This window comes from Dermacentor albipictus, chromosome 8, assembly GCF_038994185.2.
Source record: "Dermacentor albipictus isolate Rhodes 1998 colony chromosome 8, USDA_Dalb.pri_finalv2, whole genome shotgun sequence".
NCBI classification, from domain to species: domain Eukaryota; kingdom Metazoa; phylum Arthropoda; class Arachnida; order Ixodida; family Ixodidae; genus Dermacentor; species Dermacentor albipictus.
Window position 1 is genome coordinate 4,119,886 of NC_091828.1, and position 576,716 is coordinate 4,696,601.

The 576,716-nt window shown below is 47.1% G+C and overlaps 4 protein-coding genes and 2 long non-coding RNA genes across 8 annotated transcripts in view; 4 read left to right on the top strand and 2 right to left on the bottom strand.

The window, feature by feature from the left end:
- The first annotated feature begins 1,351 nt into the window (after positions 1–1,351).
- LOC135921156 (beta-hexosaminidase subunit alpha-like) lies at positions 1,352–275,605 on the top strand. The gene is made up of 14 exons (XM_065455467.1): positions 1,352–1,520; positions 94,939–95,089; positions 107,945–108,269; positions 109,177–109,292; positions 141,149–141,259; positions 141,901–142,002; positions 147,566–147,674; positions 158,029–158,233; positions 164,506–164,592; positions 189,310–189,382; positions 194,864–195,035; positions 212,260–212,350; positions 217,838–217,942; positions 275,331–275,605. Exons 2-14 carry the CDS (start codon positions 94,964–94,966, stop codon positions 275,392–275,394), a joined length of 1,686 nt encoding a protein of 561 aa, XP_065311539.1. The 5' UTR covers positions 1,352–1,520; positions 94,939–94,963; the 3' UTR covers positions 275,395–275,605.
- LOC135921157 (uncharacterized) lies at positions 10,603–17,613 on the bottom strand. Its single transcript, XR_010570477.2, has 3 exons — positions 17,560–17,613; positions 14,215–14,419; positions 10,603–10,953 (listed from the first exon to the last, which is right to left on the bottom strand). It is a non-coding gene; the product is annotated as an uncharacterized lncRNA (long non-coding RNA).
- On the top strand, positions 213,082–213,939 carry LOC135921174 (uncharacterized; the record flags this gene model as incomplete). Its single annotated transcript, XM_065455482.2, has 1 exon — positions 213,082–213,939. A coding segment is annotated over one exon (858 nt), but the record flags the coding sequence as incomplete, so codon positions are not given.
- LOC139048656 (uncharacterized) lies at positions 262,730–265,889 on the top strand. The gene is made up of 2 exons (XM_070523138.1): positions 262,730–264,351; positions 265,882–265,889. Exons 1-2 carry the CDS (start codon positions 262,974–262,976, stop codon positions 265,887–265,889), a joined length of 1,386 nt encoding a protein of 461 aa, XP_070379239.1. The 5' UTR covers positions 262,730–262,973.
- Positions 275,606–384,054: 108,449 nt separating the features above from the next.
- LOC135910447 (beta-hexosaminidase subunit alpha-like) overlaps positions 384,055–576,716 on the top strand; it is a 274,956-nt gene continuing 82,294 nt past the window's right edge. Inside the window, exons 1-10 of one of the 3 annotated variants that reach the window (XM_065442483.1) lie at positions 384,062–384,183; positions 440,664–440,814; positions 452,648–452,972; positions 455,915–456,030; positions 456,638–456,748; positions 459,760–459,861; positions 486,669–486,777; positions 487,818–488,022; positions 554,276–554,362; positions 562,772–562,844. In XM_065442483.1, the coding sequence (XP_065298555.1) occupies positions 440,689–440,814; positions 452,648–452,972; positions 455,915–456,030; positions 456,638–456,748; positions 459,760–459,861; positions 486,669–486,777; positions 487,818–488,022; positions 554,276–554,362; positions 562,772–562,844 (1,254 nt within the window). In that variant the 5' untranslated portion in view covers positions 384,062–384,183; positions 440,664–440,688. Of the gene's footprint in view, positions 384,184–440,663; positions 440,815–443,836; positions 443,930–452,647; positions 452,973–455,914; positions 456,031–456,637; positions 456,749–459,759; positions 459,862–486,668; positions 486,778–487,817; positions 488,023–554,275; positions 554,363–562,771; positions 562,845–576,716 lie in introns of those variants that run through there. The other 2 variants (XM_065442484.1, XM_065442485.1) reach the window with 2 other exon arrangements.
- Positions 500,619–504,805, bottom strand: LOC135910449 (uncharacterized). The gene is made up of 2 exons (XR_010567073.2): positions 504,464–504,805; positions 500,619–502,265 (listed from the first exon to the last, which is right to left on the bottom strand). It is a non-coding gene; the product is annotated as an uncharacterized lncRNA (long non-coding RNA).

Below are 576,716 nucleotides of genomic sequence, written 5' to 3' on the forward strand. Positions count from 1 at the left end.
GCCACCCCGCCTGCTTCGCCAATTGTGTGCAGCGCTCACCTTGCGTCTGTGTCGACTTTAGAAAAAAGTGAGACTGGATATTTTTATTATATTTATATTTAAAACAATGGTGCTGGAAACAAAACGGCAGTTTTCAGCTTGAATAGAACATAACGAAACACATTTTATTGAAATGGAAAAAGCCATCGGAGACACCAATTGCCCGAATTTTAACTCCGTGTGACTCCCTTTAGACAGCAGGATGTCGGCTTCCTTTTCTTTTTTTCGCCTGCTCTCACAGAAGGGGCGCTCTAAATCCGTAGTTGTAGCACAAGAATTATACGGCACACTAATGCTGGTACTATATAGCTAACGTTCGATACATTCCATCATTGTCCACCTCTGATGCCTGTAATGTTGAGATACGGGCTCTTAAATGGTTCGAGGTTTCAATTTATTGGTAAAATACTTACTATCCTCTAATACAACGTCAGTCACGTCATGCCAAAAAAAAATAATTTGATTATTATACAGCCTAACACTGCCTCTGATTTTTGTTTTTCGCTTGTGTTGGTAGCTGTGTGTATCAAGCAACAAGCAAGAAGCTCCGTATTAGTGCACAATTAACTGGCTCCGTGCGCAACAGGGGTCATTACAGATTGCAGGAAGAAGCCTTCGCCCTGCAGTGGACAAAAGAAAAAGAAATAGGCGGTTGCTGCTGCTGCTGCTAATGATGATGATGAACCAACTGCTGCTGAGCAATGGTATGGTACAAACTCGAAATGCTGCGGAAGAAAAAGCATGCACGCGTAGGCGAAATGGTTCGCCGGTCGGTTGGTTTTGTTTTTCTGATAAGCTGTAGAACTTCCTGTATTCATACGTTTTGTTCTTTTGTCTTTCCTGTGGCCATTCGTTGTGCATCCCATTGCTGCAGCCTCTGCGCTGCTATCAGGTGCTAACCAGTGCTGTAAAAGTGGTGGGGTTAGCTGTGACTGTAACGTATGCGTTCATCCAAACGTAGCGATAATCAAATCCTGTAATACACCAGGCCTAATACGCGAGATGTTCCACGTTCTCGGTAGGTATCCATATACATATAAAGCACATGTTGTCCCATAAATGGTACTGATAGCGAGAGTCTCTAAGAAACACTTGCGCGGGAGTGAGACCATTAACACTAGCAGAGAAACAGATTTCGTGTAAAGTAGGGTCACCGTGTGTCTACCCGTTCCAGTTCATTTGTACCGGACTGTACTGCACCGAACACTGTGCACGTGCTCTGCCCCCTCCTCTCGTCTTCGACGCGGACGAGATGAGCGAGCAGCAAAGGAGCCGCCGCTCTCCTCGAGGCCGCCCAGTCGGTGGACAGCGTATCACGACTCCGTTCCGCCCCCGCTAGCCTTCCGCCAGTTGCGGGCTCCCGGCAGCGATAAGATTGCAGACTCGCAAGGCCGGCTCCACGGTTTAGCACATTTCTCCTTTTGCTTCCCACTTGGCAGTGGCCTCACCTGCGGACAGCGACACTCATCCAAACCGAGCACGTGAGTACATTGATTGACAAGGTTTTCTTCTTTTATTTCTGAAAAATGGCGGCTAAAATATGACAGTTTTATGAAGTCTGTTGTGCATTATGCACATTAAGGTACTGCCGCATTTTCATATGCGTCGTGAAAGATTGTATTTTAATATTTCAGCGCGTTCTTTTGTTATTAGGAGCAGGAAAAGATTGAAACTATCCCACGGCTGGATAATAAATATTCCACACATCACGCAAATGTTTTCGTTACAATTCTGTTCCAGATTCTTGTGTTTATTCTCCCATGTTCTTAAGATTATGTCATAAGAAAAAAGTGTTCATCCCTAGTTTATTTCCTTCCTTAGTACTAGATGATGCTCAGGTTTCTGCCTCATTGTTGGTCCGGCCGAAAACTATCACAATGCAGGGGTTATACTTCCTATGAAACAATGACTACCACTTGCGCATCACAGGTGCATAAACGTGTTCATTTTTCGTCTTCGTAAGTAGCGTAGATGCTTCTGCACGTCTACGATTCCGTCTAAAGTCACTTTTAGCAATGCTTTTTATGGATTCTAAAGTGACTGATTTTCCACATGTTTTTGGTGATTCTTTCCTGCTCCTGCTCACCCAAACCGTCTATTTTATTTGTGCACAGAGATGTAATGAAATTTTTGCACTATACGATTATGACTGTAGCACGAGCGTTATCGAGTTGTCTAAGACAATGGAAGGGGCGGAACGCATGACAACAACCCCTTCCCCATTTCAAGGTACAGAGTAGATACGAATAATAATTTCAGCCCTCATCTCGTCATTACACACACCTTCGATAGTACAAACTCTCGCACCAAACATGTCCTTTTGTCCAGGCACAGTTTTATCTTACCGACGTATCGACATATACACGGCGTGATCGTGCAAGAAGAAATGTGTTGCTCATCAAACGCACTCAGACTGCCCAGTGAAAAGAAAATGAAGAACTGTATATCAGCTCAACAGCTTCGGCGACAACAGGATACATACATGGCTTTGGGGGGCAAGGGTTTTGATGACAAAGAGGTTTCTGGTTGTTTAGTATATTTTCGTTGTAATAACAATTATGTGGACACTTCAGGAGCATTTTTACCGTCATCCTCACTGTCGACGTCCAAGTGTGATACATAGCCGCCGGACGCCCTATGGTGTATTTGCAAGCGAAAACCTGCGAGTGTAAAGCGACGATGGCTGCTCGCTTAAGAGGAAGCATTCGGTCGGGCCCAACTCCGACGTGGCCTATTCAAATACATGCAAAACGCAAAAACATTTTTCTGAAATAGCCGCGGGACCAATTTCAATGAAATTTGTTGCATTTGAGAGAGAAAGGTAAATTCTAGTGACTGTTGGAAGCGTAATGTCGATTTAGGGCTTGAATTTTGTTAAAAAGATTTTCAAATATTCGACGGTTTTAAAAAAATATAGAACCACGAAGTTCACAAATTCACAGCTCTGCATGAAAAACATATATCGTGGTTCTGTAAACGGCATCCATTAGATCATTCAAAGCGTACAAATTCGATGTGTAATTTTACATCCCACGTGAATTGGTTACGTAGGTTGGAAGAGTTTTCCAAAAAGCTGTATTTTCTATTACTAATATTTTTATATTCATGTGTAACACGTCAATTTTGTACGCTTTAGATGTACAACTAGATGCAATTCACAGAATTGTATTATCATTTTTCGTTGTTAGGTTATAGAGTTTAAATTTGATACTTTCATTTCTGCTAATTTATAATAATAAATTCACAACCTAAATCAAAAATCCAAAGCAAACAGTGAATACACGGTAAGTTTTTCTTTTATATGCAATAAACCTCGTCAAATTTGGTGCAGTGGTTGCCGAGAAATACGAATTCTCCTCTTACATGTATTTAGTATAGGAGCACCCGAGTTAAAGCTTCCTCTTAAGCGCGCGCAAAGGTGGAAAACGCAGAAACGTGCGTGCCGCCTTCCATCGCAAGCGAGGAACCGTGGCTCAGGGAAGGGGCGGGGGGGGGGAGGTAGGTGAGGCGGCGCTCTTCGCGTGACCGCCAGGGTCCTATCTCCAAGGCGATATACAATAGAGACAGAGTGCGCCGAGAGCGCACAGCTTCGTGTGAGCTGAGCAGGGGCGTAGCCGGGAGGGGGGGGGAGCTTATGTGGCATCAGCCTCCCCCCCCCCTCCCAAAAAATTTTTGTGCTGTCATGCACCGCCGACAATAACTACCCCCGGCGCCGGAAATCATTCTGGTTTTTGTCTAGAACGTCTTTTTCACGCTCGCAAAAAGATTTCGGCGCGAACATTGCGAACTCCGGTTGGATTTTGTGGCGACGCCCATGAGCCTGGAGTCATACAATTCGAGGAGCCCATACGAGCACTAAGTTTTAAGGGCGTTTTCATGGCGAGCGGGCTCGTTGCGGCAGCTTGTGGGTGTCTTGGTGTCTTCCTGTCTCGTCCCTTGTCTATATTTGCGCTGTTACTAGCAGGATGGAAAACCAACAAGCCCAAGCTGCTATTCTAGCTTGTGGGGGCCGTGGTATCTACGGAGCGCCTGGATTTCTATTCCGAAACTTTATGGGTGTAAAGTTCTTTTCAGCATTTGATGCGAATGGTGCATTGACATTGAGAAAGTGGTGCTTTGTAAGTTTGTGGGTTTGATGTTATAAAGAATTGACACCAAAGGTGCATTGACTTTTCTAAAGTCGCACAATGGACCAGACAACGAGACAAGCCAAATCAACACAATATTACATAAGCTGACATATCATGCAGCGAGGTCCGATGTGACTAAGCGTTGTGGTGGTTCATTTGTGGCGGCATGTCACAGAAAACAATATAAACATTTTCTTTCACCTGCGCCAAAGCAGCCATGCCATGACACTAAAGCCAGCAAAGGTAACTACCTTCTTATTTATTTATACTTTGACTTTCATTCGCGAGGACCCATTGAGCTTCTTCGATTGTCTTGTTCTCGCTACGCGTGGGCTTTCAGAGCCAGCCCGAGCGCATGCGTCAAGAATTCCGTGTCGCTGAAAATCCAGTGTCAGCATGGGACGTTGTTTCGGCAAAAAGATTTTCGAACGACGCATACCCAGGCCCTCCATGTGGCGCAAGGAATTTACTGAGCTAATTGAATTTCTCAACAATGTGGAAAGTTGCCCTTACAAAAAAAATTGTTGAAAGGTTATTGAAATATCATTGGTCAACGTCAACAAATGACCTTGAAAGATCATTGGCGAATTGTTGAAACATCATTGAGGAAATTGCTGACAAGTGTTGATAATTGGCCTGCGACATTTTGTCGAAACATCATTGTGGCCTCTCAATTTGAAAGATCGTTGGCATATCGTTGAAACTATGGTGTATTTCACTCTTGAAAGCCCATTGGAGCAGTGTTGAAGATGTGTTGTTTGTCAATGTTGAAAGCCCATTGAGGTATTGTTGAAATGTGTAGTTTGTCAATGTTGAAAGCCCATTGAAGCATTGTTGAAGCTCAAAATTGAAAGCCCATTGAGGTATTGTTGAAATGTGTTGTTTGTCAATGTTGACAGCCCATTGAAGCATTCTTGCAAATGTGTTGAGCCTCAAAATTGAAAGCCCATTGAGGTATTGTTGAAATGTGTTGTTTGTCAATGTTGACAGCCCATTGAAGCATTGTTGCAGATGTGTTGAGACTCAAAATTGAAAGCCCATGGAGGTATTGTTGAAATGTGTAGTTCGTCAATATTGAAAGCCCATGGAAGCATTGTTGCAGATCTGTTGAACATCAACACAAATTATGTTGAAAGCCCTTTATGCCCCACTGGGTATTTAGCAGTTTAAACCTGCACTTACCTTAAAATACTGCTGAGCTATGTTGCATATAATTACCTTTGATGTCACGGTGGCATGTCTGCTGTGAGAGGATAAGGATAACATTTAAATACAGGCATTTTGTACCGCAGACCTCTGTCACCCTGGGCTCAAAAGCATGCTCCTAGATTGCCTGTAATAAACCATATTGTAAAACTGCTAGCAGTACTGTTATGCCACTTTTTTCAATTGTCAGAGTGAATGGTCCTCCGAAAAATCAAGAGTGCTGAACTGATGCAGACAAAAACCATTTTTCTAGGTGAACTGTTTATTTGTAACCAAACATCTGTGTAAATGTACAACCATTTGTAGTTTGCGATCAGAAACTTCTTAAAAACTATCGCACAGTACAAACTTCCTGCAGCTTGACACCATAACAAAATTGAATACTGAAGATGTAGTCAGTGTGGCTCTCAAGTAAAACACATTTCCCAAAAGAAATAAATTTTAAAAAATAAATGCCTAAATAAATAAATGTACAAGCAGACTGACATGACTGTAAATAAGAACACTCAAAAAGGTACTTGCTTTCTCTATTAGGTAGCCAGTGGTACTATAACCATGGCACAATTTGCTTGTGCCCACAGCACTCAACTGATACCTGATATGCAGGGTGGTTATCTTTAAGTTTCATGGAACTTATTGAAGACTGACTGTTGCAGCTAACATAATTCTAGATACAGAGTGCCAAACATTACTTGCATGAGAAACAAGACACCATAGTCAGCTGATTAACAAAAACTCAGTTCCTAATAAAGTTTTTACGAATTGTAGCCGGTAATTTTACAAGGTGTATGCACTTAGAATGAATTTCCAGAATGACACTAGTAACGAGACACATGCCATCAAAGTGGCTGTAGAAATGCACTGCTATGCATCGAAGCACAAAAGTAACCGGAATGCCCATGTATTTCTCTCACATTTATGGAAAAATATCGAAACTGGTGTCATCCTGGAAATTAATTTCAAGTGAATGTCTTGCAAACTCACTGGCTACAATTTGCAAACTGAAATATGTGCTGTGATGTTATAAGTGAATTAATAAATTTATGACAATCAGTTTAATGTTTCCATTTCTTGTGCTAGTAATGTCCACCTCTGAATAATCCAGCTCAAGAACAAGAATTGTGCTACCTGGCAGACAACTTAAATATCTGTAAAACTGAAAAAGGATCACTGTACAATCCTTATTTGTTGGTTGAATGGTGTGTGCCAATTTCAGTAAACCTTACATACTTTTGAAACATGGCAATCACAATAAGTGATGCCTATGGGAGCAGTTTATTATGCCGCATTGCTGTTGCATGATCCAGTTGTGTTTTCTGCCATAACGTTGCTGCGCAGGTAATTCCATATCAAGCGAGTTATTCATATTAACTGCTTCAGATTTTCATATGAAACAAAGACAGCTATTAGTGATGTGCTGGAATACAGCAAAGTTACTCCTTGTGCGAGTTCCATTTCAATTTTATTCGCTGCCACAAAAAATAACGAAAGAATTCAGAAGATATGGTTTTATGCAAACATGAAAGCCACATCATTGCCATTACTGGAGATGTTTTGTTGCATATTAAATTTAAGCCGACTTATACCTATTAATTTTACTCATGTATTTTAGATAGCAAAAAACCATTTTTACAAAGTTATGTAAAATGCCGTTCTTACTGAACTCTGGAAATGGCACAGATGCACTTGCAGGTATGCGATTCCATGCTGAATCGACAAGCATTTTTTTCACACCGCACATAAATCTGAAACATTGCCATATGTTTACTAGAGTTCAAAGCTTGTTACCCATTTTTATTTATTTCTGCCAGATATTTTGTAGCATTTTAGGTGACAGTTTAGTTTTCCTGTTCAGCTGAGCTAGAGGCATCAAATGTCCTCTAGCTTTTTCTTTTTTTTTTTCAAATGCTTCACTTTTTTTTCAAATGCACATTGTATTGATCGAGGCCTTCAAATGGTGTGCGTGGAAATACGGTGAAGTGATGCAACTGCCAAAATAGCGAATTTTTCAAATATTTGCATACTTCAATTGCTTTTGGCACCGGCAAAAATGAGTCAAATTGCAATCCGTTAGTTTTTTTTTCGTAAGAAAAAATTCACAGGACAGAAATTAAATACAGAATGGTAGCCCAAGTGACATAGTATAGCAGAAAAATATATGAAGCTCTGAAGGTTCAGCTGATCGCCTGTAAAAAAAAAGTCTAATCTTCTGCAAGAAGCTTCATGTTCAAGGAAAAAACAGCCTTCGTAGTTGGCGAAAAAATGTGATACATTATTGGATAGCTCTACATGTCTGCTATGCATGTGTGAAGTTAAAAAAAGGCATTTTTAAAAGCGAGAAATTCATTTTTGAAATTTTGTCAGCACCGACTTTTCTCTGATGTGCGCACAGCTTGCTGGCCGGGAATGCAGACGACAAAGCTGGCTTCGTATGCACAGATGACAGATAAGCGGTGTTAGGGTCTGCATTTTATTGCTAAGGGACACATTCTCTAATGCAACGAGGCTTGTGTTTGGTGTGGGCCAGGTAAACCATACAGCCATTGCACATAAAATATCAATACGAGGTCTGTTAGAAGAGTATCCGACCTTTGGCTGAAGAAAAAAAACTGGCATAACTGAAGTGTTGGAAACCTAATCACCCTCAAAGTAGTCTCCTTGGGAATCCAGCCACTTCTCCCAGCGGTGCTGCCGTTGTTAGAAGCATTCCGAGAAGGCTTCTTTCCAAATGGACTTTAGCTCAGCTGTCGTTGCAGCCATAATGTCTTCTCTTGTCTGAAATCATGCTTGTTTCAATGGCCCCTTGATTTTGGGAAACGGCCAGAAGTTGCAGGCCGCCATATCAGGAGAGCAAGGAGCCTGTCGAACTACAGGAGTCTGGTTTTTCGCCAAAAAAGTCTGAATCAAATGCGAGAAAAACATTGTCTTGAAGGATGTGGCAATTTCCTGTTGACAACTTCGGTATCTTGCTCCATACAGCATCACATAGGCCATGGAGGACATCCCTGTAGTAGTCTTTAGTGATTGTTTGACCCTGTGGTGTGTATCCGTGGTGTACCACACTGCGGGAGTCAAAGAAAGCAGTCAGCAACACTTTGACGTTGCTGCACACTTAGCAGTCTTTGGTTGGCGACGTGGAATGCTTCCACTGTAACGACTGGGATTTGGTTTCCAGGTCGTAAACATACACCCAAGACTTGTCACAAGTGATTATGGTGTTCATGAAGTTGGGGTCACTGTTTGTGGAATCCAGCATGTCTGCGAGACTTCAACACGAAGTTGCTTTCGCTCCACCATGAGCAGCTTGTGAACGAATTTTGGCGCAACTCTCTTCATGGCCAAATCTTCGGTGATAATGGAATGTGGATAAAATGTGCTGATGCCCACCTCTTCCGCAATTTCTTGGATAGTTACACGACGGTCCCGCATTACCACGGGGTTCACTTCGGCAATGACCTGGTCATTTCGGCATGTTGATGGCCGACTGGAGCATGGCTCGCTCTCCACCGATGTGTGGCCGTCTTTAAACTGGTTGTACCACTCCATAATCTGTGTGCTGCTCATAGCACAGTCACCGAAAGCACTCTGAATCTTCCAGATGGTTTCCACTTGGCTGTCGCCCAGTTTCTGTCAAACTTTGATGCAGTAGCACTGCTCCAGTCGCTCTGCCATTTTCCTTGCGATAAAAAACCGACGAGAGCACCGTACTACCTCATTCAAACGCTGCGTCCCAGCAATTCACGCTATTGGCAGGTGGGAAAAAATTCATGCATGCGCACAAAGGTTCAAGGGCGGCTGATGAAAACGCGCTTGTTTCATATTCATCAGGTGTTCGCAAAAAAAGGTCGAATACTTTTCTAACAGACCTTGTACGTAATAAATATGTGACGGAATCCTGCAGTGCTAAAAGATATGTTTCATGCAGTTTAGAAAAATATCAGCTATTATGTAGACAGTAAATCTATAAAGAGCACTGATATTGTTCATACAAAGCATCCTAAAGGGCATGTCGCATTGCAATGCAACATAGAGGGAGCAGGACACTTTGTGCCCTGCCCCCTGAAGCCCAATGATGATGCAAGTAGAAAACACCTTCATAATTAAGACTGAAAACCTACATGAGTATGAACAAATTCTTGTGGTGTTGTTTGCTACCACTGTTTCAGAGCTGGAACATGCTCATCTATAAAAGTCATATGTGCCATGTTCAGTCTGATGTGGTCAGACACCATTGGCGACCACTTTTTGCGTTCATGTTAAAAAAAATTACCGACGATTACGTTACTTCCTAATGCGAAATTTGAGCGCAGCAAATAAGCTGTTTCACCTTTTTGATAGGATAAAAAAGGCAAGTCAGTTTGTTGAGTAGTTCTTGTGGCTAATATATTAACAACCTTTCCTTGCTAGATGACATGGCTTCATATATTTATGCTATATTTATGCTGTATGTGTGATCCACAAAGGAACATTATAAAAAATACCTTATCGCACTTAAAGAATAATCACTTTTTGTTTTATGTCACATGCATAGCAGACATGTACAGCTGTGTAATGATGGGTGACATACTTTTGTGCCAACCACCAAAGCTAATTTTTTACCTTCAACACGAAGCTTGCAAAAAATTTCAACGTTACAGTTTTTTTAGCTGATCAACTGAACCTCCAAGGCTTGAAATATTTTACTGCTATCCCAAGTCAACCAGTCTGATTTTACATTCATTTTGTGCCTTCTGTATTTCCCTACGTTAGAAGAAAATTCAAACTTTGCAAATTTTGGCAGTCACACCGCTTCAGTCTCTTGACATGAACACCACCTGAATATCTGGATCATACAATTTCCCTTTCAGAAGAAACGTGTATCAGTGGCTTCTAGCTTAGCTGGGCAAGAACAATAAATTTTTGCCAAAATTGAAAAAATTTTTTGTGAAGGAAAATAAATGGGGAGCAAGAGTTCGGAGCTTCAACTATATCTGTGATGGCCAAAAAAACGCTGGTTGGTTGCCCTGGAATTACTTAAGAGTATGTATGAACGCAAATTTTCTCAAAAATTTTCTCGTTGTACCTACTCAAAATCAAGCAAACTTGAAATGGTTTGCCATAATTGAACAGTTCTTGAGAAAATTGTTGGGTGGTTTGGCATGAAATGACTTAAGCTACTTAAAAAATATATTAATAAGGAAACACTATCCTTACTGGAACCATATCAAAAACTAACATAAAAATGTAGTGAACTATAACAAAGCACAGCACTTGTATTCTGGATTGAGCAATCCAATGTGGGCTTCTCAGGAGACTAGCATAATTAACATAAATAAAATTAACATAAAAATGTCAAGGCATAGGAAGGCACAACATTTGTATGCTCATTTGAGAAATCCAAATTGGGCCCTTCAGGAGACTAACATAAAACATAAAAATGTCGAGAGTTACAAAAGCACAACACTTGTGTTTTGGTTTCTTCCTTCAGAGGTGAAGGGGCAGGGGCAGTTGCTTCAGGGGCAGGGTCCCATGCGAGAAGCGAGGCCAGAGTTCTTTACATAGGGCATGTTGGTACCAGGAAATTTGCGACACGTGAAGCCTGCAAAAACAAGCCAGAACAAGTTTTAAAAAGCAACTTCCACATGCAAAAGAATGGCATGCAATATGCCCTTGTTACAATGAAATTGATTTATGTATTTGTGTTGCTTTATTCCAATTTTCCATGGGTACAGCTTTACAGCATGACCATTTAAATTTATTTAGTGTGGCACAGGACTCCACTAAGTGTCAAATGCAGGAAAGGGCAAAGAGGAACAAAACACTGTAGCAATATAACTTTATGAATATCTTCAATGTCAAAGATGTGAACTTTGCTTGCTGATAATCAAAATGGTGAAAAAAATTCATGTCGTTCATAAATAAACCTGAACTGACAACTAAAATTATTTCTTGTAAGTTTCATAATTAAAATGTGCAGCACTTCACTGTGCTTTTCCATGCTCCAAATACAATAGTGTCATGTCACTATAATTGAGTGTAGCTTCATTTGATGTTAGGTTTCCTGAGTTCACATGCAATCGGAACGTACTTCTCGCCTTACAATGACTTAGGACTTTCCACATTAAAGAAGACACTGCTTACAGCGAAGTATGTTTTCTTCCTCAACGACTGAATTACTGTTATAATGAGGATTCCGTGTAGTTGTGCGCCAAACTGCTTAGCATGACACATGCAGAATGTGACAGATACGAAGAAATGCTGTCTTTTAAGAGCCATATGCCATAGGACTGACTTCTTTAACCCTTTTAGGGTTCACTGCCATACATCTATCACTGTGATGGAACGTTCTCAAAAAATTTGCCTTTTCAGAGCAAAGTGTTGCCTAGCCTCCCACTGGAGGTGCTGCAACCTTCTGAGACTTCTAGAAAATATTCTTATAGTGCTGTCGCTCCTTGGGTTTCTCCCAAACTGATTTTTCACTTAGCTCCTTGGTGTCTGTCATTGCACTAATTTGGGAGTGCTGCCACAAGTTTCCGTAAGTTTCATTACAGAAAAAATTATGCTGCTTTATCCTGCATAAAAAATAAAACATGTAAAACTGCAAATACTGAAATGGTATTGCCACTTTATTGCTATTTTAAAAAATTATTTACCAGTTTATTTTCTCGGAAAGCCGCCCTGAAGAACTTAAATCTGCAATAACAATATTAAGGATGCGCGAAAAGTGATTTTTGAGACTGAACCGAATAATGCCAGAAGCAAATCAAATATTGGATAGCTTCTGAATAATGAACAGCTGATATCACAATTAATGTAAGATGAGGTTCACATACTAGTATTCTTAAAGTTAGCAAGTTTCTGTCATTGTTATGTTATGAAGAGCTGTTTATTAAAGGCACAAATGGAGCAGCAAAAAGTTTCTTCACATGCACAGGACTCTTCAGTAAGCATGAATGATTGCTGTACAGCCTCTAAAGTACAGCTACTTTAGTAACGTAGCCTGGTCTGCTATTCTTACAAGTTCTTACGTTTTACGTCTATACTATGTTATTGGAGGTGAAAATTTACCGTACGTTGGCACAAATCTCATATTTTATTGGTGTTTCTAAATATTAGAATAATACTCACATTTACAAATAGCGACCATTCAAAGACTAAATTGAATAGGACACTATTCAAGTCGAAAGTTTTGAGTATGTGCACACTACAAAAGATATATAACTCCTAAATTAGAGGCATATTTCTCCCCAAAATGTGATCCTCAACGGGCTAAACAAGAGCGACAGAAAAGCCCATTCATCTTTTTGATAAATTTAAGCCCATAATCTACTTGGCAATGGTTCATAACCATGTTAACAGGTAGGTGAAGTAAGGAAGCAGGAAACAATTCTAACAATTTCAGAATGGGAGTAGTGGACATGTCCGATGGTCTGTAAGAAGCTTTATACATTAGGCCCCAAGAGCCTATTCTCCATTTATTGAAGTATATGAGGAAAAGCCACATAAATATTTTTTTCTTACCTTAGAATACAAAGTGATACAGTGCATGTTAATAAATACGAGTCATAGGTTAGGTGCTTAGAATAAGTAAGCATCCACTAAACATAGTACTGTTCACTGTGAAGCTGGCAACTCTGTCCCTGTTGTTTCTTTGATTGAAACTACCAAAAGAAAATTGCCACAACACTCAGGTTCCCTCCGCTGAAAGGTTGCTGTCTCGGATCACATGGACCTGCTTCAAGATAGGAGCAACTTTGATTTGATGTGGTCTGTTAAAATTGGTGAAACTACTGTTTCACATCTCAGAACATGGAGAGCTGTTTTGTTTTGATTTCTGCAATTTGGTGAACGTGCTCCTGCTCGAGCTGAGCAGTAACCACACTTGAACATAGCTTCTCCGCAATTCGTGTATTAACACTTTCAGGCTACTTAACCATGTCCTCCATTCCAACAGATTTGGAGCGTGCTTCACAGACAACTATTCCTTGCAATGACAGCCAAGTAGCACTGCTAATGCACAAATGCAGCTCATTTTATTTGGAGGAGATGCTAAAAAAATGGCTGTGGCTTAGGTAAGGTTAAGCCCAGGATGCGAAGCATACTAGCCTTTATTTTAGTTGTTGAACCACTGTTTAGCCTGGTGAACTGCTGTTGCTTGGCTATATTTGGTTCGGCTAGACGAAGAAACAACTCATGCATTACTTCTTCGCCTTCAAGAGTGGAACGCGACAGCGTTCCCGTCGACCCGCCAAGGGGTGTAAGACAATGGGCTACAGGGCAGCGACTACGCGCCCCGCATTGGACGTGGTGAGCGTCGAGCAAAGCAGCGTTCGGCGCGGCAACGAAATGTGCGCCTGAGCAAGAGACGCACGCCTTAGAAACAGCGCGTTTCTAAGGCAACACCGCATTCACTAGAGGCGCTTTTGTACCGCTTTGAAGCGTTGTACTCGTGGCTCAGTGGTAGCGTCTCCGTCCCACACTCCGGAGACCCTGGTTCGATTCCCACCCAGCCCGTCTTGCAAGAGTTGAGCCAAAGCCACTTCTCCTCTGTCGTGACGTCACGGTGTCACGTGATTTCATGGTCACCGCCGCGCCTGAGGAGCTGGGTTGAGCCCTCGTAATATGCTTCGCATAAAACTTTCGGCAGTGAAGGCAGCTTTTAAATTTGGAAGCATTTGAGTATGGCGGCATTAGGCACTCAAGATCATATGAACAGTCATTCCAAATGGTAGGCTATTGTAGCACACAACTGCACACACAGGCTACATGAAAGTCGTTTGTTATGCCAATGGCAAGTTCATAAATTTAGAAAAGAAATATGAATGCAAAAATGCAACCGGAAAGGGTATATGGTACTTGCCTATAACAGCACTGACCCTGATGGGGTCAAGAGCCCCTGTTGCCCCTTGGTGTTATTTCCAAAGCCCAAATGGCCCATGAGCTCCTCCTCTGTGAACACATGGTGAAGCAAGGCCCTTGCAAACTTTCCTGGTCCACCATGGCAGGCCATGGTAAGCTGGGCCAGGATAACCTTCTCAATGTGCACTCTTACAGCGTATGTGAACCTGCATGTTTAAGTAAATGTTAGCAAAACAGTTTTAAGCCTTTCAAGTACATTCACACAACAGCCCTACTGCAAATCAATTACAAAAGTACCTGTTGCAAATCTAAAATGCTAAACTTGACTTCTTACAAGCTTCTGATGCTGTCTGGATGCCCCATGTTTCAGAAAAACAATCCAGCACAAACAAGAAAAATAAACCGAAGTATCCAAACATCTAGTACTTGAAAAAGGGGAGCACCAGCGAAACACAAATGACACGCACACAAGGAAACGGCATTAGACATGGACGGACATTGGGACGGACCAGCTTTCGTCCCAGTCTAACGCCTTTTCCATGTGTGCGCGTCTTTTGTTTTGCTGGTACCCCCCTTTTTCAAGTTCATCATGCACCAATTGGCCCAAGAGCTTGCGCTAATGCACATCTAGTACTATTTATTGTGATTACCATTCTTGGGATACTTCATATTTTGAGGTGTTTGTCTCGATTGTCCCATCCATTTGTGTGACTATGTAGCCATGGTCTAATGGGGAGATTGGGCTGCTATGTTGAGGGAAGAGTTCAATACCAACCGTTGGAACAGCTTGGGTGACTGGGTATGCGACCCTGGGCATATGCCACTTTTCAATGAATCTCTTTCACGCTATCTTGAGCAGATGCTGCTGCTTGTGTTGGCAAGCAGCATTAGGAGCTCGAAGTGGGACACGATTGTCGATCATTACTAAGATTACCACTACACATCACGTTCGCTTGCTGTGCTCCAGAAGTAATGCGAGATTCCACTCCACTGTATGAAATGTACATAAGCCGGAAGGACAGTAAATTAAATTAATTAAATTAAACCTCAATTAAATTAATCTACTCGCAAAGCACAGGCTGCACAAGATCACGGAGTGAACTCAGAAGTTTGTGGACAGTCAGTTGATGTCCATGTCAAGGACCTCTAGGGAGACTCGGTCATTTCCTCGATGTGCATCATCGTGCCGTCACACATTGTATTACAATTCTGTCTCGTTGTACCACTAATAGTCATCACGTATCACAGAATTCAAAATATAAATAGACACTTATATCTACTGTGTATTTAATGTTTACGGAAAATACTTTGAGCATGAGTTTTTGCAGAGATCATGAATTCTACCGCTTAAAGGAGCACTAAAGTAAAATTAATTAAACTTTGGCGTTTTAAGTGCCAAAATGACAATCTGATGTTTAAGCTTGTTTCACATGCAAGCGATTCAGCGAATGGAGCGAACAGCGATGCGGCGCTGCAAGGCTTGTCGCAAAGTTTCGTTTCATACGCATTGCCGCCGCGCATTTTCCGCTGCTGCGAATAGCAATGTTGCTGGCATAAAACACAGGACTTTCAGCCAGTTTCGGTAGTTTGCGACTACCAACATAAACATAGCTTTGTCCCTGCCTCTCAAATTTTTATTTTATAAATACATATCCTGCGCTTAGCAATTTAACAATTCGTTGAAAAGCTCTCTTGGCATGTTGCCTGTACCACGTGTACCAAGAAAATAAACATCGTCCTATGCGCAGGCTTTCCAGCACTAATCCTCCGCTGGTCACGTGTCGAGGTGGGCCGTTCGGAAGCAGTGCTGCCGCTCTGCCGCTGCGATGAAATTCCAACTTGCCCGAACCTTGCCGCTCCCACCGCCGCTTGAAACTGATTTCTGCGGCGCGGCGGCAGGATTTGCAAGCATTTTCGCTTGCATGTGAAACAGGCTTTAAGCACGCCATAGTGGGGAACTCTGGATTAATTTTTACCAAACCAGGCTGCAAGGTACATGGGCAGTTTTGTATTTAACCTCCATCAAAATGCGGTTGTTTGATCATGTGACCTCGTGCTTAGCGGCGCTGTGCCAACACCCCTAAGCAACTATGGCAAGAAAGCACTAAAGAGAAAAATTATTTTAGATGTATCTGTAAATGACCTTCCTAGAATTCAAGAGATTCACTCGTACCATGACAAGAGGGTGAGTAAATTGTAAAAGCAGCAAGAGGAAAGATTGGTGGCAGTGCTGCCTTGAAATTACCACACCCGCTTGCTGTGACGTCATGGATTTTGATGTCTGTTCAGGTGCAGCAATTTTTTTTTACAAATAAAGATGTTCTTCATTGTATTCCAAAAACTTAAAATAAGAACCGTCAGGAACTTTTACTGAAACAATACAACCCAAGTTTGTAAAAATACTTGAAATCCACGATGTGACAATGAGATGCCAGCACGAAGATTTTGGGGCGATACTCAGAAAATTGAACGTTGAGCTTTATTTTCTCTAATAATCAAGCAATTACCAAGAAATTTACAGAAGTAGATATTTAAAACGATGCTTTATTTTAAATTCATTTAAGGTGTCATTAGTGTCCCCTTAATACAAAACAAGGAATGCACGTAGCTGCGTAATAGGTTAACATGCATCACTGGTTCTCATTAAGGTAGGATTATCAGTATAGCAATGGGCATGCACTGGCTACTCCAGAGGGGAGCCCTGCCACTTCCCCTCAACCTCCCAATTTCCAATTTTTTTTTATGAGCAGTGATGCAATTTCTGTATCCTAACGAGGCATAATGCCAAGGAGATTCATGCCATGCTGGCTACAGTATGTGGTGACCGGCACTTCACACCGTCCAGCTCGGCATCAATCTTTCTGGAATTTGGCCCTTCAAATGCAGAAAGCTTTGATCACTGCTCGTTCCTCAGCCAACATTCTCAAAGGGTGCTGCTGCTCTGGTTTGCTACCTCTAGCAGTGCACTGCTGCATGACATAGGTCATACCTTCGTTCTGGTAAAACTAGAAAGATGTGCACTCACGTAGACCACTAATGTCCGCACTGATTCTGAACACCCCTCCCATATCAGGCATATACCCTGAAGAAGGCACATTCTATATTTAATATGTTCACAAGTGACACTGAAATTCACTCCCAGTCCCGGTGCAGTTGCAGACTTTCAGCTGAGTGCTTAAAGGCACCATGTCTCCTAATGAAGGCACTCTGCACCAATTGATCACTGGAGCAAATGCCTTGCAGTTGCATCAGCAATGTTGTTTTTTCTGCTTCCTGCAATACATTTTCACGGCATCACTGTATTTGATTATGGTGACGTTACAGAATGGATGGCCAAAGAATTCACCTTTAGCATTCCAGCTTGGGTATCTCTCAGCTCATTTTTAATCTGAAAAAAGATGTCACTATTAAAATGTGAAGCCACAATGCAGCAAAATCAACAATCAAAAGAGCTACATGGACCATTAGGCTGACATAAATAGACGGATACAAATGACTAGTCATTGAATACACTAAAGTGTGGCCGCTCTTGCCAATGGCAGTGTGAGCTTGTCAAATAATTTATTTCACATTCCTCTATTATTTTAAAAATTATTTCCATGCATCTACTGAACTGTTATGGCCACATATTAAAGGATGCTCATTCATATAAAACCACAGTGTTGCATTCTTTTACTCCCCGTCTACCTGATGCTACTGAAGTTTTGCTTACTCTCAAAGAAAGAATTTCACAGAACTGCTCTTTCGACAATGCATTATTCCAAGCTTGTGGCAAAGCGTTGTCATTTAGTTCACAACTATGCGCTCCCCTTTCAATATGTTCACTATTTAGTGCTCGGATCCAAAGCAAAAATAGCTTTTCGACATAACTAGCTACTTCTGTGGTCACAAGAAACAATGCTAATTATTGATGTTTATGTTGCCGATAACGTATACATGCCGGCTCGAAACCCAGTGGGACGACAAAGCAGATATGCCAGGCATCTCGTTCCTCTACTGATTTTAAAATTTTGTTAAATCAATCACTTACTGAAGTGCGAAAAGCTGCAATTTCACGAAATTACGTTATTTTGAATGTTATAGGACCTGGAGTGCCATGAAATCTGCCTTTCCGTGAATGCTAAGAGCGCCTACGCGAAGCCGTTTGGGGCGAAGCACTCGATGGCGTCGAACGAAGATGAAAAAAGAAAGCTGAATGCGCGCGAACTGGTGGAAAACAAAACACACGCGGTTAGCAAGGCGTATAACTCGATGATTTCGCAGCACTCTGTGGCATCCCCCTCTATTGTATCTCACGTATCGCATAGAATCACATGTACACCCTTCAAATTCTTTATTATTATTGCGCGACAGCCTCCTCTGTGTTTTCCGATCGCGCGAACATCGGCCGCACGGCGTGTCAGATAGCAGCGTAGTCACTCGTTCCTGAAGGGAATTCAGCGCAACAGAATACACTTTCGCCGATCCCACCGCCCCACGCCGCTACAAGCTCGCTCCCACGTCTTGTACTAGCGTGGCGCAAACGAAATATCTTCCGATTACAGTACAGATCGGATGGTTTCACGTCGCATTGTTTTGCGCTCATTAATAAGGCTAACTCAATCGGTGCTCGAATACCGTATCAGAAATCATGGCGTACAACATGCCCTGTTTTAGCTGGCACCACATAGCTGCCTTACGTCACCACAAGCGGAGTGTACAGTTAAACCAGGACAAGGCTCCATGTTATATACCATGAATCTAGTGCTGTACAACCAATTCTGGCAACGGAAGGATAGTGCTAGGAATGAAAACTAGAAAAGAGGCGCACGGAAAACACGCACAGGCGCTGAAATTCCCCTTGTCCGTCCGCGCCGCAGGCGCGGACGAACAAGGGGAATTCGAAACACTAACTCACCTTTGATGTCGCTGAGTCGGAGGCGATCATGGCGATCTTCGAGGCAACAAGCCCATAAAAAGCGAGCAACACGCAGGAACATTCCAAAGATGTCACAGCGAAGCACACAAAGAACGCAGAAAACGCAGGAAGTTTTCACACAACCGGCATGCATGATCACGCCGGAATGCTACAAGCCTCAACAGCGCAAACGCGCAATCATACATGTACACTCATACAAATACACGCTTACATTATCATAAATTGTACCATTTGATAACAAATTCTGTGATTTCATGTTATTACAGAAAAATTGTAGCGCTTTTGAAGTGTATAAAAGTTTTTTGCTTCACTTCTTTGATGAACTACTTTCTTTGGCGCAGTAACGCAGTGCGCCGGCCGGAGCTAATGGCATGCGCGGGAAAAGGCGCCAAATTCAAACGTCGCAAACGCCGTGCTAATGTTTGCGCGCACAGTTTTCGTCGTTTGTATTTAAAAAAAAAAAGTAATGCGTGCCGCAACCATGCGAACTGAACTATTGACCACAAAAGTACAGAAACGTCGCTGTTTGTGCTTCTTATTTCGACGTCATGGCAAACTGCAGGCGGTCTGTCGTCCCATTCTTTAAACATTTGTGTGTGTGCTTCTGCGCTGTGCGAGTTGTCACCGAGAACGTATAGCAGCGCAGGTTGTGCTTGGTGGCCGAGCAGATTCCCAACACATTCGCCAGCACCCCGTCTAGGTCACAGAAAAGAATTTGGCCTCCATGTGAAATATGAGCACCATGTTGTACATATCCGCCAAGCTTTTCGTTTCGTTCTGTAGCGCGCTAACGGGTAACATCTAAGCTAAATTACTCTGTAAAAACGATGTTCACTCCTTTCTCCGCCGCACCCGCCGTGGTGGCATAGCGGCTGAGGTGTTGCGCTACTAACCCGAGTGCTTGGAATCTAATGCCGGCGGCGGCGGCTGCATTTCGATGGGGCTGAAATGCAAAAACGCCCGCGTACTGTGCGTTTAACCTGCACCAAATTTGGTGCAGGTTAAAGGACCCCAGATGGTCAAAATAAATATGGAGTTTCTTACTACGGTGCGGCTCATAATCAAAGCGTGGTTTTGGCCCGTCAAACCCCAGAGTTGAATTTTGTTAACGTTCCCCGCCATCTTGACCATATTTAACATGGAGGCATGCAATGCCGTTTCCTAACACTCAGCCAGGGCACTGGCCCCTTATAATGGACGCCGATAGAAATGCAGGATGCGTCCAATCATCGGTTGTTTATCACTGCTTGTAGCGACGTTTGTCTTCTCAAACTATATATATATATACATATATATATATATATATATATATATATATATATATATATATATATATATTTATATATATATATATATATATATATATATATAAATATATATATATATATATATATATATATATATATATATATATATATATATACATATATGCAGGGTGTTTCTGCTAACTTTAGGCCGAGTGTAAACTCTATGACGACGCGACTAAATGCATGTTGCTCCCTTTGGTATGTAGCGTGTCGCGCTATTTCTATATATTGCTTAATTGGCTAATTAGTCAAGGATAATTAACCAACTTCTGAAGCAAGGAAGTTGCGAAGAAACTCCAATTAGAAAGTTGCAGAGCAGTTGGCAACACGTCCGAATAAACAGTTTCTGTCTTTTTATCTGTTAAGTATTAGTGTTTTCCAGCTTACTGCGGATGCTCGCAAAATACAAAAAGCACCACGTGACATGCCCGCCTGCGAGTCGTGATTGCACGGCTCCTAAGCCTTCTGCGCACAAACGAAAACATACCATTTAACCGGTGTGAACACCCGTCTGCTTATAGCCATCATGAACCGCAGCGAGGGAAGCACGTCGCTGGCGTCAATACCAGAGCCAACGCCTTCGTCACTGCCCTGTCGCCTTTTAAGCGGCAACACACCCTGCTCGATGGTATGCTCGTTTGGGAGCGCTGCAAGCACGGCGCGCAAGCGGGTATGTCAGGTGATATTTCTTGTATTCCGTGCGCATCCGCAGTAGGCTGAAAAACACTAACACTTAATAGATAGAAAGTTAGAAATTGCCTAATCGGACGTTTTGCAAAGTGCTCTAGAACTTTTTAATTGGAATTTTTCGCCTAACCTTGTTCACTCCGAATGGCTAATTTTCTTCACTAAATAACTGCTTAGGAAAAATACAAGAATAGCGTGACACGTGCAAGAGTGAGCATCATGCATTTGGTCGCATCGTCTTATGGTGCATCGGCATATTTTTTATCTCTGAGTAAAGTTGGCTGAAACACATGTATACACGTCTATGGTTCAAGTAACGTGAAACAACACCCTGTATATATGCAATGGTGATCAAGTGATCAGTAAAGCAACATATATGTGAAAAAGACGCACACATACATATGTGCGTGTGTTTTTCACATGTACTTCGAAACTCAATATTGCTCGTGACTCAGTGTTATTCAACAATAAGTTAACAGCATTTAGTCAACGACTTTATTGTTGGAAACTAGTCAACAATGGTTCAATACTCAATACTTTTTCAACAATATGTCAAGAGAATTTAGTCAACGACTTTATTGTTGAAAACTACTCAACATTGGCTCAATAATACTCAATACTATTCAACAATATATCAACAGAATTTAGTCAACGACTTTATTGTTGGAAACTACTCAACAATGGCTCAATAATACTCAATACTATTCAACAACATATCAAGAGAATTTAGTCAACTACTTTAGTGTTGAAAACTACTCAACAATGGCTCAATAATACTCAATACTATTCAACACTATACCAACAAAATTTAGTCAAGGACCTTTTTGTTGTGAACTGCCCAACAATTTACTGTTGAATTATTGCTCTATGGTTTCAATAATTGTTGAGGTATTGTTGAAAGGCTGTTGAGTCAACAGTTCGTCAACAATATGCCAACAACATTTCAACAGTCATTTTCATAAGGGTGGGCGAGTGGGTGAATAACCATCATACATTGGTGGTGAAGCAGCGCACTCACAAGGACAAGGCGAAGACACACAAGTGTCGTGCAGCGAGTGTTGTGTATTTCCACGTGTCTTTGCCTTGTCCATGTCAGTGCGCTGCTGCACAAACAAGGTATGATTAATTTCTCATGCTAAAATATATGTAAAAATTGTAAACTATTACTTACGCACAATCTACAGACATGGTAGCTCTGGGATTGTAATTTGACTGTACGAGCAAACCTAATGCCGTTGCACGAAAACTCAAAGAAACCCCTTTTTCAGCATTTCTACAATTTATAGACCAGCCGCAGCATCCGCCATTCTCGCACGCCGGCGCGCGGGTCTCTTGGGGGCCACGGAGCGGCCCGCCCGGTTCCTTGCAATAGATCCAGCTGGCGCTCGCTTCCGCCGTATCGCGGCCCGCGCAAGAAAGAAAAATTGGGGGTTTTACGTGCCAAAACCACTTTCTGATTATGAGGCACGCCGTAGCGGAGGACTCCGGGAATTTCGACCACCTGGGGTTCTTTAATGTGCACCTAAATCTAAGTACAAGGGTGTTTTCGCATTTCGCCCCCATCGAAATGCGGCCGCCGTGGCCGGGATTCGAGCCCGCGACCTCGTACTCAGCAGCTCAACACCATAGCCACTGAGCAACCACGGCGGGTGCCCGCGCAAGAGGCCACGGTTCAAACACAAAGCCCGCCTTCGTTCACAGCAGTCGGGGCCAGCGTTTCCCGACAAACATTACGATTACATGCTCTTCAGTTGCCAGGAAGTGTGAGAAGCTGCCAGGGATCTTTGAATGCTGTCACGCTCCACTCTTCAACTCGAAGTTAACCCCCGTCGAAATTTTTTCTTGTGTTGCCCAGACCACTGCGCGGCGCACTTCAGTGCGCGTTCGTTTTTCTCTGGCCGAGTGGATTTTCGCTTGGCATAGTTTTGGACGCTCTCTGGCTAGCAGACAAGAAAAACAAAAAAATAATGGCTTGCCGGCATCACTGCGGTGGCGCGATGGATTTCAACCTGTTCGCCTGCGCGCAACCTCTCCGGAAAGTCTTGTCTCGCCGGTGTAGGATACCGAGCAGTACGCGTATGACTCTCCGTAGACCAAGCGCCTCACTATTTCTTCGATAATCCTTCGGTAGCCATCTTAGGTGCCCAAAGTAGGTATTCGATTAGGGCCACCATGCTTTCCTTTGCGTTTTTTTTTATTTCAGGGCCCCCGCCCGGCACATAAAAGAATACGTTCTAGCGCAGCTAATTGTCGCATGGTGAAAGTTAGATTTTGTTAGTTGTTTTGCTTAAAGTATTGAGCTATGGGACGCTTCAGTTGCCGGATAGTCTAATTATATTATTACGATAGCCATTATATGTACACTCCAAGCGCATTCCTGCCATCGCCCTCATGTAGCGTATAAAGTCCAAGGGCGATAACATCGTGACTGCGAGCTGCATGCTTTATGTGCGAGTGAAAGCGAGAGCAGGGTGGGGGGGGTGGCACGGGTGAGCCGACGGTGGTGCCTCAGTCTTGCGTGCGCAAGGGATATATTCGGAGAGGAAGCGCGCGCTTTCCGTCGCGCTCAACACTTCAGGGTGGTTGGAGGGAGCAGGGCGGGTCTCAGGATTCTGTGGTGTGTGAATCTGTAATTGCGCAACTTGTTTATTTGCCTTGTTTTCAGCGATACCATCATCGTCATCATCAGCCTGGTTACGCCCATTGCAGGGCAAAGGCCTCTCCCATATTTCTCCAACGACCCCGGTCATGTATTAATTGTGGCCATGCCGTCCCTGCAGATTTCTTAATCTCATCCGCCCACCTAACTTTCTGCCGTCCCCTGCTACGCTTCCCTTCCCTTGGAATCCAGTGCGTAACCCTTAATGACCATCGGTTATCTTCCCTCCTCATTACATGTCCTGCCCATGCCCATTTCTTTTTCTTGATTTCAACTAAGATGTCATTAACTCGCGTTTGTTCCCTCCCCAATCTGCTCTTTTCTTATCCCTTAACGTTACACCTATCATTCTTCTTTCCATAGCTCGTTGCGTCGTCCTCAATTTGAGTAGAACCCTTTTCGTAAGCCTCCAGGTTTCTGCCCCGTAGGTGAGTACTGGTAAGACATAGCTATTATACACTTTTCTTTTTGAGGGATAATGGCAACCTGCTGTTCTTGATCTGAGAATGCCTGCCAAACGCACCCCAGCCCATTCTTATTCTTCTGATTATTTCTGCCTCATGATCCGGATCCGCAGTCACTACCTGCCCTAAGTAGATGTATTCCCTTACGACTTCCAGTGCCTCGCTGCCTATTGTAAACTGCTGTTCTCTTCCGAGACTGTTAAACATTACTTTAGTTTTCTGCAGATTAATTTTTAGACCCACTCTTCTGCTTTGCCTCTCCAGGTCAGTGAGCATGCATTGCAGTTGGTCCCCTGAGTTACTAAGCAAGGCAATATCGTCAGCGAATCGCAAGTTACCAAGGTATTCTCCATTAACTTTTATCCCCATTTCTTCCCAATCCAGGTCTCTGAATATCTCCTGTAAACACGCTGTGAATAGCATTGGAGAGATCGTATCTCCCTGCCTGACGCCTTTCTTTATTGGGATTTTGTTGCTTTCTTTATGGAGGACTACGGTGGCTGTGGAGCCGCTATAGATATTTTTCAGTATTTTTACATATGGCTCGTCTACACCCTGATTCCGTAATGCCTCCATGACTGCTGAGGATTTGACAGAATCAAACGCTTTCTCGTAACCAATGAAGGCTATATATAAAGGTTGGTTATATTCCGCACATTTCTCTATCACCTGATTGATAGTGTGAATATGACCTATTGTTGAGTAGCCTTTACGGAATCCTGCCTGGTGCTTTGCTTGACAGAAGTCTGAGGTGTTCCTGATTCTATTTGCGATTACCTTAGTAAATAGTTTGTAGGCAACGGACAGTAAGCTGATCGGTCTATAATTTTTCAAGTCTTTGGCATCCCCTTTCTTATGGATTAGGATTATGTTAGCGTTTTTCCAAGATTACGGTACACTCGACGTTATGAGGCATTGCGTATACAGGGTGGCCAGTTTCTCTAGAACAATCTGCCCACCATCCTTCAGTAAATCTGCTGTTACCTGATCCTCCCCATACATATTGCGATACATATTGTGACTTTTTCATAAATACGTCGATTTATTACAGACTCATGCGTGTATTGAAATATATTGTTGCGAGCTTTTGTGTATGCATGCACTGAACTTTGTTTGCAGGACACTTTTTTACCTTCTGTCAAGCTGTATCTCCGCATTTGTATATTCCGTCGTTTCTTAGCATTCCAAATGCACGAGGGCCAGTCAAATGAAAGCAAGCCAACCTACCCCGCGCCATAATGGTTCGTTTCGTTATCTGTGAGGCATGTGCGTGGCACACAGGCATCTCTCATTTACATAAGTAACACGCAGGTGTGAGCATAAAGGCTCTTTATAAAATGCTCTAATACACCCATAAAGAAGACGAAGTGATTCTCGTAGACACCACTATTCCTTCGCGCTGCAGTATTTTCTGCTTTTTCCCGTGTTTTACTGGGAGACGCCGCTCTCATTGCCACGGCAATGGAAGTGGAGTCGGCAGAATGCCGACGCGACGTGACTGCTTCATCAGGTACCGGCCCGAGGAAAAGAAATTGCCCACCGAGTCAAGCTGGCAGCGAGGACACTGTGTTGTACTCCTGCTGAAGCGATGACACCTCAGATGACGAAGGCTTCGAAAGAGTGGTACACCGGAAGGCCAAGAGAAGAAACATCAGTGGACGGTCTTCGTCAAGTAAGTCTACCGTCATTCCACAGCGCAGGCAGGCAAGAGGCTACGCGTAGTCGCCAGCCTTTCCCGAAATATGCAGAATTTGAAGCAGAACTGCAGCGACTACGAGCAATTCGCCGGCGGGCTGAAAGAAGATACAGGAGAACTAAATCCATCCATGATCTCCGAGAGGCAAGGCGGATGCAAAAGAAGATTCAACGTCGCATCGATGCACTACAATCTCAAAGATGGAAACGTTTCTGTGAGTCGTTGGATCCACGTCAGCGGTTATCTCAGATATAGAGAACCATGCGTGGGCTTCGCGCATCACCACAACAGCGTGTCCCTTTCAAAGCCCGCGCCTTGCACCAAGGTCGCAGCGAAATTGACATTGCTGAAGAATTTTGCTCAAGACTTTTCAGCTTGCAGTTCCAACGCGCAATTACACCATGTGCTACACCTCTGCCATGGGATTCCCGCATGGATGTAATTTTTTCGCTGGAGGAGCTTGAAGCGGCACTGGCGACTTGCAGGCGCTCTTCGTCACCTGGCCGGGACGGGGTTACCTATGCGGCGCTCGCCAATCTTGGGCAGAAAACACGACTCATGCTACTAAATCATTACAACGAGTCTTGGCGCAACGGTTTGGTTCCACGTGACTGGAAATGCAGCCGCTTGGTTCCACTTCTCAAACCTGGTAAACCACCGTTAAACTTGTCATCGTACCGCCCCATCACTCTGACCAGCTGCATAGGGAAAATAATGGAACGAATGATTTTGACGCGCCTGGAATGGTACCTGGAAAATTACAACGTGTACCCAGATGCTATCTCTGGCTTCCGGCGAGGGCGCTCATTCATAGATGATGTCATCGATTTGGTTACGTTTGTTCAGCATCAAAAACTCCGGAAACGACTCACTGCTGCATTATTCCTAGACATAAAAGGCGCCTATGATAATATAGCACATTATGCCGTTATAAATGCTCTTATTGAAGCCGGAATCGGTGGCCGCACTTTTCAGTGGCTGTGCAGTTATTCGACCGACAGGCATTTCTTCGTGATGCCCGAGGATGGCGCCACGACTCAACACGAAACGTGCCGTGGAGTACCGCAAGGCGGAGTGTTGAGCCCGACGCTATTGAACCTAGTGCTCGTTGGCCTAGTCCGATGCTTGTCCAACACAGTTCAAGTATCAATATATGCCGACGATATCTGCATTTGGGCGTCTGCCGTAACACGACTGCAGGTACGAGCACGGCTACAAAAGGCAGCTACGATAACATCTCTGTACTTGCGAAAACAGAACTTAGAGCTGTCTTCAGAGAAATTCTGCCTTGTTACGTTCACTCGGAAGGAAATGCAGCGTTACAGTGTAAAGGTCAATGGGCAAGCAGTAGCAAATGCACGGAAACACCGCTTTTTAGGGGTAATTATTGACCGAGACCTATCATGGAGCCCGCATGTTTCATACCTGAAGAAGAGATTATTGACAATAATACATCTCCTTAAATTTCTCGGCGGAAAGTCATGGGGCACTTCGGTGCGGTCAATGCTGCAGCTGTATAACGCCTTGTTCCTCGGTTTCGCAAGATACAGCCTCCCTGTGATTGGGAACACCTGCAAAACAAACCTGCGTGTACTCCAGGGACTACAAGCTCAAGCCCTAAGGACGTGTCTCAGTCTTCCGAGGTGTGCGTCTACAGCGGCAACGATTGTCATAGCTCGAGATCACCCAATAACAACGTACTTGGTAACCGACGCTCTCAGAGCGCATATTCGCCACGTTGCCCGACTACCTTCTCACCACCTTGCCGCTCTACCCGCAGAAAGGCCACACACAACTTTCAGTCGTTTAATTGATGCCAATCGTACCTCATTGCCATCGAGCTACATGCCTGCAGCAAGACCATCCTTACCTTTATGGTGCCTGCACAGACCTGACATACGCCTCACCATCCCAGGTATCTTAAAGAAAGCCAACATGCCATCGTTTGCCCTTAAGCAGGCCACGTTAGAACTTTTACATGAGGTGCACAGTGGCCGCGTACGCGTTTCCATCGATGGTTCAGTCACATCTGCAAGCGCAGCTGCCGCTGTGGTGATACCAAGAAGATCCGTCAAGATACAGCTAAAGACGTCACATGTATCATCAGCGACAGCTGCTGAACTGGTAGCCCTGCGTGTGGCTCTTCATTTTATTAAGGAGGAACCATCCCACGCATGGTCAATCTTCTGTGATTCCAAGGCAGCCCTACAGAGTGTACTCTCAGCACTGCGCCATGGATCACGTGAACAGCTCGCCGCAGAGATGAGAGAAGTCCACCATCGACTAGTTGACGAAGGACACGATATAATATATCAGTGGTTGCCTAGTCACTGTGGCATACATGGCAATGATCGAGCAGACGCAGCTGCCCGATCTGCCCATGACGGCGTCAACTGCGTTGCCATTCCTCTTTCGAGAGCCGACGCCGCGAAAAAACTTGCCGCACTTGCGCGTGACCTGACATTAGCCCAGTGGAATTCATCCGATTTCACAAGTGCACGCCTCCATACTCAGGACCCTAATTTACAGCTCCATATTCCGCCTGAGCTTCCACGACGTGACTGCACCCTTCTTATCCGTCTATGGCTTGGAGTAGCATTTTCAAATGCCTACTCTTTCCTTATCGGAATGGCCAACAGCCCACTGTGTGACTTCTGCGGGTGCAACGAAACGATCGAGCATCTTCTTTGTCAGTGCTCTCGTTTTAACCCACAAAGAACTGTCCTCACAGCCACCTTAGACAAACTGGACAAGCGCCCAATGACAGAAAACAAGATCCTTGGAACCTGGCCTACGCGAACATCAGCGTGATCCGCTATGAAGGCGCTGATGCGATACTTGAAAGACACGGGACTTTCTGACAAATTGTGACAGTACACTGTGTGGCGCAGGACTGTACGGTGACACTGCGTAAGACTAGGAATGCCTTTGCGGGTTGCGTGACAGTGCTCACAGAAATAGTTCGTGTGTACGTGCGTGTGTGTGTTTAGGCTTTTTTTTCCCTTTTTTTATCCTTCTTTCTTTCTCACCTATTGCATCCCCTATCCCCTCCCCCAGTACAGGGTAGCCAACCGGAGATAATCTCTGGTTAACCTCCCTGTCTTTCCTTTGCCTTCTCTCTCTCTCTAATACATTGGATTGAACATGGTTGCGTGACATAAATGACATTCCAAAAGTGGATCAGCATGATGCCGTGAAGTTTTTGACAGCTAAAGGTATTTCCTAAAAAGAAATTAGTCGCTGTATGAATGCCGTCACGTTGAACATAGCATTTCATTGGCCAATGTGAAGCGTTGGAGCAAACGTTTCAAAGGATGTGAAAGTTGCAAAGGCGAGACAAGAGAGGGCCAAAGCCGTCATGCAATCACCCCTAACAAAATAGCAAAGGTTGATTAGCTGATGAGACAAGAACGGAGGATAAGCATCGATGAACTTGCAGACCGTGTAAACATCAGTCATGGTTCGGTTCACGCCACAATTCACGAACATCTCGGTCATCGGCTCTGGTGTGAGCAATGAATGCCCAAGATTTGAAACCACCGCCAGAAGACGGAGACGTTGGGCGCTGGCTTGGCTCATCTGATTCGGTATCACTCTGAGGGTGACGACTTCTTGTCTGCAATTGTGACCCGGGTCGAACCATGGCGAAAATACTATGAGCCTTAAACAGGACGGCAAAGCTTTCAGTGGAAACACTCGAATTCACCACGCCCAAAGTAAGAAAAGGCCGTCATTTCCGCCGGAAAGGTGTTGTTGACTTTCTTTTTCGATCGTCAGGGGCCATTACTGAGAGAATTTGCTAAATCTTGAGAGACTATCAATTGTTTTGGATATGATAAAACGTCGGAACGGCTGCGTGTCGCAATAAAGAACAAACGACGTAGAAATTTGACCAATGGGGTCGTCTTGCCCCACGACAATTCCCGTCCCCACATAACTGATGTGGCTAACACAAAACTGGCAAAGTTTAAGTAGGATTTACTGCAACATCAGCCATACCGCCCAGACCTGTTTCCATGCGACTTCCCTATTTTGGGGCAATTCAAAAAAAAAAAAAACTGCTCAATGGAACCAGATTCGTGTCGGACGATGACCTGAACAAGTCAGTTATGCACTTTTTGGAGCAGGAACTCAAGAAGTTTTATAAGACGAAACTCACGCGACACGCTAGTCCGTGCGACAAATGTCTAAATGCTCAAGGATAATACTTTTACACAAAGTGCACCGTTTGTCATATATTCCGACTTCCTCACTTTCATTTGACTCGCCGTCGTTAATATTGCAGAACTCCTGCTCTTTATATGTGCTCTCTGCTGCGACTATTATTTCAGTGCAATTACTCGCAATACACGACTTCAAACAGCTGCTCCTGCGCAATATATGGGAACAAAGGACAGCGTCATTGAGATTTTGCCCTGGACGTTGCATATCTACAAAAAATGTAAACAAGATTCTTGAATGACAAAGTGTCATGAAAATATTTGTCTTCATTTTGTTCATATCAGGGTCTTTATATTCTTCATATCAGCAGCATGCACTGCTTTGCTGGTTTTGAACTGATATAATTCTAAAGTTCGTGTGATATTTTCTTTACTTATTAAATAGACAAAAAACATGGAAGCATTGATATCAAGTATTTTGGGCACAATGTTTAGGGCATAGGGGTATATTATTTTACGAAAACATACATATTTTACTTCTCTTCTCGCAATGCACATGTGAGAGTTTGAAAACCTATGTATCTGAAGGATCAACCTTATGCGAGGATTGCGCAGCGTCACCGCGAAATCGTTCACAAAGTGGTGAATTTGATCAAAGGAGAAATTTATATTCTAAACGACCACGTGTAACTAACTGCTTTACCACTCTAAATCTCCCAACATGCCCCTAGAAATCCTCGCAATGTTCTGTAAGTATGGCACCCTGTTGCGGTGGCTTACTGGCTATGGTATGCGTTCTAGTACTGAGCCCGAGGTCGCAGGTTAGATTCCCAGCCATGGCGCCCGCTTTTTCTATGCTGCGGAATCGAAGAACGCTACTGTGCCGTTCTTTGAGTGTAACTCTAAGAAGGGGTTTCCTTTAGTGCCGGGGAATTCCTTTGGAAAGCTATTTCTTGTCAACGAATAAATCACTCAGTGTACACTGCATATTTATAACACACAGTTCATCCTAGCCGTCGGCCGCCCGAATCATAGACGGTAGCCAGCTGGGCGTGTCGGTACATATGTATTGTTATTACTTAAAGCGCACACTGAAAGAATCGAAACACAGCGCTCTTGTTTCGTCTCTTCTTATTCTGTATTTTGAGTGCGTGCTTTAAAAAAAAAGTGAACAGTAGACGGCACAGTTATATCTGACGCAGACGAGGAATATCCCAAACACCTTGAAGTCCATCAGTAGGAGTGCATTTAGGCACAAGAATGAAAAGCTTTATCTCGATCATCGGCCTGCCATAATTTGACATCAAATGTTAGCATCCAGTCTGCACAAGATAAACACTTCTCACAGGTGAGGTTCTAAGATAGAGACCATACGCGCTCCTTCGTGTTCTATCACAGGTACAAGGAATGTGCGCATTCTGCCTCGGTTCTAGCTTCATCGCATCAAAGGCCGTTGTCGTGTGACAAGCGTTTTGGATTCATCTTTTTAGTTCAACTTCATGTGCCTTTCACAAGCCAAACCTACGAATAATGGATTTGGAGCTACGCTCGTACAGTGGCAGTAGCGCGAAAAATAATTCACTTGGAGTATGGCTGCTACCTTATATCAGCTCAGGGTTCATTTGTGCAAGAATGTGATCGTTAAGCATGGAATGGTAATTTATCGGGCCTTCCTTACAGAAAGACATCGTTTATTTCAGCTATTTTCTCTCACGGCCGAGGTAATACAGAGACGAGTGGATGGTAGCTGTGTATTTTACCATTGTCGTAATAAATATTTCACGAAGGCATTTTTGAATTCACTGACACAGACGACGCGAACGATGCAAGTGGAATGGTGGATGCAGTAGTCCCCCGCCCCCCCTTGGTTGTTGGAACTAAAGAATTCAAGTACAGGCTAGGGCGACGTCAATCCTGAACTGCTGATCGGTTCCGAAAGAAATGTATAGTAAGGGTAACAGAAGAGCGTCACTTAAAATAAGGTTTTGACGATAGATTTTACAAAAAAAGAGAGATGCACAACGTCTTACGACGGGTTGACAGGTTAAGCAAATCAAGATTGTACTTCATTAAAGTGAGACATGCTGTGTGCGAGTAGTTGGATAAAATAAAACATACTGGGGGCTTTCGAATCACCTTTATGGTGAGAATGAAGGTACTGACACGAAGATCCCAGATTAAAGATGCAGGTTCAACTTTGGAACAAAGTAATATTTCATCAAGCTAAATATTTAAGTTGGAGGGCGCTACACTAAAATTAAGGATAATTGGAGATCGCAGGGAAAGGCCTTCGACCTGCAGAGGACATTTAATAGGATGATGATGATGACACTAAAATTACGTATATATAGCGCCATTCATCTCTGAATGGCGAGCATGTTTTTGAACTTAAACTATTAGTGTCACAAAAAAAATGGACCTAAATGCGAATGCAATCTTAGCAAGTCACATGTTGATGCAGCAAAGCGCACCTATCTGTGAGCTACGTTACACACGCATTTTAAGACACAGATGATGCTGCCATCTTGGTCTGCGGGACTCTTCTAAACTAAACATTTCGAAGCGGTTGATCCACGCAGCGGTAGTGAAATCGTAGAGCCTGTATGTCGGTCGAACCGCCCAACTCCCGACACTGAGCATGACGCCCTGCCCACGACTGCGGTGACCTTTCGCAGGGCTTTTAGCTGCTCACGAGTAGTGCCTCCAGGCAGCAACAGCGCAATGCACCGGCTAAGTCGCTAAATCCTTTCTTTGGTCGCGAGTATGCAGCTGTTGGCGTTTCCCACGGCGATACTTGAAGAAAACCTTGTTAACGCGTGCATTTGTAATGAGGTATTAGTATTATGGCGTTGCGCTGGTTTGATCCAGAGTTCATAGTACAGTGTGTCCCAACTAAATTTAGCAAAAGTTTAAAAATATGCCGATGCACTTCTAAGACGACCTGACCAAATGAATGTTGCTGGCTTTTGTATGGAGTAAGTCCCATTGGTCTTTGTATTCTGATTATTTCAACAATTAGTCAAGAATAATTAGCCAACTTCTGAAGCGACGAAGCTAGGAAAGATTTCCAATTAGAAAGTTGGAGAGTGGTTTGCAAAACTTCTGAATAAACCGTTTCTAAATTTCTATCTTTTGAGTGTTAGTTGTTTTTCACTTACTGCAGATGCCCGCGGAATACCAAAAAAGAGAAGAGCGTGACGCGGCCGCTAGCGCACCTTGATTGCATCGGTCGCAAACGTTCCGCGTACAAACGAACATAACCATCTAGTAGGGTGTGCTGCCGCTTAAGAGGCGACAGGGCAGCGATGCGGGCATTGGTTGTGCCATTTACGCCAGCAACCGTTATCGCTTGCGCTGCGACAACGGTTGCCCTGTCACCTTTTAAGCGGCTGCACACCGTTCTGAATTCTATGTTTGTTTGTATGCGGAACGTTCGGGAGTATTGCAATCAGGACCCAGGTAGCACAAAACAGATATGTAACGTTTTCGTAGCGTTTATCCAAGACGATAAAAACAGGGTAAAGAAGACGCGGATGAGAGAATTTCGTTGGGAAAACGTCGTATATGCCTGGTATTGTCCGGCTTAATTACTCTCTTGAGACGATCTAGAACAGGTCTGTAAGATGTATTCGAAAAGCTGGTCTAGAAATAGGATTGTGAAAGACACAAATGATTCCTTTGTCAACACTATGGGTAACCAATTTCTAAACGTTTTTGGGACTTTATCAAAAAACTGGTCTAGAAGTGGTCTTGAAAGTATTACGATAATCTGACGCGAATTTTCACTGGTGCCAGGGGCGCGATCGGACATCCTTGTTCAAAACGCGCCATCAGTTTCGCCTCACGCGACTGGCCTATGTCGCGCCGACGTCGTCAGCCACCCACGTCGGCACTAAAATCCCTCAATAACTCAAAAGTACAGACGGGCTTTGATCCAGCCGACGACACCAGCGAAAGGGTGATCGGTGACATGTGACCTTGCTCCACCCCTTTGTCGCCATGAAAGTTCCTGCGTGCCGGGTGAAGTGCGCGCGTTTTGCCTGTTGTGCTATGCACATTGCTGCGATAATTTCGTTCCGCGAGGGCCGAATGGCCTTGTTACTTTGCGGTTGGGTGCCGAAACCGGACGAACGATGGCAAGAAGTTATTTTGCATCCCACGCGGCAACCAGAACCTAACCAGAAGAAAAGAATGCTTGCACAGAATTGGACGGAAGGACTTTGAACTGCCAGTAACTGCACGGTTATGCGACGCAAGAAACACAGAACGATACAAATGTGCGATAGAAAGTATACACGTGCATGCATCGAGCTGTGATAGTATTTCATTCACGCGCATGAATGTTGATGGCCGAAGTTTGTGGATTACCCGCCGTGGTTGCTCAGTGGCTATGGTGTTGGGCTGCTGAGCACGAGGTCGCGGGATCGAATCCCGGCCACGGCGGCCGCATTTCGATGGGGCCGAAATGCGAAAACACCCGTGTGCTTAGATTTAGGTGCACGTTAAAGAACCCCAGGTGGTCAAAATTTCCGGAGCCCTCCACTGCGGCGTGCCTCATAATCAGAGAGTGGTTTTGGCACGTAAAACCCCAAATATTATTAAGTTTGTGGATATTATTTATTTTAGTTCGTTATGAGCCCGCTGAATAGCTCAGTATGACCTAGGATGCAAAGGACGGAAATGCCTTGTTGCTGTGCGGGTGAGTGCCGAGATCAGACGGAGGACGGCACGAAGTTATTTTGCATTCCGCGCGGCAAACAAAACCTAACCAGAAGATAAATGTGGCCGCATAGAATCGGACGGAAAGACAGAACCGTTGGTTTCTTCGCACGACTATGCGAAGAAAGTAACGTAGAGCAATACGAATGTGCGAGAGAAAGTACACACGTGTGCGTGCAGAGCTGCGATAGTATTTCATCCACGCGCATGAATGTTGACGGCCGAAGTTTGTGGATATTATTGATTTTAGTGCATTATGAGCCCATTGGCCTAGCAAGTGCAGTATGACCTAGCATGCAAGTAAATAGTGGGGAAGAAACGCATTAACTCGCTGACAAATATCCGCATTCGGTTACGTGCGATAAAAAATAAATTTCAGCAGCGAAGTCTACTTTCACACTTTGCTGTGTTTGCGCGCGTTGTTAACTGCACTTTACAATATCTCCAAAAAGTCATTTCCAACTGTGCATATATCCTAATTGTTTTTTGTGCATTGCATATGTGAATAAATATATTCCTAAGTGCCTGCATTACTCTGCTTTTAAAAACAAATACTGCATAGCCACTGCTACTGGCCATCAAATAATCATGTGTAATAGTATATTACAATTTATCAAAGTACATTACATACAGCTGCGAGCTCGTTCCTACCAAGTTTCCCTTACACACGAAGAAGTTTCAGTAATCGGCGATGCCATTTTACTGATGAAAAACACACAACTGCAAATTAGCATAAGAAAAAGGCCAGAAGCGATACACGGATCGCCAGCAAAACACAGTGCAGTAATAGCTGGGCCAATCCGCGTGCGTTTCGTATAAGGGCGCCCTAATTCTTACGGGGCTTTAGCGATGCACGGATGTGAAAAGGCATAAACACAACAATGCGTGTCATGATTCAAGTTTACGTCGCGACGTCACACGGTTCACGAGAGCAGTCAACCGCATTCACACACGCGCACACACTACGCTCGATGTTGGTATGCCGTGACATTAGATCGCGCTGGCAGCCCGAACACGATCGCTGACATGATCCATACCGCCGCTTTAGAATGTCACGACAGTTGCACTGGCTCGTAGCACTGAACCACAAAACAAAACAGTCGTCGTGTAATCGCTGCACGACAAACACACTCAGCGGCAAGAAGACTGTTGGCGCACTCGTTTCCACACACATACAGGATGTTGTTTACTTGCCGTGAGGATCGCACGCTTCAGCAACGTTATGTCGAAACTTTTCGGTCTAAGCCACTGTCACCCTACTTTTTTTACGCAAATTCTTCTTCCAAAGCAAACGCTCTGTGTACGCAGAACACTTACGAGCAAAAGAATTCACAGAGAAAACAGGATTAAATGCAAGCAATCACCAAGGCTCGCGCGCTGATTGAGCGCAAACTAACGAAAGGTAAATATGCGGAATCGCGAGGCGATCATGCACTCCTTCTGCTCTCTTGAGCGTTTTTATTTCAGCGCTCGTTTGAAATTAAAGGACTAGATTTAGCAGTTCGGGCCCTTTTTTTCGTTTTGCACCACAGTCAGGCACCAGTAGCGTTTCATTTCCGTGCGTGTGCAGATATTTTTTCACCTCACGAATGCCGCGGCGCCGCGGTTTAGCTTGGGCGCCGTCTGCTACAGGAACTTCCTAGGTGGCGCGTGCGGCAGATGTCGCTACCTTGTTATAGAGGGACCTTAGTCGGCACGGCCTAGGCCAATCGCGTGAGGTGAAACTGAACGGGCGTTTCTAACAACGATGTCCAATCGCGCCCCAGATGAGTAGAAGCGTCGGTGTTGACTGTGAGAGCCACGGCGCAGTGCCAAGCAATTTTGCCCGCATGGACGGCGCATCCTCTACCAAGTCGCATGAAAATGAGCCTGTTTGAAATAATGAATCCTTAATACCGCCTTTAGTAAGCTACGATGCTTACAACCAAAATGGGAATGATATCCTGCAAGGAAGAAATGGCCACGTCTTGGCAGGCGGCCAGACCAAGGCCTTCATGCCAAGAGTGCATGAAATTAGAACATTGTGACCAAGCAAAAGCACTTTATTAAAATATAACGCTTATGCAAGGTTCGAGCGAAATGTGTGATAAATGCAAATAGAAGTAAAAGTACATCAACAATGACAAAAGTCGCAGAAAGGAATCGTAATGAACTCGAAAGTGAACATTCACTAGCACAGAAACAAAGTTCCAGGTACACATACAAAAATGAACAGAAAAACATGGAGTGTACTAAAGCTTCTCTTTTATCATAGTAAAGAGCATTTGCTATTAGATGGACTAGAGTTATCCAGAAGTGACATCGGAGCGAATGGAAGAAGTAGTCTGAAAAATGCAGGAGTTTGAATCGGATGGTAACTGCCTCCAAGCAATGTTACCAATCAGTTAGAAGCTTGAAAGGAGCCCAAAAAGAAATACCACCCCATACCATCATAAAACGATCCTGTGACAGAAATCAAGCAATGGGAACAATGCAAAATTGGAAGTATTGCCTTTAGGATATATCAACGAAGGTAATGGCGAGAAAAAGAACCATACAACAAAAAAAGCAATAAAGTGAAATTGGTACAGAATACTTAAACGGAGGATTCAGTGTAACAAGTGAGCCCTACTGTAGTACAGTGAGCAATGAGACTTAGTAATGCTGCATCTTGCCACTCCAGAACGTGAGAAATGAATATGCAAGCCTCATATTAGAAACTTACATAAACATGGAAATAAAATGGAATGCACTGGAAGCTGAATTTGTGTAACAAAGGAAGCAATGGTCATAATAAATAGTAATTGGTTTATCTAAAAAGCCCTGCATGAGAGGCAAATTTGTAGCACTCTGGCAAAAACAAAGTTGCAACGAATAATTTGCGAACCAGCAAATACAATAATTAGCACACTGACATGTCGCACTCTGCGCACATCTCCGGTCTCCTAAAGTAAAAAACGCACTCTCAATGAGAAAAAGGTTAAACACATGTAGCCCAGAGCGAATTCTTTGCCAATTCGTTCACACTTTCACATCCAAAAGAATCCAGGCACAGTTCCACTGATGTTTACCCGTTCACGCTCATTTTCACGTCCAAAAATATCTGGCACACAGTCCAGGCAGAGCTTCATCGATGAAAACCTTTAGAGCACACTACTCAATATTCCGCAATCCTGCTGGAAATGGAACAGCCGCACATGATGGTAGTGGTTTCAATGTAGACACACTTGCGGCCTATCTATCTGCACTAGATGTCTGCACTGGTGCTCTATTTTGTCGAAGTAGACACATTCATGCACTACGATGGTAGTTGAAATTTTTTGAACGCACAAGCATTGGATTCGCCAGAAAGACTTACCCACATAGCACCGCTGGCACATATGTACACTTGCTCCTCACTCATTAGCATTGAAATTAAAGTGTTCCCGATGTGGGAGCCATGTGTAATACTGGTGCCACACGACCACTCTTCATCGCGATCAAGCCCGACCGGATCTAATTTATTGATGCAATTGGCTCACTCGCGCAGCTTGCCAAAGGAGCCAATCACGACCGAGAAATACGATTTGTAACGGACTTGATTGCGGTAAAAAGGGCCCCGGGTGAAACCGTTATCAAATATTGCACAGACGTACGCTAGGAAAATGTGCTGCACAAGGACAAAGAACTGTGGCATGCCCTGTTGTGCGAAGCGCGCATCATCATCATCATCAGCCTGGTTACTCCCATTGCAGGGCAAAGGCCTCTCCCATACTTCTCCAACTACCCCGGTCATGTACTAATTGTGGCCATGGTGTCCCTGCACACTTCTTAATCTCATCTGCCCACCTAACTTTCTGCCGCCCTCTGCTACGCTTCGCTTCCCTTGGAATCCATTCCGTAACTCTTAATGACCATCGGTTGTCTTCCCTCGTCATTACGTGTCCTGCCGATGCCCATTTCTTTTTCTTGATTTCAGCTAAGATATCATTAACTTGCGTTTGTTCCCTCACCCAGTCTGCTCTTTTCTTATCCCTTAACGTTACACCTATCGTTCTTCTTTCCATAGCTCGTTTCGTCGTCCTCAATTTAAGTAGAACCCTTTTCGTAAGCCTCCAGGTTTCTGCCCCGTATGTGAGTATTGGTAAGACGCAGCTGTTTTAAACATTTCTTTTGAGGGAAAAGTTGCACCCGCACGAACTCGGCCGCCTGCCGAGTGCCGAGTTCGTGCGGCTGCCATGTGTGCGCATGGAGTTTGCAAAGCGCGCAAACAGAACACAAATCGAAAAAACTGCGCGAGCGCTTCGCAAACTCCATGCGCACGCATGGCACCCGCACGAACTCGGCAGGCGGTCGACTAAGTACAGCGCGAAGGGCGCACAGCGTACAGTCCATCACATGTCCCAAATTGCATACAATAGAACTACCTGGAGCATACAAGGTATTTTGTACCAAGGGCATACCCGACTCACGTACGAAGTATCCACAAGCATGTTACGCAGCGTATATGCTGTATCCATACGCCAAGTAGAAAATTGATAAGAAGCACAAAGCTGCAAGAGGCTCAATATATTACTACCATTTGAGGCGCCAAATAAAATCGAATTTGGCCGTTCGATATATTGGGCACAAGTTCCCCGTAAGACCATGAAATACCCATCCCTTGGGTAAAGGGGGCGAAAACACAATCGAGAACCTTAAGCGCAAACGGTAACAGCACGGCATGGTGCACGCAAAACTCTGTCAGTGCGCTGTAGCGCGAGGGAAGAAAATAGGGCGGGCACTTGATCTCACCTCTTCGGATACCGTACTAGTACTGAATCATTATAAAAGCCCGTTTGTACCAGTTCTCTTGTCTGCAACACTCTTGCTAAACGGGAGACTGAAATACCACGATGACGGCTCTGTTGCATAGATCGGCAACGTGCGCAGAGACAGCAATTTTGCAGCCTTTCTTCGCATTCTGTAAAATGCGCCTTTCTTGTTAGGATCACGCATAGCGGCCGATCCCGACGCTAGAGACACAGAAGCACGATTTCATCCCTCTAAACTTCGTCCTTATACTGCCCTTAACGCCTTAATTACAGCGTCATTGAACAGGCGCCTCACATGACAATGAACTTGAAGAGCTGATTAGTGCCCTCCACTCGACGCCCTCCAATTGAAGACACTACTGATTTCCAAATGAAAACCACACAAACAGATCGCACAACCCAAACTAATCACAGAACGTCGTTTTCTTGACAGCAACACCCTGCAACACTTACATGACAAAGGGCAGCGGCAGCGCATTCACAACAGCTGCAAACAGACCACGGCGTCATGCGAGTGCGATAACGCAACTATGCCCGGCTCGCCCAGCTGCCCGGCTTCACGAATAACGTGGCCGCCTTGGTCACATGCCAATTGAAAACACTACTGATTTTCAAATTAAAACCACACAAACAGATCGCACAACCCTAAATAATCACAGCATATCATTTTTTTGCCAGCAAAACACTGCAACACTTACATGACAAATGGCAGGGGCAGCACATTCAGAACAGCCGCAAGCACACCACAGCGCAATGCGAGTGCGGTGACGCAACTATGCCTGGCAAGTGTTACCAGGTCGGACAACGTGGAGTAGCCCAAAGCTAGAGAAACTGTAGCCGAAATGTAGCCAAAGAAAAGAGCAAAACAAACTTGTAGCCAAATATCGACATTGTTGTTTTCAGTTTTATCTGTATATACATTTTCGCATTCGACTACGGTAATTGCTTTTTGTACAACCCGTCGTGAAAAAGTGTCTGTGATGCCGTGACGGTCGACCCTTGACATCTACAACAGCTAAACATCGTGTAGGGGCAGCACAATATGGCGAAGACAGAAGGCAGAAACACACAGGACAAGGCTGATCTCACAACTAACTTCATTTGAATGCATACACAAACTTATGTACACAACCGATAGCCACGTGCTGTCCCATCAATGGCGTCATTAACAGTGCACAGGCAAAAAACGCAAAACCCTGTAATCTAATGTTACACTATGAGGCGGCTACAAAATTCAAATTCACTGTCATGCAAATTTAACAATGGCGTGCTTACACAACGCGACCCTTTTTTCCTTATATAGTAGACCTCCATAATCTCCCTCGAGGTCTCCCTCGATGTCGAATGGAAGCACGAACAAAAAACTTGGAGGACGCTTTGAGGACAACTGGTCAGAAAGTGTTGTGGGACGTTGATGGAAATGAACTGATCATGATTTGTGGCGATAGAAACAGGCACGCTGTTCGGGATTGAAGTAGGGACTATAATTTAAAATTGGCAAAGAATATCTCAAAGGCCAGTAAGTGGCGAGGCCTGCCAATGAAATCTGGGTACTTCGAATGTAGTCTATGCGATTACTGTAAGTAAGTCGGCTGTTCTTTAGTACAACATAATTATTGCTTAAAATTGCAGTGGCTATAATATTAGACACTTGCGCTTTATTCTATGCTTCGGAAATCAAAAGCGCACGCATGGCTACGGCAACACGCTAAACTGCGTATCATGCTTAAAATCGTCGTTTTGTTTTCAATCCGATTGGTTTTGCTTTGACTGTTTAAATACCAAAGCAGTTGGGCAGGAAACAATGGAAACACGTAGCTATTGCCGCAAAAGTACTTAAGACTTCGGAAAATATGAATCGCAGGAACGTCGAATTGTTAGACAAACTACTTTGTCACACTTACGGCCGCACTTGCCGTCTGCCTCCCACTAATGCCGGTGTATAATCACTATCGCGCTCACCTACCACCACTGCCAAGAAGCTGCCAGTGAAAGACTACATCCTCACTGCAGATAAAAAAATTCTGATAAAAAATGTTCCACGGCGTTTTCCGTGTTACCACTTCATGATTACACATTCTGACTAGCAAACTTTCTATTGCATAAAAAATGGGAACATGAAAATTGGCTCTCCGCTCTTTAATATTCACATTTAAAAGTAGAATGTGATAGCATTCAAAGATCCCTGACTGCTGCTCACCCTTCCCGGCAACTGCAGTGTAGGCAACCATAATGTTTACCTGCAAACGCTGGAGGCGAGCAATATGCATGAAGGCGAGCTTTCTGGTTCTTTTATTTTTTCATTCCACTCGCATGGCAGGCGCCGCCGATGCTGCGGAGGCGAGTGCCATCTGTATGATGTCGCATGGAGCCGAGCGGGGCGCGCCGCTCCTACTTGGCAGTAACCGCTTTTCCTCGATTTTATGCGAAGCATATTACGAGAGCTCAACCCAGCTCCTCAGGCGCGGCGGTGTCGCCTTCAATACCACGTGACACCGTGACGTTACGACAGAGGAGAAGTGGCTTTGGCTCAACTCTTGCAAGATGGGCTGGGTGGGTGGGAATCGAACCAGGGTCTCCGGAGTGTGAGACGGAGACGCTACCACTGAGCCACGAGTACGATGCTTCAAAGCGGTACAAAAGCGCCTCTAGTGAATGCGGTGTTGCCTTAGAAACGAGCTGTTTCTCAGGCGTGCGTCTCTTGCTCAGGCGCACATTTCGTTGCCGCGCCGAACGCTGCGTTGCTCGACGCTCACCGCGTCCAATGCGGGGCGCGTAGTCGCTGCGCCGTAGCCCATTGTCGTACACCCCTTGGCGGGTCGACGGGAACGCTGTCGCGTTCCACTCTTGAAGGCGAAGCAGAGTAACGCATGAGTTGTTTCTTCGTATAGCGGAACCAAATATAGCCAAGCAACAGCAGTTCACCAGGCTAGACAGTGGTTCAACAACTAAAATAAAGGCTAGTATGCTTCGCATCCTGGGCTTAACCTTAGCTAAGCCACAGCCAATTTTTTTTTACTGTGTCCCATGTCCTGATTCGCGCTGCACCACTCAGTCTCGTGGAAAACCAACTAGCACAATCCATCGCCCCCCTACTAAGACGTCGAACAGCAGCTAGAAAAGGGATTTGTGTTCGAGGTTCCGCGTAACAAACATATGTTTTCTCGCATAATCAAATTACAATTCGACGCTACCATGTCTATAGAGTGAGTGTAAGTCTTATTTTACGAATTTTCTGCCGCGTTTTACTTTGAGAAGATCAGTTACTTCAGTAATGCATATGCGCCAGCCGAAGGGCCAACGTGGTTCGGGATAATTTTGTGACACGGCAACGGCGTCGACGCAGGATTTTCTGCGACACGGGGCCCTTAACGCCTGTCGCATTAAAGTTCATTTCACACGCAAAGGAAAATGGCAGTAAAAAGCTTACCAGACACCTTCGCCTTGGACACACTGGAGCGTGTCATTTACCCAGGCTTCCCTTCTTTCACGTCGGCGCCACGATGGCACAACCATATTGCTGTGTTATATATAGCCATATATAGCCATGTTAGTACAGTGCACTGTGAAACACCCTCCACTCCCAGGCTCATCCTGATGCCCGGGGATTGGGTGTCGGGATAAGACGAAGATGAGACAACATTGCTGGAGTAAATGTTACCACGGTGAAGCGCGGTGTAAATTTAAGTTGGTCAAGGATAAAATCATCGACTCAACGAATGATGCACTGAGGGGGAGGGGGGGGGGGCATTTCGCGCACACACGCACAGCCACGCTGCTGGCTCAGCCAGCTAAAACATAGCCTTCAAGTTTTGTTTCTACTCTATGTGAGTCACCTCTGGAGCGTGGATTAAGGTGCCACTCATAGGCTAAACAAAGCCAAGTCGCAGATTTTCAGTAGCCCAAATATAGCCACGTAGCCAACTCACCCAAGTCGCCGCCAAAATTTTTTTCTGTAGCCCAATTTGGCTATATATAGCCAAACCTGGCAACACTGTGCCTGGCTCGCCCGGCTGCCCGGGATCACGAATCACGTGGCCGCCTTGGTCACATGATGTGACGATGGTATCGCCACCTTGCGAAAGGTTGGAACACGTTGATGGGTTGTTGAATATTGTAGAAGCCGCTAGAGACGCTGACGCGCCGTGGTGTGGCGCCTTGGTGTGCGCGTCTTGCATGTCGTGCGCATTGCGCCTGTGTAGTTCTCGACCCGTGAATCATGGTGCGCAGAGCCAGACGCCACGCGCTCTTGCGTTGTTCTTTCATCACTCCTCCTGCAGCAAGAGTGGCGAGCTGGAGGTTGCCACTGGGCGTTCCGCAAGGCCTTTCAGTTTCCTCTCTCATTTCGGACGCTTTCAGTGCCGCGTCATTGTGGTTACAGCATGTTAAAAAACAATCGCCGCTTCTATATAGGTGCGATCACACCACGTTCTGCGCCCAAGTGTGGCGAGCCTATAACGACGAGTTTCAGAAATATTAAAGCGAATAGCTTTCTGTCTCCTCTCCGCTGGCTGTTTTCGTAGTTGCGCAGTCGTCAGTGGTTGTACTTTTGATCTGCAAGGAAAGCGCTCGCATGTTCGTTCGTTCGCTCTCACGCTAACTACATTTTGCTTTCTGTCGCGTTCTTTTGTTCGCTCGCTCGTTTGGACTAATCGCTTGCATTAACAATGATCGGAGATGCTTTCTGCAAACTTTTTTTTATGTAAATTGTGCTCACTCGCAATATAGAATCCGTTGCCACACTTCCTACGAAGCACCATTACAACAAACGACTGTACCGATGTGTCCCTCTGTTGGCACCAAAAGTGATGTTTGCTTATTAACTCGATACGTTTATTTATGCTGCATGTGACTTGCATGATTTAGCGCTCTGGAGCCAAGCTCCAAGCTGTTCATGAGTCTCAGGGGAAGCGCGTTGTGTGATCAATAATGCACGCTTACTGTATGCATTTTTATTATTTAGGCGACTCGGCACAAAGGGTTAGCTTTGCACGCACGAAAACTGTACTCCACTCATGCCTCAGCAGTAAAAAAAGATTACGTCGTTCAACGGTAAGGTATTCACCTCACTACATTGTGATTAGGAGGAAACACGGCAAAGCTGCTTTGTCCAGCGGGAATTTCGAAGCATTTACATGCGACGCTGCTCATTTTCCAGGCGCTCATTGTCACATTTAGTGATGACACCTTTTATATGCCAAACACGCTGGTAGGAACCGGGTAGTGATACAAATCTTTCTTGTTGAAGGCTCGGCCTACTACCATTGCCGTAACGGCGGCTTCGATGTTTCTGTACTCGCGCTCCACTTTCTCCTGGCGCAAAACACTTCTCGTTGGGATACCAACTTCATTTGCAATCCTTCGTCTGTTCTGACGTGAGGTTAACACCACAAAAGAATTTCTTTTTCTTGCCGCACTCATTCTGGTGTTGGTCGAATAGAGGAGCAATTGACACGACGAGTGCTGTTTGACAAGCGAGGAATTCGCCCGCCAAAAACGTTGCTCTCAAAAACGTAATCGGTACGCTTCATAACTAAACAAATAGTGCGAGTCATGTGAAGTGGTTTTCAAAGCGTATTCACCCCTCATTTTTAAGCTGTCTTGTTTGGAACGTCTTTAATGCGTCGATTTTGGTCAAAAATTCGTTTCAGACGTTGAATCCCTTGATACGACGATTTCAAGAGTTTGTGTGCTACCTGGGGGCGCGCAAGCGGGCATGTCACGTGTTTTTTTTTTCGTATTTGGCGGGCATCTGTAGTAAGCGGAAAACAGCTAATATTTAATAGATAGAAAGCTAGAAACTGTTTAATCGGGCGCTTTGTGAACGGGTCTACTACTTTCTAACTGCAATATGTTGCCTAGCTGTGTTGATTAAGAAGTGGGTTAATTATTTCTGACTAATTACGCAGTTAACAAGATTACGAAAAATAGTGTGGCTTACTGCTTGCAATAGCTAGCAACATGCATTTGGTCAGGTCTGAACCTCTTGGCGGAGACTGCAAACAGGAACATACCCAAATCTAAACACACTAAGCAAGATGTTTCCCACCTAGTATCGAGACATTTGCCCCTGGTGCGGCACCGAGCCCACATTATATCACATTACATGGGGATGCGTTCAGAATCCACAATTCCTTCAAATAAAAGATCCGAGTGCGGAACAGTGGGAGAGGGTGCTCTCCAGCAGCGACCAGAAAGTCCAGCATGGACTAGTAAGCCTCAGTAGTCATGGAGGCATTACGGAATCAGCGTGTAGACGAGCCGTATGTAAATATACTGAAAGATATTTATAGTGGCTCCACAGCCACCGTAGTCCTCCATAAAGAAAGCAACAAAATCCCAATAAAGAAAGGCGTCAGGCAGGGAGATACGATATCTCCAGTGCTATTCACAGCGTGTTTACAGGAGGTATTCAGAGACCTGGATTGGGAAGAATTTGGGATAAAAGTTAATGGAGAATACCTTAGTAACTTGCGATTCGCTGATGATATTGCCTTGTATGTAACTCAGGCGACCAATTGCAATGCATGCTCACTGACCTGGAGAGGCAAAGCAGAAGAGTGGGTCTAAAAATTAATCTGCAGAAAACTAAAGTAATGATTAACAGTCTCGGTAGAGAAGAGCAATTTACAATAGGCAGCGAGGCCCTGGAAGTCGTAAGGGAATACATCTATTTAGGGCCGGTAGTGACGGCGGATCCGGATCATGAGACGGAAATAATCAGAAGAATAAGAATGGGCTGGGGTGCGTTTGGCCGGCATTCTCAGATCATGAACAGCAGGTTGCCATTATCCCTCAAAAGAAAAGTATATAATAGCTGTGTCTTACCAGTACTCAACTACGGGGCAGAAACCTGGAGGCTTACGAAAAGGGTTCTACTGAAATTGAGGACGACGCAACGAGCTATGGAAAGAAGAATGATAGGTGTAACGTTAAGGGATAAGAAAAGAGCAGATTGGGGAGGGAACAAACGCGAGTTAATGACATCTTAGTTGAAATCAAGAAAAAGAAATGGGCATGGGCAGGACATGTAATGAGGAGGGAAGATAACCGATGGTCATTAAGGGTTACGGACTGGATTCCAAGGGAAGGGAAGCGTAGCAGAGGGCGGCAGATAGTTAGGTGGGCGGATGAGATTAAGAAGTTTGCAGGCACGGCATGACCACAATTAGTACATGACCGATGTTGTTGGAGAAGTATGGGAGAGGCCTTTGCCCTGCAGTGGGCGTAACCAGGCTGATGATGATGATGACGATGGACTAGTAAGACATGCTCATCGAGTAGCCACCCTCAGTGGTGTCCTGGAACAGGGGTGTCGACCCTGCGCAGATGGGGGAGAAGTCTGTGAAGACGGCCGGCCCCATCTGCCACTGCTAATTTCTAACCAGTTAGAGCAAATAAAGTTTTTCCTCCTCCTTAGAGTGCATCGGCATATTTTAAATGCTGCATGAAGATAGGTGGTACATATTGTATACCGGAAAGAAGAAATAAAGCACCTACAATATAGTATTCTCCTATGTGGCATGGTTTCTATACCTAAAAGTGAAAAATTGAGTCTTCACTAGCCAGTAATAGCTTAGTGGCTATGGTGTCGGTGTGTTGAGCTCGAGCTCGCAGGTTCGATCTCGGCTACTGCTGAAAGAAGTGCAAGAAACGCTCGTGTACTTCGATTTAGTGCATGCTAAAGATCGCCTGCTAGTCAAAATTATTTCGCTGTTCACCATTACAGCGTGTCTCATAATCAGATCGCTGTAATGGCACGTAATACAGAGGACCTAATTTCTATATTTTAATAAAATATTAGGCGCTGATCTAAATAAAAACCCTGCTTGTAGTAGCCGCCTAACATCGTTACAATTAGAAAACGCTTTGCGCAGGTTTTCCAAAGCTAATTTGATGCGTTGTTACGCGGAGCTAGCTGTTACGTGCTTATTAAGAGTTTACATTTTGTATTTGCAGTAATTCAGCCTTGTTTTAATAATTGCATCTGGAAATTGGTAAAGTAGGTATAGTAGTATCTCTGTTAATTTTAATATGTCATTCTGCGTTGAGTTTCATGCCCTAGCACTTTCCTCCTGGTGAGATTTGTGTTGAATAAATTAAATGCTAAGAGCTAGATGCACAGTAATATAACTTACATGAGCCACTGCGCAAGATGTACCACGTATTTCGGCTAAAAAAAAATTGCGTTTTACAGAGATTTTGGTTGAGCACATGAGAAAACCTTTATTTTTGGTTTATTTCTCATAAGGTGCAAAATATACCGAGCTAACTGTATTTTCTGTTACACACTGGTGATATCTCTTGCATGCCCTCCTAGTATCGAAATTCTTATTGTAAAAATTTCATTTTCATATACAACAGCATAGGCAAGGAGCATACGAACCTCATAACAACTCACCATATTTTAGTGGTGAAGGCATACAAAATCGCTCTGCGCGTTTCTTTCTCTGAAACCTGTCTGCCAGTGTCACTGAAATTTATAGCAACCTAAATCAACTTAACCTTTCAACATTTAGTCAAGAGCAACCCCTTTTTCTATTTCATAAATCACCTCACTTTGATTATAACCTGAGCGTCCCCGTCTTTCTCCAGACATCACGAGTATCTCCATTTAAAAAAAACTGGTGGCGCAAAAGTAAGGGTGCGAAGTAGCGGCGCAATATTGAGTTGATACTTCTAAATCGACAACTTTGGGACGTCACTGTTGGTTGTATTATTGCAGCTAGCACATTTGTGTCGCGTTAGTACTGGTAGCTCTACCTCATTCGGGAGCTTCCTGCACTGCTACTTCTTGTGGGGTCCAGTGTAACAGCGAAACAGATGACCGAGCCACATGTGTGTAGCCATCTACGAAGATGTGCATATCTCACTTAAGCTTACTGAAGAAAGACAAAAAGATGTTGCGCCTATCGCTGTACGGTTCTTGTTCAATATTTCGCCAAAAGACGCAGTTTCGGAGCATACATTGTTCAATTTAAAACTTGGCACAGCTTCATACCTGGTAAAAAAAGAATAATAAAATGAGACATGAATAGTTGCCTCCGTTTATCGTAACGCCAGCTGCCGCCGAGACAGCGCTAGCACAACCTTCTGTCGCCGCCAGCTAGCAGCTGCAGGAAGCAGTCGTTCACGGAAGGTTGCCGCGTGTGCGGAATGAGCGCGCGGGCAACCAAGATCCGCGACACACGAACGAGCGCTGCGCGAGTAGTCGCGCGCCCCCCTTTTCCAAGGCTTTCGTGGGCTTCTGTCAGGCTGGCACAAAGCTTTTATGTAGCACGTATTGATCAATAGAAAGCTAGACAGAGTACGCGTCAGCATGATGTGCAATTTATTCATTGGCACTTTTGCTTACAATACAATACTGATCGAGTTCATTACCTAATAAGAACAAATTACGTAATTAGCCAACTACAAAAAACTAAGTGCCGTTCCACTCTGCGAAGAAGGCTAACCAGCGAAGCTCTATTGCGATGGCTATTGTGATAAGTAAGTTGGCTTATATAATTATTGCTATATTGAGTGAATAAAATCACATACATGCAACTTCGCAGTTGTTCCAATATTTTATTTTATCTCATTCATCGCCATAGTCACCACAGCTTTGTGGTCACTGTGGTACACCGACCACAAGTCTGGAGCGTCGGCGGCAGTGACCATGTGTGTGGCGACGGCTGTCGAACTCGTCTGACGAGGAATCGGGCCGCGGATGCCGAGCGTTGTGGCCGTCAGTAGCCCGAGTGCACACACTGCCGCGACTGCACCGCCGCACATTCACGCTGATGTTGATCACTCACGCCGCCGATGGTGGTCAAGTGCACGTCGAACTGCACTTGATCACACGCGTTGCCGACACACTCCCGCTCGAACCTCACGGTCACGCCGGGAAACGTTCCGATGGATTGTACCCATGTCGACGCCTTGCATTTTCCAACTCATACTCATCGGGGTATCATTACAAGATATTGAACTAATTTTTGAATGTTGCCAGAGCACTTAAAGCCTGCTTCATCTCCGCCGGAGGTCGGCCTGATGGTGCACTGTCTGCTAGATCGGCCCATGACGATCTGCACGGCTCGATAGACGCACGCAATTTTTTCCACAGCCCAGCCATATACAGCTTTGCTGTAAAAGTATTCTGCGGGGTTCCAAGTGATGGCGAATAGGTTTACATTTCTTTCTAGTATGCATGGCACTTGCGTATTTATAAATTAATAATATTTGGGGTTTTACGTGCCAAAACCACTTTCTGATTATGAGGCACGCCGTAGTGGAGGACTCCGGAAATTTTGACCACCTGGGGTTCTTTAACGTGCACCTAAATCTAAGTACACGGGTGTTTTCGCATTTCGCCCCCATCGAAATGCGGCCGCCGTGGCCGGGATTCGATCCCGCGACCTCGTGCTCAGCAGCCCAACACCATAGCCACTGAGCAACCACGGCGGGTCTATTTATAAATTCTGGCTCACGCTACGTAGGACACATTGTATATACAGTGCTGTTTCTGTTGAGCATGGTTTTATAGCGCACCTCCTAGGTGCCAGTTCCTGCGTTGAGCGTCGGCGTCCTTCAGTGTAACCGAGCGAATGACCACAACGGAGGATGAAAGACCGAATGCAGAGTGCAGCGAGAGATGAAAGCTGGCGAAAGGGAAGAGACCGCGAGGGGGAAAACAGAGGAGGAAGGTGCAGCGGAAGCATCGGGAGGCTAGGCGAAAGGGTGAGTGTGTGAAGTGATTTTTGAAGAGGAATGGCAAAGATAAGTGCAGTGCCGTAACTGTCGCTCACAGGAGGACACCTCAACAGCACTGCACAGGGAAAGGGGTGTGGGGAGGAAAAGATCGAGATAGTGACCGGAAGTAAAATGGAGAGAGAGACGAGAGAGACCGGAATAGCAAAAAAAGAAAAGACGACAATGTAGCTAAGCGTTTGCGGGGCCTACAGCTGCGCTCTGAGGTGTGTTGCTTCACAGAATTCCATGAATGCCGAACATGCACGCTTGGTGGTAGAACTGGGAGCATTGGGGAAGAGTAGGCACTGCAGGGTGGTGGATGGCAAGCCACATCGGCGGTAGGAAGCGTACAGAGCCTCCCTCTCGGTCCCGAAGGCCGGGCAGTGACATAGAAGATGCTCCAGTGTCTCCACGCCGTCGCAGCTACCACACACGGGGCTGCCGGTACCCGTGAGCCGATGCGCAGGCGGTGAAGGAACGCGCAGTCAGCCCGAGAGAGGCCCGCACGCGGGAGCAGGCGCGGGGGCGTTCCCGCCGCGACGCGCCGATCGGGTTGCTGCGCCGTGAGGTTGCGCAGTGAGGTTGCTCAGAACCGCTGTCTTGGCCGCGTCGAAGCTCGTCACCAAGTGGGTGAGGGGAAAGCGCTCACCATGCGCCGCCTTGGCGAGGGTAGTCAGCCTCCTCGTTGCCGGGCAATCCGATGTGTGCGGGTATCCATTAAAGCGCCAGGTCGCAGCCTTGATATGGTGGCTAGAGGGGGAGGTGTCGGCATCGGAGCGCCGGAGAGGCAGCATTCTTTCAGGACGATGCGGCGGTGCTGCGGTCGGCTCCGAGATGCCTCCCGTACGCTGGCTAAGGTCCGCTGCGGTTATTTGTTTCCGCTTTAAAGTGCTTTCTCGCTCCGCGGCTTCTTGGGGCGCAATACGCGCATCGGAAAATCATTTTAAAGGCTAGGCGACTTTATCACTGCAGCTGGTCTAACGTACTATGTACTAAATTTTGGTCATTTTATCGCCGCGCTTTAGCTTCGCGATCAGTGCAACACTTGTGAAACTCATAATTGCACCAAACAGAAAGCTTCCGTAGTAGGCGGTTGTTCGCAGTTTGCCAATGCCGCTTTAACATTTTAGGGGCCATTTGGGGTGCCGTATGCAGTTATGTCTGGCGTGACTTTATTAGTGCCTTGAGCTACAGGCACTGGTCCTAATCGTCTACTGTTTGGTGCGCGCCTCATTGAAGAGCGCGCCTCAGTTGAAACGGGCCGCTCGAGTGAACCATGATTATTTCAAGTATATTTAATTTTGCAATGAAAGGTAGAACTGTAGACACCAATGGTCAAAACTCAGCACAATATAAGAGCATTAAGGGAAATTTGGTTTCCAATATTAGAAACCTGCAAAGAACTAAGTTCGCGTATTTAGTACCGCTCAAATATTGCCAAAAATGCCTTAAAAAGAATATTTATTGTTAATAAAATAATACACACGACTCTATATACATGGTTGTTAGCTCTCAAACAAACAATATGACACGAAATGGAGCGCAAATCCAATATGTAATGGAGGTATATACCCAGAAACGGTGAACAAGGTGCAGTGCAAACAATAATTCGTCGGGTGGGAAATTCTGTTCAGATATGCAGATATTTCTGGGCACACAATGTGATGTGAACAATTCCTGTTTTACATATACAAAAGCTTTATGTTGGTCTTGTTGATATAAACTTTGCAGTTATGCAGTTATGTTGTGCGCCTCAACTTGAGGTACTTAATTTTTTCTCGCTTCCCTTGCCTCCATGCGTTCTCTCCTGCGACAAGGACGTGCAACCTCGTGATGACAAAAAGCCGTATCACTTGGTTGGTGATTTCTACGCTATGCTGCGCACCGCCAACCATATCCAGCTCATTTATTGACAGGCAGGAAATAAGGCCCATGATGCTGTCAACCTTGAACTTGCTAAAGCTGAAACAATGCGTGAAGGCATCTTCCATCGCAGCAACCAAGTCTGTTAGTGCCTGAGATGGTTAAAGCAGCCACCTTTATCCATGTGGTTGCTAACGCACGACTCTTCCGGAAGCAAGCGCGAGTCTTTTGCTTGAAGCAACAGCCAGAGAACACTATTCGCACTTTGTTCTCATTAGCATTTTCCTGGTAACGTACCCGCTAACGTAGTAGGGTATGCGAGAATCGCTATTTGATCCCACCATTTCACGATGATCTGGCATCGCATCACAATGCTTTACCATCTCGTGAACTTCATTTAGGTGGCCCACATCCAGGAGATCATCCAGCTTACTCTGCATAACGACCAAATTTTTCCAGTGGCGTGGGTCAAGGTTACTCAGAACTTCTTATGACAAACAAACAAAAGCGGGGAAGGCGAAGCTAACTTCACCACAGACTTCACGACGCACGCTTGGAGCCGGAGAGATTGCTCAAACACATCACGCTAGGCATCTCGGAGACGACGAGCGCGCCACCTGTCGCTGTCATGAAAAAATGCGGCACCGCCATACGCGGCGCAGCCCAGCCGATGCTGACACCTCCCCCTCTAGCCACCATAGCCTTGATTCACGATGTGTCGCAGCTTGCAGCCAACTCGAACAACAAGGGGCACTCCGCCGTAGTCCCTGGCCAGCATGCAAAGCGCCGCACGAGAGTCAGTGAGAATGGCCGCTGACACAATGTTCGTATGTTCCAAAAGGAGGTCGGCAGCGAGATCTATGGCGGCGAGTTCGGTCACTGTCGATGATGCGGCAAAGCGCAGTCGGCACTGGCGCGTTCACGAGATGTCCGGTGCCGTGCAAGCCGGTGCACCAGACCCGTCCGGCGTCACCGAGCCATCGGTGCAGACGAGAAGTCCTGCCAGTCGCTCGTGCAGTAGGGAGGCGGTCTCCTGTCTCATGGCGCACACCGCAGTTCGGCGCTTTGATGCGACGCCAGGCCCCGCGATGTTCACGTCGAGCAGACTGGAGTATTACGGCAGGGAGACGAACTGTTGCGACGACCCGATGAGCTTTGAGAACTCGGTGGCGCACTTGCCCATTCCTGAGTTCGGCAGGGAGTGGAGTCTGCAGACGAGCCGCTGGCCCTGTGGTGAGCGCTGCAGGCGCTCAATGTGGTGGAGCGCCTGCTTTCGTGCACGAAGCGATGGCGGCCAGTTGCGCACTTCCGCGAGTGTCGCCCCTACTTGGGAGGAGCGAGGGAGGCCGTATAGTTCTCGCACCGCAGTACGGTGCGCCATGTCAATGGCATTCCAATACGCCGCTAGAGCGTTGGTGGTGGGGAGGGCGTAGAGTGCCCTCGATGTGGCCACAGCGTTGTAAACGCGCAGTGCGAGTTGCGGCGTGCATCCTTGTCCACGCGCGAGAAGAGAGCGCGCGGCGCTGGCGACTTTCCTTGATTGCTTGCAGATGTGGGAGACGGCCGCATTGAAGTTGACGCGGCAGTCGATCTGCAGGCCGAGGTAACGGACGCTCTTGAGCCACGGGATAGGGCAATGGCGCAGAGTCTGTGGTGGCGCTTCGGAACGTGCTCGCGTTACTCGCGGTTGTACCAGTAGTGCCTCTGTTTTGGTCCCTGACAGCTGGAGGCCGATGTTTCCAATGTACTGGTCAACCGCGTCAATTGCAGTCTGGACAGATGCACGCATCTGATAGCCGACTTGACTAGGGCCAGTCGCAAAGAGGGCGATGTCGTCAGCGTAGACTGCCACCCGTACTTCGTGTGACATCGCTTTTGGGGTGTAGTCCGGAAGTCGCGCGAGGGCAAGATTAAACAAAAAGGGGCTCAAAACACTGCCCTGCGGAACACCAGAAAGCACACTGCCCGGCCGGCTGAACGCACCTCCAACCCGCACCCGAAGCGTGCGATCAGACAAGAAGGCTCGCACGTAGTCGAGTAGCCGGTTGGTGATGCCGAGCTCGTGCAGCGCCCTGACGATCGTCGAATGCGGCAGCCCATCGAAGGCGCCCTGTACATCAAGCAGGACGAGGTAGCCGGCCTCGCGACGGCTCGCCGCCTGCTCGAGAGCAGCGACAACCTCGGCGAGGGCGTCAGCCGTTGCGCGCAGCTGGCGGAAGCCGCTCTGCTCGGGAACGTATGCGTCAAGTGCCACCGCAATCCACTCCAGACGACGAAGTGCCATGGCTTCGAGTGTCTTACCGGCGACAGACGTGAGTGAAACCGGGCGGTAGGAGCTCACGCTGCTTCGCGGTTTGCCACTCTTGAGGAGAGGTACCACGGTTGCTTCTTTCCACTCGGGAGGGACGACGCCGGTGCGCCAGACGTGGGTGTACACCTACAACAGTGATGGGAGCTGCTCGTCGTCGATGTTTCGCAACGTCTGGTAGGTGATTCCATCCACGCCGGGCGCAGAACGTCACCTACGAGCGTCGAGCACGATGTGAAGCTCGCTCAAGGTGAAGTCCTCCGTGCACAGCGCCTTCCCTGCTGCAGAATTCCGTTCGTCGGGAAGTAGCGAAGCGGCGCGAGGAGAGCGGGTTTGTTGAGCTCAGGAAGCTCGGGAATCTCGAAAACTGGGCCATCCGGCGGAAGCAGCGGCGGCGGCGGCGCAAAGGCGGCGGCGAACGCGTCCGCGAGCTGCTCTGCGCTCAAGCCCTGTGCGACCGCGATGGAAAGCGCAGGACAGCGAGGGACCTTTGGTCGAAGGAGAGCGCCGAGAATGCGCCAGGGGCGCGATCTGTTGCGCGTATCGTCGAGCGACACACACAAACTGCTCCAGCTCTGATTGCGCCGCTGCCTGGCATGACGGCGGCACGCCGCATCAAGGCGATTGTAGAGAGTCCAATCCTGTCTCCTGTCACTCTTGATGGCTCGATGTTCAGTGCGGCGCCGGACAGCTCGAAGGTTAAGCAGCTTGATGTCGGGCACCGGCGTTCCCGCAGGCACAGAACAGCATTTCGTGGCGGCGTCGACACAACGTGTCACGTGAGTCAGAAAATCCGTGTTCGCAGTAGGGGGCGTGGCACAGAGTTTCGGAAACTGTGTCCAGTCGGTAACACGGTAGGAGCGCCGCGGTCAATGGGCTGTAGCGTGCGGCTCGAGGGAGATCGGGTAATGATCGGAGCCCTGAGTGTCGGGGCTGCGTCGCCACTCGTAGTGGCAACCCTCGCTCAGAAGCGACAAGTCGATGGCGCTCTTCCGCGCACCCCGGCGCACGAATGTAAGACTGCCGGTGTTGAGAAGTAGGAGGCCCGCAGCGAGGATGGAGTTCAGCAAGTCCCTACCTCGCGACTCGGTGTGCGGGCACTCCCATGTTGTGTAGTGACTGTTGAAGTCATCCAACACCACACAGTCACCTCCGATGCGAGCGGCAAGCGCAACCACGAACGAACTGTCCCACCGACGCAGGGGCCGAACATAAGCACTGGCGACACAGGTGTCGGCACCCCCAACACGCACAGTCACGGCCACGCACTGGAAGCCACTGGTCACGATGTCGGTGACATTTACGTCGGCTTGCGCGAGACATCCCTATTGCAAAAACCAGCGCCACTGGGACCCAGTGCGCCGGATTATGGGCCCAGTACAGCGCGCTGGACGCTGGGGCGCTGGGAAGGCGCGGCGTACTGGGAGGCACTGGCTACTCGTGCGAAAAACAGCTCTAGCGCGTTAAATATGCGGTGCCTGGACACTGTATATATTTTTTTTTAATACAGAAAGCAAGGAAGAGCGCGTTAGTGCAATAAAAAAAAAAGAAGAAAAAACGTAAAAAATAAAATTGCTCCGACAAGGATTCGAACGACCGACCTACATATCCCAAGCCCACCACGTTACTACTACGCCACTCCAACATACGGAAATTCGGGGATAATTTGCGATGTCAAAGACGAGAAGCAGTTTGTTTCGCAGAGCTACGTCTCGTACAGACATGGTTGATGCGCTATCGCCCAGCAACTAAAACTCACGCCTGTACCAGAAAGAAAAAGTTGCTGTCCGTATTCAGCAGTGTGCTTGGAAGTGCCACACCATCGATTTTCACTTGCGATTGACGTCTGTTGCCTACAAAGTATTTACTAAGGTAATGGGAAATAGAATCAGGAACACCTTAGACGTCCGTCAACCGAAGGACCAGACAGGATTCCGTAAAGGCTACTCAACAATAGATCATATTCATACTATCAATCAGGTGACAGAGAAATGTGCGGAATATAAACAACCCTTATATATAGCTTTCATTGATTACGAGAAAGCGTTTAATTCGATCGAAACCTCGGCAATCATGGAGGCATTACGGAATCAGGGTGTAGACGAACCGTATGTAAATATGCTGTGAGATATATATAGCGGATCCACAGCCACCGTAGTCCTCCATGAAGAAAGAAACAAAATCCCAATAAAGAAGGGCATCAGGCAGGGAGATACGATCTCTCCAATGCTATTCACAGCGTGTTTACAGGAGGTATTCAGAGACCTGGATTGGGAAGAATTGGGGATAAAAGTTAATGGAGAATACCTTAGTAACTTGCGATTCGCTGATGATATTGCCTTGCTTAGTAACTCAAGGGACCAATTTCAATGCATGCTCACTGACCTGGAGAGGCAAAGCGGAAGAGTGGGTCTAAAAATTTATCTGCAGGAAACTAAAGTGATGTTTAACAGTCTCGGAAGAGAACAGAAATGTACAATAGGTAGGAAGGCACTGGAAGTCGTAAAGGAATACGTCTACTTAGGGCAGGTAGTGACGGCAGATCTGGATCATGAGGCGGGAATAATCAGAAGAATAAGAATGGGCTGGAGTGCGTTTGGCAGGCATTCTCAGATCAAGAACAGCAGGTTGCCATTATCCCTCAAGAGAAAAGTATATAATAGCTGTGTCTTACCAGTACTCACCAAAGGGGCAGAAACCTGGAGGCTTACGAAAAGGGTTCTACTCAAATTGAGGACGACGCAACGAGCTATGGAAAGAAGAATGATAGGTGTAACGTTAAGGGATAAGAAAAGAGCAGAATTGGTGAGGGAACAAACGCGAGTTAATGACATCTTAGTTGAAATCAAGAAAAAGAAATGGGCATGGGCAGTACATGTAATGAGGAGGGAAGATAACCGATGGTCATTGAGGGTTACGGACTGGATCCCAAGGGAAGGGAAGCGTAGCAGGGGGCGGCCGAAAGTTAGGAGGGCGGATGAGATTAAGAAGTTTGCAGGAACGATATGGCCACAATTAGTATATGACCGGGGTTGTTGGAGAAGTATGGGAGAGGCCTTTGCCCTGCAGTGGGCGTAACCAGGCTGATGATGATGATATTTAAATCTACTGGAGAAGAACGAATGTCATTGCATTTACAGTATTATCTCTTGCTCAAAACGAAATCAATGCAAAAAAAAGGAAACGCAGTTCTCTTGCACTCTGTGAAGAAGTATGACTGGTGAAGCTAAGTATGTGGGACCCTTAATGGCGAACTGCACATCCACCGTGGGTCGGCTCGGCATTAAACTATGTTCGGGATAGGCCCACGTATAGGGAGTGCTTATTATACAAAGAAGGGGTAAAGCGTGCAAACACGGACACAAACTAAGCAAGACACGCACCAATAAGCTATATGTAAAGTATGCGCAGCCCCGCAGAGAAAGATGGAGCAGGTGAAAGCAAAAATAGAACAGATGGAGTTCATCCAGATCGAGTGAAGCACATAAAAACAACAATTTTAACAACAGTCGTATGGGTGTGATGTATAAACTCTGCTTTAGCTGTGATAATTTCTACGTAGGGCAAACGGGGCAGTGTATCCATCAGAGGCTAATGGAGCATAAACGTATGTTAACCATTGGATCGCCTTCCAATCTTTCCTTACATTACCACTACTGCCAAGATTGTAGCTGCACGCCTCAATTACATGAATGTGCGATATTGTACAGGCATAGGAATGAAGATAGGCGTCTTATAGTCGAGGCATGGCATATCAATAACGGTGGAAGTTCGTGCGTGAGTGAGCCTTCGATTACCTTATATATGGAAGAGGTCAAATGCACTAACAGTTACCTCTCACGCAGGCCGGCACGTGTACCCGATTGATACGTGGTGCTACCATTACAGAGCATGCGCAGATGTGTTTTGTGTCTTCTTGTTTTCACCTCAGTGCTTCCTCCAGTTGATAGTGGGCTTCGTGTAGTCGACTTCTCTTGCGTCCGTGTCTGCACACCTTACCTTTTATTTGCATTATGAAAACTTACCAACTAGCTCAGCTTTCTGTGGAGGAGTGCTTAACGCCTGCTTCACCTCCGCCGAGGATCCGCCCAGTATCGCACTTTCTTTGGTATCGCCCCACGTATGGGTAGTTCTTGGCGAATCTGTCAACTCCGTCGCGGCTCGGTTTGGTATTGTGCTATCTTATAGATTTTGTTCTCCCCGCGAACACGATAATTGAGAAAGTAGCCCTGAAGAGGAAGCTTTAGCTCGGTTGCTCCTATCTACATACATGAAAAGGACAATTCTTTTTTCTCGGCAACCAATGCAGCAAATTTGACGAGATTTGATGCACTTAAAAGAAAAGCTTAAAATCTAGTGACTATTCGCTTTGAATTTTTAATTGAGCTCATCGTTTGTTCATTAAAACTTAGCAAGGATCGCAATATTTTCAGAAAACGAATCCATAAAGTTTACAACTCCGTCCTTCGGCAGTGAGAAATGATATCACAATTATGTGCATTGCATCTAACAGTACATCCAAAGCGGGCAAAATTGAGATACTACACATGAATCTCAAGAAAGGTATTATATGAAAATACAGCTTTCGCAGAACTCCTGTACACAACGTAACAAAATCGACATATCGAATTTGTACGCTTTGAGTGATCTAATGGATGCCGTTTACAGAACCGCGATATCTCTTCTTGATATGCAGCTAATAATTTGTAAACTTCGTGCTTCTATATTTCTCACACTTTCAAATTTTCGGAAAATTCCTTTAACATCATTCAGGCCCTAAATAGAAATTCCTTTTCCAGCAGTCACTAGAAATTACCTTTCTCTCTCGAATACAACACATTTCATTAAAATCAGTGCAGGGGTTACCTCAGAAAAGCGTTTCTGCGTTTTACATATATTTGAATAGGCTGAGTCGGTTTTCGACCCGAGTTAAAGCTTCATTTTAGTGGCTTCGCTGTAAAAAAATAAAATAAAAATAAAGCCTCTGCGGTCAATATTGCCACCTCATATTTTTTCACGATGGCACAACCACCATCGTGAGGGCTCCGTGAGCAGCTGCCAAACTGTTCACTTTCGCTATCTTCCTTCCCTGGGCGGCAGCGCATTGTCTTCATAACAGCGAATCGCTAAATCTGCACCATCATTGCGTCATGCATCGCTTCTGCGACCAAGCAAGCCTTCGGCCGCGCACATTAGCTGCTATATTGGCACTAAGACTTTAAACTGGTTGCCTTTGAAAAAAACAGTGCGAATATAAATTGAAAGTGGACTGGCCACAAGGAACATATATGCTCACGGGGCCATACTATTGGTGAAGGCATCACGAAAGGCTAGGTGCGGTCAGGTTGACTTCACAGGTTTGCAAGTATTGATTGACGGGCTACATCGTTCATCATCACATAAAGAACAGCGCTTCATGTTAGCGCCATGTGTGTGTGTGGTTCCTTCTTTGTGTCCAGTCTTGAAGCGCTGTTCTTTATATGACTTTAGAGACTGTTTTTCTGTGTCTGTTACGCTTTCCAAGAGCATCTACATTGGAAAATTTTTGTTGGCATGGCTCTTAGAAAAGCACGTTCAATCAAAATTCCTTCGCTAGGCTGGATAATCTCGAGGACGGCCTCCGAACTGCTCATTTTCTCTAGCCACTTAAGATCAGTTATTGAAAATTTATTTAACGTAGCTTTGTTAATTACGTGCACAACTACTCAACTTCTCCCCTTCCAGAGGTTACCAATCTGAACAGTCGAATGACAAAATGACATCACCAACACTTCCATTGGTTTAATATTCTTGTTTGGTGCAGTTAAAGGTAGCCGGCATATTGGTGGTGCTGTAGGCTGCTTATAAAGCAAGTGTGAAAGTTTGGACAGGTTATCTTGGGGCAAATCCACTTGATCAGCTTACGCACATCTGCTTAACCGTGTACTTTTGCCTTTACAAGAGATTCTCCTACATTATATAAGAAGCACCTCAGCGCAACGGTACATAACACAAGGTGTGCTAAAACATTGTGCGCGCTCCCGATTAGATTTCTGAGCGTCGGTGGCATCAGGCTCCTTTTCCTGGCATCATCAGGAATATAAACAGCTGCCTTGGGGAAAACACTGAATACATTTGCAGTACTTTATATCATATGGGTCAGTGCGTACATGTACGTTAGAACAGAAAGTAATGCAGTATTAGGATGAGGGTGTCGCTGCATGTACTTTGGTGGTGTAATGTTAAGGGACCTAAAGAAACAATACTGCGATGTTGTTACAATGAATGCTGACATGAAATATGAGCTCCGACACATTACCCGTGGTGGAACTGGTCCCTGTACTACAGGGCTACATTGAACCACGAAATGCTGGTTTTGATAAATACCAGTAATTGTAAAGTGTTTAGCTCTTGAATTATTAGTATGTCGGCGCGTACTGTGCATTGCTGGGTGCCCTTTTTAGCACGAGCACTATGTTTCAACTAATATTAAAAGTAACTGTACGTTACACTTTCTGGGAAATGGGGGAAGTGGGAGCTTTAGCATCTAACCACTGTTCCAAAGCTATCAGTTAGCTCAAGACGCGCCTCCATGTGTTTCCAATATCCAGTATGTTGTCACGGATTCAATAGCGAAAGATCGTTGTCTTATCAGATCGCGCGCGTGAAGCGAATACTGACGTACATTCTCCATCATATCGTAGGACCCGAGATAGCGCTTTAATGTACAGGCATTCGAATCTGATGAACCGACGCCTTGATCCGTAGATCCGGTTGAGAGAAATCACTACTTTGCGCGCAGCCATCGGTGTGCTTTGAGTGTTTTGCAGCGCGATATCACCTTATAAAGAATCATTTTCGTGATTAACTCTTTTGTAAGTGTTTTCTTGCTAACATCACTACGATGTGACAGTATAGACGTGCTATATCTTCATTGACCGAATACTGGGAAATCAACGAGAACTTTTGTTGCACGTACGTTTACACATTTCCCACAGCAATTTATTTTTTTAGCTTACTTTTTAATTCAGGAGGCTGTAAGCGTACAACAAGAAGGTAGCTGGCGCGGACTGGTGAGAAGTTCTTCTTCACGAGCAGGTTATGTTGTAGCGTGAACGAAGACAACGCGCGCTTAAATACCCAAGGGACAACGTCGGTGTTCCCTTCCAAATACTCGACGAGGCCTTTTAGCTCCGGGTTGGCTCGTTGCTGTTTAGCGAAGTCTTCCGCGTTTATTATCCCAAGGAAGGCGTCATCGTCCTCGTCGTCTTGCGGCGGGGGATCGATGGGGGCGCGTGAAAGGCAGTCGGCGTCATAGTGTTTTCGAACGGACTTGGAGATTACGGTCCTTTAAGTTAGCTCGCCAACACAACGCGTCATGGTCGCTGACGACATTGAATGGCCTGCCATATAGATAAAGGCGGAATTTTGCTGTAGCCCAAATGATGGCGAGGCATTCCTTTTCAGTCGTAGAATAATTGCCTTCCGCTTTTGACAGCGACCGGCTAGCATAAGATTCTCACCCGTTCAAGCCCTTCTTTCCTCGGGACTAGGACGGCACCGAGGCCTAGACTACTGGCGTCAGTGTGGATTTCGGTATCGCCGTCTTCGTCGAAGTGTGCAAGTACCAGCGGTGACTGCATGCGGCGTTTGAGTTCTTTAAATGCATATGTCTGCGGTGTTTCGCACTTGAACTCGACATCACATTTGGCTAGATGGGTTAGCGGTGCTGTGATGGGTGAGAAGTCTTGGACAAAGCGCCTATAGTAGGCACACATGCAAAGGAATCTACGCACTTCCTTCTTGTCGATGAGCTGCGGGAACTTCGCGATGGCAGCTGTCTTCTGCGGGTCAGGGCGGACTCCTGATTTGCTGATGACGAGGCCTAGAAACAGAATCTCATCTTAAGCAAAGCAACACTTTTCCGGCTTCAGAGTGAGCCCTGATGACTTGATGTCCTCTAATACTGTCGCAAGCCGCCTGAGGTGATCATCGAAGTTTCCGGCGCAGACAACGACGTCATCCAAGTAAACAAGACACGTCTGCCTCTTCAATCCTGCTAACACCGCGTCCATGACGCGCTGAAACGTTGCAGGCGCCGAGCATATTCCGAATGGCCTGGCCTTGAACTCGTAGAGGCCGTCTGGCGTGATGAAGGCGGTCTTTTCGCGATCTCTGACGTCGACTTCTATTTGCCACTAGCCAGACTTGAGGTCCATCGACGAGAAGTATTTAGCGTTGCAGAGCCGATCCAATGTGTCGTCTATCCGTGGAAGGGGGTATAGGTCCGTCTTCGTGATCTTGTTCAGTCGACGATTATCGACGCAGAAACGTAGAGTTCCGTCCATTTACTTCACGAGGACTGCAGAAGATGCCCACGGACTTTTCGACGGCTGGATGATGTCGTCGCGCAGCATTTTGTCGACTTTTTGTCTTATAGCTTCGCGTTCTCGCATCTAAACTCGGTAGGGGCTCTGGTGGTGTGGTCGAGCGCACTCTGCGGTTACTATGCGATGCTTTGCGACTGGTGTTTGTCGAATCCTCGATGACGTCGAAAAGCAGACTTTGTATCGTCGAAGCAGACTTCTGAGCTGTTGCTGCTTAATCACAAGGAGACTTTGATTTATGTCGAAGTCTGGCTCGGGAACTACGGTCGTCGGGGTAGATGCGGCAGAATCTGAGAGGACAAACACTTTGCTGGTCTCCAGAATTTCGTGGATGTATACGATCGTTGTGCCCTTGTTGATGTGCTTGAACTCCTGGCTTATGTTTGTAAGCAACACTTTCGTGTTTCCTCCGCGCAGTCGAGCGATCCCTCTTGCGACGCAAATTTCACGGTCGAGCAGTAGACGTTGGTCGCCTTCGATGACGCCTTCTACGTCAGTGGGTGTTTCGGTGCCGACCGAAATAACAATGCTCGAGCGAGGCGGAATGCTCACTTGATCTTCGAGCAGACTCATGGCGGGGTGACTACGAGGGCTGTCCGGCGGTATCGCTCTACCTTCCTACAGCGTTATTGACTTCGACTTCAGGTCGATGATTGCGCCGTGTTGGTTCAGGAAGTCCTTGCCGACAATGACGTCTCGTAAACACTGTTGCAGGATAACGAAGGTGGCAGGGTAAGTCCGGTCGTGAATGGTAATTCTTGCCGTGCAGATTCCAGTCGGCGTGATGAGGTGTCCTCCAGCGGTCCAAATTTGAGAGCCGTCACATGCAGTTTAAACTTTCTTCAACTGGACGGCGATGTGTCCACTCATGACGGAGCAATCCGCCCCTGTGTCCACTAAGGCGATAACTGAGTGACCGTCGAGAAGCACGTCGACGTCGGTGGTTGTTTGTCTGGCGTTGCAGTTAGGTCTTGGCGTCGGATCACGGCTGCGTCATGTTGAACTGAAGCTGGAATGTCGCGTCGTCAAGTCGTGTTTCGTCGGTTTAGTCTTGGCTTCCTGGCTTCGTCGGGGCGGCGGCATGTCGTTATTATGTCGTTGAGATGGTCTCTTCGGCGTCTTCGTCGGAGGCGGAGAATCTTCGTCAGTTCGACGAACAGCAACCGCACATCCATCGGTTGCTGCTTTTAGTTTTCCGGATATGGGCTTGGTGACCAGTCCCGGGCTGGGCCAGCTTATGGTCGGCGCCGCAGTGACAGGTAGCGGCCGGGTGATGGCGAACGGGACGGTTGTCGACAGCTTCACTAAGTGGCGGCGAGGTAGTCGGCGATATCGCGAGGTCGTTCGCCAAGCTGTGGTCTCGGCGCGTTAACGGCGAACCCTTGGAGTTCCATCTCCCGGTATGGACATCAACGGTAGATGGGCCCGGCTTCTCCGATAGCAAAGCGGACGGTAGTCTGGGGCGCGCCAAACGTCAGTCTTCCTTGGAATGCTGCGTGAGGTTTCGGGTTGGCGTGCTGGCAGCGGGGGTGGTGGCGGACGACGGAACTGTGTCGTGACTGGGCCCTGCCGTGTTCGCGGAGGGGAAAAATAAGGGCGGGCTACAGCAGCGTATGCCATCGCGTGCGGCTGAGGCTGCGGTTATTCAGAGACTACTCCGAGTTGTTGTTCGAGCTGCTCATGGACGACGTCGGCAATCGAAGCCGCTTGAGTCTGTGATGTTGGCAAGACCTTGCGCAGTTCTTCGCGCACAGCGGCCCTGATGGTCTCTTGGAGATCACTGGAGCCCAGTGCTTGGATGGCGCAGTGAGGTGTGAGTACTTGGCGGTTATATTGCCTAGTGCGCATTTCTAAAGTTTTCTCAATCGTCGTAGCCTCTGTCAGGAACTCAGCTACGGTCTTCGGTGGATTTCGGATTGGTCCGGCGAAAAGTTCTTATTTTACGCCTGGCATCAAGAAACACAGTTTTTTCTGTTCGGACATTTCCGGGTCGGCGTGCTGGAAAAGACGGGTCATCTCTTCTGTGAAGATAGCGATGGTCTCATTGGGTAGTTGGCCTCGCGTTTCCAGCAGAACTTCGGCCCTTTCCTTTCGGACAACGCTCATGAACGTCCTCAGGAAGTTACTGTGGAACAAGTCTCATGTTGCAAGGGTGGACTCCCGGTTTTCGAACCAAGTCCTCGCGGCATCTTCCAAGGAGAAGTACACATGTCCTAGCTTATCCTCAGAGGTCCAGTTGATTAAGGTCGAAATCCTTTCGAAGGATTCGAGCCAGGTTTCCGGATCCTCCGACGCAGCTCCACGGAAGGTAGGGGACTCTCTGGGTTGTTGAAGTACGATGGGTGACACTGGGGCTGCCATTGTGGTAGTCTTGGCCACAAACGTTTTGGTCTTCTCAGGTCCGTGCTGCGGGGACAGCTCTTTAGATGGCGGCTTCCTCGATGATCCGAGACTACGTTAGTGCTCTTTTTGCGGTCCGGGCTTGGATCACGGCTTGTCGTGGGCGTCCGGTGCATGGACGAAAAGCACCTCCACCAGATGTCACGTGGTAGTGACGTTAAAGAACACAGCAGCCATACTGTGAAAGACAAAACTAGCATTTATTGGGCGAACCTGTACCCAGGAAGACAGGCTACACTTAAAGCACAACGATAGCGGCGAACATAGTCGGCGATCGTCGAAAATCTTATCAGCGGGTCAAGCGCGTCGGCTTTTATACATCAGTCGTTGGATGTTCCAGATGAATCGCTGGGACCCGCGTGCCTTCAACGAAGTTCTACATTATTTGTGTCGCGCACACATGAAATCAGAAAACACAAGGCTGGGTCACAGACAGAGGATGGAAGCATCGATAACATTCCACAAACTTCCGATACATGCCGGCGCGTCCTGCGCTGTGCAATATCATTTGTTAGTCGGTGAAACGTGTTGCTCGATAATGACAAACAAGTACACGCGTCAGTATGAAGCAATGACAATGCTCAGCCCTCTCACTGGTTACAATGGCGTGCAACAACGGCTCAAGGAAACACTACTCGCTGTGTGTTGTGTACTACGCAGACAAAGAGCAGTAGTGCACGCAAGGTAACAATTGCCATCAACTCAATGCTCTCGTATTGCACTATACGTTGAAGAAATCACGCATGCGCAGTAAGCATTACGGCTAATTAACGTCTATCAAAATAAACAAGACAGAAAGCTTCACTTAGATCGACTCGCAGTCCGTGGGATCCACATAATTTTTTAGACAATGAATTTATGTGCTTATGAATGGTGCTCAATAGTGCAATATTCGCATTCGCAGTGAGAAAATGCGGCTGTAGCATGCACGGCAGAATTGATTTAGACGGCTTCCATTCCATGGCCATTATATCATTGCCACTTCCGTGGGATTGTAGTCGTCAAAATGGGATACAAGAGACAGGGAAATCCGGAGGTTGACGAATGGCAAGAAGGCAGAAGCTTGCAAAATACCTCAGGGAAATAAAATGACTTTTTGAGCAGCGTATTCAGGGGGGCATGCTATGGTTTCAACATCTAATAAACATCCTCCAAGGTATGAACAGAGGCCGACAAAAAGGCAGGCATTTTGGGAAAGGTGAAACCGCTGGAAATCTCAGGACAGCATTAGCCTAACTAGACATTTTACCTAAAAATGAGAAAGTGTAACGTTGGGAGGGCTGCCAAATTTTGGCGCGAATAAAGGGGGTGTTCAAGCACTTCAGCTGAAACACGATGTTGCGAAATAAGGCGACAATGTCAGCAAAGTGTTCAAGAGATGTCAAATGCGTAGGTCCTGTGGTTGACGCCAGCGCCCGGCAGCTGTCAGGTGACTGCAAGTATAAGCGTGATGCCGGGTTGCCATTCGTTACATACTGATTCGGGTCGGAAATACTGGACGCGGGCTCCATCACATTAAATACACTACACTCTAGGGTGTCATTCTTCGACGAACGGTACAGATTATCGCGCAATGAGGATGGGACAATTCGTTTCACGTGCCGACTGCCACCTTGCTTGAACTGCCAACAGTCCTTCGCCTACGTAGTTGCTTAGATTTCATTGGGTTCTGCTGCTAATTGCGAGGTCGTGGCATCGAATCCCAGCCACGGCAGCCGTATTTCGATGGATGTGAAATCCGAAAACACCCGTGTACTAAGGTTTAGGCGCATGTTAAAGAACTCCAAGTGGTCCAAATTATTCCCGAATCCCCCACTACAGCGTGCCTCATAATCAGATCGTGGTTTTGGCACCTAAATCCCCTAATGTATTGTGTAAAATTCTTTTAGGATGCCCTTGCCAGTTGCAACACTCATGAACAGAAGTAAATGTCAGGAGTTGGGTGCGAGGTGTTTATGTCAGTAGCCTTTATGGCACTCGATAAATGCTAGTCTAGATTGCGGCTATATTATATAGGCGGAACGGCAACATGGTAGACAATATGAAAAACAGACAAATCCCACTTATACTACTGCACAATAATTTTAAATCGTGGTCTTCCTTCACACACGTTAATAAATGTGACAGCAAACTACTTTGGGAACTAACTGCAAGTACGGTATATGTCATACCCCAGGGTGTACTTGTCCCGCTGGCCACTAAATGTGACGGAATATTGCAAGCAGCTTTTGCCATAGCATGCTAACGGACGACGACACAGAGGCAGTTTCCTCAATTCTTGTGTCGTGACTTTTGCTCTAGGTGCAAAACGAACTTATCCATCTATATGTCTTATTACTTAAGCACATTTCGATTTTCAGCTGCTGTGGTAGCCCATGAGTCCGAGTAGCAAAGTAGCAAAGTCGCTGGGGAAATAATTAGGGGCACCTTAACAAAATTGATATGTCAACCAAAAGCCACCCATGGTGGCGTCTCTCGTAGACACTGTGCGATGTTCGCACGTTAAGAATGTGGGCTGACTGAAGAAAGGCTGCCACTGAGAGTTCTGATGGTTACCCTAGTTTGTTTACCCCGTAGCATGAAAAAAAGAAAGGCACTGTATCAAAAGCCCACAATCAATCATCGCTCATCACGACTAAATGCTCTTAGGATGATATTGGATTGGATTAGACTGGAGCGAACATTATTTATGCCTGCAGTTGGGCGCTCGCGCTCCCCGACGAGGGCCTACATCATCCACGAAATCACCGTTTCTCGGCGCGGGTCTCCGATCGCCGTTGCCGGCTCACTGGGTCCGTGCCTTTCGAGCGACTCGAGGACCTGCTGGACGGCCCAGAGCTGATCGTATCGATCGTAGCTCTTCGCGGCTGCCTCGAGCCGCGGTGTGAGCGTTCTTGATTTTGCTTGTTCTCAATATTTAACGCAGTCCCACAAAAGGTTAATAAGTCTCCCGCTTTCACCTTGTTCTCGTTTTGCTCATCGTTCTGAATTTATATCTCCAGTCTTCCCCCTTGCTTTCTTAGGACGATAAGTCATTTCCAGGTGGCAAGTGGTTACGCTCTATCAAGAAGACTGATAACGCCGGTGGGACAAGGATTGTGGCGAAGTTGAATGCGCAGGGATAGCTCCTATTTTATTTTTATTTTTTTGACCTGATCACGCGTCACTGCGGGAAGTTTGAAAAGTTCAAGGTCAGTACGCCACGTGGTGGCACTCACGTGTATCCTCTTGTGTCCAGAAAAGCTGGATACGATCGAGGATGAAGCAGCTACATGGCAATGTACTTACTTTACTCAGTTTCGTCTTAAAATTTGTGCATAGGCAATGAAATACAGTTTTGTTTATTTATATTATTTATTCTATAATATTTATTTAAGTTATTTACTTCTATTTAGACGGAAATCCAGGTTTTCACATCTAATCGTGGTATATCAATTAAAAAAATTATTTTCACATTCGTAACACACCAGCGTACAATAAAAACCAGTTTTGAAAAGCATGTCCCATAGCTTTATTCGTATCTCAGAAGGATAAGTCCTGGCGGAATGGCATGGTAGTGCAGTCCAAATAAAAATGCCTATATGAGTGCATTTGTTGGGTTTTCTGATTCGATGTTATTTTTAGAAAGTTAGGCGCGGACGGCAGAATAGACACATATAGCGGCGATTCTGTGGTACATATCTTGTGCACTTGGAAGGTATTTCGGAAGTTAATAATGGATGCTTTATTAAGGGAAATTTGCTTTGCCGCTTCATCCTCCACTTGGTGTGTGTGGGATGCTCTATTGCCGGTTATATCCGACGTTCTATGTGTAGACGTGATTCCAAAGAGAAAAAGATGACAATCAAGTGCTAGTGCTTGTGCGCAATGTTGCCATCCACCCTCCTTCCTCAGATATACATCAACCTGGACAACTTTGTTGTGTGGTGCTGCTGGATATACACCCAAACAGACAATTTTGTCACTGCGTTTAGTGCCCGAACAGACAACTTCGTGAACGGAGTATTTGCTACTGGGCATGTGCCAGTGTGTATGCCAGCAATGTGGGCTAATCCTTCAGGTCACTCAGTAAATGCCCAAATGCACAAGCAGAATAAGAGGGTAGAACCGAAATCGCCTTTCAAAACAGAAAAAAATAATCCCGCAGAACCTCTCTAACGATGAATGTCGACAATAATGTGAATAGCACTGAAGCAATTCAGCAGCGCACCATATTGCCAACGCCTAAACGTGAATGCGCCCGTGCTCCTTTCTCGCGCACCTCCTTTCTCCTTTCTATGCACACGCTGCGCCATCTGGACGCGCTACCATAAAACAATCTCGTAGCATGGGTTCAATTTCCTCAAGCATGAGATAATTTTAGCGGACCAGTTTGCTCTTTATAAAGTGGCGCATGGAGATGTAATCCAAGGTAACGTCAAAGTGGTTCGTTAAAAAGCGGTGCACAACTACTTGCACATATCCAGTGATTTAATTAGATATGAACGGGGTTCATTGAAGAGCAGCACAGACGGAGTGGTACATACACAGTGCTCTAAGTCGGCGTCGACTGCCCTTTAATTCCGCACACTCAAAACTCGTTAAACGAGGTATTATAAAGCTATGTCTCATTAACAGCCTCAATAAATCGTGCCCGCACCAGATGCAACATAGTCTTGCTGCTCAGGTTCATCGTCTTTCTTGGGCTGGTTACCCAATGGCCTTAATTTCAGCCATAGCGGAAGAGCTTCTGAGGCGCACGAAACGTGATGATTCCGCTCAATCAGGGAACCAGCGGCCTGAAAGACGCAAGTGTGCAGTGCTGCCATATGTGCATGATGTATCCCATAGGCTGAAGAAAATAGGGCAGCGTGCAGGGACCACAGTCGTTTTCTCAGCCCCGGAAAAATTGGCAAAGCTCTGTAAGCGTGTAAACGCGCCAAAATCGCATCAGAGTTGTTGTTCTGTCGGGCACAGAAAACGGTTTGTGACGTGCACAACTAATGTAGTCTACCAAATTCCCCTGTCTTGCGGCAGTAAATATGTAGGACAGACGGGCAGGTGCTTAAACGACCGTCTAAGAGAGCATTGTAACAACGTCCGCAACACTGTACAAGGCCACTTGGGCATTCATTGCCGGGACTGCGGCTGCGTGCCATTCTTTGAAGATACGCAAGTTTTAGCGAGACACTGCTCACAGCTCACCAGGGAAATTGTGGAAGCTGATTTCATCAGAAAACTTGGCAGTATGTGCGTTAGTGCGCCCTCAATTGCGCTGACCCCTGGTGAAATCGCGTTTCTAAACAGATAGTAATCGTATTGCTTAATTTTTTTGGTGACCATGTTCTTGTTCAATGACTTGCTGTTAGGACACCCCCTGTGACTGTCGTATATTTTCTGCGCATGCCTCTTCTTGTATATATACACACGATGTGGCGACGCAATAAAATATTGTTGGAAGTCAGCGCTGTGTATGTCGTCTATCACTGTCCTTGTCCTTTGCGCTGTACATTATTTTTGATCATGAATTACCAACTAGTCCAAGCAACCACCCTAGTGGCACATAGGTACACAGGACATTGGTCTGGTCTGGACACAAGTTGGTCTGGTGGTTGATTTCGAATTCTGTTTACTCAGCAGTAGGTTGTTTAGCATTACAAGATGGATTACTCAGTGATCTATGAGGGTGGGAAAAAGGTCAGAGGCGTACATTGATAGGCAGTAAGCACGCGGAAGGTATGTGAAGTAGAATGCGAATCGCATTCAAAGTCGATGGCAGAGAAGTCTCCTCGTTCTCCTTCCCTAGTGATGTGGCGTAACCCACTCTGGGGAATCATGAATATGGCGGTATGGTATGGTACGAAAAACTTTAGTGGGTCCTGAAGGTCAACCCTAGGTTGACGCGGGCGGCTCGCAGGCTGGGACTGTCAGGCCGAGCCCTTCAGCCACATCGCGGGCCTTCTGTACTGCCCGTAATTGGTCAGAGAGTGATTCACTGTGAAGCATTTGCCGCCACGATTCTTGTTCTATGTCACAGTCTGTGAAGACTGCGAAGGCAGTCTGTGAATTTGGCAGTGAAAAAACTGTTATCAATTTTATTAACCTAATGTGTCTTCTGTTACACATAGGGATGATCAATTATCTAAGTATTCAATAAAGAGAAGTTGGCAACAGAAGGAGCCGAGTATGCAGAAAGAAATGAAAAAAAAGGCCAACGCGTGCACTTGAGTGCTGAGTTTCATAAAACTCTAGATGTGAGGATGCTATCGTAAACATCAGCGAATCTACGCGTATCAACGATTTAACACAGATGCGTGGAATTCGTCCATTTTTTACATAAACTTTAACTGTCCATCAGTTGCAAGAGGAAGTACTAGTCTGTTTGCAGCTTAAGAAATAAGATCCCGTCAACTGTATCTATAGCTCTGAGAAATCTTCCTAGGACTGGCGCGTCTACTGAACGTGTATGTTCCGGCATCTAGTAATGTAGCAGGTATCTAAAAATGTTGACAGTTCGTCGAAACAGCTAACAAATGTATCTCGTTGATGATGATGATAATGAAGCATCAATGAAGCACAAAACCGCTATGGAGGATAGGCCACAAATGGCGTGGTAAAAAGGTTGAAAAATAAATAGCGAAGAAATAAATAATACAACAAAAACGAAAATGAATGAATAGCCAAAGATGAAAAATAAACTGTTAATAATTGACATAAAGTAGGATAGTACGATAGCCAGGCTTGCCTAAATAGGAGTAGTAACAAGAACTTATTATTGAAACAAATGAAGTGGAGATATACTTGAACATGAGTAAGTTAAATTTTCAACAATAGTATTCGTAATATCTTAACGGAGAATTCGTGTTTTTACTTTTCGCATTTTCTTAATTGAACGAGAAGTAAATCAATCATGGAAGCTACGAAATATGAATAAGGCAGTCTTTTTGTGCCACATAGCCAATTATAAATGGCTAGGTCAACGTTTGTATGGGCGTAGCCTAATACAGTTACGCCAAGGGAGAGTGTCCCAGTACTTCTTAAAGACAGTGCTAGATTTCGAAGCGAAATTTCCACACATCAATTTAGATGAGTTGAAAACCACCGACATGATAAGAAGAAAAATCCTCGATGGATTCCTGCTCAAAGGGGATACCACCAGACCACATCTGTGCACGTAAAAATTAAGTAGAGCGACAAGTTGGGCTAGTTCGTGGAAGTTCATCTTGTAATGCGATAATGGTTATTGCGCTATAAACACACGGACAAGAAAAGTAGAAATGAACAGGACGAACGCAGTGACAACTTAATTTTATTGGGTGAAAAATGACACACACACACACACACACACACACACACACACACACACACACACATATATATATATATATATATATATATATATATATATATATATATATATATATATATATATATATATATATATATAAACTTGCTTGTGGATTCGCCAGTACGATTCCGGTGCGCTGGTCCGCCTGCGCAGCAATTTCCTACTGAAGGAAAACCTGAAAACAAAAACACCGCTCCGCAAGTAAAAAAATGCTCTACTGTGACGCTTCTCAAACACTTGTGATGCATCACAAGAGCTGTCTACTCGCGTGTTGTTCTGAACAAGAAGATACATTCGTTTACTTACGTGTGAAGGTGTATGCCAGAATACTTCGGGGATTTGGTGGCACAAACGGCGGCACGAATGTGCCATAGCGTCCGATGTTGACGCGCGATCGCATGCCAAACTTGAACTGCATGAAACTACCACGAATCCAAAAAAAACAAAGATTCGAAACCGAAATTTGTGTCATCCTTTATTGCATGGATGAGTACGTCGTGGTTTAGATAACTCACGCACTTAGCAAGCGATTTCTATAACTTAATATTAGCTCATCACATTCATAAAGCCATAAGGTATGCGATTTTAAAAGAGAAAGCTTAAGGTGACCTGTACTTGCTTTCAGCTCTTTCAATAGTAACTGCGCTGGCCACATTGACCAGTAGCAACATGGCGGCGCCGTAGAGGTTCTCACTTTTTCGGGCCAGCTTTTCCTCTAGATGGAAAAACTCCGCAGACGGCTTTTGCGGATGGCGCGCGACTTGGCGAACATTCTGTACATGCTCCGAAGATAACCGCCGACGGCGCGCGCGTTGAAGTATACAGGGGATGGCATCTTGGCTGGCGCAACGCAATCGACGTAGCATGACTGACCACGAACGACGCTCACCCGCGCGCCCAGAACGTCGGACTATAAACGTGCCTTTAGTAAATACTTTGTAGGCAACTGACAGTAAGCTGATCGGTCTATAATTTTTCGAGTCCTTGGCGTCCCCTTTCTTATGGATTATGATTATGTTAACGTTCTTCCAAGATTCCGGTATGCTCGAGGTAACGAGGCATTGCGTATACAGGGTGGCCAGTTTCTCTAGAACAATCTGCCCACCATCCTTCAACAAATCTGCTGTTACCTGCTCCTCCCCAGCTGCCTTCCCCCTTTGCATAGAACAGAATTAGTGGTAATAAAATGTAAAAGTGGACCCCCGAGGTGGCGAAATGGCTTTGGTGTTGCATTGTTAAGCCCGATGACTCTGGATCGAATCCCGGCCATGGCTGCTACACTTCGATGGGGGCTAAATGAAAAGAACTGCTGTTTCCCGTAGATTGTGTGAAGGTTACAGAGCCCTAGATCGTCAAAATATTCCGTAGTCCCCCAGTACGGCGTGCCTCATACTCATATTGTAATTTTCGCACGTAATACCACAGATTTTAATTTAAAATTATAGGTAAGGCAACTTAAAGGTTTAGTTTTACCAGAGTCCTTCCATGTTTTTCTGGTTACGAAACTCCGCCGTCACGCTATGGGAGAGGTTCATATGCTGCCCAAAGGTGCCGCGACGCGGCGCCACTGTGCCACAGAGGGCATCGTTAGCGTACCAAAACGCGTGCGCAGCGCGAGGCGAGCTGAGTGAACGGGTGCGTTCTGTGCATGTGCTCTTTAGTTGAAGTGGCGGTGTGGGACAACGATGCCGAACACGTGTTGCAAGTAACAGCTGAAGAATTAGAATGGTGGTATCTCTAAGAAGCCATTTAAAAAAATTGCTGTATTTGTGATGTGGCTACTTGTTTTCGTTCGAGAGTTGTTTAGCCTAAAGCCCCTTTTAGATTAGCCATGTTTTATGAAATGCTTATGCTTTACACTTTCTTGTTTATAGAAATAATCGATGATGCATTCTGTATTTATTGCCATTCGTTTGCTGGTTTTTGTTTCCTGCCCCCCAATATATATCTATCACGTTTGATGTTATTTCTTTATGCTTAATGTATCAGTGTCATGCTTTTAACAAACTTCGTGCATTGTGAATGGTGGACCATTCGTGACCGGACGCCTCTGTGCTGTCTGTATTTCGCTCCGCTTATTTTACTTGATGAATAAATGATCGTGCTTGTATGTTGTTTTTGCACCAACACGTTTTATTTCTTTTCTTAATAGTATTATAAAGTTTTCTTTTCATTTTTCGACCATGGTAAGAATATGAGGACCGGTGATTGCAGCATTTTAACACATTGTAAATAGTTGCGCATTAGGAATCAAAGTACCTAGTCTCGTCGTTTGTGCGTCGAAACCATGAGCAGCGTTAATAAGTGATAGGCTTACTGACGCTTCTAAACCACTGCTTGCTAAGGCAATTGCCTAATTAAAATACAGCTAGTTTCAACTGTGCAGATCCTAACACTTCACGTTCGCATTAATCCGTTGGTAAAAGCAGCACCGAAGACATTTAGTAGCGAAGTTTGTCTTGCATTAATCCTACCTAAATCTCATTCAGAAATGGCATCGCTTTGCAGAGAAATCTTAAGCGCACGGAGCAGCTCAACTTCTTTTTCTTTGTCATTAAGTATTCTACAGTAGTAGCCCTTTGCAATAACAATTTCATTCTTTGGATCTCCTTATAAGATACTGCTCACAGTCAGAGTCCTTCTCTGCCACAGTTTAACAGAAAGTGAACAGCTGTGCTCGGCGAATAATCTGGTGCTATGCGCAGCGGAGAGTTGGCGCTTACTTACGGGTAAGCGGGGGTGCAACAGCCCATATGTCTGCATCTGGTGATAAGTGGGACCATTGGCGCTTCGTTGCCAATGCGCGGTGTTTCATTTCAGGCAAATATTAAAAAGCGGAGCCCACCGAAGTGTTGAGGCGAACGGCGATGATGAAGAAATCTGGACCGAGACCGCCCGGCCGTGTACAGCGTACGCATTTCGACGGGGTGGGCGAAATGCAAAACACCCGTTTATTTAAATTTAGGTGCATTTTAAAGGATCCCAGGAGGTCAGAATTAATCCTGAGTGCCCCACTACGACGTGCTTCATAATCGTGTAATGGTTTTGGCTCTTAAAATGCCGGATTTCTTTTTTTTTTGGTCTGAGACCGCCGCAAGCTCCATGTTATGAGCGGCTTCTTTTTCTTCCCAAGCGCTCATGTCATGGCAGAAGACGCGCTCAGGCAGTAATTTAAGCATATTCAATGTTAAAAATAGTTGCTTGAAACTAAAGCGACGGCTGAAGAAGTTTAGAAAGCTAGAATACCCAGGCTGCCCCACACACAACCACAGCGGTAGCGGCGTTCGCATGCCCTCTGAGGCACGGTTGCGCCTCTAGCGGCGGGCGGTGGCTCTATATGAAACTGAGGCGGCAGTTTCGTGACCAGAAAAAAATTGAAGGACTCTGGTTTTACTCATGATTTGACGGGACACACGCGTGTAGATATGGTGTGCGAGAACGCAAACAGAGCTCTATGGAGCCTCAGGGGCAGCCTGTGCAGTGCGGACCCTCAAATTAAACGTGTAGCATATAAGACCCCTATGAACCATGTTATAGAGCACGTCAGATAGTTTGGGACCTTCAAAAGTTAGCAAATTTCCATAACCGATTAATGTTCAGCTACGAGCTGCTAGGGTTATCTTAACAAAGATCGCAGCTGTCATTCCACTAATAAACTATGACTGCTCGGAAACCTTCCCGCTTTAAAATCAACGACAATATTTTACTCAGATAAATTCGTGTTCCTCATTATTCTTAATTAAATTAATATCTATGCGCAGTTTGCTGAGGTAAACTGCGATTGGCGAAAGCCTACCTTTCAATGCCACTCTAGCTTTTGTCTGAACTGTTCAGCGAACGCACGCCGCCATGGCCGCCAGCATGGGATGCCGTCACAGCCATGTGGCTGCAAGGTTTATCGCCAATGTTCGCTCACCCCCACGCTCATGCCCGCGCTCTCCCATGTGCCCGCTCGCACAGCGCCACTGGCCTCCTCTCCTTGCTCCCCTTGCCGGTGATCACCGCTTTCCTGTGTCCACCACGGATTGCGCCCGGCCAATCATGAGCCACTTAAGGCTTACGCCTTAATATTACCGGTTGAGAATTCTTCAAGCTTTATCTAAATGGGCTCTTCAGGCTGCGGCATAACGTGCAAAAAGGCTCAAGTTCTTCCTTTATTCAATACCAGTAACAAACACATCATATGTAATTATAGACCAATTTCTTTGACATCTCATTCGTGAAAAATGCTGGGACACATAATTTCCAAACACATTATGGAATGCCTTGAGTCACATAAATTACTACATAATGTCAAGCATGGCTTCAGACGTGGATTCAGAACATTAACACAGCCAGATGAAATTACACATGGCATTTGTGTTAACCTCGATGCACGCAACCAAATTGGTGCAATACTAATTGACTTTTCACAAGCATTCCATAACGTGATTCATAGAAAATTGATGTATAAACTTGACGCGACCCTCAATAATCTCCGCCTTGTCGGCGGGATTTCTAGTTTTCTTCCTTATCGATCTTAATTTGTGACCTCTAACCGAGCTAATTCCAGGGTAGCATACGTACCGTCGGAGGTGAGTGAGTGAGTGAAGTATCTTTATTTCGGTCCAGAGAAAACGCAGGGGAGACCCCGCGCCACCCGGCTAGTCCCACGTAGGGACCGCCAAGCCGAGCTTGTCGGCCCGATCACGGGCACACTGGACGGCCAGGGATTGGTCATTGAGTTCGGGGCTGCTCAAGAGCGCAGCCCACCTAGCCTCGCTGAAGGAGGAGCCAATGGCTTCACACGCCCACAACACATGGTCCAATGTTGCCCTTTGTCCACAGGCAGGGCAGTCCGCACTGGGATATCTTTCGGGGTATATGGCATGAAAAACCACGAGGTTGGGGTTCGCACGGGCTTGTAAATGTCAAAGGGTAACCGCCCGCGCCCTACATAAGGCGGGGTGCGGGAGGGGGAAGACCCGTCTTGACAGATAGTAGTGCGTGGTGATCTCATTAAACGTAAGCAAGGGTTCCCCGCGGGGCTGAGGAACTGCTGAGGCGGCGCGGTCAGTGAGTCCTCGCGCGGCCTCGTGGGCGCCCTCGTTAGGGGAGAACCCTCAATCGACCCCAAGTGAGCGAGAAACCAAAAGAGAGAATGCGGAGAGATACTTTTGGCGCTTTGGAGAACGCGGCGGGCCTGGGGGGAGACCATACCGGTTTGGTAGGCCTTAATGGCTGCCTTGTAATCGCTATATATTGCCTCTCTGCGACCATCGAGCACAGCCAGCGCAATTGCAACCTGTTCGGCTACCAGGGGCCTCGAAGTGCGTACCGTAGCGCAGCAAGTAAGCCTTGAATTGGAGTGTATACGCTGGAGACGGCGAATGCCTCTTGTTGGACATATGCCGCGGCATCCACGAAGCTTGCCTCAATGAGGTTATTGCGGACATGCTGGAGTAGAGCTCTACCCCTGGCCCGACGTCTACCGACGTTGTTTGCGGGGTGCATATTGCGGGGCAGGGGCGCGATGTGCAGTTGAGACCTGATGTCGCTGGGAATCCGCACGGCGTCAGGCCACTGGTCGACAGGATTGAGGCCCATCTCGTCGAGTATCTTGTGGCCCATCGCGGTGCCGGTAAGCCTGAGCAGCTGTGAGTGTTCTTGTGCCTCGATAATCTCTTCGAGCGTGTTGTGGACTCCGAGCTTCAACAGGTTTTTGGTGGTGCTTGCAGGCAAGCTGAGGGCAAGCTTAAAAACCTTTCTGATGAGTGAATTGAGCTATTTCCTCTCAGCCACATGCCAATTATGCATGGCCGCCGAGTATGAAAGGTGGCAGAGAACAAAAGCATGCATAATGCGGATGAGATTGTCTTCCTTGATTCCACGGTGCCTGTTGGCGATCCTCCGAATGAGGCCGAGAGCACTCACCGTCTTGGCGGTGACCTTTCTGAGTGCGGTTCCATTGGAACCGTTAGACTCGATATACATCCCCAATATTCGGAGCGAGTCCACTCTAGGCACCGTAGACCCGTCACCAGTGAAAAGCCGTATTTCGCTTTTGGACGCCGGTTTCCAATCATGATGGCCGCCACCTCTGGGTCTTTTCTTGCAGAGAAGTAGCTCAGATTTTGATGGAGAACGTCTGAACCCAGTGGGGCGGAGGAAGCGCTCGGTCGCATCGATGGCGCTCTGCATTGCGGCTTCAACTTGGCCGTCGCTCTCGCCGACGCACCAGATTGTGACGTCATCTGTGTAGATAGTATGGCTGATTCCTTAAATCTTGGCGAGCTCCTTAGAAAGCCCGATCATTGCGATGTTAAATAATGTTGGCGAGATGACTGAGCCCTGAGCCGTGCCGCGTGAACCAAGGGTGATCTCTTGTGTCATTGCACCTGTGTTAGCTTATATTTATAACTTATGCATAATATCAGGTACTTTTCCTGAAAAATGAAAATTCCAAAAGTAATTGTGTTACATAAGAAAGGTGACAAGCTTGATTTAAAAAATTACCGTCCGAAATCTATTCTCCCGCAGTTTTCTGAAGGTCTTGAAAAAATCATTCTTAACCAATTAACATCTTTCAGCAATAAACATAAACTAATAACAGACGCTCAATACGGTTTTCAACAAGGTAAATCAACGGAGTTAGCACTTGCAGCACAGAAAGAATATATACTGCAGAACCTCGAAAATAAGTTACTTGTAATTGGTCTATTCATTGATTTCACAAAAGCGTTCGACTGCGTAAACCATGACCTCCTAATACTTAAGCTTGAAAGATGTGGCATCAGGGGCCTTCCTCTTCAGTTACTGACGTCCTACCTTAGAAATCGACAGCAATATGTGGCTATAAACACTAGCATATAATCTGCACGAAAAATACAACAGGTGTCCCTCAGGGAAGTATCCTTATCCCATTTTTGTTTAACATCTACATAAACGACATAGTTCTTATTCACCGAGATGCAAAATTCATAAACTACGCAGATGATACGAGCCTTTTTTTATCAAACAACTCTTTTACAGGCCTAATTGGTGCAGCGAACAACCTATTAACCCATCTCTCAAAATGGAGCCAGGACAACTTTTTAAAAGTAAACTCGAATAAAACACAAGCAGTCATCTTTAAAACAAGAGGTACATGTACTCCATTGACCCACAACATGTTTTACAACTCTGAGAAAATCGAGGTTGCTGACACGGTAAAAGTATTTGGCGTATATTTTACCGACACATTGCAATAGGACGGTCACGTGGATTTTGTACTCCAGAAACTGAGCCGTGTAAGAGATATACTACTTCGAAATCGCTACCTTTTGCCAACGTCAGCTAAATTGATCATTTATAATGCACTGTTTGCCTCGCATCTAAATTATTGCCATCTTGTATGGGGCACGACATCAGCTTCCAATCACTTTAAAATACTATTGATGCAAAAAAAGTTAATACGCGCCATCACAAATGTGCCATACAACTCGCACACTGAGAGCCTTTTTACCAAGTACAACATAACAAAAAGTCATCATCTCTAAAAAGAAACCCTCCTACGCACCTACTACTTTCGGGTGAAAAACAGAAGCAACTTAGTTACAAATATAGCAAACTTAAAAGAGAATACACCCACATATGAGACGCGAAGCCATGAAAAATGGCTCATACCCTTTTCGAGGACAAATTACGGCCATCAAATGGTCGCAAATACCTTGCCACGGCTACTAACTTCTTACCCAGAAACCGGCATTGACATCCATGCCTTGACACCATCGGAGCTCATCTGTCTGGTGAAAACTACCATTTAAATCGCCATGGTTCTGTAAAACCATATGAATTCATTGAAAGAAATGTAATTTATTTGATGTCCCCCTTTGTTCTTTATTTTTTTCCTTTCTCAAAGTGTTCTTTGCCACCGGTCTGCCAATATGTAAAGCGGGCCAGGGACGACTCAAGCTGCCAATAAGCAGCTTTTACCTTGGCCCCCTCCATTTGCTTGTAAATGGGCACAAGTAAAATGAAATGAAAAGAAAGGTATCCTTCGATCTTGATCTTGGCAGTTCTCTAGCTAAGGAGGGATCGGATGAAGTCGTAGGCCCTCTTCCCGAGCCCGAGGCCAGGAATAGACTGGAGAATGAACTCGTGTGAAAAATTGTCGAATACCTTCTGCAGATCCAGTCCAAGGATGGCTCTGATATCTCCCGTCCTCCGGTCGATGATCTGATGCTTTATCAGCTTCATGGCGTCCTGTGTCCAGACGCCGGCTCTGAAGCCAATCGTATTTTGGGTGTACAGGTCATTGGCCTCGATGTGCTCCTTGAGCCGGTTGAGCAGGGCATGCTCAGCAACCTTACCAACACAGGACGTCAGGGCAATTGGGCTTAGATTCTCTATTCCTGGTGCTTTACCGGGTTTGGGGATGAGTACCGTGCTGGCCGCCTGCACTGTGTGGGGACCTGTCTACTGCGCCAGACTTCATTAATCCTTTCAGTGAGGAAGTCGATCGACTCATCATCGAGATTCCTCAGCATCCTGTTTGTGACGCCATCTGGACCAGGGGCAGATTTGACGTTGAGTGAGAAGAGGACATCTCGGATCTCGGCTGCGGTAAAGTCCTGGTCCAACTCCGGCATCGCACGCCCCGCGTAGTCCGGGAACTGGGAAGGGGCAGAGCTATCCGCGACCGGGAGGTACTTGTCTATGAGTCCGTAACGAGGTGAATAGCTCGTGCGAGGGATCGCCTCTGGCTGGATCTGGTGCTGCCCTCATCGAGAAGGTGTTTGAGCAGGTCCCAGCTCTTGCCTGATCTGAGCTGACCCCTGACGGATTCGTATGGCTTATCCCATCGTTGCTTACACAGGTTCTTGCAGTGCTGTTCGATCTCTCTGTTAACTTCCGAAACCTTCTTGCGGAGCCTCCTGTTATGCTTCTGCCCCTTCCATCTCGTGAGGAGGGCTTGCTTGGCTTCCAGCAGGTGCACCAATCTGCTATCCATCTTGTCCACGTCGAGCTCAGTGACGACCTCCTTGGTTGCCGCCGCGGCGTCATCCCTTATCCCTTTGCACCAACCTTCAAAATCTGTCCCCGCCATCGGTGTGCGCTCGGCTCTGACCTTGCGGAAAAGGTCCCAGTCGATCAGCTTGAATTTCCTCGTCTTATAGCGGGCTATTGGGAGGGAGACTTCGATGACGTAGTGGTCACTTCCGAGGTCTAGAGTCGTGTTGACCCACTTGACATCCCCTACGTTCTTGACAAAAGAGAGGTCTGGGGTAGTGTCCCGGCATGCGGAGTTGCCTCTCCTAGTGGGGAAGTCCTTATCGGTGACAAGGGTCAAGTTCAGTTCCATCCCAGTCTGCCACAGTTCGCGTCCCTTGGGCGTGTCATGGGTGTACCCCTACACCCTATCTGGAGCATTGAAATCCCCGACGACGACAAGGGGGTGCCCACCGGCCAGGCTGACGGCCCTCTTGAGGTGAGAGTTCGCCCTCGCCCTGTGGTAGCTGGGGCTGCAGTGTACGTTGAGGATATAAAGGCTGTTTTTTCTGAGGCCCTTTCTTGGTGGGTTCATGAGGATTTTTTTTATTTAGTCATACTGTTGGCCCGGAGGCCGTTACAGGGGTGGGGTACAGCACAGAAAATGAAAAACATAATGTACATTATACACAATGCACGCAAATTATACATAAAATACTGCTTTTGAGCATACATTCATAAAAACCAGGAAACTAGTAAGAGCACAAATACAAAAGCAATATGCAGGGACAATAAACACAATCTGTGTTGGTGTAACATAATGCACATAATTTTGTTTAGGGCATGATTTGCCTCAGATTGTTTTCAAATTGTGTAACGGTATCACATTGAACAATGGCTTTTGGCAGTCTGTTCCATTCATTTATTGTTCTGGGGAAGAAAGAATTGGCGTATGCATTAATGTGGAGTTGAGATATCCGGAAATTATGTTCATGTGTACCTCTTGAGGTTCTGCCTTGTTTTGGTGCTAAATAGGGAGTAGTATTTATGTTGAAATGCCCTTTCCAAAGCAAAAAAAGAAACTTAAGTCTGGCTACATGGCGTCGTTCTGCTAGGGAGGGTAAGTTAAGTAATTGCAGCATTTCTGTAACAGAATCAGTTTGCGAGTAACGAGACAGAATAAATCGAGCGGCTCTTCGTTGGACTCTTTCAATCATGGTTATCAATCCTGTTTCATAAGGGTCCCAAACCATACTGGCGTATTCCAGTGTGGGTCTTACCAGATATAGGTAGGCAGTTAACTTAGAGTCTTTCGAAGCAAGCTTGAGCTTCCTACGCAAAAACCAGAGTTTCATTTCTGCTGTCGAACAAATGTTTTTAACGTGCTCCTTCCAACTCAGGTTCTTGGAAATAGTTACGCCCAAATATTTAAGGCTATCAACTGCGGCAAGTGTAAACGAACCCAGGGTGTAGTTAAAGTCAACAACATGTTTTGTCTTGTTTGTGACGCGAAATACAAAAGTTTTATTTCTGTTAATTTTCATTTTTGAAATTTCACACCAGTGTTCAACCACCTGCAGAGCTTCGTTAAGAATTTTCGAATCGTCCTGGTTGTTTATCTGTTTATACAGGAGGCAATCATCTGCGAAGAGTCGCACCCTTATGTCTTTGTTAATAGATGCGCAATATCGTTCACATAAACAAGAAATAAGACTGGACCCAACACAGACCCCTGTGGAACACCCGATGTGACGTCTAATAATTCAGATTTGGAGCCATTAATTTCTACGCACTGAGTTCTGCCTGTTAGGTAGGCACGAATCCATTGTGTTACATTGCAGTTTATGCCAAGATGAACCAACTTATCAATGAGTTCTGAATGAGGGACTCTGTCGAAGGCTTTGGACATGTCAAGACAAATACAGTCAATCTGTCCCTTGTTATTCAAAGCCTTCGCGAAATCATCAATTGTTTCAACCAGTTGCGTCACTGTCGAAAGATTTCGCCTAAAACCATGCTGATTGGAATATAGAAGTTTCGTGTCTTCCAGGTAGGTGTATATTGATATTGATATTATATGCTCGAGAAGTTTACAGCATACACAAGATAAGGAAATGGGGCGGTAATTTTCAATTTTTTGCCGGTCTCCTGATTTGAAAACTGGGACAACCTTGGCCACTAACCAGTCATTTGGGACGCGTTTTTGTTCAAGTGACGCTTTAAAAATGATCGTAAGATAGTGTCCAATCCATTCCGCATATCTACGTAAAAAAGCATTTGGTATTTCGTCGGGACCATTAGATTTTTTTTATGTTAATGTTTAGCAGGAGGGAAACGACGCCTTCGTACGTTACGTTTACGTCCGGCATTTCCGAAGAACGATGGCCAGGCATCTGATATTGCGACGCATCACCACCAGACCGCGGGGAAAAAAACAGACTGAAAAAACGTGTTATAATGTGACGCTATCGCTCCGTGATCGTGCAGAACCGAACCGTTCATGATAATACTATGTGGGTTATTTTCGGGCTGTGATAAGTGACGCCAAGAACGGTGTGGGGAGGAGACCATAAAGTTGGACAAGGTTTCGGTGTAATACTTTTCTTTGGCTGTGTGAAGCTTAGTTCGTAATTGCCGTGATAACAGAGCTATTTTTTCGTGGTTCCTTTTTCTCTTCAGTCTTTGGCGGGCGATCTGCCTCTTTAAATGAATTATTTCTCTGGTTACCCATGGATTTTGTTTCTTTTGTCTTATTTTTCGCAACGGTACAAACGTTGAGATACAATACGAGACAATATCTTTAAACCGCAGCCACAAGTCATTGACGTCACTTTCCGCTCTGAAACTGTCCAACGTAAATGATAAGTAGTCGATAATGCTCGTGTCATCGGCTCTGTCATACTGTCGAACAAGTGTGGGCTTTGCTTTATTTCGGGCAGAAGTAAGATCAGTTTTAAGTTCTACAGAAATAAGTTTGTGATCAGATAGTCCACTTTGAATTTGTACTTTGTAATTATCCAAACACCCATCAAGAAAAACTAAGTCAAGCGTAGACTGTGCTGATCCTGCTATACGTGTGTTTTCACGAACAACCTGCGTCAAATCATGATTGAAGGCGACATCAAGAAGAACTTCACAGGAAGCCCGCTCTTTTGTATCAATTGTCAAATTATTCCAGTCAATACCCCCGAGGTTAAAATCACCCGCGAGAATCAGCTTACATTTCGAGGGTTGAAGTCCCTCCAAGTGGCGTTGTAAATCTTCTAAATATGATACGTGCGCGCTTGGTGGCCTGTACAATGCTCCAATAATAAATGACGAATTTTCAAAAGTTTATTTGACACGAAACACTCTCGTGATTCGGAATGCCTTGCATCTGTAGGCACTGAACATTTTCTTTCTCTATGATGGCTACACCTCCTCCTCGCGATTCTCGATCATTGCGAAATATTTTGTAGCCGGGGGGTATAATTTCATGATCTTTTATTTCGGGACGAAGCCATGTTTCACTAATAGTGACAATATGTGGATCATAGCTAGCCAGTAAGTATTCTAGGTCAGTAATTTTATTCGTAAGGCTCCTAGCATTGAAGTTAATTAATCGAAAATCAGAATACTTTAGGCTCACATGGCTTCATTCCGAGCCTTCGGCCGGTGGAGGGTTATTTTGGCGTATTCGTACTCGGCGGTTCTTAGAGTAATCCCAGGCAAACACGTCGCTGTTTAATGTTAACTTGTCATAATTAAGACGGACTCGTTTGCCATCATCACGTTCCTGTTTTGCCGAATTCCAGAGCAGCTTGCGTTTTGCCAGTGTTTCCTTGGAAAAGTCATCGCCAATCGAAATGCCGCTTCCTTTAAGTTTCTTGCAGTTTTGGTACAGTTTTGATTTTTCTCTGCAGTCATAAAGTCTCAAGATCACTGGTCGAGGGTGCTTACTATTTTTCTTGCCAAGTCTGTGAATTCTTTCTAGCGTGTTCAACGTCACACCAAGTTTTTCTTCAAAAACTTCACTTAGAACTTTTGTGTTAAGGTCATCAGCGGATTCGTTTTCGCTTTCTTTGATTCCAAAGACCACGAGGTTGTTTCGCCGGCTCCTATCCTCTAAATTTATCAACCTCTCCTGTTGCTTCACGATGGTCTCGTTTAGTTCTTTAACAGTTTTTGTTAACTTGACTATGCTATTTGCTTGATCCCTAACGATTTGAATGCTCTTTTCTACACACTCGAGCCGCTTTCCGAGGCTATCTAGATCCTTTTGAATTGCTTTTTGCCCATCGCAAAGCTCCTTCAACAAAACCTTAGTGTCAGGCCCTGGATTTAGCTCCACATCACCGGACAACAAGAGGCACATAGATGCAAATTCGGAAAAAAGCACACTCGGGCACGGCAGCACTACAACAAAACGGTTGTCGTTTCTGTAACCAAATTTGGTATAGTAACTGACCTGCTCGAGGAACAAAAATCGCTGATTAGACGGCATGGCGGTTGCGGTGCTGCCGTGCCCACTGAAGCCGACTCCCAAAGGTGCCAGCTTTATAGGCTTGTCCCAGACATTAGGCGTCGTTCCATGGCTTCCGGGTTTGAGGCTATCCAACGTTCCAACGCTGATACCGGCCGCGTCAGCAGCCGATCCGACGATGCACATGTCCGGGGCTTGCGCTTGAATCGATGCGCAAAGCAGCAGTACCTGCTCGAGGAACAAAAATCGCTGATTAGACGGCATGGCGGTTGCGGTGCTGCCGTGCCCACTGAAGCCGACTCCCAAAGGTGCCAGCTTTATAGGCTTGTCCTAGACAGTAGGCGTCGTTCCATGGCTTCCGGGTTTGAGGCTATCCAACGTTCCAACGCTGATACCGGCCGCGTCAGCAGCCGATCAGACGATGCACATGTCCGGGGCTTGCGCTTGAATCGATGCGCAAAGCAGCAGTACCTGCTCGAGGAACAAAAATCGCTGATTAGACGGCATGGGGGTTGCGGTGCTGCCGTGCCCACTGAAGCCGACTCCCAAAGGTGCCAGCTTTATAGGCTTGTCCCAGACAGTAGGCGTCGTTCCATGGCTTCCGGGTTTGAGGCTATCCAACGTTCCAACGCTGATACCGGCCGCGTCAGCAGCCGATCCGACGATGCACATGTCCGGGGCTTGCGCTTGAATCGATGCGCAAAGCAGCAGTACCTGCTCGAGGAACAAAAATCGCTGATTAGACGGCATGGCGGTTGCGGTGCTGCCGTGCCCACTGTCATTTCAGTCATGACGTCCTCGATGCCATCACCAACTGCGACGAGGTCGCGAGAGAGGCAATTGTACCTTTTGTTGACAAGGGTAGCAACTCCCCTGCCTCCTGAATGTGAGAATACAACCAGATAACCTGCGAGTTTGATAGGAGTACTAGTTGCAACTTCCTGAATGGCGATGATTTGGGGCTTAACCGTGAGAGTTCCTAAATATTGCTGCAGAAGCGGCTTCTTGTTGGGAAACCCTCCCCAGTTCCATTGCCAAATACTAAAGTTCTCGTCCGCACTATCCATGGCTAGGCTGAGAGGAGGCTTGAACGGCCCTCAGAATCGCGCCCTCCGTCGGTGGTGCTAGTACATGACGTCGTGCTGCGACCTGTGATGGAGCGGGGCTGGGTTCTCTCCTGGCATCGACCTCCTCTCATTTGCTTATCCGTTCACTCAGTGCACCTAAGCCCATTTTTTGGGTGCGATATAGCTTCCTGGTCCTTTGCTAAGCTAGCCTCCGTGCTGGCGAAGGCATTATTGTGTTCTGAGAGCAATTTTATAGTCTCCTCTTCTCTGTTCTCTACCGCTCGACGCTTGGGCGCGCGCACCGCGTGGGATGTCTCGGATGTATCCATGACGACCGGGGCCAAAGGGTGTTGCGGCGAGGAGGGTGAAAGTGCGAGCTTCCTAATCTCCGCCATCTCCGCAGCTAGCCTGCGCATTTCTTGTTTAACGTGTGCGTTTTCTTTCCTCAACTGCTCGTTAACTCGTCGCAACTCCTCGAGCTCGTGTGCGTGGTGCGAATAGCGAGGCGGGTCGTCACCTCTTGGACCCTCACGTCCCCCACGAACCTTGTTGGCTCAGGAGAGCGTGAACTTGCTTCTAAGGGCGGTGGGCGTGCGGGAGCGGGACCTGCTCCGCATAGACGTGTCGAGCCCCGGCCTGGAGCTGGAGCGAGGCCGAGAACTGGAGCGTCCCCGGGGACAGGCCCATCCTCTGGACCCACGGCGGGAGACGGAACGTGCCCTGGAGGCGGAGTGGCCCCCGGATACGGAATGGACTCTCGAGCGGCCCCTGCAGCGGGAGCGTCCTCTGCGCTGAGCACCCGGAATGGACGAAGCCTGGACGAGTTCCGCAGTGTCCAAGCGCTGATGAGAGGACGGTGACGCGGCACCGGCCATCTTGGCGCGCGCACTGCGACGACGACGCACGACATATGGGATTTTTAATGTTTGAGCATAGTTCTTATTAGCCGTGAGATGCTGGCCACCACAGAGTTTACACTTGGGGGTACACTGATGCGGCTCATCGGGACTAGGGGCACCACAGCCACGGCAAATAGCGTCACCTGGATTGGGACACAAGTCGGCGCGATGACCGAGGCGGCCGCGCGTATAGCACACGTCGATTTGCTTAAGGTAGAGTGAGCACTGCATGAGGAACGGTCCATACCTGACAAAGTTCGGTACACGATGCCCGTCGAACGCAACGATGACCGTGCCGGTTTGAGCTATTCTCTTCGCTGCTAAGGCGAGTGGATTATTGGTGTTGACAATTTTGGCATCGATGATGTCAGGGTCGTCTTGAAGAGGGATGTTGTGGATCACTCCCTTGCACGTGGAGTGCGGGGCCGTCTCGTAGGCACTGAGCTCATACACCTTGCCCGAGATTAGCATCTGCTTCATTCAGACGTAGCGGGTCGCATTCTCGAGCTTGGGAGTACTGGCAACCATAATATTTTGCTGTAGATTTGGGCATAGAGTATCTTGGCATAGATCTTCCCGACTGATGCCAGCGGTGGCTAGTATTGCGTCAGCCACCGTAACAACGCCAATCTTGGAGATATTGAGTCCACCTCGCGGCCTGATAACAATCTTGATGTCATATCGAGAAAGTGAGGGCATTCGTCCCTCTCGTATCACTCTGGATTTTAGCGCAGCACCGCCTGATTTGCCACGGCGCGTTCCCGGCTGGGGCGATAGCGCATTAGTGTCAGCCGTGCGCGATTTGACGCTAACTCTCCTGGCCCCCGCAGAATGCCAGCCTTGATCTTGGGTAGCCTCTTCCGGAGAGATATCCTCCCCCGCCACTTGATACTCCATCTTGGGTATGAAGCGTACCCCGCCTTCAAAGGGTCAGTACGCGGCTGGCAGATGGTTCACGAAGCGAAAACCTCGGTCTCAAAGCTCGGGCACGGGCAGGAGGCGCGTGGCCTCGGGGAGCAAAGCTTGGCAATCATCCGTAGGCTTAGCTTGGCGGCCGCTGCCTTGCTGCTGTCAAAGCATGTAAATATGTGAAAAAGAAACTCACAGCGCTGCGGATGGTCCCTGAATGCTGCTTTTCGAGGTGCGTCGAATAATGCAGACATTCTGGCGCTTCCGGGTTGCAGTCCGCAGGAAGTGCGCGTTGAATCGGGAGCTCATGTGGAACAAGTCCGCTGAGTTGGCCCGCTTGCGGAGGAACCCTACCGTCGGAGGTACCACAAGGTTCAGTGTTGGGTCTGTTGCTTTTCTTGATCTTTATAAATAATTTGCCTCATCATATATCCTCAAGTTTACGTTTGTGTGCTGATGACTGGGTATCATATAATAAAGTTTCCTGCCTTTCTGACCATTTCGAGCTTCAAAAATCGCTTTCTCATTTTCGCTCCTCGTTCGCTACCTGGAAAATGACAAATAGCATCCGCAAAATCATTGTTATGACTTTCACTAATAAAACCATGCCTTCCGTTTTTTTCTTACAAAATTGATAATTGCCCTGTTCAGAGCTTTAGTGAATACAAATACCTTGGTCTTGTTTTCACACCCTCTATGCTTTGGTTCAAACACATAGATTTCATAACCTCGAAGGCACTGAAAAAATTAGGCTATCTGCGCCGCACATTCACCACGGCCCCAAGGGGTACTTTACTACGGATGTATAAATCGCTAACCCGACCTTTACTACACTATGCTTCTGCTGTCTGGAATCTGCACAAGCAATGCGACAATAATCATATCGAGGCCATCCAGAAGAAAGCGGTTCGCTTCATATGCCGCAGGTTCGACAGAGATTTTTCACCTTCCGCGGCGCTTCCATCCCTAGGTTTGCCACTACCCTTCCTCCACGGAATCCTAAAGTTTGTGCATTACATTATTAACTTCTCTTTCCGGATTTCATCAGATAATTATCTAACTTCCGCCAAACCATCCAGTACTGGAAGGTAGGATCACATAAACATCGCGCCTTATTTTGCACGTACAGACACTTTTAAATACAGTTTCTTTCCCTGTGTTACTGAATAATGCAGTTATTTACCTGGTAATACTCGTTCTCTGCCTTTAAATTTATTTTTAGCGACCATTCAAGAGGTAGGTATTTGCATTGAGTCTGTATTGTTCGTATTGGCTTTGTCATTTGTCAGTTCTGCATTTCATACCCACTCCTGCAGTAGTCCAATAGGGCTGCAGTATGTACAAATAAATAAATAAAATACATGTACATGGTCCTGAATATTTGGCTGCGTGTGTTAAAAGAAGGCTTTGCGCTCACCGCTGCAATAAATTAAATTATAGGGTTTTACGTGCCGAAACCATTTTCTAATTATTAGGCACGCCGTAGTGCGGGACTCCGGAAATTTTGACCACCTGGGTTTCTTTAACGGGCTCCTAAATCTAAGTACACAGGTGTTTTCTCAATTCGCCCACATCGAAATGTAGCTGCCATAGCAGGGATTCGGTCCCTCGACCTCGTGCTCAGCAGCGCGACACCATAGCCACTAAGCAAGCATGGCGGGTACCACTCCGCTATTCTCGCTCAAATTTTGCAGAATGGTTGCGTTTTCACGTCGAATTCGTTTAGTCTAACACTTGGCAGAGTAACTTGCCTGGTTTTAAAGCAAAAAGTGAAAATTTTCCTGCATTTTGGGGGATTCCAGCTGCTGCCGGCGACGGCGCAAGCATAAACTTTTGTCGCCACCTGTTCTTATCTGCAGAAAGTAGCGTTTCATGGTGGGAAGTCGCCTGTACCAGGAGCGGACAACAATGGCAAGCCTCCGTGAAATGCTGCTTTCTGCAGATGACGACAGGTGGCGACACAAGCCTGTGCCAGGGCGCAAGTGGAGGAAAACAACTAGGAAGCTTACCAGCAAGTATGCGGCCTGTAGGGTTGGCAACACAGCAACAACCAACGTGAAGCGAAAAGTCAGAGGGGCTGAAATAATCTCATTGGTGGCGGCAATGGAAAAGAAACCTGCTCTGTGTAACTACTTAAGAGAAAAAAAAAAGAAATCAGGAAAGAAACAATTTATGATAACTCAAAGAGAACCTCATTACTTCCCGAAGCGATATCTGGATGCCTTAGAACACGCACCTATATAGCGAGATATAAAAAGGAAGAAGAAGCATGTGCTTGCTGCGGTAAAACTGAGGAAACGATGGAGCATGTTTCATTAGAATGCGAAGTCGTCTGCCGAGCGGTTGATATAGGCACCACTGGCTTCCTTAAAGCACTTGGTTTCAGCGAGAGCACTGGAAAAGTAATCATGTCCGCAATAGAGGTTAGTCAGAGGCGATTGGAGTATTGGTGTGAGAAAAGTAGTGAAACGACAAAAAAACAGAGACGTACAAATGTAAAGTTCGCAACAGGGGATCCTAAAATTTGGTTGTGTGATGTCATAGTGTTTTTCTTTTCTTTTTTTAACCTAGGTAGGACCTTAGGCAGTATAACAGCTATGGATTTGTGGCGCAACCGACCACCCCGTTCTAAAGGGAAAGCTGATATCATCCATCCATCCATCCATCCATCCATCCATCCATCCATCCATCCATCCATCCATCCATCCATCCATCCATCCATCCATCCATCCATCCATCCATCCATCCATCCATCCATCCATCCATCCATGCATCCATCCATCCATCCATCCATCCATTCATCCCTCCATCCATCCATCCATCCATCCAGGGCCGGCTTTTCAGATGCCGTTTTTCCCACAGACGAAAAGTGTTTCTTATTTTTGTCTTAAAAAACAGGCGACTAATCGTGCGAAGTGTTATACTAAACGAAGACCACGCCGAAATGCGATTGTTTTGCAAAATTTGAGCAAGACCTGTACTGTGGTGAGCGCAAAAGCTTCTTTTTTTCTAACATGAGGAGCTAAATATTCAGGACATTGTATATCGCCACGTCACTGTCCCCAAATGACACTTTTTATAGTTTCTTCCTAGAGCACTCACAGAATGGCACATGCTTCGCAATTCTTTGTCTGGGTCCTCTTCCAATAATAGTTTTCTGAACTAAATGATATAGATGAACTGTTTTATTTAATCAGGTAAGGCACTATTCTGAGGAAAATATCTTTCACGGGAATCAGTGCTGTCAGGGTCTGTTTCTTGTTGCAATCATTATCGTCCAATATTCGACATGTGAAATGCAATCAGTGCAGGTCTTGAATAAAGACCTGCACTGATTTACAGTGTAACAGGGTATACCCAAAATTATTTCCAAATGTTGTAACGTGTATTTTCTCTACTTTCACTGCAATGAAGAAATACGCCGTACAAAAGCGCATAAGTGAAGGACCCTAACTGTATTGCGTGACAAGTGCAGCCTACCTTACCTACCATCCTGAGATATGGGCAGTCTTCGAGCTGGGAATGTCGCTGGAGCCAAGTGTTCGACATAGGGGACAGCTGTATTTTAGTGTCTTAGGTGTCTGTCTGACAAGAGTCAATCTGCTTGTTGATAGTATGTATGTATGTATGTATGTATGTATGTATGTATGTATGTATGTATGTATGTATGTATGTATGTATGTATGTATGTATGTATGTATGTATGTATGTATGTATGTATGACAAGTCAAACCGTCGTCTGTCTGTATGTCTACCAACATTCAGTCAGTCACTCTGTCCATCTTTGTTATTTGGCATGCGGACATATCCATTTTATTATGTAAAAAGGTGAGGCGTGCAGACAGGACACAAGAGGAGTGGACAACATGAACGCTGTTTCGTGTTGTCCATTTCTCTTCTCTTGTGTCCTGTCTGCACGCCTCACCTTTTGGCATAATGAATCCTTACCCACTAGCTCAGCTTTCTGTCATTCTATCTATTTTAGTTATTAGGATGTGGTTAAAATAATAATTGACGCTTTTATGGTTCCGTAAACGAAGTGTGGTTTGCACGGCAGGAATATCGTGTGGCAAGTTGCTGTACTTTCCTTTAACATAGATGTCAGACAATGCTGCTGTAACTTTTCAACCATGGCTAGCTATCTCCGTCAGTATATATAACCTTAAATCAGCCTTCTTTCGTTAACTACTTCATTCTATGTCTGTCGTCGAGCTAGTGCGCAACGCCTTGAAATAGAAACATTATCTGTTATTCTTTTATCATATCATACTGCCACATGCATTTGACTGTACCGCTACCTCAATGGCAACGCTTCGACGGCAACTAGACTATTGCCATAGCCCACTGCTCTACTTTGTTGTGAACTATCGATGTATCCCGACTACTGCATCTCAATTTCAAGAAATGTCAGGCACAAGCAGGAGCCGTACTGAGTAACTATTCGGTCTCCGAAGAATTCAGTTTGGCGGTAGCGTCACATTTGGGCGGTATGCTGACGTAATGAAAACGAGAGGAAGGACAGAGGCCAATTGGCACTCAGATTTTCTTCTGGATGTTAATGTCACAAATAAAGCCAAAATATAGCAAATTAGGAACGCTTCTTCGGTACAACAATTACTACAAATAATTTGTTGATGTTATTGACGAGGTGTATGTCTTTCATTATGAAGCGTGTGTTTTCCATACTGGCGGTGTGATTTATCGTATCTTGTTTACTTCGCTGGACCCATTTATACCGCTATGTGGGGCATCATACGTTAACAATTTCTGCAGAAACTCCACTCCAGTCGATTAGGTATGGGTAAGCATACCCCCATTTTAGATGAACCACTCCGAAATTTTAGTTCACCCACCCACAAATTTCAAGTTGGTCAACTCTCATATTTCATTTGGCCCACCCATACTACAAGTTTCCAGGTGCCATTTTGCTCTGAACGTCGACGTCCCCCGTGCTCACGGTGTACGCACAGGCTCTTCACACGGCACACGTTGCCTTCGGGAGACACCGAAGCACCTCGCGCCATTTCACTTCGCAGCTCACAAACAAATTCGGTGTGCGCATGATTGACATGTGCGTCACGTCCACATAATATGTGTGCGCGTCCCGAGCCGATGGTGTTACCCAAGCGGCGACCAATTGCTGCTCGCAAAAAATACGGCTCGTCCCAGAATACGGCTCCAGTTTTCCGATAATTGAAAATGCCAGCGTGTGGTGAGTACATCAACGTAGGCGGTATCAGTGCCTCCGGTCTTCCCTCGGTGGCTGCCGGTGGCCCTGCTTTTGAATTAGTGAAACTCGATGTCATTGGTTGCCCATATCCTAAAATGGGTACGGGCTTCCTTAGTGTTTCAACAGATGCGCAACAGAGCTTGAGTCAGAACTCGTGCCGAAGTCATTTGGCACGGGGAAGCTCTAAAACGTATGTTAAGGACACCTCACGACGGCAAATATGGCCGTGATATCTCCAAGATACAAGACACGTCCGAATATTAAAGGATTATGAGATCGCCCCTTTCTGTCTGTTGAAGTGTTTGTTTCAGCTAGTTGGTAACTCTAATCACAGCGCAAGTAATAGACTACCACTACTAAAGCTCGATTTTGACTCTTAAGAAAACGTGAGTTATATATATATATACATGTATCTAGACAGCCCATGGAGATCGCCCACACAGCGGCGCTGGATCTTTGCCACAGAAGCTGCCAATGCTCTAAGAGAAATCTAGGCTTTAAGAAACCTAAAATATTTACATAGCCTCGTTTTCAATATGCAATTATTCTGCAGGTCATCAATTTTCTTCAACTGCTTCAACAACTTAGGAAACACCATAGCTTAAAGTCTTTAACACGATTCGGAGTGTTAGCACTCGCATTCAGGATACGCTCATATGCAAGGCGAATGCTGTTGTGCATTGAATTACCTCATTGAACACGAAAAATTTTAAGACTTTATGAAATCTACCACTGGAACGTTTTAGCCAACTCCACATTATTTTAACAGCGGATATCCCTTTAACCATTAAGGTAGCAATTTTATTGATAATTTCTCATCCTTTTTCTGCAGCTCACTGCCTTCCCAAACCCTCACCATGAAGTGCGCCAGCTCGAGCGTCGACAAGACGCTCTTTTTTTCGCTGGTGGCTGTTCTTTGTGCGGCGCAGCTGTCGCTTGCGCAGCACGAGAGGAAGGTTGGGCGCCTGAGTCGACCGGGAGTGGTGAGTTTCCGAGATAACACGGGCAGTAGTCGCAGCAGTCTCGTTGTTTGGATAAGCCAAGCTTATATGTGCAGGTTCTGCACAAGGGACTGGAACAAATGAGATCACCCACTAATTGGCGACAAGGGGGAAATTGTCCTAGAATTCAGGCCACCATTTGCGTGAGTTTAATGGCGCATGCGGGTCAAACGCAGGGACGGTTGGAGCGGGGGTCCCCAGAGGAGCGTACTACCCTTGGCTGAAGAACTGACAAATAGAAGTGAGCGCAATAAGTTAACAATCAATTGCCTCGGTAGTTGAGCTAGGTAGCCGTTGTTCTTCTCGCTACAGCGTACTACAGTACTTTCACTGCTGGCACGACCACTGTGATCACGCATGCTGTAAGTCCACTAGCATTCCTGCTGAGCTTCTGCTTCACTGGTCCGAGTGGTACAGGCAGCAAATGTCGAGCACGCGTTGTCTCATATTTCACTGGGTGCTGAATGTCCTGCATTGTGCCCCCTCTGGCTTATTTTGCCCGTCACCAACGCCTGCTACAGGTTCGGCATCGCCCCCTATTACGCAAGCATTGTGAAACGCCTGGTAGCTGCCTGAGCGATGCTGCTTCCGTCGAACAGCATGGCTGATTGCGTGCTGCGTCGGGGCCATGTGTTGCAGCCTCGTATAGTCGGCCCATCTTCCCAGCAGTTCAAGTACAAAACTAGCCATTGGCATTTACACTTTTTTAAGGTTTTATATCATGTTTTAAATGTCCAAGAGTACGGGAATCATTATGTAAGATGGTGTCTGTCCATGGCACTGACGATATCGTTTTAACACTAGGGACTTGTATAACGTAAAATAACTGATAAGAGGAGAATAATTTGACAACTGGAAAAAAGCGCGCGTCCTCTGGTTGGAAATCAAAATATACCCCCGCTATTCCTATCGACCATATTGGACGGCTTCTTGGCTAACTGAATTGGAGTCAGTCCAGAGATCAAGTCTTTTTTTCCTCTGTTTATGTAAACAATTTGCGTATTACATAATAAAATATGGGTGTTTGCGACGAAATTATTTTCCGCTAAGTATTGATGACTTCATCTCAAAGAAATTCGCTAAGAAGTTCAGGCTTCGTCCTAGAACGGTAACGCAATGACACACGTCTATCATGCACGGTCGAGCGATTCTTTAATACACACTGCGCGAGTGGCGAATAGCCGTTCGGTCAACGCTGTCTAACCATGCGAAGCAACGACACGTGCAAGAGTAGTCTATGCGCACCAACTTCACTCGAAGCCATTTTCTCCGATGAACCGGGCAGCTTGCACCGAGTTAATCGTGCGAAGGGCTTAGTCATGCTGGTGTAAAGAGCCTCGCAGGTGAAACTTGCACTTCCAGTATACTTGGTGGGCACGCGCTAGTCTTGCTGATCTTGTGACTTCGCGCTCTCAGAATGGACTGACTGGCTGGCCACTCGACGCTTTCGCGGTACTGCTAAAGAATCGGTCAACTGTACCTGTGCGGCAGAATGAGCTGTCTCAAGCATTTATGCTTGGAAATAGTCTTTCTTGCTCTTGTGCAGAATATAATAAAATGATGAATGAGTGTGATTGGTTAAGCTGAGATTGTGGGTGAATGATGGAGCTGTGCAATTGGCCACGCTATGAGGCGTCAACTATTTTTTGTGCCGTAGCGCGAAAACGTTCACATTCCTTTGGAGGATCGTTATGTCGTTCAAGCTTTTAATTGGGGAATATGTGACGCAATTCTGCACGAATGGACACTATAGTTTATGTTGTCTCGCAGGTCCTAAGACGAAAGCCTCAGACGGATCATGGTAAAAAAATGAAATGTCGGGCGTTGTGGCACCAAAATTCATATGGAGTCGAACCCACGACCTTTGGTGGGAGTCAAACCTTAGACCTTGGTGACAGTTGATCTGGCCATACCTCCAAGTTGGATTCTAATTGCCATCGCGAAAGTCAAGAGCCGAACCGATGATTTTTTTGTGGGAGTAGAACCCTCCACCTTTAGTGAGAGTGAAACCTACTTGGCGATGTGTGATGAGGAGGTGCGATTTAAGCCATTTCAATGGCATGCTTAGAACATCATAATAAAAGGTGCTAGGACTGTCGGTGAGAAGATCTACATAGAATTTGTTAAAGTGTTAAAGTTGGGGGTGCATAATACAACAGATAATTAGGGCCCACTTATTAAATCTATATGCCAGGTTGACAGGAACGAAAACCAGACGCAAGGTGCTGGAACACTTGAATATCAGGTCTCCTTACTATACGGCAACAAGACAGGACATTCCGAAGAAGTGAGGAGCGAGCAACACACTGCCCCTTTCTGAAAACGTGCACCCAGAATATCATCAAGCAAGCAGGAGGACAAAAGCCAAGAAGGCGGACCGCATCTCTACTGAATTAGAGGAAGCCTTCATCGTGGATGCTGCGGGTCTGCCAGGAGGAGTCTCCACATTATCGGTAGAACATCAAGGGCAGACAGTCAATGGAATTTCTGTTTGGCATGAGGAAATGGCAGAATTAGAAGAAGTGGCGATCACCATGCCAACTTCTCAATCTAATTCCGAATACATCATTACGGACTCGCAAACTGCATATAAATATTACATGCGGGGCTGAGTTGCGTATCGCTAGCATGCAGAATCTTGAAACAATCTGGGGTCTTCACATCGTGCAAGAAGCTTATTTGTGTGCAGTTCATTAGTGTGTAGAGGGAAATGAGCGTGCACACACTGCAACCCGAGCTTTTCTCCTCCGAGGTCCCTCCTCTTCCCTCCGCAAAGACCCGCACTTTCCATTGCCATTAGTAACTTAGGCAGATGTGTCACAGCACTTGCGCTTATTGCGGTGAAAATACTTGGGCCGGACAAGACATTAAAGCAGGAGAATGTCATTTACGGAGATAAAAACCATGTGATCAAGCTGCATGCTATGAGCCACAGCCCTTTTCAGACGGATGTAAATTCTGCGGGCAGAAAGCAGATTTTTATAGTGTGATAGGGGCTTGTCAAGCCTTAGTGGCTACACGACAGCCAACGTGGGAAGGATGCGAGGCGGTGCTGTCCAGCTATACCGTCGAGGACCAGCAAGCCCTCGTGGAAAGAACCAGGGCGGCGGCCTCACCCAATGAAATTCCGAAATAAGAATCCGACCACCCTTCTCTTAACTGCCCTCCTTTACTGCCAATAAAACGTTGTTATGGTGATAATGATGATGATAATCATCATCTAAGTTGCATTCTAACAGCCATCGTGACCGTCGACCGATGAACCCACGACCCCTGATGGGAGTCGAACGCTCGACTTTTGGTGGCAGTCAAACTCACTTGGAGATATGGACCAACTGGCAATATCTCCGAGTTGGATTCTAATTGCCATCGTGAACGTCGAGAGTCAGAATGCGTGACCTTTGGTGAGATTAAAGCCTTTGACATTAGGTGAAAGTAGAACCACTTGGAGATATGGGCGAACTGGCCATATCTCCAAGTTGGATTCTAATTGCCATCGGGAACATCTAAAGTCAGAACGCGTGAACTTTCGTGGGATTCGAGCCCTCGACATTTATTGAGAGAAGAACCCACTTGAAGGTAGAGGCGAACCAGCCATATCACATAGTTGTATTTTAATTGCAAGCGCGAACGTCGACAGTCCAACTCACGGCCTTTGGTGGGAGTCGAAACCTGGACCTTTGGTGACAGTGGAAATCACCACCTTTGGTGTTTTATATTAAATTATGAAAGGAGAGGTTGATTCCCACCTCTCGCGCCGGCTAGTCCTCTGCTCTTACACGACGTTTACAGTCGGAATTTCGCGAACAATCACAAAACAGGACACATGAACTAATATCCACGTACGAAGTCTTAGTACTGCAATATTGCTACGGAACAATATGTGCGATCACAAAAAGGCGAGCAGTGTGAAGACGACGACGACGATTAGAAGCTAGCGCGGGCTGTTGCCTCTTGGCCAAGCGCAGCGTATTGTAAATATACTTGTACATAGCTTTTCATCTGCGTCCTCCTACGTAACATATCTGGTGGAGGTGGCCGTTCCCTCTACCTCGTCACGGAGCTTCGCAGTAGACGGTCCGTCGAGCCTTCCTTCATGGCTCCCGGCGACGACAACCCGACTCCGCCGGCTCCGACACCTGCTGCCACTTCGACGACCTACATCACTCCCCCGCTCCCCGTGATCCTGGCGTATTCTCGGGCAAAGATGGGGAAGACATCGATGACTGCATCAGCCTATATGAACACGTCAGTCGCAATAACCGGTGGGACTCTACTATTATGCTCGCCAACGTAGTCTTTTACCTCGGTGGCACACCTCGAGTTTGGTTTCGGACGCACGAAGATGAGCTCACCAGTTGGGATTCGCTTAAGCAAAAGCTCCGAGACTTGTTCAGCAACCCATACGGTCACCAACTTGCCCCGCAGAAGGCGTTATCCAGCCGTGTGCAGATGTCAACAGAGCCCTACGTCACGTACATTCAGAACGTCTTGGCTCAGTGCCTCAAAGTTGACGCACATATGACTGAGTCCGACAAGGTTGCCCACATCCTCAAAGTCATTGCCGATGACGCCTTCAACTTGCTCGTTTGCAACAACGTAGTGATGGTGGATGTTGTTATAAAAGAGTGCCGTCACCTGGAACTCGCTAAAATCGACGTATTGACCAGCAGTTTGCCCGTCTGCCCAACACCCCAGCGATATCTTCCTGTGCCGACACTCCTCGTCCCAACAACAGTGCCGATGTTACCGGGATCGTCCGGCGTGAGATCGAGGCCGCCTATCCGGCTGCCTTCGACTCCAGTCCCACCAACACATCTGCAGTCACGGTCTCACTGATCCAGGCAGTTGTCCGCAAACATGGGTCTTCACACCATCTTCTCGGCCCATCGTCCTGATACCCGCCCGGCTTCTTCGATTCCGCCCCGTCCCACATCTTCTTACCCACCACATTTCCGCAACCCGTCTGAATGCCACACTGCTCACGACAAGCCCATTTGTTTCCACTGCCATCTAATCGGGCACAATTCTCCGCACTGTCGCAGTCGCTGGAGTTCCCCCAACCCGGTCTACTTATACTGCCTACTCTCGCCCCCCAGGTGGCCCTTCTCGTCCCCATGCCGCACGCTCCGATAACACCGCCGCTGATTCTCCTGCGCCGAACCGCTCCTATTCTCGTTCGCCTTCGCCCCAACGACGACAATCTCGCTCTCACCAGCCCCGTCACTCCTATTCGCCGACTGCCTTCGGACGCCGCTCGCAGCCGGAAAACTAGACGATGCAGCGCCTCCAGGCGACGCTGCATTGCTCCCTACGCCGCCAAATCCTCTACTGACGTTGCCCACTCATCTTAACCTTCTTGACCTGCAAGTCGACGGTGTTTCTGTGTCTGCACTCATAGACACTGGGGCGCATTTGTCCGTAATGAACGCTGACTTTCGAAACCGGCTCAAGAAAATTATCACGCCCGCCACGATGCCTGTTGTCCGTGTCGCCAATGGCGGAACAGCCCCCGTAATTGGTATGTGTACCACCCTCGTCTCTTTCGCCGATCGCTCAACAATCGTGCCATTCATTGTCATCGCCCACTGTCCCCACGACATCATCCTCGGCTTAGACTTCCTCTCCGCACATTCTGCTCTCATCGATTGTTCCGCCAGCACTCTCCGCCATGACCTGCCTGTTGTGGATCCTGCTGAACGACACCCCAGTCGCCTCAGTTCCGTTGAATTCGTTCGCTTGCCACCTTCGGCACTGACCTACGTTGACCTAGTGTCATCCCCACCAGTCCCCGGCGGTTACTACATCGCGGCTCCTATGCAAGACGTCCTCCTTACACGCGAGATCACAGTACCTCATACAGTTTTATCTATTACGGTGAATTGCGTCTGCCTGCCAGTGGTCAACTTCGGCTTGACGACACAAGCGCTGCCACACGGGATGTCTCTGGCGCAGCTTTGCTCATTCGAGGATCACTCAGTAGCATTCATTGCAGTAGACGACACTTCATCCGATACTCCTCTATCGTCGCAGTCGGCAAATGGTACCATCGCTGACTTAGAGAAAATGATTGCGCCCGACTTGCCGTCCGAGCACGCTCGTGAACTCTACCGCGTTCTGTTTTCCTACCACGGTATTTTTGACTTTTACGATCGTCCTTTGGCCCAAACTACAGCTGTCAATAATACCGGCGATGCACCTCCTATTCATCACCGCCCGTATCGAGTGTCACCAGCTGAGCGTCAAGTTATTCACGCAGAAGTTCGCAAAATGCTTGCCAAGAACATTATTGAACCATCATGTAGTCCATGGGCGTCACCTGTTGTACTGGTCAAAAAGAAGGATGGCTCGTGGCGCTTTTGCGTGGACTATCGGCACCTTAACAGGGTTGCCAAAAAGGACGTGTATCCCCTACCTCGGATTGATGACGCCCTTGACTGCCTCCACGGTGCTCGCTATTTCTCCTCTATTGACCTTCGCTCCGGCTACTGGCTGATTGCCGTGGACGATCTTGACCGCGAGAAGACTGCTATTGTAACACCCGACGGTCTTTATAAATTCAAAGTGATGCCGTTCGGTCTATGTAATGCCCCTGCCACGTTTGAACGCATGATGGACTCCCTTCTTCACGGTTTCAAATGGTCCACGTGCCTGTGCTACTTGGACGACGTTATCGTATGCTCCCCAACGTTCGCAAAGCACGTCGAGCGTCTCTCAGCAGTCCTGGACGTTTTTCGTCGAGGCGGTCTGCAACTCAGCGCATTGAAGTGTCAATTCGGCCGTCGCCAGATTACCTTCCTTGGACGTCTCGTTGACGCGAACGGAGTGCAAACGGACCCAGACAAGATTCGTGCTGTTGCGCTCTTCCCTGTTCCGAAGTGTGTGAAGGATGTGCGCAGCTTCATCGGCCTTTGTTCGTACTTCCGCCGTTTCGTGAGAAATTTCGCCGCCATAGCACGACCACTAACTGAGCTTTTGAAGAAATACGCCCCTTTCCAGTGGGGCGATAACGAGGCCTCTGCATTCTCGCTTCTAATCGACATTCTCACAACGCCTCCCATTCTGGCCCATTTCGATCCTTCTGCGCCTACCGAAGTCCGTACTGATGCCAGCGGTCACGGAATTGGCGCAGTACTGGCACAACGCCAGCGTGGCCACGACAGTGTTATCGCTTACCCCAGCAGGCTCTTCTCACCCGCGGAGCGCAACTATTTCATCACTGAGCGTGAGTGTCTGGCCCTAGTTTGGGCGGTTGCGGAATTCCGCCCATACTTATATGGCCGACCCTTTTCCGTTGTCCCAAACCATCACGCGCTTTGCTGGTTATGCTCACTGAAAGATCCTACAGGAAGAGTTGCTCGCTGGGCCTTACGCCTCCATGAATATTCGTATACTGTCACCTATAAATCTGGCCGACTACACAAGGACGCTGACTGCCTGTCTCGCTACCCGGCCGACGAGCCTGACGACGCCGACAGTGGTAGCGCGAACGGCATTTTCTCTGTGTCTGCCTTCGCTAACATCGCCGATGAGCAGTACCGAGACCTGTCGCTGCGAGCACTCATCCAGCGTCTGCGCTCTACACCTACCGACGCATCCGTTCGCCGATATGTCCTCCAGGGCGGCATTCTGTATCGAAGGAACTTCCTCCCTGACGGCTCTGATCTTCTTGTCGTGCCAAAACAGTTACGACAGACTGTGCTCTTTGAGATGCATGACGCACCCACTGCAGGACATCTTGGGGTAACCCGCACGTACGACCGCGTCCGCCGCCGCTTCTATTGGCCTGGTATCGCTCCGTTCGACGCTATGTTGCTGCCTGTGATCCCTGCCAGCGTCGGAAGACACCTCAGGTGCTACCTGCCGGTCATCTCCAGCCGATCACTGTCCCTGTGGAACCGTTCTTTCGTGTTGGATTAGACCTGCTCGGTCCCTTTCCCACGTCATCCTCTGGGAACAAATGGGTAGCCGTCGCGACTGATTACGCCACCCGATACGCTATCACTCGGGCTCTCCCTACCAGCTGCGCCACTGACGTCGCGGACTTTCTCTTGCGTGACATTATCTTGCTTCATGGCGCCCCGCGACAGCTGCTTACTGACCGTGGTCGAACCTTCCTCTCGAAAGTTATCGCTGACATTGTGCGTTCCTGCTCCATTTAACACTGACTACTTCATACCATCCTCAAACCAATGGCCTGACAGAGCGGTTAAACCATACTCTTACCGGTATGCTGGCCAAGTACGTTTCCAAGGACCACCACGACTGGGACATTGCCCTTCCTTACGTAACATTTGCGTACAATTCTTCCCGGCACGACACCGCCGGATTTTCTCTCTTTTATCTCCTGTACGGTCGCGAACCTACCTTGCCCCTAGACACGGCACTTCCTCATGCTGCGGTCTCAACAAGGGAGTATGCGCGCGACGCCATCGCCCTCGCCGACCATGCACGCCAGCTTGCCCGTGCTCGAATGACGGCCTCACAAACCACTCAGCAGCGTCAGTACAACGCCCGCCATCGTGACGTACAGTTTTCGCCTGGTGCGCTCGTGCTCCTGTGGTCGCCCTCCCGTCACGTCGGACTTTCAGAGAAGCTCCTTTCGCGATACACAGGGCCCTACCGCGTGCTGCGCCAGGTCCCGCCTGTGACTTACGAAATTGCTCCTGTGGGTTCAACCTCGTCCTCTTCTCTGGCATCTAGTGATGTCGTGCATATCAGTAGGCTCAAGGCCTACTACACTGCTTGCGAGTCCGATCTTTAGTCACTCCGGTACGGCGCTTTTGCAGCCGGGGGTAGTGCTACGGAACAATATGTGCGATCACGAGAAGGCGAGCAGTGTGAAGACGTCGACGATGATATAAATATTCGTACGTAACAATATAAATAAATATTCGCTCCAACAGAAGGAATGACAAAGGATAAATACCCGCGAAACCGAAGTGTTCCCATACAACGCAGAGTTCACAGAGCATGAATGTTCGCAAAACCAGGGTGTCCAGAAATAGGTTGTTTGGCACTTGAATGCCGCATTTTAAACATGAAGACAACATGAAGACAAAAAGCATGAAGACTTTTACATGAAGACAAAGACAGAATGAACAGGTAAATAAGGGTGCCTGTTAATAATGAAAATGCGAGCAATAACTGTTCTATGACTTAGTATTTTTGGATAGTTTTTATTCCTCCAAGAATTGTACTAATGCACACACTGCGAACTTTTGAAGTTTTTTGTTGTTGTTGTTGGCCATGGGCCTAAAGTTTTTCCTAGGAAGAGTGGCCGTCTATCCAAGCCGTGTAGGTTTATCGAAAGGTTTTTGCGAGGTGCATCCTAATTTTTTAAAGTGTTGATGAAGGCGTTTTATGTGTTCTTCAGCCTTATCATACACAGGATGTTTTTAGCATAGGCAGTGCCTAGCACCGAAGCTTATGAATTGTTGTTTCAAGAGAGGCCTTGTTACGCAAAACTATTCCAGTATGTTTTTATTCCAATCTCTTCATGTCAAATTGTCGCAACCACCGACGCAAGCAACAGGGGGTGAACCGCAGCGTTGCCTGAACAGTCCAATCATATTCTCAGCTATACTGGAGAAGTGAAAAACCATTCCACGGTTAAGCGCAATCGCCGTCCGCTTCTTCATTACTTACGGGAAGGAGACAACGACTTAAGAATTTCCAACGTGGAGCTTGACATCAACCATGCGGACTTCAAGAGTCGTTTGACGCCATCGTTGCGCATTCTTGAGATTCAGCGCTGGGTGAGCTCCCGATGTATCAAATAATATTTGCTTCTGCGACATTACCCAGCGTCTGCAAAAGAGAGCTTCGTGATACACTGTGTACGACCATTCGTTATGAGGCCTGTTCAGTGCCGGAAATGTATAAAGACAGGATACGTGAGCGCTGTTTGTAGAAGCGAAGCCACCTGCTCACGCTGCGGCGGAGAGCATAATACCACCGACCATGATGCGCCTTCATTTAAATGTCCCAAGTGTACTGGCTCTCGCGAAGTGACTTCGACAGAATGCCCAACGCTAAAACAAGAAATGTGTATTTGTACATTGTTATTGTACACTGAATATGTATTTGGCCTCCTGCAGTGAGCCCGACACGTCATCATTTCGTGGCAGGTGATAAAGGTCTTTGCGTGAGAGACTTTAGGAAGGCGTATTCTTTCTTGTCAAGCATGTCGCACACATTTTTTTTTTTGATAACCTTGCGCTCGGTAGCCGACACTTTATAGACAGAGGTGAACAATGCAGGAGCCAACGGCCTGAATGCGATGAATGGCGACATGGATTTTGAACAACGACGAACAATGACGACAAACAAAGCACCTTGTTATTTCAACAGATCGAGTAGATCTCGAGCCTGAATTAGTGAAAGGTCTTCACTCATGGAACCGGTCAGAAGAGACCAAGAAGAGCCGAGAGGAGGCAAAGTTGACTCCGTCGAAGCGAAAGTCAAAGGAACGAAGACAGCGAGTTGAATATCACAAGCGCATCTGATAGTTGATCCACAGGGTGATTGGGAGCAGCATTTAATGCAGCTACCATTGCACACTCATCAGTGATATGTAATCAAGGAGTGCAGGAGGCTTACGTGAATATCTGGGAAAACATATAGAAAAATTCCGCAGCTACCATCATTTTCCGCAAGAAAAGTTCGAAGGCACCTATAAACTAAGGGGTCAGGCAAGGACACACAACCTCTACAATGCTATTCCCTATATGCTTGCAAGTAATGAAGCTATTTAACTTGGAAGGCTTAGGTGTGAAGATTAACGGCAAATTTCACAGCAACCTTTGCTTTGCAGCCGATATTGTCCTGTTCAGCAACACTCGGGACGAATTACAACAAATTATTGATGACTTTAACAGAGAAAGTGTAAGAATGGCATTGAAGAATAATATGAAGAAGACAAAGATATGAAAAATAGCCTGGCAAGGCAACCAGGGTTGAGGATCACCAGTGAGCCTCTAGAGACTGTGAAGGAGCATGTTTACCGAAGTCACTTACTCAAAGGAGACCCTGATCCGGAGAGGGAAACTTACAGAAGAATAAAAGTGGGTTGGAGTGCCTACAGAAGACATTGCCAGACCGTGATTGGAAGCTTAGGACTATCATTCGAAGGAGAGGTGTACAATCAATGTGTTTTACCGGTGCTGACATATGGGGCAGAAACTTGGAGACTGGCAAAGACGCCTGAGAACAAATTAAGCACCGCGCAAAGAGCGATGGAATGAAGAATGCTAGAGAGGAAGAGAGTGGTTTCGAGTATAGAGTGAACGGGTATAGCCGATATTCTAATTGACATTAAGAGCAAAAAAATGAAGCTGGGCAAGTCATGTATTGCGCAGGTAAGATAACCGGTGGACGATTAGTGTTACAGAATGGTTGCCAAGAGAAGGCAAGCGAAGTCGAGGATGGCAGGAAAACAGGTGGGGTGATGACATATAGGAAATTCCCAGCCGCAAGTTGGATTCGGTTGGCGCAGGACAGTCATAAATGGTGACCGCCGGAAAAGGCCTTCGTCTTGTAGTGGACACGAAATAGACTGATGGTGATACTGATGACTGGTTGTTTACAATTTCAACATGGCCAGCGCGGGCAAAATATGGCTTTACAATGAGAATAGCTTTACTGATTGTGCTTCTTGGGGTTGGAATATATTTGTGAGAAGGACGAGTGTTTACGACGACAGAAGCAAGGAGACAGGAGCCTCAATGTTCATCTTCATGTGTTTTTGTTTTAGTGCGTCCAAAAGAGTTTCTTCGCTTCGCGCACACACAAATAGCTTGTAAAAGCGTTTCAGCTGTTCTAGCTACTCGTGTTCCATTACAAGATAGTCCGATTATTACAACCTGAAAATGGAGTACAAATCTAAAAGCGTAAATTGAAATAAACCAACACTTTAATGAAACCAAAGAAGACGAAATGTCTGACCTCTTCGACAACATCATTTTGGTCGGCATTTTAATAACTGCATTTCTAATAAAAATCAGCTTCCCGACCATACGAGAGGTCGAATTATTGAGCTGAAACACAAGCAGCAACATGTTTGCGAAGAATGCTCCCTTCCAAGCAAATTATCGGCACTGACTGAAGTATGCTAGCAATATATTTAATGCAGTAATTTTTCAAGACTGATTATGTATCCTAATGGGGGAAGATGGAGCACGTGATTGTGTTTTTCATAACATTCTTTGGTTTTCTCAGAATGTGTGTTTTCATCGGAAATTTAGGAAGTTCAATATTTGTTTAGTTGATGCGTCTTTGTGCCTACAGAACAACGCTGAACTTAAACAGGGGCAAAAGAAAAACAAGAAACTACACAAACACAAGAACAGCGATGACTGCCAATATATTTTACACGAATATAAAGCACTTCTTTAAGGCTGTGCAATGGAAACGGCCGAAAGCAACATATAGTAGCATCCATGTCACCCCAGCACCTGCCATCTCGAGTGTCTTTTGGCGAACGTAGAAGTTACAGTGGTTCTATGTGCTGGAAATATGCTCAATGATGATTCTGCACTGGGAATTTTGGTAATTTTATCTGGCAGTCACGTATTAGTTTTCATGACAAAAATTGTTTCGAAGTCGATGCTACCCCTACAGTTTCTTGTTTCTTGTCTCTGTGTAAGTTTAGTTTCCAGCTCAAAGCATATTTCTCTGAACCATTTAGGCCATCAGTAATATGTAGTTAATTCCCTTATCATTTCCTTTCTCCCTCAGCCTAATATTAGCGTGGAAGAAATCAACATATTCATTTTTATATACAGCAAATCAAGGCGCATCAATTAACTGCGTTTTCCATCGTGCTCTTTGGGACAGGTGTTTCCAAGCCGTGGTGAGGCGTGGCCCCAGCCAAAGAACCAGACGACGGGCTCCAACGTGATTCTGCTCGATCCAAGCACATTCGCCTTCGTGTTTGTGGGGCCCCCTGGCGGCTGCGACGTGGCCGATAGGGCGCTTAAGCGATACCGTGACCAGTTGCTTTTCAATGGCTGTGCGCGATCGGGAGTAGCGGCTGGCAACCAGCGAAGGGCACCCCGACGCCACCGTTTCGGTGGTGTGCCCGTAGCCAGCATCAGCTCGCTGCTTGTCCACCTTCGCGGGCAATGCGAGCACACACCACAGCATGACATGGACGAAGCTTGTGAGTTACACGATCACTATTAAAGAAACAACCGAAGGAGATTGTGAAACCGATGAAAGCTTTCCTTTTTCTTTTTAGTTACACAGTCCCACAATTGAACTATTCTTTATGAAGTAAGTTATTCGGGTATGTCCCAGGGCCGCGCACAAGTTATGAAATGCAAGCATTGCAGTTTGTTCTTCTTTCAACTCTAAATTATCATAGTTTAAATGATTTGCCTCATCAAATACTTTCCTATATAAACCTCGAAAATATTTTTGACCTTCTCCTGCAGTACTAAAAAAATGTTGGAGAGATTTTTCGTTAGCTTTAAGTTTGTTATTATTGTAGTAGCTGAAAGTGTTGTACGCTGTATTCTTGTCAAATTGATTATCTAAGTGAATGCTGCTGCGCCATGTGCTTTCGGGTGATAGGAGCTGTGTTAAGTCGTGATACAGTGACTTTTACCCCATCTCTTCAGCCATGTGATGTAGCACACCTCTGCAAGAAAATTTAAAATTCGAAAACTGAAAACTCACAGAAAGCTTATCGTAATCGCACGCGTATGTTTTTGTTTCGAATTTTCCTTTTTGTCTGTGTCACGTCCTGCCACGTGCTGTGTGTATACTGATTGTCATAGCCGTTCGAATTATTTCACTATGTATGAGCGATGTTTATATAGTAGGTAACCGCTGAGCTGCCATGTAATTCGAAGCTGAGCTTTCTCTAGTCGATCGTGTGGCATTTATTCCATGGCCTCCTTTCCTGATGAACGAAATAGACGAATGCAAGAACTGCATCGACTCACACTGATGAAAATTTGCCTTTTACTTTCTATTCATAAGGGTCGTGTAATAACTAATCGCTCCATTCACGTGGATTAGAAACCGATGTTTTCAATCCATGTGGGACCACTTTTGTTTCGCAGACACTCTGCAGTTTACGGCCCAGTCGCAGCCTTCCCTGTCCGCAAACTCCGTGTGGGGCCTGCTCCGGGGCCTGGAGACGTTCAGCCAGATCGTGTATCCCTACGATGGTACTCAGGTGGGCTGCGATGGACGCTATTATTTAGCGGCTTGACTCCAAGTGCGAGTATGGGGATGGGGCTCCCCAACCGAAATGGAACAAATTGCGGTCTGGATGGAATGAAACTGTGGCTCTGTATTGAAATATTAGCTCGCATTAAGAACATTCGGGGAAGATTAGCCGAAAAACTTGTGGTAAAACTAGTAAATATGTATACCGGGTCACCAGGCTTTAACTATCTATCAAAAATCAATACAGGTGAGAAAACGCAATGCGCAGTGGTTGTTTGTTACTCCAAAGTGTTAGCGCTCTTGTTAACATTACATTACACTGTCGCGAACAATCTTTAGAACTCAGTAAGTTAACCCCCTCCTTTTCTTCTGCCTCGCGGACAATGCCTCTATAATGCCTAAACCAAACAACAAATGAACTCCAAAAGTGCTGGCGAGCAGCACGTTCTGATAACGTCGCATTCTTCTTTAAAATATATTGTTTTAGTTGTGGATGTACCTATCTACGAAGCAAAATTTTTCATACAGTTGTGTTGTAGCATAACTTGAGTAGCATGCTAGGCAATTAGCCATGCTAATATGCTCGGCATAGTGTTAAAACGTTTATGGGGATCTCTCTTGTAGCGTATGGGCTACTAGTTTCTGCCTTGTCCTTTATACTACCAACGCATGTTGCCCAAGTAGGTGCATGGCAACGAAGACTCCGCCAACAGTACAAATATAGGAAGTACGCGTGCGACTGGCATGATAATCTTTGCACAAGTCCATATTATTGTATCAAAAGGGAAATCTTGTGATAGGATTTCCTTCGTGCACCTATATGGCGTTTCGGTTACGCTGCCGTTGAAATGTAAGGCCTTAGCCCTAGTGCCCTTGTCGCGCCGTCTTCAATAGGCCACTTTCTCATACTACAAGCTTCACAGTCATCACACGACAAAAAACTAGTTTTGCCCTCCACTGCCACTCAACATAGAGCAGAAGTCCATACGTGAATGTGGTGTTAGCTCTGAGATAAAAAGTTACAGTGACGTTTCACTTCGTGAAGCCGGGTTACGGGTAAGCGTATGGGTGCTATAACGTGCACAAAGCTATCGGCCCTCGGTGCGACTAGACGCCTGCACTGTACACATCACAAATGGTATTCAAGTCAGGGCTCACGCCGCCACGCCATAACTAGCAGCCGCCGGAGTAGAACTCTCCCCCCCACCTCCCCCGTGGGAAGACGCGCTCTGCCACGCTTTCCGCCCTTGCGCACGCGAAACTGGGACACCATCGTCGGCTCACCGTCGCAGGTTCCCACTGGCTCTAGGGATTGGTTGATTAATTAGATGAAGGATTCATCATTCGTCCCTTTAACCTTTGATCGAATGATTGCTTTTGATGCAGGGTTTTTCACTAATCGAAATTTTTGAATGTTAAACAACTCCAGGTGGTCAAAATGATTCAGGAGTCCCCCACTACGCGATGTCTGAGTCACAATCAGATCGTCGTTTTCGCACGTAATACTCCTGAATTTACGTTTATTTTTGTTGAAATTCTTGTCGCGCACTTCAATAACGTTGAAACACAGTTCTTTATTTTGTAGGACACTAATTTAATGATTGTGAGGTGGAACAAATTTAGAAATACAAGTGTATAATGTGTCATAAAGACTAATCCTTAATTTGTTAAATACTAAATACACTTCGCACTAGTAGCCCTTGAAGATATAAACAATATATGTTATAAAATGGGACTTAGAGTAGCATTAAAGACGGTGAATCACACTAGTTAAGCCCTGTACACTACAGTTAGGCAAGAAATAAAATGGGAAAAGTGAAAGGTGAGGTCGAGCTAAATTATCCAAGAAATTGCAATATGCACAGGGAAAAAGAAAATGTCTGGTGGAGGATTTTCATTCACGTGCTCTTTTCTACAGAGCTAAGGATTGTGAATTCACTGTGCTGTTTGCTTGAAACCGACACCCTCTCATAACAGTCACAAAGTCGGAATGGAAGAATAGACACTCTGAAGCTATACATTTGCTGGAATCAACATGAACTCTATCGTTATGCCAAATACATACTCTAAGCCGGCGCAAATGCTTTGCCGCGTCTTTAGGGGACTGGGAGTGAAGCGACGATGAACGACTGGGTTTCTACAGTATGGCTTCGATTGTGAGGGCACATCAAGCTTCCGGATTCGAGCCTTCTGGCGGCGTGTGGGTGAAGACAAGGGAAGCGCTCGGCTGCGCATCACTCGGCACTGGGGAAAACAGTCGACATTCGCTCGACCACAACCGCACAGTCACTGCTCGTGCTCCGCCATTCTATTACGATTCGCGCGCCACTCCTGTGAAGGGGTGCTATGCAGGATGCGCCGAGTTTGGCGAAACTCAGGATCTTCACGAGCTCTGGCGACACCCCAAGATGAAAGCACAAATGGTACCGAGACACAGTTTATCTTTCGACAAGCCTCCAGTTTCATTGGTTTATCTAGATTCACTCTGGGTGGCTATCATTGCTTGGGCGTTGCCTTCTAGGCGGTCGACAAACTGGGGCTCACCTGATCATACTGTCGGTGCATGGTCGTGCCTTCTTTCACTTGTTTGTCGTTCCACCGAGTGCATCACACGCAAAAGCGAGTTATAAAACAAATGCATTTAGTACAATATTATTAGTTACTTTAACGTTGTTTAACAGCATTTTAACGCTTACAAGATGTACACTGAATGTGCATTCGACTAATTTGTAATTTAGTACGCTTCGCATTATACCACGAGGAAACGCTGTGGTGGCGTCATCACATACATTCATCGGGCGAGCCTGGCGGCTAAACATCGAAGAGGCCCAGTGCAAACAAACTCGTACAGTGCGCGAAGTAGTGATCAGGCTCGACGATGAGCACTATTTCTTGGATAGTTCTGTTCCTCCGTGAGCAATCTTTCCGTGCACCCCGAAAGACTGCCAATAGCTTCAGTGATTTTACCGATCGCAACGCGCACCTACTGTTCACGGCACAATCCTGAACAAAACCCTTATCCGGTGCTGCTTCTGTCAGTGCGCTGAGTTCCTCCACTCTGCGTGACTGCGAGCGTTACGAATATTGCATAGTGTGTGCAAAAGGAAGACAGCCGATATAGCTACGATGCGACAAGGAGGTGGTGCCGACGATCGATCTCGCAACCAACACAGTGAAGGAGACATCGACAAGCTGCAGATAAGTATACTTCTACTGTTTCATATTTAGCATAATAATAGTGCACGGATTAAGTCACTTACATAGTAACGAACTGAATGTCCAGCAGTTTAAAAAAGGCATTGAGAACCAACGAGTGTTCGTGCTTTTACACGTACGTGGGCCCGCGAGAATATGCAAAAGGTAAAGGCAACTTCACTAACTTGGTTAGATAACAGAAATTCATCAGTGACATTCAGCCCATAGAATCTATGGAAGAGTAACTTTATAAAGGTGAAATATCAATAGCAGGTACTGATATAAAGCAGGAAACTTATAAAAAAATTTCATGGGTTGAACAGCACATGGGAGGCATGCCCGTATCGTGATCGCCGCATTACCAATATCCTTAAAAAATGTTTAGAAACATTGCATTCTACCGGTTATGCAATATGGGACATAAGCCTGGAGGTTAACAAATAAACTTGATAAGTCGAGGACTGTGCAGAAAGTGAAGTAACAAAAATTGTTGGCGATAGCATTAAAGCAGAAAGACAGTGGCGTAGTAAACCGCGGCAACTGATATGCTAGTTGAGATTAAGAAAAAAAAAATGGAATCGGCGGGCAGGCCATGCACGTATTCAATCTATTGTTGTCAATTTAAAACAGGTCATTACATAAGCGTGACACAATGGATGTCAAGGAGAGAGAACTGCAGCCGAGGATGGTAGAAAATTGCGTAATGGGACAAAAATATGATGTTTGTAGGCATAGGATGCAATAAGCTCGCATAAGACGGGATTGTAGGGAGTGGCATTGGTTTTGCAGTGAACAAAAATAGGTTTGTAGTGCTGACAGCAGAGACTCGTGAAGGTGCGAGGAAACCTCAGCTGTTGGCACACTAATAAACATTACAATTGGCTCTGAAAAAAACAACCCGTTATGAAAAATAAAGCAACGTTGTCCCGACAAATTATTTTATTATGCATACACTAAAGGCTTCCACAGTTAAGGGCATTTAGTACCAATAGTGCAATGAGCATTTTTATTTGTAAATAATGGTTTATATGCGGTTGATTCATTCCAACAATCCACTTTCTTTTGCAGCAAAACATTCTGCTGCTGGAGGCACTCAACCGCCTGGTGGCAGCAGGTGAGCGCCAGGCACGTGCTCTTGAGAGTGTGGCAAGGTCCAGAGGGCTGCTCTGCAACAGTAGTATCAGTGCCCTCACTGCTCTCCAGTCGAGCCCCGAGAATACACCTTATATAGGAGCGTTCAGTTTATTATTTTGTTTATTATTCAAGAGCATGAATAAAATTATTGCAGTAAACATTGTGCTGTGCATAATGGGACACTTGTAACATGCACTTGATGTCTCTTCAAAATGGGCAAAAACGTAATACAGCCTCTGCCACTCTTGGACTGTGTAAATGAAAAACACACTAATGCACCATATACGTCATTGTGCTGTTTGTTCTTTCTATGTGCAAGAATACAGTGGGTGTTGATTAGCCACAAGATGAACGGTGTGTGTATTTCACAATGAAAAGACAGGAAATGGCATGAGCTATTAAGCTCATGCCATAATAATGCTATCGCCTATAGACTGTGCATATGAATGCAACACACCCCGATTTAAACATGCCATTACATGCATGTTCGATACCACATATTCTTTAACAATGTCAGATATTTGCATGTACTAATTTTCACACAATTTAAGCCCATGTATAGCTCACTTGTGATGTATCCATTTCATAGGCCAAGTAATTGTACACTTTGTCCTTTTGTGTTGTATGAAAACCGACATCCTCTAGTCGGATACAACTTCACAAGACAGGAGATGCCCCACACAGATGACCAAAGTGTAGCAGCCGATTGCCTCCACGTCTAAATAGTCCCTCTCGAATGAGCGGGTATTAGTGCGTCCATCGGCATGACGTCAGTGTAGAGTGTGCGCCCATTGATGCAGGCTTGTGTTCACCTGCCGTTGCAGTGCAGATTCTGCGGCCTCCTAAAGTTGTATCCGACTATAGAATCACGTAATGCCTTGCACTGGTTGCATAGACTTTATCAACTTGATAGCACACAATAATCAGGAAAAGAAACCTATAAAGGCGCCCAAGCAAAGCTGGCTGGCCACAGTTCCATTATGAGGGGCTGTAAAAAGGTCTCGCCCAAATATTCCCATGACATCCTTGAAAAAGAGGGGGTGTTTGGCAGTTCTTTAGAATCAAAAACGGATTGCAGTGAATGTTGTGTACCACGTATAAACAAACAAAGCTTGGTTATCTGCACAGCATGTAATGGAAGCTTGTGCTTCACATAGGAAACAAAGTGCTCTGTCCAGTACAATTGTCGAGTCCGGTGTGGCACCTATTATGTCATTAGTCATCATCATCATCATCATCATCAGCCTGGTTACGCCCACTGCAGGGCAAAGGCCTCTCCCATATTTCTCCAACCCCGGTCATGTACTAATTGTGGCCATGCCGTCCCTGCAAATTTCTTAATCTCATCCGCCCACGTAACTTTCTGCCGTCCCCCGCTACGCTTCCCTTCCCTTGGAATCCAGTCCGTAACCCTTAATGACCATCGGTTATCTTCCCTCCTCATTACATGTCCTGCCCATGCCCATTTCTTTTTCTTGATTTCAACTAAGATGTCATTAACTCGCGTTTGTTCCCTCACCCAATCTGCTTTTTTCTTATCCCTTAACGTTACACCTATCATTCTTCTTTCCATAGCTCGTTGCGTCGTCCTCAATTTGAGTAGAACCCTTTTCGTAAGCCTCCAGGTTTCTGCCCCGTAGGTGAGTACTGGTAACACACAGCTATTATACACTTTTCTCTTGAGGGATAATGGCAACCTGCTGTTCATGATCTGAGAATGCCTGCCAAACACACCCCAGCCCATTCTTATTCTTCTGATTATTTCTGTCTCATGATCCGGATCCGCAGTCACTACCAGCCCTAAGTACATGTATTCCCTTACGACTTCCAGTGCCTCGCTGCCTATTGTAAACTGCTGTTCTCTTCCGAGACTGTTAAACATTACTTTAGTTTTCTGCAGAATAATTTTTAGACCCACTCTTCTGCTTTGCCTCTCCAGGTCAGTGAGCATGCATTGCAGTTGGTCCCCTGAGTTACTAAGCAAGGCAATATCATCAGCGAATCGCAAGTTACTAAGGTATTCTCCATTAACTTTTATCCCCATTTCGTCCCAATCCAGGTCTCTGAATACCTCCTGTAAACACGCTGTGAATAGCATTGGAGAGATCTTATCTCCCTGCCTGACGCCTTTCTTTATTGGGATTTTGTTGCTTTCTTTATGGAGGACTACGGTGGCTGTGGAGCTGCTATAGATATTTTTCAGAATTTTTACATATGGCTCGTCTACACCCTGATTCCGTAATGCCTCCATGACTGCTGAGGTTTCGACTGAATCAAATGCTTTCTCGTAATCAATGAAAGCTATATATAAGGGTTGGTTATACTCCGCACATTTCTCTATCACCTGATTAATAGTGTGAATATGATCTATTGTTGAGTAGCCTTTACGGAATCCTGCCTGGTCCTTTGCTTGACAGAAGTCTAAAGTGTTCCTGATTATATTTGCGATTACCTTAGTAAATAGGTTGTAGGCAACGGACAGTAAGCTGATCGGTCTATAATTTTTCAAGTCTTTGGCATCCCCTTTCTTATGGATTAGGATTATGTTGGCGTTTTTCCAAGATTCCGGTACGCTCGACGTTATGAGGCGTTGCGTATACAGGGTGGCCAGTTTCTCTAGAACAATCTGCCCACCATCTTTCAATAAATCTGCTGTTACCTGATCCTCCCCAGCTGCCTTCCCCCTTTGCATATCTCCCAAGACTTTCTTTACTTCTTCCGGCGTTACCTGTGGGATTTCGAATTCCTCTAGACTATTTTCTCTTCCATTATCGTCGTGGGTGGCACTGGTACTGTATAAATCTCTATAGAACTCCTCTGCCACTTGTACTATCTCATCCATATTAGTTATGATATTGCCGGCATTATCTCTTAACGCATACATCTGATTCTTGCCAATTCCTAGTTTCTTCTTCACTGTTTTTAGGCTTCCTCCGTTCCTGTGAGCATGTTCAATTCTATCCATATTATACTTCCTTATGTCAGCAGTCTTACGCTTCTTGATTAACTTCAAAAGTTCTGCCAGTTCTATTCTAGCTGTAGGGTTAGAAACTTTCATACATTGCCGTTTCTTGATCAGATTTTTCGTCTCCTGCGATAGTTTACTGATACCCTGCCTAACGGAGTTATCACCGACTTCCATTGCACATTCCTTATTGATGTCCACAAGATTGCTGTTCATTGCTTCAACACTAAGGTCCTCTTCCTGAGTTAAAGCCGAATACCTGTTCTGAAGCTTGATCTGGAGTTCCTCTATTTTCCCTCTTACCGCTAACTCATTGATCGGCTTCTTATGTACCAGTTTCTTTCGCTCCCTTCTCAGGTCTAGGCTAATTCGAGTTCTTACCATCCTGTGGTCACTGCAGCGCACCTTGCCGAGCACGTCCACATCTTGTATGATGCCAGGGTTAGCGCAAAGTATGAAGTCTATTTCATTTCTAGTCTCGCCATTCGGGGCTCTCCACGTCCACATTCGGCTATCCCGCTTGCGGAAGAAGGTATTCATTATCCTCATATTATTCTGTTCCGCAAACTCTACTGATAACTCCCCCCTGATATTCCTAGTGCCTATGCCATATTCCCCCACTGCCTTGTCCCCAGCCTGTTTTTTTGCCTACCTTGGCATTAAAGTCACCCATTAGTATAGTGTATTTAGTTTTCACTCTACGCATCGCCGATTCCACGTCTTCATAGAAGCTTTCGACTTCCTGGTCATCATGACTGGATGTAGGGTCATAGACCTGTACAATCTTCATTTTGTACCTCTTATTAAATTTCACAACAAGACCTGCCACCCTCTCGTTGTATGCTAGTGCCATATTCTGTGCCACTAAACTCGCAGGAATCAAAGGGGCAAGCATTAACCAGCCTTACTGCTGCCGTTACCATCATCATCATGACACCAATAAAAAGACAGTGCTGCGTTTTAGTAAAGGGACTGCCGGTGGGAAAGGCGTAACAGTGAGGCTTACAATAAAGATAGCAGTTACAAAACATGTTCAATGCCAAAATATGTTGCATATCGCTCATCCTACTTTGGCATTGTGGCAAGCTTTTACACGTTTGAGCATGTCACAGTTTGTGTAATAATTGCTCTAAAGCTGTACAAAAGGTGTATTCGCTCTGCAATCTTTATTTTTATCATGGCGGGTTAAAGACCCACTTTTCAATGGCATCTGCTCCACATTTCTCCCGATATGTAATTTTGCCTTGGTGGTTCCCGACATCTTCAGGCACACCGAGTTATGCAGAGCATTGGATCTGCATTGTTCTACTGCTGAAGAATTGGAGCCCCATTATGAGACGAAAATATGCTATTTGTCCATACAGAATAACGCTGCCCCCCCTCCCCCCCCCCAAAAAAAAGAATATACACTGAACCACTGGCACATGCACCAACTGTGAACACAGCAAACACTCTGAAGTATTATTTTCTTCTTTCAAGCCAGCACACTAACTTTCTCAATGCATTTTCATTTCGCCATAAATGCATAGGCACAACCGGCCTGGCGCGACATCCGCATCTCGCACTGCAACGAATTGTGCAATGCCTTGCTGTTTCATAGTGCGGCCAATAGATGACGCATGACCAAAATTCAGCATTATGCATACTAAGTAACTTGCACTAAGTAATCTCATAAAAAAAAACCCAAGTTCTTTATGAGATTAGCATTCACAGGGTACTTCACACAATTTGTGACATCTATTTATCTATTTATACTTCATTAACCTCTTTCCCCAAAAAGTGAGCCACTTGGAAGGCACCCTGATAGACAAGTAGAACAATCAGTAAATAGTCAGCAACCAGCGAGAAAGTCTCTATCATAGGCTGCCGCATGTGTGATGACGGTAACACAAAATTTAAGTCGGCTACACAGAAGTGACAAATTTGGCAATATGGTGCGTCTAGACATCGCTTCAATGCTAACACAGTAACGCTGACATTGAAGGCACCTTAATTCCTACGTATGTTCCGTCGACACACCCGACTACGTTCGTAATGTTTCCGCGAAGTAAGAAGCGTTCCTTTATAAGTACCCGCTCAGCCACAGTCTTCGGGAAAGCCAGCCACCGCTCCCGCACTGCCGCATCAATACGCGCATCAGACGTCTCTGACACAGAGGCTCACAGTAGTTTGATGACGTCCAATGTAAGGCTCGGCGCCGACGCTTCCCTGAAAACTCCCAGTCCCGTAGAAACGGAGGGCGCAGAGGACTTGCTCTTCAACGGTGAGCGAATGAAGCCCGCCACGCTGTCTCCACAGACGAGTCTTCGCCTAGCTCGTCACACAGCCACCGCAATGATGTCTTCGACAGGCGAAAATTACGCTGAAACTCCACGGCAGGCATGTACGTGAACGGGTCCAGACGGTCATACCGACGCTTGCTGCCGCTGGATGCAATAACACAGGCTGCTGCTGCTGCCGCCGCCATGTTCCCGAGTTGAACTCGGAGAGGGTTTCGCCATGTACGAGTTTAGCACGAGTTCGCCTGTCAATCAAAGCCAGAGGTCACGCCCGGCGCGAGACATGTAACTCTTGTGCGTGCGCCCACCACGGTTGGGCCACGCCCAACTTATCTTTCGCCAACAGCGACGCGGTGCCGAGCTGAGAGGCATCAACAATATCCACCAACGACATAAAACACGGACAACGCACTGTCATCGGTGATGTACAGTACTGCGCAATACTATCAAAAACAAAGCGTTGACTGTCGCTGGCCTATGCATATACCTTCTCGGGCTTAGATGGCCATACAGCATGATTTCATTTCCTGCATTGTGGCGACGTAGCGCACAGTAAATAATTATCGGCACGTCGCTGTAGCTGCTTGCAAGGCGTCGATGCGCCGAGGGTGACGACGATGCTGAGGAGTGCGTATAGCAGCACTCGTTTGAGATGGCTGCTCTGTCATCGGTGATGTATCGGAGCCACAACGTCGTAAACACGATCAGCGTGCGAGAATCGCTCGCTCTTCTAGACCCATGCAATGGCATTTCTTCATCACAAGCACTGAGCACTCAACAGTTCCAATACCGTGATACCGTGATTACCAATACTAATACTGATGTATACTGGTGTATGTATACTGGTGTATTTTTGTGTCTGAACCCCACACTAGCCTCTGGCTATGGGTTCAGTCAGTGTCTGATAAGTTGTATGGCAAGAGTAGAAATAAAAAGAAAATGAAAAAAAATTCATTAAAAAATTTAAATTCACCTTCCTCAGTTCGAAGTCTCATTCATAACCGCACACAAGAGCACGCACCTGACAAAATGCGATTGCTGCGGTGTCGTTACGATATACTTCTGCGATCGCTGCTGGCTCCAGCATTAGTAATGCGCATGCACCTTGGTGCGCACAAAATACTCAAATGCTGCGTACATACGCTCAGAGGCACTTTCACTGGCCAAGCGATGACAAGCGATGAATTGTGTCGCTGGGAAGCACGCACTTCTTCGCAGTGCATCGCCGAGGCTTCGCGCACAAGGCTTAACTGGTACATTTTCACTAAACTGCGTCACTACGGGCGCTACGGATCGCCATTTTGCAGTGACGGCCGTTGCTCCCGTATTTACGACTAGTATATCGTTTTTAGTTGCTAAGCGGGTGCCTTAAAGCGCCTGCGATAAACAGCCGTACCGCGGCGCTGCGTTTCTATTCTTCTAATAGAGAAAGAGTGGCAATCACTGACATTATTGAGAATTAAAGTCCCTCAATCATATAAAAGTACCGCCAGGCTTTGATCCAGCCGACAACGCCTGCAATAGGCTGATCGGTGACATGTGACCTTGCTCCGCCGCTTTGCCGCCATGAAAGTTCCTGCGCGCCGGGCGAAGAGCGCGCGTTTAGCCTGTTGTGCTTCGCACATAACTGCGATAATTTCGTTACGGGAGGTCCGAAATGCCCTGTTGCTGTGCGGTTGGGTGCCGAAACTGGACGAAGGATGGCAAGAAGTTATTTTGCATCGCGCGCGGCAACGAGAACCTAACCAGACGAAAAGTATGGTTACACAGAATTGCACGGACGGACTTTGAACCGTCGGTAACAGCACGACTATGCGAGGCAAGTAACATACAACGATACAAAGGTGCGATAGAAAGTATACACGTGTGTGTGTCGAGCGGTGATAGTAGTTCACTCGCGTGCATGAATATTGAGGGCCGAAGTTTGTGGAGATTATTTATTTTAGTTCGCTGTGAGCCCACTGAATAGGTCTGTATGACCTAGGATGCGAAGGACCGAAATGTCTTGTTGCTGTGCGGATGGGTGCCGAGATCAGACGGAGGACGACAAGAAGTTATTTTGCATCCCGCGCAGCAAACAGAACCTAACCAGAAGGTAAGTCTGGTTGCATAGAAATGGACGGAAAGACTGAACCGTCGGTAACTGCACCACTATGTGAGGAAAGTAACGTAGAGCGATACGAAGGTGCGAGAGAAAGTATACACCTGTGTGTGCAGAGCTGCAGTATTATTTCATTCGCGCGCATGAATGTTGACGGCCGAAGTTTGTGGAGATTACTGATTTTAGTGCATTAAGAGCCCGTTGACTTAGCAAGTGCAGTATGACCTAGCATGCAAGTAAATAGTGGGGGAGAAACGCATTAACTCGCTGACAAATATCCGCATTGCGTTACGTTCGATAAAAAATAAACTTCAGCAGCGAATTGTACTTTTACACTTTCCTCTGTTTGTGCGCGCGTTGTTAACTGCGCTTTACAACATGTCCAAAATGTAATTTCCAATATCCTAATCGTAGTTTGTGCATTGTATATGTGAATAAATATATTGCTAAGTGCCTGCATCACTCTGTTTTTAAAAACGAATACTGCATAGCCACAGTTACTGGCCGTAAAATAATAAAGCGTAATACAGTATATCAAAGTACATTAAATACAGGTGCGAGCTCGTTCCTTCCAAGTTTCCCTTACACTCGAAGACGTTTCAGTAATCGGCAATGCCATTTTACTGACGAATAACACACAACTACAAATGAGCATAAGAGAAACGCCACAAGCGATACGCGGATTGCCACCAAAACACACTGCAGTAATAGCTGGGTCAATCCGCGTGCGTTTTGTATAAGGGCCCGCTAATTCTTACGGGGCTTTAGCGGTGCACGGAGGCGAAAAGGGATAAACACAACAATGCGCGTCATGATACTAGTTTATGCGGTGACGTCGCACGGTTCACGAGAACAGTCAACCACATTCGCACACGCGCACACACTACGCTCGATGTTGGTGTGCCGCGAGATCAGATCGCGCTGGCAGCCCGAACACGATCGAGGAGACTCGCTGACACGATCCATACCGCCTCTTCATCATGTCACGACAGTTGCACTGGCTCGTAGCATTGAACCACAAGACACAGCAGTCATCGTGTAATCGCTACACGACAGACACACTCAGCGACAAGAAGACTGTTGGCGCACTCGTTTCCACAAACACACAGGATGTTGTTTAGTTGCCGTGAGACTCGCGTGCTTTGAGAATCACACGTTTGAGCGACGTTATGTCGAAAGTTTTCCGGTCCAAGCGACTGTCAGCCTTCATTTTTACACGACTTCTTCGTTCAATGCAACCGCTATGTGTACGCAGCACACTTACATGCAAAAGATTTCACAGAGCATACGGGATTTAGCGTAAGCAATCACCAAGGCTCGCGCGGTGATTGAGTGCAAACGAACGAAATGTAAACACGCGGAATCACGGCGCTCAAGCCCTCATTACGCTCTCTTGAGCTATTTTCTTGGAGCACTCATTTGAAATTAAAGGACTAACTTTAGCAGGTCGGGTCCTTCTTTCGTTTTTCGCCACAGTCAGGCACCAGTAGGTTTTATTTCCACGCGTATGCAGATCTTTTTTCACCTCACGAATGCCGCGGCGCCGAGGTTTAGCGTGGGTGCCGTCTGCTACAGGAACTTCCTAGGTGGCGTGCGCGGCAGGTATCGCTACCTTGGAAATTATAGAGGGACCTTATTGAGAATAGCACTGTAGGGCCCCTAGGCGACTTCTCACTGTATGAACTGCTTCGTGCGTGCAACTTGCTTCAATGTATCCGTTTCTAAGCTTTCGCCTCACTGTCGCCACTCGCGGCAAGAAGTGGAAAATTTAATAATTTGCTCGATCTCCGTTTTTCATCAGAAATTTCTAGCATTCGAAACAAAAAACAGATACTTAAACAAATAAAAATGTTTGTTATTTTATTTGTTGTATGCGCCGCATGCACCCTGCTCGCATTCGATGGAGGATAGGAAGATAGGGCCCGAAAGAGGAGGCACGCCCTTGACGCGCCCGGGAAAGGCGTGGCAAGCGGCTCACGGCAAGTGTGCAGACAGACAGCAGGACAGTCACGGTATTGCTAAGTTGCGATAATCCGTTGATAACAATACGCGGCGCTGGCGCGTTTCGTTGTGCAGCCGTCTGCGCTGGAAACGTGGAAGCAGCGTGCCGCGCAGGGTGCGCTCATGTTGTCTTACGCGGCTTTTGGTCTACATATTTTTTTTGCCTGCAGCCTTTGCGAGTTTCACGTTATCTCCGTCCACTGACTGCCGTCGAGCAAACTCGGGTAAAACTCGGGTGAACGAGAAACTCCGCGCATCCTGCATAGCACCCAAGCTCTAGAAGACAATTATTGGAATATGTATACTCGATTAGGTCGATTGAAATAAAGGTGGACCTTGATGACGATTAATTGTATTGCGGGATATTATTCGATTATTTGCTTACCAGTATTACTAAGCCTGACTCGCCACCGTAGTGTATGGTCCGTGGAGAGTGATGTTATCACGGGACAAACCTGGTACGTCCATATCGCAAAGAAAACCTGTAGCTACTGCCAGACAAGGTTAACCAAGCGCTCCACCTTTTTTGCTCCTCATTTCTCCTTCGGCCACCCTCCTCGCTCATAGTCATCTAGACTCATCTAGGTGGCGTTGCTTTGTCGCACGCTTAATGCATTCCTTCGTACTTTCCCCCAGCGCGCGATTTTCTTCGCCTCCAGCGCCTTCCTAACCTTTCTTCGCGGCTTCGAATATACATTCACCGATTGCACTTGCTGGCCAGTTGCGCTTGTACGTAAAATACCGCGATTTCGTCACGGGCAATGCAAAGAGAGAGAGAGAGCAAAGAGAGGAAAAGCAGGGAGGTCAACCAGACGATCGTCCGGTTTGCTACCCTACACTGGGGGAAGGGAAACGGGGAACAGAAAGAGGAAAGCGGGATAGAGGGAGCACTGCGCACGCAGCAAAGTTCTTGGAAATCAGTCAAGTCAAAGCAAGTGCTCCGTCGATACGTTAGGCTGCCGTCAATCTTGGTGGTTCATAGCTGGTGATGCACGTTGAAGTTACCAGTGAAGACCAAGGATCCGGTGGGCGTCAGTAGTACGTTGCAGTGCGTGGCAGTATATGTTTAAGCCAAACCCCAGCAGTTCTGACTTCAGTGCGAATGTAATGATGCGGGTTAGCCATGATGCTTACTCAAGAGTTGCAAGTACTGAAATGAGAGCAAAATTGAGGCAATGCAAAAAGTATACATATACATTATGGAGCAAGGCGCGTTAACCACTGTGCTTTAGCTTAGCTTTGGCGATTCGTAATATTTGTGAGGTTTGGCGCACCAAACAAATCATAGAACTGGTGCATTTGGTGCCTTTATTTTAGAGTACACAATAGTGAATTGATCTTTTTTGTAATGTCAACAGTCCTGTGGAAACGCGCGGATACATTTCGGTTTTCTCCATCATTGCGAAGGTTAGCGCGCTAAATATGAGTTGCAACGAGGCATATATACACTCGTCAATTCTTTCAATAGCAGAAAGGACAAGGGAAAATTTTCTTGTAAACCGTGTGCTGTCAGTTATCGGAACGGTGTTCATGAATTCTTTTGCGTAGGCGCTACCATGCTGCCATACGGGCTCTGTATGGCAGCACACACACACACACACACACACACACACACACACACACACACACACACACACACACACACACACACACACACACACACACACACACACACACACACACACACACACACACACACACACACACACACATACACACACATACACACACACAAAAAGAATCTGACTTGCATGTCGAAGCTCATATTTGGTTGGAGAGTTCATATAAACCCCACAGGCATAAATTGCGTTCCCAGCAACAGGGTCGGTGGTAGACTCTGGCATTCTTCCTACGCATGCGCCCACAACATGTCATTTACCACAACAAAGCGAAAGCAGAAATGGGGAGAAGACTTGGCAGATGCTCCGGTATTTATACTCAGTACTACATTGTTCTGCAGTCCATCACAGTTGATTGTAGTTCATTACACTATATTTAGGTAGCTGAGAAAGTTTTGGTGCATTTGATACCTGCTCGATAAGTCAATTAGACAAACTTTGAATGCAGAGCCGAAATACTGACCGCATAATGTCCATGTAAGCTGTGGATTAACTTTAAGAACTTCATTTTCGTATGGGGGGCATCTTAAAACGAGCCTTATAGAACCATGTGTAGTGTTCCAGTCAAACATGCTGTGACTGTACACTTCAGAAAGTGACATTACCTAACACCTATAGGTCCCAGCAAATTCAGTGTATATTTTCATTTGCTGCAGCTTAATATGTCGTAAGTTTCGTGGTTGTCTTTCTTCCGTTAGACCTTTGGTGCCTCATTAAGTTCTATCAATATTGATAAAATGTTCTATGTATAATTTTCTTTTTGTATTACACATCACATCACTGTTGCACTATACTATTCCTATATGTGCTTTTGAAATGCATATTAAGGAAATCACCATTAACGGAAGTTCAGTTCATTGCATACCCTTTTGGTGATGCCTGAAGTGTTTACGCCGTTCCCATAGTAAGTGCCTCATTTGACCTGCCATAGTTAAATGCAATTCTCGGTAGTGCAGTGACCAAGAAGATTTAACAAATATAAACAAGAGAAACCACATATCTAGAGGAGACAAGAAAGGCCATATGGCAACGCTCACCATCGAAATACTTTCATGATGGAATAGCGGGTACATTTTGACGTTGTGAATATATCACTCCATAGAGTGATGATTACTCGTACAGTATATTCAACAAATTGGGATTTATATGCCCACTACACATATCCTTTCAGAGCCGTTCCATGACGCTTTGGCCAGGCACGCTGGTTTTCACATATAATTCAATAGGAATTTATTATATAAACTGTGGTTATTTATTAGGAATTTGGTGTCCGGTGGTGACCACAAGAAATTGCAGACAAAAGCAATGCTTGTTTCTTCATATTTATCTGTATTCACTGTGTTTCGCCATAACTATGGTGGATATACTGAATGCTCCTACCTTGCGAATTTTTTTCGCCATATTGGTACGTGTGCTTTTTTATCTTTCTCCGGTGACCGCTGTTCAGCGACCAACAAATATTAAACGTCATCACTCAACGCATGACGCGCTTGCATTATTTAGAACTTGCGCGAGTGCTATCGTTCATTTAGTTTTTTGTGTATGACCCTCGCCGCATCTCGTATTATGCGATTACAGACGCGACACGAATTGTGTAGTAGTTTCTGGAAAGCACACGGGCCCCAGCGAATACACTAGAATGTTTGACGAGTGACCTTTAAATGCAGACGCGCTTTACCCACTGATCAGATTTTCGACAAGAACCTGCTGTGTTCGCCGCAAACTTTGGCCTTTTCTTGTTTTTGTGGGCACAGGTTCGTCCCATAAAAAGTTAAGTTATTCGCAGTCTTCCGACTGTGTTCATCTTCATCTCTACTTCGTGACATCTGGTGGAGGTGCTAGTGCGTTCATGTACCGAACGCACCTGCACAGCCGCGGTGAAAGCATAACACTTGATGACAGCACCAACGTCGCCAAGGACCAGGGAGCTAGCCGTAGGCTGCAAGGAGTGCTACAGGACTACAGGCCTGTTCCTGAGTAGACCTCAGAAATCAAGGCTAAGTCAACAGCATCAATGGCTGTCCCAGCGTCCCTACCCTACTGCAACAAGCTCGGGAGCCACCAAACTTCCATCGATCATCTTGCTGAAGAAGCCTCGCTGAAGACTCACGGAAGAATGTTGATTTTCAACAACTGGAACTCTGACAAGCTACGGCATGTATATTTCGCCTTAGAAGATGTTGCCAGGGCGTGGTTTGAGAACAAGGGGACAACTCTGACAACATGGGACCAGTTCTGCAGTGACTTCCTGCAGGTTTTTACGGGCGTCTTGTGCAAGCAAAGGGCCGAAGCTATGCTAGAACCGCAAGTAGAACTACTCAGCGAGAATATCGTGATTTTCATGCAAATGACTTGCCTGTTCAGACACGCCGACCTCCACATGCCAGAAGAGAAAAAAGTTTGCTTCTTGAAGAGGGGTGTCCAGCAAGAGCTCTTAGCCATATTGATATGCAACCCTCCCAAATCTGCTGTTTGAATTTTTTTTCGAGGCCACAACCATTAAGAAGACGCTCGCTCTCCGGACAAGGCAATATACAAACCCAAAACCCTAGTCTATAGAATATACAATACACAAGTATATACAATATACAAAAGCCTAGTCAGACCGACAACCGAATATGCTAAAGTAATACGGGATCCTCGCACAGCAACTAACTGTCACAAACTTGATAGGATTCAGCTACTAGCTGTAAGGTTTATCTTGAATAAATACCGCCGAAACCACTCTTCAACAGATCTCTGCCAACAAGCCCAACTACCTATGCTGGAAACCAGAACCACATATAAAAGACTAAAGACTCTTTACCTGATTATCAATAATGATCTTAAAATAAATAACTCAGATTACTTTGAAATGAAAACGAATGAAACAGCAAGGCAATGTCTTAGTAAGTTTATGCGATTGCCGACTATCAAAAATAATTGTTTAAAGTTTAGTTATTTTCCACGAACATGTAGAGAGTGGAACTCTCTTCCATATTTGCTGTTTTGTCGACATCATTAGCTGAATTTCTACGCCACTTAGAAAATTTCATCTATGGCAATAGCACAGGGCGACGAGGTCAGATTGCTGCTGCATAACATGGCTGTTCGGATTTCGGAGTAACGCATTTTTTTTTTGTTTGTGTGAGTATTGCACGGAATGATTTTTTATTTACTAATGTATAATTATGGGTTTCAATGTGTTTTGTACTACTTATTTTGCTGTGGAGTTTCGTTTTGTTTTTTCAACTCCTGTTGCAGCCCCTGAAAGAGGCTGAGAGTATTAATAAATAAAATGAAATGACTGCCAAACGCTGACCACAAACTATAGCGACGTTCAAGCACTCGGCAGCAACGACCTGCGAGGAACTGCAGACGCTCTTTCTAAGGTAGTTCCATCAAGTGGCGTCAATCACAGATATCATGAAAGAAGAGGTTTGCAATCACTTGCAGTTCCTGAGCTGCAACCACAATCACGACAGCCCCAGCCAGAAGCGATGACGTACGCCACCGTCGCACGCAGCCAGGATCCCCCTCTATGCCCGAACCACGGTCACACAGCGCTGCAAGTCCTTCGTCAGCCACCACCACCAGCATGCCAGACAGTTGTCCATCAAAGCTTCACCAGGAAGAGAGATGTCTGGGGTGCTCCAACCACACCCCGTGCCCATACCACGAAATGGGACAAGTAGGGTTTGCCATGAACGCTTCGCACCCCCAGCAACGCGAATGCCCTCTTGATATTGCCGACTCACTCACCGCCACTGAATGCAGCTATCGACGACCGTCCCATTCGCCTTCACCAAGCCCCTACCTTTCACCGCAGCGAGGACCATAAACTAGTCTAGCCCATGGATGTTTGCAAGGCCGTATCCGGAAAACTAAAAGCAGTAACCGATGGAGGTGTGATTGCTACGTTGAAATGCCCAAGTTCCTCCACCGCCGACAACACTTCAAAATCTAGCTCGATGATGCTGCAACGACACGCAGCCATCGCTACGAAGACTAGAAGCACAGAATGCGCCGGCTAAGAAAAAACCTCATGACGCACCACACCAGCCACAGGTCGACGCGGCGCATCCGTGATCCGGCGCCAAAACCAATGTGCAGCGCAAAACAAAGAACCCCCGACCTCGACGTGCTCCTCGAGCGTCACGCAACCTTCACTTTAGTGGACACAGGAACCGACTACTCCATCATGAGTGGACCCATTGACGCGCAGTGGAAGAAAGTTAAGACTGCATGGTAAGGCCCTCAAATTCGGACCGCTGGAGGACACCTATTAACGCCGACAAGAATCTGCACGGTAAGAATTACCGTTAATGATCAAACCTTCCCTTTCGCCTTAGTTATCCTCCAACAGTGTCCACGCGACGTCGTTCTCGGCGTGGACTTCTTGAATCAACATGACACAGTCGTGCACCTGAAGTCTATATCAATAACGCTGCTGAAGATCAGCCAATACCGCCGGAGAGCACTCGTAGTCACCATGCCTTTCGTGTGCTCGAAGATGAAATGAGCATGTTGCCTCGCTCCAGCATTTTTATTTCCGTCGTCGCTGAAATAACCGCAGACATACAAAGCCTCATCGACGGTGATCACCGTCTACTTATCGGTCATGAAATTTGCGTCGCAAGAGGAGTCGCTCGACTCTACGGAGGGAAAGCGAAAATGATGCCGACAAACTTCAGTGAGGAGTTCAAGCTCATCAGTGAGGGCACGACGACCGCATACATAGAGGACATTGCGGATACCAGCAATGCATTGGTGCTGTCGGTCTGTGCCCCATCAACCTCGACGACATAGTTTCCGAACAAGTTTTAGACAAAAAGTTCAGCCTCCCCATGAGTAAGCAGGCACAGCTCATGGGTCTTCTCTGACTATACGAAGACTGCTTTTCGAAGACATCGTGAACTTCGTTAAGCCCAGTTGCAGAGCATCGCATAATAATCGAAGAATCGTCTAGGCCAGCCGGCCAGAGCCCTTCCCGAGTTTCGACGCGAGAACATGATGCTATAAGGTAACAAGTCGACGAAATCCTAAGCAATGACATCGTCCAGCCGTCCAGAAACCCATTGACATCTTCTGTAATCTTGGTGACGAAAAAGAAATTAGCCATACGTTTGTGTATCGGTTACTGGAGACTCAAGAAGATCACAAAAGAGGTCGTATACCCCCTCCCACAGATAGACGTCGCATTAGCCCAGATCTCGAAGAATAAATAGTCGTTGTCGATAGATCTCAAGACTGGCGACGAGCAAACAGAAATCGACGAGAGGGATTGCGAGAAGACCGCATTCATCACGCCGGATGACCTCTATGAGTTCATGTTCATGCAATTCGTAATGGGCTCGGCGCCTCCAGCGTTCCAGCGTGTGATCGACACGGTGTTAGCAGGGTTCAAGTGGTAGGCCTGTCTTGCCTGTGTGGATGACGTCGTTGTCCTCGCCGTGAATTTCGACGATAGCTACGGTGGTTTCAGAGTGTATGGCGACAATCAAGTCATCCGGACTAGCCCTTAAGCCGGAAAGTGCCGTTACGCTTACGAACAGCTTCTGTTTCTAGGGCATGTCACCAGCAAGTCTCGAATCCGTCTCGACCCAGAGAAGACAGATACCATCGCTACGTTCTCTCGGCCTGTGTTCCTTGGCCTGTGCTCGTATTACAGGCACTTTGTGAGATACTTTTGAAGAATTCCGTCGCCGTTCACCCATCTCAAGAATTCTCGCGTAGACATTAAATGGGACACACGGAAGGAATACGCATTTCATGAGCTGATAGGATGGCTGCAGTCATCACAGGTGCTTTAATATGTCGGCGAAGACGCCGAGACGGAAATCCACATCGACGCGAGTAGCGCAGGCCTTGCTTCCCTGCTTGTTCAAAGGAACGGTGGAGTTGAAAGCGTAATAGCTTACCCTAAGTGGTCACTGTTGATAGCGGAAGCCAATTATTCTACGACGGAGAGAGTATGTCTCGGGATCGTTTGGGCTACAGAGAAATTTTGGCCTTATATTTATGCCAGGAACTTCAAAGTGTTCACTTATGAGCTTTGGTTTGATGTCCGAGTCGTTTTGCTCCGCTCAAGTGACTCATGAAGGCCCGCCGCAAGTGCACCATGTGGACTTGGCTTTTTCAATCAGTTTCCAAGATTTTCGGTAAAGTTTTTCTCGTAAAATCCCGGCAGTGGGCGCTGCCAGCGTCACTGCGCAGTTTTCTAAAGTCGTTCCCATGGCGTGGTCCCGCGCGGCTGCATCGCGAGAAAATCGTCGTGCTCGAAACCATGCTGCACCCGCACTTCAATTTATTAATGAGGACAAGAGTTATGATACCTCAGATGACAGCGAAACATATTCAAGCTTTGACGGCGACAATATTTTGACTCTGCATGTGACAACCGCAGCTGTTCACGGGCGAGTTTCCTTCACTGATTTAAGCGGTCTCTTTCAATGTGCGCGCTTATCTGCCGATCTTTTTGCATGTCCTGAGAGCTCTACTGATTATCTTTAGGGTGCATACTTCGCTTGGTTAAGATGTGCTGCCATGGAAAGCAAGCAAATTTTCGTTCACGTCAAGAAGGCCACCTGTAGCACATCTCGGCCATGCACTACGGATAATCACGAGACAGTTTACAACAGCGTGGGATTTCTTTCTACTCCTCTGCATTACAAAGGGGATAAGGACCATCTGGAAAAATGTAAACAGATATGCTTAGATGCATAATATTGTAGTTACCCTGCTACGCTGAGAGCGATCGGTCTTAGAAAAAGTGCATGACTACACGAACTGGTGAAGTACGCTCCTAGGATTTCTCATCAGAGCATCATCAGAAGATTCAAAAAAGGTGGAACAGCAAAGCTGGACAAAAACCAGACGTTTTTTGGGAAAAGGGTGGAGTGCACCTATGCTTCACCAGATCCATGAATTGCTTCATCGCATGGCATAAGTGATGAACTGGTCCCACTTTCTTTTTCGTATTCGATGAACAGCGGTGCACTAAGCATTTATTTTTTTCAGACTGTATTTCTGGGTTATTTATCTTCCAAATGTATGTTCTGAATTTCCTTTGATATTAATGTTCGAGTGGATATGTTATTGTTGTTATTTTTATCACATGGCAGCAATAATGACGTTTTCTAGAATTTTTATGTTTTACCTAATAGTATTTTTGCTTGCAAATGTATGTTTTTGGAAAGAGCATATTGTTATGCACAATACCCTAAGCTGCAATGTGTGCTGGAATATTATTCGCAGTGGTAAATATTATTTTCCCGAGACCCATAAAAACGACCCTTTTCTCGCGGTAACGAGAGTTAAGTCGCCTATTACGATTCGAGTGTCAGATATCATGAGTTCCACATCACGATAGTCTATAAGTTCAGGAGGAAGCATTTTGATGCCGACTGCCTGTCGCGCGCCCTTGCAGACCCGCCACCGAAAAAGTAACTAAATGACCACGCCATCCTAGGAACAATAAGCACCGACGAATTTTCTGAGCATCCGCGAGCTGACCCAGAGCTAAGTCCTGCTGAGTACTTGAAAGACAACACTGACTTGGTCCCGAGGGTGTTTAGGAGGATGGTTGTGCGGGCAGCGTCCGGTCATAAGTCCTGCACGACTTACATGAGGATTAGGCCGCCGTGCATCTAGGATTTCCCGTGCACTCGCAAGAATATAAGCGTTATTGGCCGCGCCTATCCGCCGACGTCGCCCGTTGCGTCAAGATATGGCGTGACCGGCAACAGCGCGAGACACAGCCGACAAGGCCGGTGGGATTACAAGAGCAGATCGGGATTTATTTATTGGGAACTTTCCGGCGTTAACACCGGGGAATAAGTGCACCGTCGTGGCGACGGACCACCTTGTATTCGTCGCAGCAACGAAAACTCTGGCGAAAGGTGGTGCAACCGAAGTTGCGAAATTCTTCGTTGAGAACATCCTGCTGACACGTGGTGCCCCAGAAGTTCTCATCACCGACAGAGGAATGGCTTTACAGCTCAGCTCACCCACGTCATTCAGGAATACCGCGAGACAAGCCAGAGGAGGACAACTGTCCAGCACCAGCAGACGAATGGTCTCACGGAACGGAAGAACAAGACCCTCGCGGACATGCTAGCAATGTGCGTCGACGTCGAGCACAAGACGTGGGATGCTGTACTGCAATACGTAACCTTCGCTTATAACATGGCCGTACATGAAACAACGCTGAGCACGCCACGCCAGTCAAGCTGGTTTACCGAAGGAGCCCGACGACGACTCTCGACGCCATGCTGACGCAAGTCACTGACGAAGAGAATCTCGACGTTGCCGCCTATCTCCAGCTCGCCGAAGAAGCCTGACTGCTCGCCAGCCTGCGCTTGAAGAACAACTGGAGGACCGACAGCCGACGCTACAACCTTCGACGTCGCTACGCCGAATACCACCCCGACGACCGTGTTTGGTTCTGGATTCCTATATGTCGACGAGTACTTGGCGAGAAACTGTTACGACGCTATTTCGGACTCTACACGATCATCCGACGTCGTGGCGGACTAGACTATGAGGCCATGCCACACAACATTGTGCATTCACAGCGACGCTTCGCACGACTTGAAGTCGTCCACCTAGTGCGTCTTAAAGCTTTCTGCGCTCGTTGACGAACTCCTTGCTGATTCTCCTTTATTATTCGCGGTTTGTTTCCACTTTCATGTTTGTTTGCAGCATTGGGACGATGCTCTTTAAGAGGGGGAAATTCGTGCGTGTGGTTGTTTATCTTTCTTCGGTAACCGCTGTTCACCGGCTAACAAACATTGAACATGAGAGCAAAGACACGCCTGCAAATTTTGGAAGTTGCGCGAATGTTACTGTTTATTCTACCTGTTGTTTTTCTCCTCGCCAAAGCTTGTATTATGAGATTGCATGGAAGACACGAATTGTGTAGCAGTTTCTGGAACCCACGTGGGCACCAGTAATAACACTAAAATCATAGAGAAAAAAATTCAACAAGAGTGAGTAAGTGAGTGAGTGAGTGAGTGAGTGAATGAGTGAGTGAGTGAGTGAGTGAGTGAGTGAGTGAGTGAGTGAGTGAGTGAGTGAGTGAGTGAGTGAGTGAGTGAGTGAGTGAGTGAGTGAGTGAGTGAGTGAGTGAGTGAGTGAAAACTCAGGCAACGGGAAGTGTGTCAGGCTAGTATTAGTGCCGTCCGTTAGCTGCTGCGAGCATCGGATAAGAAGAATGTGAAATGCAGTTAACAGACATTTTTTTTTACTGCGAAGCTGTCGACAGCTAGGGTATGAGAAAAAAAAATGTGCCCGAGATGTTGCGAAAATTAATCTTCCTGTGTTCCGTTCCTGGTGGTAGTGCAGAAAGGGTAGAAGCTCCATGGGACATGCCCCTATGGGCTCGGAGACATGTAACGTGTCATTGAACTACCCCTATTATACGTGGGACCCGAAGAAGTCCCAGGCAAAAAGATACGAAGAGATGTTCTTGAAAAAACAATTTTTGTACAACTTTTTCAATAAGGACTGTTAAAAATTTATTGGCGCCAATCGCGCAAAGGCGCTAGTACAACTGGTCGCGCGTTCGTCGTTGCCGTCTTCATGCGCAGCTGGCTCCGATGGGCTAAAAACTATCATCACGAGCAATGGCTCGAGCGTCATCGTCTTTTAAAGCTGATTCCGTTCCGCTCATCATTCCAGCGTAGAATTTCTCTTCTGTTGTCGTAAGGGGGAGGACGCGTTTACGGGGGTATGAGCCACTGCCTAAAGGAACACTAAAGGCAAATACTAAGCCGACGTGGACTATTTAAATACCATTCCAGAAACCTCGCAACGCTTTTTTCATGCCAAGAGAAGACTTAGTTTACGAGAAAATTGTATATGAAGGGTCCGAATACTTTATTCAAAATTCAAATCTTGCGCCACCCAACTGGGGGAGTAGTGACGTTGCATACGCCATCACCACCTTTTGCGGCCGTCGGTGAGTAAAACGGTGCCTGACAGACGGCGGCATCGAGCCTAGACAGAGCGGCGTATTTCCGTGGCGTAGACCATTCGGGTATCCCGCGACATCACATGGAAATTGAATTCTCTGCTATTTACAGTTTGTGCGAGTTTCGAAAGCCAGCAAAACCAGCGAAGCACTACGCGATCACAAAAGTATTGAAACGCGAACGGGTGGGCGGCGCAGAATCGGGAGAAAACAAAACCTTTCGACCGCCCGCGTCGTTGTCAAGGGAAATTTCAATTAATTATTTTTTATAAACACGAAGTGGAACTGGACAAGTAGCATTTTATTTCATCTTATAATAAAATATGAGCATGTCTTTTGCAACGTGTAGTTGAGTACTAGTGACAAAATTTAACCCAGGAGGGCTTTCGTCCTCGGGCAAGTACTTGAATGTTCCGAGGGAGTCTCTAATCATGTCCTGCATTTACCGCGACTTCTCGAATATTAAGGCTCTGTTCGCGATAATACTGACGCTTTACGGATTCCTGAGCACTAATCTATGACTTTAGATTGGCAGTGTTTGTCTTTAGTGTTCCTTTAAGGGGGCATGAGCCATTCATTGTCTTACGAGAAGGACAGATTCAATAACGGAGGTGATAAGCCAACGTTTATATGTACCTATATCGCCATGATGACCACATATTAGGACAATAAATTTGTTCCTGCCTTTGTGCAGTATTCTGCGTCTCCTCTGTGTCGGGCGCTAAGCAGCTTCGCTTGCCATTCACCTTCACAGAATGGAATGGGTCATGAACGAGACGAAGAAGAAGAAACTTTACTAAAAAGAATGGTCCGGCAGTATTTGTTCTGGTAGCCTCAGGTGGCTGCTAGAAGTCATTGGACTCGGGCGCCATCTTCGGCTTGCCGGCCGGCCCTGAGCTGGTCTTACAACTCCTAACTTTCGAGGCCCGCCTCCCAGCGGCGGCGAAGCCGATGGAGAAGCTCCCCGGCTACCCCCGCAGCTGAGGCGGCGTCAGGAAGATGCGAGCGCGAGGCTTCCTGTACTCTGGCAACGGCCGCGGTTATGAACGGGTCGCGAACGGAGTTGGTTTCAGTACCGTTGTTGCCGGCATACTCCCAGACCATGTGGCGCACCGTTCCCCTCTGTCGGCATGCTTTATACGCTTCAGTTGAGTATTAACAAGGGCAGGAGGTTTCTAAGACGGCGGGGCTAAGGTAGGTGTGTGTTGGGAGCAAGCGTAAGGTTACCACCTCGTTTCTGTTTAATTTATCGTGCAGTGACGGAAATGTGGGTCTTTTGAGTCTGTAATATTGGGTGAGGTTTCTGAACGTGGTCAGGGGTTCACCCCACGCCCATTGTGATTCTTTTTGGTGCATTTCTGCCGTAATGTTCAGACCCGGCCGACCCGATGTCACGCACTCGGGGCAGGAGACGACGGCCACATAATCTACGGTGGCTCGGTGTGTGAGACCTCGAGCCGTGGCGTGGACCGCCTCGTTACCCGGGACGTCGGAGTGTGCTGGGTTCCAGAGGAACAAGACCGTACGATTTTGTGTTTCCAAGGGCGATGTCTAGTCGTCCTCGTCAGACATGGCTGATGAATTTTTTTTGCCGCTAAAACTAAACAGTTTTGCATGGTAATGGCTCCCCCACTGCCAAAAAACATGCATCCCACACTACATGAAGGAAGACAAAGCAGAGCCAAGGAGATACAGAAAGGATTTGGACGAGATAAAGAAGCAGTTTTTGTAGAGGCAGCTAGACTGAAATGCAGGAAAGGATTCACAGCAGTCGTAGTAAATAGTAAAAAACAATATGCAACAAGCGTCACAATGGCGACAGCATTAGCTATAATACAAACTGAACCATACATAATAATCAGTGACTCACAGGCACCTGTTCGCATCTATGCAAATGGCCGAATCTGTGCGAAAAATACTCACATTATTGAAAGGAGCCAAAAAAAAAGCACAAGCACGTTCAGTTACTATGGACACCTGCTCATACTGCAACCTCGCCAGGTGACGGCGGAAACGACGAGGCGGAATGCAACGCAGCTCGAGGGCTAACCGACCGATTAGCGACAAACATTGGTGCCGTCAACTCGGGGGTCGCTGTTGAAGGTTAGGATAGATCTAACAAATACAATTATATAACAATACAAAATTCAGAGGCGCATTTATCCGCCCCCTAAATAAAGCTTAATAAATTGGAGTTCGCCCAGTGGCGGCAGTTAAAGACGAGGACCTAGTGTATTCCAGTAATGTGGAATATAATTTATCCAGATATATATAAGACAAACGGGTGTAAGTTAAGCGGCTTAACAGCAAGTCTTGAGCGCATGCTCTGGGAATGCAATTGGCTGACGAGTAGCAATTGGGAGACAGCCTCTAGCGAAAGCCTCCGCGCGCTGGTGTGATGTGGGGCTCTGCTCAGCCCCTGAAGATCAGCTGTGGGCAGTCCAACGTGCCGACGGCGCCGCCAGAGCCCAAGGCCCTTTGGCATATGCCCACCCTACTAACTTGCCGGACAAAATTAAGTTTCTACCACCAACAACTAAATGAACTTATACTTTGTGAGTTATTCTTCTTGCGTTGCGTGGCAACAAGCATAACAACACGCCAGACGCGCCAGATCATGCGTCATGCGTCAGAGACGGCACAGAAGTGAGCGAGGCCGGATGCACGTGTGAAGCTTGCCAGTTCGGCGAGATTTCTGTATGTCTTGTTTATTTCTTCTTTGTGATGTAACTTGGTTTGTTGGGCTCCCGGCATATTCTTGTGTTCTTTCTGCCCGTCGAAACGCACCTCTGCCCTAGTCGACTACCGTAAGGTGAGAAAGTTTGTCTGACAATCTGCAACTAATTACAAGCAATTAGGCTTACTGCCCGGAACCGATACTTGTGACCAGTCAGCGAATAACAGCTCGTACCTTCTGGCGCAGGTAACTGGAGTTAGGGGTGATCTTTGTGACGCTTTCTATAGGTAACAACATTATTGTAACTTATTTCGGTAGTTTATGGGCGCGCTCACTGCACCTGACTTTGTGACGCAATTTGCGAAAAGCAGCGCGGCCGTGTGACGCATTTAGTTTCCTTTGTACTGAGTCTTGATGAGACAAGTTCGTGACGCTTTCTCTGACCTCAACATTATTACAACGAAGCTCTCTATGGCTAGGATCTGGCGTATCACCTCCACGCGTAGACCGAAAATTTTTCATGCGATGACTGATCCCGAAGACAGTGCAGGCGCCTGCTTCACCTCATGCCGCGGAGGAGATGAAGCAGGCGTTAAGCCAAGCCATATGGGGCCCGGTCTCGAAGATAATGCAATGCTTGGCCGAACCGCGGTGGAGCTGAAGCAGTTATTAAGGGGCCCACATACACAGCTTTGCTCGTCATCCTTTCTCACAGAGTAGGAGAGCACTGAGTTCTTTCAGATTAATTTCGTTACGTTTTCGGACCCTTCTGATGCACGCTCGCCACGCCTGGCGTTGTGGCGCAGTTAGCGAAAAGCACGTCGGCCGTGGGACGCAGTTATTTTCGCGTGTACTGAATTTTACTGGTACAAGTTCGTGACGCTTTTTGTGGCCCCGCAACAACGTATGCCTTATTTCAGTACTCGCGCTTCCGGAAAACGCAACTAGCGATTGGCAGGAGTGATAACGCAAGAGTGTATTGCTTGCGCTGGTAGAACACGCAAAAAATTAACCGGCGGAGCTCAAGAACTAGGTATTGTCAATCGAAGATTGTCTTCTGAATGACTGAAAACAACCTTTGGACCCACGCATTTGTCTTGAGGGCGAACAGAAGACATTCGGATAGCGTGTAGCGTAATATAGCTGAGAGCCTGTGTTGTGGCTGCCTCACTGTACTTTGCATACCATCGCGTCGGCTGAGGCCAAGTTGTTTTGGAGACGCGCAGTCGCCCGTGTATTCGGGCTTCTACAGTGCAGGAAATAATCGCCGGGATTGGTCTAGTGCTTGGCAATGAGATGCTTTCTTCATATTTTATGGTATTCTTTGAGATCAGTCCGGCTTTTCTACGTCATGTGTGTAAAAGTTAATTTCTCTTGTTTGCTATGCCACCCATTCACGACTTATGCACATTTCTACAATCCTATATTCCTATATTTCTATAGGGAAGTATTCCTATAAGGTCTAAACACGAATATGCACATGCTTGTAATTTACTTTTTTTTCATGTGTTGTCGTGCGGTCGAGCTTCGTACGGGAACCACTGCTGCTTACCTGGTGCCACAACGTTGAATGAATACACAAAATCCCGAAACGAGCATATTGTCACGTGGCGGTGACGTTAAGAACACAGTAGCAATACTGTGATAGACAAAACTAACTTTTATTGGGCGAACCTGTGCCCGCAAAACAGGCTACACTTATAGCACAACGATAGCGGCGAACACGGTCGGCGATCGTCAAAAATCTGATCAGCGGGTCAAGCGCGTCGGCTTTTATAGAGCATTCGTCGAATGTTCCAGACTAATCGCTCGGACCCGCGTGTCTTCCACAAAGTCCTACACCATTCGTGTCACGCGATGAAATCTGATAACACAAGGTTCGGCGACAACAGACACGCGGATAGAAGCGTCGATAACTTTCCAGAAACGTCGGATACATGCAGGCGTGTCCCTCGCTGTGCGATTACAGTTGTTAAGCGGCGAAACGTGGTTGCCCCATAAAGATAAGTACACTTGTCAATATCTATATAGAAAGAGAGAGCAAAATAAACATTTCATCGTTTCAGAAGTTGTTTTGCGTCTACTTTATGAACTTTCACGAGCTACAGTTTCGATGGAGACTTGTAAAGATAGTTCGCAATACTTTTCACTATATAATAAAACGATTCCGCACCTAAACCGCGCACGGTGCAGCAGTACAATGGAAAAAAAAAACATGCCACGCCGATCAGCGCAGCCGGCCTCACGTTCAAAACGCGGGCGCCCAGAATCGAAACCGGAAGTCTGGCTCAGGTATTGATGCGGCCGGCTTGGTGCGCTACGGTCAATTTGGCCGCTGGGCTCTATGGGAATGTGCGCTCTTGTTGAACGTCTTTCTCTATGTTAGAACCTCCAACGAGTGATGTGTAAAAGCGGACGCGCTTGAACCGCTGATCGGATCTTCGACGGTCGCGGACTGTGCTTGACGCTATCGTTGTGCTTTTATTGTAGCTTCCTTTGGTGGGCACAGCTTCATCTAATGAAAAGTTCAGTTATTAGCAGTTTGTGTTCTTCTCCGTCGCTACTAAATGACAATATGAACTGTATCTGACTGCGCATATTTCTGTTAGACAGTTACCGCTGTTACCAATATTGGCTGCAGCTTATTCTTTTTAACTACTTTAGTTAAGATGAAGGCATAATTGTGACGCGACATATGCTCAAGAGCGCAACACAACCTTCCTTTATTTCGTTTCGACATGGGGCCCTATAACGTAAAACTATTCCAATATGTTTTATTCCAATCTCCTGACGTCAAATTTGCGTAACCGCCGACGTAAGGATCCGGCGGTCACTCGCAGGGTTGTCTGAATAGACCAATCAAACGCTCTCCTCGTTCCTAGGAGGTCGTTTTTGCTTGCTTGAAAAACGAATAACATTGCCTACACTAAGCGGCTTGTCTTATCTAATTGGATGGCAAGAGGCCAGGAGCACGCTCAGGTGGAGAGGGATTTGATGGGGCCGGGCCACTGCACTGAACATCGATAACCGGATCAAGAGGGTGGTGCCGGCGTCTGCGGTTGGTCCACTTTTTCTTACTATCTTGCAGTGGCTCGTCGAAAATTGCGGCGGCATGCAACGGAAGCTTAATAATGACGCTGAATCGGATCCTCGGCAACGAAGTGTTGGCAGAACGAGGTCGTAAACGTGCCGAAAGTGCTCAAAATTGTTTCACGGCCACGCAAAAAGTTTTATTAGACGCAAATAAACCCATGCTCTCCGGCAGGGGAGTGTAGCCAGTGTCGGAGCGATGGGTGGCAGCCATGTTTTATTCCTTTCGGAACGGGCAGCCTGCGGCTATTCAGAAGAAAATGCACTTTTGTTCGGCATATTAATGTATCTTTAACGCGTACACGTCACTTCGACGCGGTAAGCTTTTGCGGTTTTGTGACGTCACGTGAGAGGCAGGTGAAGTGGGTGCAGCCCGAAAACTTTGGACCAATAGCCGAGGGCTATGGCGAAAAGGCGTCGAATCAGAAATAAGCGTTTTTGTTTTGTTCGGTCATATTTTGCGTAATCAGTGTGTACACGTCATATCAGATGGGGAGCTATCACGGTTTTCGTGACGTCGCGTGAGAGACAGATTAAGTGGGGGTGGTCCAAAAAAGCTTTTAACCAATCATCGAGGGCTGATTGCAGAATTGGAATAGGAAAGTTTGAAATGGTTTTACGCTATAGCGCCCATGTTATTCTATTTAACGCATTAGCATCGCAACTAACAACATACGCACTAAATCACCCTGTTTCCTGTAATAACGAATAACTGTTTTCGATTAGCAAATAACTGCTTCATGAACAGAACACCCATTTTGCGTAACTGCTCCAGGCTAAGGCTTCTATGATGTGAAGTGGAGATAACTTCGCTTCAACCATAACTTTCCGCTCTATTCTCTCTGTTCAGTTCGCTCTCAACGAGACTGTCATCCACGACGCCCCAAGGTTCAAGCACCGCGGTCTCCTCATCGACACTTCCAGGCACTTCCTCCCACTCAAGTCAATCGTTGAGACATTGGTGAGTCTTGTCGAGGTGAATAATGAAACGTAGGGCATGTGACGGACCGAGAAACGGCTCTCTACCATAAATATTGTGAGTGTGTGTTAGAAAAGAGTGCTAAAATGGTATTGGAGCCTAATTGGAAATTGCGAGAGCAAAGATCACGGTTCACATCAAAATGTTCTCTGCGTTTGGTGTTGGAGACGCTACAGCTTGTTGTTCCTTTCACCACTTTGCCAAGGATTTTCCCCATGCCCTCGCTTCATATTACGAGCAGTTAGCCCACCTCTAGCCGCGCTCGAGGAATTCATTTGGTCTCCTTGCTTGTGGAGCAGTCTCTGCTCGAATGTTTTTCTATCTTGTGTTTTAATTGTTTCTGCTTGCTAATTTTTTTGCACATATTTGTACATGTGTATATCCTTTTTATTTTCTAGCGTAATTTATTAACACTGAAATTTGAAGTTTTCTTAGTGATTTGGTAACCTAGCTCGATGACGTGTGCGTGACGCAAAAAGTTAATGAATCGTCATCAACGTCTGGGTCTGCATTCGTCACTGATTCACAATTGGCGCGAAACAAACTGCGATCTGTAGTAATTATTCCCCCAACTTAGCGGCTGCCTAGTTCGTCTGCCGTGCAAGTGACGATTCTGATTTCAGGACGCCATGGCCTACAACAAGATGAATGTCTTGCACTGGCACGTTACAGACGACCAGTCTTTTCCCTTCGTCAGCAGAACGTTCCCTTCCTTGAGTGAAAAGGTAAGGCGGACCCCACCATTGTCTTGTCAGCGCCTTTATTTTTCAGCTCTTGAAGGGAGTTGTAACTGCCGTATGAATTTGTTCACGATCGACCACTCTATCCTTGCTTGGCGAAACAATCGGTGAGCATTATTGCTCTACGTGAAGCATTTTGTGCTTTCTTTGCTAATTATGATGTGCGCGGACGTGGAACCTAATCCAGACACAATCTCTCCGATGCTATTCACTGCGTGCTTCGCTATTAAACTGGGAAGCATCAACGGTGAATAGCTCAGCAACCATCGGTTTGTAGATGACATTGTCATGTTCAGCAACACTGGGGACGAATTACAACAAATGACTGAGGACCTTAACAAAGAAAGTGTAAGAGTGGGGTTGAAGATTATCATGCAGAAGACAAAGATATTGATCTAAAGCCTATCAAGGGAACAAGAGTTCAGAATCGCCAGTGGGCCTCTACAGCTTGTGAAGGAGAATGTTTACCTGGATCAATTACTCGCAGGGGACCCTGATCATGAGAAGGAAATTTACAGAATAATAAAAATGCCTTGGAGCGCATACAGAATTGGAGCAGACATTGTCAGATCGGGACTAGAAGCTTACCATTACCATTGAAAAGAATGGTGCATAACCAGAGCATTCTACTGGTGCTAACATATGGGGCGGAAACATGGAGCCTAACATGTTTGCTCGAGAGCAAATTAAGGTCCGCGCAAGCACTAATGGAACCAAGAAAGTAGGGCGTAATGTTAAGAGACAGGAAGAGAGCGCTGTGGATCAGAGAGCAAACAGGGACAGCCGATATTATAATTGAGATTAGTAGAAAAAGATGGAGATGATCCGGTCATCTAATGCGTAGATTAGATAACCGGTGGGCGTGCCTCATAATCGGTTCGTGCTTTTGGCACGTGAAACCCCGTTGTTTATTTTACATGGAACGGGTGATGTTTTAACCGAATAATTATTATGGAAATTATGCCGAATTTACTGGAATTTTATATAGATTTCTAATAAATTATATGGAGAACATATGAAATTGTTGTAATGCATACAGAACGTATCAGCAGCTTTGGCCGGAATATTTTCTTGTGGATGTCGTGTCGGCCATGAACGTGTCATTACCGTGGCAAATGAGTTCTGCGGAAGTCCGCAAGGTGGAGCGAGGTTTATGACAGCGAAAATTTTCATGCACCCGAGGGTAGCTGGAATCTACAAAGGAAATCCTTTTGCATAAGTGGGCAGGCTTGTAATGCGTGGGGCACAAAGCGGATGGTCTATGAGACTTAACGAAGAGCTTCAACACTAGGAAGACGCAGTGGAAGACGGCAGGGGAGTAGGTACTTCGAAGAGATTAGGAAACTCACACTCAGTGGATGAGGTCAATTAGGGCGAGACACGGGTAATGAAACATTATATGGAGAGGAAAAGCTGATGAAAATGATAAATATTGCGATTAAGGTTGTGTTCAATGCGCGCTGTAAACTAAGCGGTTTTTTTATGAGCCCCGAGTTCGTTTGTTTGTATCTCCTGTGGATGCTTTCTAAGAACAGTTCCAAAGTTGAGGAAGAAAGAAATGAACAGTAAGGTAAAGTAGATGGCAAATTTAATTTAACTTTTAGAGTGATAGAACCGCATTTGAAAAGACTGACTTTATAGAGGGTGACTTTGTCAGATGTTTTTTCGCTGTCGACTACTGTGGAGCCTTCTTAACTTCGCCTTTGCCAACTAATCCTGCTTCAACACAATCTTACTCTTGCATAGAGCAATTTACTACATATTCACTTTACTTCTTTTCTTTGTAGACAACTCTACTTTCGGCATCTGCTCATAGTTATTGCTGAGTAAATGTACAATTCGGCTTCCAATTTGACGCTCGCATAATTTGAACGAGTGTATCCGGGATTTACTGCGCGTTTTTCTTTCTTTTATCACGCAATACTACTGCTTTGTACATAGCTGCACGTTAGGTTGACGCTTTCTTTTTCATCCCGAGCGTCATTTCGACACCTGTTGTGTGTCCAGTGTGACCTACTGCGTCAAGTTGTCTAATTTATTACGAGACAAAAATAATTAGATACCAAAAAACCACGACTGGTCACTACAAAGATCGATTCAAGGAAGAATTCTCATAAACTAAGTCACGTCGTGTTCCGTCATGTAGCGGTCGTCTTGGGGTAATCAAGTAAAGGATCACGCCAATTCCAGTTTATTACCATTTGGATTTGCCGAATTAGTGCATAACACCACGTACAAAGAGATCTGTGAAGACTGCTTCAAGGTTAATAATCGCGATTAATCTTTAAAGCGTCTCACATTGATTTCTCGAATGTAAGTTATAGTGAACAAGACAAGTCGGGTAATAAGTGTTACAAGTGTTACGTTGAATTGTCGTTGGTTATAGGCTATACGCTCTTGATGGAATAGCGGAAAGCAATGGGAACGACACCAAGGCATGTCAGCGTGCGGATGGATGGCGAGCTCTTGTTTTCGTCCTCGTATTAGATGGCATGCATGGATCTCATATGTATGTTGATGCGGTTCTACTTTGTTTACGCTATCGGACCTTGTTGCCGAAAGAACGAAACTAAAATACAATCGCTACAAACTTGTAGACTGGCAAAGAAGCTTCAGAACAAATTAAAGAACCCGCAAAGAGCGATGGAACGAAGAATGCGTGGCATAACGTTGACAGACAGAAATATAGCCGTTTGGATCACAGAGCAAACGGGTATAGCCGATATTCTAATTGACACGAAGAGAAAAAAAGATGGAGCTGTGCAGGTCATGTAATGTGCGGGTATATAATCGGTGGACCATTGAGGTGACGGAGTAGGTCCCAATAGAAGGGAAGCGCAGTCGAGAATGGCTGATGACTAGCTGGGGCGATGAAAATAGAAAATTCGCGGGTTCTAGTTGGACTCAGCTGGCTCAGGACAGGGGTAACTGGAGATCGCAGCGAGAGGCCTTCGTCCTGCAATGGATATAAAATAGGCTTATTATGATTATGGTGATGATGAAGATGATGATGATGACAGCTGCAATAACTTGTTAACAACTAAATTCCTCTGTCGCACAATGCGTAATAAAGAACAATTTCTGTAAACAAATTAAAAATACAAATGAAGCACCACTATTGTGGGGCAGAATTGTCGGGAGTTTAAGCAAAACTTCATTTAGGCCTAGTTGGTACATAATTCTGAACTTAAAGTTACAGAGCACGCACCTAAGACGGACCACAAAAGGAAGATAGGACACACACTGGTGCTGACTAAAAACTTCTTTATTTCTTTGTCGTCGATGCATACATAAAGCCTAGGCCCCACAAACGCGCAGGTCCGGGAGCATAGCTTTGAAAGCTTGTTAGGCGCAGGAAAAGCTGAAGGAACGCCATGCCTGTAAGCTACTTTCTTGAGTTGATGGGCGACCTCATGTATACAAGAGACCACCGCAGACCTTCGCGTTTCACGTTCGGCGGCCGGCCTGTTTGGGGTTTTTCTACTCTGACTCACAGCTTCAACCACGGCAGTCAAAAGCGACATAGGGAACCCAGGTGCCAGAAGTCGGCTGATCTGATTATCAAAACTTTCTTGCATCTTCTACACACACGAACTCTTAAGAGCCAATTCCATACATGAGGACGCAATGCCTCTTTTCACAATCTTCGAGTGCGCAGACGTAAAGGACAAAAGTTCATTTTTCGCACGAGGTTGATACTCCCAACACACATGACGTTCACACGTAAGTGAAACATGACATGACGTACGTGAAACGGGAAGGCCTGTAGTGGTCCCTTATCCACATAAGGTCATTCATTAACTCAAGAAAGTTGCTTGCAGGCATGGCGTTCCTTTAGCTTTTTCTGCGGCTAACAAGTTTCAAAGCTACGCTCCCTCACCTGCGGAGAGACCAGAAGAGGATGATAAATTCGGCATGGTGCCTCATACGTGTCGTGTGCTGTCGGCGTGGTTTATGCCATTCCACTCTCATGTGGTAAGACGTACGTTCGCCAGACAGGGCGTTGCGTCAATGAGTGACCCAGGGAACATGCGCAAAATGTAAACAAAAATGTAGATAGAGGAGCTCACCTTGTTACGCATATAAACTCTTGCAGCAATTGTGCGGCGCGACTTGATCGGACGTAGATACTTGGCAAAAGCAAGGACGAGCATGCGCGGCTTGCCTTAGAGGCCTACCACATAAAAAGACAAGGCGGTAATTGCATCAATGATATATCTTTGTCCCTGCACCCACATGAATTTGAATTCCTACGTTCACGTATGTAATAATTTGGCAGATCTCAGTAATGTAACCTGTGCGCCTGCGCGGCTGTGTGGACTAGGGTTTATATATGCACAGACGACGAAGAAATAAAGTTGTTAGTCAGCGCCAGTGTGCGTCGTATCTCCCTTTTGTGGTCCGTCTTAGGTGTTTGCTCTGTAAGTTTAAGTTCAGAATCGTTGGGAGCTTGGATGAGTGCCTTAATTTGAGCAGATAGAGGCAAGAAATATATTTCGAGCATTTTTTTACGTTCGAGATAAAGTATTTATTTATTATTTTATTTGAAAAATACTGTCAGCCTTATACAGACCCTTACAGGGAGTGGACGGGTCGGTACACGTAGGAGTACAATTTATCAACCATACCTCAGTAATCATAACCGATACAACCCCAATCGATACAAAATCCTGTACAACCGATAACAAACAAATCGTAAGCCTCATAAATAAGCATAAAACATAAGTAGACATAATATAACGAAGTATAGCATGGTGCATGTTGCATAGTGCGTATTGCATATGGGTTGGATTAAGAGAAACAGCAACCTTAATTTGATATGGTCAATATGCAGCATGCCAGTTAGGGGGAGCAATACAATGTTTAGTGTTCTGTGATGTATTGTTACGTACGTAAAACACAACGTAACGTACTTCACAGCAAATAAATTACTTAGATGCAAGACCAACAAAATATCGACAACTCGCATACGGAACGATACCGTTTCTTCGTTCTTTTCTACAGCGTTTGCACTTTGGCGTTTACGTCAGTAGTGCTGTATCAATATTTATATAAAACTAAAAGGACGATTTTCCGTAAGGCTAAAAAATTCATGAATTATGATGTGTAACAGGCAATGAATTTATCAGACTTCATTAGCTACACCAACATCCACTAATGAGGAACAGGCAGTGGCAGGCATGGCTAGCGGATGAGGGTCGGGAGTGCCAATTGGCTCTTCTGGACCAAGCTGAGCGAGTCGCTCGTGCCAGTGAGGCCCTGTAATAGGGGCCCCAACCATCATGCATAAATTTCGTGATTGTTAATAAAGCCTTTACTCACTCACTCATCGGCTTTTGTCACACTGATGCTATGAACTGCTAAAATGAAGTAGAGTATGCGTCTCAAAGCCTGACCCGATATGCTTCGGTTTAGACTGGGGTGGGAAGCTGGAGCTCACGTAAAGGCAAGTGTGTAAAGGCAAACCTTTTTTCTGCAGCTGGTTCAATGACAATGCCGCTCCGGCTTATTCACAGTGCAATAACAGTGCTTTTAACCGATGTTTCAGGGGGCCTTTGACCACGAGACTCATGTGTACAAGCCCACTGAAGTGCAGTACGTTATTGACGAAGCCGCTGCCAGAGGCATTCGAGTTATGGCCGAATTCGACACGCCTGGTGAGGGAGGGCTGTCTTGATATTTTCTTTTGATTTAGCTGTGCCTCATCCCTAAAGATTCAGCGATGCTCAGTCAGAACGGCGCATATCTTTGGCGTGGAGTAATCAGACATAGATACTTTAGCTTTAGCCGGTAAGACTTATTTTGTTTTTGTAGTAGTTTATACAGACGAATAACCATGAATTACGGTACCAATTTTCTTTAAATAATTATTTGTCTCTTCTACCAAAAGAACACATTGGAGCGGCGTTAAAATAATTTGTTCAAGTTCTATTTCGCTGAAGAGCATAAGGAAAGGGACAAGTCTGGATTCGTTCATGGTTAAAGCACAGTGAAAACGCGGCTAAGTTGAGTACTAGCGACCCGAGACAAGTGGCTCGTCTATTTCCATTGTGGGCGGTAGCTTGTCATCGATCCAACACCATTACATGGTCTATTACTTTTTTTCATTTCACATACCCACTGCAGTGGTTAAATTGGCACTTGACAATTGGTAATTTGGTAATCGAAATGAAAGGTTCAGTGAACGGCCATGATGGAAACATTCTCGCAGAGTGCAAAAAACAACGAAAATACTAATAGCCAACATACTTTGGCATATCTTAAAGATGTCCGGGAGTTCGTATTCAGCGACAAGCAATTAATTTCACACTATGTCACATCTCATCAACAATGTCATCAGAAGCTAACAAACACTGACACCAAAGACAACATAGGGGAAATTACTTCTGCCTAATAAATGAAATAGAGAAACAATAAAATAACGGAAATTAAAGTGAATGAAAAAAGAACTTGGATGAAATGCAAGTGGATGAAATGCGAAGGTTGTGGGTTCAGTTCCCACCTCCGGCAAATTGTTTATTCATTCAATTTATTTTCCGTTAATTTATCGTTTATTTATTTCATTTATTAAGCACAAGTAATTTCCCCTACGTTGTCCTTGGTGTCAGCATTTGTTGGCTTCTCATGATATGACTAATAAAAATCGGGCCCCTCGGTTAACCCCCTTTCTTCTCGTTTATTACATAACAAGGGTCTCGAATACGGCAACATTGATGCATTCAGGTACCATATGTGGGTTTATTGAACATTTGCCTTCACCCATAAAGATCACGTTCTCGTGATTCCTGCGGCAAAAAGGACGTTCCACGTCCGCCGCCAAGGTCTGTGAGTGGTGGCACTGGCTAACAGTCCCAGGGTTCTACTATTACACGTAGGAGGAGGAGGCAAAGGAGAGGAAAGACAGGGAGGTTAGCCAGTGTAAGTACCGGCTGGCTACCCTGTGCTGGGGAAAGGGGTAAAGGGAATAAAAGGAGAAAGAAGAAGAAGAAGGGAAGAGGGTATTTACTATTACACGTAAATACCCAAGGAAGTGAATGGAGAAACGCCGCCGTGGTAGCTCAGTTGGTAAAGCATCGCACGCGAAATGCGAAAGTTGTGGGTTCGGTTCCCACCTGCGGTAAGTTGTTTTTTCATCCACTTTAGTTTCCGTTAATTTATCGTTTATTTATTTCATTTATTAAGCACAAGTAATTTCCCCTACGTTGTCCTTGGTGTCAGCATTTGTTGGCTTCTCATGATATGACTAATAAAAATCGGGCCCCTCGGTTAACCCCCTTTCTTCTCGTTTATTACATAACAAGGGTCTCGAATACGGCAACATTGATGCATTCAGGTACCATATGTGGGTTTATTGAACATTTGCCTTCACCCATAAAGATCACGTTCTCGTGATTCCTGCGGCAAAAAGGACGTTCCACGTCCGCCGCCAAGGTCTGTGAGTGGTGGCACTGGCTAACAGTCCCAGGGTTCTACTATTACACGTAGGAGGAGGAGGCAAAGGAGAGGAAAGACAGGGAGGTTAGCCAGTGTAAGTACCGGCTGGCTACCCTGTGCTGGGGAAAGGGGTAAAGGGAATAAAAGGAGAAAGAAGAAGAAGAAGGGAAGAGGGTATTTACTATTACACGTAAATACCCAAGGAAGTGAATGGAGAAACGCCGCCGTGGTAGCTCAGTTGGTAAAGCATCGCACGCGAAATGCGAAAGTTGTGGGTTCGGTTCCCACCTGCGGTAAGTTGTTTTTTCATCCACTTTAGTTTCCGTTAATTTATCGTTTCTTTATTTCGTTTATTAAGCACAAGTAATTTCCCCTATGCTGTCCTTGGTGTCAGTGTTTGTTGGCTTCTCATGATATGACTAATAAAAATCGGGCCCCTCGGTTAACCCCCTTTCTTCGCGTTTATCTCATGAGCGAGTTATAGTTGGGCCGGCTGAAAGGCGACTGCTTGTGAATGAGCTTTGCAAGTGCTGGATTTGTGCATTGTTTGTACACTTTTTCTAGTATTTAGCGCAGAAACTTATAAAAACGCGAATCACGGCTTTTTATTCCCAATACAACATCAAGCACGTGAATTCTATGAACCAGGGAAGAATAACGTTTCTTTCCACGATAAGGATATCGGAAGAATACTAACACACTCTTTGTCAGATTACCTATTGTTCAGACACAATTAATAATCTTGTCATTTCGTCCTTTTGCCTGCGCGTTACAGCGCACAAATGAAAAAGAGGCAAGCGTGCTGCAGCTGAAGTGCCGCAGTACGCTGGCGTGCTGCACTACGCGGCTAACGAGCCGTCGCGTAATTTTTTGACAATAATGCTAGAGTAGTCTCGAAGGCTGTTCTTTGCTGACGCGATTTGATAAATGATTTGTTGTGCAGAGGCAGAATGTCGAAATGACGCGAGTGATAATTGGATCGAGAGCAATAGAAAAGTTTGGCGAAGTGTGCGTTAGTGTTGCGCTGATATGCTAGAAAGGTAGGAACGGTCATTCGTTGTCCATCTTCCTATAAGCCGTAAGCCAGTGTGTATCTGGAATTTTTTCCGTTCTTCAAGTTTCTGCGCTGAACACTTGAAAAGGTTATGCATGCAGACCTGAATTCGTGCCTGACGTTTTCGATAACGTGAAAATCATGCAGTTCATCACTTTTTGGTGCGGTGCTCTAACAAATTGTAAGAGTGGTTTTGGCATGAAATCAGCATAGTAAATGGGGGGGGGCGGAAGAGAGAGAGGCTTTTACGATGTTGCGTGATTGTGAGAAAATAGCTAGCCTTTGGCGTCGAGCTGGCATGACACCGAGATTCATTTCAGTAATGTACGTCAGTAGGAAAGGTCGCACTACTTTCGAAGCTGCGGATGCTCCCATGCTGGGCGTTGTTTATGGATTTGGTAGGATAAAAATGAGATAACGTGAAATACCGAATATGCATGCTTTAAAGCGTTCGCCCGAATTTACGTTGCGATCGAGTGGTCAAGCGGGGGGATGACTACAGTGGCTGTAGATGCGGATTAAGATTCGCTGAGGCTCCTTAGCAGAACATGGAGTAGTGACCATAGAGCGTGCACTGATTGGTTGGAATGGCTTTAGTCAGCACGGACAGCCTATTCCTGTGGAACCGTTGGACATTGATTTCTATAGCAGTTGAAGCAGTGGCAAGGATTTGTGCAACAAATCTGGACAAGAAATGTGAAGACAGTGTGTCATCCTAGGCTCGTCTGTCATGCGAGCGCACGCGCCAGCTCGTCAGTAGAGTGTGACACTTATTAGGACCACACGTGGTTATCACGCATTGTGCTATACATACCCATTCCGTGCTGTTCATAAACGTCATTTCTTGTTGAATTACACTCGTGGAATGCCTGATGCATCCATGCCTCAGGGGTAAACATTTTCTCTATGGAAGACGTTCAGGCACAAAATAGTCTACGCTTAAGAATGATTTCATGAATACTTCATTCATTTCATATTGTCACGTGGTAGTAACGGTGACGAAAGAAGCAGTACGGTGGAATACAAAACCAGCTTTTATTGGGCGAACCTGTGCCCACAAAACAGGCTACACTTATAGCACAACGAAAGCGGCGAACACGCTCGGCGATCGTCGAAAATCTGATCAGCGGGTCAAGCGCGTCGGCTTTTATAGATCAGTCGTCGAATGTTCCAGATTAACTGATGGGACCCGCGTGTCTTCCACAAAGTTCTACACCATTCGTGTCACGCGATGAAATCTGATAACACAAGGTTCGGCGACAACAGACACGCGGATAGAAGCGTCGATAACTTTCCAGGAACGTCGGATACATGCAGGCGCGTCCCTCACTCTGCGATTACAGTTGTTAAGCGGCGAAACGTGGTTGCGCGATAAAGATAAGTACACGTGTCATTACCCCCCTCTTAAAAAAAGCATCGACCCGATGCTGCAAACAAACGAAAGTAACAAAGAAAAGCACTCGTAGCAAAGAAAACAACAAACTAAGGAAGTTCATCAGCGTCCGTAAAATGGTTTAAGGCGCACCACGTGGACCACTTCAGATCGTGCGCGGCGCCGCTGTGAGTGCGAAATGCCGTCTGGCACGGCCTCATAGTCTAGTGCGCCAATACGTCGGATGACCTTGTAGGGTCCGAAATAGCGTCGCAGCAGCTTTTCACTGAGTCCTCGCCGGCGTATCGGGGTCCATACCCAAACACGGTCGCCGGGCTGGTACTCGACGAAGCGTCTTCGGAGGTTGTAGTGTCGGTTGTCGGTACGCTGCTGGGTCTTGATCCGTAGGCGGGCGAGCTGTCGGGCTTCTTCGGCGCGCTGGAGATAGCTAGCGACGTCAACATTCTCTTCGTCAGTGATGTGGGGCAGCATGGCGTCGAGCGTCGTCGTCGGGTTCCTGCCGTAAACCAGCTTAAACGGCGTGATCTGTGTTGTTTCTTGCACCGCCGTGTTGTAAGCGAATGTTACGTACGGCAGGACGGCATCCCAGGTCTTGTGTTCGACGTCGACGTACATCGCTAGCATGTCGGCGAGGGTCTTATTCAGCCGCTCCGTAAGGCCATTCGTCTGCGGGTGGTAGGCCGTGGTCCTCCTGTGCCTTGTATGACTGTATTTCAGAATGGCTTGGGTAAGATCCGCTGTAAAGGCCGTTCCTCTGTCGGTGATGAGGACTTCTGGGGCGCCATGTCGAAGCAGGATGTTTTCGACATAGAATTTCGCCACTTCGGCTGCGCTACCTTTCGTCAGTGCTTTAGTTTCAGCGAAGCGGGTGAGGTAGTCTGTCGCCACGACGATCCACTTATTTCCGGTTGTTGACGTCGGAAAGGGTCCCAGCAAGTCCATCCCGATCTGCTGGAATGGTCGGCAAGGAGGCTCGATTGGCTGTAGTAATCCGGCTGGCCTTGTCGGCGGTGTCTTGCGTCGCTGACAGTCTCGGCATGTTCTGACATAACGGGCGACGTCGGCGGTCAGGCGCGGCCAATAATACTTTTCTTGAATCCTCGATAGTGTCCGGGAAAAACCGAGGTGTCCAGCGGTCGGATCGTCATGTAGGGCGTGCAATACTTCTGGACGAAGTCCTGACGGGACAACAAGAAGGTAATTGGCGCGGACTGGTGAGAAGTTCTTCTTCACGAGTAGACTGTCTTGAAGCGTGAAGGAAGATAATCCGCGCTTAAATGCCCTGGGGACAACGTCGGTGTGCCCTTCCAAATAATCGACGAGGCCTTTAAGTTCCGGGTCCGCTCGTTGTTGTTCGGCGAAGTCTTCCGCGCTTATTATACCAAGGAAGGCGTCGTCATCCTCGCCATCTTGCGGCGGCGGGTCAATGGGGGCGCGTGATAGGCAATCGGCGTCTGAGTGTTTTCGTCCGGACTTGTATGTTACAGTGATGTCGTATTCTTGTAGTCTGAGGCTCCACCGTGCCAGCCGTCCTGAGGGATCCTTTAAATTCGCTAGCCAGCACAAGGCGTGATGGTCGCTGACGAGTTTGAATGGCCTGCCATATAGGTAAGGGCGAAATTTCGCTGTAGCCCAAACGATGGCGAAGCATTCCTTTTCGGTTGCAGAATAATTGCCTTCCGCTTTTGACAACGACCGGCTAGCGGTAGCTATCACGTGTTCATGTCCATCTTTTCTCTGGACCAGGACGGCGCCGAGGCCTAGGCTACTGGCGTCAGTGTGGATTTCGGTATCGGCGTTCTCGTCGAAGTGCGCAAGTACGGGCGGCGACTGCATGCGTCGTTTGAGTTCTTGAAATGCCTCGGCCTGCGGCGTTTCCCACTTGAACTCGACGTCACATTTAGTTAGCTGCGTCAGCGGCTCCGCGATGCGTGAAAAGTTCTTGACAAATCACCTGTAGTAGGCGCACATGCCAAGAAATCTACGCACTGCCTTCTTGTCGAAGGGCTGTGGGAACTTTGCTGTGGCAGCTGCCTTCTGCGGGTCGGGGCGGACTCCAGATTTGCTGATGACGTGGCCTAAAAATGGAAGCTCCTCGTAAGCGAAGCGGGACTTTTCCGGCTTCAGAGTAAGTCCTGATGTCCTGATGGCCTCTAGTACTGTTGCCAGCCGCCTAAGGTGAACGTCGAAATTTTCGGCGAAGACGACGACGTCATCCAAGTATACGAGACAGGTCTGCCACTTCAATCCTGCTAAAACCGTGTCCATCACGCGCTGGAACGTTGCAGGCGCCGAGCACAGTCCGAATGGCATAACCTTGAACTCGTAGAGGCCGTCTGGGGTGATGAAGGCGGTCTTTTCGCGATCTCTTTCGTCGACTTCTATTTGCCAATAGCCAGACTTGAGATCCATGGACGAGAAGTATTTAGCGTTGCAGAGCCGATCCAATGCGTCGTCTATCCGTGGGAGGGGGTATACGTCCTTCTTCGTGATCTTGTTCAGACGCCGATAATCGACGCAGAAACGTAGGGTTCCGTCCTTTTTCTTTACCAGAACAACAGGGGATGCCCACGGGCTTTTCGATGGCTGGATGATGTCGTCGCGCAGCATTTCGTCGACTTGTTCTCTTATAGCTTCACGTTCTCGCGCCGAAACTCGGTAAGGGCTCTGACGGAGTGGTCGAGCGCATTCCTCGGTGATTATGCGATGCTTGGCGACTGGTGTTTGTCGAATCCTCGATGACGTCGAAAAGCAGCCTTTGTATCGTCGGAGCAGACTTCTCAGCTGCTGTTGCTTAATCATAGGGAGATTTGGATTAATGTCGTAGTCTGGTTCGGGAACCATGGTCGTCGGGGTAGATGCGGCGGAATCCGATAGGACAAACGCATTACTTGTTTCCAGAATTTCCTCGATGTACGCGATCGTCGTGCCCTTGTTGATGTGCTTGAACTCCTGGCTGAAGTTTGTCAGCAACACTTCAGTTTTCCCTCCATGCAGTCGAGCGATCCCTCTTGCGACGCAAATTTCACGGTCTAGCAGTAGACGTTGGTCGCCTTCGATGACGGCTTCTACGTCAGCGGGTGTTTCGGTGCTGACCGAAATAACAATGCTGCAGCGAGGCGGTATGCTCACTTGATCTTCAAGCACACTCAAGGCGTGGTGACTACGAGGGCTCTCCGGCGGCATTGCTTTATCTTCCGACAGCGTTACTGACTTCGACTTGAGGTTGATGATTGCGCCGTGTTGGTCCAGGAAGTCCATACCGAGAATGACGTCTCGTGAACACTGTTGGAGGATAACGAAGGTGGCAGGGTAAGTCCGGTCATGAATGGTTATTCTTGCCGTGCAGATCCCAGTCGGCGTGATGAGGTGTCCTCCAGTGGTGCGAATCTGAGGGCCTTCCCATGCGGTCTTCACTTTCTTCAACTGGGCGGCGATGTGTCCACTCATTACGGAGTAATCGGCCCCTGTGTCGACTAAGGCAGTGACTTTGTGGCCGTCGAGAAGCACGTCGAGGTCGGTTGTTCTTTGTCTGGCATTGCAGTTAGGTCTTGGCGTTGGATCACGGCTGCGTCGTGTTGAAATGAAGTTGGAACGTCGCGTCGTCAAGTCGTCTTTCCTCGGTGTAGTTTTGGCTTCGAGACTTCGTCGGGACGGCGGCGTGTCGTCATTAGGTCGTCGAGATGGTTTCTTCGTCGTCTTCGTCGGCGGCGGAGGATCTTGGTCAGTTCGACGAACAGCAACCGCACCTCCATCGGTTGCTGCTTTTAGTTTTCCGGGTATGGGCTCGCTGACCGGCCCCGGGCTGGGCCAGTGTATGGTCGGCGCTGCGGCGACAGGTAGCGGCCTGGTGATGGCGAACGGGACGGCCGTCGAGGGCTCCACTGAGTAGCGGCGAGGTAATCGGCGATGTCACGTGGGCGCTCGCCAAGCTGTGGACGCGGCGCGTTGACGGCGAAACCTCGCAGTCCCACCTCCCTGTACGGACATCGTCGGTAGACGTGACTCGCTTCTCCGCAGTGGTACCAGAGCGGGCGGTGGTCAGGAGCACGCCAGATGTCCGTCTTCCTCGCGTAGGTGCGCTGGGCGACGGGTGGTCGTGCTGGCGGTCGTGCATCGCTTGCGGCTCTCGCTGCGGCGATTCAGGGGCTACTCCAAGTTGTTGTTGGAGCTCCTCACGCACGGCGTCGGCAATCGAAGCCACTTGAGGCTGTGATGATGGGAACAGCTTTTGTAGCTCCTCCCGCACGACAGCTCGGATAGTCTCGCGTAGGTCGTCGGCGGCGAGTGACTGAACTCCGGCGTAGTGGGTAGAGCTTGTACGGCGGTTGAATTGCCGGTTCCGCATTTCAAGTGTCTTCTCGATGCTGGTGGCCTCGCGAAGGAACTCTTCTACGGTCTTCGGTGGGCTTCGTATCATTGTGCCGAAAAGTTCTTCCTTCACACCACGCATGAGAAGGTGGACTTTCTTCTCCTCAGGCATATCCGGGTCGGCATGGCGGAACAGACGTTTCATTTCTTCCGTGAAGATGGCGACGTTCTCGTTAGGTAGCTGCACTCGGGCGTCCAGCATGGCTTCGGCCCTTTCCTTGCGCACGACGCTCGTAATGGTGCGCAGGAAGCCGGTACGGAAGAGGTCCCATGTTGTCAAGGTCGACTCCCGGTTCTCAAACCACGTTCTGGCGGCATCTTCTAAGGCAAAGTATACATGCCGCAGCTTGTCGTCGGAGTCCCAGTTGTTAAAAGTCGCGATTCGTTCGTAGGTCTCCAACCAGGATTCTGGGTCTTCAGTCGCTACTCCATGGAAGGTCGGTGGGTCCCGAGGTTGTTGTAGGATAACGGGGGACGCTGGGGCAGCCATTGGGGTTGTTTTGACCACGATCTTCTTTGTCGACTCAGGTAGAAGTCCGTGCTCTGGGGGCAGTCCTTGCAGTCTGCGGCTAGCACGCTGTTCTTCCGCGATGTTAGTTTTGTCCTCGGGCTTTGGGCTTGGATCGCGGCTTTGCGGGGGCGTTCGGTACATGAACGCACAAGCACCTCCACCAGATGTCACGTGGTAGTGACAGTGACGAAAGAAGCAGTACGGTGGAATACAAAACTAGCTTTTATTGGGCGAACCTGTGCCCACAAGACAGGCTACACTTATAGCACAACGAAAGCGGCGAACACGCTCGGCGATCGTCGAAAATCTGATCAGCGGGTCAAGCGCGTCGGCTTTTATAGATCAGTCGTCGAATGTTCCAGATTAACTGATGGGAACCGCGTGTCTTCCACAAAGTTCTACACCATTCGTGTCACGCGATGAAATCTGATAACACAAGGTTCGGCGACAACAGACACGCGGATAGAAGCGTCGATAACTTTCCAGAAACGTCGGATACATGCAGGCGCGTCCCTCACTCTGCGATTACAGTTGTTAAGCGGCGAAACGTGGTTGCGCGATAAAGATAAGTACACGTGTCAATATGTACTGCCGTGCCGAGTGTTGCGTGGAACATGCGCCTTCATTTCTCACCGCCTACATGGAGTCCTGTACTAACGTATTTTAATAATTTGTTCTCCAGAGAGAGTCATTCATATCCTATTACATAACAGCATATGTACTTTTTTGCTTCGCGCTGCGATTTTTACTAATGCAGGATGTAAAAGAAGTTTTTTTTTTGAGTATGCTCCTTAAAACGCAATTCAATATTTCTGGTAACGTGAATTAGTGTTTTTTACAGGGAGCTGCTTTTGCAATCGAGCATTAGTATCACTGCCAGTTTTTCACTTCTACGCAGCATTTTCTACCAGTAAGCGGTTACTTGAAAGAAAATTTAATTATTTTATCTTATCACCCTGTATCTTCCTGTATTGTTCGATGGGGGCGAAATGCGAAAACACCCGTGTACTTAGCTTTAGGTGCACGTTAAAGAACCCCAGGTGGTCGAAATTTCCGGAGTCCTCCACTACGGCGTGCCTCATAATCAGAAAGTGGTTTTGGCACGTAAAACCCCATAATTTAATTTTATTTCCTGTATTGTTTGCATGTTTGTTTTCGTTTGTGATCTTGACATGTGCAAATAAAGTATGCAAAAATTGCAATCATTATAAACCATTGTCTGCCTCGTCTTCCCTGCCGTTCCCTCAGGCCACACGCTTTCCTGGGGCGAGGCATATCCCGAGCTGCTGACCACGTGCTATGATGGCCACGTGCCGAATGGCCGGCTTGGGCCGGTTGACCCGACGCGCAACGAGACATACGCTTTTCTTGGCCATTTCTTCGCCGAGATTGCGCGTGTGTTTCCGGACCAGTACCTGCACCTAGGAGGGGACGAGGTCAGCTTCCTATGCTGGTAAGTGTTAGTGGTACACGCGGCCGCAGCGCTACTAGCTGGTAATATAACCTAATTTTCCTAAGGGGATCGTAGCCCTGAGTGACGTAATTTACCGTGCCATGGGAATACAATGAGGTCATTTCTTTTTAGCTTATATAATTATCAGCGGGTCAAGCGCGTCGGCTTTTATAGATCAGTCGTCAAATGTTCCAGATTAACTGATGGGACCCGCGTCCCATCAGTTAATCAGTTAATCAGTTAATCAGGCGGATGAGATTAAGAAGTTTGCAGGCACGGCATGGCCACAATTAGTACATGACCGGGGTTGTTGGAGAAGCATGGGAGAGGCCTTTGCCCTGCAGTGGGCGCAACCAGGCTGATGATGATGATGATGATGACAGAGGTCTTGAACCAAAGGCCGCGGAATATAGGAAGGAAGGGCTAAGATAATGAGAAATAGTAGTCGAAAGTAAGCGAAATCGCCGATCTCAAACAGGAATGACAGACGGTCGATCCAGCAAGGCAAAGAGAGTGGTAGCTTCGCCCGAAAGGCGCAGTATTGATTGCGATAGCAAATTATTCGACACCTTTGTGAAGTAAAGATAGTAGATTTATTGGCCGCAGAAATTTGTAAACATTCGCTTAGGGACTACGTTACCAAGTACGGTGTCACGCACGCACAGGAGAACATGAACACATCTGACTTGATGACCCTGGACACTCTCTGTCAAAACGTTGGCACGAGGATGCGCGGCGGCAGCAAGTGAGCAGACCTTCGTGCTGTTTCTCACTTCAGCACAAATTAAGTGGCGAAAACGCAGCACACACGAAGCTCTAAGCCATCGGTACACATACAATCTAACCCCATCGCAGGTCGCTTTCAAAGTAGGGCCCTCGCGACGGAGCTCAGTCGCGCCGTACGCCCCCGCCGCTGGAGTAGAACCCCCCCCCCCCCCCCCTCCCACTCCCACACCAGTGTCTCCGCCGTCTCCCCTTGCGCGCGTGAGATGGAGCCAGCGTCCTTGGCTCACCTAAAGCCCCTTGATGATTTGAAAGTAGCGACACTCTCCTCCTCACGGCGCTTTCCTCCTTGATTCTCCTCGCCCGCCGGCTGCGCACGGCACGCTATTCCTCCTGGGCTCCCGCGGACGGGCCGCAGGATTCTATGGAGGCGTGTTATATTGGGCCAGTTGCGCGCCCCAGTGGGGTTGAAAATTTTGAGCAATGCTAATAACAGCATCGATAATGCTGAAGGCAACGTTTATGAGGAGGTTGGTTTTTTTCTTAAAGCCGTATGAACGGGGTATACTGATTTAAAGGGAGCTTTGAGGTGAGTTCTATACTCCAGACAATTTTTCTGCCACATGATCAGATGCTTTACTTCGTGCGTCTGGTCTAGTATTGCTTGTGACACATCCCTTTGTGTGTGGCTTATTAAGCGTAAGCCTTAGACCTCTGTTTCAAGGTCCCGTTGTGAGCTACAGAAAATATCACGTGACCGAAGGAAGGCGGGAAGCGAACCAAAGCATGTGCAGCCGCGTATAAGAGATGATTAATGATTACCAAAGTAATGATTGATTACTGATTGGATTGTTGTTCATGCACCCTAATCCATCCCCAATCGGTCTTAATACCCTTTCATCAACACTTCACATTAATCCACCATAATCCGCCTTAATTCTCCTCCACGCACCTAAATCTTTATTCATGCATCTTAATCCTTCGCAATGCACTCTAATTCACCTTAATCTTCTTTAACACACTCTAATCAACCTTAATCCTCCCTAATCCACCTTATGTCAACCACTAATGATTCATTAAGTAACGGGTAATCATTCTTTCATATAGGGTGGACGTGCTTTGGGTCCCCTCTGGCCTTCCTTGGGTCACGTGATACTTCCAGTTTAGAACGCGACCTTGAAACAAAGATCTAAATGCTTTCGCCTTAAAACTTAAAAAAAGCTCAATTTTGACTTGTGAACGCTCATCACCTGCAATACTACGGGGATACTTGCCACTAATTTTTTCAGGGCGCAAAGCAGAATCAATAATACTGCGCTTCCGACTGAATAACAACAGTTAGCGACGTGCGAAGTGATGGAGCGACCCCAGAATATTAAGCATACTGAGGACAACCGCAACAAAATCGCTCGTGAGCAGGCCGCAAGAATGATAAAATAATGCAGCATTACGGGATGCTTTGCTAGAGCTATAAGAAAGACTCCTCAGCTCGCAAACAACGCTGTTCTTTGTCAGAACAAAGTTGCTTCGACCAATGTCATGCAGCCACTGCTTCCTACGCAAGCCGTTACGCTTTCGTTGTGGTATCATAAAAACGGCATAACCATCCTCAGGCTTCTTGCTGAAGTTATATGCGCAACAGCCCGGCATGGCGCTAGCACATAGACCAGAAACACTGCGCACAACGTTCGCTACGCCGAGCTAAAGCACCGAGCCAGCCGTGCTCAGGAGGAAAATGGCGCGAACGAAGAAGAAAAACACAAGCAAAACTCAAGATCCGCGCGTTTCCAAGGGCAACGGCAGGGAGACCAATCGTCGTTCAGAAAAACGGGGGCAAAACTAGTTGCCGCGGGGGGGGGACACGCAAGGGGCGAGGAGGAGGTGAGGAGGTCGCGCCTCCTCCTCGCGCCGCCTCCTCGGTCGCGTATCAAGGGACTTTACGTGTAACTAAAGCCCCTTGATGTTTGAAAGTAGCGACACTCTCCTCCTCACGGCGCTTTCCTCCTCGATTCTCCTCGCCCGCCGGCTGCGCACGGCACGCTATTCCTCCCTGGCTCCCGCGGACGGGCCGCAGGATTCTATGGAGGCGTGTTATTTTGGGCCAGTTGCGCGCCCCAGTGGGGTTGAAAATTTTGAGAAATGTTAATAACAGCATCGATAATGCTAGAGGCAACATTTATGACGGGGTTGGTTTTTTCCTAAAGCCGTATGAACGGTGTATACCGATGTAAACGGAGCTTTTGAGGCGAGTTTAAACTCCAGACAGTTTTTCTGCCGCATGATGAGATGCTTTACTTTGTGCGTCTGATCTAGTATTGCTTGTGACACATCCCTTTGTGTGCGGCATATTAAGCAAAAGTCTTAGACCTCTGTTTCAAGGTCGTGTTGTCACCTAGAGAAAATATCGCGTGACCGAAAGAAGGCGGGAAGCGAACCAAAGCATGTGCACCCGTGTATAAGACATGATTATTGATTAGCAAAGTTATGATTGATTAGTGATTGGATTAAGATTAATTCGGGTGTATTAAGGAGGGTTAAAGTCGATGAAAGTGGATTAGGGTGAATGATGGTGAATTAAGGTGCATTAGTAAATATAAAGGTGTATAAAGAAGGACTAGGCTGGATTAAGGTGGATGAAGGTGGATTAGGGTGAATTAGGAGGGATTAAGGTACATTATAGGGGATTAAGGCCGATTAAGTTGGATGAAGGATGTCTTACCGCAGTAAGCTTTAGAAGGCTTTCACGCTCGCTTCTCTTGGGCGATAAATAAGAACACCTGGCACCCTTTTTTCTTGCCTGTGCGCGTATGTGCACCGCAGTTAATATATTCAGCATGCCTTAATTAGTCGCGAGTGCATCGACTGTCCGTGCCTTTGTCTTCACAATGTGAAAGTTATAGCTTTTTTGCTGTGGTCTGTAAACTGAATAGGACGATTGCGGAATTTCAGTGTGAAAAAGCGGTGCCGGCAACCGCTCATTGACTACAGTAGTAGAAGCCGAGGAAAGGCATCTAATGAATATTCTTTAGGGGTCGCCGTCAAGGAAGCGTTAAGAAATACTCGGTATATCTATAGGAGAAGACATTCTATATCTTTAGGCAAGAGAAACGCCTTTGGATAACGTATTGTAATAGTTCACAACGAAATTTTGTTACATTATGTAGTAGCATATTTAAATTTGATTTGTATTAAGCATCACAAAACATTTCTAGCAACGAAAATCAAACAGCATTGTCAGCAGAATGTTTTATTTTTATGTACACGCACTAACGTTGGTTGACAAGATACACGTAACCGAGAACATAAAATAGAATATTCGACAACAATAATAATAGTACTGAATATAATATTCAACATCAGAATCAATGCTAGTGTAGAATTATGAGAAAAAGAGACGCTCAAGAGAACACAGCAGTGGTAAGATATCATGAGAAGCCAACAAAGACGCGAAGGACAACATAGGGGAAATTACTAGTGCTTACCGATTGAATTAAACAAATGATAAATTAATGGCAATGAAAGTCAGCGAAAGCAAACTTTTTTCAGCTTCAGCTTTTTTTTTCCCGAGTCTTTGTAATATGCGCGGCTCAAATTGGTCTTCAGTGAAATGTAGCTAGAACAATTAGAGAAGAGTTAGTCACTCAGGCGGGATGAGTAAAACGTCTTCATACATTTATAGTAATACGTTACTGAGGGCAACCGCATTTTTATGCAACGTACAAATTGCCGCAACAAAAACGCTGGTGAGCAGGCCGGAAGAATTACTAGATGCATTACGATATGATTTGCTACGAGCAATGAGAGACGCCTCACCTCGCAAACAACGCTGTTCTTTGTCGGAACAAAGTTCTTTCGGCCGATGTTATGCAGCCACTGCTTCTTGCGCAAGCCGTCACGCTTTCCTTGCGGTATCACAAAAACGGCATAACCATGCTCAGGCTTCTTGTTGCAGTTATATGCGCAACAGCAAGGCATAGCGCTAGCTTATACAGCAGGAAACACAGCTTTCAACGTTCGCTACGCCGAGCTAAAGCGCCGAGCCAGCCGTGCTGAGGAGGAAAATGGCGCGAACGAAAAAGAAAAACACAAGCAAGACTCAAGATCCGCGCGTTTCCAAGGGCAACGGCAGGGAGACCAATCGTCGTGCAGGAAAACGGGGGCAAAACTGGTTGCCGTGGGGGGGACGCGCAAGGGGCGAGGAGGAGGCGAGGAGGTCGCGCGGCGGCGGCAGAGTTCAAAGAGTGGCGGTACTTTCAAATTATCAAGGGACTTTACGTGTAACCGGCTGCCAGCGCCACCTGGACCTCTCTTTCCGATGCATCGCGGAAAGGCTTCAAAGCCGGCGGCGCGGTACACACACTTCCCTATTTTAGACACTGTACGGTGGTGCCGCTCGGTCTCGTCAGCAGCTCTCAGGAGGGACCACGGGCACTGGCACCAGGGCGCACCGTCAACCGCCAGAGCCGTTCTCTATTTCCGATGATTCCTGAATGGCTGCCGAAGCGGACCATCAGCCGCTCGTGTGTAGACTGGCCAGGCTGGGTCCGCGAGCAGGCAGGCACCAAGGCGGATGGGTAGCCGTCTCGATTACCCTAGATTTACCCGAGCTCCTTTCACCCCACCGTCCGCAATCGAATATCGAAAAATCGAACGGCAGGGAGACCAATCGTCGTGCAGAAAAACGGGGGCAAAACTGGTTGCCGCGGGGGGGACACGCAAGGGGCGAGGAGGAGGCGAGGAGGTCGCGCGGCGGCGGCAGAGTTCAAAGAGTCGCGGTACTTTCAAATTATCAAGGGACTTTAGCTACGCCGAGCTAAAGCGCCGAGCCAGCCGTGCTCAGGAGGAAAATGGCGCGAACGAAAAAGAAAAACACAAGCAAAACTCAAGATCCGCGCGTTTCCAAGGGCAACGGCAGGGAGAGCAATCGTCGAGCAGATAAACGGGGCGAAACTGGTTACCGCGGGGGGAAAGCGCAAGGGGCGAGGAGGAGGCGAGGAGGTCGCGCGGCGGCGGCAGAGTTCAGAGAGTGTCGCTACTTTCAAATCATCAAGGGACTTTAGGCTCACCCATCGCACGCTCTCACCCGTGCTACACAGCGTACGGTGAGAGCTGGCGATATTATCGCACTTGGCCTTATTACGGAACATTGCGGAGATGGCACAAATGTGCGGAGAGCACTTATATATTTGCTATCGCAATTATAAGAGATATATTTTGAACTCCAGTATTTTGCGCCATTACTGTCAGCGATTGTATTTCCCATCGTATAAAACTATCACTACGTTCGCGCCTTGCAGAATCCACTGTTTGGCATTCTAACCAATGATCAAACAATATTCTACAGACTATCCAATGTTGGCGAATGCTGCGTGGGCGACTGCACATATTATTCATAAAAGTTGGTGTTCTTTAAGAATTCGCAAGTGCTACGTGGAAATGGTTGGCGCAGGACAGAGGTAATTGGATATCGCAGGTGGAGGGCTTCGTCCTGCAGTGGACATAAAATAGGCTGATGATGGTGATGCTGATGATTGTTCTTCTTTCTGCAGGATGTCTAATCCAAACGTCACTAGCTTCATGCGAAAGATGGGTTTTCCTTGGCGTTTTGACAAGCTGGAGGACTACTACATCCAGAGGTTTGTTATGGATATTCTCAATATTAAGGTGTTGTCTAGGTTCTGTGGCACAAATAAGTGAGCAACCGCAGTGGATTTTGATTAATATATAAGTTTAATATATAAATTTGCCCCGTGCACATAACTCTGATTTCTAACGTGACAAGGCGTCTCCAAAAGCTAGTCAATAAGGAGCTGCAGTTATGATAGAGTTGTGAGGTGCTTTTACGTTTTACACGTAACACCGAAGGCGCACTGTTCACACAGTTTGATAGCGCATGGTGATAGTGACCTCCACCGAGCTACATTTGCAAATACTGACTCGTGTTCGTTTGCGCCAGGAAATGGTAACTTTCCCAGTTGCACTAAACCGACCTGGGACAGTTACCGCGTCGTAAAAACGTGTCTCGGAACAGTAAGCTACTGGGCTGGATGGTTTGACATTATGTCTTGGAAAGGAGAGCTGGAGAAGTGTTGCAGAAAAAAGGAGACCAGGACAGTGGGCTCCTTTTTACTGCAACACTTCTGCGCTCCTATTAGAAAATATAAAAAAGCGAATTAAGGAACTTCGAAGCAGCGGAACAAACTGCAGGCCCACAGTCTGTTGCTTGATAATTTATTTATTTTATTTTAGCCGAGGGTTTTCGAACAGCAGCATCAATTTTTTAACACTCAGGTAAAAACTTTACCATAGGATCACCTTTATTCCGCTAAACGGCAAGCGAAACTTGTTGGTGTTATATTTTACAGTGATAACCGGAAGTCTCCACCCTAAATCTCAATCACTTTCAGCGTGGGCATAGGACGCAGCTAGTGACATTCCGTTGGACGGTTCATATTGCTGCACGACGAGAAGGCGTTCCTGGCCGTTGAGGGACAGTTTGTGGCCGCATAAGATGTTTTTGTGAAGGCAGAAAAAAGTACAATGAAGGGACGGGTGTGGCAGAGCTAAGACTGTCGATGGTACAACGTAAAGCTGACTCGAGGCGTTGTTTGTAACTCTTAAGGAAGTTCTAATAGACAAGATGCAGGCGTCGATATCTCACAGAACGACATGGGCGGATCCATGAGATTCTGTGACATCCACACGGTATCTTGGTGGAGGTAACCCGATATTAAAACCGCCGAAAGTGAGCATTCTTGAAGACGGGGAGCCCAAAGGCCGAGGCGGCCTGCTAGGGCTTCGGCTCTTAGGCTGACGGGTTAGGCTCACGCGCTCGTACATGACGATCCTGTCACTGACGTCTGAGCCATCCACGCAATCAAGTTCGCAGGCCCCGAGAGTGCAAAAGAATCACAATAGCTTGTGACTGCTCCGCCGTCATTATGCAGGCTTGCAGCTGTTGCGCCGGCGCAATCAAGAAGGTGACCGCTTCGAAGCTTGGTTGACGGAATGAGCGCGCGGAGCCGGCTTACGCAACACTTCCACAAGAAAAAATATTTGCGGTGATGGCGTACCTTTACAACTTACAACTGTATACAAGGTTACAATTGGTAAAACAGCTATGAGCAGCGGCGACGGCTGCAGGGCTCTCGCGCGCTTTTAGCCTCTTCGTCGTACTCGTCGTCATCGTCCGATTGTACTACACTCTAAAAACTAGGAAGGGTATCGCAGGAGTGAAGCGGCCGGTTCGCTCTTCAAAGCGTCGTTTTACTCTCGCAAACTGTCGAGGAGAGTGAAATGCATTGTTCACTCTCTCACCAAGGAGAGAGTGAAATGTGCTTCTCGCTCTCCCTTTCAGAGAGAGAGTATAATGCCCGTTCTACTCTTGCGGCAATAGAGAACAAAACGTAGCGTAATCTTCTGCTTCAACTGTGAATGGCTGGCCCCGAACATCGCAATGTTTATTTCATGCACGCTGAGCAAAGAACACATCGTTTTGCTTCTAAGAGAACACAGGCCGCCGCAGTTCAAAGGAACGCGTAGCGAGCGCTCTACTTTTTCACTCGGAATTGCTCCACCGCGCGCGCGCGTGCTCAAGATCGCGGAACAAGACAGCACCGGAGAAAGGTGATCCATCCAGCCAGCGAGCAGTAAAGCAGCAGAAAAGGCCAGCCAAGAGAGATCGTGTGTCAGCCATCTCGCGTCCCCACTTTCTAAAAACAAAGAGAGTGCCGGGCACTCTCTTTGAGGGAGTAGCAGCTTGTCCCATATTTCACTCTCTTTTCGAGAGTCGATCGACCCTCTTGAGAGAGAGTAGGTCAACTCCTGTTGACAGAGTTTTGTTACTCCACCGCAAGGGATTGCTAGTACTCTTCTGCAGAGTGCTAATACTCTCACCGCAGGGGTAATGGCACTCCACCAGACCGAGTACTTCTACTTCCCCAAACAGAGTGCTAGTACTCGTCCCAATACCCTCTTAGCGAAGTCCTGGCCACGCATGCAGGCAGGAAATCAGATCAAATTAGGGTCACTGATATACCGCTCCCTAGGCGGCTCCTCAGAGTCAGTGGCCCAATTCCAAGCGGACTTCAGAGTAGGCGTGAGCAAACTTAAGCAGGATTTTAAAGTCATTTTTCCTGGCTATTTGCTGCCTACCATGAGGCGTGACTGCTCGGAATTATTAGGTCGAGGTGCTAGAATCCAGGGTTTGTAGCGATCCTTGAAAACCCTTTATCTCTAATATGCCATTTTCAAGGCATTGAAAACCCTGGAATTTTTAGAAGTACTGGAAAATCCTTAAATTTGTACTCTTGGCTAGACTTAGCAGACATTGCCAAGCATTTTTTTCCCTTCTGTGACACTCTTCGCATGTCACAGATAATTGTCTGTGGAGGTAATAGAAGGAAAGCGAGATCCTTAAAGTTGAAATTACAAAGGAGCTCCAGATACCAGTTTTAGGCACATGGAACCGGCGACGAATTTACTTGGAGGAGCAGAAGCAGGAAGCTCAACAGTTTAGGCTTTCAAAGAAAAGCCGTGATGAGTAAATTGAGAGCTACAGACACAATAAAAGGAAATTACAAATGACTATTGCTTATTTGGTGGTGAAAAGTTGAGGCAACAGATGACATCCCATACACTGTCAAACCAAACAGTATTCAAAAACTACAAATGTTGCAGGTCCAAGTAGTTAATTGTGCTATTGCAGAAAAACTTCGAGCGCTTTCTTGAAATGCTTCCTTGTGTGCGTTTAGTGATGGGCGGTGAAAGGCAAATTAGCAGCTTTTCAAATGTTTGAAATCAGTGAAATGCGATTTGTTTTGTATTCTTTTGTTTGCATTAAAGTTACCGATGTTGTTGAACATGTTATTGCCTGTCCAAACTACTAAAAAAATCGCACGAGGTCCTTGAAGTTACTGTGTCGCGGTCTCGAAAGTTCTTGAAAACCATTGCATTTTTTTCTTCAATATTGCTATGAACCCAGTAGAACAACTGTCATGGAGTAAAAACCTTGGCTGAACAGGGGCTTATACGAAGAGCACAGGAAGACTAGAAATGCAGTAGTAGGCATGGAGGGCCCTGAAAGAAATGTGCCACACCTGCTCGTCTGCCTTGTTTCTGCATTGACTGTCACATTTTTATTAGAAGTGCAATTTATGTTCTACTCTCCAATAAACGCAACATTACCAACTCCAGTGCGAGGCAGTCCTTCAGCCAGTGCAGAACTCTCTGTGAATCCCTGTCAGCTCTGTCATTTTTGAACCATTGTAGTACAATATTTGTTAAACTGGCTTCTCAGAATATGAGGAGTATACTCTTAAAGTAACTGTTCATTTGTATGCAGAAGTTCAGGTCCTCAGTTCGGTTGCATGACAAATTGCCATACCTCAATAGATAGAAGAAAAAATGTTATTAGAGGTAATTAAAATCCGAACAGTAATAATCACAACAATATAATGACACATTTCTTTTGGTGCTTATACAGCCCATGCCTTGGCAGTGTATAAATTCAACTATACATCGCAAGTACTGTGTCCTGACCACTATTATTCACATGTGTAAAACCATCACAGCAATTCTTCAACAAATATCACAGTGATTAGTGACATACACTTTGTAACTGCTTTACATGAGCATAATGTATACAAATGGTCCCTGTCTACCTACACATGACTAGTGGCACCCGAGTACTATTACTCACAGGTGTAAAGCCAACAAAGCAGTTCTTTAAAAATATCACCGCCCTTAGTGACGTACATGCTGTAACTCCCTTGTAAAAGCTTAATACAAACACGTGAGCACACAGAAAGCTAGCAGTGGGCCTACATGGAAATACCACCGCCGCAATACTAATTCACATGTGTAAAACCAACCAAGCACTTCTTTAAAGAATATCACAATGCTTAGTGACATACATTTTGTAACTAGCTTATATAAGCTTTATACAAACATGAGAACATACACGAAGCTATCGGTGCACCTACATAGAAGTGCAGCCATCTGAACACTATTATTTGCAAGTGTAAGCTCAACAGAACGGTTCGTTATAGTGACGCCCATTTTGTAACTGCCTTACACAAGCTTAGTGCAAGCACAATGCGGAAAAAAATAAGTTAAAAACTTGCTCTATGAATACACAAACAGATCAACACAAATGGTAAACACCGCTTTGAAGACACGTGACCGTGTCAAAGCGCAGTGCTGTGCCGGTTGAAACTGCCATCGACAAAAGTATTGAGCAATGCTTAAACCACACGCAACAAAGTGCTGAAAGACTGCGTCTTTAACGTACCTATTTAATTCAAATTTCTTGAATATAGGGCTCTTTTGCAGATAAGGCATCTGATCCAACTGACCTGATTTTACACCTGCTAAATGCATACAATGCACTCAGATATAACTGGTAATAATAATTATAAAAGGCATTTAAAAACTTGATAGTGTGATGAAGATGCATGACTAGAAAAGTTCTGTCCCCCTCGTACTTGTTGAAAAGGTGTAAGTACGACACATGTTCTTTTTTTCCGCAATTTTTAGAATAATGGACACCCGGGAACCTCAAACCCACAAAAAAAAGAAGATACTGCTGTGTTAATAGTGTTGTGAATAATTTTTTGTGAAAGTTTTTTACAGACAAGTTGCAGTCTCGGTTCTGGAGATTGAGCTGTATCATGCAAAATAACATGGAAAGTGGTCACATAGGAGCATGACACTATGCCATAATGTTCGTTTCAGTTGACTATCTTGCCCTACAAGACTGCGAGTCGGCCTAGTTGGAACAAATTCATCTTGAAACTTATGGTGCGCAACAAACAGGGACGAAGAATAGAAGAAACACGAGGACGAGCGCTTTCTAACAACTGGTTTTATTTTTGAAGAACCACCTGCTTATATAGTTTCAAGTTTTAAGTTTCAAGATGAACTTGCCCTACAAGTCACTGCTCACTGTGACCAGTGATGGAACAACAGTGTCTGTGTGATTTTCATCACACTTCTGTCCTATGCCATCCTTACCAGAGTTGGCGGCACATAGATACGCAAATTTCGATAGTGTTGCTTTCTCAGGTGGTTGCTTTGATTTGCTCAATATCAGTTGGCCCTTCAGCTGCATCAAACTTCTTTTTTACCTCTTCAACAACAACATAAACAACTATCTTATGACACCTGTGTTGTCCTTCTAGTTGCCTACAAAGACCAGTTATTTTAGCAACAACACTGACAGTCTCTACTATCTTTTAATGGGGAAGAGGTGTGTCCCACCATGTGTTCCACATTGTTGTCGCTATGTGGGCTGGCTGGGGAGGCAACAACTGTAATATGTTTGCGTATCTTAAAGTGATGCTTGTACTGTGTTATAACACCTAACTTAGTCTTGCACTTGCTGCACAAGAACACTGGCTCAGTCGTGGTGAAAAGCTTTTGTATGTTGAGTAAATGAGTTGTATGCACTACAAAAAAGGCACAGTGATAGCACACATGTTGCTGTACCGCGCCTGGTGCGGTTCCTTCTGACACTGCTGCTGATGCTGACACGTTGCTGCTTGCCTCGTACACTGTTGCAGCTGCAGTAGACATGGCCGTCTCTGTATCTATTGCTGCCGTGCCACCTGTCATGGTAACTCCAGGTGGTATCGCGCTCATTTCTGCAACAGAGATGTCGTTTGTCCCTTGAGGGCTCTCGTCATCAGGGCCAATAATTTCGTTGGCATTGTCTCCTGCACCGAAGAACCAATAAAAACAGCCTGAATTAATAAACATAACTCTAAAAAGTACGGACATCAAAACTTAACCACAGGCTTTGCACATCAGTGACCAGGCCCTATGAATAATACTTGGAGGAGGAGTTACACAATTGTGTGTGTACATTACAGTTAAGCCTCATTAGAAGAGATACTCAAGTGGCATGGGAAACATGTCTCTCGAAACCAAAAATTTTAAAACACTGAGGAGCCAGACTAGATCACTTTATTATGCATCATCACTAAAGTATGTTTAGAGATATCTGAAGAAATAATTGCTCAGGGTGGCTCAAAGGGCCCCTAAACCACTCCTCGACACTTTTTGAACATTTCAAGTAAACACGCGCATCAAAATCAGAATGTCGTCACAATTGGCGATGCCAAACGCCACAGTGCGTAGCACTGTGGGCGCACCACAATATGAAGAAAACGACCCCGTGCGCCTCTCTGGACCTATCCTGCTTCCCCCCCAGTTTGTCCTGACATCACCAGGCTGTCTCTGATGATGTCACCGGTTTCCAGTGCTGTCGATTGGTCGAACAAAGTGTACGACTGCCGGCAAGGCCTGCAAGCAAATACACACTCCTTCTTCTTCGTCGCGTTGCTAGCGATGCCATTGTGGGCAGCCAATGGGGGCAAAGAACAGAAACGCCAACAGAAGGGTCTCCCTATGGGGCTCTTCAACTAGAGTCACCATACAGTTCCATTGTATTGGCGAGGTCATTAGCGCCACCGCTCGCAGGACGACGGGCCTGCGCGGCAGCAACAGAGCTCGTTGGTGATGGCCTGTCCCGTAACATTTGGAGGTGTACTAGGCGAGGAAAAGACGATACTGTCCAGATGGCGCGTACCAGATGAAGGAGTAAAATGAGCGGGGACTACTTTTCAACAATCAAACACGTAGCTGCACTATTACTGCACCGTTTCGAAAAATTCCCGTGGCTACATGTTCGTTGCCTTAACATGTACAACTGCAACACCGCAACTAAATTTCAACCTCGGTGGTTTAGGGGCCCTTTAAAGAAGACATTCACAGCTTTTTAGTGACTGTAGATTGTGTTAGCTTCCTTCCTAACTTCTGGAAGTTAAACACTTCACTTTGCAAGCCTTGTTGCTCGCAGTGCCTTTGAGGTGCTCTTAGACGCTCGTCAGCTTCAACTGTCGACACTTTCTGCCCTGCACTGTCCCCGTTGCCCTCCTTTTCCAGTTGATGCTAAAGAGACATGCGCAATTGACTTGTGTGAGGATTGCGTGATCTTTACGCCCTTCGGAGCACACAAGGTGCATGAAGTGAATGTGTCTGGGTTGTGTCCCTTCGAAGTAGTGAATACTTAAAAAGTCGTTAGTAACAAAGGTGTCTCTTGTGTACAGTGTTGTTAACGTGGCAAACATCGGAAAACCAACCAAACCATTTTCAGATGTCTCTTACAACCAAGTGTATATTGTAATGAGATTCTACTGAACTGAATATTTGTCATCTATGGATCACCTGCATGTACATATAGTCACAAAGACATGTTGTGTGGAATGGCGAATCAGGAAAAAGCTCGTACTTTTACTTTTTGTCCCTAACATCAGCAGCTGATAACAATACGATAAAAACAGGTAATGAGGCTAGCATAGAACATAATCCTTGAGCTCTAAACAGTTTTTTGGGCCCGCATCATTCCCTCATGACATAAAGAAACAACTTGATTGCAGTAACGGCTGCATATGATCTGAGTTGATTGAAACAAACAATACGTAAGGTTGCCCTGTATGTAATTTTATCAGAGTGCTTTTTAGATGTCCTGCTGGCGATCCTGGCTGCACGATGTTTCTAATGCTTTTTGGCACGATTCCTTTCTTTTCCACTCCACTCTTTTTTCTGGTTTTCTCCCTTTACCCTTCCCCCTTGCGTAAAATAGCACACCTGACGTATCAAATCTGTTGAATTATTGTGTGTATCAAACCTGTTAACATGCGGGCTTCCCTGTGGTCTGTGTCGTATTTTTGCGCTGTACAAGTCAATTTAAAATGAAAGATGGAATGTCCCTGCCTTTAGTTTAATTGCATATATATATATATATATATATATATATATATATATATATATATATATATATATATATATATATATATATATATATATATATATATATATATATATATATATATATTTGTCTCTCTCATGTTTTGAATTATATGTACATTCAGGAGTGCCAGCATGCTCTTCTCCCCTGCTCCAGTGACGAAAAGGAAAGCCTTTTTATTTGCCATAGTACAACATTCACAGGTTTTCGCTGCGCCCATTACATCACTTATCATATGGATCTGTCACAATACAGAGTAGCAGTAGTCCATAATACTAACCCATCCCAACATAACTATAAATTAGCACATACCGACATGCTGTGAAACAGCTGTTGCAAAGCCGCTGGTGCTGGCAATTTCTGCAGCACTGCAGTGGTACAGCCGAGTGCCACCTGTATAATGACAAATGCATACGCATATTAGTAACTCACTAGTTGCTGATGGTTTCATAAGCTTTACACTACACAATAAGGTTTTCTAGACAACTTTGTTGGAACAAATACACATAATTAGGACACCATTTAAATACTAACACGATTAATTGCCCCCAATCTCTCACTCACTAAGGGATAATACTACTGAAACATCGGTGGAGCGCTCAGATTAACACAGCCCATAAAGGACAAGGTTTCTTTGAGGAAAACGGCTATAACAGGGGTTAGTTTTCTTGATCATTTTATGTGCTAGCTTTGATTTAAATGTCATGCAGTACTATAAAGTATGAAGTGCCACATTTCTAGCAGTAGAAGGTGTCGTCAGCCTCATGGTACAACTGATTTTTGCACTCTTTGTGTCAGTGAGCCGTCATACAAAGAAAACCGAATTCACACATACATATACAGTGCCAAGTGCACTCCTCCTGCTGAAAACGCAGCCGCCAGTTCCAATGCTGCTGAAAGGAAAGGTTATATAGAGCGCGAGACTGCATGGAACTACCACTTATGACTGTAAGTGCGTGATCTGCTCATTGGAGAGGTAGTCACATGCTATTTCTGGTCTCTTTTAGAAGCATAACTAAAGGATGAATTAAAATCGATTCATAAGTCACGAATTTCGAGCATCCACAGTTTGGTTAGATAACTAGTGAGGAAAAGACATGTTTACCTGGAATAGCAACTTTTTTTCCTGCTGCAAAAATTTCCTTCGAAATAATGAAATAACTTTACAGCGTCATAATATATTGTGGTTCTCGCAACTACTTGCCGGCAGTGGCGAGTTACAGTGTTTATATCTGACTCATTTGGCGACAATACTGCCAAACACAAATGCTTCACGAACACGAGAACACGTCCCTCGCAGAGAATAGCAACCATATATGCCTCTGTGAGACATGATCGCACCTTTGTGGTCAAAATGTACATTAGAACGACACCACCATCTCATTAAAAAAAGCCTGAGTACAAGGCAGCAGCCAACTGCATAATGTGAAATTGCAACTGATGTGCACTTACTGGTGGCCTGTGCTCGAGTCACTTCTGGCAGTTGACTGGGTGCTAAGAAATGCACGTCCTAAGTTTTCCCTAAAAAACATACAGGGTTATGTCAAATGTTGAAAATATATATACACCGGCATTTCATAAGTTGCAAAACAAATGAGTAAACTAATAAACAACTGTAATGTAAACAGAGTACACATGATAAGATAGGCTGTCAACTGGCAATGCATTACGCGAGAAACCTAATGCATAGGAATGACTATATGTGTACACACGAAGCTGACACACAATTTAATTCGCTCTAGGTTTTTCCGTGCAGTATATTCAAAATATTATGTCTTATGGTTAGAGCAAAATTAGTGTAAATTACGCACTAAATTATGTACCCTGGAAAACCTTTCTTCAATATGCACCTGTGCGCGCTTCTAATGAGTAGCGTTGTAAAATTTACGTACATGGCACTTAACAAAGTTGCTGAACACGGATTTCCTTTGCCCTGTGTCGTGTACAGTTAGCTACATATATCTGACCCCCCCCCTTTTTTGTACTAGCCATGCTGTGTGCCATTGCACCTATACGCACGTAAATAAACCTCACGACACAGAAATAAACAAATGTGCCAATCACCCATGCGTGCATGTTGTAGTGGGCCTAACCTAACCAAGCATGGGCTGTTGCTTTTTATAGTATACACAGGCACCGTGCTCATTGCATGTATGTATCAGGTCACTAAGCAAATATGCAATTGCATTGTACCACTATTTTTTATCACATGGATGTATCTGTTGAGAGGCAAGACAAAAAGCAGTCACTTCTCAGATCTTATCAGCTTTTTAAAAACACATTTCTAACTTTTCAATGACACTTGCTGCTATGTGTTTGTCTCCAGACAGCATACCTGATTTGACTTTCCAATCGGAGACATTACATAAATATACCATGTTAAGATGACTGCCTGGAGCACGTAAAAATTTTCATCTTGGTGTAACATACTGTATCTTGATTTTGTTTACATTTGGTCATATGGTACACCCAATATACCCACATACTAGTTTTCTTGTCCAAATTGCATGCCAATGTATTTTGATTTGTTGGCATTGGCTCCTCTGCACTGGGTGAAGTCGCGCTGCACTGGCTCTTTCACATCCTCATGTCCTTGCAGCTGCGTTCTTGCGTTATATAAAGCGGGTGCCTGAAAAATATTGTATGCAAAAGTCAACACAAGGGCATGGTGCAAAAGAATATCAAGACAGTCAAGGCCATGGCAATAAAAGAAAGTCTTAGCTCTTAGTCTTCTTAGTGAAATGCATGCAAAACATCCAAATGACTGCAACAGTCAACTGCTAAATTAACTTCAATTTTAGATTTAAACAAAAAAGAAATAACGGACATTTCATCCTCGTTTGGCACGAATGTTAGAATACTCCTGTTAATGAATAGAATATTGGTCATTCTCAGACATCATAGGTCTGTCATGAGTCTGGTGTATCGCAAACACCACTTGTGACACATCTTAAGCACGTGCCCAGTGTGCCCCTCGCACCATCCCTGGTTGTGCCACTGCTGAAGCCATAATTTGAGGATTATAGTTGCAAACGTGATGCTCAGTAGGGATGAAAATATTGTCCTTCAGTTCAATGGATATATGGATGTGCCTATAAAAAGGGCAACAAGGCTTGTTATGGCAAGCTTACCCACATTTCAATACTAACAACAACGTTCACTGCGGCCTGCATCTAAGCTTACTAAAAAGCATGAACCTATTTTCATATATGAGGTGCGCAATGGAGTTCATTTTTGACAGACCCGACTACTGCTGCAGTTTGAAATTTAGCATTTTAGATTCTTGAAGGCATATAAAAGTTGCAGTTAAACCGCAGTTATTAGTTTATTACACCAACCTATTGTTCTGTGTACGATAGACTGGTAACACGGAATCAAAGCAACATTTCATTTTGATATTATTTCTCTACTAAAAATTTTCAAGCGATAAACCCATTTTGATCTGCCATGCAATAGAAAATACACACATTACGCTTGTAACCCCCGAGGAAGGCTCATATTCATATGACATAACTCTGACAAGCCAACTCATATTAGCAAATGCACAGGCATGTCCAAAGCAATGAGCGTATGCAAAGCGCCCTTGCAATTGTAATTCCACACAGCAGCCGTTATATTCCATGCCGATGCATAACTAGCTGCTCGACAATTCACCGAGTTCGTAGATATAAGCATCCTTTCAGTTTCGCACCGTGCACGAAAACCGCAACAGGAGACAAAACCAGACATACCTATAATCACACCATTTCAATACATGAGCAAAAACAGTTCAGTCTTAGGGATAAACACCGTGAGAGCGATGTAGTGCGTGACGGCGACCGGCGACGGCTTTGAGCGACAAAACGGGCCGTCGCTTGAACAGATGGCTCGGTTCTGGAAATCTAGAAATCGTCGCTCGTCGCCCGAAAGTGCTATGAGCGACTAGCCAATAGCGCGAAGCCGGAACTGGATGAACACCGCTCAAATACTACGGATGGTCACGCGGAACAAGCGAATAATTCAATTTTTATACGTGCAAGGATAAGAACCTACGGCAAGACCTCCGCAAATATTTTATGCTACTTCTTATAGTAACATACATCAAGGTAAATAACTAAAGCACGCGTCACGCGTGATTGCAGCCCTCATGCCGGCAACACCGGGGAGGCGTCGCTCAATATCGTCGCTCGCACGGAGTACGACTTGTAGGCGACGAGCGAACGCGATAGCCATCTCCATTGCGTCGCTTGTAGCTGCCGCGCGCACGATCTCATATATATGGGGTTTATACTTTGTTCAGCATAAAACATGGATTCCTCATGCGTGTTCAGAAAGTTCAAGATAACGCGCCTAACTGACCTCTTGCAGCATGCAGCTGAATGCCTGCGGCAAAGTTTCTAACTAGCACTGGTGCTGCACGTAACTTCAGTGGTCGCAGATTCCCCCTGCGCGAAACACCGTCAAGCCCGCGGTTTACTTATAAAAAAGCATGCTGCCAGCAAAATGACGCCTTCTGTTATGAGATTCCTTAGTTAAACAGCGTTGCGTACACAGTAGACTGCCAAATTAAATAAATTCAAACACACAAAACGCACGCTAATCACGCTCCGCATAGGCTCGGAACCACGGGCTGGTGAACGAACCATTTTAAGCGTCCTCTCGCCTGGCGTCTTATTGAACATACCGTAGTTCTGGCAGCGTTTGCGATCTTTAAAGCTCTTACGGACAACGGCAAAGTGATAAAATCACATGCAGTTATCGTGACGACTGGCTTTTTCGATTGACATCGAGAGACACAGCGCGTATGCCTAGTCCTTTGTCAATCGCGTCGGCTAAGCGCAGTGACGACTTCCTGGCGATGGCGTGACATATACGGAGAATGTGCACCTAAGTTAGAATTCACTTACCGTGGAGGATTTGTTGTTATATCCAAGGCATGACGAACGACTGTCGTGTTTTCGTGGCAACGCGAGATGGCTGATACACGATCTCCCTTGGCTGGCCTGCGTCGCTGCTCGCTGTACGGATCACCTTTCTCCGGTGCGGTGTTGTTCCGCGATCTTGAGTGCGCGCGCGCGCGGTAGAGAACTCCGAGTGAAAAAGTAGAGCGATCGCTACGCGTTGCTTTGAACTGCGGCGGCCTGTTCTCTTAGAAGCAAAACGATGTGTTCTCTGCTCAGCGTGCATGAATGATACATTGCCATGTTCGGGGCCAGCCACCTACAGTTGAAGCAGAAGATTACGCTACGTTTTGTTCTCTATTGCCAAAAGAGTAGAACGGGCATTCTACTCTCTCTCTGAAGGGGAGAGCGAAAAGCAAATTTCACTCTCTCCTTGGTGACAGAGTGAACAATGCATTTCACTCTCCTCGACATTTTACGAGAGTAAAACGACGCTTTGAAGAGTGAACCGGCCGCTTCACTCCTGCGATACCCTTCCTAGTTTTTAGAGTGTGGTTAACCTCACATTATTCCCCATAACCTTCTACATAAAGGCAAATAGCTATCTGGCGCCGCACTAGCAGATGCTTTTAACAGTTTCTTCATCCAACAAGTTCACCCCTGTAGTGATTTACAGTGTAGTCATTATGATGCCTTGCCCAGCATGAGTGCGAAATCGTTCTTCTTCACTCCTACGAATTGGGCTGAGGTCCTTTCTTTTATAAGCTCTGTTAAAAATAGTAAATCGCAGGACACAGATGGTATTCAAATTGGACCTATAAAGCACGTCCTTGACATCATTCTTCCTGTTCTTACTCACATTCACAACTTGATTCTATCGTCTGGCCAATTTCCGAAAGACATGCAAATTTCCCGAGTGCAGCATGTGTTTAAAAATGGTAACAAAAATTTGCTAGGCAAATTTCATTCAATTTCGATCCTACAAATGTTTTCGAAAGGCATTGAAAAAATAATTCACGCTAAAATAGCATAATATCTTGACATATATAATTTGCTATGTGATTTACAACATGGATTTAGGAAGCATCACTCCACCGAAACAGCGCTTTTAATTCATAAAGAATTCATTCTAAAGGCGTTCAACAATAAAATATGTCTCATGGAAATATATATAGATTTCTCTAAAGCATTCGATCTTGTAAATCATAAAATTTTACATGCTAAGCTGCTAGCTTATGGTATCCGTGGTATTGCCTTCGAGGTCTTTGAATCTTATTTATCGCATCGAGCACAATCTGTAGAGTTGGAAAGGGAAACGTCCAGTCTTCGGGCTGTGAGAGTTCGAGTGCCGCAGGGAATCATCCTTGGACTACTCCTGTTCATAATGTTTGTAAACGATATGCCACAAAGTTCAAAACGGGCAAAATTTATTTCTTATGCTGATGATGACAGCAATGTTTATCACTGCTACGTCAGAAACTGAACTACAGCTTCATGGGAACAGAGTGTTAAGAAAATTTAAAGATTGGATCGGATTGGATCGGATTGGATTGGATTGGAAATGCAAGCAAGACAAAAGTTGTTGTCTATATGCAAAGAGGCGAAATGTTACGAAGTACGATATACATTAAAATAGATACAGATCAATTAGATATTGTTAGCATGGTCTTGGTATTAGGCGTAACATTCGCTAAATATTTAGGTCGGAATGATAATTTGGAACATGCAAGTAAAACGTTATCTGTTGTAGCTACAATAGGTCGATTGAAATCCTTTCTTCCTGTTAAAATAAAAATTGTACTTAATGATACTTTAGTATTGTCAGTTCTGCAATATTGAAATCTTGATTAGGGCCCTACTAGCAAGCTAAACCTTACGAAATTACATTTGCTTGAGAAAAGAGCCGTGCGATACATTCCCAATGTCCCTCGTTTATTTTCTACGGCAAATCTTTTCTAAAAGTGTGAAATGTTGCCTTTATGCTCTTTATACAACTATCGTTTAATATTAGGCTACTGGTCATACTTGAAGTCCAATAAATATCTGGTGTTTTCACTGGCCGATTTAAAAGGTAACGATAGCATCCGTGATACTAGGAATAAGGAGGAATGGCACGCACGCACGCCTCGGACCAATTACGATAAAGAATCATTTACACTTAGAGTAGCCATTCTGCTTAATCAACTCGCACAGGAAAACTTTGATCATTTATGCAACTACAATAATGAAATAAGACTATTTTGTAAGTTATGCCAAATAGACTAGAATCTCATAATATTTTGATTGACTTATTACAATCACGAGTGCGTGTTAGCACACCTGTCCATACGTGTAGATAGATATGTGTGCACTGCTTGTGCATGTGGTATGTATCTGCATGTGTGTATATATGCATAAATGCGAAATTGTATGTGTATATAAGTGTGTATGTATTTTTATGTAACTTTATACTAGTTTTTTTCTTTTTGGTAAAAGTGCATTTGTTTCCAGTATTACTTTGCTACAAGTGTTGCATTTGGCGTGATGATTCTGCAGTTCTCTGCTGTCAAACGTATAAGGGGGCGGGACCCTCGTCGAGCTGTACCCCAGCTTTTAGTCCTGTCTCCTCTTTTTCAAAGTGAAAAGAGATAAAACACCATTAATTCATTCATTCATTCATCCATTCATTCATTCATATATCAGAATACACCGCGTCGGAGCCTCCGCCGCGCTGGGACTACCGAAGCGTTCACTTTCGCGGCTCGTTAGTTTTATGATGCAGTATTCCGCTTCACCGCCCCCAAATGGCAGCGCCATCCCAGCCAAGAGAGAGTGTATTGTACACGTTCGCGCCGACGTCACATCCGTTACAGAAAGTTGATGCTGGACCCCGGCATAAAAAACATTTTTTTGTAAAAACATTACATTCGTGAGGAAAAACTTTAGCGGTAAGAAGTGTCGAACCTAGGACCCTACGTTTAGATGCCGAATGTCTTACCCCCTGGGCTTAACCAGCACCTGGTAAATGACTGACCTGTGCCCTCTGCTTTATGACATAATGATACTGGGACCGAAATTTTCATTGCGAAGCCCGTGTTGACGAAAGCAGTGACATCGAAATCGCCAAGGCTTACTCGGTAGCGACCCCAACACATTTTGGCGCAGTCGGGCAAACACGACGTCACGGATCAACATGCACTTGCCTTGTGCTATCTAGGAGGCGTTGGCCAAGCGTCTAAATGGGCTCGCTTGCTCGAGAGTAGTTCATAACTCGAAGAACCGCTGAGCACGTGCTGGTAGGCGAGTTGGTTATACATTAGTACAGCGCGAAACCTTGGTATCATCATCATCATTATCATCATCATCAGCGTGGTTACGCCCACTGCAGGGCAAAGGCCTCTCCGATACTTCTCCACCAACCCCAGTCATGTACTAACTGTGGCCATGTCGTCCCTGCAAGCTTCTCAATCTCATTCGCCCAGCTAACTTTCTGCGGCCCCCTGCTACGCTTGCCTTCCCTTTGAATCCAGTCCGTAACTCTTAATGAACATCGGTTATCTTCCCTCCTCATTACATGTCCTGCCCATGCCCATTTCTTTTTCTTGATTTCAACTCAGATGTCATTATCTCGCGTTTTTCCTCACCCAATCTTCTCTTTTCTTATCCCTTAACGTTACACCTATCATTCTTCTTTCCATAGCTCGCTGCGTCGTCCTCAATTTGAGTAGAACCCTTTTCGTAAGCTTCCAGGTTTCTGCCCCGTAGGTGAGTACTGGTAAGACACGGATATTATACAGCTTTCTCTTGAGGGATAATGGCAACCTGCTGTTCATGATCTGAGAATGCCTGGCGAACGCACCCCAGCCCATTCTTATTCTACTTATTATTTCCGTCTCATGATCCCGATCTGCTGTCACCAGCTGCCCTAAGTGGATGTATTCCCCTACCACTTCCAGTGCCTCGCTACCTATTGTAAAATGCTGTTCTCTTACGACACTGTTAAACATTACGTTAGTTTTCTGCAGATTAATTTTTAGACCCACTCTTCTGCTTTGCCTCTCCAGGTCATTGAGCATGCATTGCAATTGGTCCCCTCAGTTACTAAGCAAGGCAATATCATTAGCGAATCGCAAGTTACTAAGGTATTCTCCATTAACTTTTATCCCCAATTCTTCCCAATCCAGGTCTCTCAATACCTTCTGCAAACACGCTGTGAATAGCATTGGAGAGATCGTATCTCCCTGCCTGACGCCTTTCTTTATTGGGATTTTGTTGCTTTCTTTATGGAGGACTATGGTGGCTGTAGAGCAGCTACAGATATCTTCAGTAATTTTACATATGCCTCGTCTACACCCTGATTCCCTAACGCCTACATGACTACTGAGGCTTCGACAGAATCAAACGCTTTCTCGTAATCAATCAAAGCTGTACATAAGGGTTGGTTATATTCGGCACATTTCTCTATCACCTGATTGATAGTATGAATATGGTCTATTATTGAGTAGCATTTACGGAATCCTGCCTGGTCCTTTGCTTGACAGAAGTGTAAGGTGTTCCTGATTCTATTTGCGATTACCTTAGTAAATAGTTTGTAGGCAACTGACAGTAAGCTTATGAGTCTATAATTTTTCAAGTCTTTGTCGTCCCCTTTCTTATGGATTAGGATTTTGTTAGCATTCTCCCAAGATTCCGGTATGCTCGAGGTCATGAGGCACTGCGTATAGAGGGTGGCCAGTTTCTCTAGAACAATCTGTCCACCATCCTTCAGCAAATCTGCTGTTACCTGATCCTCCCCAGCTGCCTTCCCCCTTTGCATATCTCCCAAGGCTTTCTCTACTTCTTCCGGCGTTACCTGTGGGATTTCGAATTCCTCTAGACTATTTTCTCTTCCATTATCATCGTGAGTGCCACTGGTACTGTATAAATCTGTATAGAACTCCTCAGCCACTAGAACTATCTCATCCATATTAGTAATGATATTGCCGGCTTTCTCTCTTAACGCATACATCTGATTCTTGCCGATTCCTAGCTTCTTCTTCGCTGCTTTTAGGCTTCCTCCGTTCTTGAGAGCATGTCAGCTGTCTTATGCTTGTTGATTAACTTCGAAAGTTCTGCAAGTTCTATTCTAGCTGTAGGGTTAGAGGCTTTCATACATTGGCGTTTCTTGATAAGATCTTTCCTCTCCTGCGATATTTTACTGGTATCCTGCCTAACGGAGTTACCACCGGCTTCCATTGCACACTCCTTAATGATGCCCACACGATTGTCGTTCATTGCTTCAACACTAAGGTCCTCTTCCTGAGTTAAAGCCGAATACCTGTTGTGCAGCTTGATCTGGAATTCCTCTATTCTCACTCTTACCGCTAACTCATTGATCGGCTTCAATGTACCAGTTTGCTCCCTTCCCTCCTCAGGTGTAGGCTAATTCGAGTTCTTATATTCCTGTGGTCACTGCAGCGCACCTTGCCGAGCACGTCCACATCTTGTATGATGCCAGGGTTAGCGCTGAGTATGAAGTCTATTTCATTTCTAGTCTCACCGTTCGGGCTCCTCCACGTCCACTTTCGGCTATCCGGCATGCGGAAGAATTTATTGATTACCTGCATATTATTCTGTTCCGCAAACTGTACTAATAACTCAATCCTGCTATTCCTGGTGCCTATGATATATTCCCACACTGCCTTGTCTCCAGCCTGCTTCTTGCCTACCTTGGCATTAAAGTCGCCCATTAGTATGGTGTATTTTGTTTTCACTCTACCCTTCGCCGATTCCACGTCTTCATAGAAACTTGCGACTTCCTGGTCATCATGACTGGATGTAGGGGCGTAGACCTGTACAAACTTCATTTTGTACCTACTATTAAGTTTCACAACAAGACCTGCCATCCTCTCCTTAATGCTGTAGAATTCCTGTATGTTACCAGCCATATTCTTATTTTTCGGAAATCCGACTCCTAGCTCTCGTCTCTCTGCTAAGCCTCGGTAGCACAGGACGTGCCCACTTTTTAGCATTGTATATGCTTCTTTTGGCCTCCTAATTCACTGAGCCCTATTAAATCTCATTTACTGCGCTATAGTTTCAACAATTGCACTGCTAGACTCGCCTCAGTAGATCACGTTCTAGCGTTAAACGTTTCAAGGTTCATATTCCTATGTCGGCCTGTCCGAAGCCAGGGTTTCTTAGCACCCTCTGCTGCGTCGCAGGTCTGACCGCCACCGCGGTCAGTTGCTTCGCAGCTGTGGGGGCTGAGGGCCGGGGTTTGATTGTTGTGTTCATATAGGAGGTTGTGGCCAATTACTACACCAGGGTGGCCAATCCTGCTCTGGTGAGTGAGTGCGTTACCGGTTCTGGTCACCGGGATCAGGCCACACTCCAGGCCTGTTTATGCAATTTTATCAACACGCGGATTTTTTTGTTTAATCCGGTGGAAAATTGCCGGCACCGGGATTCGAACCACGGACCTCTTGCACGCGACGTGGGTGTTCTACCTCTAAGCCACCGCTGCACCTCCAAAACCTTGGCAGTTGGCGAAACCTTGAATAAACAGCTGCTGCCAAAGCGTTGGCAGCAGCTGTTTATTCCTGTGACAAGAATAAAGCGCTCAGTTATTAGTGTGCCTTCGTGGTTGTCCCGTGTCGCCTTCCTTCATGCGTTGCTTCATTTGGCGCCTTCGCTGTAATTGAAGAACCAACCAGCGGCCCTCACGTAAACATTGTAGCTTTTGCATTCACAACTCGCAAGAAATGCTTAGATGTTCTCGGATTTTTAGAAGGCTATACTCTGACACTACTTAACCAAGAGAGGCAAGCAGGTTCAGTTGTTAAAGTAGAAAATTTTGGTGTGTTTTGGTCATTAAATCAATGATAATGCCACACTAACGAAACAAAGGAAACACGATAATGGTACTCAATTTCCCGTCTTTTATGTACACTCTACAGACACGTTATGATCATATAGCCCCGCGCTATCTGTGCCCAACCGCGCTGACGACGAAGATGACTATCTCGATTGTGCAAGCGAGACGCTATAGAAGAAGCCTGAACTGAGCACTCGCTCTAACTGCCATGATTAAATACCGCTCTCTGCTCTTGTCTCAAGAGAGCCTTGGCACCGAGCGTGAGCGCATTTCGCAAAAGTTTAGCTGTGAGCGCGGTTCCCTCGTCGTTTACGATGACCGCTGGAGCACCGTGCCTCAGGACGACGTTTTCGATTAAGAACTGTGCGGCCTCGGCTGCTGTGCTGCTCGAAAGTGCCTTGGTTTTTTCATATCGCGTGAGGTAATCTGTCGCAACTATGATCCACTTATTTCCGCCCGCAGATATTGGGAATTGTCCCGAAAGGTTCATTCCAGTTTGGGCAAACGGCACTGCCGGCACTGGAACGGGATATAATAGTCCCACAGGTTTCATACGTGGCACTTTTCGTCGCTGACAGTCAAGGCATTTTCGAACGCAGTGCTTCACCTGTGCTGCAAGTCGTGGCAGGAGTACTTCTCTGATTCGTGCTAATGTTCTTGTGTAGCCTAGATGACCCGAAGTAGCTTCATCGTGACAGGCCTGCAAGATTTCATTGCGGGGAGTTTTAGGGACGACTAGCAGATATCTCTTCCTTGTTGACGATAAGTTCCTCCTAAAGAGAACACTGTTGCTTATGCAGAATGATGACAGGTCCCTTGACAACAATCCGCGCTTGTTTGTGGTGCGGCCTTCTACGCAATCAATTAGTGAAGCAAGCTCCTGGTCCTCTTGCTGTTGAAAAATGGTGACCGCAACAACAACTCCTAAAAAGCCTGCGGGTTCGTTATCATCTCCGCCTGACGACTCAATTGGCGATCTGGAAAGGCAGTGGGCGCCTATGTGTTGCCTACCCAGTTTAAAGAGCACTGTCATGTCGTACTTTTGAAGCCGGGGGATCTAGCGTGCCAAATGTGCAGATGGATCTTTCATGTTGGTCAATCAACAGAGAGAATGGTGGTCACTTATGGCTAGAAGTGGGCGGCCGTATATGTACGGACGGAACTTGGTAACTGCCCATACATTCCTTCTCTGGAGTGGAGTAGTTGGACTCGGCGTTTGACAGTGTTCTACTTGCTCAAGCAATGACTCACTCAGCGCCGTCTCGCCGCTGAACAAGGACGGTGCCTAGACCCACGTTACTGGCATCGGTGTGGATCATTGTAGGTGCACGCGCGTCAAAGTGTGTAATGACAGGCGGAGTTTGTAGACGGTGCTGCAACTCGGTAAATGCCGCCTCCTACTCCTCGCCCCACACAAACGTGACATCCCTGGTTAGGCAGGTGAGCAGTGAGACGATTCGTGCAAAACCCGCAATAATTCGCTGGTAATATGCGAATAGGCCGAGGAAGCGTCTGACTGCCTGCTTGTCCGTAGGCCTTGAAAAGTGGGACTGCTGCAATTTTCTCGGGATCAGGTCTGACACCTGTGTGACTTAAACGTGGCCCAAAAAGTGTAGTTCTTGATAGCCAAAGTGGCCCATTTCATGTTTTAAGTTAAGCCCAGTGGACCATGTAGCTTGAAGAAGTGACCGTAGCCGTCTGACATGTTCATCAAATGTGGCAGAAAAAATAATCACATCGTGGAGGTACACTAAGCAAGTCTTCCAATTAAGGTCTGAGATAACCGTATCCATTAGCCTTCGGAACGTGGCTGGGGCGAAGCACAAACCAAAAGTGAGAACTTTGAATTCATAGAGCCCATCAGGCGTCACAAAAGCAGTCTTTTCGTGATCGCGCTCATCGACCTCTATTTGCCAATATTCACTTTTTAAGTCCATCCTTGAGAAGTAACATGCATGCCTGTCGAGGGAATTGTCGGTGCGTGGTAAGGGATACACATGTTTTTTTCGTATTCCGATTGAACTTGCGATAATCGATAAAACACCGCAGGCTACTATCCTTCTTCTTAACGAGTACCACGGGCGATGGCGAAGGACTGTTTGACAGCTGGATTACATCATCTTTTAGCATTTTCTTGACTTGCTGCTGTATTGATTCACGCTCTTTCTTAGCCACGTGATACGGATGCTGTCGGATGGGTATTACAGTTTCCTCCGTAATAATGCGGTGTTTCATCAGTGGTGTTTGACGCACTCGGGACGTTGTAGAGAAGCAGTCCTTAAAATGGTAGAGCAGTTCCATGAGACTTTATTTCTGTTGCGGAGCTAAACCTTGGTCACTGTGGAGGACGAATGCATGTGGCATCGTATCGGCGGTTGATTACTCGTTTACAGCAAAGCAGTGTTGAACGTGGTCAATTTCGTCATCGTATGCCACGGCGGTGCCTTTACTGATGTGCTGCCGTTAATCGCTAAAATTTGTCAGCGTACCTCTGTGCGACCACCGATTGGGCAGACGATACGCCGAGCGATGGCAATACCGAGATGGAACAGAAGTGCATTTAATTGTTCGGCTACACCGTCCTTGTTAAACTCTTCTCCACAACTGATGGAGACAAGACTGCATGATAATGGTGGTATGCAGACGTCGTCGTCGGCGGTACGTAATAATGTACGTTGGTGCTCTTCGTCGTGTCTCGTGTCTGTACCAAGGTTACCAAGGTCTGTCCGCCAAGGTTACCTCGTCATCCCGTATGGTAACCATGGCGCGTACTCCCGCAAGAAGTCCATTCCAAGGACGAGTGATCTGTAGCACTGTTTTAAATTCATAAAAGTGGCGACAAAAGCTGTATTTCCTATCTGGAGTCGTGCAGTACGTTTTTCTTTAGGTGTCGTTATCTGGCCCCCGGCATTTCGAATATAAGGGTCCGACCATCGCATTTTGACTTACTTAAGCAGGTCTGCCAACTGCTCACTCATTATCGAAAAGTCTGCGCCAGTATCAACTAAAGCTGTCCCGTCGCGCGCATCAATCGTTAAGAGTAGGTCGGCACACAGAAATTCGTTGGCTTTCCGTTTCTCCGGGTTGTCCTGCTCGTTTCTCAGTAATAATGGGGGATTTCTGGCGATTCGACGACTTGCAACCTTCCCGCTGTGGATCGCTGATTTCAGTTTTCCCGCCTTGGGCTTGGAGATCGGCCTCTTACCATGTTGGTCAAACTGCGACGGTTCGGCGAAGAATAACGTAACGGAGACGGCGAGCGCGACCGGAGATTAGCTGAGCTGCCTTGTTCCCGAGTGACACTGTCGTCTAAGCGTAGATGTCTCTCTGGAAACTGTATGGGGGGGGGGGGTGACATTTCCTGGATGCCACCCTGGCGATGAGGGCAAAAACGGTAAATATGCCCTGGTTTGCCACACTGACAACACAATGATCGGCGATCAGCAGTACGCCATACGTCGGTCCTGTAAAGCTCGGGTTGCTTGAAATGCTCCTTTTGCATCCAGCAGGTAATAAGTGACCGCTAGTGGCACTGCTGTACTGGCACGGTAGAAAGCGGGCGACGGATGGGTGCGTGGTTCGAAGCGCGGCTCGGGACATGGTTCAGAGAGTGGCTCAGGAAATGCTTGCCGGATTTCTTGGCGGACAACTTCAGCGACCGAAGCAACAGTAAACACCTTCGGTGTCGCAGTTTGCTTAGTGGTCTCCTCGCGCACAATGTATCTTATCAGTTGACGCAGCGGTCTCATCACTGACAGTACTGCGGCTGCTGCAGGCGCATCGTTGGTCAGGCGTTCGTATTGCCGTCAACGCTGCTAAGGCGCCCACTTGATTGCTGTGGCTTCCTTAGTGAATTCTTCCACTGTTGCAGGCGGGTTACGCATGAGACCAGCGTAGAGCTGTTCTTTGACGCCGCGCATGAGATGGCTCAGCTTTTTTGAATGAGGCATCTTGGTATGCGCGCGGCGACACAAACGAAACATGTCCTCGGCAAACATAGAAACACCTTCGTAGGGCTTCTGAATGCGCAACTCGAAAAGGCGCCGTGCATTATCTCGGAGATCGGTGCTTCCGAAATTATCAAATAGCAGACGGCAAAACTCGTCCCGCGTTCTCAAATGTCCCTCGTGGTTTTGGAACCACGTCCTTGCGCTACCTTCAAGAGCAAAGTGCACATTGCAAAGCGTCTTATACGGATGCCATTGATTGACCTTAGCTAGGAGTTCGTACTGGTCCAGCCAGTTTTCGGTGTCTTCATACCTGTCACAGTGGAAGCTTGGGCGAACTACATTGTTCCTAACTGTCACCTATGTTGGACTTGCAAGCCCCATTTCCTGAGTCGGTGAGGTCGCTGACACAGTTTCTTGCAAGAGACCGAATTCCGGATGCAGACCTTGCAGGCAATGGCGTGCGCGGTGCACACGTGTCGCGACGCGTGGACGGTGTGTTGACGGGCTGGATGCAGGGCTACTCACAGGAGTCATCCCTATCATTAGGTGATGATGCCACACCTAGCACGTCCACCAGTGTCACGGCTCACTTGATACAAGAGCGGAGAGCGGTATTTAATCGAGACAATTATAACAAGCGCTAAGTTCAGGCTTCTCCTTCGCTAGCACTTCGCTTGCACACTCGAGGTCGTCGTCTTCATCGTCAGCGTGGTTGGGCACATATAGCGTCGTGGCATTCTGACATTGCAAGTGCAGTGATCCCATCCTTAAGAAAATGCGATGTCTTTATATAAAGACAGAAATAATGATGTTGATTTTATGAAGAGCGAATATTTTGTGAGTTAATCTTATGCAATGCTGAATTTTGTTCTTCACAGATTGCTGGAGATCATTCAGACCTTGCGTAAGAGTTACGTGGTATGGCAAGAAGTGTTCGACAATAAAGTGCAGGTGAGCGCAACGCTGCTTGAACCACTTGTACGGCCGAGTTTAACTTCTGCAATGTACCTTTTCTTTCTGAATGCATGAGCGAAACACAAGTGCACGGTGATGTCAAGAATGACAAATTATTTTAAGAGCACTGCTCCTAGGCGCCCGTTCCGGCGGCGAGCGTCGTTGTGGGCGTCCTACCTTGTGACCTTGTGAACGAGCACAGCGAAAGATGTAAACGAACGCGGACCGCAGCGGGGGATAAAATATAGCGACGAGAGCGAAGAGAGCGCGAGGAGGAAAAAGGAGGCAGGGGGTATGGCAAAAGCGTAAAAAGAAAAGCGTAGTGCCATGCACGATGAGCTTTGCGGCGACGATGCACCAAGATGGGCCCAGAGTAGCGGGCATCGTCTGTGTAGGAACAAAACCCTGCATTAGCGGAGGTCGTCTGCGGCGGCTGATGTGAATCACACCGACACGTCGCCCACGTGCCTTCTCTCGCGATCTACCGATTAGGGAGCCAGTCTCGCCGCAATTTGCTTTATTTGCAACATGCCGCATGAGACAGAATGTCCGTGGCAGCCAGTATATCGCGAAATGAAAACACGTATACAGGGGCGCTATCACGTAAAACTATTGCAAACTTTTTTATTCTAATTCTGCAATCAGCCATCTGCGATTGGTGAAAAGAAAGCTCCCCATCTGATATGACGTCTAAACACTGATTATGCATGATTTTACCGAACAAAATACAAATAGATACTTTTGATTGGACGCATTTTCGCCATTAGCCCTCGACTATTAGTGAAAAGTTTTTTGGCGGTAACCACTTCACCTGCCTGTCGCACGTCAAAAAACCGCAAAACCTCACCGAATAAATGTGACGTGTACGCGTTAAAGATGCATTAATATGCTGAACAAAACTAAATTTTTTTCAGAATAGCCGCAGGTTGCCCCGTTCCGAAAGGAACAAGATGGCTGCCGCCGATCGCTCAGGAACTGGCTACTCGCACCTGCTGGCGAGCATGGGTTTATTTGCGTGTAATAAATGTTTTTGCCTGGCCGTCTAACATTTTCGAGCAGTTTCGGCACATTTATGACCTCGTTCTGCCAACTCTTCCTTGAGGAGGATTGGTTTTAGCGTCGTTCTTAAGCTTCTCTTGCATGCCGCCGGAATTGTCGACGAGCCACCGTAGGCTAAGTAAGAGAAAACGGACCAATCACAGACGCCGGCACCACCCTCTTCATATGGTTATCGATTTTTAGTTTAGTGGCTCAGCCACATCAAATGCCTCTCCACTTGAACGCGCTGCTCGCCTCTCTCCTCGCCAATTAGATAAGACAAGCCGCTCAGTGTAGGCAAACAAAAGTCACCTTCTATGAACAAGGAGAGCGTTTGATTGGTCTTTTGAGACAACCCTGCGGGTGACCGCCCGATGCTTGCGTCAGTGGTTAAGCAAATTTCAAGTCAAAAGATTGGAATCAAAACATAGTGGAATGGTTTTGCGTTATAGCGCCCCAGCTGCACTCAAATTTTGCATCAGGGAGTATTATTATTTCTGAAAATTTTGAATTTTATCTTTATTGTAAGTATATCCTGCAGTGCCCAAGGATGTTACAGCAAGGAATAGAAGGCACCTTCAATGTTACAGTGAACATGCTCTTCATTCTGCCTTTGTCACTTGTTTAATGCTTGGACAAAAGAGGAGTAGCATACACGTTCGTCTTAATTTGGTACTCCAATTTTACAGACGTGATCATTACGTCTTGATAATATAAATAAAGGAGTTATTATATGTTTGAATACAAATTTGAATGGAATTAAATCCCGATTTGTGAAGTCGCTGATATGAACGATTTAAACAGATGAAGCAAACATTGCCTACATTGCTTTATATGTTCATTGCATTTCTTACAAGCTCCGCCTATGTTAATATTGTCATGTAGTAGTGATGGTGAAGAAGGCAGCAAAACTCTGATTAACGAAACTGGTGTCTTACTGAGTGAACTTGTGCCCTCAAAAGCAGGCTAGACTCAAAGAACAACAATAGCGGCGAATACACTAGGCGATCGTCGAAAATCTAAACAGCGGGTCAAGCGCGTCGGCTGTTACACATCAGCAGTCGAATGATCCAAAGTTATCTCTTGGACCCGCGTGTCTTCCACAGTTCTACATTATTCGGGTCGCGCATACATGCGATCAGATGGCACAAGGTTTGGTCACAGACAGCGGATGGAACCATGGATAACATTCCAGAGACTTCCGATACATGCAGGCGCGTCCTGAGCTGTGCGATAACGTTTGTTAGGAGGTGACAAGCGGTCACCCGGAAATGATAAACAAGTACACGTGTCAATATTTATCAGCCATACGCCTAATATAATTTTGTGCCTGTTCGTTAAGTGCCACCCTTGTGAAAATGCTAGCAGCTCTTGTTCAGTTCTTTGATACGTGGGCGGGACCTTCCACGGCTAAGCGTGCCGATCGCGTCAAGCTTTTGTTTCTGATGACTATACGACGACGACGCAACGACAGCGATGGCATCGCACGGCGAGATTATCACAATTGAATTACAACAGAAATGTGATGATGGAATTGCGTCGATGGAATATAATGTGGTATGACGAGGACGCTTGGCAACGGGTCACGACCCACCGTAGTTGCTCAGTGGCTATGGTGTTGGACTGCTGAGCACGAGGTCGCGGGATCGAATCCCGGCCACGGCGGCCGCATTTCGATGGGGGCGAAATGCGAAAACGCCTGTGTACTTAGATTTAGGTGCACGTTAAAGAACCCCAGGTGGTCAAAATTTCCGGAGTCCTCCACTATGGCGTGCCTCATAATCAGAAAGTGGTTTTGGCACGTAAAACCCCAAATATTATTATAACGGGTCACGATTCTGAAATGGTGACAACAGTATGGCGTTCATGGCATGACGGCAAGGGAATGACGGCCACTGTGTGACGACGAATGCGCGGTAACAACTCTATGACGATGCCCTAAGGGCAAGGGTATGACAATGAGCGCGTGATAATGGTGACATGAGAGCGATTGAATGACGAAAGCACGATTACAACAGAAAGAAAAAGCACAAATGGCGTTGATGGAAAAATGAAGGCGGCATGACGACTTTCGGATGATTTTTAGATAATGACGGTGTTATGACGATGACAGCCTGTCGACAACAGCATGTACCAATAAATTGACGACGAATGTAGGACAGTGGTGGCGTCATCACGCTTATATGACGATGATGCTATGACGATTCCGGCATGCATGATGATGATATTAAGAGGAGAATTGCACCAGGAAGATGGAACAACGAGGATGGAACGCTTATGACGGCATCACGACGATGGTATGACAAGAATGGATCACTACTGCATGATGACGACTCAGTGACGACGATGGCATGACAATGGTGGCTTGAACACAATTCATTGACTATAGCATGATCAGGATAGCGAGACGACAGGAAGCTAGTAAGCATTTTAGGTGATATTTCTACGCATGTACCCATGGTCTCATTTTAGAGCGTCGGGCTGCTGTGCTGGGGAAACCTTATTGAAACGCAACCATCTGAAATGTTTTTAAAATGTACGATTAGCATTATTTGCCTACTTCAGGCGTTTTGAGCCTGTCTGTCTATCGATGCATGTGTTAAGGCGAATAGCATTTTTTCCCTCTTCAGCCTGTGGAGCTTATCTATCTATCTAGCCTCTTACGCAGGCCTGGTGGCAAAAGTAGTCTATCTGCTTGGGCCACTACGTATGCGCTCCTGATAGCGATACCGCCGTGATAGCTTTATCTTCGTTATTTTATTTTGGGGATCTTACAATCGCAATGCCGTCTTTATCGCACATTCCATCAAGACCGAATGGGTCAAGTTGTCTAATAGCTTGAGCCACTTGGTCAGGGTTTGCGCTCGTAGTATTATCGTCATTGCAGCTTTGTCATCCACGCTCACCATGACGTTGTCGCCCAAAATTCGTCGTCATGCCATCGTCATTATGTCATCGTCGTCCGACTGGCACTTTGTGGCTGTCAATACTTTCGTAACGTGATACGACTGTCGTATTGCCGCCGTCATTAAATCGTCGTTGTTCTTCCTTCGACTTTATTATTTGTTCATTACATTGTAATTATACTGATTTAATTCTATTTTCAATATGACGCTCGTGTCGTTCTATCATTCGTCCTCAGACAGTCGCTATTATGCAACCATGGTGAGGCACTTGCCATGCAGTCGTGGATGTGCCATCGTGGATTTACTATTTTGAATTCATCGCGCAATCGTTGTCATAAACGTTTCATGATACAGTAATGTTCACGCCATTAGCACCAGGCACTTGTCAATACCGCATTGTCCCCATGCCGTTGTCATCCGATCGTCGTAATTGCGTCCTCATCATACAGTCGTCGTCGTGCACTTGTACCGTCTTCGGGATGCCGTCACTGTTGTTCCATCATTGTGATTGCAACTTAAACATCCGACTGTCGTCATGCCGTAATTGTGAGCCATTGCCTTCCCACAGTGGTCGCCATGCCATTGTCCTAATTCCGTTGACCGGCGATTGTTTTCACACAGTCGGCGTCATGCATTCTTTGCTATAGCGTCGGCTTGATGCAGTTGTGGCCATTCCATCGTCGTTGTTCTAACTTCGGCATCCGCCTCACATCACGCCGTCATTGTGACGCCATCGGTCCCCAGTCATCGTTATGACATTGTCACCCTGCCGTCATAGTTGTGCCATCACCGTCAAACAGCTGTTACTATGCATTCGTTGTCATACCGTCTCTGTAATGCCATCGGGGTCATTCCATCGTCCTGATTCTAACTTAGGCATGTGGGCCTTGTCATGCCGTAGTCGTCAGGTCATCGTCATCACAGTTATCATATTATCTTTATCATCATGCCATCCTCAACACGCAGTTGCTTACCCACTGTCGTAACTTCGATAACGGGGTACCATTGTCGTCATTCCGTCATCCTCATGCCATCTTCACTGATCCATCGACGCCATTGCTTCTTCATCATTTCAAAGTAATCATCCTTTATGGTCAATAAATCATGGTTATGCCACCTGTTGTCATTCGATTGTCGGTAAGTCTTCATTGGAACTTTATTTGTTTTTCGTCCTATCATCGTCGTCATCGGCATCGGCATTATCCCATTGTCACCGTGACGTCCTTATACCGCCTTTAGCGTTCCATCCACGTCACTTATTCGGCGTTGTAGAGTCATTCTCCAGCCATGCCCGTGGGCAAACTTGGCAAGTGAATGCCATAGCGATGTCAGGCGATAGCGGAATATGCCGCATATGGCCGAATCAATGGAAGTACGAGAATGACCACTACAGATGCTAATTAAACGTGATCTTAGAAATACGGTATGTTACTACATACCTGAAATGCTCATCGTTTTACTATCGACAGCTATCGTGAGATCAGTGCTGTCGTAATTTTTTGTGGTACCGCTTTTACACACGTCTAATCCACAGATCGCCCCAGACACCGTGGTGCATGTGTGGAAGCAGCCGCAAGAGCTCGAATTGGCTTCGGTAACGTCGGCGGGCTACAAAGCACTGCTGTCTGCCTGTTGGTACCTCGACCACATATCGTACGGCAGTGACTGGAAAAAGTACTACGCCTGTGACCCACAGCAGTTCCCTGGTGAGACAATGCTCTACGGTACATCAGTATGCCTAAAAGACATAATTTTATTGCGCCGCATACTACTGTGTCATGGGTATTTAACTAGCCAAAGAAGTATTTTACACGAAGCATACACGAACGCGCAGCACGAAGAGATGATGCACACAGACAAACTCGTCTGTTTACCTTCTTCGTCCTTTGTTATTCGAATACATTTCACCATCATTAACCATATTGTTATTCATTGATGAGAAGATTTGGACAAACAATTTCTTTACAGTATACATATATCTACCCATTTTCATCCACCTATTTTATGTCTACTGCCGGACGAAGGCTCTCCCTGCCATCTCCAATTACATCTGTCTGGCGCCAAACAATTCCAACTGGCGCCCGCGAATTTCCTAAATTACTCGCCGTGGTTGCTCAGTGGCTATGGTGTTGGGCCGCTGAGCACGAGGTCGCGGGATTGAATCCCGGCCACTGCGACCGCATTTCAATGGGGGCGAAATGAGAAAACACCCGTGTACTTAGAATTAGGCGCACGTTAAAGATCCCCAGGTGGTCGAAATTCCCGGAGCCTTCCCCTACGGCGTGCCTCATACTCAGAAAGTGGTTTTGGCATGTTAAACCCCATAATTTATTTTCCTAAATTCATTGCCCCACCTATTCTTCTGCCACCCTCGACTGCGCAGCCTTGCTCTTGGCACCTATTATGTAACCCTAATCATCCACCAGTTATCTAACCTGCGCATTATATGACCTGCCCAGCTCCATTTCTTTTCTCTCAGTGTCAATTAGAAGATCGGCTACACCCGTTCGCTGTCTGATTCAAACCGCTCTCTTTCGGTTTCTTAACCTTATGCCTAGCATTCTCCGTTCCATCGACCTTTGCGCGGTCCTTAACTTGTACTCAAGCTTCCTTGTCAGTCTCCAAGCTTCTGTCCCATATGTCAGCACCGGTAAAATCCACTGATTGTACACCTTCCTTTCTAGTGATAATAATAAGTTTCCAGTCAGGAGCTGACAATGGCTGCCGTATGCATTCCAACCCATTTTTATTCTTCTGTGACTTACCTTCTCATGGTCAGGATTTCTTGTGATGAATTTACCTAGGTAAACGTACGCCTTCACAGACTCTAGATGCTGACTGGCGATCGGGAACGCTTGTTGCCTAGACCGGCTATTCATGATTATCTTCGCGGTCTGCACAATAATCTTCAACCAAACTCTTACACTCTCTCTGCTAAGGTCCTCCATCATTCGTTGTAACTCGTGTATATATATATATATATATATATATATATATATATATATATATATATATATATATATATATATATATATATATATATATATATATATATACAGTGAAGTAGACGCTGGTATCAAGCGGGTTATTGACGTTTCGGCCGGGGTCCGGCCTTAATAATAATAATAATATTTGGGGTTTTACGTGCCAAAACCACTTTCTGATTATGAGGCACGCCGTAGTGGAGGACTCCGGAAATTTTGACCACCTGGGGTTCTTTAACGTGCACCTAAATCAAAGCACACGGGTGTTTTCGCATTTCGCCCCCATCGAAATGCGGCCGCCATGGCCGGGATTTGATCCCGCAACCTCGTGCTCAGCAGCCCAACACCATAGCCACTGAGCCACCACGGCGGTAGGGGTCCGGCCTTCATCAGATGTTTCTGATGAAAGCCGGACTCCGGCCGAAACGTCAATAAACCGCTTCATACGCGCATCTACTTCACTGTGAATATTTACCCGGACCCAGAACTGCTTCTTTTCTGGTATATGTAAATATATATATATATATATATATATATATATATATATATATATATATTGTCAAGAGGCGTTATACCCGCCGTGGTCGCTCAGTGGCTATGGTGTTAGGCTGCTGAGCACGAGGTCGCGCGATCGAATCCCGGCGACGGCGGCCGCATTTAGATGGGGGAGAAATGCGAAAGCACCCGTGTACTTAGATTTAGGTGCACGTTAAAGAACCCCAGGTGGTCGAAATTTCCGGATTCCTCCACTACGGCGTGCCTAATAATCAGAAAGTGGTTTTGGCACGTAAAACCCGAAAATTAATTAATTAAGAGGAGTTATAGTACGATTGCTAAAACGCTCAGATAGCAGAGCACCGCAGCGAGAGGACACAGAGCTTCGGCAGCACAGGCACAAGGCTTCCAACCACTCGTCGTCGTCGTCTTTCTCGAAGCAGTGCCTGCTGCTCGTTCTTCTCCACTACAATTGCCTCCCCGGAGAAGAGGAACCGCCTCGGCGACCTACGGGCAAGATAGCACAGATGGGTCAAAGTACGGCTTTGAGCCGCTGAACGTGCACTGCACGATTTCGCGCCCTCGGCGGCGCTTATCGGAAGTCGGCTCAATGGGTTCTACCAAATAGCTCACGGGGGACGTTCGACTGACAAAACGGTAGGGACCGTGGTACTTGAACACAAGCTTGGGTGAAAGTCCAGGGCTGGTAACGGGAACCCAAAGCCAGACTAGTGAGTCAGGGGCATATGGTGCCGGAGAAGAGGGAATATCTCGAAGGTGCTTCTGTCGCTGCTGATATTCTGAAGTAAATGTGCGGGCGAGCTTCCGGCACTCATCCGCGTGTGCAGCGGCCTCGGAGAGGGTAGTAGCCTCCGTTGTGTCAGGGCGATACGGAAGGATAGTGTCCATTGTGCAGGAAGGCTCGCGTCCGTTAAGAAGAAAGAACGGGAAAAATCCTGTGGTGGTCTTTGTGGCGGTATTATAAGCGTACGCCACGAAGAGTAGAATTCGGTCCCAGTTGGTTTGGTCAGATGCGACGTACACGGCTAACATATCGCCAAGATTACGGTTAAGGCGCTCAGTCATACCATTGATTTGCGGGTGGTACGCTGTAGAGGTATGGTGAATTACGTTGCATTCCTTGACCAGGGCTTCTATAACATCAGACAGAAAGACGCGGCATCTGTCTCTCAGCAACTCTCTGGGGGCTCCATGGCGAAGTATGATGTTACGCAGAAGGAACCAGGCAACATCCCGCGCAGATGCGTTGGGCAGAGGCGAAGTTTCGGTGTAGCGTGTGAGATGGTCAATCACCACGATCACCAGCGGTTGCCATCTGAAGTACACGGAAGGGGCCCATAAAGATGAACTCCGACCCGGTGAAAGGCCCGTCCTGGATAAGGCAATGGTTGCAGTGGAGCAGCTAAAGCATGAAGGGTATTTTTGCGGCGTTGGCAAGCGAGGCAGGAGCGGACATATTGGCGGACGAATTGGTACATCCCGCGCCGGTAATAACGAATTCGCAGGCACGCGTACGTTTTGAGTACTCCTGCATGTGCGCATTGCGGGCCATCCTAAAAAGCTGTACATAGATCCGAACGTAGATGCCGAAGAACCACGAGTAACCATTTGCACCCATCCATGACACGGATGGGCGCAAATAGTAGGTAGTTACGGTGGTATAGGAGCCCGTCACGAACAGCAAAGTGGTGTGCTTGGCGACGCAATGCACGGCCAGTAGAAGGCCCTGATGAGCCTGACAAAAAAGCCAGCGTAGCAACAATCCACGGATCCTTCTGCTGCTCCGAAAGCATATCCGCGGCGGTGAGGGAGGACTCCCATATTTGTACTTTCTGATGATTGGGCTGGCCTCACACTGGGGAGCGAGACAAGGCATCCGCGTCCGAATGTTTACGGCCAGAGCGGTAAAGCACTCGAATATTATACTCCAGGAGGCGAAGCGCCCATCGAGCGTGGCGGCCTGAGGGATCTTTCAAGGACGACAGCCAGCAGAGTGCAAGGTGGTCCGTGATGACGTCGAACGGGCGGCCGTAGACGTAAGGACGAAACTTAGTTATGGTCCAAATTATAGCCAAGCATTCTTTCTCTGTAACGGAATAGTTTGCTTCCGGTTTCGTGAGTGCGCCGTTGGCGAAGGCAACAACGTATTCATCGAACCCAGTCTTTCGTTGTGCAAGAACAGCGCCAATGCCGACGCCACTTGCATCCGTGTGTATTTCTGTCGGTGCGCTTGGGTCAAAATGTTGGAGTATAGGGGGTGAGGTTAGAAGATGACGCAGCGTCATGAATGTGGCATCGCAAACTGGCGGCCAGGCCAAGAGGTCATGGTTACCCGCGAGAAGCTGCGTCAGAGGCGCTGCTATATTGGTGGCGAAGTTGCGGATGAAACGACGAAAATAGGAGCATAATCTGATGAAGCTGCGGAGTTCTTTTGTGGTCTTTGGTCGTAGAAATTCGGCAATGGCTTGGAGTTTGGTTGGATCTGGGAGCACACCATCTTCCGAAACAACGTGGCCAAAGATGACTAGCTGTCTGGCGGCGAAGCAACACTTCTTTAAGTGTAGCTGGAGTACAGCATCGGCAAGGAAAGTGAACACGCGTTTGAGTCGGAACAGGTGACAAGAAAAGTCCGGGGAAAAGATGACAATGTCATTGAGATCACGAAGGCATGTCTGCCATTTGAGGCCCCAGAGGATGTTATCTATCGTTCTTTCAAATGTTGCAGGTGCAATACAGACGTCTGAGGGCATCACGGTAAATTCATATAAGCCATCAGGCGTAACACATGCTGTTTTCGGGCGGTCTGCGTCAGCCACGGGGACCTGCCAATAACCGGATCGTAACTCTAAGGACGAAAAGAATTCAGCGCCTTGGAGGCAGTCCAGTGCGTCGTCGATACGGGGAAGAGGATAGACATTGTTCCGGTTCATCTTATTTAGACGTCGATAGTCCGCTCAAAAACGAATAGTCCCATCTTTCTTTTTGACCAAGAGTACCGGAGAAGTCCAGGGACTGTGTGACGACTGTATCAGGCCGCGTCGAAACATGTCTACTACGTGCTCATCCGAAACTCGGAGCTCCGTCACGGACACACGTTATGGACGTTGGCGTAGAGGTGCGCGGCTGCCGGTGTCGATGTGATGAACGACTGTGGAGGTACGTCCCAAACGTTGTTTTTGGAGGTCGAGAGAAGATCGAAATTGGTTAAGGAGGTCGACGATCTGTGTACGTTGACTCGGTGTGAGGTTAGGATCAATAAATCAAGCAAACGTTCGGTCACATGCAGGCGCAGGTGCAGAGATAGGGAGAGCCATGGCGTCAAAGTGAAGAGGAGTCGAGTCATCAGGCACATCGTACGCAGAGCTTGTGTCGAATTCATCAGCAAAACCGAGGCACTCGCCACGGTGTAAGCTTGATGGACGCGAAAACGAATTCGAAGCGTAAAGTGCGCTGGAACCCTGGCGAAATGGAAGGAGATCAAAGGGAAGCAAGAAGGGATGACGGCGTGCAGCAAGTTCAGATGGCCTGAAAAGAACTGTAGAATCGCAGAAATCAGCAAAGGAAACGGGTACAAGGGCGGAGGAGAAGGGAGGGATATCAGCGTCGGTGGCGACGAGCACCCGAGCAGAAGGTGGAGGCAAATCTTCAGAAGGACTGCCGCAAAATGGAGTCACCGCAAGTTCTGCACGGGCACAATCAATAGCAGCGTGATGAGATGAGAGGAAGTCCCATCCTAGAATGATGGCATGAGAGCAGCGGAGAAGAATAACAAACTCAATGTGGTGTAAATTGTCTTGTAGGGCGACACGGACGGTACATGATCCTAAGGGCTCAATTGGCTCAGCGCTTGCTGTACGTAGCGAAATAACAGAAAACGGCGTCGCGACTTTTCAGAGCATACGGCGAGGCTGGTAGGCAATCACGGATACCCGTGTCAACAGGCGCGTGAACGGCGACACCTTCGGCAAAAACTTCAATGATGTTCGTAGGGAGTAAGCAATGGCTTGAGCAGTTTGAATAGATCGCAGTCCTTGCCTCCGGAACTGCGCTATCTAGTTTTACTCCACAGCTGGAGGGTGGCGGACGATGGGGGAAAGGGAACGTCGACGGGGAGATGGAGACCGACGAGTGTTGAAGCTTCGGGGAACAGGAGATGAAGGAGTGAAGTGCGGAACTGGTGGCGAATAGCGGGACTGGGAGCCAGGAGCATTCCCTTCATATCTCGCAGTATCGGGAGTATACCAACCCCGCCGGCGGCAGAACCGTGCCACGTGGCCAGCAAAGCCACACGCGAAACAGATCGGCTGGTTGTCGTGGGTACGCCATGGATTATCAACAGGGTGCCTAGGTAGCGGTGCACTGTTTTGAGCTGGGCATAGGGCTTCTGCGCTGCGGGCTTCTGCGCTGCGGAGGCGCGCAGAAGCCGCTTCTGGGCAAGTAGTTCGCAGCTGGAGAAGGCGAGGCGTATAAGCCGCTTGTGGGGGTATAGTGCGCAACTTCAGGCGGTGGTCTCGGCCTGGCGACGACGGCAGCGTATGTTAGCGGAACCGGCGATGAATGTGGCTGATTAGCGAGAGGTAGTGCGTCGCTGACTTGTTCATGTATGACGCGTCGGAGTTCCGGGGACAAAGAGGACTCAGACGACTGGGTAGCAGGCAGCAGTGAAAGTTGGCGCGCGACTTCCTCGCGAACGAATTGCTTGATTTGGCCGAGGAAGGAAGAGTGGGCGGGAGCAGCACTGGAAGCGTCAGTTAAAGCCGAAATCATGTCGTCGGGCACGGCAGCTCGGCTCGTAGTAAGGTTGTCTGCGGAGCTCATCGTAGCTCTGGCACAGTGTAATGACCTCGTCAATCGTTTGAGGATTTTTTGCCAAGAGCATTTGGAAGGCGTCATCCTCTATGCCCTTCGTGACATTCGTCATCTTTTCAGAGTCGGGCATGGTGGGATTAAGGCACCGGAAAAGGTCAACTACGTCCTGAATGTAGCTGGTGAAGTTTTCACCCTTTTGCTTAGCGTGACTACGCAAGCGTTGTTCTGCGCGAAGCTTGCGCACAGCAGGGCGAACGAAGACTTCTTTGAAAGAATGGGTAAATGTTGTCCAGGTGGAAAGGTTGGATTCGTGATTCAGGAACCAGAGACTTGCGACTCCAGAAAGATAGAAAATGAAGTTAGTCAGTTTAGCTTTGTCATCCCATTTTTTATGCGCACTCGCGCGATCGTATGACGAGAGGCAATCCTCCACGTCATGGTCGTCGTTGCCGCGGAAGACTGGAGGATCTCGTTGGCGTAGAGCACCGGAGCAGACGACAGGCGATGCCAGGGGAGGATCGGGCTGAGCGGCGTCCTGAGGCATGGCAGCGACGGTAAGAAGCGTCCGGCTGCGGAGTTCCAGGTTTGGGAAGGGCCCAGCACAACCACCAAATGTCAAGAGGCGTTATAGTTCGATTGCTAAAACGCTCCGATATCAGAGCACCGCAGCAAGTGGACACAGATCTTCCGCAACACAGGCACAAGGCTTCGAAACACCCGTTGTTGTCGGCTGTCTCGAAGCAGTGCTTGCTGCTCGTCCTTCTCCAGTACAATATTTATATATATATATATATATATATATATGTGTGTGTGTGTGTGTGTGTGTGTGTGTGTGTCGCAGCACAGCTCGGCCTCCCACACTCCTCGTCCTCTTCGTCTTCCCTCTTCTTGTCCGCGCCTTTCGTATCCGTTACATTTCCCCGCAAGCAGACGAAGCCCGTGGGGGGAGTCAGGATGGACAAGCAGGGAAGAAAGGCTTCAGGCGAGCAATATGAGTCAGCTGAGTTCTGCTTGATCACCGACCATTGCACAGGAGGCGGGCTATGACGTGAGTTCGCTCAGGCGGTCCACGAGTACAAATGGGCCTGAATATTGTGACAAGAACTTTTGGCACAATCCGCGCTTGCGTTGCGGTGTCCAAAGAAGGACCAAGTCACCTTTCTCCAACGATACTTGTACGTGACGGTCGTCGTATCGCTCTTTCGAACGACTTTGTGAGGCCAGAGTACGAAGACGAGCTATTCGACGGGCTTCTTCGGCGAGACACAATGTGTTCGATACAGAATCGTCACTGTGCAGTACGAAGCGTAAGAAAGTGTCGAGAGGGCTTCGCGGTTACCTTGCATACAAAAGATAAAATGGGCTGTAGTTCATGGTTTCGTGTTTCGCCGTGTTGCATGCGTAAGTGGTGAAGGGCAGCACGTCGTCCCAGTTCTTATGATTGGAGGAGACGTACATGGCAAGCATGTTGGTCAGCGTTCTGTTCGTCCTTTTAATGAGGCCATTGGTCTGTGAATGATACGGCGTGGAATGACGGAACTGTGAAGTGCACAAACGAAGTAACTCTTCTATGGCATCAGCAGTGAACTGGCGACCACGGTCGCTGATGATGACACGTGGTGGGCCATGACGAAGGACCACGGAACGCAGCAGGAAGACCGCCACGCAAGCAGTGGTAGAAGACGGTATGGCTGCAGTTTCTGCATACCGTGTAAGATGGTCTACGCAGACAATTATCCAACGGCTCTTGCTGTTAGATAACGGGAATGGACCCAAAAGATCAATGCCTACTTGCTCGAATGGCGTACTGGGCGGTGTCAATGGCCGAAGGGGACCCGGGGCTGCGGTGGTCGGTCGCTTGCGATGTTGCACGTTTCACAACTAGCGACATAGCGCTTGGTTGTTTCGTACATCTTGGGCCAGTAAAAGCGCTCCTGCGTGCGATGCAGCGTTCGTATGAAGCCGAAATGGCCGGATGTCACATCGTCATGCATGGCGCGTAGAACGTCGGAGCGGAGACTCTCGGGGACGACAAGCAGAAAACGTGCTCCATGCCCGGAGTAATTAGTTTTGTAGAGCAATTTATCACGGACAGTAAAGCGACCGCTGCCTTTAGAAATACGGGCGGCAACGAAAAGCGGATCGAGGGTAACATCATTCCGTTGTTCTCGCTCAAAGTCTGCCTCGTCAGGGAACGTAGAAGTAACAGCAGCGAGACAGTCGTCAAAATTCTCTGCATCGCATTGGGTAGTCGCAAGAGGAATCCGAGAGAGGCAATCTGCGTCAGCGTGACGACGACCACTCTTGTACGATACCACAAAGTCGTATTCCTGGAGGCGCAGCGCCCAACGTGCGAGACGACCAGACGGATCACGCAAACCGACCAGCCAGCATAAAGAATGGTGGTCGGTGATAATCTTGAATGGTCTGCCGTAAAGATAACACCGAATCTTTTGTATGGCGAAAACCGCTGCCAGGCATTCCTGTTCCGTAACGTATAATTGCGTTCAGATTTGCTCAGGCAACGGCTGGCATATGCGACAACATGTTCTGCGCCACTGTGACGTTGTACAAGCACCGCTCCTATCCCGATTCCACTAGCATCAATGTGAACTTCAGTCGGGCAAGGTGGATCAAAGTGACGCAAGAGGGGTGCTGACGTTAGTACAAACTTCAGTTGGGAGAATGATGCGTCGCACTCTGGTGTCCACTTGAAGGACGCATTTTGTCGCAAAATACTTGTCAACGGGTGAAAGATGTCGGCAAACCGGGGAACAAAGCGACGAAAATACGAACATAGGCCAATGAATGAGCGGAGTTCTCGTGCTGACTGCGGTGGCTTGAAGGAGCTCACCGCTTCAATCTTACGAGGATCGGGTCTGACGCCATCCTTGTCGACTAAGTGTCCCAGGACCAGTGTTTGACGTTCGCCGAACCGACACTTTTTTGAGTTTAGAACCAGTCCAGCTTTCACAATGCAGTCGAGAACGAGGCCGAGGCGTTCGTTATGTTCTTCAAACGTGCGGCCAAAGACTACAACATCATCGAGGTAACACATGCATATCTCCCACTTTAGACCACGTAGTACTGTGTCCATGAATCTTTCAAAGGTGGCAGGAGCATTGCAAATGCCAAAAGGCATAACATTAAATTCGAATAGGCCATCTGGAGTCACGAAAGCGGTCTTTTCCTTGTCGGCAGGGTCCATAGGTATTTGCCAATACCCCGATCGCAAATCAAGTGTTAAGAAGTAAGAAGCAGAGTGTAAGCAATCAATGACGTCATCAATTCGGGGTAGTGGATATACATCCTTCTTCGTCACTGCGTTTAAATGTCTGTAGTCCACGCAGAATCTCCAGGAGCCTTTTTTTGGGGGGACCAGGATTACTGGGCCTGCCCATGGACTACACGACTCTTGAACGACACCTTTGTTCATCATCTCCTTGACTTGTTCTGCAATAACTTTGCGTTCGGATGATGACCCTCGGTAGGGCTTCCGGCGGATGGGGTGTGCTGAGCCGGTATCTATTCTGTGACGAGCGCGGGACGACGGTAAATGAAGGGGTGCATCTCCATGCGTGAAGTCGAATGCTGCCTCATGCCTGGCAAGGACCTGTACCAGTGAATGCCGTTCCGATGTACCGAGAGCCTTGCTGATCATGCCGAGCATTAGCTCTTCAGAATGGCGATTATCGCAAGGAGAGCAAGCTGTAGAGAAGTCCGTAGTTAGTGCCGCTATTGAGCTACACGCAGCTTTATCGAAGAGAGCGATTTTCATACCGCGAGGAAGGACAAACGACGTGGCGGAACGGTTCAGCGCCCACAATGTGGCGACTCCTTTCGTCATGCACACTACAGAGAAGGGCACAAGTATATCTTTTTAGCACAGTTTATGCGGAGAGGCCTAACTACAAGGTCAACACAACCAGCATCAGCAGTAGTTGCAGAAACACGAACGGGCGTCAGGCACCACGATGGTGCAATCACTTCATCAAGAACACTGCGTGTGTCTGTGTCCCTGTCTTCACCACCCGACCTTTGTTCGGAATCTGCTGATATAAATAACTTGTTCAATGATATTTCGCCACAGCCACAGTCCACGGAAGCGCCGCACTGTTCAAGAAAATCTATCCCAAGGATAACATCGAGCGAACAACGAGAAAGAACAAGGAATTCCGACACAAACACTTTCCCAGCCAACAAAACACTCGCAGCAATGAAGCCACTCGCCGCCTACTCCACGAAAGGTAATACCGTCGTTCCAAAAAAAACATAACTTTGTGGCCTAGACGGTTTTTGAAAGCGAGACTCATCACACACACAGTCGCCCCAGTATCAACTAACGCCATGGTCGGTTATCCGTCAGTCGAGACATTCACTTTGCTTTTGAGCATCACAACAGGCAGAGGCATTTCTGGCAAAGACCGTCCGGCGACCACACCTCCATTGGCCGCGGATGCTAGTTTCCCGGCGGCGGTGAGGAAGAACGGCGCCGAGGAGACGGGGAGCGGCGGGGACGGTTATGTGGTGGCGTCAAACAGCGCTCAGATGCTGGCGAATCGCTGCGTCTGGGCTCGTGTGAGAAGTGGTCCATTGTAAGGAAATCGGTCGTCCGCAACTTATATGAAGTACGGGTTCTGGGTGACGAGAGCATCGGTGGTGTCCTATGTGACTGACGGCCTTGGCGACAATACCGAGCTATATGGCCTGTGGAACCTCAGTTGCAGCACACGGGAGGGTCGCGGTTCACAGCGTCTTCCTCGAAACGAATGGTAGGCGGCTGCGGGCGGCGAGAAAGTTCGTTGTCATGTGGATATCGTGTCCCTGCTGCTTGCTGAAATCCGTTGTATCTTTCATAAATCACGTCGTGGTAGTAGGGTCGATGCTGTTCTTGTCGCGGACTGACAGAAGTCGGAAGGCCTCGGGGGTAAAAACGCGGCTGCTCTCGTTGTGGCCGAGCGTCATAAGCAGAGCCTCTGTCGTAGAGACGTGGCTGCTGTCGAGGCGCGAGTTCATAATCCTCAGTGCCCCTTGACGCAGGATATGGAGAGAAGGATGTCACGTTTGGCTCAAAATCTGGTGGTAGGCGGACGCTATGAGTGCCTGGATGTGTCACTTGCGCGTGCAGGTTGAGCTCTTCCCGAACTATTTGCCGGATCATTGATGCAAGATCGAGAGGCTGGTTGCTGTCCACGCTTGCAACTGTTGTCACATTGGCTAGCCTGCCAAACTTCGGCGTGATGCGCCTCGTCTTTAGTTGCTCGAAAGTGCGACAGTGCCGAATGACGTCAGCGACGGAAGCCAGGTTGTCTTTTGCAATGAGGAAATTGTATACATCCTCGGCAATTCCTTTTAGGATGTGCCCGACTTTGTCTTCCTCGGACATTCCACAGTCCACCGTCCTACACAGTTTTATTACTGCCTCGATGCACATCGTGCAGATTTCGCCTGGCACTTGCGCACGTTGTAGTAGCGTCTGTTTTGCCCTTTTCGTTTTTGTCGAGGAGTCGCCGAATCGCTATTTGATTTCCGAAACAAATCTTCCCCATGTTGTGAACGTCTCCTCGTGATTGTCGAACCACAACAACGCCGTATCCGTTAGAAAGAACACGACGTTCGAAAGCTGAGAAGCGCTGTTCCACTTGGCGGCACTCACCCGGTGATAATGGATGAGCCATTCCTCGACGTCTTCGTCCGATCTTCCGGCGAAGGGACGCGCATCTCTCAGTTGCAGAACAGAACTTGTCGGCGCAGCAGTTGGAATGGGCCGTTGTTCGTCTGCGTCATGGGACATATTCAACTCTGGTGGATTCGGTGGTAGTCCAGCAAGGCGACGGCTCCGTCGAAGAACTTGTGCTTCAGCCTCCGTCTTCGGGTGTCGATTACCCCGCACCTTCTACCACAACTGTTACGAGGAGTTGCGAGGAAATGGTTTTATTTACAGGCGATGGACGATGATCGTAGCGTGATCGCAGCGCAGCTCGGCCTCCCAACCTCCTCGTCCTCTTCGTCTTCCCTCTTCTTGTCCGCGCCTTTCGTAGCCGTTACAATATATATATATATATATATATATATATATATATATATATATATATATATATATATATTCAGAAATACTAGTAATACATATTTTATGTTTACAGAACAAGCGCCATTACTGGGACTTGAATATGTGTAATCGTGCAAAAATCAACTGCTGAGTTCCATCATCAACGCACAAAATTCCACGTTCTAGTATTTTCGAGCAAACCATATAAACAGTGTACCAATTTGAACAAGCAGAACAAAAGGCTTACGCTTTTTAGTAGTTGCAAGCTCCATAACTCCTGTAGTGCTGAGTGTCTCTTAGTTTCGAAAAATGTATTTAGTGTCATTTACTGAAAAACAACGAATAAACCCAGTTCGTATATTGTCGAACATCAATGTAGAAATTTAGCATCTGTCGAACCATTTTTTAGAAACGTTTAAGCGTGCGAATTTGCTGTAAATTACAGAGGTTTGTTGGATTACTTTTAGGAGCAGACTGTCGCGACGTATCATGGATATTGTTCACCGGACTCCTTAAAATTATATTTAAAACTTAAGTTGGAGCTAGGGTAAAGTGAAGCTGTCTGTTCCTGCATGAATACCACGCCAAGTAGTCACACAGCGATAGGCAGCGCTTCTGGTTTGTCGGAACAGACGCGGAATCGACGCAGCTTTCACATAGAGAAATGGCTTCCACGTAGGACGGTTGCGCGTTTCCCCAGGCGCGGAAGGGAAAAGTCGCATAATAAGTAAACCTTTAGTAGTTGTGTCGGCTGTGTTATTTAACTGCTGCTAATAATGCATTTATGTTTTGTATTCTCTAGTATAAATTACCGCGCATTAGAACGCAGGACTCGTTTCGGAAGTGCTATCACTTGTGGGCGCTTTCCCTCCGTAGCTTTCCCTTCATAGCCTCAGGAAGTCGTCCCCGAGTATACACTCTAAGAACAGTTTACACCCTTTGGAGAGCCCCTTCTGCCACACAACAATAATCGTCATCTGCCTTGATGCGTTTCCTTTCTTTCACGCTGCGAGCCCGGTACGTTCCAGTAACGAACGGCACGCGCGTTATCAGCATGATAGTATTGCCGACAGGAAATACTATCATGCTGACAACGCACACACAAAACACACACACAAACAGACACACAAACACGCGCGCACGCACGCACACACACGCACGCACATACACACACACACGTGTCAGAGTGTGGGGAAGATTATTATGCAGCAGAAAATAAATATGTTGAATAGCCCGTCAAGCGAACAATATTTCATGTTCGGCTGCCAGCCTCTAGAGTTTGTGCAGAAATAAGTTTATCTAGGTCAATTACAAGCAGGGACTCCTCATCATGAGAAGGAAATCTGGTTAACAATAAAAGCTCATCGGAGCGCAAACGGCCGGCATTGCAAAATCATGATCGGGAGCTCACAACTGTCTGTGAAAATAAAAGGGTGCAATCACTCCCTTATACATATTGGACATAAACCTGGAGGCTAGGAAAAAAGCTAAAAGCTTGAGACGAAGTTATAGAACACTCCATTAAACGGCAGAATGAACAAATTTAAGCCTAAGGTTAGGAGACATGAAGAGAGTTGTGCGGATCTGACAGCAAACAGGTGTAGGGGTAGTGGACATTAAGAGGGAAAGCCGACCTGCACCACGTGCTGTGGGTTTGCCCTGGATTGAAACCGACGACACTCCGGCACCTCGCAGCAGCGGGACTCTCGCCGCATAATCCTAGCCATTACACTGCTTGCACGCAGTGACCACATTAGCCATCTCTCCTGGACTTTAGTAGATCCACAAATGTTTTTTTCACTAATTTAATCATCCTTGTTCTCCGGCATCCCGTGCGCCCCGATGCATGAAACCTCGCATTTAAAGATAAGGGAAATCGGAGCTTGACAGGCCGCGTAATTCGTAAGTTACATAAACGGTGGTTCATTAGAAATACAGAGTTGGTGCTAGAGGAAAGTAAGCGCTGTCGAGGACGGCAGAAAATTAGGTGAGGTGGTAGAATAATGAAATTTCTAGGCACAACTTGGAATCAGTAGTGTAGGTAAGGGGTTATTAGAGATCACCGGGAGAGGTCTTCGCCGTGCAGGGAATATAAACAAACACTTATGACGTTTTACAACCTAAAAATTTCCGCGGAATCGTAAGAAACTGTTGCTCTTGAGCTGCAGTTCAATTCGTAATACGAGGCCGCATTCGTATGTGTACAGAATGGCGTCGGGTGCCGCTTTGACACCACCACCTAACCTTTGCATCGTACTCTATGTGCAGTGATTGCTCTGAACAAAGTGCGGAAGTGTCGCAAGATTCACTATTTGAACCGACTTTATCCAAACCATGCTAGAATGTCGAAGTGCTATGTGCGTCATGTACGGTGACGTAAAGTATTCTGACGTGCCCTTGAACACATGTTCTAAGAGGCTCGTTAATTTAGTGAAACATTGGCGATAATAATTGTAGTGAAGTTAACTTCTTAGCCTTGACTTCTACGTGGCATCACTTGTACTATGAGAAACAGCATAGTTAGGGGCTCATGGCCCAGATATGAACAATCTACGATTTATTACCGGTCTCAATAATTGATGTGTACGCACTTTTGTGCATTTCGCCTCTGTGGGAATGCGGCCGCCAAAACGGGCAACAACAAACTCTTTACCTGGTTCATGGTATCATCGGGTTTTATCAGCTAAGGAAAAGCCAAGAAAGGATGAACGCTAGTACAATGTCAAACTGTGATAGCCAGTGAAAGTTGCAAGTGGGGGTATACGTAGTGAAGTTTTCTGTCATGAATTGGGAGTGTCGGTATCCACGGCTTCTTTCTGGGTTACTTGTTTAGGGCTACATTAAATGCTCCCCGTGCGCTCAACAGTCATCCTATACGAAGCGAGCACGTGTTCGTCGGTTGGCGGTCAGCGAGACCAGCACTTTTCACGGTACCGGCTGCCCAGATAGCTGATGTTGAGCCTATGCGCGGTAGTAGAACTGCACCTGAAACCGTTACAAGCGCGATTACATACCCTACCGGTGAGTGTAGGGGAGCTGGGCTCATTTTCTTGATACCATACGAACTATTTACTATGGAGCATTTTTGTTCATTTCCGTAGTCAGTGTCGCGATAAAGACATTTTGTCGCTTTGTAGTATGGTAGTGGTAGTCATGTATAAAGGCAGTTATCCAGGCAGACTTGGTCAGCCATTGTTCGGACTGAGCATTTCTGTGCGCGCCAATTATGTCACCATGTGTCCATGAGTCTTCTCTCTCGCAGAAATGTGAGAAGAATGTGTAACACTTCGAATGCAATACTTTTGACGGCCGTGCGGTGACGGAGAAGCGTGGTTACACTTGTACGCGCTGTAGCAGACGGCCGGATAGGAAGTTGTGGAATAGCGATGTGCAGGCATTCGCCGTAAGAGGATATATCCACAACTACATACGCTTGATGGGCTTGATGAGTCGCCTAATCCGACTTTTCTTTACCTCCTTGCTGTCAGGCGCCAGAAGCTCAATGCGCTGTCACCTTCGTTGAGTCCTCATCTCGGCGTAGGAACTTTCTGGCTATGTAGCTACGCACGAGCAGCGCAGCTTAGTGAATTCCATCCGACGTTCTTGGCCAGCGCATATATTGCCGATCTTTTTCGTCCTCGTTTTCCGCGTTGTTGTTACGCCGGAGCGAGGGCTGTTTCGCCTCGTGAAAAATTCTTGCAGGTGCCTTCGGCAGTGGCAGTGCGATACTATTGGGTGCCAATTTTTGGGGTATGTAGGCTTAGATATATTAAATATATATTGCCCTATACACGACAGACACCTCCGCGTCAAGCGCGGTCAGTTATACATAGACGTTTCAAATAAGTCGCAGCCAACCTTTTAGGAATATGTGGGGTTTCCAAAGAATTCAGAGTGATGTGCTGGGCTAGCAGCAATATATATTGTGAAGTTATATCATTTTGCATTGTAATTGGCGGTGAGATTGCTACATGATGTATCTGTTTACGCGTGCCTGCGATAGATCACATGATGGTGCGCAGCTGGTCACAAAAGAAAGCTGTCGCTGATATTGACAATCATAGTCGATCCTAGCTTCCACATTTTTTCAAACTTTGTATTGTACTTCTTTAAATATCAACCAAACATAACGGTACACAAGTTTTTCAAATCTACTCCTAATGTTTGTTCGACAGCAAACAATCTGCGTTCTTTGCACCGACTTCTCGCAAGTATCAACAGGCTGCCAAAAATACGTTTGCCTATATCGTGAATTTTGTATTTTTTTTTACATAGCATGCTTAGTAATGAAACATTAACGAAATGGCTAACATCGGCAAATTTATGATGAAATTTTAGCACTATGCATTGTGCAGTTGACCAATGTTGCGAAAAAAAATTCAATTTTTGCTTAGCCGCAATGGTGCCGACTTTCTAAATGTACATAATTTTCGGAATCATCAAACACTCTTCGTTCTTCCGCATAGAGTGGTGATTCAAACAGTCGCTGCTGCACTTGCCACAGGCTACGTCAAAGCTGCCTATAGTGTCCACAGGCTGTGAAAATAACGTCCTACTGTTCGCTTCTCGCAGGTACCTCAGAGCAAAAATCGTTGGTGCTAGGTGGTGAAGCCTGCGTGTGGGGCGAGTTCGTAGATGGCACTAACCTCATTAGCAGGACATGGTAAGTTTAGCACTCTTATTGATTTATTGTTTATTACTGAGCGCCAATATGGGTCATTGCGCTCCACTTAAAAACTTATCAGAAAAAAATTTTATAATGCATATTGCCTACGCATGTGTAACGGGTCAGTGGATTCATTTTAAGTTGTTATCTTAATAATACACTCGTTACGTATATGAACTTTTCCAAAAGCGTAAGTGAGGAAGTTCGCCCTAGAATCGCTGAATAAGTTGCGATACCGCCGGTACCAATCCACACAAAGTGCGCTGAAGTCCTGCTCTGTTAAACAAGTCACAAAATCTGCGGCTCCATTTGGTCTGAGTCGAACAGTTCTCTCATTGGGGATCCTCTTTAGTTCTATGGACACTGCAAGCCTATTTCCACCTTCGGCGTGGCTTACGACTTCGCCGTCGCCGTGAGGCTCCGTATATAGTTCAAGGGCGATAGCACCGTCGCCTCGCGCCCCGCTCTGTCTGTGCGAGTGAAGGCGTGCGAGGGGATGTTATATTCAGTTGCGTTATTCATTTTAGTTCTTTGTTCCCCAGGGGGCGCTTCTGTTCTTCATTATATATATATCGGCTGTATATGTCAAATAAACGTCTTTTTACTTCGGGACGGCTGCAGTCAGACTTCCACCTTCGGTCAACACCACACTGGCGACGAGGATGTCGTGAACGTACCCCCAGCCCCGCTGCGCAGTCCGTATCCGCCCACCATGAGCTTCACCGGGGCTTGCTCCGCCACCGTTTTTCCTTCCGACGCCCGGCCGTCCGTCATTGCCATGGGAGCAGTGGGAGCAGATGTTCAACGTGTACTTGCTGGCATCCGGAGCCGCCGCATTCAAGCCGGAGCAACGCAAGGCTATTCTTTTGCATTGTTTGGGGGCGGAGGGCGAGCGTATTTATCAGGCGCTACATGCAGGCACCAGCGCTGCAGCACCCGCCGCGCCAAGTGCCGCAACACTTGCCGATGACAAGTCTGTCGCGGCCCCTCCTGACGAATACGACTCTGCACTCGCCGCATTACGGCACCAGTTTTCGACGTCGCGCAACGTTATCATCGAGCGGCATCGCTTTCACCGCCGCAGCCAACACAAAGGCGAGTCCGTTCATGACTTTGTTGCCGCTCTACGGGAGCTAGCGTCACATTGTTCGTTTGCCTCGCAAGATGATGCTCTGCGGGACCAATTCGTTGCCGGCGTAGCTTCCACTCGCGTACGTGAGCGTTTACTGCTCGAGGGTTCCGCACTTTCATTCGAGAATTCTGTTCAAATTGCACTTCAGTTTGAGCAGGCGGCTGAAGGGCTAAAGGAGCTGTCTGCGTCGGTCGAAGCAATTTCATTGCGGCAGCGTCGAAAACCATCGTCGCATTCTTCGAAAAAAAGGAATTCACAACCGGCAGCCACCTTAGAGCAGAATTTAACGAGGAGCGTGGGCGGCTCACGTGCGTCGCCGCGGAACCACCCCCCTCAGCGGAACCAAGAACAGAGTAGCCGCTCCAGCTCGCCATATTGTTTCGGATGCGGCTCGCAGGACCACATCGCGTCAGCGCCGCAGTGCCCAGCGCATGGCAAGACTTGTTCATTTTGAGGTCGCAAGGGTCACTTTCAAAGGGTATGCAACCGCAAGCTAACCCAAATGCAAGGCCGAGTCCGTGAAGTTGAATTTCATGAAGATGTTTCGTCATCCAGCAGTGCTGAGGAAGTTTTGATTGTGCAACGTTCCGTGCGTAGCGGAATTTATATTCAAGTGCAATTCGCGAATGTCACTTTGACATTCCTTGTTGATTCAGGGTCGTCTGTTTCAATCCTGTCGGAACAAGAATTCAGTCGATATTTTCAGAGTGTTCCGCTTCTGCCTGCTCCGCATGTTAGCTTGTTTGACTACTCTCAACGGCCGATTCCAGTGCTTTGTTGTTTCCAGGCAGACGTTCGATTTAAAGGCCGCACAGCGTCGCTACGTTTTTATGTTGTTCACCGAGGCACTTCTCTGATCGGTCTTGACGGCATTAAAGCCTTAGATCTTCGCGTTGAGGGTTCTGCTCCCAAGTGCTTATACACGTCCATTGCTCCGCAGCCGACTGCTGTTGACCCGCTATCCTGTTCTATTTCCACACCGTCAAGCATGCAGCCCCATAACAGAGCTCTTCCGCCAGCCTTAGCAAATGAGTTCAGTTCACTTTTCAGTCCCGAGTTGGGTCTTGCTAAGGGGTTCACGCATCGTATCAAGACACGGCAAGGCGTGCAGCCTCTAACTTCGAAGCTTCGCCGTCTGCCCTATTCTCTCCGGTCACCAGTATCAAATGAGCTTCAGAGGTTGCTGAGCCTTGACATCATCGAGCGGATCGATGCTTCTGAATGGGTGTCCCCTATTGTTGTTGTTAACAAGAAAGATGGTAGCATCAGGATCTGTGTAGACCTTCGAGAGCCGAACAAAGCTATTGTTCCAGACAGTTTCGCATTGCCCCATACAGGGGAGCTGCTTCACGCTTTGGTAGGCCCTACACACTTCTCCAAACTTGACGTGGCTTCCGCTTACCATCAGGTTTTCTTGCTCCCTGACAGCAGGGATCTGACAGCTTTCATCACTCATGATCGCCTTTTCCGTTTTAAAAGAGTTTGCTTTGGGTTGGTTTCTTCCCCAGCGGCATTTCAGAAGATGATGGCGAAAATCCTTGACCGCTGCCCTGCCGTGTTGTTCTACATTGATGATGTCATCATTTTTGGCAAGACCGCAAACGAACACCTTTCAAACTTGAAGACCGTGCTGCAAAAGATCAAGAACGCAGGTCCGAAACTGAACAAATGCCTTTTCGACGTTCCAGAACTTGCCTTTCTAGGGCACAAGGTCACTGCACGTGGTACCTCGCCACTTCCAGAGAAAGTAGACTCCATAGTTAACACACCAGTGCCAACTGATGTGGCCGCCCTTTGTTCGTTCCTGGGCCTCGTAGAATACTACTCCAAGTTTGTTCCACACTTGGCACACGTGGTTGAGCCTATGAGAGTCTTACTTCGCAAAAATGAGCCATTCATCTGGTCTGCCGAAGTAGACAGCAGTTTCCGGAGGGTCAAGGAAATGATTTCGTCGAGTACAGTCTTCCAGATGTTCGATCCGTCATTGCTAGTAATTGTGTCAACCGACGCGTCCGACTGTGGGCTGGGAGCAGTCCTGCAGCAACAAAGTGGCCACGAGCTCCGCACAGTCGCTTTCGCATCTCGTACACTCTCGCCTGCAGAGAGAAAATATTCAGTCGGGGAACTAGAAGCTCTTGCGTGCATTTGGGCGTGTGCGCGATGGTACACATACCTGTGGGGTTGCCATTTCACAATACGAACAGACCACCAGGCACTGGTGTCCTTGCTGCCGTCTCAAGGACATGGAAGACGCCCACTCCGAATCGCACGCTGGAGTGCTCGACTGCTTTGCTACAATTTCACTGTTGAATACCGCAAGGGGTCCACAAACACTGTAGCAGATGCACTTTCTCGGCTTCCAGCACCTAGCTCGGAGGCAGAGATTGCTAAGGAGGAAGAAATTGTCTTGTTCATTGAGCCTGTCTGCGTGACTAAGGAGAAGTTCAGGTAGGCCGCCCTCGACGACCTAGAAACCATCAAGTCATTCGTGCTGAGTTCCTGGCCGCCAAAGAAGTCCATACCAGAAGAGGCGAAACCATTCTACGCCATTGGGGAAGAACTTTCTGTTGTCGATAACCTGCTTCTGCGTGGAGAGCGCCTCGTTCCGTCCTCTCTTACAGCTCAGATCATCGGCACCGCGCCCGAGACACATCCGGGTATCACGTGCACGAAGGCGTGACTGCGTGAGCGGTTCTGGTGGCCACGAATGGTTAAGCAAGTGGAAACGGCAGTAAAAAAAACTGCCATGTCTGCCTAGAGGCAGATAAGTCCGCCAAAACATCACCAGCACCGTTGCAAACTGTTGAATGGCCTGAGCGACCGTGGCAAAAGCTTGGCCTAGACATTGTTGGTCCTTTGGAGCATGCAGCTTACAACAGCAGATTTGCTATAACGCTTGTTGACTACCATTCTAAATGGCCAGAGGTATATTTTTGCAGCGAAGTGTCCACGAGCACCGTGAAAGACTTTTTAAGAAGTGTTTTTGCCCGTGAAGGCTACCCGGAAGAGATCGTTTGTGACAATGGACCTCAGTTCACTTCGCGTGAGTTCGTAACTTTCCTGCAAAAGAGAGGCATCAGTCTTTCACATTCTTCGGTATACTACCCCCGAGCCAATGGGCAAATAGAACATTTCAATCGCACATTGAAAAACTTCATTCAAGTCTCACTCCTCGAAAGACGACCACTCCGACAAGCTGTCACAGAATACCTTGCCATTTACCGCTGTACTCCGCACGCCACCACCGGGGTCGCCCCAGCAGGCAAGAGGCCGGCGTTCTACTCCCCCGGCAGCTGCGCGTGTGGCGGCTGCGAGCGGTCGCCGGGCCGTATATTGAGGGCGATCTGCATTGGGCGCAGAGTCTAGGTGCGTAGGCGGCTCGTGGCTTTGTGCCTACTGTGTGTTCTAGGCGCTCACTTTTCGTTTAGGCGATAGACAGTTCGAATGTCACTTTGCTCGCTGGTGCTTCCGCGTTTCCTCAGGACACCGTTTTGACAGCGAGTTTCCGCGGTCATTTAGTCATGTTGTGATCATGTTTGCTTGTGCGCACGTGGTATCATGCTTGTAAAGAAACTACTGTTCTTACTTGGTATAGCTTTTCACTAATTTGCTATCGCAATCGATGCTTCGCTTTTTGGGCGAAACTGTGAGTTTTTCTGAAAGAGCAGGTTTGAGCTTTGGCGGCCCTAATTAATTATTAATTAATTAATTATTTATTAAATAATTATTAATTAATAAATGGTTATTACTAAATTTAAACACAGGCTGGAGAGTAAGTTTGTAAAATGGATCAGATTGCGCAGTAAAACTGCGGGCATTGTTTCGTTAGCAATAACTACCGCACACAAAAGCTGAAAACATATGAAGGAGAGGGGTAGTATATAAACAGCGGGTTTAAAGTGAATAATACGTTCAAATCGTCCCTATGCCTTTGCCCAGCGTACTGACCTCCATATAAATCAAACATTGCTGTCGTGCAGGCATGTCCTGGGTTTAACCAATTTTGGTTTCGTACTGCCTAGCTATATCTTTTTTCTAGCCTCCTGCTCAGTGCTACACGTGTGTTTTTAAGCTTTTATGCGCATTCTGTGTATATTCGCTAACTGCCGTATTGCTCAACTTGCCCTAGACTCCACTACAAGAAGTCCGTGAGGTGGAATAGAGTACAACGCACCATTTTAGACATTGTAATCTAATGCATAAGCTGCATTTCACAAGCGAAATGAAAAAAAAAAGCATCTGAACAGGTAGACGGAGACAATAACTTACATGAGTCGTTTAGTCTGTCATGTGCCTAATGTGCGTTCCTTCATTTCACTTCATTTGATTTCATTTTGTGCTTTACTGCACAGGCCACGTGCATCGGCGGCCGCTGAGCGGCTTTGGAGTCCAGCCACGTTCAAGAGTGCCAAAGATGCCGCCCCTAGGCTAGAAGAGCATCGCTGCAGAATGATGAGGTAAAACAACAACAGCAGCAACAACAACAACAACAATATTAACATCAATTATAATAAATTTGTGTAATAGTTATAATAATATTTTATTTCACAAAGGAATACAGGATACAAGGAATGGGCCTGTCAAAGCCACCAGTGGCTTAAGGGACTTGGCCCGGCAAAATCAGCGAACCAGCGTGCAATATTTACTTTCGCGTCTACATATAACAAGATTATGCAGGATAAATAACAGTTAGGAAGCTTTACGTGAACAAGGAGCAAATCATGGAACTAGAATCAACAATCGGTACCAAGATGGTAAGATGTACATGTTTTAGAAGTGTCACCCAGTATATTTTAAATGTTAAACCAACCTTGCTACAGTGAACCAATCACATTTTCAATGCTTTTCCTTATGTTTGGGAAAGTGCCTCATTTGGCCAATCGTTCTGAATTTTCGGCACATACACACAACGCCTAGCATCACCATAAATCGTTGAGCATTGGAACTACAAGGCGAACACTGCTACGAAGGCTTCGGGTGGCTGTGTATCATACCCTAACATCAGTCAATCAAAAATGTCATAGCACAGAGTCCGGAAGCATGGAAAGCTAAGTGCTGGGACAATGTTTTCATTTGTGATTGACAAAGTGTTGTAGGCTATGTTTTTTATACATTTTTAAAGAAATAATCAACCCAGCTTTGCCATAGGGTAGGGCGGAAAGCAAGAACGGTATTCCCATATCAAACAGTGCTGTAGATAAAGGCATGCGCAATGGTTTTTATTTTACAGGAAGCGGAACGATAGTTTTAATTTGAAAGAATAACCACGCAGCACTCCTAAGCTCATCGCAAATGTGCGACAGTTAACTATGGCATGAAATGATATAGTTTACTGACAAAATGAAATGACAGGAATGACATTTGTGACTATGCAGTAAAATTGGTGCGTCTATTACTGTTAGTTATAAAGGGAATCAGAAGCAAACGAGTTTGTCGTTTGAGGCTTTAACCGGTAGACAATTATCAGAGAATCAGTTATTGTCTTGTGTACATTATTCTGAAAGCTCGAGATAGCAATGTTGTGCGAAAAGTGTTTTGACAGCAACACAGTGTTGTCAGCGTATTGAAATATCAAACATTTTGAAACAAACCGAGATAAATTATTGATGCATATATTGAAAAGAATGGAACTTTGAGGAACTCCAACCTTCAGTGGAAGCTTACCACTTGCATTTATCGTTTTATCTAAGACAACCACTTGTGACCATTCTGCAAGATAGCTTTCGAGGGCATCTTAAGATGCACCCCTAAATCCACTGGAATATAATTTTTGTAGTAGCATCCCGTGATGAACTTTATCGAAAGCTTTAGATATGTCCAAAAATGAAGCAACGCTAAACATATTTTCATCAAGACCTCAAAACACTTCATCCGAGAACTCCTCCAGAAGGGCTGTCGTGTCACGACCGCTAAAAAAATAAAAATGTCGAGTCGAAAAAATGGAAAATTTTTCAACAAAAGTAGACATGAACTTTAAAGACATTTTTCATTAACGTGAGAGAGCTGGCGCTTTGTGTATCTTATCAAAGCAGCTACCCTATTTGTTGCGGCTTTGCACTTGAGACGCCGGTTTTTATTTTTTGAGGCATGTTTTCCCAGAGCAAATCTCTAAGTGGCATGCACCATGTCCGCAGTCAACCAATTAAAATACTTTTGTAATGAAGAAGAAGAGTACAAGAACAAGGCGAGTCAGATCGTCAGTGCTTGGCACGAGTGTGAGCCGTTCGGGCAACCAGCTGTTCCTGCTCTGCGTCACCTGCCTCATCGGTTACGGAAAGACGTCACCCTCGGAACTGTTCAGTGCAGCTATTACAATTGGCGGATGGTGCGGTGTACTCAAGAACATCTACACCCTGGAACTCTGGTCTCGGACTCTGCCTCCCGTCATGCCCGACTCTCCACAGCCGACGTCGCCGCCACCCCCCGTTGCCTGCTCTGGCGCTGTCCCGCAACGCCATCCAGCGGTTTACAGCGGTACGGATGAACAGGACGTCAGTGACTGGTTGGCTACGTACGAACGGGTGAGCTTGCACAATCGATGGGATGATACCGCCAAGTTAAATGCCGTCATATTCTACCTTGCGGGAGTGGCTCACCTATGGATTAAAAATCACGAAGCCGGTTCTCAGCCCTGGTCCGCGTTCAAGACCAGTTTCGCTGCAGTTTTCGGTCGCCCTGCCGTCCACAAGTTGCGCGCCGAGCAGCGGTTACGAGAGCGAGCGCAACAACCCGGTGAAACATTTACCTGTTATATTATTAGGATATGATTGAGCGATGCTCAAGAGACGAGCCGCCGCGAGAACGATGAAGAAGTTGGTCGGTGCCCTTGGCACGAGCGAGTGTCAGCCTGGCTGCCTGGCTACAGTATAAATAGCGTGTATATACATCTCTCGTCCGTGTATTGCCACACGTAACATTTCTGGTGGAGGTCAGCGATCCCCATCCTCACCAGGGAACTCCGAAGTGGTCGGCACACCGAGCTTATCACTATGCCTCCCGGTGATGAGCCCGCCTCCGCTACGGCTTCGGCTTGTCCGACTGCTCTAATCGTCACGGTTGCCCCACATCGTGACCCAGTTGAGTTCTCTGGCCTGGAGGGATAGGATATCAACTACTGGATCAAGCTCTATGAACATGCCAGCGCTAATAACAGGTGGGACGCAACGATTATGCTCACCAATGTCATCTTTTATCTCGGCGGCACCCCACGCGTGTAGCGCCAAACACATGATGACGAAATAACCAGTAGGGACAGTTTCAAAGAAAAGCTACGGGAACTGTTCGGCGACCCCACTGGGCGCAAGGCTGCCGTGAGAAAGGCTCTTGCGTCTCGTGTTCAGTCAACTACCGAGCCATACGTTACCTACATCCTCGACGTCTTGGCTCTATGCTGTAAAGCTGACGATCCGAAGCAGATAACGTCGTACATCTGCTAAAAGGCATCGCCGACGATGCTTTCAATTTGCTTGTTTTCGGCAACGTGTCGACTATCGACGCCATTATAAAAGAATGCCGTCGCCTTGAACAGGCTAAGATCCACCGTATGTCACACCACATTGCGCGCCTACCCAACACTGCTGCTACGTCGACATGTGAGGGATGACCACGTCAGACCACCACCTGTGACGACGTAACCCGTGTTGTTCGCCGCGAACTCGAGGCCGCCTGTTTGCCAGCCTTCTCCACGCCGCCTCCCGATCCGCCAGCAACCACCATTGCGATAATTCAGGCTGTCGTCAGACAGGAATTTGAAAACATGGGTCTGAACACCGTGTGTGCCACGTCTCGACCCAGCGTTCCCCAGTTATCTAGCGGCCCTCCTCGTCCCCGGCAGTCCTTTTCTGCCAAATCTCGCCGCAACCCGTCCGAATGGCGTACACCTGATGACAGGCCGATCTGCTTCCACTGCTGTCGCATCGGCCACGTCGCCCGTCACTGCCGCAACCGATGGCCACCACCTCCTCGGACTTACGCCCCCACTTATTCCCGCACCTGTGGACCTTCTGTACCCTACGCCACCCACCGTGAACCTACTACCACTGATGTCCCTGCTCCGAACCTTCGCTACAGCCGCTCGCCCTCACCTCGGCACCACCAGTCTCGTTCGCGCAAACCCTGGCGCTTTTCTTCGCCGCCTATCGCCTCCCGCACCCAGCCGGAAAACTAGGCACTGTAGCTTCTGGAGGTGAAGCTGCGTTGTCGACCCTGCTCTCAAATCCTCTGCTCACGTTACCTACTAACCGAAACCTTCTTGACGTTGATGTTGACGGCTATCCTGTCACGGCACTCATCGATACAGGAGCACATCTTTCTATTGTGAGTGCTGCCTTCCGACGACGATTGAACAAGGTCCCCACCCCAGCGTCGGCACGCGTCGTCCGCGTTGCGGATGGCGGTACTGTGCCTATCATAGGCATGTGTACGGCACGTGTCAGCATCGCCGGCCGCCACACTCCTGTCCTCATAACCGTAATTGCTCATTGCCCCCACGACCTTATTCTCGGCCTCGATTTTCTCTCCGCCCATTCTGCCTTTATTGACTGCTCTTCCAGTACCCTTCGTCTCGAGTTGCCGATGCTCGCAGAACCTTCTGAGGCACCCCACTGCCGCTTACGCTCCACCGGCTTTCTTCGCCTGCCGCCAAAGTCCACAGCCTACCTTGAACCGTTGTCTTTCCCACCAGTTCCTGATGGCGAGTACCTCGTCACTCCTCTGCCCGACATCCCAATGCAGTATGACATCACCGTGCCTCACAGTATAGTTACTATTACTGCGAACCACACTCGCATGCCTGTCAGTAACTTTGGATTGGCAAAGCAAATTCTACCGCAAGGTATTTGCCTTGCCACCACTCATTGTCTCGGCGACCAATACGTGGCAGCGTTATCGACCGGTAGTTCTCGCGACCTTAGCATGCCCATCGCGCCAGCCTCGGGCGTCGATCCCAACATAAAGAAAATGGTTGCGACGGACCTGTCCTCCACGCAGGCTGAAGACCTTTGCGAAGTATTATCGTCCTACCGCGATATTTTCGACTTCGACGATTGCCCTTTAGACCAGACGCTTGCGGTCAAGCATCGCATTCTTACTGGCGATACTGTGCCTATTCACCGACGACCATACCGAGTTTCTGTGTCGGAACGCCGAGTAATTCAAGATGAAGTGAAGAAAATGCTCGATAAGAACATCATTGAGCCTTCATCGAGTCCCTGGACGTCACCTGTGATGTTGGTTAAGAAGAAGGACGGCACGTGGCGCTTCTGTGTAGATTACCGTCACCTGAACAGCATTACAAAAAAGGACGTCTACCCGCTCCCACGTATAGACGACGCCCTTGACTGCCTGCACGGTTCCAGATATTTCTCGTCTATTGATCTTCGTTCGGGATATTGGCAGATCGCTGTTGACGATATGGACAAAGAAAAAACTGCGTTCATTACACCTGATGGCCTATACCAGTTTAAAGTAATGCCGTTTGGATTATGCAACGCCCCGGCCACCTTTGAGCGTACGATAGGCTCCTTGCTCCTAGGTTTGAAATGCTCCACATGCCTCTGCTACCTCGACGACGTCATCATCTTCTCGCCAACGTTCGACACTCACTTTGAGCGTCTCACAACTATACTTGATGTATTTCGAAAGGCGAAGCTGCAGCTTAACTCATCCAAATATCGTTTTGGCCACCGACAAATTACTCTTCTGGGCCATCTAGTTGACGCTTCCGGAGTACAGCCTCATCCCGACAAAACTCGCGCTGTCCGAGAGTTTCCGGTTCCGACGACAGCAGCAGATGTTCGAAGTCTTGTAGGGCTGTGCTCGTAATTTCGTCGTTTTGTTCCAGATTTTGCTACAATTGCTAGGCCCCTAGCTAATCTTTTGAAGAAAGGCGTACAATTCTCGTGGGGCACTGCAGAAGCCGTCGCCTTCTCTCGTCTTGTCACTCTTCCAACCTCACCACCCATTCTCGCCCACTTCGACCCTGATGCCCCTACAGAATTACGTACAGGTGCCAGCGGTCATGGCGTAGGTGCCTTCTTAGCCCAGCGTCAGCGTGGCAAGGATCGCGTTATTGCTTATGCGAGCCGCCTCCTAGCACCATCGGAGCGCAACTATTCCATTACGGAACGCGAATGCCTTGCTGTTGTCTGGGCGGTTGCAAAGTTCCGTCCTAATTACCTTTACGGTCGCCCCTTTTCCGTAGTCACTGACCAATATGCTCTTTGCTGGCTCTCATCGCTAAAAGATCCTACAGGCCGGTTTGTCGATGGGCTTTGAGGCTGCAGTAATTTTCATATTCCGTGGTGTACAAGTCTGGCCGCCTGCACCAAGACGCTGACAGTTTGTCGCGTTACCCTGTTGACGACTCTGACTCCTTCAATATTGCCAGTGCTTCTTGCGTATTGTCTGTATACCAGCTGCTGCATTTAGCCGACGAGCAACGCCGTGACGCCTACATCAGAGCACTCATCGACCGTTTTGAACACTCTCCGGCCGATGCTACTCTACGCCTCTTCGTCCTCCGCGATGGTACTTTGTACCGTCGTAACCTTCATCCAGACGGCTCTGGGTTTCTGCTTGTAGTACCTAAACACCTCCGCTCCACCGTTCTAGAAGAGTTTCACGACGCACCAATGGCAGGACACCTCGGCGTATCTCGAACCAATGACCATGTACGTCGCCGTTTTTTCTGGCCGGGCCTTGCCCGTTCCGTACGACGTTACGTCGCCGCTTTGAACTTTGCCAACGACGCAAGAAGCCTTCCCAGCTCCCCACATGTTACCTGCAGCCGCTCGACATCCCTGCCGAGTCCTTCCATCGTGTCGGCTTGCACCTTCTAGGCCCATTTCCAGAATCTACATCAGGAAACAAGTGGGTTGCAGTCGCGGTGGACTACGCGACCCGCTACGCCGTAACCCGTGCTCTTCCGACCAGTTGTGCAACTGATGTTGCGGACTTCCTGCTACGTGATATCATATTGATGCATGGTGCTCCGTGTCAATTGCTTACAGACCGCAGCCGCACCTTTTTGGCCAAAGTCATTGACGTCATCATGTGAGCCTGCTCAATACAGCATAAATTTACCACCTCCTACCACCCCCAAACGAACGGCCTCACTGAGCGTTTGAACCGCACCTTCACAGACATGCTATCCAAATATGTTTCAGACGACCACCGCTACTGGGACCTGGCTCTACCTTACATTACCTTTGAATATAACTCTTCCCCTCTCGAAACTGCTGGCTTTTCCCCGTTTTACCTCTTGTATGGTCGCGAACCGACGCTACCACTGGACACTGCTTCCGTCCGGCACAGCTTCAACTAGCAGTTATGCCCGTGATGCAATCACCCATGCTGACCGTGTTCGCCAACTTGCGCGCGCTCGTCTACAAGTGTCTCAACACAAGCAGAAACAACGCTACGACCTCCGTCACCGTGATGTCCATTTTGTGCCCGGCGCCCTCGTGTTGCTTTGGTCACCATCGCGTAAAGTAGGCCTCTGTGAAAAACTGCTTTCCTGTTACACAAGCCCATATCGCGTGATATGCAAAGTGACCGATGTCACCTATGAAATCGTTCTAGACACGCCCACGACGTCCTCCGTTGTGACAACCAGTGACATTATCCACGTTGCCTGACTCAAGCCCTACAGCTCTCCATGCACCTTGGATATTTAACAGCCCCGTGACGGTGCTTTTGCCGCCAGGGGGGTAATATTACGATATGATTGAGCGATGCTCAAGAGACGAGCTGCCGCGAGAAAGACGAAGAAGTTGGTCGGTGCCCATGGCACGAGCGAGTGTTAGCCTGGCTGCCTGGCTCCAGTATAAATAGCGTGTATATAGCATCTCTCGTCTGTGGCTTTCCACACGTAAGACTTCTGAAGAGGTTCTCGACCTATGCAAACCTGTGGATGCGTCTATGCGCGAAAATGACAAATTGAAGTACATTTTGAAGGGCATCGCCGATTACATTTTCCAAATGTTGACCGCCAAGAGCCCGCGCACAGTAGCAGAACTCATACACTTGTGCCAAAGCTACCACGAGTTGAGGGGGCAGCGCGAGTTCACTAGGCGCCCCTCAGTGGCTGACGAGGCTCTCTCTTCCATGACGGCCTTCTCCGATCGCTCCTCCTTGCTCACACAAATCCAAGCTTTCGTGCGGGAGGAATTGCACGTCAGCTTTCTCTGCTACCCTTCGCTGAGCTACAGCAGCCGCTGCCGCAACAGCCTGCTACACAGCCCGCTCCTACGCTCCGGTGGGTTATTAAATACCAAGTTGCTGAGGCTCTACCAATGCAGCATCAGCAGTACCCTGCCGCCGCGCCACTTACGCATCCGTCGCCGTGCAGCCCCCTCGTCAACCACTCTTTGCTCTACATCCTCGGCCTCCACCACCCGTTCATAGTCCCGTTCACCGACCTGCTCCTGCCTTTACTAATCCTTGGCGCACGCAAGACAACAGGCCCATATGTTATGCCTGCGGTATTCCCGACCATGTTGCACGACTCTGCAGCTGCCGCATGCTGCACTCTGATGAGTTTGTGCAGTCGCCTCCCTACGCCAACGTCCAGCCTTTCCACGACACGTATTTTAGTCGGCAGTCGAACAGGCCACCAGCCGAGCGCCCGGTCCTTACACGTCGTTCACCTTCCCCGCGTCACCTCTCGTTGTCCCCCATGCGTCGGCGCCCTTCACCCACGCAAGAGGAAAACTAAGCGCCGCAGTTCAGGAGGCAAGAACTGCGTCGCCATCGATCTGTACAAGTCCTCCATTGTCGCCTTCGAACGTTGTCGGTCTTACTGTTGACGGCGTCTCTACCGTTGCGCTAATTGATACTGGAGCAGCCGTGTCTATCCTAAACGAACGCCTCTCTCGCGCTTTACGAAAAGTTACGACGCCACTTTCTGGGTTTTCTCTTCGCACAGCAAGCGCCCAGCCAGTTCAGCCTTCAGCAGCATGCAGAGCTAGAGTTCTTATTCAGGGCGTTCTGTATATTGTGGAGTTTGTGGTTCTGCAGTCCTGTGCTCACGACGTGATACTTGGGTGGGACTTTCTTTCGCGAAGTAACGCCGTCATCAATTGTGCACGTGCTGAAGCCGAATTATCGTCGCTGTGTGACGTGCCCCGCGTCGGCGCCACTTCTCTTCCCGCTAATCTAGTTCTTCGATAAGACATCGCCATACCGCCGCACTCGTCTGCCGTTGTTCCCGTCTTCTGTGGCGCTGTCTCTGAAGGCGTTGTCCTCTCCACTCCTTCAGAACTCTTCATGGCCCAGAAAGACGTTCCCCTGCCTTTCGCCGCGCTTGACATTACAGCCGGTTTCAGCCCCATCGTTGTCTGTAATCCGCTTCCTACAGCCCTGATGGCTCTTCGCGGCGAAGCACTTGGCCATGTTCAGCCTCCTGATGACATGTTTATAACCGACGTGCCGGATGCTTCGTATGCAGAGCTCATTGACTTCTGTGAACTTTCCAATTCTGCTCCTTCATCACCTGACTTATTCACACCTTTCATTGCCGATGACCTTACTTCGGAGCAGCGCTCCCAGCTTCCTCACCTGCTTGCCCAGTTCCGCTCTTCTTTTGATGTCGCTCAGCCTACTCTGGGTCGCTTGTCAACCGTCAGCCACCACATCGACACTGGCTCCAACGCGCCATTGCGGCAGCGCCCGTACTGCGTATCCGCCAAGGACCGTCAGGTGATCAGTGAGCACGTGGACGACATGCTTCAGCGCGGCGTCATTCGACCTTCCAATAGCCCGTGGGCATCACCGGTGGTTCTCGCCACAAAAAAAGATGGTTCCATTCGGTTCTGAGTCGATTATCGCCGTCTCAATAAGATAACGCGCAAAGACGTCTACCCTCTACCGCACATTGACGACGCTCTGGACAGCTTGCAAGGCGCTTAATTGTTCTCTTCGCTGGATTTACGCTCGGGCTACTGACAGGTCCCGATGTCAGCAGTTGATCGCCTCAAAACTGCATTCATTACGCCAGATGGTTTATACGAATTTAATGTGATGCCATTTGGCCTATGCAATGCACCTGCTACCTTTGAACGAATGATGGACAATATCTTGCACGGCCTCAAATGGAGCACGTGTTTGTGCTATTTCGACGATATCGTTGTGTTCACCCCTGATTTCAGCACGCATCTTCTTGGCCTTAGGCAAGTGTTGACATCCTTGACCAACGCAGGCCTGCAACTGAACCTGAAAAAATGCCAGTTCGCCACGCGCAAGCTCATGATTCTAGGTCACATCGTATCACAAGGCGGCATTTGCCCCGACCCATCAAAACTTCGCGCCGTGGCAGAATTTACGAAACCAAAGACACTCAAAGAACTCCGCGCCTTCATCGGCCTCTGTTCTTACTTCAGGCTCTTTGTTGGCAATTTTGCCTCGATAATATCACTTCTGACACAACTCTTAAGTGGCGCCAACGACCTATCCTCTGGTCTCCTGCATGCGACACCACGTCCATGACCTTGCGCCGTCTCCTGATGTATCCGCCTATACTGCGACACTTCGACCCCACCGCCCCAACTGAAGTGCATACCGATGCCAGTGGTATTGGCCTTGGCACTGTCCTTGCGCAGCGCAAGTCTGGCTACTCCGAGTACGTCGTTGCTTACGCCAAGCGTGCGCTGACCAAAGCGGAACGCAATTACAGCGTCACAGAAAAAGAATGCCTGGCCATCGTTTGGGCACTCGGGAAGTTTCGCCCCTATTTATACGGCAGGCCTTTCAATGTGGTTACTGACCATCACGCCCTTTGTTGGTTATCCTCTTTAAAAGACCCGTGTGGACGCCTTGCCTGCTGAGCTCTGCGCATTCAAGAATACGAGATACACGTCATATACCGGTAGGTCGCAAGCACACTGACGCTGACGCTCTGTCCCTCGGTCTGTGGTATCCTCGGTCGACATCGACACCTTCGCATCAGAACAGCGCAAGGATCTTTGGGTGGCCTCTTTTTTTGGTCTCCTTTTTGGCTCGCCTGCATCTCCCATCTCCTGCTCCCTGCGTCGCCAGGCTGTCCATTTTTCTGTCCGGGATAACCTCTTGTATCGATGCAACTACCAGCCCAATGGTCGCAAGTGGCTCCTGGTTTTCCCTAGGACTTTGCGTTCCGACATGTGCGCGTCTTTCTATACTGACCCACAATGTGCACACGCAGGCGTTTCGCAGACGTATGAGCACCTGCGGCAACGTTATTACTGGCGAGGAATGTTTACTTTTGTTCACAAGTTTGTCCGCTCGTGCCCGCAATGCCAACGCCGCAAATCTCCGCCTCATCCGGCCCACGGTTTATTACAGCCGCTTCCGTACCTTGCTCGTGCCTTCGACCATGTGGGAGTTGACCTGTACGGGCCGTTACCACTAACATCCGCTGGAAAACGACGGAATATTGTCGCAGTTGATCACCTTACACGCTATGCCGAAACCGCTGCTCTACCTGCAGCGACCGCCAGTGACTTTGCATCTTTTCTGCTCCATCGTTCCATTCTTCGTCATGGCCCACCTCGGAAGCTGCTGAGTGATAGAGGCCGTGTGTTTTTGTCGCAGGCGGTTGAAGCTCTGCTTGCTCAATGCCGCATAGTTCACCGAACCACCACGGCGCACCATCCTCAAACCAGCGGACTTACAGAGCGTTTCAATCGCGCCCTTGGTGATACGCTCGCCGTGTACGTTTCATCGGAACATACAAACTGACACCTAATCCTCCCATTTGTCACGTACGCATATAATACGGCGACACAAAGTGCCACAGGATTTTCTCCATACTTTCTTCCCTACGGTCGCGATCCTTCCCATACCATCGATACGGTTTTGCCCTATACACCAGACGCGTCAGAATGTGCTCCAGTTTCAGCCGTCGCCCGATACACCGAAGAATGCCGTCAATTAGCCCGAAAGTTCACCTCCGCTGACCAACAACGACAAAAAGCCAATCGTGATGGCGACGCTACGAATCCGAACTTCGCTCCCGGCACCCTTGTCTTGTTTTCCGTGCCTTCTACCATGCCTGGACTTTCTACCAAACTTCTCTCGCAGTATGATGGACCATACCGCATCATCGAACGCACCTCTCCGGTCAACAATGTCACAGAGCCCCTTGCATCGACATCCGACAACTGCCGCCGTGGACGGGATGTTGTTCACGTGCGCCACCTGAAACAATTCTGTGAACCGCTAGTTTCCACGTCGTAAGTCGCCAGGACGGCTCCGTGTTTGCTCCGGGGGTAATTGTAATGAAGAAGAAGAGGCACAAAAACAAGGCCAGCCAGATCGTCTCTTCCATGCCTGCTGTGCAACCAGTGGGCCAGCCGGATCGCCAGTGCTTGGCACGAGTGTGAGCCGTTCGGGCAACCAGCTGCTCCTGCTCTGCGTCACCTGCCTCTGAAAATTTGATTTTGTCAAGGAGAATACGTCAACAAATCCAATTTCCAATGTGGCAACTTGTTTAAGTTCTTCCCGATGTTTCAGAAGGCTTGTTATATTGCTGTTTACGACAGTTAATTTATTCTCTAAGCTACGACCAAATGTGTCCTTAAAATACTTAAAATTTGGAACCTGGCTGCAAAGTTTGGCCATAGTAGTTACATAATTTATTTCAAGTCTGGCGGTGCGCTTATTCAAAGAAGGGTCGAGTTTTCGAGCTTTTTCACATAAATCTTGCCACGCTTAATCTAAGCAAACTTGTACTCATTCTGTTTGCCCTGGTCCTTGCACGTCAGAATAAATATCCATTCCGCGTTATCAAGTCGTCGATCAAAAATATCGTTTGGCGCATTCCAGGTTCGCAAAGATTTTGAAGCTACCTGCGGGATTAAAACAATATTTGTCTGGATGCAATGGAAATGAAGCGCACAACAGCCCTAGCAATATCGTCACGTCTGCGCGGTAGCCCATTGATCGTTTCGACTTCCCAGAGAGAAAAATTTTGACTTCTAACTTTACTGCGATTTCACATAAGACTTCCTCGAGTTTTTCATCCGTTTCTTTTTTGTGACCCTGAATTTTCATGTTCATGTTGCGGCTGTACTGTTCACTGTCATTTAAATCAGCTTGTATTCGTTCTAGTTCTTCGGCTTGCGTCTGGACAGCCGCTCTGAAGGCGGATAGTTCTGCCTCCCGAAAAGACGCTTGTTACTTGGCTGCTTCTAGTTCTTCGAGATAAGAATCCTACTGTCGTGACATATAATTCACCGAGCTCCCCAATCTTGAACTGTTGTGGTTAGTGTGGTCACTTCTGTTCTCAAATGGAGCAGCGAATCATCCTTGGTGTGAAGCTCCGGTAAGCATTGTAGCGTTCCTAACTAGAACGGCAACAAAAATGACATCATCTAAGTGAGACGGGTGTCGTCCGCCATTTTATTCCAACTTCTTCCTCCTCACTTCTCCCCTAGCACCTTCCTTCGTCTTCTTTCATGCGTCCAGCGCAGACCGCTTCACTCTTCCGGATTTCTTTTAATTACACCTCCTGGGGTAATACTTGAATACGTTTCCAATAGCGGCGCACTCCGTTTGGCCCGAGGCTCCGACGTACCAGACATTCTTCAATATTCCATGCCTGCATGCAGTCTTAATAACTTGAAATGGTCCGCAATATTTTGAATTTGAGGGCACAGCTTCTTTCCTTACAAGGACATAGTCTCCAGGCTGTATGTCCGGTATCTCGCTACTGTGCCTTTTATCAAAGTTTCGCTTCATGCGGCGCTTGTAGATCTCCTGTTCTTTGACAGTTTTCCTTACTTCCGCAAGTTCGAGGTTCTCTAGGAGACCTAGCTCACGATCTGCAGGAAGTATGGGCGCTGTACCTGAAGTTACAAAATGAGGGCTGCAGCCTAAACTCGTGGTGTATGATCTGTTGTGATGCTTCACAGCGGCCTCGAGACAGCACTTCCAGCCACCGGCAAAGTCTGGATACATCTTCAGATACTGTTTGATGTCTCGTATGGCACGTTCCGCTAGGCCGTTTGCTGCCGGGTGGTATGGAGAAGAATACTTTATCATGATGCCGTGCTCGTGGGCCCACTTTGATAATTTGGCACTCCGAAAAGCCGGCCCGTTGTCGCAGACGAGCGTCTTTGTGTGTTTAAAACACTCAGCTTTGAGGAGGTCTATTACGCTGTTTGCGTCTTCTTTGCCAGCTTTAGCCGCAATCGTCCGTGTGCACTCATCTATGGAGAGCAAGAAAGCTTGCGTTCGCTTGACTCCTTCCCCCTTCTTTTGGAGCTCCGCGAAGTCCAAATGAATTACTTCGAACGGGATGCTTGAATATTCAGGGTTTGTCATAACGTCTGTCGATTGCCTGAATTTAACTTTGTTCACCTGGCAGAGGTGGCATGTGCGGATGTAATGGCTGATGTCGTTTTTCATGCCCGGCCATGTGAATCTCATGAGCAATTTCTTATAAGTGCGCCAGAAGCCATCATGTCCACCCGATTCAGGGGTGTCGTGGTATAGATGAAGAATCCTTGGAATCATAGTTGGTGGTACGTGATACCTTCCATTGATAAACTGGAGCTCTTCTGTACCTTCCCATAGCTTAATATGATTGATTGTATCTGGATTATTGCTTGATTCCTGTACAAGTAATCTTGATAGTGCGTCAGCGTCAGTGAGGAGTGGGCCAGGACGGTGCGAAATTACGAAATCAAATTGTTGCAGATAGTTCGCCCATCTAGCAATGCGGCCTCTTGGCTGGGCCATGCTCAGAAGTTGAGTCAATGCTTGATGGTCCGTGAAAAGTATGAATTTGGCACCTTCCAGGTAAGTACGAAAGTACTGCACAGCTTTTAAGACGGCCAGAGCTTCCTTTTCTGTGGTACAGTAATTGATTTCGGCGGGTTTCAGGGTATAGCTGTAGTACCCCACGACGTAGTGTTTGGTTTGATCAGCTTGTTTGGATGGCTTCTGGTATAGAACTGCACCGGTAGCATAATGTGATGCGTCCGTGTTCAGCACGAAAGGCAAGGAAAAATCCGGTATTCGCAAGATGGGGTCCGACGATATTAGTTTTACAAGCTCACGATAGACAGCTTCGCACTTCTCGTCCCAATGAAAAGGCACGTCTTTCTGAGTTAAACGTGTGAGGCACCTTGTTCTCAGTGCGTAGTCTTTGATAAACGCCCGGAAGTGTCCTGCAAGGCCAAGAAAAACGCGCAGAGAGTGCACATCATAAGGCTTTACCAGCTTGGAGATTCTCTCTACCGATTCTTGCTTGGTGCTTTTAGTCTGTCCATCAAACACCCTGCCAAGAAATACTACGGTATCTTGAAAGAACGCACTTTTCTTGAAGTTGACTTTGAGTTGGGCAAGACTGAGGGCATGAAGAACTTTTGAAAGATGACTACGGTGTTCGTCCTTTGTCTTTGAGTAGATGATGATGTCGTCGATATACACATTGCAAAATGTGCCCAGGTAAGGTTTCAGAATGTCCGTCATAATCTTCTGAAACCACGCAGGGGAGTTTTTCCAACCAAATGGTAGGCGGTTGTACTCAAACAAGTCAAATGGGGTTATGAACGCGGTGTACTTCTTCGTTTCTTCACTTAGTGGAATCTGCCAAAAGCCCTTGCAGAGATCTATTCGTGAAAACCAATGGCAACCACCGGTTTCGTCAATGATGTCGTCGATTCTCGGCATTGGATAAGGTATCAATTCAGTTTGACGATTGAGAGCCCGGTAGTCTGTGCAGAGGCGGAATGTCCCGTCTTCTTTAGGTGCAATAGTGATAGGAGAAGCAAATGGGGATACAGAAGGCCGGATGATACCTGCGTCTAACATTTCTTGCAACTCCTTTTTCAGCCACACCTTTTTATCTCTGGACATATTATAGGGGGTTCTACGAACCACTGTTTTATCTGCGAGCTCGAAAGGAACGACATGGGATTTCATTGCTGGAGGGTAGCTTCCTATGTATATAAGCTCTGGGTACTTAGTCTTGATGTCTTCGTGGTGAAAAATTAGCCTTGATACACTAGGTTCTTCACCAGGGTCTTCTGTTCTTATCGTGTCTTCGGCCATTACCTTGTCATCCCAATAGAGGTTCATCTTAAGTTTTTTCATGTCTGGACGGGACAAAAGAAAATCGTAGGCGACATTGGGAATGGCCAATACGTCACTGGTAATAGCATTTCCTTGAAATTCAATAGCCAGGGTTACCCATTCGCTATGCATGGTCACTGACCCATCGTAGGCTTGGACACGCAATGTTCTACCAGCGTGCAGACGACTGGCATCCACTCGAGTCTTGTTGATAATAGATACCGAAGCTCCACTGTCAACGAGAGCCTTCACTTCAATGCCATCTACCTTAATGGGGGCGTACATTAAGCTTGACGACACCAAATATACTGTCTCACTGAAGCTCTTTTTCTGGGGCTTGTGATGCACGGTAGACAGATTATGTGGAAGTAGGTTGCCGTGAACTGCGGTAATTGGTTCTTCACCATCCTCACAGTCATGATTTACGCTTCCCAGAGATTTGTTTATGAGGCTGTGTTCACATTCAGTTGACGGCAACGACTCTAGATTGGAATCAAGTTGCTCTGTTCTACCATCTGGCTGTCTTCTCGATGTAATTCTTGGCACTGAGGTCTGTAGAAAGTTCAGAAGGTCATCAAACGTTCTTGGACCTTTGAGCTGGACATGACAACGGATCTCGATACACAATCCTTGCGTTATCAAAGCTACAACAGCAGAAGACGACAGCTTCGGTTCTGCAGAATACAACAGGCGACGCTTCTCAAGACAGTACTCAAGCAGAGAGCCACCTGTATAACTGAACCGCAGTGCCGCATCCCATCTTTCTACTGCGTTGCCTTCGAAAGCCCCTAAAAAGTTGCTTTTCCACAGTTCCCAACATGTTGTTCCATAATCCAGGAGTTGCACGTCATACCATTTTCTGGCTATACCGCCCAAATAGCGGCGCATATGCAAAATCTTTGTGTCGTCGGAGTGCCACAGATTCTTGTCACAGGCGTACTCGAAAAAACACAGCCAGTAGTGTGCATTTTGCGATTTTCCTTCAAAAACATCTGGTTCAACAATACTTCGTGCTGACTGCTCTCGACTAAGCGCTTGGACGAAAGTTCTCATTATTTCGATCTGTTGTATAATGTTCCTTTGCAGTTCCATAACACTCAAGTCTAGGCTCACCTTCCCGGCAGGCGTTTCCTCTTTGAGGGTGCCACGTCGTATGGGTTCCAGAACGAGTTCGCTCAGTGTCTGCAGTTGTAGATTCACTGTCACCGATCCTGTTTGCACGAGGGCTTGGCGGCTGATTGCAGCTTGTTGCAGTACCACGTTGATCAGCGCGGTAGAACTAACTTCAAGAGGAAGGTCCGTCGCTGGCTCACCGTGCACTTGGTATCGGGTGAACACAACAGACTCTGATGACGCCTGGTCGACGAAAAACGTCACCCGCATCGCTGGTCTTCGAAAACTGTCGGCTGCGCCAAAATGTAGCGTTCCTAACTAGAACGGCAACAGAAATGACATCATCTAAGTGAGACGGGTGTCGTCCGCCATTTTATTCCAACTTCTTCCTCCTCACTTCTCCCCTAGCACCTTCCTTCGTCTTCTTTCATGCGTCCAGCGCAGACCGCTTCAAGCATTATAGACTTCTTTATATTATGTAGTTCCGAAAGCAATGCTGATTCCACGCCCGTATTTTCATCGACCTCGGCAGCATCAGACTGTGAGTTGGAACCATCCGTTCATATTTTTATGCCATTCAGCACGTCTTCCATACCCAGACGTCTCTTTTTGCTGTACCCATTTTGTTTAAGCTGTTTGACGAAGTTCCAGAACAGTTTTGTTCCAAAAGATAAGAAAAGTTAACAAATTAAATTATGGGGTTTAACGTGCCAAAACCACTTTTTGATAATGAGGCACGCGGTAGTGGAGGACTCCAAAAATTTTGTCACCCTGCGGTTTTTTCACGTGCGCCTAAATCTAAGAAGAAGGGTGTTGACGCATTCCGCCCTCATCAGAATGCGGCCGTCATGGCCGGGATTCGATTCCGCGACCTCGTGCTCAGCAACCAAGCACCATAGTCACTGAGAAACCATGGTCAGTAAGAAACGTTTTTACAACACGCGCAGGTAGTCAATATGCCACTATCGGGCAGTGCCTTGTGGCAGGTAATTGTCATGCAGAATTGTCACTGTCATTTTCATGCAGGTAAGGCGTACACAGTGGGCAGGCAGCGGCAAATTGAAAGTCGATAGATCTCAGCCAAATGACACGATAACTGTTCACATAGAACGTTTTAGCTTGGGAAACGCCCTCGCCGCTGAAGGGAAGGGATCCCCGTGGTCCACTGGTTTAAGTAGCATCCTGGTAAATCCTGGTCTTCAGACATGTTGGCCCCTTGTCGACAAAGTCAGCAAAATGGTGGGCACTGATGCAGGTGATAGCAGGTGCTGGGGTATCGCGAGGGCTGCATCGAGGTCACCGCCTGTTGGAATACAACGTGTTAGCATGACCAACGCACTTAATAAATTAAAATAACATTGTGGGGTTTGATGTGCCAAAACCACTTTCTGATTACGAGGCACGCAGTAGTGGAGGACTCCGGAAATTTCGACCATCAGGGGTTCATCAACGTGCACCTAAATTTACGTAGACGGGTGTTTTCGCATTTCGCCCCCATCGAAATGCGGCTGCCGTGGCCGGGATTCGATCCCGCGACCTTGTGCTCAGCAGCCTAACACCATAGCCACTGAGCAACCACGGTGGGTGGCCAACGCACTCTCCACTGACGGCTAACCACGTAGCCACGTATAATAATAATAATAATAATAATAATAATAATAATAATAATAATAATAATAATAATAATAATAATAATAATAATAATAATAATAATAATAATAATATATTTATTGACACACATCCAAACACAATACAAAGAAACGGGCCTGCCTAAGTCTACCAGGACTTGTGCGACTAGGCCCGGCAGAGTCGGTACAGCGATGTGGTTACATATTTACATAAAAAGTGGAAAGGTAGACATATACATAATAACACGTTTTTTTCTACTTTGAGAAGAATGTTTGGTAGTATTACCCGTTAACAGACAATGACATGAAAGAGAAACACATCAACAACTTAAGTAAAGATCAGGAGTAAATTTCACCGTTTCATCAATAATTTCCTCAACTGTTTTTTCGAAGTTGCCAAGAAGAATTCATCGGCCAAATCATTAAATATTTTTGCGATATATACACTTCTTCTCGCTTCACCATACTTAGTAGTGGAATATGGTACCTTAAAACGTTTTTTATTTCTTAACAAACGAGGTGTATCGTATGCCTCTTTGAATTCATCGCTCCAATTATGCCGCATAATAACAGTTCTGGTAAATAAACCCTTCAATGTGCAAAATCCTAATTCCTCAAAAATATTATTGTCGTTAAGTTTACTACCATAAGCCACATTTCTTAATATATTTTTTAGTAGTTTATCAATCCGATTTTTCCAGTGTTCTGTGCAAAAGGCGAAGATCGTTATCCCATACCTCAGCACACTGTACGCAAGTGCATGCACTATCATTTTCTTGACTGGTAGAGGTACTAAACCCTTTATGTTGAAAAGTAAATATGCAACACTACGTGGTTTCCCACACAAAAACGCCATGTGATGTTGCCAAGACATGCCGCTGTTGAACGTTATACCCAGGTGTTTGAATGTCTCCACATATTCTATAGCAGTACATTTACATGAAATACAATGTTCATTATGCAGAAATATTGGCAAGTTCATTTTTTGAGTTTTTAATGGACTACGAAAGCACATGATTTTGCTTTTCTTAGCGTTGATATAAACACAGTTTTCTTCAAACCATTGCATAGCCTTATGGACTGCATTTTGTAGGGCGCTAATTGCTTCTTCATAATGCATATGACGAGTGAGTAGAACTGTATCATCTGCATATTGATACACAGTGGCCTTTGTAATTATCGTGGGAAAGTCGTTCATAAATAAATTGAATAAAAGAGGGGACAAGACGGATCCCTGTGGAACACCAGCTGTAATATATTTTCTAACGCTAAAAATTTCTTTACTGCCCATTACCACCTGTGATCTATCCTGTAAATAATTGCAAATAATATCAAAAAAGGGTCCCCTGAAACCCAAACGAAACAACTTTTCCAATAAAATATCGTGATTTACAGTTTCGAACGCTTTTGCTAAATCTAAAAACAAGGCACAACTATACAGGTTCTTATCTAGAGCAGAATATAATTCATCTGTGAACTCTTCTAATAGTGTAATAGTACCTCGCTCAGCAACAAATCCAAACTGTCTTGGTGTTAGGATTGAAAATTTCTTTAAGAAGAAAGTCATGCAATCAATCAGAAACTTTTCCAGTATTTGAGAGAGTATAGGCAAAACAGAAATAGGTCTATCGTTTTCAACTTCATCTTTTTTTCCTGCTTTATACAGTGGCTTAACAATCGCCGTTTTTAAGGTCTCCGGAATTGATGCAAATAATAATAATAATAATAATAATAATAATAATAATAATAATAATAATAATAATAATGTTTATTGCCACACAATATACAAAACAACACAAGCAGGCCGGTCTAAGCCTTAGTTGGCTTGTAGGACCGTGCCAATGAAAATGAAAGACAAGGCAAAAAGATTAACATAAATTGATGAGACATGAAGAAAAATTAATAAAACGAAAGGCAAAAAATTGAAAAGAACAAGATAACATTTGGTTATCTACATATAACAAAAACTCAAGAGGTAAATATTGCCATGCAAAAGAAATGTACAAGAGGTTAATTTTACAATAGCGGCTTTAAAAAGTGCTTGAGCGTGCTTTTTGATGTGGCGTTAAAAACTTCTTCTGGCAATTTGTTAAATATGTCAGGCACGTAAGCACAGCATCTGGCCGCGCCATACCTTGTGGCTGAACGCGGAACTACATACCGGACGTGTTTTCTAAGCTCCCTTGTGGTGGCACTTTTTTGTTTGAAAGCGGAATTCCAGAAATGTTTAACTACAACTGTTTCTATAAGTAATGAATGGAAGTTCGGTAGACCAGTTCACGGAAGATCTTTGCAGATGTTACTATTAGGGAATTGTACGCAACATTTTTAAGAATGTTTTTTTTATAATCCGGTCTACCCTGCACCTCCAACGATCAGAACAAAAGCCAAAGACTGTAACGCCGTACCTCAACACACTGTAACCTAGTGCATGTGCTATAATCTTTTTTACAGACAAGGGTGCAATACTTTTGATATTAAACAACAGCCACGCTACTGACCTCAGTTTAGAATAAATAAGTGATAAGTGATGCTGCCAAGATAAATTACTATCGAAATAGACTCCAAGATATTTCACGCAATCCACGTATGGAATAGGCGCACATTTACAATGAACACAGTCTGACTCATGTAAGTAGAGAGGCATGTTAATAACAGTAGTCTTAAGTGGGGAGCGAAAACAAACAAGTTTTGTTTTTTTGGGCATTTACAACAATTCCATTATTAGAAAACGAAAGCATAGCCTTGTAAACATAATTTTGCAACATTTCACTGGACGTTTTATAAGAAAGGTGTTTCGCTAATAATACAGTGTCGTCAGCATACTGGAATACTGAACATTTAGAAATTGCCAAAGGGAAGTCGTTAACGAAGATATTAAATAAAAATGGCGACAAAATGGACCCCTGAGGAACTCCAGCTTTTACCGACAGCTTAGAACTAAATACGCTCTTATCATCGGTAGAGACCACCTGAAATCTGTTGCTCTAAGTTTTTTCGAGAACTTTGTAAAAAGGCCCACGAAATCCCCAGAAATGCAGTTTACTTAACAAGATTTGATGATTCAGGGTGTCAAACGTTTTCGCTACATCTAAAAATAGCGCGCATGTGAAAAGATTCTGATCGAATGCCGAGAACAGTTCATCTGAAAATTGCTCAAGCAGTGCCACAGTCCCACGCCCTGAAATAAAGCCAAACTGTCGATCGGTCAGAATCGAAAATTTGTTAAGAAAAGAAGACATAGTGTGCAAAAGAAATTTTTCTAAGACCTGAGCAATGACCAGCAATATTGAAATTGGCCGATAGTTTTCAATACTATCTTTCTTCCCTGACTTGTGTAGTGGTACTACAACTGCAGTTTTTAAGCATTCTGGAATTTCGTCGCCTTCCAAAATACCGTTCAGTATATGCAGGATAATATCTGACAGCGCATTGAAATTCCTTCTGATGGAGTGTAAAGAAATTCCATCATATCCAGAGGGCTTGTTAGGACGGAAACTGAAAATATTTTTCTTCCAGATCCCCCTTCAGAATTCTCGGAAGAAAAGCCGACGCAGATACGGAATGCCCTAACGGCGGAGTGGTTGTATATGAAGAGACGGCCCTTTGGGACGCTTTAACAAAGTGCCGGTTCAAAGCATCAGCCACTTCTGTGGGAGGTTGTTGAAAAGCCCCGAAAATAGACCGGTTATTGGAACTCACTCCTCTCACTCATCACTTATCGTCCAACTAACCGTCATGGTGGCGCCGCCATTTTTGTTTCACAAGCTGTTACCTACGCTCGTAGATTTGATCTGGCAGTTGACGTGAATCATTGTGAGTCAGTGTGGATAGAAGTCGACCGGTCATTCCTTAATAATAAGAACTTGATCCTTGGCTGCATTTATCGCTCACCGTCATCTTCCCTTAACGATTTCTTGCTTTCTCTTGATGCAGTATTGTCCAAGATAGCTTTTGAAAATAAGGATGTGGTGATTGTAGGTGATATTAATATTAACTTACTTGACACTGAAGCTACCTCGCACACAACTTACACAGATTGTTTTGCTGGATTCGGTTTTGAATCGCTCATTGACTGCCCAACTAGTGTAGCCCCTCATGGGAGCAGTACACTTATTGATCACGTGTTATCTAACATATCACCATCGCCTTGCTCCGGGGTTATTAATACTGACATAACCGATCATTTTCCTGTTTTTCTTACATTTAACAATGAAATACATGAGAACGATAATAGCTGCTTTACTTCCGTATTTAGTGCAGATACCTTTATTGAAGCCCCCAGTGAAACTAATTGGTCGACAATTAATTCTATGTCTGATCCCGAGGAAGCACTAAAGAAATTCTGCACTGTATTTTTATTGGCCGTTTCGACAAACACACGCACTGTAAAATGTGGGAGAAAGTATAAATATCCGCGCAACCCATGGATGACAGACGGTCTTCTAGAAAGCTTAAGAAAGAAGGAAAACATGTACAAGAAAACTAAACGTCAGCCCTTTAATACTGGACTAGCTAGATGCTATAGTAGATAATGTAAATTACTGAATCTTTTACTAAAACAGGCGAAAAAAAAGTACTACGAAAATAAATTTAATCAGAATAAAGATAACCCCAAAAAGCAACGGCAGTTATTGAACTCTTTTCTTAACAAATCGCCTATTAATGCCTCTATAACCAAAATAAATTACAAAGGTCTCACTCTTTCTGACCCCAACGAAATTGCTAATGCTTTTTCGGACTACTTTTCTTCTGTTTACACTAATAAGAACATACATGCGCAGTTGCATAATACTTTGAGCCGTACGACACAATCATTCTTCTTGTTACCAGCTACACCAAATGAAGTGCGCTCCGCGATTGCTAACCTTAAAAATACAGGGCCTGGCTTAGACAATATTTGTGTCAGGCATTTAAAACTGGTTGCGCATTTAGTTTGCGACATGCTCTGTAACATTATTAACCTTATGTTCAAAGACGGTGCATTTCCTTCATTTTTAAAAAAATGCCAAAATTATTCCTGTTTTTGAGAAAGGCGACAAACACACAGTTAATAATTACCGACCAATTGCAATTCTGTCCTGCCTTAGCAAACTCATTGAGAAATTATTTGTTAAACGTCTTAATAACTACTTAACAAAGTTTAAATTGCTAAAGAACAATCAATTTGGTTTCCGCCCAGGAAGTTCCACGCATCTAGCTGTTCTATCTCTAACTGACTACATAAAAAAAATGTATTGATTCGGGAAACTTAGTCGGATCTGTATTTTTAGAGTTCAGTAAAGCTTATGACACGGTTAACCATCAAGTCCTGTTTAATAAACTTGACTCTTATGGTATAACCAGTTCTGCGCTAACATTCTTAAAAAATTATTTACTTCACCGGCCGTACACAGTACATGCAGCAAATACTTTCTCAGTAAAAAAATGTATTAACCAAGGTGTACCACAGGGATCAGTTCTGGGCCCTTTGCTTTTCCTTCTATATATTAATGATCTTCCGGATTCTCTTAAATCCACCAACTGCGTTCATTTCATTTTATATGCAGATCACACAACCATATCTTCATCTGACAAATCTGTTACTACTCTTACTTCTAAATGAAATATTGCATTACGTAACATTATAAAATGGTGTAGCAACAATTACTTAGTTAGTAATCCTTTAAAAACTAAATTTATCTTATTCAAAAGTGCTCAAAGGGCCTTAACTGCTATTTCTGAAGTAAAGCTTGGAATTCATTCAATTCCCGTTAGCACCGATGTCACTTTTCTTGGCATACATCTTGACCCTAACCTTACATTTCGCTCTCACTTCCAACATCTCAAGCACGAGACTGCATTTGGTATACGTGCATTAATCAAAATTCGCCCTTTTTTTTCCTCATGAGGCTCTGCTAGCGTTGTATTATGCGTTCATTCATAGTCACAATAATTACGGCATTGTTTCATGGGGCAACACGTACGCTTGTCACTTTTCATCAATTCAGCATATCCAAAATAAGTCAATCGGCATTATCACTTCTAGCTCCATGCAATCTAATGCCTCTTTGTTACTTCGAGCGTATAATATCTTGCCTATTATTAATTTGTTCCAGTTTAGCATACTCGTCTTACTCCACAGGTTGCTTCATAATAACCTTACGTTTCTGTTCATTGCAGATGACCTTAAGCTGAATCAAAATATGACCAGATTTGCGGCTAACAACAATTTCTTATTACCCATGGTTCATACCAATTACGGCAAAAAAAACATCTTCCTTCGCTGCAATTTCTCTTTGGAATGAATTACCATCAACTATAAAATCCTGTACTTCTCTTGAAATTTTTAAAAATCACCTTAAGCATCATTTCCTGCGATAACTTAACTACGATCTGGCGGTGTACCTATGACTTTTATCTCACATGTCATTTCTTGTATTTCACCCATGCTTTTTTCGAACTTTCTTTTATAACATGCTTTTTCGTGTTTGATTGTAAATGACATGTCTAATGATGTATTTGATTTGTAGATGTTGTTTTATATTACGCTAATTTGCTGACTATTGATATCACCATCAATGTTGTTATTATTAACCGAGGGTCCCACTACAGTTCTTTGACTTTGGGACCCTCGTCTGTATATTTGTCATGTAATTACTTCGGTTCTTGGAACCAATAACTCTGAATCTGAATCTGAATCTGAGATGATTTACCAAAGACCAAGTTTTGCTTACATTATTTGAAGATTGTTGGAATTTATAAAAGAAGTAACGGCGTTTGGCGGCACGCAGAAGAGCAACTCCTCTATTTCTGGCCGACTTGTATTCTAATCGCAGTCTTTGTTTTCTGGGATTTCTTTTGCAGCGTTTCCACAAGTTGTCTCGATAGGAAATGGAAGCAAGAATTTCCTTGTTCATCCAGCAGTGACTCTTTCTTATCGGCTTAGCTATCAGCCGTGTGCAACGTAATTCAAAATGTTTCATTTGCCTACAGAACCTTTCATATACTTTGCCCGAAGAATCTTCATTGGTTAAGGATGCCCAGTCAAAGGAAACGATAAGGTTATCTATCTTGGATTGATTAACAGTAGTGACAAGGCATTTACGCTGTCCAGATCCAGTTTCCACCGATGACGTTCCAGACGCGTCTGGTAAAACAATACGGCATGCTACGAAATAATGGTCCGCCATCCGTTGTAGAATAGTACATGGCCTAAATGAACAGCTGGGAGCTCTGACCGCTATGTGATCTAAACAAGATTGCACTAAGCTATTATTAACTAATTCCGCTCTAGTAGGAGTTGCAATTGTGCATTCCAGACCATAAGCGGACAACGTAAATAAATAATCACAAACAGTCACTTTTTCAGGGCATAAAATATAGATATTCAAGTCTCCGATCAAGGAAAATTGGTCCGCTGAGCTCCATTGCTGCAGTGCTTCTTCAAGTTCAACAAGGAACCGTGAAAGGCTGCATGAGTGTGGTCGATAAATCGATAAAATATGGACAGAAAATGACCTCTTACAAACTTTCACCATCATAGATTCGGCATATTCAAAAGAAGCATCAACAGAAGAAACTTCACAGTTGTCGTTTACATAGAGAGCAATGCCTCCGACACGACGCCCGCTTCGTGTGACAAAATGTGCGGAAAAGCCCTGCCAGGTAAACGTATCAAGGCAAGCCTGGGAAACATTGATTTCTGTAATCACAAATACGTCTACAAAGTTAACTGCCGATTCAGCCAGAAATTTAAATTCGTCCCAGTATTTACGCTGACTTCGAATATGAACGCTCACAATAGTAAAATCTTCATCAGAACTGCAAAGAAATTCTTGTTTAAATGAACTGAAGTCTGGTTCACTGAATAAAAAAGCATGTTGGCTAAGCAATGTTTTCAAGGTCTGCTTGTTTACCAATTCGAACAAGAGACGCTGTTTCATTCTTTTTCACGAAGATCTTGCCTCCTTTCGTCCAACAAAACCGATAACCCTCCTACTTTGCCTTCGTTCTCGCCTTCCAGAAGAGATCACGGTTAACTTTCGTCAAGTTATCATTGAAGTAGATCTTTGGAAACGATGCACTTTCACGTAGTTTCTTCAGTTTTCCACACGCTTCAAGCCATTTTTTCTTCCAAATTACAGATTTAAAGCGCACCAAGACCACAGGGGTACCACTGATTTTGGCTTTTAAGTGGTGTACGTCTGCGAAATCGTCAGACGAAAACCTTGAAAGGTCCAGATGTTCTGCCATTTGTGTGATTGTTTGTGTTAGGCTTTCATTATTTTTAACTGGCAAACCGTGGATCTCAAGATTCTTTGGTCTGCTGTACTGCTCACTTTCATTTTGGTTTTCTTCTAGCTTTTGTTTTACTACTGCCTGAGGTAACACCGTTGTTTTCAGAGCTTCCAGTTCAACGCAATCAGACATTTGACGTTCCTGAGTGACCTGTTGTTTTTTCAAAACAGAATCATACTTCTCAGACAAAAACGACACCGATCCTTCTGGTTCCTTAACTGATTTTGATACAGCCGTGAACTCTTCCTGCAGCAATAGGAGAGAATCAACCTTCTTATGCAGAATCGGCAACAATTGCAAACTTTTTCTGATTTCCCTTGGCTCATCCAACAGTGAAGACTCAGAACCACTGTTTTCCTCAAGTTCAGTCTCTGTGCCGCTGTTTAGTTTATGGTTCTGCACATTTTACAGACCCGCGCACCTCCCTTAGCATTTCCCATTGTAGTTAAAGTGTTAGCTGCTATTCCAGAACATGGCTCTCCTAGATGATACGAATATTTGCATTGAGCACACGTCATTATTTTTCCATCAGTAGGCAGAGCCTTATGACAGGAAATGCAGCTGTCATCTTTTCCCATTGTACTAGCAAACTAGTTAGATAATATAAACAAATGCTAATGTACAACCACCGGGAAACTAATCTACATTACAGGCGTTAGGAGGGGAAAACTGTTCATTGATGGAATTCTTGTCGAAACCCACTCAGGTAGTATCGCTCACCAGGCGAAGCGCAGAAATCGTTATTGGCGCACCATAACTGTCATTGGAACTGGCAGCTTGTGTCACCTCGCAGAGAGCAGTCCAGAGTGACTACTATGACCTACTACTACTATGATAATAATAATAATAATAATAATAATAATAATAATAATAATAATAATAATAATAATAATGATAATAATGATAATAATGATAATAATGATAATAATAATAATAATAATATTAATACTAGTAATATTAATAAATCCTTTATTGCACATAACGTCTACAGGGCAATGAAACGGGCCTGTCAAAGCCTCTAGTGGCTTGAGGGACTTGGCCCGGCAAAGTCGGCAGACGGACGTGCAGTAAAACATAAAATAATGTCACGTGGTCGTGACGTCAAAGAACACAGTAGCAATACTGTGAAATGCAAAAACTAGCTTTTATTGGGCGAACCTGTGCCCACAAAACACGCTACACTTAAAGCACAACGAGAGCGGCGAACACAGTCGGCGATCGTCGTAAATCTGATCAGCGGGTCAAGCGCGTCGGCTTTTATACAGCAGTCATCGAATGTTCCAGACTAATCGTTGGGACCCGCTTGCCTTCTACAAAGTTCTACACCATTCGCGTCAAGCGCTGACATCAGATAACACAAGGTTCGGCGACAACAGACAGCGGATAGAAGCATCGATAACTTTCCAGAAAGTTCGGACACATGCAAGCGCGTCCCGCGCTGTGCCATAACATTTGTTAGGCGGCTAAACGTGGTCGCCCGATAAAGATAAGTACACGTGTCATTACCCCCCTCTTAAAAAGCATCGACTCGATGCTGCAAACAAACGAAAGTAATAAATAAGCACTCGTAGCAAAGAAAACAACAAAATAAGGGAAGTTCGTTAGCGTCCGTAAAACGGTTTAAGACGCACCACGTGGACCACTTCAGGTCGTGCGCGGCGCCGCTGTGAATGTGAAATGCCGTCTGGCACGACCTCATAGTCCAGTGCGCCAATACGTCGGATGACCTTGTAGGGTCCGAAATAGTGTCGCAGTAGTTTCTTACTCAGTCCTCGTCGGCGTATCGGGGTCCATACCAAAACACGGTCGCCGGGCTGGTACTCGACGAAGCGTCGTCGGAGGTTGTAGTGTCGGCTGTCAGTACGCTGCTGGTTTTTGATCCGTAGGCGGGCGAGTTGTCGGGCTTCTTCGGCGCGCTGGAGATAGGTAGCGACGTCAAGATTCTCTTCGTCAGTGACGTGCGGCAACATGGCGTCGAGCGTCGTCGTCGGGTTCCTGCCGTAAACCAACTTGAACGGCGTGATCTGTGTTGTTTCTTGCACCGCCGTGTTATATGCAAAGGCCACGTACGGCAGGACCACGTCCCACGTCTTGTGCTCGACGTCGACGTACATTGCTAGCATGTCGGCGAGGGTCTTGTTCAGGCGCTCCGTGAGACCATTCGTCTGCGGATGGTAGGCAGTTGTCCTCCTGTGGCTTGTCTGGCTGTACGGCAGAATGGCTTGGGTGAGCTCTGCTGTAAAAGCCGTTCCCCTGTCGGTGATGAGGACTTCTGGGGCACCATGTCGCAACAGGATGTTCTCGATGAAAAATTTAGCCACTTCGGCTGCTCTCCCAGTTGAAAATGACAACAGAGGTTGTGTTCAGAGCTACAGAAATTTCTGTTGTACAACAGGATTTTTCTGTAGTAACTACAGATTCCTGATGGAGCGACAGACTTTTCTGATGTACAACAGACATTTGTTGTTGTTACTACAGAAGTACAGTCTGTTGTATGTCTGTTGTTACAACAGAAAGCTGAAGCTCTACAACAGATTTTTGTAGTACTACAGAAAAATTTGTCATCACTACAGGCACCCTGTTGTCCCAACAGAAATGTTCCTGAAGTAACCCGAAAAACTTCTGTAGTGCTACAGAGAGCTGTTGAAATACTACAGAAACCTATTGTGGCAACAGGCCCCCAATTGTCACAACAGAAGTGTTCCTGAAGTAATGCGACCAACTTCTGTTGTACTACAGAAAAATGTTGTTGTACGACAGAAACCTATCATTGCAACAGGCCCCCAGTTGTCATAACAGAAGTGTTCCTGACGTAATCGACAAACTTCTGTTGTGCTACAGAGAACTGTTCCACAACGGAAACCTATCGCCGCAGCATGTACCCAATGATGACAACAGAAGTGCACTGAAATTGTGTGATGCGGCAAGCTTCTGTAGTGCCCGGTTGAAAAAGACAAAAGGAATTCCTGTCGCAACTACAGAAATTCTGTTGTACGACAGAAGTTGTTGACATTTCTTAATTGGGCGACATTTATGACGTTACGACAGAAATTCTGATTTCGCAACAGAAGCATTCTGTCGCGACAACAAGAGTTCTGAAGTCGGAACAACAGCTTTATATCCTGACAGCGACTCCGACGTTACGACACCAATTCTGACGTCGCAGCAGAAACATTCGGTCGCGACGGCCAAGAGTTCCGAAGTCGCAACAGAAGCGCTTTCCGTCGTGATCCTTTACAATTGTATGTTTTCGCATCGGTGGTGTACACTGTACTTTTCTCTTGCGCGGTATTCAATCGCGCTTCTCTGAAGCCGGCAATGCTGATGGCACCGACACCGGTATTAAGGTCGACGTGGCGAATAGTTATAATTGTGCCGTGACGACGCGGCACCAGCAACGCCCTACCGGCCTCCTCAAAATCGGCCGCTCATCAAAATCATACCATCTGCGGGAATGGCTGCGTATCCGTTTTTTTTTTTGATAAGATGTGGCACACAGGCCTGTGGACTTACATGTGCTGTTACACTGACACATTAGTTATTTCCCAGGAATATTTCACAAGCTTATGCGAAGCGGAAAAGAAGATTTGGGTTGTTCCACAAAGTTGCGTGAAAAGCTATCTCGCTCGGGTCTCATTAATCTGGTACAGTGCTGCCGTGAGAAGCCAGTATGCTGTCAGAAAGAACTCTCATCCACGAATGTTTATGTAGCTATTTTGCATTGAACACACGAATTATACGCGCGCTCAAAAGTGCAAAGAACGAGAGACAACTGTCGAAACTAGCAGTAATAACCCTAAAAGTCAACGTTGTCTATTTCTGAATTCCTTATTTAATATGGATATCGTACATCAAAATCGATGTTCTAGCACTGCACGATGTACCTGTCGATGGTACGAACACATTTGCTCTTCTAGAGATGCGGCACTTGACGCGGTGGAGTGATAGCGGATCTTGGCTCTCAAAATGCAAATGTAAACATCGGCGCATCAGCACGTCGTACTATTCACATGGCGAAAAGGTACACACGAAAAGCATGTCAGGGGTGGTGCAGTGGTAAGATGCCGCACTCGGAATCGTGAGATCGCATGTTCGAATCCTAGGCGAAGACATTTTTTTAATTTGTTTTTTATGTTTTTCTTTTTTGTACTCACAAATTTACATAACCTTACGGACGTCTCTGTCAATTTTTAATGAAATATTGATCAAGAACTACAGAACTTTCTACTACAGGACGTCACACTACAGGCAACAGAACTACAGGCAACAGAACTACAGGCAACAGAACTACAGACAACAGAACTACAGACAACAGAACTACAGACTACAGACAACAGAACTACAGACAACAGAACTACAGAAACAACGTCCCAAAATACGACAGACTGTGAAAGTTTCCTGTTGTGTTTTTCAACTGGGCTGCCTTTCGGTAGAGCTTTAGTTTCAGTGAAGAGGGTGAGATAGTCCGTCGCCACGACAATCCACTTATTTCCGGAAGCTGATGTCGGAAACGGTCCCAACAAGTCTATCCCGATCTGCTGAAAAGGTCGGTAAGGAGGCTGGATCGGCTGTAGTAATCCCGCTGGTCTTGTCGGCGGTGTCTTGCGGCACTGACAGTCGCGGCATGTCTTGACGTAATGGGCGACATCGGCGGTTAGGCGCGGCCAGTAATACCTGTCTTGTATCCTCGATAGCGTCCGGGAGAAACCGAGGTGCCCAGCGCTCGGATCGTTATGTAGGGCGTGCAGTACTTCTGGACGTAGCGCCGACGGAACAACAAGAAGGTATTTGGCGCGGACTGGTGAGAAGTTCTTCTTCACGAGTAGGTTGTTTTGAAGCGTGAACGAAGATAATCGACGCTTAAATGTCCTTGGGACAACGTCGGTGTGCCCTTCCAAATACTCGACTAGGGCTTTTAGCTCCGAGTCTCCTCGTTGCTGTTCGGCGAAGTCTTCCGCGCTTATTATTCTGAGGAAGGCGTCGTCATCCTCGTCATCTTGCGGCGGCGGGTCAATGGGGGCGCGGGATAGGCAATCGGCATCTGAGTGTTTTCGTCCGGACTTGTAGGTTACAGTGATGTCATATTCTTGTAGCCTGAGGCTCCACCGTGCCAGCCGTCCTGAAGGGTCTTTAAGGTTAGCTAGCCAACACAACGCGTGATGATCGCTGACCACCTTGAATGGCCTGCCGTATAGGTAAGGGCGAAATTTCGCTGTGGCCCAAACGATGGCGAGGCATTCCTTTTCGGTTGTAGAATAATTGCTTTCTGCTTTTGACAATGATCGGCTAGCGTAAGCTATCACGTGTTCATGTCCACCTTTTCTCTGGACTAGGACGGCACCGAGGCCTAGGCTACTGGCGTCAGTGTGTATTTCGGTATCGGCGTGCTCGTCGAAGTGCGCAAGTACGGGCGGCGACTGCATGCGTCGTTTGAGTTCTTGAAATGCGTTGGCCTGTGGCGTTTCCCACTTGAACTCGACGTCACATTTAGTTAGCTGTGTCAGCGGCTCTGCGATGCGTGAAAAGTCCATGACAAATCGCCTGTTGTAGGCACACATGCCAAGAAATCTACGCACTGCCTTCTTGTCGGTGGGCTGCGGGAACTTTGCGATGGCAGCTGTTTTCTGCGGGTCGGGGCGTACACCGGATTTGCTGATGACGTGGCCTAGGAATAGAAGCTCATCGTAAGCGAAGCGGCACTTTTCTGGCTTCAGAGTGAGTCCTGATGACTTGATGGCCTCTAGTACTGTGGCAAGCCGCCTAAGGTGATCGTCAAAACTTTCGGCGAATACAACGACGTCATCCAAGTAAACGAGACAGGTCTGCCACTTCAATCCTGCTAAAACCATGTCCATCACGCGATGGAACGTTGCAGGCGCCGAGCACAGTCCAAATGGCATAACCTTGAACTCGTAGAGGCCGTCTGGGGTGATGAAGGCGGTCTTTTCACGATCTCTTTCGTCGACTTCTATTTGCCAATAGCCAGACTTGAGGTCCATCGAGCAGAAGTATTTAGCGTTGCAGAGCCGATCCAATTCGTCGTCTATCCGTGGGAGAGGGTATACGTCCTTCTTCGTGATCTTGTTCAGACGACGATAATCGACGCAGAAACGAAGGGTTCCGTCCTTTTTCTTCACCAGGACAACAGGGGATGCCCACGGGCTTTTCGACGGCTGGATGATGTCGTCGCGCAGCATTTCGTCGACTTGTTCTCTTATAGCTTCACGTTATCGCGGCGAAACTCGGTAAGGGCTCTGGCGAAGTGGTCGAGTGTACTCCTCGGTGATAATGCGATGCTTGGCGACTGGTGTTTGTTGAAGCCTCGATGATGTCGAAAAGCAGCTTTTGTATCGCCGGAGCAGACTTCGGAGCTGCTGTTGCTTAATCACTGGGAGACATGGATTAATGTCGTAGTCTGGTTCGGGAACCATGGTCGTCGGGGTAGATGCGGCGGAATCCGAGAGGACAAACGCATTACTGGTTTCCACAATTTCCTCGATGTACGCGATCGTCGTGCCCTTGTTGATGTGCTTGAACTCCTGGCTGAAGTTTGTCAGCAACACTTCAGTTTTCCCTCCATGCAGTCGAGCGATCCCTCTTGCGACGCAAATTTCACGGTCTAGCAGTAGAAGTTGGTCGCCTTCGATGACACCTTCTACGTCAGCGGGTGTTTCGGTGCCGACCGAAATAACAATGCTAGAGCGACGCGGGATGCTCACTTGATCTTCGAGCACACTCAAGGCGTGGTGACTACGAGGGTTCTCCAACGGTATCGCATGGTCTTCCGCCAGAGTTATTGACTTCGACTTCAGGTCGATGACTGCGCCGTGTTGGTTGAGGAAGTCCATGCCGAGAATGACGTCTCGTGAACACTGTTGGAGGATAATGAAGGTGACAGGGTAAGTCCGGTCATGAATGGTAATTCTTGCCGTGCACATTCCAGTCGGCGTTATGAGGTGTCCTCCGGCGGTACGAATTTGAGGGCCTTCCCACGTAGTCTTAACTTTCTTCAACTGGGCGGCGATGTGTCCATTCATGACGGAGTAATCAGCCCCTGTGTCGACTAAGGCGGCAACTGCGTGGCCGTCGAGAAGCAGGTCGAGGTCGGTGGTTCTTTGTCTGGCGTTGCAGTTAGGTCTTGGCGTCGGATCATGGCTGCGTCGTGTTGAACTGAAATTGGAACGTCGCGTCGTCAAGCCGGTATTCGTCGGTGTAGTCTTGGTTTGCTGACTTCGTCGGGACTGCGGCGTGTCTTCATTAGGTCGTCGAGATAGTTTCTTCGTCGTTTTCGTCGGCGGCGGAGGATCTTCGTCAGTTCGACGAACAGCAACCGCACCTCCATCGGTTGCTGCTTTTAGTTTTCCGGATATGGGCTCGCAGAGCGGCCCCGGGCTGGGCCGGTGTATGGTGGGCGCTGCGGCGACAGGTAGCGGCCTGGTGATGGCGAACGCGACGGTCGTCGAGAGCTCCACTGGGTAGCGGCGAGGTAGTCGGCGATATCGCGAGGGCATTCACCTTGCTGCGGGCGCGGAGCATTGACAGCGAAACCTCGCAGTCCTATCTCCCGGTATGGGCATCGGTGATACACATGGCCGACTTCTCCGCAGTGGTAGCAGAGCGGGCGGTGGTCAGGAGCACGCCAGATGTCAGTCTTCCTCGTGTAGGTGCGCTGGGCGACGGGTGGGCGTGCTGGCGGCGGCGGCGGCGGACGACGGAATTGCGTCGTTGCAGGGCCCTGGCGTGGTCGCGGAGGGGGACCTTGACGGCGTGCGACGGCGGCGTAGGTCATCGCTTCTGGCTGGGGCTGCGGTAATTGAGGTTGCACCTCAGGAACCCCAAGCGATCGCTGAACCTCATCTTTCACGATGTCAGCGATGGAAGCTACTTGAGGCTGCGACGAAGGCAGGACCTTGCGCAGTTCTTCGCGCACAATGGCCCTGATGGTCTCTTGTAGGTCGTCCGAACCCAGTCCTTGGATGGCATACTGCGGCGTGTGCCCCTGGCGGTTATATTGCCAGGTGCGCATCTCTAGAGTTTTCTCGATCATCGATGCCTCTGCAGAAAACTCAGCCACAGTCTTCGGTGGGTTACGAATAAGTCCGGCGACAAGTTCTTGCTTGACGACCCGCATCAGGAAGCGAACTTTTTTCTCCTCCGACATTTCCGGGTCGGCGTGCCGGAAAAGACGGGCCATCTCCTCCGTGAAGATCGCGATCGTCTCGTTTGGCAGCTGCACTCTGGTTTCTAGTAGTGCCTGGGCTCGCTCTTTACGTACGACGCTTGTAAACGTTTGCAAGAAGCCGTTCGGAACAAGTCCCACGTCGTTAAGGTGGCTTCCCGATTCTCGAACCAGGTCCTGGCGGCGTCTTCCAGTGCGAAATAGACATGCCGCAGCTTGTCGTCGCTGTCCCAACTGTTAAACGTAGCGACCTTTTCATACGTCTCAAGCCAGGTTTCCGGGTCCTCGATTGTTGATCCGCGCAACGTCGGAGGTTCCCTGGGCTGCTGCAGCACGATGGGGGACGCTGGGGCTGCCATTGGGGTTGCCTTGGCCACAATCTTCTTGGTCTTCTCAGGTAGAAGTCCGTGCTCCGGGGGCAGCTGTTGAAGACGGCGGCTTGCTCGATGCTCCGGGACTGCGTTGGTGTTCTCTTTCCGGTCCGGGCTTGGATCAAGGCTTGTCGGGGGCGTCCGGTGCATGAACGAAAAGCACCTCCACCAGATGTCACGTGGTCGTGACGTCAAAGAACACAGTAGCAATACTGTGAAAGGCAAAAACTAGCTTTTATTGGGCGAACCTGTGCCCACAAAACACGCTACACTTAAAGCACAACGAGAGCGGCGAACACAGTCGGCGATCGTCGTAAATCTGATCAGCGGGTCAAGCGCGTCGGCTTTTATACAGCAGTCATCGAATGTTCCAGACTAATCGTTGGGACCCGCATGCCTTCTACAAAGTTCTACACCATTCGCGTCAAGCGATGACATCAGATAACACAAGGTTCGGCGACAACAGACAGCGGATAGAAGCATCGATAACTTTCCAGAAAGTTCGGATACATGCAAGCGCGTCCCGCGCTGTGCGATAACATTTGTTAGGCGGCTAAACGTGGTCGCCCGGTAAAGATAAGTACACGTGTCAATAAGAACATAATATAAACACAATATATCAACACAATACTAACATGAAATCAATAGTGACCAAGGTGCAAAAAGTTAGGAAAAGCAACATCAACAAGAAATGAAAAATAAAGAGCAAGGAACAGTATTTTAACAATTCGTGCCTGACCATGAACATTTTTCAGGCATATAGGAACCGTGTTACAGTGAGTTAACCATGATTTTTAGCATTTTTTTGATGTTGCGGAAAACATTTTCTCTGGTAAGTCAATAAAAATTTGGGGAACATAAACACAGCGCCTGGCTTCCCCATGCCTTGTTGAAGAGCGCGGCACCTTAAAACGAATGGAACTACGCAGGTTTCGGGAGGCTGTATGACGTGTTTTGAAATTGCTGTCCCAGAAATGTTGCACCACTACAGTCTGTAGAAAGAGTGTTCGAAAGCATGGAAGACCAAGGGCTGTGAAAATATTATCAGAAACAGAAAAGGGGGCGTTATATGCTATGTTTCTTAGTATGTTTCTTAATAAAGTGTCAACTCTGTTTTGCCATCTGGCTGGCAAAAAGCAAAAACAGTAATCCCATACTTGAGAATACTGTACACCAGAGCATGCGCAATATTCTTTTTTATGTGAAAAGGAACAGTGGATTTTATATGGAAAAACAACCAGCCTGCGCTCCGAAGCTTACCACAAACATGTGATAACTGGCTCTTCCAAGACATATCACTGTCGAAGAAGACACCCAAGTATTTTACTGAATTCACATAGGTGGCAGGCACGCACCGACAGGGATAACAGCCGTAAACATGTAGAAAAACGGGCGCATCTATAGCTGTCAGTTTTAGTGGGGATCTGAAGCAAACAAGTTTCGTTTTAATTGGGTTAACCTCCAAGCAGTTATTAGTGAACCAAATCATTGTTTTGTGTATGTTATTCTGGAGATTAGTAATGGCCATGCTGTAAGGAAAGTGCTCGGAAAGCAAAACAGTGTCATCGGCATATTGAAATAATACACCTTTGGAAATAACGTGAGATAAGTCATTACCGAACAAATTGAACAGAAGAGGTGATAATATGGAGCGCTGTGGAACTCCGGCCTTCATTGGAAGTTGACTACTTACATTTGTCATCCCGTCTAAAACAACCACTTGTGAACGACCGGAAAGGTAATTCTTGAGCAAATCATAAAACGGAGCTCTGAAGCCTATGGAGTATAGTTTTTTTAATAAAATACCGTGATGAACTGTTTCAAAAGCTTTAGAAATGTCTAAAAATAAATCAAAACAAAACATATTTTGATCGAAAGCTAAAAAAAGTTCATCGGAGAACTCTTCCAGAAGAGCTACAGTACCACGACCATGAACAAAACCAAACTGGCGGGTTGACAAAATGGAGAATTTTTCAACAAAGGATGACATAGATCTCAAAAGAAATTTCTCGATTATATGGGAAAGTATAGCCAAGATCGAGATGGGTCGATAGTTTTTCATGTCGTCTTTTTGTCCTCCTTTAAATAGCGGTTTAACTAAAGCAGTTTTAAGTTCATCCGGTAAAAACGCAGTGCGCAGAAAACTATGTCGCACGAAGATCAGCACATCAGACAATGCGTCGAAGTTTCTTTGGAGCAAATTTGCTGACAAGCTGTCAATACCAGGAGGTTTATTCCGCTTGAAGCTAAAGATTATGTCACGCAGTTCTTTTGTAATGCTGGCTAGAAAAGCGGACGCAGAGTTTGATTCTTTCAACGTGTATTGGTATGCCTGACTGGAATGTGATTTCTCTGAGGGCAGTGCAAAGAAAAAAAAAACGATTAAAACTATCTGCGACTTCAACGCAATCTCCCTGAAAGAAGGAGAGCGGCGAGGTACTTGCAGAATTTTCGCCACGAAGGTGGTTTATCAATGACCACGTTTTAGTGGCATTCCTTGACGACTGGCGAAATTCTTGAGAAAAGTACTGGCGCTTCGTGGACCTTAGCAGAGCGACCACCCTATTTCTTGCGGCTTTATACTGCAGTCGTAAGGCTTGATTTTTTGGTACCCGTTTGCACCGTCTCGAAAGTATGTCTCTGTATGAAATGGCACGGATTATGTCGGGGGTCAACCAGTTATATTCTCTTCGGCGCTTTTTTATTACGACGTGTCTAGAATTGTTCTCAAACTTCTTTATTTGGTCGCAGAGGATACTATAGACCTTCTCCGTTGAATTAGACGCAGTTATTGCTAACAAGTTAAAATTGCTAATTAAGCTATCTAAGACTCCATGGTCCGTTATTGTAATATAGATGAGGTTATTTGGAACAGCGCTTCGTGAAGCGTTTGATAAAGGAAAAGATGGAGACGAACGACAAGCAGCCAGATAGTCATCCGCGAAGCGCTATAATATAACACAGGAGGCAAACGAGTAATTAGGAGCACGTAAGACAATGTGGTCTATACATGAACTAGTTAGATGATGGTTAACCATTTCTTCACGAGTAGGAAATGTTGTCGTATTTATTAAACCACATGAGGACAGGACAGACAAGTAATCGGAAACGGTACCCATTGTAGGGCACAATGTATTTATGTTTAAATCGCCCACTAAATATACTTCTTCCACGGAATTCCATAGGTGGAATATTTCTTCGAGTTCTAACAGAAATCGGGTGATACTAGCGCACGGCGGTCGATATACAGCCAACAAACTTAAACACCGGACGCCGCAAGTTATCTTCAACGCTAAACATTCCGCATGCTCGAAGTTCACGTCTATTGATGAAACATCAAATTTATCGGTTACAAAGATGGCGATTCCACAACCTCGACGATGAGGCCTTATCACAAAAGGACTTTGATAGCCTGGCACTGAAAATGTACGCAAGCAGGTTTCTGAAGTATTGATTTCTGTCAGCACGAATACATCGACGAATCCTATTCCTGACGTAGCGACAAGCTTGAATTCTTCCCAGTATTTGCGAAGGCTCCTGATATTGGTATTTACCATAGTGAAATCATTATCAACGGTCACACCAAACGTGTCCTTGAACGACTGAAAATGTGGAAGCTGGTAGCAGGTGTTGGCCATGATAGCTACACAATGTTGTCCAAGTCAGCATGTCTAATTATTCGAAGAAGCGACGATCCTTCACTCTTTTTCACAAACATCATGCCACGCTTCACCCAGGCACACTTGTACTCCATTTGCTTTGCTCTAGTCCTAGCACGCCAGAATAGGTCACGGTTTAGTCTTGTCAGGTTTTCGCTCAAAAATATATTTTCAAGCGAACTAGCTTCGCAGAGTTGTAGAAGCTTTCCTCGGGCATCGAACAGAATGTTTCTGGCAGCAACTGAAGTGAAACGCACAAGGACCCTCGGAATAGAGTCACGTTTGCCCGGCAGACGATGAATCGCCTCAACCTCAGGAAAAACTTTTGGAGGTGTAGTTTTTCAGCGATATCGTAAAGCACTTCCTTCAGATTTTCAATCTCTTTCTTGGGAGACCATGGATGTCCAAGTTCATGTTGCGGCTGTATTGCTCACTCTCATTCATGTGAACCTGCAGGCGCTCTAGCTGTTCGGCTTGTGTCTGAACTGTTGCTCGGAGGGCGTTGATCTCCGCATCTCTAGACGTGGCTTGTTCCTTGGCGGTCTTTATTTCATCACGAATGGAATCATATTGTTTTGCTAGAAAAGACACCGAGTCCTCGAGTTCATGAAATGACTGCGTTAGGCTGACAACTTCGGCTTTCAAGAGGAGCAATGAATCAACCTTTTTGTTGAGCTCAGTTAGACATTCTAGACTCTTTTTTATCTCGAGCAGTTCCAAAAGCAAAGGTGAAACCACGCCTGCACCTTCACCAGCCTCGGAAGCATCTACCTGAGAGGCGGAACCACCAGCGCGTTTTTTTGCTGCTCTGCATGTTTTACACACCCACCCGTCTCTTTTGGGTGGGCCCATTGTATTGAAGGTACTAGGTGCGATTCCGGAACATGTCTGACCTAAGTGGTACGATAGCGTACAATTCGCGCAGGTCATGAACTTGCCATCATCGGGCACTTCTTTGTGGCAAGCAATGCATTCAGTAGTATCATTAGACATTGTAACATGTAGAGAGCGTACACAGAGGGCAGTCGGCAGCAAATTCAAATTAAGAATGCAGACAACGAAAAAGACACGCTACCTGTAGAAATACAAAGTGTCAGCGTTGGGCAACTTAATCGCTGCCGACTGCAGAGGATCCCGCGATGTCCGTTGGCTTAAGTAGTTTTCCGATGAAACCAGGTTTTCAGACGAAGTTGGTGATTGCCGCCTGAAGCGGCAGGACGGTTAGCTTCGACGAAGGTGATAGTGGCATCCGTCGTAACACGGGAACCGCATTCAGGGCACCGCCTGTTGAAATACAAAGTATCAGCGTTGGGCAACTTAATCGCTGCCGACTGCAGAGGATCCCGCGATGTTCGTTGGCTTAAGTAGTTTTCCGATGAAACCAGGTTTTCAGACGAAGTTGGTGATTGCCGCCAAAAGCGGCAGGACGGTTAGCTTCGACGAAGGTGATAGTGACATCCGGCGTATCACGGGAACCGCATTCAGAGCACCGCCTGTTGAAATACAAAGTATCAGCGTTGGGCAACTTAATCGCTGCCGACTGCAGAGGATCCCGCGACGTCCGTTGGCTTAAGTAGTTTTCCGATGAAACCAGGTTTTCAGGCGAAGTTGGTGATTGCCGCCAGAAGCGGCAGGACGGTTAGCTTCGACGAAGGTGAGAGTGGCATCCGGCGTATCACGGGAACCGCATTCAGGGCACCGCCTGTTGAAATACAAAGTATCAGCGTTGGGCAACTTAATCGCTGCCGACTGCAGAGGATCCCGCGATGTCCGTTGGCTTAAGTAGGGGCGCTATTCTGGACATTCCGCCATTTTCTTCGGTGCGTGACGTAGGCGCGACGCAAACAAAATGGCGCTGGTGGCCCAGTTTTGCCCACGTAGCGTGACGCCAACTTGACGTTTCGCCTAAGAAACTGAAATGAAGGCACTGAATGTAGCGTTATCGGTAAAGCAAAACAGTTTTCCTCCGCAGTAAAAATAAAGCAGCTATCTCAAAGCGTATGATTGTTCCGTCGAAAACGCTTCGCGCTTCCGTCGTCTGCTGCGTACAAGCCGTCGTCTGCTTCAATAGCTAGGATGCGTGTCCCCGGAAAATGCAATGAGTCATCGCATGTTGGCGCCAACGCGCTTGTTTTCTTGCTTGAGACAACATACGCGACCTACCAGTGGTGATGCGCGCACGTTCTAGGCCACGTTATCGCTATTTCGTGAAACGCAAGTGACTCAGCCCGACTCGGCTGGCTGAGAGACGGCCGAATATCACCGATAGCGTTGCGCGCGCCAGAGATATCCACTAGCGCGACGCAAGCGCCGACGCTGCCATCTCTTGTTCATTTCGATGGTTACTCGCACCGCGGGAGGAAACTTCAAGGCGCCGCCTTGCGTACATTTCTTTTGATAAATTAGAAAGAGGCCGTTGTCATAACGTCTGATTGTGCAAAAAGGCATTAATCTCGATTACAATACAAATGCAGCAGTCAAAAGTGGACAACATTGCTGAAAGTTTGCTATATTCAACCAATATTATTTCGTATAAACGCGTTCTTTTAAAAAGCGATGGCCCCAGACACAAATGCCAACACCACCAGAGAGCGATGCAAATACTATGAGCACGCGTTATGAACAAAAGATTTTCGTGGCGCCAAACGACGGGGAAAATGTGGCGATACGCATTCCTCTCGGCTGCCATTGCATATGGCTGCTCATTAGCATAATTCGCGCGGCTCGTCGCAGCAAAAATTATGGCGGAAAATCTCACCAATGGCGGCCCAGTGCAACGTCACGCATCGTCAAAATGACGATTACGAAACAGCCCTTCCTGTGACGCTCCTCACGAGATATTCCTTCAGCCAATCAGCAAGCTGGCATGGCGCATATCTTGAATCGCCACCACATATTCGCGCAATTGCAGATGCATTGCACTGGCGTCTGCACGCTACCGCTCACATTATTTTTGAAGCACTAACATCACAATATATCTGCCAAGGACCAAAAAAATGTATTAGTCCATAAAATTTGCAGCTCCACGTCACGTTTCGTCATCTTGATGAAAACGCAAAATGACGTTTCGCAAAACTTCCGTTTCCCGGCAAAAATTTCAAGGCACGTGAGCTCGCCACAGCCAATAAGAGAGTAAACATGGCGGATAATGGCGGCTGTGCAGCCGCCATGCGTGTCCAGAATAGAGCCCTAGTTTTCCAATGAAACCAGGTTTTCAGATGAAGTTGGTGATTGCCGCCAGAAGCGACAGGACGGTTAGCTTCGACGAAGGTGATAGTGGCATCCGGGGTATCACGGGAACCGCATTCAGGGCACCGCCTGTTGAAATCCAAAGTATCAGCGTTGGGCAACTTAATCGCTGCCGACTGCCTAATAATAATAATAATAATAATAATAATAATAATAATAATAATAATAATAATAATCGGCGGTGATTACGTTGTCCAGCGCTGACATTTGTATTTCAACAGGCGGTGCCCTGAATGCGGTTCCCGTGATATCCCGCACGCCACTATCACCTTCGTCGGAGCTAACCATCCTGCCGCTTCTGGCGGCAATCACCAACTTCGTCTGAAAACCTGGTTTCATCCGAAAACTACTTAAGCCAACGGACATCGCGGGATCCTCTGCAGTCGGCAGCGATGACGTTGTCCAGCGCTGACACTTTGTATTTCAACAGGCGGTGCCCTGAATGCGGTTCCCGTGATACCCAGCATGCCACTATCACCTTCGTCGAAGCTAACCATCCTGCCGCTTTTGGCGGCAATCACCAACTTCGTCTGAAAACCTGGTTTCATCAGAAAACTACTTAAGCCAACGGACATCGCGGGATCCTCTGCAGCCGGCGGTGATTACGTTGTCCAGCGCAGACACTTTGTATTTCAACAGGCGGTGCCCTGAATACGGTTCCCGTGATACCCCGCATGCAACTATCACCTTCGTCGAAGCTAACCGTCCTGCCGCTTCTGGCGGCGATCACCAACTTCGTCTGAAAACCTCGTTTCATCGGAAAACTACTTAAGCCAACGGACATCACGGGATCCTCTGCAGTCGGGGGTGATTACGTTGTCCAGCGCTGACACTTTGTATTTCAACAGGTAGCGTGTCTTTTTCGTTGCCTGCATTCTTACTTTGAATTTGCTGCCGACTGACCTCTGTGTACGCTCTCTACATGTTACAATGTCTCATGATACTACTGAATATATTGCTTGCCACAAAGAAGTGCCCGATGATGGCAAGTTCATGACCTGTGCGAATTGTGCGCTATCGTACCACTTAGGTCAGACATGTTCCGGAATTGCACATAGTACCTTCAATACGATGGGCCCCCCCAAAAGGGACGTGTGGATGTGTAAAACATGCAGAGCAGCGAAAAAACGCGCTGGTGGTTCCGCCTCTCAGGTAGAAGCTTCCGAGGCTGATGAAGGTGCAGGCATGGTTTCACCTTTGCTTTTGGAACCGCTGGAGATAAAAAAAGAGTCTAGAATGTCTACCTTAGCTTAACTAAAAGGTTGATTCATTGCTACTCTTGAAAGCCGAAGTTGTCAGCCTAACGCATTTATTTCATGAACTCGAGGACTCGGTGACTTTTCTAGCAAAACAATATGATTCCATTCGTGATGAAATGATGACCGCCAAGAAAAAAGCCACGTCTAGAAATGCGGCGATCAACGCCCTCCGAGCAACAGTTCAGACACAGGCCGAACAGCTAGAGCGCCTGCAGGCTGACATGAATGAGAGCGAGCAATACAGCCGCAACATGAACTTGGACATCCATGGTCTCCCAAAAAACAGACTGAAAATCTGAAGGAAGTGCTTTACGATATCGCTGAAAAACTACACCTCCAAAAGTTTTCCCTGAGGTTGAGGCGATTCATCGTCTGCCGGGCAAACGTGACTCTATTCCGAGGGTCCTTGTGCGTTTCACTTCAATTGCTGCCAGAAACATTCTGTTCGATGCCCGAGGAAAGCTTCTACAACTCTGCGAAGCTAGTTCGCTTAAAAAGATATTTTTAAACGAAAACATGACAAGACTAAACCGTGACCTATTCTGGCATGCTAGGACTAGTGCAAAGCAAATGGAGTACAAGTTTGCCTGCGGGAAGCGTGGCAAGATTTTTGTGAAAAAGAGTGAAGGATCATCGCTTGTCGAATAATCAGACATGCTGACTTGAACAACATTGTGTAGCTATCATGGCCAACACGTGCTACCAGCTTCCACATTTTCAGTCGTTCAAGGACACTTTCGCTGTGAGCGTTGATAATGATTTCACTATTGTAAATACCAATATCAGGAGCCTTCGCAAATACTGGGAAGAATTCAAGCTTGTCGCTACGTCAGGAATAGGACTCATCGATGTATTTGTGCTGACAGAAATCAATACTTCAGATGCCTGCTCACGTGCATTTTCAGTGCCAGGCTATCAAAGTCGTTTTGTGATAAGGCCTCATCGTCGAGGTGGTGGAATCGCCATCTTTGTAAGTGATAAATTTGATGTTCCATCAATGGACGTGAACTTCGCGCATGGGGAATTTTTAGCGTTGAAGATAACTTGCGGCGCCCGGTGTTTAAGCTTGTTGGCTGTATATCGACCACCGTGCGCCAATATCACACGATTTCTGTTAGAACTCGAAGAAATATTGCACCTCTGGAATTCCGTGGAAGAAGTATGTTTAGTGGGCGACCTAAACATAAATTAAATAAAACGTAAATAAAATAAAATAAAACAAATAAACATAAATTAAACATAAATACATTGTGCCCTACAATGGGTAACGTTTCCGATTACTTGTCTGTCCTGTCCTCATGTGGTTTAATAAATACGACAACATTTCCTACTCGTGAAGAAATGGTTAACGATCATGCAACTAGTTCATTTGTATAGACAACATTGTCTTACGTGCTCCTAAGTACTCGTTTGCCTCCTGTGTTATATTACAGCGTGTTGTATCTGCGCAACGTTTATCAAGCGTATTCTCTTGTTACTGTGCGCCGCGTATCTGATGCACGCGGTCATTGTTCACATGTGCTATTGTATCGCTAGCCAATCGCATGCCTCGGCTGCACCCATGCTCCCTTTATAAGGCGAAGCCACTGAATCGTTGTTGTCTGTTATGTTCATGTTGCTGTCCGAATAAATACTTGACTTCACGGCGTCTCTGGTCAACATGGCGACGAGGATGGGATCGTTCGGGCAGAGGCAATGACCAAGCCTGAGGAAACGGCAACGACGCCACGGCAAGCAAGGACATCAGTGATGACCAACACCCTGGGATCTTTGGCCGAGTTCTGCCCAGACTCTGGCAATATCGAAGTCTACCTGGAAAGGTTCGACCTGTATGCAACCGCCAATGGAATAGACTCAAGTAAGAATTTGCAAGTCTTCTTAACAATCCTGGGTGAAAAGGCTTACGTAACACTGCGTAGCCTGCTGCTGCCGAAGAAACCAACGGAAGTCAAGTACGAAGAAGCTACAGAAGCTCTCCGGAAGCACTATGCTCCAAAACGGTCAGTGGTTACCGAACGGTATCACTTCTACCAGCGAAAGCAAGAGCCGGACGAAAGCCTAAAACAGTTCATCGTCGAGCTGAAAAGACTGGCTGCAACGTGCTCGTTTGGAAGCTTTTTGGAAGAAGCGCTCCGGGATCGACTGATTGCTGGACTCAGGACGGATTCGATTCGATGCCGTCTTCTTGCCTTGTCAGACGACGAAGTCACCTGGGAGCGAGTATGCAAAATTGCCACCGCCTTGGAAACGGCCCAGAAAGACACCCGAGAAATGCTACCGGAGGGGTCAACCGCCAGTCCTGCCGACGTTTACTGGCATCGGGAGCCCACCACGCAAGGCAGGCGACACGCGACCAAGACGGCTAGCAGCGAGCAGCGTGCCCCCCAAAACGGTCAAAGGAAGCTACGTGGGAAAGGCATGGTTCGCGCCTGTCATAGATGCGGCGGACTGCACGCGCCAGTGAGTTGTCCTTTTCTCAAAAGTACCTGCTTCAAATGCTCGAAGCCAGGGCATGTAGCGAAAATGTGCAAAACTAAGGTCGTGCACAAAGTTGATGAGACCTTGCCGTCAACAGACTTGCTGAATGTTAGTACGACTAACCAAGTTCATAGCTCTCCGCCTATTGTGCTTAAAGTAAAAGTAAATGGCAAGGACATTCCGATGGAACTAGACACGGGAGCAGCTGTGACCATAATGTCTGAAAGAGACTTTGATGAAAATTTTCCAAATTACCCATGTTCCAAAGACGACGTGCGTCTAGGAGTGTATAATGGCACTGCACTCAAAGTGAAAGGCATAGCAAAGGTCATTGTGTCTTATCAGAACCGAGGCTACGATCTGCCTCTGATAGTCGCAAAGCAAGAAAATGAAGCCCGCATGCCGACGCTTTTAGGTCGAGATTGGATGACTACACTAAAAGTTGACCTGCAAAATGCTGTTCAGCAGTTGCAACGTGACGTGGATAACGTACAGGAGGGCAGACAGATGGTAGCAGCGGAAGCTGAAAAGAAGTTGAAACAGTTGTACGGTGATGTGTTTGAGCCAGGCTATGGTTCTATCAAAGGATTCACTGGTAGTATACGAATAAAAACCGATGTGCATCCAACTTTTTGTAAGGCGAGACCAGTACCATATGCCTTGCGCGAACAATTGGAGAATGAATTGCGTGACCTTGAGAAAGCTGGTGTGGTGTACAGAGTCAGGCACAGTGATTGGGCTACACCGCTAGTTATCGTGCCAAAGAAAACAGGAAAAGAAATTAGGATATGTGGGGATTACAGAGTCACGGTCGTCGGGATATTGAACTTGACCACTATCCACTGCCTCTGCCAGAAGACATATTCGCGTCACTGGTTGGAGGGACCGTGTTCACCTTACTAGATTTGTCGAAGGCTTACCTACAGCTTGAGCTGGACGAGCAGGCACAGCAACTGCTCACGGTGAATACGCACATGGGACTGTTCAGGTTCCGGCGATTGCCGTACGGAGTGGCAAGCGCACCCGCAATGTTTCAGGCCGTGATGGACCAGGTTTTACAAAACATACCTGGGACAGCCTGTTACCTGGACGATGTGTTAATAGCAGGTAAAAACTTGACGGAGTGCTATCACCGTTCTCAGAAAGTGCTAGAAGCGCTTAGTAAGCACGGCATTCGTGTAAACGCAGGGAAATGCAAATTTTTCCAAGAAAATGTTTGTTACTTGGGGCACGAGCTAGACAAGCATGGCGTACACCCAGCAACGGAAAAAGTAAAGGCGATTCGAGAAGCGCCAAAACCAAGTAATGTGATTCAGCTGAAGGCACTTTTGGGCCTAGTAAACTACTACGCTAAATTTTTGCCTGACCTAGCAAATGTGCTAGAACCTCTCCACCAACTGTTGCGCAAGGGCAGCACATGGAAATGGTCGAGCCAGTGTGACGCATGTTTCAGTCGCTGTAAAAATTTGATCAGTGAAGACACGGTCTTGGAACTGTATGATGTAACGAAGGAAATACAGCTGACATGTGACGCTTCTGCTTACGGCTTAGGCGCAGTGCTGTCGCACGTGGTTGAGGGCGTAGAGCGACCGATCGCGTTTGCATCGCGGACGATGACGCCTGCTGAGCGTAACTACGCGCAAGTGGAAAAAGAAGCGCTTGCAGTTGTTTTTGGAGTGAAGAAATTTCATAGATATCTGTACGGGCGTACTTTCAGTGTAATCACTGATCACCAGTCGCTCACAGTCATATTTGAAGCAAAGCACCACACAAATGCAGTAGCTGCAGCTCGTGTGCACCGCTGGGGAATTTTTCTTGCTAACTACAGCTTTCGTATTTTGCACAGACCAGGAACAAAGATAGCCAATGCAGATGGTTTATCACGCCTTCCACTGCCGGAAGCCGGTGACGAGGCAGAAGAAATCTTTTATTTTTCGCCTGTCAATAAACTCCCTATAACTGCGAAAGATATCGAGCGTGAAACTGTGAAAGATCCAGTTCTCAGTGCTGTTCGTGAAATGGTATGGCACGGATGGCCGCGGGCTGTGGACGCTCATTATCAGCCTTTCTTCGTGAGGCGATTTGAACTTTCAGTGGATTGTGGCTGTTTGGTGTGGAACAACAGAGTCGTGATACCACATTCGCTTCAAAGTGAAGTTATGTGTTTGTTGCATGAGCAACACATTGGCATTACAAAGATGAAAGCTCTTGCAAGGTCAATGGTTTGGTGGCCAAAGATAGACAACTGCTTGGAACAAACTGTAAAGCAGTGTGAAATTTGTCAAAGCACAAAATCTTTGGTGCCACTTGCGCCGCTTTCATCTTGGAAGTGGTGCACAAGCAGTTGGGAGAGGATACATCTAGACTTTGCTGAAAAAGAAAAAAAGATGTTCCTTTAGCTGTAGATTCCTATTCCAAATGGTTGGAAATAAGAGTCATGACGTCAACGACCGCGCACAGCACGATAGAAACGGTGCGCTCGTTGTTCGCAAGTCATGGCCTACCTAAAGAGGTAGTCACTGATAACGGGCCGCAGTTTCGTGCAAAAGAGTATGAGGACTTCCTATTGTCAAACGGGGTTAAGCACACGCTTACTCCACCATATCATCCTCAGTCCAACGGTTCGGCCGAACGTGCTGTTCAAACAGTAAAGCAGTCGCTGTTGAAGCAATTGCTGGAAGACCAGAGGAATAAAAGTTCCAGGTCACTGCAGCACAGAATTGATAATTTTCTGTTCCCTTATAGAACAACGCCGCATACATTCACCGGCCAAACACCAGCTGAACTCTTTGTGAGGAGGAAGTTGCGCACAAGGTTGTCGTTATTGAAACCAGATATGCAGGATGCAATTAATGCCAAATGTGAGAGTAATGTACGTAGTGCAAACAAGAGGATGAGTTCACCCAGAGTATTTTCTGTTGGGGATAGAGTGTTTGTGCGTTCAATACGTGGGGAACAGGTGAAATGGCGTCCAGGCAAGATTGTGGATGTGAAATCGGCAATGACATACCTTGTGGTTGTGGATGGACAGACGCGGTTTGTGCACGCGGATCATTTGCGACATTCTTGTGTAAAGCCTGGTTGTGTTGTGAAAGAAAAGGATGTACCTTTGCCACATGCAAGTGAACTGCTTGAAAGTGAAAGTTTCCTTGCACCCGCCTCAAACCGGCCAGTGTTGGATCGTAGTGATGGTGGCCCACTCTCACATGGAGCCCAAAGTGCATCATCGTCAGAACAAAACGATGCTGGTTCACCTGTGCTACCCAGGCGCAGCGCTCGTGATAAGCGGAAGCCGGATCGTCTGACGTATGACAGATTCTGATCTTGTTGGAGGGGAAGTGTTGTATCTGCGCAACGTTTATCAAGCGTATTCTCTTGTTACTGTGCGCCGCGTATCTGATGCACGCGGTCATTGTTCACATATGCTATTGTATCGCTAGCCAATCGCATGCCTCGGCTGCACCCATGCTCCCTTTATAAGGCGAAGCCACTGAATCGTTGTTGTCTGTTATGTTCATGTTGCTGTCCGAATAAATACTTGACTTCACGGCGTCTCTGGTCAACACAGCGCTTCGCGGATCACTATCTGGTTGCTTGTCGTTCGTCTCCATCTTTTCCTTTATCAAATGCTTCACGAAACGCTGTTCCAAATAACTTCATCTATATTACAATAACGGACCATGGAGTCTTAGATAGCTTAATTAGCAATTTTAACTTGTTAGCAATAACTGCGTCTAATTCACCGGAGAAGGTCTATAGTATCCTCTGCGACCAAATAAAGAAGTTTGAGAACAATTCTAAACGCGTCGTAATAAAAAAGCGCCGAAGAGAATATAACTGGTTGACCCCCGACATAATCCGTGCCATTTCATACAGAGACATACTTTCGAGACGGTGCAAACGGGTACCAAAAAATCAAGCCTTACGACTGCAGTATAAAGCCGCAAGAAATAGGGTGGTCGCTCTGCTAAGGTCCACGAAGCGCCAGTACTTTTCTCACGAATTTTGCCAGTCGTCAAGGAATGCCGCTCAAACGTGGTCACTGATAAACCACCTTCGTGGCAAAAAATTCTGCAAGTACCTCCCCGCTCTTTCTTTCAGGGAGATTGCGTTGAAGTCGCAGATAGTTTTAATCGTTTTTTTTTTTGCACTGCCCTCAGAGAAATCATCTTCCAGTCAGGCATACTAATACACGTTGAAAGAATCAAACTATGCACCCGGTTTCCTAGCCAGCATTACAAAAGAACTGCGTGATATAATCTTTAACTTCAAGCGGAATAAACCTCCTGGTATTGACGGCCTGTCAGCAAATTTGCTCCAAAGAAACTTCGAGGCATTGTCTGATGTGCTGATCTTCGTGCGAAATTGTTTTCTGCGCACTGCGTTTTTCCCGGATGAACTTACAACTGCTTTAGTTAAACCTCTCTTTCAAGGAGGACAAAAAGACGACATGATAAACTATCGACCCATCTCGATCTTGCCTATGCTTTCCCACATAATCGAGAATCTTCTTTTGAGATCCATGTCATCCTTTGTTGAAAAATTTTCCATTTTGTCATCCCACCAGTTTGGTTTCGTTCCTGGTCGTGGTACTGTAGCTCTTCTGGAAGAGTTCTGCGATGAACTTTTTTCAGCTTTCGATCAAAATATGTTTAGCGTTGCTTTATTTTTAGACATTTCTAAAGCTTTTGAAGCAGTTCATCCCGCTATTTTATTAGGAAAACTATACTCCATAGGCTTCAGAGGTCCGTTTTATGATGTGCTCAAGAATTACCTTTCCGGTCGTTCACAAGTGGTTGTTTCAGACGGGAGGACAAATGTAAGTAGTCAACTTCCAATGAAGGCCGGGGTTCCACAAGGCTCCATATTATCACCACTTCTGTTCAATTTGTTCGTTAATGACTTATCTCACGTTATTTCCAAAGGTCTATTATTTGAATATGCCGACGACACTGTTTTGCTTTCCAAGCACTTTTCTTACAACATTGCCATTACTAATCTCCATAATAATATACACAAAACAATGACTTGGTTCACTAATACCTGCTTGGAGGTTAGCCCAATTAAAACTAAACTCGTTTGCTTCAGATCCCCACTAAAACTGACAGCTATAGATGCGCCCGTTTTTCTACATGTTTACGGCTGTTATCCCTGTCGGTGCGTGCCTGTCTCCTATGTGAATTCGGTAAAATACTTGGGAGTCTTCAACAGTGATATGTCTCGGCACAGCCAGCTATCACATGTTTGTGGTAAGCTTCGGAGCGCGGCCTGGTTGTTTTTCCATATAAAATCCATCGTTCCTTTTCACATAAAAAAAAACATTGCGCATGCTCTGGTGTACAGCATTCTCAGATATGGGATCGCTGTTTTTGCTTTTTGCTCAGCCAGATGGAAAAACAGAGTTGACACTTTATTAAGAAACATACTAAGAAACATAGCATATAACGCCCCCTTCTCTGTGTCTGATAATATTTTCACAGCCCTTGGTCTTCCATGCTTTCGAACACTCTTTCTACAGACTGTAGTGGTACAACATTTCTGGGACAGCAATTTCAAAACACGTCATGCAGCCTCCCGAAGCCTGCGTAGCTCCATTCGTTTTATGGTGCCGCGCTCCTCAACAAGGCATGGGGAATTTAGCCAGGCGCTGTGTTTATGTTCCCCAAATTTTTAATGACTTACCAGAGGAAATGTTTTCCGCAACATCAAAAAAGCGCTAAAAATCATGGTTCACTCATTGTAACACGGTTCCTAAATGCGTGAAAAATGTTCATTATCAGGCACGAATTGTTAAAATACTGCTCCTTGCTCTTTATTTTTCATTTCTTGTTGATGTTACTTTGCCTAACTTTTTGCACCTTGGTCACTATTGATTTCATGTTAGTATTGTGTTGATATATTGTGTTTATATTATGTTCAGATTTTATGTTTTACTGCACGTCCGTCTGGCGACTTTGCCGGGCCAAGTCCCTCAAGCCACTAGGGGCTTTGACAGGCCCGTTTCATTGCCCTGGATAGGGTATGTGCATGAAAGATTTATTATTATTATTATTATTATTATTATTATTATTATTATTATTATATTATTATTATTATTATTATTATTATTATTATTATTATTATTATTATTATTATTATTATTATTATTATTATTATTATTATTATCAAATCTGCGAGTATAAGTACAGAAATTGGGTTCGCCTAAGCCATCACAGTGGCTTGTCACGCGAAACCCGGCAGTCAGTAACAAGACAGCCAGAAACTGACTTTTCTTTCTTTTGCAAGAAATAAAAATGAAAAAGACCTTGTAAATTAAGGTAGCGAGTGATAAAGTACAAGGCAAAAGAAAAGCGAGAATAGCGAAGTAAACAAAACAAAGAATGCAAAAAAGCTAAGAAACGACCAGAGAGCGAAGACACGTTTCAACAATGACAGCAAAAAAAAATATGACGCCTATAATAATTCCTTGTATAATGCATTTAAATTTTTGCGAACGTCGCATGCAGACTTACAGCAAGAAATTTCAAAAGGAAAGGCATTGAATATATCTGGAACATAACAGGCTCGAGTATATCTGCCAAATCTGGTACGTATTTTAATATACATAATCTACATATTCTACATAATCTACATAATCTATCTACAATCTACATAATCTACATATGATTTGGCATATACATAATACATGCCAAATCTGGTACGCTATTTTTAATATACATAAATGACATCGCAACTAATATTACCTCACAAATACGTCTCTTCGCAGATGACTGCGTCTTGTATAATGAAATAACCTGCCCTGCCGACATTTCTCTGTTGCAGTCTGATTTAACAAACCTAACTGACTGGTGTGACACATGGCAGATGGAAATTAACATAGCTAAAACTAAACACGTAAAATTTGCTTCGATAACTCGACCTACCTCTGAGCAATATACAATACGCGGTATTACTGTTGACTCAGTATCTTCAATCAAGTACTTGGGTGTCCTGTTTACCTCCAATTTAAGCTGGAATGCTCACATTGAACACATCACCTCAAAAGCATGCAAAAAACTTGGTTACCTGAAACGTCACTTACACCTTGCTAACAGAGATACCAGACTTCGCGCATACAGTTCTCTTATCAGGCCTTCTTTAGAATATGCGTAAATAATTTGGCACCCCCATCACTCTAATCTCACGAACCTACTTGAATCAGTTCAAAATAAAGCTGCGCGGTTCATCTTAACTTCATACTCTCGCTATCAAAGTGTGACCGCCTTAAAGAAATCACTTAATATCCCTTCACTTGACATGCGCAGGAAATTATCACGGTTGACCTTCTTCCATAGCCTTTACCACAGCAACATTGCATTCGCTCGAGCCCATATTCTTCCCGCTCCCCACATCTCTACCCGCACAGACCATGTTCATAAAGTAAAACCTATATTTGCCAGGACTAACGCTTATCAAAATTCGCCTCTAGTTTTATCTATTGCCGAATGGAACTCGCTACCTGCTAACATTGTCTCGCTTACGGAATCATCATCATTTCATGCAGCACTGCTAACCTTTTTAGAGTGTGTCAAGCTGTCAGATCCCACGTTTTCTTGAATATTTATATAAACAGTGTTTTCAAGTGCTTGGCATTGTGTAAAATTCATTCCGTTTCATCAGATATGTGTCTGTGTAGGCTGTTTACCTAAGTGTTTATCCCTAACCTCTTGTTCTGATGGGTACTGATTGTTTGCATCACATTTTATGTTCTTATGCGCGTTTCACGCTACTAAACATTGTATAAATTTCGTTACCCTTTTCTTTCTTTCTTTTTTTTGTTTGCTTCTGCTAGATGTTCTTCATGGTTCCTAATGCCTTCATATATTTACAATGTACAGATTTCAATCATACTTGAACTTTTTCGTCCCCCCCTATGTAATGCCCTAACGGGCCCTTAGGGTACTCAAATAAATAAATAAATAAATAAATATGTGAGGAACTTAAAAACCAGATGCACGCCGTAAAGGACGCCAAGGCACAATGGAGATTTTAAAGGTATCCGTCCAGAAGTGTTTCACTACCACTGTTTGAACAAACAGTGAGCGCGTGTTCGGTATTTTTAGCATTTGAAAAAGGTTCATCTCTTGTGGTCTGTATACTTCATAAGTAACACTTTTTAACATGCACATTAGCAACCTATTTACACATAGATGCCAGGTACTACAACAATGTACGAATGCTGTAGTCCCATATCTGAGCACACTGTAGGCTAACGAGTGTACCAAAAGTTTCCTAAGAGACAAGGGTAAAAACACTTTGATGCGGTACTGTAAACAGACGATTTTACAAAGTTTGGCACATATGTAAGGTAAGTGAGCAGAAAAAAGAAGACTAGAATCAAATCATATGCCCAAATACTTCACATAGTTCGAAAAATTTATTGGAGGGCAAGAACAATTATACATGGAGAGCTGTGCAGATAAAGTGAAGAAGAAAGTGAAACATCCTTGAGTAGGCTATGGAAGCAAACCAACTTTGATTTAGAATGATTGATGTCAATTACATTTGCACCAAAATAATCAATTAACTTCCCGCCGTAATTTTGAAGGATTGAGAATGTGTCTAGAAAATTCACATGTGTGGCTAAAAGTGCAGTATCGTCTGCATATTGAAATAACTTGCAGACAGATAGCACATTGCACATGTTCTTAACGTATATATTAAAAAGTAAGGGAGACAGTATGGAACGTTGTGGCACACCAGCCTTCAGAAAAGCACGGAAACTGCAACTGTCTGAGATGGCAACAATCTGGGCGTGATCTGTAAGGAAATTGGGTAACAATCGGAAGAAAGGTCCTCGAAAAGCTCAATTGTAGAGTTTCTCTGGCATATTCGAATGGCAGACCATGTCAAAGGCTTTTGCCACATATAAAAAAAGTGCGCAACATACAAGATTTTATTTTTCAAGTTAAGAAAATAAGTGTTCACTCAATTCTTCTAATAAAGCCTGAGTGCCCCTAGTGCCCCTAGCAAAATATTCCACATCAAACTTATAGAAACGAGGCACTGAGAAAAATTCGGTCCCTGAAGATAAGCAGCTCGAAGCTATAGTATAAATGGTAACTCTAGTGGCCCTGAACATCTGCGACATTTCATATACGCAGTTTTTGTGGACATTAAAGTACTGTCCTTGGAAGACCCACGCAAATATTTCTGGCACACAGGGGTGTGGTTATGGTAATCAATTTCTTGCAAGTACGGAGGTACATTATATGTAAAAGCGTACATAAGTTGTATTAGAAATTAAAATGGATTCTTCACTAATTATTAATGTTTCAGAGATTAGCGTTTAACTAATTCCAGTTCGGCACATAACGTAATTGAAGAACTGTTGCCAGTGTCTTTGAAACCCATGTCAACCTAGAACGAAACAAAAAATGACCCCTCTTCATATATGCATTGACAAGCTTTAGCGAATAAATGCGTTGGTGTTATAGCAATTTCCTAGCTTCTTGTGTAAAAGCACAGGTGGATTAACGGAACATTTTTACCGCATATATGGCACCTCGTATGCGAGAAACTGGTCACAGTTTCAGAAATTGTTTTAATTCCATGGGCCTCGCGAAATCTCCGGTTTCCATTCGTGTGTTGCAGTATATACACTGTGATATTCCGGTAAAAGTATGAATATTGAAATTTTGTGTAATATTTAATTATACGTTTTGATTTGAAGGGTAAGTATTGTTCGCTTTTTTCGAATATTCTAGTTCAATGAGTGAATTTGGACTGCATTCCATAGGCGAATTTTTAAAAGTTTCTTAATGATGAAAAAAGACACTCCGCATATAGAACTCAAGGCCAAACGTGTCATGCGCCATTGCTACGTGTATAAACAGCGCACAACTGTGTCGGTTCTCTTGGAATGATGTATACATTCATTCTTCAAGTTTTCAATTATGCGATACTTTATTGGCAGCATGCCTGAATGGTCTTGAGAAAAAAATATTTTGTGAGGAGGAAACGTTGGTGTATCTCACCGCCTCAATTCAATGCGGAGCAGCGCATAAGTCATTATACACAGCTGGTAATAAATCTAGGTTTTTCACTAAAGAGTCGTTCTTTTTTTCGTTTTTGTGGATAAAACCTGCTTGCGAAGCACCCTTAGCTACACCCTTGAGACAACAAAACTAATTAGAAAATGTGCGCCTTCCTTGTGTGATGCAGAAGACGATATAAGTTTGCTATGCTTCATGAGGTTAACGCAGCGCTAAATGCTAATAAATAAAACGGTCACAATTCGTCTTGTTATTTCTTTGCGGCTTAAACAGTTGCCTTTTAGAATTCATTTCAAGAGACACGTATGCCAGACAGAGCTATCGTTCCCTATTGCGTAGATAATTTACAGGGAAATATATAGGGCGCCGATTATCGTAATGTCGAGATAAGTCATTGTAATTTAGTAGCTACCTTTCTGATGTTTCATCTTGGGGCACACATTCCTGTTGCAATATTGCAGCCAAGCACACACGTCAAAATAACATAAATTATAATGCGCACTAATATCGTGATTTTTTAACAGGCAGTGAAGTTCCAAGAGATTCACTGCAGCAACCACTTTTGAATGGCCATGAACCATTTTTGAATGCCAATTACCTAAAATCTACCCGCTAACACTTCTTCGGATTTCATCTGGACGCATAAAGTATTTTTCGGCTATGTCGAGAAGGGTGCTATTATTACAAGCACGGCTTCATCCCTAATCCCAATAATTTCACACAGAAATTAACAACTGGTCGTATAAAAGTGTGGCGTCCTCGCATTTCAACATGAGTTGGGCTCCTATTCACAAAAAGCTTGTGCACTAGAACTGTTCCTAAAAGAAAATTTCAAGCACACCTAATGCTGGAAATATTGGCGAAGGCGACCAGTTGATGGCAAAGATCAGTTAGAAAGAAAAGCTTTACGAAATGCGCCCTCTGTACAATAAACACAGCCGTTGTGAAGCGCATATTTTTCATTTTTCGTTCACAATGATCAGTTTACTTATTTATTTATTTGTTTATTTATTTATTTATTAAATTATTTCAACAACTTGAAGACACTAGGGCGATAGAGAGTGGAGTGAGTACAATGGTAATCAAATTAGCAACGATAACAGGCATCATGTAGCAGTTAGGTAGTTACTGACAACGAAGGTTCATAGCAGAATTTCTAAAAGCAATTATGTCTCTAATGGCGACACCATTGTATGGAAAGCGATTCCAACACGAACATATACTGGCAATAAATAAGTCACTGTTTGAAAATGGAATACCGACTTTACGAAGATGATCAATGCGTGTGGAACTGTAGGACAGTTTCGTTAGAAGCCTATTCTTACGCAATGAATTGCTAGTGAGCGCTGGCGATCACCATCCCTTTTATGCGTCAAAAATGTTTTGTCAATGTTCCTTTCCACAGCAGTGTTTAAACATGAGATCTAATATTCTCGTGAGATCATAGTACTCATGCGCTTTCTTAAACGAGAGCTCCCCTTTCCATTAAATAGATTTATATCGAAACGCCGTACGTTGTACCTTTTTACTTTCTCTGCAGGCGTGGTCTTGCAGTGGAACCTCAGAATGGCCCTGGATTTTGCGAGTGCGACATAGCTGCTTGAGCTGTGCGGCTGCCGCAGCCAAGTCCGTCAGACACGGCGCACTATCACGAGCCTCAACCATCGGACCACAAGACAACGCACAAGGTCGTCATTGCTTCAGGGAAAATAAACACATTGTTACAATCGCCAACCGAAAGTAACTTATACTAGAAGAAAATGAAAGTGAGAAAAGATATGCTGTACCTTTAAATAAAATATTTTATTGAATACACCAGCTTTGCACACATCAGTGAAGTCAAGATAAAATATTAACCCTTTAATTCCTCAACACAATTGCACATGAAATATTGAAGAATTCTTCACATTTATCTTTGGCCGCAATCTACAATTGAAGAAATATAATGTTCTTTCAGTTATAAACTAATTACCGCACTAATTAATAAGTAATTATTTTGCTATACTTATCCACAACTGTAACTTTACTCAGGCTTATAAAAATGCATTAATGGGCTTTGCATTAGGTTTTGTTGAGATCTGCGTTTCAAGGCATCAAACTCAGCACAACATATATCATACATTGTGCATCACGAGGTTAACCTTGTAATGCCCAATGTATCGTGGCAAAATTCATTCGATGGAAAGCAAACTGCTTTTCTGAAAAGCAACAAGGAGACAATGTCTATTTTGTTGTGTGGGGCATGACAACTGGACGCTGAATGAGCACTGAAGCAGTTGCCGGACACGGCGTCAATGACGTCATCCACAGCTCAAGAATTGCCGTTGCAGTCGAGAGACGCCGCTGCCAAAGCTGACGTGAAAACATCGCACTAGGCATAGGGGAGCCACGGGAGATTTTTCTCGTGTAATAAGAGACTACGCGCCAACCGCTTCAAGCACTATTACTGACAGGTAAGGAAATTCCATTGCATCGGAGAAGAATCCAAGATCGCACGCTAACGTGGGAGCAACATAGTGGCTAAGTGCAGTGGTTTTGCACTGGCGACATCATCGACCGCCCCAGCCAATCGGGGCACAGTCTTCTCCCTGCACTGCACTGATGCTACGTCGTCTATTCACATTCGTACATGCTACCCGCTGCCTAGTCTTTACAAGGTTTGTGATAAAACAGATCCACGGCAGGGAAAATTCAGTAAGCACCCAAACTAACAATACTGCTAATACATGAAACACATCTGCAGTTTCTTCAAATGTCAGTGTCATATTATGACGTGTTGAGCCTAATGAATTTGAGTTTTCTAATTGTCGAGCACTGATTGCATGTGTTAAAGACGCGTGAGGTTGCTGAAGCGCTGAGCATATACATAATGTCCCACATAACTTGAGCAAAGAATTTAAAAATGAAATGCGCGTCGGAAGCGAATTGAGCCGTACGCATGCTGTTCGCAATATGCCCAATAGTGGTAATGTGCTGCTTTCAAGCGTGCGTTCGGTGAACAAGGTCGGCCGCATCGTGACTGGCGACGAAGAAGTGGGAGGGCGTTCTTTAGCTCACCGGCAGCACTCGGCCAGCAGCATGGATTTTCGCCGTCATACCACTGCGCAAGCGCTCCATAACGTGGCTTTTTTTTTCAGATTTCGGGCGCCCTCCTTGCAAACCGGAAAAAAGCACTATGTGATACGTCATCATCATAATCAGCCTAATTATCTACACTGCAGGACGAAGGCCTCTCCCTTCGATCTCCAATAACCCCTGTCTTCCGCCAACCGATTGCAACTAGCACCCATAAATTTGCTAATTTCGTCGCACCACCTAGTCTAATGTCGTCCTCTAGTGCGCTTCCGTTCTCTTGGTACCCATTCTGTCACCCTAATGGGCCAACGGTTATCTAATTTGTGCATTACATGACCTGCCCAGCGCCATTTTTTTCATTAGAATATCGTCTATACTCGTTTGCTCTCGGATCCTCAAACCGCTCTTTCTGTCTCTTAAAGTTATGCCTAGCATTGTTCGTTCCATAGCCCTTTGTGCGGTCCTTAACTTGTTCTCAAGCTTCTTTGTCAGTCTCCAAGTCTCTGCGCCATATGCCAGCACCGGTAAAATGCACTGATTTTATAGTTTCCTTTTCAATGATAACGGTAAGCTCCCAGTCATGAGCTCATGATGTCTGCCGTATGCAATCCAACCCATTTTCATTCTTCTGGGAATTTCCTTCTCGTGGTCAGGGTTCACTGTGATTAGTCGATCTAGGTAAGCGTACTCCTTCACAGACTCTAGAGGCTGACTTGCGATCGTGAACTCTTGTTCCCTTGCGCGGTCATATATCATCATCTTTGTCTTCTGCATATTAATCTTCAGCCCTACTCTTACACTGTCCCTGTTAAGGTCTTCAGTCTTTTACTGTCTCTCGTCAGCAGTGTTGGTGAACAGAACAGCATCGTTGGCAAACCGAAGGTCACTGAGATATTCGCCGTCGATCTATATTCCTAAGCCTTCCCAGTTTAATAGCTTGAATACTTCTAAGCACGGAGTGAATAGCATTGGAGAGATTGCGTCTCCTTGTCTGACCCCTTTCCTTATAGGTATCTTGCTGTTTTTCTTGTGTAGAATTAAGGTAGCTGTGGAACCTCTGTTGATATTTTCAAAGGTATTTCCGTAAGCGTTCTGTACTCCTTGAATACGTAATGGCTCTATGACTGCTGTTATCTCTACTGAATCAAATACCTTTTCGTAATCTATTAAAACCATATAAAGAAACATATTCTACTCTCCAGATTTCTCGATAACCTGATTGATGACATGGATGTGATCCATTGTAGAGCATCCTTTCCTGAAGCCAGCCTGCTCCCTTGGTTGACAAAAGTCCAATGTTGCCTTTATTCTGTTGGACATTCTTTTCGTAAATATTTCATATGATACTGCGAGTAGGCTAATGGGCCTTCACCGGCAAGTAAGCTAATGGGCCTATAATTTTGAGTTCTTTAACGTAGCCCTTTTTTGATTAAACTCATGTTTGCATTCCTCAAGTTTTCTGGGACCCTTTTAGTCCATAGACACTTCCTATAGAGTGCTGCAAGTTTTCCTGGCATTATGTCTCCTCTATCTTTGATTAAATTGACTGTTATTCCATCTTGTTGGAAGAAGAAGAAGTCGCCGAAGGGAGCGAACGCACTTCACGTCGGCTCCGTTTTCCAAGAATTTCGCAGTGATTATCGCTCATTCACCTCATGAATGTAACACCAGCGTATGCAGGAAGTCACCAAGATTCTACTGGCACCATATTCAAGGTGGGAAACGACTTCCTTCCCAATCACAGAGGCTTTTGACCAGCTCCACGCTAACCCTCGCCGGAGCTCGCTTCGCCGGAGCAGTGATGGAAGTTCAAGTGAACGGGGAGGACATCTCCCCTGAAGAGTTTCTCCAAGGCAACGGTTGGTGCACCATTCGATACAAGACCCAATTCAACCGCGACGCCGCGCGAAGCAACACCCAGAACGGAACCCACTCCCACACCGGCGAGGGAGCGAACGGCCACCGACAGCGTTCGCGTCAAAGACAGCGTAACGTCAAGCAGCAAGTCATCAGGAACAGTAAAATGCCACTACTCCTACGAAGTGATTTCAAGGCCGTGATACGACCAAGAGGAGGCCTCGACGTTGCCGCCACCGGAACCGTGCTCCTCGCACCGGCCATTTACCGGGCGGCCAATGTACCGGGGCAAGAAGCAGGGGAGGACACGGTGTGCACCAACAACCGCCAAAACATCATAGTCGTGAGTACACCTCACGCTACTCACGCCGCTAAGTACAGACAATTAGAAGCCATCACCATCGGTGATCGCCGCCACGACGTCAGTGCCTATGAGATGGCCCCCGACTACACGGTGAAGGGAATCATCAGGGGAATCCCGTTGGAGGAGGACGCCAAGTCCATTCACACCAACATCGTTCACGCCCGCAACCCCGACGCCCTGGCAGCCAAACGGCTCAGTAATACCAAGACGGTCATAGTGGCCTTTCAAGGACCGCGAGTGCCCTCCTACGTCAGGTACGGCGGCGCCCTCCTTCGCTGCGCCCTGTATCGCAAGCAAATCGACATGTGTTACGGCTGCGGGAGACTCGGTCACCACATGGACGTGTGCCCCCATCCTCAGAACAAAGTATGCCGTGGTTGTGACGCCCAGGCCCCGACCACCAGTGCTCCCCACGTTGCAAGCTGTGCGGGGGAACACACATGACGGCGGATCGCAACTGCCGCGCAAGGTACAAGACCCCCTACGTCGTGACAAAGAGGCAATGGGAACGACACAGGGCCGCCGAGGAAGTGGAGGCGGCCGCCAAAGCCACCAGCCCCGCCGGCAAGCCGCGCTCGAGATCCAGGATCCGCAGCCGAGGCCGTTCCCGGTCCCGGAGCCGCACCCCAAACCCACGGCAGCAGAAGCAACGCCGGTCTCGCAGCCGCACCCCCTGAAGGACCTCAACAAGAGACACCGAAACCACCGAGAAGGTGAGCTGGGCAGATGCGGTCACGGGAAAACGAGCACCAACCGCGAAGGCTGGCGACAAAGCACCCGCTAAAACAGAGACGGAGGTAACTAAATTAACACAGGTGATACAAGCGCTGCAGAAGCCAACAGAACACATGCAGAAACAGATACGCGCAAAAGACGATCTCATACAACAACTCCAGCATGCCGTGAAGAGCGGTACCGATACAGAGGCCATGCCTGAAACTCAAGAACAACCCATAGAGGACGACAATGTCGTATACACGGACCCTAAACGCAGACCCACTCCCTCACAGACCACTCAGGCCACGCAGGGAACAGAAGAGGAACCCATAGAGGACGACGAGGTCGAGTTCCCCGATACTAAACGAAGACCCACTCCCACCCTTACAGAGGCAACACGACCCAAGCGCATGGGCGCAGCGATACGTGACGCGCGAATAGATGCACTCGGGGCTCGCTTAAGCAATCGCGAGGAAACTATCACCGCGTCCATCACGCGTACCATCCAGCGGAGCCTGGAGAGTGTTCACCTCAGACTGTCGAGATTAGAAGCCGCAAACAGCTCGATCGTACCGTCTCATAGCGAAGCGGCGCAACCCATGTAACAAGATATAAACATGGCCCGACACTCATCGAAACAAAAACAATTGATATGGCACTGGAACTGCAGAAGTTACCAAAACAAACGAGCGCAGTTACAACACTACCTGAAAACGATCCCCGAACGCCCAGACGTCATCATACTCCTGGAAACGAATGGTCCCGCCAAACTCGCGTGGTACCAGTCTATAACAGGCAAGGCGGAGAAACCAAACGTCACCACACTGGTCAAGCGAGCGCACACAGTTATCGAACACGATACCAAAATCAGGGACATCGAAAACGTTCTCGTAGAATTAATTCCACCACGCAAGACCCGCAATAGCATCTTCGTACTCAACGTCTACAGCAGTCCCAGATGCCGCCAGCAGCGCTTCCATGTCCTCTTCAAACGGGCAATCGACATCGCCAAGGGGCAACAGCTGTTCATTGGGAGGGGGGGGACTTTAACGCGGCGCACATGGCGTGGGGTTACAAGCATGATCACCCCAAAGGCACCCATCTATGGGCAACGGCGCAATACGCCGGGCTCGAGCTAGTCCCTGACCCCGCGGCACCAACAAGGCAGGTCAACAGCGTAAGCACTGACACGACGCCGGACCTTACTTTCACGTGCAACACACGCAAAGTCACTTGGACAAACACCATGCAAGACTTGGGGAGCGATCACTAAATTATTTCCATAGAAGCAGAAGGTGGTCCGCAGGAACACAATACTGGTCGTCAAATGAAGATCACCAACTGGAATCGGCTACGCAAACATCGTGATGAGCAACAGATGGAAGACATCAAAGATATAGAACAATGGACCGACCAACTGCGGTGGAATATCGAGCGCATGACGCAAGCGATCCCGTCGACAGCTGGGCTCGAGACAATAGACTCCCGGTTGCTGCACATGTGGGAAAGCCAAAACTCACCTGCAGCACCGATGGAAACAACAGAGACATAATAGGAGACTGCGTAAACTGATAGCACAGCTCAACAAAGAAATAGAAAAGCACGCGCTTAACCTGCAACATCAACAATGGGAAGAGAAATGCGTGGAGATGGATGGTAAACTCACCACGCGTTGCACGTGGCAGATAGTGCGGTACCTGATCGATCCCGCCAACACAAAGACCACACACATGCAAGTCATATACAAAATCATACACGCTTACGGGGGAACGGAAGAACAATTCCTATGGGATGCGGAACGCCTTTACATATACCAAACGCCACCGCAAATATATCCAGACTACTCAGGAGAAAGCAACGCCACCCTAGACGAGGAATTCTCCGTTGCCGAAATCCAGGCGGCCCTCGTAATGCTGAAAACCAAGTCGGCCCCTGGCCCCGATCTAATGCCCAATAGGGCACTACGCAATCTCGATTACGGGTCGATCGAGAAAACTAACAAAATTCTAACTGCGAGTCGGCCTAGTTGGAACATATTCATATTGATACTTGTTGTGCGCAAACAAACAGGGACGAAGAATAGGGGCAACACAAGGACGAGCGCTTTCCTTGTGTTGCCCCTATTCTTCGTCCCTGTTTGTTTGCGCACAACAATTAACAAAATTCATTAACGAGTGTTGGGCGCACGGCAAGCTACCCCGGCAATGTGAAGAAGCAAATATCACACTGATACTGAAACCCGGCAAGAAAAACAGGTGGAGAACCTGAGCCCCATCTCCCTCAAATCTTGCGTGGGCAAGTTAATGGAGCATGCGTTTCTCAATAGACTCACGGATCACCTCGAGGACAATGACTTATTTCCACACACCATGATTGGGTTCTGAAGACATCTCTCCACGCAAGACGCCCTTCTGCAACTAAAACACCAAATCATAGACAATCCGGGGCGTTCGACGAGAGCCATCCTCGGGCTGGACCTGAAGAGGGCCTTCGATAACGCTCGCCACGATGCCACATAGCGACAAATAGACAAGCTAAATCTCAGCCTGCGCATGTACAACTACGTCCGAGACTTCCTCACGGGAAGAACCGCTCGCATACCAGTGGGGCAACTACAGTCAGAGCAAATCAACATCGGCAGCTCGGGCACCCCGCAGGGCTCGGTGATCTCGCCAATGCTCTTCAACCTCGTCCTGCTGGGGTTGCCCGACCGATTGTTTCAAATCGAAGGACTGCATCACACGCTATGGGCAACCAGCGCTGAAGCTTCGCGTGCCGACAGCAGCGCCGTAACACACAGCCTAGCGAGCGGTAGACACAGTTTCCAGTAGCACACGCAGTGATTTCGTGTCAGCAAATTCACCGACTGTCTTGAGTCACACTTTTCAAGGCTCCTCAAATGGCAGGGAACCGACGTGCTAGGACGTAGCAGCGCATGCGCTCTACGGAGCGCGCATGGCCATGGACAGAACTTGGCTGGCCGCATCGGACTAGGCAAACATTGATACAGGCGCACGTTTCTTATCGCTAAATATGTCGTGCCATCTTCGTAGCCTCCCTATCGGACGGTTTCAGCATATTTTAGTAACGCATGAAAAATGTCGTAGCGCCTCCTGGCCAGCGCTGGTTCCCCATACGCGGATGATATTACGATCTGGACGACAACAGGCAGTGACGGAGCGATCGAGCAACGTTTACAACAGGCCATCTAATGCGTAGAAAACTACCTCGTGGGCACAGGACTCGCCTGCTCGGCCGAAAAATCCGAACTGCTCCTATATAGACCAGTCAGAAAAGGGCGCCCACCTAAATGCTACATCCCCCTGGAAATGTAAAAGATCCAATTAACGGCATCAAATGGCCTACCCATCCCAATAGTAGAGAAAATGCGGGCACTAGGAACGATGATAGAGCATAAGGGTGGCAATGGCGAAGCACGTCGCAAGATAAGGGCAAAGGCCACCAGCACTATGCAGCTCATTCGACGCATAACCAACAAACACGCGGGCATGCGCGATGGCAGCGTCATCCGACTCATACAAGCCTTCGTCATTTCTCAGATAAGGTACACGGCAGCGTTTCACAACTGGAAAAAAAGCTCAACGCGCTCATACGCAAGGCGTACAAATGTGCGTTGGGACTTGCGCCTGGAGTTGGCACCACCAAGCTCTTAGAACTAGGCCTACACAATACGCTCGAAGAACTCGTGGAGGCGCAACAAGTGTCCCAACTTGAACGCCTATCCAAGACCCGCCCGGGCAGTCACGTACTTGAAAACCTCGGCATCACATACCACTCGCAACACGGCGTCAAAGTAGAAATTCCAAGACTCATACGCGAGCAACTATACGTACCCCCATTGCCTCGCATCATGCACCCCCAACACCACACGGGGAGGCGTAAAGCCAGGGCACAACAAATGAACAAAAGTTACTCTAACCGACGCAGCCCGGTATCGAGACAGGAAGAGTTTCATGGCGGCAGTTACTAGCCACCGAGGCAACCACCTCACGAGCGTCACCATGAACACGGCACATGCCGAAGCGCCAGAGGAAGCGGCCATAGCACTGGCCCTCACACAAACCAAAGCTACATACGCGATCTGCGACTCGCAAATGGCAATTCGGAATTTTGCAAATGGGCGCATCTCGCAAGAGGCGTATCATATACTCCAGCGACATCCCATACGCCAGGGAGAGGCCGACGTTGATCACCGCAGGCATTTGCTATGGATCCCTGCACACACTGGAATAAGCACCCCCAACGAAGTGGCTCACGGCGCTGCTCGAGGCCTGACTCACCGAGCAGCATCGGAGGAAGAGCCCCCGCGGGGTACTGCAAACGTCTGGGCATGGGAGGATCGTATGACCAGTTTTCACGACATCACGGCACACTACCAATTACAAAGACGCATATACCGATTCCCTCACGCTAGGTCAGACAGGACGCAAGCAGTACACTTCAGACAATTGCAAACAGTCTCTTACAGAAACCCCAGACTCATGCACGCCATGTATCCAGACATGTACACTACAAACAGATGCACATCGCGTGGCGAGGTTGCCACACTAAATCACATGTTATGGGAGTGTCGGGACCTAACAAACAAGTCGGGCAGTGCCGACCCCTCCGTCTCTTCCACCGCCAGCCTCCGGTCACGCTGGATGACCGCACTGCTCAGCTCTGACCTGACAGCACAACTCTGGGCCGTCCAGCGAGCCGAGGAAGCCGCTTCGAGACAAGGTCTCGGAACCACGTCCGCGGCGGGTGCCCAGACCCACTAAAAAGACGCCGGACTCTAATCTTGTTGATTTGAAATAAAAGTTTACGCTTTCTCTCTCTCTCTCTCCATCTTGTCCTGCCGCTTTTGACCGTTTGATGCCTGACAAGGCCCTTCTGAACTCACCGCCAGTTATAGGAGGAGTTTCTGTATACTGTTCATTATTGTCTCGAATAGAGCACACCTGAGTCCTCTGGGTGCTCTACAGGTCAGTATAGAATTCTTCCGCTGCTTTTATCATACCTTCGAGACTGCTGATGGTGTTACTCTCCTCATCTTTCAGTGCATACATCTTTGTTTGTCTTATACGAAGTTTCCTTCTCACTGATTTCAGGCTGCGTCTATTTTTACAGCTTCTATAGTCTTTTACACGTTTTAAATTCTAATATCGCTGATCTGCGCTTTGTTGATCAGTTTTGACAGTTCCGCGAATTAAATCTTATCTCTTGAGTTGGACACTTCATTTTTTGTCGTTTCTTTATTAATTCCTTTGTTACTGGGATGTGTGGTGCGCGACATGGTGTGGTGGTCGGGACAGACAGGAGCAGATGACAAGGAGTGCGCGCGCCGAGGTGAATTCCGTGCTGGAAGGAGAAACGACGACGCCGAAGAGCGTCCACCACGTGAATGCACGGCGCAAGAAAAGCAACTAAAAGAACAAAAGCCAACCAATTAGGAAGGACCACGGGGCGTCAGGCAGCCAATCGGAGAATGCCGAATTGGCTAGAGCGGAATAAGAGTTGAGGCGCTCTGGCCGAATGGGGAGACGCAGGGGAGGCGCCGGGAGAATTCGAGGAAGCGACGCCTGGAGGAGGTCAACCACCGGACCGGGAGTTGAAGACGGGCCGTCCGGTTCCGGACCCGAGCCACCAGGACTTCACCCGACCGAGGCCTCCTGCCAACCCGTTCCTGCGCGTCGCCCGTCTACTCGAGCGTGCCGCCAGCTCCTCAAGGAGGGTCAGCTACTGCGCCCGTGGGCAGGACGAGACCAGTCGGGCTACGCGCCCGAGCTCTACACCCAGCTGCCCAGCCAGAACGCCGCCGCCGTCTGCATATCCAGCTTTTCTGGACACGTACCAACTAGCGCCCCAAGCGGCCCCGGCACGAAGCTAGCGCGTTTTCAATGGAACAAGCGGGTTTTTCGCGAATAACAAAAACTGCAGGTCGATTATCAAAAAACGCAGGTGACAGACGTGTTCTGGAAGACAATCCACACGAGCCAAATGCAGTGATCACTCTATGGCACGTAAAAATTTTGTTCCCACAGCACTTAAAGTTTTAGCAATGGAAGCCTATGGAAACGACGAAAATTTGTGCTCGATTTTTGAGGCAAGAACGATGACTGTAATAAAACTATGCCGTCTATCGTAATACGCAGGGCAGCGTATGTAGTCCGCAGACTCAGCTTTCGATTGACGCCTCTCTCGGCTCTCCACATATGGCGTAAGATTGTTCCCGAAAGCGATTTTTGTAACACTGTCGTGAAAATTGCCGTGGTATCTATAAAAACATGAGCGTACCCCTTGGCGAAGCCTCGGTAGCCGTGGCCGAGTGGTAGAATAGCGAGCACCTTTCGTCCCGCATCACGGGCGGCCGTGGTTCGATTCCCCCTTCGCAGCGTTTTTTTTTTTAAGCAGCATAGGACCTAGTTTTGTAGTCTCTCACTAGATGGCAGAATCACAAAACCCAAGATTTGCTTTCGGTTTTGGTTTTGGTTTTTCAGCAGCGCATTTTTTGAAAGCCGCATAGGGCTTATAGTCTCCTATCAAATGGCATAAACACAAAACTCTCGAATTGCTTTCGGTTCTGGTTTTCCAGTGGTGCTCTTGAAATATTATGCTTTCTGTTTTTCCTTCCGAAAACGTAGCAGTATCGTGTTCATTTGTTAAGTCATCGCTTTTATGAAGGTTTTATTCATTGGACAACATAAATAGAAGCTTGCGCATGGCTTTGTGTTATGAAAAAAAAAAACTTTCGTGCTTATAGCGTGGGACCTGCAAGAACAAGATGGCTATTCTTATTGCGTTCTTCTGGAAGGTCCGTTTTCTTCGACTTTCGGCTGTCCTTAATGGCACACACTCCGAGCGAATGACGTCCAGCTGTGCCACAATGTTACCCGGTGGCCAGTGCCATTCCTATGCAACATTCGTGTGGAACAAAGGGTCTGCTAGGCTGAGTCGCTGCCAGAACGTTAATTATTTCTAAATATTCATCCAAATAAGAAATGTACCAACTAGGAGATGTGCAGCGTCTGGATTAGTAGCTACTGTTAATGTGTTCCCTACAGCCAAGTGGTATCAATCCGTAGGTGTGGCCGTAAAAAACCATTTGAATAAATGTCCTTCGTTCGGTGCATTTGCTTTTAATGCGCAGCATTCTTTGTCGAGTACCCCAGCAATTTGGTAGCAAGATCGTGCAATATCGTACCTGTAACGCCAAAAGCTTGACGCATTTCCCATATAAATATATAGGTCTTCATAAAAAGGGTTGGGGTGACCAACTTGAAATTGGAAGTGGCATCAGCATAAATTTGGGCCAAGGTGAATTTAGCAGTGATATGGGAGTGGCCCTACCTAAATTTGGGGTGAAATGGTAGTGAGCCAAGCTGAATTTGAGGCTGATATGGGGGTGGCCCAACCTAAATTTGAGGTGATATAGGGGTGGGTAAGCCTAAGTTTGGGGGAATATGGGGGTGGGCCAGCCTGGATTCGGGGATGATATGGGGGTGGGAGAACCTAAATTTGGGGGTGATATGGGGGGTGGGCCACCCTAACCATGGGCGTGATATGGGGCTGGGCCAAGCTGAATCGAGGGGGGGGGTAGGGGGGCTAACCCAAATTTGGGAGTGATTTGCGGTGGGCCATCCTAAATTTGAGGTGATAGACGGGTGGGCCAGGCTAAGTTTGGGGCTGATATGGGGGTGGGCCAACCTGGATTTGAGGATGATGTGGGGGTGGGCCAACCTAAATTTGAAGGTAACATGGGGACGCGCTAACCTAACCATGGGGGTGATGTTTGGCTGGGCCAAGCTGAATTGGGGGGGGGGAGGTGATGGGTGGACTAACCTATATTGGGGTATGATTTGCGGTGGGCCATCCTAAATTTGAGGTGATCGAGGGGTGGGCCAGCATTAGTTTGGGGCTGATATGGGGGTGGGTCAAATTCGATTTGCAGGTGGTGTTGGAGTGGGCCAATATATATTTGGCGGTGTTGTGGAGGCGGGCCAATCTGTATTTGGGGGTGATATGGGGTGGGTCCTACCTAAATGTGGGGGCAATCTCGCGGTTGGTCAATCTGAACTTGGGGTCGATATGGGGGTGGGCCAACCTAAATTTTGGGGTGCTTCGACTGGAATTTTGGGGGACGATTCATGGAAATTCGTGGGTGGACCAACTTGAAAATTAGGGGTGGCCCAATTGAAATTGGGGATGGGCCAACTCCAAGATTAAAGCTGGGCGAAAAAAAATCGGGCGTGGCCGACTTAAAATTGGGGGCTGGGCCAATTTTAATTTGAGGGTGTGCCAATTTGAAATTTGGGGGTGGGCCTATCTAATGTTTGGGGGTGGGCCAGTCGAAATTTGCGGGGCCTGTTTACGAATAGTTAGACAACACCACTGGTGTTTCTGCACCTTTTTCATCATCGGAAAGTATGTATATTAATAATTGTTACCTGATACTCCTCAAGGTGAGCTACCACTCGAGCCTTCCCAGCCCACTGGGCTGATAATGTCACAGAAGTACTCTCATCGTGACAACTGCGACGTTCAATGCGGAGATCACATGAGCAAATCGCAGACTGAGCTGACCATTTTCACACCAATGTCATTGCTAACACTACTCGCTCGTGCTAGAGGCAACACAAGCTGACAACTATCATTATTCAACTTTCACTCGCACGCTAGTCGACACGGTCTCAGCGCACTATTTCTCCAATCATTGGATAGAGCCTTGCTGGATGTTTTACTGTGATGTTGCGTCGTTTTTCACGTAGGCCGTCTCCCGAAAAGAGAATAGATTTTTGAGATTGACGAGGCAAGCTAGTGTATAACTCATACGAAGCAAATGTTAAACGGTTATAGTAATTTTTCAAAAATGAATATAAGTAAATAAGATTTCAGATGGTATTGTTTCGACCGGGCATGACAACGAGTTTTTCCCGCCTGTCACAGTGCTTTGACCGAAAACCTAATCATTTTGTTCAAACGTGTTGCCCAATACTACATGTGCTAAATGTAGAAAAGTGCGGTGCGTGGTCACAGCTTCAAAGCCAGTCTATTTTGTGTGCGGTTGTTGATATTGTAGTAATGTGGAGTTTTCTTCTTTATAAGAGCACAAAAAGAAAAATATAACAGATGGTAGCTAAGCGCAAAGTAAATTGGAAGATCTGAAACCAGCAATTATTTTTAATTTGTGGATTGGTCTTCTCCGCCGGTAGATCGCTGTCGCATTACTTCAAAGAATTTTGTTTGTGTGCAACTGCAGCAAAAACGAAAATACTACCATTTCATTGCCAGGACCTTTATGCCCTCCACACACACAAGAAGGACACCAGATAATTGGCAATATCAGTTTATAAACTGACATTGTTTTGCTAATTTCAGTGTAGCGTGGTGCCTGCGGACGGAGTATTTTATTAGTATCAGTCCATTGTTAGCAGTGAGAAGCAGTTCGGTCTACCATTCCCATGAGGGCATACTAGCCATTGTAGCGCTTTACTGTAGGACAAATTAAGTGCTAAAAACTTGGTGTGCCTTGTCGTTTCCGCAGGTCGTCCATCCATTCTGTTATGGTGACGATCAACATTGTGTCCGTCAGGCCTCCTCCTCATTTTTAGCTTCACCATCGCGAGAGTGGACAGAGAAAGGAAGCTTTCTTCACAATCAGCCCCAGCGGGATTTCACCACTCGTAACTGCTGCAATTTGCATTCAGTGACTGGGCATGCTAAGCACATCCTTAGGTTCACAATGACTAGAGTACGCAGAAAAAGTAGAGCTTTGGTCGCTATCACTACCACGAACCCATGTCAATGCAGATATAAGTAAGTGCAGGGGCTGAGTATGCTAACCTCTCCGCTACCACCTGCTTCCACCACCTTAGATTTTCCAGGCATACCTGCTTCTTGTTTTCATCGCAGACGCATGCAGGACAAACGCGGATAACTAAAAAATCTCAGTGCCCTTCCACTCCGTGAAGAAACATGACCTGCAAAGCTGTGTATGTGGGTCCCTTAATGGTGAACTGCACCTCCACCGTATGTCGGCCCCGCATTGCACTGTTTTCGGGATCGGCCCACGTATGGGGAGTGCTTAACGCCTGCTTCACCTCCGTCGCGGGTCTCCCCGGCATGGCGTTACATTCGGGATCAGCCCACATATGGGGAGCGCTGAACGCATGCTTCACCACCACTGCGGGCCGGGCCGGTATTACGCTACCTTCAGGATGTGGCTCTACACGCGAACGCGATAGTGGAGAAAGTAGCCCTTAAGAGGAAGCTTTAGCTCTGGTGGTCCTATCTAAGTAAATGTAAAAGGAGAATTCGTTTTTCTCGACAGCCACTGCATCTAATTTGATAAGGTTTGTTGCATTTAAAACAAGAACTTAAAATCTAGTGTCTGTTGGTTTCGAATTCTTGAATTAGGTCATCATTTGTTTATTCAAAATTGTCCAAAATTGCAAATTTTAGGAAAACGAAACCATCAAGTTTACAACGCTCTTCCGGCAAAGAAAACTGATATCAAAATTATGTACATTGCATCTAACAGCACATCTAAAGCAGACAAAATTGATATATTACGCATGAATCTTAAAAAATTTAGTAATATGGAAATACAGCTTTTCCACAACCCTTGTTCACAACGTAACGACTTCACGTAAGATATAAATCGGCATATTGGAATTGTCTAATGGATGCTGTTTACAGAACCGCGATATCAGTTCTTGATCTGGAGTTAATAATTTGTAAACTTCGTGCTCGTGTACTTTTCGCACTTTCGAATTGTTGAATATCTTTTACCAAAATGCAGGCCCTAAATAGAAATTCCGCTTCCGATAGTCACTAGAATTTACCTTTCTCTCCAGAATCCAACAAATTTCATTAAAATCGGTCCAGGGGTTATCTAAGAAAAGCGTTTCGGCGTTTCACATCTATTTGAATAGGCCGAGTCCGAGTAGGGCCCGTGTTAAAGCTTCCTCTTAACGACTTCGCTGTAAAAAAAGAATAAAAGAATAAAAGAAAACAAAAACGCTGCATCCATCAATATCGCTGGCTCAGATTTCGTCATGATGGCACCGTCCCCATCGGCACGGCTCCGTGAGCAGCTACCAAGCTGTTAACTTTCGTTATCTTCCTTCCCTCGGCGGCCGCGCATTGTCTTGATGCCAGCGGCGCGCTAAATCTGCACCATCATTTCGTCATGCATCGCTTCTGCGACCAAGCAAGCTTTCGGCGGCACACGTACACTGCCGCATTGGCACCAAAACTTTAAACTGCTTGCTTTCGAGAAAACAGCATGAATAAAAATGGAAGGCGACTATAAGGCCACGTGGAATATGTTCGCGGGGCCATACTACTGATGACAGCATCCCGAAAGGCTAGATGTGGTCAGGTTGGCTTTACAGGTTTGGAAGGAATGACTGACGGTCTAGCTGCTTCATTATCGCATAAACAGCGCTTGAAGTTGTTAGCGCAGTTTGTGTGTGGTTCCTCCTTTGTGTCCCGTCGTGAACTGCTGTTATTTCTGTGGCTTTACAGATGTTCCTTTTCTGCGTCAGTTACGCCTTCCAAGAATGTTTACTTGGAAAATTTTTGTTTGCATGGCTCTTACAGAAGCATGTTTGGTCGAAAGTTTTTCGATTGGCTGCATAATCACGAGGACGGGCTCCAAACTTCTCATTTTCTTTAGCCACGTAAGAACCATTACTGAAAATTTAATTAACGCAGCTTTGTTAATTACGCAAACAACTTCTCAACTTACTCCGCATCTAGAGATTACCAGTCTGACCTCTCGAATGATAAAATGATGTTAACATTGTTTGTATCATTTCAATAGTTTTGTTTCGTGCAGTTAAAAGCAGCCGGCATATTGATGGTGTTGTAGACTTCTTATAAAGTAAGTGTGAAAGCTTGGACAGGTTATCTTGGCACTAATCAACTTCATGAGCTTAAGCACATGTGCCGAACCTTGCACGACTGCCTTTACAACCGATTCTTATATATTATACAAGAAGCACCTCAGCGCTACGGTACATCCCACAAGGCGTGCGAGAACATTGTGTGCGCTCCCGATTAAGTGCCTGAGCGTTGGTGGCGTCAGGCTCGCTTTCCTGGCATCATAAGGAATAAAAACTGCTGCCTGGAGGAAAGCATTGGGTACATTTTCAGTACTTTGTAACATATGGATCGCACGGATGTGCACGTTACAACGAAAAGTAGTGAAATATTAAGATGAGGCTTTCGCTGGATGTATTTTAGCTGTCTAATGATAATATCTAAAGAAAAAATACTGTGATTTTGTGACAAATAATGCTGACATGAAATATGAGCTCCGACACAGTAGCCGTGGTGGAACTGGCCCCTGGACTATTGGGATACATTGAACCACGATACGCTGGTTTGATAATTCGCGCTTGAATTTCCTGTATGTCGGCGCCGCTGTGCAGTGTTGGAGGCCCTTTTTAAACGACAAGCACTATTTTTCAGCTAATATTGAAAGCAACTGTATTCCTTTTTTGGGGAGGGGAGCTTTTTTTTTTTAGCGTCTAACCACAGTTCCAAAGTTATCAGTTAGCTCAAGATGCGCCTGCATGTGTTTCTAATATCCAGTATGTTGTCATGGATTCAATAGCGAAAGAGCGTTATCTTATCAGATTGCGCGCGTGAAGCGAATACTGGCCTACATTCGCCGTCACATTTGAGGACCCGAGATTGCGCTGAAATGTACGAGCATTTCAGTCTGACGAACTGACGCCTTGATCCGTAGATCGGAATCAGAGGAAGCACTGCGCGCAGCCATCGTTGCGCTTTGAGCGTTTTCTTTTCCAGCGCAAGCTCACCTTATAATGAGATATATTCGTGACTCACTCTTTGGAAGTGTTTTGTTCTTGACATCCCTACAATGTGAGAGTACAGAGGCGCTCCATCTTCATAGAGTGAATACTTGGAAACGGACTAAGCCTTTTCTTGCGTCTGCGTTTACACACTTACCGCATCAATTTATTTTTTATAACCTAATTTAGGAGGCTGTAAAACACAGCAACCTTTTATTAACAGGACATTTTAATAACACAGAAAATATAAATGGTTATTAGTCGGCTTTCACCTCATGGTAAGAATTTCAATAAAGATATCTTTATGATAATTAAAAGCCTAACCTCTTGACAACGTTTAATCTGAATTCCTCTTTGCAAGCTGATACAGACTTGCAGGTGGTTCGTATCGGGGGCCCTCAACATATGTCTAACCGTCAAAGAAAGAGTTATTCCGAATGTTTCATTTCAGGAAGGCGTGTTACCCTCCTGTCTTTTATTCCCGTTCGCAAACACGCATAAGACGAAAGTGCTGCGTGAAGAGCGTCGTTAGTCAAAACCAACGAACTAGCGTAACTCACCTCGCTTATATCGCTGTCATTTAGGCTTATATAAGAAATATATATATCTTATATGGACGCATCACGAATCGAAAAAGAGCTGTCCGTGACCAGCCCAGCTAGGTTTCTTTCATTGCGTACTTCGTAGTAGCGGCTAATAGTAGCTCACGAAGCAGAGCACTGAGTGTGGATATTGCAGAGAAGGTGTTCTATATACTGTCTCGTCACCCACCGAAAATTGCCCGCTGTGCTACCGGCCATTCCTAGAAAATTGTATATGTGACGCCCAACCATTTGCAACACCGCAACTTTGTTTTGCGATTGGAGAGTCCAGGTGAGAGAGAGGGTGGTTATGTAGATAAAGACAAGCTATTTCCTGCAGTCACACAGGAATGCATGAATGAATGCCTTCATTTATTGAGAAAAAAGAAGAGCAAGCATCAGTGGAAGCACGTCTCAGCAGATTGGGAAAGAAGCGGGGGACAAAGAGGAAAAGCTGGAGGCCGGGTGGCAGGCGAAGTCGCAGTTTAGGGGCGAGAGAATATAAGCGAGAATTGGTGAAACCAGTTGAATTTTAGTGTAGATCTGTGATGTGCGAGTAAATGATTGGAGTCACCGCCAAGCATCCGTCATTTGCGGTAGTATAAGCACCCGCCGCTCTTGGTAACAAACGTTTACTGAAAACCAATCTTCGCAATTAATTATTCATCAGCCATACCTCGCCACGTATTTCTTAGTGGCAGGGTCAGTGGATTTCAACTACGCTGTCGCGACAAATTACGACTGTAACGTGGCGCTTGCGGTTACGGTTGCCATACTCGTGACTCTTACTATTGCGCGAATACTATAAACATGGGTTTACTGCACAAGTTAGTGAACAGACATTTTAGAACCGCGTTTCTCACCTTACATACGCGCAACGCAATCACCATTGCAGCATGTTACGGTGCGCGTCCCTTCAAGACAGAGACGAAAACAAAAGAATGCGTTAGAAGACAGGGTACCGACTTGGGCCTCGTGCCAAACATATCGAAGCCAACAATATTTATTTTATTTCAATACCCTAAAGGCCCAATGCGGGCGTTACGTAAGGGGGGGATTCATCAAAGAAAACTTAACAATATAGAACACAGAATATAAACGGCTGAAGACAGGAATAAACAAGTTAATAAGCCAGGTACAAGTTAAGGGAAGAAATGGCTAGGAACAGGTACTGAAAAAATGCACATGTGGCAAATCCCACAAAACAAAACAAAAATCGCACCTTCAGAAGTTACAAAACATGTCATCCAACATTCCACGGAACGTTACGGCCCACACGCACACACTGAAAAAAAAACGAAAAAAAAAACGCACATCATTCTAAAGTGGAATTTTCTAAGTATGGGGGGGGGGGGACCAAAGAGCTGTTTGACATGATGATGTTCCAGCGATAGCCGCAATGCTAGAAGGAAGCGAATACCACTCTTCAATAGCCAGGACCAGAGGTGAGCATTTGTATCGTTCTGTCCGAGCGAAAATGGGTTTAGTCTTCTTCATGTGATCTACACGAGCCGGTGTGTGCGGCACCGGGAGAAGATGTGAACTTGCGAATGGTGTGTTTCTGTGGTAGAGAGTATGGAAAAAAGATAAACGGCTGAGTTTTCTGCGCATGACCAGAGGCGGGAGACGGAGCGATATTTTCAGTACTGTTACACTTTGATACCGAGAGTAAAGGAAAATGATGAATCAAGCAGCCTTGTTTTGTATACATTCCAACATGTTAACAAGATAGGTATAATGAGGGTTTGAGATCACGTGTGCGTATTCTATCACAGGCTTGATTAGCGCGTTGAATGCGTGTAGTTTTGTATCCTGGTTGTCTTGGCGTAGTCGGCGTTTAAGAAGACCAAGTTTCTTTAAGTCCTTGGTAGTAATCAGTTCAAGATGAGTGCTCCAGGATAAATAAGAGCTAAAATTTACACCGAGGTATTTTACCGACGCTGAAGTTTCAATGATAGTATTATTAACTGTGTGGGATAAGGAGTCGTCTTAGCAGCGGAAGTAAATTTGAGATGTATAGTTGTGTCTGCGTTAATTACCATCTGCCCTACCGCACCAATGAGTTAGCTCATCAAGATCAGTCTGGAGAGCAATGATGTTAACAATCATGCCGTCGTTTCTATGCAAAGAGGTTATGTATTTAAACTTCTCGAGTGACAGTCCAATCCGCCACCTACGGGAGCGCTTGAAGCCGCCGGCGGCCATATTGTTAGAGGAAAAGGAGCACGGCTACAGTACGTGGCTGCAAGCACGCGCGACGCAACTGTGCTTGCGGTTCTGCGATGAAAAATCAAATGAGACTCCTTTAGGAAGTATATCAGTCCGGCATTGTGTGTCGCTGTTGTAAAAAAAAAAAAAGAATGTCATGGCGGTGGGTGTCTTGTGTTCTGTGTACAATATGTTGCGAGAACTGAAAAAACAGTCGTTTCCTGTTTTCTTCATTCAGTGACCTGCCGCGTGCATCGGCACTGTGATGCCCTTTCGTCGATACGTGGTGCCGGGCCGTACTGACAAAACATGACCTTGAAATATAGTATCCATATGCCATTTCTTAAAGAAATCACTATTTGTGTTAATGAGCATTTTTGCTTTAAACCTAGTAAACAAGAAAAATATTCAACGGTAGGTCTCATTTTTGTCTGGCGTTTCAGTTCTAGCTGAAAAGAGTTGGTGAAAGCAACTCTTTTTGCGGAAGTAAACAAAGGAAAGGGATGTAGTGAGTTGGCCGCCCTTTTCAAGCTTTGCTTAAAAAATGCATGTGGCAAAGTATGACGCACCAAATAGTATATGCCAACCCAAATGAATCAGCGCGGTCATACTTGCGCGACATGCCATGGTGGCCTGCCACCAGGACATCATGAAGTTGCAGCGATGACAGTTTTCATTGGGTACTTGAGAATAAAAACGAGCACATCAGAGACGTCCGAGGGATGTTTCTACGGTATAAGAACACATCGCTCTCGCCCCCCCCCCCCAAATAACTAAATCACGAATATAAGCTTACGAATAGGGGCATCATAAGATCGAGCACTAGGGCACTTGTTGATCTTGTTCAGGATGACGTCAGCGTTTGATTCAGCGTTTATTTCTGAGAAAATGAGTTGAAGTTACGTTTATTTGCATCACAATGGTGAGCGTAATCAGGCAAACATTGACAGCATTTCATTAGAGGGTGCCTGACTACTATGTGGAGATTACGTTTAACAATGACAACAAACACAGAAAGCTTTGCTTACATCGATTCGCACATACGTGGGATCCGCATAATTTTGTGACTGTCAATTTAGATGCTTCAGAATGGCGCTCATTAGCGCAACATTTCCATCCACAGTGAGCATAAGCGGCTGTCGTATCCACAGTAGAATTGATTTAAATGGCTGTAATCCCATGGACATATCGTCGCCAACTTCCGTGGGAATGGAGTCGTCAAAATGGAATGCAGGTGACAGGGAAATCAGCAGGTTGATGAACGGCAAAAAGGCGGAAGCTTGCGCATGACCTCAGGGATATCAAATGACTTTTTGAGCAGCTTGGTCAGGGGGCCATGCAATGGTTTCCACGTCTATTAAAAGTCCTCCAAAATATTAACAGAGGCCGACAAAAATGCGGGCATTTTGGGAAAGGTGAAACCGCAGGAAATTTCACGACAGCCTCAGCCTAAATATAAAACATGACTTAAAAATAAGAAACCATAAGGTTGACAGGGTGGCCAAATTCTGGTACAAATAAATCGGCTGTTGAAGCAGTTCAGCTGAAACGCAATGGTGCGAATTAAGGCGAGAATGTCGGCAAGTGTTGAACAAAGGTCCAGTAGGTCCTGTGGCCGACGCCAGCGCTCGGCGGCTGTCAAGCGACTGCACGTATTAGCGAGATGCCTGGTCGTCAGTAATTACAGTATGATTCGGGTCTGAAATAGTGGACGCGGACTCCATCACACTGAATACAGTGCATTCTACGGTGTCATTCTTGGACAGATGGTACCTATTCTCCAGCAATGAGGATGGGAACAAATTGTCTCACGTGCCGGCTGTCACCTTCGCCAACATTCCTTTCGCTCCGTAGTTGCTTAGCTTTTATTGGGTTCGGCTGCTAATCACGAGGTCTCGGGATCGAATCCCAACCACGGCAGCCGTATTTCAATGGGTGTGAAATGCGAAAACCCGCGTACTTAGGGTTAGGCGCACGTTAAAAACCCCAAGTGCTCTAAATTATTCTCGAATCTTCCACTGCGGCGTGCCTCATAATGAAATCGTGGTTTTGGCAAGTAAAACGTCATAATGCGTTATGTAACATTAGTTAAGGATGTCCTGGGCAGTCGCACAACTCTTGAATACAATTAAGTGTCAGGAGTTGCGCGTGAGGTCCTTGAATATGTCGTCATCATCATCATCAGCCTGGTTATGCCCACTGCAGGGCAAAGACCTTTCCCATACTTCTCCAACAACCCTGGTCACCTACTAATTGTGGCCATGTCGTCCCTGCAAACTTCTTAATCTCATCCGCCCACTTAACTTTCTGCCACCCCCTGCTACGCTTCTATTCCCTTGGAATCCAGTCTGTGTATAATAGCTGTGTCTTACCAGTACTCACCTACGGGGCAGAAACTTGGAGGCTTACGAAAAGGATTCTACTTAAATTATGGACGAGGCAACGAGCTATTGAAAGAAGAATGAAGGGTGTAACGTTAAGGGATAAGAAAAGAGCAGATTGGGTGAGGGAACAAGCGCGAGTTAATGACATCTTAGTTGAAATCAAGAAAAAGAAATTGGCATGGGCAGGACATGTAATGAAGAGGGAAGATAACCGATGGGAATTAAGGGTTGAATATGTGGATAGCCTTTATGGCGTTCGATAGCTGCTAGTCTACATTGCGGCTATATATAATAAAGGTGGAACGGCAACATGGTAGAGAATGTGGAGAACATACAAATCCCGTATATATTACTGCACAATAATTTTAAATAGGGTTCTTGCTTCACGCACGTGGATAGCCGCCATAGGAGACTGCTTTGGAAACTAACTGCAAGTACTGTATATGTCGTACCCAAGGGTTTACCTGGCCTGGTGGGCAGTAAATGTGACGTAATATTGCGAGCAGCTTCGGCCATAGCATTCTAACGGATGAAGACACAGACTGAAGTGACTAGCGCAAGAGTGGACAAGAGAGAGACGCTACAAGGAGAAGCTCCCAGTTGGAAGTTTGCGCTTATCCTTGTCGCCTATTTAGTATTCCGTGTCCACTCTTGCGCTTGTCACTTTAGCATGGAATACCAGCTAGCCCCCTCTCACACCCTGCGACGACACAGGGACAGTTTGCTCAACTCTTGTTTCATGACTTTTGTGTCAAGGTGAAAAACCGACATATCCATGTATATGTCTTAATACTTAAGCACATCTAGATTTGCAGCTGCGGCGATAGCCCATGAGTGCGCATTGCAAAGTCGCTAGTGAAATAATTGTGTGCACCTTAACGAATTCGATAAGGGAAAATCAAAATCCATCCATGACGGCGTCTCTAGTAGGCGCGGTGCGATGTTCGGACGTTAACAATGTATGCGGATTGAAGAAAGGCTGCCCCGAAGTGCTTCTGACGGTTAGCTAGGCTAGCTTCTTTACTCCGTAGAATGAAAAAAAAAAGAAAAAGAAAAGGAAAAGAGAAGAAAAAAAAAGAACCGAATCAAAAGTCCAGCATCAACAATTGCTCGTCGCGAGTAAACGCTGGATGACGAGCGATTTCCAGGCGACGAGCGAATACGCTTGATCAAGAACACTGATAACGCCGGCGGGACAAGCATTGTGGTGAAGTTCCATGCGCAGGGATAGCTTTTACTTTTTTTATTTTTGTTTGGTTGACGTCATCACGCGTCACCGCGGGAAGTTTGAAAAGTTTAAGGTGAGTACGCCACGTGGTGGCATTCACGCGAACTAAACCCTTGTGTCCAGAAAAGCTGGATACGCTCGTGCCGCCAAGCCGCCTGCTTTACCTCTCCGAGCCGGAGCTGGCGCGCTCCGGTCGCCCGCTCAACCAACTTACACCACGACCTTTGGTGAGACCGGCGCATCTCCTTTCATCAGCTTGTCGCCGCGTCGCCGCGTCGAGACTGTTATGTGTCCTTGCCGTCGTGGCAAGCCCGGACTCGCGCACTAGTTAACTTCATACTAGCCCCAAGTGTATATCTTACTACCGTGATGTCTATTTGAGTGTTTATGTTTTCTATTTTCTTCTATTTATTTTAAGCCTTTTTTAGTTTCAATAAATGTTTGTGTGTGTGTTCGAAACCAACGGATAAGTCCTCAATTGGGTTCTCGGAGGCTCCGCCTAAGAGAACCGTCAGAACCACTGAGTACGCGAACCTTTGTTTGTCCCCAATTGGGCATAACAGTTACATAGGAGAGCTTGCCTACTGGTTGCCTTGGCGCCTTGCCTCCAACTTACCTCTGAATTGCTGCCTCTGAAGCCAGCCTCGTTACGGTTTCAGTCATTACCTCTATGTCATCATCACCATCATCTCACTGTACTAAGGCTGCATATTGCTTTGCAAGTAACAGCCTAAATTGGTCTGCTTTTACCCTTACTGCCACTAAGTTGACCAGTTTTTTTCTTGACCAATTTTACTCTTTATCTGTTCAAATTGAGGTGAATCCTGCCCCTCACTAACCTATGATCACTGCACTTTATCCTACCTATCACTTCTACATTCTACACTATGCTGGGGTCGACAGAAAGTATGAAATCAATTTCTTATCTTGTTTCACCATTTGGGCTTTTCCAGGTCCATTTTCTCTTGATACCTTTCCTTAAAAAGGTGTTCATTATTCTCAGCTTATTCGTTTCTGCGAATTCTACCAGCATGTCTCCTCTAGCGTTTCTAGAATCGACACCGTAGTTGTCAATTGCCTGTTCATCCGCCTGCTTTTCCCAAACTTTTGCATTGAAGTCATGCATTACTACTCTAAACCGCGTTTCCAGTTTTCTCATCGCTAATTCAATATCTTCATCAAACTGATCTGCTTCCTCATCGTCGTGACTGGACGTTGGAGCGTAGGTTTGTACTACCTTATCTCTATACCTCTCATTTAGTTTGATTACGACTACTATCGCAAAGAAAACAACTCGATCGATAGTTTCTGACTGTGTTCGATGAATCTACGTATGATACATGGGGTCCTCAGCCAATTACCCAACTTTTCAATAAATGAAAAGTTGCATAATTAAGCTTGATAAATAATGAGTTATAGGGAAAGCAAAAAGTTGTATGACTTACCATAGGCTATTGCGAATAGGCATCAGTAAGGAGTGCGCAATAGAAATCGGTGGTAACTTCGCTAAAAAGGATACAAGTAAGCTATCGCAGTAGACAAAAGATTTGATTAAGAAAGACCATTGTATGAAAGCCTCTAACCCTATTCTAAGAAACGAAATAGCAGAGCTTTCTAAGGTAATAAACAAGCGTAAGACAACACACATAAGGAAGTATAATATGGGTACAATTGAACACGCTCTCAGGAATGGAGGAAGCCTAAAAGCAGTGAAGAAGAAACTAGGAATAGGCAAGAATCAAATGTATGGGCTAAGAGACAAAGCCGGCAATATCATTACTAAAATGGATGAGATAGTTCAAGTGGCTAAGTAGTTCTACAGAGATTTATACAGTACCTGTGGCACCCACGAAGCTATGGGAAGAGAAAACACTCTCGAGGAATTTTACATCCCACCTGTAACGCCGGAAGTAAAGAAAGCCTTGGAAGCTATGCAAAGAGGGAAGGACTGAAGAGGATAAGGTAACAGCAGATTTGTTGAAAGATGCTGGGCAGATTGGCCTAGAAAAGCTGGCCAACCTGTGTACGCAATGCCTCATGACCTCGAGTGTAACCGAATCTTGGAAGGAAGCCAAGATAATCTTAATCCATAACAAAGGGGATGCCGGAGACTTGAAAAATTATAGAGCGATCAGCCTACTGTTGGTTGCCTGCAAAGTATTTACTAAGGTAATCGCAAATAAAATCAGGAACACCTTAGACTTCCATCAACCAAAGGACCCGGCAGGATTTCGTAAAGGCTACATAATTGGCCATGTTTACACCATCAATCAGATGATCGAAAAATGTGCGGAATCTAACAAAGCCTTATATAGCTTCCATTGATTACGAGAAAGCGTTTTATGCAGTCGAAACCTCAGCAGTCATGCAGGCATTACCGAATCAGGGTGTCGACGAGCCATATGTAAAAAATTGAAAGATAATAGAGGCTCCACAGCCACCCTAGTCCTTCATAAAGAAAGCAACAGAATCAAAATGAAGAACGGTGTCAGGCAGGGAGATACGGTCCCTCCAATGCTATTCACATCGTGTACAGGAGGTATTCAGAGACCTGGATTGGGAAGAAGAGGGGGATAAGAGGTAAAAGAGAATACCTTAGTAACTTGCGATTCGCTGATGATATGGCCTTGCTTAGTAACTCAGGGGACCAGCTTCAATGCATGCTCACTGACCTGGAGAAGCAAAGCAGAAGGGTGGGTGTAAAAATTAATCTGCAGAAAACTAATGTAACGGTTAGCAGTCTCGGAAGGGAACAGCCGTTCACGATAGGTAGCGAGGCACTGGAAGTGGTGAGGGAATCGATGTACTTAGAGTAAATAGTGACCGCGGATCCGGATCATGAGACTGGAGTAATCAGAATAATAATAATGGGCTGGGGTGCGTTTGGCAGGTGCTCTCAGATTATGAACAGCAGGTTAGCATTATCCCTCAGAAGAACAATATATAATAACTGTGTCTTACCAGTACTCACCTACGGGGCAGAAACCTGGAGGCTTACGAAAAGGGTTCTACTCAAATTGAGGACGACGCAACGAGCTATGGAAAGAAGAATGAAGGGTGTAACGTTAAGGGATAAGAAAATGGCAGATTGGGTGAGGGAACAAACGCGCGGTAATAACATCTTAGTTGAAATCAAGAAAAAGAAATGGGCATGGGCAGGCCACTTAATGAGGAGGGAAGATAACTGACGGTCATTAAGGGTTACGGACTGGATTCCAAGAGAAGCGAAGCGTATCAGTGGGCGGCAGAAAGTTATGTTGGCGGATGCGATTAAGAAGTTTGCAGGGACAACATGGCCACAATTAGCACATCACCGCGGTAGTTGGAGAAGTATGGGAGAGGTCTTTGCACTGCAGTGGGCGTAGCCAGGAGGATTATGATGATAATGATGATGATTGCGAATAGTATGCGTTCAATTCAATTCTCTTCCTACATGCCTTTCATATTTAAATTCCTGGCTAAATTTATTTGGGACACCCTGTACACTATTTTTGGGCGGCAAAAGTCTTGAACGTTCGTAAGAGGGGATCATTTGCTAAAACTGCATGTAGCGAAAACATGTTACAAACTTATGATTTGTCTCTATTCACCTGTACAACCTACGAGCTTTACAGTATTATGTTGCATAGAATAAAAAAGCCTTTACTCTATCATGCATGTTTCGCATGCGCAGACGGCAATGTTTTATCCCACCACGCGTGATGTAATAGGAGCCTAATTTAGCCGCCCACTCGGTGTTCAGAGAGGCATAGCTCGGTACTACGTTTCTCGATCCGGGCGGGAGTGGTTGCATTCACATAGATTGCTCAGTCATACTAGGTATAGTCCATCAAGCTGGAAACTGTAATTATAAGGGGTTGTAAGGTCTGGCACAGGTAAGGTAGAAAACCCGCCTCGCGTGCAAGAGGTCCGTGGTTCGAATCCCGGTGCCGGCAATTTTCCACCGGATTAAAAAAAAGAATCCGCTTGTTGATAAAATTGCACAGACACGCCTGCAGTGTGGCCTGATCCCGGTGACCAGAACCGTTAAAGCTTAACCCTCACCAGAGCAGGATTGGCCACCCTGGTGCAGTACTTGGCCACAACCTCCTATATGAACACAACAATCAAACCCCAGCCCTCAGTCCCCAGCAGCTGCGAAGCAACTGAGCACGGTGGCGGTCAGACCTGCGACGCAGTAGAGGGTGCTAAGAATCACTGGCTTCGGACAGGCCGCCATTGGAATATGAACCTGACAACGTTTAACGCTAGAACGTTATCTAGTGAGGCGAGTCTAGCAGTGCTATTGGAAGAATTTGAGGGCAGTAAATGGGATATAATAGGGATCAGTGAAGTTAGGAGGCCAAAAGAAGCATATACAGTGCTAAAAAGCGGGCACGTCCTGTGCTACCGGGACTTAGTGGAGAAAAGAGAACTAGGAGTCGGATTCCTGATTAATAAGAATATAGCTGTTAACATACAGGAATTCTATAGCATTGCCGAGAGGGTGGCAGGTCCTGTTGTGAAACTTAATAAGAGGTACAAAATGAAGATTGTACAGATCTACGCCCACACATCCAGTCATGATGACCAGGAAGTCGAAAGCTTCTATGAAGACGTGGAATCGGCGATGGGTAGAGTGAAAACTAAATACATTATTCTAATGGGCGACTTTAATGCCAAGGTGGGTAAGAAGCAGGCTAGAGACAAGGCAGTGGGGGAATATGGCATAGGCACTAGGAATAGCAGGGAAGGGTTATTAGTAGAGTTTGCGGAATATAATAATATGAGGATAATGAATACGTTCTTCCGCAAGCGGGATAGCCGAATGTGGACGTGGAGGAGCCCGAACGGCGAGACAAGAAATGGAATAGACTTCATACTCTGCGCTAACCCTGGCATCATACAAGGTGTGGACGTGCTCGGCAAGGTGCGCTGCAGTGACCACAGGATGGTAAGAACTCGAATTAATCTAGACATGAGGAGGGAACGGAAGAAACTGGTACACAAGAAGACGATTATTGAGTTAGCGGTAAGAGGGAAAATAGAGGAATCCCAGATCAAGCTACAGAACAGGTATTCGGCTTTAACTCAGGAAGAGGACCTTAGCATTGAAGAAATGAACGACAATCTTATGGGCATCACTAGGGAGTCTGCAATGGAAGTCGGTGGTAACTCCGTTAGGCAGGATACCAGCAAACTATCGCAGGAGACGAAAGATCTGATCAAGAAACGCCAATGTATGAAAGCATCTAACCCTACAGCTAGAATATAACTGGCAGAACTTTTGAAGTTAATCAACAAGCGTAAGACAGCTGACATAAGGAAGTATAATATGGATAGAATTGAACATGCTCTCAGGAAGGGAGGGAGCCTAAAAGCAGTGAAGAAAAAAACTAGGAATTGGCAAGAATCAGATGTATGCGTTAAGAGACAAAGCCGGCAATATCATTACTAATATGGATAACATAGTTCAAGTGACTGAGGAGTTCTATACAGATTTATACAGTACCAGTGGCACCCACGAGGAAAATGGAAGAGAGAATAGTCTAGAGGTATTCGAAATCCAAAAGGTAATGCCGGAAGAAGTAAAGAAAGCCTTGGGAGATATGCAAAGGGGGAAGGCAGCTGGGGAGGATCAGGTAACAGCAGATTTGTTGAAGTATGGTGGACAGGTTGTTTTAGAGAAACTGGCCACCATGTATACGCAATGCCTCATGACCTCGAGCGTACCGCAATCTTGGAAGAACGCTAACATAATCCTAATCCATAAGAAAGGGGACGCCAAAGACTTGAAAAATTATAGACCGATCAGCTTACTGTCAGTTGCCTACAAACTATATACTAAGGTAATCGCAAATAGAATCAGGAACACCTTAGACTTCTGTCAAGCAAAGGACCAGGCAGGATTCCGAAAAGGCTACTCACCAATAGATCATATTCACACTATCAATCAAGTGATAGAGAAATGTGCGGAATATAACCAACCCTGATATATAGCTTTCATTGATTACGAGAAAGCGTTTGATTCTGTCGAAACCTCAGCAGTCATGGAGGCATTACGGAATCAGGGTGTAGATGAGCCATATGTAAAAATACTGAAAGATATCTATAGCGGCTCAACAGCCACTGCAGTCCTCCATAAGGCAAGCAACAAAATCCCAATAAAGAAAGGCGTCAGGCAGGGAGTTACCATATCTCCAATGCTATTCACATCGTGTGTACAGGAGGTATTCAGAGACCTGGATTGGGAAGAATTGGGGATAAAATTTGATGGAGAATACCTTGGTAACTTGCGATTCGCTGATGATATTGCCTTGGTTAGTAACTCAGAGGACGAATTGCAATGCATGCTCACTGACCTGGAGAGGCAAAGCAGAAGAGTGGGTCTAAAAAGTAATCTGCAGAAAATTAAAGTAATGCTTAACCGTCCCGGAAGAGAACAGCAATTTGCCATAGGCAGCGAGGCACTGGAAGTCGTAAGGGAATACATCTACTTAGGGCAGGTATTGACGGCGAATCCGGATCATAAGACGGAAATAATCAGAAGAATAAGAATGGGCTGGAGTGGGTTTGGCGGGCGTTCTCAGATCATGAACAGCAGGTTGCCATTATCCCTCAAGAGAAAAGTATATAATAGCTGTGTCTTACCAGTACTCACCTACGGGGCAGAAACCTGGAGGCTTACGAAAAGGGTTCTACTCAAATTGAGGACGACGCAACGAGCTATGGAAAGAAGAATGATAGGTGTAACATTAAGGGATAAGAAAAGAGCAGATTGGGTGAGGGAACAAACGCGAGTTAATGACATCTCAGTTGAAATCAAGGAAAAGAAATGGGCATGGGCAGGACATGTAATGAGGAGGGAAGATAACCGGTGGTCATTAAGGGTTACGGAATGGATTCCAAGGGAAGGGAAGCGTAGGAGAGGGCGGCAGAAAGTTAGGTAGGCGGATGAGATTAAGAAGTTTGCAGGCACGCCATGGCCACATTTAGTACATGACCGGGGTTGTTGGAGAAGTATGGGAGAGGCCTTTGCCCTGCAGTTGGCGTAACCAGGCTGATGATGATGATGATGTAAGGTCTACAAGTGTACAATTTTAGAGGTAATTTCACACTTGCTGGGCGTCATGCCATCGTTCTCAGGCTATGAACGTCGCACAGTCGTCATGCATTTGTCGTTAAAACTTTTTCGTGATGCCGCCGTGGTCATTCCATCGTAATTCGTTCAGTTTCGCCATCCGACTCTCACAATACCTTAGTCGCCCGCTGTCGTTGCCTTATGATATCATACAATCGTTGTCGCGTCATTGTCCTCAAGCCCTCTTTGTCATCGAAGTGTTTTCATGTTGTAATCGTGCCAACGTGATCATCGTGTCGTCGTCGTAGAGTCGTCGTCATGTATTCCGCTTCATACCGCTGCTTCATGCCATCGTAGTAGTTCCATGTAAACTTCATAATCGATTGTCATTCCATCGCAGTCACACAGTCGTCCTCATGCTATTGTGTTCAAGCCGTTGTGACCACCCTGTCATTTTAGCATTTCCCTTCAGAAATGCCATCCCTGTGTCATCAAGCCATTTTCGTCATGCTGCCTTCGTCATCCCATTGTCCTCACACGGTTTTCACATGAACGTCACCATGGTGTCACCATCATACAGTGATCGTCGTGAATTTGTTTCCATACCGATCTCATTGTGTCGCTGTGATCGCACGATAGTCGCCTGCCTTACTTGGTTATCCGCGTGTCATCAGGCTGGCGTCGTCATGCCAACGTCATCACAAAGTCGCCATCATCTAGTTGTCGTTACGCGGTCGTCGTCACGCTGTAGTACTACCAATGTCATAACTTCAGAAGCTTCATCCTATTGTCGCCAATCCGAAATCTTTATGATGCTTCTGTCTTTCCATCGATCTGATTTTTTTTGGCATCCTAACTTGCAGTCACGCTGCAGCCATTTATTCGAGATTATGAAACCATTGGCATACCATCCTTGTCATTTTGTCATCCTCGGACAGTCGCCCTCATGCATCCGTCGTCATAGCGTCGTCAAGAAGCCGTCATGGTCACGCCATCGCCTTCATTGGAGCTTGGTCATCCGGATGCAGTCATCTGGTCGTCAATATAGTAAAATTATCAATTAAGGATCGCTATGCTGCGGACTGTTCGCTGCAGTCGCTGGTTAACCGAGAACTTCACTTTGTCGGAGAAATTTTCAATCTCCTTCACTAGCTTCAGTTAAAAATGACCCGTCGCTAAAATGTACACGTGCAACTATACGTAACTGCACTTGCTTCAAAGTTGCGCTGCCTCGACCTTGTAACGGCAATACGGTTCCGGTATTTTGAGCCGTCCAATTAGCAGGCGGGATTTTGACGGCACATCAAAGTTTGTTAAACCGACAAATACTTCTGTTCACTTCCGCAGGCAGCGACAGGGATGCCCCGTCAGCAAGACTGACAGGTATCGCATTTGTCAGTGCAAGCAAACTTCTCTCGAACGGCGCCTTTTATGCCGCTCCGTTGTATTTATTGATTCAGTGTACATTTCGAAGCAGCAAGGCGCAACGGTATCTCCATCCGTGAGCCTACCGTAACTGTACTGCAAATATAGGAAGCTTCACTGCTTTGCACACGCTTGCTTGTATGCACCTCTTCACCTGCCAGGCGCGTGTGACCTTGCGACTAGCTATCATACCTGCAGTACCATCGAGGTTAAAAGAAGGAAGGAGGGAAAGAAATCGAGACATTGGTTGAGATTTCATAATGTGGTGCTGAGCAAGCATCCCGAAACTTCTGTGGATTACGAGAGATGCAGTAAGTGACAGATCCGGTTTTTTGTGGCCATCTGGAGGTATTTAATACGCATCCAAGACTAGCACAAGCGTTTTTGCATTTCTATCACAATGCGACAGGCCCGACCGAAGCGCTACAGTCACCTTGTTACCGCGGCGACTACCTGTCGTCGAAAGGACGATTCAGCTGTTCAAAAATGTATAAGCAGGCGGGATTTTGCTGGCTTGTCGAAGCTGGCAACGGCTCCATTCCTAGCTTTGCAAGTTGATGGCTTCGACGCAAAGTGAACCTGAAATAACCGCGATTAGCCAATTCTTTGTTCTGCTACATTTATATGATCAGCACCACCACAGTCAGCAATTTCTGTTATCTGAAATAGTAAAAGTAATCCGTGTGGAAGTCGAGGCGCATTCATGCACCAGGTAATTTTAGTTACACCAATACATAAGAAAGCACCGTGCTGATGTATTGAAGTCCATGTGCTGTCTTAAGTGGGCACGACGCTGTTCTACTGAGTGTTAGGAATTCAACAATCCAAGTAAGGTGTACCAGGAAGTGCTTGCAAGCAGGTGAGATGGACTGCATACTTGCATACCTAATTATCTCGAAAGAGAGTATAAATTCTGATTGAAGGATAGTGTTCATTTGTTGAATGACTTCGCCTTTGTTATATTAACTGTGTCCTGTAAACACATTTACTAAGAGTATACATTTTCCTGATACCACTTGAAGTATGCTTTAGCGGATTGTCGACTTCAACTGTGTATGCGATCTAAAAGCAAGCTGTACATTCATGCGCAAATGTTCATGAAGACATATACACATAACATATTTTTCAAAGAAGATTGACTTATTTACAACATAACAAAATGCGTAGCGTAGTTTTACTGCAATTTGTAACACAGAATGAGGACTTATATACCATGCTCTGAAAGTAAAAAGTAAACGAGAGAACACAACAGGAAATACAAAAGCAGATAGGCAGTGTTCATGCCTACAGCTTTGGAAACATGAAACGAGCATAACTCATGAACTTGTATGAACTCATGCTGTTGTGACAAAGAAGAGTTGGGCCTCACAGTTCGCTTTTGTCTCGTTCATTACAAAAAGGTTTTGTCTATAACAAACAAATATGTAAAATACCAGACAACTACGATATCCCGAACAAAACACACATACGTCCTAAGCTTACTCTAAGGTCCCATTTCCTACAGATAAGCTATCTCATAAGCAATTAGGCTGCTAAGCAGGTACAGCCTTCATGAAAAGAAAGCTATCCATAACTAGCATGAAAAAAAGAAACAATGAAAGTACTGCATAAAAATGTAGGTATGTGAACTGACACTTTTTTCTTGCTGGGGCGTGCGTGGCTCTTGGCTCGGAGTGTGCGGTATATGTGAATTGAAGAACTCTGGAAGCAAAGCTACATAAAAATCTTTTATCCAGAGGAGCACACTCCTTATACATGTCGCAGTGTTTCGGTAATGGCAGAGAGATTGAAGTGATTCACTGTGTCCCGCATTCTGGGCCAGTAAAAACGCTCCTGTGTCCAGTTCAAAGTTCCGATGAATCCTAGATGGCCAGAGGTCACGTCGTCGTGCATGGCTCTCAGTATGTCCACTCGCAGACTCTGCGGCACCACCAGAAGGAAGCGTGCACTTTTAGCCGAATAATTGGTCTTGTAAAGCAGGCCGTCACAGACACAAAATGGATCGGCGGCTTCAGGACGCGATGTGGCTACAAATAGTGGTTCCAAACTAATATCATTTTCCTGCTCTATCTTGAAAGTCATCGAGTCTGGGAATGCAGAAGAAAAGGAAGCAAAAATAGTCATCAAAATTGTCTTCGTCACACTCCGTCGTCGTGAGAGGAAGGCGCGAGAGACAGTCCGCATCTGCGTGGCGACGCCCAGACTTCTAGCAAATCGAAGAGGTCTAGGCAGTCGAAGAGCCCAACGTGCCAGTCGTCCACTCGAGTCATGGAGATTCACCAACCAGCACAACGCGTGGTGTTCAGTAACGATAGCGAACGGGCGTCCGTAGATATAGGGCCGAAATTTGTGGACAGCGAAAAGAGCTGCCGAGCATTCTTGCTCGGTCACAGTGTAATTGGGTTCCGCCTTAATCAAAGACCGAGTAGCATAAGCCACAACGTGTTCAGCTCCTTGATGACGTTGCACTAGTACGGCTCCAATGCCGATGCCACTGGCATTACCATGCACTTCCGTAGGTGAGGATGCATCGAAGTGACGCAATATGGGCCATGACGTTAGTAAAACTTTTAGCTGGCAGAACGCGTCGTCGCAAGCCGATGTCCAGTTGAAAGAGACGGCTTTTTGGAGGAGACAAGCTAGGCGGTACACCACGGGCCCTATAACGTAAAACTATTCCAATATGTTTCTAGTCCAATCTCCTGACGTCAAATGTGCGTAACCACCGACGCAAGCACCGGGCGATCACCCACACGATTGTCTGAACAGACCAATCAAACGCTTTCCTCGTTCATAGGAGGTCACTTTTGTTTGCTTCAAGAACGAATAACATTGCCTACACTGAGCAGCTTGTCGTATCTAATTGGCTCACAAGAGGCGAGGAGAGCGCTCAAGTGGAGAAAGATTCACTGGGGCAGAGCCAGTGCACTGAAAATCGATAACCGGATGAAGAGGGTGGTGCCGGCGTCTGCGATTGGTCAGCTTTCCCTTACTTAGCTTGTGGTGGTGTCGAAAATCACGGCGGCATGGAACGGAAGCTTAAGAATGACCCTCAGCAAGGAAGAGTTGGCAGAGTGAGGTAGAAAACGTGCCGAAAGGGCTCGAAAACGTTACGCGGCCACGCAAGAAGTTTTATTACCAATACACCCATGATCTCCGGCAGGTGCGAGTAGCCAGTATCTCAGCAATCGGCGGCAGCCATCTTTCATTCCTTTCGGAACTGGACAGCCCGCGGCTATTCCGAAGAAAATTCAGTTTTGTTCGGCATATTAATGCATCTTTATCGCCTACACGTCAATTTGACGTGGTGAGTTTGTGCGGTTTTGTGACGTCGCGTGACAGGCAGCTGAAGTGGGTGCAGCCCGAAAACTTTTTACCAATAGCCGAGGGCTAATGGCGAAAAGGGGTCGAATCAAGAATAACTGTTTTTCTTTTTTCTGTCAAATCATACATAATCAGTGTGTACACATTAAATCAGATGGGGAGGTACCGCGGTTTTCCTGATGTCGCGTGACAGACAGGGGAAATGGGCGTGGTCGAACAATGCTTTTGACCAATCGTGGAGGGCTGACAGCACAATTGGAATAGAAAAGTGTCGAATAGTTTACGTTATAGCGCGCCACGTCGGCGAATCTTGGGACGAAGCGACGGAAATACGAGCACAGGCCCAGGAAACTCCTCAACTCTCGCACTAACTTCAGTGCTTCGAAGGAGCTGACTGCCTCAATCTTCCGTCGATCTGGCCTCACACCGGTTTTGTCGACCAGATGCCGAAATACTAACGTCTCGGTTTCCCCGAAACGACATTTCGTGGAATTTAGGATAAGGCGGCTTGTTTGACACAATCCAGAACAACAGGCATATGGCTGCTATGCTCACTCAATGTGCTGCCAAAAATCACCGCACCATCGAGGTAGCACAAACAAATTTCCCATTTAGGTCCTGGGAAGATAGTATCTATGAATGGTTCGAATGTTGATCGCGCGTTACAAAGGCCGAACTGCATAACATTAAATTCATAAAGAATGTCTGCAGTCACGAAGGCCGTTTTCTCCTTATCGTCTCGGTGCATGGGTATCTGACAAAACCCTGATCGCAAATCCAGTGATGAAAAGTAGGCAGTGGAATATTGACACGTATACTTATCTTTATCGGGCAACCACGTTTCGCCGCTTAACAACTGTAATCGCACAGCGAGGGACGCGCCTGCATGTATCCGACGTTTCTGGAAAGTTATCGACGCTTCTATCCGCGTGTCTGTTGTCGCCGAACCTTGTGTTATCAGATTTCATCGCGTGACACGAATGGTGTAGAACTTTGTGGAAGACACGCGGGTCCCATCAGTTAATCTGGAACATTCGACGACTGATCTATAAAAGCCGACGCGCTTGACCCGCTGATCAGATTTTCGACGATCGCCGACTGTGTTCGCCGCTTTCGTTGTGCTATAAGTGTAGCCTGTTTTGTGGGCACAGGTTCGCCCAATAAAAGCTAGTTTTGTATTCCACCGTACTGCTTCTTTCTTCGCCGTCACTACCACGTGACATCTGGTGGAGGTGCTAGTGCGTTCATGTACCGAACGCCCCCGCAAAGCCGCGATCCAAGCCCGAAGCCCGAGGACAAAACCGACACCGCCCAAGACCAGCGTGCTAGCCGCAGACTGCAAGGACTGCCCCCAGAGCACGGACTTCTACCTGAGGCGACAAAGAAGATCGTGGTCAAGACAACCTCAATGGCAGCCCCAGCATCCCCCATCGTGCTGCAGCAGCCCAGGGAACCTCCGACGTTCCGCGGATCAACATTCGAGGACCCGGAAACCTGGCTCGAAACGTATGAGAGGGTCGCTAAGTTTAACAGTTGGGACAGCGACAACAAGCTGCGGCATGTCTATTTCGCATTGGAAGACGCCGCCAGGACGTGGTTCGAGAATCGGGAAGCCACCTTAACGACGTGGGACCTTTTCCGAAGCGGCTTCTTGCACACGTTTACAAGCGTCGTGCGAAAAGAGCGAGCCCAAGCTCTACTAGAAACCAGAGTACAGCTGCCAAACGAGACGATCTCAATCTTCACGGAGGAGATGGCCCGTCTTTTCCGGCACGCCGACCCGGAAATGTCGGAGGAGAAAAAAGTTCGCTTCCTGATGCGCGGCGTCAAGCAAGACCTTTTCGCCGGACTTATTCGTAACCCACCGAAGACTGTGGCTGAGTTTTCTGCAGAGGCATCGACGATCGAGAAAACTCTGGAGATGCGCACCCGGCAATATAACCGCCAGGGACACACGCCGCAGTATGCCATTCAAGGACTAGGTTCGGACGACCTTCAAGAGACCATCAGGGCCATTGTGCGCGAAGAACTGCGCAAGGTCCTGCCTTCGTCGCAGCCTCAAGTGGCCTCTATCGCCGACATCGTGAAGGAAGAGGTGCACCGATCCCTTGGAGTTCCTGAGGTGCAACCAGAACCACCGCAGCCGGAAGCAATGACCTACGCCGCCGCCGTCGCCCGCCGTCAAGGCCCCCCTGCGCGACCGCGCCAAGGTCCTGCAACACAGCAATTTCGTCGTCCGCCGCCGCCGCCGCCGCCAGCACGACCACCCGTCGCCCAGCGCACCTACGCGAGGAAGACGGACATCTGGCGTGCTCCTGACCACCGCCCGCTCAGCTACCACTGCGGAGAAGAGGGTCACGTCTACAGACGATGTCCGTACCGGGAGATGGGACTGCGAGGTTTCGCCGTCAACGCGCCGCGTCCACAGCTTGGCGAGCGCCCACGTGACATCGCCGATTACTTCGCCGCTACTCAGTGGAGCCCTCGACGTCCGTCCCGTTCGCCGTCACCAGGCCGCTACCTGTCGCCGCAGCGCCGTCCATACACTGGCCCAGCCCGGGGCCGCTCTGCGAGCCCATACCCGGAAAACTAAAAGCAGCAACCAATGGAGGTGCGGTTGCTGTTCGTCGAACTGACGAAGATCCTCCGCCGCCGACGAAGATGACGAAGAGACCATCTCGACGACATAACGACACGCCGCCGTCCCGACGAAGTCTGGAAGCCAAAACTACACCGACGAAAGACGACTTGACGACGCGACGTTCCAACCTCAGTTCAACACGACGCAGCCGTGATCCAACGCCAAGACCTAACTGCAATGCCAGACAAAGAACAACCGACCTCGACGTGCTTCTCGACGGCCACGCAGTCACTGCCTTAGTCGACACAGGGGCCGATTACTCCGTAATGAGTGGACACATCGCCGCCCAGTTGAAGAAAGTTAAGACCGCATGGGAAGGCCCTCAGATTCGCACCGCTGGAGGACACCTCATCACGCCGACTGGGATCTGCACGGCAAGAGTAACCATCCATGACCGGACTTACCCTGCCACTTTCGTTATCCTCCAACAGTGTTCACGAGACGTCATTCTCGGTATGGACTTCCTGGACCAACACGGCGCAATCATCAACCTGAAGTCGAAGTCAGTAACGCTGTCGGAAGATAAATCAATGCCGCCGGAGAGCCCTCGTAGTCACCACGCCTTGAGTGTGCTCGAAGATCAAGTGAGCGTCCCGCCTCGCTGCAGCATCGTTATTTCGGTCAGCACCGAAACATCCGCTGACGTAGAAGGTGTCATTGAAGGCGACCAACGTCTACTGCTAGACCATGAAATTTGCGTCGCAAGAGGGATCGCTCGACTGCATGGAGGGAAAACTGAAGTGTTGCTGACAAACTTCAGCCAGGAGTTCAAGCACATCAACAAGGGCACGACGATCGCGTACATCGAGGAAATTCCGGAAACAAGTAATGCGTTTGTCCTCTCGGATTCCGCCGCATCTACCCCGACGACCATGGTTCCCGAACCAGACTACGACATTAATCCAAATCTCCCTATGATTAAGCAACAGCAGCTCAGAAGTCTGCTCCGACGATACAAAGGCTGCTTTTCGACGTCATCGAGGATTCGACAAACACCAGTCGCCAAGCATCGCATAATCACCGAGGAATGCGCTCGCCCACTCCGTCAGAGCCCTTACCGAGTTTCGGCGCGAGAACGTGAAGCTATAAGAGAGCAAGTCGACGAAATGCTGCGCGACGACATCATCCAGCCGTCGAAAAGCCCGTGGGCATCCCCTGTTGTTCTGGTAAAGAAAAAGGACGGAACCCTACGTTTCTGCGTCGATTATCGTCGTCTGAACAAGATCACGAAGAAGGACGTATACCCCCTCCCACGGATAGACGACGCATTAGATCGGCTCTGCAACGCTAAATACTTCTCGTCCATGGACCTAAAGTCTGGCTATTGGCAAATAGAAGTCGACGAAAGAGATCGCGAAAAGACCGCCTTCATCACCCCAGATGGCCTCTACGAGTTCAAGGTTATGCCATTCGGACTGTGCTCGGCGCCTGCAACGTTCCAGCGCGTGATGGACACGGTTTTAGCAGGATTGAAGTGGCAGACCTGTCTCGTATACTTGGATGACGTCGTCGTCTTCGCCGGAAATTTCGACGTTCACCTTAGGCGGCTGGCGACAGTACTAGAGGCAATCAGGTCATCAGGACTTACTCTGAAGCCGGAAAAGTGCCGCTTCGCTTACGAGGAGCTTCTATTTTTAGGCCACGTCATCAGCAAATCCGGAGTCCGCCCCGACCCACAGAAGACAGCTGCCATAGCAAAGTTCCCACAGCCCATCGACAAGAAGGCAGTGCGTAGATTTCTTGGCATGTGCGCCTACTACAGGCGACTTGTCAAGAACTTTTCACGCATCGCTGAGCCGCTGACGCAGCTAACTAAATGCGACGTCGAGTTCAAGTGGGAAACGCCGCAGGCCGAGGCATTTCAAGAACTCAAACGACGCATGCAGTCGCCGCCCGTACTTGCGCACTTCGACGATCACGCCGATACCGAAATCCACACTGACGCCAGTAGCCTAGGCCTCGGCGCCGTCCTGGTCCAGAGAAAAGATGGACATGAACACGTGATAGCTTACGCTAGCCGGTCGTTGTCAAAAGCGGAAGGCAATTATTCTACAACCGAAAAGGAATGCCTCGCCATCGTTTGGGCTACAGCGAAATTTCGCCCTTACCTATATGGCAGGCCATTCAAAGTCGTCAGCGACCATCACGCCTTGTGTTGGCTAGCGAATTTAAAGGATCCCTCAGGACGGCTGGCACGGTGGAGCCTCAGACTACAAGAATACATCACCGTCACATACAAGTCCGGACGAAAACACTCAGACGCCGATTGCCTATCCCGCGCCCCCATTGACCCGCCGCCGCAAGATGACGAGGATGACGACGCCTTCCTTGGAATAATAAGCGCGGAAGACTTCGCCGAACAACAACGAGCGGACCCGGAACTTAAAGGCCTCGTCGATTATTTGGAAGGGCACACCGACGTTGTCCCCAGGGCATTTAAGCGCGGATTATCTTCCTTCACGCTTCAAGACAGTCTACTCTTGAAGAAGAACTTCTCGCCAGTCCGCGCCAATTACCTTCTTGTTGTCCCGTCAGAACTTCGTCCAGAAGTATTGCATGCCCTACATGACGATCCGACATCTGGACACCTCGGATTTTCCCGGACACTATCGAGGATACAAGAAAAGTATTATTGGCCGCGCCTGACCGCCGACGTCGCCCGTTATGTCAGAACATGCCGAGACTGTCAGCGACGCAAGACACCGCCGACAAGGCCAGCCGGATTACTACAGCCAATCGAGCCTCCTTGCCGACCATTCCAGCAGATCGGGATGGACTTGCCGGGACCCTTTCCGACGTCAACAACCGGAAATAAGTGGATCGTCGTGGCGACGGACTACCTCACCCGCTTCGCTGAAACAAAAGCACTGCCGAAAGGTAGCGCAGCCGAAGTGGCGAAATTCTTTGTCGAAAACATCCTGCTGCGACATGGCGCCCCAGAAGTCCTCATCACCGACCGAGGAACGGCCTTTACAGCGGAGCTCACCCAAGCCATTCTGAAATACAGTCAGACAAGGCACAGGAGGACAACGGCTTACCACCCGCAGACGAATGGTCTTACGGAGCGGCTGAATAAGACCCTCGCCGACATGCTAGCGATGTACGTCGACGTCGAACACAAGACCTGGGATGCCGTCCTGCCATACGTAACATTCGCTTATAACACGGCGGTGCAAGAAACAACACAGATCACGCCGTTCAAGTTGGTTTACGGCAGGAACCCGACGACAACGCTCGACGCCATGCTGCCGCACGTAACGGACGAAGAAAATCTTGACGTCGCTACCTATCTCCAGCGCGCCGAAGAAGCCCGACAACTCGCCCGCCTGCGAATCAAGAACCAGCAGAGGACCGACAGCCGACACTACAATCTCCGACGACGCTTCGTCGAGTACCAGCCCGGCGACCGTGTTTGGGTATGGACCCCGATACGCCGGCGAGGACTCAGTGAGAAGCTGCTGCGACGCTATTTCGGACCCTACAAGGTCATCCGACGTATTGGCGCACTAGACTATGAGGTCGTGCCAGACGGCACTTCGCACTCACAGCGGCGCCGCGCACGATCTGAAGTGGTCCACGTGGTGCGCCTTAAACCATTTTACGGACGCTGATGAACTTCCTTAGTTTGTTGTTTTCTTTGCTACGAGTGCTTTTCTTTGTTACTTTCGTTTGTTTGCAGCATCGCGTCGATGCTTTTTAAGAGGGGGGTAATGACACGTATACTTATCTTTATCGGGCAACCACGTTTCGCCGCTTAACAACTGTAATCGCACAGCGAGGGACGCGCCTGCATGTATCCGACGTTTCTGGAAAGTTATCGACGCTTCTATCCGCGTGTCTGTTGTCGCCGAACCTTGTGTTATCAGATTTCATCGCGTGACACGAATGGTGTAGAACTTTGTGGAAGACACGCGGGTCCCATCAGTTAATCTGGAACATTCTACGACTGATCTATAAAAGCCGACGCGCTTGACCCGCTGATCAGATTTTCGACGATCGCCGACTGTGTTCGCCGCTTTCGTTGTGCTATAAGTGTAGCCTGTTTTGTGGGCGCAGGTTCGCCCAATAAAAGCTAGTTTTGTATTCCACCGTACTGCTTCTTTCTTCGCCGTCACTACCACGTGACAATATAGACAGTCGACGGCATCATCTATCCTAGGTAGCGGATGCACATCGTTTTTGGTGACCGCATTCGGTTTCCTATAATCAACGTAGAACCGCCACGATCCATCCTTCTTCTTTACTAAGATTACTGGTGCTGCCCACGGACTAGAGGACTCTGGAACAACACCTTTCCGTAGCATGTCTTTCACCTCTTCAGCGACAACTATCCTCTCTGTTGAAGAAACGCGGTAAGGCTTTCGCCGAATGGGCTGCGCCGATCCGGTGTCAATTCTGTGGCGAGCACGAGAACGCGGAAGTGAAGTCTGCTTGTCACCCTATGCGAAATCGAACATCGAAACATGTACCCACAAAACTTGTGCGAGAGCATGGCGCTGATGTGAGGGCAGTGCCTTGTTGATCATCAGCAGGATCTGCTCTTCAGATGTGCTTCGATGGGCATCGCTAGTATGAGACTGCACCTTCTCGCTTAGAACTGTAATGGAGCTGTAAGTAATCTCGTCAAATTCAGTGAGCTTCATATCACGCGGGAGAACAGCAGGGACGCAAGAACAACTGAGAGCCCACAAATTTGAGGCGCCATTCACTACCCTCACGAGAGAACGTGGCGCAGGTGCATCTTTCTTTACGCAGCTCGACGTAAGTGGCTGGACTTGCGCGTCGAACGATCAAAGGTCGGCAGCAGCGAAATTGACAGGGATACGTGAGAGCGACCAAGGCGGTAGCAACAAGTCCGTCCAAACAACACAATAGTTTTTCTCTGGTAAGGATGTGTCGGCAAGGGTGGCGAGAAGCGCGCTATTCAAAGTAATTCCGCCTGTGCCACAGTTAACGGATGCACCTCAATCCTGAAGAAAGTCAATACCGAGAATCACATCATGAGTGCACCGCGGTCGTACGAGAAACTCGGTTTTAAAATCTTCTCCGAATAAAAAACTTGCAACACAAACACTAAGGGGAACTAGGCACTCTCCACTGACACCACGACACGTCGAAATATCATTCTACAGGAACATAACTTTCCCACCCAGCCTCTTTTTGAAAGTCACACTCATGACTGAAACGGTATCACCAGTATCCACTAATGCTGTTGCAGGCATACTATCAATTAACACACGCATTTTGTTCTTCACCATCATAATAGGCAGAGGAGAATTTCGCAGAGACGCAGACTGTCCGGCGACCGTACCTCCATCAGCCGCGCCGGCTAGTTTCCCGACGGCGGTGGTGACGTAGCACGTTGCCCTGGTGACGGCGAATGTCGTTGGCCATTGATTTCGGGCGTCAGGCGTCGGTCTGAAGCTGGCCAGCCACTCCTTCTACTATATTGACGCAAGGTATTCCGGGGTGGCGCGTTTGTGGTGTTTGCAGTACCAGGGTCTGTCGGGCAACGGTCGTCATAACTGTCAGGTTCAAAATTAAGCCAAGTTGCTGATGGGCCACACGTAGTTGTTTGTCGGTACCGGTGACGAAAACGAGCAATGTGTCCTGAGGCGCCACAGCTGTGACACACAGGCGATTCGCGACCGACGTTGAAACCCTCGGGGTCAACCCTGGGACGCTGCGAATAATAAACGCGATCTTCCGAATTTTGATTCGTGGCGGTAGCTCGACGAGTGCGTTGATCGTGCATCATGTCGTCGGGAAAGGAACGTCGGTGCTGTCACAGCTGATCGACTCAACAGTCTGCAACGCCTGGCATGGTAGACAATGCGGACACAGCAGATGCATTTTCTTGAGGTTGCTTGAAAGTGCAACCAATCTGTTCGACATCCACCCCTTTAGTGTGTCGTTCAAGTTCTTCGCGGATAATTTGCCTTATAGTTGCCGCAAAGTCGAACTGAATACTGTAGTTTTAGTTTTCGTCAACGCTTGCCACCGTTGCGACATTCGCTAACCTGCCGAACTGTCTCGCGATACGGCGCAGCTTGAAGGCCTGAAATCTGCGGCAATGTTTGATGAGGTCGGCGACCGAGGCGAGACTCTCCTTTCCGAATAATTAATTGTAAGCATCCCCGCCTTTGAGAAGTTGTCCAACTTTGTCCTCTTCGGACATTCGAGGATTGACCGTTTTGCAAAGCTTCAGGATCGCCTCCATGTACGTAGTACAGGTCTCAAGTTGGACTTGAGCGCGCTGAAGCAATGTCTGCTCCGCCCACTTCCTTTTAGTGGTGGAATCGGTAAAGCACTCTGTGAGGTGAGTAACGAAGCTGTCCCACGTTTTGAAGGTATCTTCATGGTTCTCGAACCACACTAGGGCAGTGTCTATGAGGAACAGAACCACATTGTCGAGCTGAGCCGTGGAGTTCCAGCTGTTGTACTTGCTCACACGCTTGTAGTGGGTGAGCCATTCCATTACGTCCTCACCAAAGATTCGTATAAAAGGGTGGGGCTGCATCTGATGCATCCAGGCGTCGGGTGTTCGCACTGGAGCACCCAGAGAATCCCGTTGGTCACTGCTATGGGACATCGAGATATCAAGTGGTGTCGGAGGCAGTCGAACGAGGTGTTGGCTCCGGCGTGGCACTTCGTCTCGGTCAAAGTACCCAGCACCTCCACCACAAGACAGGTGAGGTTAATGTTGAACCGGCTTTATTTAGGGACGGGGTTGATTGTGAAGTCAAGATGGCGTCCCGAGGCTGCGTAAGCTCACGTCTTCCTCCGCTTCGCCTCACCCGGCTCATGCTGTAGCAACGTATATATATATATATATATATATATATATATATATATATATATATATATATATATATATATATATATATATATATATATATATATATATATTGTCGCGAAGCACTTTGGGCAGTAAGCGTTCGCGACTAGGACGTTGGAGCAGCGAGAGGTAGTGTAGCTGACTGAGCACCGAAACAAGGTTGTTCTTTCTCGTCGTCGTTGTCTCTCTGCTAGCCACAGCCCCACTGCTCCCTATTTTACAGTACAGTTATCTCTCCCGCGGAAAAGGAAGCCGTCCCGGTGACCTACGGGTAGGACAGCACAGGCGGATCATAGTAGGGCTTGAGACGCTGGGCATGCACAATTTCGCGTCCACGACGGCGATGATCCAAAGGTAGCTCGAGGGGTTCGACAATATAGTTAACTGGAGACGTTTGTGTGATCACGCGGTATGGGCCTTGGAACTTCGACGCGAGTTTCGGTGACAGTCCAGTTGTAGAGGCTGGAACCCAAAGCCACACTAGCGAGCCAGGAGCATAGGATACAGGACCATTGGAACTTTCTCGATGGTGCTTCTGGTGTTGCTCGTCTTCTGACGTAAATATACGGGAAAGCTTGCGACACTCTTCTGCGTGTGCAGCGGCTTCGGATAGGGTAGTTGTTTCCGTGGAGTCAGGGCGGTTCGGAAGGATAGTATCCATTGTGGAAAAAGGTTCGCGTCCGTACAGAAGAAAGAAGGGCGAAAATCATGTGGTAGTCTGCGTGGCGGTGTTGTAAGCGTAGGTCAGAAAAGGTAGAACATGGTCCCATTTGGTTTGGTCGGATGCAACGTACTACCGCGCTCAATATGAGTTGCAACGTCCGAGCGCCGACCGGAGTTCGCTCCTCGGCTTGAATTGCGACAACACTCGCTAGGAATTCTGGGAGAAAGTGCTGTTCCGGGAAGTGACCGTACCCCCCATCAGGAAAACAGCTCGCAGTGTGGCTCCAGGGTTTTACAAGCGGTCTCTTTCCGTAGCTTTATTGCAGAATTCAACTCAATTTGATGCAAACGGATTAAATATGCAGCGATTCGCAATGCAAGCATCATGCACATGCAGGAAACGGTTTTCGAAGACCAGTTTCGCTATGACTAAATGAACTCACGTGCATTCACTACTGATTCCTCTCACGAGACCACATTCAGGAGGTGTTTTTTTTTTTTGCTCCGTAGACACGACACATGTGAAACGACTGGGGTCTCAACGTCCTGCTTGGCTCTGAGCATGACAAGGTTATGCTCAGAGCAAGTCGCTATAGATTCTAGTCACGCGACCACCTTCTGACATGCTGCCTTATTTCGTACCCTGGCTTCGTGTATATTAACCGATAAAAGTTCAGTCGAGTGCACTGCTCTTGTAACCAGGGATGATGCATATCAAACGAAATGGTTTTCGAAGCCCGCCTCTGCCACCACCATGATGAGGTTACATCAGCATGTCACTAGTGGTTAGGGACGCATGACCATCGTAACGCGCGGTGGAAACTATCTCTACATACCCATGACGCATATCAAACGACGCGGATGGAGAAGCTCTCTTCGAATACGAGAGTGAGAGAAGTGACACGGACAATTCAGTAGTGATTCAGGTTACGTGACTTCTTTCGGGCATGCTGCCATATTGTGCACCCTGGCTTGATGCATATCAAACGAAAGGGTTTTTGAAGCCCAGTCTGGCTATGGCTAAATGAGTCCACATTGGATGATCACTAGTGACGTGGTCACGTGACCAATGTTCAGTCGAGTGCAGTGCTCTTCTACCCAGGGATGATGCATATCAAACGAAATGGTTTTCGAAGCCCGGCTCAGCTACCTCCATGATGAGGTCGCATGACCAAGTCACTAGTGATTAGGGACGCACGATCACCATATAGAGCGCTGGAAACTACCCCTACATACCCATGACGCATATCAAACGACGCGGAAGGAGAAGCTCTCTTCGAATATGAGAGTGAGAGAGTTGACACGGACAAGTCACTAGTGATTCAGGTCACGTGACTTCCTTCGGGCATGCTGCCATATTGTGTACCCTGGCTTGATGCATATCAAACGAAAGGGTTTTTGAAGCCAAGTCTGGCTATGATTAAATCAGTCCACATTGGATGATCACTAGTGACGTGGTCACGTGACCAATGTTCAGTCGAGTGCAGTACTCTTCTACCCAGGGATGATGCATATCAAAGGAAATGGTTTTCGAAGCCCGGCTCAGCTACCACCATGATGAGGTCACATGACCAAGTCACTAGTGATTAGGGACGCACGATCACCATACAGAGCGCTGGAAACTACCCCTACATACCCATGACGCATATCAAACGACGCGGATGGAGAAGCTCTCTTCGAATACGATAGTGAGAGAGTTGACACGGACAAGTCACTAGTGATTCAGGTCACGTGACTACTTTCGGCCATGTTGCCATATTGTGCACCCTGGCTTGATGCATATCAAACGAAATGGTTTTTGAAGCCCAGTCTGGCTATGGCTAAATGAGTCCACATTGGATGATCACTAGTGACGTGGTCACGTGACCAATGTTCAGTCGAGTGCAGTGCTCTTCTACCCAGGGATGATGCATATCAAACGAAATGGTTTTCGAAGCCCGGCTCAGCTACCACCATGATGAGGTCACATGACCAAGTCACTAGTGATTAGGGACGCATGATCACCACACAGAGCGCTGGAAACTACCCCTACATACCAATTACGCATATCAAACGACGCGGATGGAGAAGCTCTCTTCGAATACGATAGTGAGAGAGTTGACAGGGACAAATCACTAGTGATTCAGGTCACGTGACTTCTTTCGGGCATGCTGCCATATTGTGCACCCTGGCTTGATGCATATCAAACGAAAGGGTTTTTGAAGCCCAGTCTGGCTGTGGCTAAATGAGTCCACATTGGATGATCACTAGTGACGTGGTCACGTGACCAATGTTCAGTCGAGTGCAGTGCTCTTCTACCCAGGGATGATGCATATCAAACGAAATGGTTTTCGAAGCCCGGCTCAGCTACCACCATGATGAGGTCGCATGACCAAGTCACTAGTGATTAGGGACGCATGATCACCATACAGGGCGCTGGAAACTACCCCTACATACCCATGACGCATATCAAACGACGCGGATGGAGAAGCTCTCTTCGAATACGATAGTGAGAGAGTTGACACGGACAAGTCACTAGTGATTCAGGTCACGTGACTACTTTCGGGCATGTTGCCATATTGTGCACCCTGGCTTGATGCATATCAAACGAAATGGTTTTTGAAGCCCAGTCTGGCTATGGCTAAATGAGTCCACATTGGATGATCACTAGTGACGTGGTCACGTGACCAATGTTCAGTCGAGTGCAGTGCTCTTCTACCCAGGGATGATGCATATCAAACGAAATGGTTTTCGAAGCCCGGCTCAGCTACCACCATGATGAGGTCACATGACCAAGTCACTAGTGATTAGGGACGCATGATCACCACACAGAGCGCTGGAAACTACCCCTACATACCAATTACGCATATCAAACGACGCGGATGGAGAAGCTCTCTTCGAATACGATAGTGAGAGAGTTGACAGGGACAAATCACTAGTGATTCAGGTCACGTGACTTCTTTCGGACATGCTGCCATATTGTGCACCCTGGCTTGATGCATATCAAACGAAAGGGTTTTTGAAGCCCAGTCTGGCTGTGGCTAAATGAGTCCACATTGGATGATCACTAGTGACGTGGTCACGTGACCAATGTTCAGTCGAGTGCAGTGCTCTTCTACCCAGGGATGATGCATATCAAACGAAATGGTTTTCGAAGCCCGGCTCAGCTACCACCATGATGAGGTCGCATGACCAAGTCACTAGTGATTAGGGACGCATGATCACCATACAGAGCGCTGGAAACTACCCCTACGTACCAATTACGCATATCAAAGGACGCGGATGGAGAAGCTCTCTTCGAATACGATAGTGAGAGATTTGACACGGACAAATCACTAGTGATTCAGGTCACGTGACTTCTTTCGTGCATGCTGCCATATTGTGCACCCTGGCTTGATGCATATCAAACGAAAGGGTTTTTGAAGCCCAGTCTGGCTATGGCTAAATGAGTCCACATTGGATGATCTCTAGTGACGTGGTCACGTGACCAATGTTCAATCGAGTGCAGTGCTCTTCTATCCAGGGATGATGCATATCAAACGAAATGGTTTTCGAAGCCCAGCTCAGCTAGCACCATGATGAGGTCACGTGACCAAGTCACTAGTGATTAGGGACGTATGATCACCATATAGAGCCCTTGAAACTACCCCTACATACCCATGACGCATATCAAACGACGCGGAAGGAGAAGCTCTCTTCGAATATGACAGTGAGAGAGTTGACACGGACAAGTCACTAGTGATTCAGGTCACGTGACTTCCTTCGGGCATGCTGCCATATTGTGTACCCTGGCTTGATGCATATCAAACGAAAGGGTTTTTGAAGCCCAGTCTGGCTATCGCTACAATGTGGCTTCATGTTGTCGCTAGTGACTCTTATCACGTGGCCGTATTCGAAAGCACTGCACTCGTTTGTATCCTGGCCTGATGCATATCAAACGAAATTGTGTTGGGAGTCTGGTTCGGCTATAACTCTTATGTGCTCACACTAGGTAAACACTAGTGACTGCGATAAAAATGCCACATAGCGACCGAGTGCACCGTGCTTCTATCCCAGAGCATGATGCATGTCAACCAATATCGTTTTTGAAATCCTCTTCAACTATTAAATCGATGAACGGTAACGACCGAGTCACTAATATATTTTGCCACATGACCACTTTCGGGTGTGATGCAATGGTTTTCTACATGCATGATGTATATCAAATGAAATGGCCTTTAAAGCCCTGGTGAACTATCACTATAGTAAGGTCACATGAGGCAATTACAAATGATTAGTGCTACATGACGCCGTCCGGACATGGTGGACTCCTCATCTGCTCAGTCTTAGTACACACTTATCTGTATGGCTTTAAAGCCCTGTTCAGCTATCACTGGATGAGCTAACACGCTGAAGCTTAATGACTGGTGTTACATGACAGGGCATTTTAGCATAGTGCACTCTTCTATCCACACATTATAGAATGCACACAAGGCGGCCTCCGTCTCTCTTGGGCTATCTTTACATAAAGCTCACTTTGCAAATGGGCTAACGATTCGTGTAACATGACCATGTTCGATCACAGTGCGCCCTTTTAGTAACTGGGAATGACACATATTACAGGAACGAACATATGAACCCCTGCTAAGCTATCACTCCAATTAACTGGCAAGACTATTTCAGTAGGGATTCTCACTGCGTCATCATGTTCTAGTAAAATGTGCTCTTTTACTGCGTAAGGTATTCCTAGCACCAGAACACCCCCCCCCCCCCGCCTACGCCCTTGAGGCTCAGCGCTATTTTTACATTGAAAGCACTTTTATGCGAATATATGAAAAGATGCTATGCCCATTTTGATACCGCGAGTCACCAAATTCAAGCAATTTAATTGAGATATTATCCTATGTAGTCATACTCTTAACAATTAAAATAAAGCCGTAAACGAAAGCAACTGAAAGGTTTAGGATTCAGCTGTAGGTGACGCCAAATTTTGGTGAATTAATTCATATGTCCTTGCACGTCACCTCAGGCCCAGTGTCGGGTTATGCCTCCTTGGAGGTCAGTGACATCCTCTATTCGAGAAGGCAGCGGTCTGTACAGTGCGTCAAAGAAGCTGGAGTCGACATTCGCGTAGTCTCACTTCCTTTCTGCCGCCTCCGAGAGCGCACTTGCCAAAATGCCATGACATTCGCTCCTCAAGATGTTCGGCTTTCTTTTGCCCCATATATGCTAAATTATGTTCATATAGGCTCTTTTGGTAGCCATCGAAGCCTTCTAACGTTAAGATAGATTTGAAGTCCATCCACTTTCGTGATGCGTGCACAGAGGAGACGTCCTGTTGAAAAAATAATATCACTATCGGGATAGCGTGGTCTTGAACATATAAAAGCATGACGAGTTTGCGTATTTTGTAGCATTTCTCTGGTGTACTGCTCCCATCTATCCAATGCGCACACAAGGTTTCCCTCTGGATACGGCGTCCCACACATTGACTGCGCATCTTCTGTGCATAGTGAAGGTGAGACCTTTAGTAATCGGAACGTCAGATGCGCCTTTGGAAATCACTCACGGTCGCAAAGGCAGATTAATCGGTGAAGACGACTATATTCTACCTACCTGCGCCCCACGAGGCGTGTTCGTTGGCGAAAAATAGGCGCTCAGTTTTCGTTTGTGCCGATATTGGTGGTATCTGCGCCGCTACGTGGCTGTGGAGGTCGCCTTCCGCTAGCTGCCGTTTCAGTGTTGATTGGCTGGCAAACACGCTGGCACCAGTCTGGCAGTGCCAAACTAGTGATTTGGCAGTTCCAAAGCGTTTCATGTGGGTGGCAGCAAGAACGGCTTCGTCTTCGAATTCGTCTGTTACCTCAGGGCTACGGTGATGAGGAGCACCCGTGATTCAGCCATCTTCTCTCTTCGCTTGTGTGATTCTATTTACGCTCTGCGTTTACTTTCCCACCATTATCCCAATTTGTCTCTCAAAATATTGCCTTGTCCAGGGATCTTTAATTCGTACCCATTCTTTGTTCAGCACCCGTGACATGACGGCTACATCGACACAACCAAGAAGCAACAGTAGATGTTTACCGATGTAGATGTTTATCATGTATTCTACGTCTGCAATAAGCAACAACTCGGAACAGACGGCAGTTACAGACTGCTGCGTTATGTACTGACATGCAACTCACATCATATCGATTTTAAAAAGCTTTTTAAATAATATGTATTCGCTTTTTCTTCATGGTAAAAACTGACTGCGGCTCAGTTTGGATAGGCCCAGTTATGCAAGCGAAAGCTTGCTATGCTTGGTTATGCTGTGTTGCTAAGCCGAGTTAGGCTCACAATGACAACCCCATATTTTGCATCGTTTGCATCGTTTGTTCACGGTTTAGTTTTATGGCAGCTAATTCTGTTCGCTTTCTGTAAAGTATTTTGACGCCATTTTAATCTTGGCCACGCAAAGTAAATCGAGCCCAACCACTCTCTCTAGAACACGAGGTCTATTCGTGACTCAACCAATCCAACCAAAGCAAGCAATGCTAATTGGAAGTGAAAGTATCAGACGCTCCTTGCCAGCCTAATAAAAACCCCTTAGTATATGGCAGGTGGAGCCAAGAAAAACAAAATCAGCTGGAAACTACTTCTGCAGCGTTCTGCAGTACGTGTCAGCACGGTGACAATCGCTTCACAAGTTTCCTTCCTGCTGCAACAATCGGCGCCGCAGGAATTTATACATTGTGGATCTCCGCGTATGGGTATGAAAGTGACGCTTACATGTGTATTTTCGTCCGTTCTGAGCAAACTATTTCGTCATTCCTGGCATCTATTATCTTTTAAGGTGTCCGATGCACGGAGCTCCTGTGGGGTAATTGTGCTCGTATTCACTTTTGTCATCAGAACGTTCACTCGCGCAAACTGCCACAGCTGTGATCATAAAGCATTTCAAACGTGCTACAGGGTTGCACGCACTTGCTGATGACTAAAGATGCAGTCTATTACGGTCGGTTTTCTTTTTCGCCACATCTTGTCTTAACGGGCCAGTAGCACCGGTCTCACCGGTTGGACCGCGCGCATTACTGCAACAAGGAACCGTTGCGCGATGGCGATCGTCCGGCATTAACTTCATGTACTTGAGGCATGAATCCCGCATCTGTCTCGAATAGAATGCGAGGAAGTGATGACTGGCCGACATCGCAACCGTAACAGAAGTGCCTTTATTCCGGATAAGGTCCACGAAAGGAGTGCGCCTGGGAGCAAAGTCCACACACACATAGCGGCGGGTAAGCAGACGCAAGCTGCAAAGTATGTGTAAGCAACAGACGGTACCAGCGCAAGCCCCCGATGACGACGATCGGCTTTTCCTTATGCAACTTTTTTAAGCATGTATAGGAACGCACGTCGTCGGAAGGTAACGATCGTCTTGACGGGCGGAGACAACTACTTGTTTTCTCGGTTTCCCTCTGGAGGTTAGCCCTTTGGCATTAGCGTTAGCACGCGCAAACTGTCGACGCCAAGAGAGGCTACCGGCACGATCGATCACGCAAAATATTTTGTCATGGGGTGCCGTGTTTGTGGACGCGGCAGAGTATCCACATGACAGAAAGGCATTCGCCGCTGCAGTCGTCGGGGCATCGACCGGTGCAACTAGAACAGCGGCGAGTGTGCGGACTCGAGGGGCGCATCAAGCCGAGGAGGTGTGCATTGCTTTGGCCATCGCCGACCCCGAGTGCACGACTGTGCTCTGTGATTCTAGGACGGCAGTGAAAAACTACGCCAGAGCAAGGGGGTGTGGTGAAGCCGCGCGTGTGTTGCGTGTGGTCGATCTCGCGAGTGAAAGTCGGTGTGTGGTGATAAAGTGGTTTCCGGCCCACATGGGCAGTGATGGGTCAGATCGCGGCAACGCTAACCACAACGAGAAGGCGAAGGCGGCGGCGCGAGGACTAACCAACCGTGCCGCTGCTACTACAGCCGACCCGTCGTGGTGGTGGGAAATCAAGGACAAAAAGACTTCCTACAATGAAATAGTGAAATGGTACCGACTAGAGCGAAGGACTATGGCGCCACCTCATCCGGGCTTGACCCGTAAGGAGGCGGTTTTATACCGACAACTTCAAACGGGGTCGTTATTCACCCCGGTGCTGATGAAGCACGTGTGTCCAAGTGTTTATGAAAGTGATCTGTGTTGTGTGTGCCGAAAGGAAAGAGCCACTGCAGCTCACATCCTTTGGGACTGTGCTAAGAATGCGCATGAAGCTGCAACAATAACAACGATCCCGCCGCGGCTCGAGGCCGCAACGAGATACTATGACCAAGTTGTCCAAACCCAGGCCGTCCAGCAGATCTCGGCGGCCCTCGAAAGGCAACGACCGAGCGAAACCGGAGGGAGGCTGCCACCCCAAAGGAGGGGCAGGCGCGGTCGACCAAAGACAATAGTGCGGCCGCGGCCGAAGTAGAGGCGCCACACGCCGCGAAGACGTCATGGCCGCGTCACGGTAACGCCTCCCTAACAGGGGAAGGCTAACCGTTCTGCAGGCGTTCACAACAAAGGTTCGTCACTCACTGACTCATGCTTGCATGGCGAAATTTCACTGTGAATTAAAACGGTCTGTCCACGCACATGGATAAATCTCCGCAAAAGTACATGCATTTTTACGTGAGCAAGTTACATATATTCACATGCCGACTTATTTGGCTTCCCCTTCTCGCTACAGACAGCTTTACATTCCCTACTGAGAACAAAAGAAGCCGTCCACTCGAAAACGTAATCTATTGCTACTGCTACGAAGAAGTTAGTGGAGCAAACGCGGCAGATTATTAGAAAGATTGACAAGCGAAGGCACCCTCGGCGAGCGTGGCTGCATTGGTTGCAAGCTAATTGATGGAAAAATTGCCCACTCCCTTACTTAGAGTAATGAATGAACATGGTGCTAACGTACTCCCTTCCTTCAGTGACACCTGTGACTCAGAAGCCATTCGATTCCTCTATGTAGACTCCGCGAAATCGTTCGTCAGCCAGACCGCGATCTCGAGCGGATATGACACGCCGAAAATTCCAAAACTTCGGTGCCATTGCTTACGGTGACTTAAACACGTCAAAACTGCTCGACGTCAAGTACTGGATGTGTTCCCCAAAGTACTGGTGTTCTCCACATAACACCGCGAATACCTCCACAAGCAACACAATATATTCCTCGGCAACGAGCTGTGAGTGAACCTCCATGTGACACAATGTGGTCAGATCCTCGCTGCGCCCCCTAAAGGTGAGTTAACTCACGAATAGTAGTTGGATCCTCGTAGCCCATGCCCAGTTTCCCAACCGAACTAGTCGAACGTTCCATACTGGGAGCACTCACTACCGTCGTTTCGTCAGCTTTCGAGGCCGTCGTCGAAGTCGAAGGCGAGGCGTCCATTGCCGCTCTAAAGCTCCTCCTGTCGTCCTTCTGCCGCCTTCACCCCGCGCTAAGCTCACCGAAGTTCCCGTTCTTCACTGGTTTCAACCTGCCACTTAGCGCGCCCGTACTCACGTCTCCGCTTTATCTCATTAGCAAGCCGAGTGACATCTGGAGGATGGTCCGACTCAGCTTGTCGCTTTCGCCACTGGGACCGTGCAGACAACTTCGCCACAGGTCGACCAGAGTCCACGCTCCTTTCTACCATCGCACGATGGCTCAACTGAAGCACTGGCCTGAATATAGCGAAAAACTGCGAGGCGGAAGAGAGCACGGCACCGTCTGCCTTTCAAGAGATCGGCGAGTCGCGTAGTTATTCACTTAGACGCATCTGGCGAGGCGGCGGTCGGTGCAACGGCAGCGAGTCACGTGGTATCAATTCTTAACTTCAAAGTCTTACTCTTACACACGGCAAAACTCGCTCGACTAGGCCAGTAACGCTGTCGCTTTAAAAATAACCAGTGTTTCAAACGCGCAATATGTAATAACGACGCAGACGAACTCTCTGCTAGGCGTACTGCTCTCAGTGTCGTCTGCTACCGCGTCGCAGGCAGACGATATTGAACTGAACTACGCGGTGAAGCAGTGCACTGGCGGCAGTGGCGATAAAATCGCGCTTCGATCACTGCATAATTAGCGATCTGAGTGCAGTGCTCCTGGGTCCGAGTCCAAGTGTAGTGCTCCTGGTAATATGGCCAGGGTTCCCGAAAGCGAACGGGTGAAGATTGTAGAGCTTTCTTTGCGGTGTTATTCTCAGCGGAAGATCGCAGAGATGACGGGGTGGTCTACACACACAGTCAACCGAATTGTGCAGGCATACCGCGAACAAGGCCGCATTTCAGATGCTCCACACGAACGACGCCCACGGGCAACTACAGTAGAAGAAGACGAGGTCTTGATCGCTGCAGCGTGCGCTAACCCATTCGGTGATGCTAAAGGTTCGCATGAGATGACATTCGGGAGATGACATTCGCCAACCATCCCTGGTTGGTTGTCCCTGGTTCCTGCTTGCCTCGACAGAGCGACCGTTTCGTGGACCTGCAGTGGCGTTTTGGCTGAGTATCGGGTGGTTTAAGGTGTCTCAATAACCGTATTTTAGTCCCTGGTTGATTGGCATTCCTTGCGTCAGCCGTCTTGAGCTGATGTCGACCAGTTCTCCTGGCCAGGCGCGATCCGCCTGGTCAGCATCCCTGCCACCTAATGAATTGCCCATAGATTTATTTTTTCGCAGTGGCGTCAGCACCATTCCTGTGGCGCTTGTGCCTACCAATGGAGGTTCCATCAGGATCACAAATCCACAGGCTGTCCAGAAGGCACTCAAGGCCACGTCTAACCACTTCCAGACCATCACTGATGTGCGAGCGTTCGGACGGGGAGGTATAGTGTGTCGTTCACCCGACCAGACCTGTGTAGAAGACCTCTTGAAATGCACTTCATTCGCTTCCACCCCGGTGAGTGCTTTTATTCCGCCTCACCTTGCGTGCACCAAGGGTCTTGTGCGGGGCGTAGACTCCCGATTAAGTCCTACTGAAACCCTGGACAAGCTATCCGCAGCAGGCGTCATTGCCATCTACCGTTGCAATCGACTGGCCAATAACGAGAGGGTTCCGGCAGAATCTGTTATTGCAACGTTTGTGGGCACATCCTGTCCATCTGAAATAAAGGTGTGGCCTCTTGTGTTCCGTGTAGAGCCGCTTGCGTCACGTCCAATCCAGTGTAAGAATTGTTGGAGATTCGGGCACAGCGCAGGAGGCTGTAAGTCTAGCTTGCGTTGCCGCACCTGTGGGGATGGTCATTCTTCAAGTGAATGCTCTACTCAATCTCCAAAGTGCTGCCTCTGTGGGGGAGAACACCCAGCGGACTATTCGCACTGCTCAGCTCGCGCTCAAGAAATGCAAATTCTTGAAATAATCGACCGCCGTCGTTGCTCCCGAAGAGATGCAATTTCAGTGATCAAAGACAGGGCTTTCGGATACTCTGGTGTTACAGCGCGCAACACTCCAAGCATGGATCTTAACCTCTCAGAAGCAATTGACTCTGCTGTGGAAAAAGCAATGGCTAAAGCGATGGATAAATTGATATCCAGTCTCTCTGATTGCTTAGCGCAAATAATTTCCAGTCACATGATGCAAATAATGCAGCCCACTAGGACACCAATGCAGCGCCCAGAATCTAACGTCACATCTCGAACGCCTAGCAACGAGGTAGAGACGCCTTCCACAGTTGCAGAATATTCTACAGACGCTACTCTGCTAGTCCAAACACGCGAGGATGAACCCTCTTATTCAGACACTGCTATTGTCACAGACATGGAACTTGACACTCGAGCTCCCAATCGTATGGGGTCCCCAATTTCAAAAACTATGAAACCAAAATCAAAAAAGAGTCAACCAACTCCTGTGCTTACAGAAGGTATTCTAAAGGCGGCAGTTGCCGCTGCTGTGCGTTCAACACCATTGGACAGTTGAAAGTGCTGCAGTGGAACTGTCGCTCTATATTTTCAGCTTCAACAGATTTATCTTGCCTATCTATTCAATTCAATCCAGATATCTTACTTCTTCAAGAAACGTGGCTTTCGCCAGAGAAAAATTTTCATTTAAAAGGTTTTCGGTCCTTCCGATTAGATAGAGACTCGCGAGGTGGAGGATTAATGATACTTGTTTCCAGTAAAATTTGTCACAAGGCAAAAATTTCTTTTCAAATCATGGACTGTGACTGTGAAATTTTGGCCATAGATTTATGTCTCCCAGGATACCATCCATTTTCAATTATAAATGCTTATTTCCCCAGCGGTGTGCAAAGTACGCGTCAACTTGATAGGGCTGTGGCTGCATGTAGAAAAGAAATTTTGTTTGTAGGGGATTTCAATTCGCATCACGTGTCGTGGGGACACAAAACAGATTTGTGTGGTAAGCGACTTTGGGAGTGGACTATTGATAGTCACCTTTCATGTCAGAACACAGGACAAGTAACGTTTGTTAGAGGACCCTTCCGTTCAGTGTTAGATTTGACATTTTGTAGCGCTGGCATCAAGGTTTTGTCGTGGGTAGCGGTTGAATCAGCAACCAACAGTGATCATCTCCCTGTGTCATTTGAAATCAATTGTCAAATAACATCTTTAGATTACCAGGCATGCACATTTATGGACCATACGAAATTTAAGACTTTCTTGCGTTCTGCCGTTTCGAAACTTGCCAATGCCAATGATAAGGAAATCGCTTCTACCATTTGCTCAATTCTAGAGGATTCCCGGAAGCAAGCTGAATTTGTCATCCCTTCGGCTAAAGGCACCGCTTGTCGTTGGTGGAATAATGAGTGTACGCGGGACTACAGAAAAAGAAAGGCAGCTTGGAAAACGCTTCTACATAATCAGTGCCCGACCAATTGGAAAAATTATCAGTTTCATGCTGGTGTATTTAAGCGTACTGTTATTCGAGCCAAAGAGGAATACGATATTATACATTACGATTATCTATCTAATTCAAAAAATAAGCGTGCTTTATTTTCATTCCTTCGTGCTAGGAAGGTGCTACCAACACCCTTAACATTAAATTCAATTGTTTTGACCCCGCAGGAACTGAGCGCCTCCCTAGAAGGGATTGCCGAAGGCTTAGAAAATCGATTTACGGCCAGGCTTCCGGCTATTCATTCTACATTAGGTCCTTGGGATGACTTTACTCCAATTTCCTTAGCTGAACTAAATGAGACTGCAATATGTTTACCGAATTCAGCCCCTGGCCCTGATGGCGTCACAAATGCAATGTTAAAAATATTGTTACATCAATCGCCTAACGTTTTTTTAGACTTGGTGAATTATTCACTTAAATATGCATGGATTCCGTTGCACTGGAAGCTTGCCAAGGTAATATTGATGCTTAAGAAACAAGAAGGAAGGTATGTATTGGACAACATTAGGCCCATTGCGCTTACATCAAACGTAGTAAAATTCATTGAGAGGCTTCTTCACCGTCGCATCATGAAATTTATTAATGATAATTCCATTCTTAGTCCCTGTCAGATTGGTTTCAGGGCCGGCTGCTCCATCTGGCATGCCCACGTCGACTTAGAAAGCCGAATACAACTCGCTCGACGTCATGAGCAATACGCTGCCTTAGTGACGCTCGATATCGCTAAAGCATACGACACTGTGGAGCACACTATATTGATCGATCGGTTAACTTCCTGTGGTGTTCCTGGGTATATAGCAGCGTGGATTCGGTCATTCTTAGGTGAAAGAGAATTCTATTGCTACGAAAGCGGCGTTTCTTCTTCTAGACACAAACAAACGAGAGGCGTACCGCAAGGCTCAGTTCTTTCCCCGGTACTTTTTAATATTCTTATGAGCACACTACCTTGTCATCAAGAAATAACTACTTATGTTTATGCAGACGATATTGCCTTTTTTGCATCTGCAAACGACATCCACACGCTATACCAACGACTGCAAACTTACCTTTATGATCTGGAGAGGTGGTTAGATGCTAGTCACTTCACCCTCAATGCCAGCAAATGTGCTGTTCTCGTATTTCCGATACGTGACATAGTGCACATTTCATTGTCTTACCACCTTCAAGACATACCACAGGTGGAATCTGTTAAATACCTCGGAATTATTTATAACGCCTCTCTCAACTGGCGCTCACACATAGATCATTTGACTGGGAAAGGTACCCGTGCAATTGGCATATTGCGTAGGCTGAGCAGTCGTCGAATAGGATTGAGAAGAGATACACTCCTAATGATATATCGTATGTACGTTCGCCCTGTATTAGAATTTGGTTGCGTGCTCTTCTCTGGAGCTCCAGCCTACATGTCCCATCCTCTAATCCTCTTAGAAAGAGAAGCATTACGTCTGTGCTTAGGTCTTCCTAAATTTGTTGCAAATTCTATTCTTTATCTTGAATCCCGTGTTCCGCCACTTTCGTGCAGGTTCCGGCTTTTGACGGTGCAGACGTTCTTAAGGATTTACGAATCACCACTGCGTCATTCCCAAGTAATCTTTATTTCACAACCTGCGTTGTTTTTCGGTGTCATCTGGCCGCGACTACATAACCCGCAAATTATATTCGTGCAAAAATTACTTGACTCTTTGGGCGTGCGCATATGCGATGTTCTTCCTATTACCGACAGAGCTGTTGCCACGGATATTCAATTTGATGACATCTTTGCTAATAATGCAAAATTACTTCCACACCGTATTCTAGACGGTATATTACAAGATCACTTTAAAAACCTTCAAACAAACGTTGTAATTGCTACAGATGCTTCAAAATGTGAAGAAAAGTCAGGTGTAGGAATATTTTCCCCGATTCTCGATTGGACATTTTCTCTTCGGCTGCCAGATTTCATACCGATTTTTTTAGCCGAATTCATGGCCGTGGTGCTGGCATTACGCAAATTAGGACCATCAATTACGTCAGCCGTGATAGTCACTGATTCTTTATCATTGTGCTCATCCCTTACTGCTTCTAGTGATTCTCGCGTGATGCGGACATTTCAATCATTGGTACCTGATTACTTGAGAAGCGTGCGTTTGATTTGGGTGCCCGGCCATAAAGGACTAATCATTAATGAAATTGCAGACTCTCTAGCCAAGGCATCGATAAGTGGCCCGATTCTTCCTTGCTGCCCTTTGACTGCTTATGTAACTGCAGCTAGATTTCGCAGGAGTATCATTATACAGTCAATATCATGCTCCGCAATTACTAACTCTGGATTACGGACATCTCCTGCACCCTTGGAACAGAAATTTTTGCCGAACACGGAAAATGGAAGTGTCCATAACGAAGCTGCGCTGCCGTATACCTGCATTGAACTTCTACCTCCACAGGTCTGGTCTGGTCCCCTCACCATTATGCTCATTCTTTGGCGAAGCGGAGACAATCGATCATTTTTTGTTGTCTTGCAGACGTTTTTCTATTATAAGAAAACGACTACTCGAAATCCCGCTTCGCTCTATTGGTCTGACTTTATCAGTGCCTGTGATCCTATCTTTTGGAGCCTCCATTGTTGGGTTCAGCCACAGAAACGTTTGCTTGGCGACCCAAAATTACCTCATCGAAACTAATCGATTTCCATGTTAGATTGATCGTTCTCCCTCCCAACCATAGCTTTCTTTTATTTCTTATCTTTTATTAATTATTACTGTTATTATTATTATTATCTCATACCCGGTTTTCATCTGATTATTTCCTTTTTTCTCCAAACACAAAACGCTTCCTTTTAAACTCACACGCCCAAATTGTTAACTCCCTTGTTATCATTATTATTTTAGGCACCTAATTAAACCGCCCGATTCTTGGCCAATCCCCCACTGTGGGTATGTGCCACAGCCACTCAGGACAACAACAACAACAACAGCTAAAGGATTTGCCGATACTGCAGGTGTTTCTGTATCACTTGCAACGGTGAGAAGAAGACTAGCGGAAGCAGGTCTAAAGAGCCGGGTTGCTGTGCAGAAGCCAAGGTTGACTGAGGGAAACAAGGCGGCCCGTCTCCAGTTCGCAATTGATCACAGTGGATGGAGCGTTGACCAATGGAAAAGAGTGCTATTTTCAGATGAGTCAACATTCACCACTGTCTGGGACCAGAAACGTCGCGTTTGGCGTCCAGACAACACTCGCTACGACCCTGAATATATTCAGGAAGTCGCTACAAGTGGCAGGACTGCTGTAAATGTGTGGGGAGCCGTGTCAGCCGAAGGACTGGGTCCACTGGTCCGAATCGAGGGTGCCCTGACGTGGGAAAAATACTGCGACATCTAGGACTATACAATGATTCCATATGTTCTGGATGGGCCGTTTCCCGATGGAAACTTTTATTTTATGCAGGACCTATCCCCCATCCACACAGCAAACCGGGTTAAGACACTGTTAGACGATCGCGGTGTGCCCCAGCTTCAACGGGTCCCAAAGGGTGCGGACATGAATATTATTGAACATGTCTGGGGCCGAATGAAGAGCACCCTGTCCAATCAAGGCCTCCACAGTGCATCCCATGACGACTTGTGGGTCGCTGTCCAAGAAGCTTGGAATGCAATTCGAGCGGACACTTGCTTCATTGAAGCATTGTTCGAGTCCCTTCCTTCGAGGATGCGTGAGGTGATCAGGGCGCGTGGAGGGATGACACGCTACTGAACGTCTCCCGTTTCCCCCATTTACGTTTACTTCTTCAAAACGATGGCCTTCGTTACACCTCTTTTGCTTATGTTTTCCTCGGCAAATCAAAGTGCCAATGCAGTGGCGTTTTGTTGCTAAATGAACTAGAATTTTTCCTTAACAGTGCTCGCTCCCGTGACGCACTTTGGTAACTCGTAGTTATGAATAAAGGGAAAATCAGACATCCACCCGTTCGTAGCAATTGCTGCAAAGGAAACCCATACGGGTTCCTCGAAAGAAAAGCCTCATAGTTGAAGAAAAATTCGTCCTGGTCCGGGACTCGAACCCGGGACCACCGCCTTTCCGGGGCAGCCGTTCTACCATCAGAGCTAACCAGGCGGCTAGCAGATGGCAGGGCGAAGTCGAATTTGTCGACAACACGAAGCAAAGGCAAGAGTTTGACGTAGTAATTCTGCGGAAACCCGCAAGGTGGAGAGAAGTAATGAATAAAGGGAAAATCAGACATCCAGCCGTTCGTAGCTCCAGCTTCTCTTCGATTCGACCTTTAGTCGATTAGACCTTTATCAACATCCTACGTAATAATTGCAGGAATGCACGGGCTAAAAAAACTATTTCGCTAAGTGGTCGCCATGCTACTCGCCTTATCGGAACGTATGTGCGGTGCGCTCGTGCGGTGTACTCACGCACAGGGTGGGCACCGCCAAATAAACAGTATGGCGATGTGGCTTTTGGGTCCCTCTTCGCTTCAGTCCGGGCTATTCTAAAATATGATATCTTAAATAATTGCTTAATTAGCAATTATAGACGAAACATTGCAATTCGGGAATTGAGGGCCTAAAGCCATATTATTAACTCAACAAAAACTTCTCTACGCAATATCGTCTAACATTCCAGAGCATGCAATGCTTTGGAAATGCGGGCGGCCCAGTATGGCAGTACCGAAATTAATATGAAATAATGCACCAGTGAGAGCAATGTCTCTATCCTCTCGATTGCGATTGGAGACCAACTGTAGCTCATGCTTTCGCTGGCGCGGGCTTCATCGCGGCCTTCTCGCTTTGTGCGTGGTGACGCCAAGAATCGACGTTGAGCGGGCTCTATTTCTTTCCCCAACATTGAGGCAGTAGCGCAGCTATAGGATAACGACGTTCGCCAATAGCAGCAAATAAAGAAAGTTTTTATGGATCAGAATGACAGACTTCGGAGGTGTCATAGCATTGACTCCCGCGCCACAGGGAAGCATGTGCCATATTCTAATAGGGTGAGGAGATCCGCGTCACTGACACGTTATTTAATTTTCGTTCGGGTTCAAGGCGGCGCACAGCCAAAATACTGCATGCGGTAGTGCCGACGACGATTTTTGTGGAGTTGCTGTTGGGCAACTCATGTCTGTTGGGCTTTAACTGTGCAAATGCGATATCGCCTCTGAAATTGCCAATGAAAGTTTTATTGAAATATTTTTGTGACTTGTCATCCATATTTTCCACGAGGCCTTACATTCTGACAGCGTATGTGCAAATGCGCTTATTACAAGTTATCAACGCAGCACCCTGTGTTATTTGGTGCAGAAAATAAAACAGCGTGTATACCTGCTTCATTCATGATCTCAGGGAATAAAAGCGAAGAGGGGGGGAGGGGGGGAGGGCGTATCCAAGGCGGCTGTGCTGGTTCTGAAACATACCCCGCACACCTCACCGGAAATTTTCGATATTCTGCTCTTCCTGAATACAGCGCAGAGGGGGGGGGGGGGTGACATAGAATCTATGGGCCCCGTGTGCCAGACGACCTAGCAACGCCACTGTTAGGGGTAAATCCCTAAGGGTGGTATCAATGCGCGAAATACCCTGGCTACAATGTTCCTTGGCCGTCTCGTCGGGCGCTCGTAACGCGATCTCTCGCGCGCAGCTAGCAGGCCGTGAGTGAGGTTGCAGTGGGGCGGGGCTCCTTTAATGTTGTGTACTTAGATTTAGGTGCACGTTAAAGAACCCCAGGTGGTCAAAATTTCCGGAGTCCCCCACTACGGCGTGCCTCATAATCAGAAAGTGGTTTTGGCACGTAAAACCCCATATATTATTATTAATGTTGTGTAGAACCCACGGCATTGGCGAAAGCGACGCTCTGCCCATGAGGCTGAGAAAGTGGTCCTCGCGGTGTGGCGCTGGCATATTCTCCTGGAGCAGAAATCAGCGCGGATGCGGTGGTGGTCGTGAAAACTTTTATCGGTCAAATTGAGAAAGTTCGGAGAACACGAAGTAGCCCGCTGCATTGTGGGCGTACCTACTCCGGACACCGCATGACAAGCTCCCGTCTCGTCTCACTCCCATTCACCAGAGCCCTTTGGGACTCAAGCGAGGAGCAGTTAAAGAGGGCAGTCTCTCATGCCTCTGGGGAAGGGTTAGGTGAAGGGGAGGGAGGGATTTTGAGTACATGCCCACGCCATGTGTAAGATATCACAGGTCTCCCCACAGTGCACGCACCAACCTGCCATGTTAGGATCAAAATGTTTGATGTTTGCAGGAAAGAGCAGAGTACCTGCCTGCAGGCGCCCTAATCTTCACTCCTCCGCCTTACTTATCCCGTTTGTAGGAGCCGGAAAAAAGCGGTGGTTGTCTCTATAATGTGTTATGATTTCCTTGAACTGCAGCAGCGGTTATTTTGCCTCCGAGCCAGAATAGCCGGGGTGAGGAGGATCCCGGTGCGTAAGTGCACGGGCAGCCGCGTCAATGGCCTCATCACTTCGTAAGTCCTGGTCGGCCAGGGGCCCGAGTGATACGATTCGGTGTTGGATAAGTGGCAGCCAGTTTCAGAATTTGACTGGCTAAGGGAGAAATGAAGGAGAAACGATGTGGTCCAGATTGCAATGTCATCTGCATATAAAGCGTGTTGAACGCCTTCCACTCGCCTTTTGGAGGCACATCATAGCTATGTTGCACAGGAGCGGGGATAACACCGATCCATGAGGGGTTCCCCGCGTTCCCAAAGGCTGCAAGGGGCCGACCGCATAGTCGCGCTGTTTGCTGTGGCAGTGTCACATCACTACCGTATTTTTTTGTTTATAACTACTAAGTTGCCAATGTAGACGCATAAAGCAAGCTGACCCTTGACATGAGTCATTTAAAAGGAAATCAGTTGGTTGAATGCGCGTTTCAGATAAAAAAGCGGAAACTGCCGACCTTGGCTCTTTCGAGCTTTTTCTTTGCTCTTTTTCTTTCAGTAATCTCAGCTACAATACCCCCCACCCCCCACACACACACGCAAATAAAAGCAGTATTACTGTGCTATGGGTCCGGAAGTGACATCGACTGTTTTGCTTTCCGATACTTGCTCACATTAATAACAAAAGACATCGAAACTAATTTGTCTACATTCATCCTATACTTTTTTTGTCTGCTATGTAGACATACAAGCGCACTGAGACTTATTTTTCATTGTGGCGATCAAAGCAAGAGGTACAATACCAGGATTTCATAAAGTTACAGAGGATCTCGTAGGTCGCGATACAAACTTATTGCAACTTGAAAAAAACGAAAACAAATTGCGTACTGAAACGTACCCCTCAAATACATCTGAAAATGTATGATTGTATATCCTCGAAAGCGTCGAAGTTGTACGACAATATACACGCATGAAATTTCTTTTGTAATGTGCTAGTATTTTTTACCTACTGTTTCATAATTCGGATACGTAATCTCAAGCAGAAAAGACGCGAGACACCTATAGGGGCCGCCGCCCGTAAGTCTGGGTGCTAGGAGCTGATTAGCTGCAAATACGACGGCCACGAGCACCCTCTAAAGATCTCCAATTAAAGATGATTCAGTCATCCATGCATGGGTGCCGGATAGATCACCATTTTCCGGAGTGTTGGGCATGCCTCGCAGCTGAGTTCACTGTGAAAGCTCATTTAAGTGGCTATTGAGCCAACCCGCGCTGCCGCTAGCTCTTCGAAGATATTAATTCGCACTTTATAAGCTTCACGTCCCTCCAGCACCACCTCAGCGATCGACCACTGCTAGCTACCATTCAAATTTAACATAATAAAGTACCAAAAGCGGAAATAAATAAACAGACTACGCATTGATAATTGTGATGAAATTGCTACCAACTTTCACTATTTACGGATCATTGCCTTTCGGTCTTCGACGCACGTTATGTCCCCATCTATTGGAACATTTTCACTGATATGAATGCGACCAGTTATCTTCACATATATACAGAGTAAAGCTGCCTCCTAGGCCCACCTACATTCGACTGATTTTCATCTTGGAAATCTTATCAGCGGTACCATTCCTCAAAACGGGGACTGCAGCTGCGTGTCTTTTTCACAAAACTACTCTGTGATCCCGAAAAGTGTCAGTGGCCTTGCCAGAGAACTTAGGCCTGATCGAAGCACTTCTGCCAGACAACGTTGTATCAAACATTATCATAAAAATCTAAACACATTTTTTACCGCGAACTTCGTGAATAATTTTTCTGCAGTGCTCACCCATATTTATTTTCGTCGTTTCCCGTAATATTTCTTGCTTCTTTCTTTGCCTCTCTTCCCTTGAATTTATTGACACTTCATTTTCTTCTCACGGATTTTTTTTCGCACCTTGCTTCTATTTTTGCCTTTTCGTGTTCATTTGTTTTCCTCTTCTTTTACACCTTTTCCCTCTTGCTGAACCGTTGCCTCCTGGATCCTTCCTGAATGGTTTTGCAATCCTCCCTTCCACTGTTTCGTTCCTTCCGTCCTTCGTTCGCCCTCCTCGTCACTTCACTGCTACTACGCGTTCGCTGGCCTCCTGACTTGTAGTGCATTGCTTTTTCAATGGGTTTTCAATCTATATACTTCCTCAGGATGTACCGTTGAAGCCGCGTCTTCGCGGGCGGCATGTTGTACAATGTCCACACGTGACAGGGAAACATTTTTGTCATAATTTGTGTAGTTTTGCAATCCCCCGGGCATACTGTTTGTGCTTTTCTTAGCCTCACAACTACAGCCAGCTGAAATCGCGCCCTTTTTTTCAACGGCAGCGCTGAACCCTGCTCAATGCAGCAACGCGGCGAAGCAGACAGCCAGCATTTCTCCTCCGCTATTCGACGGGACAGCAACGCGCGGCCCACCGCCTATTTCACACAGCGCCTCCCGCCGCATTCTGCATAGTACCCAGCCTTCTAGAACACTGTAACTCCATGCTCCGCTGTGGCTTGGGAGAAACCCCGGCGAAATCCGTGACTGCGGCCAGTGGAACTAGGGCACTGAAATGATGCACTACGCTCGAATTTTGTCAAGATACTGCAATCACTGGCGAACCTGCACTGCCGCGGTGGCTCAGTGGTTAATGTGCTCGGCTGGTGGCATGAAAATACGCGAGTTCGATCCGACGGCAGCGGTTCCATTTCTATGGAGGCGAAGTGCTAGAGGCCCGTTTACTGTGCGATGTCAGTGTACGTCAAAGAACCCTACGTGGTCTATACCCCCTAGAGCCCTGCTCCACAGTATCCCTGATATGCTGAGTCGGGTTTGAGACGTTAAACCACGTAAAATGAGCAGGCAAAGGATCGCGAATTTCCAAAGTGAGCATTATGTGATGATAGCACAAGAAAGTTTAAGAAATGTCTTCTTTGCTACATATAATATGTAGATAGAAGACCGCATTATGCTAAGACATGCTTTCACATAACGCTATTCGCAAATCTTTGCCTATGTGAGCTCATTATAGTGCTAATTTGACAAGGCTTTAAAACTATCCAGATTACTGTGCATCTACACTGAATAGTAAAGGAGTGCATCATGCCCGGTCATGTTCACATAACACCAATCACTAGCGAATGCCTCACGAGAGCTCATAAAAAGGACAGCAGACAAGGGCTTTTAAAGTAATTTTGTATGACACGCATCATACCCTGGTTTAGAAAAACAGTGCACTCTGTTGCAATGCGGCAATTTTTTCGCAGTCACTACCGATGCTGCACGTCAGCTCGGGCCAACGTTCGATACGTGTTGGCAGTTCCTGGCCCAGTGATGGCCTAAGGTTGACAACGTGGTTCCAATATTGGCTGTGCCATTCAGATTGCTTGCCCAATGATGGCCTAAAGTTAACAGCGTGGTTCAAATAGTGGTTCTGCCATTCTGAGTGCCTGCCAAATGACTGCCTAAGGTAAATAGCTTGAATCGAATATTGGCGGTGCCACTGTGACAGAGATCCAAGATTGTTTGCACATGTAACACAGAATATTAGCCCTGCCATTCAAAAAGACGGGAAATATTGGACCGACATTCGCATTGATTTGCCAACATGGTTTACTAAGCTGGCTTTCTTAGAACAACGCAGGGCTTGAAGTAAGCAAATGTAATAAGCTTAAGTGACGTTTAAAAATGCCAATACAAATTTAAAATATGGAGTTATGCGTGCCTAAACCACAATGTGATTATGAGGCGCATCGTAGGGGCAAGGTGGGGCGGGATTTGTACTAACCACCTGTGGTAGTTCCATATCAACTGAATGCGTGGGAGGGCAGCCGTTTGTGCGCTTCGCCTTCACCGACATGCGCCCCTAAACAGAAAAGCCAATGCACGACGTAGCAAGCAGGAGAAGTCGCATAACGGGCAAACTAGCCGCTGCTTTATTGGTCATGCTTGGTAACATGAGCTTTGCATAAAAAACAACCGAATTGCGCATTTGTCTGCACATTGAATATTTTGCATTACGCTCCACGGCTTAAGAGGATCATATTTCTGAGGAGAATCGAGAATTATAGCGCCACAGAGCTGATGGAACCGTTTTAAATTGCATCGAGATGGAGCGCATATGTATTAGTGAAACTTTGTTTAGCATGCATGGCAAGTTGCAGTGATATTATCATCATGCTCCTATTCCAATATATTTGTTTGTTCGCACATGTGTAGTAAGCGCTTTTGTGAGTGCCCCTAACAGAAAGAAAAATTAGTTGGAAGCTTGCCCTTGTCCGTGTCAACACCCTCTCGTCGTTGCCTTTCTTTGGCACGGCGCCATTCCCGATTTTTTTTGCCCCTACTTGCATCTCCGTCACGCACCCGCGTGAGCCTGGTCAATGCCGTCAATCAAGCGCCCAGACGGCTACAAGCTGCTGTGTCGGATTGGCTGCTCTCGCAGGCAGGGGTGAACGCGGCGGGGTTACTATTGTCGTCTTTGTCTACCTCCGTCGCTGCCGCCCGAAGAACGCGGTCAGGCTAGGTCCAGCGGGGGAAAGTGTGGCGTTTAGTGCCGTTTTCTTCATTCACCCTTTCCTTTTACCCTTTCCTTCTGTGCATAGCTAGCACCGGCTGGGCACAACACCACCTGAGTGCTTGCAGTCTTGTCCGTTCTTGTCAGCGCACTGCTATCGCGAAAAATGTTCGCTTGCGGGCGTCATTCCTACTGAGAAGCCTACATATTGAAATACGCAGCAAAGTGGGCACGGATGTTTGTGAGTGTTAGAATTAATTATAAGCGAAACAACAAGCAGAAAAAAAAAGACGGCGTCATTGGCCACTGTCTTCGATGTGGGATGAACTCGGATACACAGAACCGTGGGTCTTGCAATGGTGAGTGCATTTGTTTTGCACATGTTGTGTGTTTTATAAGGAGCCAGACGAAGTGAATTAGGAAACAACGCATTAAGCTTTGTGTTTTACAAGTAAGGTTGTTTCAAAGGCCTCAATTTCAGGACACTTTTGTCTTTAAAATTATGTCCAGCTGCTCCCCCAATGCTCTTTGTCTTCACTTTTCAATTCCACGATTTGCGTGTATATTACTGTTGACGTTCTAACATTTCTCATGGTTTCGATGCGTCTTTAACGTTGAATTTTTCCCTATTCATGCTCAGCACTGCATTGATTTTGGTTGGATTAAAGAACAATGTGTGGTGGCGATTGCAACGCTATATTGCGTTTGCCTGCTACAAGCTTGGGCCATTCATGTGTGCACCATAACTATAGGTTGACTAGAAATTTAAAAGTTTTTATGTGCAACGGTTACATTTCAGATATGATAATACATATTTTCTCAGCAGACTTTTTTAAATGAATACATTTTTCATATAACCGCCAGATCGTTGTCGAGTTCCCTGAAGTGGAAGAACGCAATTATTGCAGGAACAAGCAGGCGACATAAAATGAAATTGTGGTCTTCACAGCTGGAAAATGGTGCTATCACAGTATGTTAGCACACAGCCGAAAGAATCTCTGAAATATGCTTTCTCATTTTGTTAATTTCTTGCCTGTGGAAATTTAGGTGCTGCTAAATTGCTCATGTCGACCCATCAACTTTTACTGAGCAGAAAAACTGTGAGCCGAATCGACAATTCTTATGGGATACTTTAGAATGAATGTTATAAATTGCTGCCAAACCAAGCGAAATCACGCGGTATATACAACACTGAAACAGCCCTGGCTAATGTAGATTGCCTGCAATTACATAGTTCTTCTTACTCGTAGCGTTTGAATGGTGCCCATTGTAGAATGCGTGTATATCTGTTTGTGAATTTCACCCAAATTCAAGGGCTTTGCTTTTATTAAACCAAGCCATTTTTATTTTATAGTGAAAGCATCTCCTCCAAGTAATGGTGAAGTCGCTATGGGAAGTGGTAGAAAATTCAACGAAACCACCGCGTTCTCGTGGTCTTCGGAGGCCTGCCCAGCCCGCCGTCCAACAAGCACTGACCAATCTGCCTGCCGATGTCAGCTCCCTGCCCAAAAAACCCTTGTCCAGCGCACTGTGCTGGGCACCTTGCCCACTTTCACTCCTGAGGGCGTGGTCTGTAAATAAACTGTTCGAACTTAACCAAGCGTCACCCATTTTTGTCACCGGAATATGCCTGTTTGTGCAAATTTATTCGCCAATGAACCGTCGAAATGTGAATTTCAGTATTATTTTATTATTATTTGCAACTACATAGGACTTCTGCTTCTTGACATATCTTTTTGTCGAGCTTTCCTGGCTACTATTGAGGAAAAAGATATGGCGAATATTACTATAAAAAATGCCGCTACCAAAAGGTTCGCAGTAAGAATAGCTGTGTACTCTAGAGCCAGTGTACCTACAATATTCGTCGTCATGAACAGGGCATTGGCTCAAAGCTGGAATCACTAACGGCAACGATATGACTCAACACTGGTCCTACGCTGGCACCACAATGGTTGCTGCATAGATTCAAAGCTGGCATTAATATTGGCTACGATATGGTTCAACACTAGTCGTATGCTGGCAGCACAATGGTTCCTGCTTTGGCATAACCTTGTTCCAATATTGGCTTTAATCCTGGGCCATAATTGGATTGTGCGGCACTTTGCCAATATGCCAATATTGGTTGAAGATTCGTACCAATTTCTGCCAGGATTGGGCCATGCTAGATCAATGCTGGTGTGCTATGTGGGCAGTTTACCTAGAATGAGCTCATAAGAGTTATAGCCGAACCAGGCTCCCAAAACAATTTCATTTGATATGTATCAGGTCAGGATACAAACGAGTGCAGTGCTTTCGAATACGGCCACGTGATAAGAGTCACTAGCGACAACATGAAGCCACATTGTAGCGATAGCCAGACTGGGCTTCAAAAACCATTTCGTTTGATATGCATCAAGCCAGGGTACACAATATGGCAGCATGCCCGAAAGTAGTCACGTGACCTGAATCACTAGTGATTTGTCCGTGTCAACTCTGTCACTCTCGTATTCGAAGAGAGCTTCTCCATCCGCGTCGTTTGATATGCGTCAGCGGTAGGTAGAGATAGTTTCCAGGGCTCTGTATGGTGATCGTGCGTCCCTAATCACTAGTGACTTGGTCATGTGACCTCATCATGGTGGTAGCTGAGCCGGGCTTCGAAAACCATTTCGTTTGATATGCATCATCCCTGGGTAGAAGAGCACTGCACTCGACTGAACATTGGTCACGTGACCACGTCACTAGTGATCATCCAATGTGGACTCATTTAGCCACAGCCAGACTGGGCTTCAAAAACCCTTTCGTTTGATATGCATCAAGCCAGGGTGCACAATATGGCAACATGCCCGAAAGAAGTCACGTGACGTGAATCACTAGTGATTTGTCCCTGTCAACTCTCTCACTATCGTATTCGAAGAGAGCTTCCCCATTGGCGTCGTTTGATATGCGTAATTGGTATGTAGGGGTAGTTTCCAGCGCTCTGTATGGTGATCATGCGTCCCTAGTCACTAGTGACTTGGTCATGTGACCTCATCATGGTGGTAGCTGAGCCGGGCTTCGAAAACCATTTCGTTTGATATGCATCATCCCTGGGTAGAAGAGCACTGCACTCGACTGAACATTGGTCACGTGACCACGTCACTAGTGATCATCCAATGTGGACTCATTTAGCCATAGCCAGACTGGGCTTCAAAAACCATTTCCTTTGATATGCATCAAGCCAGGGTGCACAATATGGCAGCATGCCCGAAAGAAGTCACGTGACCTGAATCACTAGTGATTTGTCCGTGTCAACTCTCTCACTATCGTATTCGAAGAGAGCTTCTCCATCCGCGTCGTTTGATATGCGTCATGGGTATGTAGGGGTAGTTTCCAGCGCTCTGTATGGTGATCCTGCGTCCCTAATCACTAGTGACTTGGTCATGTGACCTCATCATGGTGGTAGCTGAGCCGGGCTTCGAAAACCATTTCGTTTGATATGCATCATCCCTGGGTAGAAGAGCACTGCACTCGACTGAACATTGGTCACGTGACCACGTCACTAGTGATCATCCAATGTGGACTCATTTAGCCATAGCCAGACTGGGCTTCAAAAACCATTTCGTTTGATATGCATCAAGCCAGGGTGCACAATATGGAAACATGCCCGAAAGTAGTCACGTGACCTGAATCACTAGTGACTTGTCTGTGTCAACTCTCTCACTATCGTATTCGAAGAGAGCTTCTCCATCCGCGTCATTTGATATGCGTAATTGGTATGTAGGGGTAGTTTCCAGCGCTCTGTGTGGTGATCATGCGTCCCTAATCACTAGTGACTTGGTCATGTGACCTCATCATGGTGGTAGCTGAGCCGGGCTTCGAAAACCATTTCGTTTGATATGCATCGTCCCTGGGTAGAAGAGCACTGCACTCGACTGAACATTGGTCACGTGACCACGTCACTAGTGATCATCCAATGTGGACTCATTTAGCCATAGCCAGACTGGGCTTCAAAAACCATTTCGTTTGATATGCATCAAGCCAGGGTGTACAATATGGCAGCATGCCCGAAAGAAGTCACGTTACCTGAATCACTAGTGATTTGTCCGTGTCAACTCTCTCACTATCGTATTCGAAGAGAGCTTCTCCATCCGCGTCGTTTGATATGCGTAATTGGTATGTAGGGGTAGTTTCCAGCGCTCTGTATGGTGATCATGCGTCCCTAATCACTAGTGACTTGGTCATGTGACCTCATCATGGTGGTAGCTGAGCCGGGCTTCGAAAACCATTTCGTTTGATATGCATCATCCCTGGGTAGAAGAGCATTGCACTCGACTGAACATTGGTCACGTGACCACGTCACTAGTGATCATCCAATGTGGACTGATTTAGTCATAGCCAGACTGGGCTTCAAAAACCCTTTCGTTTGATATGCATCAAGCCAGGGTACACAATATGGCAGCATGCCCGAAAGAAGTCACGTGACCTGAGTCACTACCGAATTGTGCGTGTCAACTCTTTCACTATCGTATTCGAAGAGAGCTTCTCCATCCGCGTCTTTGATATGCGTCATGGGTATGTAGGGGTAGTTTCCAGCGCTCTATATGGTGATCGTGCGTCCCTAATCACTAGTGACTTGGTCATGTGACCTCATCATGGTGGTAGCTGAGCCGGGCTTCGAAAACCATTTGGTTTGATATGCATCATCCCTGGGTAGAAGAGCACTGCACTCGACTGAACATTGGTCACGTGACCACGTCACTAGTGATCATCCAATGTGGACTCATTTAGCCATAGCCAGACTGGGCTTCAAAAACCCTTTCGTTTGATATGCATCAAGCCAGGGTGCACAATATGGCAGCATGCCCGAAAGAAGTCACGTGACCTGAATCACTACTGAATTGTCCGTGTCAACTCTGTCACTCTCGTATTCGAAGAGAGCTTCTCCATCCGCGTCGTTTGATATGCGTCAGGGGTATGTAGAGATAGTTTCCACCGCGCGTTACGATGGTCATGCGTCCCTAACCACTAGTGACATGCTCATGTAACCTCATCATGGTGGTGGCAGAGGCGGGCTTCGAAAACCATTTCGTTTGATATGCATCATCCCTGGTTACAAGAGCAGTGCACTCGACTGAACTTTTATCGGTTAACATACACGAAGCCAGGGTACGAAATAAGGCAGCATGTCAGAACGTGGTCGCGTGACTAGAATCTATAGCGACTTGCTCTGAGCATAACCTTGTCATGCTCAGAGCCAAGCAGGGCGTTGAGACCCCAGTCGTTTCACATGTGTCGTGTCTTCGGAGCAAAAAAAAAAACACCTCCTGAATGTGGTCTCGTGAGAGGAATCAGTAGTGAATGCACGTGAGTTCATTTAGTCATAGCGAAACTGGTCTTCGAAAACCGTTTCCTGCATGTGCATGATGCTTGCATTGCGAATCGCTGCATATTTAATCCGTTTGCATCAAATTGAGTTGAATTCTGCAATAAAGCTGCGGAAAGAGACCGCCTGTAAAACCCTGGAGCCACACTGCGAGCTGTTTTCCTAATGGGGGGTACGGTCACTTCCCGGAACAGCACTTTCTCCCAGAATTCCTAGCGAGTGTTGTCGCAATTCAAGCCGAGGAGCGAACTCCGGTCGGCGCTCGGACGTTGCAACTCATATTGAGCGCGGTAGTACATGGCCAGGATGTCACCAAGAGTGCGATTAAAGCGCTCGGTCATGCCATTAGTCTGCGGATGATACGCAGTAGTGGTGCGATGAATGATGCGGCATTCTTTGAGGAAAGCCTCGATGACGTCGGAGAGGAAGACGCGGCCTCTGTCACTGAGTAATTCCCTGGGAGCTCCGTGGCGAAGGATGATGTGGCGCAGGAGAAACCAGGCGACGTCACGTGCAGAAGCGCTGGACAAAGGGGAAGTTTCCGCATAGCGCGTAGGATGGTCGATGGCCACGATTACCCAGCGATTGCCATCTGATGTGGTGGCAGAGGTCCATAAATGTCGATGCCTACTCGATCAAAAGCACGTGCTGGGCAAGGCAAAGGCTGCAATGGGGCGGTTGAACGACGAGGGGGATCTTTACGGCGTTGGCAAGCCAAACAGGAGCGGACCTAATGATGGATGAATCGATACATCCCCCGCCAGTAGTAACGAAGGCGTAGACGCGCGTATGTCTTCAGTACCCCTGCATGCGCACACTGGGGATCGTCGTGGAACGCTGCGCAAATATCCGAACGCAGGTGTCGCGGGATGACAAGCAACCATTTGCGGCCGTCCGGGAGGTAGTTGCGTCGGTACAGGAGCCCATCGCGAATGGTGAAGTGATGTGCTTTGCGACGTGATGCGCGATTGTTAGTGGGTGTCGATGGGCTGGACAAAAAACGCAGCATGGACACAATCCATGGGTCTTTCTCCTGCTCCAGAAGAATGTCCGTGGCAGCAAGGGAAGACTCGGACAACGAGGCGTTCGGGAAGCTAGCCTCGTCTCTTAGTGGCGAACGAGACAAGGCATCCGCATCCGAATGTTTGCGGCCAGAACGATACAGTACGCGAATGTCGTACTCCTGCAGTCGAAGGGCCCATCGAGCAAGACGACCGGACGGTTCTTTTAAGGACGATAGCCAGCACAGCGAATGGTGATCAGTTATGACGTCAAACGGGCGGCCATAAAGATACGGATGGAATTTGGTTATGGCCCAAATTATAGCCAGGCACTCCTTTTCTGTGACAGAATAGTTCGATTCAGGTTTACTGAGTGCACGACTGGCGAAGGCAACGACGTACTCATCGAAGCCAGCCTTTCTCTGAGCGAGAACGGCCCCAAGGCCAACGCCACTGGCATCCGTGTGTATTTCAGCTGGAGCACTGGGGTCGAAATGTCGCAGGATTGGTGGTGACGTCAAGAGACGACGCAGCTTTGTGAAGGCGGCATCGCAATCCGGTGACCAGGTTGAAAGGTTGTGGCCACCATGAAGAAGCTGCATTAAAGGTGTTATTATAGTGGCAAAATTGCGGATGAAACGGCGAAAGTATGACGCTAATCCAATGAAGCTGCGCAGTTCTTTCAAAGTCGTTGGTCGGGGAAACTGGGCAACAGCCTGTAGTTTCGCCGGATCAGGAAGTACACCTTCTTTCGACACGACATGGCCGAGGATGACCAGCTGCCGGGCAGCGAAGTGAGACTTCTTCAAGGTAAGCTGGAGGCCAGCATCGGCGATGCACTGTAAGACACGTTCAAGTCGAAGTAAGTGGGAAGGAAAGTCCGGTGAAAAGATAACGATGTCGTCCAGATAACACAGGCATATCTGCCATTTAAGGCCACGCAAGATGTTGTCCATCATTCTTTCAAATGTGGCAGGCGCATTACACAGGCCAAATGGCATCACGGTGAATTCAAATAAACCGTCAGGTGTGATGAAGGCCGTTTTCGGACGGTCTGACTCAGCCACTGGCACTTGCCAGTACCCGGATCGTAAGTCTAAGGATGAGTAGAATTCAGCGCCTTGGAGGCAGTCTAGCGCGTCGTCAATACGGGGTAGCGGATAAACGTCCTTGCGTGTGATCTTATTAAGTCGCCGGTAGTCCACGCAAAAGCGAATTGTGCCATCTTTCTTTTTTACCAGCACTACAGGAGAAGCCCAGGGACTGTGCGAAGGTTGTATGACACCGCGTTGGAGCATGTCTTCAACTTGCTCAGTGATCACGCTACGCTCCGTGGCGGATACACGATACGGCCTGTGGCGTAAAGGCGCATGGTTGCCGGTGTCGATGTGATGGACAACAGTGGAAGTACGGCCTAAGCGAGATTGTTGTAGGTCGAATGACGTGCGAAAGCGGCCTAGAAGATGGACGATCTGGGCGTGCTGCGCTGGAGTGAGGTTGGGATCAATACTCCGGTAAAATGTTGGGTCACATGGCGACGTGGGAGGAGAAACTGGAAGGGCCATAGCGTCAACCAGAGGAGAAGACGGGTCGTCAGGCACATCGGAAAGGAAGCTTGGGTCGATTTCGTCGGCATAACCAAGACACTCATTGTGGAGCAGCCTAGCAGGGCAAGGAAACAGGTTCGATACATAAAGTGCGCTCGAACCTTGTCGAATGCCAAGAAGGGCAAAAGGAAGCAAGAAAGGATGGCGGCGAGCAATAAGCTTAGAAGGCGTGAAAAGAACTGTGGAGTCGGAAAACCCAACGCAGGAGACGGGCACAAGTGCGGCAGAGTATGGAGGAATCTCGGTGTCGGCGGTGACGAACACACGACGGGCAGTGTCATCAGTATCGTCAAAATCGTTGGTGCCGAATGGCGACAGCGCGAGTTCAGCACGGGCACAATCTATAACGGCATGATGAGAGGACAGAAAGTCCCAGCCTAAAATCATGGCATGGGAGCAGCGAGGCAGAACAACGAACTCAATATGGTATAAAGCGCCGCTTATAACAACACGCACGGTACACTTCCCTAAGGGTTCAATCGGCGCAGCGCTTGCTGTACGTAATGAAATGGCTGAATAAGTTGTCGCGACTTTTCTAAGGGTAAGACGAAGCTGGTCAGAAATCACTGATATTGCTGCTCCCGTGTCTACAAGCGCATGAACGGCAATAGCTTCTGCATAAACTTCAAGGACGTTTGCAGGAAATAAATGAGGTCTTGAGGAGTTCGCTGAGATCGCAGTTCTTGCCTCCGGAACTGCGGTCCTTAGTTTTCCTCTCGGATAGCTTCAGGACGACGGATAAGCGGCGACAGAGAACGCCGACGGGGAGACGGAGACCGACGGGTATTGAAGGGTCGGGAAACAGGAGACGAGGCTTCGAAGGGCTGAGCGGCAGGAGCAGAACGGGACGGAGAGTCGAAACCGTTACTTTGTGTCCTCGGAGAATCCGAAGGATACCATCCACGCCGGCGGCAAAGCCGTGCTACATGCCCAGGTAGGCCACACGAATAACAGATAGGCCGATTGTCATGGGTGCGCCTTGGATTGAGAACAGTGGGCGTAGACTGTTGGAAATATTGGTGAGGTGGGCGCACGGGCTGCTGTGGCGGCCAGTAGCTGCTTGGGGGGGCAGGAGAATATGTTGCAGCAGCTTGCGGAGGGGAGGGAAAGGCGCGGGTTAGTCTGGATTGATTGCCTGCAGAAGGAGGCCTTGGATTAGCGACAACGGCAGCGTACGTAAGTGGCACAGGCGTAGGAGGCGGTTGATGAGCAAGTGGTACTGCGTGAGCGACTTGTTCTTGTATCAGGTGACGGAGATCTGGAGACAAGCGCGGCTCTGAGGCTGGAGCGACTGGCAGAAGAGAGAGTTGGCGCGCCTCTTCCTCTCGTACAAATTGCTTGATTCTGTCGAAAATGTCTGAACTGCAAGGAGTAGAAGTGATGCCATCACTCAGAGCTGAAAGCGCGACGTCCGGAGCGAGAGCTCGGCGCGTAGAAAGCCGCTGTTTGCGCAGCTCCTCATAGCTCTGGGAAAGCGTTATGATGTCGTGTACCGTCTGAGGATTCCTTGCCAAGAGCATTTGGAAGGCGTCGTCCTCTATGCCTTTCAAGATGTTCTTGACCTTGTCAGCTTCGGTCATATCTGGGTCTATACGCCGGCAGATGTCAACTACATCTTCAATGTAGCTCGTAAAAGTTTCGCCCTTTTGTTGTGCACGACAGCGAAGCTGTTGTTCAGCCCGAAGTTTGCGCACAGCAGGGCGACCGAATACTTCTTGAAGTGCCGTGCGGAATGCTGACCAGGTGGAAAAGTCAGCCTCATGGTTGCGGAACCAAAGATGGGCGACACCGGAAAGGTAGAATGGGACGTAGCCAAGCTTGTCAGCTTCAGACCATTTGTTGTGGGTACTCACTCGGTTGTATGATGACAGTCAGTCCTCTACGTCATGATCGTCAGTTCCATTGAATAGGGGAGGATCCCGTTGGCGTGGCGCACCAGGACAGACGACCGGAGGCGGTGCCATGGGTGGCGTGGTAGGGCTAGTCTCCTCAGGCATGGGAGATGTGACAGGGATTGTCCGGCTTCGGAGTTCCAGGTTGGCAATAAGTCCAGCACCTTCCACCAAATGTCGCGAAGCACTTTGGGCAGTAAGCGTTCGCGACTAGGACGTTGGAGCTGCGAGAGGTAGTGTAGCTGACCGAGCACCGAAACAAGGTTGTTCTTTCTCGTCGTCGTTGTCTCTCTGCTTGCCACAGCCCCACTGCTCCCTATTTTACAGTTCAATATATATATATATATATATATATATATATATATATATATATATATATATATATATATATATATATATATATATATATATATATATTCTACCGCTATCTGAAAGCAAAAAAGCAATAGAACATTCAGACTGCCCAGTGGCCATACATTGCATTCAATGATACTGGAAGGCTATCTCCTTCGGAAGGAGAGGAATGAGGGGAGGCTTACAAATGCTTCGCGGCTATTGTGAATGTGAAAGGCTTCGGCAATAAGGCGTGCGCGGTCATCGTGGTATTTTTACAAAAGGTGACATCTTTAACAGACGATTTGCAGCCACAGTCAATGCAATTTCAGGCGTTATCTTCCAAGAGAACGTCTCATGAGATATGCATGTAAATTCCTTGGCGACAAAATTATCTGAAACAAACGGGCTTGTTTACCGTAACCGTAATTTACTGCCAACAAAAATAGGGATGCTGATTTTCAATGCACTCTTTTTTTCTACTCTAAAAAACTGCCGCTCAGTTTGGGCTTCCACCTAACAGGGAAATTTGGAAAAACTTGGTGTACTGAAAAAAAAAATTCTTATCACTTGCAGAAAAAGTTCCAAAGTGTGTTCATATACGTGAATGTTTCATATTATACAATATAATGGCAATTCCCAGTACGTACGATTATCGACTCTTTAGAACATACAAACAAGAAGTAAAAAATGGAGTCAGCTTTCTAAGAATACTAGCTGATCTAAAAGCCAAGGTATCTAAGGTAAGCAAGGTAGCTAACCTATAGGAAAAGGACCAGAGTTTTGGTAAGTGTAAAGCGTTAGAACGACATACGGACAACAAACTCTTCGTAATACCCTGCCATAACTACTAAATAGAATACACAATGAAACCAATGAATTGGAAAATACCTCCTTCAAAGCTCTGTATAGGGATTTCTGCCTGCACTATATTGTTTCCCTGGCTTTCGCAATATTTTTCTTATTGCAACTAACTAGAGCCTTTGTATAGGTCATATTCTTGTTTTTTTTTTCGTTTGTATGAGAAAGGTTATTGTGACGGCTTGTGTTTTGTTTATATCTTTTGCACCCTCGTGTTTTTCTTTTTTTTAACAGTTGCGATACCGCTATGCCTATCATTGCTTTTTTTTGTCCTTATTGGTTGGAGATGTGTTTTTACTATGCCCTGTTGTTAGAGCACAGTTTTTCTTTCTTCGTTTTGCTTCACATGGTTTGCGATGCTCAATTTTGTGTAAATCGCGTTTGTAAACAATGATTTACTGCCTTTGTGTGTGCTAACGCCGCGCAAACGCCAATGCAAGGGCCTGCGGCTTCGTCAAGCTGTCCATGTGGCAGCTTTTTCTACATGCCCATCGCGTAATATACTTATGTGCTTATACAAATAAACATCATTGTCAAATTCAGTGACAATTGACTCTCTAGCTTCTTTTTGAACCTTGTTTGAATATTCACGCATGCAGTCATTGATGCACCGCCCCGTTTGACCGATAAAGAAATGATTTCATGAAAGAGGAATTTTATAAACCACGCAGTCACAACAGTTCACAACAAACCTCTGCCTGTAGTGCTTTTAGCAACCTTTTTGTTCCCCGTCCCCTGATTGACTTGGTGGCACAGGTTACCTTGTTTATTTCTGGCAGTGAAGAACAACCCAACGCCTGCCCTACCGACAACCTTCTTGAGATAATGCGCATCCTGGTGGGACATGGAATAACCGCAAACATTTGTCGTGAGTGATTCTCACATTGAGCTCATGCCAATTCCTTTCGTTTAAAGGGAAGCTGAAAGGTTTTCTAGAAAAAATGAGTGAACATCTGTACATAATGGTTTTCAACCCTCCGAATGTGAATATCGTATCGAAATTGAGCGAAAGAAAGCGCAAATATATTTTATTTCGAAGAAAAGTGCAGCAGCAGACACGCCCAGCTCGCGCGTCTCGTTTCCGCCTGTGATTGGTCGGTGCGCCTCGTGACGTCAACTCTAGTAACCGACCGCTGCCGCTACACATGAAGCGCGGTGCCAGGTAGTTTGGTGCTGTTTTTCTGAGAAGGTAACGGAAAATGTAGAGAGACTGCGTTTTTCTGAAGAGTTCGGCGTTACTCCCTACATGTACGAGCCGATTGCGAAGAGCCGGCCTCTCGAAGAAGCAAACGATGCTGGTGCGAGCAGTGCTTTCGACGCGAACGAAAGCAAAGACTTGGGATCTCCTCGTGTTGGAAATGCTCTTTGGTGAGTATGTTTTTCGCAAAGCGATCTAGTGATCTCGCCGATCTTTCGCCGATCTAGTGAGCTCGTTTCCGGTTAAACAACTGTAGTGTTGTGTTCCTGCATGCCTCCTCGTGGAACGTAAGCGGGGATGCGATCGTCGGCATTTGTGCGCAGTCCAAAGCTGTCGGCAATCTACAAAGACGGTTTAAACGCGTGAAAAGCTTCCCGGTTCATGCAGTACATGTAGTGACCTTCATCTGTTGGCTACCACTGACGTTGACTACCACTCACGTTGATTACCACTAACGTTGACTACCACGCACGTTGACTACCACTCTACATACACGCAGACGCACCAACAAAGGCATGCAGGGTTGATCGAAGCAGATTACGCAGAAACAAGCGTGGTCAGGCACGGTCGCGGACGCTGCGAAGGAACGAAACAGAGTTGACGTCACAACACCGCGGTTTCCGGTCTCCGCTCCGCTCGCTCACTCAACGGGGGGCGGAGCTACAACGCAATTTCAACCGACGATTACGTCGCTCCTAATTGAAAAAAAAACCCAAATTTTACCTACGTGGTTTATAAGGTTCCCGCATCCGTATATGAGCGTCTTATTGAATTCTACAGACTCTTCAGCTTCCCCTTAAGGCTTGTTGCGAGGCTTTCAGCGATCATAGTTAAAAGCGGTAGCGGGAAACTTGTTGCGAGGCTTTCAGCGATCATAGTTAAAAGCGGTAGCGGGAAACCTGCGAGCTTGAGCCTGGCTACTTGCAGTTCGAAACTTGCATCTACTTGGTGGTCACAAGACCTGATGAGGGCCGCCTGCATGCAAGGTCTTGCAATACCGCGTTTAACTACCGTTGATAGCCGGAGGAAAAGGGAAGAAGGCCCTTATGAGACCGAGGAGCAGAACCCCAACATAAATGGCTGTATACACGGTTGCAAGTCTACGAAACGCAGCTTATTGTCTGACAAATTCCCCATGATCAATTAAAAGGAACCGCAAACTGTGCGGAAGACGTCATCTATAGTAAAAGCAGGCGTCAAAAGTGCTATTATTGTAAAAAAAATAGAGAGTCAGCAACACATCGCATCGATTTTACGTGGTCATCTTGCTGAGCTTAGATTTAAGATTGCAGTCATAGATGGCCAATAAAATGTCATTTAGAACAGCGGCAATACATGAACAGATGGACACATCTTTCGTTTCTATAAAAAGCTTATCCTCAATGTTGATAACATTGGGAAGCATATAAAAATTTTAAGGATCTAAAACTCTGTCGACATTGATACTACATGCATTCTGAAACTTAAGAACATCGCATTTGTCAATGCAATGGCCAACTTCGTTGCATAAATCTTCTTGAGGCAAAGAGTATTATGTCTTCGATGTCTACGGAAAATGTTCTGTTCGTAATCACGAACCAACCAATCCGAATGCGTACTGTTCTACTGTTTTCTGTGTGTTTTCACTTCCGGCAAAAAACGTCTTTTAGCAAGCACCAAACAGGCCAACAAACATTTCTGTTTGGATTGGGGTTTTGTATGCGTGAACTAGTAGACGCAGCGCAAGGCGTGGGCCAAACACAGGAGCCCCCATCCTCCAGAGGAGGCAACGGGTGTACTCGCGTGTTTGCTTGCCTCACGTCCACCGTTTCCCGCCAGTTCAGGCCCAGCATAGGGAGGCCGCGTTTAGTTTGTTTAGCCGAAGAGCAGGCTGTGTTGTATGAATGGCAGCGGGGGCGGGCCACGCATCATCCGTTTGGTCAAAGAACAGGCGGCGTTTCATGAACGCCGCCGGGAATTGGCTCAAACAAGGGCTCATCGTCGATGTGAAGACCTCGCCATGAGGGAGTGCGAAGCCGAGGCATTACGACAACAAAGAAGGCGGGTGCCAAACTTCGTTTGCAAGTCTCTTTACAGTAGTGGTAGGGCGGTCTTTTTTTTAAAATCTCGGCTCTCGTGTATCGGCTCATGACCTAAATACTTTTTCCCCAGCATAGAGTAGGTCGCTTGTATTCACACTGGCTAACCTGCCTGTTTTTTTATCTTTGTTCCTCCCAGAGCCCATTTCGGCATTGTAAAGTTATGTATGGATGATTTACTACAGAAAGCAGAACATTCTACATCACTCACTTCCCATGTGCATAACTTGTCAGAGATGGCGAACGACATGGAAGGTATCCGACACATGAAGTTACAGTATTGTACTTGAAATTTTGCTGGTATTATTAGCACATAAGTGCAGCACTACTTATTCTGAATAGAATGAGCGCGTACGAAGTGTTACACAATATTCAAGCCATGACAGTAGATGAACACAGGTCATGAATGCTCTCAGCTAGCAACTAAACCGAGCGAAATACGTCCAGTTGCGTTCTTCGCGTTATCCAACAACACATTTTACATATCCTTCTTCTTGTTGAAATCACTTCAATGTCCTTGCGCTTCTTGTTTATTTCATAGTCATATATCGTCTCACTTGCAGGTAGTAACGAATTCGCGCACATTGTCAGCTGGCATGATAGAAAGGCTGGTGGGCCCAGCAAACAGTAAGGGGAGCACACATTGAGGAAAGCGTGGAGCACAGACATTGTCTTTATCTCGTTCAGATTCTGATTACATATGACAATTACACATACAACTAAACAATACACAATAATCACATAAAGAGAAGGCTGCGTTCATCATCATCATCATCAGCCTCGTTACGCCCACTGCAGGGCAATGGCCTCTCCCATACTTCTCCAACTACCCCGGTCATGTACTAATTGTGGCCATGTTGTCCCTGCAAACTTCTTAATCTCATCTGCCCACCTAACTTTATGCCGTCCCCCGCTGCGCTTCCCTTCCCTTGGAATACAGTCCGTAATACTTATTGACCATCAGTTATCTTCCCTTCTCATTACATGTCCTGCCTATGCCCAATTCTTTTTGTTGATTTCAATGAAGATGTCATCAACTCGCATTTGTTCCCCCATCCAATCAGGTCTTTTCTTATCCCTTAACGTTACATCTGTCATTATTTTTTCCATAGCTCCTTGCGTCGTACTCAATTTAAGTAGAACGCTTTTCGTAAGCCTCGAGGTTTCTGCCCCGTAAGTTAGTACTGGTAAGACATAGCTGTTACAAACGTTTATCTTGAGGGATAGTGGCAACCTGCTGTTCATGATCTGAGAATGCCTGCTAAACCCACCACAGCCCATTCTTATTCTTCTGATTATTTCAGCCTCATGATCCGGCTCCGCGATCACTACCTGTCCTAAGTGGATGTATTCCCTTACCACTTCACTAAGACTGCGTTACCCACTCCTAACCATCAGTGCATGCGGAGTGCAGTTCGCTATCGTACAAATCCGTTTTCACTCGATTGCCGACTATAACATGCGTAGCCCCTCGGCGGTGCACTCACGGAACGTAGACTTTGTACTGGTACGCCGGCTGTCCACGCGCTGGCACCGGGTAGGCACGACTACCCCCTCTGGGGACACGAGGGGTGTGGCAGGCGAGAAAATCCGCTAGCTTCTGCCAGCGCAATTGTGCCGAAGGCAGCAATGGCGGCTACTCGAACCGTAGATACAGTGGCTAGAATACTTGAAGTGTGATTACCCCCAAACGGCGCGTATGGGAATCGCTGAAGCCGCATGGCGATGCTTCCGCTGGATGGTGTGCTCGCCTGCTTAAACGTCAGGTCGCCGCATGAAACGCATGCTTGTATCATCGACTGCGAAAATGGCACGGGCTTGATGCATTCTTTTCCTGCAAACGCTTCTTTGAAGCCGACGACAAAGCCGACGACAAAGTCAATGTTTTTTACCCGGCTGCAAGAGCCGGTACAACTCATGCAAGGAGAAGTTGCCGTTGTTTGGTGTGCCGAAATTAGAGGACGTATTTCAACAATGGCAGCGCAATATTCCCAGAGCAGAAAAGCCTCTTGAGCGCAACGCAGCTGTCTTCGAGCTAAACTTTTACATACACTTCATGTCTCGTCAATTCGAGTATACCATTGACGGCCAAACCGTGTGCCTTGAGAGAACGAGGCCACTCGTTCTGCCTGGCACTGTTCCGACTATTTTTCTAGTGTGTCAGACACACCAGGATGAACTCGCCAAAACATAATGAAGTTCTTTCTTCTGACTAGGCTCCATTTTTGCACCAACTCGCTGAATAAAGATAGGCTGTCAACAAGCGAAAGGAGGAAGCACATGAAACTATATAAGGAGAACCACTTTAATGGCAACAGCTATTGTTGGACGTATGACGTGTTCTCATTTGTGTCCTTGATAATGTAGAGATGTAGATAATGTAGAAAGCCAGCCTTTTAACAGCACAGTTGAATATGTTTGAGCTAATTGATGAAAAATCCAGTGTTCGCGGCATTTTTGTAATTTCTTAAATGTTTTAGTGTCACCTATTTGGCAAATAAAATTTTTTGTAGCAAAAATTTATTTTTATATTTTAGAAAAACAGTTAGATAACCATTCAAGCAAATATACAGCTCCCTCCAGGTCGTATTGCAACAGCTCGCTCGGCGCGAAGCGAACTTGACAACTTTTCTTTCTCGTGCTCCAAGACCATGCCTAAGTGCGTCACCTTTGATAGAAGCACCGCATCCCCATTTGAACTAAACGCCACAAATTTAATTGCACCAGCGATTACAGTTGGGGCTCCTGGAGTCCATGCTGTATATCAACATGCTAAAAAAGCATGCAAAAGAAGCGCGAGATCCGAGAGCAATCTGCAACAAAAAAATTCACGGCGAAAGAACATCGCTATAAAAAAAGTCTTCATGCACAGCGGCACCATCCAAAGCTGGGACAGAAAGAGCGCACCGGAATTCAAATGCAGGTCGGCAAACTCGTGCTATTTACTGCGCGGCGAGGAGGCGACATCGCAGCCCGTGGACATGTAAGTAAAGCCCCTTGATAAATTGAAAGTAGCGACACTCTCCTCCTCACGGCGCTTTCGTCCTCGATTCTCCTCGCCCGCCAGCTGCGCACGGCACGCTATTCCTCCTGGGCTCCCGCGGACGGGCCGCAGGATTCTATGGAGGCGTGTTATATTGGGCCAGTTGCGCGCCCCAGTGGGGTTGAAAATTTTGAGAAATGCTAATAACAGCATCGATAATGCTGGAGGCAACGTTTATGAGGAGGTTGGTTTTTTCTTAAAGCCGTATGAACGGGGTATACTGATTTAAAGGGAGCTTTGAGGCGAGTTCTATACTCCCGACAAGTTTCCTGCCACATGATCAGATGCTTTACTTCGTGCGTCTGGTCTAGTATTGCTAGTGACACATCCCTTTGTGTGTGGCTTATTAAGCAAAAGCCTTAGACCTCTGTTTAAAGGTCCCGTTGTGAGCTACAGAAAATATCACGTGACCGGAGGAAAGCGGGAAGCGAACCAAAGCATGTGCAGCCGCGTATAAGAGATGATTAATGATTACCAAAGTAATGATTGATTAGTGATTGGATTGTTGTTCATGCACCCTAATCCACCCCAATCGGTCTTAATACCCTTTCATCAACATTTCACCTCAATACACCATATTCCGCCTTAATTCTCCTCCACGCACCTAAATCTTTATTCATGCATCTGAATCCTTCGTATAGCACTGTAATCCACCTTAATCTTCTTTATTACACTCTAATCAATCTTAATCCTACCTAATCCACCTTATGTCAACCACTAATGATTCATTAATTAACTTGGGTAATCATTCTCTCATACAGGGGTGGACATGCTTTGGGTCCCCTCTGGCCTTCCTTGGGTCACATGATACTTCCAGTTTAGAACGCGACCTTGAAACATAAAGATTTAGAGGCTTTCGCCTTAAAACTTAAAGAAAAGCTCAATTTTGACTAGTGAACCCTGACCACCTACAATACTACAGGGATACTTGCCACTAATTTTTTTCAGGGCGCAAAGCAGAATAAATAATACTGCGCTTCCGGCTGAATAACAACAGTTAGCGACGTGCGAAGTGATGGAGCCACCCCAGAATATTAAGCATACTGAGGACAACCGCAACAAAAACGCTGGTGAGTAGGCCGGAAGAATGAATAAAAAATACAGCATTACGGGATGATTTGCTGCGAGCTATAAGAAAGACTCCTCAGCTCGCAAACAACGCTGTTCTTTGTCAAAACAAAGTTGCTTCGGCCAATGTCATGTAGCCACTGCTTCCTACGCAAACCGTTACGCTTTCGTTGTGGTGTCATAAAAACAGCATAACCATCATCAGGCTTCTTGCTGCAGTTATATGCGCAACAGCCCGGCATAGCGCTAGCACATAGACCAGAAACACTGCGCACAACGTTCGCTACGCCGAGCTAAAGCACCGAGCCAGCCGTGCTCAGGAGGAAAATGGCGCGAACGAAGAAGAAAAACACAAGCAAAACTCAAGATCCGTGCGTTTCCAAGGGCAACGGCAGGGAGACCAATCGTCGTGCAGAAAAACGGGGGCAAAACTGGTTGCCGCGGGGGGGACACGCAAGGGGCGAAGAGGAGGCGAGGAGGTCGCGCGGCGGCGGCAGCGTTCAAAGAGTGGTGGTACTTTCAAATTATCAAGGGACTTTACGTGTAAGTAAAGATGTTTGAAAGTAGCGACACTCTCCTCCTCACGGCGCTTTCCTCATCGATTCTCCTCGCCCGCCGGCTGCGCACGGCACGCTATTCCTCCTTGGCTACCGCGTACGGGCCGCAGGATTCTATGGAGGCGTGTTATTTTGGGCCAGTTGCGCGCCCCAGTGGGGTTGAAAATTTTGAGAAATGCTAACAGCAGCATCGATAATGCTAGAGGCAACATTTATGACGAGGTTGGTTTTTTCCTAAAGCCGTATGAACGGGGTATACCGATGTAAAAGGAGCTTTTGAGGCGAGTTCTATACTCCAGACAATTTTTCTGCCGCATGATGAGATGCTTTAGTTCGTGCGTCTGATATAGTATTGCTTGTGACACATCCCTTTGTGTGTGGCTTATTAAGCGAAAGCCTTAGACCTCTGTATCAAGGTCCCATTGTGGGGCTACAGAAAATATCACGTGACCGAAGGAAGGCAGGAAGCGAACCAAAGCATGTGCAGGCGCGCATAGGAGATGATTAATGATTAGCAAAGTAGTGATTGATTAGGATTGGATTAAGATGAATTCGGGTGTATTAAGGAGGGTTAAGGTGGATTAAAGTTGATGAAAGTGGATTACGGTGCATAAAGGAGGACAAGGTTGGATTAAGTTCGATGAAGTTGGGTGAGGGTGGATGAAGATGTGTTGAGGTGCATTAAGGACGATTATAGTGGATTAGGGTGGATTAAAGTGCATGAAAAAGGATGAGGATGGATTAGGAAGGATTAAGGTGCATTAAGGAGGATTATGGTGGGCTAAAGTGAATTAAAGTGAATGAAGGAGGATAAGGGTGGACTAAAGTAGATGAATGTGGATTAAGGTGAATTAAGGACGAATGTAGCGGATTAGGGTGGATTAAAGTGGATGAGGAAGTAGTAGCGTTGGTTAAGGAGGATTAAAGTGCATTAAGGAGAGTTAGAGCAGATTAAGGTCGATGACGTTGGATTAGGGTTCATTAAGGCGGACTCTCGTGGATTATGGTGGATTAAAGTGAATGAAGGAGGATTAGGGTCGATGAATGTGGATTCGGTGGATTAATGTGCATTAGGGGGATTATGGTAGACTAATCGGGCTTAATACTCAATGAACCCTTATTCACCTTAGTCCACCCTAATCCACCCTAATGCTCCTTCATCCACCTTAATCCAGCTTAATACTCCCAATCCACCTTAATACAACCTAATCAATCTACATCGCCCCTAATGCACCTTACCTACCATATACGTTCTTAATCCTCCTTTATCAACCGCGATCCATTATAATCCGTCTTAATCCTCCATCATCCACCTTAATCCTGCTTAATAGTCCCAATCTACCTTAATACACCCTAATCCACCTCTATCAAACGTAATCCAGCTCTATGGTCCCTAATCCACCTTAATCGGCCTTAATTCTCCTTTAGCAACCATAATTCATCTTAATCCACATTAATCGGCCTTAATCCTCCTCCACCCACCTTAATCCTTATTCATGCATCTTAATCCTTCTTAAGGCACTCTAATACACCTTAATCTTCTTTAATACACGCTAATCATTAATCGTCCCTAATCCATTTTATCTCAATCACTAATGACTCATTAATTAACTTGGGCAATCATTCTCTTAGGCAGGCGCGGACATGATTTGGGTCACCTCTGGCCTTCCTTGGGTCACGTGATACCTCCAGTTTTCAAGGCGACCTTGAAACAGAGATCTCAAGGCTTTCGCCTTAAAACTTCAAAAAAACTCAATGTTGACTAGCTAACGCTCATCACCTGCAATAACACGGGTATACTTGCCACTAATTTTTTCAGGGCGCAAAGCACAATCTATAGGGCTGCACTTCCGAGTGAATAACAACACTTCGCGACGTGTGAGGGGAATATTAAGCATACTGAGGACAACCGCAACATAAACGCTAGTGAGCGTTTATGAGCGTGGTGAGCGGGGTGGGCGTGGTGAGCGGAAGAATGAAAAAAGAATGCAGCATTACGGGATGCTTTGCTACGAGCTATAAGAAAGACGCCTCAGCTCGCAAACAACGCTGTTCTTTGTCGGAACAAAGTTCTTTCGGCCATTGTCATGCAGCCACTGCTTCCTGCGCAAGCCGTCACGCTTTCCTTGTGGTATCATAAAAACGGCACAACCATCTTCAGGCTTCTTGCTGCAGTTATATGCGCAACAGCCCTGCATAGCGCTAGCACATATAGCAGGAAACACGGCGTACAACGTTCGCTACGCCGAGCTAAAGCGCCGAGCCAGCCGTGCTGAGGAGGAAAATGGCGCGAACGAAAAAGAAAAACACAAGCAAAACTCAAGATCCGCGCCTTCCTAAGGGCAACGGCATGGAGACCAATCATCGTGCAGAAAAACGGGGGCAAAGTTGGCTACCGCGGGGGGAACGCACAAGGGGCGAGGAGGAGGCGAGGAGGTCGCGCGGCGGCGGCAGAGTTCAAAGAGTGTCGCTACTTTCAAATCATCAAGGGACTTTACGTGTAAGCGGCTGCCAGCGCCACCTGGACCTCTCTTTCCGATGCATCGCGGAAAGGCTTCAAAGCCGGCGGCGCGGTACACACACTTCCCTATTTTAGACACTGTACGGTGGCGCCGCTCGGTCTCGTCAGCAGTTCTCAGGAGGGACCACGGGCACTGGCACCAGGGCGCACCTTCAACCGCCAGAGCCGTTCTCTATTTCCGATGATTCCTGAATGGCTGCCGAAGCGGACCATCAGCCGTTCGTGTGTAGGCTGGCCAGGCTGGGTCCGCGAGTAGGCAGGCACCAAGGCGGATCGGTAGCCATCTCGATTACCCTAGATTTACCCGAGCTCCTGTCAGCCCACCGTCCGCAATCGAATATCGGCATGCACGCCCTCCTCGCGTGCCAAGCAGTTGCGCACCACGACGCGCACTTTATTTTTCATCATCGAGTCCGTGCCGCGCACTCGGCTCCACTTGTCACACTCTATCCCCCCACTTTCAGTACGTTGGGCCGTGAGGTTTCGGTCGCGAGGTGGCACAACGTGCACCACTTCGGCGCGCTACACACAAGCAGACAATCTAGAGGCACATCAGCGTTTCAGGATCCACAACATTTTCCGAATTTGGTATGCAGGTGCCATGGAAATCACACTCCATAAGGCGTAAGCTTCAAAGAAGTACACATTGATTAAAGGTGCTTAGCTGTTTCGATGTAAGCTAGAGGTCGGTGATCGCTTTGCAAAATGAATGTTCATCCGTACAGTAACACATGTTATTTCTGAATGGCCCACACTACCGCGAGACATTCTCTCTCAATCTCCGAATATGCTGCCTCTCACGGGAGTAATTTCCCGCTCGCAAAACAGACTGGCTCGACACGGCCGTCATGTTCCTGAAGCAAGATTGCACCCAGGCTGCATGATGACGCATCCGTGCGCAACACAAATTGTTTCGATAAATGTGGGGATCTCAATATAGGCTGTGTATTTAGGAGGTCTTTCAACTTCCTGAAACCTAATTCATGTTGTTCCTGTCCCCGGAACATGATTTGAGTACCTTTATTGGTCAATTCCGTTAGGGCGTAGGGCAGGGACGCTATGTCGGTCCATTTCTATTCCAATTCTGCAATCAGCCCACCGCGATTGGACAAAATTGTTTGCGGACCACCCCTACTTCACCTGTCTGTCCCGCAATGTCACGAAAAGCGCGATAGTTCCCCATCTGATATGACGTGTACACACTGATTACGCATAATGTGACCGAGCAAAACAAAAATGGTTATTTATTATTCGACGGCTTTTTGCTATTAGCCTTCGGCTATTGGTCAAAAACTTTCGGGCTGCACCCACTTCACCTGCCTCTCACACGACGTCACAAAACCGCAAAAACTTACCGCGTCGAAGTGACGCGTGCGCGGTAAAGGTACATTATTATGCTGAAGAAAACTGGATTTTCTTCTGAATAGCCACAGGCTGCCCCGTTGCAAAATGAATAATAGATGGCTGCCGCCGATCGCTCCCGCACTGTACCCGCCCCTGCCGGAGAGTATGGGCTTCTTTGTGTGTAATTAAACATTTTGCGTGGCCGTGTAACGTTTTCGAGAACTTTCGGCACGTTTACGACTTCGGTCTGCCTACTCTTCATTGCTGAGGATCCGTTTTGGCGTCATTCGTAAGCTTGCGTTGCATGCCGCCGCGATTGTCGACGAGCCACCGCAAGCTAAGTAAGAGAAAGCTGACCAATCGCAGACGGCGGCACCACCCTCTTCATCCGGTTATCGACAATCAGTGCAGTGGCTCCGCCCTATCGAATCCCTATCCACTTGAGGGAGCTCTTCGCCTCTTGTGACCCAATTATATAAGACAAGCCGCTCAGTGCAGGCAATGTTATTCGTTTTTTCAAGCAAACAACACTGACCTTCTATGAACGAGGGGAGCATTTGGTTGGTTTGTTCAGCCAACCCTGCGGATGACCACCCGATGCTTGTGTCGGCGCTTACGCCAATTTGACGTCACGAGATTGGAATAAAACATATCGGAATAGTTTTACGTCATACGCCCCAGTTCTGCGCAGTTCGGTACGAAGTCTCGACATTAGCAGGTGAGACATAGGAACGCTCTCTCCTCCTGTTTAGTTTGCGGTCTAATAGCCACTTGTATCTTGTCGGTAGAACTTTGCAAGGTCTGAAGTGTTCCTTGCCCGACCAAATGCCTCCGAAATCCTGATGTAGGGAATTCCACTTCAATTTTCTTCGGTTTTATTGTGAGCTCGGCCTTCCAAATACATTCGAATACGAGTCGAAGGGTGTGTAAATGCTCCTTCCACGTCACTGTAGCAATGGAGACGTCGTCTATTATATGGAAAAAGTTGAGTGTCTCCAAGGGCTGCACACATTAGTCGATTGAACACCGCGGTACCGTCATAATACCAAAGGGTATTGTTAGATACAGGACCGTTTCCTGAGCCTCCTTCGATTTCACCTGACCACATCGAATTTCGTCACAGCTAATTAGGGAGCGCAGAAGCACATCAACCCCATCCCCGAGGCGCGGCACGTGCAAACGAGTTGGCGTCCCCCACCTCGTGCACCGCAGGTGGAGCAAATTCACTGCTTGACTCTTCCCGAAAGTGTAGAGAGAGCCTGGCACTGTTCCAGATAACGTGGGTCCCGAGGCAAGACGGCTGTATGGCACCGCGAAGCCCTGGCAGCAATCCCCTCATCCACCTTTGTGAAGGCAGTAGCAGACCGGGAAGGCAATACCGCAGACAAATAATCCCTCGGACATTTGGAGCCGAAGGAGTGACCCTCTGAGCCAAATGTGACGTACACTCACGCGGGCGCCTACCATTGGCCAAAAATGACGACACCTGAGCGGGCTCGCCGATTGGCCGAACGTGACGTCACTTCGAGACACCGAAGGGGTTAAAAACCAGAGAACGGGAGCAGCAAGAGAGGATTCCTTCATTCATCTCTTTGGAGCTTCTTGCCACGGGCCGCAGCGTCCGAGTTGCTGCCAGCCCGTAATGAATTTATGACTGTTAATTTCTTTGTACTCTCACTGTAAATAATGTAAATAAATCTCTAATCTTCATCTCAAAGTCCTCCTCAATCTTGGCCAACTCCCGCACCCAGCGGCAAGGTCCGAAATTTGGGAGACAGCAATTGGGATTGTCCTCCAGATCCAACAACTGGATGCCAGCGGTGGGATCGTCCTCAACTCCAACAGCTGGTTGACAGCGGTCATATCGTCTCCAAATTCAACAGCTGGTGGCAGTGCTATGGATGAACCTTCGTCGAGAGAAGTACTAAGGAACTGGGAACAACGAAGAAGAAAGAGCCTTCGTCCAAAGGAGTCCCGAGGAACTTGGAACACCGCAGAAGAGAGAGCATTCGTCCAAAGTGGTCGTGAGGAACTGGGAACAGCGAAGAAGAGCGAGCCTTCGAGCTAGAGAGTCCTGAGGAACCGGGAAGAGCGGACCGATGAACCATGTGGCAGGGTGCTGCAACCGTAAGTGAGCGCGTGGGTTTTTTTCCTTTCGATTCAACAGACTTCAAATGTTGTGTTTATTTTGATAGTTCTAGGAATCGGGAATTTGTTGCATATTGTGCATTTGCACAAATTATTAAAGAAAAACAGTTCTAGCCGCCAGTCGGGGCAGCTACCATGGATCTTAGAAGGTTGACGAGGTTAGACTTGTTGGTGTGCGAGGATTTGGTAGTTGAGGGGGACAAACAGATGAAAAAGCCAGCTATCATAAAGGTGATTCAATATAGTGGCAATGAGGATGAAAGCATTGAGATTGCTTGGGAGGTGATGCAAGAAGCACGGGAGCGTGAGCGTCGTGAACGTAAGAGAACGTAAGCGTCAAGAACGCGAGAATGAACGGAAGCGTGAGCTTCAAGAACTTACTCTTAGGTGTGAGCGTCAAGAAGGTCAGCGTGGGCGTCAAGAACGTGAGAATGAACGTGAACGTGAGTATCAAGAACGTAAGCGTGAACGTGAGCAAAAGAACGAGAGAGAAGGGAGCAGTGATAAAACAGATGCTATATTGTGAGCAGTTAAAGACACAGAGACAACGGCTGTCTGAAAATTCTGTAGGTAGTACAGAACAAAATAATGAGGAAATTTCTAGCGCATTTTCACCAAAAGCCGACGAGCTAAGTAGTGCTGTGACATTAGCGGCCCATTCATAGGCGAACGAAAAGGGGTTAGCTGCTAACGATGCCGTAGTGGCAACAGAGGCCGTTAAAGGCCGTAGTGACAGTGACGAGGTGCTGTGCCAACAGAGCACTGTAGAGAAAACTACGCCAGCTTTGAATGGATTGGCACAGTCAGCACGCGTGTGCGTCGCATGTAACGTTAACGAGGTAGTTAACGAAGCACAGAGTAGTGCTGACCCGACAGACATGAGCACCCATGTATGGCCAGATCTGCGTGCCGAAGCGCAGTGCCAGCTAGACGATGCAGTTGAAGGCAGTACGCAGGATTGCGAGCTGCGTAGCTCTAGGGAAGAAAACTGCATGGTTCAGAGATCGGTGCAGCTCTCCGCCAGTCTAGATTGCCAAGAGAGCGATGATTTAGTTATTAATCATTCAGACTGTGCGGGTAGGAGACCAATCCAGCCCGACGAGATGTGTACCGACCAGAACGAAGCGCCAAAAGACGGCATGAAAGGGAATTCCAAGAGAAAGTGCCGCAGAAAGAAGCACCGTAAAGATACTAATGCGGTGGCTAATGTAGCGAAGCTAAACACGGCGACAGGCGCAGAAAGGCAGGACACGAGGAAAAGAAAGGTGCGACCGTCGTTGACATGTGCGCGTCAAGCACGTTCGAGTTACCGGTCAAAAAGAAACCGTGAAGGATGTTCTGAATGGACTCGGACAAAGGGCACGGGGCAGTTAAGTTCCTCGTCGTTTCGCCGTTCTTTTATCAGTGCAGTATGTACTGCGAAGAAGCGCGAGGTGGCAAGACGTGCAAAGGCGGTAGTGAGTCGCGACCACGGTGTAAGAATAGGATAGGTGGCTGAACGAAGGCCGTCCCGGCGGAAAAAAGTCGTGCATGTATCGCTTTGCCCTCGGCAGATGGCGCCACAGACACAAGGGCCTTGGTTTTGAACCAGAGAAGCAGGACGAGAGTCATTGCGGATGTGAAAAGCGTCAATAAAACGTTCGAATTCGCTTCTTACGGTAAACTAGATGCGTATGTTATTCGAGCTTGAGACGGAAACTTGTTTGCGATGAACGAAGCATACGTTTCACGACATTAAGCGTTCTCCGGGAGCTATGTAGTGCACGCGCTCATCCATGCCGGTATAGGAGCATGGCACAATGAGTCCAGCGCAACGGTAGTTGGCAATACTGATCAGGCTCCTTGACGCTGCAGCGAACTTTGTGAAATATTAGTGGCTACGATACATGACCCAACCACAGACCTTACCATGATGAAATGCCAAAACGTCCGCACGAAAACTAGTTTTACGTGTACTGTAACCTATATAAGCTCGCAGTTAAATTGTAATGGACTGCAAAACAACTTTCCAATGTGGCTATTCGAAGGCCGCATTTTTTAATAACTGAAGTTGAATGTTCTGGTAGAGGTTGTTGTGATGTTAGTGTGCAGGATGGCCTAGCCTTGGTTTGACGGCATTTCCTCCGCGTGAGTCAATCATATGGACGACTGTCATCTAAAAACCACGGACGCAAAAGCAGTAAAGTTTTGAGCAGATTGACATTTATTTGACATGTACAGAGAACATGCCATAAACTGAATTATTCGTACAAGCGTTAATGTTCCATAAACAAACCGGACACTGGCACACATGTCGCGCACACGGGTAAGTTCATGACGCCCATCATTTAATTCAGCACATTAAACGTAGAGTTTTCACCTACTGAAGCTTCGACAGCTTTCGCAGCTCCTTCGACTTATTTTTTGCCTCAGATTTCTGTTGTTTGCAGAACTGCCTCATTCTCATGGCTACATAACTGTGTAGCACGCCAGCCATAACTTCTTCTTTATGGTCGGCACAGGAGAACTGAAACTTGTACTTATCAAGCATGTTTTCCAATGTTAATTCATAGGCATTTCTGAGAGCCGCATGCTTGTGGAATTCCATCTCCGTTGCATGAAGCAACTGAAAAAGACTTCGCTTTGGGTGCAAAAGACCTCCCCTGGTTTTACACAGAACAAGGCTGCTTTCCGGCTGATGATGAAGTGCGCTTTCTTCCAATAACCCTTCACGGCATTTTGCACACGTTGTGCTTTTCAAGTACTTGCGGCATATAAAACCAGCTAAATAATAAATTATGCAATCTGCAGCTGCCGGTGCTTCATGCAAGTTGTCGAACACATGGTCAACTTCCTCTTCAGCAGCAACTAGGCCATCTAGCTTCTCTTTGAGTTGCTTAAGGTGTCCTTCTGACTTGACACTGTCGTCAAAAGCAAGTTTCAAATCTTTGAGCGTGAGTACAGGTGCACCTTGCCGAGATTCATTTTCAACTTGACAGTTTCCGAATTTAGGGGGTTTAATCAAACTGTAAACTGATAACATGTTGTAAAGCTGCAGAAATGTGGGCATAGATGGGTGGTCATTTTGGCCACCAGCCTGTCGGATAATGCCAAAAAAGCGTTCCAACACGTCTTGGTTAAGTTTTCCTGTTAAAACTTATCTGAAACCGCACTCCTTTAGCAGGTATCTTGATAGTTCCAGTGCGGACAAAATAGTCACACGAAGGCCCTCAGCGGTTTGCTCGGTTAGGAAACTTGCTCTTGAGATTTTTCCTGATACGACTTCTTTTTCCCATTTATTTAACCAATGCAACGATGAGGCCAGGACCCTCAAATCTCGGCTGCCAACAGTGATGCTTTCCTTTGGATGGTTTCGGTTAAGAGCATCAAAAAGATCATTAAACCTTAGTGTGAATTCTACTGTTGCCTTGACATTTTCGAGCCCTTTTGTGCCTCTCTTCGAGTAGAATTCCAAGCCTTTCGATACACTCAAGCTGAACAATTGAGTGGCCAACTTCACCCGCATTTTTTCGGTCGTTGAAGGGTTGATGTGGGACAGAGTCAATTTGGGGCAAACACGCAAATTTCCCGGCTGTTTAGAATCCTCCATAAACAGCCTGTCAAAATGTGCCCAGTGAACACGATCGCCATTTACGCACAACACTTTCTGTGAAAGCAAACGGTTCCGAACGCATTTCAAAAGATGGGGTGCGTCAGAAAACACATATACGTTGCGTTTTTCATCAACGGGGTGGATGAAGTAGTTCCGGGTATGTTGCAATGCTCCAGTGACGCCGAATTCCTTCCACATCGCACGGTTCGTACTTGCGCCATCACAGACGACTGCGTCGACTAAGGCTCCCGCATCTTCAAGCAAAAATATTGCTTTTAAGACGAGCTGAGCGAGTACAGCTCCCTTTGTGGGGCCCTTGCTTGCAAACACAGCTATCGGCTGAGAGTACTTGTCGCCAAATGACCGAAAGGTAAATACAAGCCCGTGGTCAGCAAGGTCGTCGGGGGCCTCTGAAGAGTCTCCATAATCAGTGAAGCCACTGTATGTCATCGTCTTCGAATGAACTCGAATTTCCTTTCGGACGCGCATTTCGTCGAAAACAAGTATCCCGTGGCGTTGAAAATCGTCTTTAGTGGTCATCTTCTTCTTAAAGGCCGTGAAAAACCTCTTGTCAAAGCCACACCTGACTCTTATCATGCTCAGGTACTTGCGCACCGTCGTAACGCAAGGAAGGGGGAGCACCTCATTATCTCGCAGGAACGAGTATGCAGATGGGCTGCGTATGTGCAACAGCAAGCACATCAGAAGCCAATCCTCTGTGTACCGTCTGCTTTTTTTGTTCGTGAACCTCGCTCCTGCTACGCACTCCTTTACCACAGTCAGCTGAGCACTAGGGAGATCTATTCTGCGTAGTTTCTCACCCAGTTCTTCTTCTGACATTTTTTGCATGTGGATACGAGCTTCTGCAAGCTCCGCCGACATTTTTTTAAAGCGGTTGAGCAGACGATTTTTCGACCTTTTCAGAGCATAATTTGCCCGACGCAGTGCTGCAACTTTGTCCTTGCTCTGGTATGAAGTCAACGGACGCGTACCTGAAGGCCTAAGCCTGCGCTTTCTTTCTTCTGTTCTTTTCTGGTGCATTCGCAGGACGTTTGAAAGGCCAGAACATTTGTGACATACTAATAAGTTCGAGTCACTAGGGTCAAGAACAATAGAGCATCTCTTGTGCCGCCATCTCTGGTTGCTGTCCAGATATGCGCATTTTGTTTCAGCGTGCGGGTACTCCAGAGTGCTCGGTCCACCACTGCACAGTTTTGTCTTATCAACGTGCTCTAAGAAAGCCTTAACGTCATCCATAGTTGTTAAAGTACCTTCAAAGTGCACATCTGCCATTGAAACTGACCTGCCCATCACGGTTATGTTTGCCAGCATATCTTCATGAATTTCAACAATTTTAGTGGTTACGAACGAAGATGCGGTGCTCACTGGCGATAGGCCTGCATCTGACAGTAAACGGCTTACAGGTACTTTGGTGCGCTCCAGTTGGGAGAAGACGACACTTTTTACTTCTCCAAAGTCGAGCAGGTGGTATCCCCATGATTTTGACGGAAGAAACGACCGTGGTAAATCGCCGAACAAGCTTGCGAACGCAGATTCCAGGGATGAGCTAGGTCCAGCAGATTGAGGCATATTATCACATGTCTGCTCTTCAAACGCATCCATGTCGTGCTCCGGTGCACTCGGCAACGCTTGAAACGAGCTCCCATTAACGCCACCACTGTCACTGCTACACGAGGCTTCTTGCTCGTTACAATCCTTTGATGAAGCGCATTTTCTTTTCGACTGCGACCACGGTTGTCTTTCCGCCGGGCGCTTCCTTGTTTTCACTGTTTTAGATAGGTAAGCCGGGCAGTCGGGAAATCTTGTGGGAACAGCATCGCTCGCCAGCGATGCCTTTCGCGGAGCACTCACCAAGACGTGTCCTTTGTAGTGCGCTGTCCAGGTCTTGGACACAAGGTGAGGCTCGAAGTGCTTTTCGCAGACGTGATCATTCGGCTGAAGGACTCGATCCTTCCTTGGGATAGCTCGACGCCAAAGGTTCAAGCGTTCTTCGTCTTTCGGTGGAGAAAAGAGAGACAGTTTCTCCGTACAGCCTTTGTAACCCGTTCTGCAGCGGGGAACAAAACATTTCTTGCCCATCACACTCACATGTGCACGCCTGACACCAGAAAAAGAAATGCCGAGCCGCGTTGGGATAGGAGCGAGCGGCGCTAACATAACCAATGTAGGCCCCTAACAATGTCGCGCCACCTGTCGGAGAGTGAACAAAACATGCACCAGTGTTGGGCACTGCCGCTCCATGTTTAGCGGCCGCCGTTCGCACACCTATCCTATTCTTACACCGTGGTCGCGACGCGGTCAATCAAGCTAGGGATGAAAGCGTGGCGCCAGGACTCAAATTGGCAGGAGACTAACGTCTTGGAAGAGCTGATAGCGTGTCAGCCCTTTCCTTGTCCCTGGGTAGCCAGAATAGCTTTTCAACCGCGACCACTTCGAGTACGGCTCAAAAGTATGAGTCAGACGTAAACGTTTGGAAGGGGAGGCCAAGAGAGCTTTCGTAGAAGGAAAACGTGTTGTTTTTTAGCATTTTGAAATTTCGCGGTTTAAGGCTAGTATTTCTTTCAATAAGTAAGGTATGAGCTTTATATTTTGTTTCAGAAGCTCCGAGATATAAAAGATGCGTTTTAAGTAAAACTTTTGTTTCGCGAGCTGTTCATTAATGAGTAGATAGGCATTCTTTTTTTGTGAGTAAACCGAAGGTCAAGGTTATCGTTGGGAGGCCTATGGTGACGCGCGTGTGTATTATTTAACCTTCCTTTTTTAAGTTGTTTTGAATTTTCTAAGGCTAAGCGCGTAGGTTTTCAGTAAGTGCGTAATTTGCACTGAGAAGAGCTCTTAGTTCCATTAGCGCGTGTCCTGTGCGGACGGAAGGAAGCGCATTTTTGACTGGGTTGCTCGTGTGTGTTGAGGGCAGCCGTATTCTGACTTCTGTAGTTAGCATGCATGGAACTAGTTATTAGAAGACGCATCATTTTAAGGGTTATGTGCAGTGCGTAAGTTAGGAAAGTTTAATTGTTCGCTTAAGGTACGTGTCCTGTATGTACAAGAGGAAGAAACGTGAGTAAGCGTAATGAAACGTTTGCCTACGACGCAAATACGCGTTCTCAATAGTGACCACAAAGCGAGAGCGCTTGTCATTGCGTACTTGTGGAGTTGACCAAACTGCTCAGTGGTACCAGTACATGCGGCAAGTACGCCACTGCGATAGGGTGAGAACAGGCTGCTCAATAAGTTAGGCCACTTCAGCTATGAACGGCTGTTTTCATTATTTTTTGCAATCACGACGACCCTTTCTTTTGCAACAGCAATAACACTGTGGTCTTGTCGGCATTCAGGGCGACATGGATAGCAGTTTAGAAAGGTGGTTGGAACTGCTTTATCAAAATTGGGGAAAGAAGAGATCAGGGTTCATTTTGACTTAGTAATAAGTCAAGGGTGAAGAGCCTGCGTTTACACGTGGTGCAGCGCTGTGTTGTTTTGTTTGTTTGACGTACGTTCTCCAGGGCCCAGGATCCCGAAGTTCGTCACACGAGGCTCGACACCAGTACCCTACATGTTCTTTCAGCGTTCCTCATGGCCAGCGAATTGATTTCGCCGGCCATTCCGAACTTCCGGGGTGACGAGGAGCTGTTAGATACGGGACCGATTCCTGAGCCTTTTTCGACTTCACCAGACCACATCTAATCGCGTCACAGCTAATTAAGGAGCGCAGAAGCACATCTACCCGTTCTCGAGGCGCGGCACGTGCAAACGAGTTGGCGTCTCCCACCTTGTGTGCCGCAGGTGGAGCTATTCACTGCTTGACTTCCCGAAAGTGTAGCGACAGCCTGGCACTGTTCCAGATAACGTGGGTCCCGAGGCAAGATGGCTGTAATGCACCGTGAAGCCCTGGCAGCAATCCCCCATCCGCCTTTGTAAAGGCAGTAGCAGACCAGGAAGGCAAATAATCCCTCGGGCAATTGAAGCCCAAGGAGTGACCCTCTGAGCCGTATGTGGCGTACACTCGCACGGGTGCCTACCATGGGCCGAAAATGACGACACCTGAGCGGGCTCGCCGATTGGCTGAACGTGACGTGACTTCGAGACACCGAAGGGGTTAAAAGCCAGAGACCGGGAGCAGTAAGAGAGGATCCCTTCATTCATCTCTTTCGAGCTTCTTGCCACGGGCCGCAGCGTCCGAGTTGCTGCCAGCACGTAATGAATTTATGACTGTTAATTTCTTTGTACTCTCACTGTAAATAATGTAAATAAATCTCTAATTTTCATCTCAAAGTCCTCCTCAATCTTGGCCAACTCCCGCACCCAACGGCAAGGTCCAAAATCTGGGGGACAGCAATTGGGATTGTCCTCCAGATCCAACAAATGGATGCCAGCGGTGGGATCGTCCTCGACTCCGGCAGCTGGTTCACAGCTGTGGGATCGTCTCCAAATTCAACAGCATGTACATAAATTGGTGAAGTCCCGAGTCACGAGAATGTACTGAGTTGTTTTCACGCATTGGCCATAGGCGCCTGTCAGTCCTTGTTGCTTGGTGAAGTCCAACCGGGAAAAGAACCGAAATCCTGCGAGCTTGATGAACATCATATGTGAGCGGGGAAACGGCTCACAATCAGGAACCACCATCCTATTCAGCTGACGGAAATGAATGGATAATCGTATTCTGTCATCCTTTTTCTTTCCAATGGCAATAGAGGTATGGTATGGAGAGTAAGATCTTTCAATAACATCAACGCATAGCATATCTTGTGTTTCTTTTTCCACGTCCTCTTTAATCACGAGTGGCAAAGGATATGGGATAACTTGGATGAGAATCTGTGTAGCGAGTTTCAGCTGGTAGTGGATGACATTGGTTTGCCCTGGTAACCAGGTCGGAAAATACTGTTTTATACCCCTCAAGCAGCTGGCAGATTTCCATCCGCTGATGATGCGAGAGTTGAGGAGCAATATCAACGTCTCGCCAGTCTTGTGTGCGTTTCAGAGGCACGAGCAACTCTTCCTAGGCAAGGTTGCTGTCTTCCATGGTTGACACCTTCAACACCTTCGATGGTCGGGCGGGCAGTGCTCTCGGTCGAGGGCACTGCACACCCGACCAACGAAGGTGAGTGAAAAGAGCTGACGTTGCACTCCCCATATTTTTTCAGTATATTTATGTGTAACAGCGTTATTCAGTTCCCAAGGTCAGCAGCGTAGTCTAAGTGACTAAGTGTATCCACCACGTTGAATGCCGTTTTCATGGACGAGACAAACTTATTGGTATCTGACGATAACAACACGAGGACTTTGTCACCCGAACAATGATTGAGCTTCTTTGTCTTTTTGTCGTAATAGCATTTTTGTAGTAAGGTGGTCTTGAGTTCCCGTTTGGCCATGGCGCATGTTTTCTCGAGTCACTGCCAGAGTTTCCTCATATATGTATTCCTAGCTTTAGCATCCCAGTCCAGGAAAGTGTTTGTCCACACGTCCTTCAACACTGCCATTGGGCCACGTGCAAAGCAACCATAATGTTTTTCAAAGGGCGAGCGCCTTGCGCTACTTTGGTGCAGTTTTCTGCATGCGAAAAGCCAAGGCCCCAGGTAACAGCCTGAAGATTTCGGGCTTTCTTGGCAAATGAGCCTTGACATTCGTTTCAATGTATCGTTAAACCTTTCCGCCAGACCATTTGCCGTGGGGTGATATGGAGTCGTTGGCATCGGCTTCACTGAGAGAAGACGGCTGAACTGCTTTATTAGGGCGGACATGAAGTGGTACCCCTGTCACTGATTATCTGGGATTCCCAGCCGGGAGAACATCTCAAAGAGGTTCTCCGCTACTTGTTTTGCGTCAATGAACGGTAAAGCAATGGCGTCCGGATACCACGTGGCAAAGTCAATCACTGTGAGTATGTAGTGGTTTTCCTTGGTAGACGTAGGAGATACTGGTCCAACAATGTCAATGCCCACTTTTATAAAAGGTGCATCAATGACCGGCATCGTCCCAAGTGGCGTTCGTCGCAAGAGGTGTCGAGGTACTGTCATCTGGCACACGTCACACGACTTTACGAAGTGCTTAGTCTCCGGTTTTACTCCCGGCCAGTAGAATGCCGTGATGATTCTGTTCGTCTCCCTAGTCATTCTTTGGTCACCTACTAAAATGCCTTCGTGAGCTAGTACCAGTACTGTCTTTCGGAGGCATGGGGGAACCAGCGGTGGCTCCAACATTTTCAGGCACGGTAATCTGTGCTTGTGGAGTAAAATGTCTATAAACAAAATCCGTTCCGTAAGAGTTTGATGCGTTGTTTTTCGCTACTACGTGAAAACAACTTTTCAAATAACATCTTTCATAGTGATAGGCTCCCAAAGTCGAGCAGCCTATTGTCGTGGCCATGCTTGTCAACACAGGAAGCATCGTGTCTTCGAGTTTTGCCCCAACGGCTACTGTTTCTAGCTGGTAATAGGGTGTTAGCACCGAAGGTTCCAACTGCAACCCGTCAGGGTCTTACCAGCTATTAGCATCTGATTTTGCCTCGTGCGAATTCTCTGGAAAGACTCACGAAGGCGCCTGCCATTGCTCAGTTGTAGCCTCGTGTTCCCTGCTATTTTTCGGCATGGCTCTGTTTCGGTTAGTTTTTGCAGTGTCCACTGATACAGCTTCATTAATATTTCCGAGAACCACGTCGCGCAGTGGGTCGGGCATACAGTTAGCCCAAACTTCGCGCACAGGAAACAGCGTGTCTGGGAAGGACGTAGCTTCTGGTAGATAGCGGGCCGTGCGATCAAGCAAGAATACAGGACTATAGGTACCGGTCAACCAACGCTAACGTTCAAGTGCCTGTCGCGCACCACCACAGTGTTGAAGCCACTGTCGTGCAGCACTGCGACTGCATATTTATCAAGAAATGTGTTGGCCTCTGGCACCTTGCCAAAACCACCAGCAGCAACTTGGTGGCTCACCATAGTGTTGACGGTCCGAATAGCCTAGAACAATGTAGCCCTTCTTCTCTGGAGGTTTTCTTCCTCAATTTTTTTCTGAAGGGGCCCCACACGACGCTTCCCTCTTGTCCACGTTTTTAGTGTCATACCAGTGTCATACTTTCTATTGCCCATTTGCCCATGAGCGAGGTAACTACGCTTTGTCCGCGAAAAATCAGCCGCTCTGTGTCCCACTTTGTCCCATAAAAAACAACGCCCGTCACCCCGAGCCGTCTTCGTGCCTGACTCCCTCTTTTCACAGCTGCAACCACGATCTTAGTATTCCGTTTGCTTAGGTTTTGCAACTAGGCTTCCACGAAGCTCTCTGCATTCTCGGAGTAGCCCTTCAGCATTCAACAGCTCCTCTTTTTCAAGAACACCCACAGTGGCTGAGAGCCGCCCTCGACGAATTGTTCGGTGATAAGCACGTCCCTAAGGTCATCGTATCTTTGCTCCCCCTATCCTAATTTGACCCAATGATCAAAGTAGCCGGCCAGCCTAGGGGCCTACTGCATATTTTGATATCAGGTCGGGATCGCCGAAACTTTTCCCGCTAGCCATACGCAATGTCCAGAAAAAGCTCCAAGAGTGTCACCTTGAACTCGCCGTAGTCCAGGGCAGCATGCTGATTAAGGCAACTAATGACCATTAGCGGTTCCCCAGTCATGCATTGGCTCAATGAGAGCCCCCATTTTTCTCGCGGCTCTTCCAGGTACGTTACGACCCGTTCAAAACGTTGCAGATAAGCATCTAGTTCATCTCTGCATTCTTTAAAAGTTGGAATCAGTGAGTGTGTACTACAAACGTTTGTCCTGCTAGTAACAGCGCAAAATGTAGACAAGAGACGACACAAGAAGACACATTTTGCGCTGTTACTAGCAGGATGGAAAACCAACAAGCCCAAGCTGCTATTCTAGCGAAACGGTTGTCGCCACGGGTGCACTCGAACTAGCCTGTGTGGCGGCCTCCTTAGCTTGTGCGTTACCCCACTCTTGTGACGTTCGAGCTTAAGTTCTACGACTTCCTGCTCTTGCCCTAGCAGTTTCTGTTACAGGGCTTTTTGTACTTTCGCTGCAATGCGGCCCTCTATTATCTCATCGCACAGTTGCGCCCCGCTCTGCCTCCACCCATTCTCTTGACGCTGCCGCTTTTAAAACGAGCTCTCCACGTAGACTGCACAATTTTTCAGTTTCCATGTCTATTTTCTTTGCGTGAGCGTTGGCTGTGAGTGGTGTAAGGCACTCATGACAGGCTCGCCATTTGTGATAGAAAGGTTCATGGGCCCAGGGGCTCAGCAAACATGGAGGAGAGCGTGGAGCACAGACATTACAATTATCTGTCATTATCTCGTTCAGGTTATGATCACATATGACACATGAACACACAACAAAACAATACATATAATACTTGGGCATATAAAAAGAAAGCTGGCTTACCCTATCCTAACCGTCCAAGGGTACGCGGTCTAGTTCTCGAAGTTCCCTAAATGCCCTAAGTGTTCGATTTCACTTGATAGCCGACTATCACATGCGCAGTCTCGCACCGGTGCACTCACAGAACTTAGGCTTTGTACGTGGTACGCGGGCTGTCTGCGCCCTGGCACGGGGGTAGGCACGACTACCTCTCAGGTGCTTGAGGTGCGTGGCAGGCGAAAAGCTCCGCTGGCTTCTGCCAGCGCAATTGTGCCGAAGGCAGTACTGGCGAATACGCGAACCGTGGCGCCGCTCGGCCTCGTCAGCAGCTCTCAGGGGGGACCGCAGGCACTAGAACCAGGATGGACCATCAGCCAACGGAACCGTTCTCTGGTCCCGATGGTTCCCGGACGGCTGCCCGAGTGGACAGTCAGCCGGTCGTGTGTGCGCGGGCCCGGCTGGGTCCGTGAACAGGCAGGCGCCAGGCGGGACCAGTAGCCTATTCGATTGCCCTGGAACACGTCCCAGTACGACCTCGCCGGTTCAAGTTCCTTTCACCGCACCGTCCACAATTTAGTCTCGGCAGGCACTCCCTCCTCGCGTGCCATGCCGCCACACACCACTACGCACACTTTCTTTTTCCCACTGAGCCCGTCGGGGCACACTCGGCTCCACTCATCACACTGGCAGTCAAGGGCACTCATTTGTGACGCTTACACTTATTGGCATTCAGCGGCACTTGTGTTCGTTTGAACTCGCCTGCACTAGCTCAGTGACTTCCCACTCTTGTTAAATAAACAGAAATGAGTGAGAGGGCTGTCGAATGCGTGTCTACCTGTAGTGATATTACGGCGCGTATAATTGCTTTAATGTCATCTGCAAGGTAGCAATATTATAAACCTTTGTCTTTTTCTGGGCCCCACCCCCCTTTCGTGCTGGCACAATATCAGTTGTTTTTTCGTGTGCTTTATCATAACCATATGATCACTGAGCACTGCAATGAATAGCAATTCTGTACCGAATTTCTGCTTACTCGTTATGTGATCCCCTCCATAGCTGCGCAGGAAAATCTGGGGTTACGCTTTCTTTGGTGGTGTTGATATCAGTGTCCACCTCTCATGCTTTATTGAAGTATTGAACAAAATGAGCTAGGTCGAATAACAAGAAGTTGCAAAAATTTATTAATTCCGGAAATGTAAGCTAACAAGAAACGTCTTATTACGGCCTATTTAAGGGCTCGTGGATCACTCATGGCCGAAAATCGACACTACATAACAATCACTATGCTAAACAAAACGTCAAATTTGTAGAGGGAGCTTTCTTTTTGTTCGCTCAAAGTTTATTTACCTATGCAGCACGGCTTTCTGATAACACTATGAAATGCAAGCACTTAAAATTACAGATTTTTCAGTCTGCAGGAAGACTTGAAAGTGCTACGCTCAGTGTGAGTTAACACGCCATTTAAATTTCGCCAGCAACATAGAACTTCGCCCCTTCTACAGGTAACGAGTGTAATGCTATTCTCCAAATATATTCTGGCTACTGCTGCTTCTAGCGCAAACCGACACTTCAGTGCTGCTGCGTCGTCGGAGTTAAACGATTATTTTCGCGCCAAGGAAGCTTCGAGATAAACTGAGCTTTAACTTCTCGTGAACTCGGCGCATTCACGGGAAAGCCAAAAGCTTACACAAATCCAAACAGGGCAGAGAGGAAAGTGCATAACACGGCCGGAAATTATTGAAAATAAAACCGTTGTTCGACAAACATAAACTACGAACTGCATTGAAATCCTTATGCAAAGTCCACGAATGGGATACAAACAAAAACAGAAGATTTCGTACTTAGAACTGTACACGTGATTACTTGCGGCGCTATGAAACGCAAATGCTATTGATAATTCGCGAATGAAATTTCAACGAAATAACACTTGGCTACGCAAGAAAATAATTGCCAGCAGTAATTCAGTTGGAGCAAACCGAAACAGAACTACGCCTACAGTTATAGCAAGTTCACACGCCAAAACTCAGATGCGTGTGTCCGCATTAGTACTACAAGTACAGACGTTTAGACCGCTGAGATTCGTTACAAGCTGGCTGATAAAAATGAGATGGCAGAAATTAAGCATTTAATATGCTGGATCAAGAAAAAATGTTTGGATAGTTGAACGCCATTCTGTTTACCATGACGAACCATTTTGACGCAATGCTATATCCTTGTTTTGTGTGAAAGCGCGAGATTTTCATATTCTGTGACACTTTCAACCCGAAATTCAACGAAATCGAGACATTTTCAACAAAGCGACCGCTCGCACCTGCGGCTCCATTGTCTTTATACATCTACAGACTTTTTGTATTGTCATAACGCATCGCACCGCACGTAAATGCAGCGAAGACGGAATGGTGCAACCCCCGATGTCTCTTTTCTCCTGAACAATAGAAGTAAGCCAAGGCTTAGAGCAAAGGAGTGCCGTGTTGCAGCGGAGGTAAGAACGGCGTCAGAACACCTCGGAGGGATACGACGTAGGAATCGTAAATATAATTCTTATTTATATTTTTTATTTGTATGTGTATATATTTGTAGCTTTATTTTTTCTACGATTAGGTTATTGCTTGCAGTGCTGTGATGGGGTTGAAAAGAAGTCTTATCTTCTTATATTGATCGGAACGTTGCTAGCATTGCTGCTGGATGTAGGACTGTACGGCAGACAGTCGGGGCGGGGGGGGGGGGGGGACAGACGCACAGGGACGCGATCGAGCTGGTGTCTTACGCATGTCTGCATTCGATAAAGAGTACGTGCTTTCCGCACATCATCAATGAAGATAAGAGATTTACCGTCTCAGACCATCGGACTTGTGAATATACCATTCTACCGTCGAAGCAGTAAAGTCCTGTATGTACAAAGCAATAGTTTGTAGCCTGTCGTATATGTATTTACATGTGCACGCTCCCTTTCGACATTGCAAAGAGAGGCATCGTGACCTTAAATGACAAGATACGAAGGATTTTTACTTAGAAGTCATATACATCTAATATCAGCGCTCAGAGTGAGGCATAACCATTGAACAGATGCACAGAGCGTTACGGTGAGCGTTGAGCTTCATTCCGGTTGAATAGAATATGTCATTACATGAGCAAGTATTTCCGACACGTTTGTGCCTGTCAATGCCATTCCGATCGCATCATATTTACTAGTCGGGCGGCCAGGCCAGCCGAAGCTGTTAGGCTTCCGTACAATCTGGCCTGGGCGTCATTCGGGTGAAACATTCCGCTTGATCTGATACGCGAGCACGCACGACCGTCACACGGCAGCAGCAATGAGCGATACTGTTCGGGAAGGGTTAGAAGTAAAGCTTAAGTCAGGAAATGACGCACGAGAATAGAACTTTATGGAGAAAACAGCAAGAAGACCTCATGGCCGTCCTGCGTACGTGCGTATTTGCTCCCGCGTAGCGAGTGTGAACAAAATGACGGCAGAGCTCATCTCACGATGACTGTCGATGGTAATGCGACGAGCACTCGAGCAATTTAGCGACATGCCGTGTTTTCGAAGTCACGTTTACTCATACGAAAATTGGTAAAATGGTTCACTGAGCGAAAAGGCGTGGGTCTGTCGTCAGTACAAATGAAAAACAGCACCAAAATTTCTTCTGGCTCTGACTGCACGTCATGAACGCGCGTGGACGGAGAAGAGCAGGCGAAAGGGAACACCTGCTCCCGTAATAAGGCGCCAGGTGTAGCATGACATGAGAGGGCATGGCCGCGACATGCCGCCCTTCCTCTTGGTAGCCCATGTTAAGGCCGAGCTACACACACGTGTGCCGGCGCGCAAAACCTCGCCACCGCGTGCCTGACACATGCGCTGATTTGTGCAAGACAGATAATATTCGTTGAAGCGCGGCGCGAGCGCAGATATCTTCGCCAGACAATTATTTCTCCTCTGGCCACCTCATGAAAATGCGAAACGAAGTCTGCCAGCGCTAAAATAGTGAGCAAAGTGGGCGCGCTCTGGAGCGCGTCTTGTACTTTGAAACTGCCATTTTTGGTGAGAAGGTGCGAACGCAAGGTGCGCGGGCGCGAGTTTTCGAGCCACGGCAAGTGTACTTTAAATTGGGCGTTTATCCGCGAGTTCCTTTGTCACCGTATGCTTTTTTCCTGCGTTATAACTGCGCCTCGGTAATCGCTATAACGAAATTAAGGTATGAGTAACAGAAAATTTGGCAGAGGCACTTAAGACTCCTTGCGTGTGACAATACAAATGCATTAGAGTCCCTTTGGTGAAATGTGTTTTTTTTTTGCTTCGAGCGTGATACCTCCGTTTAGCTTCTCGCTTGTGTTCAAATAGCGCCTCGCTAAGTCCACCTGAAGACGCTTCGAGCGCGTCAACCCTCTCGTTTGCCCGCGAGGAGTTTATAACTCGAAGCCCCGCTAGCGACGTTCAGTTGGCTATTCGTGCTCTGTATTTCATACTCATTTTACACATTCATGACGTGGCCACCTCGTCACCATGGCTGCCCCGTCACGTCTCTAACGACGGACGCACTAGGCCGCACGATTAGTAAGCTGCACAGCCGCGAGGTGACGTTTCCCATGACGCGCGCACTAGGCACACCTTTAAACAACATGAACCATGGAGCTGCTGTGGCATCAAAGGCTATGGTTCGATTCGCACCCAAACCGAAATTTACCAAATTATCTTTTCAAATTCATTTTTCGCTGTCTATACAGGAACCTTCGTGACAAATTTGACGTGAATACTAGCGTTCTTTTACGTGTTTTTACTCTTTGAGGCGTCGGCCATTTTTGGTACAAACTGTCGGGACGCCGTAGGAGTTTCGCGAAATGGGGCATATAATGCATATATGTTCCTTCAAATTATTAAATTCCAACGCTAGAAAGTTATGGTAGGGAGTTTAGAGCCTACGACCCCACCCTGAGATGCCGACTGTCTTACCCACTGGGCTAAACCAGAGCATTCTAAATAGAAGGCCTGTTCACTCTACTTTCCGAACTCATGCTACTAGGACCGACATTTCCACTGCCAAGCAAGCATGGCGTGACCAAAGCAGTGACGTCAAAATCACCGCTGCCTACTCGGGAGCCTGCCTTTTGCATTGTATGGCAGCCAGGCACAGTAACATGACGTCACGGATCGAAGCGCACCGGCCGTGTGTTATCTAGGAGGCGCTGGTCAAGCGTATAGGCGCGCTCGCTAGCGCGCGATGAGTTCTTTACTTGAAAGATTGCTCAGCGGCGTTTGAATAGACTACGATGCTTTCGCATTCACGACTCATAAGAAGTGTTTAGATGTCCTGGAAGATTTATTTACCAGCTTCATTAGGTATTTTGAGACTTTCGTTGGTTCGGGTTATATGCGACATACTCCTGTATCATCTCACTTTGGTATGACATTTGCTTGCTTGCAGAAGGTCGGTCGTGAACACGGCTGCGTGATTACCACTGCATGACGTCCAGGTAGTGACGATGATGAAATGACGAAGGATGCGTGGCGTAGTAGGAATGGCAATGATTTGAAATATGTGGTTTTACGTGGAAAAACCGCATTTGAATATGAGGCACCTTGGTAAAATTCTGGTCATCAGGAGATTTTTAGCGTTACCCTAATGCACGGGACACGAGAGTTGTTGCATTTTGTCCCCACCTAAATTTGTCCGCCGCGGCCGGGATCTGATCCCGTGACCTCTTACTTAGCTGCGAAAGACCATAGCCATTAGGCCACCCCGGCACGTGGAAATCCGTCTTCAATTTCCATCTCCCGCCTTCTCCATGTTTTCCCTTGATTTCTACCGACGGAAGATGAAGGAACATGGTGAGCGCTGTCCGCTTTCCCTGTCGCACGTAGGATTAAATGGAGGCAGTCACTACAGGTACACTGACGAACACTGCCCGCCAGCCCAACACTCACCAGCACATCAGCTTTAAGAGCGGCACCACTACAGACATGATCCGAAACCTCATTGCCGCCCCACCACAGCACATCACACATATAATTATTCACTGCAGGACTAATGACCTTAACACCGGCACCGGTGACAACACAATTGAGACCACGAAAACGCTCATAAACAATTTGCGCACCAACAGACCAAATGTAGTAATCACCCTGACGACAGCACTTCCCAGGATAGCAAACAAACACAGGCCACATATTCAACAATCAGAGACACTCCTAGATCACGCAGTAGGAACACGTAAGCTCAATGATTTTCTTCTGAACATTGCGAACCAACGCGATAACGTCGATGTCATGCTTCGCGCTGAAATACACCAGGACCCAGATATTATGCTCGCCCAGAACGGACTGCATCTCAATTTTTATGGCGTTAATGTAATTGTTAAGAGCATCTAGTACAAGCTCATGATCTCATTTAGATCGACGCAACCAACACCAGTAAAGCCCCCGTCGCAGTTAGCTACAACACAGAAACACACGCCTGAAATCTTCAACCCCAGCTCGTACGCACGTTCCAACAAAGCTAGAACCCAAGAAGAATCTGCACAGACAATGGACGCGGAACCAATGCCACCTGAACAACACCTACTCACACGGAAGCCCGCAACCACCCCGAAGCCTTCACGCAGACAGCTGCATACACAAATATGCAGACAGGCATCGGTGCAGACCTCGGCAAGAAAAACCTATGGGCACAGTTAAGTTTTGTTCTGTTTTCCTTCAAGTCGACCAAAGCCTCTTCAAGGTGATTATCGGTGTTGATGAAGCAGGAGGCAGGTTGGAGGTAACAAAACTTGAAAATATATTGCAACGAAAATATTTACACAGTCGAATGCAGAGTTAGCAAAAGAACACTGATGAAAAACACACAAGTAAACAGCGCCTTACTCTTCTACTTTCTCTTAAGTTAGAGCTTAGGACAACTGCCACTGCATACGACCAGCCGAGTCTCACTGTTCTACCACTAAGTGGTTACGGATCAGACTAGTGTTGCATCGTACGGAGCCTTACTGGTCTATCAGGTTTAGTAAGTACAGCCTAGACTGAGGAACAAGCACCTCGTCTAGATTGTTATAGGTGAAAAAGACAAAGAAAAAGGGCGGTAGGCTCGTTATGCCGTCCCACAGAAGCAGTTGTCAATGACAGTTGAAAGTTCGTTAAGCCACAACACTAAGGGAGGACCTTACTCTCAAAAGTAAATGCACTGGGAAACAACCCTGTTTTCCTTTTGCCACAACTTCATTTCCATTTCCTATTTCCACGTGGTCAGTGACGGCCTCAGCAAACACGCCAAGCACGCATGATTTATTGAGGCCATCTCGAACCTCAGCGGCATTTCTAGCCAGCACGGGGCTCGGGCGCTGGTGTCACAACACTGCGTACCGCAGTCCTCGCCCCCCCCCCCCCATGCCGCCAGGTTTTTCCGCGTGGAAAAATGATGGCGTTGGTGGCATCCGGACTCGGTGTTCTCAAGACGACGTTCTCCGAAAGCGATCTCCGCAAGCGCACCGCGCCTCTGTCTACGGCGCGCACTGCAAATTTCACTCGACACCACGCCGGCTCTTCTCAGCGCTCAAAACAAGATGCACGTGGCTGCCGCCTGGATGCGTAGGGGAGTGGACCCCCGCACTGCTTACGCGCAGCACATGGTCAATATTGCTATGGCCATCTAAACCTCGGCGGCGTCTCTAACCAGCAGGCAACTTGGCAGCCGGCGCTACAACACCGCGTACAGCCGTCCCACTCGAGGTTTGTCTGCGCGGACCTATTATGACCATCGATGGAATGCCAACCCAGTGCGCGTAATACAGCGTTCTCCGAATCCGTTCTTCGCATGGGCGTATTCAGTGGCTGAATGTGTGGCCGAGGGCAACAAGGTGTCTAAGGGCAACGCGGGTTCTCGGCCAAATAGGAGATATAATGGTAAATAGCCGGCGGTGTTGTGACGCGATGAATTATACGCGAACGTCACATATAGTAGGTGAAGATCCCAGTCGTGGTGGTCGGTCGCGACGTACTTGGATAGCATATCGGTGATGGTCCGGTTGAGGCGCTCCGTGAGGCCGTTGGTCTGTGGGTGGTAGGACGTGCTGAAATTGTGCTTAGTCGAGCAGGAGCGGAGGATGTCCTCGACAACTGCCGACAGAAAGCTGCGGCCACGGTCAGTGAGTAATTGGCGCGGAGCACCGTGCACTAAAAATTGGAGGACGCTTAAGCTTCGCCTTCAAGAGTAGAACGCGACAGCGTTCCCGTCGACCCGCCAAGGGGTGTAAGACAATGGGCCAAAGGGCAGCCATCACTTACGAGGCGCCCCGCATCGGACGCGGTGAGCGTCGAGCCTTATGGTCGAGGAACGCGGCGTTCGGCGCAGCAACCAAACGTGCGCCTGAGCAAGCGGAACGAACCAAAGAACTCGGTATCTCGGAGGGGGAAATGATGCACGCCAGCCAAACGTCGTGATCGGCACGGGCAGATAGCTAGACAGATAGTGATGTAAAGAAAGGAAAGACGCTTGATTCTGCCGAGGGAGCAAGGCGAAGCGTTGTCAGGGGGGAGAGAGTCCGAGGCACGACCCGCCTCGCACAGCTCCAATAAGCGCGTGGCGCACCATCTGTCGGGGCAGCGCCGTACATGGAGAGGAGGGGGTCTTCTGTGTTTGCCGCAAGATGGCTCTGCGTGTGCGGAAAGCGCAGAAGAAATGCAGCGGAAACGCACTTCACTACTCGTGTAATTGCGACTTCTGTAAGTTACATGTTCATAATTACCTATATACACCGCAGTATAACTTTCCACGGCTCGTTTCGAAGGCAACACCGCATTCACTAGAGGCGCGTTTGTACCACTTGGAAGCATCGAACTCGTGGCTGAGTGGTAGCGTCTCCGTCTCACATTCCGGTGACCCTGGTTCGATCCCCACCCAGCCCATCTTGAAAGTTGCTTTTTATTTATGAAGTGCCTGCCGTGATTTATCGCTCACGGCCAACGCCGTGGACGCCGACACCGACGTCGACGACACCGGTTTTTCTGCGACACGAGCTCCTTTACGCTATCGCGTTAAAATGATGTCATAGAGGAGAAAGTCAGCAACGTCAGTAGCACAACTTGTCGGGAGGGCTCTGGGGATTGCGTACCGCATAGCATAATCAGTAGCGACGACGACCCATTTATTTCCGAAGCCCGAGAGAGAAAACGGTCCTAGAAGGTCTAGACCAACACGGAAAAAGGGTTCCGTTGAGATGTCGATCGGCTGGAGACATCCAGCTAGAAGTGTGGAGGGCTTCTTCCGCCGCTGACAGGGCTCACAAGCGGCAACGTAGCGCCGCATGGAGCGGGCGAGACCCGGCCAAAAGAATCGACTGCGTACACGGTCGTATGTGCGCGAGACGCCCAAGTGTCCAGCCACAGGAGCGTCGTGAAGTTGTTGGAGGACAGTCGAACGCAGGTGTGATGGAATTACGGGAAGAAGGTCATGGCCGTGTGGACCGAGATTGCAGCGGTATAGTGTCCCCTCCTTAAGGAGAAACATCCGGAGAGAGGCGTCGCCAGGCGTTGACTGCAGATGGTCGATGAGGGCTCGTAATGAAGGATCGCAGCGTTGCTCGTTGCCGATTTCAAGCAACTGGAACACAGAGAAAACGCAAGCGATGGTGTCCGCATCAGCCGGGTCGTCGACGGGGTAGCGGGACAGTGGGCATCCTGGTGCAAGCGTCCCGTCTTGTACACCACGGAGAAGGTATATTCTTGCTGGCGTAACGCCCAGCGAGCGAGTCGTCCCGTGGGGCACTTGAGCGAGGATAGCCAGCAGAGCGCGTGGTGATCAGCGATGGCACAGAAGGGGCGTCCGTACAAGTATGGACGAAACTTGGCAACAGCCCACACAAGAGCGAGGCACTCGCGCTCTGTGATTGAATAATTGCGCTCGGCGGGTGATAGAAGTCGGCTGGCATAGGCTATAACACGATCATGTCCACGCTGGGGTTGTGCTAACACTCCTCCTATACCGTGACCACTGGCATCAGTTCGAACTTCCGTTGAGGCAGAAGGGTCAAAATGGGCCAGAGTTGGAAGCGTGGCAAGAAGAGTAGTGAGCTGCGAAAAAGATGCGGCATGGTTAGGTCCCCGAGAAAATGGGGCGTCTTTCTTCAAGAGGTCGGTAAGGGGACGGGCGATGGTCGCAACATTCTTCACAAAGCGTCGGAAATAAGGACACAGCCCTACGAAACTACGAACGTCCTTGGTAGACTTTGGAACAGGAAAGTTGGTAACGGCGCGAATTTTGTCTGGATCAGGTCGCACGCCTCTGGCGTCCACGAGGTGTCCAAGGACGGTGATTTGGCGGCGAGCAAAGTGACGTTTTGACGAGTTCAACTGGAGACCGCCACGGCGGAACACGTCAAGAATCGCTGAAAGACGGTCTAGATGCGTGTCAAATGTGGGTGAATAAACGATGACGTCGTCCAGATAGCACAAACAGGTGGACCACTTGAACCCCTGAAGCAAAGAGTGCATCATTCGTTCGAAGGTGGCGGGCGCGTTACAGCGACCGAAAGGCATGACCTTGAACTGATAAAGGCCATCAGGGGTAATAAATTCAGTCTTCTCTCGGTCCATGTCGTCGAGTGATATCTGCCAGTAGCCGAACCGTAAGTCGATAGAAGAAAAATAGGTGGCACCGTACAGGCAGTCTAGAGCGTCATCAATACGTGACAGAGGGTACACGTCCTTTTTTGTGATTTTGTTTAGGTGGCGATAATCTACACAAAAAAGCCACGTTCCATCCTTCATTTTGACAAGTACGACGGGAGAAGCCCAGGGACTACAAGAAGGCTCGATAATGTCCTTTGCAAGCATCTTTTTGACTTCCTGTTGGATGACAGCTCGCTCGGACGCAGAAACACGATATGGACGTCGGTGAGTAGGGTGCGTGGAGAAAGAGGTTCCGAGCCTAAGGAACGAATGGATTGCAGGCCGACATTGGATAACTCTTGGTGGACGACGGCCTGGATCAAGGAGATTGTCACCGGATAATGATCAGGTGACGGGAATGAAGGGGCCGCCGGTTGTGCCGCTCCGACCTCACGATGAATGATGCGGGTCAAGTTGTCACATCGCGACGGCTGGTGGAAGAGGTCGTTACAGGATGACGTAGCAGCTGTGTTGGGAAGTCGCGTGATGTGCTGGGATACCCGGCGGCTGTTAGCATGCCCGAGACGACTCCACTCCTTGAGGATAGTATCGATGCTGGTGACGTTGGTAAACACCAGTAAATTGAAAGCGTCTTCAGCAATGCCTTTGAGGACGTGATTAACCTTATCGTCCTCAGACATGGTCGGGTCAGCCTTGGCACAAAGGGCCAAAACGTCGAGAATGTAGGACACGTAGGACTCGGCCGACGTTTGTACACGTGTGGCAAGGGCTTTCTTGGCATTGAGTTGACCGAAGGGATTGCCAAAAAGGTCGTGGAGCTTCTCTTTGAAGAGATCCCAGCTCGATATCTCCTCTTCGTGAGTCTGGAACCATGCAAGTGGAGCTCCGTCGAGGTAGAAAAGAACGCTCGCAAGCATAATAGTCGAATCCTACCTGTGACTGCTGCTGACACGTTCGTATAAGCGGAGCTAGTCGTCAACATCAGGCCTGCCGACTCCGTTGAAAACACCAGGATCCAGAGGCGGGAAATTGCGACGTAGGTCGGGGCTGCAGGCGGAGACGGTTGCGCAGATAAAGTGCCGCCAGCAGGGGCCGGAGTTGCACTGTCTCCGTTGCGACCGCTGCGAAGCTCCATGACGGGTACGGGGAACGTCCACCTCCACCAAATTAATGTTACGTGTAGCTTATGTACTAGTCTATTTACAATATATTTACACGTAGCCCAACGGTGGCAAAGATGACGACGCTATCTCAAGTGGGGCCCCGTCGTCTTCTTTTTCCTCAGTGCAGCCACACTATGGCGGCTGTCCCATAGCAATATTGCTGTTTGGGAACAGCTTAGCATACTTTCATTGATGGACCGCAAATAGAACATAAAATTTCAATAAGAGAACTGAGAATTAAAAACTCTCGAGACTGCCTGGTGTATCAGGGCTATTGGATATTTATTTCTATGTTGAATATTGCGTCATCACAAGGTGCTATGGGACAGGTGCAAGGAAGAGAATGCCGGAGAGCGAGATCAGATACTTTGCGTGAACGCATAAGTGCTCACGCACACCCGTCGCGCGGACGTGTGGAGCCCCTATTCTTCAGGACCTGAGGAACAAGAAGTTCGCGAGACGATGGCCATGCGTTGCATGGGCTCCGCATTTTTCGACCAATTCGGACCGCTGCCCATCAACGAGCCATCAACCACTGGTTGTGTCTGATAACCCTCAAGTTTCCGACCACCTGGATACCGGTTTCAAGCCGAGTAGACCCGTTTTCGGGGTTTTTATCGGACTTTTGAGACCTCCCACGTGACCGAGCGGAGTGCAGGCGCTGGGCTTAACGTTAGGCTCAGCGCTTTCACGGCGCTTGCGGGCAGCCAGACCAACACCATGGTATCGACGCAGCCTGAAATCGGTCTCCGCCACACGAGTTTGCCGAATTTTGAAACAACACTGAGCGGAGTCGCCAAATATCCGCTCGAAGCTCAAGAAATGGAAGCCGACCACCTCGAGGCCACCTTCGACCTAGAGGCAGCGGAAACCGAGGACTACGAAGGCGCCTTTATGCTTCACGAGGCAGCGGACCCAACAAATCCGAAGAGTGAGTACGATTGGACAGTCTTCCTGACCACGCGCCAAATTGAGGCCCAAAAACGCGGTTTGCGGAACGCCGCCATTTTGAAGAACGGAGAGCCCCAGGCAGGGGCAAACAATGGCAAGATGGTGCCGGCGAGTGCCGTCACAACGAGCGACGCAGTTGCCTGCGCGGACAGCGCGAGCGCGCCAAACTCAATCGGAGGGAGAGCAACGCAGCAGCCTAGGCAAAGGGCGCCACCGCTCCCGAAAAATGACGTGAAGATTATTATTACACCGAAGGATGGATTGCCGGTAAAGGCACTACAAGGAGCTGATGTAGCGAAAGCCATCGGTGCGCCCTGCGGAAACGATATTAGAGCCGGCAAGGACTTTATCATCAGATTGCGACTAGGCTCCAACATCATAATATCGAGCACACCAAGCGACGAGACCGCGAAGATAATTCGAGGAACCACTAGCTTCAATTTCGGAGGACGCTCCTTTCAAGTCAACACCTACGTAGCGACACCTGAAGATTGCAAGCGTGCCGTGATCCACGGGATAGACGCCGGGACTACGGAAGAAGAATTGATAGAAAACCTGACACTGCGCACCCAGGGTGTAACCATACTGGGGGCCAGAATGCTGGGGAAGTCGAAGACAGCCCTCATAACCTTTGACGAACCCTTCATTCCCAGGATGGTCAAGTGGTGGGGAGGTGAATACTAATGCCACCCATACCGACCGACGAGGCAAGTGTGCTACTACTGCGGACAGCAAGGCCACAGATGTGACGTATGTCCGACGCCGGATGCCAAGGCCTGCAGGCAACACGGAGCACGGAACCCGCCGGAAGGACATCAATGCCAGCCAAAGTGCCTGGTATGTGGAGGCGACCATGCCACCGGGTCCAGGGACTGCAAAGAGCACCTGAAGCAGTTCAAGGAGCTTCGCGGGCCGGCCTATGGCGGGCGGCAAAGCCGCCAAAAGAGTCAGAGCGGGCAGCAGCAGCAGCAGCAGCACCAGCATCGGAAGAGATGGCTCAGCTCAGAGGGTGACCAGAGCCAATCCCGGAACCAGAGCCAGCAGCGCAGGGGGAGTTCGCGGAGCCTTTCGCGGAAGAGTTCGCGAAGCCGATCACGGATCAACGCTCCCCAGTCGTCCCAAGGCATCAAGGGAGGCAAGCAACAGCCGCAGCAGCAGCGGCACCAGAAGAAGCAAAAGCACAACAAAAGTAACAACGGCAAGGTGAGCTGGGATGCAGGCCCTCCCAAATCGCTTGTTCCGCACTCGGATAACAATAGTCGAAATAACATCAGTACACACGAGACTCAGTTAGAAAAAGAAAATAAGGTCCTGAGACAGAAGGTAGAGGAGCAGGATAAAAAGATTGAAGAGCTAATGAGAGCAGTTAGGGACCTCCAATCGGGAGCCCCTCACAGGGCATCGCATCCACAAGAACAGGCATCAGAAGCACCCGAATACTTTGTCAAGTTCATGGCAGAGATGAGACAGACATTCAACATAATAGAGCCAGGAATAGAGATGCAAAACACAGACATACGCAACATGCGTAAACAAGAAAGAACACAAGGGCTCCAAGACAAATTTGACCAGCGACGTCCAACATTAGGCCTGTATTCAGATAACTAATCATAGTCAAACCCAATAAAGGAAAAGGCAAAAACGAAAAACTTGAAATCTGGCAGTGGAATTGCAGAGGCTACCGAAGACAAGGACAGTTACAAGAGTACATCAACCAGCAGCTAATTCCGCCCGATGTCATTGCTCTGCAAGAGACCTGGGGCTGCACGCCAAAATTACAGGGGTATACAAGACAAGCAAACGAGGTCACTGGTCGAACAGCCATTCTGATCAGCAACACCCTTGCCGCCATATCACACGACAAGATTGCTGACACAGACATAGATCATGAGATTACCGAAATTATACCGAAAAATAAGAACGAGGGAAGTACTTTTATTGTAAACGTATACAGCCCTCCAAAGCAGAAGAAGGGCAAATTCACGCACCTCTTCCACGGTGTGAGCAGGTTGGCAAATAACAACACGCTCGTAATCGCAGGAGACTTCAACGCCAATGGTCCTAGCTGGGGATACAAGAGAACCGATAAAAAGAGTACTACAGTCAAGGAGGCGGCTGATAACATAAACTGCCAACTCCTAACAGACCCAGAGGTCCCCACCAGGATGGGAAACAGCGTCCAGGAGGACACCAGCCCTGTCCTAACCTTCGTAAGAAGAGCGAGACAGGTGGTCTGGAAAAATATGCTGGAAAGCCTGGGTAGTGATCATTACATCATCAAGACGCAAATCGGAATGGGTCACGTAAAGCGTCGGATATACACAGCAAAAATAACGGATTGGAATGCCTTTAGAGAAGCCTGTGATGGACATCCGCTGGGCGCGATACTGTCAATCGAGGAATGGGGGAACATGCTGAAGGAAAGGCAAAGCGAGTACACCAAGGAGATTGACCGCGCAGAGCAAATAGCGGAGGTTGACTCTAGACTGCTTCGGCTATGGGAGGCGAGACAGAGCCTGACCAAAAGGTGGAGGAGACAGAAGTTTAATAGGAAGCTAAAGCTGAAGATTGCGGAAATTACGCAGAAGACAGAAGAGTATGCGGAACAATTGGCGAGCGCAAATTGGCAGCAATTTAGCAATTTCTTAAGCGGAACTCTGAGTACTGCCCGAACGTGGAGCATACTCAAAGCGCTCCTGGACCCGACTAAAACCAAGTGGGATAACAACAAGGCCATACAGAGGCTGGTTCACCAGTTTCAGGGCTCAGAGTATGAGCTCATAGAAAGAGTAAGGCACAAGTGCTTCGGGGACGGTGACCCAGCAGCCTACACGGAGTGCTACAAGGGGAAAGAAAATTCTGATCTTGACAGGCCTATCACCAAAAAGGAAGTATACGCAGCAATAAGAAATACCACTAGGAATACGGCTGCAGGCGCATACAAGATAAAGAACGCGCTGATTCGCAACCTCAGTGATGAGCTGGTAGTCGAACTTACTGACTATCTCAACAAGCACTGGGCGGAGGAGACAGTACCCGAGGAGTGGAAGCATTCTGAGGTAGTGATGATTCCAAAACCTGGCAAAAAACTGCAAGTAGAAAATGTTAGACCAATCTCTCTCACGTCATGCTTAGGCAAGCTGTAGGAGCGGGTGGGTACTATGAGGCTACAAAATTATATGGAGGACAACGAGCTGTACCCCCCCCCCCCCCAGCATGTTTGGATTCCGCGCTAAATTATCGAGGCAAGCCATGCTCCTCCAGCTCAAGGGGGAGGTGCTCAGAAACGTCCCACGGAACAGCGAACACGTCATCATGGCACTGGACATTAAAGGAGCCTTCGACAATGTCAGCCACGAAGCCATCCTCACAGGAATGGATAGCCTGAACTGTGGCAGAAGGATTCATGGCTACGTCAAGACCTTCCTCTCTCACCGGACAGCAACAATCGGCCTGGGAGCAGTCAGATCAAAGAAGTTTCGCACCCCAAACAAGGGAACTCCTCAAGGGCCGGTCATCTTCCCCATCCTCTTCAACGTCGCAATGATCGGGCTAGCAAGACAACTCGAACAACTTGAAGGCATACAGCACGCCATATACGCTGATGACATCATGGTACGGGTGAACCGGGGATCGCTCAGCGAAAAAGAAGAGTGCCTGCAAAACGCGGCCACCTGTGTAGAAACCTAAGTTAGGACCAGGGGCCTCGCCTGCTCGACGGAGAAGTCCGAGCTCCTAAGGGTGTGGCGAGGAAAACAAAATCGAACGGTCCCTACAAGCGATGAGCTCAGCCTCAACGTATACCTCGCGGGACAACGCATTCCGGAGAAGACCACCATTAGGATCCTGGGCATGTGGCTTCAGTCCAATCAACGGTGCAGCCATACTCTGACACTGCTGAAGACTGCCACCATGCAGGTAGCCCGTATGATCAACAGAGTATCTAACACGAGACACGGTATGAAGGAAAGCGACACACTCAGGCTAGTCAGGAGCCTGGTGGTTAGCAGAGTGGTGTACAGCCTTCCCTGCCACAAATGCATCAAGCAAAACGAAGAACAAGCGGACGCCATACTGCGAAAGGTGTACAAAACTGCGCTTCACCTGCCGCAGTGCACATGGACCGAGAAACTGCTGGCCCTGGGACTGCACAATACCTTGAGTGAACTAAGAGAAGCACTACTATGCTCTCAGGCACGTAGGTTGATGCAGACCCCCGCGGGAAGAGTGCTCCTGCGATGATACGGTGGCGGCAACATGATCCAAGAGATCGAACGTACCGAGGCCATTCCGGACAAGTATCGCAGTACACTGTGAGTCGCACCGATACCCAAGAATATGGACCGGAACCTGTACAAGGCGCGTACAGAAGCAAGAGTGGAGTACGTGCAGAGAACCTTGGCGAACAAGGACAACACAAGGTATACGGACGCGGCAACGTTCGTCAAAGACGGAAGACAAAACAGCAGAGCAGTGGCGTCGGTGGTTAATTCGGACCTCAAGGAGATCACCAGCGCATCACTACAGGACTGCGCGGTAGTCGAGGCCGAAGAGGCAGCTGTGGCCCTGGCAGCACTGGAGGGCTATCGATCTGGCAAGTCCCTAACAATAAGAACAGACTCTCAAGCAGCATGCCGTAATTATACAAACGGCAGAATTGGGCGCTGAGCATGCCACATACTCTGCTCATGCGACCCGGGAAACAAAGCTCAGCATACCATAATCTGGGTACCAGGGCACACTGGCATAACAGGGAACCAAGAGGCGGATAGGATAGCTCGAGGGCATACCAACCGGGCGTCCGACACATCCAGCCTTGAGGAACTCGAGTCAGTACCCATGGGCTACTCAGATGTCCTAAATTATTATAAAGGGGTCAGACTGAAGTACCCACCCCCCGATAAGGATCTAAGCAGAGAGGATGCTTTTGCATGGCGACAACTGCAGACGGGTACTTTCCCGAATCTAAACCTTCTCAATAAAATTTTCCCTACACAGTATGAGGCTAAGTGCCCATGGTACGGAGAGAAACCAGATCTATATCACATATCATGGGCCTGTCAAAATATTGAGTCCCCAACTATCTATAAAATTTAAAATCTGAGTGCGGAACAGTGGGAGAGTATGCCTTCCAGCGTAAGCTTGAACGGCCAAAAGCGCCTAGTAGAGCGAGCACGCGGGTTGGCCATACTCAGTGGAGCCTTGGACTAGGGCCCCAACCCTGCGATTGCAGACAGAAGAACCTATCAGAAGATGGAAGAGGTTGTCTGAAGCCGCGAAGATCTCTTTTCTAGAGCCCAATAAATATTTTCCGATCTGATCAGGACCTCACATCTGGTACAAGTATACTATTGAATTAGATCAAATTTTAAGAGTAAATTCAACGGTGAAATAGGAGAGCATATGCAAACACATTACAAGCAAACATGATAGTTATGAACTCTAAGTTGAACAATTGAGATAACATGTTTGGCATAGGGAAATAAAAAAAAACGCCTCCGGGAGAACAGCTACTCATGTTCGGCTGAAAAAGTTTGGCAGGTGCTCACAAATAGGCATGTCAAGTGTCATGCAATCTATTTTATCAGCACCTGCCAAAGTTTTTCGGCCGAACATGAATAGTTGTTCTCCCGGAGGCGTTTGTTTTTAAATTTCCCTATGCCAAACACGTTATCTGAATTGTTCAACTTAGAGTTCATGACTATCATGCTTGCTTGTAGTATGTTTGCATATGCTCTCCTATTTCCCGGTTCAATTTACTCTGAATATATATATATATATATATATATATATATATATATATATATATATATATATATATATATGCGTTAATCATCGGAAATGCTAATAATAGAGGCGGAGGAAAGAACTTTATAGTGTGCCCTGCGAGTTGGTGGGGAGGTGGTGGCCAGGGGTTCGTGGATACTGGCTGCATCCTCTGCCCGCTGGACGGCCCATAGTTGATCCTCGAGGGCAGGGCTTAGCAGCGCGGCTTCCTAGCGCGTGCGAAGGCTGGTGCTAGAGGCCGCGTTTTCTTTATTGTTATTTATCGCTCGGCATTCCCATAATATGTGTTCCAGAGTGGCTCTGGATTAACATGCTTTTGCATTTGTCCGCAGGATATACATCCGGATATATGATGTGCGAGAGCGCAGGATTCGGATACGTTCTAGTTTGTAACTGCCGCATGCGACAGACTGCTTTTTTGTCAATTTTGCGTGAGGTCGCGGGAATATGCGCCTCTGTAACCTATAATGTTTCGTAAGGCCATTATACGACTATGTTGTCATTCTGTCCTCCGCCTCCCACATATTTACCGCACCGTCACGTCTTGAGGGTGTCGGGGCGTCACATGCGACTGCTGCTCGGTCCGTAAGCCCTCGAGCCGCGTCGTGTCCCGCCACGTTGTTGCCCTCCTCCGCGAGGGTGTGAGTGGGTGTCCAGGTGATGTATATCTTTCTTTTGTAATTTTGGCCTCCTGCAAGAAGAATGCTTAGTGCCTCCGGGGAGATTCGGCCGTTGGCAAAGTTTCTTATTGCAGTTTGAGAGTCACCGGCTATCACGGTTGCGTTAGTCTGAGCTACTGCGAGCGCTATGGCTACTTCTTCAGCTATCTCGTTATTTGTGGTGCGTATCGTCGCGCACGTCTTGCACCGTTTCTCTCTACTGATCACCGCTGCCGTAAACCCCCATCTGCGACTCCATCGAGCGGCGTCTACGAACACTGCGTCCTTGTCGCTGCCGAATTCCATTTGTATTTGCTTCACCCTGTTCTCTCTTCTGTCCTTATTGTGTTCTGGGTGCATGTTCTTTGGTATGGGAGGTATTACCAATCTTTCATTCGTCTCTCTCGGGATATCCAACTTGACACCGTGCTGTGTTTGGTAACCTATGTCTAATCTCGCTAGGATGTGTCTGCCTGCTCTAGTCTTAGGCGTTCATATTGTGCCGTACATTGCGCTTCAATGAGCTCGTCTATCATGTTGTGTAGGCCTAATTGCGGCAACTTGTCCGTGCTGGTGCTGATTGGTAGTCCTATGGCAAGTTTTTATATTTTACGAATGAGGCATTGTAGTTTGATCTTTTCCGCGACCTGCCATTTTAAGTAAGGCGCCACGATACTACTATTCTACTTATTACGAGGGCCTGTATTAACCTGATCGTGTTTTTCTCTTTCATCCCGCTATGTTTATTTGTTATCCTTCTGATTAGCAGCATGATTTGCACTACAGTTCCCTCCAGTCTTCTGACGGTTTCTCCGTTGTTGCCGTTGGCTTCAATGAGGAGCCCCAATACCCTGATCATATCGACCTTGGGTATGGGTTTCCCATCGGCAGTCTTTAACTTTATCTGCTCTCTATGGGTGAGCTCTTCCCTGTAGTTGCCTGGTTTGCGACCTCTGCGAGTTGGTCTGTACAGCAACAGCTCTGATTTCTCTGCCGAGCATGTTAGCCCTGTCCCCTCTAGATATTTTTCTATTGTTTCGGCCGCTGTTTGAAGCGTTTGTTCTATCAGCCCGTCACTTCCGTTTCTCACCCATGGGGTGATATCGTCAGCGTATAAGGTATGATTTAGACCCTCGATTTCTTGTAGCTTGGTTGGCAGCCCGATTAGCGCCAGATTGAACAGCATCGGTGATAACACCGAGCCCTGCGGCGTACCTGCGCTGCCTATCTCGATCTCCACTGAAACTAGGTCCGCTATCGGGATCTTTGCCTTTCTGCCCGTTAGAAAATTGCGTACATAATCGTACGTCCGTTTTCCCAGTCCTAGTTCGCCTACTCTACCTAGTATCGTTGCATGTGTTACGTTATCGAAGGCCTTTTTTAGGTCCAAGCCGAGAATTGCCTTTGTCTATGTGCCCGAATTGTCTGTGATCTGATGTTTTATTTGTAACAGAGCATCCTGCGCTGACAGGTTTCTCCTGAATCCTATCATCGTGGCTGGGAGCGCGTCCCAGTCTTCGAGTTAGGTGGTTATCCTCGCTAGGACCTTGTGCTCCATGAGTTTCCCCACGCAAGAAGTGAGAGATATGGGTCTCAAGTTCTCAATTTGCAGTCGCTTGCCCAGTTTAGGTATTAACAAGATTTGTACCGTCTTCCATTGTGCACAAACTGAAACGCTCAAAAGGTGGACCTGACACATATTGAGCAACTGCGCCATGCTAAAGCCTAGGGGGGAGCTCCAACTTTACAGGAATTCAACTGGGAGGTAGCGTTGTTGGAAGCGCGTTTTATCGACGGCAAGGAATGCACGTTTTGACAGGTGAAAAAAACAGAGTCGGCTGGCTTTATTCAAAAGTGAAAGCACGTTTGCCGAGTGGCAGTAGTGCATCCCAGTCAGGCAGTCACCTCGGCTCTGTATGAAGAACAACAAGCAGTAATAATCATGCGCAAGGCATGCAGGACAGCTCGCAAGCTGCCAGTCAGCACATCTACAGACAAGCTCCTAGCTTTGGGCGTCCACAACAGCTTCCAAGTGCACAGAAAAGCCTAAGTCAAAGCAAAAACAGAGAGGATATTCTAAGTGTAATGGACAGAGCGTCCTCCGAAAACTACAATGCATCGAACAGATAAGCATAATGTCCAAAATAGCAGACGTTTCCGACGAACTTTGCTGGAGGCTCCGAATCGCACCAATTCCCCAAAATATGGACGCGAACCTCCTCCAAGGCAGACGAGACGAGACAAGGCTATATACAACGAACTTATGCCAACAAGAACAACATAGCGTACGTGAATGCGGCCACGCAAGACCCTAAGAAAGAAGGAATGGTGGCCCCAGTTAAAAAGCATGAGTCAATATACACTCACTCATTTACAGCAATGTATCTTGACCGCTTCCTTGCCTTCTACCTTTTCCCGTTCTTCCTGTCTCTACAGTATTCTTCATTGCCGGAACATCACATCTTCCCAGACATCGGTTTTCATTCCTCCTGGGATAATAGGGTACGATATATTCCACTGCTGCTATTTCAGCTTTTCCTTTCAGTTACAAGTAGCATAGCGATTCTAGATTTCCCTTTTGCTTGGTGGTTTTTATCGGTGCATAGGGACCAGAAAATCTTGTCTTCGGTCCATGTTGTAAACTTCTTCAGACTAACACTGTATCTAGAGGCTCTATTACAAACATCTTAAATCCACGTCGCAGATCGTAGTGTTTCTTCATAGTTGATACGTAGCATATAAGCTCCTCTTCCGTATGGCAATTTTCCTGTAGATCTATTTTTTCAACGATTTCAAGGTCGTATTCTGCCGGAAGCGAAGTTGCTTCGCCTGATGCAGCAAAGTTAGGCATGCATCCTGATCCCCTGGTATAAGAATGGTTATGGTGCCTGACTGCCGATTCCAAGGAAACTTCCTTCAACCATAGAAATAATGGTAAATTGCGATTAACGTTTTCAAGTCTCTAATGGGCCTCTCATCTAGGCCGTCTCCTTCAAGATAGTAGGGTGCGGCAAATCTAAGGGCAATCGCTCTTTCACGGGCCATTCTTGAAGCTTGTTGCTCTAGAAAGCTCGCCCGTCGTCGGTCACCTCCACCTCGGTGCTCTTTAACATGCTTCGCTCCAGTAACGTCAAAAGAGAATTGGCGTGTTCCTTTCCAGGCTTTGCAGCTGCCATGCGTGTGCATTCATCTATTGCAACAAGAAATGCTTGAGTCTTACTGACTTCCTCGCCTCGCTTTCTTATTTCCGCTAATTCTAGACGAATTACATCAAATGGTACGTTGGAATGACTAGCGATGACGATTTCATTGCCTCAAAGAAGATACTTCGCCTTGTTATTCTGGCACTGGTGAGTTTGGCGCGTAGTTCTTGATATATTCCTTCATATTTTTCACGTGAATTGATTTTTTTATCTTCCATTAAGTTTTCGTGAATCCATCATGCCGTCCCGACTCGGGCTGCCATGGTACAGCTTCAAAACACTTTTCTCCAAACTTCCTGCAAGAAGAATTTGTCATTATGACAATAATAACGACGTTTATTTTCACATCAGTACGGTGTAATGATACCAACGGGATGCAGAAAAAGCTGTCATTTCGACACCGTGAAAAATGCCGCAGGCCTCTACATTGGCGATTACAGCAACAAAAAACTCAATCAGTTCATAATATAGAAAAATAATACAGTAAAATTACACAAATAACAAAAATAGTTGTATAGCAAAATGAAAACAGCCAACTCAGTCAGTTCATAATTTTGAAACATTCTACAGAAATATTACACAAATGACAAGAAAAGTTGTATAGCAACATGCAAACCTACACAATTTTACAGGTATACATGAAATATAAACACATATTTGTACACAAACAAATGCATCTGCAGAAGAAAATGCAAGTGCAAAAGAACAAAAGAAGAAAAAAAGCCGAACGTATACATAAACATGCAAATATTTGTCTGCTAGATGCAAAGCAGGAACGAAGGAAGCAAAGATACTGCTCTTGTACAAAAAAAGGCAGCAGACCACGAACAAATTTCTTTTTTTTTTGCTGAAAAATCAAAGAAGAAAAGAAAAAGACATCACAGAAATTCATCTAGTTTTAGGTTGAAATAACGAATAGCTTGAAAGGTAGTGTTATCCAGTTGAATCGTTTCACTGTGTTATCTATTTAGTAGTCTTTGTATATTTTTACGAAGCGTCTGTTTTGCATATTTAGTTCTTATGGTTGCTACTTTCCAGTATTCCTTTTTGCGTGTTGTGTATATGGTGCTGTTGTTTTCTAACTTGTCAAGTTGCTTAAGAAAACTCATCCAGTTGTTAGCTCTTGTTTATGACCTCTACACTGTCGATAAGCGTACATTATTGCGATTGGCATAACCTCATATTTTACGAAAAATGCAACGGTATGAAAGTACCCAGGGACATTTTCATTTACCCTTAGGAACGTTTTTTTTTTGCAAGGCATGAATGTTGTGCAGATATTTATGAGTGGTAGTAGCCCAAACAAAATGGCAATAGTTAAGCCTAGATTGAAACAAGCTATTAGAAATCAGCACCAGAACATTTTGTGGCAGTATGTAGCGATTGCTATAGAGAATATCAATAATCCGTAAACTGTTTTACTGCTGAACAATCGACATGTGTATCCAAGGATAACGTTTCTTCTAAGACGACACGCAGTATTTTAAAGCTGTTACAATAACGATATCTATAGGCCAAGAATTTAGCAGTATGGCTTTATTAAGGACAACGCTTTTATTTTTACTTCGAAATATCACAGCTTTTGTTGTTTCGTCTTTAGCCTAAAACTATTTTGTCATGCCCATTCGTCGAATTTCGGTAAGGTTAAGGCGGCTTCGTAAGTTAATTTATCAACTGAATTTCCTATTAAAAACATGCTGGTTTTATCAGCGTAAAATTGCATAATTCGCCGCAGTGTTGATATCGACAATATCATTATTGCAAAGAATAAAAGGAAAGGGGCCCAGGATGCTACCTTGTGGCACACCACAAGATACAGCAAACAGACTAGAGAGATCGTGATTTATGTCTACTGTCTGGACACTGTACTCTACATAGGATTTAATCAGGTGTTCAGCTTTGCTGCAGTAGCCATGGGGTAAAATTTTCTCAATTAGAACAGAATGGCTTATATGGTCAAAGGCTTTGGAAAAATCTACAAAAATTCTCACGACCAATTTTCTCTCGTCAGCAGTAGTTAAGGTTTATTCTTCCTGAACCAATAACGCAAGCTGAACGCTGAGACCCTTACGGAGACCAAACTGAAATGGACTTATAAGATCATGTTTTTGATTGAATTCAGTAAAGCGATCCAAAAATACCCTTTCCTAGAATTTTCGAATATGCAGGAAAGATTGTATGGGGCGATAATTTCCCATGTCATCTTTATTACCTTGTTTGTGTAACAGCATTACACGACTAGATGCATTTGACGAGGGAATACAGCCTGGTTAAGACAGAGTCTAAATATGGAAGAAACACACGAGGCTAAAATATCAGAATCATACTTAATAGGTTTAATCTGGAAACCATCGATGTCTTTTGCGTTACTTCTGTTAAGATTATTAATTACGTGATTGACTTGAATTTCATTTACGGATTAAAAAAATGGCTGTGGCTTAGCTAAGGTTAAGCCCAGGATGCGAAGCATACTAGCCTTTATTTTAACGTGACAGCGTTAAGGAGCTCGTGTCGCAGAAAAGCCGGTGTCGTCGGCGTCGGCTCAGGCGTGCGGCGCTTGCTCAGGCGCACATTTCGTTGTCGCGCCGAACGCTGCGTTGCTCGACGCGCACCGCGTCCGATGCGGGGCGCGACGCCGCGAGCGACGGCGGGAGTTGGAGCGCCGGTTCTCCTCTGTCGTGACGTCACGGTGTCACGTGATTTCATGGTCACCGCCGCGCCTGAGGAGCTGGGTTGAGCCCTCGTAATATGCTTCGCATAAAAATTGAGCTGTAACATAGGCTAGCTTATTTAGGCAGTTTTGCTAATGGGCATGTTAACGACACCAGTAAAGTACTTATTAAAGGCGCCTGCAAGCCGTGTACCTGAGTGATCCTGTATATTTATTTCTAGCTTCGTAATTTTATCAGTAGTCGCGTCATACTTTAAGACAGAGTTAAGCATCTTCCACATAAGCTGAGAATATCCAACTGCAGCACCAAATAAATTTGCAAAGAAGTAACGCCTTGCATTTTTTATATCTTTATCCAAAGAATTGCGGCATGATATAAACTGAAGAAAAAGGTCAGCAAGGTAATTTGAATAAACTCGTAGTATAGGTTATTCTTCTGCTCGATTCTTGAAAGAAGGTGTGAGCTTATCCAAGATTTTCGCATTTTTTCCATTTGCTTAACGCGGATTGAAGGAAAGCTGGCTGCATATTGTAACGATGTTAGTAAAACAAGGATATTTATTAAAGGCGAACTTGTGCCCACAAGTAAAAGTCACTGAGGTCGTGCAGAAATCCGCGGCACTCGCGTTCTCAAGCTGGGCTCGAACCGTCTTCCTCTTCTCCTCGCGTGACACCTCGTGCGCGTGGCGCGTGCGAGCCGGGTCCAACTGGCTGCCCGTGCCACGAAGATCGCTGCCTGTTGTTGCTGAACAACGCCACTGTACGGCGTGCACAGCGCCCAATGCAAAGGGCGCGCAACTTGAATGTCACCAAGTTTGTCGTGGCATTATCCCCCTCCTTACCGCATCGGCCCGATGTGTGAGAGGAAGTAGGGGTTCCTGTGGGCGCTCACTTTTTTGTTGTTGTTGCTGTTGTTCATGACCTCTCCTGGTAGGGTTTCATGCGGACAACATGTACAACTTCCGTGGGGTTGCGCCGTCTTGGGCTCTCGTGTCCAGCGGATTTCACTTTGTAAGTGACGTCGCTTATACGACGAAGTATTTCGTAAGGGCCGAAGTATCTGCACAGAAGCTTTTAGACAGTCCACGGTGTCGCACTGGGGTCCATACCCACACCTTGTCACCGGGCTGGTAATGAGCTTCACGACGGCGCTGCTTGTACCGGCTGGAGTCGATGCGTTGTTGGCGGCGTATTCGGTACCTTGCCAGCTGTCGTGCCTCCTCGGCTCGTTGCAAGAAATCATCCAGGTCAGATGAGTTATGGGTTTCTTCATCTAACGGCAACATAACATCCAAAGTTGTGGATACTGCTCGGCCGAATACAAGTTCAAACGGGGTGACTCGTGTTGTTTCCTGAACGGCCGTATTATATGCGAAGGTGATGTATGGCAAAATTTCGTCCCACAGCCTATGTTCAACGTCGACATACATCGAAAGCATGTCGGTCAGTGTTCTGTTAAGGCGTTCAGTTAAACCGTTTGTCTGAGGGTGGTACGCCGTAGTTTTCCTATGATCAGTATGTGTCATTCGCAACAAACATTTCATTAGGTCCGCAGTAAAGGCCGTTCCACGATCGGTGATAACAACTGTGGGAGCGCCATGTCTGAGCACGATATTGTGGACAAAGAATTTCGCGACTTCGCCAGCCGTTGCATTGTACAGGGAATCAGTTTCTGCGTAACGGGTCAGATAGTCCGTGGCCACAACTATCCACTTTTTGCCTAAAGATGATGTTGGGAAGGGTCCAAGGAGGTCCATACCGACTTGTTGGAATGGGGCTTTTGGTGGCTCTATTGGCTGGAGGAGGCCGGCCGGTTTTACGGATGGAGTCTTGCGCCTTTGACACTCGCGACAAGTCTTGACGTAGTGCTGCACTGATGCTAATAACTTGGGCCAGTAGTATTTCAGACGAATCCTGGCGACTGTACGGCTCACGCCCATGTGTCCAGACGTCGGCTCATCGTGACAGGCATGCAAAATTTCTTCTCGCATAGATGTGGGTACGACAAGTAAAAACTTTGTCTCGCTGTTCTCGAAGTTTCTCTTGTAGAGTACACTTCCTCGCAGACAGAACGAGGATAGCCCCCTAGAGAAAATACGCGGCAGTTGAACGTCGAGTCCCTCCAGGCGCTGTATAAGTGGAATCAATTCCGGGTCATCTCGTTGCTGTTGAGCAATTTGTGACGCGTCAACAATGCCAAGGAACGGGAAATCCTCTTCTTCTGGCACAGTTGTCTCGACGGGTGCGCGTGACAAGCAGTCGGCATCGCTGTGTTTCCTCCCGGATCGGTATACGACAGTAATGTCATACTCTTGAAGCCTGAGGCTCCATCTTGCTAGTCGTCCGGATGGATCCTTGAGATTCGCCAGCCAGCAAAGCGAATGGTGATCGCTGACTGCTCGGAATGGTCTACCATAGAGGTAGGGCCGAAATTTACATATTGCCCAAATGACTGCAAGGCACTCTTTCTCGGTTGCGGAGTAGTTGGCCTCTGCTTTCGAGAGCTTACGGCTGGCATAAGCAATTACTTTCTCCTGGCCGTTATTCCACTGCACTAGTATGGCACCGAGGCCGACGTTACTCGCATCGGTATGAACTTCAGTGTCGGCTGTCTCATCAAAATGGGCAAGGATTGGAGAAGCTTGCAGGCGTTTCCTTAACTCGTCAAAGGCGTCTTGTTGTTCGCTTGTCCACATGAAAGGTTGATCTTCTCTTGTCAGTATTGTAAGGGGCTCAGCAATGTTTGAAAAGTTTTCCACAAATCTTCTGTAGTATGCGCATAAACCCAAGAAACGTCGCACTGACTTTTTGTCTGTGGGTGTCGGGAACCTCGCAACAGCTGCTGTCTTTTCGGGATCTGGCCGAACGCCTTCAGCACTGATGACGTGGCCGAGAAACCGAAGTTCATCGAAGCCGAATTGACATTTTTCCGGCTTAATTGTCAAGTCTGCTGCGCGAATAGCTTCTAACACTAGTCGCAGGCGCTCTAGATGTTGGTCAAATGTGGTGGAAAATACGACCACATCATCCAAATACACTAAGCATGACTGCCATTTCAATCCTGCAAGCACAGAGTCCATCATTCGCTGGAAAGTTGCCGGTGCGGAACAGAGGCCGAATGGAAGTGCTTTAAATTCGTAGAGGCCATCAGGGGTTACGAATGCTGTCTTTTCACGGTCCCGTTCATCCACCTCTATTTGCCAATATCCACTCTTGAGATCCAGGGAGGAGAAAAACTTTGCACATCGGAGCCGATCTAACGTATCGTCGATACGCGGAAGGGGGTACACATCCCGCTTGGTTACGCTGTTCAGTTTACGGTAGTCGACGCAGAATCGAAGCGTGTTATCTTTTTTCTTAAACAGCACTACCGGAGACGCCCATGGACTGCTGGAAGGCTGAATAACGTCATCTGAAAGCATCTCCTCTACTTGCTTCTTGATGATCTCCCTTTCTTTTGGTGACACTCGATACGGGTGCTGGCATACCGGTCTTGTGGCGTCCTCTGTTATGATTCTGTGCTTCGTAACAGACGTGCGCCGTACCTTCGAGGACGTGGAGAAGCAGTCAGAAAAATCCTTTATCAGGGCATATATCTGTTTCTTTTGGGCTTCAGGGAGTCTCGGGTTCACGGTAATTGATCTGTCGACACTGCAGGTTCCTGGTAGGGCAGTTGACGTAGTTAGGCTGCATAATTCGGTCGCTTCACAGAACTCGTGGAAATAGGCAATAGCTGTTCCTTGTGCGATGTGTTGGAATTCATTACCGAAATTTGTAAGTGCGACATTTGCACGGCCATCGCTTAACTGAACAAGGCCCCGAGCCACACAAATGCCTTTGTTAAAAAGGAGCTCTATGTTTCCATCTGCTATGCCTTCGCGGTCAGAAAATATTTCATTCTCCACAAGAACCATTATACTGCAGCGTGGCGGCACAGTTACGTCATCGTCAACGACGCGCAGTGCAGCGAGACGTCGCTCCTCCGATTCTTCCACAGGTATAGCTTGTTTTGTCGAGAAAGATACACTGGACCTACGTAGGTTAATTATGGCGCCGTTAGCTTGTAGAAAATCCATTCCCAATATAAGTTCCCGCGAACATTCTGGCAGTACAATAAAGTCAGAAACGTATGTGAAGCCTTTGATCGTAAGTCTTGCGGTGCATCGGCCAAGGGGCGTAATAAGATGGCCGCCTGCCGTGCGTATCTGCGGGCCAGTCCACTTCGTCACAACTTTTTTAAGGTGCTTCGCCATCTTGAAGCTTACTACTGAATAATCAGCGCCGGTGTCGACTAAGGCATTCAGCTCGCATCCGTCTATTATCAACCGCAAATCTGACGTAATCGTTTCGTTCCTGCACCTGTAGACTGGAATTATCTCGTCACCGCACTGGAATCGCGTTGGAGGATCTTCGAAACTCTGGTTATCAGCGGCCTCACCTCCACAGGTCGCTTGCTTCAGTTTTCCTGGTGCGGGCTTGGTGAACGACGCCTAGGCAATCTTGGAGACGCGCGTGGGCTAGGCGATCGGTAGCGCATGGGCGACGGTGCCCGTGGTTGATGTTGGCGAGGAGTAACGGGGCTTTGGTGCGTCGACAAGTATTCTTCGATCTCCGCTGGCCGTTCACCGTTTCGGGGGCATGGTGCGCTTAAGGGAAAACCCCTTAACCCAACTTGACGGTACGGGCAGAACCTCTACAGGTGACCCGCTTCTCCGCAGTGGAAACACAGAGGCCTGCGCTCGTGGTCACGCCAGACGTCACTTTTGCGGGGCCTTTGTTCCTCGAAACGAGGTGCACTGCGTGCTAAAGGCTGATAGGCAGCCGGTAGTTCCAGTAGACGAGGTGCACTGCGTACTGTCGACGGGTAGGGAACGGTCGTCGCAACTGCTCCACTACTGTGTACCGCGGGTTGCCTGAGTACGTCGGCGTACGTTGGGGTGCGCCGCGTCGGCTGTGGCTCACGCTCTGGATCCCGTATGACGTTCCTGAGTTCGTCCCGGACAACGTCGACTATAGATAGCGCAGCTGGAGCCTGAGGTATCTGCAACTTGTTGAGCTCTTCTCTGATCACTGACCGGACAAGCTCCCGCAGGGCTTCCAGGTCGTTTGGCAGGCCTCCAGGGAAGACATGGACAGGTGCGCAGCTTGCCTCACGGTTGTATTGCCGAGCCCGCTGTTCCAGTGTCTTTTCGGTGGTCGTTTCTTCACATCTGAACTCGGCGACCGTGCGCGGTGGGTTGCGGACGAGAACTGCGAAGAGTTCCTGCTTTACTCCACGCATGAGATGGCGCAGCTTCTTATCTTCATTCATGGTGGGATCAGCACGCTTGAACAGGCGGGACATGTCCTCGATGTACATCGCCACGTTCTCGTGTGTGAGCTGGTTCCTGGCTTGAAGTGCGATTTCCGCCTTTTCTTTACGATCCGTGCTCGCGTACGTTGCTAGCAGTTGTCGTCGAAATTCCTCCCAAGAGGTCAAAGAGGGTTCGTGGTTTTCATACCACGTTTTTGCGAAGTCTTCCAACGCGAAATATACGTTACGGAGCTTCTGTCTTTCACTCCATTCATTAAAGCTCGCCACTCTCTCGAACAGTTCCAACCAATCTTCCACGTCTTCGAACGAGTCACCATGGAATGTTGGCGGCTTGCGAGGTTGGCTTACGACTAGCTGTGCCGGTGTTACCTGGGCAGTCATGGTGGCGGCGTCCGTTGTGGGAGTTTCTCTTGGCAAGAAGAGAAGAGGGCCGAATTCGGGCGAGTCACCTCGAAGACGGCGGCTGGTCCGCTGGTGTACAGGTGTCAGTTCCACGGGATGGACTCGCGGGTTGTCGGGGCTACGCTGACTTTCGTTCGTGGGGCTTCGACTCATACCCAGCACCTCCACCAGAAATGTAACGATGTTAGTAAAACAAGGATATTTATTAAAGGCGAGCTTGTGCCCACAAGTAAAAGTCACTGAGGTCGTGCAGAAATCCGCGGCACTCGCGTTCTCAAGCTGGGCTCGAACCGTCTTCCTCTTCTCCTCGCGTGACACCTCGTCCGCGTGGCGCGTGCGAGCCGGGTCCAACTGGCTGCCCGTGCCACGAAGATCGCTGCCTGTTGTTGCTGAACAACGCCACTGTACGGCGTGCACAGCGCCCAATGCAAAGGGCGCGCAACTTGAATGTCACCAAGTTTGTCGTGGCAATATATTGGTTTTCGAATAAGAAGAAATATTTCATAGGCCCCGTTTGCGTCACTGCATCAACACATTTCCCCACGAAATATATTACATTTGTTACCGAAATCTGTACAAGCTTTCTAGCATAATTTTTTGTGCAGAGTGATTACCTGCTGCAAAGTGCGTGTACCTTACTACGTACACGCACCTTGCAGCAAAAAAATAAAGGTAGGTGATCATAGAAATCATAGGCGAATCAACCCGTTTGCATGATAACTATTTCTAAAAGAAATGTAAATTAAAGATGAAGAATGCTGAGCGATTATAGTGGGTAAGTTACTTGCACTCACTCGGCCGTTCACCCCAGTAAAAAATCAAGCTCAAAGTTCGAGAAATCATTCTTCGTCATATTAATTTTAATGTCTCCAGCACAAATAAAATAAAAAAATTTTTTCTTTACAAACTCTGTCATTGCTTCCAGATAGTTAAAGAGGAGACAGTTCTATTGAGGGACGATAGCAGGCAGTTATTACCAAATTTGTAATTTGACATACAAAATTTAGCAGAAATTAGTACTTACAAAGAGTTGTGACAATAGGTTACAATTAAGTCCTTCCTTAATGAAGATGCATACACCACCGCCGCGTGCATAGAAACAATTTAGATAAAAGGTGTTATAGCATGGAAGACGGAAAACAGCTGTTATCGTCGGTAGAACGTGTTTCTTTTAATAATACTGCATCAAATGAAATGCGTAGTTCTTCAAAGAACAAAGTTCATTTTTCTTATTTTTAACTAATCGGATCTTCAGGTGAAAAAATGTAAATCATTTTAGGAACGCTTTTCCTATATACCGCTCACATACTTAGGGTAATACGTAGGTTTCCCAGTTTGCGTCTGCCATATAGTTATCGACAAATGACACGTGTCATAGCCAAGCTTATGTACATCACCCGCGGTGAGAATCGTCACCGCTTGTCCACCGCTGGCTTTACGCACAGGAACACGGCTGTTATTGTGCCACACATATTAGTATTGCGACCTCTTAGCACAGGTTTTTGTTTCGTGCAATAAAACACGTGTCGTTTTAGTAACTTTCCGTTTATGAAGACCACGTGATCTTTATGGGCGTGGCTTTTTCCGGCTTTCCCACCAACGGTCCCTACCAGTCTGTTTGGCAAAACGACAGATGATACCTGGGATCTTTTTCTTTCGTTCATTGCAGACAGCGACCCGCGACCACATCGTTATCTGTGAGCTCTGGAATCTTAAGCTGCGCGGGAAGCACATTTAGCTAATCCATCAGATGTTATTTTCCGTGTGCTTGATGGCATGGAATTCAAAATTAATGCGGCGGCTGCTGCAATCAAGGGCGTCAATTTCGGCCTGAAGCTGACTAACGTCGCTCTCGTTTTTCTCGAGTTTTTCGGTTCTGCACTTTAGTTACTTAATTTCCTGTTCGTTTCTGCCCGTGCATTGTGGCCGTTCATCGTAGTTCTCCGAGCAGAACTGCAGAGTCCTAAATGTCTTCAACTACTTCCTTCAGCGGCAACAATTTGTCTAGTTTAGAACTTATATTGTTTGACACAATCCGAACGTCCTGTTGGTCAGACTCTTCACTTGCACTCTGTACCTGCACGCGGATTCCCTTTCGCTGGAAAGCCGTGCAGCGTCAAGCTAGACGGTATGGTTCCCCCTTGGTCTCTAGCGTTGCATCAGAAAGTCCTGAACATTTTCTGGAATGGAAACAAAGAGTGCAGTTACGGCGCGCAATAGAAGAACACGACTCAGTGAGCCGTATATCGGAAGTCGAACATAACACATTCAGAGTCGTGTTAACTATTTGGCAGCAGCATCAAGTAGAAAAAGACACAGCGAGTGAAGGATTGAGGAATAATAACCTGCGCTAAAGCAGGTACTGATTTAGGCGAAGTTCCCTCGATACTGCCGTGGCCACCACTGTGATGCAGTGCTTCATTTCGGCCGCTTTATAAGTTATTCGTAGACAGTGACGCTTGATGACAGATGCGCCTACCTCCGATAAGGTATGACTGGTTCTGCCCCGCAAGTCAATTCTTCGGTGCCTTCCCACAAGCTGAAAACGTGTCCATCAGCAGATGTTCTCACTTCTGTGATGTGCAGCCTCGAAACAGCGTCTGTATCAGGTAGCTTATCACCAGGTCATTGGCTTAGAGTTAAAGTGAATTATTGTATACCACTGATGCAATGCCTCACCATGCCCTTAGGCTTGATTAATCTCAAGAGGTAGGTTACCGCTCGGTTGCAGTGAAAATCCGGGAATGGCTTCACTCTTTTTAACTTCTGAAATACGGGAGTGCCATCGCAACAACCAGAGCCTCTTTGCCTGTGGTCGTATAACCTAATTGAGCTTTTCAGAACATAGAAGAATATGTCCAATCACGTCGAGTAGCCATCCTTCCAGCTCGTTTGTGTCTAGTTGACATTTATTTATTTATTTTTTTTCTAGTACCCTAAAGGTCCATCAGGGCATTACATATGGCGGGGGCCAAAAAAGTTCAAGAGTAAAAAAATTAAATGATGGGGGTTTTACGTGCCAAAACCACTTTCTGATTATGAGGCACGCCGTAGTGGAGGATTGCCATTTGTTGGGCGTGTTGGTAAACTGAAAGCATATTTAGCGCCAGCAAACAAGGACGGAAAGGAGACGACTCCACAATGCGCTAACTTCAACAACTAACGCTAAACGCTAAATATGCTTGTAGTCGAGGACTCATGAAATTTCGACTACCTGGGGTTCTTTAACGTGCACCTAAATCTAAGTACCCGCGGGTGTTTTCGCATTTCGCCCATATCGAAATGCGGCCGCCGTGGCCGGGATTCGATCCCACGACCTCGGGCTCAGCAGCCTAACACCATAGGCACTGAACAACCATGGCGGGTAAAGTTCAAGAGTAAGTGGAACATGTAATAGACAATGTTTAATGTGTTCAACCGTAAGTAGAATACAATGGCCCCTGTGACGTATTGTCAAGCGTCGGTGCGCAGTTCGGAAGGCTTGTTGAAGTCAGGTAGCGCAAGCACAGGATCCGACGATATAGCCTCAACAAGGTACTGGAAAGCTTTCTCGCACTCTTCACGCCACATAAATGGCAGATCGTTTTGGGTCAGCTTATTAAGGCATCGTGTCTTTTCAGCCTAATCCTTACTGAACACACAGAAATGACCAGCAAGCCCAAGGAAAACACTGAGTGAGTGTAGGTCATATGGCTTGATACGTTTCTTCACCCTTTGTAGAGACTCCCCTTTTGCTTTTTTAGTTTTACCGTCAAAAAATCTTCTCCGAGAGCCGCATTAGCCTGAAAAAATTCACTATTGCTCTCGATTTGTAACTTTCACTTGCTGAGGGCTTCATGTTCTTATAGTTTCTCATGTTCTTCTCTTGTACGTGAGTATATGATGATGACGTCAATGAATACATTACAAAGCTTTCCTAGGAACTTCTTAAGAATGCCATTTATAATTTTCTGAAACCAAGCTCCTGAATTCTTTTAACCGAATGGCAAACGGTTGTACTCGTAGACATCGCAAGGCGTTACAAAAGCAGTGTACAACTTTAGCGTTCTTGTAGTGACACCTGCCAGTATCCATTACGGAGGTCGATCCGAGAGAAAAAAACAGAACCTCCCATTTCATTGATGGTCTCGTCTATTCGGGGCATAGGAAACGGAACCAAATCAGTCTTGCCGTTTATCTGCCGGTATTCTGTGCGATGGCGAAACGAGCCTCTGTCTTCTGTAATATGGTGAATGGTGATGTGAAGGTAGATGTTGAAAGCCATATAATACCGGCAGCTGCATTTGAAGGAGTTCGGCTTTTAGCCAGATGTTTTTCTCATGGGAGGGAATGTACAGCTTTTTACGCGCTACTGTAACGTCATTAAGCTTAAACGGTACCTCAAATACATCTGCTGCTGGTGGGTACGTCTCAACACAAATAAGTTCAGGAAAATTCAGTGTGAATCAGTGTGGAAATCAAAGTGAACCTTTAATTGCACACAAATTAGGCTTAACTGATCCGTCAATGGTCACTTCTTCTCTACAAGAAATATTCATCTTAAGTCGCTTTATATGAGGTCGAGAGAAAATGAACACAAAGTGAACACCTTGCATGACAAGTGCATCTACTTTCAGGTGATGTCCACCAAATCCAACTTCAACTTCTATACTGTGTTGCAACAGTGTAGTTTTTCCATCGTAGCTTTGAGCACTAACTATTGTTCCTTCAAACACCTTATTTACTTGGACAAGTTCCTGATTTACTATGCTTACGGATGCTCCAGTATCTACCAGCCAGTCCTCACTTCTTCTACTTAACATCATTTTAGCAAATAAAAGGTCACATTGCAAAAGGTATAAATTTTCAATGTTTTCACACTGGTCAGGCTCGGTACTGAAATATTCTGCCGTTGTGCTATGTGCGTCAATACTCAGCCATAAAAGACTGTGTCTTTTGATCGGACCATCGATCATTGTATCGCTCGAAACATACTTGAGGCAAGCAAGTCATCAGTGGTGGTTGGACGGTGTTTAGGACCAGGAAGCGCAGTCCAAGTAGAGAACGTCTTGCTTATTCGACGCTTGCAAAAACAACTAAAAGAATGCAGGTGCGCACTCGTGTCCATGCTTGCTTCTAACTTCATCTTCTTCTCTTTTTTTTCGGAGTATAGTATTTAACCAATCCCGGCCAAACAATTAGCGTGTGCTTGTTCTTTTTTCAAGACGGGGCGTGTCCAGCAGATTCTAGGTGGTACAGCATCTGTGCCAGTCTCCGCAACGTGTTACCACTAGAAGTGCGTACTTTGCATGATCGAAATTTGACATGGCTGCCCGAAATTAATTCTGTCGCTTGTCCCATCTTCCACAATGGTATTGGCGAGTTTAGTTCTTTTATCAGTAGTATGTGTCCAAGCATCACTGATTTTGAGTGTCTAGTTTCATTAATGTGAGCTGAACGAAGTTCTAGGAGGTACTCTCGGCGCCACTGGTTCCAGAGATTGTTTAACACATGTTCTCTGTGTTTCTATCTTCGTTGAAGCAATTCGCGTGACGACGGTGTTTCGTTTGATGCTGTGCACAAGTCTGGAGGAAGCATACCTTTTGCCTGTGAGAAAATGACTTGGCGTAGGCGGCATTGGTTCAGAGGCTTCTGCATACACAAATGTTACCGGTCGTTAATTTATCATAGCTTCAACTTGATTGAGTCTGGTCGAACGTGCCTCATTGTTAAAGAAGTTATTTCCCAGTGTTTTCTTGAATGTAGACTTCGCAGATTTAATGAGTCGTTCCCAAAATCCTCCCCACCAGAAAGCTTGTTCGGTGATAAATTTCCAACAATCGTGTGACATCCGAAGTACGATTGTACTTCCTGTGAGTTCATTCATTCATAAAGTCGCTGGACTTCCCTTGAGGCCGTTCTAAATGTCTTCGCGCTGTCGTAATATACAATCTTACAAATTCCTCTTCGTGCCAGAAATCGTTAAAATGCTAGCAGGAAAAGTTAGAAAAAGAATTAGAAAAGGAATTAGAAAAAGAGATAGCTTTTCTAATGATGTAGGAAGGTCTTGATGTCACGATAGGCCATTCTAGGTTGTATCTATTTAAAATCCTGTTTCTTCAAAAAAACAGCTTGTATGAAGTAGCGCCTTGTCCGTCGTACGTGTTCCTCTTTTAGTCCGCATCGTCATAGCGCTATTTTGTTCAAGTCAATTCAGTTAGGGAGAGTATTTCTGTAACTCGGTTTGGTACAAACTGTTCCCGGCGTTTCACTGAGTGGTCTAACCAATGAATCACTATCATAGAATCTGTCCACATAACTGTTTCAATGCCCTCTATATTTAGGGCAAGTTTCGCTGTTGCAGTTAGTCGAGCTGCAACGAGGACTGCCATCATTTCTAATTGTGGCACAATTATCTTTTGTAGAAATGCGACTCGCGACTTGGCTAGCAGTAGCTGAACTGTTGTGGTGCCCTTGAAGTCTCGTATCTGAAGGTAAAGCACGGTGCCGTAAGCAACTGGGCCAGCGTTACTAAAAGCATGGGTGGTAACCTGCACATTCTTGTCCAGGAGCGATTGACCAAAACGTCTCATTACTTCTAGCTGATTAACAGTTTTGAGGCTTTTAGTCCACGCTGTACGCTCTATACGAAGTGACTCGGGAAGTCTCAGGAACTCTAACCACAGCCTATGTATAAATAACTTTACTGCCAGCAAGAACTGCGTTAAGAATCCAAAAGGATGATACATGAGTGAGGCGAAGCTTAAGGTCTGTCTCTTCGCAAACTTTTCTTCGCTCAATAATTCAAGCATCTTTGTTAGTGATGGCTTTAAGATGTTTTTTGTCGGTATTTCAAACGAGACCAAGAATCTTCTTTTCGGTTTCCCCATCGAAGTGTACCATTAAGTCTCTACTATTGTAAAGGTTTCGTAAGTGTCCATCATTTGTCGTCCACTTCGTTAGATGCAATCCTGCCTCTTTGATGATACTGAAGCAATCGCTAACAACTTCCTGTGCTTCTTTGGTCTGTGCCCCGATGACCACGTCATCGACTTAGAAATGATTTTTCAGTAGTTTGACAGTAGAATGGTATATGTCTTTTGCCAGTTGGAAGTGGTGCCGCAGAGTTGCAGCAAGGAGAAAGGGACTGCTGCAGGCGCCAAAGGGACCCTTGTCATGCGCAGTTCTTCAATATTGGAAGACGCTTCTTCAAACCAGAACTAACGAAACGTGTCTCGGTCGTGTTCAGCAGCCACACTTGAAGAAACGCTTTTTCGATGTCGGTGGAAATTCTAATCTTGAAGCTGCGAATCTTAAGCAGTAAGTCGAGGATTTTGGGGTTCAAATTCAGACCTCTACACAAGACGTCGTTCAGTGAAGGTGATTTCGAAGCACGAACAGAGGCGTGGAATACCACCCGTACTTTAGTCCGTAGTTTTGTCGCATCGCGCTACTGCTCGGTGTGGCATACAGTACGTGATATATTCACTCATACTGTCGGTTGTGACCTTCGCAACGAAGTCTCTGTTATAGTAGCTCCTAATGGCGGTGTCTTATTCCTTCTGAAACTCTGGTTCTTGTAGCGTTCTCTTCAATGGCTCTAACTTCTTTAACGCGACATCCCGGTTATTTTAAAGCTGGGAACAATTGCTGCGCCACGGCAGTTCAACTTGATAGAGACAATTTTTTCTAATAGTTGATTCCACGAAGTTCCTCAGGACGTATTCATCCTCTTTCGAAAGTCTCTCTTCGTTAGTCAGTCGCAGAGGTTCTACTTCCCAGAAAAACCTCAGTTGCTGGGAAATACTGGCTTCCATAAGGCATATGTTGAACCTCCTTATGGTTTCCGGCTTGTAGAACTTAGATGGACTTCTGATATTTCCATGAAGTGTCTATCTTACGATAGTTTCGATGGTGGTCCAGGAGTCGTTCAATCGAATTCTTTCGCTCACGAGCTGGCAGTAATACTCTGCGCCTTTAAGTACGCCTATTTCAGGCTCAGGTGAGACCTGAACAGCATCGACATGAGCCAAACGCAAGTTCCTGCTTTTCAACTTTGCAAGTACATTTGTTTCTGTCAATGCTGACAAGTCATTGCAAATTTGGGAACTTCTATAGCCTCTGCTTAAAGTGAGTTTGAGCCGTACTGGATATGCAGCGTGACTCGTACTCTCCGATGATATTTCTGCGGTAATGAAACGTTTCCAAATCTCGACATGGTGAGCACCACTTCGGATAACACAGTGGCTTTCAGCTTCCTAGACATTTCTTCCGTGATGAAGCTGCGTTGAATACCACCATCAATCAACATTCTTACAAAGCATTTGCTTCCAGTGCCCAAAGCCCAAACTTGGGCTGTCTGTAGAAGAACTGTGTACTTTCGCGAGTCGGTTGACGAACTGGAAACAGTTGTCTGCGTTTCTGTATTCTTCTGCTTCCATAGTGTGCCACACAGCATGGTGATATGTCGCCCCTTGCATTTCGCACAGCTTAGTCTCTTCCAGCTTCTGCATTCCTTAGCTTTGTGGAATTGTCTAGCGCCGCGGCAACAGCGCCTAAATTTGCGTAGTTTCTCTTTTTTCTCGTTTAATTTTAGTTTCGTTGGGCAGACATCCACCGAGTAATCTTTGTCTGCGCATAGTACACAGCTCTCTGGAGTCACTTTCACAGTTAACATAGATGCAGAACTTTGAAAATGCTCATTAAATCGTCGTTTTGCGGCTGAGGCCCGTTCTCTCTTGTCAGAAGTCATCATTATAACTTGTCTCCGGCTTCTTACTTCAAGGCTCAAGAAGTCTACACGAACAGACATTTCATTTAGCCTGCCACTAGTAACGCCTGTATTTCTCGAAGGCAAGCTGCACTCAGTATAACGGAGTACCATTTCTTGCGGAAGATTTTGTACTATAGCAGTTTTCAGAAGCGCTCCATATTGTTTTTCTTCAGTGCTAAAGTTATGCAGGGATCTCACGTGAGTCTGCACTTCTTCATGCGACCTTTGAAGCCCTTTGTAATATTCGCTATACCGAAGTTTACGTAGGTTTAGAAGACAACGCATGTGGGCGTTAACAACCAGCGATTTCTGACCGAATCTTTCTGTGAGAAGTTCTATAGCTGTGCTTTAGCTCTCGTTAGTTGTCGGCAAGCCGCTGATCACTCCTTCCGCTTCAGCCATCCAGTAGCTCCGACGATATTTCAATTTGTCTATGTATGCGATATATCGGTTTCGGTGAGCGGTAGACTCAAATTGATCCCAAAATTCTGACTATTTAATGGATTTACCATGAAACTTCAGCACCTCGAGATTAGGTAGCTTAACGGGAGACCTCCACAAGGGGGCCAACTAAGCGAACTTGTTCCACATGAGCTCCCGATTCATCGTGTACTTCCTGCGGACTGCAACCTGGAAGCGCCAGAACGCCTGCACCATTTGACGCAGCTCGAAAAGCGGCATTCAGAGAGACCATCCGCAGCGCTGTGAGCTCATTTTTCACATATTTACATGCTTTGACAGCAGCAAGGCGGCGGCCGCCAAGCGAAGCCTACGAAGGATTGCCATGCTTTGCTCCCCGAGGACACGCGCCTCGCGCCTCGGCCACGAGCCTCCTGCCCCTGCCCGAGCTTTGAGACCGAGCTTTTCGCCTCGTGAACCATCTGCCCGCCGCGTACTGGCCATTTGAAGGCGGGGTATGTTTCATACTCAAGATGGAGTATCAAGTGGCGGGGGAGGATATCTCCCCGGAAGAGGTTACCCAAGATCAAGGCTGGCAGTCTGCGGGGGCCAGAAGAGTTACGTATTTCGCTAGAATAGCAGCTTGGGCTTGTTGGTTTTCCATCCTGCTAGTAACAGCGCAACTATAGACAAGGGACGAGACAGGAAGACACCACAAGCGCTGACTTTCAACAACGCTGTTGAAAGTCAGCGCTTGTGGTGTCTTCCTGTCTCGTCCCTTGTCTATAGTTGCGCTGTTACTAGCAGAAGAGTTAGCGCTAAAACCGCACGCCTGACACTAATGCGCTATCGCCCCAGCCGGGAGCGCGTCGTGGCAAATCAGGTGGAGCTGCGCTAAAATCCAAAGTGATACGAGCGGGACGAATGCCCTTACTTCCGCGAGACGTTATCAAGATTGCGATCAGGCCGTGAAGTGGACACAATATCTCCAAGATTGGCGTGGTAACAGTGGCTGACGCAATACTCGCCGCCGCTGGCATCAGGGAGGAAGATCTATGCCAAGATACTCTATGCCCGAATATACAGCAAAATATTATGTTTGCCAGTACTCCCAAGCGTGAGAATGTAAACCGCTACGTCCGGATGAGGCAGATGCTCATTTCGGGCAAGGTATATGAGCTCAGTGCCTACGAGACGTCCCCACAATCCACGTGCAAGGGAGTGATCCGCAACATCCCTCTTCAAGACGGCCCTGACATCATCAATGCCAATATTGTCCACGCCAATAATCCACTCGCCTTAGCAGCGAAGAGAATAGCTCAAACCGGCACGGTCATCGTCGCGTTCGACGGGCATTGTGTACCGAACTTTGTCAGGCATGGACCGTTACTTATGCAGTGCTCACTCTACCACAAGCAAATCGACATGTGCTATACGTGCGGCCGCCTCAGTCATCGCACCGACTTGTGTCCCAATACAGGTGACGCTATTTGCCGTGGCTGTGGTGCCTCTAGTCCCGATGAGCAGCATCAGTGTACCCCCAAGTGTAAACTCTGTGGCGGCCAGCATCTCACGGCTAATAAAAACTATGCTCAAACATGAAAAATCCCATACGTCGTGCGTCGTCGCAGTGAGCGCGCCAAGATGGCCGGTGCCACGTCACCATCCCCTCAGCGGCGCTCGGACACTGCAGAACTCATCCAGGCTTCGTCCACTCCTGGTGCTCTGCGCAGAGGACGCTCCCGCTCCAGGGGCCACTAGAGAGTCCGTTCCGCATCCAGGGGCAGCTCCGCCACCAGGGCACGTTCCGGCTCCCGCCGTGGGTGCAGAGGGCGGGTGTGTTCCCGGGGGCGCTCCGGTTCTAGGCCTCGCTCCAGCTCCAGGTGGGGCGCAACACGTCGAGGCGGACCAGGTCCCCCTCTCACACGCCCACCACCCTTAGAAGCAAGTTCACGCTCTCCTGGGCCGACAAGGTTCGAGGGGGACGTGAGGGTCCAAGAGGTGACGACCCGCCTCGCGATTCGCACCACACACACGAGCTCGAAGAGTTGCGACGAGTTAACGAGCAGTTGAGGAAAGAAAACGCGCACGTTAAACAAGAAATGCGCAGGCTAGCTGCGGAGATGGCGGAGAATAGGAAGCTCGCGCTTTCACCCTCCTCGCCGCAACCCGCTTTGGCCCCGGTCGCCATGGATACGTCCGAGACATCCCACGCGGCGCGCGCGCCCAAGCGTCCAGCGGTAGAGAACAGAGAGGAAGACGAGACTCTAAAATTGCTCTCAGAACTCAAGAATGCCTTCGCCAGTATGCAGCTAGCTTAGCAAAGATCCAGGAAGCTATAACGCACCCAAAAATGGGCTTAGGTGCACTCAGTGAACGGATAAGTAAACTGGAGGAGGTCGATGCCAGGAGAGAACCCAGCCCCGCTCCTTCGCAGGTCGCAGCATGACGTCATGTACTAGCACCACCAACGGAGGGCGCGATTCTCAGGGCCGTTCAAGCCTCCTCTCAGCCTAGCCATGGATAGTGCGGACGAGAACTTTAGTATTTGGCAATAGAACTGCAGAGGGTTTCCCAACAAGAAGCCGCTTCTGCAGCAATATTTACGAACTCTCACGGTTAAGCACCAAATCATCGCTATTCAGGAAGTTGCCGCTAGTACTCCTATCAAACTCGCAGGTTATGTGGTAGTATCCTCACATTCAAGAGGTAGGGGAGTTGGCACCCTTGTCAACAAAAGGTACAATTGCCTCTCTCGCGACCTTGGCGCAGTTGGTGATGGCACCGAGTACGTCATGACTGAAATCCTCATGAACCCACGCAGAAAGGGCCTCAGAAGAAACAGCCTCTTTATCTTCAACGTATACTGCAGCCCCAGCTACCACAGGGCGAGGGCGAACTCTCACCTCAAGAGGGCGGTCAGCCTGGCTGGTGGGCACCCCCTTGTCGTCGTCGGGGATTTCAATGCTCCACATAGGGTGTAGGCGTACACCGATGACACGCCCAAGGGACGCTAACTGCGACAGACTGCGATGGAACTGGACTTGAAACTTATCACCGATATGGACTTCCCCAATAGGAGAGGCAACTCCGCATGCCGGGACACAACGTCAGACCTATCTTTTGTCAAGAACGTAGGGGAGGTCAAGTGGGTCAACACGGCTCTAGACCTCGGAAGTGACCACTACGTCATTGAAGTCTTCCTCCCGATTGCACGCTATAAGACGAGGAAATTCAAGCTGATCGACTGGGACGTTTTCCGCAAGATCAGAGCCGAGCGCGCACCGATGGCCGAGACAGATTTTGAAGGTTGGTGCAAAGGGATAAGGGATGACGCCGCGGCCGCAACCAAGGTGGTCGTCACTGAGCTCGACGTTGACAAGATAGATAGCAGGTTGGCGCACCTGCTGGAAGCCAAGCAAGCCCTCCTCACGAGATAGAAGGGGCAAAAGCATAACAGGAGGCTCCGCAAGAAGGTTTCGGAGGTTAACAGGAAGATCGAACAGCACTGCCAGAACCTCTGTAAGCAACAATGGGATGAGCTCTACGAATCCGTCGAAGGTCAGCTCAGATCAGGCAAGAGCTGTGGTCTACTCAAACACCTTCTCGATGAGGGAAGCACCAGGTCCAGCCAGAGACGATCCCTCGCACGAGCCATCCACCTCGCTACGCACTCTACCCCGGACGAGTTGATTGTCGACAGGCTCATAGACAAGTACCTACCGTTCACTGATAGCTCTGCCCCTACCCAGTTCTCGGACTACGCGGGGTGTGTGGCGCTGGAGCTAGACCAGGACTTTTCTACGGCCGAGATACGAGATGTCCCCTTCTCCCTCAACGTCAAATCTTCCCCTGGCCCGGATGGCGTCACTAACAGGATGCTCAGGAACCTCGATCGTGATCTTCCGGATCACGAACTTCCTCCCTGAAAGAATTAATGAAGTCTGGCCCAGTGGACAGTTCCGCACACAATGGAAGACGGCCTGCACGGTACTCATCACGAAATACGGTAAAGCACTAGGAATCGACAATCTAAGACCAATTTCCCTGATGTCCTGTGTGAGTAAGGTCGTAGAGCATGCCCTGCTCAACCGGCTCAAGGGGCACATCGAAAGCAATGACATGTACAGTCGCGGACAGAATAAAATGGGCCGCGGGATTTCCGAAAACGTTCAATTCCCGAGCAGCCTGTAGCAGTAACCAGTAAAACTGCCCACGACAACGTTGTTAGCATATTCTAGTCGAGATCCAAAATGCAAAAACCAGATTGCGTTGTGATGTTGCGGAGATATTCAGCTCTTTCTTAGATTTCATGGTCCATAATATTCTGTCCGCGACTGTACGTCCACAATATGATGGGTTTCAGAGCCGACCTCTTGACACAGGGCGCCATGAAGGTCATAAAGCATCAGATCATCAACCGGACCACGGGAGATACCAAAGCCATCCTTGTATTACACCTACAGAAGGCCTTCGACAATATCTCACACGAGTTCATTCTCCCGTCTTTTGCCGGCCTCGAGCTCGGTAAGAGGGCCTACGACTTCGTCCGATCCTTCCTTAGCCAGAGAACTGCCAATCTCAAGATCAAAGAATACCTTTCGCAAGAGATCACCCTCGCTTCACGCGGCACGCCTCAGGGATCAGTCACCTCACCAACATTATTTAACATCGCAATGGTCGGGCTTTCTAAGGACCTCGCGAAGATTCAAGGAATCAACCCCACCATCTATGCAGATGACATTACCATCTGGTGCGTCGGCGGGAGCGACGGCCACGTTGAAGCCGCCATGCAGAGCGCCATCGATGCGACCGAGCGCTTCCTCCGCCCCACTGGGTTCAGATGTTCTCCATCAAAATCTGAGCTACTTCTCTACAAGAAAAGACCCAGAGGCGGCGGCCATCGTGATTGGAAACGGCCATCCAAAAGCGAAATACGCCTTTTCACTGGTGACGGTTCTCCGGTGCCTAGAGTGGACTCGCTCCGAATATTGGGGATGTATATCGATTCTAATGGTTCCAATGGAAACGCACTCAGAAAGATCACGGCCAAGACGGAGACTGCACTCAGCCTCATTCGGAGGATCGCCAACAGGCACCGGGGGATCAAGGAAGACAATCTCATCCGCATTATACATGCTTTTGTTCTCTGCCACCTTTCATACTCGGCGACCATGCATAATTGGCATGTGGCTGAGAGGAACAAGCTCAATTCACTCATCAGAAAGGTTTTTAAGCTTGCCCTCAGCTTGCCTGCAAGCACCCACACCGAAAACCTGTTGAAGCTCGGAGTCCACAACATGCTCGAAGAGATTATCGAGGCACACGAGCACTCACTGCTGCTCAGGCTATCCGGCACCCCGACAGGCCGCAAGATACTCGACGAGATGGGCCTCAATCCTGTCGAGCAGTGCCCTGACACCAGACGGATTCCCAGCGACATCAGGTCTCAACTGCACATCACGCCCCTTCCCCGCAATATGCACCCCGCAAACAACGTCGGCAGACGTCGGGCCGGGGGTACAGCTCTACTTGAGCATGTCCGCAATAACCACATTGAGGCAAGCTTCGTGGATGCCGCGGCATATGTACAACCAGAGGCATTCGCCGTCTCCATTGTAGACTCTGATTCAAGGCTCACTTGCTGCGCTATGGTACGCACTTCGAGGCCCGTGGTAGCCGAACAGGTTGCAATCGAGCTGGCTGTGCCCGATGGTCGCAGAGAGGCAATATATAGCGATTCCAAGGCAGCCATTAAGGCCTACCAAACCGCTATGGTCTCGCCCCAGGCCCTCCGCATTCTGCAAAGCGCCAAACGTATCTCTCCGCATTCTCTCATTTCGTTTCCCGCTCACTTGGGGTCGACTGAGGGTTGTCCCTCTACCCCTAACGAGCGCGCACACGAGGCCGTGCGAGGACTCACTGACCGCGCCGCCTCAGCAGTCCCCCAGCCCCACGGGGAACCCTTGCTTACGTTTAATGAAATCACCACACACTACTATCTCTCAAGACGGGTATTATCCCTTCCGCACCTCGCCTTATGAAGGGTGCGGGTGGTTACCCTGCGACTTTTACAAGCCCGTGCCTACCCTAACCTCATGGTTTTTCATGCCATATACCCTGAAAGATATACCAGTGCGGACTGCTCTGCCTGTGCACTAAGGGCAGCATTGGACCATGTGTTGTGGGAGTGTGAAGCCATCGGCTCCTCCTTCAGCGAGGATAGGTGGGCTGCGCTCTTGGGCAGCGCCGAACTCAACGACCAAATCCTCGCCGTCCAGAGTGCCCGCAATCAAGCCGTCAAGATCGGCTTGGCGGTCCTTACGTGGGACTAGCCGGGTGGCGCGGGGTCTCCCCTGCGTCTTCTCTGGACCGAAATAAAGTTACTTCACTCACTCAGATAGCTTAACGTGTGCGCGTGCTTGATGAAATTTATCATGAGATGCATGCGTAGTCGTTATTTGAACAGCGGATAAAATGCGTTCAGCGCGGGATTTCGCGAGGGAGTTACGTTCTTGATACTGTCCCAAGCTTTGAAGCTCAGCCTCATCATTATCATGGGTAACATGCTCTTCTACTTGGTTATCAATGTCCGTAAGCTTAGCTTCCTTTATCTTCATTAGGTTAAAGTGGTCGGTCAGCTCAGCAGACGGGGTTGGTTGTCATGCCGTTGATGATCTGGTGACTGCCGCTCGAGGGCAGCACGTTGCCGTTGTAATATTTCACGTGGTCACGTGATCACGTGAGGCCTCGGGATGACGTGGACCATTCTTAGTTCTGTCCCAGCGTCATCGCGTTGATCACGTCAGTCGGTCATCCTCTTCTGGGAGCTTGCTTCACCGTCAGGGATCGTAAACTGTAAATTTGAAATCCTGGTGGCGCCACCATAGTGTTGAAAACCGAGAAGTGGAGTCGTAGAAAACGTCTTGTTTATTCGACGCTTTCAAAAACAATTTTAAAAATGCTGGTACGAGATCGTGTCCACGCCCGCTTCTAACTTCGTCTTCTCTTCTTTTTCGGAGCATAACATTTCTTAGATGGTGTACACGAACCTCTATTTGCATTTCGTAAGTCATGCTTTGAATTATTAACGGAAAGATTGCAGAGTTCGGTAGACTAGGGTCGGCAATCTAGAGTAATCGTCTCTACTAAAAAAATAATCTGAGTGTCCTTTCTCTGTGTCTCTAAGCTATTCGCTCATGCCATGTGTCTATCGGTTTTCGCTCAAAAGCGGAAAGAAAACTGTCGTTCCAATTATGCCATGGGTCACGGCGTTGGCTTGCAATTGGCCCGTCGCACAATTTTCTCGCATTGCCAGGTAAAAAATGGCGCGTGTGACACACTTTCTTGTCCAACGACATCCAGTGGGTTTGCGCACATACGTATTCATAAAATCTGAGCTACAAGTTGGCTGCATTGCACGCCCTACCGAAACTATGAGGCTTAACTTCTTCTGGATGTGGTTTCTGTGCTTTTAGCGAGTCTCAAGCTACTTGGAGAATCAGTCGTTGTTGCTCATGCTGCGTGGTCTGCTACTGCAACAGTGGTAGCAACAAGGCATTGTCCTTGTGGTCAGCCTCGTTCTTGGAATCTATCCCTGAATGTCCCAGAAACATATTCTCAATTTCAGACATAGAAACATCGTTGCGCACCGCACCTTTCTCGACGAGGGCCGCTTCCACTCAGTTGACTATTCCCAGTGATGATGTCAAGCAGTTCCGATAAATTCGCTGATTCCTGAAGAAGCACTAGGTCTTCGCCATCAAGCTGGTAGGTCTTTATGGTTGCCTGCCCATCTGCTCTCCTTACGAACATTTCTTCAAAAGCAACATGGCCAGCTGCACCAAATATAATATACGAGCTAAAACGCACATTTATTTACAGGAATCCACGGTGTCCTCTCCCTTCTCTTCTCCCTCTTCCCGTTCGTCCTGTGTCTTCAGTCCTCTTCGCTAGAACATTGGCTAGCCCGGATCACCAAGAAATCACTAGTCGCTCACTGCAACACAGTACGTAACGGAAGCTCATGAGCTAGCTGCCACTATAGCAGTGACGGAGGTCTTCAGGACCTGGCGCTTGCTCAACATACTCTGCGATTCACAAGCGGCCTGCCCAAACTTTCTGAATGGCAGAGTAAAATGCCCCGTTCTAGCAGAGGGATCAGAAAGCTATACCAGCGCCCCCATAAATTTCTAACTGTGGCAGAGGCACTCCACTTGAGACAACTACAAGCTAGCACCTTTCGCAACCTATACATACTTAACAAAATGCACATTACAGAATATGCCGACAATGCAGAAATGCCCCTGCTGCCACATGAAACCGACCCTCTATCACGTTACACGGAAATGCCGGAAACCAAATGCGATTCCAATATTTGCAAACCCAAGCGCGGAGCGATAACAGGCACTGCTGGCCATCGCCGCGAAGACCAAATCGGTCTAGTGCAGAGAGCTCGCAGAGCGGCTGAGGCCAACGGCGCCCTGGAGAAAGGAAACCAACCCTGCTGAGCCCAGCTGGGAACAGAAGCATCAAGACAGAAGATCCCGGCGGGCAGCGATGCAACACCTCTGTATATTGAGCGAAATAAGGTTTTACAACAACAAGGCTTCCAAAAAAGAACAGAAGGGGGGGGGGGCAATGAACCCCCCGACGAGGCAAGGCGGTGTGATGGATGGTCGCTACAATGTGCCGCCAACAGCGCCTCTAAATTTCCGCTGAGAGAAGAAACATAACATTGAAGCCAGTTGACGTAAAGCCGTATAAGTGGTGTGAGGATTTGGGGGGGGGGGGGGTAATCCCATCGCTCGTAATCAGATGTCAAGATTGGAGTCAGGCATGAAGTAGATGGGAGCTGGCCCATGCCATCGTCCAACTTATCCACACTGAGGACGTTGTTGAAGGGAAGTACTGCTTCTCATCGAGAACGAGGAATATGGGTTTATTTACAGTATCTACATCAGGACGTTGCAGTTCATCCGTCTAGCATGACTGCGAGAGAAAGTACACTGAGCAGCCGCACAACAGTGGGTTATAAACACTCGGTCCTCCCTCGATCCCAAGGTGAGAGGTAAACGTTCAACTAGGCACCCTAGACGACCTGACCAGGCACTGTAGGCGAGCCGACCTGCACCGCAGGCGAGACGGGTAGGAACCGTAGGCGGGAGGGCTTAGACACACACATTTCCGCACAGGTTCGTGGTCCCCAACCGAGATCAGATGGTCTTCGCAGAACTCGGGGCTTACATCAATAAAGACGCATTTTATTCCCAGAGCTGACCCCCGCAGCGTGCCCGCCGTTTGCCCATTGCCTTGCGTCTTGAACAGCGCGTGGGAAGGGGCCTCGAACTACGTTCTCTCGGGGACTCCCTCGTTCACAGCAGACCAGGTTGGCGCTGGTGGGTTCGGGCACAAAGCCTGCTTCGTCCCACTCATCTTGGCTCCAGCGACGGAGAGTCGAGGACGCGCGTATTCTCCACGCACAGTCGACTTAGTAACGCCGTGGCTAGAGGTTTGCGGTGGCATTCCAGGAAAACTTGACGCCCGCTGTCGCAACTGGCTGGCAAAACTTGCACGTCAACGGGCCGTTCTTAACAGTGGGGCAACATAATTGACGCCTTTCCCCTCTCCTTCCGGACGAAGGACACTGAGAGGGGATGACAAAAATAAAGGCTGCACACGTAGTAGCTGGCTTCATACAAGGCAGTTTTGTTAAATTAATTTTCTAATATATTCTCTTTAGGCACAATACGTGACGTAAGGCATTCGAGGCTTCAAAGCAGCGTGGTTCAGGGCGTCTTTCAGTTTGTGTATGGGCACGTGAAGCCACTAGAACTCTAACAGTACAGTTTTTCCTGATACGTTCTAGCGGCCACCTCGGATATATTTATCACGCGTCGTAGCCCCGAGGAGCTCTCCACGCTGCACAGCAGGACAGGCTTCGCCTGCGTGCCATCGCTGTCAGTGCTTCGACGCTCACGCGAAGCTGTGATCATTAAAACACTGTGCACACGTGTTAACATGTACTTATGAATGGCCAACGAAGCTGGTACTGCTCCTAAGAATGCATGTTTCACTTTGTTGCTATGACAAAATTCTTCACACGTGAGAGACACCAGCTTTATTGTTGCGACAAACTCGTGATTTGGCAATAATTAAGCATCCTTTTTCTTCTACGATATATTTATTGGCGTATGAAAAATGAATGCATCCTTTTTCAGTCCGCTCTCGTCGTGTCTGGTTTGCTGGTATGCTACATCTTGTATACCGTTTGTATTAGCTAATGTTGGGGAATCTGTTCAAAGAAATTATATTTACGGAAAAAAAAACAGAGTGGAAGATACGAATATATAACCTACCCCTACTGCCAAAACCAACGTCTTCCAGTGTGAAGCCAACGTGTTTTTGGGCACTGGGTCGCGCTGGGTGCGCTGGCGCTCGCTGGCACTCACTGGGACGCCAGTGAGAACGCTGAATAAGAGCTGGGTCACACTGGAAGAGAAGCTGGTTCCACTGCCATGACGGTGGCGCGCACTGGTTTGTGCTGTACAGGCGCTGGTTCTCGCTGCACTTCGCTGGTTCGCACTGGAAACTGCGCTGGTTGTGTTTGTGCCGCGCTGGTTCCAGTGCGCAAGGACGAGCGCTGCTGAATATTAAATGCTTTTTACAATTTCAACGCTTGATACTAGTCTCTAGTCCCAAATAACGCTATATCTAGTGGTCATAAAACCCTATTTCGTGCCGCAGCTTGGAATAAAGGTGCGTGAGATGCCCTGTTTATTTATGGACATTTGACAGTGAAGATAACTTTCGTTTTTTTTTCATTTTTCCTTTTGACTTGGCGGATAGCTAAAATCTTGAATGAAACCACACAAATGCAGAGCACACCACGTTTTTTAATAGTTCGCAAGCAACATATGACTGGGAGTTGTCGCCATTGTCGCAGTGTTGTGGAGTGGAAATGAAATGCCGAAGTCGTTCAGACGCGCGCGAACGGACTCCGAGTTCGAAGCCTATTGCTGACTGATATTATTGCAGCGATAACAAAGCTGAGGTGATTAGTGCACTTCCACTTTTCTTATTGTATTAAAAAAAGTTCTGAGGCTCAAATACACATATTGTAGCTTCCACCAGCTACCCGCGCCGAGATGGGTCCTCACCGAAGCTTAGGCAAAGCGTATCCACCGAGTCCGTCTTCACACTATCGGCGCGCCTCGGCTCAGGAATCAAAAAGTCTAACAAAGATAAATCACTCTATGTTTCAGCTTTCGCATCGGTGTTATTAAATAAACAATTTTTTCATGTGTATAGTGGCAGCACAAGAAGCGATGACCGCCGATGTGACGCGTCATAAAAACATGTATATGAGCTATCGCCGAAGGCTCCCAGCACTAGCCTGCGCTTTTCTGACGAAGATATATGACGAGACAGACGTGTTGACTGAAAGGCATCACTGAACTAAGAAAATGTTGCATATCCATTGCGGGAAAAACAGGAAACGGCTATCGAAATCGCCAGTAACAGCCCATAGAGCGTCACGGGTCCGCGTTTCATTTAGGACTTTTTTTCGAAGTTAAAATACCAATCGCAAGTTAAAATAAATGTGGTGGCCCTTCCGAGCATGCTGCTGAATACGGAGAGCAATTCTTTGTTTGTCATACAGGCATGAGTTTCAGTGTCTGGGCGATAGCGCATCTACCATGTCGGCATCAGACGTAGCTCTGCGAAACTAAAACTGCTTCTCGATTTTGACATGACAAATTATCCGTTTATGTTCGTCTGCTGGTGTCTGCTGGAGGAAGAAGAAGAAGCCGTGTGGAACGGCTGTGCTCGAAAATACTCTCTGCTGGAAAAAGCGTATCGGCCCCAGGCCAAGGATCGTCGACCCCGTTTTTGAACGAAGATGCAAGCTACAAAGTTGTCCTCCCGCGTCTTCCAACCGCTAACGATGTTTTGAATTCTGTTTTTCTTCATGCGTACTTGAGTGGCAGAGCATACCCTGCTCCCGACTTCCGAGACGCTCTGCTTGATGTAGTGAATACTTCAGATATTGTAGGTGTCGGACAGGACCAAATGAGTCTTGTGTGGATGGTTACTTGCGCTAGTAGTGCGGCAAAACAGACTCTCGTCGCCTGTGGTGAGCTCCGTGCCAATGGGTTGAAGTGCATGGTGATAGATTCGGAGACTAAAAACATCAAGCTTCAGGCAAAAACATCCTGCACTGGCATGGAACAGTGGGTGACAACTGTCCAAACAGTGGTGTCAAATGGACATTATGTCCATTTATGGACACCAGTGCCTCGTACTTATCGCCGGTAGGTCTCCGCTGCGCCTTCGTTGCAAGCGTGTGGGACACGTTTGACGACAATGCAGAACACCGAGATGCTTACAGTGCCACCGATTTGGTCACTCAGCGGACGCCTGCGTGTCCACCTACGCCAATAAGCTTCGTTCTGGGCAATATAGCGCAGACGAGCCAAAACTGGACCATCTCATGGATTCTACAGAGGTAGTAGATGCCACTGGAGAGACTACAGGTGACATTAGGGACAAATACCACGAGTCCTTGAAGCCAATGCCAAGCAGTCACAACCGCTGAAGTAATACTAGCGAAGCTACCGGCGAAGATGACTCAGTTTGCTCACCTGGCGTAGCAAGCCTTAAAGAAAAGCCCCCTGATGACAGGGAAGAAGAGGAAGAGGCAATGGACATAAGTCAGGCAAGGAAACGTCCTGCACCATGGAACGACGAAGCAACAGAAAGTGCACTAGAAAGTGTCGCCTAGTGCTCAGCGAACTCCCTCTCCTGGTGATAATGTGCCGCGCCGGTTTTATCAGCGTAGTCAGGAGAGTGCCACAAAGAAGTCCAAAGGGAGCAAGACCACAGATTTACCTGTGGCCACGGGCGATGAAACACAAAAGCTTTAGGTGAGCAAAATGGCTACCGCCTTCACCCTCCCCTTATGTGTACCGACACTTAACGTACGTGGGCTGAGGAATATAAGACGTCAGCAGCAGTCACTACACATGCTTAGGCAGCATGAAGTTGATGTTGGTGCAGTGCAAGAGACAAATATATCGTCTTCTCGTGATGTCAACCTTGCGCTGCAAACTTTTCAACCTGATTACGAGGTGTGTATTAGCCAAGCATGCGGTACTTCCGCCGGATGCTTTTTGTTAGTCAGAAAGCAGGTAAATCATTCTTCATTGTCGCTGTGTGTTGATGGGGAAGGCCGCTTTATATGCTCTCACCTTTCTTTTCATTCCCGTAATTGGCGATTTATTTGCGTTTATGCTCCCTCAAAAGTGACTGAAATGAAGGATTTCTTCCTCTCACTTGCTCTGCTCCTAGATGCTGACAGAGATTTGGTACTGTTGGTACCAATTTGGTACTTCAACTGTGTTTGTGATTCCAGAGACCACTCATACCTGACTAATCGTTATGATGCAAACGCTACTTTCCTGCATCAGTTAACTGAAGATCACAATCTAATAGACGTGGACGCCTACACACCATCTTGGGTGCGGTTCACGCACTTTCAAGGCGTCTCCCATGCTCGACTTGATCATGTGTATGTTTTGTATGTTTTGTGTGTGTGTGAATCTCTGGTCCAGCATTTACAACTACGCCGTGAAGCCTGTATTTTTCACAGACCACTGTTTAGTAGCTGTTTCATGGGGTCCCCGAAAATTTTGCAGGTTTGCTCCAAACTGGGAACTGTGGAAACTTAATACAAAACTTTTGCGAGAGGAACGTTTTGAAAACAAAGTGAAAGAATTATGGCTAGAAATAACACAGTGTCAACAGCTTCCTTTGTTCGCTCAACAGGGAATGTTCAAAAATAGAGTAAAAAATGAGGTGATTGCCATTTCATGTGAGCTGTCTCAAAGAAAGAAAGCTGAAAACCATTACCTTCATGATCTACTTCACAAGCTACACGCTTTCGAGAGCCAGGAACCAGGGTTGTATAGCGATGAAATAAACACAGTTCGCGTACAAATACAGAAATATGAGATGGAAGTGTACAAAGGAGCAATGGTACGTTCACGCACAACTCGCTTCACAGAGGAGCAGCCTACAAAAAGGGCTCTCGGCGATGAAAAGCGATACGCACTTTCCAAGCAAATATTGGAAATTGAGTCTGGTGGGTCTATATACACAGACACGTCCTAAATAATAAGCCCATTTGAAGTTCACTATAAAGATCTTTTCGCTGTAGTTAAGCCTCAGAATGACTACGAAGAAAACGCTGATCTGTTTATTTCGCTTATGCCACACTTAGAAGAAGATGATCGACTCTGTGTTGATGGGCCAATAACTCGAGAAGAAATTAATTTTGCCGTCGAAACGCTGCAGAAGAACAAGACGCCTGGTCCTGATGGCCTTAGTGCTGAATTTTATATAAAATTTCAGGGATTCCTGTGTCCTTTTCTGGAGCAGCTTTCAATATGGTGAGCTTCATCTATCTTTCTAACAGGGCCACACAACCGTTATACCAAAAAGCACTGAGGATGAAAGAATAAAGAGAGTAAACGGATATAGGCCGATATCGTTATGTAACTTAGATTACAAAATATTTGCAAAAATACTGACAAATAGATTGCAGACAGTCATTACTAAATTAGTAGGTGATCATCAAACATGCGGAATTCGAGGCCGCTCGTTCAGTCCTTGAGGCCGCACGTTCAGTCCTTGAGTGCATAGAGGGCAGTACGGATCAAGTAGCTCTTCTCCAGATTGACGTCGCCAAAGCCTTTCATAAGGTTCAACACGAATTTTTGTTCCAACTACTGCGACATCTTCAGTTAGGGGATGTATTATAGAATGGTATAACACTTTGTTATAAACATTGCACTACAAAGTTAAGTGTGAACCGTACCCTCTCAGATATAATGCAAATACAGTCATCCATTCGTCAAGGTTGTCCTCTCTCGCCTTTACTCTTCGCCATATACTTAAAACCACTTTGCTTAAGCGTGCTTTGCGACTCGAGCATTAAAGGATACATGTATGCCGATGAAGAAATTAAAGTGCTAGCTTATGCAGATGACATTGCCTTCTTTTGCGTCGATAATCCAAGCATTACCAAGGCAATAAACGCTACCCTGCGCTTCTGTGAGACTGCAGGAGCTACTGTATACTTTGACAAAAGCAGAGGCTTTTGGCTAGGCATGTGGGCGCTCACTCTGTGTATTCGCGAATATTCATTGGAATCAGTCTCCGTTGCGATATCTTGGAGTACCTCTCGATAACTTCCGTAATACTGGACCTCATTGGACGTCCACGATAACCACTATCCACCGAAAGGTGACAACCTGGCAAGGACGTGATCTCTCTGTTTTTGCGAGAGCTAGGGCATGCAATACATTTCTCGCTTCTAAGCTTCTTTATGTTTGGCAGGTCTTGCACTGCTCACGTGTCCATGCCCAGGCATTTCATAGAATATTTGTATGTTTTATTTGGCTTTCATCATGGGAAGCTATGAGAAGGGAGAACCTTTTTCTCCCGCTTGAAAAGGGAGGCCTGGGTATGGTGCATTTGTTTGTGCCACAACTGGTCATGCGCTTATTTTACCTTAAAAATGTCCGTCATCCATTCCTCCTCGCAGTTAATCGAACACGTCTTGCGTCACACCTCCCTTTTCTTTTTGTCACGACAAACTTTGCTCAAGAACTACCGTTATAGGGCTTCTTAAAGGAACTTGTCGACACTATTTCATTCTTAAAAGCCAGATTCACTCTTCAATATTTGTTAACCGTTAATCTCACGTCGCTAAATGTAGCGCTTATAGATAACCTTTTCCTTGAACCTCTGTACCGAAAGCCGTATCTGTCTCTATTAGGTCAAGATGTTCTTTGCCGTGTCCGAAGAATGTGCATTACGCCAGCAGCGAAAACGTTTTACTTTAAGCTGCACACCTCCACACTGCCATTTAAAACGTGGCTTCAGGAAAAAGGACTGTATGTACCCTGGGATACAAATTGTAGGCTTTGCAATCAACCCGAGACAATAGAACATTGCTTTATACTTTGTCGTGACGCATTTCTTTTTGGGACATTTCACAAAGAACTATCAAAAAGGACTTTCCTCTCACATGTTATGGCATCCGGTTCCTTCCTTTCGAAAAGACAGCCAGTAATACACCATGTGATTTGCTTATGGTATTAGGACTTTATTCATTATGGAGAAGTCGAAGGATCGACAGACATACCGAGCCACCTCGCTCGACAAGGTCTATCTTCCGAGAACCGACTGCTCAAGTCCGTAGTGTGGTGGCTACATATGATCCCGTCCCTGAATGTATTTCGCGTCTGGACGCTTGTGTTTGTTTGCCAGAATTTTTGAACTGTCATTGGACTGTATACTATCTGTGAATTTGTTTCTATTGTATGTTCGTATGTAATGTAACTGCATTGGTTTGACAGTACCGATAATTCCATGCAATAAAGAAAAAAAAAGCTGGTGTGGCGTAGCGGTAAACTGCCCGGCTTAGGATCTGTAGTTCGGACGATTGATTCCTGGTCGGAGCATTTTTTTTTATTGCACTAAAACGCTCTTTGTTGCTTTCTGTATTTAAAAAATATATGCGGCGTCCAGACACCGCATATTTAACGCGCTAGAGCTGTTTTTCGCGCGAGTAGCCAGTGCCTCCCAGTGAGTTGCGCCTGCCCAGCGCCCCAGCATCCAGCGCGCGGCACTGGGCCAATAATCCGGCGCACTGGGTCCCACTGGCACTGGGTTTTGCAATAGGGATGGTTTTCGGTTGTCAATGGTCTGACGACCGATCACCGTAGGTGTTGACATCTTATCTTGCACCCTTCTTAAATATGTTTTTTTTTCGTTGAACAGCTTGGTTAAGGTTGGCTGGGACATCATATTGCATATGTTGACATCATAGTGTATAGGTGAGGGAAGTTTCTGGATGCCAGATTATGCTCATGCACAGTCCAAACCAACATCAACCTCGCCTATTATGGTTCATATAGCCTTCCTTATGTCACTGGTACAAACATTCACGCTTAACAAAAAATACAGCTGCAGGTTGCTTTGTTTTGTTCAGATGCACGTGTTCTGCAAAATAGCTTCTAGCATGCATCTCAATGCGGCATCACAAACGCTGACCAAGTCACCAAACATCCGCTGTGGCTGCGAAAGGCTTCTACCACAAATATTGGAAATGTGGCATCCAAAATGCACTGCTCAGATGATGATGCCCTCTCTAGGGGACTGTGGAGGCTCACCTTTATAGCTCTCGGTATTTGTTTTCATCTAACGCGAAGTTTATAGGTTTTTGATCATTTCATATATTGGTACAACACCAGGGCTAGCGTCGTTCTTCTTTCTATAGAAGAGAAATACAACCTACAGGAAATTTGATTGGTGGAGATAAGAGGCCCGGTGACCACTTGAGATTCTCTGGAAGGTCGCCTACAATCTCATCTTCTAAAGCTACTCAGATATGCTTCTGATCATTGGACACCATTGCAGCAATGTTAGGAGGAGGAGCTTGTATTTTCTTCGCTAAGACAAGCTGTCATTAATAACCAAGCCAGCGGCGCAATTTGCAATAGCGATGAATCACATATACACATAACCAGCAACCTTAATTCTGGAAAGTGACTAAGTGGTAGTAGTAGTAGTACTAGTAGAATAAACATTATTTAGTCCCTGTTTGTTTGCGCACAAAAAGTTTTAGGATGAATCTGTTCCAACTATGCCGACTCGCAGTTATGCTCGGAGTTATTTTGTTCGTCATGATGTTTAGGGAGGAGGGGAGTGGGAGGGCCCATCCACTACTTCTTCGGGCGGCGGCCAGGCCTTGCTCCTTGGCGGCGTCTTCGGCCATCTGGACGACCTGGAGTTGGACATCCAGGTCTGAGCTGAGCAGTGCAGTCTCCCACTGCTCTAGAGTAGTGATGGGTAGGGCAGGCAATAAGCTAGAGCATTTTTTGGTTCTTATCAGGGGACATGCCCACACGATGTGGTGAAGATTGGCTCTACGCGCCCATAATTAACAATCTGTTGAATATAGCCCGGGAGAGAGGTGACTGTACATCACTGTGTTTGGGAAAGTGTGCGTCTGTAAAAGGCGCCAGGTAACTGACTGCTTTTTATGTAAATTTTTCTGAGCAGCATGGTAATGCCCCCAGGCCTGGCAGTAAAATTGTAGAATTTTCTTGTAGGATACCATCCGGTCTCTGCCTGAGCGGCAGAGGGATTCGAACTGCTCATCGCAAGAGGTTGTCGTGCGGCCACGGATGGCCAGTTCTCGCGCCGCACTGTGAGCAGTTTTGTTTCCTTGAAAACCGCAATGTGGCGGTGCCCAAAAGAGTTGCGTTCATCGGCGCCGGGTTTCGGGTACACTGGCCAGAATATTTAGGACTTCAGACTAAATCCGCCCTTTCGCGAAATTTCTTATAGCTGTCTTTGACTCGGTGACTATGAATTTGTCTGCGGAAGCAGCGTTCGCCAAGGCGATTGCGACTTCCTTCCCGACCTCCGACGAGCTTGTGATAACTGAGCTTGCAGCGATGATTTGATTTTGCTGATCTAGTGCAGCCACTGTCATAGCATCTCGGTAACGATATTCGGCAGTGTCTACATAGGCCACGTCCTTAGAGTTTCAAAAGCGTTTTTGTAATAATAAAATAAATTATGGGGTTTTACGTGCCAAAACCACTTTTCTGATTATGAGGCACGCCGTAGTGGAGGACTCCGGAAATTTCGACCACCTGGGGTTCTTTAACGTGCACTTAAATCTAAGTACACGGGTGTTTTCGCATTTCGCCCCCATCGGAATGCGGCCGCCGTGGCCGGGATTCGATCCCGCGACCTCGTGCTCAGCAGCCTAACACCATACCCACTGAGCAACCACGGCGGGTGAGCGTTTTTGTACGTATTTGGCTCTTCCTTGCCTGCGTTCTTGGTTGTGCAGAGGGTAAGTGTTCTTAGGTAATGGTAAGACGTGTAAAGTGACTAAAGTAATTTTTTTTCATCTTCAATCACAGCTGGATAAAATCTCAAGGCGTAATATTTGCTCAAAATTTGGGAAGCCTGTGTCCCCTTCCGAAACTCGGTATTTATTTGCAGCACTCCCTCTGGCCAGAACATCACAATGACCGGCGGCCGCCCGACCCTCGCCATGACTCTCTCTCATATGCTGGTGATTGCGCTGTGTGTAAGCCACGTATCGCTGGCGCAGCACCTAAGAAGATATAGACACGTCAGCCGCCCATGGGTGGTAAGTCTTTGGGTTACAAAACGTAGAGGCACGTTGATGCCTTGACCTTTCATGATCTTTGTACTGTCCACTATGGATGTTAAAAGCCAGAGAAAGTCTTTGGGCATTTTGAACGCGGGACATCTCTCCAGTCTGTAGCAAACGTTTCATCGTACGGCAGCCAAATAGTTCGTTTCTCTAAACCTATGTTAGTGCGCTGTTTACAGAAATGTTCTGGACCATGAAAAGATTGGTTTTTTTTTCTATTTACCATTGTCAGCATATGTTTATAACAGCCGACGAGATGCTCATTTGCAGTCATTGGACGAATCTGGATATTTGCTCCTCAGAATAGGGCGATGTCATATTCACAAAGCTTTTCTTTTTGTACGTGATTCATGTTGATTAGCCAGTACCATCACTAACTTCTCCTACATTATGAAAAAATAATAAAGCATGCCTTTATTGCCGCCTTAGCTGCAGCTACAATACTTGCCAAGGCTATGTTAGCCTCTTCACGAAGCGTTTCTCATGAAAACATGGTTTTTGTCTTAGTGTCCATCTTCTTAGGGAACCATATACAGCAAAACATTTTGTTTACGAATTGGACGCCACAACCGCGAATAAATTGCTCAAGTACAAATATTCCTACTTTAATGTTCTGCGACGCGTTCTGCCATGATCTCGATTTCCTAAATAGTCTATGAATGCCGCTTTTGATTAGTGGTTAAATCATTCTGAGTCACCATCATCATCATAATCATTGGCGTATTTTTATGTCCATTGCAGCACGAAGGCGTCTCCCAGCGATCTCCGATTACCCCTGTCTTGCCCTAGCTGATTCCAACTTGCACCTCCAAATTTCCTCATTTCATTACCCAGCATAACTTTCTGTCGTCGTCGACTGTGGTTCTCTTCCCTTGAGACCCACTCTCTAACTATACTGGTTCACTGGTTATCTACCCAAGCCACCACATCTCCTGCGCAGTTCCGTTTTTTTCTCATAATGTCAACCACAATATCGCCAACCCCGTTGGCTCTATGATCCACACTTCTCTCTTTTTTTGCGCCCAACATTTTTTGTTCCAGAGTTCTTTGCGCAGTGCTTAACTTGTTCTCGGATTACTTTGTTAATGAGTGTTTCTGCCGCATATATTAGCAACGGTGAAACGCAATGATAGTCCACTTTTCTCGTCAACAACAGTGGGAAGCTCGGAGTCAGGATTTGGTAATGCCTGCTGTATGCCCTCCAGCCTATTTTATTCTTCTGGGAATTTCTTTCTTACGATCCAGATCTCGTCTGAGTAATTGACTTTGATCAAGATAGTCCTGCACAGACTCTGCCGACAGGCGATCAGGAATTCTTGTTCCTGTGCCAGACTATCGAACATAAACTTTGCCTGCTAAGTAATAATCTTGAGCCCTACTCTTGCACTTTCTCCGCTAATGTCCTCCATCATTTGTTAAGGCCATCGACCAATTACGCCAGCGTAAAATATGACAACAACAATAAACTAAACAGGATGTCTGCTTGCTCAAAACTGGGCTTGGTTGCACCTTACAATACACATTCGCGCATGAAGTGTAGAAGAAAAAAGCACAAGATTTGATGCGAAGAGCGCAATCGATAGCCGTCAAAAGCTTATACTCATCATACCCCTATTGCAAAACCCAGTGTCGCGCGCTACATCCTGAGGCGCTGAGCAGGCGCGGCGTACTTAGAGTCGCTGGGTGCTGGTGAAAAAAGGAGCTCTAGTGCGTAAAATACGCGGGGTCTGAGCAACGTGTCTATTTTATTTAATACAGAAAGGAACAGAGAGCGTTTCACTGCAGTAGAAAGATGAAAAAGTAGAAACAAAAGTGTTGCCACCAGGATTCCATCCTTTGTCCTGCAGGTACCAAGGCTTGACCTGCAGGCACCGAGTACTCAGCCACGCCATCTCATGTTGCCGTTATTGAATGGAATTATGAGTAGTGTCGTTCCAAAGTTGTTACATTAAATTTGGACACACATGACAAATGAATGCACACGTGCTACGCAATCCCATGAAACTTCGTAATTCGGGCAAACAAACACAAGAATCCGGATGTGAAATCCATTCAGGAACCACACTGCGCACTTCAGCAGCCTCTTCTCGAAAGACAGACCTTGTGGCGCGAGGTGGCCCGGCATGTCTGTCAATCATTCGGCTTCTCCATAATGAATGAACTTCCAATAACATAAACAAATTGTACGGTGTATTGCTGGCACTCTTTTTGAAACAAAGGAACCGGTTACCATAATATTTGATAGGAAAGCCTTTTTTGACGGTTCTTTCTAAAATCTCCCAAAAGTGAAAGGCTCACGCAAAGAATAAATCAATGTTCTATTGTCTCGGGTTGATTGCAAATTCTACGATTTGTATTTCAGGGTACATATAATCATTTTCCCTGAAGCCACATTTTACATGGAAGGGTGGAAGTGTGCTAGCAGATGGGAGGGTCCGAATCCTTTGGAATATCAAGACCCAGGCGCAGTTTTAGTTTCGCAGACGCGTCTCCCACAGACATGGCAGATGCGCAATCACCCCGCAACTAAAACTCACCTCTGTATCAGACAGAAAAAGTTTTTGTCCGTATTTAATAGTATGCTTGGAAGTGCCACAGCACTGATTTTTTTTTTGCGCTTGGTAACTTACCTTCGTAAAAAGTCCAAAATGAACCGCCTAGCAGGGACGCACTATCGGCTGTTGCTGCCGATTTTCATAGCCATTTCGTTTCCTTCGCACATGGGATACTCAACAATTTCTTAGTTCAGCGGTCGCTTTCAATTGACACGTCAGTCTAGTCCCATATTTCCGTCAGAGAAGCGTAGGCTCGAGCTGGCAGCCTTTGGAAACCGCACACATACGTATGATTATAGCGCATTACATCGGCGCTAATCGCTTCCTGTGGTGACACTGTAGACACGACAAAATGGTTTATTTCAGAACACCGATCCGAAAGCTGAAATATGGACTGATTTATCCTTTTCAGACTTGCTGATTCCAGACTCCAGACGGGGCGATAGCGTTTAGGAGGACTCGGTGGGTGCGTTAGACCTACGCTTCGGTGGAAATGCAGGATCTTGGCGCGGGTACCGGACGATTCATAAAATGTGTGTATTTTAGCCTTAGAGTTTTCGTATGTTATATTTTAGTACACTAGACATAGTGGAAGCACTCGATTCGCTTTAGCTTTTTTATCGGTGCGATAAAATCAATCAGCGGCAGGCTTTCTGGAAGTCCGTTCGAAAGTGTATGAACTTCTGCGTTTCATGTCGACTCCACAACTTTGCGACCACAGCGACAACTCGCAGTCATCGGTTTCGTACAAACTTCAAGAAAACGAACCGTCATTTGCGTTTGCGCAACCTCGTCAAGAATACAGCTATCTGCCCAAGCAAAAGGGAAATGCGAAAAACAAAAGTGATTTTCAGTGTTAAATACGTATGGATAAACAGGGCATGAACCATTAGAGGTGCGTAATCACGCACTTTAATTCGAAGCTGCGATACGAAATAGACTCTAATGACCCGGAGTTATAGCATTATTTAGGACAAGATTTTAGTTTCTAGCGATAAGTATTACTGCCTTGGGTATTGGAACCAGTGCGCCACAAAGCCAGCCAGCGCACTTTCCAGTCCGAGCCCGCGAACTGCAGCGAGAAGCAGTGCGGGTACAGCACAAACCAGTGCGCCCCAGCGGTTTCACTGCATATAAGAGCAGTGAAACCAGCGACGCGTACTGTGTGACCCAGCCGTTATCCAACCTTCTCACCGGTGTACCAGTGACTCCCAGCGATCACGAGCTTCCATAGTGCTATCCCGTGTCAACAAATGCGCTGGTTTCACACAGGATGGCATTGGAAGACCTGGTTTTTAAAATAGGGACGTCACCTCTTTAACAAAGATAATGTGACTAGCTCTAATCTACCTTTGGTACATTATTCACATGAGCTGTCATATGTGTACGTCCCCTGAATGTGAATCTTCACGTGATTACCCTTGCTTTCAATTTCTTTTTTTCTCTCGGTTCTTTTCATAGCGGCAGCAATTCATCGGCACTCCAGGCGCCTTTCCACCGTCATCGTCGCCCCACCATGATGTTCCTTATAAAGTCTAAGTACGATAACACTGAGGCCACACGCTTTCTGATGTCTGCGCGAGCGAAAGCGCACATGAGTGAGCCGAGAGAGATGATGGCTCCACATCGCGCGCGTCGTGGGAAGGAAGCACACCAGCTTCCATCACTTACAAGGCAACCGGGGTGGGCGGGGGCATTCTACTGCTATTAGGCCACATCCTCCCCTCTTTCTCTATCATCTTTCACTTCCCACACCCTCTCCCGTGACGACGCTTCGTCGTGCTCCCTCACGGGTTGCAGAATCAAGCGTCCTTCCTTTTTTAGGTAACTATCATCATCATTCTACTCTGGCAGCATATGGCCAAACGTGGCTTCGTGGGCCCTATCTTGAGAGAAATCTACGCTTTTGACAGGGCACATATTCTTAGGTGCGCCGAGGGCTCATGGATTTGTGTGGGTTGTGTTCTCGCCGTTTAGTTCGCGCTGAAGCGAGTAGCAGCAGGAAACGCAACTCGCTCGCCGCTGCTGCCTTCTTGCGCGCGCCAGCGCTTCGACACTGTTCGCGCTCATCGAGTGGGATGTATTCGTGTTTCCCTGTGCGCGCGTGACGTGGTTTCTAATTTATTTAGCACACGAGTGTTTACAGAACTTTATGCAGCGGTCCAAACGAGTAATCTAACTACGTATAGCTGCTAATTATTTGCTATCGCATTCAATGCTTCACCTTTAGAGTGAAAGTGTGACTTTGTCTCCCGTTTTTTTTTTCGTCTTCTTCCTTCTTTTTTCTCCAGCGAAAATTCCTGAAATAATTGCGGCTTTTCTTTGTGACCTGCCCAAAAATGAAAAAAGAGCCCAGTTTCTTTATAGTTGAGGGTCACCGAAGTTAACCACACATAACTGTTTCCCTTTACTAATATGGTAGGATTATCTGCACAAGTATAGCAGGATATGGTATAATCTCTTTCTGTCTGCCGTATAATTCTTTTCGCTTTGTTTTTACAATTTCCTAGCATAGCATTCCATTCTTACATTGGTCACATCCACCTTATACACAGTGGGCAGCGAAGTGCTAATACTTATCCTCACTTTATATATTTCTCTCGTACCTGCCCATCTGGACACTGGTGCGACTACAGTCTGCCAAACGTATGCACTGCCACACGACCGAGGAAGCTGACATATCAAAGTTCTACCGGCTAATATATTTGCGGAAAACGTTGTGTGACGTAGTTGTGTGAAAACTTCAGGCTTTCACACAACTTGCTTACCAATTGTTAACCCATGCTATCATGCTGACTGTTTGGTTTTATTTCTTCTGCTTTTCGTTGCACTGTAATACATTTGTTAGAATCTTATCGAGTACTTCTTATTGTACTAATAGACAGCTGTATGTCACTAATATGTTTCGAAGTCGCGATATAGTTCTGTAATTTTTAGGCAGTGCACCTCGTTGGTGTTGTTTTTGTTTCGTGTACTTTCGTATTGTCATTTTTTTATGTGTTCACTTCGTCCTATGCCTCCCTTGCTCAATTCTCCTTGTAGGGGCCTTGTAAGGTTATTTTAAAATAAATATTAAACACTAATTCAAGAAAAATCTGGTGACACCAAAGCACTTCTAATGAGTTGTGAGTGCGAAAAGGTTTATTCCCTATTGAACTCCGCTGAGCGGTTCTTCAATTTTTGCCCGGTGAGAAATCTTTTCCAGTTTCCCTGCGGGGTATGTTATCTAATTTCGGGATTAAATTGGTGAGGGTTATTTTTTGTCCAGTTTCTGCGTTAGCATGTTGGCTGTAGAACGGAATCATTTGAATGATATTGCTCATAAAACAAGGACACTGCATGGCGCCGACGACTCGCGCGACGAGAAAGCGAGGAAGCAGCAGCGGCCACCAAGGCCGGCAGTCGCGCGCAGCAGCTAAGCCCAGTGAGACCGTACGCGGGCTTCGCGAAAGAGAGACGACGGCAGCCGGAAGCGCGCGTCACGTGAGCGCTTCGTCGCCGGCGACAAGCCGACTCGCCCCGCGGCGTCGCGTCTGCTCCGTCGAGGCACTCTGGTGACGTGGCGTTGCAGCCAACGAGAATTTAGGAGCCATTTCGCTGCTACAGGCTCCGGCTTTTTCGCTCAATCGGACGTTGGATGCTTTCGAATCAATCAAAAACGGTATATGTACTTTACGAGGCACTCCAACTTTTTGGCATGGCTGTTCTTATGCTTTATTTTTGGCCCTTTTTGGTTACTTTTGTTCAGCCGTCACCTCGTGGTTAAAGGTACGCCTCGGTTGCTACATGTCGTGAGTCGAAGACTATGATACCGACGGTTACCCACCGGTTATCACAATCGGTACGGGCGCCCCTCGGCCCGACACTCGCCTTACTTTGGCAGTCACTTGACTTCGGGAAGGAGCGCACGCCATGCAAATTCCGCCGAACCCTGTAAGCACCATAAGACCCTCAGAAAAAAAAAAGAGAGTCTCGCATGGTGGCCATTTCGCATGTCGAGTACAACTCGGCCTACTCGCTGGGGGCACCGTTGAGTTGGGCAGAAGCGCCCTTTTCCAAGCGTTCAGGACACATAACCCATCTAGCACGAAAGCTTTACATATATTTTTGTAGCGTTTCTCCGAGGCGGTCAGAACGGTTTAAAGAAGACACGAATAAGACACCCTCATTGTTAAAACGTCATAAATGCCGGCTAACTTCCAGCTTAATTTTTTTTTCTGAGACCATCTAGAACACGTTTTCAAAACGTTTTCGAGAAGGTCGTCCAGAAATAGGATTGAGCCCTACTGAAACAATCTGTTTGCTTGCCTTATATTATCTAAGTTCAAAATGTATTTAGGACGTTATGAAAAGCGGGTATAGTCAAAGTCGTGAAATGTGTGAGATAATCTGAAACTTCCTTTTTGGATCCCACTCACCCGAGGACCGCAACGAAGGCGTCTATTGCAACAAAGCGCCTGGCGCCACACCACTGTTGCTTTTAGAGGTCGACGCGTGACATGAAAGTTAACATGTTCCCGAAAATGAATTATCCAGAATACCATGCTTGGTATTTAGCAACCATCCCAATGACCAATGTAGTAGTGGCAGCCTCCTAAGAAAAAAATGCGCGTGTCTTTCCACCTCCACATCCAAATCTATGCAGATCTCAATCGATCACGCTTAGAATGCTTCAGACGAGGTCATATCCCTCGCGAGGTTTCTTAAGCAGGATTTATCCAGAAATTGACCCACAGTGCCCGGATTGTGGGGAGGTTAGCACTCTACCTCATATGCTCTGGCAGTGTCCTGCGTTACGGGATACGTCCCTCACGAGCAAACGGGACTGGGACGAGGCCATATCTAATATGCAACTCAAGCTCCAGTCCATGGCCGTCCAGAGGGCCCGTGAAAGAGCGGAGAGGCTTGGCCTCCCGATTCCGACATGGGAGCAGCCAGCGGCGAGCCGGGGGCACCAACGGGTCTCCGCCGGCTAGTCCCTCAGAACCTCAATAAAAGTTCATTGTCTGTCTGTCTGTCTTAAAATAAATTGCAAAGAAAACATTATGACAATGCCAAACCTTGTTCAAAAAGTAACACTTGTGCTACCTTTCAGCAGAATGTATAGAAAAAAAACTTAAATAAACAAATGTTATGAACAATGAGTAGAACTCGCATAAACACAATTCGTTATGAACTCCAAGCTGCTCGATGACTATAATTGAAATAAACAAAAGTCGTGTCTGTGCTGTAGAAAAATTTCAAGCGAAAAAATTGGCAGTGGCTTAGCACGGCTACGCCACGATATACGTAACGAAAGCTAAAGCATAGCATGGTTGGCCTTGGTTAATCTTGATTGCAATTTCAGGTTAGTCTGATTGTGTAGCTATGTTGCGGCGCTTAACCAGTCATTCGACGGGCTGTTCGTCTGTTTCCTGGGCGATTCATTTCCTCTTCATCTCGTTGTGATGTCGATTACAGGCTTCTTCCTGCTCATCAGAATTGTCACCGCCCATACTGCCGCCTCAACTGTGGTTGCGGCGCACGCCAGCTCTCATTTTCAATCCTCCGACATTTTATCAGCCATGCCAAGCAGCTGGCGAAGCGAGCGGAGGCGAACGCAACGGCGAGCAATGCGTGCGACGTCATGCGCCCCCTCGGAGCACGGCCACGGCGAAATCGCAACTTTGCTTCAAGTAAAGCTTTCACTTTAAAACGCGGATTACGCTAAAGTTTATTTCTGACCACAATAAAGATCTTATACCGTAAGATAAACACAGACTACCGTTATTTAGAATTTAGCATCGCAGCAATTACATGAAGTAGGCTGTGGCACGGCCGCCAGATTAAAAAAAATATATTAAAGATGGTCTCGAATAGGAGCGAACGGGACAGTCGGAGTTGCGTTCTCGGTCACTTGGCGGGTCGGAAGCGCGCTAGCCGTTCTTTAACCTTCTTGTGTGGGAAGGGCCGACTTACGCGGGTGACTGCCTTCAAAGCACGTTGCTGAGGCATTTTCTATGCCAGCAACTGGTGGTGCCGCAGCGGATGACAGAGTTTTCAATGCACGCGGCATGTCACACCTTTTTGAAGCGAAAGCTTTACTGACCGCGAACTTGCGATTTCGCCGAGGCGGTGCTCAGAGGAGGCACGTGACTTCACAACGCTCGCCTCGCGGCGGATATTTCTCTCTCTCTCGCTCCCCAGTCACGCTTGCGCATGCGCCACTAGTAGCAAGGAGCCACAGGTGTTGCGGCGCTGCGCAGAGCCGCGCCTTTCCGCGTCACTGTGCGCCGCTGTTTGGTATGACGTCACTCCGAGTTCCTCGTTGTTGCGCTCTCCTCCGCTCGCTCGCCAGCTGCGTCGCATGCCGGATAACATGACAGAGGATTGAAAAGGAGACCTCGCGTGCGCCGCAGCCACAGTTGAAGCGGCAGTATTGACGGCGACAATTCTGATAAGCAGGAGGAGGCCGGAAATCTGCATTTGAACGAGATGAAAAAAAAACGAATCCCCCAGGAAACAGACGAACAGCACGCCGAACGACTAGCTCAACACCTCAACATAGCTAGACAACTGGACTAACCATGCCTTGCAATCAAGATTAACAAAAGCTAAGCATGCTACGCATTAGCTTTCGCTACGTATATCCTGGAATAGCCTAGCTAAGCCACGGCCAGTTTTTGTTTATTAGTGGCACGAGCATCAAGTTACACTGTTGTTTCTTGCGCAGCACTTCCGCTTCACCTCCTGCGACACCCGGGGAGGATTCTAAAAATAAATGAGAAAATATAGAAAGAAAATATTAGTAAAACAGAAAATTATTAACTTTCCTTATATAAATAATATCAGAGCACAAGTCTAGTTACTAGTTGAGTAACTGACGTGTCTGAAATAAATAAAGTTAGTTAGAAATCCCCGAGACGACCGACCACAAAATTCAATATCAATCAGAAATTAATAGAAAAAATAGTACAGTACAAAATTTATGGGTTTCCTTAAAGATATAATGTCAAAGCATAAGTTAACGACAAGTTGATTTACTGAAGTGTTTGGAATATTTATAATTTAGAAATCACTGATTACCGCCCATCAATGGCACACAATTTTAGACTTTAGACCTGCCACGTGAGCACGACTTTGTCGAAATTCCTGGAAACCCGGAAGCAGAAAGCGGAAGTAAGGACGTCACTGATGTCTTCACAGGCAAGATAGTGGCATGATATTTAACCGGCTATGTAGTGGAAAATAGCTACCTCCCAGTTCGGTTCGTGCGTCGCGTTCGCCTCAAGTTAACCTGAAGAACACCAACGCCGAGGAGAGAGTGCCGCTAAGAGACACCTAAATCAAAGATTACGGCCACCTACCATTTTTTTTTCTGCAGGGGCCGTGGAAGCAGACTGCAAGAGCTAAACTTACTTGTTCTAAACTATTAGCCTATTCATGTTATCAAAAATCTAGAAGCTTGAAAATTACCCAAAAACAATTCTGCACACTTTCTTTAAACACTATGATAAAAGCCTAACTATGAAAATTGAGCATATTGCCTTTAATGCATGTTAAATAATGTAAATCTGTTCTGCGGAAGCCTGCAAGGTGGAGGAAAGTACATGAAAGGGAAAATTATGCATCCACCCGAATTTTAGTAGTACAAGGCTATAAAGGAAATCCACAAAGGTTTCTGAGGAAGAAAGCCTCGCAGTTGAAGAAAAATGTGCCCTGTTCCGGGGCTCGAACCCGGCACCAACGCTTTTGACCATCTCACCTAACCAAGAGGCGAGTCGATTGCAGGGCGAGGGCTAATTCTCAATTCTCTTTTCTTTTTGTCTCTTTTCTTGCGTGTACTGTTGCATTTATTGTTTGAATGAAGTCAGCTTGTTTTCACTCCTAGTATATTTTAACACGTATTTACTTATGTAGCAAGGGTTATTGTGCGAAGCAGTTTCGACAGCATGATAAGCAGGGTGTCGCTCGTTTCTGCTTGGGGTCCTCCTGCTGTGACTTTTTCACACTGTACAGCCTTGCAACATGTTGGAACGCCAACTAGCCCAATTTGCTACCCCTCGCTGGGATTACTTATCCTATGTATAAAATGACGCTAAGCGCGCAGTCGATCAGCATAAGGACCTTTGCAAAGCAAGTGCGGGTGTATGAATGACCGCATTTTATGTCGTTGTACGAAGCGCTGCCCGAATTAACCACGCCTATGATAGATTATGCTATCGCGAATGACACTATAAGAAAACAAGAGAATAAAGAACAATGGGACAAATGTTGCCACCCTACAACACCGGCAAGAAATAGGGGAAACGCAGCCGCCCACGCAGTTTCCACGCAAGCGGGATTACTCGTCCTGCACCCAACACTTCATTCTCTCGCAAAACGCCACAGACCGAAATCCCTATTGATACTTTTTGTGCGCAAACAAACAGGGACGAAGAATAGGGGCAACACAAGGGGGCAACATAGGGGCAACACTATTCTTCGTCCCTGTTTGTTTGCGCACAAAAAGTATCAATATGAATATGTTCCAACTAGGCCGACTCGCAGTTATGCTTCGAAATCCCTACCTAGAGATATGGGCCGGAGGCTCTCCTAGCAGAGCATTGATGGATTACATTCCAGCGAAAGAAAAGCAGACAGCAAACAGAGCCTATTAAAAGCTACACCAGTCAACGTGTTTGAAAACAAGGGCGGGCTAACTCGCACGGAAGAGGTTTTCCTCGACAAGGTTTTGGCCAACGCTGCATACAGACCGCACATACATCACAAGGGGCACAAAAACAGAAGACTGGAAACACATTTACCCGATGCACACATTGTCAGGAGTCACGCAGAGCAGACTTGCAACACCTCAATTGGAGCTGCGCAGCTTCTTCATAAAGGAGATCCAGGTTCGAACACTCACTGCACAAAGACATTAGAATCCTCCGAAATCGAATACAAAGTAACCCTGAAATGTGCAAAGCCATCGCGACGTATGGCAGACAAAGTGGCCAGTTTTGAGCAGTGTAGGACTGGTCACCCAGACCATGTGAGGGCGGCCGAACGGAAGATACACCTAGTAATACCAGAGTCTGCATAAAGGGGAAGATCAAAGACAAGACTGAAATAAAGATGTGCCTCAGCCAATCCGGCAACCTAGATCCGGCAACAATCCGGCAACCTAGATTCATCTCCCACGTAATCCACAAAAGCGGCCGAGCACCATCCCCTTCCTTAAAATAAAGGCTTTATTAGTTCAATCACTCATCTCGTCCTTCTCACAACAGGTGTCACCGAGCCGTGGCGAGGCATGGCCCCGGCCCATGAAGCAGACTACGGGGCCTGATCTGCTCTTGCTGAACCCAAGCACGTTCACCTTCGTGTTCGTCGGGCCCCCTGGAGGCTGCGACGTCGTCGATCGGGCACTAAAGCGATACCGTAACCAGCTGATCTTCAGCGGCTGCTTGGGGCCCAGAGGAGAGACAGCCAGCCAGAGAAGGGTACCCCCCCTTGGCCCTGTCAAGGGCCTGCCCGTAGCCGGCATAAACTCGCTGCTTGTCCTATTGGGTGGGCCGTGCGAGCACATACCACATCACGACATGGACGAAGCATGTTAGTTCTCCGCCCGCAGAGCGGCTAACTTTGACAGAGACATTCGCTGTAAAGTTATTTTCTTGCCGAGTCATTACGGTCATGGTAGTCATCATAATTGGTTTTGTACCACAAGCTTCCATACTTACACCCTAAATGTTATAGTTGTGGGCACAATCATTTACGATCATCTTCCTGACAAAATAAATGTTAACAAAAATGTTAGTCTTCCATGTACACGATTTTACTTGTTCACTCAAAAGCCGTAATTCTCCCTCAGCTCATTTAAGCAATGTTAGTACTCGTCGAGAGTGCATGTGCGTAGCTGACTTATAGTTAACTTTTTGTGTAGGACCAGATGCCAGGGTCTAAGGCTGATGGCACTAATATTTAAGGCACGTTTCTTGGATTGTTTAGAGCGATTAGCATTCCTAGCATACTTAACGCACTTTTCGGTGTCTATCTGTCTTACCTGTCGGATTACGCCTCTAACTGCTTTTCTTTCAGCTTGGGCCCGCATTTAGTCACATGGGCACAGGGTTTCGTTACTGTACTGTGGGAGTTGGCGTTGAAGAGCAGCACTGGCTAGGTGCTGTTCTTCAATGAACCTCCTTGGCGCTCACTTGGGTCCCTGGGTGTATGCCGCTGTTCATTGAAAAATTATCACGCGGGAATTACCGCGGCAGTGCTAGATAGCACAGACTGTCAAGGCGGAAGCGTGAGAGGTGCCCGGCTGCTTACGCACTGTGATAATATAGAGTACGCGGGAGTGGGAAGCATAAACATATCAAGGCAGTGTGCTGTGCGGTGGCGAAGAGGACGCCGACTCTTTCCAAATACCCGCGAGAGAGCCATCATCATCATCGACATCGATTCGGGAGCGTCGACAGTGGCGCCTCGAAAAGCGTGACGCGAGAGAGTGTGGCCAGTGGCGTGAGTAGAGGGCGAGGGTCGGCGTTCGGTCGAAAAGAGCTTCGTCGCTGGGCGTCCGGCCCATAGGAGCTACTACCACCCGCGTCACTACGCCACATCCCAATCAACGCTGCCACCCTCTGAGAGGATACCTCGCCTAGTTCTTCTGCCGGGCAACTAGTCCAGGAGGGGCTGGCAGTTATGAACCTGGGTGAAGAAGCATTCGGGTGAGCGGCCACAGGGCTACCCCGCCAGCTGTGGACGTGACCGGGTGGCTGCTGCTGTGGACTTCCGAGCGCGAACGCCACCAGAGGGAAAGCGGGCACGCGGAGGCTCCGGCATATCGACTGTGACGCAGGACCACCTGAGCCCCGCGAGGTGGTCCGACCCTGCTGTCCGACCCTGCTGTCCGACGCTGCTGTCCGACACTGCTATCCGACACTGCTGTCTAACCCTGCTGACCAACATCGGTTCCACGACGTCTCCAACACGGCGACACGTGCTTCCGCCTTAACTGTAGGCCGATTGCATTTGACCAATACATATATATAGCTGCATGTCGTCCAGAAGGTATTTTGGGGAACTGTCGCGTGTGTGTGCCATTTTTATGTGTTATGTGCATAAATACAAGGGTGATGTGTGTTTGTACTTCTGCGTGCTGCTTCTGCCTCTTTATGGAGTGATCCTGTACCCAATAACGTCACACACACCTCATACATCACGCGTCTCTTATATTCTAATACATTGTTCGCTACATTGCTCAAATGCTAAAGACTTCTACTTTCATCGTGGGATGGGTTCTGCCAGATTTCTTTTGGTAATTGAGTGACTGACTGCTTGATATGAGAACGTGGACTGTGGCAGAAATGTCTTTTAATGCTTTGCATTTGCAATGGGCTCCCTTCAATTTTAATAATGCGAAAGCATGATATGCCCCTTGACCCGGAAAAATCCGGCGCCCGTTGCTATCATCCGATGGCACCAAAACCCACCTAACCAAGTGATGACGTCACGTTCCTGGCGGTGAATCTGCTGTGACTCGCACTGCGAAATCCCGCGGTGAACAGCCACGGCATCGGATGGGCGCCGTAGCCCACACTAAAAACATTGACCCATTTCGAAAATTCAGTTGACTGGCGTTCAAAGCCAATCAAGCCCACTGCCAATATTGAATTGGACCACCCCCGAAATTATGGTGGCCTCGCCCTAAAAACTTCCATTGACCAATTCAAAAATTCAATTGCCCCACGGTCATAACCGACCTGGCCCACTCCGAAATTTGGAATAAGATTGAGTAAAGGGGAGTAAAATGGGTTAAGATGAATTAAGCTGAATTAACTGGAAAAATCTGAAATATGGTTGGCACAACTCAAGGCAAGATGGATTAAGTTGAATTAAGCTGGAGTTTTATATAAAGGGGATAACTTAGAGAAATCAGATTGTTTTCGCATGCAAATCATGCAAGGATACTTAAGTGACTGCCAATTCTTTATAGTGCAGCTGCGATATAAATTGTCAAGTTACTCTACTGTTTTATTGATTATCGTCTACAATAGTTAAGGCAATACCAGTTCATTCACAACAATTCACCAGTTATATTTTACAGGAGCAAAGTGATTTGCTTAGTTATTGTGGTTTATCCGATTGCAGCCTGAACATTCATGAAAAGTCTCTCCAAGCACATCCACTAGCCCCGAAATCTTGATCTTGACATCTCTTTCGATTGTATGTAGAGTCTAGTTGATTGTGAATACGGTCGACTGCAGCACCAGTGACATTGTCTGAGCTATAGGTTCGAAAGCAAAAGGCTCTGAAACAATGTTAGAAGTGGTTTTCCACCGCACACTGGCTTAGTGCATCAACGTAGCTTCCGCAGGTAACCACAGCCGAAGTGACTAGAGTGTGATGACCATGCACTCTGTATGTCAACAGCAATGCTTGTATGCACTCTGTATTTCAAAAGCAATGCTTGTTATGCAGATTCTAATTACTAATTTACACTGAATTCAAGTATCACATACCTGCTCTAAGCAGCAACCTTTCGTTTGCAGACACTCTGGAGCTGACGGCAAACTCACAGCCTTCACTTATGGCCAGTTCCGTTTGGGGTCTGCTAAGGGGTCTGGAGACGTTCAGCCAGGTTGTGTACCCCTACGACGGCTTTCAGGTGCGTGACAGAGACCGCTGCAGCTAAGAGTCCTCGATGCACTGCAGGTGGACCACTGGTGGCACTTGAAATTTTCCGCCAAGTTGTTTTTCCTGAAGTATTTTCTCTCGACGTAATGAGAATGCAGCCTATAGTATTACAGTGTCCTGCTTGCGCACTATGAACACATTAAAAATGACGAGTTATTAAGGAAGGCAGTGGAAAACGCTCCGTATCTTCAGAACCATTTTTTTACATTTCGTGTTGCGTATAAGTGGATATTTATTTATTTTGGATACTCTCAATCGCTGAGGCATTGCAGAGGGGAGTGGGTGACAACATATTATCTGGCTCAGAATTTCAGACCTTGCTTTGCGTAAAGTATGGTGCACCCGTAAGTTAAGAGGCAAGATAAGTGTCTTGCCTCTGCACATTTTCCGTGCTGCTTTAATTAAGCAGCAAACGTTTAGGGTATAAACTAATGAATGGGTTTTAGATTTCCAGAATTTTATAAGAAATCTGTTGCAACAACTTGCTCACCTATGCACTATGTGCTGCAAGTTTTTCGAAGCTACATGCATGAACAATAAGGAACCGTATATGTTTGCCATTCCCGTTACATATTCAGTTCGCTGTCAATGAGACTGTCATCCACGACGCCCCAAGGTTCCAGCACCGCGGTCTTCTCATCGACACTTCCAGGCACTTCCTCCCGCTCAAGAAGATTGTCGAGACATTGGTGAGTCATTCGCGGCTCCTGTGTACTGCGCAACATCTGGTGGGTGCCCTCAAGTGGTGTGCATACGATCACTGTGTCCTCTTTTGGCACACAGTGCTGCTATAATGGCGCTGCAACCTGCAGCTATGCCTCCTGCCGAAGGCAATAACAATAAAAATTGATCGTGCGTTCATTCTTTGGAGATTTTTTGGCATGGTACTTCGATTCACCTTATTTCTTACGATGTGCTCAATTAGTGATCATACGTGAAGTCTTCGGATGTTGAAACCAACGAGCCAGACAGAACTCCATGTTATGTCCAAGTGCAGAGTGTTTATTTTTACGTGTAGAGGTTGATTTCTATATGCCTTTTTATACAGTAATGTACATATAAACAGAATACGCACTTTCTATATATCTATCGAATTTACGACGAAACGTCTATTGGTTCGGCAACACTAATGCATAGCACTGCATAGACTCCCACTGCTCCCACAGCTGCTTTCAGCAGTGGCCACTTGGCCCTCGTCACCAAAGTAACTTATCCACTGGAACAACTAGTGGCTCAAGTTAGTGTCAAACGCACTCATTGAAGAAAGGCATGTACCTAGTCACCCAGGATGGGGTGAACGACGTTCATCAAAGTGCGGCACATACGCAGTTAAGCCTCTCAGAAACCCAAATTGAGATCGAAAAATTTCATTAAAATGTGCCGCATACCTAGTTTCACATATCCAGCGATCCATATTGGAGTGAAAGAGCTTCACTGAATAGCAGCACGCAACGAGTAACACATATCGAGCAACCCAAGTTGGTCGAAAATGGGTAAACTGATAAATGGCACAAGTGCAATGTCACATGCGCGTGACCCAAGTTGACCTCACTATTCTTTCTGTACCCGGTTCCCTCATCCCATCTGCCGAATACTCTGATCATAGAACTATGGGCAACTTGGTACTGAAAGTCGGCGGTTGAATGGTTAGAAACTCCGGCAGATTAGACAAACAAGTAGCCCATAATATGCATGGAGTACTCTATGAAGAATGCTAATGATTTTAATAAGGAGCGTGAACTAAGAACGTCCACAATTCTGAGGCTGAGCCGCCCTTGCGTCAAAGGGACCTCTTAATGCGGTTATCACTCTCGAGGCAGCGAGTAGGTAGCACTGCCATGCTCTGCAGTCCTCTTTATCTGCACTCATAATGGCCAAATTTAACCACGCTCATTCTCAGTTAATCTTAAGCCAGAATTGGTTTTCTTGAAGTGGTAATTCGTTTTCATTACTGCACTTCCCTAGGGTTGCACCTCGTTTGTTACATTGGTTCAGGGTTACATTTTCATGGAGGACTCAACGGTGTTTTCATTTTTTAACGATGCGGCGAATCCTTGCTGGCAAACATAGCTGCAGGGAAAAACCAAACACAGCTCGTCTAGTATCAGTCGGTGTGCCTTAATCATTGCACGTGTGTCCATGCTCACTCCTCACATAATGCGCCCCAGCTGCGCATGGATTATGGAACGTGAGCCGAATATCAGGAGTGCATGCCCCCTTCTTCACTCCCCCCCCCCTTCCCCCCGGTTTGGCCTGCCGAATCGCGGGTGAAGCGCGAAAGAGCTTACAACTTGTGCACTTTCGAGTTTTCAACCTGCGGTCAGTGGGAGCTTCATTATTGCAGTTCTTTTTCTATATTTTCGAGAACTACAATATTCTCCATAGCAATTTACTATTCAGTTTAGATACCAACTTCTAAACAAATGCACTTTCGCCTAATTGAAAATTGCGCTCATTGTTCACCTAAATGCTCCAGAGCTCGCACGTGAGGTGGAACATGACTTGTCGATAAGCGAGAAAGCCGCTCCTTGGTCAGCGACCTGAATATATCAATATATTGCCCTACCTTATACTCAAGCTTTGCCTTTTCTATAAATAGCAGAGCTGTGTCCTGGACGAAAAGGGGTGGGGGTGGAGGTGAAAGAGACTTGCACGCGATATTGCAGCACACGCGAACTTCAACCAGCGGCTGCAGGCCCCACTCAGCGCACAAAGCCGTATCCTCATGTCAACATCCATATTCATCCACAACCGTTTACCTCTCTTCATTCTCGTTAACTTTTATCGGACGTCAGTATTACTGCAATATAATCTTCTCTTGATCACCGTGAGCATTTCTACAGGAGAAAACTAGCCGGCACATGTTTTGCTCCAACGATAAACTTTTTGGACACCCTGAGGTGATGAACACGTTGTTCTCTCATCCATGCTACGAGCTAATTCGCGTTGGGCGTTGTTTAAAAGTTGAAGTATCATTCTTGTAGAGTAATATGTACATTGTTTTGCGTCAAATTCTTCATCTGAGTGGAATCGCATTCCCGCCTACACGGCCAGCAAATCTGATGACACTTCTGTCAAGACTGCCATTATGAACACACCTTTAACACCCACACCTATCTTTATTGACGCATTGACATGCAGAGTAATTATATTCACAAATAAAGAATACCTACATACATAAATAAATTATTTTAATAATATTTCAGTAAGAAAATTTAGTAAATAAACACATACTTGAGCAAATTATAAGTAAATTCTGAGCATTCACTTTGATGGTGCCACAGAAGTGTGCCCAGAGGATGAGATTGTAAAATTGTTGCATTCATTCTGTACTATTTAGTTACAGAGATTATCGAGGTTAGTAGAGGAATTAACAGGTTGACCTCTTCCCGTTGACTACATATGAAAGTTGCTTTATGGGTGGACTCAACTAAGTCTAACATAATATTTCCTGATGTTCCACGAGAGTAACCTTTTAACATCATGATAAAGATTCGCCTAAGTAAAAATTGCCTATAATGGTGCATATAGGACTTTGGACACCGAATGAAATGCTTTGTGGTGCAAGCTTACCAGGTGACGCCTTGGAATAACACTGCTAGTGTTCAATGAACCCCACTTCTCCTTCCTACAAAGCAACAAGCGTTAATTTTTGACGCTTGGAATGCTACTGACGCACCTAAAATGTTTCCCATTTCAGGACGCTATGGCTTACAACAAAATGAACGTTCTCCACTGGCACATGACCGACGACCAGTCTTTTCCTTTTGTCAGCAGAACGTTTCCAACTCTCAGCGAAAAAGTAAGAGACGTTGCAATCTGGAGTTCATCTTTTTTGCAGTCTTACGCGATAATGGCCACATCTTCACGTATTCGTTGAGGATTTGCCCTTAAGGCCCTGTCATAACCACATCACCGGTACTTGTACCTCACTTAGTTTTATCGTGTAATGCTTGCAGTTTGTAAGGCTTAAAATTGCAAGCATTTTGGCATCGAAAAGGTAACACTGTGTTCTATTTCATGTCAAAAGTATCATAAGAAGATAACAAACACTGACACCAAGGACAACATAAGGGAAATTACTTGTGCTTAATAAATGAAATAAAGAAACGATAAATTAATGGAAATTAAAGTGGATGAAAAAAACTTGCCGCAGTTCGGAACCGAACCCACAATCTTCGCATTTCGCGTGCGATGCTCTCCCAAGTGATCTACCGCGACGCCGTTATCCCATTCACTTTCTTGAGTATTTGTGTGTCCTAGTAGAACCCTGAGAGTGTTAGCCAGCGCCACCACTCACAGACTTTGGCGGTGGACGTGGAACGTCCTTTTTTCCGCAGTCGTCACGAGAACGTGTTCTTTTTCGGTGAAGGCAACTCGTCAATAAACCCACATGATCTACCTGAAGGCATCAGTGTTGCTGGATTCGACACCCTCGTTACATAATGAGAGTCTCGTTTATTATATAACGAGGGCCTCCAATCCGGCAACACTGATGCCTTCAGGTAGCAAATTGACCAGTTGCCTTCCCCCAGAAAGATCACGTTCTCGTGACGCCTGCGGCAAAAGGACGTTCCACGTCCGCCGCCAAGGTCTGTGATGGGTGGCGCTGGCTAACACTCTCAGGGCGCTACTAGGACACATAAATACCCAAAAAAGTGAATGGAAAAACAGCACCGCGGAAGCTGAATTGGTAGAGCATCGCACGCGAAATGCGAAGGTTGTGGGTTCGGTTCCCACCAGCGGGAATTTGTTTTTTTCATCCACTTCAATTTCCATTTATTTATCGTTTCCTTATCTCATTTATTAAGCACAAGTAATTTCCCCTATGTTGTCCTTGGTGTCAGTGTTTGTTGGCTTTTATGATAATGCTACGGAAGAGTATTTGCGATGACAAAGAGGCGAGCAGGGTGAAAATGACGATGACGATTAGAGGCTCGCGTGGGCTGTTGCCTCTTGGCCAAGTGCGGCGTATTGCCTTGTAAGTATGCTTGTATAAAGCTTTTCGTCAGCGTCTTCCTACGTAGCATATCTGGTGGAGGTGTGGGGTACCCGTTTTTTTGGTAAAACTGTTAAGGTGCCGATAATCCACACAAAAGCGCCATGATCCATTCTTTTTACTAGTACAGCAGGTGACGCCCATTGACTACATGACGGCTCAATAATGTTCTTGCCAAGGATTTTGTGAACTTCGGCGTGAATAACTTGACGCTCAGCTGGTGATACTCGATAAGGGCGGCGATGAATAGGAGAGGCATCACCGGTATTAATGCAATGTTTAACTGCTGTAGTTTGGGCCAAAGCACAATTGTTAAAGTAAAAAATATTGTGGTAGGAAAACAGAACGCGGTAGAGCTGACGAGCCTGCTCGGCCGGCATGTCGGGCGCAATCATTTTCTGGAATTCGGCGATAGTACAAGTTGCCAACTGTGATGGTAGAGGAAGATCGGCTTAATTATCGTCTACTGCTATAGATGCTACTGAGTCAGGCACGTACCCAGGATTTTTTTTCGGGGGGGGCCCACCCCCTCCATCATCATAATCATCATCATCAGCCTGTTTTATGTCCACTGCAGGACGAAGGCATCCCCCTGCGATCTCCAATTACCCTTGTCCTGCGCCAACCGATTCCAACGAGCGCCCGCGAATTTCCTAATTTCATCGCACCACCTAGTCCTCTGTCGTCCTCGATGCGTTTTCCTTATCTTGGTGCCCATTCTGTAACCCTAATGGTCCAACGGTTATCTAACCGGCGCATTACATGAGCTGCCCAGCTACATTTTTATGCGAAGCATATTGCGAGAGCTCAACCCAGCTCCTCAGGCGCGGCGGTGTCGCCATGAAATCACGTGACACCGTGACGTCACGACAGAGGAGAAGTGGCTTTGGCTCAACTCTTGCAAGACGGGCTGGGTGGGAATCGAACCAGGGTCTCCGGAGTGTGGGACGGAGACGCTACCACTGAGCCACGAGTACGATGCTTCAAAGCGGTACAAAAGCGCCTCTAGTGAATACGGTGTTGCCTTAGAAACGAGCTGTTTCTAAGGCGTGCGTCTCTTGCTCAGGCGCACATTTCGTTGCCGCGCCGAACGCTGCTTTGCTCGACGCTCACCGCGTCCAATGCGGGGCGCGTAGTCGCTGCCCTGTAGCCCATTGTCTTACACCCCTTGGCGGGTCGACGGGAACGCTGTCGCGTTCCACTCTTGAAGGCGAAGAAATAATGCATGAGTTGTTTCTTCGTCTAGCCGAACCAAATATAGCCAAGCAACAGCAGTTCACCAGGCTAAACAGTAGTTCAACAACTAAAATAAAGGCTAGTATGCTTCGCATCCTGGGCTTAACCTTACCTAAGCCACAGCCATTTTTTCCTCTTGATGTCAATTAGAATATCGTCTATACCCGTTCGCTCTCTGATCGAAACCGCTCTCTTTCTCTCTCTTAACGTTATGCCTAGCAATCTTCGTTCGATCGCTCTTTGCGCGGACCTTAGCTTGCTCTCAAGTCTCTGCCCCACATGTCAGCAATGGCAAAATGCACTGATTGCATGCACACCTTACTTTTCAATAATAATGGTAAGCTTCCAGTCAGGAGCTGGCAATGTCTGCCGTATGCGATCCAACTTATTTTTTTCTTCTGTGAATTTCCTCCTCATGATCAGCGTTCCCTGTGATTAACTGACCTAGGTAAACGTACTCCTTCACAGTCTCTAGTGGCCGACTGGCGATCCTGATCTCTTGTTCTTTTGCCCGGCTATTTATCATTATCTTCAGCTTCTACATATTAATATTCAACCCCACTCTTACACTTTCACTGTTAACGTCTCCAATCATTTGTTGTAACTCGTCTGCATCGTTCTTGAATATAACAATGTCATCGGCAAACCGAAGGTTGCCGAGATATTTGCCGTCGATCTTTACTCCTAAGCCTTCCCAGTTTAATAGCTTGAATTCTTCTAAGCACACAGTGAATAGCTTTGGAGAAATTGTGCCTCCTGTTTGACCCCTTTCTCTATAGGTATCTCCCTGCTTTTCTTGTGTAGAATTAAGGTAGCTGTAGAACATCTGTAGATATTCTTACGCGAAGGACGAGTCAGTAAGACGAGAAACTATTTACATATTATATTTACAACAACGGTAGCAGCGAAGACCGGTCTGATTCACAGCGCGAGCCCATTTCGTTCTTCCTCCTCTTTTCTGGAGTGATGGCACCCACGCACCTCGTTCACACGAACAAATACCATACGCATGTAGCAATATTTTCCAAGCTCTTTACGTAGGCGTTCTGTACTCCTTGAATACGTAGTGCCTCTATGACTGCTGGTATCTCTACTGAATCAAATGCATTTTCGTAATCTATATAAGCCACATAGAGAGGCTTATTGTACTCTGCAGATTTCACGACAACCTGATTGATGACATGCATGTGATCCATTGTAAAGTATCTCTTCCTGAAGCCAGCCTGTTCCCTTGGTTGACAAAATCCAGTGTTGCCCTTATTTTATTGGAGACTATTTTGGTAAATATTTTATATAATACTGGGAGCAAGCTAATGGTCCTATAATTTTTCAATTCTTTAACGTTTTCTTTTTTGTGGATTAGTATAATGTCTGCATTCTTCCAGTTTTCTGGGACCCTTGCAGTCGATAGACACTTCGTATATATAGCCGCCAGTTTTCCAAGCATTTTGTCGCCTCCATCTTTGAATAAATGGACTGTTATTCCACCTTCTCCTCCCGCTCTTCATCGTTTCATGTCTTGCAGGGCCCTTCTGACCTCTTCGGTAGTTATAGGAGAGTTTCTGTATCCTGTTCATTACTGTTTCTAAGTGAGGTATCGTGACTCCTCTGGGTACTATATACAGGTCAGCTTAGAATTTTTCCGCTGCTTTTACTATATCTTCGAGATTGCTGATGATATTATCCTTCTTATCTTTTAGTGAATACATCATGGTTTGTCCTATGCCCGGTTTCTTTTTTACTGATTTCAGGCTGCGTTCATTTTTTACGCCTTCTTCAGTCTTTCTCATGTTATAGTTTCGAATATCAGTTATTTTCGCCTTGTTGATCAGTTTTGTCAGTTCCGCGAATTGCGTAACGCTGTGCGGCCGCCAGTCCCATACAACGGTGTAGAGCGCAGGACTCTGCGATTCTAGACGTTCTGCGCTCACCGCGAAAGGTTAGAAAAACACCCACAAAAGCACAGCAAAGAAGTGGCTACGTGAGGCGGTTCGACGGATAACTGTAGAAGCGTCATTCAAAACAAGTAATTGTTCTCCACTTCCGGCGGCGTTTTCTCTACTTCCTTTGTAAATAAAAAGATGTTGATCCATAAATATTTTTATAAATAACGGTTAACTTTGTTATTATTCGCTTTTGCTTGCAGTTTGGTTGTTGCCTTGGCTCTCTCCCTTAGTAGATCGCTTGATTTCTCAACTCCTTGCGATTTTCGCTTCCAGTTCCCAATTTGGCATGAAAAGTGCTATCGAATTAGGGAAAAACAGAGGAGGTAACGGGCGACAGTCATCTTGCTTATGGGTTTAAGGGTTATTGCAGGGTTTCATGATGGACGCTCTTTCACATTATTTTATTTCCCACCTTATCTAACCCATATCACGTGTATATGGTTCCGGGCATCTGTCATCGTCGCGGCGAGCCGTAACTCAAAGAAACAATGAAGCAAAGGGAAAAGTTAAAAGCAATTGGCGTTTTCTCCGGCCGCAACTCGTTCCATAAGAGTACAGACCAGCTGAGTAACAGCCGCATCCCTCTCCTGGTCCCAGGATCAGCCTAAACAAAGAAGGTTGAACTAACAAACACAACAGCTATGCGCGTGACGGTTGAATAGTTGGTGACAACTGAACGCATCTCGAGTTAATCGCGCGGGTGCGGCATCTCAGACAACTGTCCTTCCCATTACAAGAGATGCCGATAACTACCGCCATCTGAAAGGAGTGAAAAAGGCAACATAATGCTGACCGATGAACAGCTGCCAAGTCTCAGCATTGATCTGGCGGCGCTTTAGGAATGTGTGAGGAGTCGTCGCGTGGGTGGGGTTGTGGGGGGGGGGGGTATGCCACATGATTTCGGGGGGGGCCCGGGCCCCCCCGGGCCCCCCCCCTGGGTACGTGCCTGTACTGAGTGATCCTCGAATGAGCAAAGCTGGGCTAGAGACATCCCGCATGGTAGCACTTGTGTCGGCAAGCCGAAATTGAGCACTGGCAGGCGGACGTAATTCGCCGTAATAGATAAAACTGTATGAGGTACTGTGATCCCGTGTGTAAGGAGGATGCCTCGCATAGGAGCCGCGATGTAGTAACTGTCGGGGACTGGTGCGGACGACACGAAGTCAACGTAAGTCAGTGCTGAAGGAGGCAAGTGAATGAAGTCGACGGAACCGAAGCGACTGGGGTGTGGTTCAGTGGGATCCAGAACAGGCAGGTCAAGGCGGAATGTACTGGCGGACCAATCGATGAGAGCAGAATGTGCGGAGAGGAAGTCTAAGCCGAGGATGATGTAGGGACAGCGGGCGATGACTGGGAATAGCACGATAGTGGAGCGATCGGCGAAGGAGACGCGGGTGGCACACATACCAATTACGGGGGCTGTTCCGCCATCGGCGACACGGACAACAGGCGTCGTGGCAGGCGTGATTATTTTCCTCGGCCGGTTACGAAGTTCAGCGCTCATTACAGACAAATGCACCCCAGTGTCTATGAGAGCAGATACAGAAACACTGTGGACTTGCACGTCAAGAAGGTTCAGATGAGTGGGCAACGTCACTAGAGAATTTGGCGGCGTAAGGAGCAATGCAGCGTCACCTCGAGGCGCTGCATCGTCTAGTTTTCCGACTGGGTCGGCGTCCGAAGGAAGTCGGCGAATAGGAGCGACGGGGTGGGGGGGGGGGGGGGGAGCGAGATTGTCGTCGTTTTGCGAAGGCGAACTAGAATAGCGGCGGTTCGGCGCAGGAGAATCGGTGGCGGCATTATCGGAGCGGGCAGCATAGAGACGAGAAGAGCCACCTGGAGGGCGAGAATAGGCAGTATAAGCAGACCGGTTCGGGGAACTCCAGCGACTGCGATAGTGCAGAGAAATGTGCCCGATTCGATGGCAGCGAAAGCAAATGGGCTTGTCGTCTGCAGTGCGCCATTCAGACGGGTTGCGGGAACGTGGTGGGTAAGAAGATGCGGGACGGGGCGGAATCGAGGAAGCCGGGTGGGTATCAGGGCGATTACCCGAGCAGATGGTGTGAAGACTCATGTTTGCGAACTCCTGGCGGACAACTGCCTGGATCAGGTAAACCGTGACTGCAGGTGCATTGGGGGGGGGGGGGGGGGCTGGAGTCAAACGCAGCCGGATAGGCGGCCTGGATCTCATGCCGGACGATTCTAGTAACATCGGCAGTGTTGTTGGGACGAGGAGTGTCGGCACAGGAAGATGTCGCTGGGGTGTTGGGCAGACGGGCAAACTGCTGGTCGATACGTCGGCTTCGAGCTGGTTCCAGGCAGCGGCACTCTTTTATAACTGCATTCACCGTCGCCACGTTGTTAAAAACAAGCAAGTTGAAGGCATCATCGGCAATGCCTTTGAGGATGTGAGAGACCTTGTCGGACTCAGCCATGTGTGCATCAACTATGCGGCACAGAGCCAAGACTTCCTGAATGTACGTGACGTAGGGCTCTGTGCCGCAGAGTTGGCGCACACATGACTGTCTGACGTAACAAAAAGACGAAAATTGTAACAGCGCAAACACATGCGACCACAAAGTACGAAGAACGAGACACAAGCGCTTGTGTCTCGTCCTTCGTACTTTGTGGTTGCATGTGCTTGCGCTGTTACAATTTTTATGTCAAGTAAGCACCAACTCACCCAGAAAGAAGTTTTAATGACGTAACAATATGACTAATAATAATTGGGCCCCACGGTTAACACCCTTTCTTCTCGTTGATGTCGTAAGTATATATTACAAAACCTAAACGCAGTGATTCAGCAAGTGGAGTGTACAGGAGAAATCGGTACGTAGCTGCAGTGTGTTGTGTTATATAAAGGCGCCTATAGCAGTAGATCCCCGTAGCTTGTTCAGTACATCTTACCTTAATTGATGCCAGATCTTTAGTTAATCAAATATACCAGTAGATCTGCAAGTATGTACATTTTAATCATTTTCTTAATGAAACTGCGTTCAATATCAAACTTCCGCTTAGCTCAAATATATATGAGCTCAATGTCATTACCCATTAGCTCTAGTGCTTCTTACTTTGTCGGTCGAACACACAGAATCCATTGAGCACTTGTATTTGAAAACACTTCTAAGAGAATACGTGTAAAAGAAAGCGAGAATGAACGGCAAGGTGTCACAAGTCACAAGGGTATTCTGTAAGACAAGTATAACGCCATGTGATGGTGCCTTTGTCGTCTGTCTTACATGTCCCGTCTCGTTAGCCACAGCTAAGAACCTCGATTAACTTGTGACAGAAGGGAATCACAAAGTATACGTCCCAGTTCATATATTTGCATGCATTTTCGCATCATGAGGACCACCTAGATATGTCAGTGTTTCCTTTATCCACACTTGTATGAGGCATTTTCGGCGTGCATTTTCCTATATATCAGCTAATGTCCCACATCTTTCCATAAAAGCTGCAACACACAACCTAAAAGCACGTTGTAAGGCTATTTTGCACTTGCAATATCGAAGTTGTTGCGTTCAATTAAAATATACAATTATCGGACCTGGAAACATGAAAGGCTCCAAGAATAATCCTGCTGCCATATTAACAGACGAGGAAGGTGTTACTAGCAAGAAAGTTGAAAATCAGAGAATCCACACTGCCAAAAACAGTCATGCAGGAGCCTATCACTCGTGTTACAATTTTATTAGTTAAAAGCACCGCTGCCTGTTGTGCTCGAGATCACCGCGAATGCTCGTACCGGAAAATATTATCCCATTGCTTTAGAGAGGCAGTCCCTTAGTAAGCGCGCACCTTCGATGTGGGATGAATGGCTTTTATTTCTAAGCAGGCAGTATTCCTAATAATGAAACACCAGTCCTCGAAATTTTGTTGGGGGAAAGGGAACTTGCTGTGAAAGGCGAATATCTTAATGGTCTCAAGTAAGTGTCGTACCTATTTGACAAGCTTCAAGTATGAGAAGCCATTCTCTGTGACCACCCCGCTATGTGAAAAGAATCAGAGTAATGCTAATTTACAACAAGCGCTGGCATTGTCTATAAGAATTTGGATGAATGAAAACATGAGAACTTAACCTACATCTCATTGAATGCTAGCCCGACCGTGTTACCAAGAAAGAAAGAAATCTTTTCAGCATTTTTTTCATGACCTTCACACCACGAAGTAGCGTCAGGTCCCGTCAACGGCTGAAGAAGGTAGGCCAAAGTAAAAACAAAAGGTTTGGTTCGTATTGAAACCTAACAAAGGAAGGCAGATGCAATACATGTGACCACTGAATACATGCACTGTTTAGATTCTAGAGTGCACATGATTGCCCCGTCTAACCAAACGTTATGAGAACAAAGAAAAACTGCGCAAAAAAAGGACAAGACAGAGAAAGAACCACATGACACAGCCGCAGACTAACAACTGGTTTAATGCTCCAACGCCTCCTTCCTATCAACAACAGAACGCATGCGCACCAACTACAAAGACCAATGCCGCTATCATGTAGTCGAGCCTAGAAACGCCAACTTCTTGCGGTACAAATGTATGGAAGCCTCACTAACACATTTGTCTGGCCCTAATCTCGCGATTTCTAAAGCTTCGATTACTTCACGCTCTTTCTTATCCCTTGCGCGTCCGACTATGTTAGTCCTGCCGAAAAGTGGGGTACAAACTTTGCCGACATGCCAGCAGGTCTTGCAATGCTTAGGAAGATGCTCTCCTCTAGAATCATCTAGGGAATTGGCATGTTCTAATAATCTAATATTAATGCAGCGGCCTGTTTTTCCAACGTACACGTTCCCACAACTCAGCGGAATCTCATAGATGGCATTCGCTCTACAGGGCACAAACTTGTTCCTGTGGTTAGCGCTGCACTCGATTTTCTTTTTCCTATCAGGTCTAACTAAATTGCACAGACTGGACAGCTTACAAGGTGCCGAAAAGAAAACGTGTATGCCGAATTTACCCGCGACCCTCTTCAGGCCGTGCGAGACCCTGTGGACATAGGGCATAACTTCATACTTCCTCCTCTCCTGTGGATCCGCCCCACGAGGTTTTGAACTTGGTCGGAAGGACTTCAGCAGGGACTCGGCAACAGCCCGAAGAAGGGCCAACGGAAAACCGGCTGACCGAAGGCGATGAGCTTGGGCATCAAAACTAGACTGAACCTTATGTGGGCAGGACTTCACTAACGAAGCCCTGAGGCACGTTGACGCAATCCCCCTCTTGACCAGCTTCGAATGGCTCGAGTTGAAGGGTAGAAGTGCTTTTTTCGACTTGTCGGAAGTGCTTGTCGGCAAAGTTTGTACCCCACTTTTCGGCAGGACTAAGATAGTCGGACTCGCAAGGGATAAGAAAGAGCGTGAAGTAATCGAAGCTTTAGAAATCGCGAGATTATGGCCATATAAGTGTGTTTGTGGGGCTTCCATACATTTGTGCCGCAAGGAGTTGGCGTTTCTAGGCTCGACTACATGATAGCGGCATTGGTCTTTGTGGTTGGTGCGCATGCATTCTGTTGTTGATAGGAAAGAGGCGTTGGAGCATTAAAACAGTTGTTAGTCGGCGCCTGTGTCGTGTGGTTCTGTCTTGTCCTTTTTTTTGCGCAGTTTTTCTTTGTTCTCATAATGTCATACCAACTAGCCCCTCACCGTACGCTTCTAACCAAACGTAAGTTTCTTGATACTGATGTGCCTGAAGGACGTCAACGATATGCCAAAGAAAATGGAGCGCCTTTATTACGGAATACGATTGGGAAGTGTTCTTGGAAAAAGTGTCCCCGGTAGACATTTATGATAAACTTGTTGAACTAGTACAAGAGTTTAAGAAAACGGCTACTCGCGTGGTTGAAATCAGGCAGCGCAATAAAGAAAACTTGTGGATGACCTCCCAAATACTATCAGCTATAAAAGAAAAGGATTTGCTCTGGGCCCAGTCGAAAAGGGCACCTGCTTCTATCCTGTTACGGTCAAAATTTAAGGTTGCAAGAAATGAAGTGAATGCAATGATTCGTCAGGCTAAACGAGTACATTTCCGTTACAAGTTTAAGAAAGCAGGCTCAGATACTAGAAAAACGTGGTCTTCGATTAATAATCTAAAAGGTGTCAAAAGGTGTGGCAATGATGGAAAAGATTTCGTGTTGTATTTTGGCACTGATGAAGAAAACATAGCTAATGAATTCAACATGTTTTTCTCCCAAGTTTCGGGTAGTGCGCAACAGCATCCCTTATTTTGTATTCTTAAGAACAGCACAGTCGAAATGGCACGCCTACCTTTGCTACGTGAGGATGATTTAAGTTCAATTATTTTTGGTATTAAGCGAAATAGCATTATGAAACATAGTTCCAGCGCACATTTGGACACGGACGAGGAGAGAAAGACAACACGAGCGCCGGTTTTTGTCTTTCTCTCCTCGTCCATGTCCAAATGTGCGCTGGAGCTATGTTTCATAATGCTAATCACAACCAACTAGCCCAGCTGTCCATATTAAGCGAAATAGATCTACGGGAATAGATGGAATTTGAGTAGATGATCTGCGAACCTTGTTCGACATACTTAAATGCGTGTTGCTGTCGCTGTTCAACAGTATTATCTCAAGTGGCATGATCCCGCCGAACATGAACACGGTAATTATTACCCCAATTCACAAAGGTGGTGCACATGATAGATATGAAAATTATCGTCCTATTTCAGTCTTGCCCTGTTTGACTCAAATATTAGAAAAACATCTGCTGTTTACAATGACAAGTTTCTTAGATCCCTGTCACCGCGTCAGTATGGCTTTGTACAAGGTAAAGGGACGCAAATGCTTTTGGAGGACTTTTCTGACATGTTAAATCGTTCTTTTGAATGTAACCAAGTGGTGTGTGCACTGTTTCAGGATGTCAGCAAGGTTTTTCACAGCGTTTGCCACACTCTGTTATTGTGTAAACTATCCAGGTTAGGCTTCCGTGGAGTGTTTCTTTCGTTTTTGAAACATTTTTTGCAGCAGAGAACACAATACGTCTGGATTGGGCGGGCAAAGAGTGCTTGTTTGCTAATAAAAGCTGGCGTTCCTCAAGGTTCCATAATTAGTCCCCTGTTATTTAACGTCTACTTGAACGACCTTTCAAACGCCGTGCCTGTAGGCCTGTATCAGTGCGCTGACGATACTGTCCTCGCATCCCAGTCAGCGAACTACTCTGACTCCTTTTCTTCTCTTCAAGCTGCAGCAACTATTGCTATGGACTGGTTTTCACGCAACCTAATCAAAGTAAACAGCTCTAAGACTCAACTTATATGTTTTCACAGCCCGATGAAGAAAGTAGATTTAAACCAGCAGCTGCTCTTGCACGGATCTAATTGTTCCCAATGTCAATGTCTACCCCTGACCTATAAACCTACAGTGAAATACCTAGGATTATACTTTGACAGTGCTCTTTCTTGGAATGACCACTTATCCCACGTTTTTAAAAAGCTCCGAACCGTCTCCTGTGTGCTGTACAACATTAGATATTATATGCCACTTTCAATACGCAAAGCTATTGTAAACGCTCTCGGTTATAGCGTACTGCGTTATGGCATAACGATCTATGGTCACTGTGCAGTTCGTTGGAAGAACAGGATCAATTCTCTCCTACGATCTTTGTTAAAAAATATTCGCTATGATTTAGGCCTGCGCCCCAATTCTGATGTTTTAAGGTATTTTCGCTACCTGACTTTGATCGCCTTTTGATGGAAACTATTGTCACGTGGTCGTGACGTTGAATAACACAGTAGCAGTACTGTGAACGACAAAACTACCTTTTATTGGGCGAACCTGTGCCCACAAAACAGGCTACACTTATAGCGCAACGATAGCGGCGAACACGCTCGGCGATCGTCGAAAATCTGATCTGCGGGTCAAGCGCGTCGGCTTTTATAGATCAGTCGTCGAATGTTCCAGATTAACTGATGGGACCCGCGTGTCTTCCACAAAGTTCTACACCATTCGTGTCACGCGATGAAATCTGATAACACAAGGTTCGGCGACAACAGACACGCGGATAGAAGCGTCGATAACTTTCCAGAAACGTCGAATACATGCAGGCGCGTCCCTCGCTCTGCGATTACAGTTGTTAAGCGGCGAAACGTGGTTGCCCGATAAAGATAAGTACACGTGTCATTACCCCCCTCTTAAAAAAAGCATCGACCCGATGCTGCATACAAGCGAAATGAAAACACCCGTAGCAAAGAAAACAACAACAAAAAATAAGGAATTTCGTCAGCGTCCGTAAAAGGGTTTAAGGCGCACCACGTGAACCACTTCAGATCGTGCGCGGCGCCGCTGTGAATGCGAAACGCCGTCTGGCACGACCTCATAGTCCAGAGCGCCAATACGTCGGATGACCTTGTAGGGTCCGAAATAGCGTCGGAGTAGTTTCTCACTGAGTCCTCGTCGGCGTATCGGTGTCCAAACCCAAACACGGTCGCCGGGCTGGTACTCAACAAAGCGTCGTCGGAGGTTGTAGTGTCGGCTGTCGGTCCTCTGTTGGTTCTTGATCCGTAGGCGGGCGAGCTGTCGGGCTTCTTCGGCGCGCTGGAGATAGCTAGCGACGTCAACATTCTCTTCGTCAGTGACGTGGGGCAGCATGGCGTCGAGCGTCGTCGTCGGGTTCCTGCCGTAAACCAGCTTAAACGGCGTGATCTGTGTTGTTTCTTGCACCGCCGTGTTGTAAGCGAATGTTACGTACGGCAGGACGGCATCCCAGGTCTTGTGTTCGACGTCGACGTACATCGCTAGCATGTCGGCGAGGGTCTTAGTCAGCATCTCCGTAAGACCATTCGTCTGCGGGTGGTAGGCCGTGGTCCTCCTGTGCTTTGTCTGACTTTATTTCAGAATGGCTTGGGTGAGCTCTGCTGTAAAGGCCGTTCCCCTGTCGGTGATGAGGACTTCTGGGGCGCCGTGTCGAAGCAGGATGTTTTCGACAAAGAATTTTGCCACTTCGGCTGCGCTACCTTTCGGCAGTGCTTTAGTTTCAGCGAAGCGGGTAAGGTAGTCTGTCGATACGACGATCCACTTATTTCCGGTTGTTGACGTCGGAAAGGGTCCCAGCAAGTCCATCCCGATCTGCTGGAATGGTCGGCAAGGAGGCTCGATTGGCTGTAGTAATCCGGCTGGCCTTGTTGGCGGTGTCTTGCGTCGCTGACAGTCTCGGCATGTTCTGACATAACGGGCGACGTCGGCGGTCAGGCGCGGCCAATAATACTTTTCTTGTATCCTCGATAGTGTCCGGGAAAAACCGAGGTGTCCAGCGGTCGGATCGTCATGTAGGGCGTGCAGGCACGTACCCAGGATTTTTTTTCGGGGGGGGGCCCACCCCCTCCATCATCATCATCATAATCATCATCATCAGCCTGTTTTATGTCCACTGCAGGACGAAGGCATCCCCCTGCGATCTCCAATTACCCTTGTCCTGCGCCAACCGATTCCAACGAGCGCCCGCGAATTTCCTAATTTCATCGCACCACCTAGTCCTCTGTCGTCCTCGATGCGTTTTCCTTATCTTGGTGCCCATTCTGTAACCCTAATGGTCCAACGGTTATCTAACCGGCGCATTACATGAGCTGCCCAGCTACATTTTTATGCGAAGCATATTGCGAGAGCTCAACCCAGCTCCTCAGGCGCGGCGGTGTCGCCATGAAATCACGTGACACCGTGACGTCACGACAGAGGAGAAGTGGCTTTGGCTCAACTCTTGCAAGACGGGCTGGGTGGGAATCGAACCAGGGTCTCCGGAGTGTGGGACGGAGACGCTACCACTGAGCCACGAGTACGATGCTTCAAAGCGGTACAAAAGCGCCTCTAGTGAATACGGTGTTGCCTTAGAAACGAGCTGTTTCTAAGGCGTGCGTCTCTTGCTCAGGCGCACATTTCGTTGCCGCGCCGAACGCTGCTTTGCTCGACGCTCACCGCGTCCAATGCGGGGCGCGTAGTCGCTGCCCTGTAGCCCATTGTCTTACACCCCTTGGCGGGTCGACGGGAACGCTGTCGCGTTCCACTCTTGAAGGCGAAGAAATAATGCATGAGTTGTTTCTTCGTCTATCCGAACCAAATATAGCCAAGCAACAGCAGTTCACCAGGCTAAACAGTAGTTCAACAACTAAAATAAAGGCTAGTATGCTTCGCATCCTGGGCTTAACCTTACCTAAGCCACAGCCATTTTTTCCTCTTGATGTCAATTAGAATATCGTCTATACCCGTTCGCTCTCTGATCGAAACCGCTCTCTTTCTCTCTCTTAACGTTATGCCTAGCAATCTTCGTTCGATCGCTCTTTGCGCGGACCTTAGCTTGCTCTCAAGTCTCTGCCCCACATGTCAGCAATGGCAAAATGCACTGATTGCATGCACACCTTACTTTTCAATAATAATGGTAAGCTTCCAGTCAGGAGCTGGCAATGTCTGCCGTATGCGATCCAACTTATTTTTTTCTTCTGTGAATTTCCTCCTCATGATCAGCGTTCCCTGTGATTAACTGACCTAGGTAAACGTACTCCTTCACAGTCTCTAGTGGCCGACTGGCGATCCTGATCTCTTGTTCTTTTGCCCGGCTATTTATCATTATCTTCAGCTTCTACATATTAATATTCAACCCCACTCTTACACTTTCACTGTTAACGTCTCCAATCATTTGTTGTAACTCGTCTGCATCGTTCTTGAATATAACAATGTCATCGGCAAACCGAAGGTTGCCGAGATATTTGCCGTCGATCTTTACTCCTAAGCCTTCCCAGTTTAATAGCTTGAATTCTTCTAAGCACACAGTGAATAGCTTTGGAGAAATTGTGCCTCCTGTTTGACCCCTTTCTCTATAGGTATCTCCCTGCTTTTCTTGTGTAGAATTAAGGTAGCTGTAGAACATCTGTAGATATTCTTACGCGAAGGACGAGTCAGTAAGACGAGAAACTATTTACATATTATATTTACAACAACGGTAGCAGCGAAGACCGGTCTGATTCACAGCGCGAGCCCATTTCGTTCTTCCTCCTCTTTTCTGGAGTGATGGCACCCACGCACCTCGTTCACACGAACAAATACCATACGCATGTAGCAATATTTTCCAAGCTCTTTACGTAGGCGTTCTGTACTCCTTGAATACGTAGTGCCTCTATGACTGCTGGTATCTCTACTGCATCAAATGCATTTTCGTAATCTATATAAGCCACATAGAGAGGCTTATTGTACTCTGCAGATTTCACGACAACCTGATTGATGACATGCATGTGATCCATTGTAAAGTATCTCTTCCTGAAGCCAGCCTGTTCCCTTGGTTGACAAAATCCAGTGTTGCCCTTATTTTATTGGAGACTATTTTGGTAAATATTTTATATAATACTGGGAGCAAGCTAATGGTCCTATAATTTTTCAATTCTTTAACGTTTTCTTTTTTGTGGATTAGTATAATGTCTGCATTCTTCCAGTTTTCTGGGACCCTTGCAGTCGATAGACACTTCGTATATATAGCCGCCAGTTTTCCAAGCATTTTGTCGCCTCCATCTTTGAATAAATGGACTGTTATTCCACCTTCTCCTCCCGCTCTTCATCGTTTCATGTCTTGCAGGGCCCTTCTGACCTCTTCGGTAGTTATAGGAGAGTTTCTGTATCCTGTTCATTACTGTTTCTAAGTGAGGTATCGTGACTCCTCTGGGTACTATATACAGGTCAGCTTAGAATTTTTCCGCTGCTTTTACTATATCTTCGAGATTGCTGATGATATTATCCTTCTTATCTTTTAGTGAATACATCATGGTTTGTCCTATGCCCGGTTTCTTTTTTACTGATTTCAGGCTGCGTTCATTTTTTACGCCTTCTTCAGTCTTTCTCATGTTATAGTTTCGAATATCAGTTATTTTCGCCTTGTTGATCAGTTTTGTCAGTTCCGCGAATTGCGTAACGCTGTGCGGCCGCCAGTCCCATACAACGGTGTAGAGCGCAGGACTCTGCGATTCTAGACGTTCTGCGCTCACCGCGAAAGGTTAGAAAAACACCCACAAAAGCACAGCAAAGAAGTGGCTACGTGAGGCGGTTCGACGGATAACTGTAGAAGCGTCATTCAAAACAAGTAATTGTTCTCCACTTCCGGCGGCGTTTTCTCTACTTCCTTTGTAAATAAAAAGATGTTGATCCATAAATATTTTTATAAATAACGGTTAACTTTGTTATTATTCGCTTTTGCTTGCAGTTTGGTTGTTGCCTTGGCTCTCTCCCTTAGTAGATCGCTTGATTTCTCAACTCCTTGCGATTTTCGCTTCCAGTTCCCAATTTGGCATGAAAAGTGCTATCGAATTAGGGAAAAACAGAGGAGGTAACGGGCGACAGTCATCTTGCTTATGGGTTTAAGGGTTATTGCAGGGTTTCATGATGGACGCTCTTTCACATTATTTTATTTCCCACCTTATCTAACCCATATCACGTGTATATGGTTCCGGGCATCTGTCATCGTCGCGGCGAGCCGTAACTCAAAGAAACAATGAAGCAAAGGGAAAAGTTAAAAGCAATTGGCGTTTTCTCCGGCCGCAACTCGTTCCATAAGAGTACAGACCAGCTGAGTAACAGCCGCATCCCTCTCCTGGTCCCAGGATCAGCCTAAACAAAGAAGGTTGAACTAACAAACACAACAGCTATGCGCGTGACGGTTGAATAGTTGGTGACAACTGAACGCATCTCGAGTTAATCGCGCGGGTGCGGCATCTCAGACAACTGTCCTTCCCATTACAAGAGATGCCGATAACTACCGCCATCTGAAAGGAGTGAAAAAGGCAACATAATGCTGACCGATGAACAGCTGCCAAGTCTCAGCATTGATCTGGCGGCGCTTTAGGAATGTGTGAGGAGTCGTCGCGTGGGTGGGGTTGTGGGGGGGGGGGGGGGTATGCCACATGATTTCGGGGGGGGCCCGGGCCCCCCCGGGGCCCCCCCCTGGGTACGTGCCTGAGGGCGTGCAATACTTCTGGATGAAGTCCTGACGGGACAACAAGAAGGTAGTTGGCGCGGACTGGTGAAAAGTTCTTCTTCACGAGGAGATTGTTTTGAAGCGTGAAGGAAGATAATCCGCGCTTAAATGCCCTGGGGACAACGTCGGTGTGCCCTTCCAAATATTCCACCAGGCCTTTCAGCTCCGGGTCTGCCCGTTGCTGTTCAGCGAAGTCTTCCGCGCTTATCATGCCAAGGAAGGCGTCGTCATCTTCGTCATCTTGCGGCGGCGGGTCAATGGGGGCGCGTGATAGGCAATCGGCATCGGAGTGTTTTCGTCCGGACTTGTAGGTTACAGTGATGTCGTATTCTTGTAGTCTGAGGCTCCACCGCGCCAGTCGTCCTGAAGGATCCTTTATACTCGCTAGCCAACACAACGCGTGATGGTCACTGACGACCTCGAATGGCCTGCCATAAAGATAAGGGCGAAATTTAGCTGTTGCCCAAACGATGGCGAGGCATTCCTTTTCGGTCGTAAAATAGTTGCCTTCCGCTTTTGACAGCGACCGGCTAGCGTAGGCTATCACCTGTTTGACTGCGTTTCTCCTCTGGACTAGAACGGCACCGAGGCCTAGGCTACTGGCGTCAGTATGGATTTCTGTATCGGCGTACTCGTCGAAGTGCGCAAGTACAGGCGGCGACTGCATGCGTCGTTTGAGTTCTTCAAATGCGTCGGCCTGCGGCGTTTCCCACTTGAACTCAACATCACATTTAGTTAGACGTGTCAACGGCTCGGCGATGCGTGAAAAGTCCTTGACAAAGCGCCTGTAGTAGGCACACATGCCAAGGAATCTACGCACTGCCTTCTTGTCGGTGGGCTGCGGGAACTTTGCGATGGCGGCTGTTTTCTGGGGGTCGGGGCGTACTCCGGATTTACTGATGACGTGGCCTAGGAACAGAAGCTCGTCGTAAGCGAAGCGGCATTTTTCTGGCTTCAGAGTGAGCCCTGATGACTTGATGGCCTCTAGTACTGTCGTAAGCCGCCTAAGGTGATCGTCGAAATTTTCGGCGAAGACGACGACGTCATCCAAGTAAACAAGGCAGGTCTCCCACTTCAATCCTGCTAACACCGTGTCCATGACGCGCTGGAAAGTTGCAGGTGCCGAGCAGAGTCCGAATGGCATAACGTTGAACTCGTAGAGGCCGTCTGGCGTGATGAAGGCGGTCTTTTCGCGATCTCTCTCGTCGACTTCTATTTGCCAGTAGCCAGACTTGAGATCCATCGACGAGAAGTACTTAGCGTTGCAGAGCCGATCCAATGCGTCGTCTATCCGTGGAAGGGGGTATACGTCCTTCTTCGTGATCTTGTTCAGACGACGATAATCGACGCAGAAACGTAGGGTTCCGTCCTTTTTCTTCACCAGGACAACAGGGGATGCCCACGGGCTGTTCGACGGCTGGATGATGTCGTCGCGCAGCATTTCGTCGACTTGTTCTCTTATAGCTTCGCGTTCTCGCAGCGAAACTCGGTAAGGGCTTTGGCGGAGTGGTCGAGCGTACTCCTCGGTGATTATGCGATGCTTGGCGACTGGTGTTTGTCGAATCCTCGATGACGTCGAAAAGCAGCTTTTGTATCGCCGGAGCAGACTTCTGAGCTGCTGTTGCTTAATCACTGGGAGACTTGGATTAATGTCGTAGTCTGGTTCGGGAACCATGGTCGTCGGGGTAGATGCGGCGGAATCCGAGAGGACAAACGCATTACTGGTTTCCGCAATTTCCTCGATGTACGCGATCGTCGTGCCCTTGTTGATGTGCTTGTACTCCGGGCTGAAGTTTGTCAGCAGCACTTCAGTTTTCCCTCCATGCAGTCGAGCGATCCCTCTTGCGACGCAAATTTGACGGTCTAGCAGGAGACGTTGGTCGCCTTCGATGACACCTTCTACGTCAGCGGGTATTTCGGTGCCGACCGAAATAACAATGCTGGAGCGGGGCGGAATGCTCACTTGGTCTTCGAGCACACTCAAGGCGTGGTGACTACGAGGGCTCTCCGGCGGTATCGCTTTATCTTCCGACAGCGTTATTGACTTCGACTTCAGGTCGATGACTGCGCCGTGTTGGTTCAGGAAGTCCATACCGAGAATGACGTCTCGTGAACACTGTTGGAGGATAACGAAGGTGGCAGGGTAAGTCCGGTCATGAACGGTAATTCTTGCCGTGCATACTCCAGACGGCGTGATGAGGTGTCCTCCAGCGGTTCGAATTTGAGGGCCTTCCCACGTAGTCTTAACTTTCTTCAACTGGGCGGCGATGTGTCCACTCATGAAGGAGTAATCAGCCCCTGTGTCGACTAAGGCAGTGACTGCGTGGCCGTCGAGAAGCACGTCGAGGTCAGTGGTTCTTTGTCTGGCGTTGCAGTTAGGTCGTGGCGTCGGATCACGGCTGCGTCGTGTTGAACTGAAGTTGGAACGTCGCGTCGTCAAGTCGTCGTTCGTCGGTGTAGTCTTGCCTTCCTGACTTCGTCGGGATGGCGGCGTGTCGTTATGTCGTCGAGATCGTTTCGTCGTCGTCTTCGTCGGCGGCGGAGGATCTTCGTCAGTTCGACGAACAGCAACCGCACCTCCATCGGTTGCTGCTTTTAGTTTTCCGGATATGGGCTCGCTGACCGGCCCCGGGCTGGGCCAGTGTATGGTCGGCGCTGCGGCGACAGGTAGCGTCCTGGTGACGGCGAACGGGATGGCCGTCGAGGGCTCCACTGAGTAGCGGCGAGGTAATCGGCGATGTCACGTGGGCGCTCTCCAAGCTGTGGACGCGGCGCGTTGACGGCGAAACCTCGCAGTCCCATCTCCCGGTACGGACATCGTCGGTAGACGTGACCCGCTTCTCCGCAGTGGTAGCAGAGCGGGCGGTGGTCAGGAGCACGCCAAATGTCCGTCTACCTCGCGTAGGTGCGCTGGGCGACGGGTGGTCGTGCTGGCGGCGGCGGCGGCGGACGACGAAATTGCGGCGTTACAGGGCCCTGGCGCGGTCGCTGAGGAGGGCCTTGACGGCGTACGACGGCGGCGTAGGTCATCGCTTCGGGTTGGGGTTGCGGTAATTGAGGTTGCACCTCCGGGACTCCAAGCGACCGCTGAACCTCATCTTTGACGATGTCAGCGATCGAGGCCACTTGAGGCTGCGACGACGGGAAGATCTTCTGAAGCTCCTCTCGTACGACTGCCCTGATAGCCTCGCGCAGGTCTTCGGAGGCCAGTGATTGAACTCCGGCATAGTTTGTAGCGTTGGTGCGGCGGTCGAATTGCCGGTTTCGCATCTCGAGTGTCTTCTCGATGCTAGTGGCCTCGCGAAGAAACTCGTCGACAGTCTTCGGTGGGTTTCGTACCATACCGGCGAAAAGTTCCTCCTTAACACCACGCATTAGTAGCCGGACTTTCTTTTCCTCGGACATTTCCGGGTCGGCGTGGCGGAATAGGCGGCTCATTTCTTCTGTAAAAATCGCGGTGGTCTCGTTGGGCAGCTGCACTCGGGTTTCCAGTAGTGCTTGGGCTCGTTCTCGGCGTACGACGCTTGTGAATGTCTTCAGGAAGCCGCTTCGGAACAGCTCCCAGGTAGTCAAGGTGGCTTCTCGGTTCTCGAACCACGTCCTGGCAGCGTCTCCCAATGCGAAGACATGTCGCAGTTTGTCTTCGCTGTTCCAGTTGTTAAAAGCAGCGACCCTCTCGTATGTCTCAAGCCAGCTTTCTGCGTCCTCGAACGTTGAACCGCGGAACGTCGGAGGCTCCCTGGGCTGCTGCAGCACGACGGGGGATGCTGGGGCTGCCATTGGGGTGGACTTGGTGGCGATCTTCCTGCACGTCTCAGGTAGGAGTCCGTGCTCTGGGGGCAGTCCTTGCAGCCGGCGGCTAGCTCGCTGGTCTTGGGCGACGTTGGTTTTGTCCTCGGGCTTCGGGCTTGGATCGCGGCTTTGCGGGGGCGCTCGGTACATGAACGCACAAGCACCTCCACCAGATGTCACGTGGTCGTGACGTTGAATAACACAGTAGCAGTACTGTGAACGACAAAACTAACTTTTATTGGGCGAACCTGTGCCCACAAAACAGGCTACACTTATAGCGCAACGATAGCGGCGAACACGCTCGGCGATCGTCGAAAATCTGATCTGCGGGTCAAGCGCGTCGGCTTTTATAGATCAGTCGTCGAATGTTCAAGATTAACTGATGGGACCCGCGTGTCTTCCACAAAGTTCTACACCATTCGTGTCACGCGATGAACTCTGATAACACAAGGTTCGGCGACAACAGACACGCGGATAGAAGCGTCGATAACTTTCCAGAAACGTCGAATACATGCAGGCGCGTCCCTCGCTCTGCGATTACAGTTGTTAAGCGGCGAAACGTGGTTGCCCGATAAAGATAAGTACACGTGTCACTATTGTCCTGAAACATTTTTGGTTTAGTGACTACAAGATTCCGTATGTTCCTACACGGTCTTTTCGACCGAAGGAAGCTTCTTGTATTCCCCGACGGTTTACAAGATATGGAAAGCGAGTAAGAGATTTTTACGTTCTTTTTAGTTTAATAGGTTGCCTCCTAGTGTTCGCCGGGCAAAAACTAAATATAAAATAAAAAAGATGCTGCGATACACTACTTAGTGGGTATACGACGTTGTACACACATGCTCCACCACTTGTCAAATGAATCCTGTGAATTCACTGGTTACTGCAGTATTTGTTGCACTGATCTGAGCATTCTCATGCTATTTTGTTTTCCTTCCTCGCTCTTTACTCTGATGTGTTTTTTATATGTAACTTGGGTTCTGTGTCTATTTTTCTTTTGCCACTCTACTAATTTGATGTTCCGTAATTTTTAATGTGCGTTCATGCCTGTGTGTTTATCTGCGTGGTTCCGCTGCCTGTCGGGCTCTGCCACTCAAGCCCAATGAGGCTTTGGCAGGCCGGATGTTTGTACATTTTTTCAATACTTGGCGCAATAAAGTTTTTTATTATTATTAATATTATTCCTGCCAAGCATTGTCGACTGGCGGTGAGATATCTAAGAAAGCGTACATCATCCTCACCCACTGCGGAGTGGTAAATCCATTTCTGCCAAGATTCAAAAACTAATACAAACTCGTTTTCAAGGAAAGCCTAAACTAACGAAAACATGTCTGCATTCAGAAGTCGATCCCTTTGCTGCGAGCGAAAAATATACATTTATGTTGCAATCAAAGATGTCAATTTAATGCCAAAGTTCGGCTGCCTCAATGAGCGCAGACACTTTTAGCCTACTGCGTGTAAAAGTCACATTTACAAATTTCGGGTTGGCATGCAAAGGTTTTAAAGCTTTGGGAATTTTAATATAGTTGGCAAGTTGGAATATATTACATAATCCTTACGTTCCCGCAACACTTTACAAAAAGCAGGTATCGCAATCCTACATACTCCATATATTGCTGCTTCTGAATCGGACAAATGGGACGATACAGTTCTCCGATTACTGGAATTTCGTACATTAATTGGGGGGAATTTCGTTTTTTAAAATGTGTTTCGAACACGGCAGGAAAGTATGCCTATCACGAAAAAGACCAGCTCTGGAATCTGCTGCTTCACAAAAATAGCTTTCTGCATTATATTGACCCAGTACTGAGATCGAAAATTCCACGACTAGTTCCTCGACAGATAGACAAACTGTACCAGTGTATTCTGCTGAAGGTGGCTGCACGAACAATTACCTTTACCGCATAGGGCGTGCCACAAATTCCTACTGTAGTAACTGCGGCAGCTTAGAGACAACGGAGCCCATACTACTTGAATGCCCCGCGTACCGAGACGAGAGACAATTTTTTGAGCGACAAATGGAGATAGTTTTCCACGATCCATTAACATTACTCATTATCTTAGGTTAAATGCCCGACCCTTCAAAACACTGGTGGGCTTTGGATTTATTGTTCAAATACGTATCAGAAATTGGTTTAATAGGAAAACTTCAACGATATTCGCCAGTTCATATAGAAAAGCCAAAGTTCACCTGCCACTCACCTATAAATATTAGTATCAGGTTCACTTGCGCATTTCATTTTTTTTTTCACTCTCCTCGGCGATCTTTTAACGCATTTCCCATCCGTATACAGAGTAGCATGCAAGCGGTTATGTACACCCCAGCAAAAATCTATTTTTCTAACAACTATTCTCTCTTCCTCTCTCTCTCAAAATGTGCCCTTAATTGCAATTTTAGAACTGTCTTGTATGCTATACCTATTTAATTCGCTTGAGGTGTCGATCTACGTTGGAGTATCTTCTTCAATTGTCTGTTGGGCAATTTCTCTTTTATAGACTTATAGATCTTCAAAATAAAATTTTGCTGGCGCATCTATCCTTTAGGGAAGTTTGGGTCTTTAATGCCATTAGCAATCTATATTGTGCTGGGTGAGTGGTTCCTAATGAAATCTTTTTACACAGATTAATATGAAAGATTTCGCATACCCAGTGGCACGAACCCAAGGAGCCAATTGGGCGTGAAAGAGGGCAATTGAGAAGCGGCACATACACTGTGGCATTATTATGAAAGGTGGCCTATTACCAAGGACCTATGTTTGCCCGAAAGAAATTTAATAATGAGTGCTATGACTAGTGCCGCACATTGGCGCCAATGAAGACCGCAATCTGTGTAGAACTGCAAACTATCTAGAGTAACATACTCATTGACCCGAGTTGGCCTGATTGTTGGTTATGAAACCGGCTTCCACGGCATAGCAGCCCCTTTGACTGCGGCCCACCGGTTAACGAAGTTCGGGGAAAGATGTTAGGCGCGGAGAAAGGGAGAGACATACCGAAACCAGGGTGATGTTCTAAGTGAATGCTAGAAGCATTAAAAGGTTTACTGTCACCAAAAAGACAACCTTCACTTTTAGATGTAACCAACAACATGTAAGGCAATGCAATACATTAGGATCAAAACAATTTCTCTGTTCTTGTGTTTTAGGTAGAACCTCCAGAGCAAGTGATTTTTACTATACGCTATACAAATAGCACTACCATTGTTGAAATAAATATTACACGTTGCAGAAGGACACAGAAAAGTCGTTGATACGTTACACTATTGCAACAACGAAGAAATGCGTGGATCACCAATGCAACAATATCGGCTAGTCACACCAATTAAAATAAAAAGATCGTTAAAAATTATGATTGAGGCGAACATAAAAACTCACGTGAACTCATGTTGAGATGGTATATCATGTAAAAACGGCAATTCGGCGACTCTGCGGTGGGCTTAGGCAACGAACAAATTAAATCCAACGCCCGGTATTGGCGACCTTCCTGGTCCGCGTCACCGAAGCGCTATAATCGCAAATCACTCTACAAATGGAAATTATCTTTTGCTAGACGGTAGGATGTAACACTCAGTCATTTGAAAAAAAGTGAAATGCTCAATACGCATGTCATCGGGAGCAAAGAAAGAACAGTAATTATGCCTCAAAAGATTGTAGGTACTCGAGAGTGAAGAGTACACAGATTTTTCGATGTTGTATTCATGAATTGCTGCAGTGTAGAAACAACGTATGGGCTTAATATTGCGATTAGCATACTTAGGATACTTTACGTACTTTTCGGTGTCTGTCTGTCTGTCTGTCTGTCTGTCTGTCTGTCTGTCTGTCTGTCTGTCTGTCTGTCTGTCTGTCTGTCTGTCTGTCTGTCTGTCTGTCTGTCTGTCTGTCTGTCTGTCTGTCTGTCTGTCTGTCTGTCTGTCTGTCTGTCTGTCTGTCTGTCTGTCTGTCTGTCTGTCTGTCTGTCTGTCTGTCTGTCTGTCGGTCCGTCCGTCCGTCCGTCCGTCCGTCGGTCCGTCCGTCCGTCCGTCCGTCCGTCCGTCCGTCCGTCCGTCCGTCCGTCCGTCCGTCCGTCCGTCTGTCTGTCTGTCTGTCTGTCTCTCTGTCTGTCTGTCTGTCTGTCTGTCTGTCTGTCTGTCTGTCTGTCGGTCCGTCCGTCCGTCCGTCCGTCCGTCCGTCCGTCCGTCCGTCCGTCCGTCCGTCCGTCCGTCCGTCCGTCCGTCCGTCCGTCCGTCTGTCTGTCTGTCTGTCTGTCTGTCTGTCTGTCTGTCTGTCTGTCTGTCTGTCTGTCTGTTTTATATACAACTTGGGTGAGGGGTTGATCGATGTGCTGCTGTGCTGAGAGGACCAGGAGGTTCGGAACTTGCCGTTCAGTCAACTTCTTTCACTTGCGTATATGACACTGGGTATGTGCCGCTTTTCAATGAACTTCTTTGAAGCCAACTTCGGTTACTGAGTATGTGACATGCTTCAATAAACCTCTGCGATTCCATGTTGGGTCAGAAGCTATGGCCAACTCTTCAATTACAAAACATATTTAAAAATTTATCCAGTGCAGAAGGAGTTCCACCCAGTGTCACAACTGTTCAAACAACCTTGTTTAAATTTATATTCGCACACCCGCGATTCGCAGACATTGCGGCGGTGCCACTCGGTGTTCCACTCAATCATTCGCAATCAGAGGTCAGTGCGAGGCCTCGCATTGAGTGCAAATGAAGCTGTGCAGGGTGATATGGGCTGCACAAGTTTTGAAATGGGGAAGCTCGCAGTAAAATAGATTATTTGAATTTAGAATATGCAAGAAAGTAAATGCGCTGGGAGAGTGTTGAAGTGTTTGTACAGGAAAAACATTGATTCACATTGGAGGAAAAGAACTAGAAAGTGTACAGGCAAGTATGTGGCCTGTAGGATGAGTAACACAGAAACAAAGAACGTCAAGCGGAAAGTCAGAGAGGCTGAAATAATCTCATGGGTGGCGGCAATCGAAAAAGAACCTGCCATGAGTAACTGCTTAAGAGGAAAAAACAAAATCAGGAAAGAAACAATTTACGATAACTCAAAGGGAAGTTTATTACTTTTCGATGCGAGAGCTGGATGCCTTAGAAAACGCGCCTGTAAAGCGTGAAGGAGAAGAACCATGGCTTGCTTCTGTAAATGTAGGGAAACGATGGAGCATGTTTTATTAGAATGTGAAGGTATCTGCCCAGTGGTCTATTTAGGCATCACGGGCCTCCTTAAAGCCATTAGGTTCAGCGAGAGCAGGGGGAAAATAAACATGCCCACAAGAGAAATTAGTAAGAGGAGATTGGAAGATTGGTGGAAGAAAAATAGGGAAACGGCAAAAAGCGGAGATATAGAAAAACAAAGTTCACAATAGAGGCTTAGAAAAATTGGTTATTGGTATACATTAGGGTTTTGTTTTCTTATTTTTTCTTTATTCAGCCAGGTGGGACATTAGGCAGTGTAATAGCAAGAGCTTAATAGCGCCACCCACACGTTCGTTCCAAAGGGGACGTCCATAACATCCATCCATCCAAGGAAGCGCGACAGAAGGTCCCAGTTGCATACACGCTTCATACGTAACGTATTTCTGCGGTGACAGTACGGCGTGTGTCTGCATTGTTTTGATGTTAATTGATTTAACGCCATCACTCATCGGGAGATGTATTCTGCTGGAATGTTTCCAGGGTGCTTACAATCCTGAAACGCACGTGTACAGACCCGCTGACGTACAGTACGTGATTGGCGAGGCCGCAGCCAGAGGCATCCGGGTCATGGTAGAATTCGATACTCCCGGTGAGGCATCGTTTGATTTCCTTACTCACTTAGAATGACACTACCTGTAATTTAGAGCATAGGGTGCAATACTAAGTTGGAGGTTGGGTGTGTCGTCTTTTGTATACGCTTTCTCCTACAAGATGTTAAAAATATGTAATTTTTCATACCCTAGTTTGGAAGCATCATATTCGAAGAAATTAACATTCAAATTTCATATTCCTTTATCGCTCAATCATCGCGAACTGATACTCCCTCAGCAAGGGTAGCACTGCATAATACCTTCATCATAGCGAAGTTCGCCCTAGCTACAGCTAACGAAGAGTGTTATGTTCAACTATTTCCTTGTGGAATACACTAGCTTTTATTAATAAATTTGAAAAATCAAAAATGTTTATTCAGGAGCTGAAAAACTGTCTACTATATTCCTTGAAATGAAAATATTAGTTCGTTCCAGCAATTCCTCCAGTGCATGTGCCAGCAATGCAAGTATGGGTTAAAATTCCGTGTCTAGATTTTTACGTAATTAGGCTACTGTGTGCGCATAATTGTAGAAGTTGTTTAAATATTATTATTGCATTCCTAATTACTTACAAGTATATCTTTGTGTCTATTTATAGTAAATCTTTTATTTATAAAGTTGTAGTTGTTTATTCTGTTTCTGCTGCTAATATTCACGTTATTTCTTTAAAGTTTAGTATGAAAATGTCCTAATGCAGTATAGCAGTCTGCGACACACCTTGTTTAACAACATGTAATGACAATGTGTGGTAGTTGTAAAGCTAGATTTTGTATTCTTCTCTGAAGATTATGACTTTTAATATGGTCTCCTCCTGCCTTAAAACTCTAACAAAATGTAGTTTTTTTGTGGGAGGTGATCAAGTAGCTAGCTGCCTTATCCTTATGTTCTGGTTCGTTCAAGCATCTATTTGGACGTCTTCAAGTCTAAACATCCTCATGTTCATAGGTGTCGGCGACAACGTAAAGCGAGATATTAAATGCTATACAAGGAAGGCTACGCGAAGCACCTATCACTCCTGCCTGTTTGCGTGGAACTGCAGGTCACACGTTGTCGTGGGGCCAGGCGTACCCCGAGCTGCTGACCACATGCTACAAAGCCGACGTGCCGAATGGCGAGCTGGGCCCTGTGGACCCGACGCGCAACGAGACGTACGTTTTCATGGCGCACTTCTTCGCCGAGGTGGCGCGCGTCTTTCCTGACCGGTACCTCCACCTGGGGGGCGACGAGGTCAACTTCGACTGCTGGTGAGCAATCGCTGCATGTGCCCTGACAGTTTCAACTGTTACTGCAGTGGCTCAGTATAATGGCCATACATGCCACTGTCTGTTTATTTTCTTGATTACTTATTTTATTTTTGTTTATATTAGAATACTGCAGGGCAGTGTGTTCACAGCAGGAAAGCAAATGATACGAAGTGTTTGTGAAAATACGAGTACCCGATGTACAGCTTGACTGACAATCGTAACAAAAATGAGTATTCAGGCGTAACAACAGGGCTATAGCTCTGCATTTATAAAACAAAATTTCGCCAACATGGTACACTCCTGCAACACGTGAAGGCGAAAGACTGCTGCGCACGTGGTAGCGCATTAAGTTATACCATTCGACAGGTCAAACTTCTTTGGAAGGCATAAGGAACATCAGTGGGAAGTAAACGGTGTAGCGCTGGAGGTCGACCTCCTCAGCGACACATGAGAGTACTTAATGCACTACCTAAAGGTATATTTTTTCTTTCTTTCCTTCATTCACTCTTTGTTTCCTTCTTTCTTCGTTTCTTTCGTTCTTTCTTTCTTTGCTCTTTAGGCAATTCTTCTTTTTCGTTATGTCTTTCATTCCTTCTTTCCTTTTTTTCTTTCTTTCATTCGTTTGTTCATTCATATTCAGCCACTGCATTTCTGCTTGCTTACGGTGGTTTGTGCCATTGCTGGTGATGATTAACAGGCTTAGATGGGCTAGTTGGTTACGCGCTTGATAGAACATGCTTATAACGGCGTGTTTCGCAGACAGGACACAGAAAGAATACGCGCAGGACAGACACCAAACTGCAAATTAGCTTTATTGAGGAAAAAATTACATGAGCCGCAGTTGCTACGCAGTAACATTAGTAACAGCATTGCCACAGTGCACTTTGTCAGCACAAAAGCAGATCATCATGTCGCACTTCACTACTAACAGTCCTGATCTGCGCAATAGTCAAGACACATATATCACCACGCTATAACACATTCTACGATCTTCATATTCGCGGATTCGCGATGCTTATTGTGCAAATATATATCTTCTTTTCTTGGTAAATTAAATGACGCCGTGCTAATGCAACCTTCTCCTTCTTTTTTATACAAAATGCCTCAAACAATTTCCTCTGTTCTCGAGCCTTGAAACTTCTGAGTATACAAGTGCCTCTGTACACTGGTGTAAACAAGTACCTTTTGCAATGATCCGCCAAGTGACCCCCCGCTATGAAGGCCTGCACACTTGCTCGATGCTCCCTCAAGCAGTCGCCAACAGAACAACCAGTCTGGCCGACGTAACATTTCCCACAAGAGAGTGGAATGCGGTATACGACCTCCTTTGGCAGCTTACAAAAGGCACAACATGCTTTTTTGCGCATTTTTGCGAAGTGCGTGCACAGTTCACTGCACGGCATATAGGTGCCAGTTTCTCAGGGGCAGAGAATACTATGGAAACGCCATTCTTTCCGGCCATTTTCTTCAAGCGGTGGAGAGGTTAGGCAAAAAAGGCACCACCGCAGTCTAACGTGGCCGTTCTTTCTCAGCTCCTCTACTCCGTGCACTTGTCTCTACTTCACCAATAAGACATTCTACAGCAGACGCGATGGTTTCACTAGGAAAAGCCCTTAGCCGGAGCGTCATAACTTGGCTGTTCACGCTCAGAGTTTTAGTGCTCGAATGACCGTTCGAGGGCGCATCTAATACAACTCAATGCGATGCCTCTCATATCAAGTTTTGAGTGGGCCAAATGATGGTTCAATAAACCCTTTTTTGATCTTGGCTGATATATCCAGCGCACAGCATCATATCCAAGCATCAAGCGCAAGTCCAGAAGGTGAAACTCCCTGTTCAATGGAAATTCATGTGTTAGCTTCAGCCCTCCGCAACTGGCCTTAAACCTATCCAGCATGTGTCTAACCTAAAGGCTTTCCGTGTCCTCTCTAACACCACGCATGATAAGACGATAATCATCTACATATCTATAAACCTTTACCACTGATGCTTTCCCAACGCTTGATTCAATTCGATTGTCACAATATCCAGGATACAAATTATTTAGCAAAGGCGCGATGCATGACCCAATGCAGATCCCTTGTCTTTGCAGGAAGGATCTGCATAAGGTAAAGCATTGCGCCTTTGTTAGGTAATTTGTGTCTTGCGTAATTTGACAATCGAATCAGAAGTTCCGTGCAGTGAACATTGCACGCACTTCGCAAAAGCGCGCAAGAAAACATGCGGCACAGGAGGTTGTATGCCGCAATGTTATGTCGGGCATACTGGTCGTTGAGACATTGACTGTTTGAGGGAGCATCAAGCAAATGTGCGCGCTTTCGTAGCAGGGTGTCACTTGGCTGACCATTGCAAAAGGTGCCCATGTACTCTGGTGTACTTCCACGTGTTGCCTTTTATACTCGGAAGTTTCAATGCTCAAAAAGAGAGGGAATTGTTTGAAGCATTCTGTATATAAAAAGAGAAGTTTGCATTAGCACTGCGTCACTTAATTTATCAAGAAAAGGGACCTATTTCCGCAATAAGCATTGGAGGACCGCGGATATGGAGACCGTAGAATGCGTTATAGCATGGTTAAAAATGTGTCATCAATCTTGCGCAGATTAGGACTTTCGGTAGTGAAGTGGCACATGATGATCTGCTTTTGGGCTGACAAAGTGCGCTGTGGCAATGTAGTTTCTAACGTTTCTGAGCAGCAACTGCTGCTCGTGTGATTTTTTTCCGCAGTAAAGCTCACTTGGTGTTCGTCGACTGTCATGTGTGCATTTTTTCTGTGTCCTGTCCACAAAACGCGCCGTTATAAGCATGATCCATCAATCCTGATAATGATGTTTTCCATCTCACTTGACTAGACGCAGCTTTCTATTCCGATAGCTTATTGTGACAGCCATTTTGCGATAGCAATTAAATGAACAATTCAAGCGCATTTCTGCAGTGAGCGTCACCGTGGGGTTCTCCATAAAGTGCGAGAGCAATAACATCGTCGCCCCGCGCCCTACGTCGTATGTGCAAGTGAAAATGTGCGAGAGGAGACGACGATCGGGGATCAAACGCGGGCCCGCGCAAAACGGGCGAAAACAGAGAGAAAGCACACGGTCTTCCGAAGCGCGCCAGGAACCCAATGTTGTGAGGCACCAGGGGGAGGGGAGAGAAGGCGGCCGGCTTTCTGTTGCAACTGTGCATGTGGCGGCTCCACGCGGTCGCGCGGCCTTATCTTTAGAATGTTCTACGTTGGGGGCAGGGTCTAGGTTCGCCTGCGTCTCGTACATTCGTACGTGTTGCGTTCCCGGAGCTCACTTAGCGTTGAAGCTATAGAGAGTTGCTGCTCTCGCATTTCCTCACGCCAGCGTTTTGACAGTGGGTATTCGAAGTTATGGAGTGCTTTGTGTTCATAGCCACGCTTGTTAATTAAGTGAGCAAACGAAAGCTTACAACTTGATAGGGCCGACAATCGTACCATCCTTACTTCGTATGGCTGCTTCATAATTTGCTCTCCCCATCGATGCTTCACCCTTCGGCCGAAACTGCGACTTTTTTACGGGGATCAGCCATCGGAGCAAGCCACTCAAAGGCTTGCTCCGATGCATTCAAACACAAGGATGTTTCACAAATATACAACAATGTACCAACTAATGTAACGTTATTGTCAATATGCCTTCACTTTCCACTTGCCATATGTAGGCACAATCTGAAGTTGGGCAAGTTGGTTGATATTGATCGGGAAAGTAAAGAGAAAAGCAAAGGTAAGGCTGGCCTGTCAAGAAGAGATTACCTCTGGTGGGCTGTCATGTAGTGGGCGGCGGCCAAAGGCATAAGATAGACGCGAGAAAAATACTGCGAAAAGAAGAGAAAAGCACGCACACATAAACACTACAGAACTGTTTCCGTGGGCGCTCCCACAGAGTCTGCAAAGGCGATGCGTGTTGTTCCGGCTTCAGCTGGCTTTTGGGCCAGGAGTCCACCCAGCCCATCGACGAGTACGACATGTAGTAGGAATGAAGAAGAAAGGGATTATCAACCCTAATGATACTGGCTCCAGATGCGGCAGCCCACTCCATATAGGAGCATACTGAATGTCTGAGTTCACATCAGGACACGTCATCACCGCCTCACTGCACGAAAAGTCTCCGCTTTTAATACCATCCTCTTCCCTAGGTGACTAGACTATGAAATCTGATGAGAGTTTCGCAGCCGATCACAACTGTCGAATGGGTCGCAAAATCCCGCCCTTAATAGCACACCATTCCACCGTTCCGCAAAATGTGGGAATCAGAGGCCGAAGCCGTTCCCTCGATAGCATTTGATGTTGGTCCTTTTCATTAATTAGATCAGGTTGCAAGGTTCAGGTAGAGGGGTCTTTTCTTGATTCGTCAACATTCGGCGTCAACTCTGCGTCGACTTCTGGATAGGCGCTGATAAATGGCGGGGGGGTGGGGGTGCCTCGTGGTATGCGTCCATGAAATGTTCATTGCCGTATTGAGACGCAACAATACACTCTTCGTCACACAGTGTACAGTCGCAATTTACCACACAGTCTGTGTCTTTTAAATAACGCAGTAGTGCCGGCACAGTGGCTTGCGTGTAGGCTAGGTTCCAAAAATGTTGTTTTGCGTGAGTGGGCGCTTGTGCAGATGGTCCAGCATGGGCTGCCCTTTGCGGGTTGAAGCTAGGGTACTCGGAAGGGAAGTGAGCGATCGCGAAATAAATACTCAGCGCAGCAGGGATAATTAAAGAGAGAATAATAAGAAAGAATTGCGATGATTCTAACCACTAATTCTCGGTTGATTGATCAATATTGTCATGTGCGTAATGATGAAAATAGCACAAACGCTACTGCGGCCACCTGGCTACTCAAGTGGGAAAGACAAAGACCAAAGGGTCGGTGTCGCTGCTTTGGCTCGCTCTGTAGTATTGGCTGAGACTGTTTGGCTGCTCTCTGTGCTGGACCTGGTAACCCGCTAACCGTCAATAAACCGCTTAGCATTTGGTGGAGGAACTGGGTACGCATGGCCGCGTACGCATGGCCGCAAGCGATCGCCTTGAGACAGGGTTTGTCCCTCCTGATGGGCTATATCAATTTAGCGTCATGCTACTTGGATTCTGCAATACGCCCGATACTTTCGAGCGCATGATGGATAACATACTTCGCGGTCTCAAATGGAACATCTGCCTGTGCTACCTTGATGTCACCGTTGTGTTTTCTTCAAATTGTTTGACGCACCTGTCTCGTCTCGACCAGGTTTCGACATGTCTTAAGTACGCTGGTCTTCAGTTGAATATAAAGAAAATGCGCCCTGGAGCTCGCAACTTGACAATCAAGGACCACATTGTTTCCAAAGACGTCTTTCACCACGATCCTGCGAAAATTCGAGCTGTCCCCGAATTCCCTAAACCAATGTCCCTAAAGAACCTCCAGAGCTCCATTGGTCTTTGTTATTACTTTCGTCGATGTGGGCGCAATTTCGCGCCCATTATCGCTCCTTTGACGCGCCTTCTCATCGTTGGCACCAGCATGTCTAACTTGTCTCCTGAATGTGATGACGCATTCTAGACACTACGCCAGCTGCTCACATCTCCTCTGATACCCCGGCAATACTATCCTCGGGCGCCTACGGAGGTACACGTGGATGCAAGCGGCATGGGCCTTGGTGCGGTGCTCGCGCAACCCAAGCCGGGCTATAACGAGTATGTTGTCACCTAAGCGAGCCGAACCCTCACAAAGGTTACGGACGACTCTTTTACGTCATCACGCACCACTACGCTCTTTGCTGGTTTTTCACATTGAAAGACCCTTCGGGCCGCCTCGGCCGCTCGGCTCTGCGGCTACAAGTGTATATCTAAGCAGCATAAAGGTCTGGCCGCAAGCACTCCAACGCGGAAGCCCTCCCTCGCTCTCCTCTACCAGATGATACAGCGTCTCCCTTGGCACAGTACACCGCTCTCTTAGTGCTCAACGTCGAGTCCGTGCATTCGGAACAACGAAAGGACCTATGAATTTTTACCGTGCTTGACATTTTGTGGGATTGTACCACCACCAGGCCCTCCCACGCGCTCCGCCGCCAGGTCCCTCGTTTTACCGTGACAGACAACCTGATCTATCACCGCAACTGTATACTGGAAGGTTGCACGTGGCTTCTTGTAATACCACGTCACATGAGCTCCGAACTCTGGTTGCTTTTCATGCCGACCCACAGATCGAGTGCTTACGCCGGCGTCCTAAAAACTTGCGAAAGGTTGCGCCAACGCTTCTACAGGCGTGGCATGTACAGCTTTGTCCAGAAGTATATCGGTGCTTGCGAAGCCTGCCAACAACGCAAGATTCCTGCGCAACGATCGACCGGCGCTCTTCAGCCCTTATTTTGCCCTGCGTGACCTTTGTATCGCGTTGGCGCCCACCTTTATGGCCCACTTCCGAGCACTACATCTAGAAACCGATAGATCATCGTTGGTGTTGTCCATCTCACCCGATATACTGAGACAGCAGCCCTTCCTACCGCTACAGTATGCGAGGTTGCTTTCTTCATCATGCGCGATTTCGTGCTTGGACATGGCGCTCATCGAGAACTCCTCAACGACAGAGGGCGTCTTTTGGATGTTTTTTCCAAGTGCTTGGAGTTCTGCTTGCCGAGTGCCACGTCATCCACGGCTCACCTACTGCGTACAATCGTCAGACCAACGGATTAGCTCAACGCTTTAATGGCACTCTGGGCGACATGCTCAATAAGTAGGTCGCATCACATCATCCCACCTGGGACATGGTTCGGCCCTTTGTAACCTACGCTTACAATGCCACGACTCAAGCGACCACAGGCTTTTCGCCTTTCTTTTTGTGGTGTGGACGAGAAGCCGTCTGCACGCTCAATACATTATTGCCATACCAAATTGACTCCACCAAATTGAGGCCAATTTCAGCAGCAGCCAAGTAAACTGAAAAATGTTGCCTACTGGTGCACACCTTCCCGGCGGAGGGTAAAGCTCACCAGCGGAATCGGCATGACAACGACCTGAGCACTACCACTTTCTGTGTCAGTTCCCTCGTTTGCTTATAGATTGCGCCTCATGTTCCCGGTATTTCGTGTAAGCTGCTGGCCCAATACCACGGACCAGGCACGTACGCAAGATTTCTTTTCGGGGGGGGCTAACCCAAGGGAACTTTTCTATGCGAATGAGGGGGAGGGTACTTTTACTAGTACAAATGTGAATAATCCCACCATTCGCCATAAATACCAGTAAACTCGCAAAAGATAATTGAAATAACGTGTATCTCACAGGTACGCCTGCGAGATACGCCACTTCTTTACTTGGCAAACAGCGAACCACATCAAATGGACTCGCGCATGAAAGATGGGCAGGAAGAACCTTGCCAAGAACAAGTTAACAAGCAAGAGTGCAAAATAAAAATTTCTAGTAGCGGTTTTGAGTTAGCTCTGGAATAATTACAGAGAAATGAATATTTTTGTATCAATCACAGTTCCTTTGGATCCCTCGTTTACTGCTCTGCCAAGTGCCAAAACCGACTCGTGTTGTTATTTGGGAAGTTACGTAACGATGCGTGGTCACGGGTCCCGTAAAACCGCGTAGAGAGCACGACGCTGCGGCTCTAGAGGTACTACACGTAGGTTACGAAAAACCCCCATTAGCCCAACAGGGAAGTGGCTGCGTCAGGCAGCTCGATTGATAACTACAGAAGCGTCATTCGGAACACACGGAATTATTCTTCATATCCGGCGGCGTTTTCTTTACTTCCTTTTTAAATAAAAAGATGTTGATTATAAATTTTTTACAGTTATCGCTTTTCCTCCCTGTTTGGCTGTCACCTTGGCTTTCTCCTTTAGTAGATAGCTTAATTTCTCATCTCCTTGCGACTCTTCTTTCCAGTTGCCAATTTCGCCCGAAAAGTGCTGTACAATTAGGAAAAAACTAGACGAGCTAACGGGCGACAGTCATAGTGCTTAAGAGTTGAACGGTTATTGCAAAGTCGGATGATGGACGCTGTTTCGCAATATTTTATTTTTGACCTTATCTAACCCATATCGCGGATATATGGTTCCGAGGATCTGCCAGCGTCGCGCCGAGCCGTCACTCGAGGAAATAATGAAGCAAAAGGAAAAGTTCAACGCAATTGTCATTTTCTCATAACTCGTTCCACAAGCATACAGACCAGCTGACTGTAAACCGAATCCCTTTCCTGGCCCCTGCATCAGTCTAAACAAAGAAGGTTGAACTAACGAAGCAACAGCGTTGCGCGTGATCGTTGAATAGACGGTGAAATAAAAATTGTGTTGGGCATTATAAATAAATACTATAATTAAAACAATAAACTATCCTTCTGCCTGCTGCAGTAGATGGGGACATAAAGATTGTGTTGGGCAATAAAAAACGTAATTAAAATAAAAACTAAGCCCTGCCTGCTGCACCTAAGTATTGCAGGCTGCCAAATTGGAAAGATAAATGAAAATTACCGTAGTCAAATAATTTTGTAATACAAAAAAGAGGGGGGGGGCGAGTCAACCACCAGAGGAACCAAAGCCAAGAGAACGGATGGTTGCGGGATTTATTGAAAGTATTGATGAACACAATACATAATAACAAGTAATAATTCATGTCTTCACTCACACAGTTTTTCTTTTCTTTCTTTCCTTTGCTACATACTTATACAATATTTATTGCTGTCTTGCTCTTTTCTTGACTTACAGTCATTAATTTTTTACGTCTTCTGTTGATGATGCCCTCTTGCCTTGCCAGTTCTCGTCCGGTCTGTCTTGTCTTGGTGATGTCTTCTGTCTTCATGGCCTCTTCTTTCCAAGCTAAAGCACCATTTTCTCTCTACCAGTCTCCACAGCCTGCAGAAGCTCAGGTATTGCCTTAGGTAACTGACACAAGTTGTAAAGTCTACTAACCGAAAATAATTCCTTCTCCGCTTCTTTCTTCCTTCATTCAAGTGTGCGAATGCCTGAATTTGTTATCTCGTTCTTTTCTTTCTAAAACTAACGTCTCTTACTTCGTTTCTTCTGTATTCTTATTTAGTTTATTTAAATGACACAATTTTTTTCCGTCTATATCTTGCATCCTTTTTTACATACTTTATTTCTTTTCTGGATTACTGAATAATGACCTACTTAATTAAAATGTCTATAATCGGTATTACAATGCTAATAGGATTAGGAAACTCAGACTTTGGAGAAGTAATTGATTTGGTTCCTCCATCACGATGCAGTATGTCAACTCCAGCCCAAGGGGTCAGTTCTGACCCTGTGATTTCACACCTCTCAATTCCAGTTTTATTGACCACGAGGAGAAAGCAGTTCTGACACTATCAGTGTTCAGTTTCTGTACGTATCCAACATTATTCATATGGGATGTACTTAATCACTGTGAGCCTCTTTTTAGTCCGGTGGTTGCCGTAACCGTCATACCATTAATAGATGGGGACAACTGAATTGATCTTCAGTTCATCCCGTGGGCACCAAATCGACGAGAAAACTGACCTCCACACCCCAGAAGATGCCGATAACTACCACCATCCAGAAGGAGCGAAAAAATTGACAACTATTCTACTCTGTGAAGATGGAATGGCAGCGAAAGCTGACAGTCAAAGCTCTCAAACGAAAAGCAAAGTGTTTCACATCCGCTGTGGGTCGGCCTGGAGATACAGCAATATCAGACCGACCAGTGGCAAAGGTGAAGCAGGCGTTAAGCACTCCCCATACGTGGGCCGCTCCCGAAAATATTGCAACACCGGGCCCATCCCCGACGGAGGTGAAGGAGGTATTAAGAACTCCCCATACGTAGGCTGATACCGAAGATATTGCATCACCGTGCCCACCCGCGGCGGAGGTGAAGCAGGCGTTAAGCGCTCCTCATACGTGGGCCCATCCCGAAGATCTCGAAGGGTGCGTTACACGTTCCCGAGTCCACAGGGGTATGTGCCATTGACATTGGACCCTTTTTGCACTATTACCAGGATCGGCGCACATCATGATTTTTTCTGTTAACGGACGCCGAAAAAAAACTACGGAAGTTAGTCATACACTGCTTTCGCTGTAAAAGGCACCAAAATGTTGACCGCCGAGTAGATTGATTTGTCGGCGCTTTAGCAATGTATGTGAAGGTGGTGGGGGCGTGGGCGGATAGGGTGCGGGGGGGGGAGGGGCTATGCCGCTTAATTTTGATGGGGGCAGGGGGCCGCCCCCCCCCCCCTCCTTTGGGTACGTGCCTGCCCCGGACCCTGTACATCCGCTGTAAGCTGTGGTCGAACCACTGGCTCCATCGGACGACCTGAAGCGTCACGGTTCCGACACAGTGCACGCCAGCCGGGTTAAACCTTATTATGTTCCCCTTATAGTGTCGTCACCCTGAGTCATCAGGATGGCTACTCTTCTATCGGGGAACCATTACAATGACCAATATAGCACAAACGATACTGCGGCCGCATGGCTCCTGAAGTGAGGAAGATGAAGACCAGAGGGTCGCTGACGCTGCTTTGGCTCGCTATCGTTTTGGCTGGGACTGCTCGTCTGCCTTCTGCACTGGACCCGCTAAACCGCTAACTGTCAATAAACCTTGTAGCATTTGAAAAAAAAGCAGGAGTTGATTTATGAAAGTAATATGCGCATGGTGGAAGCAGCAGCATAGCCGGCAATATGCTGACCAGAGAATCCAACGTGCAGCACATCCTCGTTATCACTTTGAATACCAAAATATCTCCATGTAACACTCACCTGAGTAATAACAGTGTCAGGTAACAAGCATGCAAGCTGTTAAAGGCAGCACCAACGAGGGTAAAACAAGAAAAAGTAAATGGCACCAAACAGATTCAAAGAGAGGAACACATATGACAGGACGGTCGCCTTGCGTTTCTCTGTTGGAGTGTATAACTCGCTCTTTAAATTTCATGAAGTGTGGCATGGCAATACGCTCAAAGCAACATTGTTACGGTTAATGTTCAACCAGCTTTATTTAAGGGACGAGATTGATGGTGAAGTCAAGATGGTGTCCCGAGGCTGCGCCAGCTAACGTCTTCGTCTTCGCCTCGCCAGGCTCATGCCGTAGCAACCCCCGGTTGCCAGACAAAGCCCGCTGGGCAAGTCCAAATCACTCGGAAAGCGTAGGGTTAAACCGCTTAAGACGAGCAACTTGTACTAACTGGGTCCGGCTAGACCGACGAGCAGCGGACGTCAAGCGTGTCACCACGTGCGCAAATCAAGCGATCTACAATGACGAATGGGCCCGTGTAGTGGGGTAAAAACTTTTCGCGGAAGCCATGTTTACATTCTGGACTCCACAGCCACACAAAGTCTTCTTTAGGGTACGAGACAGACTGGTGTCGGCTGTCATAGCGCTCTTTCGATCGGTGTTGCGATGCCGCATTACGAAGGCGAGCAATACGCCGGGCTCCTTCGGCAAGACAAAGCGTCTTCGCAATAGAGTACTCGCTGTGGAAATCAAACTGTAGTATAGTGTCAATGAAGCTTAGCGGTGGGCGTGCGTAAAAGAGATAAAAAAAATGACTGTGGCTTAGCTAAGGCTAAGCCCAGGATGCGAAGCATACTAGCCTTTATTTTAGTTGTTGAACCACTGTTTAGCCTGGTGAACTGCTGTTGCTTGGCTATATTTGGTTCGGCTAGACGAAGAAACAACTCATGCAGGCGAGCGCACGAGCTGAGACCCGGCTATGTAGCTACGCGGCCGCAAGCGAGCGCACGAGTTGAGCCGCCGCTTTTGCAGCTGTTATGACGTCATATGGCAGCTACGCGGCCGCGCGCGGCGCACCAAGGAAGAGCGTGGTTGTGCGGCTAGTATGCTTCGCATAAAAATGGCCAGGCTTAGCTTGGTTAAGCCTTTATGGTGACCGCATTCTATTGGTGACCGCATCCTTTATGGTGACCGCATCCTTTATGGTGACCGCATCCTTTATGGTGACCGCATTCAGTTTCCTGTATACAACGCAGAACCTCCACGATCCGTCCTTCTTTACCAAGATTACCGGGCTGCCCACGGACTAGAGGACTCTTGAACAACACTTTTCCATAGCATGTCTTTCACCTGTTCAGTGATAACTGTCCTCTCTGTTGAAGAAACGCGGTAAGGTATTCGCCGAATGGGGTGCGCCGATCCGGTGTGAATTCTGTGGCGAGCACGAGAACGCGGGAGTGAAGCCTGCTTGTCGCCCTATGCGAAATCGAGCACAGAAACATGTGCCCACAAAACTTGTTCGAGAGCATGGCGCTCATGTGAGGGCAGTGCCTTGTTTATCATCAGCAGGATCTGCTCTTCAGATGTGCTTCGATGGGCATCGATAGTATGAGACCGCACCTCCTTGCTTAGAACTGTAATGGAGCTGTAAGTAATCTCGTCAAATCCAGCGAGCTTCATATCACGCGGGAGAACAGCAGAGACGCAAGAACAATTGAAAGCCCACAAATTTGAGGCGCCACTCACTACTCTCACGCGAGAGCGTGGTGCAGGTGCATCTTTCTTTACGCAGCTCGGTGTAATTGGCTGGACTTGCGTGTCGAACGATGAAAGGTCTGCAGCAGCGAAATCGAATGCGATACGTGATGTAACGTGCCAAGGGAGACGACGCTTACAGTAGCATGGTCAGTGCAGGAAAGAACCAAGGTTTATTGAGAGCGTGGCTTATAAAGACATGAATGCAGCGCGCTGTACAACTGCGCATCACAGATGCGCATTCGCGCTGACATAATCAGTACACACGTCCGATACATCCTCCCTCGGGAAACAAACAAAACAGATTTAGATACATATACACATTTGCCAAAACTTATGACACTTGCTGGAAATGTTCATCATAATGAAGCTTCTGGGGAGGCCGGACGACACGAGTCGACCTTCTAGTAGCATGCGTCGGTTGGATGCCAGGCGAAGGATCGCCGTCACTTGCCGGTAGCTTTGATCCTACGGCTGTTTCTAGAGATGACGTCTCGGTGGCTTGCGCTGTTGGTTCAGTTGGTGCTGCAGGCGCCGGTGCACCAGAGCTTTCACATGGTGGAATCTCCTCGCAGTCGTCATCACTTTCACTGCTATACAGTTCACCAGTCCTAAGTAGATGTCGGCGGTTGCGCCGCAGAACACGTCGATCTTGCGTTCGTACCAAATAGGAACGTGGAGCAGTTTCACCAACGACCTTCGCTTTCGGGGACCACGCAGTCGCATCCTGAAGCCTCACCTTCGTGCCTCTGTGCAGTATTGGCAAAGGCCTCCCGGCCTTGGCTTGGTGGCGCTTCCTCACAGGGGTCCGGGACACCCTACCGAAGTCAGGAAGATTAGAACGAAGTCGCCTTCTTTGCAGAAGCTTACCCGGAGAATGCCCATCTTCCAGTGGGGTTGAGCGATAGGCTAGTAAACCCAGCCAGAAGTCCTCCCTCACCTCTCGAGTCTTTTTCAGGATGCGCTTTACGATTTAGACACCTTTCTCAGCCAAGCCGTTCGACTGCGGATAACGGGGGCTGGATGTTACATGCTTGAAATCGTATGTTTTGGCAAATCTGGCAAATTCATGGCTTGAAAACTGGGGCCCGTTATCCGTGCAAACTTCTACAGGTACGCCGTACCTGGCGAACATGGCGCTAAGGGCTGCGATCGTAGTTGCTGAAGTTGTGTCGTCAAGTTTCTCAACCTCAGGGAAATTTGAAAAGGCGTCGTAAGCAACTACGTACGAATTTCCAGCATAAGAAAAGATATCTACGCCGACCCTATACCAAGCACATTTTGGAACTGGCCGCATTAAAAGTGGTTCATGCGGTTGCCTGTACGCGTACTTTCGGCAGGTTGCGCAGCTTTCTACTAGGGCAGCTATTTCGCCGTTCAGACCGGGCCAAAATACGAGAGTTCGGGCCCTCTCTTTGCACTTTTGCAACCCGAGGTGGCCAGCATGTATCCTGTTCAGGATGCTTTGTCTCATACTCCTCGGTATTACAACTTTCGAGCCCTTCAACACTATTCCATTAACGACTGACGGCTCTTTCGCAAAAGGCTTGAGTTCCCCCGGTCACCGACTGCCCGCTTGTTAAGCTCTTCCTCACGGCCTGTAAGTATGCGTCACGAGACGTTTCTTGCTGCAGTAGCCGCTGCGTTTCGGAAGTGACCATGTAGCCCAAGGACTGCACCGCATGGATCTCCACGTCGTCGGTGGTACCAGAAGTGGTGCCAACTTGATCTTTGCCCTGGTCAGCCGTTGAGCGTGACAACATGTCAGCGAGAACTAGCTGTTTCCCGGGAATGTACTGCAAGACAAAGTTGTATTTTAATAGCCGCAAAAAGAATCTTTGCACTCGCAGTGGCATGTCGGCGATTTCCTTTTGCGCGATCGCTATAAGCGGCTTATGGTCTGTTTCGATAAGCACTTTTCTTCCGTACACAAACTCGTGAAACCTTTCACAGCCAAAACAAATTCCGAGTGCCTCCTTTTCAATTTGTGCATAGCTTTGCTCGGCTCGGGTTAATACACGAGATGCATACGCTACCGGTCGCCATTCACCATTGTAGCCTTGCAATAATGTTGCACCAACACCTTCCTTTGATGCGTCGCACGTTATCTTAGTTTCTCGTTGCGGATCAAAGATTGCAAGCAGGGGGGTGGTAGTCAAATCTTGCGTCAAGATTTGCCACTCTTTCGCGTGGTTTTCTGTTCATTGGAACTCTGCGCGGGACTTGATAAGCTCTCGTAAAAGCGTCGTTCGCTCGGACAACCGTGGCACGAATTTGCTGAAATAGTTCAGCACTCCCAGCATCCGCTGGACGTCAGTCTTGAACGTTGGTGTCGGCATGTTCGCCAGGCTTTCGATAAGCTTTGGGTCAGGCGATATGCCCGTTCGGCTTATGACGTCACCAAGGAATTTGACTGATTTCACACCGAACTTGCATTTGTGCGCGTTGAAAGTCAATCCTGCTTTCTCGGCAGCCTTATGCACTTCCGCCAACCGTTCATCGTGTTCTTTTTTACTGGAACCCCAAACTAAAATGTCGTCAATGTATACCAGCACCCCAGGTAGGCCCTCGAATACTTGACTCATGGTTTGTTGAAATACCTCAGGTGCGGACGAAATGCCGAAGGGCAGACGCAGAAAACGGTATATCCCAAACGGTGAAGAAAAGTGCAGATTTTAGATGTGCGCTCGTCAAGCGGTATCTGATGATAGCCGGAGTTCGTGTCAAGACAGCTGAAGTACGCGGCATTGGTTAAACGGGCTTCCAAATCTTCGCGCCTAGGAAGCGGGAAATGCTGCCGCTTTATCTACTTGTTCACAGCTCTGGGGTCCATGCACACGAGTAGTGTGCCATCTTTCTTTTTTGCCAGAACTAAAGGACTGGCCCAGTCGGTAGGCTCGTTCACTTTGACAATTATGCCCGCACGCACCATTCTTTCAAGTTCCTTCTTTAGAGGCTCTTCCAGTGCCAAAGGAACTCGTCGAGCTGGTTGCACGACTGGCACCACTTCAGGTTGCAGGACCATGCTGTATGCCTGCTGCAAACAACCGAGGCCCTCGAAGACATGCCTGAATTTCTTGAGAAGTCCGTCGTAGGAAATTTTGTCTACGGCGCCTACTTTACGCTGGACCAGCCCCAATACCTCACTAGCTTCTAGCCAGAGTATGGCCTGACGGCCATTTTTCACAACAAAAAATGTAACCTTAGCAGAAGTATTACGAAGCCTTATTTCCTGCGTAGACGTTCCATAGCACGCTATGGTACCGCCGTTATACGCCCTCAGCACCGAATTCGTTGGCTTCAACTCTTCAGCTCCCCTCAGTTGGCGGTAAATTGACATGGGAGACAGGCTTGCCTGCGACCCCGTATCCACTTTAAAGCTTATCTCGCGATTGCGAACTTGGGCTTTAACCGTCCAATCCCTTTCGCGACTAGATGTCGTGATCTCGAGAATGTCGAAGCCATCGTCTTGCTGTTTTTTTACTGCGCTGACTAGCGCTGACGCTCAACTACTTGCGAAGTGGTTCAGCTTGTGGCGCAAACGACACCTCTTTCCAAACGCTGGGCATTGCTTCGGTTTGTGCCAGCGGTTGCACTTACGGCCATGAAATTGTTCTTTTCCTTGCTTCCGCTCTCTTGAGGGTGGCGCCGTGCGCCTCGATACGGCATCGACTCTGTCTTCCCCGCTACGCCATACTTCGTTTCGCTGTGCTGCAGTCTCCGCTGCTTTACACATTTGCTCTGCTTTTTGCAAAGACAGTTGGCTGTCACGAAGCATTTTCTCCCGTAGTCTAGGATCGTGCGTGCAAAATACGATCTGGTCCCTTATCATGGATTCTTGCAAAACGCCAAAATTACACTGCGCTGCTTGCTTTTTCAGGTCACGAAAAAATTTTTCAAATGGTTCTCCCTCCGCTTGCTTTCTTGAACGGAATACATATCTCTCGCGCACTTCATTGCTCACTTCGGCGCAATAGGCATCAAATTTTCTCACCACTGTACTGTAGTCGGTCTTGTCTTCATCTATCGCGAACTGGAAGTTGTTGAAGACGTCCAGCGCGTCGTCAACCGCCATGCTCAGCAGGAGGGCTGCCTTCGATGGTTCCGTTTTCGCCTGGTCCTTTGCCGCCGTTGCCTGCAGAAATAACTCAAATTTCTGCTTGAAACGCTTCCGGTTTTCCGTGACGTTACCCGTCAGCCGCAATGGCTGTGGTGCTTTCAGCAGGTCCATAACGCGTTCTTCGCGGCAACGGTTCCCCTCAGGCATCGACAGGCAGCGCAGCAACTTCTGACACCATGTAACGTGCCAAGGGAGACGAAGCTTACAGTAGCATGGTCTGTGCAGGAAAGAACCAAGGTTTATTGAGAGCGTGGCTTATAAAGACATGAATGCAGCGCGCTGTACAACTGCGCATCACAGATGCGCATTCGCGCTGATATAATCAGTACACACGTCCGATACACGTGATAGCGACCGAGGCGTAAGCAACAAATCCTTCCAGACAACACAATAGTTTTTCTCTGGTAAGGATGTGTCGGCAAGGGTGGCGAGAAGCGCGCTATTCAAAGTAATTTCGCATGTGCCACAGTTAACGGATGCACCTCAATCCTGAAGAAAGTCAATACCGAGAATCACATCATGAGTGCACCGCGGTCGTACGAGAAACTCCGTTTTAAAGTCTTCTCCTCCGAGTAAAACACTTGCAACACAAACACCAAGGGGAACTAGGCACTCTCCACTGACACCACGAAACGTCACAATATCATTCCACGGGAACATAACTTTCCCACCCAGCCCCTCTTTGAAAGTCACACTCATGATTGAAACGGTATCACCAGTATCCACTAATGCTGTTGCAGGCATACTGTCAATTAACACACGCATTTTGTTCTTCACCATCATAATAGGCAGAGGAGAATTTCGCAGAGACGCAAACTGTCCGGCGACCGTACCTCCATCGGCCGCGCCGGCTAGTTTCCCGACGGCGGTGGTGAAGTAGCACGTTGCCCTGGTGACGGTGAATGGCGTTGGCCACTGGTTGGGGGCGTCAGGCTGCGGTCTGAAGCTGGCCAGCCACTCCTTCTACTATATTGACGCAAGGTATTCCGGGGTGGCGCGTTTGTGGTGTTTGCAGTACCAGGGTCTGTCGGGCAACGGTCGTCATAACTGTCAGGTTCAAAATTAAGCCAAGTTGCTGGTGGGCCATACGTAGCTGTTTGTCGGTGCCGGTAACAAAAACGAGCAATGTGTCCTGAGGCGCCACAGCTGTGACACACAGGCTATTCGCGACCGAGGTTGAAGGCCTCGGGGTCAACCCTGGGACGCTGCGAATAATAAACGCGATCTTCCGAATTTCGATTCGTGGTGGTAGCTCGACGAGTGCGTTGATCGTGCATCATGTCGTCGGGAAAGGAACGTCGGTGCTGTCGCAGCTGATCGACTCAACAGTCTGCAACGCCTGGCATGGTAGACAATGCGGACATAGCAGATGCATTTTCTTGAGGTTGCTTGGAAGCGCAACCAATCCGTTCGACCTCCGCCCCTTTAGTGTGTCGTTCAAGTTCTTCGCGGACAATTTACCTTATAGTTGCCGCAAGGTCAAATTTAAAACTGTAGTTGTCGGTATCGTCAACGCTTGCCACCGTTGTGACATTCGCTTACCTGCCGAACTTTGGCGTGATACGGCGCAGCTTCAAAACCTGAAACGTGCGGCAATGATTGATGGGGCCGGCGACCGATGTGAGACTCTCCATTCCGGTTAAACGATTGTAAACACCCTCGGCTATGTCTTTGAAAAGGTGTCCAACTTTGTCGTCTTCGGACATTCGAGGATTGACCGTTTTGCAAAGCTTCAGGATCGCCGCTATGTACTTAGTACAGGTCTCACCTGGGACTCGAGCGTGCTAAAGCAATGCCTGCTCCGCCCTCTTCCTTTTCGTGGTGGAATCGCCAAAGCACTCTGTGAGGTCAGTAAGGAAGCTGTCCCGCGTTGTGAAAGTATCTTTATAGTTCTCGAACCACAGTAGCGCAGTGTCTGTGAGGAACAGGACGACAATGTCGAGCTGGGCAGTGGAGTTCCAGCCGTTGTACTTGCTCACACGCTTATAGTGGGTAAGCCATTCCTCCGTCCTCGCCGAATTTTCCTGAGAAAGGGCGGGGCTGCATCTGATGCATCCAGGTGCGGGTTGTTCGCACTGGAGCAGCACGAGAAGGCTCTTGGTCGCCGCAATGAGACATCGGGATCTCAAGCGGTGTCGGAGGCAGTCGAGTGAGTCGTCGGCTCCGGCGTGGCTCTTGTAGCAGCAGCTCCGTCGTCTTGGTTGAAGTACCCAGCACTTCCACCCCGAAACTGTTAAGGTTAATGTTAAACCGGCTTTATTTAAGGGACGAGGTTGATGGTGAAGTCAAGATGGCGTCCCGAGGCCCCGCCAGCTAACGTCTTCCTCTTCTTCTCCTCGTCGGGCTCATGCCGTAGCAATGTTATGCTTCCATAAAATAAGGACTGATGGGACCAGTGCGGCTTGATAATCAGCAGATGGAAGAAGCGTATGCTCGGGCGTGCACAGAACGAGCTCGTAAGGTTCATGGGGGCGATATTGTCGCCGACGTCGGTAAATTGGCGACCCATGGTAAGCACGCGTGTACAAGCAGAACAAGCTCTAAAATTTGCCTGCACGACGATTCGTCGAGCGCACAAGTGACGACGGTGCAAACGGGGTGATCCTAGGGGCTCTCATACAATGGTGTCTGACTCTGCTGCCACTTGTACAACCTGAAGCGCAATTCAAACCCGTACAATTGCTATTTATTTTGCGTTGCGAGCCTCAGCAGGCCCTTACAGGAGTGAAGAAGAAGTACGCAGGTAGGACATGCAACGAAACGTATGCAGAAAGGCAAAGAGACAGTTATTATTTACCTTAGTGCACAGTGTGCAACTATGTTATCAGGACATTTTGTCGTGAAACAGAAACTGCTACTTTTGCGTACACAGGTCACAGTTTTACAAACATATACGACACTGTCATCTAAGAAAAAATCAAGTACAACTAGGGAAGTGCTATATAGAAGAAAATGAATTTTGTGCAAAGCCTGAAAAGCTCGCTGTGAAATTGCAATTTGCAAGAAAGAAAAAAAAATGACGGAAGCAGAACCCCTCACCATTTTCAAGGAAATCCAGTGCACGAACTAGATTCCTTCAGCTTTTTCTGTTTATGCATCCGAGCATTCATTACACAAAAATTAGTGCCACAAACGTTTTCAGTTGGCATCTTCAAAGCCAAAGATAGCACGTTCAGAGCGAAATATGTTCGCGATAAAAGGAAACGAAGCATCATATAACGGAAAACTATTCCAGTCTCTTTTTACTTCAATCTCGACGTAAAATTCACGTAAAGACCGAGGCAAGCATCCAGCGGTAACCGGCAGCATCGTTTGAATAGCCCACTCAAAAGCACTCCTCGTTTATACACTGTCAACCAAATGTACACCCTTTGGGATGTATATTTGCCACACAACAACAATCTAACAAAAGCTAACCCCCCCCTCCCCCCCCCCCGTATGGCGTGTATATCGGCCAAACACCAATAATCGTCATCTGCCTTGCTTGCGGTTCTTTTCTTGAAAACGCCACACCCGCTACCTTCCTGTCGGCAATGATATGTCATGCTGACAACGCGCATACCGTTCGTTAAGGCCGATCCACACGACCGACCAAATTGCTCTTTTGGACGGCGGTCCGCGCATCACGTGATATGACGTCACCAGTTCGTGCGTACCGCCGTTGGCCCACGCAAGACCGCGGCCCTCGAGGTCCAACAAATCGCCGAGGCTTTTCCCGCTTCCGTATTGGCGGCGGACCGCATGCAAACCGCCGTGATTTTGGCTTAGCCAACGAATGTTGTCCGGCAACAGAGTGTCTTCAGCCAAATCCAATCTAGTTTTCGGCTCAGCAAAAGCCAGCCAAGCCAGTCGTTTCATGTCCGCCGTTCCGCCTACACGTGCGTGCAGCAGATATATTTTTTAAACACCGTGTCCTCTTGGAGTGACGAGGAGGTTTTTTTCATCTTGTATGCCTCGTTGAGCAGTTCCCGGCTTTGTGGGACTCGAGCCGGAATGATAACAATGATAACATCTGGCCGAGAGTGTAGCTGGTTGGTCCGCTCTGCCGTCTGCTATGGCGGTCCGCCGTGTGGATGTGCTCTGCGCCGGACCGGACCGCGGCGGGCCGTGACGTCGCATCACGTGACCGATCGGCCCACGGACTTGATCCGTCGTGTGGAGCGGCCTTTACTGGGAGGTACCGGGCTGGCAGCGTTAAAGAAAGTAAATGCAGACCTGACAGATGACGTTTATTGTTGTGTGGCAAGATAGGACTTAAAAGGTGCAAACTTTTCTTAGACTGAATTATCCTCATCTGTATTGCTTGCGTTTCCTCCCTTCCTTCCTTCCTTCGTTCCTTGAGAACGCTGCGCTCGCAGCTTTCCTGTCTTGAATGCTCTGTCATGCTGAGAACGGGCATTATCAGCATAATAGTATTTCCTGTCGGCAATGCTATCATGCTGATAACGCACGTGCCGTTCCTTACTGGAAAGCACCGGGCTCGCAGTGCTAAAGAACGGAAACGCACCAAGGCAGATGACGATAATCGTTGTGTGGTAGAAGGGGCACGCCAAAGGGATATACTTACCACATTTTCTTATCGAATTGGCTGACAAGAGGCGAGGAGCACACTGACGTGGAGATGGTTTTGATAGGGCCGTGCTAGCACAGTAAAAGCCGATATCCGGATGAAGATGATGGTGTCGGGGTCTGCGAATGGTCCGCTCCCCTATAGTAACCTTGCACAGGCTGGTCGAAAATCGAGGCGGAATGCAACGAGAGTTTAAAAATGCCGCCAGAACGTATCCTCAGCAAATAATATGTGGCAGAGAGATGTTGTATATGTGCCGAAGGGGCTTGATAACGTAATACTTCAGATTAGCGGCTACAAGGCTTGTTGGTACGAACGCATACTACACTCTAAGAACAGTTTACACCATTTGGCGTGCCCCTTCTGCCACACAACAATGATCGTCATCTGCCTTGATGCATTTCCTTTCATTATCGCTGCGAGCCCGGAACTTTCCAGTAACGAATGGCACGCGCGTTATCAGAAGGGGCACTCTAAAGGGGTGTAAACTGTTCTATGCTGACAACGCGCGTGCCATTCGTTACTGGAAAGTTCCAGGCTTGCAGCGATAAAGAAAGCAAACGCATCAAGGCAGATGACGATCATTGTTGTGTGGCAGAAGGGGCACGCCAAAGGGTGTAAACTATTCTTAGAGTGTATACTGCCACGCAAAAAAGTCTCTTATATGCAAATAAATCCATGCTTTCCAGCAGCTCTGAGTATCCAGTGCTGGAGTGATCCGCGGGTAGCCATGTTATATTTCTTTCAGAACTCGTATCCAGCTTTTCTGGATACAAGGGTTTAGTTCGCCTGAATGCCACCACGTGGCGTACTCACCTTAAACTTTTCAAACTTCCCGCGGTGACGCGTGATGACGTCAACCAAACAAAAATAGAAAAGTAAAAGCTATCCCTGCGCATTGAACTTCGCCACAATGCTTGTCCCGCCGGCGTTATCAGTGTTCTTGATCAAGCGTATTCGCTCGTCGCCTGGAAATTACTCGTCATCCAGCGTTTACTCGCGACGAGCAATTGTTGATCCTGGGCTTTTTATTCGGTTCTTTTTTTTCTTCTCTTTTCCTTTTCTTTTTCTTTTTTTTTCATTCTACGGAGTAAAGAAGCTAGCCTAACCGTCATAAGGACTTCGGGGCAGCCTTTCTTCAATCGGCATACATTGTTAAGGTCGGAACATCGCACAGCGCCTACTAGAGACGCCGTCGTGGATGGATTTTGATTTTCCCTTATCGAATTCGTTAAGGTGCACACAATTATTTCACTAGCGACTTTGCAATGCGCACTCATGGGCTATCGCCGAAGCTGCAAATCTAGATGGGCTTAAGTATTAAGACATATACATGGATATGTTGGCTTTTCACCTTGACACAAAAGTCACGAAACAAGAGTTGAGCAAACTGTCCCTGTGTTGTCACAGGGTGTGAGAGGGGGCTAGTTGGTATTTCATGCTAAAGTGACTAGCGCAAGAGTGGACACGGGACACTAAAGAGGCGACAAGGATAAGCGCAAACTTCCAATTGGGCGCTTGTCCTTGTAGCGTCTTTAGTGTCTCCTGTCCACTCTTGCGCTAGTCACTTCATGTCGTCATCCGTTAGCATGCTATGGCCGAAGCTGCTCGCAATATTACGTCACATTTACTGGCCACCAGGCCAGGTACACCCTTGGGTACGACATATACAGTACTTGCAGTTAGCTTCCAAAGTAGTCTCCTATGGCGGTTATCCACGTGCGTGAAGCAAGAACGCTATTTAAAATTATTGTGCAGTAATATATGCGGGATTTGTATGTTCTCCACATTCGCTACCATGTTGCCGTTCCGCCTTTATTATATAGTTGCAATGTAGACTAGCAGCTGTCGAACGCCATAAAGGCTATCCACATATTAAACCCTTAATGACCATTGGTTATCTTCCCTCCTCATTACATCTCCTGCCTATGCCAATTTCTTTTTTTTTTATTTCAACTAAGATGCCATTAACTCGCGTTTGTTCCCTTACCCAATCTGCTCTTTTCTTATCCCTTAACGTTACACCCATCATTCTTCTTTCAATAGCTCGTTGCCTCGTCCATAATTTAAGTAGAATCCTTTTCGTAAGCCTCCAAGTTTCTGCCCCGTAGGTCAGTACTGGTAAGACACAGCTATTATACACGGACTGGATTCCAAGGGAAGGGAAGCGTAGCAAGGGGCGGCAGAAAGTTAGGTGGGCGGATGAGATTAAGAAGTTTGCAGGGACGACACGGCCACAATTAGTAGATGGGAGAAGAAGTTGTAGGAGAAGTATTGGAGGGGTCTTTGCCCTGCAGTGGGCGTAACCAGGCTGATGATGATGATGATGTTTATGATGATGATGATGATGACATATACAAAGACCTCGCGCGCAACTCCTGACACTTAATTGTATTCAAGAGTTGTGCGACTGCCCAGGACATCCTTGACGAATGTTACATAACGCATTATGAGGATTTACTTGCCAAAACCACGATTTCATTATGAGGCAAGCCGTAGTGGACGATTGGGGAATAATTTAGACCACTTGGGATTTTTAACGTGCGCCTAACCCTAAGTATGCGGGTTTTCGCATTTCACACTCATTGAAATACGGCTGCCGTGGTTCGGATTCGATCCTGAGACCTCGTGATTAGCAGCCGAACCCAATAAAAGCTAAGCAACTACGGAGGGAAAGGAATGTTGGCAGTAGGAGGAAGGTGACAGCCGGCACGTGAGACAATTTGTTCCCATCCTCATTGCGAGAGAATGGGTACCATCTGTCCAAGAATGCACTGTATTCAATGTGAAGGAGTCCGCGTCCAATATTTCAGACCCGAATCATACTGTAATTACTGACGACCAGGCATCTCCCTAATACGTGCAGTCGTTTGACAGCTGCCGAGCACTGGCTTCGGCCACAGGACCTACTTGACCTTTCTTCAACACTTGCCGACATTCTCGCCTTATTTCGCACCATTGCGTTTCAGCTGAACTGCTTCAACAGCCGATTTATTTGTGCCAGAATTTGGCCACCCTGTCAACCTTATGGTTTCTTATTTTTAAGTCATCTTTTATATTTAGGCTAAGGCTGTCGTGAAATTTCCAGCGGTGTCACCTTTCCCGAAATTCGCGCATTTTTGTCGGCCTCTGTTAATATTTTGGAGGATTTTTAATAGACGTAGAAACCATTGCATGGCCCCCTGACCAAGCTGCTCAAAAAGTCATTTTATATCCCTGAGGTCTTGTGCAAGCTTCCGCCTTCTTGCCATTCATCAACCTCCTGATTTCCCTGTCACCTGTATTCAATTTTGACGACTCCATTCCCACGGAAGTTGGCGACGATATGTCCATGGGATTAAAGCCATTTAAATCAATTCTACTGTGGATACGACAGCCGCTTTTGCTCACTGTGGATGGAAATGTTGGGCTAATGAGCGCCATTCTGAAGCATCTAAATTGATAGTCACAAAATTATGCGTATCCCACGTATGTGCGAATCGATGTAAGCAAAGCTTTCTGTGTTCGTTGTCATTGTTAAACGTAATCTCCACAGAGTAGTCAGGCACCCTCTAATGAAATGCTGTCAATGTTTGGCTGATTATACCCGCCATTGTGATGCAACTAAACGTAACTCCAACTCATTTTCTCAGAAATATACGCTGAATGAAACGCTGCCGTCATCCTGAACTAAATCAACAAGCGCCCTAGTGCTCGATCTTACGATGCCCCTATTTGTAAGCTTATATTCGTGATTTAGTTATTTGGGGGGGGGGGCGAAGGCGATGTGTTCTTATACCGTAGAAACATCCCTCGGATGTCTCTGATGTGCTCGTTTTTATTCTCAAGTACCCAATGAAAACTGTCATCGCTGCAACTTCATGGTGTCCTGGTGGCAGGCCACCATGGCATGTCGCGCAAGTATGACCACGCTGATTCATTTGGATTGGCATATACTATTTGGTGCGTCATACTTCTCCACATTCATTTTTCAAGCTATACCAGAGCTTGAAAAGGGCGGCCAACTCACTACGTGCCTTTCCTCTGTTTACTTCCGCAAAGTGTGTGTCTATCGCTGTGGTTACCAAATACGCCCAGCGGTATGCTACCACTCAAGCCTTTCTGTCGGCTGAGCAACTGAAGTCGCAGGCTTTCTTCAACACGGCGTCGACGTTCAATATGGCTATCCTCAATTACTTTTCGCGGACTTCGCTCACCGCCTTCTCTCCTATGTCATCTCCTATACTACTCGCTCCTGCAAGACACAACACAAACACGCAACGACCTTAATGAAGTATCAATAACACGCTAGTTGAAATGCTGTCGATGTATATTTCCACTGAGCACCGGGATTGGAGCATGGTCCTGTCTATGGTGACATTATCGGTCTACAGCGTCGCTCAACAACACCGCTCGTTACTCATCACTTTTTTTTTTGCCGACAAGAGTATAGCGTATCTCATCTGAATGTACTTTCGGCTTTAAGTGGGACCTTGCATGCCCACTTATTCTGTTACGTTGACGGCGACCGTTGTCGTCAGGCTGCCACCTAATTCTGAGGGTCGCAGTCACCAGAGTGCACAGAAAGCTGTCCTCCCAAACAAACCACCGGGATTCGAGCCCATCTCCCAAATGCAGCATCTTGCATTTGGGAGATGGGCACTCTAACCATTACGCTACCACTTGCCTGTACAAATTTCCGTTTCCCTGCCTTCCCACTTCTCGTTATTGCCGCAGACGCAGGAAGAACGGGTGCAGAAACGAAAAAAAAAGTAAAGATTGCTTGAGCCGCCAGTGACGCATGACTTTAACTTTGGCAGGTTACCCTCATTGGAGCGCATGTAGGCTTGCGGCTTCGTGCAGATGGTGGGTCGCCTTAGCTTTATTGTAAATTTGCTTTCACCAACTCTTTTCAGCTAGAACTGAAACGCCGGACAAAAATGAGACCTACCGTTGAATATTTTTCTTGTTTTCTAGGTTTAAACAAAAAACGCTCATTAAAACAAATAGTAATTTTTTAAAGAAATGGCATAAGCATACTATATTTCAAGGTCATGTTTTGCCAATACGGCCCGGCACCACGTATTGACGAAAGGGCATCACAGTGCCGATGCACGTGGCAGGTTACTGAATGAAGAAAACAGGAAACGACTGTTTTTTAGTTCTCGCAACATATTGTACACAGAACACAAGGCACCCACCACCATGAAATTCTTTCTTTTTTTGACAACAGCGACACACAATGCCGGACTGATATACTTCCTAAAGGGGTCTCATTTCATTTTTCATCGCAGAACCGCAAGCACAGTTGCGTCGCGCGTGCTTGCAGCCACGTACTGTAACCGTTCTCCTTTTCCTCTAACAATATGGCCGCCGGCGGCTTCAAGCGCTCCCGTAAGTGGCGGATTGGACTCTCACTCCAGAAGTTTAAATACATAACCTCTTTGCATAGAAGCGATGGCATGATTGTTAACATCATTGCTCTCCAGAGTGATCTTGATGAGCTAACTCATTGGTGCGGTAGGGCAGATGGTAATTAACGCAGACACAACTATACATCTCAAGTTTACTTCCGCTCCTAAGGCGATTCCTAATGCCCACACATTTATTAATACTATCATTGAAACTTCAGCGTCGGTAAAATACCGTGGTGTAAATTTCAGCTCGTATTTATCCTAGAGCACTCATATTGAACTGATTACTACCAAACACTTAAAAAAACTTGGTCTTCTTAGACGCCGACTACACCAAGCCAACCAGGACACAAAACTACACGCATTCAACATGCTAATCAGGCCTGTGATAGAATACGCATCCGTGATCTGAAACCGTCATTATACCTATCTTGTTAACATGTTGAAATCTATACAAAACAAGGCTGCTCGATTCATCCGTTTCCGTTACTCTCGGTATCAAAGTGTAACAATACTGAAAATATCGCTCCGTCTCCCACCTCTGGTCATGCGCAGAAAACACAGCCGTTTATCTTTTTTCCATACTCTCTACCACAGCAACACACCATCCGCATGTTCACATCTTCTCCCGGTGCCGCCCACACCGGCTTGTGTAGATCACATGAAGAAGACTAACCCATTTTCGCTCGGACAGAACGATACAAATACTCACTTTTGGCCCTGGCTATTGAAGAGTGGAATTCGCTTCCTTCTAGCATTGCGGCTATCGCTGGAACATCATCATTTCAAACAGCTCTTTGGTCATGCTCAAAAAATTCCACTGTAGAATGATATGCGTTTTTTTTTTCCTTTTTTTTCATTGTGTGCGTGTGGGCCGTAACGTTCCGTGGAATATTAGATGACATGTTTTGTAACTTCTGAAGGTGCGATTTTTATGCGAAGCATATTACGAGGGCTCAACCCAGCTCCTCAGGCGCGGCGGTGACCATGAAATCACGTGACACCGTGACGTCACGACAGAGGAGAACTGGCGCTCCAACTCCCGCCGTCGCTCGCGGCGTCGCGCCCCGCATCGGACGCGGTGCGCGTCGAGCAACGCAGCGTTCGGCGCGACAACGAAATGTGCGCCTGAGCAAGCGCCGCACGCCTGAGCCGACGTTATGCGAAGCATATTACGAGGGCTCAACCCAGCTCCTCAGGCGCGGCGGTGACCATGAAATCACGTGACACCGTGACGTCACGACAGAGGAGAACCGGCGCTCCAACTCCCGCCGTCGCTCGCGGCGTCGCGCCCCGCATCGGACGCGGTGCGCGTCGAGCAACGCAGCGTTCGGCGCGACAACGAAATGTGCGCCTGAGCAAGCGCCGCACGCCTGAGCCGACGCCGACGACACCGGCTTTTCTGCGACACGAGCTCCTTAACGCTGTCGCGTTAAAATAAAGGCTAGTATGCTTCGCATCCTGGGCTTAACCTTAGCTAAGCCACAGCCATTTTTGTTTTGTTTTGTGGGATTTGCTACATGTGCATTATTTCAATACCTGTTCCTAGCCATTCTTTCCCCTGTCAACTTGTACCTGGCTTATTAACTTGTTTATTCCTGTCTTCAGCCGTTCATATTCTGTGTTGTATATTGTTAAGTTTTGGGCCTTTAGGTTATTAAACTGAAATAAATATTGTTGGCTTGGATATATTTGGCACGAGGCCCAAGTCGGTACCCTGTCTTTTAACGCGTTCTTTTGTTTTCGTCTCTGTCTTGAAGGGACGCGCACCGTAACATACTGCAATGGTGCTTGCGTTGAGCGTATGTGGGGTGAGAAACGCGGTTCTAAAATGTCTGTTCACTAACTTGTGCAGTAAACCCATGTTTATATTATTCGCGCAATAGTAAGAGTAACGACTATGGCAACCGTAACCGCAAGCGTCACGTGATAGTCGTAACTTGTCGCGACAGCGTAGTTGAAATCCACTGACCCTGCCACTAAGAAATACGTGGCGAGGTATGGCTGATGAATAATTAATTGCGAAGATTGGTTTTCAGTAAACGTTTGTTACCTAGAACGGCGGGTGCTTATACTACCGTAAATGACGGATGCTTGGCGGTGACTCCACTCATTTACTCGCCACATCACAGATCTACACTAGAATTCAACTGGTTTCACCAGCTCTTGCTTATATTCTCTCGCCCCTAAACTGCGACTTTGCCTGCCACCCGACCTCCAGCTTTTCCTCTTTGTCCCCCGCATCTTTCCCAATCTGCTGAGACGTGCTTCCACTGATGCTTGCTCTTCTTTTTTCTCAATAAATGAAGGCATTCATTCATGCATTCCTATGTTACTGCAGAAAATAGCGTGTCTTTATCTACATAACCACCCTCTCTCTCACCTGGACTCTCCAATCGCAAAACAAAGTTGCGGTGTTGCAAATGGCTGGGCGTCACATATACAATTTTCTACGAATGGCCAGTAGCACGGCGGGCAATTTTCGGTGGGTGACGAGACAGTATATAGAACACCTTCTCTGCAATATCCACACTCAGTGCTCTGCTTCGTGAGCTACTATTAGCCGCTACTACGAAGTACGAAATGAAAGAAACCTAGCTGGGCTGGTCACGGACAGCTCTTTTTCGATTCGTGATGCGTCGATATAAGATATATATATTTCTTATATAAGCCTAAATGACAGCGATATAAGCGAGGTGAGTTACGCTAGTTCGTTGGTTTTGACTAACGACGCTCTTCACGCAGCACTTTCGTCTTTTGCGTGTTTGCGAACGGGAATGAAAGACAGGAGGGTAACACGCCTTCCTGAAATTAAACATTCGGAATAACTCTTTGTTTGACGGTTAGACATATGTTGAGGGCCCCCGATACGAACCACCTGCAAGTCTGTATCAGCTTGCAAAGAGGAACTCAGATTAAACGTTGTCAAGAGGATAGGCTTTTAATTATCATAAAGATATCTTTATTGAAATTCCTTACCATGAGGTGAAAGCCGACTAATAAGCATTTATATTTTCTGTGTTATTAAAACGTCCTGTTAATAAAAGGTTGCTGTGTTTTACAGACTCCTAAATTAGGTTATAAAAAATAAATTGATGCGGTAAGTGTGTAAACGCAGACGCAAGAAAAGGCCTAGTCCGTTTCCAAGTATTTACTCAATGAAGATGGAGCGCCTCTATACTCTCACATTGTGGGGATGTCAAGAACAAAACACTTCCAAAGAGTGAGTCACGAATATATCTCATTATAAGGTGAGCTTGCGCTGGAAAAGAAAACGCCCAAAGCGCAACGACGGCTGCGCGCAAAGTGCTTCCTCTGATTCCGATCTACGGATCAAGGCGTCAGTTCGTCAGACTGAAGTGCTCGTACATTGCAGCGCAATCTCGGGTCCTCATATGTGACGGCGAATGTAGGCCAGTATTCGCTTCTCGCGCGCAATCTGATAAGATAACGCTCTTTTGCTATTGAACCCGTGACAACATACTGGATATTAGAAACACATGCAGGCGCATCTTGAGCTAACTGATAACTTTGGAACTGTGGTTAGACGCTAAGAAAAAGCTCCCCCTCCCCCCTAAAAAAAGGAATACAGTTGCTTTCAATATTAGCTGAAAAATAGTGCTTGTCGCTTAAAAAGGGCCTCCAACACTGCACAGCGGGGCCGACATACAGGAAATTCAAGCGCGAACTATCAAACCAGCGTATCGTGGTTCAATATATCCCAATGTCAGCATTATTTGTCACAAAATCACAGTATTTTTTCTTTAGATCTTATCATTAGACAGCTAAAACACATCCAGCGAAAGCCTCATCCTAATATTTCAGTACTTTTCGTTCTAACGTGCACATCCGTGCTGATCCATATGTTACAAAGTACTGAAAATGTACCCAATGCTTTCCTCCAGGCAGCAGTTTTTATTCTAAATGATGCCAGGAAACTGAGCCTGATGCCACCAACGCTCAGGCACTTAATCGGGAGCGCACACAATGTTCTCGCACACCTTGTGGGATGTACCGTAGCGCTGAAGTGCTTCTTGTATAATATATAGGAATCGGTTGTAAAGGCAGTCGTGCAAGGTTGGGCACATGTGCTTAAGCTCATGAAGTTGATTTGTGCCAAGATAACCTGTCCAAGCTTTCACACTTACTTTATAAGAAGTCTACAACACCATCAATATGCCGGCTCCTTTTAACTGCACGAAACAAAACTATTGAAATGATACGAACAATGTCAACATCATTTTATCATTCGAGTGTTCAGATTGGTAATCTCTAGATGCGGAGTAAGTTGAGAAGTTGTTTGCGTAATTAACAAAGCTACGTTAATTAATTTTTCAGTAATGGTTCTTACGTGGCTAAAGAAAGTGAGAAGTTTGGAGCCCGTCCTCGAGATTATGCAGCCAATCGAAAAACTTTCGACTAAACATGCTTCTGTAAGAGCCATGCTAACAAAAATTTTCCAAGTAAACACTCTTGCAAGGCGTAACTGACGCAGAAAAGGAACATCTGTAAAGCCACAGAAAGAACAGCAGTTCACGACGGGACACAAAGGAGGAACCACACACCAACTGCGCTAACAACTTCAAGCGCTGTTTATGTGATAATGAAGCAGCTAGACCATCAGTCATTCCTTCCAAACCTGTAAAGCCAACCTGACCGCATCTAGCCTTTCGGGATGCTGTCATCAATAGTATGGCCCCGCGAACATATTCCACGTGGCCTTATAGTCGCCTTCCATTTTTATTCATGCTGTTTTCTCGAAAGCAAGCAGTTTAAAGTTTTGGTGTCAATGCGGCAGTGTACGTGTGCCGCCGAAAGCTTGCTTGGTCGCAGAAGTGATGCATGACGGAATGATGGTGCAGATTTAGCGCGCCGCTGGCATCAAGACAATGCGCGGCCGCCGAGGGAAGGAAGATAACGAAAGTGAACAGCTTGGTAGCTGCTCACGGAGCCGTGCCGATGGGGACGGTGCCATCATGACGAAATCTGAGCCGGCGATATTGGTGGATGCAGCGTTTTTGTTTTCTTTTATTCTTTTATTCTTTTTTTTACAGCGAAGTCGTTAAGAGGAAGCTCTAGCTCGGGTGCTCCTATCTAAATACATGTAAAAGGAGAATTCGTTTTTCTCGGCAACCACTGCACCAAATTTGACGGGGTTTGCTGCATTTAAAAGAAAAGCTTAAAATCTAGTGACTGTTGATTTCGAATTCTCGATTTAGGTTGTCAAATTTTTATAAAAATTTGGCGAAAATCACAAATGTTCAGAATACGAAACTATCAAGTTTACAATTCTGTAACTCAGCGAGAAAAAATGTTATCGCAATTCTGTGAATTGTACCTGATAGCACATCTAAAGCGGACAAAATTGATATGTTACACATGAACCTCAAAAAATGGAGTGATGTGTAATTACAACTTTTGCAGAACCTTTGTCAACAACGTAACAAATCCACGTAAGATGTAAACTGACATATCAAATTTGTCCGCTTTGAATGGTTTAATGGATGCCGTTTACAGAATCGCGATATCTGTTCTTGATGCAGAGCTATTAGCTTGTAAACTTCGTTCTTCTATTTTTTTCAAACATCTGAATTTTTGAAAATGCTTTTACAAAATACAAGCCCTAAATCAAAATTCCGCTTCCAACAGTCACTGTAATTTAACTTTCTCTCTGAAATGCAACAAATTTCATTAAAATCGGTCCAGGGGTTATCTCAGAAAAAACGTTTTTGCCTTTTTACATGTATTTGAATAGGCCGCGTCGGAGTTGGGCCCGAGCTAAAGCTTCCTCTTAAGAGGAAGCTTGGCCCTACTCCGACTCTGCCTATTCAAATAGATGTAAAACGCCGAAACGCTTTTCTTAGATAACCCCTAGACCGATTTTAATGAAATTTGTTGGATTCGGGAGAGAAAGGTAAATTGTATATAGTGACTACTGGAAGCGGAATTTCTATTTAGGGCCTGAATTTTGGTAAAAGATTATCAACAATTCGAAAGTGCGAAAAGTACACAAGCACGAAGTTTACAAATTAATAACTCCAGATAAAGAACTGATATCGCGGTTCTGTAAACAGCATCCATTAGACAATTCCGATATGCCGATTTATATCTTACGTTAAGTCGTTACGTTGTGAACAAGGGTTGTGGAAAAGCTGTATTTCCATATTACTAAATTTTTTAAGATTCATGTGTAATATACCAATTTTGTATGCTTTAGATGTGCTGTTAGATGCAATGTACATAATTTTGATATCAGTTTTCTTTGCCGAAAGAGAGTTGTAAACTTGATGGTTTCGTTTTCTTAAAGTTTGCAATTTTGGACTATTTTGAATAAACAAATGATGACCTAATTCAAGAATTCGAAACAACAGACACTAGATTTTCAGTTCTTGTTTAAAATGCAACAAACCTTGTCAAATTAGATGCAGTGGCTGTCGAGAAAAACGAATTCTCCTTTTACATTTATTTAGATAGGACCACCAGAGCTAAACCTTCCTCTTAAGGGCTACTTTCTCCACTATCGCGTCCGCGTGTAGAGCCAAATCCTGAAGGTAGCGTAATACCGGCCCGACCCGCAGCGGTGGTGAAGCATGCGTTCAGCGCTCCCCACATGTGGGCTGATCCCGAATGTAACGCCATGCCGGGGAGACCCGCGGCGGAGGTGAAGCAGGCGTTAAGCACTCCCCATACCTGGGCCGATCCCGAAGACAGTGCAATGCGGGGCCGACATACAGTGGAGGTGCAGTTCACCATTAAGGAACCCACATACACAGCTTTGCAGGTCATGTTTCTTCACAGAGTGGAAGGGCACTCGGATTTTTTAGTTATCCGCGTTTATCCTGCATGCGTCTGCGATGAAAACAAGAAGCAGGTATTCCTGGAAAATCTAAGGTGGTGGAAGCAGGTGGTAGCGGAGAGGTTAGCACACTCAGCCCCTGCACGTACTTATATCTGCATTGACATGGGTTCGTGGTAGTGATAGCGACCAAAGCTCTACTTTTTCTGCATACTCTAGTCATTGTGAAACTAAGGATGTGCTTAGCATGCCCAGTCACTGAATGCAAATTGCAGCAGTTACGAGTGGTGGAATCCCGCTGGGGCTGATTGTGAAAAAAGCTTCCTTTCTCTGTCCACTCTCGCGATGGTGAAGCTAAAAATGAGGAGGAGGCCTGACGGACACAATGTTGATCGTCACCATAACAGAATGGATGTACGACCTGCGGAAAAGACAAGGCACACCAAGTTTTTAGCACCTAATTTGTTCTACAGTAAAGCGCTACAATGGCTAGTATGCCCTCATGGGAATGGTAGACCGAACTGCTTCTCACTGCTAACACTGGACTGATACTAAGAAAATACTCCGTCCGCAGGCACCACGCTACACTGAAATTAGCAAAACAATGTCAGTTTATAAACTGATATTGCCAATTATCTGGTGTCCTTCTTGTGTGTGTGGAGGGCATAAAGGTCCTGGCAATGAAATGGTAGTATTTTCGTTTTTGCTGCAGTTGCACACAAACAAAATTCTTTGAAGTAATGCGACAGCGATCTACCGGCGGAGAAGACCAATCCACAAATTAAAAGTAATTGCTGGTTTCAGATCTTCCAATTTACTTTGCGCTTAGCTACCATCTGTTATATTTCTCTTTTTGTGCTCTTATAAAGAAGAAAACTCCACATTACTACAATGTCAACAACCGTACACAAAATAGACTGGCTTTGAAGCTGTGACCACGCACCACACTTTTCTACATTTAGCACATGTAGTATTGGGCAACACGTTTGAGCAAAATGATTAGGTTTTCGGTCAAAGCACTGTGACAGGCGGGAAAAACTCGTTGTCATGCCCGGTCGAAACAATACCATCTGAAATCTTATTTACTTATATTCATTTTTGAAAAATCACTATAACCGTTTATACATTTGCTTCGTATGCAGGCACGTACCCAGGGGGGGGCCCGGGGGGGCCCGGGCCCCCCCCGAAATCATGTGGCATACCCCCCCCCCCCCCACAACCCCACCCACGCGACGACTCCTCACACATTCCTAAAGCGCCGCCAGATCAATGCTGAGACTTGGCAGCTGTTCATCGGTCAGCATTATGTTGCCTTTTTCACTCCTTTCAGATGGCGGTAGTTATCGGCATCTCTTGTAATGGGAAGGACAGTTGTCTGAGATGCCGCACCCGCGCGATTAACTCGAGATGCGTTCAGTTGTCACCAACTATTCAACCGTCACGCGCATAGCTGTTGTGTTTGTTAGTTCAACCTTCTTTGTTTAGGCTGATCCTGGGACCAGGAGAGGGATGCGGCTGTTACTCAGCTGGTCTGTACTCTTATGGAACGAGTTGCGGCCGGAGAAAACGCCAATTGCTTTTAACTTTTCCCTTTGCTTCATTGTTTCTTTGAGTTACGGCTCGCCGCGACGATGACAGATGCCCGGAACCATATACACGTGATATGGGTTAGATAAGGTGGGAAATAAAATAATGTGAAAGAGCGTCCATCATGAAACCCTGCAATAACCCTTAAACCCATAAGCAAGATGACTGTCGCCCGTTACCTCCTCTGTTTTTCCCTAATTCGATAGCACTTTTCATGCCAAATTGGGAACTGGAAGCGAAAATCGCAAGGAGTTGAGAAATCAAGCGATCTACTAAGGGAGAGAGCCAAGGCAACAACCAAACTGCAAGCAAAAGCGAATAATAACAAAGTTAACCGTTATTTATAAAAATATTTATGGATCAACATCTTTTTATTTACAAAGGAAGTAGAGAAAACGCCGCCGGAAGTGGAGAACAATTACTTGTTTTGAATGACGCTTCTACAGTTATCCGTCGAACCGCCTCACGTAGCCACTTCTTTGCTGTGCTTTTGTGGGTGTTTTTCTAACCTTTCGCGGTGAGCGCAGAACGTCTAGAATCGCAGAGTCCTGCGCTCTACACCGTTGTATGGGACTGGCGGCCGCACAGCGTTACGCAATTCGCGGAACTGACAAAACTGATCAACAAGGCGAAAATAACTGATATTCGAAACTATAACATGAGAAAGACTGAAGAAGGCGTAAAAAATGAACGCAGCCTGAAATCAGTAAAAAAGAAACCGGGCATAGGACAAACCATGATGTATTCACTAAAAGATAAGAAGGATAATATCATCAGCAATCTCGAAGATATAGTAAAAGCAGCGGAAAAATTCTAAGCTGACCTGTATATAGTACCCAGAGGAGTCACGATACCTCACTTAGAAACAGTAATGAACAGGATACAGAAACTCTCCTATAACTACCGAAGAGGTCAGAAGGGCCCTGCAAGACATGAAACGATGAAGAGCGGGAGGAGAAGGTGGAATAACAGTCCATTTATTCAAAGATGGAGGCGACAAAATGCTTGGAAAACTGGCGGCTATATATACGAAGTGTCTATCGACTGCAAGGGTCCCAGAAAACTGGAAGAATGCAGACATTATACTAATCCACAAAAAAGAAAACGTTAAAGAATTGAAAAATTATAGGACCATTAGCTTGCTCCCAGTATTATATAAAATATTTACCAAAATAGTCTCCAATAAAATAAGGGCAACACTGGATTTTGTCAACCAAGGGAACAGGCTGGCTTCAGGAAGAGATACTTTACAATGGATCACATGCATGTCATCAATCAGGTTGTCGTGAAATCTGCAGAGTACAATAAGCCTCTCTATGTGGCTTATATAGATTACGAAAATGCATTTGATTCAGTAGAGATACCAGCAGTCATAGAGGCACTACGTATTCAAGGAGTACAGAACGCCTACGTAAAGAGCTTGGAAAATATTGCTACATGCGTATGGTATTTGTTCGTGTGAACGAGGTGCGTGGGTGCCATCACTCCAGAAAAGAGGAGGAAGAACGAAATGGGCTCGCGCTGTGAATCAGACCGGTCTTCGCTGCTACCGTTGTTGTAAATATAATATGTAAATAGTTTCTCGTCTTACTGACTCGTCCTTCGCGTAAGAATATCTACAGATGTTCTACAGCTACCTTAATTCTACACAAGAAAAGCAGGGAGATACCTATAGAGAAAGGGGTCAAACAGGAGGCACAATTTCTCCAAAGCTATTCACTGTGTGCTTAGAAGAATTCAAGCTATTAAACTGGGAAGGCTTAGGAGTAAAGATCGACGGCAAATATCTCGGCAACCTTCGGTTTGCCGATGACATTGTTATATTCAAGAACGATGCAGACGAGTTACAACAAATGATTGGAGACGTTAACAGTGAAAGTGTAAGAGTGGGGTTGAATATTAATATGTAGAAGCTGAAGATAATGATAAATAGCCGGGCAAAAGAACAAGAGATCAGGATCGCCAGTCGGCCACTAGAGACTGTGAAGGAGTACGTTTACCTAGGTCAGTTAATCACAGGGAACGCTGATCATGAGGAGGAAATTCACAGAAGAAAAAAATAAGTTGGATCGCATACGGCAGACATTGCCAGCTCCTGACTGGAAGCTTACCATTATTATTGAAAAGTAAGGTGTGCATGCAATCAGTGCATTTTGCCATTGCTGACATGTGGGGCAGAGACTTGAGAGCAAGCTAAGGTCCGCGCAAAGAGCGATCGAACGAAGATTGCTAGGCATAACGTTAAGAGAGAGAAAGAGAGCGGTTTCGATCAGAGAGCGAACGGGTATAGACGATATTCTAATTGACATCAAGAGGAAAAAATGGCTGTGGCTTAGGTAAGGTTAAGCCCAGGATGCGAAGCATACTAGCCTTTATTTTAGTTGTTGAACTACTGTTTAGCCTGGTGAACTGCTGTTGCTTGGCTATATTTGGTTCGGCTAGACGAAGAAACAACTCATGCATTATTTCTTCGCCTTCAAGAGTGGAACGCGACAGCGTTCCCGTCGACCCGCCAAGGGGTGTAAGACAATGGGCTACAGGGCAGCGACTACGCGCCCCGCATTGGACGCGGTGAGCGTCGAGCAAAGCAGCGTTCGGCGCGGCAACGAAATGTGCGCCTGAGCAAGAGACGCACGCCTTAGAAACAGCTCGTTTCTAAGGCAACACCGTATTCACTAGAGGCGCTTTTGTACCGCTTTGAAGCATCGTACTCGTGGCTCAGTGGTAGCGTCTCCGTCCCACACTCCGGAGACCCTGGTTCGATTCCCACCCAGCCCGTCTTGCAAGAGTTGAGCCAAAGCCACTTCTCCTCTGTCGTGACGTCACGGTGTCACGTGATTTCATGGCGACACCGCCGCGCCTGAGGAGCTGGGTTGAGCTCTCGCAATATGCTTCGCATAAAAATGTAGCTGGGCAGCTCATGTAATGCGCCGGTTAGATAACCGTTGGACCATTAGGGTTACAGAATGGGCACCAAGATAAGGAAAACGCATCGAGGACGACAGAGGACTAGGTGGTGCGATGAAATTAGGAAATTCGCGGGCGCTCGTTGGAATCGGTTGGCGCAGGACAAGGGTAATTGGAGATCGCAGGGGGATGCCTTCGTCCTGCAGTGGACATAAAACAGGCTGATGATGATGATTATGATGATGATGATGGAGGGGGTGGGCCCCCCCCGAAAAAAAATCCTGGGTACGTGCCTGCACGCCCTACATGACGATCCGACCGCTGGACACCTCGGTTTTTCCCGGACACTATCGAGGATACAAGAAAAGTATTATTGGCCGCGCCTGACCGCCGACGTCGCCCGTTATGTCAGAACATGCCGAGACTGTCAGCGACGCAAGACACCGCCAACAAGGCCAGCCGGATTACTACAGCCAATCGAGCCTCCTTGCCGATCATTCCAGCAGATCGGGATGGACTTGCTGGGACCCTTTCCGACGTCAACAACCGGAAATAAGTGGATCGTCGTATCGACAGACTACCTTACCCGCTTCGCTGAAACTAAAGCACTGCCGAAAGGTAGCGCAGCCGAAGTGGCAAAATTCTTTGTCAAAAACATCCTGCTTCGACACGGCGCCCCAGAAGTCCTCATCACCGACAGGGGAACGGCCTTTACAGCAGAGCTCACCCAAGCCATTCTGAAATACAGTCAGACAAAGCACAGGAGGACCACGGCCTACCACCCGCAGACGAATGGTCTTACGGAGATGCTGAATAAGACCCTCGCCGACATGCTAGCGATGTACGTCGACGTCGAACACAAGACCTGGGATGCCGTCCTGCCGTACGTAACATTCGCTTACAACACGGCGGTGCAAGAAACAACACAGATCACGCCGTTTAAGCTGGTTTACGGCAGGAACCCGACGACGACGCTCGACGCCATGCTGCCCCACGTCACTGACGAAGAGAATGTTGACGTCGCTAGCTATCTCCAGCGCGCCGAAGAAGCCCGACAGCTCGCCCGCCTACGGATCAAGAACCAACAGAGGACCGACAGCCGACACTACAACCTCCGACGACGCTTTGTTGAGTACCAGCCCGGCGACCGTGTTTGGGTTTGGACACCGATACGCCGACGAGGACTCAGTGAGAAACTACTCCGACGCTATTTCGGACCCTACAAGGTCATCCGACGTATTGGCGCTCTGGACTATGAGGTCGTGCCAGACGGCGTTTCGCATTCACAGCGGCGCCGCGCACGATCTGAAGTGGTTCACGTGGTGCGCCTTAAACCCTTTTACGGACGCTGACGAAATTCCTTATTTTTTGTTGTTGTTTTCTTTGCTACGGGTGTTTTCATTTCGCTTGTATGCAGCATCGGGTCGATGCTTTTTTTAAGAGGGGGGTAATGACACGTGTACTTATCTTTATCGGGCAACCACGTTTCGCCGCTTAACAACTGTAATCGCAGAGCGAGGGACGCGCCTGCATGTATTCGACGTTTCTGGAAAGTTATCGACGCTTCTATCCGCGTGTCTGTTGTCGCCGAACCTTGTGTTATCAGATTTCATCGCGTGACACGAATGGTGTAGAACTTTGTGGAAGACACGCGGGTCCCATCAGTTAATCTGGAACATTCGACGACTGATCTATAAAAGCCGACGCGCTTGACCCGCAGATCAGATTTTCGACGATCGCCGAGCGTGTTCGCCGCTATCGTTGCGCCATAAGTGTAGCCTGTTTTGTGGGCACAGGTTCGCCCAATAAAAGGTAGTTTTGTCGTTCACAGTACTGCTACTGTGTTATTCAACGTCACGACCACGTGACAATAGTTTCCATCAAAAGGCGATCAAAGTCAGGTAGCGAAAATACCTTAAAACATCAGAATTGGGGCGCAGGCCTAAATCATAGCGAATATTTTTTAACAAAGATCGTAGGAGAGAATTGATCCTGTTCTTCCAACGAACTGCACAGTGACCATAGATCGTTATGCCATAACGCAGTACGCTATAACCGAGAGCGTTTACAATAGCTTTGCGTATTGAAAGTGGCATATAATATCTAATGTTGTACAGCACACAGGAGACGGTTCGGAGCTTTTTAAAAACGTGGGATAAGTGGTCATTCCAAGAAAGAGCACTGTCAAAGTATAATCCTAGGTATTTCACTGTAGGTTTATAGGTCAGGGGTAGACATTGACATTGGGAACAATTAGATCCGTGCAAGAGCAGCTGCTGGTTTAAATCTACTTTCTTCATCGGGCTGTGAAAACATATAAGTTGAGTCTTAGAGCTGTTTACTTTGATTAGGTTGCGTGAAAACCAGTCCATAGCAATAGTTGCTGCAGCTTGAAGAGAAGAAAAGGAGTCAGAGTAGTTCGCTGACTGGGATGCGAGGACAGTATCGTCAGCGCACTGATACAGGCCTACAGGCACGGCGTTTGAAAGGTCGTTCAAGTAGACGTTAAATAACAGGGGACTAATTATGGAACCTTGAGGAACGCCAGCTTTTATTAGCAAACAAGCACTCTTTGCCCGCCCAATCCAGACGTATTGTGTTCTCTGCTGCAAAAAATGTTTCAAAAACGAAAGAAACACTCCACGGAAGCCTAACCTGGATAGTTTACACAATAACAGAGTGTGGCAAACGCTGTGAAAAACCTTGCTGACATCCTGAAACAGTGCACACACCACTTGGTTACATTCAAAAGAACGATTTAACATGTCAGAAAAGTCCTCCAAAAGCATTTGCGTCCCTTTACCTTGTACAAAGCCATACTGACGCGGTGACAGGGATCTAAGAAACTTGTCATTGTAAACAGCAGATGTTTTTCTAATATTTGAGTCAAACAGGGCAAGACTGAAATAGGACGATAATTTTCATATCTATCATGTGCACCACCTTTGTGAATTGGGGTAATAATTACCGTGTTCATGTTCGGCGGGATCATGCCACTTGAGATAATACTGTTGAACAGCGACAGCAACACGCATTTAAGTATGTCGAACAAGGTTCGCAGATCATCTACTCAAATTCCATCTATTCCCGTAGATCTATTTCGCTTAATATGGACAGCTGGGCTAGTTGGTTGTGATTAGCATTATGAAACATAGCTCCAGCGCACATTTGGACATGGACGAGGAGAGAAAGACAAAAACCGGCGCTCGTGTTGTCTTTCTCTCCTCGTCCGTGTCCAAATGTGCGCTGGAACTATGTTTCATAATGCTATTTCGCTTAATACCAAAAATAATTGAACTTAAATCATCCTCACGTAGCAAAGGTAGGCGTGCCATTTCGACTGTGCTGTTCTTAAGAATACAAAATAAGGGATGCTGTTGCGCACTACCCGAAACTTGGGAGAAAAACATGTTGAATTCATTAGCTATGTTTTCTTCATCAGTGCCAAAATACAACACGAAATCTTTTCCATCATTGCCACACCTTTTGACACCTTTTAGATTATTAATCGAAGACCACGTTTTTCTAGTATCTGAGCCTGCTTTCTTAAACTTGTAACGGAAATGTACTCGTTTAGCCTGACGAATCATTGCATTCACTTCATTTCTTGCAACCTTAAATTTTGACCGTAACAGGATAGAAGCAGGTGCCCTTTTCGACTGGGCCCAGAGCAAATCCTTTTCTTTTATAGCTGATAGTATTTGGGAGGTCATCCACAAGTTTTCTTTATTGCGCTGCCTGATTTCAACCACGCGAGTAGCCGTTTTCTTAAACTCTTGTACTAGTTCAACAAGTTTATCATAAATGTCTACCGGGGACACTTTTTCCAAGAACACTTCCCAATCGCATTCCGTAATAAAGGCGCTCCATTTTCTTTGGCATATCGTTGACGTCCTTCAGGCACATCAGTATCAAGAAACTTACGTTTGGTTAGAAGCGTACGGTGAGGGGCTAGTTGGTATGACATTATGAGAACAAAGAAAAACTGCGCAAAAAAAAAGGACAAGACAGAACCACACGACACAGGCGCCGACTAACAACTGTTTTAATGCTCCAACGCCTCTTTCCTATCAACAACAGAATGCATGCGCACCAACCACAAAGACCAATGCCGCTATCATGTAGTCGAGCCTAGAAACGCCAACTCCTTGCGGCACAAATGTATGGAAGCCTCACAAACACACTTATATGGCCATAATCTCGCGATTTCTAAAGCTTCGATTACTTCACGCTCTTTCTTATCCCTTGCGAGTCCGACTATCTTAGTCCTGCCGAAAAGTGGGGTACAAACTTTGCCGACAAGCACTTCCGACAAGTCGAAAAAAGCACTTCTACCCTTCAACTCGAGCCATTCGAAGCTGGTCAAGAGGGGGATTGCGTCAACGTGCCTCAGGGCTTCGTTAGTGAAGTCCTGCCCACATAAGGTTCAGTCTAGTTTTGATGCCCAAGCTCATCGCCTTCGGTCAGCCGGTTTTCCGTTGGCCCTTCTTCGGGCTGTTGCCGAGTCCCTGCTGAAGTCCTTCCGACCAAGTTCAAAACCTCGTGGGGCGGATCCACAGGAGAGGAGGAAGTATGAAGTTATGCCCTATGTCCACAGGGTCTCGCACGGCCTGAAGAGGGTCGCGGGTAAATTCGGCATACACGTTTTCTTTTCGGCACCTTGTAAGCTGTCCAGTCTGTGCAATTTAGTTAGACCTGATAGGAAAAAGAAAATCGAGTGCAGCGCTAACCACAGGAACAAGTTTGTGCCCTGTAGAGCGAATGCCATCTATGAGATTCCGCTGAGTTGTGGGAACGTGTACGTTGGAAAAACAGGCCGCTGCATTAATATTAGATTATTAGAACATGCCAATTCCCTAGATGATTCTAGAGGAGAGCATCTTCCTAAGCATTGCAAGACCTGCTGGCATGTCGGCAAAGTTTGTACCCCACTTTTCGGCAGGACTAACATAGTCGGACGCGCAAGGGATAAGAAAGAGCGTGAGGTAATCGAAGCTTTAGAAATCGCGAGATTAGGGCCAGACAAATGTGTTAGTGAGGCTTCCATACATTTGTACCGCAAGGAGTTGGCGTTTCTAGGCTCGACTACATGATAGCGGCATTGGTCTTTGTAGTTGGTGCGCATGCGTTCTGTTGTTGATAGGAAGGAGGCGTTGGAGCATTAAACCAGTTGTTAGTCTGCGGCTGTGTCATGTGGTTCTTTCTCTGTCTTGTCCTTTTTTTGCGCAGTTTTTCTTTGTTCTCATAACGTTTGGTTAGACGGGGCAATCATGTGCACTCTAGAATCTAAACAGTGCATGTATTCAGTGGTCACATGTATTGCATCTGCCTTCCTTTGTTAGGTTTCAATACGAACCAAACCTTTTGTTTTTACTTTGGCCTACCTTCTTCAGCCGTTGACGGGACCTGACGCTACTTCGTGGTGTGAAGGTCATGAAAAAAATGCTGAAAAGATTTCTTTCTTTCTTGGTAACACGGTCGGGCTAGCATTCAATGAGATGTAGGTTAAGTTCTCATGTTTTCATTCATCCAAATTCTTATAGACAATGCCAGCGCTTGTTGTAAATTAGCATTACTCTGATTCTTTTCACATAGCGGGGTGGTCACAGAGAATGGCTTCTCATACTTGAAGCTTGTCAAATAGGTACGACACTTACTTGAGACCATTAAGATATTCGCCTTTCACAGCAAGTTCCCTTTCCCCCAACAAAATTTCGAGGACTGGTGTTTCATTATTAGGAATACTGCCTGCTTAGAAATAAAAGCCATTCATCCCACATCGAAGGTGCGCGCTTACTAAGGGACTGCCTCTCTAAAGCAATGGGATAATATTTTCCGGTACGAGCATTCGCGGTGATCTCGAGCACAACAGGCAGCGGTGCTTTTAACTAATAAAATTGTAACACGAGTGATAGGCTCCTGCATGACTGTTTTTGGCAGTGTGGATTCTCTGATTTTCAACTTTCTTGCTAGTAACACCTTCCTCGTCTGTTAATATGGCAGCAGGATTATTCTTGGAGCCTTTCATGTTTCCAGGTCCGATAATTGTATATTTTAATTGAACGCAACAACTTCGATATTGCAAGTGCAAAATAGCCTTACAACGTGCTTTTAGGTTGTGTGTTGCAGCTTTTATGGAAAGATGTGGGACATTAGCTGATATATAGGAAAATGCACGCCGAAAATGCCTCATACAAGTGTGGATAAAGGAAACACTGACATATCTAGGTGGTCCTCATGATGCGAAAATGCATGCAAATATATGAACTGGGACGTATACTTTGTGATTCCCTTCTGTCACAAGTTAATCGAGGTTCTTAGCTGTGGCTAACGAGACGGGACATGTAAGACAGACGACAAAGGCACCATCACATGGCGTTATACTTGTCTTACAGAATACCCTTGTGACTTGTGACACCTTGCCGTTCATTCGCGCTTTCTTTTACACGTATTCTCTTAGAAGTGTTTTCAAATACAAGTGCTCAATGGATTCTGTGTGTTCGACCGACAAAGTAAGAAGCACTAGAGCTAATGGGTAATGACATTGAGCTCATATATATTTGAGCTAAGCGGAAGTTTGATATTGAACGCAGTTTCATTAAGAAAATGATTAAAATGTACATACTTGCAGATCTACTGGTATATTTGATTAACTAAAGATCTGGCATCAATTAAGGTAAGATGTACTGAACAAGCTACGGGGATCTACTGCTATAGGCGCCTTTATATAACACAACACACTGCAGCTACGTACCGATTTCTCCTGTACACTCCACTTGCTGAATCACTGCGTTTAGGTTTTGTAATATATACTTACGACATCAACGAGAAGAAAGGGTGTTAACCGTGGGGCCCAATTATTATTAGTCATATTGTTACGTCATTAAAACTTCTTTCTGGGTGAGTTGGTGCTTACTTGACATAAAAATTGTAACAGCGCAAGCACATGCAACCACAAAGTACGAAGGACGAGACACAAGCGCTTGTGTCTCGTTCTTCGTACTTTGTGGTCGCATGTGTTTGCGCTGTTACAATTTTCGTCTTTTTGTTACGTCAGACAGTCATGTGTGCGCCAACTCTGCGGCACAGAGCCCTACGTCACGTACATTCAGGAAGTCTTGGCTCTGTGCCGCATAGTTGATGCACACATGGCTGAGTCCGACAAGGTCTCTCACATCCTCAAAGGCATTGCCGATGATGCCTTCAACTTGCTTGTTTTTAACAACGTGGCGACGGTGAATGCAGTTATAAAAGAGTGCCGCTGCCTGGAACCAGCTCGAAGCCGACGTATCGACCAGCAGTTTGCCCGTCTGCCCAACACCCCAGCGACATCTTCCTGTGCCGACACTCCTCGTCCCAACAACACTGCCGATGTTACTAGAATCGTCCGGCATGAGATCCAGGCCGCCTATCCGGCTGCGTTTGACTCCAGCCCCCCCCCCCCCCCCCCCAATGCACCTGCAGTCACGGTTTACCTGATCCAGGCAGTTGTCCGCCAGGAGTTCGCAAACATGAGTCTTCACACCATCTGCTCGGGTAATCGCCCTGATACCCACCCGGCTTCCTCGATTCCGCCCCGTCCCGCATCTTCTTACCCACCACGTTCCCGCAACCCGTCTGAATGGCGCACTGCAGACGACAAGCCCATTTGCTTTCGCTGCCATCGAATCGGGCACATTTCTCTGCACTATCGCAGTCGCTGGAGTTCCCCGAACCGGTCTGCTTATACTGCCTATTCTCGCCCTCCAGGTGGCTCTTCTCGTCTCTATGCTGCCCGCTCCGATAATGCCGCCACCGATTCTCCTGCGCCGAACCGCCGCTATTCTAGTTCGCCTTCGCAAAACGACGACAATCTCGCTCCCCCCCCCCACCCCGTCGCTCCTATTCGCCGACTTCCTTCGGACGCCGACCCAGTCGGAAAACTAGACGATGCAGCGCCTCGAGGTGACGCTGCATTGCTCCTTACGCCGCCAAATTCTCTAGTGACGTTGCCCACTCATCTGAACCTTCTTGACGTGCAAGTCCACAGTGTTTCTGTATCTGCTCTCATAGACACTGGGGTGCATTTGTCTGTAATGAGCGCTGAACTTCGTAACCGGCCGAGGAAAATAATCACGCCTGCCACGACGCCTGTTGTCCGTGTCGCCGATGGCGGAACAGCCCCCGTAATTGGTATGTGTGCCACCCGCGTCTCCTTCGCCGATCGCTCCACTATCGTGCTATTCCCAGTCATCGCCCGCTGTCCCCACATCATCCTCGGCTTAGACTTCCTCTCCGCACATTCTGCTCTCATCGATTGGTCCGCCAGTACATTCCGCCTTGACCTGCCTGTTCTGGATCCCACTGAACCACACCCCAGTCGCTTCGGTTCCGTCGACTTCATTCACTTGCCTCCTTCAGCACTGACTTACGTTGACTTCGTGTCGTCCGCACCAGTCCCCGACAGTTACTACATCGCGGCTCCTATGCGAGGCATCCTCCTTACACACGGGATCACAGTACCTCATACAGTTTTATCTATTACGGCGAATTACGTCCGCCTGCCAGTGCTCAATTTCGGCTTGCCGACACAAGTGCTACCATGCGGGATGTCTCTAGCCCAGCTTTGCTCATTCGAGGATCACTCAGTACAGGCACGTACCCAGGGGGGGGCCCGGGGGGGCCCGGGCCCCCCCCCGAAATCATGTGGCATACCCCCCCCCCCCCCACAACCCCACCCACGCGACGACTCCTCACACATTCCTAAAGCGCCGCCAGATCAATGCTGAGACTTGGCAGCTGTTCATCGGTCAGCATTATGTTGCCTTTTTCACTCCTTTCAGATGGCGGTAGTTATCGGCATCTCTTGTAATGGGAAGGACAGTTGTCTGAGATGCCGCACCCGCGCGATTAACTCGAGATGCGTTCAGTTGTCACCAACTATTCAACCGTCACGCGCATAGCTGTTGTGTTTGTTAGTTCAACCTTCTTTGTTTAGGCTGATCCTGGGACCAGGAGAGGGATGCGGCTGTTACTCAGCTGGTCTGTACTCTTATGGAACGAGTTGCGGCCGGAGAAAACGCCAATTGCTTTTAACTTTTCCCTTTGCTTCATTGTTTCTTTGAGTTACGGCTCGCCGCGACGATGACAGATGCCCGGAACCATATACACGTGATATGGGTTAGATAAGGTGGGAAATAAAATAATGTGAAAGAGCGTCCATCATGAAACCCTGCAATAACCCTTAAACCCATAAGCAAGATGACTGTCGCCCGTTACCTCCTCTGTTTTTCCCTAATTCGATAGCACTTTTCATGCCAAATTGGGAACTGGAAGCGAAAATCGCAAGGAGTTGAGAAATCAAGCGATCTACTAAGGGAGAGAGCCAAGGCAACAACCAAACTGCAAGCAAAAGCGAATAATAACAAAGTTAACCGTTATTTATAAAAATATTTATGGATCAACATCTTTTTATTTACAAAGGAAGTAGAGAAAACGCCGCCGGAAGTGGAGAACAATTACTTGTTTTGAATGACGCTTCTACAGTTATCCGTCGAACCGCCTCACGTAGCCACTTCTTTGCTGTGCTTTTGTGGGTGTTTTTCTAACCTTTCGCGGTGAGCGCAGAACGTCTAGAATCGCAGAGTCCTGCGCTCTACACCGTTGTATGGGACTGGCGGCCGCACAGCGTTACGCAATTCGCGGAACTGACAAAACTGATCAACAAGGCGAAAATAACTGATATTCGAAACTATAACATGAGAAAGACTGAAGAAGGCGTAAAAAATGAACGCAGCCTGAAATCAGTAAAAAAGAAACCGGGCATAGGACAAACCATGATGTATTCACTAAAAGATAAGAAGGATAATATCATCAGCAATCTCGAAGATATAGTAAAAGCAGCGGAAAAATTCTAAGCTGACCTGTATATAGTACCCAGAGGAGTCACGATACCTCACTTAGAAACAGTAATGAACAGGATACAGAAACTCTCCTATAACTACCGAAGAGGTCAGAAGGGCCCTGCAAGACATGAAACGATGAAGAGCGGGAGGAGAAGGTGGAATAACAGTCCATTTATTCAAAGATGGAGGCGACAAAATGCTTGGAAAACTGGCGGCTATATATACGAAGTGTCTATCGACTGCAAGGGTCCCAGAAAACTGGAAGAATGCAGACATTATACTAATCCACAAAAAAGAAAACGTTAAAGAATTGAAAAATTATAGGACCATTAGCTTGCTCCCAGTATTATATAAAATATTTACCAAAATAGTCTCCAATAAAATAAGGGCAACACTGGATTTTGTCAACCAAGGGAACAGGCTGGCTTCAGGAAGAGATACTTTACAATGGATCACATGCATGTCATCAATCAGGTTGTCGTGAAATCTGCAGAGTACAATAAGCCTCTCTATGTGGCTTATATAGATTACGAAAATGCATTTGATTCAGTAGAGATACCAGCAGTCATAGAGGCACTACGTATTCAAGGAGTACAGAACGCCTACGTAAAGAGCTTGGAAAATATTGCTACATGCGTATGGTATTTGTTCGTGTGAACGAGGTGCGTGGGTGCCATCACTCCAGAAAAGAGGAGGAAGAACGAAATGGGCTCGCGCTGTGAATCAGACCGGTCTTCGCTGCTACCGTTGTTGTAAATATAATATGTAAATAGTTTCTCGTCTTACTGACTCGTCCTTCGCGTAAGAATATCTACAGATGTTCTACAGCTACCTTAATTCTACACAAGAAAAGCAGGGAGATACCTATAGAGAAAGGGGTCAAACAGGAGGCACAATTTCTCCAAAGCTATTCACTGTGTGCTTAGAAGAATTCAAGCTATTAAACTGGGAAGGCTTAGGAGTAAAGATCGACGGCAAATATCTCGGCAACCTTCGGTTTGCCGATGACATTGTTATATTCAAGAACGATGCAGACGAGTTACAACAAATGATTGGAGACGTTAACAGTGAAAGTGTAAGAGTGGGGTTGAATATTAATATGTAGAAGCTGAAGATAATGATAAATAGCCGGGCAAAAGAACAAGAGATCAGGATCGCCAGTCGGCCACTAGAGACTGTGAAGGAGTACGTTTACCTAGGTCAGTTAATCACAGGGAACGCTGATCATGAGGAGGAAATTCACAGAAGAAAAAAATAAGTTGGATCGCATACGGCAGACATTGCCAGCTCCTGACTGGAAGCTTACCATTATTATTGAAAAGTAAGGTGTGCATGCAATCAGTGCATTTTGCCATTGCTGACATGTGGGGCAGAGACTTGAGAGCAAGCTAAGGTCCGCGCAAAGAGCGATCGAACGAAGATTGCTAGGCATAACGTTAAGAGAGAGAAAGAGAGCGGTTTCGATCAGAGAGCGAACGGGTATAGACGATATTCTAATTGACATCAAGAGGAAAAAATGGCTGTGGCTTAGGTAAGGTTAAGCCCAGGATGCGAAGCATACTAGCCTTTATTTTAGTTGTTGAACTACTGTTTAGCCTGGTGAACTGCTGTTGCTTGGCTATATTTGGTTCGGCTAGACGAAGAAACAACTCATGCATTATTTCTTCGCCTTCAAGAGTGGAACGCGACAGCGTTCCCGTCGACCCGCCAAGGGGTGTAAGACAATGGGCTACAGGGCAGCGACTACGCGCCCCGCATTGGACGCGGTGAGCGTCGAGCAAAGCAGCGTTCGGCGCGGCAACGAAATGTGCGCCTGAGCAAGAGACGCACGCCTTAGAAACAGCTCGTTTCTAAGGCAACACCGTATTCACTAGAGGCGCTTTTGTACCGCTTTGAAGCATCGTACTCGTGGCTCAGTGGTAGCGTCTCCGTCCCACACTCCGGAGACCCTGGTTCGATTCCCACCCAGCCCGTCTTGCAAGAGTTGAGCCAAAGCCACTTCTCCTCTGTCGTGACGTCACGGTGTCACGTGATTTCATGGCGACACCGCCGCGCCTGAGGAGCTGGGTTGAGCTCTCGCAATATGCTTCGCATAAAAATGTAGCTGGGCAGCTCATGTAATGCGCCGGTTAGATAACCGTTGGACCATTAGGGTTACAGAATGGGCACCAAGATAAGGAAAACGCATCGAGGACGACAGAGGACTAGGTGGTGCGATGAAATTAGGAAATTCGCGGGCGCTCGTTGGAATCGGTTGGCGCAGGACAAGGGTAATTGGAGATCGCAGGGGGATGCCTTCGTCCTGCAGTGGACATAAAACAGGCTGATGATGATGATTATGATGATGGAGGGGGTGGGCCCCCCCCGAAAAAAAATCCTGGGTACGTGCCTGTTCGTATGAGTTATATACTAGCTTGCCTCGTCAATCTCAAAAATCTATTCTCTTTTCGGGAGACGGCCTTCGTGAAAAACGACGCAACATGACAGTAAAACATCCAGCAAGGCTCTATCCAATGATTGGCGAAATAGTGCGCTGAGAGCGTGTCGACTAGCGTGCGAGTGAAAGTTTAATTATGGTAGTTGTCAGCTTGTGTTGCCTCTAGCACGAGCGAGTAGTGTTAGCAATGACATTGGTGTGAAAATGATCAGCTCAGTCTGCGATTTGTTCATGTGATCTCCGCATTGAACGTCGCAGCAGTTGTCACGATGAGAGTACTTCTGTGACATTATCAGCCCAGTGGGCTGTGAAGGTTCGAGTGGTAGCTCACCTTGAGGAGTATTAGGTAACAATTATTAATATACATACTTTGCGATGATGAAAAAGATGCAGAAACACCACTGGTGTTGTCTAACTATTCGTAAACAGGCCCCCCAAATTTCAATTGGCCCACCCCCAAACATTAGATAGGCCCACCCCAAATTTCAAGTTGGCACACCCTCAAATTAAAATTGGCCCACCCCCCAATTTTAAGTCGGCCACGCCCGGTTTTTTTCGCCCGGCCTTAAACTTGGAGTTGGCCCATCCTCAATTTCAATTGGGCCACCCCTAATTTTCAAGTTGGTCCACCCACGAATTTCCATAAATCGTCCCCCAAAATTCCAGTCGACGCACCCCAAAATTTAGGTTGGCCCACGCCCCTATCGCCCCCAAGTTCATATTCACCGTAAAGCAATGAAGGGGGCTAGTTGGTGAACGTTCATGGTTATATTGCGCTCAGTTTTACAAAGACGATATTAAGAAAGGACAGGACGTGGACGGATGTAGCGCAAACTACCAACTGTTTAATAATGTTAAATAACGCGCTTATATACAAGGAGATATGGCGCGAGGGGGGGGGGGTATAAAAGATATGAGAAGTTCACGGAATGTGATCATAGTTCGGGTCAGGCATACATGGTTCACTGGCACCCGTTCGCCCTGGCAAACTCAACCTCAGCTTTGATAAGCGCGATGGACGGAGTGCTTACGCACATTTCTTTTTCTTTTCCTATCGCAAGGCGGCTCCACAGCAATGATCAGGTATTTCTACAACTTGGCAGAGTTGCATGCCGAAACCTTGTGGAAAGGCTCATTCAAGAGCCTTCCTAGAAGAGAGAAGCGTAAGCCTGAAGGAGGCGGTGCTGTCAACCCATCCGGTAGAAAGATTCCAGATTATGTGCAACAGACCCTAAATAAGGGACCAAAATACGCAATTGAACCTCCAGTAACCGCAGTACAGTTCCTGGCCATGGTACGCTCAGTCGCGGAAAGAACCCCTGAGCCAGAAAAAGTGACTTGCATCCAAGAAATTTTGACGGGAGTGTCGAAAAAGAACCTAGTAGGAAAACCCAAGCCTGCAGGAACAAGCAGAGTGACTAGGTACCTCAAAAAAGAAAATCTAAAACTGCTCATCTCGGACAAAACAGGCGTGTTTGTCCTGATGAACGCTCCTGAATACGAAAAATCAGCCCAAGAAGCGATCCGTAAGAATTTCGCCAAATGCGACATTACGTACAAAACAATTGCAAAACTGAAAAATGAAGCAGGCAAAACATGTGAAAGCATGGGCTTGACAAGATTGGCACGGCGCGTGAAAGAAAGCAAAGAACTCACTCTGAAGCCATTTTTCACGGCAAAAACCCACAAAGAGGGAATCCCTTTTAGGACGATTGTTGAAGACCGCGGAACCTGGCAAAGATGCATCGCGGACTACCTTCAGGCCTGCTTGAATTCCTTACCTTTCGACGATCCGTTCTTGATCCGCAACTCTGACGAAGTTATTGCAACACTGAAGAGCAGCCCGCCGACGTCTTGTTTTTCAATAGATGTGAAGGACTTGTTTTACAGTGTCCCGAGGCCTGCGGTGGTGCAAGCAGTAGAAGAATCCATCGACAAGTTGGGCTACACCAAATTTCAGGATGTGTGCAAGTGCAGTATTTCAAGTTTTGTGAACTTGTTAAAACTGTATCTAAATGGTGCGTTTATCGAACATGGTGACATTGTGTATGAGCAGAAGGATGGCATCGCTATTGGTTCTTGTGTAGCTCCCGTGCTTTCCGACTTGTTTTTGAGTGTGGGAGACAGGAAACTTGTCACCTTGTTTGAAGAAACTAACATAACTACCTGCTTCAGATATGTAGACGATTATTTGGTGTGCATGAAAGAAGACCAAACCGATCCATTTAGCGTTGAAACTGTCATCAGCATGTTCAAAAAAGCGCATGAAGGTTTAGAGTTCACGTACGAGACTCCTACCGAAGGTCGTTTGCAGTACCTTGACATAAATATTAGGCTCAGAGGCTCCCACATCTGCTGGTGCTACAAAACTAGAGGAGAAAAAGAAATCCTGAGGTATGACTCATGCCATTCTAAAATCATAAAAAGAGGCATCGCCAAGGCTTGCATCAGTCAAGCAATTGAAAAATCATGCCACCATGCGGTGAGGGAGAGCATCGATTTGCAAGTAAGCCGCTTACGAAACAGCGGGTACCCAAACAGCATGGTGGTGCAAATCTGTGAAAACTTGTTGCCCGAAATCAGAACCAACAGGAAAAGGCAGAAAACACAGGAAAAAGAAAAATTGAAAAAACGCGTGGTGTTGCCTTACATTCATGGCTTGTCACATAGGATAAAAAAGACAGCCCAACGCCATGACGTTCAAGTTCTGTTCTCCGCTCCACAAAAACTAAAAGGCATGTGCAAGAGGGTGAATGCAGGATCCCAAGAGGCAAACACTGGTGCTACGATCTGTCAAACTAAGCACGTGACAAAGTACGTGGAATGTGCAACTTCAGTTGTTTACCAAATCCCACTAGATTGCGGGAAAGTATACATCGGGCAAACTGGACGCTGTCTAAATGATAGGTTACGGGAGCACAAATACACGTGCCAGCTTCTGACAGCACCCAGCAACCTGGCTGCACATTGCAAACAATGCAAATGCTCTCCGCTTCTAGAAAGCGCCACAGTCATTGGCAAATCAAAAACAAAAACGGAGCGAGAAATATGGGAGGCGCTTGCGATAGGAAAAGAAAAAGAAATGTGCGTAAGCACTCCGTCCATCGCGCTTATCAAAGCTGAGGTTGAGTTTGCCAGGGCGAACGGGTGCCAGTGAACCATGTATGCCTGACCCGAACTATGATCACATTCCGTGAACTTCTCATATCTTTTATACCCCCCCCCCCTCGCGCCATATCTCCTTGTATATAAGCGCGTTATTTAACATTATTAAACAGTTGGTAGTTTGCGCTACATCCGTCCACGTCCTGTCCTTTCTTAATATCGTCTTTGTAAAACTGAGCGCAATATAACCATGATCATATTCACCGACCCTGAGATTGCCCCCACATTTAGGTAGGACCAACCCCATATCACCCCCAAATACAGATTCGCCCGCCTCCACAACACCGCCAAATTTATATTGGCCCACTCCAATACCACCTGCAAATCGAGGTTGACACACCCCCATATCAGCCCCAAACTAGTGCTGGCCCACCCCTCGATAACCTCAAATTTAGAATGGCCCGCCACAAATCATACCCCAATATAGGTTAGTCCACCCATCACTTTCCCCCCCCCCCCTCCAATTCAGCTTGGCCCAGCCAAACATCACCCCCATGGTTAGGTTAGCGCGTCCCCATGTTACCTTCAAATTTAGGTTGGCCCACCCCCATATCATCCTCAAATCCAGGTTGGCCCACCCCATATCAGCCCCAAACTTAGCCTGGCCCACCCGTCTATCACCTCAAATTTAGGATGGCCCACCGCAAATCACTCCCAAATTTAGGTTAGCCCCCCTACCCCCCCCCCCCCCTCGATTCAGCTTGGCCCAGCCCCATATCACGCCCACCCCCATATCACCCCCAAATTTAGGTTCTCCCACCCCCATATCATCCCCAAATCCAGGCTGGCCCACCCCCATATTCCCCCTAACTTAGGCTTACCCACCCCTATATCACCTCAAATTTAGGTTGGGCCACCCCCATATCAGCCTCAAATTCAGCTTGGCTCACTACCATTTCACCCCAAATTTAGGTAGGGCCACTCCCATATCACTGCTAAATTCACCTTGGCCCAAATTTATGCTGATGCCACTCCCAATTTCAAGTTGGTCACCCCAACCCTTTTTATGAAGACCTATATATTTATATGGGAAATGCGTCAAGCATTTGGCGTTACAGGTACGATATTGCACGATTTTGCTACCAAATTCCTGGGGTAGTCGACAAAGAATGCTGCGCATTAAAAGCAAATGCACCGAACGAAGGACATTTATTCAAATGTTTTTTACGGCCACACCTACGGATTGATACCACTTGGCTGTAGGGAACACATTAACAGTAGCTACTAATCCAGACGCTGCACATCTCCTAGTTGGTGCATTTCTTATTTGGATGAATATTTAGAAATAATTAACGTTGGGGCAGCGACTCAGCCTAGCAGACCCTTTGTTCCACACGAATGTTGCATAGGAATGGCACTGGCCAGCGGGTAACATTGTGGCACAGCTGGACGTCATTCGCTCGGAGTGTGTGCCATTAAGGACAGCCGAAAGTCAAAGAAAACGGACCTTCCAGAAGAACGCAATAAGAATAGCCATCTTGTTCTTGCAGGTTCCACGCTACAAAGCACGAAAGTTTTTTTTTTTTCATAACACAAAGCCATGCGCAAGCTTCTGGTTATGTTGTCCAATGAATAAAACCTTCATAAAAGCGATGACTTAACAAATGAACACGATACTGCTACGTTTTATGAAGGAAAAACAGAAAGCATAATATTTCAAGAGCACCACTGGAAAACCAGAACCGAAAGCAATTCTTGAGTTTTGTGTTTATGCCATTTGGTAGGAGACTATAAGCTCTATGCGGCTTTCAAAAAATGCGCTGCTGAAAAACCAAAACCGAAAGCAAATCTTCGGTTTTGTGATTCTGCCATCTAGTGACAGACTAGAAAACTAGGTCCTATGCTGCTTAAAAAAAAAAACGCTGCGAAGGGGGAATCGAGCCACAGCCGCCCGTGATGCGGGACGAAAGGTGCTCGCTATTCTACCACTCGGCCACGCCTACCGAAGCTTCGCCAAGAGGTACGCTTATGTTTTTATAGATACCACGGTAATTTTCACGACAGTGTTACAAAAATCGCTTTCGGGAACAGTCTTACGCCATATGTGGAGAGTCGAGAAAGGCATCAATCGAAAGCTGAGTCTCCGGACTACATACGCTGCACTGCGTATTACGATAGACGGGTTAATTTTATTACAGTCATCGTTCTTGCCTCAAAAATCGAGCACAAATTTTCGTCGTTTCCATAGGCTTCCATTGCTAAAACTTTAAGTGCTGTGGGAACAAAATTTTTACGTGCCATAGAGTGATCACTGCATTTGGCTCGTGTGGACTGTCATCCAGAACACGTTTGTCAGCTGCGTTTTTCAATAATCGGCCAGCAGCTTTTGTTATTCGCAAAAAACCCGCTCGTTCCATTGAAAACGCGCTAGCTTCGTGCCGGGCCCGCTTGGGGCGCTAGTTGGTATGTGTCCAGAAAAGCTGGATATGGCGCAGCTTCCGGCTATTGAAATAAATATTCAGTTTTTTTGCATAATAATGCGTCTTGAATGCGTACACGTCACTTTGATGAGATGAGTTTTCGCGGTTTTTGACATCGCATGACAGACCGGCGAAGTGAACGCCGCCATAAAAAATTTGAACAATCTCAAAGTGCAGGTGGAGTTTGTTTCCTTTCCCTTTTATCCCCAGTTAGCAACAACACTATTTAAGGAGGGAAGGTGTTTAAGGTGCGAAGTCGGCGCCCCTCAATGGCTCGAGAGCATGGTGGCAGCGAGAAGGAAGAGCCGTTGTCCTGTAAAGAGCCGCTTCATAGAATTGTCAAGGCGTCTGTCCCGGTCCAAGCCCGAACGTCCGCTCCTTCCCACACAACCAAAACATGACTATTTAAGCCCTCAATTGCGCAAGAGTCACAAACCAGCCAATCACGAAGGCAGGTTCACACTATTCCTACCAATAGCACAGCCTTCGTGACGCAAATGGCATTGGTGGAAATAGTGGCAACCTTTACAACACGCAAGAGGATACGTTTGCTCAAAGACACGTGTCATCCTCCTCCCCCCTTCGTTAGGCTTCGAGTATCGGTTTGGTATTCTCTCCTTTTCTCCTGAAAATGGCGGCCACGCGAACTGCGAGAATGTTTCCACGAAACTACGGCTTATTGACGGCATGTGTGCTGGACAATGGGCTGCCCTGCCAGTACTAAGAAACTCAGTCCTCCGTGCAGCTGTGGGCCGCTTTGCTTGAACGCTCCAAACACCGTTATGAGGACCCAAATGCGATCGCACACAAAACTGAGCATGTGTTGGTGGGCTAGTTGGTTAAGCATGATTACAAAAACGGCGCCGAATAAACGAGCTCTCCGGTCATATAAGTGCGCATTGTAAGGCGCACAAGTGCAACCCTGATTTCGATAGAACCAGTGTTCTGTACAGAGCTGACCATCAACTCACTAGGGAGATATTGGAAGCGCTTGAGATTAAAAAGCGCGGTCTAGAATGTATCAGTGAAGCCTCAGTTTCGCTTTCGACAAAGGAACTGGCATATCTTGAGAGTGACTCTTGAAATGTTATTCTGTATCTTCGCTTCCTTGTGCGATGCAGATGACTGCCCTGTTTAGTTCTTGTTGTTTTTTGACAGCAGCTATATATTGCTATGTCGGGAAATAAAACACTCAGTTGTTAGTGCGCCTACGTGCTGTCTCGTGTTTCCCTTCTTCGTGTGTTTGTTTTATTCGGCGCCGTTTTTGTAAGCACACAAAAGCATTCAACGGTCGTAGCCGGCTAAGTGGTCGTAGAAATACCGCTATTTCGCAAGGCATTCTCAAAAGGCACGCACGTGTGCCAAACACTAAAACCAGGTGGGCGTCTGTCGCGTCGCCTACTTTCCGTGACTATGCTTCCCCTTCTGGCGGCGAGGCCCACAAACAAAGCGCATTCATGACCAAAAAGGGGAACCGGACATGTGGAAAGGGCATGGGCGTTAGCGGTGACCTCAAGCATACCTTTACCTCTTTCCGCCCGTCTCCACGAACGCCCCCCTTCAGCTCCGACGGTCTTCCCTTTTGCTCCGAGCGAGAGTGCATACTTGACGGCTCCTCTACGGCGCGACCACTAAGCCGTTCTTCTTTCCATGCCTTGGTGCCTCCCACGTCCCCTCTTTGCGGAGCCGAACCGCGTCCTTCGTTTCCGGTCATTGGCTGATACAGCAGCGTTTGAAATCTCTCTGCGCTTTGCTGCACTCGCATAAACTGTGCAACACAACAGCCACTCCATAACCTCAAACTGTCTGCACCCCTCTTCAGAGTGTTACTGGGCATTCGATGTTTACGTAACATGATAAAAAAAATAGCTCCGACAAAATATAAGTCAGTCGTTTTCCGCCGCACGGGACCAATCTCCATTTCACACACAAAAGGATAACTTCACGTAATAATGCTCAAGAGAAACACATATGGCTTTCCATATATTGCAGTATACTTCACATTCGCATTAATAAACAAAGCCTCGCCATCCTACCAACGCAAAAACAATTATGACGCACTCCGCGAGGCAATGAACAGTATCGATAAGTTCGTGTGGGCTTGACTTTGTCACAAGACACTTAAACACAACATAGTCCCAATCGTCCTGTTGCGTAGTGTCTCTCACAGTCACCACTCCACATCGTCATTGTCCCAACACGCGAGACCCACTCTGTGCGCCCCGAGGTCTCCCACAGCCCACTCAAAGGGAGCGACGGAATCAATGTCAGTTATATCCTAACCTCAATAGATCGCACCGGCAAATGAATGCCACTCGCTAAAGAGGACATTTCGACATTATACACAAAATATTCATCTGTCAGAGCAACCATAAAACAACGTTTAACACTTGTCTCCCAACAAGCGAAACAAAATCCTGCAGGGTGATTCGATGTAGGGAAACCAGTTCAATGGCTAAATATCAGGTAATATACCCGTCTGAGCCAAGCATAACAGCCCACTGACTGCACAAATATGCGGCACATCCCGAATGGTCATCCGAGACGTGAAAGTGCATCAGCAGCCTTGTTCTGTGCTTTCAGTGCTTGATCAGTGCCTTGCTCAGAGCACCTCTGATGTGAACGATTTCGATGTCGTACTTTTAGATCGCCAATACCCAGCGCCTAGCACTGGAGGGGGCCGCGCGAGATAGAAAAGTTAGCGGATCATGGTCAGTCATTATTTTGATCTTTGTGACAAATAGCCATGTACCTAAAGTACTCTAGCGCACAAACAATTCCAAAGGCTCCCGCTCAACCGTGGACCAATTTTGTTGCGATGGGCCAACTTCTTACTAAGAAATGCGACTGGTCATTCAATTTGACCTACTTTTGGGAGAGGCAAGCGCCAACTGCAACTTGCGACGCGCCTGCCTAAACATAAATCTTTGCCTGGCTGTGGTGCTGTCAACTCATGAATTGATGCGAAGGCATAACTGAGTTGAACACACCCTGTGCCTCCGAGTTCCACAGCAGTGTGTTCGGAACGCTTCGGTTTGTCATTCCTGTCAGTGGCAAGGCTTGTCTTGAATAGCTAGGAAGATAGTCTCGATAGAAGTTGAGAAGCCCGAGGACACTCCTCAGTTCACCTTTTGCCTTAGGCGGCCTCAGTTGCTGGGCAGCGCGTACCTTATCAGAGCCTCGAGCATGTGCACCTGATCCCATTACGTTTGCGAGATACTTAACCTGTGGCTGCACAAATTTCCATTTTACCAAGTTTACCATGTGGTCTGCATCCTGAATTGCTCGTAATACTGCCCGCAAGTGGTGCATGTGATCTTGCCACGTGTCGGAAAATATGGCTACGTGGTCAATGTATACACCAGCACACTGACGATGATTGCGGAGTAACTCATGGACTACTCGCTGGAAGGTTGCCGCAGAATTGCGTAGTCCGTGAGGCATAACCTTCCACGCATACAAGCCGCTGGGTGTTAAGAACGCTGTCAGCCTTTGCGATTCTTTGTCAAGCGGTATTTATGAATACCCACGGTTAATATCTACCACAGACATGTATTTTGCCTTGGCTATAGAGTACAAGAGCTCAGTCACATTTCCGATGGGAAATTGGTCAGGTTCTGTGACGGTGTTTAAGTTCCAGTAATCTGCACATAATCTGATGGATCCGTGCTGTTGAACTGCACACACCACTGGATTGGCACACGTTCTCTGCTCTGGGTAGATTAAGACCCACGCCAGCAACTCTTGCATTGGCCTTTTAACTTCAGCCCTCAAGGTCATTGGTACCCTATACACATGTGGTCGTGCCTGCTTAGCAGCGCGTGACCAAATGATTTTGTGCTCACCAAACTTACTTCGGCCAGGCCGGTCCGACATCACGGCCCTAAACTCATCCAGAGCAACACTGAGTCACATCGACTAAACACACATCAGACACATCGACTAAACACATCTAATAAAGCTTCACAAGTTGTCTTGGCTGTTAAATACCGCTGTAGAATCGCTTCTGCCCAGCGAGTACAAGGATGCACCACACTTAAAGCATATTTATGGCAGCGTGACGACGCTAGCTCAAGGGGGTCTATGCAGTCAAGGTGAATTACCTCAAAAGGTGTCTGCGGTCTGTTAAGCGGCGTTATGGGCACCTGGCCGGTTTTCACCTTACGCGCATTAACCTGATGCCCTTAACAACTCTGGCAATGGCGCTTCACATCAGACCCCAATGATGGCCAAAAAGTTGGCCCCTTTAATGCAGTTTTTTGTCTTTTTTTTCTGAGAAGTGACCACCGCAAGGACTGTCGTATGCTAATTCTAACACTTCGGCTCGGCGCGACTTTGGTACTACTAATTGAAGGCACTGTTTCCCATCTAATCGCTTCCTGTCATAAAGCAACTGACCATTGGTTACTATGCCGTGTGAACCCTCTTCCGCCTGGCACGAAGCATTGCCCAGTGACTCATCTTCCTTCTGCTCTTCCACGAAAGAACGTTCTGTGAATGCACGATGTTGCTCATTGTCCCCTATATCATTTCTATTTTTTACTAGCTTAGTGTAATGCGGCCCCATAATTTATGCGCTTTACTATCCTTTTACTTACGCATTAATCTTGTGTTTGTTTTTTCAGAACAGCAGCCATAGACTGAAGTACAATAGCGCCAAACAGACGACACAAGATGAAGAGACACGGACGAGCGCTTACTAAGTCGTGAGTTGTTAGTGAGCGCTCATCCGTGTCTCTTCTTGTGTCGTCTGTTTGGCGCTATAGTACTTCAGTAATATGCACCAACTAGCCCAACAAAAAGTTCTGCTGGAGCAGCCATAGAGAGTGATGCCAAATGTTAATATTGATTCTGCTAATTCCTTAGGTATCGAGAGTTTCACATTCAGTGGATACATGCATTTCATATACGATAGAGCTCCTACAGCCCTTATCTTTTCCCCACAACTGCCCCATTCGTCGTTCCAGCCAACCAGGTTACAGTAAAATTCAAATTGTCACACATGACTTCATGTAAGTCTCCAGAACTTGCAGCCCTCAGAAAGTTTTTCTCCTCTCTCCCTCCGCCGGGTTCCTCTTTCTTGGTGTTTAGTTCGCCCTCGACTCTTCCTAAGCCTCTGTACTGTTCTCTGCTTCGGTATTCCGGGACTAAAGATGCTGGATGTGCAACGGGGGTGTTCGCCTAGCAGCACTAGTTATAGGTTGCAGCGGTAGGCTTAAACAGGTCGGCGCTATATCGTAACGGGGAAGCCAGCACTTCTCGTTGCCTTCTTCTCTTGCACCAGCACACCAGCAACATGCCCACTGGCCAGTGCCTTCAGTACAGATGTCAATAGTTTGAACTGATTTACAGGCAGACACTAGCGGTTACAGTGTGTATATATTCAACAAGGAATGAAGATTCACATTAACGAATGCGGCTGAAGAAAACCCTCGGGGCAGTCCGTCGCTCTGATCGGGCAATACATGACGAGATCGGTCCGTTGTCTCTCAAGTTTCAGACCATAGTTGAACCTCTCCGTATATACTAAATCAGGTAAACGAGTTCATACTAACGAATACGGCTGAGCAAAAGCCGCGCAGCAGTCCGTCGCTCCGACTGGGCACATGACGAGATCGGTCCGTTGTCTCTCACGTCACAGACCACAGTGGAACCTCTCCGTATATACAAAACCAGGTAAACGAGTTCATACTAACGAATGAGGCTGAACAAAGGCCTCGGAGCAGTCCGTCGCTCTGATCGGGCAATACATGGCGAGATCGGTCCGTTGTCTATCAAGTGTCAGACCACAGTGGAGCCTCTCCGTATATACTAAACAAGGTAAATGAGTTCAACTAACGAATGAGGCTGAACAAAGGCCTCGGAGCAATCCGTCGCTTCGATAGGGCACATGACGAGATCGGCCCATTGTCTCTCACATCTCAGACCACACTCAACGCGCTCCCGCGCACATGCTCACCCCCAGCCAAGGGGCCATGTTTCCAGGCTGCGTAACTCGCACCGGCGGTGCCCGCCACTCGAACCACCCGAGCCGCCCGCGCAGCCTCGGCCTGACCCAAGCACTCCCCAAGGACTTCCTTCTCCAGATGCCTCTACAGTGGCTCGCTGCGCGATTTAGGGCGCGCACCAGAAGCAGTGCGAGAGAACCCCTGCCCCTCCCTTTTTTGCTGAACAGCGTCCGCCCAGCGCCTCCCCAAAGCTGGCGCTCTCTGGAAGCGGCCCGGTTGCGAGCCAACAACACGTTGCAATGCAACAGATACACAAACACAGAGTAGACCACAGAGAAGTCGAGCAAGCACGCACTTAAACCAAACAAAAAGAATTTCCACATGAGTTTAACCAAGGTGAGCGTTCACAACGACCTTACACCTTACATGCCGCTATGATCTACGTCGCCGAAGAGCCGGCGCAGAAATTGTTCATATTTTGTGACTCTAAGGCAGATCTTCACAATATGAAATCTTCTTTACATCACACAACTTAGGATCAGACGATATCCGGCATCAAGGAAGTTCACCACTGTGTACTGAAAGTATGGCACCAAGATAATCTTTCAATAAATGCATTTTCCCTGTGCCATCGTCAGCAGCGACTTTTCTCACAGGGCTGCCCGGTCTGCCCGCGAAGACACCCAGAAGCGTCGAATACCTTTGGCGCGGATGGACACTGCCAGGGAACTTCGTATGCTTGCACGCAGAAAAGTCACAAGCTTTCCGTAATTTAAGTGACTTCAATTGCCAAATGCATCAGCTGAGCCCATTGCTATGGCTACAACTGACATCTTGCCTTTCCCGCGGCGAAACCACCTTGCTGTGCTGCTTGTGGCTGGGAGGGGCGTTCGTTGACTAACGTTTACACCAATCGTATCAAAATCGCCGGCAGCCCGATGTGCGACACCTGTAGGTGCGAGGAGACCATCGAACCCCTATTGTGCACCTGTCCACACTACAACGTATACGCCTCTCTCTCAGGGCAAGCTTAAACCGACTAGACTCGAGGCCGTTTTGTGAGTCAAAGATACAAGATTGGATCGTGGTCACACGCGTCACTGGCACTAAATGCGATTCGCGCACTAGTACACTACTTGAAGTGCACGCGTTTAAAAGACCGCTTATATAGTGTCCCTTTGCATCATCCCACATGCTCTCAGTGCTCACTCGCTCCTTCTTTTCCTATTTGTACTCCTCCTTTCCCTTATTGCCAGGATAGGGTAGCAAACTCGGTGCTCGTCTGGTTGACCTCCTTGCCTTTTCTTACCTTGCGCTCTCTCTCTTTCTCTCTCGTTTTAAGTCTAAAGAATAAGGCCGTACCAGGTAAGATGTTGGTACAAAACTAAACTAGAAAATTTCAAGTGGTGTCCCAGTTGAATCTAGGGCGCGAGAAATTTTGCCAGAAACGCGTACGTCGTGTTTGCATCAGTCGGACCCGCTTATTTTTAGAACACTCGCTGTGGCGTGCATGCGCGAAGTTTCCTATCTCATTCGGTGCACCACCCTTCCATCTGAACTGGCAATTTTTGTTTTTCACGTCATGTTGTGCCACCTCCACGTCTAAAGAAGGGAAAGACGCTTGATTCTGCAACCCATGATGGTGCACGGCGAAGCGTCGTCAGAGGAGATGGAAGTGAAAGAGCATAGAGAAAGAGGGAAGATGAGGCCTTATAGACTCCACTATACGCGACAGGTGGTAGTCCTCAGCAAAGTGGCCAGCGTTGTAGCTGGCGCTGACATGGTGGCGATTCCCAGCGAAATCCACAAACTCCAGCAGCCTTCGCAATTAGGGGAGCCGAGGACACACTGGAAACATCAAGCTAGTCTCTGTTGCTGCTGAAAGGCTGTGGCATATGTATGTGCTGATCACTATGGAGCGTTCGGGATCCAAGTGTGGGCATGCACAGAGAAGTAGCTCCAGAGCGTCGGAGTTCCCACACCTCTTGCAGGCAGGTGACGCGGCGCGACAGGTGCAGTCGAGCAGTCCAGGTGCAGCCAGCCTGCAAGCGCATGAGCGTGGAGCGATCTCTTCTGTAGGTCCGGGTGGATGGAGGTGAGCAGACACCGTAGCCGATATCTCCTGTAGACCGAAGCCGCTACCGCTTTCGTAACCGGGACTACATTGTGGTGGGCAGCTTTGGCCCTGTTAAATGTCAGCTATGAGCTTCTTCGGCTGCCGCGGAGAAAGACCACGGCAGTGTAATGCAACGCTGCCTACGTAGGCGCCATGAAGTCATCGTGCGGTCAGGACATCGGTAATGATTGATCCCTAAAAACAGTCAGCAAACAGACTCCTGCTAAACTTCTCAAAAATCGCGTGCCAGTTCGCTCGTGAAGCTTCGGGGTCTTGCATGCATGAGTCTGGCATATATATCGGAGTGCCATACGCTTAGAACTTTTTCTTGCTCAATGCTTCGTCTTATCCAATCGATACATTTGGAACGCCGTGCATATTCAGCTTAATTTCACTGCAAGTGGCCGAGAATTCGATGCACAGGTTTTACATTGCAGGAACTGACATCACCCGCCATGGTTACTCAGTGACTATGGTGTTGGGCTGCTCAGCATGAGGTCGCAGAACTGAATCCCGGCCATGGCGGCCGCATTTCGATGGGGGCTAAATGCGAAAACACCCGTGTACTTGGATTTATGTGCACGTTAAAGAACCGCAGGTGCTCGAAATTTCCGAAGTCGTCCCCAACGGGGTGCCTCATAATAAGAAAGTAGTTTTGGCACGTAAAATCCCATAAAAAGGAACTGACATCGATAGTTAATCAATTAGAAAATTGCGTTCGTGTATTTCAATATTGCATTACGGGTATGATCAGTTGGTGCGCTGGCTTTTCATACAGATCCCGGACTTGCTGATATTTATCCCTTATTAACCTACGGAATAAATTAGCTGCCTACTAGGAATGAGTGACATCCCTGTGCAAGCTGGCAAACTGAAACAACCTTGAGTCCTAATTCGATTAGCATATTACAGAAGCTTGTCGCATCGCATAATGTCAGTGCACTTTGGTTGTCATCATTGCGTACATGTTGCGACGATAGGTTTCCGTCATAGAACAGTTCTCTGTAGTACAACAGAAGTTGGCCGCATTACTTCAGGAACACTTCTATTGTGACAATTGGGGGCCTGTTGCCACAATAGGTTTCTGCAGTATTTCAACAGCTCTCTGTAGCACTACAGAAGTTTGTCGGGTTACTTCAGGAACATTTCTGCTGGCACAACAGGGTGCCTGTTGTGATGACAAATTTTTCTGTAGTACTACAAAAATCTGTTGTAGAGCTTAAGCTTTCTGTGGTAACAACAGACATACGACAGAGTGTACTTCTGTAGACACAACAAGAAATGTCTGTTGTACATCAGAAAAGTCTGTCGCTCCATCAGGAATCTCTAGTTACTACAGAAAAGTCCTGTTGTACAACAGAAATTTATGCAGTACTGAAGGCTACCTCTGTTGGTCCTTTTCAACTGGGATAATATATATATATATATATATATATATATATATATACATATATATGACGTTAGTCGTTCAACAAACATAACTAGAATAAAAAAAAGTGGCGGGCTGGTCGAGTTATAGTGCTGATACGTACGTGCACAAACCTGGAATACGCATATTAGGCAGCAAACTGATTTCAAGAGATTGAACATGTCTTTATATAATGGGGTCAGAAACGTACTTTCAAAGTGTTAGCCCAGGTATATTGCTTTACAAATTCCCGTCATTAGAAGCGCCGCTATAAGTCGACATGTGCTTTGTTCGAGGCATAATAATGCTTTCTCAATTAATACATTTGCGTAGCACGCCACATTATTTTTTGTATATTAGGTTTAGAAGTAGAGCTCCTTAGGTGACTTGGCACGAATATGTGCGTGAAACAAATTTTTTTTCATTAAAGAAAACGTATGCTTGTTTTGCTTTTCACAGAAAGAAATTGGCTAATGAATAATTTCATGACGTAACAGACCAGCCAACAGCAATTCAAATAATATTGCCATGTTGTGTACAAAAATTATGGTGACTTCTCTACATTCCCTCTCATATCAGTTTCCATATTCATTGCGACCTCTTTTCAATCACCTTTTTTTTACCGCTAAAGCATTCTCTGCCACAGCAGTGCCGGTGAAATGCCAATAAAATTTTAACGTGAGTGTTATTTGTTGATGGGTAGTTCCAGCTAGACATAGTCCTTAAATGACCGTTGTGCAGATGCATAGTTTATCGAAGTATACTCGTCAATATTATGATGCATCCTAAACGGCCGCTTTTGCTTAAAAACGATTATGATAAACTACCTTTTCAGACGATGCTATATAGCCCATCTGCGCCAGCTGGGGAACAAGGAACCTATTTTTCTGAACAACGATTCACTGATAAGAAATTCCTGATTATCGTCTTCAAAAATTGTCCCACGTTTTCATGCAACAAATTGACTATTTCTAAAGAGATCTGAAAACTCATGAATATTCGTGCTGGAGGGTGATGTGCAAAAACGTCTTGATAATGTCTCGTGCCGCGTGCAGGCAGTCTAACCCGAACATCACGAGCTTTATGCGAAGCATGGGATTTCCATCGCGCTTCGACAAACTGGAGGAGCACTACATTCAGAGGTGGGCCACTGATTTTTGTTTTATTACGATAGCAGTTACGTGGACCCTCCAGGCGAGTTTCCGCCGGCATTGTCGGCATCGCCATGAGGTTCCTTACAAAGTCCAAGTAGGATAAGATCCCCGCCACGTGCGGTAGGTGTGAGGGAAGCACGCGAGAGAGAGCCGAGAAAGACGGAGGCTTGTTCCGGCAGCGTTTTATCGCCCACGCAGAGGGGAAAGGCGGGAATGGTGCGAACGCTTGGATAGCGGTGGGGAAGGGGGGTGACCGGGCAGCGTAGAGCGCCTCCGCTTCAATTCCAGCTGCGCATTACGCGGCTAAGCGAGTTCGCGTGCATCCTATCTTGAACGTATTAAGCAGAGGGTTCGAAGGCTATGCGACGCTACATGGCTGACGGCTTCGTGTGCGCTGTGTTCTCGTGCGCGTGCTCAGAGTTGAAGCGGTAGCCCTCCGCTGAAGCTAATTCGCTCGCCGTTGCCAATCTTCATCACGTCAACGTTATGACGGCGAGTGTCCGAGGTCATCGAGTGAGATGTGTTCATATTTGCTTATGCGCGCGTCAAACCCTGCTTGTTAATTTATGTATTAAGCGACTACTTAAATCAGATTAAGCAGCTGACAAAACTACTAACCACATTGCGCATCAGTGTCTAATAGTTACCTATGGCAATTATTGTTTTGCCTTTTGTGCGAAAGTGCAACTTTTTTTAAACATCGGGCAACATTCCGTGGAATAATTTATTTAATTATATTGAGGGGTATGACGTGCCAAGACCGCGATATGATTATGAGGCACGCCATAGTGGAGGACTCCAGATTAACTTTGACCGCCTGCGGTACAACAATGTAATGCAGCGTTTTCTATTTCGCGCGCATAGAAACTCGGTTGCTGCAGCTGGGAACGAACCTGAAGCAACGAAGTGCAATGCCATAGCAACTGGGCTAATGTTGTGGATGACACGTACTTTATGCGGAACACCGACGTTTATTAAAGCGAAGCTTTCCATGTCTCACCGATTTGTCCGTTAGCACTGAAAACGCACTGCAGCAAAGCCAACTTGCACCTCTGCGTAAAACACCATAGCTTACATCCGCAGTACTGGCATAGAAACAGAAATTCAACAAGCGGGGACACTCTTCAAAACCGGCAACAGGAAACACGTCACGCCTAATTTCAACTCGATCCGTTAGTTGACGCGAGCACCAGAAAAAAAGAATGTGAAATAAACTTACAGACAACGTTTAATTTTTTTTATTCTTTCCCACTAAAAGTGAAAAAGTTTTGCGTGTAAATGAACTTCTACGTTGCAAATTATTTTTGTTGCGTTGCCTAGCAACAAGGTAGCGGCACGCCAGACGCCCGTGCATACGTCATGCAAGGTCGATCGAAATAGGTATATTTACTTTACGTCACGCGCCAGACAAGCCGCAGGAGTGAGTGAGGCCGGCTGCGCATGTGAAACTCGCGTGCTCGGTAACCTGTCTTTTTTGGATGTAGCCCGTTTTTTTAGGCTCTCGGCGTTCTTTTGTGTTCCGTCTGCATTTCGGCACGGCACAGCTGCACTACTGGACTACAACAAGGTAAGGAATTTTGTTTGACAGTCCGCGACGCACTTCAAGCACATTTAGGCTTACTGCACAAAACTGAACCTATATAGCAACGCAGTTATCGAAAAACAGCTCCACCATCCAAGCCTAGGTAATTTGAAGTAATTATTCGTACTGGGAGACGTTTGCAACGCTTTCTTTGAGCCCAAGCATAATTAAAACATATTTCAGTAGTTTTTGGGCACGCTCGCCGCACCTGGCTTTGTGACGCATTTCGCGTGTACTGAATCTTGCCGGGACAAGCTTTGGCGCTTTCTCTGACCCCAGACATTATTGTAACTAATTTCGGTACTTTTTGGGGTAGTTTTCAAGCACAGTGGCCGCGGTCAGTGGCGCAGTTAGCGAAAAGCAGCTCGGCTGTGCGCCGCAGTTAGTTTCGCGTGTAATTAATCTTATTGGTAGAAGTTCGTGACGCATGCTCTGACCCGAAAAATATTGTAATCCATTTGGTAAGTTTTTGGAATATATTGAGGCATGCTCGCCGCGCCTGGGGTTCTCAAGCTGTTAGCAAAAAAGCAAGCCGGCCATAGTGAGCTAGTTTTGCGTGTACTGAATTTTAGTGGGACAAGCTTGTGACGCATTTTATAGCCCTGCAATAACATATACCTTATTTCGGTACTCACGCTTGTCGAAAACGCGATGAGCGATTGCCGAGAGTGATAACACGGGAGTGTTGCTTGCGCCGGCAGGACGCGCTTTTAAAAGATAACACGGAGGAGCTCAAGAACATGATATCTATGTATTCCAAGCGATTGAAAACAGGCTTTGCACCCACGAATCTGTCTTGAGTGCCACTACAAGTCATTTGCGAGCGCGTAACCTGGTCTGGCTGAGCCTGTGTTCTAGCCACCTCTGTGTACTTGGCGTACCATCGCGTCGACTGAGGCCAAGTTGTTTTGGAAACGCGCAGTCACCCGTGTATTTGCGCTATTAAAGCACAGGAAATAATGCCCAGGAAGCGAGGGATGCTTGAAAATCGGATGTTCTCTTCACATTTTATGGCACTGTTTGGGAGGAGTCTTTGCTGCGAACGTACAGTCGACCAAAAAAGTTTACGGACCAAGAGATCTGACAAAAAGCTGAATATATCCTCAGTCTCAAAAGACAGCCTGCTATTCCCATTTCCAGCCTTTTGTGGCATATGCGAACAACGTTGTGATGCCCAATTTTACTGGCTTCTTTTAAAGGCTGCTCGTATATTTTGAATTTTCTGAGATGCTGTGGTCCGTAAACTTTCTTGTTCGACTGCACGTAAAAGTGAATTTATCTGTAATGCCGCTCATTCACCACTTACGCACGTTTAGCTTCTATACGCAATACTCCTGTTAGGTCAATATACCAAAATGATACATGCTTGTAATTTACTTTCTTTCAGCGGATGACATCCAGTGGAGCTTCGTACGGTACCGACTGCCACTTACCTGGTGCCACAACTTTGGATGAATGCAGAAGCCCGGAACGAGCATTTATATGGAGCAAAATAAACATTTCATGATTTCAGAAGACGTCTTTCATTTTCTTTATAAAATTGCACCTGGCAGATTCGGCGCAGTCTTGTAAAGGCTGTTCGCAGTCATTTCTACTCAGTAATGAAACGATTCCACGCCAAGGCCACGTGGGGTTCAGCAAAAGCGAGAAAAAAAATGAATGCCGCGCGGAGCAGCGGAGCCGGCGCGGCGTGTACCAACTGGTGTTCAAAAGGCGCGCGCCTCAAACCGAAACCGGAAGGAGTTAATACCATCCGCTTGGTGTGCTACAGTCAATTCGGCTTCGGGGCTGTATGAGAGTGTCCGCTCTTGTTGAAATTTCTCTATGGTATTGCGCCAGCGTCGTCTGGCCGGCCGCTCAGTGCCTGATAACGGCTCAAAGCCAGGATGCGCCCGTCGGTGTCTTATTTTTTGCACCTAACATCATTTCTAAAAGCCCAGCAAGAGTAGCGCATGCGCACAAAGTTCACTGGAAGCGCAAGTTGCGTCTGCTAGGCATGACACCACCCTGTACCGATTAACTGAGCTTCCCTGCTTATCGGAGATAGCGAGTGCGCATGAACGAGTACGTGCGCGTTCCACACCAAATGCATTGAATATACTACGCCCAACACGTAGTGCTCTCGCCCGACATCCACGAAATCGCGCCTGACAATAATCTTTTGACGATGCCTCGCGCATGTTTCAGTACCTTGTATTGGTGATCAAACGGACAATAACGCCAACTTCAATATATAGCTCGCAAATATCGCATTCGATAGTGTCGACAACCTAGGTAATAAAGGGCCAATTAGAATTTCATATATAGATTCCGCGGATGTATATCCGACGATCGCTTTAGGTGATATCACTGACAGGGCGGTAGTTGGTCGGTGCAGCAAAACCCGTTGAGCTGATTTCCTGATTGAGCATATGTCACGCGAAAGCGATAGTATCGCCGAAATTAATTGTCCAAGAATACGCCCCACATGCCTTTTTTGGTAACCCGGCACTACTCACCCCACTGCAGTGGTCGGATGATAAACCAGTTGGCTGCCTTGGAAGGTTTGCATTAAAATTTCTTCCACATAAATTTGTTCTCTAGAGCGTTCATTTGAGATGTTAATTATAATACACAAAACTGCAAGCATACTTGGCGTATGAATAAACATGCAGGGCAGTGTGTGGCCTCTGCCCTAAATCTGTGAAATCTGTGTTACACGGTGCATTTTCAACCACAATTGTGTCCATTCCGCACCTTTCACACATGAGCCAACCTCGATCGAGAAATTTCATTGTAACAGGGCTTAATCGCAATAAATATGCACCACGTGACAACCACATATGTCTAGATTTAGGCGCCTGGTTTTTGGCGCCACCAAAGATAGGACCCGGACAGTAATAAAGGACATACCGGACCCCCTTCTCACAATGTACGGCGCTGCCCCGATAGGTGGCGCGCCGCTCGCCCGCTTCTCCCCTTCGTCTCGTTTGAGCGCATTGAGGCCGTGCGGAGACCGCTGCGAGTATGCCCCAATGCCCTCGGAATTAATAAGTTTTCTCGCTCTCTCCCTTTCCAACTTCCAGCGTCCGTCACCCCAACCCTCGCGTTGAGGCGATGCGGCTCCTCTTTCCGCTCACAGCGCGATTCCTAGGTGCAGCGTCCGATGCGGGACGCGTCTGACGTGGTCGCTGCGCCGTAGCGCGTCTGGTGCGAAAGCGTCCCCAGCGATGTGTGCCGTGTTGCTGGCGAGGAGTCATGCGTCTGCGTGGTGCTCCCAAGCGAGATAGAGGACGATCCCATCGAGGCGTCAGCCCCATGACCGCGTCCGCCTTCATGGCGCGTCGCGGCTCGGCTGTCCGTGCCGATCACGACGTTTGGCTCGCGTACATCGTTTCTCCCTCCAAGACACCGAATTGTTTGGCTCGTTCCGCTTGCTCAGGCACACGTTTCGTGTTTCTGTGACTCAAGAGCATGCCGAGCGAATCAGCGGGCGGTGCGAGCGAGATGCGATAACGCCATCGCGTTCCACTCATGAAGGCGAAGCTTAAGCATCCTCCATGTTTTTGCGTTCATTTACGGTGGCTGCAGCTTACAGCGCGGCCGTGCAGGCACCTTATTTTGAAAGCGATCTGCGACGTGGCCAAAGAGCGCGCCCGCGGGGGTTCATCTTCAAAACGATCTGCGATGTTTGCAGAGTACGCGTAGAGTCAGTAGCTTCGTATGCGCAGTGCTTTTGATGTTTCGGTCGCATTGAAGAGATGCACAAAGGTGATTTCTATCGCTGCTCCTGCCGCGATTCCTCACTCCAGCATTCTGACTGTGAGCTTCCGTGCTCATCGAGTGAGATGCGCTTATGTTTGCCTGTGTGCGCGTGTCACTGTGCTTGTTAATTTTGTTAAAACACGTTGGTAGGCTAGTTGGTTTGAATCCATGATAGAATGGGAAAGCAAGATTGAACAAGGACGTAGAAAGAAAAAGTCACACAGAAAGAGCGCTGTCTCTGTGCTGTCTTTTCCATGTCCTTGTGAATTTAGTTAGTAAGCGAATGACTGCAAGTTTATACCGCGGATAAAGCTATATATCCTTACTTCCCGTACCTATCTACTAATTTGCAATCGCAATTGGTGCTTTGCCTTTCAGGCGAGACTGCGACTTTTTTTTCTTTTCTATTCTTCCAATCTAGTTGACAGCACGTGCCAATCCAACGAACAAATAGAACATAAGACTGAGCGCTACGCACGCTGTAATCACAAGTTATTACAGCCTAAGGAAGACGGAAAGAAACCGTGCAGTACATTGCGCATGCACACCGTCTTGTCATCACATTGTACGTTTTTTTCTCGAGTTCTAGGAGACTCACTGAGGGGCCTCTTACGTAAAACTATTCCAATGTGCTTTTATTCCAATCCCCTGACGTCAAATTTCGTAACCGCCGACGTAAGCATCTGGCGGTATCCCGCAGGGTTGTCTGAACAGACCAATCACACGCTCTCCTCGTTCATAGGAGGCCACTTTTGTTTAGTTGATAAACGAATTACATTTATTACGCTGTGCGGCTTGTCTTATCTAATTGGCTCACAAGAGGCGAGGAGCACGCTCAAGTGGAGAGGGATTCAATAGGTCCGAACCAGTGCAGTGAAAATCGATGATTGGATCAAGAGGGTGGTGCCAGCGTCTGCGGTTGGTCCACTTTCCCTGAGTTAGCTTGTGGTGGTTGGTCGAAAATCGCGGCGGCATGCAACGGAAGCTTAAGATTGCCGGTAATAAGGATCCTCAGCAACGAAGATTTGGCAGAATGAGGTCGTAAACGGGCCGAAAGTGCTCGAAAATGCTACACGGCCACGCAAAAAACTTCATAATAGGCAAATAAACCCATGCTTTCCGGCTGGTGCGAGTAGCCAGTGCCTGAGCGATCGGCGGCAACCATGTTTTATTCCTTTCGGAACGGGGCAGCCTGCGGCTATTCAGAAGAAAATTCAGTTTTGTGAGGCATAATAATGCATCTTTACCGCGTACACGTAACTTTGGCGCGGGGTGTATTCCCGGTTTTGTGGCGTAGTATGACAGGCAGGTGAAGTGTGTGCAGCCCGAAAACGTTTTAGCAATAGCCGAGGGCTAATCGAAAATAGGAGTCTAATGAAAAATAACTATATTTCTTTTGTTATGTCAAATCCTGCATAATCAGTGTCTACATGTCTGATGGGGAGCTATGGCGGTTTTCGTGATGTCGCATGGCAGACAGGTGAAGTAGGGGTGGTCCAAAAAAGTTTTTGACCGATGGCGGAGGGCTGATTGCTGAATTGGAATAGAAAAGATTGGAATAAATTTAGGTTATAGCGCCATCAAGCCCTACAACGTAAAGCTATTCGAATGCGTCTTTATTCCAATCTCCTGACGTCAAATTTGCGTAACCACGACGCAAGCATCCGGCGCTGACCAGTAGCGTTAATTGAACAGCCCAATCAAATGCTCTCCCAGTTTATAGGAGGTGACGCTTCTTTCGAAATAAATAGTGTTGCCTACATTGAGCGGTTATTCTTTTGTAATTGGCTGCCAGGAGGCGAGAAGCACGCTCAAGTGGGGAGGGCTTTGATGGGGCCGAACCAGCGCACTGAAAATAGATCATTAGAGGGTGGTGTTGGCGCCTGCGATTGGTCAGCCTTCCCTTACTTAGCTTGTGGTGGCTGGCCGAAAATTGCGGCAGCGTGGAACGGAAGGTTAAGAATGCCGCTATAATGGATCCTCAGCAAAGAAGAATTGGCAGACCGAGGTCAAAAAACGTTACACATCCACGCAAAAAGATTTATTATACGCAAATAAACCCAAGCTCTTCAGCAGGTGCGAGTAGCCATTGCTTGAGCTAAAGGCGGCAGCTATCTTTTATTCCTTTCGGAACGGGGCAGCCTGCGACTATTCTAAAAAAACAGTTTTGTTCGGCATAATAATGCATCTTTAACGCGTACACGTCACATTGACGTGGTGAGTTCTCACGATTTTGCTACGTCGCGTGACAGGCAGGTGAAGTGGGTGCAGCCCGAAAACTTCTCACCAATACCGGATGACTGATGGCGGAAAATAATCGAATCAGAAATAGCTATATTTCTTTTCTTCAGTGCAGTCACGCATAACCAGCGTGTACTCGCCATGTCTGGTGGGAGCTGTCGCTGTTTTCGTGACGTCGCGTGGCAGAGAGGCGAAATGGGGGGTGGCCCAAAAAAAGCTTTTGACGATTCTGAGAGGGCTGATTGTGGAATTGGAGTGGAAAAGTTTGGAATAGCTATTGGCTATGGCGCTCCTGTATAAGATCAATTGTGAATTTACAGCCTACTAGCCATGGTGACGTCATGGCTACGGCTATGCGCTACTAAACCCAAGGTATCATCAAATCGCGGCCACGGCGGTTGCATTTTGACGGGAGCGATAATGCAAAATCACCCGTGTACCGTGAATTTGGTGCACATTAAAGGGACCCCAGGTGGTCAACATTGCCGGAGTCGTATCCCACTACAGCGTGTCTGATAATCAAATCTTGATTTTGGTGCGTAGAACCCCTCAATTTATTTTTTTAAATTAGTTTAGCGCGCAGGTTGTCCAGTATTACGTTTTTTGCGTTTCTTTAATTTGCGTTACCATTACTTCACCTAGTAATGACTACCAACCCAAAAACAAGCTACCTCATGTGGCATTGTGCTCCTCCTTTGGATCACATAAATCTACTTTCCCCAGGTCACGCACAGTTTATAGCACTGTGTGATTTGCCTGCACGTGAATGTCGTATTTACCTGCAAGGTTCGCACATGCTCTGTAATTATCCAATGCGCTGTGTCCCGCAGATTGCTAGAAATTATTCAGACCCTGCGCAAGAGCTACGTGGTTTGGCAGGAGGTGTTCGACAACAAGGTGAAGGTGAGTGTAATGATTCTTTCTGCACGCCAGCTGACGCTTGTCTGCAGACTGCTGACTGACAGGATCTAATTTTGGTTAGTGTCATACCTAGCCGCTTGAATTCATTGTGCATTGGTATGATCTAAATTATCTCCAAATATGTCGCATTCAACCGGCGTGTAACCATTGATACCAGGACACAAATTGACGCCACGCGACAAGTGTCTAAAAAGCGAGATGTCATTTGTACATTATGTCGAGCAGCATATCTGCCGAGAACATCGAATACTTAGAGTGTCCAAGCTCTAATGATCTATTGTAGTATTTAATGAGAACAATCTCAAGCAGGCGTAGTTGCCTGTGCCATAGAGAAGTCATCAGTAATTATTTGGTTGTCGATATCCATGTATTCAACTACGAATAAGGACCTAACTCGATAATTACTGTCATTGATAAAGCAAAGGACGGGATGCCAATAAGGAAGCTGTAGACAGCTACACGAAACATAGAACTGGATTCTTTTGCGCAAGATACTTATAAACTGCTTAATTTTTCCAATTAAAGAACAAAGCTCGCGAGACCTGAAAAATACCGCTTGAATACGAACCGACCCACACAATGTGCACGACAAAGCAGCGCCCTCAAGCGCCCTGATTGGGAAATCTCGCCCAAAAAATATTTGGTCAGGATACTTACGTAGATAGATACCTGTTCCGCAAATACTGAGATAGCTCGTGTGTTGATATGGTTTCATTGCTACAAGTGAGTCGTGGAAACAGTCAATGCGCAGTTACATTTTGTGCAGCAATACATTTCGAAATACTTTCCGTACCTAATGATCCGGTTTTAGGGCACTGCTTTTGTGTGTTGGTGCGTTGGTGGTGCGTTGGTGGGTGATTAGAGCGTTTTATATTAAATGCCAATAGCATTCTTTGCCTACTTAAACCGTTTTGAGTCCGTCCGTCTGTCCGTCCGTCCGTCCGTCCGTCCGTCCGTCCGTCCGTCCGTCCATCCGTCCGTCCGTCCGTCCGTCCGTCCGTCCGTCTGTCCGTCTGTCTGTCTGTCTGTCTGTCTGTCTGTCTGTCTGTCTGTCTGTCTGTCTGTCTGTCTGTCTGTCTGTCTGTGCACCAGGTATGTGCTCCTGGTCGTAATGCCATTATTCTCGCTTCATTGTCGTCACTTCAGATGCGCGATATTATTCGCGTCATGCAACCGGCATTACAGCTTCTACGCCGACCCATCGGCCAAATTTGTATTACCGCTTGGTCCACTAGGCATGGGCTCATGCTTGTGATGCCGTTGTTGCCTTTCATCATCGTCATTGCAGTTTCAAGATTAGACTTTTGTCATACTATCGTATTTACGCCCACGATGGCGATCGTATAAGCTTCGTGATATAGCGATTGTCACACCAATGTCACCCTCATTCTTCGTCATCCCGTTCTCCTCATACGTTACCATCACCTGGTCGTCACTGAGTGCTCGTCATGCATTAGTCGTTATACCATTCTCGGGATTCCATCGCGCTCCGGCCATAATGGTCATAGTAACTTTGGCAGCCGATTCCCGTCATGGCGTCGTCATCGTATCGCTGTCAGGTTATCGTCGTCACGTTAGCGTTTCGCGGTCGTCGTTACTTCAGTAACGTCATGTAACTGTCGTCACGGTGTTGACGTCGCACCACTTTCGTCGTCATTTCAGCTCCGCCTTCTCATCTGACACTTGTCGTGCCACCATCGACATACAAAATTCGTGCATTCCTTGTCGCACCACCTTGTGATGCCGTCGTGGTCGTTCAATCGACGTTATTCCAGCTTCGTGATCCAATTCTCTTTATACTATTGTCGTCACGACATCTCAGTCATACATGTTTCACGATACAGTCATCGTCACTCCAATTTCGTCATATACTCGTCATCCGATTTCAATCATGCCGTTGCGATGCCATCGTCGTCACTTCATCGTCGTCATACATTCGTTGTTATACGATTGTCGGAATCCTGACGCGCTCTTTCCATAGTCGTAATTGCAACTTCCACATGCGAATCTCGTCATGCCATCATCGTCATACCGTTCTTGTCATGCTATTTGTCATCACGATGTTGCTTCACGGTCATCATTACATCAGTTACGTCCTCCCATTGTGGAATTGCTGTCATGTTCATACCACCTTCGTCGATTCATCGACGACATCTCTTGTTCGTAATTATGTTCCTCATTCGTTGTTCCTCATTCAATCCTGATTATGCTGAATCCTCATTCAATCCTGAGGTGCAGCGGTGGCGTAGAGGTAGAGCATTCGCCTCGCGTGTAGGAGGACCATGGTTCGAATCGCAGTGCCGCGAAATTTTCCACCGGATAAAAAGAATCCGCGTGTTGATAAAATTTCAAAAACAGGCCTGGAGTGCGGCCTGAACCCGGTGACCAGAACCGGTAACGCACTTCATCACCAGAGCAGGATTGGCCACCCTGGTGCAGTACTTGGCCACAACCTCCTATATGAACACAACAATCAAACCCCTGCCCTTAGTCCCCAGCAGCTGCGAAGCCACAGAGCACGGCGGCGGTCAGACCTGTGACGCAGCAGAGGCTGCTAAGAATCCCTGGATCCGGACAGGCCGCCATTGGAATGTGAACCTGGCAACGTTTAACGCTAGAACGTCATCTACTTAGGCGAGTCTAGTAGTGCTATCGGAGACATTAGAGGGCAGTAAATGGGACATAATAATGCACAGTGAAATTAGGAGGAGAAATGAAGCACATACAGTGCTAAAAAGTGTTCCCGTCCTGTGCTACTGGGGCTTAGTGGAGAGACGAGAACTAGGAGTCGGATTCCTGATTAATAAGAATATAGCTGGTAACATACAGGAACGCTATAGCATTAACGCGAGGGTGGCAGGTCTTGTTGTGAAAATTATTAAGAGTCTAACGGTGTTTATTATGCAGAGCTCGGAGCAGCGCAACGTCGATGGGCAGGGCAGTCACAGCTCCCAAGAACGAGAGCCGTTGTTGAGCAGGTGCGCTCGACCCACTACCGCTTAGAGCCAGTAGCGCTGAACCCACTAGCGTCTCTCTTCGCTACAATCATCCCCCGGGAGCGAGAAGAGAGCCGTCCGGTGAACTAACCGCTCGTCACGATGAGCGGGTCGTATAGTAAGGCTTTAAACGGTCGACATGGGCAATGTCTCGTCCACGGCGGCGCATGTCTGAAGATGGCTCAACTGGTTAGATGACATAGTTCACAGGAGATGCGCGTTCGAGAACACGATAAGGGCCTTCATACTTAGGGACTAGTTTTGATGAGAGGCCAGGGGCAGTTAAAGGAACTGAGAGCCACACGAGCGCTCCCGGATCGAAGGTGACCGTGGCAGTGGGGTCACCGCGAGTGCACCTCGGGCGCTCTTGATCAGCGGAAGTAAAGGCCCGTGTGAGGTCGCGGCACTCTTCTGCATGTCTGAACGTGGCAGAAATAGGCATGCACTCGGATGCATCCGGCCGGTATGGCAGAATGGTGTCAATGGTGTGCGAAGGGTGTCGACCATACACCAAGAAATAGGGTGAAAATTCAGTGGTGCTCTGCGTAGCGGTATTATACGCGTAGGTGACGAATGGCAGAACGGCGTCCCAGTTCGTGTGGGCGGAAGCAACGTACATTGAAAGCATGTCGCCGAGCGTATGGTTGAAGCGTTCTGTGAGGCCATTCGTTTGAGGGTGGTACGCCGCAGTCGTACGATGAACAACGTGGCACTCTTTGAGAATCGCTTCAACTACTTCCGACAGGAAGACGCATCCGCGATCACTGAGCAGTTCTTGAGGTGGACCATGCCGCAGGATGAGTCGGCGTAGCAGGAATGATGCAACATCGCGCGCTGTAGCTGCTGGGAGAGCGGCGGTTTCAGCGTATAGTGTAAGGTGATCTACTGCCACAATGGCCCAGCGGTTACCAGACGACGTCAGAAGAAGTGGCCCATACAAATCGATGCCAACGCGCCCGAACGGCCGGGTAGGGCAGGGTAGAGGCTGCAGACCAGCTGGCGAGTGGTGGGGTGAAGATTTTCGGCGCTGGCAGTCGGGGCATGAGCGAACGAACTTTTCAATGTAGTTGTACTTTCCCCGCCAGTAGTAGCGTCGTCGGAGGCGCTGGTAGGTTTGAAAAGTCCCGAGTGAGCCCACTGTGGATCAGAGTGGAACGATGCGCAGATTTCAGAACGCAGGCTTCGAGGTACAACTAATAACCACTGGCGCCCGTCAGAGGTGTAATTGCGTCGGTGAAGCAGGTCATCTCGAATGGTGAAATGGCGAGCTTGACGGCGCAATGCACGAGTGGTCGGCTGCGATGACGGATCAGCAAGGCGGTCTATGATGGAGGCGATCCAGGGGTCCTTGCGCTGCTCAGAAGCGATGGTCCCAATGTCGACGGAAGAAACGTCAAGCTGGGATATTGCGCAGCAGGGATTGTCGACTGGCAAGGGAGAACGTGAGAGGGCGTCAGCATCAGCGTGCTGGCGTCCGTTCCGGTACAGTACGCGGATATCGTAATCCTGTAGGCGAACCGCCCAGCGGGCGAGACGGCCTGAGGGATCCTTCAATGACGACAGCCAGCATAGTGCATGGTGGTCCGTGACATCAAATTGTAGACCATACAAATAGGGCCGGAACTAGGTAAGCGCCCAGATGATCGCCAGGCATTCTTTTTCCGTGACGGTGTAATTGGTCTCGGCTTTAGTAAGCATACGGCTTGCATATGCCACAACATATTCAGAAAACCCTTCTTTGCGCTGCGCTAGGACAGCGCCGAGGCCAACACCGCTGGCATCTGTGTGTACCTCAATAGGTGCCGTTGGATCGTAGTGGCGCAAAATGGGAGGAGACGTCAGCAAACGACGGAGCTTAGTGAACGCCTCGTCGCACTCGGACGACCACGAATGGAGAGGTCCGTTGCTGCCAAGGAGCTTCATCAGGGGCGATATGATGGCGGCGAAAGTGGGAATGAAGCGCCTGAAGTAGGAACACAAACCTACAAAACTGCGCAGTTCTTTGACGGACGTCGGTTTAGGAAATTCAGCTACGGCACAGTTTGTCTGGATCGGGGAGGATTCCATCCTTCGAGACGACGTAACCTAGTATCGTGAGCTGCCGCGCTGCAAATTGGCACTTCTTTAGGTTCAGGTGGAGGCCAGCGTTTGCTAAGCACGTCAAAACACGCCGTAGGCGTTGAAGGCGCGTGGTGAAGTCAGAGGCGAAAACAACAACGTCGTCGAGATAACATAAGCACGTGTGCCACTTCAAACCACGGAGAACTGTGTCCATCATGCGTTCAAAGGTTGCTGGCGCATTACAAAGTCCAAACGACATGACGTTAAATTCGTATAAGCCTTCGGGTGTGACAAAGGCTGTCTTCGGCCTATCGACGTCAGCCATGGGTACTTCCCAATAGCCGGAGCGTAAATCTAGAGATGAAAAGAATTCTGCTCCGTGTAGGCTATCGATGGCGTCATCGATTCGCGGCAGCGGGTATACATCTTTGCGAGTGATCTTGTTCAGGCGCCGATAGCATACACAGAACCGTACCGAAACGTCTTTTTTCGTAACAAGGACGACAGGAGATGCCCATGGACTGTTCGAGGGCCGCATCACTTCGCGGCGAAGCATATCGTCCACTTGCTCATTAATCACACGACGTTCTGTGCCAGAGCCCGATATGGTCGTTGCCGCAATGGCGGTTGGGAGCCAGTGTCAATATGGTGCGTGACAGCAGACGCCCGGCCAAGGGAAGCTTGTCCGACATCAAAAGAGAACGAAATTCTTCTAAGAGGCGCAGAAGCTGCGAACGCTGAGGTGGGGTGAGGCCATCGGCAATAGATGAATCGAACACTCCTGTGGGTAAAGGGTCCGACGTAGAGAGAGAATCGAGCGTGTTGTAACTGGCGCAGGACGCGTCTTCGGGAACATCCGTAATTTGTACGGCGTCGATCACTTCCGTGTGGCCAAGACATTCACCTTGAAGCAGCATCACAGGGTGTGAGAAGGCATTACAGACAATAATAGCTGTGGAGCCCTGTTTGACGTTCACAGTCGCAAAAGGCAGCAGCAGACCTTTTCGAGTATAAACGTGGCCCGACGGAGAAAGTAGTGCGATGGCGTCAGAGAGTCTGCTGCACTGCATTGATACAATCACTGACGAGTAAGCAGGAACGTTTGTGTCGTGCCTGACGAGTAGTTTGTTCGCAAAAGAAGCATTATCGGCAAGCGTCATATCTGAGATCGCCGACCGTTCTAGTTCGGCCCGTGCGCAATGAATGACGGCATTGTGGCGGGCGAGAAAGTCCCACCCCAGAATAACTTCGTGGGAGCACGAGGAAATCACAATAAATTCGATGGCGTATACAACGTCCTCGATGAGAAGACGAGCGGTGCACGCCGCAATCGGGTGAATACGCTGTGCGCCTGCTGTTCGGAGGGCGAGTCCAGCAATGGGCGTCGTAACCTTTCGAAGGAAGCGACAAAGCTTTGCGTCCATAACTGATACAGCGGCTCCGGTATCCACGAGGGCATATGTGCGCACACCGTCAACTAACACGTCTATCACATTGGTCGGGCTACGTTGAGGACTTCCGCGTTTCGATGGTGTCGCAGTCCTTGCCTCATGGACTGCGACGATTAGTTTTTCTCATCCCGAGCTTCGGGCCGAAGCCGCATCGGTGATGGGGGGCGTCGGCGTGGAGAAGTTGAGCGGCGGATGTTGGCGGACCGGCGGAATGGTGGTGACGCTGCCCGAGGTTCGTAGTCGTAATAAGGGCGCGGAGAACCTGCCATAGAACTTGGCCCATATGGTGTAGCGCTAGGCGACTGCACGCGACTACAGTAGCGTGCGACGTGGCTTGCGTAGCCGCACGCAAAACATATCGGTCAATTGTCCGCTGTACGCCACCGAGTCGTTGCGGCGGGTCCCATTCATGTGGAAGGATGCGCTGGACGTGGCGGCTGGTGAATTGATTGCATAGCAGGTTGTTGTCGGGGCATAGTGAGGACTTCGGCGTACGTGAAAGGTCCCCGTTGGGGGAGTTGTTGAGGCTGGGTGACGACTTCCGCGTAGCTGAGTGGCACAGCTGTCGGGATCTGTTGGGGCCTGGCCATGACTTCGGCGTAGCTGTGAGGCGCAGCCGCAGCAACACGCTGGTGGTGCTCAGGCAAAACCTCATGCAGTTCTTGCGCTATGACACGGCGAAGCGGAGGCGCAAAACTTGGCGTAGGCGCGTGTACCGACTGCGGCTGTGCAAAATCCATCAACGAGAGTTGCCGGGCAACTTCCTCGCGGATTAACGCCTTAATTTCTGCGAGCAACGCTGCCTGGTTGGACATGGCGGCCAAACCAGCGAGGTGTTCGTCACGCGGTATAGATCGACGGGTCAGTGACCGCTGCCTGCGGAGTTCTTCATAGCTCTGACACAGTGTGACAATTTCAGCCACAGAGCGTGGACTTTTGGCCAGCAACATGTTAAAGGCGTCGTCTTCTATGCCCTTCAGGATGTTTCGGATTTGATCAGACACCGCCATGGTCGAATCGATTTTCCTGCATAGGTCCAGGACATCTTCGATGTAGCTGGTGAACGTTTCGCCTGGCTGTTGAGCTCGTTCTCGCAAACGTTGCTCGGCACGTAGCTTGCGAACAGCAGGGCGACTAAATACATCGGCGAGGGAAGTCTTTAATTCCGACCATGTCTGGAACTCTGCTTGATGGTTCTTATACCACAGGCTGGCAGCTCCAGCGAGGTAGAATAGAACATGGCTCAGTTTGGCCGCTTCGTCCCACTTGTTATGGTCGCCTACCCTGTCGTACGCCGTGAGCCATTCGTCCACGTCAGTGTCGTCCGCTCCAGTGTAGATAGGAGGGTCGCGATGACGAGGCACCCCGGGACACGCAGTGGGTGCAGGCGGAGGCGTTTGCTGGGAGGCGTCTTGGGGCATGGTAGATGGTAGGGTACGATACCGGGGTTCCAGGATGATCGTCTGAGGGTACCCCGCACACTCCACCAATTCTAACGGTGTTTATTAGGCAGAGCTCGGAGCAGCGCAACGTCGACGGGCAGGGCAGTCACAGCTTCCAAGCACGAGAGCCGTTGCTGAGCAGGAGCGCTCGACCCACTACCGTTTAGAGCCAGTAGCGCTGAACCCACTGGCGTCTCTCTTCGCTACAAGAGGTACAAATTGATAGTCGTACAGGCCTACACCCCTACATTCAGTCATGATGACAAGGAAGTCGAAAGCTTCTATGAAGACGTGGAATCGGCGATGGGTAAAGCCAAAACAAAGTACACTATACTGATGGGCGACTTCAATGCCAGGGTAGGCAAGAAGCAGGCTGGAGACAAGTCAGTGGGGGAATATGGCATATGCACTAGGAATAACAGGGGAGAGTTCTTAGTAGACTTTGCAGAACAAAATAATATGCGGATAATGAATACTTTCTTCCGCAAGCAGGATAGCCGAAATTGGACGTGGAAGAGCCCGAATGACGACACTAGAAATGAAATAGACCTAATATTTTGCGCTAACCCTGGCATCATACAAGATGTGGACGTGCTCGGCAAGGTGCGCTGCAGTGACCATAGTATGGTAAGAACTCGACTTAGCCTCGACTTGAGGAGGGAACGGAAGAAACTGGTACATAAGAAGCTGATCAATGAGTTAGCGGTAAGAGGGAAAATACAGGAATTCCGGATCAAGCAACAGAACAGGTATTCGGCTTTAACTCAGGAAGAGGACCTTAGTGTTGAAACAATGAACGACAATCTTATGAGAATAATTGAAGTGTGTGCAATAAAAGTCGGTGGTAACTCCGCTATACAGAGAAAAGAATAAGAAAAAAAGAAAAAGAAAGGATAAGAAGAGAGCACATTGGGTGAGGGAACAAATGCTAGTTATAGACATCTTAGTTGAAATCAAGAAAAAGAAATGGCCATGGCCAGGACATGTAATGAGGAGGGAAGATAACCGATGGTCATTAAGGGTTACGGACTGGATCCTAAGGGAAGGGAAGCGTAGTAGGGGCGGCAGAAAGTTAGGTGGGCGGAGGAAATTAAGAAGTTTGCAGGCACGACATGGCCACAATTATTCCTTGACCGGGGTAGTTGGAGAAGTATGGGAGAGGCCTTTGCGCGTCAGCGGGCGGAGCCAGGCTGATGTTGATGATGACGCCACGGTTTTCATTCCATCATTGTCATTATGGCATCGACCCACGAACACTATTGTTCATCTGCTGCCATACTAGTGTCGCCACGGTTTCTTGGTCATACTATTGTCGTCATTCTCGCTTCTTAATATGGTTGACATTATGCTGTCTTCTTCATACTCCTACGGAAACTAACACTGGCGCAGTGGTAACACAAAGAAAATGTGGCACTGGCAAGTACGTCATAGCCAAAGCCAGCCGAACTCTTACCAAAGCTGAAGCCAACTACCTTATGATTGAAAAGCAATGCTTAGCCACTGTGTGGGCTCTTGCTAAATTGCGGCCTTCGCTTTACCGTAGAGTTGTTGACGGCGTAGTCGATCACCACGCACTTTGCTAGTCGTCGTCGCTCAAGAAACCGTCTGGCCGCCTCGCGCGATGGGCGCTACGTATGCACGAATACGACATCAGCGTTGTCTACCCCTCCGGGTGCAAACATTCTGACGCCGACTGTTTGTCACGATCGCCAACTCCACCCGATGTCGACAGCGTATTGCCCCTGACGCCCGCTTTGTTACTTTTAGACATCACCAACTTTGCCTCAGAGTAGCAAAAGGACCCGTGGGTAGCCGTTCTTCTGAACCTTCTAGAAAATGCGGTCGCACTGCCGGTGCCTAGTGCACCTTGCCGTCAAGCATCACATTTCCAAATTTGAGATGGACTTCTGTACTGTTGAAATTTTCATTGTAATCACCGCAAGTGGGTTCTAGTGATGCCGCGCCAACCACGTAGCGATGTCTGCGGTTCATTTCACGCCGACCCGAAGTATTGCTATGGCGGCGTGTCCACGACCTACACCTGCCTTGGACTTTATTGGCGAGGCATGTGCCATTACGTCAGCAAATATGTCAACTCGTGCCTCAATTGCCAACGTCGCAAACCAGTCCCTCATCCAGCCACTCCGTTAAAACCTCTTCCATGCACAGGCCAAATCTTTGACCGCGTCCGGATTGATTTATAGGGTCCTCTCCTATCTACGTTTGCTGGCAACCATTCGAGCATAGTCGCGGGCGATCACCTGACGCTACATGCGGAAGCCGTTGACCTGCATGCCGCGACAGCGCACGAAGTCGCTTCCTTCATCCTCCATCACCTCGTTCTACGCCATGGCGCTCCTCGCAAACTCTTGAGTAACCGAGGATGCGTGTCTTTTTCCGAAGCAATAAAGTCTCTCCTCCATCAATGCTACCTATTGCATCGCACCAATAACGCCACCCCACTACAAATGGTCTGACGGACTGGTTCCTGCTGTCCATATATGTCGCCTCGGAGCATTTTAACTCGGACTTTGCCGTGCTGTTCGTAACATACGCCTACAACACTGTCAAACAAGCCACGACTTGAATCTCTCTGTTTTTCCTTATCTACCACCCTGAACTAACCAGTACTATCGACGCGATCATTCCATATGAACCAGATATATCAACGTGCATTTAGATTTCTACCTCCGCAAAGCATGCCGAGGAATGTCGACCGCTCGACAGCTGCCTCACTATCGCTGGCCAATCGCGCAAAAAGCTTCGACGTGACGATGGCCGACCTGCTTTAACCATCCCGACTGAATGCCTTGTTTGTCTGTCGATCTCACGTACCACTCCAGGCCTCTCTTCCAAAGTACTACCGAAATGTGATTGTCCTTATCATGTCATTACCCAAACTTCACCCGTCAACAACATGTTTGAACACTTAGGGGCACGTTAACGAAACCCAGGTGGTCTAAATATCCATAGTTCCCCACTAAGGATTGCCTCGTAATGAGATAGTGGCTTTGGCACGTAAAACCCCATATTTTTTTTTTCATCCTCGAGCTTCTGACGCTCGACCATCTTCGCCGGGGACGCGAAATTGTTCATGTCGATAGACTCAAGCCTTATTATGAGGCTATGGTTGCGTCATCGCCATTGGTCAATAAGATGCTCCCCCCCCCCCTTCTTTTTGCTGGGGTACAGCTGTTGATCGCATTATACTTCTGAGGTCGTCACTATAACATCCCCACAAGTTAAAAATTAATATCTCTTTGTCGTCATGGCGTCGCCTTTATAAGCTCTTGGCGTTCCATCGATACTATTCATTCATCGTCATTCCTTCATCACTGTGTCGGTGTCATACAGTAGTGAACATGCGGCCATACTTGTGGCGTACTGTGAGAAGTGAGTGCCACAGCAAAGTCGGACGATATCAGAGTATGTCGTGCACAGCTGAAGCAATGAAAGTCGCAGAATTACCAGTACAAGTGCAAAATAAACGTCACCTCACTAATACGGTCTCTCAATAAATTGCTCGATTGCTATTTGCATTATCGTATACAGTCATCGTGAGGCACGTTCTTCCGTAATATTTATGTGCGTAGGCTTTCCCTGTCAAATGGAAATTATCGGTGATAACGCCTCTGCTAGCTATGTTTCTCTACGTTTTTATAGCTGCGCATAAATTTTTAATTGACGCCATCTCAATTAGGATAAAATTCACCCTAAGTATAGTAGTATACTGATTCAGTGCTATGAAAACTTACTGGTGTCTTCCTAAGCAAAATTATCCGTGTTTCTTTTTCAAATCGGGTCCATACTATCTGAGAGACATTGCCGGGTACTTGTTATGCTAGGAGCAAGATATTTACAGAGGACCTGAACACACAGATAGCTTCTTTGACTTCAACAAAATGAGTATTGTGCAAATCCAGTCACTTCTACTCACTATTCACCTCTAATAAAAGGAGTGTCAACATTTGAATTCAACCTTCCAGAGCATGTTTACATCTGAGCCGCCATGGTTCCTTTGTGGCTTGGGTGTTCAAATAAAACTTTATTCCAAAATTGGGGATGCTGAGGGCGGCGGTCAAAAAGTCGCTAGACGGCTTGAGTAGAACCACGACCCAGTACAATTGCCAGAGACAGGCAAATACAGCAACGTAAGGATGCATATAAGGCAAAAAATACATACGAAATTGCGCATAATAACCCAAACACTAATCTCAGACATTATGTGACTACTGATCGAAAACAAACCTAATTACAATGCATGGTGGTAATGTTAAGGAAGTAGATGAATACAACTATATTCCAATAAATTTTACATCAGCAGTAAGAGTAGAACATACATAAAATACAAATGAGATGGACCAAATCACCTGGTATCAAAGAAAAAAAGTACCACAAGCATTAGTTCAATAACAGCATAAGAAAAGCGGTAAAAAAGGCATAAAATAGTGCTTCAATTGTGAGTTCCACAACGTACAAAAAAAGACGATGAAGGGACATAATTGATATTTTTAGTTTTTACTTGGCTTCACATTGTTAGTTGAAGCACGAAGTCGCAGGATTGAGTACCGGCCCCGGCAGCCGCATTGCAATGGGGTACAAAATGCGAAAACACCGGTGTACTTGAATTTAAGTGCATGTTAAAGAACCACTGGTGGTCTAAATTATTCCAGAGTCCCCCATAACGGCGTGCCTCATAATAATAACGTGGTTTTGTCACGTAAAACCCCACAATTTAAGCTTTTTATATCGGACAGCCCGCTTAGTATCTGCCACACGCATCATCTAAAATTTTTGGGTTACCACTGAATTAGATGTACTTGACATAGCTCATTCATGTTCACCTCGATTTTTGTTCACTACTACTGTTCCTAATTTGACAGAGTATATTGCCTCAAAGGAACAAGTGCTTTTAAAGATGGCCATAGTGGTCGGGTTCGCGTTTATTTTTTTCACCTGTAGTGCCATACATTGATAGCGTGGTAAAGAAAAGTATCTGTGTTCAGCTGCATTGATAAACAGCCGATGATGCCGATGATAAACAGCCGATGACGTCGGAAATCGAACCCACAATTTCATAGGGAATCACACAGCTGCAAAAAGACCGAGCCACCGGTCGAAAACCATGCTCTTAACTTGAATTCGCGGAACATTTATGCCGTCCAAAATAGGAACGTCTTCTGTACGAAATGGATATTGCAGGTCAAACGCTGGAATACATTTCTGTCACATACAGGGTATTTTACGTAACTTCAATCAATCGAGGTAAGAACTTGAATTAGCCTACACTTGAGGAGGGAACGTAAGAAACTGGTACATAAGAAGCCGATCAATGAGGGCGGTAAGAGGGAAAATAGAGGAATTACGGATCAAGCTACAGAACACGTATTCGGCTTTTACTCAGGCAGAAGACCTTAGTGTTGAAGATATGAACGACAATCTTATGGGCTTCATTAAAGAGTGTGCAATAAAACAGCGGTAACTCCGTTAGACAGGATGCCAGTAAGCTATGGCAGGAGACGAAAGATCTGATCAAGAAACATCAATGTATCAAAGCCTCTAACCCTACAGCTACAATTGCAATGGCAGAAATTTTGAAGGTAATCAACAAGCATAAGACAGCTGAAATAAGGAAGTATAATATGGATAGAATCGAACATGCTCTCAGGAATGGGGGAAGGCTAACAGCAGTCAAGAAGAAACTAGGAACAGGCAAGAATCAGATGTACGCGTTAAGAAACAAAGCTGACATTGTCATTACTAGTATGGAAGAGATAGTTGAATGGGCTGAGGAGTTCTATAGAGATTTATACAATACCAGTGGCACCCACGACAATAAAGGAAAAGAGAATAGACTACAGTAATTTGAAATCCCACAAGAAACGCTAGAATAAGTAAAGAAAG

Coding starts and splice junctions, on each gene's coding strand:
- LOC139048656 (XM_070523138.1), top strand. CDS start 262,974: ATGACCAAGCCTGAGGAAACGGCAACGACGCCACGGCAAGCAAGGACA.
- LOC135921156 (XM_065455467.1), top strand. CDS start 94,964: ATGAAGTGCGCCAGCTCGAGCGTCGACAAGACGCTCTTTTTTTCGCTG. Junction 212,351..217,837: donor AACCTCATTAGCAGGACATG/GTAAGTTTAGCA, acceptor TTTACTGCACAG/GCCACGTGCATCGGCGGCCG. Junction 217,943..275,330: donor CATCGCTGCAGAATGATGAG/GTAAAACAACAA, acceptor CTTTCTCTGCAG/GCGTGGTCTTGCAGTGGAAC.